This window comes from Tiliqua scincoides, chromosome 1 (assembly GCF_035046505.1).
Source record: "Tiliqua scincoides isolate rTilSci1 chromosome 1, rTilSci1.hap2, whole genome shotgun sequence".
Lineage (NCBI taxonomy): Eukaryota > Metazoa > Chordata > Lepidosauria > Squamata > Scincidae > Tiliqua > Tiliqua scincoides.
In genome coordinates this window covers 100,693,206-101,269,921 of record NC_089821.1, presented here as the reverse complement: position 1 = coordinate 101,269,921, position 576,716 = coordinate 100,693,206, and the positions used below count along the sequence as shown (strand labels likewise).

The following is a 576,716-nucleotide window of genomic DNA, read 5'->3' as shown; positions in this document are numbered from 1 at the left end:
CAAGTGAACTCCACGGCCTTCAGTTCCATTGATTTCCTTTTTAAACTTAACATATGAAAAATACATAGAAGCATTTTTTATTGGGCAGTCAATATGAACTATCACCAAACACCCAATACATCTCCATGATTTAAAAAAAAAAAAAGGATTTAGGAAAATGCATCACGTTTGCTGTATTGTTTCATATGAATATATGCATGTATAGGACTTTATCCAGTAGCGGAGCCAGAGGGGGAGGCAGAGCTGTAAGTGCAGCATGGCCCCAAAACTTGTAAGCTGCCCCTCCACCTCACTCTTAAAGCCTTCCAGGGGCAAAAGCAATGTGGAGGAGAGGCCTCCTCTGAAGGGGAGGGGCAACTTCCTTGCTGAGTTTGGAGCCATATGGCACTTACAGCTCTGCCCCTCCCAGCTCTGCTACTGGATATATCCTAATGCTTCCTTCCTCTAGTCCAGGGGTGACCAAACCCCGGCCCAGGGGCCACTTGCAGCCCTCAGGGGCTCCCAATCTGGCCTGCGAGAAGTCCCCAGTCTCAAATGAGCCCCTGGCACTCCAGAGACTTGTTGGAGTCTTTGCTGGACCGAAGTAACTACTCTCAGTGTGGGGATGGCTGTTTGACCTCTCACCTAAGCTGTGGGATGAGGGCTTCTTCCACTACTTGCTGTTTCACGTCTGTGATGCAGCAGTGGCAATGAAGGAAAGGCTGGCCTTGCTTTGTGCTAGACCTTTTATAGGCCTTGAGCTACCCCAAGACCTTCATTCATTCATGTAAGTTCCATCTCTAATAAATTCATTTATGTAAATTTATTCAAATTTTAAATGCAAATTAATTCTTTTTTTTCTGGCCCTCGACACAGTGTCAGAGACATGATGTGGCCCTCCTGCCAAAATCTTTGGACACCCCTGCTCTAATCTAAGCGAAGACTCCTACCACCAGAAGAAGAAAAACACTGGAATACAACGCATCAGATATACTACATTAATACAGTATATACATGTACCAGCAGTGCTAAAAGCCATTTGGATTTTGTACAATATGTATGGACTCTTTCTGTGTGTGCAAAGATTTGAGTGGTATATTAGTAATTTGTACATTTTCTGCTCACTGCTATGGGCAAAAGTGTGCAAGACAGCACTGCAGCCTTTTATATGTTTAGTCATTATCTTATTATTATCTTATCTTATTGAACATTATCTTATTGTTCAGTTTCTTTTACTATAGATGTATATACAAAGGCTCATGCGTAATCTGAATATTCCATCTCAGATTATGTTAAAGTTTCTTCTGTGTCAATTTCAGTATTTCATATGTAATTTTTTTTTCCACACTCTACACAGAGAGGGTTTTTTGTTGTCATTTGTCCTTCGGATTGTTGTCTATATATCGCAGCTCTTTTTTTTTCCAGCATTGCACTAAACATTCGCGCTTAGACGTCAGCTTGAGTGCAATTTCAATGATCGCTTTTTTCTCTCTTGCCATTTTTTGCGTTCAATTTCCAGTAAGTGCCAATGGGAAATTCCTAGAGGCCAAGCCATTTTCAGTGAATTAGCATCAAGACACTGAGTCTTTGTGTAGCTGTTAGTTGTAACTTGATTCAAAATGCATATTTGGGGATTTCTGACAAGAGTCGCTTTGTTTTTTATGCTAATAGAAAAAAAGTCTTGGAATCTCTTGCATTTTTATGATCAAAGTTGACCACCATGAATGTGTCTGGAAGCATTACTGAGTGACAGACTTTCCAGAGACAATCACGTTACACAGATCAAAACGGGCCTTCAAAAAAATACTCCTTCTAAAATACCGTCTTTTTTGGAAATGTATTAATAATTAAAAAAAAAATCCAAGATCCTCTTCTGGCATAGTGTTTGACATACTACACATCAAAATGCACTGTAGTCTGGAGAATAAGGACATGCAAAAATTAATGTTTTGTCTCCTTTCATAAAGCATGTTGGACAGTGTTCTTATGAAGTTGCTTTATCCTTAAAGTAATGGGTGCTAGCCAATCTGGCTCAGCATTGTTTTTTTCAGATGGACAATAATTCATCAATGTTTTAGCTAGTCATTCTCAGCCCTGCTACCTGAGATCCTTCACCTGGAGATTGAAACTGGTAACCTGTGCATGCAATGCAGCTAATATATTGCAGTTAAAATCCAAGACTGAGCCCAAGATGAAGTGGACCATGATGAGCCAATTCTTAGGAATCAGGAGCACTCCTTCATCTCCTACTAGACCACCATTACGCTCCAAATGCTCAGCATTGCAGCCAGGCCTTTTAAGTCCAGCAGGACTTTCACTCCTCCTGTGAGCACCTACAATCTCATTCAGGGTTGTAGCCAATGAGAGAGAGTTGCAGCGAAAGGCATCATCCAATGAATTAAAAGACAAGGAAGCTGGCAGAGATCCCAAGCAGTTGGCTGTCTCCTGCCCCGGGACAGCAATTCCATTGTGTGTGCAAGAATCAGCTCCTCTTGGTTAATATGAGTGTGTGTGTATGTGTTGGGGGGGGGGGATGACAACAAATGGACAGAAAATGCTTTTTCCAGTTGTTCTCCCAGCATAAGCTGCATGATCATCTCAAGTGTTGCAGTTGTGATTGTCTAGCCAAGATGTACATCCAAGATGAGTGAAGGGATGTGGTGCTAGGGTATGGTTTCATTAAGAGCTTAGCTTGACATTTTCTTTGCTGAGATTTGTATCCAGTAAAGCTTGTTTGCAACTGGGAAATGCCTCCTCAAAAGTGTTTTCCTTTCCGATCAAAATAGCCCACTCTCAAGAGGAAAGTGGGACCCCTGGAGCTTGGACCCTTTTCCCCAGGGGCAAACCTGAATTGGGTCAGAATCTGTTTCCCCTCAAACGTTACGTCCCAGAGAAGCTCAAATATACATGCAGACATTGTACAAAGCAGATGTAAGGATGGTTGTAGAGAAAGCTAAGGCTGGTCTGCCTTGGAATAAATGGCATGGTCTCCATGCTGAATGCCTAACAGCATTGTGGCACAGTGGCCTAGCAGAGGAGTGGGAAGCTCCCACTGACTCCTATGTAACTCCTCCACGTGCTACTCCATGCCTGTGGGCTACCTGCATAACTGGTCCAGTCCTATGAGTCAGTGGTTCATAAGTCTCTTGTAAAAGACCAAACATCTCTGCAGAGTGATGTGTTTCCTCTAGGGCTGGGATCAACTGCAACACAGCCTCTGCCTCTAATCCTTGCATATCATTCTGGTGCCAGTAGCAAGAGGTCAAGTGTTCTCCTGCACCCAGTGTTCAACATCCCATTGCCTTTTTTGCCCACAACTGATGCAAAGCGGGCATCTGATGCAAAGTGGCACAATCTATCACTGAGAAGTAAATGCTGAGATACAGTTTCTTCAGGCAAATGCAGAAGACCCAGCTAGACCTGCCCAGTATCCCATGCCCAGCACCACACTTTGGCCAACCCAGTGAATTCAAGTATCCACAAAACACACTTGAAAATCTCTCTGTAAGTATCAAGACACTGAATTTCATATTTTACTCCAAAGTAAGTGGGCATGGAAAAGGTTAACGAAAGTGAATCTACTCACAAGTATGGCTGGAAACCAAATATCTGTAGGTGACATGATGCTCTCAAATCCTCATCACATTGACTTGGAAGCAAGTCTCACTGATTTCACTAAGACTTATTTCCACGTGATGTGTTGATTAAAAAACGAAGAGTAATTTTGGAGGCTAAATGCTCCACTGAGGGAAAATGCACCAGATTGTCAATCTGTTCTGCCATGGACATTGGTTTTATTGCATATTTTTTGGCCATGTTTTATTATTGTTACATTACTGTCCTGAAATGTGCAATGTTGTTCAGAACCCAGCTCATGTCAAGAACTGCTTACCTTGATTTTTAAGATCAAAGCAAAGGATTGTTAAGACAATTACACCCTGCCTCGTAGATTAAGGGGTAGAACTGTTTGGACTGCCCATCATTCAGGGTTTTATCTGGATAGCTGGTAATTGGAGCCACTATCCCACAGAAGTCTGTAGTCCAGTGATTGCATTAAGATTTCGGTCTAGAAACATCTGGCACATCCATTGCTTCTCACATGCAACTAATTGGTTTCTGATTGGCACATTTCTGTTACAATTATAAGCTTTTCTTAATGGGCATTTGACAAGCCCTTCTCATTTAGGCAGATTGGGGCCAGATTGGAAAATAATATGAACAGCCCATTCTGATCGTGTGGGTAAGGAGCATGGGTGCATGTCCTTCCTCCCAGCATGCTGTTCTACTGCCTAATTGTGCAAGGGGTGGTTCGTCTAACTAGCCCTCAATGTGTGATTAAAATAATAAATGCACATTGAGGGAAGGTTCAGACAAACTGCCAGGGATGGACAAGTCCAGCACAACTTGAGTCGAGTCACAAGTCTCCCCCCCCCGACTCGAAAATGAATCTTAACGGGTAGACTTTCCAAGTCACCTAGAGCAGTGTTTCTCAAACTGTGGGTTGGGACCCACTAGGTGGGTTGAGAGCCTATTTCAGGTGGGTCCCCACTCATTTCAATATTTTATTTTGAATATATTAGACTTGGCATGTGACTCCATTGGGGAAATGTTACACATCTGTGCTTTTAACAGGCTACTGTGTATATGCTTTTAACATTGATAGTAAATGGGAATTACTCTTTGTTAAGTATGGGTAGGGTTGTTAAAACTCTTCCTGCTTGATGACACCACTTCTGGTCATTACACCATTTCCGGTGGGTCCTGACAGATTCTCATTCTAAAAAGTGGGTCCTGGTGCTAAAAGTCTGAGAATAACTGACCTATAGCATTTTGGCAATTTGAAAAGACTCGACTCACATGTCTTACCCTTTAAAAAACCAGCTCTGGCTCCACAGGGGGAAAAAAGCGGACTTGTGCTGGGGTGTGTGTTTGTTTTGGAGTTCTCTTTAATCGCTCCCCTGATGTCCCATCTCATTTGTAAACAGGAGGGGATGGAATGGACTGTGTGAGAGTGGGGACAGAAGCAGCAAGAGGGAGGCTTACCAGTATGACCCAATCCTTTGCAGCTCTATTCAGAAGTAGTCCCTTTTGCACCGGTTTTTCAATGAGGCTTCCTCCTCCCAAGTAACAGTGAGCCCAAAAGAGCCAGCCATGTGGTTGGAAAGCGTGATTGCTACAAACTACCTCCCCCATTACTTGGCTTCCCTGCCTTCTCATCCTTCCTGGGCTTCTCTAGTCAATTGTAATGCAAAAACCCTCTTGGGCTTCTCTTTCTGCCTTACCTCATCCAAAGGAAAAAATCAGTCCACCCATCCTTTGTCCAATGATCATCAGTTCCTTCAGAGATGGAAAAGAGCCCACTCCTGCCTCCCCCCTGCATCTGCTCAATGCAAAACCAAAACATTAACCCTTCCCTGCCTCCTCGCTCGAATTTCCTTGCTGCTCTCCCAGTCTGAATGATGGCCCCACAAGGTCTTTCACACTGTGAGAAAAGTAAGCAAGTGCATCCAGACACAGACAGACTTGAACATAAGAACAGCCCCACTGGATCAGGCCATAGGCCCATCTAGTCCAGCTTCCTGTATCTCACAGCAGCCCACCAAATGCCCCAGGGAGCACACCAGATAACAAGAGACCTCATCCTGGTGCCCTCCCTTGCATCTGGCATTCTGACATAACCCATTCCTAAAATCAGGAGGTTGCGCATACACATCATGGCTTGTACCCCATAATGGATTTTTCCTCCAGAAACTTGTCCAATCCCCTTTTAAAGGCATCTAGGCTAGACGCCATCACCACATCCTGTGGCAAGGAGTTCCACAGACCGACCACACGCTGAGTAAAGAAATATTTTCTTTTGTCTGTCCTAACCCGCCCAACACTCAATTTTAGTGGATGTCCCCTGGTTCTGGTATTATGTGAGAGTGTAAAGAGCATCTCCCTATCCACTCTGTCCATCCCCTGCATAATTTTGTATGTCTCAATCATGTCCCCCCTCAGGCGTCTCTTTTCTAGGCTGAAGAGGTCCAAACGCCGTAACCTTTCCTCATAAGGAAGGTGCCCCAGCCCCGTAATTATCTTAGTCGCTCTCTTTTGCACCTTTTCCATTTCCACTATGTCTTTTTTGAGATGCGGCGATCAGAACTGGACACAATACTCCAAGTGTGGCCTTACCATAGATTTGTACAATGGCATTATAATACTAGCCGTTTTGTTCTCAATACCCTTCCTAATGATCCCAAGCATAGAATTGGCCTTCTTCACTGCTGCCGCACAATGGGTCGATATTTTCATCGACCTGTCCACCACCACCCCAAGATCTCTCTCCTGATCTGTCACAGACAGCTCAGAACCCATCAGCCTATATCTAAAGTTTTGATTTTTTGCCCCAATGTGCATGACTTTACACTTACTGACATTGAAGTGCATCTGCCATTTTGCTGCCCATTCTGCCAGTCTGGAGAGATCCTTCTGGAGCTCCTCACAATCACTTCTGGTCTTCACCACTCGGAAAAGTTTGGTGTCATCTGCAAACTTAGCCACTTCACTGCTCAACCCTGTCTCCAGGTCATTTATGAAGAGGTTGAAAAGCACCGGTCTCAGGACAGATCCTTGGGGCACACCACTTTTCACCTCTCTCCATTGTGAAAATTGCCCATTGACACCCACTCTCTGCTTCCTGGCCTCCAACCAGGTCTCAATCCATGAGAGGACCTGTCCTCTAATTCCCTGACTGTGGAGTTTTTTCAGTAGCCTTTGGTGAGGGGCCATGTCAAACGCCTTCTGAAAGTCCAGATATATAATGTCCACGGGTTCTCCCACATCCACATGCCTGTTGACCTTTTCAAAGAATTCTATAAGGTTCATGAGGCAAGACTTACCCTTACAGACGCCATGCTGACTCTCCCTCAGCAAGGCCTGTTCGTCTATGTGTTTTGAGATCCTATCTTTGATGAGGCATTCCACCATCTTACCCGGTATGGATGTTAGGCTGACCGGCCTATAGTTTCCCGGGTCCCCCCTCTTTCCCTTTTTAAAAATAGGCGTGACATTTGCTATCCTCCAATCTTCTGGCACCGTGGCCGTTTTGAGGGACAAGTTGCATACCTTAGTCAAGAGATCTGCAACTTCATTCTTCAATTCCTTAATAACTCTTGGGTGTATGCCATCAGGGCCCGGTGACTTATTGATCTTTAATTTATCAATGAGGTCTGAAACATCTTCTCTTTTAACCTCTATCTGACTTAACTCCTCGGTCAGGAGGGGCTGTTCGGGCAGCGGTATCTGCCCGAGGTCTTCTGCCATGAAGACAGATGCAAAGAACTCATTTAATTTCTCTGCCATCTCTAAGTCTCCTTTTATCTCCCCTTTCCCTCCCTTACCATCCAGAGGGCCAACCACTTCTCTGGCAGGTTTCCTGCTTCTAACATATTTGAAGAAGCTTTTATTATTCCCCTTAATGTTGCTGGCCATGCGTTCCTCATAGTCTCGCTTGGCCTCCCGTATCACCTTCTTACATTTCTTTTGCCACAGTTTATGTTCCTTTTTACTCTCCTCATTAGGGCAAGACTTCCATTTACAGAAGGAAGCTTCCTTGCCCTTCACAGCCTCTCTAACTTGGCTGGTTAGCCATGCGGGCACCCTCCTGGATTTAGTGGAACCTTTCTTTCTTTGCGGTATACACCTCTGCTGGGCCTCTATTACTATTGTTTTAAGCAGCCTTCATGCACTCTGGAGAGATTGGACTCTTTTTACTCTCCCTTTCAACCTCCTTCTAACCAGTCTCCTCATTTGGGGGAAGACTTGAGTTTCCATGCATGGGACCAAGTGCCGTCAGTGGCCTCAGACGCAAGTCAATGCCTGAGTCATCAACACAGGTGACTCAAGTCTGCACGAGTCAGCAAAAAAATGTGTTTTCACAACTAGAACTCAAGTCACCCAACTCAAATTCCCATCCTTGCAAACTGCCCCCCTGCACAATTAGGTGATGGCAGGATGGGTGAGAGGATATTTCCCCAAACTTGGTCCTCCCCCTTTGAGAGAATTGGCAGATGTATAGTCAGAACCAGTTTGAAGGAAACAGGATTGTGCCTGAGGAAATTCAGTGATTTCCCTATGATTCATTCTTTCTTCAATAGCTGACATGAGTTTTGTGAAAAATCAAGAACCCCTTATAATTGTTTCATTATATAGAAAGCTACCCTGGAATGACTTCCAGTTTCTCTTGGTGAGTTCTGAACTGCAATTTTAAAACATTTATATTCACATTTAAGAGCCCAGTCCCATTGCTGGGTAGCTCCAGTGCTGGGTGTCATAAAAGTGCCATAAAGTGCATTTTACTACATTGCATATGGGCACTACAGAAAAGCTATAAGTTGTGGTTTTTTTTTTGTCGTTTCTGCCCCAGAAGTAGTAGATGAACAACAAATTCTAACCTGCAAGCAAGGTATTAGAAAGTCACAAAAGAGTATCATCCCAGGCATCATTTACTATAAAAATATGAAGTCATTGACTCTTGCAGTCTTTTTATTGACAAAATTTGAGTTTATTTTAGCTCCCATTTTAGGTCACATGATACTGCGAAGGTGTAAATAAAGGTATTCTCAAATATTCTGTTCCCATTAACAAGAAGCTTTTCATTAATTTCACAGGGAGCTTGCAAGCTGTCCTAGCTTTTGAGGAAGAGGGCTACCTTAATTTGCAGAAAGCCGTGTTCTAGTCTCTTCTGCTTAATTTTGTTTTTATAGCATACTATAATTAAGTCTTTATTTGAAATTCATATTTAAACCATTGCCTGGTTGTCATGGAATTCTTGGTAATGTGTGATTACCTGATGTTGTCTTTTTGCCAGGACCCTCCTGTAAATGAGGCATTATCCTCCGAGATTTTCTTGGCGGAAAATGTGAGTAATTAAAAACGTAAACAAATATTATCCATTACATATGCCACAGTAATAAGTACTTCACTATAATACAAGTTAATGGCTCTTTAGGGATCCAGTTTAATCCTGCTATAGCATGTTTCATAGGTGTATAAATAAACTGTTCAGCATGTGCAGTATTAGACATTGTTTAAAAGGATTCATGAGGATTGAAGTCATATTGGCCAACCTGACTGGTAAAAAAGATGCCTGTCAAAAAAGAGTAAGGACAAGCAAAGAGTGAGAGAGAGAGGCCTGGTAGGTCTCTTAGCCATGGACAACTCTTGTTTAGGGCCCGGTAAAGAAAAGAGTCTCAAGTTTTCCTTCAAGGGGTATAACTGGCTTTTGTCTCAGCTGCCCTGCATGTGTGTTGAAACCATCTTATAATTTTCAGATGGTGTTCCAAGTCAGCAAGAATACCCCTCAACTCCATCTTTAGTTTTTACAAACTGCGGAATTCGGGGCTGCTTCCATATATCCTCTTTCCCTCCCTTCTCTCCCTATTATCATCACCCTTTTGAAGAGTGCTGGATATATTAAAGCTCACTCTCTCATACTGTATTACCTGATCCTTTGTAAGAATGATCTGATTTATGGATTGTGAATTTTTCTCCTAATGGACCAGCATGGCCACCCATGATTCTGTGCTCCCCCTTGAGTATCAGATGTCCTCAACTAAAAGCAGTGGTTATCTCAATCATCATTCACATCACCATCAATTAAGTAATTAGTTTAAGCAACTTTCCAGCCATATGGCAGCCCAATCCTATTCTCCACCAGCCTGTATGAAGCAACGCTACCAATGAAGCATGTTCTGCAGGCTGTGGTGGAGGGGAAGGGTGACCAGGCTGCCCAGGAGAGGCAAGTAAAAATCTTTTTACTTACCTCCCCATAAACTGTGTGGCTGCCAATGGGCCTCCTCGGACCTACCCCAGCTGTTTAGCTGGCATTAATCTGAGGCGCCTCAGCAGGCATGTTGGGCCTGAAAAGGGGAGTAGCATCTTGCCGTGCACCGCTGCCACTGAGATTGTCCCTCTTCCATCCCCAATTTGACCTGGTCCCTGCCCTGATCATCCCTCAAACCACCACCTTACCTGCTCCACTGGGGGCTGGGTGAGTTGCTGGTGTGTGTGCAAGGCCTCCAGCCATGGCCATTTGTGCTACTGCAACACACAACTGTAGGTTGGCTTTTGTGGGGCAGACCAAGACTTGCAGTAGTAGATAGCAAGATTTGCTGCCATAGGCCTGGCATGAGATTAGGCCAAAGGTCACATAAGGTCTCCTGAAATATACGTAACGAAACAATACCATAAAGAAAGCAGTCAAACACACTATCCTTTTCAGCAAAATAATTTTTGCAAAAACAGTTGCAAATAAAAATGTTTTGACCATCCTGTGAAAGTGACGAACTGAGAATGCCAAGTCTCCTGTTTGTCCGCAGAATGTGTGGTGCTACTGACATTCTGAAGAAACCCCATAGTTTTCAGGAAACAAGCAATGAAGTCCTAAGCCATTCCCAACAAGGCTTTGGCATGGAGATTGTGGTCCCAAGAACTAAGAGCCTGGGACACCTCTAGGCCAATTTAGAGACTCATTGAATGCAACCAAAAAATCAATTCAGAAACAGTGTGGAGGACAGTAAAGCAGAATCTCCAGTTTTTCATTCATCCCTTTCACCAGGACTGCACATTCACAACCATACTGGTCTACTGGAAGACTTGTACAAATGATGGTATTTTTGCATAAAACAGTGTCCCTGCCACCCCACATCCTTTTCTGACATACTTGGACATCCAGTAGGTGTCGGCTGGGCCAAAAGTTGTCCACCTGCCTCATTTCATCAGTTTTTCTTCATGTGTGTTGGCAACCTTCAGTCTCAAAAGACTATGGTATCGCGCTCTGAATGCTGGCTCTGGAACAGCGTCTAGTGTGGCTGAAATGGCCAATTTGGGAGTGACAATCCCTTCCACACTGGGAGCAAGTGCAGTCTGTCCCTGGTCTTTCTCCCTGGCTATGGGTCTTCCTTCTTTGCCTCTTTGCCTCAGTCTGTTGGCCAAGTGTCTCTTCAAACTGGGAAAGGCCATGCTGCACAGCCTGCCTCCAAGCGGGCAGCTCAGAGGCCAGGGTTTCCCACTTGTTGAGGTCTTCATACAGCCTGGGCAAAGCAGTAACCCCCTCCCCTATTTCTCAGAGCAACTCATTGTCCACTGTTAATAATAAAGTGCTGGTTTGATCCAGTGTAGGTAGTTGTGCTCTTTTTAAATATTTTACTATTATGTTCCATTCCATTTCTATTTAAATCTTTTTTTTTTTTTTACATCTATGGGTACAAAAACACAAAGTCTGTTTTCAATAATATTGTTGCATTCATTTACCAGTAACTCGTGCTTAAAAAAAAAATACAAATCCTAATTCATTTGGCCAAACGCTCTAATATGAAACCAGCTAGGCAAAATCTGAGAAGACATTTAATATCGGTGGCAATTTTGAGCCTGTTAGTGTGTGCCAATTACCAACTCTATTGTCTTGAAGCATTACTTCCAGTAGCAGACATGGCAGCCTGGGAGGGAAATGAATAGCCACGCACTGCAGTAGGATAATCCTTTTCTGCTTTCTATACCTTTAATACTATACATTTCCCTCTCTCATCCTGCCCTAATTCTCCCCTGTGCACTGATTTCTCTGGTTCACTGTGCTCTTACAGTGGCCTCATGGGGGAGCATTTTGCAGACATGGTGGTTGCCTCTGCACTGACTTCACAAGAGCAATGTAACTTGCGAGCCAGCTGTCATCGCTCTCTGCCATGGCCATTTCCATTCCTCTAAGCCTTTTTCAGTTGTGCTTTGCTCTTGCTTGCTGCCATGTCTTAATTGCCCCCTTTCCCTTCTGTTTTGATTTTTCTTCTCTCATCATTTTTGATGTTTTTATTGTGCCTTTAAAATGTGTTGTTAAAAACACAACAGAGACTTTATCTGACCAAAAATGTGGGGTTTAAATGTTTTAAATAAAAAAATAAACCAATATGCTAGAGCACTAATCTGTGCTAGAGCACTAATATGCTGAGCACAGCTCAGTTCTAAACCTGGTGGCAACCAGGGCTCCAGCGGCGCCAAAATGACTACCACTGGATCCTATGGGTGTCGGGCTAGTGTCAGGAGTCTCCTCTGGGTAAGGGAGCGCTTGCATTACCCCAGGTAATGTAGCCACAGCACCAATGGATCTCCTCAAACCTGCACCCGACTTTGAATGGGCACAGACCTGAGGAGGCCCACGTCGGGTTGCCTGGGCCAGGAAGGTTAGGATTCACCATCTCCACCCCCTGCTAGGCTCGATCCTCCCCTTCCTCCGCCCCATTCTGCCCACTCCCCCCTCCCCCCTGCCCTGAGAAGTCTTACCACTGGCCAGTGCTGGAGGAGCACAGGTCAGCCACCCACGTAGTGCTGAGGCCCAGCACTGACTGGCGCTGGCCCAGTACCAGTGGCCCCTCCTTCCAGCGTGCAGCAGACATACCTTACAGCATATTTGTGACACCCAGTACCTGTCCTGGAACTCGGCACCAGCGCTAGAGCTGTTTAGGATTGGTCCCTAAATGTCCTCATGATTTGCAAGGTGACTCTATGCATATACCTTCACATAACATTATGAAGCAACCCTTTTCAAAGTGAAATTATATTGTAAATCAAATATAACTGTATACTCCTGTACACTCCCATTTGGCAATTGCTTCCATGAAGTATTTCTTTACGAAAACATTCACAGCTGTAACCAGTGATAACAAAGAAACCATGTGATACATAGATGATTCCCTAAGACTGCTAGCAAAACTCAGGGTTCTGAAAAAAATATTCAAAGCTTTAGGGAGCTTCTAATAAACATGATCTTCTCCATTGTCTACAGTTGGTGGAAGTCTCCCACATGCTAGAAAGGTACATGCCAATTTTGTGTTGAATGGGGAATAGATCTATGGTTCATGGCAGAAGGTGTGGTCTGGAGGTTTAGCTGCTACCCTGCCTTAAGAAGAAGCTAAGACTACTACTGACAGAGCAGACAAAGTTCCTTGTAAGGAATGTGGAGGAGAGTGGACTGTGGAGGCATCAGCTGGCAGGAGTGGCTAACATCTTGAGAACCAGTCTAAGGCCTGATTTGTGGCTGCCTGTGGAAGTTTGGGGGGCAAGATTTGTGTAGTCAGAATGACAACTGCATTATGAAGGGAAGCATCTGAAGAAATGGAAATTAGTTTCTTTCATAGAGTAACACTTGTAAAAATCCCATTGGGGAAAAATTTATGGTCAGTCTACCTATGTAAACCACCTGGAGTCTATGAGAAAGGCAGTATATATAAATACTGCAATAAATAAACAGTTTGTGCATCCCCCCCCCCCCATGAACATTCAAGACAGGAGAATGGACAACTTTATTAATTAATGGTTACAGATAGGGAGAAGCAGAAATCATGAGCCCTGCAGCTCTTAATGCAGCGAAGCAACTGTAGTGCAGAGGCTAGTTCAGGGGTGCCCAAACCCTGGCCCGGGGGCCACTGGCGGCCCTTGAGGCCTCTCAATGTGGCCCTCAGGAAGCCCCCAGTCTCCAATGAGCCTCTGGCCCTCCTGAGATTTGTTGGAGCCCACACTGGCCCAATGCAACTGCTCTCAGCATGAGGGTGACTGTTCGACCTCTTTCGTGATCTGTGGGATGAGGGCTCCCTCCACTGCTTGTTGTTTCACATGTGTGATGTAGTAGCGGCAGCAAAGGAAAGGCCAGCCTTGCTTTGTGCAAGGCCTTTTATAGGCCTTGAGTTATTGCAAGACCTTCATTCATTCATATAAGTTCATCTTTAATGTATTCATTTATGTAAACTTATGTAAATTTATTCAAATTTTAAATGTAAATTAATTCCTTTTTCCCCTGGCCCCCGACACAGTGTCAGAGAGACAATGTGGCCCTCCTGCCAAAAACTTTGGACACCCCTGGGCTAGATCATTGAGGCACCAGAATACCATCCCCCCCAGGCCGGGTGTTACCACCTGATCCCAAGCTGTGCCCAGACCTCAGTGCTAAATGGATGGAATCCAGCAGTAAACCTCAGAGGCCAGAAGTAGAGGGGGGGGGGGCTCAGCAGGAACCCCCCCCCCAAAAGACTTGCAGTTAACCCTTGCCACTAATCTGCCTGAGAAAACAGCCAGAAGCGTGAGAAATTGGGTCATTTTTGGCACACTTACAACCCTAAACTTAGCAAATGTGTCTGGATGCAAATAAAAGAATTAAACATGATAGATGTCTGAGTTTTGGACAGTGTTCATTCATTCTGTTTCATCACCCAAAGGGAGATTGACTTAAAGGGAGACAGACTTAAAAAGATATTAAAAGTCCTCCAGTTATTAAAAACCACCATCTGCTTTGAACTCTATAATTTTCTTCTGGTTCTTACTTCTTCAATAGGTTTCCTAAGGCCTACAGTCAGAAGGCAAAGTCATGCCTATAATAAACTTCTCTCCTTAGCCATCAATGTCTTCTTTTCCTTTCCCACTGCTACTCTCTTCTGTGGATGGCTTGGCTTTATAGAAGTAACAGCAGTGAGCAGAAGCAGTCTCCGAAATCAGCAGGATGGCTGTGTGCTTCTGTATCTGCCTGTGTATCTAGCACCTGAAAATTAAACAGCTTTCCAATGTAGCTTTGGGTGAATTACGCCACCTGCCAAGCCAGTGGGAATGGACCCCTGAGTGGTGATTTCAGTTATAAACTTCCTTTGGTAAGTCTACATTTCTATTCTTTGTGACAGGTATTTTTTCCCAGAGTAGTCGCCCATGGCAGCTGTTTGGAAAGATGATATTTCCGTGAGATACAGCACACAAAGAGTGACAAATTAAAATGACATGTCTGTCCTGGAAGATGGTGATCTAGTGGAATGAAATACTTCAGATCCTGATAATGTCGAATGTGCTGTGTGGCAATGCACTACAAGACCAGTTCAATTTTCAGGTGTCCTGAACAGAGTGAAATTTGTCACCCTGGCACTGTATCTTTCCGAAGCAAGAGCTATGAATGCCACAAAGGGAACTTCTTTTACACAAATGTATCCAGGTCCTTGAATGCATTGCCCAATGCGAACATCTTCCTATCCTTCATTCTGCTAGTGGCTGGACAGGAATGAAACCGAGCAGTCATGCTGGCGGACACGGAAGACCTGCAAGGGACAATTTGTTAAAAGGCCAGCATGGAACTTGGCATCCTTTTGCCTTTGACTCAATGTCATACATCTTTTTAATTTCACGTTTGTCGCTAGCGATGGTCTGATAATGGCTTCTAATGCTGCCCCTCTGATCATCAGATGTTGCATTTGATCCCTGTGCAACGTCATGACCAAAATGTGAGTTTTATTTCTGACAGTGGATTTTTTTTCTCCTGCTGCTGCAAATATATGGGGTGCTACCTTGTAAAAAGAGTTAGTCCTTTGGTCCATCTAGTCAGGGGTGTTGTTTCATGCAGTGAGCTAAATAGCATTCATGATGCCCACTGAAAGCCGAAAGTGACATCATTAAGCAGGAAGTGATGTAATTAGGCAGATGATGGCCAAAAATAAACACTTTATCCTCATGTAGGAACTCATTAGCTGCAAATGACATAAGAGAAAATGTGAAAATGTTGATCATTTTCAAGGTATGGGATAGCCCAATTGTCATGCTGGGAGAGCCCCTTTATCACATGGGCTGCCCTTTCAGCAGTGCCCCTTCAGCTGCAGCCACGCAGAGGTGCTCTGAGAAGTGGCGCATTTCTGGAAGCGGTGCTGCTGAAAGGGCAGTCAGCATGATAATTGGGCTCTCCCAGTCCTTGGCAACATCTCCCTCTCTCACTTAGTCTGCCCGTTCCCCCATAGTGTTCCTTCTGATGCCTCCTTCTGCACTTCCCTCTCAAGGCCTCGGCAGAAGCAGCACTGCTGAAAAGTTAGCTCTAGGAGAGCCCAAATTTCACACGGGCCAAATAAAAAGATTCTGCAAGTCATACCTGGCCTCCAGGTCTTATGTTTGACACCCTTTGATTAGATCAATACAGTCTACATTACCTGAAGGTGGCTCTTCAGGGATTCAAACAGAGGACAGTATCAGCCTTACCTGGAGATGCTGGGGATTGAACCTGAGAATTTCTGCATGCAAAGAGTGTGCTCTACCACTGAGCAATGACTTCTCGTGAACCTGAGTCACATGTCCCTGAGACTTGTACAGCATAGCACCGCTTCACTGCATCCCGTAAGGGAATTTGGGCTTTTGGGGGTTGATAAGGAACAACTCAGACCTGCACCAGTGATATCACTAGCGCAAGTCCGAGTTGATCCATGTCGGTGGAGCAGGTTCAGGAAGGAGGATAGGATACAGCGTGTGCAGCGCCACTGATCCTCCCTGGGCTCAATCTCCATTACATCCTCTCTCTCCCTTCCTCCCACCCCTGTGCCAGTCTCACCTTCTCCAGCAACATCCTTCCACATGCTAGTACTCATGGGAAAGCACTTGCCTTCCCTCCAGTGCTGCTAAAATGCACACTGTCGCAAAGGCCTTTATGGCACTTTTGTGACAGTGCGCAACAGCGGAGCTGCTCTGCTGGCACTAGTGAGAATTAGGGCTGGGCCACTAGTTTTTTGCCCATTGAGAAGAACCACATTGCTGACTTGTATTCAGTGTCTGAGTAGCAGTAATTCTCTCATCCTTTCCAGTCAAACTACTGCCTACTTTGGAATCCTTCCTTTTGCATTTATATATTGGGTGGCTCATTCGGTCATGAAGTGATGTGCGTCCATCTCGGTTGTGACTCATTTTGACAATTCAGCTGCATGAAGTTGTTTTCTTTACGACACTGTATTTGCTGTGTATTTGCTGGACTAGGACCAAGTGGAAATGATTTGCAACTATTACCATCTGACAGTTGTTTACAAGCTTACATAAAATGAGCTGGCATGATTCCTGCCCCTATGTTGCAAGTCTATTTCAGTACAAAAAAATAAGCACTTTGATTAGTAGTCAGTTGCCTGAGACTACAATGGATATGGAGATTAAACAAACCTCTTGTCAGCAAAGATGGGCCCTTTAGAGCAGGTCTAGAATCAGAACAATGAAGGAAAGGGAATCCTCTGTTCTCAGGGTTGGTGCATTGACAAGACAGATCGGTTCCGGGCACCAAGCAAATTTTTACAAAGTCATCTTGTGTATACAAAAAGTTGTGACAGATGCTGGAACCAAAGCAATGCCCTGTTTCTTTTCCTGTCATTAAAAAGAAAATTCTCACAGCTTTTTCACCCCAATCCGAAACACTGAAAGGATTTTTTGGAATTCTGTGAGAAGAGTTTCAAGAGCATCTTGGTACAAACGTGCAACGTTGTGGTTGGATTTTGCAGCTCATTTGGAAGAAAACAATTTTATTGTTCGCTAATATTATTCTCAACCATTTTTATTCTTAAGGGCCAAATAAATTATTTCTCAGTCAAGTCTTCATAGGTACGTAAAAGGGTACATGGAAGGAGCAGTGGAGTTGCTAGGGAGTGTGGGGGGTGCGGGCCACATCGGTTGACACGCACAGGGTTGGGTGACACCGCTATTAGCCAAACTTTTGTAAATGTTGGTATTTTCAAACAATGCCATCATGTTATATATCATTCAATGCATAATTTCATGCAGACTACAATGAAACAAACCACGCTGAAATATCTCTATTCTATCAAAAGTTATGCCAAAGAACCAGCAGGGGCAGGGAAATGGTGCATCATCACGCCCACTACCCAGGGTTATGCCCTGCCCATTGCATGTGAGGACGTCCATCATGGGGGTAACGTACTGGTCTCCTGCACCAGATGAGGCAAACCCGAGTGATTCCAGTGATAAGGAGTGCTACGACAAAGCTTTTGGAGTTAATGTTCCCATTTCATTCCCAACTGCAGCTGATTCACTATACAGGCACACCCACCCCCAACTTGCCTGGAATTTTGTGAAACTATGGCTTCAATGAGAAAAGAAGTTGTACCACACGCACTGTTGTCTTTTACTACTATTAAGGCTGCAATCCTATCCTCCCTTTCCTGGGAGTAAGCCCCATTGACTATTATGGGACTTACTTCTGAGTAGACATGCATAGGCTTGGGCTCCAATTCTCTCAAGTCAGAAGAAGGGACATATTGTCATCGGTTCTTGCTTCAATTGCCTCAGCAATTTTATCCCTTCTCAGTTCATAGAAAACTTTAGCACTTCCTGCTGTCTCTTGCAAGCTTTAGGGTATGAGGAACTCACTTTTAACCATTTCCTCCAAAGTCCCAGAACCTGCCATAGAAGCTATGCCATGGCAGGCCTGAAAACCAAGGGGATAGGACTATGTGGATTCAAGACTCACCAGTGGGTTGTGATCCAATTTTTTTGTGGTTTGTGAAACTGACAGGGCAGATTAGGCAATGTGCATCAAAGCTGCTACTTGGGAGTCAGACCCCTCCACATTTATAAATCAGGCAGCAAGCTCTAGGGTCTCTAAAAAGTTTGAGAGCCACTGCTATGTGCTCTTACCTGGCAGGAATTCTCACCGAAGTCACTGTGCCTTGCTTCTGAGTAGACATGCCTTGGATTATGCTGCAGGCCAACTGCTTCAAAATTAATGTTTTGTGTTTTTAAATGTATTTGTTTCTTTACAAAAGGGTAAGCTGTCAGTGTAGGATAAAGCTTATAATAGTTGCATTGTAGACTCTTCAGAACAGTGGGGCTCATAACAAAAATCTTGTAATAAGTATGTGATATATGTAAAAAATGCCCCAGTGTTTTATCTACAGCTGCTTGTTCAAATTAAGTGGCTAAATCTCTACTGGGGTTCCACCTGGGCAGGCCAGATGTGGCTGCTGCCAGTTCTGTAAACTGATGATTATTCTTAATGTTCTGTATACAATTGCTTGAGCTCTCCTTGTCTATGTTGATATGATTCGGGGTAATTCGGTGATCCTAGATTAATAGGAACAAAAGACTTTGGGCCTAATCCTATCCAACTTTCCAGCACTGGTGCAGTAGCCCCAAGGTCAGGAAACACATTTTTCCCATACCTTGAGGAGGACTCAGTGACTGCCCCTCCACCACAAGATGCAGCATATATCTCCTTGGCACAGCTGCACCAGCTCTGGAAAATTGGATAGGATTGGGCCCAATATCTTTTCAGTGGTATCAGCGTAACTCTGCCACTCTCTCCGTAGGGACATTCCTCACTCTAGCAACTTCGGGGCATGCTGAACAACCCACCTGGTTCAACAAAGGTGTTTATTATGTTTTAACTGTGGTTTTATTGGTAGCTTTCTATTTTCAATGCTGTTTGGTTATACTTTGTGGTTGTCCGGAATGGTCCTCACCTCTGGCCCCCATCCTATGAAGCTCCTGATGGCTCTTGGTCTTTTCCATAGCTGACCTGTCCCATTGCCAGGTGGCCTGGCCACAGTGTCCCCCCTGAAGCAGCAACATGGGCATTGCTGGTCCTGCTGGAGTGAGCCCAGGCAACTGATGTAGCCTAACCCTAACCCAACCACTCTCAGGTTCACTGCAAGGTGCCTGGGTTGCAGACAGCCACATTACCTCCAGATAACAGGCCAACAGTGCAGCCATGCAGCTGCAGGCTCAGCAACTTGCCAGCAGGACAACAAGGCAGGTAGAGGAGACTCCCTTCAGAATCAGGACCTGTGAAGGGAGCAGCACTTACATGGGGGCAAGGATAGAAAGGGGCCAGGTGCAGAGGTGCCTGTATATAAATATACCCCAGCAGCTCATGCGGAACTCAGTAGAGGGTAGGCATCTGCTTTGTGAGAACCTGTGATCCCTGGAAGAAAGAGGCAGGAGGAGGAGGAATGGGTAGTTTAACCCTCTCTCCTGGCCACATGTGAGGCTACTTGGGTTTCTCTTTTCACTCCTAGAAGTTCCTCAGACTCTATCCTAAATGCCTCTCCCTTGCTGCCAGCGGTGTCCTTGGCCGAGCAACCAGCACTGATGGCCCTGACCTCCCAACTGTATAGTGGTGTTGTTATAATCTTTTGATGTTAACCTGCTTGCAAGAACTCGCAAAGTCTGGAAGAGTGGGATGAATTATTTTTTAAAAAAATCATACTTTAAAATTATCTGAAATGTAGGCCAAAGATAATTTTCACAGGAGGCCCAATGCAGAAGGGTGAATGGAGCAGCAAAATAGAAAAAGGTGGACAATATGCTTGTTTTTACAAAGGTTCGTGGATCCAACACACTATGGCACTTTTGCAACAGTGCAAAGGCCAGGCATGATAAAGGAGCATGTGATTCACCAGCATGCTTCTTGAATATCATTGGGGCCCTAATGACATAATTGGGTGCACAACAGGATCTATTTTCTGAGTTGGGGGAAGGTAGTTTGTTTTTTTAGGGTTCATTTCTGAGCCTGGCTGAGAAGATGTGCCTATCATGACTTGGTAGATCATGTGGCAAAGCCACGTATAATGCACAGAGCAGACACATGAGGTTTCCTTGGCAGTGTAGAGTAGAAAGTTCTAGGCAACTGGCTCTCTTAGGGAGGGGAGGCTGCACAGCGGATTATACCTTGACCTTGGATAGAGTATTATATTTCACTTCCACAAGTGTCTTCGGAGTCAACTGTACAGAGCCTAATTAGTCTAGCTTTGCAATCTCATCCCCCCCCTCCCCAATTATCAGCCCTAAAGGGCAAGGAATGTGTTTTATGTTTGCAAGCTATACATTGTATCTCGGAACACAGACATGTTGAATCATGAAACCGTATATTTCAAAAGCTACAGTGTAAGGAAGCCCCAGCGCTGGTTGAAATATAGCTCAATTGGACTCAACCCGAATAAACAGTTTCAGATAAATTCAGTTAATTGGTGTGGACTTAAGTGTGCAAACAGCCTATCTTGTGAAGCCATGTAACAATAACGGGCTCCAGAACTGCTGTTATATAATTACCTTCAGTCAATGAACAAAGAAGAGAAGAAGCTGAAAATCCATTATGTCTGACTCAGCTAATTAACTGCTATCTAAATTTTCACACCTCTGTTTCATGATCATTCTTGTTTCCACATGGCCGTAACATGGTGAACCAAAAGTGGCACTGTGTGGGGCTCATTTTCAGATTGACTAGGCAGTCACTTTAGTTTTTCAGGGGGGAAAAACATTCACCTCGAGACCAGAATGACGGAGTTTGCACAGGTAGCAGACAGATTGCTGCAAAGGCAAATGCAGAAACGTTTTTGGTTTTGGACATCTGAAGGGGGAGGGAGGGCAGCTTGCACAGTGCCAGAGCTCTCACGGGCTTCCCTCCTGCCACTGCTCTGTGCTTGGAGAACATCAAAGTCCTTTGTGGAGCCCATCTGGCCAGCCCCACCTCAGCCCTCAGCTTCTTGCTCTCTTTTTTCTCTCCCGTCGCAGTTTTTACCACCTCCGCTTGAAGACACCTTGATGCTGTGTGCAGCCAGCCTCCTGGCTCAATAGCAGCAGCAGCAGCAGCAATAGCTCCTGCTGCAGCAGCTGTTGCTAGAGATCAACACGTGCACCAGGTGAGGTGCCCCCTTGGCGCCCCCTTATGGCTGGCAACAGAGTGGACTGCCCCTCCTGCCCCACCCTTGCTATGCCACTGGGGGGAAGTAATACAATCAGGTCATTAAAAAAAAGAAAATTGAGGACAATAATTTTATCTTGAGGAGAGACATGCAGATTCCAAGCAACCCATGAATGCTAACTGAACATTTACTTGACAGGGAGGGAAAAAAAAAAGGTTTGGAAAGGATTGCTACAGCCATCCTGGGCTAAAGCATCAAACTGTGCTCAGAGAGCAGTTTCCCCCTGTCAACGCACACCTGGCTGATGTAGGACTCTGGCACAAAAGCAGAAATGGAACAAAAAAGATTCTTCAGAAGGGGCATCCCAAGTAATCTCAACATTTAGGGGCCTGATTCAGGGCCCAATCCTATCCAACCTTTTTCCAGTGCTGGTGCAGCTGTGCCAATGGGGCGTGCACTGCATCCTGTGGTGGAGGGACAGTCACAGAGGCCTCCTCAAGGTAAGGGAATATTTGTTCCTTTACCTTTGGGCAGCAATATGGCAGCACCGGGGCTGCATGTTGGATAGGATTGAACCATTGGATACTTGCACCCCTCTCTTCCATCATGCACCTAAAGAAACACACGTGGTGGGTCCTCCATTTTGCAGGGGGAAGAAGAGTCAGTGAAGGGAAGGGTGTGCACTCATTTCCACTCTGTCAGTCAGAGTGCCATCTGAGCAGATGTCTGAAGTGGGCCATAATCTTTGGAGCGTACCACACCTGCTAATGCAGTGACTCCTCAGTCTGCTGCTTTTTTGCTGGCAGTCAGCTCAGGGATCAGCTCTGTGGCTTCAGAGTGGCAATTATGCTAGATCAGAGTATTCAACAGTTATGAGCATCCTAGTATCAGTCATGTTGTTTCTTACTTTTTGAGGACTAGAGACTGGTTTTCAGTGCCTTAAGTAAGCTCCCAAGTAGGCTGAGCGCCCCAGCACCTCTCTTCATAAACTTGGGGCGGTAGTAAAATCTGCAGAAAAAAACAACTCTCAAGGTAGGGTGGCCTCTGGCTTATTCGTTACAGCATGCGCTGTACCTATTTTATAATCCACGTAATTAATGTGGAGAAGTCTCATAGACTCTTCAGTGTTACAGAAAGTAACAAAATATTTCGAATGCCTTACAGTGGATACAGCTATCAGTATTTTATTGAGGCTGCAATCCTGTCCGCACTTACCTGAGAGCAAGCTTCACTGACAATAAGGTGACTTACTTCTGAGTAGACATGCCTAGGATTGGGGTCTGAATGTATTAAATGCCATAAATATTAACAATGATAAACTTAAATTATGTTTTTATCAGCCTTTATAGCCCCGTGCAATAAAAGTCCAAATAATAGTAAACCTAAAGATATACATCAGTTGAACAGATGAATGTTGTGATTATCTTTTGTTGTATATTAGTCCTCTTGAGGGATTCATTAAATTTAGTGTGCCTTTCAAAACAGAATCTATGGCTTAATTAAGCTTTGCAAATATAAAATTTGAAGCCGCGGACTCTGTGCAGAAAGGCTATTGTTTCGGTTTTTTTTAAATTTGTCTTTCATAAAAATGCTACTAATGAATGTCTTGCATAGGCCTTCCATGGCAGGCACATCACCTCGAGAATCCCCTTCCCAAAGACACAGTGTCTCTGAATCCTCTCGTAGAGATCAAGAGTCAACTTTTTTTATATACTGTAAGTGTAGCAAGAAGAGAGTAGGAACTCATTGACACAGTCAATTGCATAACTTCTGGAGAAGACACATGTCATTGGAATGTGTGAAATTTTAATCAGAAATGTTGTGAAGGATATAAGCAAATGGACTGGTATAATTAATCTGTACTGCTAGGGGAAGAAAGGAAAAAATTAGAGGGCACATTCAAAGCCTGGAGACCTGTTTTAACTGTCTGACTGCTTAGGCTCCGTTATGTTTAAAGTATGACACTGTGTTGAAGGTTTAAATGTCTGGTTATAGATATTGATATGGTTGTGTGGCTAACTGGACAAAGAGGCACCTTTTAAGTGCAAGCTGTGTTATATTTAGCAGAGGACAGCAACTGCCCCTATTCATCCCAGCGTAGCATCACCCCAAGTGACTGGTGCTGGTGGCTCCCTTGAGTTTCATTCTTGATTGTGAGCTCCATTGGGCCAGAGAAATGTTGCCTAACACATTGGTTTTTATACAAGTGTACATTGTGCTGGGTACATTGCAGATGAGCATGACCCAGGCTAGTCTTGTGGCATTTCCAATTGGGCTGATGGGTGGGATACAAATCCATTAAGAAGGGATGCTGAGTCTCACTCTCACACCCCAGTGTGGAGAAGTATGGAAGGACCAGAGGAGATTCACCCCACTTTTTTCTTGCAGGTACCTCTCCTCTGCCAGAAAATATGAGGTCACCTCAGATCTGCCTGCAATGACACCGAGGTTCTGGAGTGACAAGGGGTTTCTGAAATCACATGGAATTTCTCTTGCACACTCTTTTTATTTTCTTTCTGTTTCTTAACAAGAAAAAATGCCCTACCTTTCTCCAAAGATCCAAGGTCATTCCCCATACAAATAGAAGAAATACATTAAAATGTAAAAGGAGGGATAAAGTGATGTTTCCCCAGCTTGGGAGTGGGAAACAAGTCGTCCATACAGTCAGACCTAACTTACATGTTCCATTTGCACTATGATTTGCAGAGTCCCTCAAATACCGACCAAACAAAATCTTTAAAAGGTAGGGAAAAAAGGTTGAAAAAATCTTGGGGGAAAAAAAAAACCACAACAACAACTGAGCACGCAATGAAAAACTGTGTTTTGGCACTGGATTGGTTCCTTCAAGTCAGCTGGGATGGAGTAAGAGAAATGTTTGCACGACAAGCCTCAACCAACATTTGAATGCTGGGTTGCATCACAGCACGTGTTTGCTACGGGCTAAGAGAAACAGAGTGGGCCTTGGTGATGGGTCTGGGTGTTCCTTGGCAGTGACTGGAGCCTGGCAGAGATGGGCAGCCCAATCCTAAACCCTGGGGCCCTGTGAGGAACACTGGTGCCAAAATGGCTGCTGCTGTATCCAATGGGACCGGGACAGCTGCCACGGTGCAAGGCAGTGATTCCCAACCTGGGGTACATGTACCCCCAGGGGTACTTGCCAGGACCTTTAGGGGTACTTGAAAAAGAATGAATAATGGCGGGAAAAGGCAGGTCTGTATTAGATTGCCTTGCAGGGCTGGCATTAGAATGCCTTGTTGGATTAATAAGAGGGATACAATTTATAGAAATTTGGCTGCCAAGGGGTGCACAAGTGAAAAAATATTGGGAACCACTGGGGTAAGGGAACTGATGTTCCCTTACCCCGTGTTGAGCCCAGGCAGCCCCAATGGGTCTCTTTGGAGCTGCGCCAGCTCTTGAGAGGCCAAGGAGAACCAAGGAGGCCTGTATAGGGCTCAGTGGCTCGGGAGGGGACATAGGATATGGCAGCAGCCTCTGCTGCCATCTCCGCCATCCCTCCTGGGCCAGATCCTCCCTCTGGTCCCCCCATCCTCCCTCTGGCCCCACCCAGTTCTGCCCCCTCCTTACCTTCCCCCACCCAGTTCTGCCCTAAAAAGCCTCACTGCCAGCCGGCAGAGCACTTACCGCTAGCTGCTCCCCACTGTCATCTTTCTGGTGCTGAGGCCCAACACCAACTGGCACTGGCCTCACTGCCAGCATCGCATCCTCTCTGCCGGTACAGGAGTGCCTTATGGCACTTTTGCAACAAGCGTTGCCAGGACAGTGCATACGTTTGGGGCCTTGGATCCTTTAAAGAGAAAAAAGGGGGGAGAAAAAAAAATCAGGAAGAACTTGTGTATCTGGGGATAGTGAAACAGGGCAAGGTGGATAAAGGAGGTTTCCCCAGCCTGGGAGTAGGAAAGGAGTCCTCTGTTCAGACAGACCTAATTTACATGTTTGTTTTGCACTGTGAATTGCAAATAGTCCCTCTAGTACTCATCCAACAAAACCTAAGATATGGTATATTGCTGACAGTATGCAAGGGTGGCAGAATGCCCTGTGGGTTAGCAATCTGCATCATATTCACCCAGTTGGAGAAGGTTGGAAGACTTTTCAGACTTACAGATGTTCAGCTGAGAACACTCTGAAAATATTTTTATAACATATAGCCTCCAAAGGACTTGATTTCAAAGTGATTATTTTTGGTTTTGCCCATATAGTAGAAAAATAACATACATCAAAGCAACATTTTTCTTCTCTTTTCTACAAATCTGATGTATTATTTACTGTAACTAATTGCTTTAATAAAGAAATGACAGGCTTGCAATGGGCTGCGAAAAAGAAGCACAACTTGTAATTTTTATTTGGAAGTAACAAAAGGGTTCTATAGTGTAAATAACATTTGTTCTAACTACTTACAGTCCTGATCTTGCAGCTTTTAGGCAGCTGGAGCCCCTTGGGAGCTTTTCCTGCCTGAGGAAAGCTGGAGAGAGTCCTAAATGGGTATTTTATTTTCTAGCTAAATGATTTTTTTTTTAATAAACTTGCTTTCAAAAACAAAAATAATTATCAGCCTCTCCATGCTTTAAAGAAGTTGTCAACACTCAATGATTCTCAGTACATTTTTACTAACCATAATGCACTATGAATTTGCCAAGCAAATAATTAAGATCTCTTTTAAAACAGTTCTTTAAATTGACCTCATAGATCCTGCATTCTTGGAAATGGCACTATTCATCAATGAGGTACTATTAAAATGTAGACAGGCTTATACTCATATGAGGTAAGGAAACAGGAAGTTTGAGGTTCCAGTATCTATCTATCTATCTATCTATCTATCTATCTATCTATCTATCTATCTATCTATCTATCTATCTATCTATCTATCTATCTATCTATCTATCTATCTATCTATCTATCTATCTAAGCTTCTGAAGTAAGCCTCCCAACAGCTGCACCTGACCCTGCTCCCACTTACTGCTTCTTACACAGTCCATACCATCCCCTCCTGTCTTGCTGAGCCCAGGCACCTCCCAGTGTTGCTCCATGCCCTGGCATGCCTGGAACTCCTTCTGAAGGTGTGATTTGAATGGTGGGGTAGGTGTTTTGTTGCTGGTGTTCATAAGGAACCAACTGGCACTTTCTTCTCTGCTGCCTTTGCTCAAGGAACAGCATAGCTTTTCTTTACCGATGGGGTGGTCAGGAACATGAGGGAAATGTTTAATGAGAATTCCAACACACACACACACACAGCACCACCACCAGCTCTGTTTTTTCCATGGAGTCGCACCTGACTTATTTATGGAAAAGACTCTGACTCAAGTCAAATAGAGTCCTGAAAACACTCTGGACGCATCCCCACAGCCGCTCATTAAGACTCGTGCATGAGTTGGGTCGAAGGTGCGGTGGGGACTTGGAATTCAACTTGAGCCTAGTTGTGGTGGATTTGTGCATCCCTGGCAAAATCTGCTCCCCTTTTGAAGTTGAAATGGATGGTCAGAGGCAAGCTTAATATAAGCTGGGAATTTAGAGATGCCTGACACCAGCAGTTGCGAAGTTACTGCCCTGAGAGCAAAAAGGAGTTATCCTTCAGGGTGGCTGTAATCTGATAAACTGCAAGGACATAGATTGTAAACTGTCATTGGGCTCTTTGCTGGGAGGAACATGCCTTAGCAACAAGAGGGCAGATTCTAACTCAGCAAAAGGTAAGGTCCGTTTGATTGGAGCGGACCAAAGCTGGGACAAGTGATTTCACTGTAGCTTGCACTTGACCATGGGTACAGCAGGATGCTCTCCCCATTGGAACAGTGACAAGCCTGCATGGCAGGACTTTTGAACCAAAGCAATTATAGTAAGTAGTTAGCTAGATCTGGTGTTTCCTGCTGCCTTAAAATCTATGTTTTCTCACATGTGCTTTGGAAACCTCCTTTGATCACCCCATGTTTGGGGTGAAGGGATTTTCCCCTACTTACTAGCCAGAAGCATCTTTAATAATAACTTTAAACGAACTGCTTGTGTGTACTTGTTTGCTGACCAAAGAAACTTGGGTGCCAGAAAATCCACTTGGAAGGTTTGGGTAAATTACCCGGTAACCAGGTGATCAAGGGGAGTTCATTGAACCCCATTCCCTCCTTTCACCTGCCACTGGAGCCTTGTAAGGTGGAGAGGTGCAGGCAGGAAGGAGGGGGAAACACTTTGTGGTGGGTGCTAAAGCAGACCACAGTGGAAGTGGGAGAAGGTTGGGTGTGTGCGTATAGGGCTGGCAGTGACTGCAGCATTCATTGCTCAGAGCCTTTACATAACCCTCATTCCCCCTTGGCATGGAAATGGTTGAATGAATGCACTTATGTGAATTTCTATACCCTGTAAGCAGTACTGTAAGCTAAAGTACTGTACAGTACTGTAAAGTACTGTAAGCTAAAGTACTGTAAACAAACATAATATGTGAAACTGTAGAACTTTAGTAGTACAGTAGTACTGTACAGTACTACTAAAGTTCTACAGTTTCACATATTATGTTTGTTTGCAACATAACCTTCATGCAGCCACGCTGACTTGATCTTTCAGCCCTAACTTTCTTCCACTTCATGTTGGGGACAACACTGAAACTCAGGACATTCTGGGATCAATGACCCCTGTATTCCTTATGTACTTTATTTGGACTGAGAAGCATAGTACCTAAGATTCTTAGATGCATGTTTTTCCAAGGGCGACAAGATTAGGGGTATGCAGGCAGGCATTTGGACAAATGTCTGTATATGTGTCCTTGGATAATTAGCTCTCTCTCTCTCTCTCTCTCTCTCTCTCTCTCTCTCTCTCTCTTTCTGGATAGATATATGATAGTGTCGTTTAATATTTGGGGGACTTAGAAGGATCCTAGAGCCAAATGGCACCCAGTGTCACCCCTGCATCATCATGTGACCCTGCACCTGTACCTAACACCCTCCTTTGCTTCCAGAATGGCTCCATTTCAGACCCAAAGGGAGGCAAGAGAAGGCAGGTGAACCTGCACTCACAACATTAAGGGGTGATCACTCCCCTCCCCCCTCCCCTGCAGAGAACCTGGGAAACACCTGGAGCACTGCTGAGGAAGAGTATGCTGCCCCAGTCCCCCTGCCCACATGCCACTGGCCCCTAGGACATCCCCTGCAGCCTAGTGCCTGCCCTTCTGGTCACCCAGTTCATACACCACTGGGGAGACTTCCATGTATGCTGAAAAAATCATTTAAAAGAAAAGTGAACCAAATAAATGCTCCCAGTGAGGTCTGTGTATGCCATTCCCAATTCATTATCCAGGAGCACCAAGTTTGCTCTAAGGGGGAATGAGATATACCCAGTCTCTTTGTACCAGCAAGCAAGATCTGTTTTAGAAGCAGGCATTGGTGCATTTAACTGATGTGGATGTAGATTCAAATCTAGATGAGCTTTTGCTTCTGTATTGCAGTGTTCATCTGGATCTACCCAATGTTCATCTGGGTAGATGGAAATGTGCATTCCCACCTGAGGCCACTGAATGTGATACCTGACAAAACTGCACATGATCAGAGGTAGATCTGTCTTTCTGCCTATCTGTCTGTCTGTTTCAGTCCTTACTGAAGCCTATTTAAGTCCATGGGGCAGTGTCCATTTATCTGGGGGGGGGCAGCTTTAAATATTAGCCACTTGTTCTGTAAACAGTTCCCACACAGGTGAAGTAATATTTAGATGACCAACCGCATGGGCAGAAGCTATTCATGCATACCTTTCCTTCACTGCCTCCTCTTGGTGGGATGCCATTTCCATGGTTGGGTTCCATGCAACTGCTTCCAGCCACATCTTTGCCCAAAAGATGGTATGGGAGCCACTCAAGGAAAAGCAATTCCCACATGGAAAGGGATATTTGAAAAGAAACCTGAGTGCATGACTATAGCCATGCTTCTTCCAGGTGCAGCTGTGCCACAGTTCAGCCTCTGTATATGCCAACATGACTGGCACAGGAGCCATGCACAAGCGTCAGGGAGATGACTGAGCAGCAGCACTTGGAGGATAGACCCTCACTCATTACCACATCGCTCTACCTGAAGAAATCCATCGAAAGCTCCTTGTGCAGTGCCAGTGCAGGTTTGTGCAGCAGACAAAAGACACACCAGAAAGAGGAAGACAGATATGCCACTTAAATTAAATAGGAAATGAATTGGCCAGCGAGCTGGCTTGTCTGCTGAGACAAATCATAGACAACATGTCTCTCAACAACAGAACTTATTTGTTTTCTCTTGCCAACAAATTCATCACTGCCCAGGCAAAACAGGCAAAATACATTAGTGTCATGGTAAACTGATAAAGAGAAGTGCCTCAATCTAGCATCCTCAATGGCAAAAGTCTTCGGGCTGTATTGATCCATGTTCTATAAATCTTGTTTTCTGTCTGCAGAAGTGAATCAGGAATGACCCTTAAGGTTAACAAACATTGTAATGTCTTTCAGCTGGGGCAGATGTCTATGTGCTCCACACATTGTATTTGGTCAAGTCCCATCTTGTCATTTTCCTGCCAAGGAGCTTAACTAATTGTTGGCTATCATAAGACGGTGTGATGGAAGCAAAGAAATCCCACAATTGTTTTTTTCTCCACCCCCCACCCCCACACACACATCCCTCTTTAGCCTTAACAAGCACTCAAAGCCATATAGCGGAAAACAAGCACTGAATTAGTCAGCAGGAGTCTTCAATTGTGATGGAACTTTACGTAATTGGCATACCATGGTCTTTAGATACCCAGGAGTAGACCTGATTAAGCAGCTGCATTGTGCTTTGGTACATTTTCAAATGGGGACTTGGTCTCTTTTGTCTGAGTTTGCCAACCCATTTTGCAAAACAGGCATCTGTTGCTATATTTTGGTGTGATACTCATTAACTGCACATGGTGTCAGGGTGGTCAGATGCATGATTTAGCACATGGATTAGTCCCACTTCAAAAAAAGGCATGTTTTAAGACCTAGATCCTTGCATGTCATCGGCTTCCTGGTTGTGGTTAGATTTGGCATGCACATTTCCCGTGGAGCATGACTTTTTTGGAATGCTTCTTGTAAAAGCTCATCAGCCCTGCCCATTGAGTGTGATGAAAATATATGATGAGTCTCACTCTGCCCTGCAGAATGTCTCTTGTATGGGTTGCTAACAGAGTTGGCCTTTGCAAAGGAAGAAAGATACTTATCGTTAAAGTTAACGCTATAAAGCTTACAGCAGGGCAGGCATATGCCCCTCTCCTAACACCTTTCTTGGCATAACCTATAGCAAAACTTGGCATAGATTATTAAAGCCAAAAGAGTGCTGCTTTAGAGGGACTACCTTGGGCTCTTCTTCTTACGTCACCATTAACCATATCTACACAAAACTCCAAGTGCTAATGGAGCCAGCCCTCTCTCCCCACCACTGCTTTAGTCATTGAAAGGTCAAGCTAGTTTTTACCACTTTCCGTGCATGTCATTCTCAATAGAACAACAGAGCCCTTCATAGAAAACAATGTAAATAAGTGCCTCTACGCAGTTACCAGTCACCTGATCAAAAGTCAATGTTGAAAAACACTCCTAATGACTGTCTCTTATGCATCAGGGCACCTCCTAATGAGCTGCCAGAAAAGGCTTTGCAAAGCTTTTTGCAGAGATAGAGCGGGAATGTGAGTAGCCTGAGATATAACTTCCCTGCTGTGATCCTGCTTTTTGACTAACAGGGAACCCAGACTCAGAGCTACTAATGAGCATGCTGTAGCGTGTGTCCAAACCAATGCTGGCTGTAGCCATTCCACCTGTCTGCTTTCAGATCCAGAGCACTGTGCCTGACATCGAGGCACCCTGTTGTATTCTGCCTTTAAATAATTTAGGTATTTATTGATTCCCCGCCCCCATTAGGATGTGGGTGTATGAGCAGGCGCATGCATGTGTGTGTGTTGTCTTTAGCTAGCTTCAGTGGCAAACGGCACCCTGTTTTTGGACCAGGGGAGTGCTGCAACAGCTCCTTTCAAACAGTCAAGTTTACACTTCTTGAAACTGTGCCCACAGTGTCATCCCCGGGGCAACACAAAATAGTGCATGGATTGCTCTTACACCTTGTGTGTGTGTGTGTGTGTACATATGTACACATGGCCTCCCCATAGGTATCTGCAAAGCACAAGCCTTGCGAAACAAATCCTTGAAATAAATGCCGGCTCCAAATGTTCTTGATGGAATTCAGAGCATGCCATCTGTTTGCCGCTAGGCAGAAGTGCAAATGCTATGAATAAGGGAGCGCACATTTCAAAGGCGTCTTGCTCAATATCTTCATCCATCATTGAAAGACAGCAGGAGAGCACTACAAAACACTGACTCACCTCCGTTTACAGAAATGTACCCATCTATAAATGGAAGTTACCACTGAATACCTCTCAGCTCCAAGTGCTTTGCATAACTGGTCCTGGTAATTCGATGATCCTCCTGGGTTTCGACAGAGATTATCTTGTCTGTTAATATTTGGTTGTCAGTGATAAACCTGGAAGGACAGAGGTAGGCCTGCTTGCACAATAGCTGAGGTCTGTGCTGCGCTCATCAAGTGAATTGTTCTTGTCATACGTGCCGTCCTCCCCCACACACTCCTGCGCCACTCCAATTTGACAATACACATTCTTGCTTAGCATGACATTGTGATCCACTGATAGAGTTTGATACTGATTCCCTGTATTCTGATGTCAGATGACATGCTGGGAAAGTAAGTGATTGCATCTTGTCATCATATACACACCCATTATTTCTTACCATTAATAGTCTTCATTTAGCAGGAGGAAATTCCTAGGGTTTCCCAAACTTTTTATACCTGGGGCCCAAAAAGTTTTGCCCCTGAGTTACTATAGAAGCACATATCCATTTTCTCAATCAGCAGTAAGAAAAATAGTAAGCCAACATCTTCCCTGAAGCTGCAGGATAACCCAGTTAATCCTACCCAATCCCAGCATCCTACTCAATCATTTGCCTTAGAAACAGTACCATGTTGCTTGTCTTTTGGTTGAAGCACAGGTTCCTTCAGAAATTCTGTTGTCTGTAGTCCCTGTCTTTCGATGTCACAGAAAGAAAAGCAAAGGGGATAACAAGAGTTGTGATCTTTGCAAGGGCTACTTCCAGTGCAGCAGCTCTTGCACAGCCTACAGTCCCACAGACCCTTTAAACTGGTGCTGCCTCTAAAGCAGTGGTTCCCGTCCTTTTGGAGCCTGCGGATCACTGAGGCAAACACTGGAATTGTTGTGGACCAAATGCAACCCCCTCCATCCTTAGCACACACACACACAAAAATTCAATTTGGTAGCCCAGTGGGGAGCGCTCAGCAAGACACCGGAAATAACAGCTGTGGGGGGGGTCCATTTTCTCCCCTCTCTCGTGGTCGATTGGGAAGCATCTCACGGAGTGAGTGCTCCTACACAGAGTACCAGAAAGGATAGAGAATGAACCCTCCTGTAGCTGGCACATTAGTAAGCACTGAACCACCAAAAGGGGAGGAGAATGGACTACTTACAGCCACAGTCAACATTTCAGAGGTCCATCACTGAAAGTGATCAAAGGTTATCAAAGGTTTTTTTTTTCTGAAACCTCGAAGACCACTTCTCAGGGTCTCATGGACCACAGGTTGGGAACCACTGCTTTAAAGTAACAAGAGGCAAAGAAGACCCTCCCTAGTGGTAATGGGTAAGTAGAGGTTTTTGGGAGGAAGCATGGGGCTGGTAGCAAGAGTGTTTGAGGGCAACAAGATGGCAAAAATATTTATAGAGCCTCAAGATGGCTCAGTAAATGATCCTATTTTTCCCTGGTTTTTTTTTTTTGGGGGGGGGGGGGTAGAGAGATATGGGATCATTTTTAAATCATTAGAGGATAACCTCAACCAGTTCACTCATTTCTAATATCTACGGAGAGGTACAGATAAATGCAGACTCATGGAATTGTGCCAAAACATTTCTTGCAACTGGTGGTCTCTGCCTTGTACTACCAGTTGCAGCAGTTTTAGAGATCGCTGTGGATGGGATGGCATTGTTTTCTAGTGCTTGAGGTAATTATGGGATGACAGATCAAAATGAATCAACTTTGGAGATTGGTTGGCAACCTTCAGTCTCGAAAGACTATGGTATCGTGCTCTGAAAGGTGGTTCTGGAACAGCGTCTAGTGTGGCTGAAAAGGCCAATTCGGGAGTGACAATTCCTTCCACACTGGGAGCAGGTGCAGTCTGTCCCTGGCCTGTCTCCCTGGCTATGGGCCTTCCTTCTTTGCCTCTTAGCCTCAGACTGTTGGCCAAGTGTCTCTTCAAACTGGGAAAGGCCATGCTGCACAGCCTGCCTCCAAGTGGGCCGCTCAGAGGCCAGGGTTTCCCACTTGTTGAGGTCCACTCCTAAGGCCTTCAGATCCCTCTTGCAGATGTCCTTGTATCGCTTTGGAGAGAGACACTGCTTAGTTGATCCCAGGGCTTGAGAGAAAAAAGGTGGCATGAGTAATGCTTTGCGGTAATTTCTCTAGTTACCTGTCACCTGTGGTGCATTCTGGGAATTGCAGTTCTCCCTCTCCAGGTCACTTTTGAATCCTGTTGTTCACTATTCTTTAGAAGTTGCTCACATGCAAATGATGCGAAAAAGGCCTTTCTGATGTAAATGACTTTGTTCTTCTGATGGTGGTTCATATATACCATGTCAATGTGTTTCTTTTCACCAGTACTCCTATCATGACAAATTCATGTTTTTGTTTAAGTACTTTCAAAGATTCCAATTACAGTCATGCCAATTTCATCTGAATGTCCTATGGTTTACCAGGCATTACAAAGGCCGTGATAATTTTTGTCACAATGGCTTCAGGACATTTGCAGTCGATGAATGAAATACACCTTAACCCAATACAATCCTAAAAGCTAGTGCCCTTCAACAAGGCCTGGCTGTCATGGCAAATGGAAAGCAGCTGGTTCTGTGCACCTGGGAACTGGGGATGCCCACCAGCGCCACACCAGTAAATTGGCACAGGGGGTTGGAGGGAGGCGGGGAGGGGAGGGGGATGAAAGGGGAGGAGCGGGGAGCGGGGTTGGAAAAGGGGCAGTATCAGCAGCAGTGGCACACATTTTACCCCCTTCCCGGCATTGATTCCCCAACCCAGATCCATGCACTAGCTAAAGAACTGGTGCAGGTTCAAGTAGATCCAGCAGCCTGGCACAGGATTACCCCAGGGCAAGGAAACAGATGCTCCTTTAATCCAAAGAGGACTTCGGAAGTTGAAACTCCCCTACAGGATTCTTTGGGCACTGCATTGGTGCAGCTGCATCACTGCACTGGGAATCAAGTAGGACTGGGCTGTCCGGTTATTTCTGTACAGTTCTGATAGATGACCTGAGTTGCTCATTGCACCTGAGTTCTTTATAAGTCCATATATGGGAAACAACTGTCAATTTAGGCAGTGATTGCCTCAAATATTGATTTCAGCTCTCTTTTCACAGAAGTCACTCACCAGGAAACAAAAATGATGATTAGCAGCTACTGAAAGGATGAGGCGCAGTGCTGGACCATAGTCACAGCTGCCATCTGCAGAGTCACCATCATCGCCACTGTTGTAAGCCTACCCCAACTCTGAACACTGCTCTCACTTTTGTGGAACCCTCATGAAAGTGCACGTTTGGCCTCCCAAAGACCCCTAGTACTGTCAACGTCCGCAAAAATGCAGGGAGCAAAAAATGTCAGCCAGACCCCAATGTGTGCTTCCTCCAACTGCTTCTCAGAGCCAAAAATTACCCAGTAATGGAGGCGCATCGTTGGTGCCTCCATGTTTGCTTTTCTTTACATTAAGGACAGGCAAGCTCCCCTGCAGATTGGAACCATGGTGGAGAGGGAGAAATTTAGCCCTACCTCCCATCTCTGTCTCGGTTTGAATCAATGCATAACCTGTGGCTACGGCGGAAGGGAAAAAGCTTCCATTGGTACTGTTCTGGAAAACGGTATTTAATAACTATATCGTTACAGTTACTATTACAGAAACTGTATTTTTGTATTTAATAGAAAACTATTTACTGTAAATCCAAAAAAAGAGAAAGGTTTGCTGAACATGTACTTTCTGTGTAATTTGGCCGTCCATTTTAGTTTCTCTACCAGCCCTATTTTATGGGCTGGCACCACTGCATGGTACGGCGGTGCCAAAATGGCAGCCATTGATTCCTGCGAGCCAAAGCAGCTGCAAGAGGCCTTTTCAGGGTAAGGGAACATTGGTTCCTTTACCCCATGTAGAACGTGACTGGCCCTGATGGGCCTCCTTGGATCTGCACCAGCTTCTTAGCTGGTGCAGAACCAAAGAGACCCGTGTTGGGTCTGCAGCTCTGGAGGGGGGATAGGATTTGGCAGCATCCTCTGCCTCCATCCTCCCCCCTCCCAAGCCCTGTTTGCCCTCTGGCTCTCCCTCGGCCCAGTTTCACCCCTCTCTGCCTCCCCGCCCTCCCCCACCCCGTAAAGCCTTCCTGACAGTGCAGAGGCCCAGCACCAAGTATTGTGGGTCTCTCCATCAGCCCTATGTGTCTCTTGCCAGCGGCAAAGACTCTTAGTTACTCCACTCTGTCAAGACTTAAAAAAAAAAAAATCATGTCTGCTTTGTCTAGATGATTTCATCTCCATGTAGACTTGTAATATCCTGTCATCATTATCAGAATCTCTTGGCTAGCGCTGGGTGTTATGTCAATTAGGTACCAAGTGGCGTACCTTGGCTGGTAGTAAAATCAATGTGTTATAACAGATTCTATATATGATAATTTATGCACCTGTGAACTTTATGCCAATAATTACTGCATATGTTATATGATTATTTCATAAAATTACATGGCACCATAAAATAACTGCACATGATGTATTTAATTTTCAACTTATACAGACAAAAAAATGGAAGTAGCTACAATAATCATTATTTGCAATTTTATGTAGTTAAGTGGTTTTACAAAAAAAAAAAAAATTACCCTTCCAAATTACATAGTTATAATGTGTTAATGGTAGCATAACATGTCATTACATTATGTAACATAATTTCAGGGATATTATAGATGGCTAGACTTAAAATATTTCTTGTCCTTATTTGAAGGCATTCATATTTCAAGTCATAGTTTGCTTAATGCACCTATTTAACCTTGATTTTTCTACTTACCCTATGTTGCTTCAAGAAGCTCATGTCCAAGCTCAGTATCCATTTACTGGAAGGCTAACTGAGAAATTAACAGGGCTCTATCATCTTAAAGTTTCACCGTTTGGATGCTAAAAGTCTCCCCTGTAGCCCATAGACACTTAGTAAATTCCAAAAATATAATTCAGAAATCTATGAGAGAGTTACAGCCCAATCCTGAGCTGCCCAGGGTGCGGGGCTGTGGTGGCGCCAAAAATGGCTGCTGCTGGTGGCTCCTCAGGAGAAGAGGACTTTCGTACTAGTCCCCCAGGTAAACAGAGTAGCCCCATAATGGGGCTACGTGATTCACTTGGTGGTGAATCAAGTGCCTCCATGTCAGGCGGTGAGCCTGAGGCGGAGACTTTGCTCCACTGGTCCCGCCTCCCTCCTTCCCCACTCTCTCCCCCTGGCACACCTCCTCCCCACCCTCTCCCCATGTCCCACCTCCCTGTAACATCTCCTCCCCACCCTCCGCTCACCTCTCTCTTCCCCAGAACACCTCCCCCCCACCTCCCCCCACGCCTCCTCTTACAGTTCGCGTGACTGCCAAGCTGGCCGGTGCTGGGCTGCCACCAGTGCTTGCCCAGTGCAAGGGCCCGCAAATGTGCCCTACTGCACATTTGTGACAGTGCGAGCCAGTGGTAAGCCAGCACACCGAGCTCAGGATTGAACTCTTAGGCTCCTTGTCACATTGTAGCATGCAGTTGCACCATCAGAGGCTGTGCTGCATGTTATGCTGGAGGGGCAATCAGACAGCCTGGAAAAGGTTCAGTAGTGGTCAAAATTGTGGGAACCTTTGGAAAATTCCATGTTTTGCAACTTTGCAGGATTATAAGAACTGTTACGTTTCACTAAAGGCAAATGTTTATCTATTGAAAGAGAATTTAATGCTGAATTCAACACAAAAACCAGAATTCAAATATCTGCAGTACAAAAAAAGTTGTGCCGTGAATACCACAACCATGACAAATCTACATTACTATCAGCATTTAGTAGGGTAGCCTTTATTGTTTAAAACAGAGGCATAGCGACATCCCATTGACCCAACAAGTATTTGAAGCTCTACCTTCACTATTACATGGTGCCAAGAAGCAATTATGATCTCAGTTAATTACCTTTTATTTGGTGGACACCTCATTTGTACAAGGTTTTTCAAACAGTGCCACAACTTTTCTTTTGGGTCCAGGGCAGGGTTGTTTCCTGGTCAGGTCAACAGTGGAATGTCCTTTACTGTGAACCACTGTTTGCATATAGTGGGTGCCCCTTATCTGTGAATTCAGAACCTACGGATTTGCCCACTGTGGGTTCCATACCCATGGTTGGAAGACCCACAGAGGACCTCTGGACATGACCGGAAGTGCCTTCCAGTTGCTTCCACAGGTGTTCTGAGGTGCAGGGAGACCATGTGCAGTTTCCATGCACCTCAGAAGGCGTCTGAGAGGTACTTCTGGATTCATCCACAGCTTCTTTGCTCCTCGAAAGGCCTCCCAGAGGCCTCTGAGAGCTACGTCTGGTTTGGCGAGAAACTGGAAGAGCCTCTCAGATTCCTTCTGAGGTGCAGGGAGGTTGCAGGCTGCTTCCCCATGTTTTTTGGGGGAGGGGGCTGCACAAGACTCATTTCTTGAAATGACTTGTGACTCAACTTGAAAGACTCTAAATTTCTCACAGGTCAAGTCGCAATGGCCAGATGCTATGATATGCAAATTGAGTTGCCGGGTTGGTAACTCGGGACTCGAATCGCAACTCGGTCACAATGACTCAAGGATATTCCTGATAAAAAATGAGTTTAAAAACTGTTGGATATCAGTCCACCATTTTCTGTGTTTTCTTGGAATAACTCAAGGACAATAGGCCAAAAGAAAGAAATGTTTATGCTTACAATACATCTGAAGGTACAGAACCACTGGAATGCTACAAGCGTCACTTCTCTGATATATTATTTACATTTCTTTATCTAAACAAACATGATTTCTCTTCGATCCATCCCATGCCTTCAACTAGCAGGAGCCTGCTGTATTTCTCATTCACCATCTTCTCTCTTTATCTCTCCTCCTTATCTGATGTCGTCTGCAAATTTTAATCAGCGTTGAATTAATTTTATCCCCAAGGTCAGTAATGAATATGTTGAATAATGCTGATTCTAGTACCGAACCCCACTGACCTCTCTTCCTAGTCAGATGCAGCAATATCCATATTCCCCTGTTGTTTTCTAAATGTTTGCCAGTAGTTTTCAACTTTATTATTGATTATTATCCAGAAAAATATCTTGGATGGCGGACTGAATGTATTTATTTTCCCCCATAGCAGAAACAATGCTGACATTTAGAGAAACTATCATTTGTCGGCCTCCTTTATCTGGATCATCCTGAAAATGCTGACAGATCAAGAAGACAATCCCATTACTATGGACCTGGCAATACTTCATAATACTTTGCAAGGCTGGATACCAAGTAGCATTGGGTACAATCCAGAAACATATTAGCATCTAAGTCCCACTGAAATAAAGCATGGAAGAACTATATCCTCATTCATATCCTCATTAAACCTAATCTAAGTTAGAACTTAACCTAAACAGGTCAGTAAATTGGGACACAGGATCTAGAGAGCAATAAATAATTAAACAAACCCAAATAAAAACTAGCTTGAGGTTACAAAAACAGTCCAGCCTAAGAGAACAGAACTAGGAGGGGAAGGGCCAATTCCCAACCCATTAAGAGCCCCAGTAGGCTAATCCAAGCAGTCCATTCAGGAGCCTGCAGAGTAGGTCACGCCCATCAGCAGCCATTTGCCTTCCTGAGCTTTTGTAAACCCACCTGGGAAGGCCAGCCCCCTTTCAATCAGGAAGGAAGGAGGGAGGAGGAGCCAGCCAGGAGTATAAAGCTAGGCGGGCCATCGCGTGAGGCTCTCTGCAGACGCGTGTGGCCTCTGGGACACCAAGTGCCTCTGGGAACTAAGTGCCAGGTAAGGCACAAGAGTTTAGCATCTGGGCGAGTTCAGCAGCAGGGCGAGGAGGCCAGGGCCCCATACGCTGCCCTTCCTCTTCCCTAGAGAAAAGGGCTGCTATCCAGTGTACGGTTTTTAAAAGGACCCCTAAATAAAACAACAACAACAACAAAAAAGCTATGCAGTCAGACAGCCAGCAGCAGGGTGGGGGCTATCCAGTGTTCTGCATCGAGTGCCACATGTATGATTATATGCCTCTGGGGCATAAGTCATGGGTGTGTCCTCGGTGCAAGGAGCTCCAGGCTCTCAGGGAACGCGTCCGCTCCCTTGAAGCCTTGGTGGCCGACCTGGAGAAGCACAGGCAGCCAGAGGAGGACCGTGGGGAGACTTCTGGGGACGATCAGGCTTCGTCCCAACCTCAGGCGTGCAGCTCCTCAGCTGCCCGGGTGGGAAGTCTCGGGACTGGAGGACGTCATCCTGGAAAGGAGGGAAACAATCCCCTAGGGGGGACCCCTTCTCCAGGGGATGGGCCCGTATCCGAGCGCACTCGGGATACTCCTCGGCGGGAGGGGGGTCGGGGGCTTCTTGTAGTGGGGGATTCGATTATTAGAAACATAGAGAGGGGGGTTTGCGACGGATGTGAGGACCGCATGGTGACTTGCCTGCCTGGTGCGAAGGTTGCGGACATCACTTCTCGTCTAGACAGGCTAGTAGACAGTGCTGGGGGAGAGGTAGCGGCTGTGGTGCATGTCGGCACCAACGACGTGGGCAAGTGTAGCTGGGAGGTCCTGGAGGCCAAATTTAGGCTTTTAGGCAGGAAGCTGAAAGCCAGGACCTCAAAGGTAGCGTTCTCTGAAGTGCTACCTGTTCCACGCGCAGGGCCAGCTAGGCAGGCGGAGATCAGGGGTCTCAATGCGTGGATGAGACGGTGGTGTAGGGAGGAGGGGTTTAGATTCGTTAGGCACTGGGGAACGTTTTGGGACAAGCGGGGCCTGTACAAGAGGGACGGGCTCCATTTGAACCAGAATGGAACCAGACTGCTGGCGCATAACATTAAAAAGGTGGCAGAGCAGCTTTTAAACTGATCCCTGGGGGAAGGCCGACAGGAGCCGAGGGGCATCCGGTTCGGGACTCCTCATCCCTATGGGATGAGGATGGGGAGGTTAGAGAACAACAAGACAAAGGCAGGGTAGGAGAAGAAATTGGGAAAGGTAGGGAGATGGGATGTGATAGACGGTTTGGCACAATGAGAGGATGTGGGGACAAAGGAGCGAATAAGCAGCCCATCCTGGGGCATTCCATGTATAAATGCTTTTATGCGAATGCCCGAAGTCTACGAGCAAAGGTGGGAGAACTGGAATGTCTGGTAACAAGGGAAAACATTGACATAGTGGGCATAACGGAAACCTGGTGGAATGCGGAGAATCAGTGGGATACCGCAATCCCGGGCTATAAACTCTACAGGAGGGACAGGCAGGGGCGTGTTGGAGGTGGGGTGGCCCTTTATGTTAAGGAAGGGATAGAATCCAGCAAAGTAGAGATTGAAGGTGGGTCCGACTCCACCGTAGAATCTCTGTGGGTTAAATTACCAGGCTTGAGCAGCGATGTAATACTGGGGGTGTGCTATCGTCCTCCAGACCAGAAATCTGATGGGGACCTTGAAATGAGGAAACAGATCAGGGAGGTGACAAGGAAGGACAGGGTTGTAATCATGGGGGACTTCAATTATCCTCATATTGACTGGGTCAATTTGTGTTCTGGTCAAGATAAGGAAACCGGATTTCTTGACGTGCTAAATGACTGTGGCTTAGATCAGCTAGTCACGGAGCCCACCAGAGGACAGGTGACTCTGGATTTAATTTTGTGCGGTACGCAGGACCTGGTTAGAGATGTAAACGTTACTGAGCCATTGGGGAACAGTGATCATGCTGCGATCCGTTTTGACGTGCACGTTGGGGGAAGAATACCAGGCAAATCTCTAACAAAAACCCTTGACTTCCGACGGGCGGACTTCCCTCAAATGAGGAGGCTGGTTAGGAGGAGGTTGAAAGGGAGGGTAAAAAGAGTCCAATCTCTCCAAAGTGCATGGAGGCTGCTTAAAACAACAGTAATAGAGGCCCAGCAGAGGTGTATACCGCAAAGAAAGAAGGGTTCCACTAAATCCAGGAGAGTGCCCGCATGGCTAACCAGCCAAGTTAGAGAGGCTGTGAAGGGCAAGGAAGCTTCCTTCCGTAAATGGAAGTCTTGCCCTAATGAAGAGAATAAAAAGGAACATAAACTGTGGCAAAAGAAATGTAAGAAGGTGATAGGGGAGGCCAAGCGAGACTATGAGGAACGCATGGCCAGCAACATTAAGGGGAATAATAAAAGCTTCTTCAAATATGTTAGAAGCAGGAAACCCGCCAGAGAAGCGGTTGGCCCTCTGGATGGTGAGGGAGGGAAAGGGGAGATAAAAGGAGACTTAGAGATGGCAGAGAAATTAAATGAGTTCTTTGCATCTGTCTTCACGACAGAAGACCTCGGGCAGATACCGCTGCCCGAACGGCCCCTCCTAACCGAGGAGTTAAGTCAGATAGAGGTTAAAAGAGAAGATGTTTCAGACCTCATTGATAAATTAAAGATCAATAAGTCACCGGGCCCTGATGGCATACACCCAAGGGTTATTAAGGAATTGAAGAATGAAGTTGCAGATCTCTTGACTAAGGTATGCAACTTGTCCCTCAAAACGGCCACGGTACCAGAAGATTGGAGGATAGCAAATGTCACGCCTATTTTTAAAAAGGGAAAGAGGGGGGACCCGGGAAACTATAGGCCGGTCAGCCTAACATCCATACCGGGTAAGATGGTGGAATGCCTCATCAAAGATAGGATCTCAAAACACATAGACAAACAGGCCTTGCTGAGGGAGAGTCAGCATGGCTTCTGTAAGGGTAAGTCTTGCCTCACGAACCTTATAGAATTCTTTGAAAAGGTCAACAGGCATGTGGATGCGGGAGAACCCGTGGACATTATATATCTGGACTTTCAGAAGGCGTTTGACACGGTCCCTCACCAAAGGCTACTGAAAAAACTCCACAGTCAGGGAATTAGAGGACAGGTCCTCTCGTGGATTGAGAACTGGTTGGAGGCCAGGAAGCAGAGAGTGGGTGTCAATGGGCAATTTTCACAATGGAGAGAGGTGAAAAGCGGTGTGCCCCAAGGATCTGTCCTGGGACCGGTGCTTTTCAACCTCTTCATAAATGACCTGGAGACAGGGTTGAGCAGTGAAGTGGCTAAGTTTGCAGATGACACCAAACTTTTCCGAGTGGTAAAGACCAGAAGTGATTGTGAGGAGTTCCAGAAGGATCTCTCCAGACTGGCAGAATGGGCAGCAAAATGGCAGATGCGCTTCAATGTCGGTAAGTGTAAAGTCATGCACATTGGGGCAAAAAATCAAAACTTTAGATATAGGCTGATGGGTTCTGAGCTGTCTGTGACAGATCAGGAGAGAGATCTTGGGGTGGTGGTGGACAGGTTGATGAAAGTGTCCACCCAATGTGCGGCAGCAGTGAAGAAGGCCAATTCTATGCTTGGGATCATTAGGAAGGGTATTGAGAACAAAACGGTTAGTATTATAATGCCGTTGTACAAATCTATGGTAAGGCCACACCTGGAGTATTGTGTCCAGTTCTGGTCGCCGCATCTCAAAAAAGACATAGTGGAAATGGAAAAGGTGCAAAAGAGAGCGACTAAGATGATTACGGGGCTGGGGCACCTTCCTTATGAGGAAAGGCTACGGCGTTTGGGCCTCTTCAGCCTAGAAAAGAGACGCTTGAGGGGGGACATGATTGAGACATACAAAATTATGCAGGGGATGGACAGCGTGGATAGGGAGATGCTCTTTACACTCTCACATAATACCAGAACCAGGGGACATCCACTAAAATTGAGTGTTGGGCGGGTTAGGACAGACAAAAGGAAATATTTCTTTACTCAGCGCGTGGTCGGTCTGTGGAACTCCTTGCCACAGGATGTGGTGCTGGCGTCTAGCCTAGACACCTTTAAAAGGGGATTGGACGAGTTTCTGGAGGAAAAATCCGTTATGGGGTACAAGCCATGATGAGTATGCGCAACCTCCTGATTTTAGGAATGGGTTAAGTCAGAATGCCAGATGTAGGGGAGAGCACCAGGATGAGGTCTCTTGTTATCTGGTGTGCTCCCTGGGGCATTTGGTGGGCCGCTGTGAGATACAGGAAGCTGGACTAGATGGGCCTATGGCCTGATCCAGTGGGGCTGTTCTTATGTTCTTATGTTCTTATATGCATGTTAAAATGCATATCTTTATGAGCATCTGACTTACACCCACAGTCCCCAATCCATCAAGGTACATGTTCTCAGACACAGGCTTACATGCATCCCTTTGCTTCATTGCAGGGACAATCCTGAAATCTGGAACATACAGAAACCAATGCACCTTGCTTAACTGAAGAGTCCCAGCATGGGACATTATTATTTCCCTTTTGTGAAATGCAGGACCTGAAATCTGACCCATTACAATAGCCAACAAGCACAGAATAAACCAAGGCACCAATAATCTGGGCAATGACATACCCAGGGGCTGTAGGTCCCAGAGCAGCACCATTGTGACATCACATGACATCACACAACGTTGTGACATCATATAATGTCACCTTTGGATTCTCTCAGCTGCTTCCTGAATCACAAAGCAACTGGAGCGCTTGTGCAGTCATAGCAAACTGGCACCCTCTTCAAGTGGTGCCAGGGCATGTGCCCTGGTTTGCCATACCCTAGATACTTCACTGGGCCTGGGTGGCTCCATAAGCATTTATAATTCTCAACTTGGTTGATGTAGACACTTTTTTGTAGCAGCCAGTAACATATATATGCTTGCCAAATGCAAGCCGCATTCACACACACAGATCCCTGCAATTGAGATCAACTTATGTTCTAAAATATTTTTCTAATGTTAAGGTTAGAAAAATTTCTACAGACAGTTTCCAACTAGCCTCATCCATGAGGCAGTAGATCCTGCTGGAAGCAGCTGACTACAACAGTCCTTGAGGTTGGGCACCCTGAACATCTCAAAGGAGACCTACTGGTGGAGGTTACGGGAGATTGAGTTCCCTAAGGGAGCCAGTGCCCAGCTGGTGGGGAGTAGCATCCAGACTAATGTCCTGGTTGAAGCCAACCAAGTGATCATCCCAGGATGTAGCCAAGCTGGTTTTCAAGGAGCATTTCAGCAGTATCCTACCCATGGCTATGTGGAACTGGGTCATGTGCATTACCCCAAAAATTCTGTAGGCCACCATAAAACTAACGGCGACCTATGACACAGCTACCAGTGCATCGTATCAGGGTCAGGGGCAGCAACATAGCCTATGCAGGCTAAGGAAGACCCCAGGAGGAGAAACCAGAATGCTGGCTGTGGGCTCCATTGCCAGATGAAGCAGGATGCACAAAGTCCCTCAGGACAAGGACTGAAAAATTCTTGGATCAGGGGCCCAAAGGCCAATATTGTGACACTTACAGTCAATAAGAACAGATTGACTGCTCTTGGACTTACCCAGTCAGAGTTCAGGATGATGGCCCAGGTAGGTAAGCATACAGGGGAAACTCAACCTGCAGTTCAGACATGGGTGAATGGGTGGCTGGTAGTTGCCCTGTTGGACATTACTCTTTCACTACCATAACATCCATACACTTGAGATGATAAACCCAACAACCCCTTTCCTCCCTCACCTTGTGGTCTCAAATGCACTCCCCCCCCCAACATATACACGTGCAATAGTACAACACAGGAAGGGGACAACACAACAACATGGGGGGAATACAACAAACACAACAAAATGTCCCCTTTGAAGCCCAGGTGCTGGTGCAACATTAACATCAGCCTTTCCTTCAGCTTTGTAAAAGCAACTTGAATGGCTTTTCACTGTTCTTCTCAATCAGGGGTGTCAAACTCGTTTCAGACAGAAGGCCAAAGTTGTCAATCATGATGCCTGCTGAAGGCTGGAATTGACATCATTAAGTAGGAAGTGACATCATTAAGCAGATGATGGCCTGAAATTAGCACTTTGTTCTCTCACAGAAACTCATTAGCTGCAAATGACAGAAGAGAAAATGTGGACATCTTGTCCATAATTTCAAGATATGAGAGAGCCCAATTATCACATTGGGACAGCCCCATTATAACGGGGACTGAATAAATTGCTTCCAGGGGCAGCATCTAGCCAGAGGGCCTTGTGTTTGGCACCCTTGATCTAAATTATAAAGCAAAACACAGCCACTCTAATGATGTGTGATAATCTACACACTGTGATTATTGATATAATCTACAAGATCATAGCAACAGCACTGCCTATTAATTTATCCTCCAAACATTTTGTGTTGTCCAACATCTGAAAATATTTCTTTTTGTGCTCTGCCTCATCAGTCATACTATCCTCTTAGAGATCTGGATTTTCAGAAAAGCTCCGCTCCCTGGAGAAAGGTGAGATGGATTTGCCTGAACTGCCACACATACATATTCAGCCCAGTCATAACCAAATCCCCATGCGCTGATACAGTGGCACCATTGCTGGTGCAGTCTCCACTGCATCCTGCAGGGAAATTTTGGCCACTGGAAGTCTCCTTGGGGTAAGGGGACGTTTCTCCCAGCAGCCGCAGTGGGTCAACTTGGACCCGTGTCATCTATATTGTTGGCACAGGTCCAAGTTGATCCATGCAGGCCGACTGGCTCCAGGAAAGGGAACTAGTGCAGCTGACCCTGCTCAGATCCACTTGTGTCTACCCTCCCCTGCTCCATTCTACCTCCTCCCCACCCACTCTAGATCCGCTTATCCCTGAATGAGGGTAAGGAAAAAATGAGCAGTTTAACTTCTTTGTGTTATACTCCCCTTCAACTTAAAACTTGAAAAAACTGTACTTTGCATGCGCTCCAATGCACTCTTCTCCCATATTTTAACGCCCAGCCCTGATACAGAAAACAGGTTTCATGTTTTATCCCTGTTGAGCCATAACACAAATGAAGACGTCAAGGAACCACTTGTTTGCACTCATCTTACTGAAGTAGTTGACCTTTGAGAACAGAAATAGCTAGCACCCCACCACCTACCATGAGCCCAGGACTCCAGGTAGGTTACCTGCCATTGTGTCCCTGCACATAGCCTAGAGCTAGGTAGAGTTCTGTCCTTTAAAATACGAATGTTCTATATGCCTTGTAAGGTTATTTTTCAAAGTGGTTGTCTCAGCACTTCATGGGACCCACAATTCACTGTGGCATACATCTGGATGGGATCTAACAAGTTATATCATCAGCCTCTCTTACAACAGTCTGTGCCACATGCCAATGACCCTATTTACAGATCCTCATAAAATTCCTGAAGTTCATGTAAATCATGCTGTGCTGTGGCAAAGACCCCAAAATACATTCTTTTACACACTGGGATGAACAGAGATGACTCCAGCAAATAGCTGGAGAGCACCTGAGTACAACAAGCAGATTTCTGCTGAATTTGACCATAAGTTGACCTAGGCCAGTATTGTCTACACTGACTGGAAGTGACTCTCCAGGGATTTAATCAGAGATCCTTTGCTATCTGACCTAGAGATGCCAGGGTTTGGACATGGGACCTTCTCCAGGCAAGGCAGGTATGCTACCACTGAGTTATGCCCATTCCCAACTGAGGAGTTGCTGAATCAAAATTATATGGGTCATAGATCCTTCTTGAGAGATAGCACTCCATCCACTTGAGTATTTTCCCCCATGATTTGAAAAGTACTAGTTGCACATGTTACTACCACCTTCATTGCCTAAAATATTTAGATGATATGTTCGAGTTGGCCCCTCCCACACTTGATCAAACATTTACACACTCACATCCCACTGCCCTTCTGATGTGTCACCCTCCTCCCAACTGCCTGCTGGTAGGGAACTAGTTCATCCAAACCACTGCCTCACAATGGCCCAAATCCTAACCAACTTTCCTGCACTGACATAGCTGTGCCAATGGGACATGTGCTGCATCCTGCAGATGGATGGCAGTCTAGGCCTCATCAAGGCAAGAGAATGTTTGTTCTCTTGCCTTGGAGCTGCATTGCCTTTACCTTGGTGCTGGAAAGTTGGTTAGGATTGTGCCCATATATTGTAACACTATGTTTAGGTAATAAGTGGTTAAGCTATGATGCATGACAGTTTGGGCGAACCATCCACAATTATGAAATGGTGCACCAGGAGGGATAAAGAGAGGTGAATGTGTGCCTCCTTAATTGTATGTGGGCTGGGCCAGCACAGATATACCATCTGAACTAGCTCCACACCAGTTTACTCCTTCTCTTTCTCTGTTGTGCCTCAACATGTAGGCTAGATCTATACATGCAGCACACTGAGGTAGGAATGGAGTGGTCAAATCCTATTGTGCTGTGGAACAGACTGTATTCCTTCAGACTGCAGGGGCAGGATATTATTTTTAAATGTTCCAGAGGAGCAGCTATGTTTAAGCTGTTGCAACAAGAACAGAATAAGAGTCTTGTGGTGCCTTAAAGACTGACATTGAAAACTGGCACATCAGGGGGAAAAAGTCTTCTCTGTCCGCTCTGTGCTAGTTTTTCCTTGCTGAGTGATTTTTCTTCTTCTTTACATTGGTGAGCATTAAAAAGGTGCTTTCCTGCCTATAGTCTCAAGAGGTACAGTTTAGTCAATGATATCAGGATTCTACCACTTCAGTGATAGCTGGATGAGTAAATACAGCCATGCTCTAACATTCATTCTGTTTGGCCTTGAAGATCTTAACACATGTCCACAAATACCATGGGAGAGGTTCAAACGTGTTTAGGCTGCTATTTGACTACAATAAAATTCTAGTGAAATGAAAAGGGGATCCAGGTAGATGATTAGGTTCAGAATTAGGATGTTTGTGTTATGTGTGAAAGGAATCCTTCAACTCTGGCAAAGCAAGAAAAACCTGTGGATTAACAGCCCAATTCTATCCTTCTCAGCTCCCAGAGGGACAGCAGTTCCAAACTGGCGACCATTGTATCCTACAGGCACTGGAAACCCACCAGAGATCTCCTCAGGAGAAGGGGACTTCTCTTCTCTCCCCTTACCCAAGGAAAGCCCTAGGGCCTGCAATGGGGCTTCTCACATGCACTCAGCATTGAGCTCAGCACATGCCTGATCTAGTCTGATCTTGGAAGCTAAGTAGGGTCAGGCCTGGTTAGTACTTGGATGGGAGACCATTTGGGAATACTGGGTGCTGTAGGCTTATACCATAGTCTTTCGAGACTGAAGGTTACCAACCAACCACTGGCTATTTTGCCAGCACAGACTTGAGAACCTCCATATTGGGCTTTTCAGCCAGACACGGAGGGTAGGATCTAGCAGAGGAGGCCTACGCTGTTCCCACCTCCTTCCAGGTTGGTTCCTCCCTCCCACCCTGCTGCCTGGCGATCTTACCTTGCTCCAGGTGGTTGGGTGTTAGCCTCCATCCAACTCTGGGCCCAGTGCAAATTGCCGCTGGCCCAGCACTGGCACTTCCTATTCTGAGGGTGCTGAAAACATGCTTTACTGCACATTTACAATTCCCAGCGCCAGCGCTGGGCCCTATTGGGCCCTAAGCTTCCTTAGATGGCATTTTCATCAGTTTAATTCTTCACCATTTTCTGTTCCTTCACCCCAACGTATCCATCTATGATACATTTGATGCAAAAAAGAAACTCTCCCAAATTAACGCAAGAAGTGGATGTGAAATATTAACTATTTTTTGCAAGATTACAAGAATCACCATTATGCCTTGAAGTGCCTTTATAGTATCTACTAAGATTTTTATTAGGTTATGATAAAGCATTAACAATATTTCAAAAGATAACTTGAAAAAGTTAACTCCTTTTAAGATGGAGTATAAACTTCACATTATCGGATTGCTTTTTCTTAAAGGAGGAAAGTGGAGGTGCTAAAAATCTAGGACAAATGTATCCAAAGTTAAATACTTACTATAGCTTTTAATGTGAGCATTAGGCATGATCTTAAAGCTGCAGTCTCATGCATCATGCAAATGTACTTGGGAGTAAACCCTGCTGAACTTAACGGGACTTACTTCGGAGTCAAAAAATAACTCATAGGATCAGGCTGCTCATCTCAGTGAAATTAGTGGCACTTAAGACTGATTAGCTTTGGATTGGTCATGCCTCCACTATTTGAGTTATATGCTTGAACAATTTTATAACCCAAATCATTGAGGGATGTGGCCACAATTCAACACAGTGGCCCACTTCAGATGAAACAGGAGAGCATGGTTTCATACAGTGGAAATGAGCCTTGGAGATTCACAAGCTCCCATGTGTCTCTCACCTCTTCTCCTACTAGAGGAGAAGGAAACCTTTTGCTTTTGCATTTAACCACTTTTTCATGTTATGCACATCTGAACCAGGAAACTGGGGTTTTAGTTTGCTTCAAACCACCAACTAGTAAACAAACCAAGATCTAAAACTATGGTTAGAGCCTAGCAGGGATGGGCGAGTCAAGCGAGCCTTGACTTGAGTTGAGTCACAAGTCTCCACCACCACCCCCACAACACGAGTTGAAAATAAGTCCTAACGGGGAGACTTTCCGAGTTGCCCAGAGCGTTTTAGTGACTCAAAAAGACTTGAGTCAGGAGTCTTTCCCTTTTAAAAGCCTGCTGTGGCTCCATGGGAAAAACTGGAGCTGCTGCCAGGTTGTGTGTTTCAGAGTTCTCTTTACACGTTCCCCTGATGTCCCCATCCCATCTGTAAACAAGGCAGGTGGGGTGGGATGGACTGTGTGAGAGTGGGGACAGGCGGCAAGAGGGAGGAGGCTCACGTGCAGCAGCTGGGAGCTTACCAGTACAACCCAATCCCTTGCAGCTCTACTGAGAAGTAGTCCCACTGTACCCAGTCATTCAATGAGGCTTCCTCCTCCAAGTAACAATGGAGTCATGAGGTTGGAAAGCGTGATAGCGACAAACCACTTCCCTTCCCTGGGCTTCTCCAGCTTCTAAGACAAGAACCCCCTTAGGCTCCTTCTTCTGCCCTCCCTCATCCAAAGAAACAAATCAAACCACCCATCATTCATCCAATGACCATCGGTTTCTTCAGAAACAGAAAAGAGATCCTGCTGCCACCTCTCCGCTCCTGCTCGATGCAAAAGCAAAACATTAGCCCTTCCCTGCCTCCTGGCTGTAACTTCCCTGCAGCTCACGCAGTCTGAATGATGGCCCCATGAGGTCTTTCACCCCGCAAAAAAAGTAAGTAAGCATACTCAGACACAGTGAGACTCAAATCTGCATGCTTGGGAACCGAGTGCTGAATGGAGTCCGAGTGCTGAGTCTGTGGCCTCAGACTCAAGTCAGTGACTGAGTCATCAACACGGATGACTCAAGTGTACATGAGTCAGCAAAAAACACATGTTTTTGCTACTTGGACTCGAATCACCTGACTCGAGTTCCCGTCCCTGGAGCCTAGTATGTTTTTCCCAAGTTATAGAACAGGGAACAATAATTAACATTACTATGGAAGTAAAAGATTTATCTCCTCTCAAATGCAAAAGGGGAGGTGAAGAGGAGCACAGAAGCCTGCAGGAAAAAGGTCTTGTTCACACAGCATGAAAGCACAGTTTCCTGTTATGTCTGAGGGTTGGGAAAGTTTGAGCCCATTGAAATCAATGGGCTTCAAAGCTGTTGGAACTCTTTATTGGATTGTGGCCTCTGATTTCACTTGCCTGAAAGTCCACTACAAAATTAACTTTCTTGTGAAGTTTATACTTCATTTTTGCAGAACATACTGAGAATTTTGATGACTTAGTACAATGAGCAGAAGGTGAAGACCTTACGAGCTGAGATGGGAAAGGGTGAAAGGAATTGTTCTCACAGGAATTTATTTTTAAAATATTCGCCATTGACTGCAATCTGGTCCACACCAAGTTTTTAGGGAAAAAAAGAAAATGCTCTTCAGAATCCTCCTTGTGTGCTCAAGTCACCTCCAGCAGGAATAATTAGCGGCACCCAGAAAGGCCTGAACAGCAGCGAAGGGAAGGGCAATATTCTGTGATGGGTGGCAGGATTTTAACAAGGGTGTTTGGCAAGGTGTCCCGGAGTATAACATGGCTGTGCTCTCTGAAGAATTCCGTTTTTGTATACTGAATTCCAGACAACTCCTGTAATCTTGCCAAAGAACTGAATAAGGAGTAAAAATAAAAATGTGAACTTGAAATGTGTGAATAATTTTGATTTGCTGATAACACCGTGTGCAGTCAAAGCTGCCTGACTTGTAACACATTTGCTTCTTGAACTTGCCCTGTCTTGAAGTTCTCGTAGAAACTTTTTGGGGGACGGTCTGGTACCACAAACTCCTTTGATATTACTAGCCACACTGAAATCACTGACTGATTGGTGTGACGGAAAAGAAGAAAAGAATGAGGGCTGTCAAACAAATAACTAAAAAACTCACAATTCCCACTGAAACATTTCCTCTGTTTTTATTATCAGTGTCTGTGCTGAGCATATCTGTATAGGTTTGGATTTCATTATTTTGGGTTGTAGCTGAAGGCTACTGCTCCATCTATACAAGAAACGTCTGGTTTCCAACTGATAATTGCATTGGTACCCAAACGTACCGGGGTCACATTGCCCCCACAGCCTCTTCTTCCTGGATAAGCCAGGTGCCACCATCTTGGATCTTATGAAATTGCATGAGATCCAAGATCACCACACCCAATCTCATGAGATTTGGCACTGCTACCTTGGATCTTGCAAGATTTTGTGAGATCCAAGATGGCAGCACCCAGGGGGAACAGGTTGGATGGACATCTGGGGACATCCCACAGCACCTCTGTGAGTGTGCCACAGAGCCCAAAGACTATTGGTTTGTCTTCCTGCTTTTGGCACACCTGCCTCTAAGATACCTGCTGGCTCCCTGCCTGAGAGAAAGATATTAGGGAGCAAAACAAATGTGAAGTATTTTGAGCAGGTTGAATCTCAAGTAGGACCTTCCTTGATTTTTTTCTAGTACCTTCTGCATCATATACACCAGACGAAGAGTGAAGGACCAGCGATGCTCTGTCCTCTGCTCACAACCCTCTCATCACTGCAGCCACCACTACTCTTATCAAGTGTTTGTTTACACTCTTGGGAGACTGAAGTAGGCTCTCTTCTCCCCTCTTTTAATCATGCCGTTGTACCTGTTCCTGAACTCTTGACAATAAAAGCCACTTAATGACAACAGTGCTGCCAGCGGAACAATTGCACATTGCTTTAAATGACCTATAAAACTGTGATCAAACACTGTGGTCAGGAGAAAAAGGGTAAAAGTTGATGGCAGTCGGGCCTTTTAGCAAGAGGAACTCTGGAAAACCTGGTGCCTTTCTCCCTAGTACGAGGCTCATCACCACCCTGTTTTGCATTAGGTAGAGCTGATGAACTTTGACACAGCCACATATAACATCACTGGCTCTAACCACAGGGAGATAGTTAGGTGTCTCTCAGTTTCCTCTATTAATCGTCTTGCTCGGGTTTCTTTACTCATTAGCTGGACGGAGATCAACACATTGATAATTGAAACAAATGAAAGAAAACATACATTGAGCCAGGATCTTTGGACAGACAGCCATCTTTTACAAGGCTGTGTAAAGTGACAAGCATGTTGACCAGACTCCGGAATAGGTGACTAGTAAGTAGTAGTTGTGGTAGTCAGTACAGTGGTGCAGAAACTCTCCTTAATCAGTTAGTTCCATTTTTTTGATTGTTGTTTCTCTTGGAAAAAGAGGCAGCAGACTTCTCAGGGCTTTGAGAAAGCCTCTAGTAGTGCAGAGGCTTTTAGTCACTAGAATCTGTGACTTCTAACACAAGGGAGTGATGGTGTCACTCTCCGGAGCTCACCTGTCAGGGTGAGCTCATCCCTATGGTGATTGTGCCAGTTGGGCCCAACTCGGTCCCATACTATAAGGGGCCCCCATGCTGGAGTGGTGAGCAGATCGCCCACTACCTCAGCCGGCACCTCTCTCATCAGCTGACACTCACAGGGCCATATGTGCCCAGCAGAGTGTATCCACTGGTCAGCTCTTGTATTCTATAACACGTTTCAGTAACTTAGGTACCCACCCCTATTTCTGGAGACTGATGGAATAATATTTTGAGCCTGAAAAGCATGTGTTCTATTTCAGCAGCTGCCCACAGGGTGAGTTCAGCTTGGTAAAGAATATCAAGCCCAAAGAGGCAGGTGATCATTAGCGCACAACCTGAAGTTCCTCCAGCCTCGAGACGTTTGTTTGCTAGACTTTGGAATATGAATGTTGTATTGTTTTTAAAGGAAGCTTAAGGCCAGATGAGTAAAAACATCAGGTAGAAAATGAAATGGCAAATGAGGCACTGCGGGCCCTATTCTGTTAATGCACGAGTCTATTTTCTGTGCAATTTAAATGAGAGAGGTTTAAATTGGCTCCCTAGTTTGTATCACTCCACTCAGGTATTCTCCCTTTTCCCATACATGCTGATTTAAGGTTCATCTAGCTGCAACATGGAGCATAGATCATGCAAAACAGAGGAGGGATAATTCATGGCAGCTTGGGTGAAATGTGTTACAGCTATTCTTTTTTCTCCACATAATACAGTGTTTGCGTTACCTTATAGCCACAAAAGTAGTTTACAGTTTTTAGCAGAGACGTGGATTCCATCCAGTGTGGTCAATTCCGAGTTAAGATTCACTTCCCTGCTTTGACTCTGACCTCCTTTCTGCAGTGGTGCCACTAGGAAAAAAATAATTGGGAGCCGGTGGGATGGGCAAAGTCAATTTGGAGGGGGCAAGCTCTGTTTCACATATTAAATATTCCCAAATAGATACATCTCTATATGTCCTAGGAATATTCTGATCATAAGCATATTTACTTGCCCATTACCCAGATTTCAAAAAGATGCGCGTTTAAAGTAACTCTGCTTAGGGTTGCAACTTTAATTATCAGATTTATTTCAAATTCTATATATTTTGGGGGTTTGATTGTAATCTCTAGAAGTTGATAAAAATGCAAGTTTTTTTTTTTAATAGAACAACAACAACAACAGTATTTATATACCGCTTTTCAACTAAGAGTTCACAAAGCGGTTTACAGAGAAAAATCAAACAACTAATGGCTCCCTGTCCCAAAAGGGCTCACAATCTAAAAAGATGCAAAAAGAACACCAGCAGTCAGCCACTAGAACAGACAGTGCTGGGGTAAGGTGGGCCAGTTACTCTCCCCCTGCTAAAAAGAGGAGCACCCACTTGACCAGCAGGGGTCAGGAATAGAAGGCAGGAATGGGAAGACTTCCTGATGATAGAAGGAGGTCTTACACCAATGGAAAGGTTTGTCTTGAACAGAATGACAGAAATTCAATAGGAGAAGTTTTTCCCAGCACAGAGATAGAGCAGATTGAATTTTTTTCTCTTTTTTTGCTTTTTGAATTCCTACCTGTTATGCAACTGTTAAAGATGCCAGGATTCAGGACAGAACAAAAAGGCGGTAACTATTAACACCAATTTGTATCCGTGATACCTTGAGAAAGTTTCAGCATGCGCTAATGCAAAGTTAAAAACTTACCTTTTGTGCGGCATCAAAATTCACCTGGTTTGATTAGATTGGATGAAAGAATGAATACAGTTAATATAAAATTATCTAAGACCCTTATCCTATCCCCCACCAGTTTACAAAGTGCAGCATTGCCAACAGAGCATGCACTGCATCAGATGGCTGGGGGGTAGTATTTACCTGGCGTGAGTCAGAAAATCCTCTGGGGCAGGTCTGGGCCAGGAAAGCAGGTTAGAATCACCCCCTCTGGCCCCTGAACTACCTCCTGCCCAGCCTGCTCCCTGCCAAATCCTCCCCCAAACCACCCACAACCCACCCATGTCACCACCTTACCTGTTTAGCATGGGCTCTTCTCTTTGCCCAGGCTTTGGGTAAAGGGAGGAGACTCCGTGTGACCCAGAAGAGGCTGCAGGGAGCTCCAAAGACTGTGTGGAGCCTTCAAAATGCAGTGGTTTTAGTGTGCAATGGTAGGGAAGGATATTGGGGGCTTTTTTCTTCACTTTCCACACAAATTTAAAGTGGGTCCCCGGTATCTGTGGGAACCACAGATAACGGAAACTGTAGGTACCAGATCTGTGGATCTCAAGGCCTGTCTCTATTGCCTAATGTTGGGTGCTGCTGCATGTCGGCTGTTGGATACTGTCAAATGTTTTGATGGTTATATGTCAGATTCTGTCAGAAACTAAATGCTGCTGCATGTCAGCTATTAGGTATTGTCAAATGCTACAAAATCTTCATTGGTATAATAGTATTATTATACCAGTAAATACCAGTCTTATTACGGTTGTTGTTCAAATGTGGATACTGTACAGAAGATTTGCCAAATAATTGGGTAATATTTTCTGCAAGTGTCATAGAGACTATATTTTTCTGGAACTACAATTCCCATTAGCAGTGGTGTAGGGGTAAAAGGTGAAGGGCAGCAGGTGTCATGATACCTTTATGTCCTGGTTAGAGTATGCAACCACAACAAAATTAACTTTAAATGTCTCAGTTAGAGTGTTTTCTCATCCAACACTGCAGCCCTATAATTATTTATCTGGGATCAAATCCTTCTGAATGCTGCGGGCATTCATTTTTGCCTGAACCATCTCATCCTCCCTCCACACCAAACAGAGCAGGATTGAGAACCATGTTTGTGTCTTCTGGAGCTCCATATCCAAAGAAATGATGTAGACAAGCCCCCACTCCCCTTGCTAGGGGGAATGATCCAGACTTAACTTCTCTATTTTTTCTATCCATTCCCTATCTATCCATCTTGGGGCAATGCATTGGCATTCGCGCCTCTAGGCAAATGTTGCAGTTTGCCTTCTGCTGAGCCTGATACTTTTTCACAGCTCAGGTCCTTTGAAAAAAGTGTCAAGGACAGCATCTGACCAATAAATAAATAATAATAATAATAATAATAATAATAATAATAATAATAATAATAATAATAATAATAATAATACAGGTATTTATATACCGCCTTTCTTGGTCTTTATTCAAGACTTTATTCAAGGCGGTTTACATAGGCAGGCTAATTTGAATCCCCGGAGGGATTTTTACAATTGAAAGAAGGCTCTATCTTTCAAGAGCCACAACAAATTCAGATGTTTCGTTCTGATCTGGCCTCCATCCTCCCACGCTCAGAGCAGATGGAAATAGCTCAGCTCAGCTTGTCAGCTGCTTCAAGGTCGCACGGTGCCGGTGGCCTCGAACTGGCGACCTTGTGGATGTTATCTTCAGGCAAATGGAGGCTCTACCCTCTAGACCAGACCTCCTGCCCACAGTGATTGCATCTCTGCCCCTGCTGTAGGTGAAATCCTCATGGTCCCCTGCTCACAATCCTTGAAAGATATGACATTTCTGAGTGTGTTCAGAAGCCTCACTTTTTTCTTCAGCAACTGAGCAGACAACCAGGAAGACTTGCCTAGCTAGTCAAACTGGCTCCTTCCAATGGCTAGACCTGTCCCCCTCACAAGCGTGCCGTGAGCAAGAACAATCCGAGCACTTGCGAGCAATCCTTCTGAGTCTCACAAAAGCCCTTGAGCATTTGCAATTACTCAAAGGGAAAAAAAGGGGTCAAGCATTTTCAAGGTGAACACAGAAATATTTGCCCACTTCTCGATATTATTACCTTGAGAGCTGCTGAGACTTTCCCCTCCAGCTCTCTTCCCTGTTGGCTCCAAATCATTAATGCTACTTTTTCTTTCTCAGGCAGAATGTACCACAACATTTATGAGGTGATTCCTTTTTTGATGTACCCTTTAGAACCAGGCTGACAAACATAAGGCCTGCAGGCCAGATGCAGCCCCCAGAAGCTCTTTATTCAGCCCTCTCAGCACCACCATATGTTCTCAACTGCGGAGCTGTGCTGAGGTGTCACTCCTGAAAGGGCTGCCCGTTTGATGCTTGGGCTCTACCATATCTTGAAAATATATGCAGCTAATGAGTTCCTCAGTGAAAAAAAAGTACTTCTTTGCAGTCATGACCTGCTTAATGACATCACTTCCTGTTTTATGACATCACTACCAACCCACAGAAGTCATCATGAATGCTATTTGGCCTGCTGTATGAGTTTGACACACCTGCTTTGGAAGAACATTCTGACTGAGTTCCAATGACACTCAAAGAAGCTATCTGAGCTAGAACTGAATGAGACTTTACTGAGTAGATTATTGAACGGGGGTGGTGAACATTTAGCATGTCCTGAGTTCTGAATTCCAGCCAATAGTGCTGGCAACTAGCATGTTTGTAAACCGTGCTCTGCCATGGTCCTCAGTCAACTGTAATGAGGGATAAAGGGTAGGTAAGCCATGGGAGGGAGCACCTGTCCACTACTGCTCCCCCAGACACCACTCGCATCCATCTCCATTCACATAATTCAGTTACAGCCCAATCCTATCCCCCCTCCCCACTGCTGGAACTAGCATTCTGGCAGTGGGGTACACTTGGCCGTTTGCCCAATTACAAGGGTGACCGGGGTTTGTTTAGCCTGGCTGGGAACACAAGAGTCTCCTCCCCGTGGGGGGAGCGGAAGGGGGCTGGAACTGAGGACCTGAGCCTGCTTTGTGAGCAGTGAGGTGTTGGGGTATTGTGGCGGGGGAGGGGCATTCTCAAGGGGCCTCAGCAACCTCATTCCCCCACTTTTTCTTTTATTCAAAGAGCCAAGGGTTCCTGCTGGCAAAAACCCCCCCTCCCACTGACGCCAACCGGTGCCTTCTGCCCCCCCTCCTGCTCCTGGCGAGCTCCCGGCTTCAGCTATCTCAAAGCAGTCGGCGCTGTCCTGCCCCTTGCTTCGTTGCCTCTGGTGCTGTCCTCCCCCTCGCTTTCTGCGGTGCCCCTAGGTGGCCTGGCAAGGGGGCCCTTGCAGGTCCCTGCTGCCTTACCTGCTGCCTGCGTTGCCCGGCACTGACCCGAAGTGGCCTGCCATGGGGTCCCTGCCGTGTTCATGGTACCTCACCTTTAACGCTGCCCCTGGGTGACTTGGCAAGGGGGCCTTTGCGGGTCCTTGGCGCCTTGCCACCGCCCGTGCTGCCCGGTGGTCTGGCAATGATCTGCCCTTCGGGTGGCCTCCCTGGGCCCGGGCCGGTTGCAGCCACCATTTTTCGCCGGCCCGGGCCCTCTGAGCAAGTGTGGCAGCCGCCATGTTGGGAAGGGCAGCCCCAGCCCATTGCACATGCATGGCGGCTGCAATTTTAGGAAGGTTCGGCCCAGGCCTGCTGCACATGCACAGAGATCGCCATTGTTGGAACCCATTGTTGGAGGGTCCTGAGCAGGGCCCATCTTGGGTGGCTGCCGGCCAGGGTCCTTGGGTGCCCCCTTAGGAGCCCCCCTGGCTCTGGGACCTTGGCTTGCTGACATAAATGAAATCATTTGTGCCTCATTGGTGCCCAGCACGCAGCGGGGCTACTCCCGTAAGGTAACAGAGTTCGGGGAATTTAGGCAGGCGGCCGCCTTGCCCAGCCTCTGGCCAGCGCCGGCTGAACACCTACTGCTTTTCTTGCTCCACTTTCAGCGGTCTGGGAGGGCAGTTAGCTCCTTCCCGGGTTTCATGTCTGCTATCGCATTTGTTTCCAAAGCTGCAGGATACCCTGACTCCACGCAGGATTTCAGGGTGAGGAAGATGTTAGAAGGATTTGCGAGGATGACGCCCCCTGCCCAGGACTGCAGGCGTCCAATTACCCCTGAGTTGCTTAGGGGCATTGTGAGGCCCTTTAGGGCTCTCTGCTCGTCCACGAGAGAGGTTCAGCTTTTTAGGGCAGCCCTGTTTACAGCTTTCTTTGGCACATTTCGCCCCAGTGAGTTTTTGGCAAGAAGCAAGACAGATGGGTCTGCTCGGGCCCTGCAGAGGTCGGACCTAACTTGGGTGTCCGGAGGTGTTACACTTACCCTCAGAAGGTCTAAGATTGACCAAAGGGGCCTGGGCTTGGAGGTTTTTCTTAAAGAGGCGGTGGGGATGCCATTGTGCCCTGTTAAGGCATTGCAGGAATACTTAGTGAACTCCGGGGCACAGAGGGGAGCCCTGTTCCAACATGTGGATGGCTCCCCTCTGACCTTATTCCAGTTTAGGGTGGTTTTTTCACGCGCCCTGCCAGCGTTAGGGTTACAGCCCAAGGAGTTCAGCTTGCACTCCCTCCACATTGGGGCGGCCTCTCCAGCCGCAGCGTTGGGTCTGTCCAGGGAGGACATTCAAAGAATAGGCCATTGGCGCTCATCAGCTTATAAGCGCTACGTGCGTGATTGGTAATGGACTTCCCCAAGGGCATCGCCCAGGGGGGGGAAGCAGCATCAGATGGGTGAGATAACTTCTTTTCAGCATCGGATGGGTGCAATAACTTCTCTTCTTTCACCCTTCAGGATGCTGTGGTGGCCCAGTTCGCATGTTAATCTGTGGCCACTCCATTGTCTTTTGGGCCCACAAGAGGGCGGCCACAAGCTCTCTTGGAATGCACCTTGGCCTCGACCCCGCAGTGCAAATTAGCTGGTTGGCCAGGCGGGGGATGCGGTGGGGCCAGCTTCTGTCCACCATGGTGGAGTTCCTGAGCAAGAACCCCCCGCCCAACGTTACTGTGCTTCACCTGGGTGAAAATGACCTGTGCAGGATGTCTGGTCTGTCTCTGAGAATCAGAGCATGCGACGACCTTGCCGCCCTTCAGGGTTGGCTTCACAGCACCATTTTGGTCTGGTTGGACCTCCTGCAGCGTCAGGTGTGGTGTGGGGCCTGCTGCAGTACTAGGGTGGAAAGGATGCGCAGGAAGGTCACCAAGGAGATTGGCCTGTTTATTTCTCATGCTGGCGGCTGGGTTGTATTGCATCCCGCAATAGTCTTCTCGCTCCCTTACCTTTACAGGGGTGATGGGGTTCACTTGTCAGAGGAAGAAGCAGACATATTTCTGAGAGACCTGCAAGGTGGCCTTAGGGTGCTTCTGCCCCTGGTTGGGAGCGGGGGGCTCAAGCGCTAGGCTGACCCCTCCTGGTGGCAGGTGGTGTGGGTTAGGAGGCGTGAAATGGACCTTGGCATGCACCTTCAGGTGGCATAGGCAGGGGAGAACCCAATTGCAGACCTCAGGGGCCCAGCGGTACGAGGACATTGACAGGGCCCTGACCGGGACCGCAGGGTCTGCCTCAGAAGCTCAGTGGCTCAGGGCTGCACAGCCCGCGGTCCGGCTGCCTTCCCCTTAAGGAACAGACCTGGATGAGCTACGTCACCTGAGAACAAGGCATGGCTCGGAGTCGGGTGCATGCCAGCCTGGGGGCAGATGTGTTCTGGTACCGCCCAGGGGTCCCACCCCCGCACCTCGGGAGGCTTCGCTCCCTCTGCAGCTGCAGGTCTCAGCCTCCCCTTCAGTTGTAAACACTGATAAAGTGACCCTTTCTCCCATATCTGTTGTCTCGAGTGTTCTTTGGACAGTGTGCAAACAATAAGGCACTTGAAAATGGACTTCCAAGAGTGTGGTGAGCCACAGACTTCCAAAACACCAGCAGCTTGGCTGTAGAAGCCCTCTGTGCAATGATGGGACACAGAATGCATGCCAACTCAGGTAGGCTGGTGGGGGAGGCTGAATGGAGCAGGGGAGGTCAGGGGGCATAACACAGATGGGAGAGATGTCACCTGGCAAGGGCAACTTGTGCCAGATGCTATCCCCTCTGGAGCTTGCCCCTTTGTCTCCTCGGACTCGCACCTGCTAAGTTGCAGCTGCTGCAGGTGCAAGGAGACCCATTTCCAGTTGAGGGGCTTACAGGTAGTTAAGGGAAACTATTTTCTCTTACCTCTCCCAGTCTCCCAAACAGCCACACACAAGATGCAGTGCAAGCCTCATTGGTGCAGCTGCAGCAGCGCATGGGGAAAGGGGGTTGAATAGGATTGGACAGTTAGCCTCATACACTAACAATGCCAATTTGAGTCGAGGAGTGAAATTTAGACCTAATGTGAGCTCAAAAGAAAAAAAAAAGCATCGGTAATTTGTAGAGAAAGGGTAAGTCACAGGGGAAGATACTGGCTCATTTGCATGAAAATATTCTCTGCGTACAAAGAATTGCTAGTTTTTAGGATTTGTGATCCTTCTTTGACAGTTTACTGTTGTATTGATTTTAGAAACCAAGCATATGGAGCAATTGTTCTGAGACCATCTATACAGCTGTGCTTGGCTACCCACGGAGCACAAGTAGCTAGAGCAGAGAACAGAGAGATCATATTACAAAAATGACTTTGCATAGACATTAACAGAGCACCTTACTAGCCACGCACAATGAACTGGAGAGCAAAAGAAAACTGCTGTTCTATGAATCCGAAATTCTCTTCTTCCCCTCCCCCACCCAGAGCTGAAATTCAAGGGAACAGAAGACAGAGTTGCATAGAGCCTTCTAATCCCAAATCAATTTGTTGCCCTTCTCCAGGCCTCTTGTATACAAGCGATATCCTTTTGGAAATCCAGGGAACTGAACTGTAAGATGGTATCTGCTGCCTTTTTTGTTAGGATGAGTAGACCATTTTGACAGTGCCACTGCATCAATTGTTCATCAAGACCCTGTAAGAGATTAGAATTCTTGGCTGGAACAGTGACAGAATGGACAGAATCTTGCCAGGGTTATAAACTGCTAGCTTGCCAGGTCCTAGTAAGTGCTTGAGTTGAACTAAACTGCAAGCCTCTGCAGCAGCAACCAAATGGAAGGATTCTGTTGAAGCCCCTGTGGGGCCATTTATATCCTGTGGTCTGACCATGAAGACCAATTGCAAAAAGAGTCACAGCCCACACTTAATCTGCGCTAGCTCAGCTGGGCCAAATGGCCTACGCCATATTCCATGCAGGTTAGGAAAAGGCTGGAAGTCTCTTCAGGGTAAAGAGATATTTTTCCCTTTCCCCCATGTAACCCATCAGCCTGCCCAATGGGGCTACTCAGATCTGTGGCAGCTAAATCACTGGTGCAAATTTGAGCAGCTCTGTGTAATGCTGCCAGGCCCAGGAAGGAGATTGGGATAGGGCAGAGGTCTCCCTCATCAATCCTACCCTCTCCTGGGCCAGTCCCACCCCCTGTCCCACCCACCCACTTCCCACCTCCATTCCACTCTTCTGCCACCCACCCCTGTGCCACTGAACAGTGGCTTTCGGATATAGCACTGGTGGGCCAGCACAGGTATTCATTCCCACCAGAGCTGCTTGCTCCAGAGTAGTCACAACATGCTTCACAGCAGCTTTGCAACACTCTTGGCTGGTGCAATCAGTGGCATAGCTAAAGGATTGCAGGGGCTAGCAATTGCACCGGCCAACAAGCTTTAGGTGGGCAACAAGCTAAGCTTAACATTAGCTGCCAAATTTGTGAAAACCTTGATATGTACAGATAACACCATCATGTTATATATCATTGGAAAGGTAATTTAATGCCGAATGCAAAGAAAGAAGCCACGCTGGAATTCTATCAAAATTTATGGCCAATTAACCAGAAAATTATTTATTTACATAATAAATTAAATTTGATTTCATCATGGGGGGCTACAAAATCTTCTTCGATCCTGGATAGCAGATGCCACTGCCCCATTTTTCATTTTTTTTTAAAGAAGTGATGTCACTTCTGGGGCATTATTTTGCACTCGGCACCAGGTTACACTTTCATTAGCTACCCCAGTGGGTACAACAGCCTCTGCACCGGCTGAGCTAAAGAGTAGGATTGCACTGTCATTCATAGAACCCACCAACCAAATTTGACAGTATACCTGGATACTTCACCTGTTGACTACTACCCAGCTCACGGCAATGTGTTAGGATCACTGCCTTGCCTTTACAGAAATCAGGCTGCTGACAGCGTGATGTAGGTCTTGCAAAGAAAGGTTTGGTTAAGGGCCATCACAATTACTGTAAAATATGATCGGTGATTCAATTTTTCTGGTATTAGCATGAAGAACTGGCCCTGGTGCCATTTTGTGTTGATGTTGTTGCATTCCATCTTCTAGGAAGCCAACAATTATAAGTCTATGAATGCCTCGTGCAACCATATGCCCAAACAGTGCTTGGTGCGGTAGAGGGACTCCCTGGATTTGTATCCCATATAGATTCTTGCCTTGTCAAAGGCTAAAACGAGCCAAGAGTCCTTTATGCCCCAGTCAGCAGAAGTAGATTATACTATGGCTATAGCACATGCTAAATCATTCAGTGTTCATCATGAGATAACCACTACGCAAAGCAGCCATATGCTGGAAGTGCTTTGGCCAAGCCCATTTCTAGGATTATGGACACTCTGGAAGCCACTCTTTGACCCTTTCCCCCTCCCGCCTCTCTGGGCATCTCCCTCTCCTTTTCCCCAAGCTCTCCCTTTCCACTTCCATCTTCATTTTCCCGTTTCCCTTCCTATTTGACTCTTCTGCCTTGCATCCACCAACACAGCCAAGACAATTTCCCCTCTCACAGCCTGGCTGTGCACCCTTCTGCTCTCTGTAGCCCCTACAGTGAGTAGCCTCTCTGTAGCCCCTACAACAACGATCTCACCCCCACCCACCTCCAGAGAATCATGTGGCTCTGCCCTTACTCATTTAATACAATACTGCCTCTCCCTTCCTCCTTTATTTATGACAGACATTGCATGAAGTTGTTGAAAAACCACAAGAAATTTAAGCCACATACAAATGTATACGAGTTTAAAAAACACACTGTAACCCAAGTGGTCATTTCTGTAAGATGTGATGTGGCAGCTGTGGGCTGCCTCTTCGTTGAAAGTGTTTTGTTTTTTTTTTCCCTGATGTAGATCCATGATGGCACCAACCCAGAAACAGGAATGCTTTGCAACATTCTTCAAAGTATCTGTAGTCATGCAAAGTAATGCTTTCTTTAAAAGCCACCTACACTTACAGTAAAGAGTAAAAAAGACCAGTAAAGAGTAAAAAAGACCAGTGAGTTCATTGCCCAACTCTTATCCTTGAGAGTTTTGTCCCCTGGTGCCATCTTGTGTTGAGTCTGAATTCCATCTTCTCTTGTTTGGAAAAGTTGATATTTAACGTACTCTGCTGAGCTGCATCCATGCCCACCTGCTTTCAACAGGGAAAATCAAGCTGATGATCACTCAGCAGTAAAACAAATGACACAAACAAAACCAACACAATAACTGTGCAAAATATACCAGAAAAACAACAGCTCTGATTACTTGGTGCAGCAAAATTTGCCTGCAAAAGGGGAGAGACAGGGGAAGGAAGGAAGGAAGGAAGGAAGGAAGGAAGGAAGGAAGGGATTCAGGCACACACAAGTGCCACCAGGATCCACCCTCTGCCCTCCCTGGACCACCCAAACCATAGGCTGGCACAGCCCAGAGTCCGTAGTGGCAGGGCTTCAGAGCCACAGATGCTTTATGGTGGTGGCTCAGATCGACTCAACAATGGTGTGCTCCATGTGCTGGTGTGCTGGGCATTTTGCATTAGCAGGACATTCCTCCAGCTGTCACAAATGGGGGATAGGATTGGGCCATGGGAGTCTGTTCATTAGTCTGTTGAATGAGTCCTGTGTGGTAATAATAATAATAATAATAATAATAATAATAATAATAATAATAATAATAATAATAACTTTATTTTTACCCCGCCTTTCTCCCCGAAGGGACTCAAGGCGGCTTACAACATATTAAAAACAATTGAAAAACAAATAAAAACATATTAACACATACTAAAAACAGCAGTCAGAGTAAAAAAAAAAATAGGTAAAAAGAGCATAGAGCAGCAGCAAGTCATAAAAGAATCAGGCCTGTAAAAAATATTAAAAGATGTTAAAAAGATGTTAAAAGGCCAAGAACTCAGAAGGCCTGTTTAAACAGAAGGGTCTTCAGGCCTTGCCGAAAGGTCTCAAGAGAGGGAGCCATTCTTAAGTCAAGGGGAAGGGAGTTCCATAGCGTTGGTGCCACTACTGAGAAGGCCCTATTTCTTGCAGCCGCCCCACGTACCTCCCTAGGCGGCGGCACTTGTAAAAAGGCCTTCTCTGATGACCTGAGAGGGCGAGCCGGATTGTACGGGAGCAGGCGATCTCTAAGATACCCTGGTCCAGAGCAGTATAGGGCTTTAAAGGTCCTTGAATTGGGCCCGGAAACGAATGGGCAGCCAGTGCAGCCGCTGGAGAAGTGGACTGACAGAGTCGAACCGCCTACCTCCAGTAACCACACGGGCCGCCGCATTCTGCACTAGTTGCAGTTTCCGAACTGTCTTCAAGGGCAGCCCCACATAGAGCGCGTTACAGTAATCTAATCTCGATGTCACCGAGGCATGGATCACCGTGGCCAGGTCTGCACGATCCAAGTACGGCCGCAGCTGGCGCACCAGCCGAAGCTGAGCGAAGGCCCCCCTTGCCACAGCCGCCACCTGGGAATCCAGGACCAGCTGCGAGTCCAGGTGGACCCCCAAGCTGCGGACCTGCTCCTTCAGAGGGAGTGCAACCCCATTCAGCGCAAGCCGATAGTCCAGCACCTGCATCGAGGATTTCCGAACCAGGAGAGCCTCTGTCTTATCCGGATTTAATTTCAGCTTGTTAGCCCCCATCCAGATCCTCACTGCCTCCAGACAGCGCTCCAGGTCCTCAACCGCCACCCTGGAGTCTGGAGGAAAGGAGAGATAGAGTTGGGTGTCATCAGCATATTGATGGCACCCCACTCCAAACCCCCGGATGACCTCTCCCAGCGGTTTCATGTAGATGTTAAATAGCATGGGGGACAGAATTGAGCCCTGTGGCATCCCGCATCTCAAGGGCCAGGAGCATTCTTTATGCACCCAAGAATAAGTAAACCAAGGGAAAAGAGAATACTGGTTAGGAATGTTTAGTTAAAGTGGTTGTGAATCCAGCCACCAAGTCAGAGATGAAGATGTAGATATTGGAAACCCTGGGTTTTGCCAAACTCCTAAGCTTTGCCTAAAGAACGTATGCCCACTTTAAACTAATTAGTTCCCCCAGCTTAACCACAGCTAGCTCTAGTAATATGCAAAAACAACCACTATACCTCAGCACCAGCAGATAAAGGTAGCTTGCCTATGGGGCTGCAGGGTCCCTCCTACCAATTCCCAAGTCAGCAGTCCTTTCAGGTACAGCAGCACCACCTAAGCTCTCCACCACTCAGCAGTCTGTTTGATTAGTCAGTGTGCCAGTTTGTTGTCCATCCTCCAGTCCGTGTGCCAGTTTGCTGTTTGGCTGCCAGTCCATGCATTAGTGTGTCAGAGAGTCAGTCCAATAAGTCAGCAAGTCTCCTCTCTCTCCACCACTCTCTCTCTCCATCTACAACCCACAAACTCTCCAGGACTGCTGCCTGCTGTCATCCAACATTGCCACACACCAGTGGGGGTGAGGGAGGTGATGTTGGCACTGCCTTAGTACCCCCTTATGGCTGGCACTTGGGTCACTGCCCTCCACCTCCTTACTATGCCTCAGTCTGCAGGTAAGGCTGGGAAAGACCTGTCTGGAACTCTGCTGAGCCACTGCCACTAAGAATAGAAAATACTGAACTACTAAGTGGACAAATAGTCTGATTTAGTATTTGGCAGCTTCAAACATTTGAAGGCAGTAGCACAGTAATGGCAATCATTGTTTCCTTCCGCCCGTTCTGAGAAAGCTGCGAGCAATTGAGATGAAAGGGGGAAGAAGTAGATGTTATCCAAATGATACAGCCAAAGAAGAAAAGTCTTGGAGATAAAGGATGAAACTAAAGAAACAGAGAGACACAAGAATGTAGACGGAGGTTAAAAAGAAAGGCCGAAAAGAAAACTCCCGATTCAAATAGCATGCTGGATAGCTAAACTCTCGCAGACAGACTTTGAAAATCCTACTTTGAATAAAAGGGGAATGAAACAGCACCAAATTAAGTCCTTTGGGACAAGTCAACACTTTTATTTTGAAAGGCAGTAGATTAAGGGCCGTTGAGGAAGATTCCAATCACAGTTTTGCACTTTTATGTCCTGCTGATTCTACTGGAATATGCTTAAATTTCTCCCATTGAAATCAGCGGCAAGAGGTGCTTTTTAGCTGAAATACATACATTAAAAAGACTTTTTAAAAAATTATTTTAAAAATCATTATTATTTTTTTTCTACGCCTTCTGCCTGAGAAACAACTGTACAGGCAGCCTTATTTCTGACCCGGTTGTCATCTCCTTAGGAATCAGGTGTGCAATGTTACCAGACAACAGCATTTTGTTTGGAAGTGTGGAGAAATATTTTTGAACGTTGCCATGTGCATCTGGAGAAGCGATGCATATATGTAAAGCATGCCGTGCTGGGGTGTCAAGCATTGCACAGATTTCCTTATTATCCTGCTGCATCACTTTAGTCTTTATTATAAGCTTCTCAATTTTGCCCATGTAATACCAGGAAGTTAGAAGGGGCAAAAGGACGAGGAACTCTGTCAAATGCAAACCGTGACTCACAAAGCCAGACTTTTAGACTTAATAGTGCCAGACCAAGAACGACTATTCATCAAGAGTGTTAAACACAGACTTGGGGCACTGACTGCGAGTTTTAAAAAGAGAATGGAGGAGAGCTTAGGCTTAACCTATCGGGAGACCTGAGGAATAATGTGATGTAGAGTTCAGTGCGGTGAAATAGGGAGCCAAAGCAAAGAGGCTAAAAGGGATCAGGTCTAATGAGCCTTTCGAGAGAAAGAGAAGACAAAGAGCCCCCAAATGAAAGAGTGGCTGAGCAAGGCAGGGCTAAAGTGGATCAGCCACAATGTCACTAGATTGATCCAGAGTTCACAGACCATCAAATTGCTATATGCAATCGAGAGAAGGAGAAAATGGTCACTGGGTCAGGCTCCTAAAGGTCTCGTGTTGATATTTGCCCTCATAAAAAGAGACAAAGGAAAAATAAATAGCCAATGCATCATCTTTGCAAGTTAATGCCCTATTTTCTTCCCTTAAAAGAAGCACCTGAAGAAACATTGTGCTACACAACTCAAGCATTCCTGAAGTCCAAAAGGGTAGTTGCCGCCAACAGGGCATGGGCAGATGTTTCTGAAGAATGTTTCCAAGGCACTCACTCCATTCCAGCTGTGATCAATTCTAACTGTTCTGCTACAATAGAAGAGGGCACAACCACACAATGGGGGGTGCTATTCCCCACACAGACTACCCGTCATTAGAGTGGAGAAATTGTCTGAGCTAGGTCCAAATAACCATTTGGGTGGTCAATTTCACTCAAGAAGAAAAAGATTATTGAATGGTGGAAAAATTAGTAATTATTGACTTGATGTAATTTGTTCAATTAATTAAGGTTAATTTTTAATCTTAAAAACTAAGATTTCTAAAATTGAGATGACCTACCAGGAATCAGAAATCAAGTGGGCTGCTTGTTATGGACCCTAGCCCATGGGTGTCAAACTTGTTTCATACCAAGGGCCGAACAGCATTCATGGTGGATGCTGAGGGCCAGAAGTGATGTCATTAGGCAAGAAATGATGTCATTAAACAGGTCACAATCAAAAATAAGCACTTTTTCTCACTTAGGAACTCATTAACTGCAAATGACAGAAGAGAAAATACACAGATCTTTATCATATTTCAATATATGGGAGAGCACAATTTTCATGTGGCTGTCCTTATAGCAGTAACACCTCAGCACTGCTCAGCAGCTGAGAGCCTGAGGGCCAGATAAAAAGCTTCCATGGACCGCATCCAGCCCCCGGGCCTTATATTTGACACCCCTGCACTAGCTAATAGGTTCTTCTGGCAATGATACTAAAATGCTAGTTGTGTTGCTAAGAATTAGGTTTGACTTTTCCCAAATACCACTTAGTAAAATGCAAGTTTGCAAAATGGGACAGGCAAGGGCTTATCCATAGTGGATTTTGCTCTCATATTCTTTGCCAAATGAGTCTCATCAGGTCAACATAATTTTGGGAAGCTAGTGATACGTACATAAGCCTTCAGACAGACAGCAAGAAAGCTTTTGGCTGTTGTCTTAGAATGTAATGCTCTGAATGGCTCTTGATGGTTTCACTGTGTTTTGAGACCTGTAACTGGCCTCCAAAGCCTGCAGCTCAGTGGTGGAGCACACACTGCAGGCAGAAAGTCCCAAATTCCATCCCTGGGGTAGAGCTGGGAAAATCTGCCTGAAACCTTGAAGATCTGCTGCCACCCAGTGTCAAGTACACTGAGCTAGATGGGCCAATTGTCTGACTCAATAGAAAACAGCTGCCGCACCATTTCAGATAATCCTCACAGGAATTCTGTTAGACTGAGGAGTTGCTGAAACTCATGGGGTGTCATAGCTGAGTGGGGATTTGTACCTGGCTCTCTCAGCTCTCAATTCAACACACTTTCCACAACACCACACTGGCTCTCAAGCCTTTTGTTCTTGCAGGAAGAGGCAGCTGGCAGCTTCTTTTGGCCTGTACAGTGTTAGGGAAACCCATTTCACTTTCAGTGGGTATAGAACAGGAACTCCGTGGCTGAAAGAGACAGAAGCAAACAGCAGAGACCCCTGGCAGCCTAGCTATGAATGTCAATGAACAAATGCACAACACCAGCATCCCACTGCCACCCAAAACAAATTCATTCTGAAGGCATGCAAGAGCTTTTTTCACCCTCTTCTATGATATTATTAAAGCCCCCTTCACCTCCTGTCTAACTATTAAGCAGAGCGGAGTCCAAGCCTGTATTTTGAAAGCCTCTCTGTCTCTCAACCATGTAAGCAGAAGACATTGTCTGTTTGTGGCAGGTTACAATATTTAGACACCTCGACACCTCTGACTTGGTGTACTTATTTTTTGATAAGTGGCACTTAAAAGTGTTAGTATGAAGCATAAGTAGCTAATGCAAATATGTTACCGACCCCTACCACAGTCAGCAATTATGCAAATATCCCAAGCCTTCATCTTTTATAATTAGATGTAGCTAGCTTATAGAGAACTCTAATTTTCTAGCTCACTCCTTGTCGAAATGTTCCACAAAAAGGGGAGGGGGGAGATATGTTTGAAATCAGATAAATGATGTATTCTCTAAAGGGGCTTAAGGGATGGTTTGTATTTAAAAAGAATAAAGCTAGCAGGCTTTTAGCAATTATTTTCTTGTTTGTCATGCATGAGAGATGTATGAAAAGCACGGAGATGCCAAGAAGAAGATTGTAATCAAGTGTCCTGGCAAATTCATCTTGAGTGTATGAAATGCTAATTAATTTTTTTTCCCCACCAAATCCCAAAGGTATATTTTGTTAGCTTGGCAAAAGAAGGAGAAGGCAAGGGATGGTTATAGAGCACAAGGCAAAAGGGTTATTAGTACAAGTACCCAAAGATTGTCCCTTCTCTCTATACTCTTTATTTCTAACATTTCTAGCCCATACTTTCCCCTCCCAAATGGGAGGCGCTCAAGGTGGGCAAAAAGAAGAATCAAAAAGCAATATTCAAATCTCCTAAAGTACACCAGTGAACAAAATGGTAATATCAGAATCAAATAAGAAGAGCAGCAGACTTAAAAAAAATCAACCTGTAAGAAGAAATGAAGAATAAAAAGGCCAAGTAAAATAAAAAGGGTTTCAGACAGCCTGGAGATGAGATAGAGATGGTGCCATCCTCACTAACTCCCAGGTATTGGCGTAGCTAAGGGGGTGCAGGGGGTAGCAGTTGCACCGGGCAACAAGCTTTAGGGGGACAAGCTGAGCTTGCCACTAGTGGTCAAAATTGCGAAAATATTGGTACATACAGAATCATGTTATATATCATCAGAAAGGTAATTTAATGCGGAATACAGTGAAACAGACCCTATTAGAATATCTGTATTCTATCAAACGTTAGGGTCAATTAACCAGAAAACAAAAACACAACTGTCTTAAGGAACAAAAAGTAGATTTCTTCAAAACTGACCTATGAGACTGATTGTTCTGAGAGCCAATGAGATGTTATTATGATATAGCATGGAACCAATAAGATGTTAATATGAGTCAGCTCTCATTTCCATGTATCATAATGCAGCTACTCCTGCTAACTGGTAAAGAGGCACTTTCTCAAGTTGCGCTTCTCTTTTATTTAGCAGGGAGATACCCCTCTTCACCCCAGCAGTGTCTCTAACCACTAAGAGGCACACTTTTTATTTATTGACTTAATTAAATTTGATTCTGTTGTGGGGGGGGGGGCTACAATATATTCTTTGATCCCAGTTAGCAGATAGATGCCTTAGGTATGCCACTGGCTGGGGGTTGGTGGCAGATCAAGTGGGTGGTGAACTGCTGGGGGAGGAAGCAGGTTTCCTCCCAATTTTCACTTTTTAAAAAGCCCAGGCGTGACGTCACTTCCAGTTGTGACATCACTTCCGGGGCATCATTTTGAGCTCTGCACTGGGCTACACATTCATTAGCTACGCCACTGCTCCCAGAAGGCTACTTCAGGGTATCAGACACTTTGCTGTTTTCCTATCCAGGAGATATATGCACAAGATAAAAGCTACTAGTTGAGGGGTTTGTTTTTAACAAAAAACATCACATTTTGTGTTTAAAATATCCAGACAAAAACAGAAAACACCACATTTTGGTGTATAAGGTATTTCCCAGAAATTAAAATAGATTACTTTTCCAGTTAGAGATAACACTGTGGCTGCATCCGCTGACTCTATATCAGCTATACCATCTAGCTAATACACTTCTAAAGTGTTTAAGTAATAAAAATGAGAACTTGGAAAGAGAATTTGAAATAAATACACATAACACCGCTTTCTGCCTTTTTCATATTTTTTTTCAAATCATGAAGTCTGCCAGAAAATAAAGCCATTTTCAAACATCTCTAGGTACTAGGCACAAGGTCTGCTAGGACCACCACAACAAGTAGAAGACTTATCCAATATTTTCTATAGGAGTGTTATAGTCCAATCCAGAGCTCTGTGCACCAGCTTACCGCCACCATGCACTGTCGCAAACGCGCCATAAGGCTCATTTGTGGGACTTAGTGCTGGTCCAGTACCAAAGCTAGCCTAGCGTGCATTCACACTGGGCTAGCACCAGTGGAAGGTTGGAGCTCCACCGCTCTGCAGTTGCCCAAACTGCTGGGCGGCAGAAGGGTCGGTGGGGGCATGGGCGGAGGGGAGAAGGAGGTATTCCTGAGCTGGGGAGAGGGAAATAGGGTGGGGTGGACGCGTTCCGGGGAAAGGGAAGGGGGCGGTCAAGTAGCAGCTCAGTTGCACCGGATCCTGAGCTCCATGTTGGGCCATGCGACCCAACGCGGAACTCTTTTATTCTGCGGCAGCTCCAGAGCTGCCGCAGAATCTAGGAGCCCCACTGCAGGGCTACTTTCCTTATCCAGGGGAAAGTGCCCCTTCCCACGAGGATTCACTGGTGGCTGACCAGTTGTGCTCGGCCATTTTCAGCACCACAGCAGCCCCGCACTCTGGGCAGTTCAGGCTTGGGCTCAGGATCCATCACCAATCATATCCATCTTATCTATCACTTTGTTTCCTTAAAGGAGTCAATCATTCTCAAATGCATGGGGTACAAATCCATGCAGATTAAAAAAAAAATTAATGCATGCAGACAATAAAATTGCAATGAATTTCATACTGTCTGCACCACATGGAGTTTGTCTCTTTTTTTACGCACCGATTCCTCCACCACCACTACCACTACCCCCGTTGTATCCTTACAGCAACCCTTTGAGGTAGTTTAGCCTGAGCAACAATGACTGAGTGGGGGAATATAGCAGAGTGGGAGATCTCCCTGATCCTAGCCTGACACTCTCTAACCACTGTGGCACACAGTTTCACAATCAGCACAGCATGTAAAATCAGCACATATATTAAAATATGTATATGAGTTGGTCTCCCTGGTTTTCCCCTGGGGGCTGGGGATAAGAATAGGCCCTCTGTTTGGCTGTACTTGTCGTAAGAGGCGACTAAACAGCCACCGGGTAGATGGGACTCGTCAGCCTAGGAAGGCAGCTCATCTAAGAGAAGGAAACTCTGACCTCAAATCCCCTGGGGGCTGGGGATAAGAATAGGCCCTCAGTTTGGCTGTACTTGTCGTAAGAGGCGACTAAACAGCCACCGGGTAGATGGGACTCGTCAGCCTAGGAAGGCAGCTCATCTAAGAGAAGGAAACTCTGACCTCAAACCTCCACTGCCTTGTGGCTACATCCAGTTCTGGAAAAGGCTTCAGGAGTCAACCTCGAGGCAAAATCAGGAGCCGGAGTCCCTTAGGCAGTTCATGGCTGAACACAGTCACGTTCTGGCAACTCCTGCGACGCCGCTGGAACCAACCGTATTGGCTTCTGCCTTTCCATTGGACCATTCCAGCGACGTGGAGAGGGGGGATTTGCTGCATGGGTAACAGCCTATCCTCCATACCTTCTTTACCCAGGCTTCGCGCACTGGAGAGGACACTCCAACTTCGCCATACGGCGTCGGCACAACACGGGAAGCAGCAGTTTACCGGTTATAAATCTTTGCTCGATTGGTGTAGAGCATGACGCCAGGGGCTGCTTCCGACGGTGGGAGAGATCATTGCATCTCATTGGGCAGCTACCGCCCGCCTTAAGCTGGGCAGTCCCCAGCCAGTAAGGTGTTGCCTCGCCACGGTCCGTTAACCTCATGGGGTGCGTGGGGTTTAGGGTGAAAACCGACAAGCGGATCGACAACTCTGCACCATGCAACAGAAAACAGAAAACTACTGCCCTAAAGCTGGGCACCTGGAACGTTAGGACAATGACACCTGGCTTCTCTGATGACCTGCAAGAAATAGACGACGCACGCAAAACAGCTGTCATCGACATGGAGCTGAGCAGACTGCAGATGGACATCGTCGCCCTTCAAGAGACTAGGCTGCCAGATTCCGGATCTGTCAAGGAGAGAAATTTCTCATTTTTCTGGCAGGGAAAACCACCAAACGAAACCAGGGAACATGGCGTTGGCTTTGCGGTCAGAAATACCCTGCTGAAATCCATCATCCCACCTACTGTGGGAAGTGAAAGAATTTTGTCCCTGCAGCTCCAGTCATCAGCAGGACCTATCACTCTCATCAGTGCTTATGCACCGACTCTGTCGTCTCCAGCAGAAGCCAAAGACAAATTCTATGATGACCTGGCCACCACTGTCAAGAAAATCCCTGTAAAAGAGCCATTGTTCATCCTCGGCGATTTCAATGCTAGAGTTGGTGCTGATAACAGTTCATGGCCCACTTGCTTAGGTCAGTTTGGCACTGGGAGGATGAACGAAAATGGCCAACGCCTGCTAGAGTTTTGCTGTCATCACGGTCTCTCTGTCAGCAACACGTTTTTCAACACAAAGCCCCAACATAGAGTCTCTTGGAGACATCCAAGATCAAAGCACTGGCACCAGCTCGACCTGATCCTCACCAGACGCTCCAGCCTTCCCAGCATCAAGATCACACGCAGTTATCATGGTGCTGCCTGCGACACTGACCACTCCCTGGTGTGCAGCAGAGTGAAACTGCAAACAAAGCGACTGTATCACACGAAAAAGGAAGGAAGACCTCGCATTGATACCAGCAAGACCCGGGATCAGAGAAAAGTGGAGGAATTTGCACAAGCGCTTGAGGAATCTCTTCCAGGCCCGGCCGACGCAAATGCATCCAACAGATGGGAACATTTCAAGAATACCGTTTACAACACCGCCTTGTCCATATTCGGCAAAAAGACCAACAAGGCGGCAGACTGGTTTGAAGCCCACTCTGAGGAGTTGACACCAGTCATTGAGGAAAAGAGGAGAGCTCAAGCAGCATACAAGGCCTGTCCCAGTGAGCGCAACCTGCAGGTCCTCCGAATTGCTCGCAGCAAAGTCCAACAGACTGCCAGGAGATGTGCTAACGACTACTGGCTCCAGCTCTGTTCCGAGATACAGATAGCAGCTGACACGGGCAACATCAAGGGGATGTATGATGGTATCAAGCAGGCCCTAGGTCCAACACAGAAGAAAATTGCCCCTCTGAAGTCTGCCACAGGCGAGGTCATCCAGGATCGGGCGCAGCAGATGGAACGCTGGGTGCAGCACTACTCTGAGCTATATTCCAGAGAAAATGTAGTCACCGAAGAAGCACTGAACAACATTGAGTGCCTGCCTGTGCTGGAAGAGCTTGACAGTGAACCAACCCTAGAAGAACTTCACGTGGCCCTGGACTCCCTTGCCTTTGGCAAGGCACCTGGAAAAGACAGCATCCCTGCTGAAGTCCTAAAATGCTGCAAAGAGATCATCGTCACTGAGCTGCATGAAATCCTCTGTCTCTGCTGGAGAGAAGGTGGAGTACCTCAAGACATGAGGGATGCAAACATCATCACGCTGTACAAGAACAAAGGTGACAGGGGTGACTGCAACAACTACCGCGGCATCTCTCTCCTTAGCGTTGTAGGAAAGCTGTTTGCCCGAGTTGTACTAAAGAGGCTCCAGGTACTTGCAGAGAGCGTCTATCCAGAATCGCAGTGTGGATTCCGAGCCAACAGGTCCACCACTGATATGGTATTCTCCCTTAGACAACTGCAGGAGAAATGCAGGGAACAACGACAGCCACTCTTTATAGCCTTCATAGATCTCACAAAGGCTTTCGACCTGGTCAGCAGAGACGGCCTCTTCCAGATTCTCCCCAAGATTGGATGTCCACCCAGGCTCCTCAGCGTCATCAGATCTTTCCACAAGGACATGAAGGGCACTGTTGTCTTCGATGGCTCCACATCAGACCCTTTTGACATCCGAAGCGGAGTGAAGCAGGGCTGTGTTCTTGCACCAACCTTGTTTGGGATTTTCTTCGCTGTCCTGCTGAAGCAGGCCTTTGGAACTGCAACAGAAGGCATCTATCTCCGGACCAGATCAGACGGAAAGCTCTTCAACCTCTCCAGACTGAGAGCAAAATCCAAAGTCCAGCTGAAATGTCTGCGTGACTTCCTCTTTGCCGACGATGCAGCTGTCACTACCCACTCTGCCAAAGATCTCCAGCAGCTCATGGATCGTTTTAGCAAGGCCTGCCAAGATTTTGGACTGACAATCAGCCTGAAGAAAACACAGGTCATGGTTCAGGATGTGGACTCACCTCCCTGCATTACAATCTCTGAGCATGAACTGGAGGTTGTCCATGACTTTGTGTACCTTGGCTCAACGATCTCCGACACTCATTCTCTCGATACCGAGCTAAACAAGCGCATCGGTAAAGCAGCTACCACGTTTTCCAGACTCACAAAGAGAGTCTGGTCCAACAAGAAGCTGACGGAACATACCAAGATCCAGGTCTACAGAGCTTGCGTCCTGAGTACACTTCTGTACTGCAGCGAGTCATGGACTCTTCGCTCACAACAGGAGAGGAAACTGAGCGCTTTCCACATGCGCTGCCTCCGACGCATCCTCGGCATCACCTGGCAGGACAAAGTTCCAAACAACACAGTCCTGGAACGTGCTGGAATCCCTAGCATGTATTCACTGCTGAAACAGAGACGCCTGCGTTGGCTTGGTCATGTCGTGAGAATGGATGATGGCCGGATCCCAAAGGATCTCCTCTATGGAGAACTTGTGCAAGGAAAGCGCCCTACAGGTAGACCACAGCTGCGATACAAGGACATCTGCAAGAGGGATCTGAAGGCCTTAGGGATGGACCTCAACAAGTGGGAAACCCTGGCCTCTGAGCGGCCCGCTTGGAGGCAGGCTGTGCAGCATGGCCTTTCCCAGTTTGAAGAGACACTTTGCCAACAGTCTGAGGCTAAGAGGCAAAGAAGGAAGGCCCATAGCCAGGGAGACACACCAGGGACAGACTGCACTTGCTCCCGGTGTGGAAGGGATTGTCACTCCCGGATTGGCCTTTTCAGCCACACTAGACGCTGTGCCAGAACCACCTTTCAGAGCGCGATACCATAGTCTTTCGAGACTGAAGGTTGCCAATACAATGAGTTGGTCTTGCTGGTTTTGTGTGTGTGTGTGTGTGTTTCATTTTCTTTTGGCCAGGCCCCTATTGATGGAGCAATATGGTCATCCTGCATCTGGCGATCATAGTAATTATCCTTTCCCACCAAACAATGGTTCCCTGTGGTCAATTAATGATATGTTTGTGAAGCTTATTGTGACTCTTGGATGAAAGGAGTTACAGCCTTTAAAGTAATTGTATTACTCTGATACTGACTGATGCTGTGTGATGGTACAAAGCTGCAAACTCACTGTAAGAGCTAAGGAAGGTTAAAGTTCAGGCCTGGTTGATACATCAGATTAATCTGCCATTAAAAAGTTGATTTCAGCTGGGGAATGGGGGTAGTGGTCCCCTTCTAGAAGGAAGGATGAGACTGAGACTCCTTTCCTTTTTTCAGTTTTACCACCATGCAACTCAGTGGTTGCCTTAGATGTAATTTCAGGAGCAACAAAGGTCATGATCCAGACAAAGGTAAGGGTTACAACCCAACACAGTGTAAAGAGCATATGAAGTCACTATTATTCAGTGAGTTCAACCACCCAATTCTATCTGCTGCCATAAGCCCAGTCATGGTGGCACTAAAGACGTACTGCTGTGGGGTGCTCTGCAGCCACTGGTGCAAATGGCTGGAGGCTCTGTTAGTCCACCAACAGCATCACTGGAGCTAGTAATGTGGAGGCTGGGCAGGTCATGAGCTGATCATGGGAGGACCAGGGCAGGTTGGGGGAGGATCTGGGGACAGTTTAGGGGTGAGAATCTTGGCGGTGGCGGCAAGCACCAGGCCTGGACCCAACACTGACTTTCCTCAGACTTAACACCAGTGAAAGAGTTGGCATGGGTCCAAAGAGACCCATTGACATCCAGGCAGCCTACAGAGAAGTAAGTATAAAGTATTTTTACTTACCTCTCCTAGACCGACTGGTCATGTCCCTCCCATCATAGCATAGCATGCAGCTACACACACTGTTGGATGGGACTGTAAGTGACTCTGTCCATCTGCTTCCAGTTCCAGATTTTAGTGGAAGAATTTGTCAGGACATGCTGACTTCTTCCACTGCAGGAGGTCTGGCTCAGTTGGTAGATCTGCCGCCTTGTATGCCTGAAGATCTGAGGCTGCCAGTTCAAAACAACTGGAAGTACCTGAGAACTGACGACACGCTGATATACTGATGAGCTGACCCTCGGTGGCAGAGAGGAGTTGCTGTCAAGTGGAGTGTGGGAGGTGAAGGGCCAGAGAGAGGCCAGACTGGGAAGGAATCCAGCTGGAAAGATGAGTTCTATGAAAGACTATTCAATTGTAAAAATCCCTACGGGGGTTTAGAACAGTCTGCCTATGTAAACCGCCTTGGATTAAAGTCTGAGGAGAAATCTGAGGACCAAAGAAAGGCGGTATATAAATACCTGTAGAAATCAATCAATCAATCAATCAATCAGATTCCAAAGTGCTTTACTTTGGCTGGATATGCCCTAACTTTATATAATAGTAAAGGATGTTCTGTGATCTTTTCTATTCGCCAGAAACAGAAATTGGGATTTGCAATTACTGAGCAGGTACTGCAAATTCTAAAACCCTAATGCTTACAAACACAGCCCAAATCCTTTATCGGTTGTCTGCTGGTAATTTTATACTATAAATGCAAAATTCCTGTCCAGAGTTTATCACAGGCTTATCTCTTCCATGGCAATCAATGGGATTTGGCTGGCTCCTGCTCTAATGTTGTGCAATAGTAAAGCGTTTCACTTTCATACTGTTAGGCAGCAAAATTATCATGGGCAGTAGCTATTATTTTAGCATTGCTAAATATATTGCTCAATTGCTCTTGAACAACTCGTGACATTTGAAAATACTAAGGGTCACAAAAAACCAACAATTGATCCGTTGCCTGTTGTAACTTTATAGTATATATGCCAAGTTCCTGTCCTGTTCATCTCCCCTCCTCACCAAACAAAAGCAAGAAACAGAGTGGTGTTGCTTCTTCTTTCAAACCAATCACCAGTGCTAGTAGACAATGGCTTGTGAGCGATAAGCTATAGTTCATGACCTACATCGAAGGGTGACTTTTGTCATCTGCACTGGACAATTAAGTGACAGAGGAGTGAAACTGACATGGAGGAGCAGATTTTTGCCTCCCAGCAGCTTTCAAGACTTGGATTTCACTGTATCATGTTCAGAGAGGTTAGAGCTCTGGCCAGATGACCAGCATCGAGGTGCAGATGGCACGGCTGGTCACCTGACTGAGCAGGGCCTCTGCAACCTGCTGCAAAGGGCTAGAGTTCATGGAGAGGTTATGGGCATCTATAAATGCCATGCATGACTAGCCCGTAAGCAACACAGCTTCCTCTCATTTGCCAAACACAAAGCAGGCCGGTCCAGCCGTGTAGATGAGAGATCACAGTGAAGGCCAGAGTGGAAATGCTGTGACTCAGATGGAGAAGTTTTGAAACCTACCCAATACATTCCAGCTTTTTTTTTTTAATACTTAATGGAAGACCCCATTGTCTGAGCCTGATAGTCACAGCTCCCTGGTCATCTGGTTTCAGCACAGTTTTCCCAGCAACCATCCTAGACTGCCAGATGTCCTTTATGTTAAAGGAATGTCCCTTCATTTAGATTGCAGCGTGATCCACAGAAAGTCTCTTATTTTAATCCTCAGCTTCTATGGCGTTCAATATGACAGATGCTCCTGGACATCCATTCTTTGGGGGGCAGTGTCTTTAGTTTTATTCTAATGTGGCCCCACTTAAATAAGACCACTTACGAATGCAAGTATCCAGTTTCCAGTATGCAAGTATCAAATGTCATAAACATTTGAGATGAACAGCACTAACAAATGTCATTGTATACTTTCCAATCACTTCTGTCATGTAATTATATAAAAAGTCAGCATGAAAAAATATTCATTATTTACATACCACCATCAGTCACTGATTTAACAACACATACACATTTAACTCTAATGATTGATAGATTTTTAGTGGGTAGAGAAGGTCTAATGTCTACACTGGGCACCTCTGCTCCTATTTACATCCACCATAGTTGTAAGTACAAGTGAATTCACTGTCTATGAAATGCCTAGCTCTGATACTTTGCATGGTAATCTCTTGCACCTTCAGCTGAAAGCTTGACTATGTGATCATCCTCTCAGGACCATGATTCTAAGCCATTACCTGGAAGCAAGTTCTACTCATGCAATAAGATTTATTTCAAGAAATGTCTGCTTAGGATTGAGGTTCCTTTGGTTACATCAGCTGTGATCAAGGTGACCAGATACAATGGAGGGCCTATACCTTTAACTGTTGTAGAGAAGAGGGAATTTGGGCAAGTGCAGCTCAACATGGAAGAGTTTGAATAGCTGCACCTGCCAAATTTCTCTCTTCCCTACAAAAGATAAAGGTCTAAGCATTCGATCCTCCATTGCATCTGGTCACCCTGGCTGTGATCCTACATGCACTTCCTTGAGAATAATTCCCACTAAATTTAATGGGACTTACTTCTGGAGAAACATGCATAGAATTGTGCTGTTATGATCTAATACTGCACTGTCCTGATTGTCTCAGACTGACAGCCACCCTAAGGATCAGAGAAGACCAGTAACATAAACTATCCATCAAAATGAAAAGAATAAAGCAGCCACTGAAATATAACATTTATAATGGTTTCCTCCCCCCCCTTGCAAAAGTCACATGACAATTTCATTGGTCACTGAAAGCTAGTCTGTATGGAAAGATCTTACATACTCCTGGAAGCTATTCAGGCTCAGTTCCTAGCATCCTTCTGGCATTAAGATTATAATCATCACCTTAAATGTCAACTTTTTAAAAAATGTTCAAGAAGTTAGGTGGATAACAAAAAGGACAGCCAACAAGCAAAAATAAACAGGAATAACACAGGAAAAAGGAGTACAACCAACAATCCAAAGAACTCTAAAGCAGTGATGAAACAGAAGCAGCATCAGTAAAAGCAACAATAAAACACACAACTGCATACAACAGAATCATCTCATTAAAATCCTGGGAGCCCAATAATTTTTCAACTGGACACCTAAGCACCAGCCAAGCATCCCCAGGGGATGGGGCTAACCCCCTACCTCATTTTAGAAGGGGGACTCTGAAAAGGACCTCTGGTAAAGATCCTAAGGAATGGGCAAGCTCCCATGGGAGCAAGTCAGAAGTCCACATAAATATCAGTAGATGTAATAGTACATGTAGTAGTGATCTCTAAAAGAGGAAGCCAGGAAAACACAAGATGGAGCAGTCTTGTTGAAGCTAAGCAGTTTTGAGTCTGGTCCATGTCTCAACAGGAGACCAGCTGGGAAACCATTGCAGCCGCATTGGTGTAGCTAAGACATCTGGCATCTGGGAGCACAAAATTTTTAACACCCCCATACCCCATAACACCCCAATATCTTAATACCCCCCATACACTGGCTACCTTGCGGGGGTGTCTTAGGCACGGTGCCTTGGGCAATGTACCCTGCTGACCCCCCTTAGCTATGCCACTGTATAGATGACTTTGACTCCCATGATGGAAAGAATGCATATACCAATGAAATGTTTTTAAAAGGCCCTAACTCAAACCCTGTTTCTGCCTAAGTCAGACGGTTTCATTAACCAAGCTGCTTTTTTTCAGCTTCTGCCCCCTTTATACAACAAGAGAACAACAATGCCAATTTCTTTTACAGGGTTCTTACTAAAGTTACTGAGACCATATATGTAGATCTCTTTCAACACTCTAAAGTGCCATATAAATGACAGGTAATAATCATAGCTATGATCACAAATAGCAGAATCTTGGTGTTTTGGTGAATCTCTAACAATTCACCAAATGTCAAGCAGAATTTTGAGGCTCTCTTTATACAGAACTGACACATGGATGAAGATAAGGGCACACTGAGCTTATATTAGAGAATGGGGAATGCACAGCTGATTTTGTGCAACTCGTTCATCTGGTCAAAGAGGTCCATGCTGCAACATTTCCAGAACAAATGACTTACCAGTTAAGCTACTTACAACTTGACTTTGAAGTTTGGCTATTTTTTCTCTCACTGTCTCTCTCTCAATAATGAATCTAAGCATGCAGACCTGTTGGGAAAAATTGACAACTGCACCTGTCGTTTTACTTGACTTGCAACAACTCATGTTCCTATTTTACCAGGCAGGTCAAGCACATCCACATCACTCCCAAATTGGTGTTGCTTCTTCTCTTCAATCTCTGACATTTGCCATTTTATTCATGGGGAACTAACAACAACTCTTGCCAAGTGTCTTTTATTTCTCAGCACCAACCCTGAAAATGATCCTTTCTGGTTCTTTGGCCCATGTGGCTACTGTCAGGATTGGTTTCAAAGTTCTGCTAGACCTGCAAAAGAAATGTACCCAGCTGAGTGACATGTTTAAAACTGGGCTGCCCATTTCTGCTTGGATAATATTCACATCCAATGTTGGAGATTCTTGTTGTATGAATGCTAATGCAGAACCTACACTTTGCACTGGTTGCATGAAACTCCACATGGACAGATACATTTTTTTCATGACTCCAGCATTACTTTCAAATTGGACGTAGTTATTTATTTATTTAGAAATAAACATACTCATTCACTATGGACTAATTTTGGTATTTCCAATTCTGAGGAGTAATACTTAATTGATTTCAAAGAGGATTACTTTGTGATTTGACTTCTAATAAATGTAGTCTCAGGGTGTTAAGGGGAAAAAGAGAAAGTCTGGCTACAGAAACTTTTGATATGGTTGAAATAAATCCATGGAGTGCAGTGCCATCTAAGGTACAAACGGAGTAACTACACTTAAGTGTTGTTTTTTTTTCTGGAAAGTGTCTCTATACGAAAGAAACTGGTGACATATTATATACCAGGGGTCTCCAAACCTTTTGGCCAGAGGACCACACCAAATACCTAGCATGGTGTTGAGAGCCAGAAAAAAAAATTTAAATATAAAATTTAATAAATAAATTAGAGATGGAACTTAGATGAGTGAATAAATGAATGAATGGGCTCATTCATTCAATCTCTGGCCCTCAGAACACCCTCCAGACACAATCAGAGCACAATTCTGGTCATGTTCAGTTGAGTGGGCTAGAGGCTTTCAGGGGACAAGAGGTTGGCCACGGGCCGGATAGAGGCTTGCCGTGGGCTGCATCTGGCCCCCGGGCTGGGGTTTGGAGACCCCCGTTATGTATATTATAAAAAGGTGAAGGAAACCAAACCTCCTTGATTTAGGCTAGTGTACCCCAGAGAGAACAAAAATAATTGATATTTTTTAAACCCTTTTAAAAGACAAATATAAAGCCAAGAACTTATCAGTAACAGGACAATTGTCATGATAATCACATGATGATTAAAGAAAAAACCAGGGAAACTATATAAGGATGTTAGAATAATAAAGGGATAGTAACCTTGTGATCAGAACTTCTCTTTGATTGAACAAACAAGAAAAGCACTACTTGGAATAAAATCACCACAAATGCTTTTGCTGCTTATATTGCTTAAGAATACAGCCTTCCTCTTCCTCTCTTTGCACTCTACCACAATAGATACTGTTGAAGTATGGCATTGAAGCAAGGACAGTTCATAATTTCTCCCTCATGAGCTTTCAAAAATACTTGAAATTGTTAAGGAAACATATCTAATCATGCCCAAACTCAAGCCCAAAACCAAACCCCCTCCTCCACCAGCATAATTACATTGTGCCCGCAGCCTCCTCCATAAACAAGCACAGTGGGCCCACTGGTAAGAAGACTGCAGCAGCCTCCTGCATGCTGCCAGACCCACAGAGATCCACTAGAGCAGGTAAACCTGTATAGGGGGTTGGAGGGAGGCAGGGAGGGGTTTAACAGTGTGAGGTGGGCAGAACAGATGGGTGGAATGGGACAGTGATGGGGGGAGGAGAACAGATCAGGCCTAGGAGGGGTTGGGATGGGCAGCAGTGCATATGGAATCCCAACCCTCTTCCCAGGCCTGATCCACCTTTCCAGGTCAAAGCAGACTTGCCCCAGTGATTGAACTGGCACAGGTCTGAGTTGGCCCGTAACAGCTGCTGAGGCTTATCCCAAGGAGACCTCCAGCAGCCGGAAATCCCCTGCAGCCAAGAATAGCACTACCCCAGTCTGAAGTGGTATGGTTTCCAAGCCATGGCCTCAGACCTCATTCTTGCAAATGTGCATCTCTCTGTCCTGAGTACACTTCTGTACTGCAGCGAGTCATGGACTCTTCGCTCACAACAGGAGAGGAAACTGAGCGCTTTCCACATGCGCTGCCTCCGACGCATCCTCGGCATTACCTGGCAGGACAAAGTTCCAAACAACACAGTCCTGGAACGTGCTGGAATCCCCAGCATGTATGCACTGCTGAAACAGACGTCTGCGTTGGCTCGGTCATGTCGTGAGAATGGATGATGGCCGGATCCCAAAGGATCCCCTCTATAGAGAACTCGTGCAAGGAAAGTGCCCTACAGGTAGACCACAGCTGCGATACAAGGACATCTGCAAGAGGGATCTGAAGGCCTTAGGAGTGGACCTCAACAGGTGGGAAACCCTGGCCTCTGAGCAGCCCACTTGGAGGCAGGCTGTGCAGCATGGCCTTTCCCAGTTTGAAGAGACACTTGGCCAACAGTCTGAGGCTAAGAGGCAAAGAAGGAAGGCCCATAGCCAGGGAGACAGACCAGGGACAGACTGCACTTGCTCCCGGTGTGGAAGGGATTGTCACTCCTGAATTGGCCTTTTCAGCCACACTAGACGCTGTTCCAGAACCACCATTCAGAGCGCGATACCATAGTCTTTCGAGACTGAAGGTTGCCAATGACATGCATCTCTGCTGCCGGCTTGTCAAGTCACCCTATTCCATGCCTTGTCCAGACATACCAAACAGCATCAGCACTATCCCAATGTCAAGACGTGACCATCATCTTACAAACAAGCTCCATCTGTGTTATATCTGTACCTCTTTAAGGACATTGCTATTAAAAGGAACTCTCACTCCATCCCAGGGTAATTAGCACCACATGGCTGGTGATTGCTATGGTAACAGTGTATTTTTATTCAACCAACTGAAAGACACTTTAAAATGGGATTGTTTGTTGTTATTTAAGGAAAAACTGCCCCCAGGGCCACTAAAACATTAGCTGGAAGAAAATGAACCATTTCCCTGCAAAAGAAATATATAAGATTATTTTCTTAGATCATCCTAAAAAAAGGAGATAGGCTTTAAAAAGTAAGAGCAAGCAAATGTGTGGGGAGTATCACTTAACAGGACAGAAACCTGAGGTCTACTCAAAGAAATTAAAAATGGCCAGTCTAAGGAAACACACCCATAGAAGGTGGTACAGATCATTCTGGACCATACCACCAGACTGCAGGTGGGAGCTTACCTAGCTGAATGAGGGTCCAGTCCTATCCAATTTTCTAGTACCTGTGTAGCTATGCCAATGGGGCATGCAGTGCATCCTGTGGTGGGGAGGCAGTCACAGAGGTCTTCTCAAGATATGGGAACACTTGTTCCCTTACCTCGGAGATGTGTTGCGGTTGCACCAATGCCGCAAATTTGGATAGGATTGGAACCTGAGCCTCCCTAGAATCCTTCACTCTGAGAATCCAGGATTGGGCTGCCAGCCAGAGTACTTTGTGATAGCAGAACAGAAATGTAGGTTGCAAAATGGCCACCTACAGCATGCAGAGCACTCCATCAGTGGCCATTTTGGGAGCAGTGCGGTAAGAGGTGGCAAAACTCCCCATTTGTTGCCGGATCCTGCTGCGGCTGCCAGAGCAGTCAAGGCAGCGGCAGTGATGGAAATTAGGCAGGGAGAGGACGGAACTAGGCAAGGATGAGGGAGGAATAGGGTGGGGAGGCTGGAGGAGGGGGTAGATTCAGTGGCGATGGCATGTGGCGGATCCTATCCCCTCCTCCATCAGCAGCCTCCTCTCCCCATTTCTCTCCTCTGACTTGCACCACCTACAGAGCTGGTGCATGTCCAAGGAGACCCATTGTGGAGCAGGAGGGTTACAGAGGTGTAAGGTGATCTAAATCTTTTTTCCATCCAAAGCCTCCTGATCCACCCTTCCCCCAACTGTATACAGTGCACTCCTTTTTAGCACCAGTGGGGGCAGGGGAGGGATAGGATTAGTCTCTTAGTGCACAATGCTAACCCACTGTCCAGCACTGACATAAGCACAGTGCAACTTATGAGTAAGGGAACAAGCATTGCCATAGCTTGAAGAGGCCTCCGTGACTGCCCCCCAACTGCAGGATGCAGCACATGCCCCACTGGCACAGCTATGCCAGAGCTGGAAAGTTGGTTAGGGTTGTGCCTTTAGTCTTCTTTGCAACTTTTCTATGCACCAGATTTTTTTTTTTTAAGCATAGAGAAGCACTCAGTTCTGTGAACTGTCATCTGCAGTCTGGATGGTACAGTCAAGGAATTGGTTTCACACCCCTTCTGCTATGATATGTCTGCATTACCTTATTAAAACAATGTCAAATGTTTTCATGTGATAGTGCCTGCTGTTCTCTTGCCAAATGTGAAATAATTGAAGGATTGTCCTTGGGTTGCTACAAAAGAGTGGCCAACCACCAAAGTAAGCCACCGAAGAGTGGCCAATATCTATGTGCTTATCTACTATGTGCATCCATGTGCTTCACAGATACAGAACATAGGTAGTGTACAATATGGCAACAGAAAATGGTATGTTATTTATGGATGGAGCCATGGAATCCAATAAGTATTCTGCAGAAATTCTCCAAAGGAAAATGGAAATCTTTCTGCATGAAAAACTCATGTGTGAACTACACAGGATGGCCACACAAGCATTTGTTCAAATCCAAGCCATGTATAAAATGTGTGTGCGGTGAGGGGGAGCAATGTTTCAAACAAGAGGTAGCAGGGAATCCTATTTAATGGTAAGTAGGGCACCTGATCTATTTCCCATACTTCTAGTTTGGAAGCACAGTATGAGAAGACAACATGACCTCACTACCGTGCAAACAGGTTCTTATCTCAAGACTTTATACCCCAGAATTAGACTGGAGCCGGGAAAATGTGTTCCTGCAGATTCATTCATCCCTTTTCATATTGATAAAATTCAACTGCTTAGATAGTGATTTTTTTTTTTTTAAGTGCTTACTGTTACCCACATGTATTGGAACTATAAGGTTATTTGTAGTTTGGGGAAAGATGTCAAAGTATCAACTTCACACTAGCTGGCTCTTGAATTTTCCTCTCTCTGCTTGGAACTTACTAACGTTCCAGTCTATTGGCCTCTAATGAGTGACAGGTAGCTTCAAGTGGCATACAAAGATAGTGGCCAGAGGGGCCCTGGCCCTGGATTCCAGGTTGCAGGGTGGTGTCCAAGAGGCTTAAAAGAAAATGTCCACTATCTGTGCTTCTTCCTACTACTACTACTACTACTACTACTACTACTACTACTACTACTATTATTAATTTCATGTCATGACTATTAGTGAAAATAATTTTGTCATGGGGGTGCAAAAATTGATGCCAAATGACCCTGGTACACCATTGGTAGCCTGGATTTGATTTGCAACCCTGGTTGCCAAGTGAGTGGCTTTATGAACTTGTAAATCTCATTTTCTGGAAGAAGCATATCAAGAGTGAGTGATACCTATACCTTACACAAATTTAATGGAAGATGGGATGCCTGTTTAGAGCACTTTCATTACAATAAGCTTGCTCCAAAATAGTTACTGGTACTCTATCCAACCGCTTGCCCAGCTGACACACCAAGGACCAACTTACACAATCCCATCAAAGCCAGCACCTCCAATGTGGTTAGGAGCTGAATTACTTCTCCTACAAGTGTACGTTCCTCTACTAGGGGGAATAGGTTGGGTTTTCACTGACATCTAAATACTAACAGGGGACAAGTTTGAAGGGAGCTGACCCCATCACTTACTTCCTTGAAGCATCTGGCTACCTCCCTGGACCATCACCATGTGCTTTTGATCTAGCCAGGTTCACCTCTGGAGGAGGCTGAGGAGGAGAAAACTGCTGGGGGCAGAACATGGCAGGGAGGTAGCCACGGGCAGGGGAAGCACCCACCCACCCACCCATCCAGCCACTCACGCGCCCATCCCTTGTGGTGATGAACCTGTGTGCAATGCCTCACTTTCACAGACAAAGAGACATGAACATGCATGTGCAAACTAGCCCTTAGTCAGCACTGTAAAAATTCCAAAGAATGAACTGCCTGCTATTTCTGGCTGTAAAGGAACAGGCTTATTTTCAGAACATCAGATCCTCATAAAGTGATGTCTCTTTAATTCAGATGCTACAACTTAACATTGGCCCTTTTCTTTAGGACATGTGACCAGGTAACGGTGAGGCAGAGAAAGAATCACACTGTGTTCTGGACACCGATTGAAAGACCCACAACTAAAAGCTATTAAAAAGAAATGGCTACCTGAATCTGCTACAAACAGAAAAGTCAGCCACCGTGGCCCTCCTCCAAATTACACAAAGGTTACAATTCATGACCCATTTGCTGCCAAACAGACCCCCCATCAAGACTGCTTGGACTTCCAGGTAAGCGGGCTAGGAACTTCAGCTAAATTACTGTTGGAAGGAAGACTTCTGATAATTATTGAGATGACTAGGAAAAGGCAGGTAGAGTCAAGGGTCGTTATCCTTTGGACTTATGGGCAACAGGAACAATATAAAAGAGCAAAGAAGAGATATGACATCTGGCAATGGGAGGCTGAGGATGTTAAAAGAAGGAACATGAATTAAAAGGAGATTGCTAATGTCAATCTCAACTTCATCTCTACTAGATAGGACATTTCCAATTGCAAAACATGTTTCAAAAACCAAAGACGGAGGCAAAACCATCATTTATTTTTAAATCTCAAAAATTATCCAGCAGTACAAAAGAGTTCTGGAGACTAACTTAGGATGACAATTGTATATTACATAGATATGTAGGCATCAACCCTGCAATAGGAATCTCTTCCTTTAGAAACAACTACCAAAGATGTACTTCAAAGCACTGCAGTACAAAACATGTTGCCCTGCACATTGTGTACCTATGCATGTCACAAAAAGAGTATGCATGTGAAGTTTACAAACCAGGCAACTGATGTCTAGTTTTATATTGGATATCCGGGTTTTTGGGGGTGGGAATGAGACAACATTTCCCACATTGGTTACACACAGCAAGCTAATGGTGGTTGTTCAGTCTCTTTCATTTCCCCCTTGTTCACCCTGCTTTTCAGAAGTGCAAATTAGAAAATACAGATGCAGAATCTGGGATACATTCCAGTTTCCTTTTTTTAGAAATCAAAGCCTTTAACCACTGTGAGGATTCAGACTTCTCCATCTGTCACAAAAACCACCCTCAGTACTAAAGAGAGTTTTGAGAAGCGCTGAGTAGCAAAAATGGACCAAAGTGAGGATATCTAATTAATACAGCCCTCTCTGGCCTTCTTAAAAATAAACCAGGGGTACCAATAAGGAACTAAAAGGAGTACATGTCTATTTTGAGGTAGATAGGAAAAGGCAACATTGTGGTAACTCAGGTGGTGAAGTATCACACCAGAACCTGCAAGGCCCGGGTTCAAAAATCCCCAGTCAGCCTTGAAGGTCACACTTGGACCAGTTACTACTTCCTCAGAGTTACCCCTTCCTCAAGGGGTGTTGTATAATTCCTAAGCATGCTTCGCTAATCTATCTGAATACATAAGTACTTTTGCAGTTGGAGTAAATGATAGCAGAAAGGTGAGGATGACTGCATTTTATGGTATTTGCCTGGTTTTTCCATATCACTATCCCACACTTTATGCAGTGGTTTTACACCATTCAAAAACAAAGGCCTTGTGCTACCCAAATGAGGGCAAAATTAGACAATGTCCCTACTGCATGATTGGGCTCTGTGCTTGCTTTTCAAACGTAATATCAATCGTACTTGACTCAAATCCAGAACAGGATTGTGGCATGGGTAGAGGGAGAACTTGGCCCCTTCCCAGTCGTCATCTGGATCAGGCCAAAAGCCCATCTACTCCAGCTTCCTGTATCTCATAGTGGCCCACCAGATACCTCAGGGAGCACACAAGACAACAAGACACCTGCATCCTGTTTGCCACTCCCTTGCATCTGGCACTCTGAGGCAGCCTACTTCTCAAACCAGGAGCTTGCACATACGCATCATGGCTTGTAACCTGTGGTGGACTTTTTCTCCAGCGATCTGTCCAATTCCCTTCTAAAGGCATCTAGGTCAGATGCCACCACCACATCCTGTCGTAAGGAGTTCCACAGACCAATTACACACTGGATAAAGAAATATATGTATTTAATTTAAAAATTAAACCTGTACATATTAGAAGAAATTCAATTCACATGTTGGGGGGGGGGAGAGAGAGAGAGAGTTGGACTTGCTTATGCCTGATGACTTTGTAATCCCACTACTTCGTCTATATGTGTTCATTGGAACATGTGTGCAGTTCTATGACTGCCATTTCAATTTTTTTTTTTAAAGAACCTTGCTAAGCTGGTTAATGGCAAGCATAAAATTAAACATCCAACCATAAACAGTAACTTCTGACATATTGATACGTAAGGCCATATGTAAAGATAAACCAGAATAGTCAAATACTTAGAATAGCAGGAGTTTTTACTCTACTTTTATGGAGAACCTAGAAAACACAATGTATGCCATTCATTCATGATGGCTGAGCTAACTTGCTGTCTTATCAGTGAGAGAAAGAATGGTCTCCAAAGCAAGCGAGTTATGTTCAAGAATGATGGTTTGGTCTGATCCTCCTTTGTTGAGTGTTTTGGAACTGATTAATGGTGAAATCCTATCTCCTGCCACTATAGCATGCAACTGTGCCAAAACTGGGGCAAATGGAGGCGAACTGGAAGTAGGTAAAAAGCTTTGTTTTTACTCGTGACATTTTATTTTTTACTTACCTCTGCATAAGCTACAGATTATCTTTGGGTCTTCTCGGATCCATGCCAGCCATTTTGCTGGTATAAGTCCAAGGACTTACACCAGGGGGCATTCCAAGGTTCTGGGGCTTGAGGTTTTGGGGCTACAATCTTGCTACCACTAAGATCCACCTTTTTCCTCCCCTGAAACTCCCCCACCCTCCCCCTCTCTGGCCATGACACATCCTGCCGCTGACTTACTGAGGCTGATGCAGCCTAGGGTCTACAGTAGCGGGGCTCTGATGCTGCTGCCACTTTGCGGAAGAGGCTCAAATTGGCCTGGTGGCGGTACACTCCACATGCCATCACTGGGCATTTTGCAATAGCCACTGGCTTTCGGGGGGGGGGGTAAAATGCTAATTTTTTCAGATGCCTGAACAGTTGTGTAAAGCTGGGTCTCCCCCTCTCTGTCAGAACCATTTGGAGGAGGAAGTGCAAAGCGGAGGCAACACACCACTTCACTCTGGCTGCTCTGAATGGATCTGCAGGAGAGGCGAGAGTGCTTTACACTGACATTCAGGTGCCTGAAAAACTTAACATTTTGTCCGTCTGTCTCCCCAGGAATGCTCGTGGTGACAGTAGGACACTCCTCCTGCTATTGCAAACTGTCCATAGGACTGGGCTATAAGACTTGCTGATATGACCTAGCCCCGATAGCCTCAGAGAACTGATTTTCTATCTTCCCTTTTTTTCTTGTAAAAGATTCTTTATTTATGTACCTATTTACATGATGCTTTCCTTTTATCCTCTTCTTTCATTTGGGTTTGATGGATTCATCAATCTTGCACAGTTTTGCTTCCCTAGCAGTAAGGAGAAGAAGGGAAGGAGGTGAGACATGGCAATGGAGAGTATATTTGATTTGCAGACTGTTAGCACCAGGGGTTTATTCAACATTGGCAGAAGATTATTTCACACACTTTACATTTAAATCAATAGCTAGTTAATGACATCAAAAAGGGGGAGGGAGGGGGGTTCAGATGGATCCCCTTGGGGGGGGCAATTCCTACAATGCCACAATAGAGGATGTTTTACTCAAGTCCTCACCTGTCTAACTCATGAACAGTTTCTGCAAATTCATGGGGGATAAGTCCTATAGCCATGATGGCTCTATGAAGTTTAGGATGGACTCCTCTACACTGTGACACAGTAGTCTTTGTTAGATCATGAATGAACGAAAGCACCCTCCTCCCTTTCCTCTTTCCTCTTTCTCTTGTGCACCCAGTGAAACATAAAGCTCCCTGGTTTCTTAAACCATATTCCTCAACATTCAAACCAGGTAATGATAGTTTAAACCAGTGTTCTTCAACCAGTGGGTCATGACCCCAGTGGGGTTGTGAAGCCTCACTGGGAGAGTCACAGGAACCTTTCAAAGCCTGTGCAAGAGAGGGTTTGGATCTAATCCAATAATGGTTGGTTGATTGGCAACCTTCGGTCTCGAAAGACTATGGTATAAGCCTACAGCACCCGGTATTCCCATGCGGTCTCCCATTCAAGTACTAACCAGGCCCGGTCCTGCTTAGCAATAATGGTGCTGCCCTCACAAAACTGAGTTCTTGATACAATCTTGCACAGTGTCTCCTTGCTGTCTTGCCCTGCAGCTCCTAAAGTCAGCTCCCTGCTCAGGCTCACTGGCATAGCTAGAGGGGGGCGGCGCACTAAGTTTTGCAGGGAGCCTCCCTGCAGCATGCAAGCGGCTCCTCCCCTTGGGAGCCATTCACCTCTGTTCCCCCCCATATGGCTCCAAAGGGGAGGGAGAGGAGCCGCTTGCACGCTGCAGGGAGGCTCCCTGCAAAAGTGTGCCGCCCCCAACTTCTAGCTACGCCAGTGCTCAGGCTGCTACCTCACAGGGTTGCTGTGAATACCTAAGAAGTAAGGGGAAATGGGGTGGGTGAGGCAGTGACAGGACAGGGGGTGGGCAGATCAGGTTCCAGGAGTGAGGCAGGTTCAGTAGTGGGTCCTCAGTCTCATACTTTATTCAGGTCGTGGCACAAAAATTGAAGGCCACTGGTTTAAGCCATCACTACAAAACAAGTAAATGCTTGTACTGGTTTGTGGGGATCACTTGAACCACAGTTTCCTGGTTTGGATGTCAAGGAAGGAGTAGTTAAAGGAACCAGGGAGATTTGTGTTGCACCCTGCACATGCCCAATCTCGTCTGATCTTGGAAGCTAAGCAGGGTCAGGCCTGGTTAGTACTTGGATGGGAGACCGCCTGGGAATACTGGGTGCTGTAGGCTTATACCATAGTCTTTCGAGACTGAAGGTTGCCAACCAGCGAGGAAGGGCACGTCTGGGCTTGTTGTCCCATTCACAACACAGCAGACTATGTTGGAAACCACCTCTCTGTGCATGTGGACAAACCTATTTTTAAGTAGGTTTACTATTACGCTTAGCATGACATTTGAACTGCCCTCTCATGCATTAAAGAAAATGCCTGAACTATACCAGAAAAGAAGGGAAAGAACATGTGCATCATGAATGCACACATTCTTTAATGCATGGAGCTGGTCAATTGGAAAGAGTATCCTCTGAACCAACTCCGTGCTTAGCTTCAGTGTGGAGTATTTATTTTTTTACATTTCTATACCGTTCTTCCTCAGGGTGAAGCAGTGCTCAGGGTGGTTTACATAGTTCCTTCCCTCCTTTTGTTCTCACAACAACCCTGTGAGGTAGGTGAGGCTGAGAGATACTGACAGGCCCAAGGTCTTTCAGAAATCTTCAAGGCTGAGCGGGGATTTAAACCTGGATCTCCCAGATCTAAGTCCAACTCCCAATACACTGAATTTGTCTTTCCTTGTCTAAATATATAGATACATGAGAACAACTTTAAACCTAATTGACTATCATTTATTCTATTTTCAAATAATTATTCTAATTGTTTGAACCCAGGCTATGCTATTGTTGGACATTGGAAGGCAACTAGAGTTTACAAAGTCACATAAGCTGAGTGTTGTCCATGCAATTTTTCCCCTTTATTCTAATATGGAATTTCATTTTAACATAAAATAGTAAATCAAAACCAGAAAATATTTGCAACTTAGAGAAAACGGCTGATACAGGATTGTGATTATTCAATCAAGTATATTTGTAATTTTAGATATTGCTCGGACTAGGTGCAGGGATCAAAGGGTGAACTGGGACAGAAAATCTTGTAACACGTGTAGGAAAAATGCAGATCGTGTAACCGCAAGCCATTTCGAAGTGCAACACTAGATGGCGCAAGTGTACTCTCTTCTTCTCATGTAAAATTTCTAGGTTGGTGCTATATAGGAGACAACAGATTGCTCCTTGCCCTCTTTATTCTGTGTACAGTTTAAAGCAGGTTCTCGCTTCTTTTATAATAATTGTCTGCTTAAGCAGTAAATATTACCTTCAAAACTGGTGATAAAAACACCACCCTCCAACTCTGCAATTATTTTGCTGCTTCCAGTTTGATTCCATTTACCTTGCTCAGCACAATGAATCCCCCAATTACTCATTAAACTTTCAAATGTTGAAGGCTTTTTCAGCTAAAGCAGAAACAAATTCATGCTGCTTTACCTAGGAAATTACTTCAGTGCTTTGCAAATTGATTTGCACTTTCTTTGTCACTGCTTAGTACCCGGGCACTCCTCTTCCGGAACAGAAAACCCCAGGGGAATCTCACTGCACAAAGGAGCATATTTAACTATGACAATAAAATCCAATGGCAAACAGCAGCAATGTTTTAAGTTCATATGCAGTAACTGTATTTGCCCACATGCATTCCGTGCTGTCCTACAAAATATCCTCAACAATGATACCAGCTCATCAACTTATCCACTTATCCACCAATTTATCCATCCACATATCCACCAATTTGGTCACTGAATTATTAATTCTTCAAGCCTTATTTGTATTTACCCTTGCTGAATGTTGCGCCATATTAGAAGACTGGATCCTCTGAAGAAACATGGATCCATGTTTGGATTTCTTTGATGTTGTACACCCCTCCCCTTTTCATTTCCTAGAATCCCATAGTGAATAATCGACTAAACCTAATGCATACCATAGCACTTCATTGCTTTCTTATCATATTGGCTAAGTACGCAAAGGCCTGATCCTATCCAAATTTCCAGTGCTGATACTGACACACCAACAGGATGTGCATTCTGCAGAAAGGGGGGGGCAGCCATTGGGGCATTCCCAAGATGAGGGAATATTTGTTCCCTTACCTCGAGCCTGTATTGTACCTGCATCAGTACTGAAAAGTTGTATAGGACTGGACCCCGCGAAATAGCAGCAAGAAGCCTACCTAAACCCTCTCACATTCATCTATCTGTGCACATGTTTATATATTCTTTCTCCTCTTTGATTTTTAGTTTGTCCTGTTATCTGTTTTTGAGCTCAAACACTTCAATACATAAAATGAAAAAGAAAGCAAACACTTGGTCTTGTTCTCGTTAACCGCAATTTAGTCCATGGTAACTGGCTCGTTCTGCAGACAAAACGTTTTGTTTATTTTTCCACATTTTAGACCACCAAAGAGCAATTTTATACCTCCAAGGAGCTCAGAATGGTATACATAGTTCCTCCCCTCCTTTTGTCCTCACAAAAACCATGTGAAGCTGGGACACAGTGACTCAAGGTCACCCCAGGAAGCTTCATGGCTGAGCAGGGATATGAACCTGGATCTTCTAGGTCTAAGTCCAACTCCTGAAGCACTACACCATTCTGGTTTTCCAAAAGTCCAACAGGACCCCAAAAGATGAGACTGTTCCAATTACTCTTCACTTTAAATGAGATGAGGTATTTGGAATGATTGGTTTCAATGGATGGCAGCACTGGGCTGCTACCTAGGAAGCTCCAAAAGGCTCACTGTGATCCTTGAGATGACCTCTGTACCCATGGCCTTCACATGATAGTGGCAGAATGACTTTCTCAGGACCCAGCAAGGTAGGCTAAGGCTCAAGGAGAGCAGTTTGCTGAGGGGGGCCCTGAAACCAGAAGCCTGCTCTGATCTTTGGAATAGCTGTACTCATGCCCACACAAAAAGCATCCAACTTTTAAGGCCTGAGATCATCTGGATCTGGTGTGTTTGCAGAATGCCTTTCCTTTAATTATCTTCCCCCTGCCCGAAGCACTGATCTAATGAGTTCCTACTGAGATTTCCACAGCGGAGAGAGGTTAGAGACTGATGATTCCCAGGAGAAGCCTTCTTGGTGAGATTTCTTTTCGGTGGAACTCCCTTCAAAGGAAACCTAGCCAGTGCTTCTTGTGGGGTGTGATTAGGGGATAGAATGTCTATATTGGAGGGAAAGGCAGAACATAAATCACTTAAATAAGTAAAGAAATACATTTCCAGGAACATGTAAAACTTGTCAATGGACATGATAGAGTTGGGTCTACTCTGAAACAAAACCATCCCACTCACTTTTCTTTTCCAACTTCAAGGACTGAATCCACCAAATCCAAAACCTTGACCCTTTTAGAAGAGCAATAAAAATGTTTAAGATCTTGCCAAGCTCTTTGATTGATCCCTGGTTGTATACGTTTTATGTTTTCTTCTGCTTAGTTTTGATGTGAATGATATTTTTTTCTTGCTGGTATTGTTTTCTTGAATTTATTGTTTTAACCTTGTTGTATGCCACCTTGAACATTTTATGCCACCCTTTCTCCAAGAAGTTCAGAGTGGTTAACTGGTCTGTCCCATTTTTCTCCTCCCAACAATCCTGTATGGCAGTGGTGTCACTAGGAGTGTGTGGACTGCACATGGTGACGCCCCCCGGGGGGGGGGTGTCACCACTGCTAGCCAAAATTGTGAAACCTTGGTAGTTTCAAATAATACCCTCATGTAATATATCATTCTATGTGGAATTCCATGCAGAATGCAATGAAACAAACCACTTTGAAATATCTGTGTTCTCTCAAACATTATGGAAAAATATCTAGAAAAGAAAACACAACAGCCTTATATAACAAAAAGTGGATTTCTTTAACTCAGAACTGAAAAATGAGACTGAATGTTCCCAGAGCCAATGAGATGTTATTATGACACTGCTGGGAACCAATGAGGTGTTAGTATAACTCAGCTCTCATTTCCATGTATCAGAGCTAATACTAGAATTTTTATTAAATTGTTTATAATCAATTAGCCACTGGTTATTGTTGATTAGTGATTTGTTGGGTGACTTGAAATGACATATATTAAAATAAATGGGGCTGACAACAACCCTAGTGATGCCACAGCATTTGCCGTAGATACTCGCCTATAGTACATAAAATTTTTGCCAAGTAATCAAGCTCCAGTTATCACCAGCTTATCTCTGGGTCAATCAGAGGGCAGAGCCTTTCATCTCTGAAAAGTTTTGTTTCTTTCTCAAGCAGCAGGCATGCATTAGATCATTAGAAGCAATTTGTTTCTACAGCAACTTCACTGGGAAATTCTAGCCAAAGTTAACCTTTTATTCTCATTTCATCCTTCCTTTTTGCAAATGCTGCAGCAGCCTGGTCCTGTTTTGAAAATGCTTGCAAAGCAGGTCTGTTTTTTTTCAACACCAGGTTGGGTTCCTCTTTTCCATTTGAAACAAAGTCCCAGGCTACAATTCAGTGCCCCATTATAAGAACATAAGAACATAAGAACAGCCCCACTGGATCAGGCCATAGGCCCATCTAGTCCAGCTTCCTGTATCTCACAGCGGCCCACCAAATGCCCCAGGGAGCACACCAGATATTATTAAGAATAGCACCCAAGGAAAGCTTCTGGCCTACTTCTGAGTAAAAAGGGTTGCAAATATATGCAGCTGCATCTCTCAGCTGTGAATTGAATTGCACACTCCCAGTTATGTGTTATAAGTTGTATGTTATATGCAGAGCTTAACACACCAGACACCTTAAAGGTGGATTTGATTCATGGTTCTCCTGCAGTGGTTCCCAGTCTTTTTCACTTGCATATCCCTTGGCAGCCCATTTCCATAAATTGTACCCTTCATATTAGCAAAATGTTTGTAATTAATTATACAAGCCCTCATCTCTCAGACTTCATGTATTCATCACAGTGTTTTCTCTTTTTATCTGTTTGAAGAACAGAAGACTCTGCCTTTGCACTGTTTTGCACCAGAAGTGTCCTGAGAAATTCTGGGTGATTGATCACTTTCCATATTATGTTTCAGCTTTTTTACTGTACTGGTTTTCAATCACTGGTTCACACATGAATTGATGACCAAAAACTAGCTATTGGTGGGGATTTCACAGCCAACTAGCTACCTCCCTTCCTGCCTTGCTGGTCCTTGCAAGGCATTCTGGAGCAGGACCTGCCTTTTTCTGCCATTATTCCATTCTTTTTCAAGTACCCCTAATGGTCCTGTTGAGTGTCCCTGGGAGTACATGAATAACAGGTTGGGAACTACTGTTTTACTGGTATGTAGTTTACAGTGCACTTACTCTGATAGTGTTTACAAAAAGGTGGTGAAGACCAGAATTTAAAAAGAATAAAAATGTATCTTATGATCTTTTACTATGTTTTTAATAAATTAGAAACTACAGTTCTTAGGTAACAATTAGTGGTTATTTTTCAGGATCTGGCCTTGGGTAAAATCAGACAAAACTATAGTCAGACACCCCCCTAAGTTTAACCCCCGACTTATCCAAGGGTCATAGAAAATTCCATGATTGTTGGCTCAAAACCTGCCCTTGTCTTATCTGTGGTGTCGACTTATAGGCGAGTGTCTGCGGTGGGTTGTACATGTGATGTTGTAATTTCTTCTGTATAGTCTAGCACGCCCCTCTCCGTTCTGCTTCCTGTTACCTTCAATCTACTTTTTCAAGTGTTCAGGCTGGCGCAGCCTGCTTTAACATTGCTACAAGCTTGGATGCTGATAGCGACCTGTATAAGGAAGATCATTTTCACCCCTGTAAGGTTTTAAACTACGTTAATGGGCAGATCCATGGAAAATGGAATTCACTGATTCTGGATCCTTGAATACAGGGGCTTGTCTATAATTTCTCAACAAATAGAAGGCTTTTAACAGACATTCTTAGGCTTTCATTGCCAGCATTGCTATTATTACAATTAAAAATATGTGGAATTAGTGGCCACGGTCTAATAGAAGCTGGAACACCTAACAATTCACCTACATCTTTGGTAGGCATTCTCACAGGTTTTGAGAGCACAAAAAACACACTCAAACTATCCCTCTTAGCCAGGAAAAAACCTGACGTATGTTGGTAACTGGACTGGTTTCTTCAATTAGCACCTGTTTCCACTCACACCTATCAACTTGCTATTTGTCTGTGTCTTCCTAGGGAATTGTACACTTCCCTTGAGTAAGCTCTTTGTGGTTGAAACCCTGAATTCTGGCATTCGAGTGCATTTTTGTGTTCAAGCTTTTATTAGACTGCGGCCACTAATCCTACATAGTTTTAATTTGTGATATTACAGATGGCTGCTCAGCAACTGCCAAGAGCATATCCTTTCCTTTTGTCTGAAGACTGCCCAAACATCATTTCTCAGGCCTGGTACAAACTTGTGACTGAGGGTCCACTATCCTCCTCTCCTCCACAATCTCTTGACTGTTTAGATTGGTGTCTGATTCTGATTCTGTTTGCTCCCTATTTGAAACTTCCCTGTGTTTCCGGCTGCCTCATTAATATTTATAGTCAGACATGGGATGAGAGCATGTATGTGGATTAATTATACATGATGGACAATCGGCCTTTCGGCACGGCTTTATGTCCCTGAGATCTAGTGTCAGTTCTTCAATGCACTGTGAAGACCGGAGGCTGTCTAGCTCTTTGACTCACATATCTTCTAGAGCAGTGTTTCTCAACCAGTAGTACTCATACTACCAGTGGTACTTGAGGTGGTGTCTGATGGTATTCGCAGGACCCCCAGACCCCTGCCACCTAGCAGTGAGACCAGTAATGCAGTGTGACAAGCAGCAGTAGGAAACTCAGCTTGGCAGGCAGAGTTCCAGCATGCACAATCAAGAAAGACTTCCCATCTGCCCTGAGCTTCTTACTGTTGTTTTTCATCTTGCATCTTGCCTTACAGTCTGGAAGTACTGCAACTGGCAATGACATGACCAGTTACTTCTGGTGGTACTTCCAATAGGTGGACCATGCAAAGTGGTAAAGCGGGGGGACAAATGTTGAGAAACAGTATTCTAGAGCAGGGATGTCCCATAGAGTGGCCGAATAACATTCATGATGCCTGCTGAAGGCCAGAAGTGATGTCATTAAGCAGGAAGTCAAATAGGGAGGTGCATATCCCTTCATCCCTCAAACAGCAGAATCTCCACATCTCCTCAAAAGTAAGGTCTATTACAATTACTTTCCTGCTACTCCCCTGGGAGTAGTATTTTAGTAGTAGTGTTTCTAGGATTGTCACCCTAGCCCTGCTATAATTCTGAATGCTTCTTACTGGCGCCAGCAAGTCTTATGATCTTGCAAGATCTGGACATCCCATGGAGACACAGGAAATAAGTCTATATCACTATCTGCCAATGGTAATTGAGGCAATTAACCTTTTTTTCCCCCTCATTGTACTGGGGTTGTGTCCAGCCTTCCATATACCTCTGCGCCTAGGTAAAGTGTCCCACCCCCATGTTCAGGTCCTACTTCTGAATTTTAGAACTGGTTTTGGGGTGGCATGGGAGAAAAGCAGGATAAAATATAGTGAGTAAGGGCCTAACCCTATCCATCTTTCCAGCACTGATAGAGCTGTACCAATCCTGCAGTCGGGAGGCAGTCACAGAGGCCTCCTCAAGGTAAGGGAATATTTGTTCCCTTTCCTGGGAGCTGCATTGCGACAACACCGGCACTTGAAATTTGGATAGGATTGGGCCCTGAGTAAGTAAAAGAAAAGAAAACATGCCCAATAGTGTGACTTCCGCAAATAAATCATAGGAAGCAGGCCCATTTGCCCTGAAATTGCTATGTGCCCCTCTATGCCCCTCTGCTGCCTTTCTGTCCATTCTTGGCCTTGTCCCACATTTGCCCTCTATTTTTGCCGTGTTGCTCTGCTTTGCTATCATCTAATGACATCTCATTTTCCAGAGCCTACTCTCCCAAATTTAAATTGGGACATCAGCAAGTTTGATTTTTTTTTTCATCATGTTTGCTCTTGCTAGACTTGCACAGTAGGAAAAATTGTGCCTGTCTAAAATGGCAAAGAAACAGATGGTTGAAATAAAGAGATTTAATTCCCCAGGACTGCTGCTGGGAGGCAACACTAAAATTAACATTGTCCCCAACTCAACTTTCAGGGGTATCACAACTGAGGGAAGTGCAGTGGGTGTCTATAGGTTTGATCACGGGGAGCCCAATCCTAGCCCAGTCCTACCTTGCACTGACTCTTGGGTGTTGCAAACGTGCCGTAAGGCATGTTTGCACTGACCTGAGAGCTGGCTGCACTGGCACAAGAACGTTCCCCGGCTGGGGCAGATAAGATTTTCCAGGTGGTGCAGGGGGTGGAAGAGGATGATAAGAGGTGGTTCTGGGGTGGGTGCATTTCTGGGTGGGGGAGGGTGGAATGGGGGAGGATCAGGCCCAGGAGCAGGGTAGGATTGCCAGCAGAAGCACATGCTGTAACCTAAGCCCTGCTCCCAGGCCAGGCAGCCTTACATAGGCTGCTTAGATTACTGCCAGCTAAATAGCTCGCACAGATCCAAACAACCCCATAGGGAAGGCTGGGGTGTTACCTGAGGTAAGGGGGAAGATATCCCCTTACCTGGAGGTGACTTCCAGTCTGCTCCTAACCTCATTGGCCATTGCTGCCTGATTAGGATTGTGCTGTCAGAATGCAAGAAAAGTGTAACATCAGAAAGAAGTTAGAAATTAACAGTGTCCCTCTGGACTTAATTGCCTGGTTGCCATTTCCAGGGTGAAAACAAAGTGCTATCTTTCATCTCAGGGTAGATTTTGGAGGTTCTGGGCTCCAACCAAAAATGGATTAAAAATGGAATGGATGCTCAAAATCCAATGTCAGGTTCACCAGCCTCCGATATGTCCCATCCCTAAATGCAAGTCCTCCTTATTTTCTCCATAAGATCATGGTCATTGATACCCAACTGCACGGAGAAAAGTTTGTGCCAACCATGCACTACACAGAGCTATTCCTGTGACAAAAATGCAGCTGCAGTCACCAAAAAGGATAGCTGGCTGTCTTCATGTGCCACCTGGTTTATGTGACTGTTTCTCTACCATGAGTGCAAGGAGAAAAGAGGCAGAGCTTGTACATGTGAAAGGAGCAGGGCATTTGATCTCTCTCTCTAAACCTACCTAAGCTGGGACATACTGAACAGGGGTGGCATGAAAGACAAAGTCCACAGAAATGCCCAAACCAGTAGGGGTACCAAGTACATTGCCTAAGGTTAAATTCTCAGCATATGTAATGGAAATGCGAAAGATCCCTCAAGGAGATAAGGTGTGGTAGCAGTGTCCCCTTGCTCTGGCAGGCAAGCATGGGGTTAACACCAGGGCCCTAGATTGCAGTGAGTGTGCTGCATAGCTGCAGCCACTAGAGGCAACCAGGTCATTAAGGAATAAAAGCAGCAGCTCATGCACAAGTCTTAATGGACGGCTGTGGCGACTCATGCAGAGCCTTTTCAGGACTCTATTTGATTTAACTTAGAGTCTTTTCCATAAACAAGTTGGGCATGAAAAAAATGCAGCTGCTGATGGCAAGAACATAAGAAAAGCCCACCTGGATCAGGCCAAAGGGCCATCTAGCCCAGCTTCCTGTATCTCACAGTGGTCCACCAACTGCTTCAGGGAGAGTGAGAGTGTTCTCATTAAACAGTCCACTCATGTCCCTGCCCATCCCATGGGTAAGCAAAAGCTCTGCTGGTCGTCAAGTGAAGGCAGCAGTGCAGAATGAGCTGATGAACCCCAGTGACAAACACTCCCCCCCCCATTCACATCATGCCTTCAGAAGGAGTGCCAGGCATGCCAGGGCATGGAGCAACAGAGGCTGAGTTCGGCAAGGGGGGAGGGGGTGGGATGGACTATGCGGGAGGGGGGACAGAAGCAGCAAGCAAGAGGAGGGTGGCGTGCAGCAGCTGGGATGCTTACAACCAATCACTTGTAGCTCTACTCAGAAGTAGTCCCATTGGAGCCATTCACTTAATGAGCCTGCCGGAACCATGAGTTTGTCTTCAATCACTAGGAACTTCCTCCCCCCACCCGCTTCCCCACTTCCTCCTTTTTCTCCTGTGTGGGCTTCTTCAGCCATTTCTAAGGGAAGAATTCCACCCCATCCCTTGGGTTCCTCCTTGTCCCCTCACCAGTCCAGGGAAAAAACCTTTGTTCAATGTTCATCGATTCCTTCAGCAATGAACAAGACAGCCTGCTGTTGCCTCCCTCCCCCCATCTCCTACTCGATACAGAACCAAAACATTAACCCTTCCCCTGCCTCTTGGCTAGAACTTCCCCACTACTCACCCGGTCTGAATGATAGCCCCACAAGGTCTTTCACACTGCAGAAAAAGTTAGCGAGCATACGCAAACACAGACAGACTCGAGTCTGCACACATGAGGACTCATTTCTGAGTCAGTTGCCTCAGAATCGAGTTAATGCTGGAGTCATTGACACGTCTGACTTGAGTGTATACGAGTCAGCAAAAACGTGTTTTTGCAACTCTGACTCATGTTCCCATCTCAGAAGATATTGATAAAAACCAAACACAAGAGGCATATATGGAAAAGAATCTGTGTGCAATATCTGTACTTCCTGCAACACTGGAAGCTGGGGAACCGTTCCATTTTTAAAAACCACACAAGGGAACCCAGTTTCATTTCCTCTTTCTTTTTTCCCCAGCAAAAATGTGAACACTTGTCAAAATTAGGATGACACAATATGCTGTTTCATCTTTCAAAGCGAAAAAAGGAAAAACCCTTTATACCCCAGATAGGCCCAGCTTCTGTGGCTCACTTAATAGCTAATTATGTCCACGAGGAGCAGAATATTATGCCTCCATTTGGGTGTCAGATGGGTTTGAATTTTGACTGTGGATTTGAGTTGCTATGACAAAAATTTCTGATTTTCCTGATTTCTGATTTTATGAAATTTCTCATTTTATGAATCCCTTCCATTTTGAGTTATTTCTAGCCTTCCCAGAGGCTTCAGTGATGTCTTAGCATCTAAAAGTGGCAGACAGCTCTATCCTATATGGGTCTTACACTACCGAAACTAGATTTCCAGCGATGTAAGGTGTTTCATGGTCGTTGCTAACATGACCCACCATCGGGAGAAGCCAAGCTGCCACTACAAGTGGCAGCCTGCCAGCAGATAGATCTTATCCACCTGTGCCAGTAAGTCAGCACAGAGGGGGCGAGAGGGAGGCAGGAAGTGGGTGGAATGGAGAATGGAGGGAGAGGAGATGGGTGGAGAGAGGATGGCGCTATTAATATCCTATAGCCCTTCCAGACCTCAATCCACCTTCCCAGTTCCACTTGGACTTGCCCCAGCTAAATCGCTGGTGCAGGTCAGAGTAAACTGGTCCTGGAGGCTTGCACCTGAGTAAGGGAACAAATCCAGAGGAGATTTCTGGGACTGCCCTTCCCACAGGATGCAGCGTATGCTCCAGCAGCATGGCTGCACTGTTGGAGGAGGGAAAGGATTGGATTGGGGCCTGAGATATATTCTAGCAGTAGCCTTGTCCTTTTCTGAATGCAGTCCAATTACTGGCGGTCCACCTGTCAGAATGTGATTTTGTTGTCTTTACGCCTGGAATTCCCCAGAGACAAAGAATTCTGGATAACCCTCTGGCTAAGATTGGCGTATGCTTCCTGATTGAGGAGCCAAGTTCACCTGATTTGGTGAAGGGGTGGGATGGGAAACCCATCAAATCAGATGACCCTGTGAATACACAGGTATTTCGAAAACAAAAAAACACTACAGCTTCCTGGGAGTAAGCCACATGGAGCACAATGGGACATATGTCTGAGTGGACATGCACAGGATTGCACTATAACAGCCCAATCCAATGCTTCCCAGGACCCAGGGATGCAGTGGTGCCAAAATGGCTACCACTGCATCCCATGGGGCTGGGAAACAGCACTATGGCTAAGGGAGCTTATACTCCCTTACGCTATGGAATCCCCAGGTAGCCCCAATGGGTCTCCTTGACTTTGCACCCACTATTGAGCAGGAGCAGATTTGAGGAGGCCCATATTGAGTCTCCTGGGCCAGGAGGGGAATTAGGATATGGCAGCAGGGCCTGGCGCCATCTCCACCCCCTCCTGCCCCACTCCCTCTCCTGCCATACCTTCCCCCTGCCCTGCCCTTCCCCGCCCCGGAACGCCTCCCCCGCCCAGACTTACCTGTCTGCCACCCAGTGCTTGCCCGGAGTGTCATCTGCCTGGCGCTGGCTCAGCATGGGCTTGCGCTGAGCCAGCTTTGACGCCGGACCAGCGCAGACAGTCGCAGGTGTGCATTGCGGCACGTTTGCAACAGTGCATGCTGGCACTAGGCCAGTGCATGCCACATTGGATTGGTCCCTAAGTCTCCAGAGCCCTCTCCTCACAAGCAACCTGACCCTGTGAAATGCTTCCCTTGAAGAAGTGGAGAATGTGGGAAAGGGGAGAATCGGAAAAGAATGTCTATACTTTTGATGTGGGTAACAGCTGTTCACATCGTAAGGGCATTGTCTAATGCAGTGTTTCTCAAACTGTGGGTTGGGACCCACTAGGTGGGTCATGAGCCAATTTCAGGTGGGTCCCCGTTCATTTTATTTTTAATAAGACTTGATGTCGCCATGGTATGCGACTGCATTTGGGGAAATGTTACACATCTCTACTTTTAACCGGCTATTCTGTATATGCTTTTAACAATGATAGTAAATGGGACTATTGATGGCTAAGTGTGGGTAGGATTACAGTCTAGGAGTGCTAATTTTCCTGCTTGATGATGTCACTTCTGGTCATGACATCACTTCTGGTGGGTCCTGACAGATTCTCATTCTAAAAAGTGAGTTCCGGTGCTAAACGTTTGAGAACCACTGGTCTAATGTAAGCACAGGACCCCAAAGGAGACTCCTTCTCTCACCAGTCTTATGATGCAGAAGGGAATAGGCACCAGCTGGGATTATTATGCATGTACAAGCAGCCATACTAGTGGCTCTATCCACAATGGGATCATTTATCTGAAGAGATGTACAAACCATAATACTGTCAGAGATTCTCAAATTTAACCTGCTTTCTACATTTTCTTAGCACTCATTATGCATAAGACCAGGTCAGACTGGGTCAGACCGGTAGAAATAGTCTCAGTTTAAACCACTGGAATCCAGGGAATTTCAGACCAGCATGAGTGACAAAGGGCACAATCCTAACCAGGTCTACTCAGAAATAAGTCCTATTTTGTTCAATGGGGCTGAATCTCAGGAAAGTGTGGTTAGGATTGCAGCCTAAGTGTTATTATTGCTCATATTGGACTTCCTTATCTGAAGCCCTAACCAATGCATTACTGTGCTTATTTATGATTAGGCCATTATGCTGAAAGACAAGTAAGTGAATGATTTCAAATTACTGACTCCTCATTTATAAGCTGTACCCTGTTCAACTGAACAGTTATGCCATTAATTTAATACACACTGCATGATATTCTATTTCCACTCCTATCCCAAAATGACTTTTGAAAGGGATCTGTTTCCCCTCAGTAATTTATAATAATTATCAGTGAATACTGTACATCAGGAAGATGATTTACTTCCTGTCACAATGACTAATTCAAATGCTCCTTTCAAAGGGAATAGTGATTCGCACTGGAGGGCCAACCAAGCAACCTTTCCACCAAGCAGTTGCCATCTTATCGGTGCAATTCCCAAAGGTGGAAAATTGTATAAAACAACTACCAACTTTGTTGGTACAGCAAAGACTTTGTTGCAGACTACAGACTTCGTTGCAGAACCTGATGTGTCTCTGGAGAGCTAAGTCAATGCTAGATTCTAGACTAGTGGTTTCCAAACTGTGAGCCGTGGCTCCCCGAGGAGCTGCGGAAACCAACCAGGGAGCCACAGAATCCTCACAAAGAACCACCACTCTATACAATGTATAGGATTGTAGGCCCAATGGGGAGCGGTGGCCAATGGCTCAGCAGTTCAAGGGAGCCACCAGTCGAAAAATTTGGGAACCACTGCCTAGACTCTAAATTCTTCTGGTGGACATCAGAATGAATTACGATAAACTGCTAGCTATGTGCTGACATGAACTTGCCAGGGACAATGTCAATTTGGCATTCTCTTCTACATGCAAGCAGTCAACAGACAAAGGATACAGCAGGTGATTCAAGTATTGTTACCCATTCACACAGCCTGAGTATATTTGATCCTCAGCTGATGACAGAAAAGGTTAATGCCATATGGGAAAAACTGGTTATCTGAATTCACCCAAAACTTGTTTGACTGAAGAGGCCAAGGGCTCTGATATGCTGACCAAACAAACAGCAGTGCTAGAAGGCCATAGCCCTTTCCTGCTGCTGCCCCCTGGTCTTCAGAGATATTCTTCCTCATGAGGTGCAAGTAAACTCCTGATAAAGTCTGGTTGTCTTTGGCAATGGATACAGATCCCCATCTAACAGTCAAGGAGGCAATGGCATAGCTAAGACATTTGCTACCCGGGGTCAAAGAAGATTTTGTATATTAACATGATGGTATAATTACCAAGGTTTTCACATTTTTTACCACTAGTGGCAAGCTCAGCTTGTTGGTCCCCCCCACCCAGTCTGGCACCCGGGGCAACTGACACCCCCTCCCCCTTAGCTATGCCAATGGACAGAGGATCAAACTGCATGTTACATTAATCTTACCCAATCCTACCAGCAAATCCATTAAGAGCCCAGTCCTACCAGCAAAATCATCCTATTGCAAGGCCTGGAGCTTTCCTCAGAAAAAGAGATTAAAGTTCCCAAGCACTGTGGTTTCAGTCCCAAACAGCTCCTTCTCCTCTTTGTGGTTATTATTTAATAATAAATCTACTTCTACTGCTTTTTTGCCTTCCTGCAAGAAGGCATATATCTTTTAGAGTGGAAATTTGATTTATCTTTTTTTTTTTTCTGGAACTGTGCAATTCATACCGAACAACAGTGCTTATCTCTCTAAATACCCAGCTAACCTCTTATTATTTGCTATTAATGGGAAACAATTCATGACTACAAACCATGATCTCTTTGAATTTCCAAATATTGTGGCTTAATATAGTAACACTTCTCTGACTCCAGCGGCAGCCTGCTCAGGAGACAGCTGAAATGTCAGCTAGTATACAAAGAACGTAACTGACAAAAAATGCACTATAAAGCACAAATAATAAGTTTGATCTTTAATAGAGACCAAGGAGAATTTTAAAAAAGAAAGAAAAATATATTGCTAGCTATAAACACTCCCAAATTAGTTCATTAAGACCTATTTTTGTGCCTAGTTTTCATTTGTATTGCTGCAGCTACTCAGTGCAGTCACTTCTGCCTCTTTTGTTATCAACAGTAAGGGCCCAATCCTTTCCAATTTTCCAGTGCCAGTGTAGCTGTGCCAAAGGGGCATGCACTGCATCCTGTAGTAGGGAGGCAGTCACAGAGGCCTTCTTAAGATATGGGAGCACTTGTTCCTTTACCTTGGGGCTGCAGTGTGGCTGCACCGGTGCTGGAAAATTGGATAGGATTGGGTCCTAAGTCAGCAATCTTCTATTTAGAAAATAAGCAGTAATATGTTAAATAAAAATGCATGCCTTTTCTTCTTAAGGAATAATGAATTATATTTAAAAGTTAAAAAAAAAAACATAAATGTGACTTTCAATATAAAAAGGTTCCCCAACTCTGTCTTAGACATTTCTGTAGCTGAAGGAAAATTTCAAAATGTCATCCCCCTCCCACCCCCACCCCAGTTGTGCAACTGTGCAATCCTAATGTCTACATAAGCTAACGCAGCTGTCCCTGCACCAGCTCTGAGTGTCACAAATGTGCCAGCACAGGTAATGTTGCACCTGACAGTGAAGGGGTTAGGAGGGGGTTGCAGGAAGGTGTTTTGGAGGTGGGAGGGGTCGTTTTAGTAGCCCTAAGAGGGGACCATGGCCAGTGGTCCAGTAGTTCAACAGTTGAAAAAGTTTGGGAACCAAAGGGCTAGCTTGTTGAAAATGTTCCCAAGCCTGTATCTACAAGAGATAGTTCAAAAGAGCTCCAACTGTGCTACAGCCAATTGCAGTCAGGCAGCGGTTTTCAAACTCTCAGGGAGAGTTTGAGCCACTCTAAGTTCTTGCAGGGGGGGAGGCAGCAGGGGCAGGGGGAAGGCAGCGGCATGATCCCCAGGATCACGGCACTCTGGGGGGCTACAGGGGCTTAGGTACACTTACCTGGCGTGCGGGGAGCCCTGCACAACCTTCTGCAGGGCTTCCTGCAGCTTCAGAAGTGAAAGTGGAGTGATTGCCCTCCACTTCCGCTTTAGCAGAGGCGGGGCACGATCTCTCCACTTTTGCTTTCAAAGTGTACCCAAGCCCCTGCAGCCCCTCTGAGCACCATGATCCTGGCGATCACGCCACTGCCTCCTCTCTGCCTCCAGGCTGCCCCCGCCCCTTAAGGTGAAAGTGACCAGGGTCCACAGGCTGGGGCATCACGACGCCCCAGTTTGAAAAGCCCTGCAGTAGGGAAAGGAGAGCAGGCCTAACCATCCTGAAGACTCAGGTGACAATCTCTTCTCTGGGCCCATCTGCATACTCATGAGTTGGACAATCCATTTCTACAATACTATGAGCTTAATTTCCAATCTATGTAGTAGCCCCAAAGCATGTCACATTGACCCACATAGAAACCACAACATGACTTTATGGACTAGGCCTACATGCACTGGATCATATGTATGTCATCCCTATGCAAATGTATCCAAAATGCAGCAGGCAGTGGGCCTGGAGGTAGGACACTTCCCACAGTGCAGTATGAGGGCATGTACCCTGTGCAGGCAACACTGCACATAAAAGTTGTCCACACTAACCTCTTGTGTGGTACATGGAACAAAAAGGCAGCAAGGTGACAAGAAGGTGCATTTTATTTCTTCTGAAGACTGTGGCAAACGTTTGCTGGTTTCCAAGATACTTAGGGCCCAGTCCTATCCAACTTACCAGTGCTGATGTAGCTGTGTCAATAGATGCATGTGCTGCATCCTGTGGTAGGGGGGCAGTCACGGAGGCCTCCTCCAGGTAAGATAATGTTTGTTCCCTTTCCTCGGGGCTGCATTGCGGCTGCACTGGCACTGAAAAGTTGGATAGGAGCAGGCCCTTAGTCCCTTCAAATGCACAGTGACAATGGCACTACCTTTGTTAAACTTGATCCCAGACAGCACACAATTTACGGGTGATTGAAAATACTACTTTGGAAAAGAAAAAGAAAAAAAAAAGCCAAAAAAAAGCACAAGGGACTCATCTGTGGAAATGCGTTTCTCTTCCCCTTGAGGGTTCATACCAGGTGCGACTGTCGACAGCTGGTCAATGAAAGAGCTGCCACTCTCTGGCTGGTCACTGGGGACGATCATGGAGTTTATCACTACAATGCAGAAAACATGAGAAGAGTGACTGTACCTTTCTTCTTGCTCCATCTCTGCAGGGGGAGACAGGCACCCAGCCGTTTGGTACTCTCACCTTGCCGTTGTTTTCTCTGAAGATTCTCATTTACTTTGTCAATCAAACAAAGGCTCTGAAGAAGAACAGTGTTGCTTCTTTGCAGACGTAGCACAACTTGGAGCAATACCAAAAGCGCTCTGGTTTCCTCTTGGAAAGGTGGTTAGCTGAGTTCTGAAAGATGAAGGCTCTGATCTGAAGAGTCTGCACGACTACCAACTGCAAGCTTTTTCAGGACTACCTTGTGTATAGTTATCATGAGGTGCAACCAACGCTCTTAAAATAAACTGCTTTAGTGCTTGCCATGCAATTTCATCTTGCATATATTCCAAGAATGGTACTGTATCTAGTTTCCTTCCACTAAAGTCTCTGCCCCGTTTTCCCCCTCACTCAAATTTGAAATTGAAATGGTGGTCTTGTCTAAAACAACACTTCTCAACGTTGGCCCCCCACTGTACTACTTCGCATGGTCCACCTATTGGAAGTCCACAAGAAGTAACTGGTGATGATGTCATCTCCTCTTAACTTCTAGATTGGGAGACCAGATACAAAGCAACAAACACCAGTAAGAGGCTCAGGGGGGCTTTATTGTGTGTGCAGAAAGTACACGCTGGAGCTCTGCCTGTCAAACTGAGCCACCTACCGCTGCTTGCCATATTGCATTGCTGGTCTCAAGTCCAGGAGGTGGGAGTCTGGGGTATCACCAGACATCACCTCCAGTACCACTGGTGGTACAAGTACCACTGGTTGAGAGACACTGATCTAAAAGGAACAGTTGTTCCAGGCATTTTTCAAGACATAAAGCTATGCTGCATGCTCTCGCTCTCTCTCTCTCTCTCTCTCTCTCTCTCTCTCTCTCTCTCTCTCTCTGTGCCACTCCTTCCAACTTCACCCTGCCAGGAGATACTACTGTTCAGTGTTGACCTTCTCCTGCCTTTTCCTGCTCTGAGGGCTGGCAAACTTCTGCACCTCACCCTGGCTAATGTTTCTGACTTGAGCACTTAACAGGATTCAAAAAGGGGCTGTTACTGAGCCTGAAATGTCTAAAACCACAAAATCCCAAGGAATTAAAAAATGCACAGATGTCTCTAAGTGAAGCCAAAGTTCAAATTCGAGCCCATAAAAAGTGTCCATAAAATATTCATGCGTTAATGTCCCCAAAAGAAAAAAAGATTAATTTGGACTGCACAATCACATTTATTATTTCGTATTACTTCTGCTGAAGTCAGCAGAATATGCCCAGCAACTTTTTGCTGGGACCATTCTGACCCTGTGGCAATGGCACAAAGCACTTATGACACGCCCAGTAGACCTCTTTAACGTGGGTGTCTGCTTCAGATGCTTCCAGGCTTTTTTTCCTTCAGGTTCTTAGGCAGGAGTGGAGTTTCTTTGCTCAGTGACCTTGCAAAGCACTCTCTCAAAAACAAAATGCACTGGCAGCGTCCAGTTCTCTACTGGTTTTCAAGCTTTCATGCAAATGTTAAGTATGAAAGGGGAGAGGATTAAAAGAAAAGAAATGTCATCTGCCACACTTTTGGATACATCCAACATATAGGCTCCTGCTATCACTGTTCCAAAAACAGAGGGTTCACTTTTTTGTTGACTAATTATTTTATCTGTTGCTCTGGATGATACCCTGATAAATAAATTATCACCTGAGCACAACTGATTGCTGCCACTTACTTTTCTAATTGTATTCTATGTCATAAGTCTCTCCCTCCCCCATCACTGTAATCTAATCTAAGGTGTGAAACCTAGACCTATGCCAAGAAACCCCTTAGATCACTCACAGACACACACCCTTCTACCCTGCAACGCTGTAGTCTGTCTGGAGTTACTGTTCTGCTTGATGTCACATAAAAAGGCCCTACCTGTGCAGAAGATGAAAGGACAGACGAGGCCTGCAGTGGGAGATGACAGTTCCCTTTGTGATGAACCAGAGTCACCGCTTGTTAAGTAAGACTGCGACAGTGATAAAGACAAAGCCATCATTTTTTACAGCGGAGTATGGCCTATCAGCGCACGACATGACATACTATCTCTGCTCATACATGCTGACATCTCATCATGTGTTGCCTCTAGTGCTGGACAAAAATAGTCCCCCAAGACGTGATCCAACAGAGAGTGATAGAACACCACTTATCTGTGAACAAATGAATGTGCGGTGGTGGGGCATTCTGAAGTGAATACTTTGCCTCTATTAATATTGCAGATAAAAGAAAGGTAGCCGGGATGGTCCACTTGGAACAAAAGTGCAAACACAGGCAAGGAAAGAATGTCTCTTGTGGGCTTACTTGAGAGTTTCCTGGAAGAAGAGCTTTGTGAAATTCAAAAGCTTGTTCCCTGCTTTGTGATTTGAGAGTGGACTTTCTAAACGTATTGCAGATAAAAGCCACGTTTGTTTTAAAAGATTTCCTGCCTTGTTCCTATTTTATTAGGTTTCCAATACACTGGAAATGAATGACAGCCAAATTTGCTTTTGTTTGATGCATGGCTGATTAAATTCCCATTTGAAGGGGGGGGGGGGGAGAGAAGGTAATTACAGTAAGTTTTTCAAAAACAGTTTAAAGATTTTCAGTGCATTTTCCAATTACAGCAGGTCACCTGAGCAGTGTTGTATAGTATTCATCAGACTTAACCCGGAAGCATTTACACAGTGCCAAGCCAATATTATAAGGACAAATCATATTTTCATCATATGTGAACTGAATGTTTGGAAAGGAGAGCAGGCTTGTACCTGCTGACAGCACCCCTGACCACCATACAGTCATCCAAACCTGTGAATAGGTTCAGGTGACCATGGGAAGGTGGAAGAGTAGAAGCAGTGGTGGAGCCAGTGGGGGGGACAAAGCTGTAAGTGCTGCATGGCTCCAAAACTCACCATAGAAGCTGCCCCTCTCCCTCACTCTTGGAACCTGTCTAGGGATGAAAGCAATGCAGAGGATACGTCTCTGTTGCTTTCACTCCTCAGAACAGACCAGAGAGCGAGGGGCAGGGCAGCTTACACAGTGAGTTTTGGAGCCTTGTGGGACTTACAGCTCTGCCAACCTCTGGCTCCACTACCGAGTAGAAGGTGTGACCCCATTCCACAACCCTCATAAGAACATAAGAACATAAGAACAGCCCCACTGGATCAGGCCATAGGCCCATCTAGTCCAGCTTCCTGTATCTCACAGCGGCCCACCAAATGCCCCAGGGAGCACACCAGATAACAAGAGACCTCATCCTGGTGTCCTCCCCTACATCTGGCATTCTGACTTAACCCATTCCTAAAATCAGGAGGTTGCGCATACACATCATGGCTTGTACCCCATAATGGATTTTTCCTCCAGAAACTCGTCCAATACCCTTTTAAAGGCATCTAGGCTAGACGCCAGCACCACATCCTGTGGCAAGGAGTTCCACAGACCGACCACACGCTGAGTAAAGAAATATTTTCTTTTGTCTGTCCTAACCCGCCCAACACTCAATTTTAGTGGATGTCCCCTGGTTCTGGTATTATGTGAGAGTGTAAAGAGCATCTCCCTATCCACTCTGTCCATCCCCTGCATAATTTTGTATGTCTCCATCATGTCCCCCCTCAAGCGTCTCTTTTCTAGGCTGAAGAGGCCCAAACGCCGTAGCCTTTCCTCATAAGGAAGGTGCCGCAGCCCTGTAATCATCTTAGTCGCTCTCTTTTGCACCTTTTCCATTTCCACTATGTCTTTTTTGAGATGCGGCGACCAGAACTGGACACAATACTCCAGGTGTGGCCTTACCATAGATTTGTACAACGGCATTATAATACTAGCTGTTTTGTTCTCAATACCCTTCCTAATGATCCCAAGCATAGAATTGACCTTCTTCACTGCCGCCGCACATTGGGTCGACACTTTCATCGACCTGTCCACCACCACCCCAAGATCTCTCTCCTGATCTGTCACAGACAGCTCAGAACCCATCAGCCTATATCTAAAGTTTTGATTTTTTGCCCCAATGTGCATGACTTTACACTTACTGACATTGAAGCGCATCTGCCATTTTGCTGCCCATTCTGCCAGTCTGGAGAGATCCTTCTGGAGCTCCTCACAATCACTTCTGGTCTTTACCACACGGAAAAGTTTGGTGTCATCTGCAAACTTTGCCACCTCACTGCTCACCCCTGTCTCCAGGTCATTTATGAAGAGGTTGAAAAGCACCGGTCCCAGGACAGATCCTTGGGGCACACCGCTTTTCACCTCTCTCCATTGTGAAAATTGCCCATTGACACCCACTCTCTGCTTCCTGGCCTCCAACCAGTTCTCAATCCACGAGAGGACCTGTCCTCTAATTCCCTGACTGTGGAGTTTTTTCAGTAGCCTTTGGTGAGTAGCCCTCTCCACAGTTACGTCTATTTGGATGAATGTGTTAACAGTCACATAAGAAAATTCTTCCCTGATCCTAATCACAGATGAAGCTTTACACAGCCTAACACTGCTTATTTGATTTATATTTGTTTATGTATAGTCCACTTATTTATGGGTTTATAGTATTAGCCCAGCAGCTTATAGTATTAAAGCATATATAGCCAAATAACCAATGGAAATAGTCTGTTGGCTATTAAATAAAAAGCCAACAGAAATAGATTATTTCATTAGAAAAAATGAAACAGACTAACTGCAAAACCCACCAGAACAGCAGCCTAAGGCAGCAATACCACAGACCAATACAGACCAGTGTGTAATTAGTCTGTGGAACTCCTTGCCACAGGAAGTAGTGATGGCATCTTGCCTGGATGCCTTTAAGAGGGGATTGGACAAATTTCTGGAGGAAAAGTTCATCACAGTTTACAAGTCATGATAGGTATGTGCAGTGCTTTTTTTGTAAATAAAAAGGTGCAGGAACTCACAACTTGTTAATCTTTTATTTATTTATTTATTTATTTTTAAACCATTTTTTATTGGAGAAATAAAATATTTTTATGTGCTTCACCCCTAAAGATGAACTTATTTCTGAGTAGACATGCATAGGATTGGGCTGTCAATCTCCACATCCCCTTCCCCCAGCTATTTTTTCTACACATGGGAAAAAATACTGTACAGGTGCACTTGTTGCGTGTAGTATGTAGTGTGGCACTACTTCGAGGGGAGGAAGCAGTGAATGGATTCTGAAAAATGGCTTACATGAGTTACATGTAGTAAAATTACTCTAAGCAACTGTGGGAGTAAGAACAAAAAAAGAATTCTTACACAAGAGGGGTCCTTAGGTGCACATAGAAACAGCTAGGTTTGCAAACAAGTGATTAAATATGGTTTAATTTAGGCGGAGGGCATGCTTGTGGGGGAAGGATGAGGAGGATCTCTGGCAAGGTTGGACAGCACATTGTACACACGTAGAATCCTTTTTCACCTGCCCTTAGCATGTGAAAACGGGTGCAGATATAGATCTCTGCCAGGATTAAGAGCCCAATCCTAGGTATGTCTACTCTGAAATAAGTCTTGTTCTAGTCAATGGAGCTTACTCCCAGGAAAGTGCCTACAATTGCAGCCTAAGAGCCCAGTCCTAGGCATGTCTACTCAGAAGTCCACTTTAGTGAATGGGGCTTACTGTGGATAGGATAGCAGCCTCAGGGCCCCTCCTGTGCCTATCTACTCAGAAGTCAGTCCCACTAGAGGCAGTGGGGCTTCCTCCCAGGAAAGTGTGGAGAGGACTGCAGCCTCAGAGCCCCTCCTCTGCCTGTCTACTCAGGCTGCAAGGCTATGACATTTTTCCGGGAGTAAGCCCCATTGAACACAGTGGAACTTACTTCTGAGTAGACATGCTTAGGCTCTCAGGCTGCAAGGCTATGCACCCTTTCCCAGGAGCAAGCCCCATTGAGCACGAGACATACTCTGAGTAGACATGCCTAGGCTCGTGCTGCAGATTGGCACGGGGCTGCACCAGCCAGTTTCCTTCCCCTCCTCCTCCGCCAAGCCAGTACCTAGGCGTTCCGTGGGTGCCGCAGCCCGTCTCCCTGGCTGGCTAGCTGGCTGTCCGTCCTCCTCCTTGGCGTCGGCACGTGTTCCCCACACCCTCCACCGGCTTGGAAGCTGTGCTGGGAAGCAGAGCGCGGGGGGAGGGGAGGCGGGCTGGGCTCAGGCGAGAGCTTGGAGATGGGGGCAGGAGGGGGTTGTTGTGCGGTCAGGCAGGGGCCAGGCGCCCACCCACCCTGCACCCCCCAGCACCCACCCAGCGAATGCCTCTATTTTGCTCCCCCCCCCTCCTGGAATGCCTCCAAAGGGGAGGGGCCCCTGCAAAAAGGTGCCGGAACTCCGTCCCCCCACGTTCCATTAGAAAAAAAGCCCTGGGAATGTGCAAGCTCCTGATTTTAGAGGTAGGCTACCTCAGATTGCCAGATGCAGGGGAGGGCACCAGGATGCAGGTTGTGTCTTGTGTGCTTCCTGAAGCATTTCAGTGGTGGGCCACTGTGAGATACAGAAAGCTGGACTAGATGGGCCTTTGGCCTGATCCAGTGGGGCTGTTCTTATGTTATGTTCAATACGAAATCCTCATACCATCTAATAGCATCCCTATTTACCCCAAATCAAATAACTTGCAGGAAGGCAAGGTCTTTATGAACCACTGGAAAGAGAGAAAAACGATGGCTATGTGGACCTCCAGCAAGTGTTGGGTCGACCACAGCAAAAGCTGGGCCCAGTGGGTCCTATCTTCTCTCCAAGGAAATGGTACCAAGAGCAGAATGCAGAACAAAGTTTTGTGCAAAGAGGCACAAATGGGTACCAAGATGTTTTGGGCCTCAGAGGTGAAAATCCAAGCTGAAACGGCACCACAATGCATAAATTACTTATGGCATTCATATAATGTGGGGGTGATATCAGAGGCATCACTAGGGTTTACATCAACTGGCGTGAGAGCTCATTGCATCGTCCCCATGATGGACTTCGTCCTGGACCAGACGATACAGAATAATCACAATATCATATGACAGTAACCAACAAAACACCTGCGGCCAACCTGATGACACTCACACAACTGAAAAAGAGCTCTAGTATTGGCTCTACATGGAAATGAGAACTGACTCACACTAACACCTTATTGCTTCTCTGCTGTGCCATAATAACAACTTATTGGCTATCAGAACAATCAGCCTCATTGGTCAGTTTTGAGTTCAGAAAATCCACTTTTTGTTACACGAGGCACCTGTGTTTTCCTTTTCATTTGGTCATGAGTTTTAATGGAACTCAAGCATTGCATTTTGCGTTGTTTCAGTGCATTCTGCATTAAATTACACATGGGATGATATATAACATGATGGTATTATTTGAAAATACCAAGATTTTCATAATTTTGGCCTGTAGTGGTGTCACCCCCCCCCCTTAGTACGTCACCTGGTGCGGTCTGCACCCCCTAGTGACGACACCGGATGACATACCCTTAACCAGTAGTTCTGGCTAGGACAAGCCAGTCTGGCCAGTCAGGCTGAGGCATTTTGTAGTGATTGAAATTTCTGAGCACTTTTAGGGAGCAGCGTCATTTCAGTACTGCAGGCAGCCCAGCTAGGATTGAGCTGTGATTTACAAAAAATAGAAGATGAATATTTTGTTTAGACTTACCAAACACCAGGTAAGTCCTTGTCCTTGACTTGCCAGTTCTCAATGCACAAGACATTTTTCAGGGGGGCAGGTTACAGTGGAAATTAAAAAATGCTGACTCCCTGCAGCCTTATACTACCTGTGCTTCCCTCCAGTAGCTCCCATGAGCAATAATCCTGTATCTCTGTCACAGCTGATCACAATGATCTTGATCAAATGAGCAATACTGCAAGTTCTAAGCACGTACATCTCTCCCCCCCCTCCCCATCACACAGTGCAGGATTTCTTAGTATTTCATCTGGAAGCAATTCTAATCATGATCACTTTGGACCATGAATTCTATGTCACATTAAGTGGAGATACTTATATATTTAAGATACTTCCAGCCTAATCCAACTCAAATCCCCTCTGCTGGTGCAAGTGCACCAAGGAGCAGTGCACTCCATCCTATGGTTGGGGGGGGGGGGCATCCTATGGTTGGAGAGGTCTCCTCGGGGTAAGGACATAACCTTTTGTTCACTTGCCCCACGGCAGTGGTTCTCAAACTATTTAGCATCAAGAGCCACATAAAAAAAAGTTTCACTTGGCCAGCTGTTCCAGCCTCTGTGGCTACAATGGTGGCTAGGCAGCAGTGCTCCCCCCCCCCCCAAGTAACAGGTTGATTAATCCTTGATGCACATAGTCTAATTTGCCCTGTCAGTTTCATGACTGACCAAAAATTGGGTTATGTCCTACTGGTGGACCAGTTACCCACTGCCCTCGAGGAAGCTCCCATAGTCCCTCTGAGACTCCTATTTTGCTGGTGCAGGACTGATGCATGTAAAAGTGGTGGAAAAGGAGAGGAAGAGGAATAGGATTTGGTCACACAGTCAGGCTGCAGAACCTGCCCTCTCCTACCTCCCTTCCTACTCATAAACTCCTGCATTCTTCCCCCTTTCCATCCCTTCTGCTCACTGCCCACACACCCTCACACACCTTTTGTTGGCAGATGGTAGTCTGGCTGCTGGCCCATGTGGGCAGCTGTCAGTGACTGCTCAGGTACTTCCTGGATTTTGCCAGCTGTGCTAGCAGAATTCATGTTCCTCCAAGGGAGGATTTAGAGGATTGAGCTGCCCACCTCCAGCTTTTCAGCTATGGTATTTGACCTTTTTATTAATGTTGGAGAGACCCCAACTGCTCTGAAAACATCGCCTGAAACATAAACCTGTGCCCACGGTAGCCAATAGGCATGTGAAAATATACAAGTCCAAAGGCAACAAGATCCAGAGCTCCCAGGAGGCATCACTGCAGTCCCACAGAGAACCTGAAGTGAAAGCCGTTTCAGGAAATACATATGTTAACTTTGTAGGACATTCCCAAATGAAACCCGCAGAATGTATAGATGTTTCAACTTTCCCCCTAGTTTAAAAAAGAAGATAGAAAACTATTTAGCACAAGGAAAGGGCCCAGTCACAGAGTCACTCTCCAGTTAGAGTTCTCATGATTAGTGATGGGAGTGGGAGACGCCCTTTCTCTAGCTCAGGGCTGTCAAACTCATTTCACACAGCTCGTTAAATAGCATTCATGACACCTGCTGAGAGCCGGAAGTGACATCGTTAAGCCAGAAGTGATGTCATGAACCAGTTGATGGGCAGAGATAAGCACTTTGAGCTCACCTAGGAACTCATTAGCTGCAAATGACAGAAGAGAAAATGTACAAATCTTGATCAGATTTTCAAGATATGGGAGAGCCCAATTATCATACAGGCCATCCTTTCAGCAGCGCTTCTTCTGTCAAGGTGTCACTTTGCAGCTCAATAGCTGAGGTGACACTTTGGCAGAAGCAGCGCTGCTGAAAGGGCGGTGCTGGAAGAGCCCAATTATAATAATAAGGGCCCAATTATCACACAAGCTTCTGTGCCTCGTATTCTGCCTGCAAACCTTATGTCTGAGCCCCTTGCTCTCGCCCCTCTTTGATTTTGAGAGCCTGGCCTTTGGCCACCGGTGACTGCAGTGCAGCATGGTCACTGCTACCAGGGTGCATTTAAATTAATTAATTAATTAACAGTATTTATATACCGCTTTTCAACTAAAAGTTCACAAAGCGGTTTACAGAGAAAAATCAAATAACTGAATGGCTCCCTGTCCCAAAAGGGCTCACAATCTAAAAAGAGGCAAATGAATACCAGCAGACAGCCACTAGAACAGACCCTGCTGGGGTGAGATGGGCCAGTTACTCTCCCCCTGCTAAAAAAAAGAGGAGCACCCACTTGAAAAAGTGCCTCTTACCCAATTAGCAGGGGTTACATTTAAACACATGTAACATGCATGCATGGGGGGGAAACTATCTTGTGTGCTGGGATTCTGTATAGTGCCCAGCAGTACAGCTCAATGGTTCAGCAGCTCATTGTTGCTGTTTTCAGCACTGAATGAGGCTTTTGACCTCAAGCAGGAATGGAGCACATGATGATTGGGGAGGGGGGGAGGGACAGGGGGATCAAGGCAATTTTGCAAGGTTGGTTGGCAACCTTCAGTCTCGAAAGACTATGGTATAAGCCTACAGCACCAAAGAGTTAGATCAAAGATTATTCATATTCAGACACTGATGTTCACAGCAGTTTTCCCCGTAAGGCTGCAATCCTAACCAACTTTCCAACACTGACATAAGGGCAATGCAACTCCAAGGTAAAGGAACAAACATTGCCCCACCTTGAGGAGGCCTCCATGACTGCCCCCCAACTGCAGAATGCAGCACATGCCCCACTGGCACAACTATGCCAGTACTGGAAAGTTGGTTAGGATTGCGCCCTAAGAGAAATAGCCACTAAGTGGCCTCCAGTGCAGACTGGGACCACAGAAGGGCAAAGAGTGGATAATTAGTGGCTTCCATAGCTGCTGCTTCCCCCGGAAACCACGATCCCAAACATGTAGGATCAAATAATATCCTTAAGCCATGTCTCTAGTTTGATCTTAAGAATCTTCTTCAGGGATAATGCAAGTTTATTTCTTCCTTCAGTAGCTTACAGCCCAGTTCAATCTAAATCTTCCCCCTCCAGATTGATGCAGGCCCAGCAAGGAGGCACACACTGCATCACATGGTGGTGATGGGGCAGCTGGAGAGGGTAAGTGCTTGGAGAAAGTGCTGCCAAACCTGCCCTCTCCCTCCCTCATTCCACTCCCTCCCCACCCATAAACTCTCCTGTTCCTCCCCCTCCCCACCTCATTCCACATACCAACCATTCCCACTTCCACCTTACCTTTCGCCAGCAGGTGGTGTCCTGACCACCGGCCTGCGTGCACACCTGCGCTGGCTAGTGGCACCAGAGCATGAGACACCATTGTGCGACTTCTGGCAGGATCCAGGCACTTCTACATGGTGGACTGTACATTCTGCATGGGGAGAGAATTTATGTAGGATTGGGCTGCCAATCTAGAACCAGTGATTTAAATTACAGATGCAGTGTCAAAGCAAGAAAGATGATTCTTTGTTTTTTTTTGGCACTTCAGAGCAAGAAGAAAAAGAATCAGTATCATTATTAAAGCATGTAGGGAGGCAGTAAGTTGGGGGATACCAGTTCTGAATCATTCTCAAGGACACAAAAATAATAGTAGTGTTCTCTTGAAATCTTAATAGAAGCAACTGGCTTTCCCTCTGTGATTATGTAAAGGATTTTTTCACTCTGTCATTTATTGCTTGCTACTCAACGTAAACTGTACAGATAAGTTGCAATGGAAGCCAGGAATGACACTTTTCATTGTGATTTGTGACCAACTTCTTTAGAAAGAAAGAAAGAAAGAAAGAAAGAAAGAAAGAAAGAAAGAAAGAAAGAAAGAAAGAAAGAAAGAAAGAAAGAAAGAAAGAAAGAAAGAAAGAAAGAAAGAAAATCTTTAGCAACAAGGTTCTCTGGTTTATTTCAGGGTAGTGTTCTTTTCGACAGTACAGTACATTTGTGAAAAATGTTCATTCTTCATAGAACACCAGAAATGTAGGACTTTTTCTTCCTCATTTTAATCCATGCAGGGACACAATTATGTATGAAGTATGTATGAAGATGTATATACAGGTGGAGCCTGTTTATCCATCGATTTTATATCTGCGAATGCCTCCCTCCACTTTGAAGGCCCTACATGTGTAAAATGTAATGGACCCTAAGCAAGGCTTGTCCTGGAGATGTTACAGGGTGTGAGAGCTTCTAGATCAGAGGCATCCAAAGACCTGGGATTTCAAAGGCAGGGCCCAGTTATGTCACAAGACTGCCAACTTGTGGTCAAATGTGGAGAAATGGGTATCAGAGCAGAGTACAGCAGGAAAGAAACAAAGTGCCCTGGAAAAGAGGAAGAGCCAGGTGAGCCCTGAGATTGATTTTTGTCATCTGTTGCCTGCGAAAAGGGGGGAAAAACAGAGAAAAAGGTCTTATAGGAAGAACCCCTTTTTCAAATATCGGGTCTAGACTGAGTACAGGGTGGCCACACATGTGTAAAATGTAATGTAATGGATGTTACAGATTTAAATGGATGGAATGGATGGAGATGCTGGTTTAAATGAATTAAATCCCAAATCCACATAACCACATGCACAGGGACATTGTGGCCTTCCTGTGTAGAACAATCCAGCCAAGCACCATGTCACTGTTGTGTTTGTAACTGAGCCATTCCTTTGGAGTGCCATTGGTTGGTCACACACCCAAGAATCCATTCCAGGACTTACAATAAGCCAGAGGAGTAGGGAGGATTCAAGAAGGACAGCAGTGTTTTGGGGGCCATCTGCAGAGAAAGCACCCCACAGTGAACTTGGCATGATATTAAAACAATCTTGCTTATCTGGTCTCATTTTCCAGGGTTCCTGACAGTCTATTACATTTGGGTCATGGATCAAAACCAGCACCAGAAACCTGGACTTAAAGCCAGTCAGCCCCACAGAGATCTTGCAACACTGGAGTAATTGAAGGAGTATTTCAAGAACTTCACTGGCATGCTGGCTCAATGAGTGCTGTGGTACAGGTGTGCTTATGCAAGTCAAGGACCCTTTTGCTGACCTGGAAGGGGTGAGACCAGGCTCCCTTCTGGCTGAAAGCAAAGCCAGGAGCAATCCAGTTTCATACTGGTTTATCTCCAGTAGTGTTTACTAAAGGAATCCTGGGCATTGTAGGGATACAGAAGCACAGGAATCCCTTCCAAGTAATTTTCAGCACTCCTACAAAACTGCAGTTCTCGAGTTTACTTGAGGAAAGCCCCAACAATGCAATGAATTTCAAAAATGGCTTAAAACTGGATCCCATGTACAGTTTAGTAAAATGTATCTTTATCCCAGTTGTTAGGTGAAGTTTGAAGACGTCCAAAACTCAGTGCACGCCATTGTTTTCTGCTGCTCTGGCTAGAATGATTGAATAGGATCAGTGCACCGGATATTGTTGCCTTTTTTTAATCATGGAGGAGGTTAGCACACAAGGCAGCTGTTAAGCTTGGCTAATGATTGTGCCATATGTTGACAGATTCCCAGATGGTAGGCACCATAAAAAAAATGTAAAAATAAGCATTTGCAAGGCAGCAAGTGACTTTTCCCGGGTGTGTGGGGTAGGGGTACACATTTGATGAGAAAAGAATCACTTTTCGAAATGAATCATCCTGCTTCAGAACCCCTTCAGAGAGTTTAAATAAAACAATGTCACTTCGTAGCATTCCAAATGGAAGCAAGGCCACCTGAAATTGTTTTGGACTTATGGTCGCTTCACTTGGTTTTTCTCCCCCTTTCTTTCTCTCTCTCTCCCCCCCCCCATCTGACTCTAACTGATTGGAGCCTTTTGTTCTACATATGGAAGGTGGCTTCCAAGCAGTTAGGGGAAGAGGGGGAAGACAGGCATGGTACAGTGTGATGGACAGCTCTGAACTATCAGTGAGCCACGTACGGCTGAATAAAAGCTGCTAATTGGAGCTTCTTTTATTTCCTCTTGTAGTCAGATTCTTGGGTGAGAACTGAGAATGCGGAAGGGTTCAGGGGCAGGACACCTGCTTTGCAAGCAGAAAGTTCTAGTTTCAGTCCCTGGCATCTCCAGGCAGAACTGGGAAAAGGCTCCTGTCTGAACCCTTGGAGAGACTCTAGCATTACCTATGAATACATGCAGTGGGTAAACTGGTCCAATCACGACTACTTTTCCTGGTGCATATGTAGGGACACTTTTCTTTTGTCAGAGTATGCGGGCTTCAAACAAAGCATCTCTTTCTTTCTCACATGGTTAATGGCTATTGACTAAAAACAGCAACTACACCCACATGCTTTGCTGTGGTCATGTAATTAGTGATAGCAACTATCAGCTCTTTGGAGGAAGAGGGGGGATTGAATCTGATCCTTTGCTCATCCTTCTCTACATCCCTTCAGCACAATTGCTGATTTTTTAATGAGGTCTTTACACAGACAGCCCTGGCTATTGAATCCAGCTAGGAACCACACACAGAGAGTATCAGTTTGTATGCACAGTTCCATGTATGTACTTGCTTTTTTGTCTCATTTCCTAGTTGTCCAAAGGTACCTTCCTTCTCTTTTCCCTCTTATATCACCTACCTCCTTCCAGCCTGTTTCCATCCCAGTGTTGCTTTTTTTTTTAAAACGTACTCTCATACAGTGTTCTTTTTCTCCTTCCTCATTCTCATCAGGCATGCATTGTTCATTCGTGAAACTGAGTAGGTTGCACTGAGGCTTTCCTTTCTTTGCTGCTTGGCAGCCATGTTGCTGCTATCTTCCCAGGGTGTATATTATCCAAGTTCCTCTTTGATTGACTTAATTCATACAGGTGGCAGAATCCTCCTCTGCACTGCCAACAAAGAAAGATTGTTAGTTTCCTCAGCCATTAAAATTCTGTAAATATTTGGTCATTATTCAATTCATATTGCTAAGGAACATCTCTCTTTGGCAGAATTTTTTCTGTGGGTTGTCTAAAAATATCACTTTCTATGGTTTGTCATAATGCCACATTCCTAAGATGATAATATTGACTAACCAATACGAGGTTTGTACTGGCATCCAGATGTCTTGACCTACAATTTGATCCCTTAGTTTCTAGCCTGGGAAAAGTTGCCAGCCATAAGTCAACAACCACCTACATGTTTACTAGAGAAGCTGTGAGTTGCCTTACAGCTAAGTTCTTCCCTACTGAGAAATCTTTATTGGAAAACAGAGTTTACAATAATTTTTCTGCAACTTTTCTGATGAGTCATTTATGGTCTCTTGGAAAATTCTTGAACACCACATGCAGTCAGTGCTGTAGCTTCTGCTTTATTTTCTACAGTTCAACCTGACTGGTGGATTAGAATTGTTCCAAAAGTTAATTTACCCCAGAATAATAATGTGATTTTCATTCATCTGTTATCTTAAAATATTGTCACATCCAATAATAGTTGGAGGACCAATCTCGTCTGATCTTGGAAGCTAAGCAGGGTCAGGCCTGGTTAGTACTTGGATGGGAGACCGCCTGGGTATACCGGGTGCTGTAGGCTTATACCATAGTCTTTTGAGACTGAAGGTTGCCAACCAATAGTTGGGTGACTTGTTATATCAATGTTATATCAACTTGTTACATCGATGCAGGGGAGGATCCAGTGTTTGTACTGGGGGGGGGCATGAGCACTTGCTTAACTCCAGAGCCAATGTCAACCAAGCAGGTAGACCTGGGCTCCCGGTTGAACTTGTGGCCTCCATGGCCAAGGTTTGTTGGAAGGAAAGACCTGGGTTCCCATTCCAACCTGGCTCCATCAGCTAAACACAATCTTTCTGCTGATGCCCCCACCCATTGAACATTCCCTTGGCACTCGATTATGCTCCCTATACCGGGTGCCCTTCTCCATTGGCGTGACAGTTTGGGGGGCCATGCACCCATGGTCCCTCCCTTGGGCCCCCTTTGGGGCCCCTGTATCATACAGACAGGCACAAATAGACAATACTTTGGAGCTGTTATTGCTATTCAATAGCTAAAAGACTAGGCAGGCAGTTCTGAATAGTATTTTAAAACCAAAATGGAGCAAACGTACCTCATCACACAGCAACTTGATGCTGACCATATTTAAAATGCTGACACTAAAATTTAAGAGACTGTCACCATCCATTTCTGATTATTCAGTCATCCATCTTAAATTATCAGCACTCAAGGACAAATATGGACTATTATCAAAGCTCCAGTGTGATCCACTGTCACATTTATGGTTCATTATGAATACTGGTTCTCCATCGATAAAGCTATTCAGATATGCGGGTAAGAGCAGTGAGATCTAAGGATGAATGTGTTCTTTTTTCTAGATGTCATAGAGCTTTCCCCTATAATTAGATGATTACCAGTAACTTATGTGACCAAAAATGATCCCTCAGAGTGTAAGCACCTTCAAAGAATCTTATTATGGCAAAAGTATGGCAGGGTGTGCTTTTCAGGACTCTTTCTCAGAACCAGATCACAGTTCAATGCAAGATGGAGCAAAATAGTTTTTAAAAAAACACTATATTTACTATCTCTTGTGCTAAACAAGATGTCTGGTCATAAGAAAGAGCTAGAATGACCATATCCCTTTCAGGCCACTGTTAATGAACACCAAATTCTTACCAGATTGCCATGCAGTAGTGAGTTATGATCTTCAGAATACATGCAGAATGAAGCCAGTTTCTTATCTATTTGAATTATATCAAACCACCATTTAGTAATAAAAGTGCACACATAATCAGCCCCCTATGCTTTCCTACAAAGGGACTGTGAAAACAGTTCATTATTTTCTGTATAAATGCATGGAATTTTCTTTGAAAAACCCAGCACTCTGTTTCCGGTGACCTTGACCCACAGCGATAAATCAGTTAAGCAAATAAATGCTTTCCACTGCAAATGACATAACTTGGCGCATTTTGTAGTGGGCACAGTTAAGCTGTGAGGGCTTGTATTAGCATAACACATGGCTTTCTAAAGTTCAGAGGAAATCACAGTAGTCTACAGATAGATAAGTCTGGTGGAATCTCGTTTGCTCAACCCGCCGAGGAAATGATGGGGCGACTCTTATTCCATAAACGATGGTATAAAATGGATGGGGGGGGAATCATAAGCTAAGTATACTCCGCAAAAATACAGACACCTGCAAACTAGAGGCATCTGTAGTACATAATCCAGCTTGAAGCTGGATTAATTTTTAATTTAATAAAAAGATGTCTGAGGAAGGACATATTTTGACCCCCAGTGTTTGCAGTACAGGGTCAAAGGGGAAGGCAGAAATCCCCGTTGTAACTGCCTGGAGCATGTGGCATGCATTATCACACACAAAAAGAGAAAGCTGGCCAAATTTCAGGCAAATCCTTTGGCCGGTGGCTGAGCCATGACCTTCAGCAGCTGCCGTGGGCTTTTATGGATCATTTGTGATAAACGCACACAGCCTCAGAGTAATTACATCCTCACAGATTACTTGGTCCTGTAATTATATTGGAAGTTACTAAGTAGTTCAAAGATTAATTACTCTGCAAGTTTGCCGTTCCTTGATCTTCTAATGAGGGTAGTTAAGAAAGCAAATGCAATGGCATAATTACGTGGGGATGTTAAGTAATGTTAAGTGTTTACATGGAGTTAGGAATGGCATAGAACATGATGCCCTCTAAATGTAAAATCTGCACCTAATTTTGATATTGGGGGTAAGGCAATGGACAGCTTCCGCTTCTGCCACTGCTGCACTTGTGGAGCAATGGATTTGCCCCGAAGAAGAACAAAAGAACACCTGGTACTATCTATATGCACTATACTGATTTGATTTTATTTCCTTCTTTCTCTTTTGCTCTCTCCCCCTGCCACCTTGATTGTTCTCATCATCTGAGCTACAAAAGTGTCATCCTGCCACTATCGAGAAACCCCTTTCCAATAGAAACAACCCATAGTTAATATCTTTAGGGAAATCCTTGCTGCAGGCCCCATAGCCTTCTTTGAGATTAGGTCTTGCAATGCCCAGAATAGGACTTTGGAAAGTAGTGACTAGTAATGCAGCCCAAACCACCATTAGCTTGTATGGCTTATAATTATCAGATGTATTATCTGCCCAGCTTGTAATTAGCAAATGCATCATAAATGGATTGTCATGCCCTGACAAGATCTTCTCCAGCTCGACATGTAAAATAAGAACCGGCATATGCATGATCGGCATCTAGTCTGGAGTAGAAACACAAGTTTTTCATGGGTTAGTGTGAACCACATGACCACAAGCAGCCTTTTGTGGTTTCTAACGCTGCAATCCTATGCACAGTTGTGTAGGAGCAAGCCCCATTGGACACAGTGGGTCTTATTTCTGATTGACATTGATTTTCCAATGAATTGGATATAGCATCCACGGTGCATGTATTCCATAACTTATATTAAAATTGTAGATATGTAGGTGTTATGTTCCGTTTAATTGTTTTTAAAGGTACCATTCCAAAAAGTTAAGAACAAATGTTAAATTTAAGACATCTTTTACATTTTTTACAGCCAAATCCTAACTAAGGGCCCAATCCCATCATAGCTCAACACTGGCACTGAGCTCCAAGCACCAGCACTAAGTGTCACAAATGTGCCACAAGGGAGTCAGCGTCGGCGCCAGCCCAATGCCAGTCGGTGCTGAGCCCAGCAAGGAATGATCGCTGCCCAGAGCATGATAAGAGCTTCATATGGCGGTGAGGGTCTTGGGGACAGGCTTAGGCATAATGGGGCAGGGGGAGGTATTCCAGGGAGGAGGAGGAGTGGGGCCGGGGGAGGACCTGGCCCGAGAAGGAGTTGGGAGGTGGGGAAAACCCTGCTCCGCTGTATCCTATGGACTGAAAAGCCCAACACGAAGGCTCTCAAGTCTGTGCCGGCGATATAGCTGGCACAGACTTAAGGAGCCCCATTGCAGGGCTTGCTTGGGATGGAAGTCACCCAGCAGGACTACTGGGGATCTGATAGGGCTGCCCATTCCCCATTGATGCAGCCACACCAGTGGAGCACATAGTGCATCCAGTAGCGGAGTGGTAGCCCGGAGGCCTCCTCAAGGTATTTCCTTAACCTTGGGAAGGCCACTGCTTCCCCAATGGGTCTTCTTGGATCTGTGTTTTGTGCTGGCACAAGTCCAAGGAAAGGAGATGAAAGGGAATGGGTAGGGACTGGTGCATGCCAGCGCTGCTGGAATCCACCCCTTCCTCCCCTGTTCCCACCTCTCCCCCTCTCACCACCCAGAAACCTCCCTGTTCCTTGCCTTCCCTGCCCTGTTCTGCCCATCCCGTTCACCCACCCCCAGTACCAGCTTGCTTTCACTGCTAGAATTAACCAACTACAACAGTGAATCTCCAGCAGCAGCACCATTTGTGGCAACGTGCACCACTTCCAACGCATTGCCACTTCCAACAACAGAACTGTGTTCTGCTGTTGTAAAGAGCTGTGTGGCATTTTCGTTAGGATCAGCATTAATCGATACTGCATTAATTACAGTATTAATCTGATGGCCAGAACTTTTCAGATTTGGAAATATTTCCTATAAAGCAACCACCGAATCTGAGGCTATTACAAGGAAAGAAATTTCTGACTCTGTAGACATAATAACACTTTAAAGTCCCATGACCTCAATGTGATAGGTAGCACTTAATTTAAAAAATCTCTTGCATGTGCCTCACTCCTGAGAATCCTACCAAAACTGACACCTTGGCTCCCAGTGTTGATTGAACTCACAGCTGTGTTTCTGAAGAAGGTGGAAATTCAAACATGTAACCACAGCGGGTTAAAGCAATCTTTATTTCCTCATTCACTAAAGCCCCAATCCTATGGTCAGAACCAGAGTCCTGGCAGTGCAAGGTTCTTTATGGTGGTGAGAAAACTGGGCCGTGGTTGCCGGCTGCACAAACGCTGAGAGCTGCAGTGCATGCAGCAACAGCAGCTCCAGAAGGCTCTGCAGCTCCTGTAAGTTGGCAGCAGGGATGGGCCATGGGTGGAAAGGGGGAGTATCAGGACCTGCTGTGGGAGGAACCAGGGTCATGTCTGGAGGGAGGGGTGGATCCAGCAGCAATCATGCACATGGTTCTTATCCTCCATTTTTCTACCCTCCATGTTTTTAATGATCTCCTGCAGGCTTGTCCAATTACTCCACCACCACCACCGCATACAGTCAATGTGCACTGTGTTGGTCAGGCTGCCTGCTATAATGTGATGGGGGATAGGACTGGGCAGCTGCACTCATATGTATGTCACTGTATGAAGAAATCACACTGAACTCAGTGGGGCCTCATTTTGAGTATACATGCATGAGATTTGCGGTGCTATTTCTTTATATTATGGTTTTGTGTTTGACAGTATCATTCTGAAATCCCAAGACTACTTGTCTGCTGCTCTGTTTGATTCCTTTTGAGGTCAGTAGACCAGGGTGAGCCTGCAGCATGCAGTGACATTGATGAAACCAGGGACCAGGCAGCCTGGGAGCAATAAGTAAAGAAAAATTTTCTTTGCCTCTGTGTAGGCTGCCTGGTGTCCTATTGGTGTCCTCAGACCTACCTTTTGCTGGCATAAGTCTGAAGAGTCTCTGGGGAGAGTTTGGGCTGGGAAGGGGAGATAAGATTGGGTGCATGCAACTGCTGTTGAAATCAATCTCAGGCCCGATCCCCACCCCTGATCCGCTCCTGCCACCAACTTACCTGAGATAGTGGAGATTCTGTAGGATGCTGTCGCCTATGTGTGACCTCCTGGCCTTTGTACTGGCAGCAGCTCTGTAGAGCACCTGCATGTCAGTGGCCCAGCACCAGTAGAACTTCCAATCCTTATCTATCTATCTATCTATCTATCTATCTATCTATCTATCTATCTATCTATCTATCTATCTATCTATCTATCTATCGCAACAGCAGCACACCATCAAGGCACACCATTGGTTTTTGACAATTGACAAGGCACACCATGCTGATGGTGGGGGGTGGGTCACATCTCCCAAGGGCCCTCCTAATAAAATGACCCCTCCCCAATAAAATGACCTCTCCCATGGCACCCCTGCAGACCATTCGTGGCACAGCACATGATTGAAAATCATGTGATCAATCAATGATTGAAAATCGCTGATCTAGAGACATGCACAATTTTACTCTTTCTCTTTCAAGAATATATTTTTCTCTCTTTTTCTAAAGATAGTATTAATGTCGTTGCAAACCGGTGATTTTCTTCTCTGACATAATAAGAAATTGTTATTTTTTAGTGTTGTTTTCTGACAATAACGTCTGTAGGAAGTTCAGCAAATGGCAATCTGTTAATTTTTTAGATTTGGATTTTACCCAGTTCTCTTTGAAGCTCAGGTATATTACTGCGGAATTGTAAAAACCCTTATGGGAAAAAAAATTAAGAAAGAATCAGGGAGCGAAATATAATCAACAGAAATGAATGCTTGGTGGCCATAACTTACTTCCTTTCCTCATCACTTTGCCTCATTTGCCATATAATCTGTCTTCCACAAAAATCATTTGAAAAACTGTTATTGATCTTAATGACAGGATTGCTCCTTATGTATAGTTAATCAGAGAAACAAATGTGCATGCAACATACATGAGTATTTGATTCTCTAGTTAAATGCACATATGCTCGACATTGAAGCTAATGCAATATTTTCCAATTGTATTTTATGAACAGATGCTACATCTGTGGGTTAATTAACATTTTAGCGATGGCCAATTTGTTCTGACTTGATCAAAGCTTTGCCATGTTTCCCCAAACACATACGGGGAAACACACAGCTACAAGTAATGTTGGATATTATTTTTGAAAGCAAGATAATTAACACTTTTGCCTAGCAATGTTCTTTTGTAGAATCAGCTCAGTTTTCCTACGGTCCATTGAGACAATATCCTTGACCTTCCTGTGCTGAAAGACATTTCATCGATATTCACCTATATACACAGTTCCAAATTGACAGTGTGCCATTTTCACTTCAGTGGAACTGGCAACTCCAAATTTTCACAGGGACGCATGTACAGATGCATCTACTTTTTCTTTGTCACACCTCCTGTTGGGTACATGGAGATACATGTCTCTTTGCATTCTGGTCTGTCAGTGCTGAAAAACATAATTAACAGCAGGGAAGCCCAATCCTACCTAAATCCCCATGGGGCAATGCAGCGGCACCAGCGCAGCTTCTGCTGCATCCTGTGCAGGATTTTCAGCTGCTGGAGGTCTCCTTGTGGTAAGGGGAGATTTGTCCCCTTGCCCTGGATTAAGCCCCAGCAACCATTATGGGACAACCTGAACCCACGCCAGCTCAGTTCCTGGCACAAGTCCATGTTGTTCCATGAAGGCGAATCAGGTCCAAGAAAGGGCTTGGGATTTGGGGTGTGCCACCACTGCCTATCCTGCATCCTTCCAGGGCCTGATCTGCCCTTCTCCTCACCCTCATCACTGCCCCATTCTGCCCATCCCTCCCCCATTCTACCCTCTCCCCACCCTGCTCAACCCCGTCCCCTCCTCCCTTCCACCTCCGTGCTGACTCTGTGCCCTGTGTGGGTGTCCAGCATCTATCAGTGTGTAGAGCTGGCTAGTCGCTGCTTGCAGTGGGGGTCAGCCTGCATGCACAGGGCCTTGTTGCATTCGTGACAGGAGGCTACCTGGCAAAATGCATGTTCCCCTGGCGTAATCCTTCAATAGGAGTGGCTCGTAATTTGAACTTCCATATTACAGTACTGCAGCAAGGTCATTTTCCATAATATCCCTATCTCTAACAAAAGGGTATAAGCGATCCATGCTATCTGAGTGGCATACTGATTTAAAATACCAAACAAAATGCCAGTTTTATTCAAGCACATTACAGGATAAATGCAGACTCATAAGAAAAGAGTGCCAAAGAAAAGGGAAAAAAAAAAGATTTCATCTGTTCCTTGTGTTGTATCTCCTACAGGGAATTAAACAGAGAAATGGTTTGTTTTCCCTGCCAGACTACCAAAACGTACATGTTGTTACAACACGAGCGGTGATTACGATGTACAGACAGAACTTTTCTATTTCACCTATTTACAGGAATCATCATCTCTGAATGGTGCTTTCCCCTTTTATTCCCTGGGCACCAGCCAAACCAACAGTACAATCTGCATGTGCATGTCTACTCAGAAGTAAGCCCCATTAAGTTCAGTGGGGCCTCCCCCCTGTTAAGTGTGTATAGCAGTGGTTCTCACACATTTAGCACCGCGACCCACTTTTTAGAATGAGAATCTGTCAGGACCCACCAGAAGTGATGTCATGACCAGAAGTGACATCATCAAGCAGGAACATTTTTAACAATCCTAGGCTACAATCCTACCCACACTTGCCCAGGAGTCAGTTCTATTTACTGTCGTTGTTAGAAGAATATACATAGTAGCTTGTTAAAAGTACAGGTCTGTAACATTTATCCAAATGCAGTCACATACCATAGTAGCATCAAGTCTAATATATTAAAAGTAAAATATTGAAATGAATGGGGAACCACCTGAAATTGGCTTGCAGCCCACCTAGTGGGTCCCGAACAACAGTTTGAGAAACACTGGTGTATAGGACTGCAGGCTGAGAAGCTCCTTTTCTGGGAGTCAGCTCCATTGGAATCTACGTACTGTACTTCTGAATACGGTTGGTTCCAGCGGCGTCGCAGGAGTTGCCAGAACGTGACTGTGTTCAACCATGAACTGCCTAAGGGACTCCGGCTCCTGATTTTGCCTCGAGGTTGACTCCTGAAGCCTTTTCCAGAACTGGATGTAGCCACAAGGCAGTGGAGGTTTGAGGTCAGAGTTTCCTTCTCTTAGATGAGCTGCCTTCCTAGGCTGACGAGTCCCATCTACCCATCTACACAGTCACGTTCTGGCAACTCCTGCGACGCCGCTGGAACCAACCATATTGGCTTCTGCCTTTCCATTGGACCATTCCAGCGACGTGGAGAGGGGGGATTTGCTGCATGGGTAACAGCCTATCCTCCATACCTTCTTTACCCAGGCTTCGCGCACTGGAGAGGACACTCCAACTTCGCCATACGGCGTCGGCACAACACGGGAAGCAGCAGTTTACCGGTTATAAGTCTTTGCTCGATTGGCGTAGAGCATGACGCCAGGGGCTGCTTCCGACGGTGGGAGAGATCATTGCATCTCATTGGGCAGCTACCGCCCGCCTTAAGCTGGGCAGTCCCCAGCCAGTAAGGTGTTGCCTCGCCACGGTCCGTTAACCTCATGGGGTGCATGGGGTTTAGGGTGAAAACCGACAAGCGGATCGACAACTCTGCACCATGCAACAGAAAACAGAAAACTACTGCCCTAAAACTGGGCACCTGGAACGTTAGGACAATGACACCTGGCTTCTCTGATGACCTGCAAGAAATAGACGACGCACGCAAAACAGCTGTCATCGACATGGAGCTGAGCAGACTGCAGATGGACATCGTCGCCCTTCAAGAGACTAGGCTGCCAGATTCCGGATCTGTCAAGGAGAGAAATTTCTCATTTTTCTGGCAGGGAAAACCACCAAACGAAACCAGGGAACATGGCGTTGGCTTTGCGGTCAGAAATACCCTGCTGAAATCCATCATCCCACCTACTGTGGGAAGTGAAAGAATTTTGTCCCTGCAGCTCCAGTCATCAGCAGGACCTATCACTCTCATCAGTGCTTATGCACCGACTCTGTCGTCTCCAGCAGAAGCCAAAGACGAATTCTATGATGACCTGGCCACCACTGTCAAGAAAATCCCTGTAAAAGAGCCATTGTTCATCCTGCTAGAGTTGGTGCTGATAACAGTTCATGGCCCACTTGCTTAGGTCAGTTTGGCACTGGGAGGATGAACGAAAATGGCCAACACCTGCTAGAGTTTTGCTGTCATCACGGTCTCTGTGTCAGCAACACGTTCTTCAACACAAAGCCCCAACATAGAGTCTCTTGGAGATATCCAAGATCAAAGCACTGGCACCAGCTCGACCTGATCCTCACCAGACGCTCCAGCCTTCCCAGCATCAAGATCACACGCAGTTATCATGGTGCTGCCTGCGACACTGACCACTCCCTGGTGTGCAGCAGAGTGAAACTGCAAACAAAGCGACTGTATCACACGAAAAAGGAAGGAAGACCTCGCATTGATACCAGCAAGACCCGGGATCAGAGAAAAGTGGAGGAATTTGCACAAGCGCTTGAGGAATCTCTTCCAGGCCCGGCCGACGCAAACGCATCCAACAGATGGGAACATTTCAAGAATACCGTTTACAACACCGCCTTGTCCATATTCGGCAAAAGACCAACAAGGCGGCAGACTGGTTTGAAGCCCACTCTGAGGAGTTGACACCAGTCATTGAGGAAAAGAGGAGAGCTCAAGCAGCATACAAGGCCTGTCCCAGTGAGCGCAACCTGCAGGTCCTCCGAACTGCTCGCAGCAAAGTCCAACAGACTGCCAGGAGATGTGCTAACGACTACTGGCTCCAGCTCTGTTCCGAGATACAGATAGCAGCTGACACTGGCAACATCAAGGGGATGTATGACGGTATCAAGCAGGCCCTAGGTCCAACACAGAAGAAAATTGCCCCTCTGAAGTCTGCCACAGGCGAGGTCATCCAGGATCGGGCACAGCAGATGGAACGCTGGGTGCAGCACTACTCTGAGCTATATTCCAGAGAAAATGTAGTCACCGAAGAAGCACTGAACAACATTGAGTGCCTGCCTGTGCTGGAAGAGCTTGACAGTGAACCAACCCTAGAAGAACTTCACGTGGCCCTGGACTCCCTTGCCTTTGGCAAGGCACCTGGAAAAGACAGCATCCCTGCTGAAGTCCTAAAATGCTGCAAAGAGATCATCGTCACTGAGCTGCATGAAATCCTCTGTCTCTGCTGGAGAGAAGGTGGAGTACCTCAAGACATGAGGGATGCAAACATCATCACGCTGTACAAGAACAAAGGTGACAGGGGTGACTGCAACAACTACCGCGGCATCTCTCTCCTTAGCGTTGTAGGAAAGCTGTTTGCCCGAGTTGTACTAAAGAGGCTCCAGGTACTTGCAGAGAGCGTCTATCCAGAATCGCAGTGTGGATTCCGAGCCAACAGGTCCACCACTGATATGGTATTCTCCCTTAGACAACTGCAGGAGAAATGCAGGGAACAACGACAGCCACTCTTTATAGCCTTCATAGATCTCACAAAGGCTTTCGACCTGGTCAGCAGAGACGGCCTCTTCAAGATTCTCCCCAAGATTGGATGTCCACCCAGGCTCCTCAGCATCATCAGATCTTTCCACAAGGACATGAAGGGCACTGTTGTCTTCGATGGCTCCACATCAGACCCTTTTGACATCCGAAGCGGAGTGAAGCAGGGCTGTGTTCTTGCACCAACCTTGTTTGGGATTTTCTTCGCTGTCCTGCTGAAGCAGGCCTTTGGAACTGCAACAGAAGGCATCTATCTCTGGACCAGATCAGACGGAAAGCTCTTCAACCTCTCCAGACTGAGAGCAAAATCCAAAGTCCAGCTGAAATGTCTGCGTGACTTCCTCTTTGCCGACGATGCAGCTGTCACTACCCACTCTGCCAAAGATCTCCAGCAGCTCATGGATCGTTTTAGCAAGGCCTGCCAAGATTTTGGACTGACAATCAGCCTGAAGAAAACACAGGTCATGGTTCAGGATGTGGACTCACCTCCCTGCATTACAATCTCTGCGCATGAACTGGAGGTTGTCCATGACTTTGTGTACCTTGGCTCAACGATCTCCGACACTCATTCTCTCGATACCGAGCTAAACAAGCGCATCGGTAAAGCAGCTACCACGTTTTCCAGACTCACAAAGAGAGTCTGGTCCAACAAGAAGCTGACGGAACATACCAAGATCCAGGTCTACAGAGCTTGCATCCTGAGTACACTTCTGTACTGCAGCGAGTCATGGACTCTTCGCTCACAACAGGAGAGGAAACTGAGCGCTTTCCACATGCGCTGCCTCCGACGCATCCTCGGCATCACCTGGCAGGACAAAGTTCCAAACAACACAGTCCTGGAACGTGCTGGAATCCCTAGCATGTATTCACTGCTGAAACAGAGACGCCTGCGTTGGCTCGGTCATGTCGTGAGAATGGATGATGGCCGGATCCCAAAGGATCTCCTCTATGGAGAACTCGTGCAAGGAAATCGCCCTACAGGTAGACCACAGCTGCGATACAAGGACATCTGCAAGAGGGATCTGAAGGCCTTAGGGATGGACCTCAACAAGTGGGAAACCCTGGCCTCTGAGCGGCCCGCTTGGAGGCAGGCTGTGCAGCATGGCCTTTCCCAGTTTGAAGAGACACTTTGCCAACAGTCTGAGGCTAAGAGGCAAAGAAGGAAGGCCCATAGCCAGGGAGACAGACCAGGGACAGACTGCACTTGCTCCCAGTGTGGAAGGGATTGTCACTCCCGGATTGGCCTTTTCAGCCACACTAGACGCTGTGCCAGAACCACCTTTCAGAGCGCGATACCATAGTCTTTCGAGACTGAAGGTTGCCAATACACTTCTGAATAGACATGAATAGGATCCTCTAGGTCAGTGCTTTCTAAACTCCTACAAAGTAGTTTGGAGCACTGTAAGTGTCTGCAGGTGAGGAGCTATGGCAGCAATGCAATCACCCAGATTGTTCTGCTGCCAGAGTTGGGAGGTGGGTTTCTACTTACTGGCAGCTAGTGTTGGAGTCCTGGAGGTGGGGGGGGGGTCCGGAGAGCCTCCTCGCACCTCCAAACATGTAAAAAAGAAAAAAAAAGGGCACTTCTGGTTTCATGACAAAAGCCTGAAGTGCCAGTTTTTTTCTTTTTTCTTTTTAGATGACCTGAGGCACAGGGAGCCCTGCAAAGGGCTCTCTGGGCCCCCCCCCCCAGACCTCCCAGGACTCCAGCACTGACTGCCAGTAAATAGAAAACCGCCCTCCCATCCCTAGCAGCAACTCAATCCTTGGGATTGCCTTGCTGCCTTCCCCCTCCCTGCCCCTTTAAGGAGCAGGGACAAGTGCTTCCCTGGCTGGTGAGTTGCAATCAAATTATTATACTATCATAGATAACATCAGACTTATTTACAATCATATAAGAAGACTGTGGGCTCAATCAATTCTATCCTTAAACCCACCCATCTGACAGACACAGTTGCACCAAAAAAAGCACACACTGTATTCAGTGGGGGGAGGTGACCTGAGGACAAAGGTGAGATAAGTGTAACACATTTATACTTACCTCCCTGTAAGCCCTAGGGCTGCCTATGAGTCTCCTCAGACATATGCCCCTTGTTTGACATCATATGTCCAAGGAAAGAAAAGGAAAGAGGGGCTTCAAGAAGGAGGGGACAGGATCCGGCACATGCTGTTGCTGCCAGATCCACCTCCTATCACCACCTCCCTGCCCCCATTTCTCCCCCCTCCCCACCCAGTTTTGCCTCCAGATTTCCCTTCCCCCACCAACTCCTGCCACCACTGCTGCCTTACCTGGTATGACAGGCACAGTGGGGTCTGGCAGTAAGACTGTGGAGTTGCTGCCTCTTGCAGGAGCACTGGCAGAATGCCTGCCAATGAAGTGCTGCCCGCTCCATCAGCAGCCATTTTACAACAGCAGAAGTGGCTTCCTTTTGTAATAGGCTCTACACAGCAGCCCAATCCCGCATGCATGTCTCATATATACAAACTATGCACATATGCATAGCCCAGTGGTTCTCAAACTCTCCCAGAGAGTTTGAGAGTCACTAAGTTCTTGCGAGGGGGGAGGCAGCAGGGGCGGGGGAAGGTGTACATGTACCTAAGCCCCTGCAGCCTCCCGGGGGTGCTGGGAGCCCGGCGCGACCTGCAGCAGGGCTCCCCGCAGCAGAGAAAGTAGATGCGGAGCGATTGTGCCCCACCTCTGCTAAAGCGGCTGCCTCCTCCCTGCCTCCAGGCTGCCCCCACCCCTTAAGGGGGCAGGGGCCAGGGCCCACAGGCTGGAGCGTCACGACACCCCAGTTCAAAAAGCCCTGGCATAGTCAGTTCATACATGCAGACTCTGGCTGTCCTACAGAAAGAAAACAAACCCGTGTAAATGGACTTTCAAGAGTTCCGCATAGGTAGATGAGCTTTAATCATCTACCTATGATTAAATCATCTACCTATGATTTAATCTACCTATTAAATCTACCTATAGGTAGATTAAATCTACCAATTAAATAGGTAGATTAAATTACCTATGATTTAATCATCTACCTATGGCAGGAGGTCTGGTCTAGAGGGTTGAACCTCCATTTACCTGAAGATAACATCCGAAGGTCGCCAGTTCGAGGCCACCGGCACCGTGCGACCTTGAAGCAGCTGACAAGCTGAGCCGAGCTATTCCATCTGCTCTGAGCGTGGGAGGATGGAGGCCAGAATGTGAAACCAGATCAAGAAAGAACCATCTGAATGTTGTGGTTTCTTGAAAGATAGAAACCTTCTTTCAAATTGTAAAAATCCCTACAGGGATTTAAATTGCCTGCCTATGTAAACCGCCTTGAATAAAGTCTAAGGAGAAATCTGAGGACCAAGAAAGGCGGCATAGAAATACCTGTAATAATAATAATAATAATAATAATAATAATAATAATAATAATAATAATAATAATAATAATAATTACATCATCATTCTACAGCACCGACTGAATTGTGTTTATAAACACAACTTTGTACATCACAGTCAAAGGAGACTCAGACCTGTCAGATCCTTAAAATGTACACAAATGCTAACTGCCCTGAGAGGAAGTGAAGGAAATGAAAGAAAGCCATCAAGGGAAAGAACTATCATTGTCACGTCTGCCTCTGGTGCCTCTTTAGGCTTCAGTTATGACCCTTCCCCCTCAGAGTGGTTGGAGAAACACAACTGCCCTTGAGAATTTAGAGAGGGGGAGAAGGGAAACATTTTTCTGAGATGTAGTCATAATACTGTAAGACACTCTGAGCCCATGGGATTGAGTGGGATATAAACTGAGATGATGATGATGATGATGATGATGATGATGATGATGATGATGATCATCATCATCATCATCTTCATCATCATCATCATCATTGTGAGCCACCCTCATAGCCCCTATGGGGACAAAAGAATCGGATAAACAGTTCCTTAAATAAATCACATTGGTCAATTCCAGATCAGGCAAACATGTGGTTCTCTCTACTTAGAAAAGAAACAAAGATATGAATAATAAAAGTAAATGATCCAGTGTATTACTATCTATATACAAAATCAAGAAAAAGCTTTCAAGCACAACTCTAACACAGTTTAGAATTATGGCCTGCATGTATGAGTTGTACTTTAACGTTTAGTTTTAATGGAGTCTGTAATATTTACATTGCATGAGTCATTTAGATGGTTTGTTTGCACAATGTGATAATTCCGTTGTTAATGTATTATGCTATTTTATGTATTCTTCCTCTGAGGAAGAGCACCAGCTGGAAACACATGCAGGGCCTAATTCCCCCTATCAGTATTGGTGACTTTGATTTGTTTTAGTGAAAAACTAAACCAAAAACATGCCAGTCAGCTATTTCCCTATGTCAGTAATCAATATCATCCAGAATGATGCTGTAATGTTTTTCCTCAAAGACAAGGCAGGCCAATTATAACTGTGGAAGACAGATGCGATTCAACTGTTACAGGTAATAAGATCTGCCTAACACTTGCCATCTGCACTATGATTCCATGTCTCACTATCAAATTAAATTTTCACAAAATAAAATTAAAGCCAAATTGGAAAAGTGAGTGTGTGTGTGTGCGTGTGTGTGTGTGTGTGTGAGAGAGAGAGAGAGAGCCAGACAGACAGACAGACAGACAGACAGAGAAGCTCATTGGCACCATTGGTGAAGAATAAGCTTGAGTAAATGTATCCAGTATAGCAGGGTTCCCAACCTGGGGTACGTGTGCCTCCAGGGGTACTTGCCAGGGCCTTTAGGGATACTCGAAAAAGAATTTAATAATGGCGGGAAAAGTCAGGTTTGTATTAGAATGACTTGCAGGGCTGGCAAGGCAGGAAAGCCTGCAGCTCACTGGTTTGCTAAAAACTAACCCCACTGCTAGTTTTTAGTCATCAAATTGTGTATTATCAAATATGAACCAGTAGTTGAAAACATAAATTTGAAATAAGAGCAACTATATTAATTACAAATATCTTGCTAATATGAGGGGTACAATTTATGGAAATGGGCTTCCAAGGGGTACGCAAGTGAAAAACGTTGGGAACCACTGCAGTATAGGATTACATTATAACAACTCAGTCCTATTTACATGATGCGCTATCATGCGCTATCACAGCAGCCTCTCCACTGAGCTGTGGAGTGCTGCCACTGGTGCAAGGCCCAGAAGGCTGTGCGCCACTGACACTGCCTCACAGATCAGCCACCAGTGTGATTTTGTTGGTGGTGGTTATGGATCAGGGCTGGGGTTAGAGTGGGATGGAGTCAGATTGGGAGGCAGGACAGGGTGGAATGGGGCTGGATCTTGGCAGTAGTAGAGCCTGCCATATCCAAAATCCCTGGCATGGTCCAGATACAGCTCTGGCAGTCTCCTCACAGTTACTCTAGCAAAAAAGGTGGTATAGCTTTGAGAAGTTCCACATGGGATAATGGAGCAGCTGAAGAGGAACGTGGGTGCAGAATAGAATTGGGCCGTGTGTTATGCAGGGCCTGACATGATATGCAGTGTGATACTCACTCAGAACATCTGACTCCATACAATGGTACTCAGTACATCTGTTTAGGACTGCAGCTGTGCAGTCTGTTCTACGGATGTTTACTGAAAAGTACCTCCTGGTATGTGGAGGCTGGTTAAGTATGCAGAAGATTGTAGCCTTTGAGCCCTGTGTTTTGGCAAGCAGCCAACTTGGAAATCCTAGCATATGGAATCAGACTTTATGAGAAAACTGTTACCAAAAACAAAGACAAGGGAATTGACCATGTACCACCTTGGAGATGGAAAGTACTGTTTTGAGAATTGCTTTCTGTGGTGGTGGGCACCAGTGTTTGTACTTAGCTGAACATTTCAGAGCATTACGAGAGAAAGGTGTAAAATATTGATAGAGAAGTACCTGACCTAGATTTAGCAAATGATTGTCAACCTCACCATGAGCAATGACAGCAATAAATGCTGAATCAGATAGAACTAGCTGAAGGATTTTGGACAGCACAGAATCATTTTTGAGATCATGACTAGTTCAAGCAGGAATGTCATGCAAAGCGATTGGATTTGCGAACAGAAAATAAATGAACTTGCCGAACTTAACAGCATTAGAAAAAGCTTTTAATAACAGTGTTAATAATATCCAACTGAGTAGAAAGCAGAAATGATGTGTTAGCCTACTTAGGTCAAATGACTGTGTCAAATGTGTTAACAAAATACAAGCATTTGCTCATAGAATCAAGTGTAGGAGTAGCAGTGAAAGAGGTAAAGAACAGTTCCTTTGCATGAATACTGAGCCAGGATCTCAGCCTAACAGCCCAATCCTTCCCCCACCCCCCACACACACACTGATGCATTGGTACCAAGAAGACATGTGCTGCATCTTATAGTGGATGTGGGGGAAGGGAAGGAGGGTCTCCTCAGGGTAAGTGAACGCTTGCAAATGCAGCCACAGTGCAGTCCAAAGGATAAGGGAACAAACATTTCCTCTATATATTAATTCAGAGCAATTCTCTGCATGTTTACTCAAGGAAGTTCTGTTTTGCCCAATTGGGAATGATGGTCCGATCCAAACTAAGAATTCCATCAGCAGAAGTGTCGCTGTGATGGCGCATGTGATGAGGGTCCCAGGCACATGGCTGGTGGCTGTGCATGCATGCCAATGGAACAGCCAGCAACTGCCAGTGGTGGGAGGAAGGGGACAGGGAGGGGGAGGAATGGTGGAAGGGGAGGGGGAGAGCAGTTGGCAGAAAGTGGCACCAGCATGCACTAGGATCAGATCCCCTTCCTTACCCATTTCCTCTCCTTTACTCTCTTCGGTTCTACACCAGCAAACTGGCTGGTGCAGACCTGAACAGACCCACTGGGGGAAAGAATGTTCCCTTTCCTCTAGACGATTTCCATGAATTCCTCCTCACAGAATATAGCATGCACTCTGTTGGTATGACTGCGTTCATACTGTCACTACATTGGGCTGTCACTTTGGCCAACAGACTGAGGCAAAGAGGCAAAGAAGGAAGGCCCATAGCCAGGGAGACAGACCAGGGACAGACTGCACTTGCTCCCAGTGTGGAAGAGATTGTCACTCCCAAATTGGCCTTTTCAGCCACACTAGACGCTGCTCCAGAACCACCTTTCAGAGCGCGATACCATAGTCTTTCGAGACTGAAGGTTGCCAACATACATGTCTATTCAGATGCCCATTGAGTTCAATGAAAGATGCTCCCAAGAAAGTGTGCATAGGATTGCAGCTTCAGTGTTCCCAGGAGCACTTTCCCCTGTTGTGAGGTATTAACTTTCCAGACAACTTATGATCATGCGAATGATGGAACTAGATCACTGGGAGGACCATATGTTGCAATCATACAACATAAAGCTTGGCAATCGTATCTTGGTCTGTGCTTATGGGGCATCTAGGATATTTATTTGTCAAAACATCAATAACAGCTCTTTACACTCTCACATAACACCAGAACCAGGGGACATCCACTAAAATTGAGTGTTGGGGGAGTTAGGACAGACAAAAGAAAATATTTCTTTACTCAGCGTGTGGTCGGTCTGTGGAACTCCTTGCCACAGGATGTGGTGATGGCATCTGGCCTGGACACCTTTAAAAGGGGATTGGACAAGTTTCTGGAGGAAAAATCCATTACGGGTTACAAGCCATGATGTGTATGTGCAACCTCCTGATTTTAGAAATGGGCTATGTCAGAATGCCAGATGCAAGGGAGGGCACCAGGATGAGGTCTCTTGTTATCTGGTGTGCTCCCTGGGGCATTTGGTGGGCCGCTGTGAGATACAGGAAGCTGGACTAAATGGGCCTATGGCCTGATCCAGTGGGGCTGTTCTTATGTTAACAAAGAATAAAAACCATCTCAGAATTCCTTCTTACCATACATAAATGCATACATCATGTCATACAAAAATGCAATTTCAGAGGCATATTTTGATTAGAAGCTCTTTTTAATGCGAATTTTGAAAGCTAAGTTTCAAGATCATGGTTAAATGGTCTCATAGAATACCAAGTGCAGCATCTTCAGAATTGCCAGCAAAGGCAGTTTATGCTGAAGCAGTTGAGCTGGTATAATGCTTTCAATTTATCAAGGTAACTCTAAGTATGAATTCTCTCCTTCGAAGTATCTGCAGCCTTGCCTAGCTTTATATCACCTGGAAATAGGATCAATACTATCAAACTCAAAAGTCATTACATGATACTAGTGAAGAACAATAGAGCCAGGAGAAACCCTTTCATAATCCTGCATGATAGATCTTTATGGGTGTTAGAAACATTACAGAACTGCAGATAAACTAAGAAAGCAGAAGTACTCTTACCTTCAGGCACTGTTGCTTGCAATCTTGCCTTTAATGTATTAAAATGCATTCTGACATTGTCCAGTTATGAAATTCATACAAACACAAAAGAGAACAAGTTCTGAAATGAATGAACAATGGTCTAAAGCAGTGTTCTTCAACTGTTGGGATGCGATTCCAATAGGGTCGCAAAGGCTCATTTGGAGGGTTGCAGAAACCTTTCGAAGCCTGTGCAAGAAAGGGCTTGGATTCAATATTGGTACTGCCTTATCAAATCGAGTTCTTCACAACCTCTTCTTGCTGTCTTGCCCCGCAGCTTTTAAGGCCTGCCCTGCTCAGTCTGCTACCTCAGAAAGTTATTGTGAAGTATATAAATACTGTTGTTATTATTATTATTATTATTATTATTATTATTATTATTATTATTATTATTATTATTATTATTAATAATAATAATAATAATAATAATAATAATAATAATAATAATAATAATAATAATAATACAAAAGAGGTAGGGGGGAAAGGGGAGGGCTGGGGGGTGAACAGAATGCAGCCCAAGAAGAGGCAGGATTAGCAGAGGGCTCCCAGCCTCATACTTTGTTAGTTGGGGCTGTGGCACAAAAAAGATTGATCATCACTAGTCTAAAGAAGTTGACCACAACAATCTCAAATTCAGTAAGAACTTCCAGGCTAGTAATCAGGTGCAAGTTGAGTAACGCCATTGTTTTATAGCAATAACCAACATTTTGAGCTCCCTTTGAAAGTGAGCAGAGAATGATATGTTTATCCCAGGCAAAAGTGGAGCATATCACATTTGATCAGAGCTAATCCATCTTTTATTAGCAGAACCAGATTGAAATTGGAGCTCTCAGTTGTGCTTTATTACTGAACTTCTCTGTTTACAATCTTCATGGCTTCTTCTGCTAATGCATTCATAGATCATACTCGGCCATCAACACATTGGCCAGACAACTAGCAGTCTCCTGAAGTGGACATGAAAACATGATTCTTTTCCCTCTGACTTATGAAAAAAGTGTGTTCTTTACTACATTAACTTTTAAAAGGTCTTAGTGCAAGAAGTTCAGCTTTGGAAACTCTGAGATATGTATGTAGCTGCTGATCTATCCTAGCCCTGCTCCATCAGGCAGTTTCTGTTCTACCCAAAATTATTGTTCCATTTTATCGGTTTATTTGATATGCCTATCTCAACGAATGGAAGAATGTCCATCCTGTGTTTAGTTGCACAGGAAGTTAGCATCCAAATGAAAGTTTAGCATTCCATTGGCTGGAAATACCTTGAAAAGTAAAAACAGTGTTGTGTCGTTTTATATGTGCTGTGGACTGGAGTGGATCAATAAGGGAAAAATCAGGAACACAGGAAAAAATTAAGCACAGGAAGGAAATAATCAGGACAGAGACATTAAATGAACAAGTGAAATAAAGATCAAGTCAAGTGGGAGGTCATATGAAAAAATTGGATGAACCTATTGACAGCTAGTGTTAATTTTTCATGCAATACATGCTTCCTCATAGGAGAGCATATATGACATCTGTGTTTATTGATCACAATCTTATATTTATTGATCCTGTCTTCTTATGTTTATTGACCACAATCTTGTGCAGCAATTTTAATTTTCAAAAAAGGCTTGTTTTGATGTGGAGAAAATGGAAAAAAGGTGCCCTTTCTGCTAAAAACTTCAGGAGACCAGGAAAAGAAATGTGATTTTTAGAGCTCCTCTAGACCTACCCACAGCAACTGTCCCTCACGTTTAAACTGGCTTACATTTCTCCCCACAAAGCTCCCTTCCAGCATTGCAGTCCCTGCCTAAATGTAGATTAAGCAGTGCACTGAGATAATGTGGAAGTTACTCCAGATTTATTCCAAGCAGAACGCAGTCCTTGGCTGCTCCATCTGCAAAATAAGACTGAATAACAAGTCACAAAAGCAACCTCTTGAGAGAGGCCTTGGGGAGTTAGGAAACACCTGCGGTTATAGCCTAAGGAATGGTGAACAGCGGAGGCGGCTGGTTCAATAGCACTGTACTGAGTATTTTTTGCCCTTGGTGAGTGACTTTCTCATCCTGCGAGAGTGTAACTGGACAAGGTGCACTGCTTCGTGAGAGTCTGAAGATGCTCAGCGCAGTGACGGGTGTCTGATTCTTCCCAGCACTTCAGTGTTAGATCACATGCGAGAGGTCATGCTGTGACTGCTGACCCAGCCTCTTTCCCCTTGGTTCAGGGAACCTTAATGATAGCCCGCGAATAATAGCCAGCTCCCTTGGGATATCTCTCCTGAGTTATTACTGCGGGCTGGGGGAAAGCTGTGATGGGGCAGAAGCGAGAAGGCAGGAGGAAAAGAAGACGATCGGCCTTTAGCGAGTCAGTTCAGCTGGGTGATGAGGAACAGAGGCTGCTTTGAGCACCAAGGACAGCTCCAAGCGCCTTCTGGTCTTGGCGCTTTGCAAACAGACTTCAGAAGGGAGAATGTTGTGTGGTTTTCTCTTCAAACATTCTCTCACTACATGTCACATTCCTACAACCAGGGAGGAAGGCAGGAGTTTTTTCTCTACTCTTCCAATGAACTCCATATGGATGGGTGCTCCAATCCGGATTAGTGAGTGTGAATCCAGAACAAGGGGAGTGAGAATTAGGGCCAGATTACATGGGGGAGGGGTGTCATCGCGTGTGTGTGCTTGTGATCTCAGCAAAATGAACCAGGGCTCTTGCATCGCCTGTCCTGAGTCTGAGTTGACAGCACCATATGGGATTCTCCAAGCTGTAGTCAGGTGTGACCAGAACTCACTAAGCGCATTTGTTTGCTACATTAACAAGCGGTACCTCCTTCCCCCAGGCTTTGGATAGCCATTGGCTTGGGTTACTTTGTGAAGAGATAGTCTCTTAAAAGAGATAGCCAAAGTCCTGTTGGATTATTAGAGACAATTATTAGAGACTTCAGTAAGCAATGGAGCTGGAAGGGGGTCTTCAGAAGAGTATACAGTTACCAACACGGTCATACTGAGGCAACTCCCTCTCATCGGAGGAAAGTACCATTCCACTGTTTCCTCTGTCTTCTACACCAGTGGTTCCCAACATTTTTTCACTTGCGTACCCCTTGGCACCCCATTTCCATAAATTGTACCCCTCATACTAGCCCTGCAAGGCAAGGCTTTCTAATGCCACCCCGCAAGGCATTCAAATATAGACCTGCCTTTTCCGCCATTATTCAAGTCTTTTTCAAGTACCCCAAAGGATCCTGGCAAGTACCCCTAGGGGTACATGTACCCAGGTTGGGAACCACTGTTCTACACTCTGCTCTTTCCTCCCTCCCTCAATGTTTCCACATCACTACTTCTGCAATGAATGGATCACCCTGCAGTGTCCTCAAGCTCTCTGTTTATTCACTTGCTCAGCTACCCTGTCTATGCACATGAGGGCCCTGGTCAGAGAGATATTGTGGGAATGAATAATCTGATATAGGCTTACTTGTTTTTGTTTTGTCTGGGTCTCATTGTTGAGCCACTGGAAAGACTATCTACTAGTTCTTCATCATTCATTTTTAGCTTAGCAGTATCCTCTCACACTTCCCTCATTGTTCTGCACTTGGCACAGACCTTCTCCAACCCCTACTCCTCCCTAGTGGCCTGGCAGGCTCCTTGCTCAACAACCAGCAAATGGACTTAGCAAGCTGCCCGAAACGGCCATTTCCTGCTTGAAAAAGAATGATTCAGCTGAGATCTTTGCTCACAATACATCAGGAAAACAAAACACTGCAAGGGATAAAAAGTGATACATCTCAAGCCCATGAATGGAAAGGCAGAATTGCCCAGGGTGGAGGGTCTTGGGTCTTGATTTGTTCCACTGAACTTAATGAATGAATAAACATGCTTAAGATCCTGTGACACAGCTATATGTAGTTCACTTGGGAGTAAGCCCCTGAAGACAGTCAGACTTGTTGCTGACTAAACATGTATTGTATAGGGTAAGGCTCCTCAGATATAATCACTCCATTAGTAGCACCATTAAATCATATGAAAATTCTAAAACACCCTTTCAGGCTCTCATTATTAATGAGTTCTATAATATCCTTTGGTTCCACCACTTCATAATAAAGTCAATTCTCTTTATATGTGAATTTGCTTTCTGTGAATGCACTTATCCGCAAGGGGTAGAATTACTACCTTATCTTGTTATCCACACCTCTATTCCTGTTATCTGCTATGCCAATAGCCTCTGCTATCCAGAGGCCGCAGGGATCTTCAGAATGTTGCCTGTGAACAGTGCAGCCCCCTTTAAAATGGCTGGTGGAAGCTTCCATCTGCCATATTAAAGAGGTCTGTGCTGTTTGCAGGCATCATTCTGAAAGACCCTACAGTCTCTGGAAGGTCTCTGCAGCATTCAGAGATATTTTGGCACTTCCTGCTGCATTCTGCTGGCTTCCTGAGGTTCTCTGCTGAATTCTTCTGATAGTACCCCTTCCCCACCATGTTACCCCTTGTATCTAGCACCACTGATCCCATAGGGTCAATGGTTCATTATCTGTGAATATGCATCCACTAGGGTTTCCATGAACATAACCATAGCCCAGTGGTTCCCAAACTGGTGGGTCATGACCCACCAGCCTGGGAAGCACTGGCCCATGCCCGTTTAAGAGGAGGAGTGGGAAGGTAGCAATGTGAGGGGATGGAAGGAGTTGTTTTTTACTTACCTGCAGCCAGCACTGCAGTCCTGGGGGTGTGGAGAGCCCTCTGCAGGGTTCCCCATACCTGCTAAAAAGAAAAAAAAAAAGAAAAAAAAAGGGCACTTCTGGTTTCTTCATGAAAACCGGAAGTGTCTTTTTGTCCTTTATTTTACACTAACACCATGCTAACATGCCTATGACTTGGGTGCAACCACCTCTTGTCAAATTAGGATTTCTATTAAACCATTCTTATAAATAATAAACATCTGCTTAGGTAGTATTCTAGAGGTCTTAAAATGGAAGCCTTTCTTCACCAATTTAGCCCTTACACCTCAAATTCCTGGGTTAGATTCTCAGAGAAGCTTCTTTAACCCATTTTTGTCCACAGGTGTACACATTTGGTCCTGTTTTGTATATGCAACATTGGACAGAAATGGCTTAACTTGAAATTTCTGCTAAATCAACTATACAGCATACTCCTCTAATCCATCTTCATATTACAAACCCTGTATATTTTAGACCAGACTTTATAGTCTTAACTCTGCTCACTGACACCATGCACATCATCAGTATTTGCAGTCCTCCCTACTTCAGCATTTACTCAAACAAACTGCAAACTATTAATTGCATAAAGCCACTGGTTAGATGTTAGCTGAATAGGTTGCTGAGATTTGATAAAACAAGATTTGTGGAACCGTTTTAACCTGGGAATTGCAGTGTGCTGTGCAGAAGATACAAAAGTGTGAGTTCATTTGATATACAGTGTGTTGTGCCTCTTTAAGCAGCAGTCTATGGATTGAGTGCGCATTACTGTTCCCTCTTGGTTTTCTCAAGAATCGTGGGTTTCATTTGTAGGTAGCTGAAGATAGTAAAGCGCTCCATTTGGGGCTGCCCATGAAAAGGATTCAGAAATTTCCACTGATGCAAAAATGGTTTGTTAGGGTGCAATCCTAACCCCTTATGTCAGTGCTTTCCAGCACTGACATAAGGGCAATGCAGCTCTGAGGTAAGGAAACAAACATTCCCTGACTTTGAGGAGGCCTCTGTGAGTTACACCCAACTGCAGGATGCAGCACAGGTCCCATTGGCACCTCTATGCCAGTGCTGGAAAGCACTGACATAAGGGGTTAGGATTGCGCCCTGCTCAGTTGAATCACAACATCCTGATTCTTCATGAATTTCATAGGCTACCTGTTTGTTTCTGGATTTAGTGCAAGATACCAGCCATAACTTTTAAAGCCTGAAACACTTTGGGACTTTGATAAGGACCGCCTCCTCATCTCAGGCCTTCCTCTGAGTGCCCTTGCCTTAAGAAACATGGACAGCATCCATTAGGAGCAGGGCCCTCTCAGTGGAGACACCAACTCTGTGAAATGCCCTGTCCTTAGAGGCCTAGTTGGCCTCCTTGACTCTTCTTCAGAGATATGTTAAAGCCTGACATTTCCATTCAGGTTTTGGAGGGATGCTTGGTATTTGGTGGAAGAGTTATGTTGCTGTGGCTTTTCAATTGCAGTGTTTTGTTTTATGTGGTCTTTTGAACGTGGTTGTTTTGACTGTTTTATTTTTCTTTATCTTAGCTACTTTGGGTTGCCTTGGTAGGTGAAAAAAGTGGGATAGAAAGTTTTTAAAAAATAAAATAAAAATAAGCTATCCTTAGGTACAGAATTAGAGGCAATTCGGTGGAAATAAGGAGGAATCTTAACAACCAACACTAACTGTAATACAAAGAGAAAAGTGAAGTTATAACCCAGAGCATACTTATTTGACAGTGGGACAGACTTTTGAGTAAACATAGCTAGCATCAAGCTGCCTAAACAACTTTCCATGGATAAATGCACAAATCAATAAGATATACTATTTTTTGGCACATGCCTATCTTTTGTTGTGAGGGCTGTACATGAGAAAATCTGCATAATGCTTAAGTAGAAAGAATAGGCTATTAATAGCTATTAATTAGCAGGGAATACACTGGTTTCAAGGGCTAAATTCAACTTTAAGGCCTACATCGGCCCTAGCCATTTTTTGTAACTACTCTAGTTTTTGTAACTAGAGGGCCAAAAGACACTCTAGTGGATCAGAGCCATGCTGGATCAGAACCAAGGGCCCGTCTAATGCAGCATTCATGGTAAATGCTTCCAGGAATCCACAAGCAGGACAGGGCAACAGCTTTCCTCCACACCAGGGGTGCCCAAACCTCGGCCCTGGGGCCACTTGCCACCCTCGAGGACTCTCAATGCGGCCCTCAGGGAGCCCCCAATCTCCAATGAGCCTCTGGCCCTCCGGAGATTTGTTGGAGCCCCCACTGGCCCGATGCAGCTGCTCTTAGTGTGAGGGCAACTGTTTGACCTCTTGCGTGAGCTGTGGGATGAGGGCTCCTGCCACTGCTTGCAGTTTCACATCTGTGATGCAGCAGAGGCAGCAAAGGCCAGCCTTGCTTTGTGCAAGGCCTTTTATAGGCCCTGAGCTATTGCAAGAACTTCATTCATTCATATAAGTTCATCTTTAATAAATTCATTTATGTAAACTTATGTAAATTTTTTCAAATTTTAATTGTAAATTAATTCTTTTTCCCACGGCCCCTGACACAGTGTCAGAGAGATGATGTGGCCCTCCTGCCCAAAACTTTGGACACCCCTGCTCCACACCACTGGTTCCCAATCCATGGTACGTGGACCATAGCTGGTTCATGGAACCCTGAGAAGTGGTCAGTGAAGTCTCAGAAGAAAAGATTTCCTTCTATCACTTCCAGCATCTTGCCAAGCAAGTGCTTCCCCATGGGCCAACAGAGAGGGAAAAGATTGGAAAGCCTGCAGCCACACCATTCTCAGCGGTAGCTCCACACAGTCTGTTTTTGTCCTCTCTGGCAGTTTGTGGGGGAGCGCTTGCTCAGGGCATGGTTGCCCACAGACCACTAGAGAGGGTGGAGAATGGACTTCCTGCAGCCGCAGCTAGCAACAAAAGCAGCAATCCACACATCTCCTCTATTAATAATAAATCTTGAAAAAATCACTAATTTCAAATGTAATTGCTTTTTTGTATGCTGGGGCGGGTGGGGGGGGCTGTATGTGGTCCATGATTATTCCGATTCTTGCCTCAGTGTCCCTGGACTTCTAAAGATTGGGAACCACTGCTCCACACTCACACTCACACCCCCCCCCCCCAACAAGGGCATGAATAGCCCCTCTCCCCATTTCCCCCAGCATATTGTTCAGAGGTATGCTACTACTGGACAGGGAGGTTCTCTTAATGACATCTGGCTCATAGCCTTCCTAGTCGACTCCTCTTTCAAGAATTTGTCCGACTCCCCTTCCAAAGCCCTCAAAGCGGTGGTGGCCGCGAGTTCCGCAGGCGAATGCTTGGTTATGTCGACCGGGATCTCAGATATTGAGCAGGATGCCAGAGGGAGGTTTTTCTGTCCATGGTTGGAGGAACCCTCCTGGAGGTGAGCCTTGGCTCAGCTGAAGCTCTGGGGAAATCCTGGGGTCCTCCCCCCCCCCGCTTTGCTTTAAGCGTGGCCAAGCCTTGCCTCCTCCCTCCCTCCCTCGCCGGTCGGTCCCTGCGTTGGCCGTCGAGGCCGCCTCTGGAGGGGGCCGTGGCTGCGCGTGGCGGGCTGTAGCAGCCCCTGCTGGAGCTGCTCGTCGCCGGCTTCGGGAGAGATTTATTGGCTGGCTCCGGCTCCAGCACGCTTGAGTAATCCGAGCTGCTGCTGCTGCGAGAGGCGCGCTGGAGCCCGCAGGCGGCCGGGGCGGGCCGGGGCGGGGAGGGGGACGTCACTCCTTCTCGCCACAAGAGCCCGAGCCGGAGCCTGCCAGCCCCGCACAGCCGCCGATGCTCTGAGCCAGCGTGCGCAGGGGCGGCATGGGCGAGGTTTAGGGGACGCGCCAGCCCGCTTCGGACAGCCTCCGCCCGGCGAAGAGGGCGCCAGGCTCGCCCTGGGCATGGAGCGGACTCCGCGGAGGCGAGCGGCCGCCTGGCAGCGGTGCTGAGAGCGGGCGGAGGATGGTCGCTCGCCGAGGGTAGCCGAGATCGCCCCAGCCAGCCGAGGCAGAGCCGTGGAGGAGTCAGCGCGCCCGGGGAGCTGCCCAGCCCGCCTGCGAGCAACATGCCTGTGCGCAGAGGTCATGTGGCGCCGCAGAACACCTTCTTGGGGACCATCATCCGGAAATTCGAAGGGCAGAGTGAGTCCTCCTCCCCCCCCCCCGTGCCTGGGCTTGCTTGGGAGGCGGGGGTGCCTGCGCAGCAGCCGGAGCAAGTTCAGCAAGGGGCTGGCGGAGCTGCACAGGACCGCTCGCCCGGCGGGGATGCCTCTCCTCTCCATCCCAGGAGCAGTGCCCCAACTCTGCTGGGCTTCGCGCTGCAACTCCGCTCTCTTGACTGCCTGGGATGGCTCCAGGGAGGCGGAACACACACACATACACACCAGTAAGGTGGAACACACACACACACACACACACAAGTGGGGCGGAACACACACACACACAGACCAGTGAGAACACATGCACACACAAGGTGCGCTGCTTATGCAATCTCTCCTCCTGCCAGGCAGCATTGCCTCCAGTAGGGGTTTGAAAATGAATGCGGCTGTCCCAGGGAAGGCAAAGAAAGAGAGGAAGGTGCCTATTCCTTTCTCACCTTGGCCTTAAATAGGGTGACCAGGTACAAAGTGGGGGGGGGGGCAGAGTGCTTTAGCCATGGTATAGAGGAGGGAACTTGAGCAGGTGCAGCTCAACATGGAAGAGAAGCTCAAAGATGCACATGCCAAAATTCCTTCCTCATACATTGGTTAAAGTCTGTCTCCCTTTGTCTCTGGTAGCCGTAAACCTTATTTTCAGAGCTGCCTTCTAGGACATTAATTTACAGGAAGTTCCCGCAAGCTAAATTCCAAATGCATTTCTAGAGCGGATGTTCTTGCCTGTCATTTGGCTTTCTAGCTGATGATCTAGATTGGTTGTCGAACCAAGAACATAAAGTTCTCCGAGTCAGTGTGTTGCCTTGCTTGACCTCCTGATGGTTACAGGTAAAGATTCTTCAGATAACACCTGACTTGGCCTGGTCTTAATATTGTGGAAATTGTATATTGAAACACTGTGCTGGGCGTGCGCACATTTCCGACTTGGGTTCCCTTTGGGGAGAAAGGCAGAATATAAATCCAATAAATAAATAAATAAATAAATAAATAAATAAATAAATAAATAAATTTCCTTAAATATCTAGTTGATTCCAAACATGTCAAGAAATTAAAAGTGCTTCAGATTAGCAAGTGTTTTTCACACATTTTCCAAAGTCTGGAGCTGACATGCATTTATTGCAATCGGTCTCCAAGGATCGATGCTATTTCTAGCAATGTAATAGACTCCAAACTCACAAAAGAAATATGAAGGTCAGATCCTACAGCTCTTTGGGATGTAAGTAGCCCATTAAAGTCAGCAGACTTATTTATCTCTGTAAGGCTGTGCGTAATGAGGGCACTGAGTGACACAAGCTATGGTTGCAGCAACGAGAGCTTGTAAATAATCAGGCACTCTCTCCGGGAGTAGCTGTAAATTATGGTCAACTGACATAGCATAGAGAAGAGTGAAGGAAAACCTGGATAAATTATATAGGATATCTATAACCTTACGGATTTCTCATGTCTTTCAAATAAAAAAAAAATGAGTATTGTGCACCATTCACAGATTAAAAATCATGCACACATCTCTGATATGATAGCTGTGATGAAATCAGAGAGGGAAGTCAGGTGAGTAACTGAATCCCATCTTGGTATTGAAAAGACAGACATGGTTTCAATACTGCATCTCTCATTTAAAACAATAGTGGTCTGCAAAAATGAACAGGCAACACAACTTCTCTAGGTAGGGAGATTGCTCCAATGGGCATTTCAAGAGGAATTGCTTGCTCAGTGTTACATGTGGTTTGTACAATAATAATGGAGCCTACAGTTCAGTGGATTGCCCCCAACGGTCTAGAATGATATGGTTTTTGCACCTGTGTGCTTAAGAGCCACCCATGTGCGTGTTTACTGCGTGTTTACTGGGAGAAAAAATGAGTTCAATTGAAGGAACTTGCTTCATGGCCGTACTTGTGGTGTCTTCACGATGTTGTCAAATGAAATCCAGTAATTTGCTTTCTGCAAAACAAAAATCCTGCAGTTATCATTGTGGCAATCAAAGTGTTTCAGGAGTCTTCAAATCATGATACTATTCTTGTGTTGGAGATAACTGGGGTGCTAATGGCCCAGGAACAAAAGCGGTCTCCATTCTTACTTTACCTTAGCGCACGTTCCTCTCCCTCAGATAAAAGCCCCATGGTTAGGCTGCAGCCCTACAAACACTTGCCTGGCGGTAAGGCACATTGAACATAGTGGGACTTACAGCACAATCGTATGCATGTCAGCTCAGAAGTAAGCCTCACTTTGTTTACTCCCAGGAAAGTTGCCTAGGATTGCAGCCTTTCTTCTGAGTCAACATGCATAGGATTGTGTTATTAATTTAGTAAAAATCAGACTGGTAGAATTGGGCACTTACCAATACTGTAAGTATTTCTCATTCTGTAAGTGAGAATTGTTGGAAATTGTCTCAAGGTGATTTCAGAAGGAAAGCTTTTGTTAGCTGGACAAATGATAACTCTTCCATTTTTTTTTTCCATTTCAGACTGTCTTTGCACCACAAACAATATGGGAAATAACTAACTTGCTGATAAGTGAACTAGTAAATTGTTTGGGTGAGCCACTAACTTTTGTGGAATCATTTGTAAGGCTTACATCCCAGTCCTAACCAAGTTTCCAGCACCAATACAGTCATGCCAACAGGGCACACACTGTATTCTGTGGTGGGACAGCAGTCATGGAGGCCTCCTCAAGGTAATGGAACACTTGTTCCCTTAACTTGGAGTTCCAATGCAGCTGCAGCAACACTAGAAAGTTGGTTAGGATTTGGTTGTTAGTTGAATTACAGCACAAGTCTATGCACAGAAGTAAGACGTACTTCTCAGACATAAGTCCTATTTGATGGGGCTTGCTCCCAGTTGCATTACAGCCAACTATAAGGTTTGCAGTAGAATGTCCTGGCTCTGACTTAATTTGATTTTTTGCTACATGCCTGTTGACTTTGAGTTGAGTTCACCTACTTTTTACTGAACTTTTAAAGAGTGCTGGTACACCTGCATAATGTGCAGCTCACTACACTGGAGACATCAGATGCAAAAATAACCGCTGTTCAGGCAGCTGAGATTTTATGAAATGTGAGATTACTGAAAAATGCATTACTTTTTTTTTTATGGCAGATAAAAAATTTATCATTGCTAATGCTCGAGTACAGAACTGTGCTATCATCTACTGCAATGATGGGTTCTGTGAGATGACTGGATTCTCCAGGCCAGATGTCATGCAAAAACCATGCACCTGTGACTTTCTCCATGGACCAGAGACCAAAAGGCATCACATCGCCCAAATTGCCCAGGCGTTGCTGGGATCGGAGGAAAGGAAAGTGGAAGTCACTTATTATCATAAAGATGGTAAAGTAGTTTTGATATATATATATATTTTTTCTTTTAAGTGCGTTGAAATAATGTGTTCATTTTGGAAGATATTTTGAAAATTAGTTTCTTTGTTACTGTGAGTCAGACGCTCAATGGATGTTATTTGATGTGGCATGATGGAATGGTACTTCTTTCTTGAATTGTGGAATTTGAACTTTAGGATGCCATCCTAAACACATTTTGGGTTTTGTCTTGTTTTAAATCTACCTGCTTAAAACACATGACAATTTGGTCATTAAAAAAAAAAAAATAGTGACTAGAGGCTGACAAAAATAATGTGCATGATTAGTCATAGAAGGTACTAAGAATAGTGCAGCGCTATGCGTTTGGTGTTGAAATCTGAAGGAAATTAAAGATGAATGTTCATTTGTCATGATCCATCTTGATAAGGGAATGACAATGCTAATTATTTCTGAATGCTGAAATTAGTTTTCTTTTCTGATTATTCAGCATTATAAGTCAGACACTAAACAAGTCAGAATAATACATAAGCATGTTTTGTTTGCACAGTGTGCGTGTGTTCAAAGGAGAAATGCAAAGCAATCTCATATATTCAGATCTGCAGCTTTAATTAGCTTTGGAGTTGTGCCAGGTTGCTGTTTACATTCATGTGAGCATTGAGACAATGGAGGGGAAATCATGCTTTAAAGCAGCAATGACACATTTTCTGATGGAGTTGCAAAGCTGGCATTTGTGGAGTTGGATGCCAGGGTGATTCTTGCATCTAGTAAGATCAGAATGTAGTTTGGGGGGTGGGGAGATGCTCTGGATGAGATTTCCTTTCTTGGTCATTCAAGAGAAAATACGGCTCTTCACATATTAAATTGTACCCACAAACATGTGAAATGTCTACCCAGGGTTGCCCATAACTAGCTTTTCACACGTGCCTTTCAGTGTAGATGTGTGTGCCTTATACATACCTCTTCAGATATTCACTCTTTGCAGAGGGTGAACAGGCAAAGGTCCTCTGGGATTGCACCACTTTGCCCCACCCCACCATTGTTGTGCATGGGTCGGCTCCACTCTCACCTTTCACGCATTCAGCATTTGTCTACAACGGGTTTCTCCCTATAATTGGAGCCTTGGAGTGTTCCAGGCGGGCAATCGTGGGAAGACTATTTGTTTCTGCAGATAAACTCTAGATGTATTGCGCGCAAGGGGTGGGACTAGTTCACACACATCATTGGCCAGAGATGGAGCTAAGTGTTGTGATTGTAGGGGCTCCTCATGTGTTCACTCTCCAAAGAAAGTAAATGTCTGAAGAGAGCTTGCAGAAGTTGTTGATCTGTAAAATGGAGCTCAGGTACCACCACTGAGACAGCAGCTGTGCTGGATGCGAACATTCTGTGTAGGAACAGCACCAGTTTGTGTTGATTCCAAAATGATTGTAATTTTTTCCGTGGCTGCGAATGAATATACTTGCTAACTAGGAAAAGAGGCACCTTTTAAAATGGTGTCCTGTTATATTTAGCAGGAGGAGAGCGACTGTCCCTCTTCATCCCAGCATGGCATGTTTTGCAGCGGCTGCTGCTGGTGTCTCTTCTGCTTCTCTTTTTAGACTGTGAGCCTTTTGGGGGCAGGGAACCATGTATTGATTTACTTTGCTATGTAAACTGCTTTGTGAACTACTTTTTTTTGTTGAAAAAATATTCTTAATGATGATGTAGTTATTTCACCCCACTTGTATTTTGCCTTAATTCTGGGAAGCTCAGGGTACCATCCATGGGGGCTGCCCACTTTTTTTTCACAATAGCCCTGCAGGGCAGGTTAGGCTAAGGAGGCATTCTCCACACAGCAGACTTCAGGTAGTTCAACAGTAGTTCCCTCTGTCCTTCTTTGAGAAGGCCTGGAGAGCATTCTCAGGATCATCACTATTCTGCAGTTCCTACAATTCCTTTGGCAGAGCTGTGATTGTTGAACTGATATTAACTTACAATAAGTTTGTAGTGCCAATATAGCCATAGTGATGGGCACGAGGTCACAAGTGATGGGCACAAGTGAACTTTATGGCTGAGTGCGGATTTCAACCCAGGTTCAGCTTCAACGCTTTGTTCATATCTCTGATTCTCCTCGTGGTACTAGCTCAGGGGTGCCCAAACCCCAGCCCAGGGGCCATTTGCGGCCCTCGGGGACCCCCAGTCTGGTCCGCGGGGAGCCCTCAGTCTCCAATAAGCCTCTGGCCCTCCAGAGGCTTGCTATAGCCTACGCTGGCCCGATGCAACTTCTCTCAGCGCGAGTGCTGACTGTGTGACCTCTCGCGCAAGGTGCGGGACGAGGGCTCCCTCTGCTGCTTGCTGTTTCATGTCTGTGAAGCAGCAGTGGCAGCAAAGGAAAGGCCAGCCTTGCTTTGCACAAGGTCTTTTATAGACCTTGAGCTATCACAGGAGCTTCATTCATTCATATAACTTCCATCTCTAATATATTCATTTATGTAAATTTATTCAAATTTGAAATTTAAATTAATTATTTTTCCCCAGCCTCCTACACAGTGTCAGAGAGATGAAGTGGCCCTCTTGCCAAAAAGTTTGGACACCCCTGTACTAGCTTGTTGCTTTAAAGTACCTGCAAGATTCTTTTTCTACAGTATATTAAACATGCCATGAGAATACCAAAGCAAACACCAATTTGGGTGTATTTTGGTATATACTTAGGATACATCAACCTCGGTGCTTTCAGCCTTGGGCCTAGTTACACCTATATACATCTTATCGGTTTCAGTGGATCATGCATAGAGATAGCTGGTTATGGACGTGCAACAGATGTATTTTATCCTGTGAGCCCTTTAGGCTGAATGATGTTTTCTTTCTCTGGATGCCTGGGTGTCATGTTCATGCATCGGCTTTGGTGAGGTTAGGACAGTGATAGTCAGGTGTGTTTTGTACCAACTGTGCTGACATTGAGGGACTAATATTCAAACTAGCCATTGGTCCTACTTTCTGTTTTTAAACCTGAATTGGAATCAACACTTTCCTCTAACCCAGGGGTGCCCAAACCCCGGCCCGGGGGCCACTTGCGGCCCTCGGGGACTCACAATCTGGCCCGCGGAGAGCCCCCAGTCTCCAATGAGCATCTGGCCCTCCGGAGACTTGCTGGAGCCCATGCTGGCCTGACACAACCGCTCTCAGTGTAAAGATGACTGTTTGACCTCTCGAATGAGCTGTGGGACAAGGGTTCCCTCCACTGCTTGCTGTTTCACATCTGTGATGTAGCAGTGGCAGTGAAGGAAAGGCTAGCCTTGCTTTGTGCAAGGATTTTTATAGGCCTTGAGCTATTGCAAGACCTTCATTCATTCATACAAATTCCATCTCTAATATATTCATTTACGTAAATTTATTCAAATTGGAAATGTAAATTAATTCGGCCCCCCACAAAGTGTCAGAGAGATGATGTGGCCCTCCTGCCAAAAACTTTGGACACCCCTGCTCTAACCTGTCAATAAATGACTCCCAGATTCTTGGGATTCTTCAACTCTGTAAAAGCAATTTACACAAGATGAAACAAAAAGGAAAAAAACCCACACAATTTTAATGAGAGACTACAGACCAAACCAAAACCAATTGATCCAATTAAATTGAAGCACAGTAGTTCTTCCAGAATCCTTGAAAAATTATTGCTGAGAGTAATCTACGTACTCTTCCAAAACCTGTTACTCCCATTACAGAATCCTGTTCAAACTGCATCTATATTGTCTTGCAATTACCTTCCCGTGCCTTCTCCTAATAGAGCCATTTGTTTAAGGTTCAAATCCCGTGTCTTCTGTGAGCTGTTTCCCAATTGGCAATTGCAAAATAACTAAGAATCCAAAGGAATGGAGAATTCCTGAAGAATAGATCCAACCTGATTTATACCTTTTGAGTGATTATATACAGATCAGAGAGTATTGCTAGAAGCAACACAATTGCCTTCATTCCTTTGAGCGCAGGAATCCTTTTCAAGCTAGGCAGGTCAAATTAAAAGAGTTACAATTACAGAAATACATCAACGGCTTAGGACTAGGCTACCTGAATAACGATCTTCTCCCATATAGTCTGGCCCATCACCTGAGAACCTCTGAGGGGCCCTTTTGAGTGTGTTGTTCCTGGTGGAGGTTGCAGGGGCGGCAGCAGCAGCACAGAGACTGTGGCACCTGGGACGATGACGTCATCAACATGCAATGTGATGACATCATTTCTGGGTTCTCCTCTCCTGAGGAGGTACTGGTGGCAGTGGCCTTGCAATCTGACTGCCCTTTTCTGGATGGCATCCTTGTGTTTTGATGGCCTTGTGGTCTGGCTGCCACAGCCTTCCTCCTTTTGAGGCTCAACGAGAGCCTCCACTTGCTCAGCTTTGATAGAGTTGCCTAGTGGCGCCCCCTTCAAGTGGCACCCAGGGCACGTGTCCTACCTGCCATACCTTAGATACTTGCCACTAGGAAGCGGTGAGAGGTGGGGCCTTCTCTGTGGCTCTACCACAGTTCTGGAACTCCCTCCCATCTGATCTAAGAATGGCTCCCTGTCTTGAAGTATTCCAGTGGGACTGAAAACTTTTGTTTGTTTCTTTTAGAATGTTCATCATGATTAGTGTGGAGTCTGGGACCCTGGCCTTACTGCTGCTTATTGTCTGAATGTTTTACTGTTTATTGTCCTTACCGCTGCCTTTAGTGTCATCTTATTACCATTGTTTGGTTGGTTTTATTGTGCATCTCTGCTCTTCACTTCTGTGTCACTTCTGCTTTGATTATTTCTATTGCTGCTCTTAATGGACTGCTTTTTATTGCTCTCCCATTATGATTTGTATGTGCGCTGATGACTTTGTTTTGGTGGATGAAGTTTTAAAAATTGTTTTAATAAAATGCTAGAATTCTTTTTGTCTGCTGCCTTGGGCACCCAGATACGTTGGAGAAAGGCAGGATAAAAATGTATTAAATAAATACACATATAAATTGCCCCATGATGCCTAAAGAGGATATTTTCCAGAGTTGCCCAGTAGGCATTAGCAGCTGTTCAAAGGCATTGTAACAGGGTCCAGAATTGCTCCTCATCTGCTTATAACATCATTTCTACAATCGATTTATCTTTCAGACCTGATCTGATTTGGTATCTATGGAGGTAAGATCCTGTTTACATGCATATCAATATTTTTGTTTTAATAAAGTTATTTGCCATGGAAATGTGTGACAGCTCTTCCTCCAAGGACTCTATTTTGCCATTTAAATCATTATTGCATAAATCATTCTTGACAGCTGTAAAATATTGCTTGAGGTGATAAAGCTGTAAAGCTTTGACATAAAAACTATAATTACACAGGCATTGGGGATGAGTTTGTGTGTTCACTTGAGGAGTGTTGTACGCTGTCAGTCCTCCTTGTGTGATCGGTGTGCTGTAGGTTGATCAGAGTAGGATGATGTGTTTAAGAGTAAATGTTCTATGAAGTCTGATTACTGAAGGTGAGTGAAACCGTTTCATGGCTGCGGTATAATCAGAGAGAGAAGGAATACAAGGGTAGTGGTGATGGATACAATGACAGCAGGGGAGAATTGCTTCTGATTGTCCTTTTGATGTTCCAAAGAGTGTAATAGTTTTGACACCTACTCACATTGAGTTGTGAGCAACATGCAAGAGAGGAACCAATTAAACAAGCAGATGTGTGCATCTCAGAATCAATGAAGTTCCAAAATGATGGCTCTAAAGCAGGGTCTCCAAACCCCGGCCCAGGGGCCAGATGCGGCCCACAGAGTGTCTCTATCCGGCCCGCAGCCAGCCTCTGATCCCCTGAGAGCCTCTGGCCCATTTGACCAAACACAATCAGAGTTGTGCTTGTGGAGTGGCGAATGGGGGTCCATTTAAGTGTGTGTGCTTTATTTCTTGGGCTGTGTTGGTGCTTGGAGAAATCCTGGACATTTGAGCCCATTCATTCATTCATTCAGTCATTCATCTAAGTTCCATCTCTAATGTATTTATTTAAATTATATATTTAATTTTTTTTCCCTGGCCCTCTATACCAGGGGTGTCCAAAGTTTTTGGCAGGAGGGCCACACTGTCTCTCTGACACTGTGTCAGGGGCTGAGGAAGAATTAATTTACATTTAAAATTTGAATAAATTTACATAAGTTCGCATAAATGAATATATTAAAGATGAACTTATATGAATGAATGAAGGTCTTGCAATAGCTCAAGGCCTATAAAAGGCCTTGCACAAAGCAAGGCTGGCCTTTCCTTTGCTGCCACTACTGCATCACAGACGTGAAGCAGCAAGCAGTGGAGGGAGCCCTCATCCCACAGCTAATGCAAGAGGTCAACAGTCATCCTCATGCTGAGAGCAGTCAGGCCAGCGTGGGCTCCAACAAATCTCCAGAAGGCCAGAGGCTCATTGGAGACTGGGGGCTCCCTGAGGGCTGCAATGAGAGGCCTCGAGGGCCGCAAGGGGCCCTAGGGCCGGGGTTTGGGCACCCCTGCTCTATACCAGATATTTGATGCGGCCCTTCAGCCAAGAAGTTTAGAGACCCCTGTTCTAAAGGGTAGGGACAAAACTAGATGCATATATTCTTTTAAACTTAACTCGCAGCCCAATCCTATCCCCTGCCAACCCAGATCATTCAGCACTTCTGACAGTTCATGTGTTACAAGCTATGGGGAGGGGGGAGGTGACCAAACAGCCTGGGAATGAAATAATGGGGGGGGGGGGAGAGAGAGAGAGAGAGAGAGAGAGAGAGACCCGAATAAGCACAGATCACCTTCCACCTGTCTGTGAGGATTTTGAATTTCCTCCTGCTTTACCAATCCTTCACTGGTAGTCAGGAAAAACGATCTCAGGGATGGGGGCATGTGGCTTCACCTGCGCTACTGAACTTGCAGCACAGCCTGTAGGATCGTAACTATAGCTTGCTATAGTTTACCCTGCTGGTTTCCCTAAAGTGAACCTGACACTCAGTCAGTTGACTACTGAGCTACACTGTCCTTGAAACTGACTGTTGAATTAGATTGGGGTCTAAGAGCCAAGGTCTCTAATATCCAGGATTAGGAACAATTCCCATCACTTCTGTCCACACCTATGTGACAGTCTCAGCCAGTCTCCTGCTGATTCATGTGGCTGAAAGAGTTCCATGCAGGAAGTACATTCCATATTAGGGGTGTGTGAGACGAAAAAGACATCTCCCTTGTTAAAAAGCTCATTGCCATCAGTATTCATTTATTCAAATCATACCTGTATCATTGCAGAATTCATCCATTGGGGATCCGCTCATCTCCATTGAGGAGACCTCAAACGAACTTCAGGGAAAACCAAAGCAAGCTTCCCTAAACAGCAGCTGGCTTCCAACATAAGACAACAATAGGTGCCATAAAATAAAACGTATTTCCCATTTGTATAGCACTTTTTGAATTTTTGAAGTATAATCTTCTTGCACGCCTCACAACAACCCTGCAAGGAAATATTGTCTCCATATTGCAGCTGGTACTGAAAGGCCTTGCCTAAGACCTCTAGCAGCCCAATCTTATTAGGCTTGTCCACTCCTGGAACTCTAGAGATTCCTTTTGACAGTTGTAAATGCTGCTCCAGTAGGTGCAGGAAGCAGTCTACTGTTTGCCATTGACGATGAGTTGGTGGCAGGGGTGGAACGGGACAGATGGAGAAGCTGAATGGGGTGGAACAGGGGAGGGTAGGAAGCATGTCCAGAGGCAGGAGGGGGTGACACCTGGCACTAGCACCAGATGCTACCCCCTTTTTCGTCTCCTGACACACCCCTTTCTCTCCTCAGACATGCGCCAGCTAAAGCTCTGGTGCAGGTCTGAGGAGAACCATTGGTGAGCAGGAAGCTTGTGGAGAGGTGAAGGAAAATCACATGTCCTTTTCCATATATCTCCCAGACCTCCTGAACTGTTTACACCCTGCACATGGAGTGCAAGCCTTTTTGGCACAGTTGCGATCAGTGGGGGGAGAGGTATGTTTGGGAAGTGAGTTCATGATAGACGGAAGCTCTAAACTAGGGAACTCCTGATGCACAGCTTACTCTCTTAGCTGCTACACAGCAGCAACTGCTAGACGTGTACTTGGAAAAGACTACCTGTCCTTCTCTGGGGCACTTCGGCACTTCCACATCCAACACTTTTAAATGAAAAGCTGCCCTGTTCTGCCTTTTTGTGGGAAATATCTTCTAGAGATGCTTCCTTTTTATATTCTACAGCCTGAAAAATTGCCAACCCCCAGTGTACTTTTAGAACAGTCACACGTTTTTTCAAATGTTCTTAAGGCGTGAACTGCAAACCTGCTGAAACCAGAATTCTACCGAAATTCCCAGAACGGTGTTCAAACTGCTGGATTGATCCAAGTTCCTCCCCCACATTAAAAGTGGCAGTGTAAATGATAAGCACAACATGGGGTTTTGTGTTTTGCTTTTCATTTCGGGCTGCCTCACCTTCGGGCTGCTTTTCACCTTCGGGCTGCCTTTGGTGTTCTGAGTGACGTTTTATCAGTCAAGCTCACTGCTCAGGTTAATAGCTATAACAAAGCCCCATCTCAGAACTGTGAAAGTCATGACAGAGCACAAGTTGCAGAGGTGAATGTTGGAAATGGGCGTTGTACACCCTCCCATCTCATTAGTCACGCCTTTTGTTTGAAGATCAGGTTAATATTGTACCGCTGACTTTCTGCACGATGGAGCTGAAGTGTTGTCCCAAAATCCAGGCTTGATCCAAAGAGCAGTGGAGTCTGTTGTTAACTTCCAGTCAGTCGTACCCTGACACCTGAAAAATGACTCTCATTGTCAATATGTGACACTGGTCACTGGAGGTTTCTACTTTAGTGCAACACTGTCATTGTATATGGTAGCTGTGCGAGAGCATTGGCCGTGGCCTTGTTCAGTTGCCATATAGTTTGAGTGGGCAGGAAAAATTGCTGGCAAGTGCTGCCTGTTGCCAGTATTCACACTGCTGTGCAGGGAAACCCAACTACTGTTTCTTTTGGATGACTCCCAACTATTCTTTACTCTGCGTGTTCTGGTTTCTTGTCTCCTGGAACATGGCCAGAGTATCCCCCATAAGGATATAAGAAGAGCCCTACTAGATTAGGCCCAGGGCCTATCTTGTCCAACTTTCTGTAACTCACACCCCCTTCAGGATGCAAATCACATAGCCTGCTTCTCCAAGTACACCAGGCATCTAGCTGGAAGAGGTGGAAGCAGTTGTCTCAAAGCAAGGTTCCATGGTGGGGAGAAGGTAACAAGTGCTCCACTCAAACCTGATAGGTTTCTTTTAATTTTGTTTATATCAGTGGTTCTCAAACTTTTTAGCCCAGGTTCCACTTTTTAGAATGATAATCTGTTGGAACCCACCAGAAATGATGCCTTGGCCAGAAGCGCCTTGGCCTTATGTCAGAAATGACATAAGCAAGCAGGAAAAATGTCCTTAACAATCCTAGGCTGCAATCCTAACCACACTTACCCAGGAATAAGCCCCATTGACTTTTGTTGTTAAAAGAATATACATTGTAGCCCGTTAAAAGTACAGATCTCCCCAAATGCAGCCACATACCATGTTGGCATCAAGTCTAATATACTAAAAATAAAATATTGAAATGAATGGGAACCCACCTGAAAGTGGCTCATGATGGCTTATGGGACGTAGTGGGACCCAACCCACAGTTTGAGAAACAGTGGTGTCAGAGTCCCCCTGACTTACCTGGGGGAAACTTGGAGGGAACAGGCTTGCAGGGTGAGAGGGTAGCTCAAGGCAAGGAGGAGACAGGCTCCAAGACCAGCAACAGGTGGAGTACTGGACTGGAGAGCCAAGAGAGGGGAGGACCACCAGACTCCAGCCTTTTGGCTATTACAAGCAGTGAGGGGAGGGGCTAGGAGAGGCCAGTCAGTCTTTTAACCCTCCCATGGAGGAAGGGGCGGGGCCTGGTGGGGCTGGTCATGAGCATAAAGCCCAGCTGGGCCAAGGATGAAGGCAGTCTGGGGAAGGCATCTGGAGGGAGCCAGAAGACTGGCTAGGAGCCAAAAAACCCTAGCAGCTGGAGGAGAAGGGCCCTGGTGATGCAACCCCCTTCCCCCCACACTCTCTGCTGAGGTGGCTGGGCTGTTGCTCTGGGAGACAGAACCACCAGTGCCCCACTGCTGCCTCTTGCAAATATGAGGGTCCCCCTCAATCCAGGACCCCACAAGTGGTTTATATTATATGAGAACAAGCGGTGTGAAACTGGCTGTTATGTAACTTTTCTGGAAGCAGAGGAATAGCTTTGTCATATGGCCTGTGCATTTTCAAGTTGGAGATACCATAATATAATCCAAGCGGATTTAACCAAACTTCAGCATTGATCCTGGGCAGTTATTAGATGCTTAGCAATTGGATATCTGTGTGTAGTTACAGGAAAGTGTCCCATAATTGACTGTTTCTATAGTTACTGGTGTAAAAACAGTATTTCATATATGAAATCCACCATCACGGAGCATTTGGCAAGAGCCAAACACTTTCATTTTTGTCAGTAGATATTTTTAAAGACCAGGAATAGATCTGTTTGTTTCTCTTTTCTTCTGTTTTCAGGTTTTTTAAAAATCCGTTTGCCTGAAAAGCTTTTAAATGCCACGAAAGTAGGTCTTCTCTGCCCTTGTAAATGCTTGCTTTGTTTTTCAACAGTGATTACTAATAGCTGTGCAAACTCTTACACATATGAGACACCAGCAATTTTCGCACAGAGAAAATGCAAATTCTCTTCTATGTGCTAAAAAGAATTCTGGGTAGGCCCTACTTTGCCAGCACCCTGAATCTGTTTGCCACACTGTCGTCTGATTTTGAACTGCAAAACAAGTATAGCTAATAAGAGTTTAATTAAACTCAGAGCCTTTTATTATAAGTGCATCATACTTGCACTGAAGCCGTCTTGCTTCAGAGGCTCATTATCAACAGAGCGATTTGATTTCCAATATTTTAATCAGATAATGGAAGAAGGTCTCCTACCTCATTGTGGGAGATCAGCTGCTCGAATCTTTCCACCTTGCTCAGTCTTGCTGTGTGACCTGACAGACTTTGCACTTTCTTTTTTACCTCTGTAACCAATGCGCAGATTTGAAGCTAAGGATTCTGACACCCTTTATTTATGGCTAAGTGTATCTGTGAGTGTTAACTTGCCTACAGCAGTATCCTATACTTTGGAGGTGGAGAAAATCCTTACTGCTGTGTTATCTGCCAATTCAGAACCTGATTATTTATGATTTCCTTGCTAGGGTGGCCAAAATGACTTCACTGATGATAGTCTTTCACTGGGCAGCATGCTGTTTTAGTGTTGTTGCAGCGCAGGCACCAGTCTGACTTCAAGTGGCCCTCTGTTGTGCTGCTGCAATGTCCTGGTGTGGATCACAATGCAATCAAGGATGGATTTTGCTCTGCCTTTTACCACTCAAACTGAGTCAGTCTGGGGAAATCGAAAGGCTCTGACACCTATTCCAGGTCGAGATATAGGTTAGAGCAGTGCCACACGTTTACCATAGTGCATTGGTGTGCCACCAGTGGTCTGCAGGTGTGCCACAGGAATTTGGGGGAGGTTAATTTATTAGTAAGGTTATTAGGGATGTGAGCCCTGCCTCCCCACTAGCAGAGCAGTGTGCATTGTCAATTGTCAAAAAACTGATGGTGTGCCCTGAAAATTTTAGTGCTGTGTAAGTATGGTCAGGAGATAAAAAAGATTGAAAATCACTGGGTTAGAGACAAATCATATATGTTGAAATGTACTTTTCATAAAAGCAGCTTTTCACCATCAGTCCTTCATGAGGAGATTGTATATTTATTTCCATCAAACAGTGTTCGAAATTGTTCATCAAATTTTCTCTCTTTCAAGATCCACTTGTGGATACGTATCATGCTCAGGGTTTTGTTTAGTTTTTCTAAGAAATGCAAAATGCAGCACAGTTTAGTTGGTATCATGTAGGTTATATAGCTGCTACTGTATAAAAATTGTTATTTTCTTTTAAGAAATGTTACTTTTTAAGCATTTGAAAGTACAGCAGTGCAAAAAAGGAAAGTTCTCTTCCCCTTGCCTTTCTTCCCTGGGTAGTGCAGACTTCCAGGTTGTGTGACCCACACAGGGTAAAAAGGGTAGACCCTAGCAATACTAAGGGTATTGCTTAGAAGCTTCTTCTCTCTGCCACCTTGTTTTCACATCCCTGAAAAACAGACCTGAAATACAGAAACTTTGGACAGACATTAGGAAAAAAAAATAACTCCAGGAAAATCTGGGAGCAACACAAAATGCCTGAGTATGACATTGACTTATTACTAAGAACCTGCTCTAATTTTTTCCCCCTTTGATAATATCTACTTATGAGAAGAAGAAAAGAAGTCCTCAGAAAATACCAAGGAATTGTTGATGATAGGCAACTGGTAACTCTGACTGAAGCTATTCCTGGAGATTTTCTTTCCAACATGATGTCATGTTGGAAATGCCTAGTTGCCCTGTTAAAATCTCCAGGATTCCTTTCAGAAATCATCTGAAGATTGATGGCTGATTCCTGGAGACTCCTGGTTCCTGGAGGGCCAATTCTGGGGGGTTGGCAACCTTAGCTGATGAGGGAACAAGCCCCAAGAAAGATTTTGTAGGCTTACTTCTGAGGATTTCAAGACAATGACACCCACACAATTGTATCCAGTAGAGAACATATTCTTTCTGCTTTGTATAGGAACATTTCCCTAGTCACTAGTAGGTATAGTTTTTGGGCTGGGTTTAGATGTAATGCTTAGATGTAATGCTATTATTAGGCCATGATTGAGGCCTAGTAGCGCAAACCTTCATGTATGAAGGGAGGAAATTTGCCACTTCTCTTTGTGGTTTAAAACTAACCAGGATCTGGCATTGCATCCAGACCTGGAAATCCCAGATTGTTCTAGCCACAGTTTGTGAACAAACCAGGACATCAGCTAATTCTTGCTTCACATTTCTACTTAGGTATCAGCTGTCAAGGACAAACTACTACATTAAGGGCATAATCCTAACTCACTTTCCAGCACTGACATAAGGGCAATTCAGCTCCGAGGTAAGGGGACAAACATCCCCTTACTTTGAGGAGGTCTCTGAGAATGCCACCCAACTGCAGGATGCAGCGCACGTCCCATTGGCACAGCTATGCCAGTGCTGAAAAGTTGGTTAGGATTTGGGCCTAAGTCTAAAGCACAAATAAATGCATGTCATATTTGCAGAATGCTTCTTGACCATACTTGAAACATCGACATTTTCAGGTTGCCAATGTCGAGTATTATGAATATTCAATCCTAGTTTCACATCCTGGCTTGTTTGCAGACACTGGTTGGAACAAGACAGGATTTCCTGGGGTTTAGAAAGCATGGCAAAACCTGGGTTCTAAATGGGGAAGCTTAGAATTATCTCTCCTACAGGGGAGGGAGGAGCGCACGACCTGAGGTTCATGAACTACACATGGAACCTTAATTAAACCATGGACACAGGAAGAACCTTGTTGGATCAGGCCAAAGGCTCATCCAATCCTGCATTCCATTTCTAACAGATGCCAGCCAGATGCCACTGGAAAGCCCGCAAGCAGGAGAGAAAGGCATACCCCTCACTGCCATTCCTCCTCTGAAACTGGTATTCATTTCACAGGCATACTGCTGTTCAGTGTGATGGTAGTGTTCAGCAAAAATCAAGGATGTATCAGAATCACTGTGTGGAGTTGCGAGCCTCCAACTTCCTGACTTGAGTCGACTTGTGAGTAATAACAGGCAGCTGTCAAAACTCGTCCTGAGCCGCCGTAGTCATTTTTGACTCGAGTCAGAGTCATTACGAGGAACGAGTTGCAGCGCAAAACAGGCACAACAACAACAAAAAAGTAAGCAAGCACACACAAAAGCGAGTCGGAACTTGAGTCTATTTGAGTCATGACTCTTTTTCAAGTCAAGTCAAAATCCATGAGTTTGTCTAATCCCCTTTTCAAAGTAATCTACGCGCTGATCATCTTGTGGCAGCAGATTTCATAGAAGTTTTATGCACCGTGCAAAGAAGTACTGTGTGATAGCAATGCTCCGGCTATGTGTCTGTGGGTGAGGATTCCTAGCACATATCAGTCAGACTGCAATTTTCCTGTCTCTCCCCCTCTCCCTCCATCCTTGCCATCCCTCCCATTTATTTCACATGAGGCATTTTATTCAGGATGATTTTCAAGTTTCTCCCTGATAAGATGTCACCTCTCTGTCAATTTAGCTCAATCACAAGATGTCAGGAGTTAAACTGTGCTTGAAAATGACATTGGCAGCCCTAATTAGTAAATGTCATGAGCATCTTATGGTGCAATATATAAGCAACTGCTATTTCCTGCTTAGCATACTCCCTGTGTGTTCTTGAACCGAAAGCTTTGTAGCTGAAGAGCGGCAAAACCTCTGCGTGGCCATTTCATCTTATGAGAGTATGGGATTGGGTTTTCTTTCCCCATACTGTGTGACCTGGCTCACTTGCTTACTTCTTAGAGAGGAACCTACTCAAAGTTCCTCTTTTTCCAGTGCACCTGCTCTCTGTTGGTGGCATATTGTGCTACAGCCTGGGACCTGTGGGGGCTCATGGAAGGTGGTCCTGTCTTTAAACGGGAATTTGGGCTAGTTGACATTTTGGTCTGCCTTCCATGCCTACAGTTACTGCTTTGCTTGCAAGAATTTCTAATTACCATTTTTACAGTCTTGGGTCATATGAATTGCAACACAGTGGTCTTTCACTTCTTTTCCTGTTCTTGTTCTTTATTCTTCCATTTTACTCTGTGCAGGGAATCTTCAAATGCTACACAACAACAACAACAACAACAACAGTATTTATATACCGCTTTTCAACAAAAAGTTCACAAAGTGGTTTACAGAGAAAATCAAATATCTAATGGCTCCCTGTCCCAAAAGGGCTCACAATCTGAAAAGATGCAAAGGAATACCAGCCGACAGCCACTAGAACAGACAGTGCTGGTGTGAGGTGGGCCAGTTACTCCCCCCTGCTAAATAAAAGAGGACCACCCACTTGAAAAAGTGCCTCTTACCCAGTTAGCAGGGGTTACATTTAAACACATGTAACATGCATGCATGGGGGGAAACTATCTTGTGTGCTGGGATTCTGTATAGTGCCCAGCAGTACAGCTCAATGGTTCAATGCAAGCGGTGGGGGAAGGGGATTGTTCCTGCTCATCCCACCTACAGCATGAATTTGGCATAATCAATAATACGTCATTTTACAGAATATGACTATTGAACCCATGAGCTGGTGAATTTATGTGATGAACAATGTTTGCATTTATGTTATTTTATTTTATTGTTGTTATTTAGTAATTCTGTAATATGATCCATGTACATACGTATAGTGTAGCTTGTGTTCTGGCTTTTTGGCTCCTACAAAACTGTGCATTTCGTAACAGATGTGAATCATTTTGCTAAAAATGTGAACACGCTGGGTCAGGCTGCACAATTCTTTACAAGATTTGCTCCACTAGCACTCATGTCCCTGGTGCAGTATTGGTGTGTTTTAATTGCTGAGGTTTTTTGCCTACTCCCCCTGCCCCTCCCCCCCCAAATGACACAAGACAAAGTTTGAAATGAAACTGGTTCACATTGATTAAACCAAAGTCAATCAGTGCTATGTACATAATAGCCTGCAGTGGATCCTATCTTCTCAACACTCTTCCTCACTTTAGTATGACTACCTTGGAGGACACAGCATGCAGTGTGACCAGATACAATGGAGGACGGTGTGCCTATACCTTTAACCATTGTATAGAAGGGGGAATTTTGGCAGATGCAGCTTTTAAACCCTTCTATGCTGGGCGGCACCAGCAAAAATGCCCTTTTCTATACAGTGGTTAAAGGTATAGGCACTCTGTCTTCCATTGTATCTGGTCACCGATGGCATGCAACTGTTTATTTCAGCATCGCTCCCATGAATTCAACATGGGATCATCAGCTGATGTCAATTTTAGGACATTTATTTATTGCATTTAGAACCCTACTTTCTCTCCAAAGGGACCCAAAGCAGAAGAAACTGAATTGTATCATCTTCCCCAGCTTTGAGATAGACTTTGCAATCCAAGCCCAAGGGTTCAGGAGTCCACATCCCTGAGCGAGACAACCTTTTGAGATCATTTCTGGTCCCCCCAATGATTCTTGCTTACCTCTGGGTGCACAGCACTCTCTATTCTGACTCCCTGTCCTGCAGGATACCTGCCAGCCCCCAGTTAACAGCACCACATCCTGGGGTAAGTGAATTTTTTGGCAATGGCCAACCAGGGGAAGAATACAAAATCCTTACCCATCAAGGCAACCAGTAGCCTCAGACTATCCTAACAGGTGGGTGGGAGAGGATCACAAGCACTCCCTGATGCACAATGCCAGAGTGGAGCTTCCAGCCTCAACAGCTAGGCAAGGCACCTATCATGGTGTTGACCCAGGCTCCTGCCATGGTGTTATAAATCATCTGCCTTGCATCCTGTAGGTTGAGACAGAGCAAAGGACACCCTCGTCTCTTTTTCCATTGGTGGATGGGTGGCATCGCCCATGTATCGGCCATAAACTACACTTAACATAGACCATGTGTGGAATGAAACTGGGCCATATTTATTAAATCACTTCTAGTGACCTTTCTCCAAGGGGTTCAGGTAGGGCTGACAACAGTGACTGAAGCTATTCCTGGATTTTTTTTTCCTAACATGATATAATGTCAGTAAGGAAAAAGAAGCCCTGATTAACATCTCCAGCATTCTTTCACTATCTTCTGGAAATTGGTAGTGATTCCTAGAGATTCCAGTGAAACCTTGGAATGTTGGCAATTCTAAGGGCGCAATCCTAACCGACACCTATAAGTGCCAGTTAGGATTGCGCCCTTAGAATTGCCAACATTCCAAGGTTTCACTGGAATCTCTGGGAATCAGTACCAATTTCCAGAAGATAGTGAAAGAGAGCGTCGCAAACGTGCCGTAAAGCACATTTGTGCATTCGTGGGAAGTTTTGTGGGGATTTAAATTCAGGTTTTACTAGTTCTAGTCCAGCACTCTAATCACTACACTACACTACACTACTCTAATCAGTGTCTCATATACAGTCTGGGAACCTAATCACAGATCTCTTGCATTGGTTCTGTTTTAAATTTCTGCAACTGCCTAATGCAGAGATTTCTGACTGGCACTGACTCTCTAGAAGACAGGGATCTGTTAACTGTAGAGGGATTGAACCTGAAATCATCAACATGCAGACCATGTTCTTGATTATTGGCATGTTCACTGAGACTGATATGGCCTAACATTGATCATGGTCATCTAGACAAATTATCAGAATCTACATGCAGCAAAATAATCACTGATTTCATATTGCAGTGCTGGGGGAGTGATTTTTGGTTTGATTTCTTTTTTTTTTTTTTTAGCCTATGTTCAGAAGCATTATATTCTCTGAGAGATGATTCAGAATTATTATTCCACAAACACACATAACACAATACTCCCTCATTGGTGCATGTTTCACTGAGGTTCTGCATATTAATGAGATTTGAGCGCACTCTTTTGAAACAGGCAGTACTTCTCTGTCTCTGGTGACAGATATTGCTTTGGCTGAGCTGGCATGCCTCTCGGTTTGATATACTGGAGAGGAAAAAAATCTTGACACCCTGCTGCAAAAGTCATACGGATAACTCCTTAACCATCTCAGCATCCATCGTCTCCTTACACCCAGCTTTATATGGAGTCAGAAATCTTAGCTCTGAGTCACCCAGGAGCCTGTGAACAAGACCCAGTGTGATGAGAAGCCTCTAAGTGACTGTAAGGAGTCTCTCACTGCCACCACTGCCCTTTTACTTCTTCATCCTTAACCCCAGCAGTGCATGGCTTTTTCTTGCATTTAGAGCAGCAAAGAAGAACACAAAGTAACTGCTTGTCATTGATTGCTTGTCTGTGCATTTCTGTTTTGTCTGCATGATGGTTATACATGCAGGTCAGTTGCTTCTGTGACATATTCTCTAACTTAAACCTTGTGCACAAGACAAATCTAGATAGAATTGGGTTCCAATTGCATCTTACTTTCCAGTGTTGATGCAGCTGCAATGCAGCCCTGAGGTAAAGGAACGAACATTCCCTTACCTTGAGGAGGCTCTGTAACTGCCACTCAATTACAGCATGTTGCATGCTCTCCGTTGGCGTGGCTGCACCAGCATTGGAACATTGGATAGGATTGGGCCTTTACTCTGCTCAGCAGTGGTGTGTGTACATGGTAGTGAGATCCACTCCAGCCCTGCACATGGTCAATTGGTCACATAAAAAGATCCTACATGTGTATAAACTGTGTGCATGTTGGCTCTGTAGTTTCAGTCAGGGACCCTGGAAAAATCAGGGTCTCTGTTTGCATAGAGAAGCTTACCTGCATACATGTTCATGACATGTACATATGACTAATTAAATGCATGGAGGCCAAGGGTGGGATTGCTATCACAATGCCACTTCTCTTCTCCTACCCCTACACATGTTCAGTGTACCAGATTGGTCACATGCACATTGACTTAGGCTTCAATTGTATACTCCTGGACTAGGGAGTACAGCTCACTGAACTCAGTGATACTTCTGAGTAAACACATTTAGGATTGCACTGCATGTCACTTGGCTAAGGATTTCCTCTGTGTTACTTATAGGCACTGATTTAGGCTCATGCGTTTATTTCCCTTCATACCTTACATTCCCTAAAAAGCAGTGTACATGTTATATTAGTACACAGGCTATGAAATATGAACTTGTCTACATTAGGTTACATCTGGAGGCACCTCTTTCTTCATTAAACTCCAGTTATGGAGAATTCTGTGATCGTATAAAAATGAAAATTGACATGGTCATTGTGTAGACCAGGGGTGCTCAATAGGTGGATCACGATCTACTGGTAGATCGCGAGGCAAAATTAGTAGATCGCGGAGTGCCGACCCCCCCCCCTTTCAGGTGCCTCTGGGAGGAAACGCCGGGAGTAAGGCCCATTGTACTCAATGGGGCTTACTCCCAGGTAAGTGTGGCTAGGATTGCAGCCTCACAGCCTAATCCTAGGCATGTCTACTCAGGAGTAAGTCCTGTTGTGTTCAGTGGGGCTCAAGGTACACCAACATACATTGTACACATAAATGTTATATGTTATGATGGCGCGAACATTGTAAAAAAAACTCTGGTAGATCTCCGGGCCTTGCTGGGTTTCAAAGTAGCTCTCGAGCCAAAAAAGTGTGAGCACCCCTGGTGTAGACAGTAAAAGATAGAGGTGAATGGACAACCTAAAGGAAGTGGACGTGTGATCCACGCTTTCCTTCGACTCTCAGAGGGACTTGCCGAACAACCTCCCCAGTGTGAGAGATAATGAGCCCCACTGTGGCTGTCATGTGTTCACAAGACGCCTGGCATCCATTACTCAGCACTCCATCTGCATTGCTGAAGATGTACAGAAAGCAGATCTTCAAAGGGTGGGAATCCTCTTCACAGTGCATGGAATTCTTTGCAGAGTGTCAGAGAGTCTGAAGCCAGATAAACCCACTGCAACATATTTCTTTGTATCAGAAGAAAACGTTCATTGCCTAGGTTTCCTTATCTGGGTCAAATAAAGAAGGGAGAACCTTTGTCCTCCCTGTCGCATCTGCTGTCATGACTTTCATCTTGCAGCAAATGATGCTGAATGATGTCTGCACTCCACTTGTCCCCATGCTTGCGGACCACCCAGTCTCTCACTGGAGCAATCACTTTTCCCCAGCTTCTTCCCACAGTCTACAGAGTCTGCAGAGCTGGAGCACTTTTCTTTATCTTTTGCCTTCCTCTTTGAATTTTTCTATAGTCAGGGTGTGATTAACCTTTATGTGCCATCTGGTTTTTCTTTCAAAAAGTCATTCAGTAGTCCCTGCCCTTCCCACACCTCTCAAGCCCTTTTCAGCACTGGTCTGCCTCACTAGATCCCAGGAATATACTATTAATGAATGGAAATGGTTATACATGATTGGAAATGTGCAACTATAAAAGGTGTGTGGTTTTTTAAATCACACATGTGGTTGTAATGGCAGCACCAGAAAAAAAAAAAAGCATGCATTGAGAAGGCACAGAAGGGAAAAAGTGCATTTTGGATTGGTTAAACTTTGTCCTACATGTTAGATTTCTAAAAGAAAGACAGTGGGTGGAAGCATATTTATAGAAATTTATGCACACTTTAAAACAGGTTGCTGGCCATGGCAACTCACTAATCCAGAAAGTGCCACCAGTCAGCTGGGTTGCAGAGCAACAGCTGATGACATTATTGGTCATCACCTGTCCTCAACTGAAGGCAGCAGGGGGAAGGAGAGAGAAAAGGAGTTGAGGAACGAAGAGGAAAAAGAAGAGGGAGAGATCAACAGGAAGGACGCTGAAGAGACCAAGACCAGGAAGGAGGCTGGAAGTGAGCAGAGTGGAAGGGACACAGTAGAAGGTCTGGCCAATCTTGGAGAGAGAAGAATTGGAGAGAGTCAAGAGGAAAAGAGAGAAGACAGGGGGCACCAGAGAGCTCATTGATGCTTGTGCTGAGCATTGCCAGAGGGGTGGGGGTAGTTGCCAACTGAGAGATGTGGGGCAACGGGGGCAACCCAGCCTAAACAGCGGTCTGGAGGAAGCAGTGGAGTACCTTAGATTGAACCTTAGGAAGAGGGCCTCCACAGAATTCTAGGAAGTAGGAGGACTCTACCACATTATGCAAAGGTGCTGTCGAGAAGTGGAAAGTCCTGTCCCGATTGTTCTTTCTGCTGACTTTTGTGAGTACAAAATACCTGAGACATCAGATGAATGCTTCATTTGTTCTGTCCGTGGCCTTTCAAAAGTCTGTGGACAGAGAGCCACATAGATAGGAGGAGTCACAGATAGGAGGAGGGGGAATAGAACAAGATGAGGGGCTTATTTTGTACTCGTATTCAACTACGTAACAATATTGTATTCTTCCTTATTCATTATTGCCAGTGGTATTATTTCAACAGTGGCTGTTTTGATAAATATTACAACGAATGGATTGAAAATGAGGGAAAATGTGCCAGCTGAAGATAAGAGCATTGTCCCAGTGACATTTTCAAATTGCAACTCTAGAGCTTTGATAGGCCTTTTAATTATATAATTAGCAGAAAGGGGGGGGGATAAAAAGATCCAGACAGCCTTGAGTTGGGAATGTTTTGTTAGTGTAGTATTTAATTTAAGTACACTCATTTCTGATGGCAAATGAGGCCGAAAGAAATTCAGGCAGATGAGATAATAGGGTCGCTTTGCTACCGCGTTGAGTCATTTGTGTGATGCACCGAGAGCCCGCATTCACATGAACGCATGGCAAACTTCATTAGGTTACTCGAACTGCCTTATTTGAGGATCATATTTAGCGTGTATAAAATGCATCTCGTGATTCATAGCCATTTATATAATCAGCAGAATCAAATAATAAAGCTTTACCGGAAACATACCACGTTAGCCTGTAGATAAAAACCCTTCTCCCCACCCCCCACCCCCAGCATGGGGTTTTTAGTTCTTTTAATAACCAAACATAGCATTTGGATTGTGCTTTTGGAATTTGCAAAGTGCTGCCCAACAGTTGTGCACATCAGTGTGACTGTGAATGTCCCACACTCCTTTTTCACCCACCATCTCTGCTGTGCCCGAGCAGGAAAAAGTCCCTGTTCACTGACAGCTGGGTGATCGAGTGCCCACTGGGAGTTTCCGCTTTGTCTTCAGTGACAGCCACTTCACAAGGATTTGCTTGCAGGTGCTCTGGTGCTACACATTTATTTGCTGCAGTAAACAGGTGAAGAGTGAATTTTTCCTGCACTTCTCTTGACTCATCATATAAACAGATGCCACCAGGGACTGGCAGCCAGTCGAGGTTCCCTTTTCACACTTCATGGGCTCATGATTCAACACCAGGGTAGCCTCCAGGGTGATTGCAGTTGCCGCATAACAGAGGCATTAAGGAAATATTTCTGTTTAAAAATGCCAGTTTAGACAAACTTGAGGTTGGTAACCATTTCCTAACACTCTTCTGCTTGGAGGAAGAAGAAGCTTAACAATGTTCCCTTAGCAGAAGACACCTGCCCTCCTTTCTATCCATTGCTCCTGATGATTCCGGCTACCTGGTATGTGAGACCCGAGAACTTATAAAGCAGTAATCATGGAAAGTAACTCTTCTTAAAACTGCACCAGGAAATCTTTTTACTTCTCACCTGTTCATTTAGGAGTCTTAAGTCCAGGTTTGGTACAATGGAGAGTAGCCCTGGATTTTGACGCTCCCTTTCTACCCATTAAAACAATTCTAAGATGCCCTTCCATAGCGTTGCTGAAATGTCAAACTAATGATTACTACATAGTGCCATTCAAGTCCAACCTTTTGAGTGGCTGGAATGAGATGATGCCACATATAGCTTATATGAATAAGCTTATATACTTTTGTGGCATTTCTTCCTTTATTGGATTCAGATTTGCTGCATCACTTTTCTCTCTCTCTCTTGAAACCATCTTACTGAGTCACTAAGAAGGAAGGTGGCAATACAGTCTTTCAGCACTAGCACAACAGAATATTGACGCTGATTTGCTACAAGCAAAGAGACACAGGTGTACTCATTAGAATGATTTGCTGTACTGAGTGGCCAGTGCTATAGATCTGTCATAGTGATGCCCAGTGTTTGGTTACCATCAATGTTCACAGTCCCAGAGTGACAGCCCTAGTTAGGGCTGGGCTGGTGCATGGAGAGTTTTATGACAGCACAGAATAGCATTCCGCTGTTGAAAAATGGTGGCATGTGCAGTGTGGCATCAACAACCATTTAGCAAACAGCACCTCAAAAGGTAGCAGTGCCACAGCCTTGCCACAAAAGCCCACTGCCCCCTCTGGAGCCAATAGGCCAGCACTGGGTTTGGGAGGGAGTGTCCAAGAGGAGAGTGGGTGGAACAGGGTGAATAGCAGCAGCAGTGACTTGCGTCAATATCCCTATCTCATTTCCTGCGCCCCCCATTACTTCTCTCTTACTTCAGACTCATGCCAGCAAAGTGACCTATTGGGGTAGTAGAGGCTTAGCCTGGGTAAGGAAACAAATGACTCCCCCCCCCCCCGTTTGCAGGATGCAGCATGCGCATTATGATTACTGGTGGAATGCAAAAATTTTAATAGTAATAATAATAACAACAGTAACAATGTAAATAATACAGAGCAATCAACATATGTGGGATTGCACATAGTTTAAGAAACAAAAAACCCTGTCATCAAGAAGTTGGAATTGACATGTTGACAGTAAAGAGGAACCACAGAGCAAGAGAGGGAGAGTCGGTGAGAGCAAAGGATGAATGTGAGCCAATTGTTGTTTTGGCTTGGTTACCTTTGTAGTTTAAGTCAGGCTTGAGGATTCAGTTGAAGGATCCATGGATAAGGTGAGCTGTGAGGAAGGAACTGGAGCAGGAAATGGGGCTCAATGTACTGGTTGGAATTATGCTGGGAAAAGTGTTTGGAAAAAGTGGTCAGGCAGGCTCTGGAGAAGGCAGTAGCAGTGGAGGTAGTAATCATTGGGGAAGGCAGGGAGTTTGGGAGCTGGATTGGCTTAGGCTGGGTCTGCTAGCACACTTTGGGCAGCATGATATCATTTCCTCATTTCTACAGTGAAAACTGTCTTCACCTTGTCTCCATCTGCTATGACTGTAAAACTTTATTCTACATCAAGAGCATCTCCACTTCTTCATTGTTCCCAGATGCTGCATAAATGATCTTGATGTTGAAGAAGAACAAGGCATTAACCTAGCCCTTTCAATCAGTGTTTAAATGACATGCTTGCTATTGGTGACTTGGGAATTCTCGCTCTGGAATATCTGTTGGAAAGGCGAATTCTTTGATTTTATTCATTTCATATATTTTCTCCAGGGATCAATGTCAAAAGAAAACCAGGTGCACATATAACTTTAACTAGTGTATGTTTTGCACACCATACAATTCTTACATCTGAATATCAAACCTTCATAGGCTGACATGCACATTTGATTTTAAAATGGCTTTCTTCCATTTCCTAGTCTATATCAACAATATTTGTGCAAACACAGCTGGGGATACTGCCTGAATTAATCAGATTCTTATGGCTGATTGAGGAGTCTAGGTCTAGGACCATTGCAATTATTCTAATGGATGATCCTTATGGGATAACCCTGTTCAGGTCTGAACGCCTGACTGTGCACACAACTCGGATGTGTACAGTGTACCTACTGATTGGCAAAATGCAATGAAGTGTGGAACAGATCCTTCTGCGTGTCAATATTTAGTATGTTCAAGAGCTTCTGTAGTCTGAAGTTCCCAATAGCCCTTCCATATGTGCTCCACTCAAATCCGTGTGAGAAAGAGAGGCAGAGACTGGATTAAAGAAGGCTAATGAGGTACGGGCTGCACTCAGCGTCTTGAGATAACTCCTCGGCCCCACCACAGGGGCATGTGGGCATCTCTAACCTGCTTATCCTCATGCTACTTTAAATTCATGCTGCTTTAAATTCTCCCATTGATGCCAGTGGCTTCTTGGGTCTTGCTGGGAAGATAATGAATTGAACATAAGTGAAAATGCCTGGTTGGCAATCCTTGATATTAGAGCAACCTTTTCTGGGAAGGAGGATTGGCAGGGGATGGGGGTTGGTTGAATGGGAATAAGAGAGGGGCTTGCAAAGCACAGAGATGTTTCTGTTCCCTTGGTCATGCTGGGCTTCAGGTGTGGGTACACCATGCTGAAAGTTTAGTGTGACCAAGGGTGCAATCCTAACCCCTTATGTCAGTGCTTTCCAGCACTGGCATAGTGGTGCCAGTAGGACGTGTGCTGCATCCTGCAGTTGGGTGTCACTCACGGAGGCCTCCTCAAAGTAAGGAAACGTTTGTCTCCCTTACCTCAGAGCCACATCGCCCTTATGTCAGTGCTGGAAAGCACTGACATAAAGGGTGAGGATTGCGTCCCTAGAGTCAGAAATTGCATACTGGTGATGTCAACGATATCCTAGCTCACAACTTAGACTGACTTTTTCTAGTGATGACTCATGATACTAAAAGTCCCTTAAATGGCAGCCATTTTTTTTTAAAGTAATATGAAATGAACACCAGTTTGGTGAATGCATGATGGATAGGTAGATTACCACTATTGAAGTAAGGGTAATGTTTAGTCCTTGAAGCAAATGACTGCAAATTTCTTCTACTCTCTGCCTTAAGTGCACACCTTTAGGCACAATGTGAATTGCTCTGTTTGGTAGCTGAAAACCAGGACCTGAAAGGACAAATCACCAGCTTTTTCATGAATATTAAATCCAGCAGTAGGTAATTGCTCTATTTTTACGTGCAAATGAATAGAGAGAGAAAATCTCAAGGTTAGCAGGGAAGTCATGCTCATGAGAGCAAGACATTTTAAGGATATGGATGGGGTAGCCCATGTGAAACAAGCTCTGCTATCACTTGTGATTTCTGTTGAAAGCATTCCATTGCCACCTAAAGGAAAGGTTTGCACTTTGAAAGCAGGATCCTGACCTGATAAAATCACACTGTACTTATTTTGCTGTTAGATGAGAACTTTTGACATTTCCTCTGAAGTAATCCCACTGGGTTTATTAAAAAAAAATAAAAAAACCATCCTGTAGGGAAAGGCACAGACAAGCAGCCATTTGTGCTCACTCACAGCTCATAGGTAGAGTTGAATCTGAGCCCCATTTGGGAAGGTCAGAGAAAAAATAACAACACTGACCAAGGGGCTTATCACATCCTTTACACTGGAAGTGCCGTTTGGGAGTGCATCATCAAACTGCCCTTAAAGTCGAATGCTGCATTTCTCAGTGTTTTAAGGCTTTGTTTTGATTGAGAAGACACCGAAGCAGGCTATACAAGTTGTGTTGCAGCTTCAGGTTCAGGTTTGATTTCAAGCCCCCCGCCAGTATCATCACAAATACTTTGATCAAGCAGTAAAAATATGTGGTATCCCCCCCTTACTGCCTATGCAAAGCATCTCAAACATTTCAAACTGAGCAAAACATTGAAAATAGGTGCTTACATTTACCTCCTTGGCCCTGTTCCTGTGAAGTGGGCATCAATTCTCCTCCACAATTTTAGTTGCCACGTGGCACAGACATGGGTCCCAGTAATGGGTCATACAGCCCTAACTCCTTCAGCCCCAGTTGCTACTATTAACTCTTTTCCTTCCCATATTCCTTCCCATTCCTTATCCATTCAGTGTGGATAGAGGATGAGTTAAGAACATAAGAATCAAGAGTCCATTTAGTCCTGTTTCCTACAGTAGCCAACCAGAAACCTCTGACAATCCCACAAGCAGGTCATGAAGGTTAACAGACATTCTGTGCTGTTACCTCCTGGCACTTCTCCTTCTTTGAGAAGTGGCTGGCCCTCACCTACCCATCCTAGACCTTTGTGGTTACTTGAAGGAAGGGCACTTAAAAAAAATTATCATAAGAACATAAGAACAGCCCCACTGGATCAGGCCATAGGCCCATCTAGTCCAGCTTCCTGTATCTCACAGTGGCCCACCAAATGCCCCAGGGAGAACACCAGATAACAAGAGACCTCATCCTGGTGCCCTCCCTTGCATCTGGCATAGCCCATTTCTAAAATCAGGAGGTTGCACGTACACATCATGGCTTGTACCCCGTAATGGATTTTTCCTCCAGAAACTTGTCCAATGCCCTTTTAAAGGCGTCCAGGCCAGTCACCATCACCACATCCTGTGGGAAGGAGTTCCACAGACCAACCACATGCTGAGTAAAGAAATATTTTCTATTTATAATCTATCTATCTATCTGCTGCTATTCTATCTATCATATATCTATTTATAAAAAGAGCAAGTCTTTGTTGGCTTAGATCTGTCTGTAAGTGACGGATCATATGATGTCTTTGTTACATGGCGGTAACTCCCTCAGGAACGAACTTTTTACATTCTTAAAAGCACTTAGATGTGATAAATCATTGCCCTGTTGATTGGGTGTTAATAAGTTGATTGGGGGTTAGTAATACTGGTCTTTGGCAAGCTGCTGAACTCATTCATCACCAACAAATTGTTTGTACACAATGAATATTTAAATATGCTCTATTCAGTTAAAGCCAGACAAATGTGACTGTGACCAGGCCCATCCCAAAGGAAAGTGATGCCTGGATTGCTGCAGAAAATCACTGTTGCTGTCCCTATGTAGGATGCCCATATCACATATCTGCTTTGGGTCGGAAGCAGAGGAGATGGCAAGAGTGGGAACAGGAAGCGCACCAGCACTTCTACATCCCCTCTTCACCAAGCAGCGCGAGAGGTGGGCCCCAGCTTACCTGCTTTCTCTTCCTCGTTCTTCCGTTTCTATGTTTTGAATAGAGTGTCAAAGCTGGGCTGAAACAAGAAAGCTGGGGGAAGTAGCAGTGCCTCTTCCAGCTTCCTTGTTGCTCCCCAACCTGTGTTTCAAAACACAGAGCAGTAGAACAAGGAGGAGGAATAAGGGGTCAAAAGGGATCTAGGGGAGGTGGGTGTGCTGGTAGCTGAGGGGTGCAAGGTGCTGCCTGCACCCATCTGCCACTTGAGACAGCCCACCTCACCTTGCCACATGTCTGACTATGGCATTGCCCAGCAATATTATGGACACAGAATAGGGACCTTAGTCTAGGCTCACTGCAGCCTTAAGTTGTTCAGACAATGGTGAGAACCTACATCCTTTATCCACAGAGGATGAACCGTACTACTTTAATATCCTTACTGAATTTTTTTTTTAGAGGTTCTTGCAAAACCACATAGTTTAAGGACTAAATAAAGTATTTTGCAAGTCTGGGGCTTTTTCTCCCCCCAAAATGGTACCAGAGAACTTGCTTTGTTTGTGGAAAAGGATAATTATTTTAAATTTTTACAGTGTTTGTTATGACAGCTATCACTGCTTTAAGCATAAAGCTATAATTAGGCTCTACATCCCTTAAAAATAACAGAGGAGTTTGAAGAACATGTTTTCTTCTTACAGGACATGCAGATGAAACATGCTGATCTTAAAACATTGAGAAATATTGCTTCCCAATGAACTGGAATTTCTTTTCTATAAAAAAGAATATTACGAGCTTTACACCCCAGGAGCAGCAGCACACTCACCCACTCCGGCCAGTGGTGTAGCTATGGGGAGGGTGGGGGGGTGTCAATTGCCCTGTGTGCAACACTTGAGGGATGTTAAGATGTGCCTTTCAGGGTCCTTCTGAAGCCCAGGAAGGCCGTGTGCGGCCTCCTTGAGCCTCAAAAGGCCTCAGGAGGCCTGCTAGAGGCCTTAGAAGAGGACTTGCCAGATCAGTAAATAATAAAACCTGTCTCATCCAAGATTTAATCCTGGGTGAGGATGCTGATCTGGCATGTATCACGGAGACCTGGTTGGATGAAGTGGGAGGAGTGAATCTTTCCCAGCTTTGTCCACTGGGTTTCCAGGTAGTGCAGCAGCCATGACTGCAGGGATGGGGGGGGGGGGCTTGCGATAGTCTATCGGGATTCCATCTCCCTTGCCAGGAGCCCTGTCCAGCAATTCATTGGGTTTGAGTGTCTGTATGTCACATTGGAAGGGCGGGACAGGATTGGGATTCTGTTGGTGTACCATCCACCTTGCTGCCCAGCAATCTCCCTACCTGAGCTGACTGGGTTGATCTCAGACATTGCATCGAAGGCCCCCTGCCTATTGGTGTTGGGGGAAGGCCCCCTGCCTATTGGTGTTCAATGTGCACGCCAAAGCCCCAGAGGTAGGCACAGCTCAGGATTTCAGGGCCACCATGGCAACCATGGGCCTGTCACAAAAGATCTCTACCCCAACCCATGAGGCTGGACACATGTTAGACCTGGTGTTTGTGTCTGGGCAAAGGAATGGTGATTTGGATGTGGAGGAGATTAAGACCACTCTGTTGCCATGGCCAGATCACTTCCTGGTAAGGTTTAGACTTATTGTGGCCTCCTATCTCTGCAGAGACGGAAGACCTTATTGTATGGTCCGTCCCGGAGACTGATGGATCCGAATGGTTTCCTGAGGGCTCTGGGGGATTTTCCTGCTGCTAAGGCCACTGTCTCATCTAAGGTTGATCTCTGAAACATGGAGATTGCCAGGGCTGTGGATGAGATTGCTCTTGAGCGGCAACTCCCAGATGCAGAATCAGAGTGGCTCCTTGGTTTACTGAGGAACTACGAATGATGAAGCAGCAGGGCAGGCATCTTGAGCCATGGTGGAGGAAGACTCATGACAAATCTGACTAGACACAGGCTAGGACCCATTGCAGGGCCTATTCTGTGGCGATAGTGGCAGTGAAAGATTCCTTCTTCTTTGCCACGATCGCATCTGCATAAAGCCAGCCAGTGGAACTGTTCTGTGTGGTGCGGGGTCTTCTCCATCAGACCCCACCAGTGGATCAGGAGGAGCACACGGAGGTCTGCTGTAACACCTTTGCTAGGCACTTTGCAGATAAAATTGCTCGGATTCGCCATGACTTGGACTCCACATTGGCAATGACTGGTAATGTCCCCATGGCATCTGTTGGTCCTGGTTTGTGGGATTCTTTTCAGCTTGTGGAACCTGAGGATATGGACAGGATCCTTTAGAGTATGAGGCCATCTGCCTGCCTGCTGGACCCCTGCCCAGAATGGCTGTTTAGATCTGCCCAGAAGGGACTGGCCGAGTGGACAGAGAGGGTAGCAAATTCATGTTTGAGTGAGGGGGTGCTGCCACCAGCTCTAAAGCAAGCAGTGGTTCGCCCCCTTTTGAAAAAGCCTTCTCTAGACCGCTCTGTATTAGACAATTACACAGGCCTACAAAATTGAGGGTCAGAAAAGTTTTTTCCAAACTTTATTGTGGTTTGATATGAATTTGGGGTGCTGATTCCAAAAATGGCATCCGTTTTGCCCTATCACGTCTAGTTTTGGACATATAGCCTCATTAGTGAATGGTTCAAGCAGCCTCCTCATGAGGAAGCCATGGTGTAGGCTTCCTCATGAGGAAGCTGCTTGAACCATTCACTAAAGAGGCTGTGCCATGTCTCCAAAGCTAGACATGATAGGGCAAAACGGATGCCATTTTTGGAATTGGCACCCCAAATATACCCAGGAATTGGTGTAATGTTTAAGGAAGCAAAATGTGTGTTGGCCTGTGTTGTCGGCCAGTATCTAACCTCCCATTTCTGGGCAAAGTGGTTGAGTGGGTGGTGGCGTCTCAGCACCAGGGGGCCTTGGATGAAGCGGATTATCTGGATCCCTTTCAAGTCTGACTTCAGGTCGGGCTTTGGGACAGAGACGGCCTTGGTCACCTTGGTGGATGACCTACACCGAGGGCTGGATGGTGGGAGTGGATCCATGCTGGTTCTTCTGGACCTCTCAGCAGCTTTTGACACCATTGACCTTCTGGGACAGTTGGCTGAGTTGGGGATTTGAGACACTGTTTTGCGGTGGTTTCTCTCCTTCTTGGTCAACAGGTCCCAGATGGTGGTCCTGGGGAACTCCTGTTTGGCACTTTGGCCTTTAGAGTGTGGGGTGCCGCAGGGTTCTAAACTGCCCCCCCCCATATTATTTAACATCTATATGAAACTGCTGGGAGAGGTCATCCAGGGTTTTGGAGTTGGGTGCCATCAGTATGCTGATGACGACCAGCTCTATCTCTCCAGGGTGGCCTGGAGCGCTGCCTGGAGACAGTTGGGATCTGGATGAGGGTGAACAAGTTGAGATTAAATCTGGACAAGACAGAGGTCCTCCTGGTGCAGAAATCCATGATGCGGGTGCTGGACGATCACCTTGCTCTGAATGGGGTTGCATTCCCCCTGACAGAGCAGGCTCGCAGCTTGTGGGTTATCCTGGACTCACAGCTGCTCCTGGATGCCCAGGTGTCAGCTGTGGCCAGGAGCGCCTTTGCCCAGCTTCGGTTGGTGCGCCAGCTGTGGCCATACCTGCTTCAGTTGGAACTGGTGACATCAAGATTAGACTATTGTAATGCGCTTTATGTGGGGCTGCCCTTGAAGACGGTCTGGAAGTTGCAGCTAGTGCAGAATGCGGCAGTTCGTGTAGTTGCTGGAGGTCAGCGGTTTGACTCTGTCATGCCGCTGCTCCGGCGGCTGCACTGGCTGCCGGTTCATTTCTGGGCCCAATTCAAGGTGCTGGTTTTGACCTTTGAAGCCCTAAATGGTTTGGGACCAGCTTATTTGAGAGATTGCCTTCTTCCATATAGTTTGCCCCGTCCTCTCCAATCATCAGGAGAGACCCTTTTGAAAGAGGTGAGGGGGATGGCGGCCAGAAACAGGGCCTTCTCGGTGATGGCTCCTGCACTGTGGAATTCCCTCCCCTTTGAAGTTCGAACAGCTCCTTCTCTGTAAACCTTCCAGCGAGGCCTGAAGACTTTCTTATTTCAGAAAGCATTGGATGCCTGATAGAGGGCATGCTGACTGCTTTTCAAATAACTGCTTTTATAATGCTCATTTTAACACTGCTGGTCTTGCTGTTTTACTATTTATTTTATTATTGTATTTTATAATTTTGTATTTTTATGTATTTTATGGTTTTTAAGTGCTGTTAGCCGCCTTGGGTGCCCTTCAGGAAGAAAGGCGGATTACAAGTCCAATAAATAATATTAATAATAATAGAAAGGCACTTCCTGTTTTCACTAAAACTGGGAAGTGCCTTTCTAAGGCCTCTCAGACAAACTCCTGGGCGCCCCGGCCATGTTCTCGGCATCTGGCTCTCAGGGGGTGTTAACACCCAGGGGTGTTAAAAAGTTTATTACCCCCAGGTGCCAGCTTCCATGGCTGCGGCCCATCATTTTTGAGACTCTTGTTGGGAAATGAGCAAGCAACAACTGGTGGAAGAACCTTCTGTTCCTGTCGCTCAGATCATACCAGTTATGCCAGATCACAGCCCCCTTTCCCGAGGAGGTGACGCAGGTCCGATAGGATTGTGCCTTATGTGTATTACTGTAGAGCAGGGGTTTCCAAACCCCGACCCAGGGGCCAGATGTGACCCGTGACAAGCTTCTGGTTCCTTGCAAGCCACTGGCCCATTTGACCAAATGCGACCAGAGCTGTGCTCCAGTCGCATCTAGAGGATGTTTGGAGGGCCAGAGAGGCCATGCCTTGGAATGCCTTTTAAAGGTCTAAAAGCACCCTGGTGTTCTTGAAAAACTGGAAGTGATGTTTTTGGGCCCTCTGAAGGTCTTAGGCTCCACAGCGCTCAGAACATGCTCTGGGTGTTTCCTGTAATGTGCTAGTTCTGAGTTATTTATTCCTGTACATGTAAGAAAGCTGTTTGTGGGGTGGGGGAATGGGAGTCCATTTGAGCATGGTGTGCGTTGGTGCTTGAAGACATCCTGGAACTCAGAGCCCATTCATTCATTGATTCATTCATCTAAGTTCTGTCTCTAATGTGTTTATTTAAATTTTATATTTAAAATTTAATTCTTTTTCTGGCTCTTGATGCTGTGCCAGATATTTGATGTAACCCTCTGGCCAAAAAGTCTAGAAACCCCTGATGTAGAGTGCAGGTGCAAGATCAAATTTCTGAATGCTCTCTTACATTTAAGAAACAAATACCTCCATGCAAGTAGAATAGCAGGGAGTGGGATGGAGCAGAACCTTCGTCCTTGATGTGCTAGATGTCTTTTAAAAAATTGCAGAGTCTTTATACGGAGGAGCATTAAGGTGTGACAGCACCCTGCCTCCCACCCAGTGCAGTCTGGTACAGTCTGTTTCCTCAGCATTCACCACCTTATTCATTATGCTTGTGACCCGCTAAAGTTTGCTTCTGAGAACCTGAGAAAGGTTTGCTTCTGAGGAGATAAGAATCTAATTTAGGAGAGGAAAAAATCCCAGCATGAACAAGAAGATTCTTGCTGCTGAGGCCTGAAAAGATTAGTCTCAGTGAGGCCAAGGAAAGGTTTTAGGTTACATCTGCTGGCAAAACCCCCTTAAACTGCAATTCTATGCACTCTTACTTAGGAGGAAGATTTGTTTAGCTCAGTGAATATTACTTTGAACAAACATGCCTAGGACTGCACTGTAGAACATCTTAATAGCTCTGAAGAAATGAAATCTATTTTTCTAAAGCATTAATATATAGATAATATTCAAAAATATTGAATATTTATGAGAAATAGTCTAACTTTACATAAGAACATAAGAAGAGCCCCGCTGGATCAGGCCAAAGGCCCATCTAGTCCAGCTTCCTGTATTTCACAGTGGCCCACCAAATGCCCCAGGGAGCACGCAAGACAACAGACACAACCTGTGTCCTGGTGCCCTCCCCACATCTAGCAATCAGAGGCAGCCTGCCTCTAAAACCAAGAGCTTGCACATACCTACTATGACTTGTAACCCACAATGAACTTTGTCTTAAACTACAGTGACACTGGCACACAATGCCTTGGACAAGGTGTGAGAGGGTTTCATTCAGGCTCTTCACAGGCACATTTGTGACCACAATTCTCAGGTGTACCATTCAAAGCGATACCTTGCTTTGAACACACGTGTCTCTGTTGATAAATGGAATAAGCAGCATTGCACTCGCATTTTAGTAGCCAATGTGAAGACAGCCTGGGGTTGAAGAGGCCAGGTTTGCAACTTAAGGGAGAGACAGAAATGCTCTTTTGCAACTGACAATACAGTAGATAATGGACTTCTATTTTGGCATAAATTCACCTCTGGGATTAGAGGGGCTTGTAGGCATGAGTGCTTTAGGCCTTGGAATCACTATTGTTTTGCAGGATAGAGTAGCAGGCTGAAATTTCACCGATCTAAAATGTCACAGAAAACCTGCATTATCTAATCGTCTTTCCTTCACTGATATCGGCAGTTAATCTCAAACATGTTTAATCACAATCTGGATCTGCACGCTTGTTTATTGCAACTGCAAGAATGATATCCTAAATATCTGAATTTGCTAACAGCATGTTTATGGAGCTGGGGAGGAGGTTTAAATTAAATATCTAAGCTTCTTAGGAGAGTAGAAGGAAAAAGTCCAATTGTTGGAAGAGGTAGCTAAAACTGTATCATTTTTAAGTTAAGCAAATAATACTGGGGACTTCAGTTTCTAGGGGGAAAATCCTGTTTCTCAAATTGTATTAAAACTGTATCTCTCTCTTCCTGTCTGCAGTAAGCACAGGCATATATTTGATGTAGAAAAAATTACTTCCTAATTGCAACATAATTGCATTGCGTAGTGATTCAATCATATAACATTTAATCTTGAGTGATATTGCAATGAAGCACAACTAATCCTCTGCCCAATTAATGAAGCCACCCAAATAATATAGCTCAGTTCAATGTATAGATTTTTTGAACACCAATTGTTCTTTTTAATGAGTAAGGAAGCAAAGGCTGTGAAATCTTGGTGCCAGTGTGTGAAGTTGTATTACAGTCAACAGAAAATGCTGGATTAAATTCCGTTTCATTCACTGGTGTCTATCATAGTGGCTTTAAAGGGATTATATTTCTATAATTTAAGGACACCTTCAGCACAATCTTATGCAAATCTACTTAGAAGTAACCCTCTCTGAATTCAGTGGGACTTAATGCCAATTAATATGTAAGGGATTGCAGCCATAGTGTATTTATTGTATTCACAGCACTTAATTGCATCACAACCTGCTGTGCTTAAGAACATAAGAACCCTGTTGGATCAGGCCAAGGGCCCATCTAGTCCAGCTTCCAGTATCTCACAGTGACCCACCAGACATATCTGGGAGCACTCAAAACAATACGATAGCTGTATCCTGTTGCAACTCCCTTGCATCTGACATTAAGATGCAGGCTACCTTTAAAATCCAAAGGTTGCATAGATCAACTTTTTTGAACCTTTTTCATTTCACGATCCACTGAGGGCACTAAAATTTTCAGAGCATACCATCAGTTTTTTGACAATTGACAAAGTACACTGCAATGGCCCTACTGATATATAGTCCTCTTCCAAACTTCTGTGGTACACCTGCAGACCATTTGTGGCACACCAGTGTGCCACAGCACAGTGGTTGAATATCACTGGCATAGATTTCTTAGCATTAAAGGGTTAAGGAAGCAAAGGCTATGAAACATTGGTGTAATGTGTTACAGTGACATTGATCAATATTTGTTTAAAAAACATGACAAGTAGATGGAGGAGAAGCCTTATGTATGTAAGGCCAGTATGATCCAAGTACATGACATTTCATCTTAATTTGTGCCATAGTCAGGGTGCACCCCAGAGTTGGGGGCATTTCTTCCAGTCAGCAATCCATTGACTGGCAGGGAGAAGGGGAAGGAAAAAGCACAATCACTTCCTCATATCTCTCACCCCTGTTGGCCAGTGAGGTGGAACTGACTAGGGACAGAACTCTAGCACATATCCTGTTAGATCTGACTGCTGCCACTAGCCTTGAGATAGGATATTTGACTCACATGTAAAGTGATGCATGTAAACAATCAAAACACAACTCTAGACTAAAGGGACTTTATAACCTTAAGGTTCCGAGCCCCCTGCTGAATAAAATGGTGTGTAGACAGGCAGGATATGTTGCTGCTACACATCATATTTGCAACCCATTCTTCTCTTAAGGGTAGCACCCGTGATCTTTTCATTTTATCCTCGCATCAACCCTGTAAGGTAGGGCAGGCTGCTAGAGAGTGGTTTGCCCCAAGATTTAAATTTCATACCTGATCTGGGATATGAACATGGATTTTACATATCCCAAAGACAACCCTCTTGTAGCTGCAACAGTTGCTCCCTTTGTTCTTTTGCTCACCCCAGTCCTGTGCCTTTAATGGCAACTTGACATAGATAAATTTAGCAGTGGAAGTTTTTCCTGGCATGAGAACAAGAGACAGAGTTTAGCCAACCTGAAATAAGAACTTCGCAATCGTGCTAAATTTCTTTTGGGGCAGCACTGGGGAGCATTGAAAATCCACATATTTGAAATTTGTGTTTCAAATACAATTTAAATTGTCCTTATTTGAAATATGTAGAAAAAAATGTATTGGTATTTGAACTGTTGGAAGAGAGGAAGGATCTGAATCCTATGACTTTGAGGTATAAGTCTTTAAGGGATATCCAATCCAAATCTGCACTTTGGCTGGGAGTGTCACAAAAGTGCCATAAAGCACTTTTGTGCCTCTCCAAGGGGAGCTAGGCTGGCACATGGATGTGTGCCGGCCTCCCAGTGCTGCCTCTGGTGCCAGGTAGAAGGTAAGTTGCATTGGTTGAGCTTGGCTGACTCAGGGATGGGGGGGCATGGGGAGAGGGCAGGAAGCTAGAGGAAGGCTTTTTTGGGCTGGGGGGAGGGCAGGCTGTGGGCATTCCTGAAGGCAGATGGGGAATGGGAGGGGAGGGACTAGGACCTGGCAGTTTTCCCTGTGCATGGGCGGCTCAGGGCAGTCCTGGGTTGCTCAGATTTGTGCCACCTCATCAGGCGCAGATCCGAGTAGACCTATTGGGGCTGCTGCAGTGCGAAACAGGGTAAGGGGAAACATTTCCCCTTGCCCCGGGCTGGTCTGCAGTCAACCCCAAACTTGTACTGGATACAGTGTAGGCCCACTGGCTTGCCTATTTCTAGCACAAGTTAGGATTGCGTTCTAACTCACAAAATGTTACTTCTTGATCACTGGAGTAGCTAGAGGTGGGGTGGGACACTAAGTTTTGCAGGGAGCCTCCCCGTAGTGTGCAAGCAGCTCCTCCCCTCCTCTTGGGAGCTATTGGGGGGGGCAGGTGAATGGCTCCCAAGGAGAGGGGGAGGGGCCGCTTGCACACTGTGAGGAGGCTCCCTGCAAAACTTAGTGTCCCACTCCACCTCTAGCTATGCCAGTGCTCCTGATAAGCCTCTCCCCAAGCTCAGATGTCTGCATATGAGACATTAGGAAGAGATCAGTCTATGCTGAAATAGAGGACTCTCCATCTAGTGGCCTCTGAGTCTGTAACTGTGTATACCCCTCCTGGATTTGGTCATCTGTACTTCCAGCATCACCCAGGGATGTGTGAGAGTGAGAGGTGCTTTACTCAGTTCAGGAGCTCTGTGTCATGATCTGAGACCAAAAGCTGATGTCACTGGGTGCATGCTGGGATCTAGAACCCTTTGTAATCATTTGTTTTAGTTTGCTTTTCTTTTTTAATCTTTCACTGTAAGCCACCTTGTGTGCCTTCCTGAGTGGAGTGGTAAGTATGGGGTATAAATCTTTTAATAAATAATTTTTATTGATCACAGCACAATTCTATACATGTATGCTCAGAAATATGTCCCACTGAGTTCAATGGGACTTGCTCTCAAATACTTTTATATAGGATTGCAGCCTAATTATAGACTCTCTGTCTACAGGAGTTAATTGTAAAGTTGACAATTTCATGGTAAAATATTCTTCCATCAACTCTCCAGTTGCTTTTTGAATACTGTAAAGCAGAGGTTCTCAGATGTTTAACACTGGGACCCACTTTTTTAGAATGAGAATCTGTCAGGACCCACCAGAAATGTTGTCATGATCAGAAGTGAAATCATCAAGCAGGAAAATTTTTTAACAATCCTAGGCTGCAATCCTACCCACACTTACCTAGGAGTAAGTCCCATTGACTATCATTGTTAAAAGAATATACATAGTAGCCTGTTAAAAGTACAGATCTGTAACATTTTCCCAGATGTAGTCACATACATAGTAGCACTAAGTCTAATATATTAAAAATAAAATATTGAAATGAATGGGCACCCACCTGAAATTGGCTCATGATCCACTTAGTGGGTCCCAACCCACAGTTTGAGAAACACTGCTGTAGAGTTTAAGACAGAAGGTTGGAGATTCTGCTACGGCATCTTTTGAAAATGGGAAAGTAACAGATACAGAGGGAAAGTAATAGATTCAGAGCCCTTTTCTTAGGAGAAAGCAATAGATACAGACCCTCTGCATACTGGCCCAGATCTAGCAGCCCTTTTGTACTATGATAATGATGATGAAATGTACTAGGGAAAGGTCTGTAAGGTTCCACATGGGCTACTACCCTGTGGCAGAACCTTTTTCTGAAGAAAATTACATTTTGCATCTTTGACCTCACAATGGCTGGAACCTATCAAAATAACATTTGAACTTAAGCAGCAAATCAGTTTTTGGAAAATCCCCAAATGTCTTCATGCAGAGGACTGATTTTAACCTTACAGCCCCCGTGTGGAGACTGACAAGAATGCTTTCCCATGGCAGTACTTGAATTCTGAGCTTGCCCCATGGGCCTCCCTTCCTTGTAGCTGAACTCTCAAAGCAATCCAGCTCTCCTGTTACCTTGACAACATACTTTGGAGTCTCGCATGCTGGGCTCTCACTGTCGAGATTTTGGGGACCTCTTCTGCTCAAAGAGCAGCTTTCATAGGGAACTTCTAAATTTATAGCTGAAGTAGCTTACACACTCTCTAGCTTGTCTTCTGCAGTAGGAAATTAGGTTGATAAGAGGTAGCTGAAGAAGGTAGCATCTGAGCCAGATTGCTGGGGAGCAAAACCTGGCACTGCCCCCCCCCCATTTCACCCCGCACACCTTAATGGTGCATTGGTGCTGAGGGGTCAAGGTTCAGCCCAGTGATGACTGAGGTCTTAAGCCAGGGCCCCATCTTGCCCCCCTGAAACCAACCATGAAAGAAGGCATGTGTAATCTTAATATGAGAGCTATTTAGACAAGCCTCAGTGTCAGTTTATTTATTGGCAAGGTCAATTCCCTCAACATTTCTTCATGCGTGTGTGAAAAACTATGTGACTGGGACTGCTGATCCTGTTTCTTCCCACGTGAACATGGTCGACATTGCTCACATAGTTCCTTCTCCCACACATCCCCACACATCTTCTGCAGGGTCACAAAATAGGGTACAGCAGAATCAGCTCAAGAGTTGAAGCAGACACATGCTAAACAACGTAGCGCGTACTATGTTCCAACTTCTACCCAGTAACATGTGAGGTAGTCGCATATCTGTTTTTCCCAGGATGAGAGTCAAAGACAACCAGTGGTGTAGTGGTTAGAATGGGGAGACCTAATTTCAAGTCCTCACTGAGCCATGAAGCCTTTGCTGGGTCACCTTGGGCAGCTGTCCTTTTTCAGACTCACAGAATTATTGCAATGGTAAAATGCAAAGGAAAACGTTTTGCGCCACCCAGAATCACCTTTTATTGTTGGCGCATAAGTCTAGTATTTGAGTATCACAGCCATCAAGTATGACTGCTGAACTCAGGGCATCTTGTTCCATAATTGTCTTTTCGGTGAAGGAGAAACTTCTTTAGTTGCTGCTGCCTCCTGCTCTCTTCTCCGCTCTGCCACCTCCTTGACCCAATCTTCACTTCTTTTGAATGATCAGGTTGCCAAACTTTGTGACCTTGTCACTGATGTGCTACTGCACCAGCCATCACCACACCCAATGGTGACAAGCCAGGAAGAGCAGTGTCATGCAGTTGCCATGGCAGCAGGGCCCAGTATCACTTGGCCATACCGTCAAGTGCCACCAGTAGTACATGTAGCACTGGCTGAAAAGGTTCTAGATTGAATATTTGAATGACAATTGGTGCACAGGACAAAGAAAAGCCAATTTAAGCACCACTTTTAAAAACAACCACACTTAGCACATTAATTAAAGGGCACCTCTAGTTTTTTACAACCAAGAAGCTGATGCTTTGCTTATCCTGATATTTGACTTTTTGTTTTAGATAATTTCCTTCTATATACAGGACTGCTTTGACTCACAGGAACACTCTTCTGTCACCACCAAACAACCATATTGCAGTGGGTGAAATGCTTGCAAATAGCATGTTAGGGTAGGCGTGATAAGGCTGGATCCAGGCTGTCACAGCATACTGTTTTCTTGCAAAGTCATGCAAATTTTGGTAGTCATGCAAAGAAAGCTTTGCATGTCAGTTCTTGATAGTTTTCAGCTGTGTTCAAGCAATTCCAGAAGGAGGAAGGGAGTAGAAAGAAACACACTGTTCTCAAGGTTCACTGTCTTATTTAGGTTACGGTTCAGAAAAATGTTGGTGGTTAGCAGAGTGATTTTATTCCACTTCCACTAAACTTTGGATTGGTTTGGTTGTGGAATCGGGAGAGGATTCACAGGTGGGGTCTAGTGAACCATCAGTTCCAGTTATTATCAAAACCTACTGTGATCAAGTTTGTTATGCTTGTCCCAGTCTTCCTCCAAATACAACATATAAGGTTCCCACCAACCTTAGTTCGCACAATCCTATGGGGTTCTTAAGCTGAATGACAAGAACTGGACTTTCCAGTGTACAAGCAGAACTGTATGATACAAGTTGTGTGTTCTGGCTTTCGTTTTGGAACCAGACATGATGATATAGATGCGATTGCCATCAGAAATGATTGCCACATGTCTAGGTCCACACTCCTCCTCCTCCATACTGTCTAGTACAACTTGCTGACATACTGGTATCACAGTGAGTGTTCCCATGACTCCTGCTACTGTAAACATTCGAGACAATTCTAGAATTTGGGTGAATAGTTGATAACTATTTCAACTCAGCGCAACAGGAAATGAAATTACTACCATGACACATGCAAAACAAACAACAACAGTGTGCAAGCAAGCAGTGACAGGTCATTTACTTTTATGGCTTCTGAAAATTGCTTCTTGCTTCATTTTGTGGCACAGAAATGTCTTTGATGGTACAGTCAGTTAAAAAAAAAAACTGGCTATGACAGATTACTACAAGGCATGACATTCGTTTGGCATTCCAGGTGAAGCTTTAGCTGTGCTGAATGGCAGCGTGAGCAGGTGGCTTTCCTCGCTATGCTACAAACACCTGTCATCTGATATCATCTTATGTCAAAACTTCCCTCCTACTTGGAGTGAGTGTGCAGCAGGGACCTAAATGGAAACTCTTCGGAATCCAGGCTCCGATACCATTCTGAACGCCACAAACACCCTAGGATTCAACATCAGCTTTGGAAATATTATACCTACTCCTCTCCACATCTTACTGCTGTGTCTCTGCCTCCATCACTTATAAGGCAAAATGACATGTTGCACAGGTGATCCATGATTGGTGTTTTTATTTCACTTTTTAAAGCACCTCTGATTTTGACCAGGTACAGGTGCCTGTATTCCCCCTCATGCACACTTGCAGAACACTTGCATGGGAGAAAGTGTTAAGAGTCCCTCCCTCGGCAACGCTGTTTCCTGTCAGTGTTGGAGCTCCCCACAGCTGCTTTAAACTGAAAGCAAAACATCATGGCGTCCCATTCCATCATGTATCAGCATGACGCTTGATGTGATCCATTGCATCAACATGTGGTTTGGCCCATAGGTTACTTGGAAAATTTCCAGCTGTGATAAGAAGCTCCACGTTTGTAGAATTGTTTCTTTAATTGAGGCAATTTTGGATGCCACAACATCTTGGAAAATGTGGAGTTTCCAGTGTGGTGGCCATTTTCAGAAAGCTACCTTTTGGATGTTTTCCACCTTTAGACTTTTCCATTTCAGATTTGAACATTTCTGAGGTTTCTGTGTTATTGGAGGTTGAGGACTTCATTCGGAAACATTACAATATAGTCTGCATAAAATACTTTATTCTTATTTATATCTGAAGTTATATCATTGGTTCCCAAACTTGTTACAATCGGGACCCGCCTTAAAAAAAGTTTCACATTACCAGCTGCTCAAGCCGCTGTGGCTATAATGGTAATTGGACAGCAGTGCTCCCCCCAGGTAGGAGGTTGTTTCACCCTTGATGCACATCATCTAATCTGCCTTGTCAGTTTCATGACCCATCAAAAATTGGATTGTGACCCTCTGGTGGGCCACAGAACCGCTGCACTATATTATTATAAGGCCGTAGTAAATGAAATAATCACTATAATGGTCAGCACTCTGTGGTTTCACTCTGTAAAAAGAAAAAAAAAACACCATTTGTTTTAATTACCACTTACTCATGTATCAGATGATTGATATGCCACCTTTCTACCCCTTTAAGGCAGTTTACACCATATGAAAAATATAAAATAATTCAATACATTCACATCATGCAACTATAACCAAAAAAAGAAAAGAAACAGACAACAAAAACAGCTGAAGAAACTGATAACCAAACTATCCTGTATCTCAGTTCAATGCCTCTGTGTAAACAAAAGCATTTTAGCCAGGTGATGAAAAAGCAACAGTAAGGGGAACTCAAGAGGAGGGGAAACTTTCATAGCTGAAGGGCTATGATTGACAAATGTTGAATTTATTCCAACATATCATTTCTGGTGACTGTCTGTTGATGCCTCCCTTGCATCTGTGTGTGTGTGTGTGTGTGTGTGTGTGTGTGTGTGTGTGTGTGTGTGTATTTTACATTAGGAGTGTCTTTGAACAGGGAAACATCTTCTCATTCCTTGTGCTATGGAAACTGCCTGAGAGCTTTCTTTTTTGAGAAGTGGTATATAGATATTTTTCATAATAAAAATAATCTTTTCCAGTCTTTCTTTGCATCCAGTTCCTTTCACTGCCTCTGTTGTCTCCTTTGTGTCTCTTTTAGATTGTGAACCTTCAGGATGGACACCTGTCTTTTCACTCTCTGACAAGTGTCATGTACATGGTGTATTATTAATATTATCTCCACTTTGGAGTCTTGTCTGAGTCTTGCCTTCCTTCTTCTTCCCCCTTTTCACCTGCCTGACTTCCCCTTTTCTTCAGTCTCTTCACATTCCTCCATCTTTCCTTTTGTCTCCCAACTTCCCATTGTTCCAACTGGATCAGCTCCTTTTACAGGCCTTGGATCTCTCCACAGCTTATCTCCATAAGCGGCAGGGCTATCTGCCTCTGGCAAGCAAGCTGCCCATTTGGAGCCTGTGGCAACCAGTGGTGACATCATCGCTAATTACCACAGAGTTCTGCAGGTTCCCCAAAGCTTCGCTCTTGCCACTGCATGGGGAATCAGGCGAGAAAGGGTCAAAATGGAGAAAACAAATTTATGAACAGCCTGTGTAGTCATGCAGCAATTCACCTGTAACTGAATGTACATCATGTCAGAAAGGACAGGAAAGAAAGGCAGTAAAAGAACTTGTTATTTTAACCCATTTCTGCCCAGACCACAGGTGTACACATTTGATCTCTGTTGCGTATATGCAACATTGGGCAAAAATCGTTTTTAAAACTTATCCAAAGGTTTAGGACTGGCTAATACACTGAGGCCTCCAAGTAGAGGTTGCTTTAAATTACAGAACTGAGTAAAGCAAGTTCTCATTTGCAGCTCAGTCTCGGCCACATTGCTAGACCAGACGTAGAAGTGTCCAATTCACCTAAACAGAAATTATCACAATTTTTTCAAGGCACAGCAAAGTTATCTATAAAAAGGTCATGCCATAATTGGAGGCAGGTGAGGTAGAGCCTCACCTGACCCTTGCACTGCAGGAAAACAAAAGTGACAGGGAAAAAAAAGACGATGCCCCCCCACCCTGAAATCAAGACACTTACAGCCTTCCAGCTTGGTTGGCAATGTGGAGGCTGCAACCCAGTTCCAATCACTGCACAGAATTCAGCATGATGAAGGGGAGACTGATGCAAGGTATACGCACTGGGTTGTTTGCACTGCAGCAACCTCTCTTCGCATCAAATTCTGTGCAATGATTGGCGCTGGGCAGCGGCCTCCGCATCACCCACATCAGATTGAAGGCTCTGTGCCTGCACCACCAAGTTTGGGGAGCAGCTGCCCAGCTCCACTCAGTTAGTGCATGGCACTCTCATTGCAGTTTGGGCATGAAGCAGAAGCTGCAGGACAGGTGAGGCATGCCAGGTTGTTTTTGCATTGCAAAATTCACAAGGCAAGTGGCAAGTCCACCTGCCTACTGAGTATCTGGTCTTCTCTTCTTTAGAGTAGAACTTCAGAGCAGAGAAGTAGAGTTATCTGGCACAGAATGCAAGTCAGAAGCTGTCCTACTAGACAGCAAAATCTCACAGACAAGATCTGGGGGGGGCTGGGGTCTCTCTCATTGATCACGTGTGTGCAGAGTTCCAGAGATGGCTTCTGCAGTTGTTCAGGGGAGGGAGCGCGCATGGCTCTGTGGTGCATTGGTTCAGGGTAGCTTGCTAGGCTTGAATGCGCTGTATCAGGACATCAGGATCCCCCTCCCCTAATGTAGATGGGCCTCTTCTGAGGAGCTAGAGCAGGAGCCTCCAGACGTTTTGGCACAAGGGCTTGCATCATATATCTGACACAGTTGTCAAGAATAAAAATAAATAAATAATACATGCATGGAGAACCAATGTACTGAGAGTTTGATTGAATACAGTAAGTGGGTGGGGGTGGAAGGAGGAGGGGAGCTTGCACAGAAAGAGGGGGAAAAGATTTTGGAAAAGTATCAAGCAGCTAGGACGAAAATCACAAATGTTTTTTGGTTCCCTTTCTGCTTCGTAGAAGTTTAACACAGACATAACTTTATATTAATATTCCAGGTCTCCCCACATCAGTATATATCTCATTCAGCCAGTAGTGGTGCCAAATGTAATGCAATGGAATAGAATTAATTTCATTCCATTCCATTGCATTACATTTAGAACCTCTGGTGGCTGAATGCAGTATATAGCCACGCTGGGAAATTCAGAAGTGCATCCTTTTTGCTATTTTTAGCCCCGAGAGGCTGGGGAACTGGAGGGGCAGATTTGTCCTGCGGGCCAGGGTTTAGAGACCCCTGGGCTAGTGAATTATAATGCCCTGATGACTGACTACATTTGTATCATTCATAATTTCCCAATCAGTCAGCTCCAGCCACTTATTCTTTAAGCCACACTTGCTGAGCGTTTCTGTTTGGTGTTAAAGGTGTTTTGTTGCTGCTCTTTGGGCTTTTCTGATCTGATGGTCCGGCTAATGAATCCAACCATCAGATCATAAAAGGTGATAAGGCTGATCAGCTGCTGTTCAGGCTGTGTACCCCGTGGTTTAAAGCCCCATATAAAGGTCTGACCATCAGCTGAGAATGGCCCACAGAAGCCTCCGGACGTTATTTCTGGTTTTCGAAGGCAACTTCTGGTCTGACAGGTTGTAGCTTCTGGAGGCTTCTGCAGGCCATTTGGAGGCCCATGGAGGCCAGTAGAGGGTCGCAGCCTGGCATGACCCAGGAAAGGTCTCCGAAGGCTCCAGGTGAGTAATTGTGCAAGCTTCAAGAGTGGACCCCAGCTTTGGATGCTGGACCTCCAACCTCCACGGAATTCCTTATCTTCCTGTGTGTGTGTGAACCAAACCCCCATGGTTAAAGAGGGCCAACTGTATATTCCTTCTTTTGCAGGCATCTGTATATACGTACATACCACTAAATGCATATAAATAATTTATTTCATAAATAAATTCTAAATGCCTTTAGACTAGTTTGACAAGCCTGCTGCTCTGAGAATTCTTTTCTACCTGCCCTATGTTTTTCCTATTCACGCTTTAAATGAACAGGACAACTAAACCATGATGGGAGGGGATCCATAAACTCTGGTATCAAATTGCTGGAAGCTGGGGTTGATCTCATTTCTCAGCAAATATCAAATGGTGGAAAACATGTCAGATCACATTGTATTAACAGATGCATCCCTACAAGACCATCTGATGCTCCCGAGAGTGTGACTTTACTACATGGTGTAAGGGATGGAGGTTATGCCTGATGTACAGAGTTGCTTTGATGTAATTAGTGCAAACCTTTCCAGATTAATTATGGCAGGGTGGATAAAATGCAGTGTGGGGATTTCTCCAACCGTCTGTCTTCTCCCAATAATTATAAGGGATTCCCCTTTCCCTTCTGTCAACTTTTACTCTGCCCCTGGGATCTCAGGGCATTCCTAGCTTTTGTGTGGAAGAGATCCCCTTTCTTCCTCCCCAGTGAATCCTGAGGAATTCCCTTCCCTGCTGTTCTCTTGTTTCCCCTATGGGAGGCAGGGGATTCCCTTGCCTTCTGTTCTGTTCATTAATTTATTTTACTGGCATCTCTGTTTCAAATGCTTCACACTGGTCTTGGTTTTCTATCTCATTTTGCTGCAGTTCAACAACAATACTGAAACCAAAACAACAAATTTAGATTTGGTTACCAGCAGTTGTGATCTAAATAAAGTACAGGACATTTAGTTCCCCCTTCTCCCTCTTTCTCCCTCTCCACATTTCAGTACTAATTAATTAAGAACGGGCAAAAAAATGGACTTAAAACAAATAGCACCTCATAAATCTTCATGTTCCTCAGAGATGTGCTGGTGAAGGTACTTCACTCCAATATAGGTCATATCCTCTGACAGTTCTTGTAATGCACAGCAGCTCTTTTGCCTTAATGATGGTGAAGCCCCTGCAGCTTGCAGAATGTCATACATCAGCAGATGTGGGCAAAATGAATCCCTCTCCGAAGCCTCCACGGCATCTCAGCATTTGTTATAGATCATCTTTGCTTCCAATTCAAAAGAGTATTGCAGAACATTCAGCACCATGTAAGGAGGAGGGCTGCTTGTGCTTCAGGGGTGGCTCCCTCTTTGAAACATCCCACCCTAGTCTTTCACATAAGCCATGCAGTCCCAGGGAAATTATAGGCATGGCCTATTAAGCTTCCCATACATTTTTCAAACAGGGTTGCCAGCTTGCTACCCAAATGTTCATGTTGTGACTTGAAGCTGCAAGATGAATCTTCAAGTAGCTCCACTACCCAGAGCTATGCTTACCAAAGTTAGGGGTATGAGTTTAGGTTCCCTTCCCCTTAACTTAGCCCTCCCCCTTTTTATAAACTCCCTAACCTTTACATGTGTGAAGGGAAAATGCCTAAGGCTATAGCTCTCAAACTGTGACCAGCCAGGGGAGTCACAGAAGCCTTGTGAAAAACCCATTGCCCTATCCAATGTATAAGATTGTAGCCCTAACGGGGAGCTGTGACCAATGGTCCAGTAGGTCAAGGGAGCCACCAGTTGAAAAGCTTTGGGAATCACTGCCCTAAAGAGTTCCATGTGGAGGGGAGGGGACATGACTCCTGTGCTTTTAGAAGCTGTGACTTTTCTCAGCCTTGCACCTCCATGCTGGAAGAACACCTCCTGTTGAATTTGTGCCTTAGTGAGAACATATGTAAAGTTGGCAGCCAAGAATGCTGCAGCCAAATAGCAGCCAAGATGCTTTCATTTGTTTGCAAAGGAAGGGTACCTTTTGTGTGCTTTTCTCAGTCACCTGCTGTTCTCCTGCAGCTGGGCTTCTCTGTTATGCACAGAACCCCTCCATGTCATTCTTTCTAGACCTGTGAATTTCTGCTAAGTTGCACCAGGCAAAATACTGGAGCTTGATATGTCGCATCCCTCCTGCCATCTTTTAAAAGGTAACAGAATTGCACATTCAGTGCACAGGCAGGATGGCTCGTTACTCCAGCTGCTCCTTTCAAATGCGCAGCCTCCCTGTGGCACAGGGGCATTGAACAGGAGGCATGAGAGAGATTGGAAAGGTTTGTGCCACCATGGGTACCTGACTGAGTTGAGATGCTCCTGCTAAGCCAATGAGGCAGCCCGAACAGTGTGAGCAGAGCACACTCCCTAGCAGCACACCTGCTGCCGGTTTCGGTCTCATGCCTTGCAGTCAGACCTACCACTGGTTCAAGTATTGTACAAACACCCCAGGCTCCTAAACCTCTTCTGTTTCACACTATGCTCCACTTCTTCTAAGGCTCTGATATCTGGAAAATACAACAAGCTATCTCATAGCCTAGTTTGTTTGTTTTTTGAAACTCAGACCCACCAGGAGTGAGAAAGGTGGCCACCAAGAGTCACTTTATACACACGCCCCACACCAGCAGCCCAATCTTTTCCCCTGCCTGTACTGCATAGTATGGAGGGGATTGGATAGCCAGCAGGAGATAAGTACAACTATTTTTTACCTCTCAGTAGGCTGCCTGATCACCTATGGGTCTTCTTCACACCTATGCCAGCCATTTTGCTGGTGTAAGTCCAAGGAGGAATTTGGGGGATAGAATTCTGGTGCAGGTTGCTGCTGTCAGATCTCTCCCTCTCCCAACATGCCTTATTACTCCTCCTCCCCTTCCACGGCCCACCCCCACTGAAATTTCAGCAGTGCCAGCAAAGCCTCTTGCGGCAGCAGCCCAGCAACACCCGACAGCGGCCTGGTGTCCACGCCACCCAAAGGTGCTCTGCGATGCCGGAAACCCGTTCTGCATAGAGCCCATAGGATTGGGCTGTAAGTGTATCAGAAGGGTTGGGTCAGGACAGCCTTCCTTTCTCTTTAACAAACTCCATTATATTTGCACTGGCGAAACGACAGGCTGCTTTGAATATGTACAAACAAAAGAAGCAGTTTCTATAGCAACCGTGGAACCATATGAAAGCTCTCTCTGATTCACAGCTATCCTCTCGTTCTTGCTCTCTCTCTTTCTCTTACACACACACACACACACACACACACACACACACACACACACACAGACAGGCAGAAAGAGTGCATCATTTTTTGTTGCAGTTTATCTCCTATCCTGTTCAATAAACTTACTGTTTTTGATTCAGCTGGGAAGAATCAAATTATGCCTGAGATGAAAAAGATTATGAATTGTTTGCTCAGGGTCTCTGACCCAAGTTTGGCTCCTGTACACACAGTACAAAGAGTCACACTGAAGACACAGAGCCAGGGTGGTGTAGTGGTTTGAGAGGTGGACTTAGACCTGGATGATCCAGGTTCAAGTCCTCCCTCAGCCACGAAGCTTCCTGGGTGACCTTGGGCCAGTCACTTTCTCTCAGCCTGACCTATCTCACAGGGTTGTTGTGAGGACAAGAAGGAGGGGAGGAGCAGCTGTGTAAAACGCCCTGAGCCCTTTGGAGGAAGGGCGGTATAAAAATGTGAAGAAAAAAAATAAAAGCCATATGGAATGCTTCAAAGGATGTCCACAAACACTACCTTGCTGAATTAGGATTTACCACGACATGCTTTTGAGTAATGGTTGACCAAGTGTGTCTTAGGGAATTCTGGCATTCTTTGGAAGTTTATCAAGGGTAGTTTACTGATCACATATCCTGGTGTAGATATATACATATGTGGAGATCAGTAAAATGGTAGACAAGCTTCCCTGAAAGACAGCCTGCTATTCGCCATTTTCCCTGCAATGTGCAGACACTGTGAATGTGTTCCAGGATGCATGGACAGTTCACATGACATAACAATGAGGCCTGACAGGCCTGGTCAGTGCTCAGGGCTGCCTCCAGATTTGTTGGTATCCTCAACATGATGTCTTCCAAGGGACCCCTCTACCCTTCTGGTGGCCTCCTTTCTCAAACATTGGCTGGTGACACTGTCAATTGCTGGTTAGTAGCTTAGACAAGTGTCCCGGACAATCACACCTGCCATTTCCCCCCCCCCCTCCAGTGTCTTGTGTTGTGTCTCATGCAGCACTGCACTGGAAATTGTGATAAGATAAAGTTGGTGGGCTACAATAGGCTCAAATTTATTTTCACTTTATATATATTAGAAATAGTAATATTGTTATTGCTATTGGACTGCTGCTGCCACAGGCAGTGGCAAGTAGATAAAAATGAAAAGGTCCACTGTTGTATGGGGATGGGGCCCATCCAGCTTGTGGCCACTGATTTTGGATTGGGGTCAGTCCTCCCTAGGAAGCCGGAGCAGGCATTCGTTGTGGACCCATCCACTGGGCTGAGAAGCCGTGTGCTGACGTTTTTTAAACTTAAGCCATTTCTGCCCAGAATTGCATATATGCAACAAGGATCAAATGTGTACACTTGTGAGCTGGGCAGAAATGGGTTCAACCGGGTACTGCTAGGCAAACTACTGTTAGCAGGGTCCCAGAACAGATGTGCAAGGCTTCCTTAGCAGAAAATCAGATGCAGAAATGTTTCCTGATGTTAGAAAGTTTGAAAATTTCTGCCTTTTAAATGTATGCAGTGGAGAAGAATAGCTCAGAGAGCCAAAGCCAGATCGTGGGCAGAAAGCTGAACACGGTGCTGGAGGACTTGGGATCTGATTCTGCAAAATATCTCCATATGGGATTATTGAAGAAATCATGATCCAATAGGGTACAAAAAGTGGGTTGTCTGAATCCTTTCTTCTTTCCCAGTGAGTTCTGCCCTTTTATTTTAAAGCCAGACTACAAAATTCAAGCGTGTGTGGCCTCATGTACATGTGTGCATTTCACAAAGCTTTCTTCCAAAGCACCTGTGAACATTGATCAGGAAAAGATCAAGAAAAGGCCCCAGTTGGTGTCCCCTTTATACCCAGTGCAACGTGTGTACATTTGGCAGCCTGAAATGTGAGTGCAAGATATTGTATGAGAACCTAACCATATAATTCACATGCAATCACTTTTGTTATGAATGATTGGCCATGTGCTACTTTGGCAGAAGACAAGGCTGTTGTGCATTTAATTTCAGTCAGGTGTTGCACTTCTCATTCCAGCAGCACAATGACATAACAAGCTCCATCTGCTGAAAGGGCCCAATCTCCTCAGCTACTAAAGGGACAGAAATCCTGTCTGCTGTTATACATCTGGCTGTCTTAAATTGACTGGTGCTTGGAAGTGAATAAGATGGGATTCGCCCTTTCTGTTCAGTGATTTGCAATTTATTTCTCACCTGAACAATTCATCTTTCAGATTCGAGGAGGTGAGCTAAGCTCCCCTTCCTTTCAGAATCCATTTCCAATCATGGCTCTTACAGGATGTTCTCCGTTGCAGACTTAACCACAGTACTGCAACCTATGTACTGTGCCTTTAGCTCCGTTAATGGATTGTACTAGAAGTTGACAGAGCATGTTTTGGCAATTAAGAGGGATAATAACACAGGCTGATCTGATGCAAGGTGTCATGAGCACACCCTTCCAGTAAGCTTTGGTACATTTCCTCTAATGGGAAATTTCTAACTTGACCTAAAATCAGTAGTCATGCTTTTACAAAATGACAATTGTTTTGAATAATGGTAGTCCTTTTAGGGGTGAAGAAATGTGTGCAGTGGCAAATCGGGGGTTGCAAATGTATCCTGCCTGTGATTTCTTTTATTTTTTTTTCCCTTCAAGAAAATAAATTATCATAACAAGCACCAAAAATCATGAAATATATTTTGATTACTGAAAGACAAACCTGAGGATCCTGAAGTTGGGTAGCGAGGCTGGCTTTCTTCTGGCTTCACAACATGCGCACCAGTGAATCAAACACTAGTCAACCTTGTCCCCTCCCTTGAGGGGAGGCTGTCCAGTACTTGAGGCAGACTGTTCACGTTTAGCTTCCTTATTTTTAAAATTGCTATGTGTTTTGTTCAGGAACTTATCCACTCACTGATCATCCCGTTAGTCAAAAAAGAAAACTTTAAGAGCGCCATCCTAAACCCTTATGTCAGTGCTTTCCAGCGCTGACATAAGGGCAATGAAGCTCTGAGGTAAGGGAACAAACATTTCCTTCCTTTGAGGAGGCCTCCATGAGTGCCACCCATCTGCAGGATGCAGCACACGTCCCATTGGCACCTCTATGCCAGTGCTGGAAAGTACTGACATAAGGGGTTAGGATTGCGCCCTTTGTAACTTAAAAAGTGCTAACATGTACTGGAAATTGGTGATGCACCTCTTGATAGTATCACAAGGTCCAGCAATACCATAATGAAAGTAATTTCTGCTTGAAATTTGCAGAACTAGGTTCCCCTCCCCAGAGGAGGAATGGATCCATTTGAATGGAATGTAGTGAGGGCACTTTCTGAATAGCCTCCAAAATGTTGTGCATGTCTTTGCCATTTCTCAAATAAGAGGAAATTGGGGAAGGGGTTATAGCTCAGTGGAAGTGCACATTCTTTGCATGCATAAGTTCCCAAGTTCAGTCCCTCACTCCTCCAGAACAGGAGTGGGAAAACCCTTCTCTGTCCAAAAAACCTGGAGAACCACTGCCAGACAGTGTAGCTTGGTGGTTTGATGCTGTAGAACAGGGGTGCCCAAACCCTGGCCCTTGGGCCACTTGCAGCCCTCGAGGCCTCTCAATGTGGCCCTCAGGGAGCCCCCAGTCTCCAATGAGTCTCTGGCCCTCCAGAGATTTGTTTGAGCCCACACTGGCCCGACGCAACTGCTTTCAGCGTGAGGGTGACTGTTTGACCTCTTGCATGAGCTGTGGGATGAGGGCTCTTTCCACTGCTTGCTTTTTCACATCTGTGATGTAGTAGCAGCAGCAAAGGAAAGGCCAGCCTTGCTTTGTGCAAGGCCTTTTATAGGCCTTGAGCTATTGCAAGACCTTCATTCATTCATATAAGTTCATTTCTATTATATTCATTTATGTAAACTTAAGCAAATTTATTCAAATTTTAAATGTAAATTTATTCTTTTTTCCCTGGCCCCGACACAGTGTCAGAGAGAAGATGTGGCCCTCCTGCCAAAAACTTTAGACACCCCTGCTGTAGAAGTTAACCACTTGTATTCAGTACAGTATTACTGTATGTCATCAGGATGCTGTTATAATGATATCATATAATTTGAATTTCAATTGTTTCACTTACACATAATTTCTGGTCCTTGTAGGTCAACATTCCTAAGAAGGGTGATCAGGCTGAACTCAACCAATAAATGATAAGGAGTCTGTGGACATAACAGTCCATCTGACAAGTAGACACAAGATGGGCAGCAGAGATTAAAAAAAATAATAATAATAAGGTTCTGCAGCACCCAGGGCAGTTCCTAGGGAGCAGACAACTTGCTCTGAAAAGTTTCAGAAGTCAGAGACAAACCACATGTAATATTAAACATGCCATCTTTTCCATAAAAATTAGTTGGGGGTATCCTAGGTGGGTACCACAGTGTCGGTGGTGATTAACCCATTCTCCTTTTTGCTGCAATCTGATGCAAATACTTATACCTGGGCTGCTGATGGTGCCTATGGCAACTTCCTTCCCGTTGTAGTTGGACCTCACCGAGGTCCCTGGCAGAGGCTTTCTCAATCACCTTCTGCTTAATCCTTTTAGTTAGCAACGCCAGAGGCTGAACCTGGGATCAAAGAGCTCATGCATGCAAGGTGTGATTTGCTTTACTCCAAGCTATACCCCCTTCTGTGTTGCCTTGAAAATGTGTTCCCTCATCATTCCCGTGTGTGCGCATTGGCTTGGTTGTAACTGCCCATACTTGTAACCATGAAACTGGCAACATTCGCATTTAGACACTTCACCATTTTAACTGCACAGAAAGCATCATATGCCTTGGAAGGAAACTTCTTCAGAAGGTATCAATGGATCGTAGCTCTTCAAGTGTTCATTCTTCCATCAGGAGTAAAAAAGTCTGTGGGAGCAGTGCAGTGCAGAAGGGATCTAGGCTGATTTGCATACACTGACCTTTCTAGATCAATAGACCATCACTGCTGCTGTATTGAAAGGCTGGTTAACTCCTCTAGCCCACTGCATTAGAATAACACAGATGGGTCTCTTCAAGGGACTCTTGAAGATCCTTTTACTTTCAGTAATTGTATTCATCCCTCTTGATCTACTGGATGGACAAGCCTAACATTCTTACTTATCATACTGCCACTTAAACCATGGTTACTTCATGATCAGCAGCAGCCCAACACTGCCCTATCAAAGGAAATGAGATATATATGGAAGGAATTGTATTCTACTTTAAAAGAAAGGACGGTTTTCCTTTTCACTATCATAGCTCATTTGGATTTTACTGCAAAGGGACTCAAAGCACATTATTTTTGCTGACATGTGGGGAATCCTTTCACATCAAAGAGTAGATACAACCATTTACCAAAATGGTTACTTTCCACATGTTACCAGTTTGTAAGCCAGTCATCTCAATCCATTGGCCTATTGGTGAGGAAAATGTTAATCATGTTTTGGAGTGGTAATATTTCCCTCACCTTCTGGTAGGATGGTATAGATGACAAAGAAGTCTCACCAAGTAACAAAAAACAACAACACCCCTTCCTTAAATATAAAATCTCTCTTCTGGCATCTTATGTTGAATTCATTGACTGGCTTGAAATTAATGGTTATCTCTGAATCGACGAGGCCTAATCACCTCACTCATCCATAGTGCACATATTAAGGAGTAAATTATACATGGAACAGGGCAGCGAACACAAGAGATGTCATTTCTGTCTTATGGGCTGCTGCCGAAACTAGCATGCCAGCAGAAGCTGTTGGAGCTTATTTCCTGAACAGCAGGCAAATCTTATTGATACTTTTCCCTTTTTTCAATTTTTTAAAAAAGTATTTTACATTTTTGTTTTGTGTAGCCCTGATCATGATTATGTGTTCCAGCCCTCCTTTTCCTAACCACAAACATGCAAGTTGTAGGTGCATAGGATCGCTCCATAAGATTGCATGAACAGATCCTATGTGCATACCACCTGTTCATATGGAGTCTGTGTGCATCCAAGCAGTCAGTGCATGGCAGTCAGGAAGAGAGAGACAGTAGGCAGGATCATGCTCCCCATTCATGTGCCCATCACACACAGTTGGAAGACCATGTTATTTCAACTGAATTCACCCAAAAAGTGATTTGTTTGCCACCCATTCGCTCTTTTCTCACCCTGTGCACATGTGGCTCAGAAGACACAACCTGATTTAATTAGAGCAGGGTTCTCCAAACTTTTCAGTACGAGGGCTACCTCATATATTTTACACATTTTTGCAGCCCTCCCCCCAAATGAGTTTTATAAATAAATGAATGAATTTTACTTGGATCTTTTTTGTAATCAGCATGATATGATTCAGAACAAAAGAGAAATGTGACAATTACAGAGAAAAAAATGCTGTGCTTAAATTGAGAAATATAATGAGTAAAAATGACAAATGTTAGCAAAAAAAATTAGCAATAATATTTTAAGTTGCTGAGGGCCAACTAAAATCTTTGGGGGGGCCAAATATGTCCCCTGGGCCATAGTTTAGAGACTCCTGAATTAGAGTGACTTGAGGGGCACTTTTGGATTCAGAAGCCATGAAGATCAAAAGCACTGGGAGGCAAATTCTGCTCTCACAAGTGTGAGGCTTAGCACTAGAGTGTTATCAAAGACATGTATTTCTTTTGGGTAAATTGGCCTTTTCTGTTGAGTTTTTATGTGCTGTTTGCTAATCTGCTTTCATGGGCATTGAACTAATGTTTCTGTTTGGGGATAATTTAAATGTGCTGATTAGGAAGACCATATTTATATCTTGAGGGAAGCCTATATTTAAAAAAGGAAAACCTCACAGACAAATGTTGAAATTGGCTAGAAGACAAAAGTCAAGCTTTGTATTATGCAAAGTGGAGCGTGAGCATTAACCATATCACAGAGAATTGGAGGAACAAGAGCCAGTAACAAAAGCATAAAAATCCAGCATGTGCTTCAGAAAAGCACAGTCAAGCTAAAGATTTTGCAGACAAAGATATTTCAGATATTTGTGTTATCTGGTTTACCTTTTGCATCAATGGTTGTCTGGCTTTGCTCAATCTCTGTTCAACAGGATTTGTTTGGTTATGTATCAGTTCACAACACCATGTCACCAACATTAAAGGTCATGAAACTATATTTTCCCAGTGAAATTAAAATAATCGATCATATTCAGGCTGTAGTAAAACAAAATTTCCACTGAAAGAGCTCATGGGGATGAAAGCTGAAACACATAAACTTAGGGCCCAATCCTATGGTCTGTTGCACCGGTAGTGTGCGTGTACCGCCGACTCTGGGTGTTGCAAATGTGCCATAAAGGATGTTTGCAGCACCAGGCATGGAGGGAGCACTGGTGCTGGGTCTCACTGCCGGGAGGATGCCAGTGAAAAGCCACCGACAGTAAGTAGCACCTCCGGGTGGTGGTGAAGCTTTTTGGGATGGGGAGAGGCATTCTGGGGTGGGGGGATTGACTGGTCCGGGAAGGGGGAGGGACCAACGGAGGCCACATGTGCCAGATCCAATGCTCCGTGTTGGGCTTGGAAGCCCAACGTGGAGCTTCTCAAGTCTGCACCAGCAAATAGTTGGCACAGACTCAAGTCGCCCCATTGCGGGGGCTGGGTCTTTACTTGGGGTAAAGAGATGAAAGTCACCTTCCTCCAAGGAGACCTCTGGCAGCCTCCCTGGCCCTGCTGGATACAACAGTAGTCATTTTGGCACCGTTGTACCCAGTGCTGCTGGGAGGATAGAGCTGGGCTCCCCGGCTCCCCTATGATTTCTGAATTTTGACACTTACAGGAACATAAGAATGACTCCCTGAATCAAACCAAAGCTCCAAACTTAGCACTAGTCTGCCTAGCTAGGTACTGTGGGAGAATCCACACAAGCAGAACTGTGTGGAAATAGGCATTTCCTATTGCATTTCCCCAGCAAGTAGTACGTAATCAGAGGTTTTACATCTAGCTGTCATGACTAATAGAGGCACTGCAGAAAGATCTTGTACTATTGTGGATTTCAGTGCAGCCTTCAGAGCTGGTGATGTAATCTGTTTGTGTGAGGTGTGTGTCTTTTATATCTCTTCTCCAAAATATGAGGTACTTCCAGGCTACAGAGAAATGTTGAGGAAAGATTCCCTAAGGAGGAGGGGGCTGTCATGGCATTGCAGTTTGTTAAGGACATATATGTTAGACGTCGCATCAAAGTCATCATGGTCTAACATCTATTTTTATTTAGAGACTAAATAACAAAAATATAAAATGAACATGAGAAACAACGAACATTTGTAACTGGTTTACCAGTCTCTGCTAGCCGCACACACACTGCTCACATACTCCCGGCCCTGTGATTATTCGTCCCAGTCAATTGGACAAGGTTTGCTTCCTTCACCAAATCCTGAGGACAACTATTTTGACAGCTTTTGTCCCCACATAGTTGGAATGTTTATGGGATGGGCAAAGGTCTAAGAAGACTAAATGTAAAAATTTTTATGTTAAAAAAAAAGTGTTTAACATAGAATCAGGTTAGTGCCTTGCTTTCCCAGTTACAAGAGGAAAGTGGTAGAACACAATATCATTTTTATTTGGGCATCTTACTTTTTGTCGCAGTTTGCATTTAAGGAATTTGAACAAACTACCATTGAAAATGCAGCTGAAATGGTTAACTTTTCTCCCATTAAACAATCTAGATAGGTCAGGTCAATATCTTGTTGGCATTTTATGTCATTTTATGGATATTTAGATAGGCAAACTAGAGGAGAGCAAACATACTTTGAAAGTCTTCCTATTGATTTGTTCACATCAGAACCATAAAAAAAGGCAAATTCTTTGTTGACATTTTAGATCAAGCTTTTGTTAAATCAATCCTTTAATCCTTAATATCTTAGCCAATGTTCTGTGAATTAAATGCTGAAATGTACGAGAGAAATATTACCACATTATTGTGATGCTCTGCTACTTGGCATCACAGTGTAATCAGTTCCACTGAGATTAGGTTTTTTGTTTTAGGGAGCCTTTGGATCTTATCCTTCTAGAGTAGACCTGGTGCTATATCAGCTAAGTACCAGGCGAGAAGAGCAATCCCATGGTTCATCCTCTTCTCTCCTGGTAATGTGAAATTATGCGATCTTCTTTCACCATGAGTTTTCCTGCGCTTGCAAGTGGAAGGGAATGTAATGAAAAATTATTGTAACAAGCAAACAAGCTCTTAAGGAGTGGTGACAGCTTGTGCCAGGCCCTGGGGCATGCCATGGGGAAGGCTTCTTTTGTGTGCACTTTGCATATACACCTTGAATTTCAGGACTTTCCCCTACACACCATACTCCTGTCTCTTGCCCCCACTTTACCTGACTGATTGACTGCCAACCACCCAAGTGGACAGGCAGATGGGTGGGGTCTTGTTCCCAGTGACCCTCTGCTGAGCGAGAGAGCACCCAAGTCCAGCAGCAACAATTGTTGAAACCACTTCTTTGTCTTTTTTTTCTCGTGGAAGTGTATGGAGGGGAGACCTGTACTGTTACGTATTAAAATAAAAAAGAATATGAATATAGTTAATGGGGGTTACACCAACCCTCGTGATGCCTCTGCATTTAGGTTATGTGTATGATATTGTAACTTGTTCTGTATGGTCTGGTACGGGAGAGAAGGTTCATCATGAAGGTAACACAGTGAGCTCACACCAGTTGTTGCAAATCCTAGTGATGCCTCTGTTTCCATGCACTTTCCTTTCAGCCTGTTTCTCAGGCTTTTGGAAAGCAGAGCAGGGAGGAGGAGGAGGAAGAAGAAAGAAGTATGTGGTACCTAAGGGATGGGAGAGGAGGAAGGACTGAGGGGTGCAATGGCAGCAGTTGGGTGTGTGATGGCACACAGTGGTGGGAGATGGGAGAAGTTGGTGCTGCCTCGACCACTTGCTTGACTTAGGCTAGGCCTGATCAGAAGGACTAGGAACAGTCCTCAAATCAGTTGTGCTTGTTGTCTCTCTCTCTCTCTCTCTCTCTCTCTCTCTCTCAGACACAGACACACACTACTCTGTGTTGTATGCACTGGCTTTCCCAGTGAGCAATAAATAGTGAAGTTGTTGGGTAAGGTCTGGTATGCATTCTCGAACATCCACTGTTCCTTATCTTAAACTTCTGGATTACTGTATTTAAACGGGCGATGCTTCTGAAACATGAGCATTTTTCTTCTTTCAAAGTGGTCATGAGGTAGAAGCTGATTATTTAATTACTTACTTACTAGACCTTTATTGGCATAGAATAAATACATACATATGAAAAAAAACTGATTATATTAGCTAGGGCTTTGAACTTGAGTGTTGAGTGTACTTTTAACAAGCTACTATGTATATTCTTTTAACAATGATAGTAAATGGGACTTACTGCTGGTTAAGTGTGGGTAGGATTGCAGCCTAGGATTGTAAAAAATGTTCCTGCTTAATGATGTCACTTCTGGTCATGACATCACTTCCAATGGGTCCTGACAGATTCTCATTCTAAAAAGTGGGTTCCGGTGCTAAACATGTGAGAACCACTGCAATAGAGAAACGGAGGCTGGAAAACTGGTCTCTTCTTTCTTATGCAGCAACTCAGACTTCCCCAGATCAACTACACCAGGCAGAAACTGGCTGGCAAAGCCAAGATGGAAATTCTTCTAGTTATGGCTTCTATGATGACCGTAGCATTGTGATCTGACAACCCATGGAGCAAATAAGAACCAAGTAGGAGTGATTGGAATGAAATGCGCCCTGCTGATTTGAGTTAGCCAGCCAGCACTTGGGATGCAGTCCTATTGCCATTAACACCTATGGATGCACTCCTATTTACTCAAATTTAAGTCCCATTGTGCTCATTAGCTCTTACTCCCAGGTAAGTATGCATAGGATTGCAGCCTTAAGCTCAAGGTTTTAAGTCTTGGGGAGAATTCTACTGTTTTGCATGGGTCCTGCTCCAAAGTTCCTTCCTCCTTCAAAGGAGAAGCACCCTCTGGTATACTTCTACACCATTTTTTTTCCTATTCTGGATCATAAATGAAAAATGTGAAAGTGAGAACAGTAGGAGGAAATGCCATAGTTTGTGCAACCAAAAGTAAAGGAGAGGTGAGGTAGTGGTGGATGTCTGGAAGACTCTTTCTGCTTACATTCAGCTCTGTGTGGGAGTGACTAGAGATTGCAATAGTTCAGTTCAGTTCAGTAAGATCTTTATTGGCATAAAATACAGAGAAAGAACAAAACAAAACAGAAATATACAAAGACAACACAACATAAGCATAAACATCAGTCACTGCCCAGAGTCCCAGGGCTCTGCCTGACTATTACCCCAGATAAAAAGGAAGCGACATTATCCAGAGTCTCAGAATCAGGTGTGGAAAGGAGAGACTGAAGCATGATTGAATCCTCCCAGCCCTGCATCCTAGCTAACAATGGGCCTAGATATTTCTTGCGTGACGCATCATGTAGCGGGCAGTAAAAAAAGGTATGCATTAAAGTCTCAATGCAATCCCTACCACACTTGCATTTCCTCTCTGAGTAGGGGATACCGCTGAACCTGCCCATTAACAAGGCAGATGGAAGAGAGATTGCAATAGAAGCAGGCTGAAATTTTCCTAGTCCCCTGCAGCAGTATACCACACAGTGAACAATATGCGGCTCTCCTCTTTCTTGGTGTGCTGACTTTTTCCATGCTGTCTAAATCTTTGTTATTACAAAGGATTTTAGTTTTATTAAAACATAAAGCTATATTGAAGAAAAAACTGAAAACATCTGCTTCCTTTTTTTCATCCAGGACTGATTATGATAGAAAGAAGAGCTTAAAATATGACAGTAATATCTTCTAAGTCAGGAGTGTTGTTTCATACAGAGGATCAAATAGCATTCATCATGCCTGCTGAGGATTGGAAGTGATGTCATTAGGCCAGAAGTGATGTCATTAAACAGGTCATAACCAAAATTATGCAAAATTATCATTAGCTGCAAATGAGAGAAGAGAAAATACTCAAATCTTGATGGGACAGCCGAATTTTCATGTGAGCTGTGCTTTTAGTAGTTACAGCTCAGGGGTGCTCCATAACTGAGAGCCTGATGGCCAGAGAAAAAGCTTTGAAGGGTGGAGAGAGAGGGGGGGCATCACTGGAAACATTGTACAGAAGCAGATAGCAGTTGAGAGCATGGTGTTTGGGAATGCCCACCGTGGCTGGAGGGCGTGCAATAAAATTATCAGGGCATAAGATAGGGAGGGGCTCAGGAGGTCCCATTCCATGAATGGTGCTCTGTTTCTTATTCTTAGGATGCAAACCCTTACGGCAGTATTTTTTCCCCCTTAAATTCCCTTGTGCAGTAGACTAGCCCAGTTGTCCCGCTCCCTCAGGCCAGCCAGCCAATCAGCTGGCAGCAAAGCCCTGCTGCTGGCTGATAGGGGTTCTGGCATGGCAGTCATTGCTAGCGCGCCATACAGGCGCGCTAGCAGCCCTACCACAAGATGCTACTAGTTTGGATGTCTTTAAAAGAGTATTGGATAAATGCGTGAAGGATAGATCTATCCAAGGCTACTAGTCGTGATGGTTGTGTTCCTCCTCTGGCCTCAGATACAGCAGGGCATTTCTTGTGTTCTTATGTACCGTCAATTAACAATTTTTCATCTCTAAAATGAGAGTCATCATATGATGTTCACTTCTTTAAAGAAGTGATTTAAGTCATGCACTTGCCATAAAATCTCCTACTTATTCTGCACATGCTTCTATTTTACTTCCTCTGTAATCTCTTTCCAATAGCCCTGTTTCTTCTCGTCCACAAATAATTCATTTTCTGAATAACTGTTAATTAGGGTTGTCTCATTGTTACAGTAATTATTATTTTACTCTTTACTAAATTTTGCTTTATTGTTCTTAAAGTTCATTATGAAAGCATCGGTTGAACTGCCACATGAGCGTTGCTTAAACAAGTGCATTTCAAGCATCTCTTGGTTCCATTGGCTCAGCTGTAAACCCCTCTAATATTAATGAGTTGTAATCTGAAAACTTTTGTGTCCTCTTTCCAGTTTATGATCTCCTGCAGGGCCAGCTCTACCATGAAGCAAGATGAGATGGACTTGCTTCAGACTGCAGGTTGAGGACTAGTCAGTGGAGTCGCTGGGGGGTGGGGTGCAGGCCACACCGGGTGACATGCACTGGGCAGGTGATATCCCAACTGGCCAAATTTTTTAAAATCTTGGAAGTTTCAAATAATACCATAATATATCATTCAATGTGTAATTCCATGCGGAATGCAATGAAACAAACTGTGTTGAAAAAACTAGTGGGGGCAGGGCAATGGTACATAAGCACACCCACTGCCTGGGGCGTTGCCACACCCACATCATAGGAGGAGGTTCATAGGGGTGATGAGCCTCCTTTGATGAGCCATAGGCACTGGCCTCCTGCACCAGCTGACACAAAGCCTAGTGACTGGGACCAGTTATCAAGGGGAGCACAATAGCGCGCACAGCACATCCCCCAGGGATGACCTTCAGAGGAAGGAAACCTTCAGAGGAAGCAGACCCTCACTTCTTTTCCTCTTCGGAATGGAAGAGGAAGGAAGAGGAAGGGACTTGATGGTTGGCTGGCAACCTTCAGTCTCGAAAGACTATGGTAGAAGCCTGCAGCACCCGGTATTCCCAGGCGGTCTCCCATCCAAGTACTAACCAGGCCTGACCCTGCTTAGCTTCCGAGATCAGACGAGATCGGGCGTGTGCAAGGTAACAGTTGCTGAACATGCTCAGGATTTGGGGTTATGATTCTTACAGGAATCAAGAGGAAGATGAGGAACATTTGAGGTGCCATTTGGTGCTCTGCTCTCAGAAGAAAGCTGTAATTGGTTGGTACTGATCACTGAACAGGGCCTTGGGAAACACTGTTTATGCACAAAGGATTTGGGTTTTATTTTTCCACTTTTATCCCATCCTTCTTTAGTACTTGCCAGGGAATGTTTGCCACGGGAAGGTATTTTTCACCATTTCTAACATTCTGTTCCTAAGCAGTTTCTCTGAAGCAGGTGAACAACCCAGACGTTTTGTTTGGAAATACAATTTGTTGGGGATTATACAAGAACCATATATATATATATATATATATATATATATATATATATAGGTACATTAGAGCCTGATAAAAACATTACAGTTTAGAGGACCTCAGAGATCCTTTCCCAGATTTCAGTAAAGGCATAACGAAAATCATTAAAACTTAATACCTTAATGCATTTCTAATTTTTGTGGTTTAAAACAATGGTGAGACTCAATATAAGTTTTATTGCTGTGAAATAATTCAGTGTAACAATTTATGAGGCACAGATTAAGTCTCACTAAGGATGATACTCTGGATGTTCAGGTGTTTCCCAAGAGACCACCTTGGAACATGAAGTGCTAACAGCCCCATTACTTTGGTGTTGGGTAATGAATCTGAAAATCCAGGTGTTTTTTTTTTTAATTGAGTTGCAGGTAATAATCAATTGGGAAAATGACTAAAGTGACAATGGAGTAAAAAAATCAAGCCAAGTCTAACCAAAAAAATGGATAAAAGTCTGCCTTTAGGACTGCCCTGTGGCGATGAAGGCAGCAAAGAAGGCTTAATTCTCTGCCTACAAAGAGCCAATGGGATCTTACATTTTCCTATCTCACCTGGACTCACTGCCCATGCAGGATGTTAGGGGCACTACCTTGGGTGCACAACAGTGGCTGATGCCGCAAGCCGTATGCGCCGGGCTGAGGAATTCATACATGACATTCCTCAACACAGTTTCAAATCTTGGAGGAAACTGGCCTGCTACGGTAGCTCTTTAGCTTGTGGATCCGTTTACCATGAAGAAGTTTCTAGGAGCTCAGGGACACAGCTGCAGGACTACAGCTGCTGCAGAAGTACATTTTGGTACGCACAGGAGACTTTCCATTTTAGCCTAAGTATGAGCCTAAGTATGATGATGCTAATTTTCTGTAATGATTTTCTATATTTAAAAAAATTTCAGAGAGACTTATGAGTGTGGTTTGGTTTTCTGTATTAATATATCTGTCTTCTAACACCTTTCAGTCAGGTAGACCTGGGCTTCACTTTAGAAGCCCAGTAGACTTGGGCTCCAAAAACTGTTCAGGCTATTACCACCCTCCCCCTGCCCTGTTTCACTCCCTTCCCCACCCCTGTTCTGTCTGCCCTGTCACCATCTGCCCCGCTCTGTTTTGCCCCTGCCTTCCACCGTTGGGAATGAACCCAAAAGAAACTGCACCTTCTGATAAAATTCCTTTTGGAGACCCTGGTGCCAAGGAGACTCTTACTTGACCTCATGGCCTCTAACTTATGGCCTGCCTCAGGGTTTGAGCTTGCCCCCCATGCTCTCAGGAACTGTACAAAAATGCTGGGGTAGCACTGCCTGACTTTGGGTGTCACCATATGCTAATGACACCGACAGACTTTCCAAGCTGGAGGAGCTGTAAATGTTCTGAATCAATGTTTTGAGGTGGTGAAGGGCTGGGTGAGGGCAAGCAAAAGGAAATTAAATGTGGACAAGATGGAGCTTCAGGGCAAGAAGCCTCCTGATTGGGGGGGGGGGTTGGTGGATTTTCCTGTCCTCAGTGGGGTTGCACTTCCCTTGAAGGATCAGGTCAACAGTTTGGGAGTACAGCTGATCCAGCTTGGTCCCTGGATGTCCAGGTGACTACAGTGGCCTGCAGTGCATTTCCCCAGCTTTGCCTGTTATGGCAGCTGTGACTGTTCCTGTCTCAAACAGCCCTAGCCATAGTTATGCATGTAATAGTAACTAACCTTAGGGCGCAATCCAAACCTGCGCTGGAGCAGGCAAGCCAGGATTCTTGTGCTGCATCCAACGCAGGTTCGTTGGGTGCAGCGGCTCAGCCACGGGCAAGGGGAAGCTCTTCCCCTTACACCTGGGTAAGGGCTGCGCGCCCCTATGGGTCTTCTCGGGCCTGTGCCACCTCTGGAGGTGGCGCAAGTTTGAGGAGAGTGGAGCGGCTGGAAGCCGCTCCATTCTCTCCAGGGACGGGGGTTGGAATCCGGCATAACCACCAGGTCCCAGCCCTGCCCCCGGCTCCTGACACGCCTGCCCCGGGGCCGCCCTTCACCCGCCCTCCCCCTGCTCAGAAATGCCCCCTCCTGCCCCCTCCCCATGGTCCCCACACCTACCTTTGTCACTTGCGTTGGCGTGAGTGCGCCGACACAAGTGGCAGTGCGGGAGCCGCCGTGGAGGCTTCTGCCTGCCTCCGCGTGTTGGTGCATCTAAATGCACATTTGCAACCCTCCTATGCCGGCCCAAGGGACTTGGGCCGGCATAAGGCGCCTTTAGGATTGCGCCCTTAGTAACTCAGTTAGGCCTTTTGTAACATGCTCTGTCTGGGGCTACTTCTGAAAAACAGTCCAGAAACTTCCAATTGCAAGAGTTTTAACAGGGATGATGTTTTATGATCATGCTATGCTTGTTACTCCAGCTGTGTTGACTATCAGTTTGTTTCTGGGCATAAGTCAAAGTGCTGATGGTTACCCTGCACATGCCAGATCTTGTCTCATCTTGGAAGCTAAGCAGGGTCAGGCCTGGTTAGTACTTGGATGGGAGACCACCTGGGAATATCAGGTGCTGTAGGCTTATACCATAGTCTTTTGAGACTGAAGGTTGCCAACCATTTTTTTGCCTTTAATAAATTGCTTATCGAAAGGGTGTCTGAAAGCCTGCTTTCTCCCACGTTAATCTGCCCATCCTGTAAGATATTTTAGGAAGGCTCTCTGGCATGTTTCACTGCCATCAGAAGTTCAACTGGTGTTATCTCATGAGAGGGGTCTTTTCAATGTGATCCCCATGCTGTGGAACCTATGACATTCCAGGGGGTCTACCGCTGGAGTTCCATTCCCAGAGATGCAGCTGTTCTCCTCTGAGTTTGTTTTTAAGTGCAAGTTGAGTGCTAGATTTTTTGCCAGGCCTTCATAGAATTCTTATAATTTTGCTCCCTTGTAAAATTCTCTCCCGGCTGAACTACTTTTGTATTGCTGTTATCTTTGCTCATTTTAAGCCATTTCTGCCCAACATTGCATATATGCAACAGGGACCAAATGTGTACACCTGTGGGCTGGGCAAATTGGTTAACTGAATTTTTTAAAACAATTTTTTCCAAACCTCCCTGAATCCTTGTTGAGAAAGGCAGGATATAATTTTTTTTAAAAAATAAATCATTTAAAATTTCATCTTCGATCATAAAAAAGTAAATTCCTGAATCCCACAGGCATAACATTAGGGAATTCCTGTCCAGCAGCAGTGTCTATTGTAAGGGTAAAAATGGACTATAAAAGTGAGTGCCTGAAATAATAGCTCTCATCTTTATAGGAAAAAGTTAGCTACTGTAGTTTTGTAGCTGACATAAGATCATTTTGATTTTATTCCCCCTCTTGCTGTATTAAAAAGGATGGAACAATAATAATTCAACATAGGATAAATATGTCCCTTATCCCAATGCATTCCTCACCCCTTTCAAACAGTTGAGCATCTTTCTGTGTAGCTGCACAAGTTCATTATAATTTTCAGGAGAAAAGTGCTTACAGTAAAAATAAATCAGAGACTGCAATGTGAGGTTTTCACTATAGGTGGCCTGTTAAGACCTTACTGTGCAGTCCTTTTTGGAAGCAAGTAACCCATCTAAACCCAACTCTTTCATATGCTACCCAACCTCTTTGACTACTCTAAAAAACAACAACAAAAAACCAAGGGGACAAACCTTATGAGACAATATCTCGTCTCTCATTTTAGCATCTCTTGAAAATGCTCACTCTATCATTAGAGACTTTTTCAAGATACAATCCTTTCTGATACTTTGTTTATGATCCTGCACATCAGAGTGAGTGGATAAGAATGATCCCTCTTTCACAGCTAGAGATAATAGGAAGTATGTAAAGACAGGTCTGTGTCTGTAGCAAATTAGAACTGGTAAATAAGTGTTAAGTCAACGTCAAGGGAGAAATTAGGTTCGGTATATCTTGGGAGAGCTGCAGGTGGAGAGGAGTTGACAGACACTGTGGTCACCTCCTTCCCCGTTATGTGAGCAGAACTGCCTTCTGCTCAGGCTAGGGTCCCCCTTGGATCCAGCCTATCATTTGAAAACGTGAATATAGTCAGACATAAATTTCAAACTTTCTCAACAGAATCCATCGGGGGGAAAAAAAAAATCCATTCTGATACTGTATGAATGAAAACCATTACTTTCCCTATTTTAGTGATGACCCATATTTATTTTGTAGCTGTTCTACAATAGTTGACGTTCGATGACAACCTCATTTCATACAGTGAACTGAATAGTATTCAGGCTGGATAAAGAGCTTCTAGGGGCCACATCCGGCCCACAGGCTTTATGTTTGACACCCTGTTCTGTGCCATTTCCAGTATTTTGAGGTGTTTTTTTTTTCAGTAATCAATTTAATTTTTAATTTGCCATTTTATATGAATGTGGGTTATTTCGATTTTTTAAAATGTATGAAACATCTTTTAAAAAAATGTATACAGTATATGTAGTGTGTACATGTGTCCCCCACCCCCCATTACAGTTTATATGAGTGCAGCTTCTGAAGTTACAGATACTAGGTGCTTTGCCTGGGGCTACTGGTCCGGGGCTAGTGATTCTTTTGGATCTGAGGAAGAAGCCCAGTCCAAGGTTGTCATAAAAGAGCTTTATTTTTCTAAAATCTAACAGCATCAACTTATGAGAACACCTCCAGGCATCCAGATGTCTGTAGCATTTCAGGATGACATAGCCTGCCAGTGTCCAGTGAGCTCCAAGAGCAAAGCAATGGCCGAATACAGGGCCTTATATAAGCTACCTGTTTACTTTGGCTTACTTATTGGGAAATCAGTGCTAATTGACTAGAAATAGACTGATTGACAACAAAGTAATTTATATCACTGTGAATGTTGCTACTGCCAGAGTTCTCATCATTAGCAGACATCTTATCAAGACGTGTAGCAGATAAGGGCCAGGCTGATGCCAGCGAGAGATGTTCTCATTATTAGAGAGAGGGGCTATCTAGCAGGTTCATCGAGATTAATACACACAAAAAGTCACCGTAGTCTGGGGCTTTGAAGTAGACACGCATCTTATCGCCCTGTTCTCATAACGTCAAGCAGGTGCAGCTGTTGTGGTCCTTGTTTTGTGACCATCTTTTTCAAGCTTCTCATAGAAATAGTTTAGACAGCTCCCAGGGACTGGGAGACACACAGAAGATAGTTGGCAGGCACACAAGATGGAACATGGTTGATGGGTCTTGCGCCAGCCATTGGATCTTTCCACTTTCCAAGGCAGAAGTGCTGCTGTTCGTATTTGTCATTTCACTGCACCAGCCACGGTACACTGAAATCAGTGTTGTCTGTAGTTTGATTTTGTAGTCATTTCTTATTCCCTTTCAAGAGCGTGTACTAGGCATATATCTGGAAGAATACAAGGAATTAGTGAAGAAAAAATACTCTGTCTCAAAGAGTCCTAGGTAATTATCCTTAGGCAATATGCATAATATATTTGCATAATATAATTTAACACTGTGTCTGGCCTTTGATTACCATAGCAATGAGCCCTAATTACCTTGTCAAGAAGCTTAATATTTAGAATGTCTTTGTTTCTTGGCTGTAGCTTTCCTTTGTTTACAACCAGCGTTCAAATACACTAGCATGATATAAACTTGCCATAACCCCAATTTTATAGTCATTCTCATGATCCCATTCAGAACAAAGGAAAAACACCCTGCTTACAATTTCTGCCTTCTCCAGATGCTTTAAAAACAATGAATCAAACATTCAAGTGCTGTGCCTTTTTTTTTTTTTTTAAGTCATTTTCAGATTTATACCCCTCCTCGTGGCCCAATCGGGATCTCCCATGGTGGTCCTTTTATACAATAAACGTATAAAAGCACAAAAACATTGAAAACTAAATTTTTAAACAAAACAACTTAAAAATAAAATCGCAAATACCTGTCCTATGAAACAGCAGCAAAAAAATGAATGCAGAGGAAAATAACAGGCAGGCAGACCAATTTGCCACTCGAAAAACCTTCCAGAATAAAAACACATGTTCCCTTACAAGGAAATGTCACTGATCCTTTGTTGAATAGCATCCATTCCTAGCAGCAAAGTAGGAGACAGAGAATACTAAATGTGTTCTTGTGTTTTGCTTCTGCAAAGTCCTTCTGGGAGAACACTGATTTTTATATGAACAGCAAAACTCTCAGTTTACATTACACACACACACACACACACACACAAAGAAGCCACACCCTAGTATCCTATCCTGGTGGCCTAGTGTCACTATCCCGTCATAGTGGAGGGAAATAGTTCGTGGTTGTGTAGATACTTTCAGTAATGGACCTGGACCAGGTCTGCATCGTGCCGCTCCCTCCCCCTCATCGTGCCGCCCTCCCATGGGATACTCACCAAACCACATGGAACCTTGCACGGTTCTTCGATGAACTCGAGAAGTCTTCTGAGGCTTTTCACTTGCTCTTTAGCAAGTTCTTCCTGTTTCCCAACCAAACCTGAAGTACTCTTTAGGAGCGTGCAAGAAGCCTCAGAAGACATTTTGCACGCTTTGGAGCGTCGCATAGGGCTTCGCCTACTTGCGGAATGGCTCTGATGGGCAGGTGGAGGAGGTGGCAAGGCGGCAGCAGCGGGGGTGGGATGGACATGCAACAGGGCAGCACCTGGAGCTTTTGCCCCTCCTGCCCCCCTCCAGGCCCACCACTCGAGACTTTGGATTCAGGTGGTCCCAAGTTCAAAACCTAGTGTGTCCAAGTAGGTCTGGGAAAGACCTCTGTCTGAAACCTTGGAGAGCTTCAGTCAGTGAAGACAATACAGGGGGGCCATACCCACAGATTCACTTATCCACCGGAGTGGGAGGGAGGGCCAATACCCACCCTCCAGAGGCAAGGGGAACTGTGTGCCTGTACTGAACTAGCAGGGCTGGATTAAGCCATGCTAGGGCCCTAAATTATGACATGCTTAAGAGAGTCCATACCAGAAAATTACTAATAAGGTTTGTTATTTTACAAGAAATAACATTAAAAAGTTAAAAACTTAATACGTCTATATATTCATAGGGAAAGTGCAATGGAAAATGTATTAAAATAAATATCTTGCACTATAAAATAAATTTCTTGCGCCAAGCCAGTGGTTCCCAAAGTCCTCCTTAGGAAGAGGGAATCACCTAAGTGCTTGTGGAGGCTGGGGGATTGCAGCAACGTGATCCCCAGGATTGCACTGCAGCTGGGGAAAGAGGGGGGTTCCTGGCTTCGGAGGCGAACAGAGTAGATCTTAGGTGCTCTCTGGAGCTCAGGTGGCTTTCATTATCTGCAGTTTTTGGTATCCGTGGGGGTGTCTGGGATCAGAACCTCTGCGGATAAGGAGGCACCACCTGTCACTTTTAAACTACATCAGAGGCCCCTTATTATATGAAGCCCTAAATTGTCTCTTACGTAGCTTGTGCATAAATCCAGCCCTGTGAGCTAGATGGACCAAGATTCTGACTACAAGGCAGTTTCTTATGATTGCCTGCTTTAAACAAGGCTTACTATTAGGGAACAGCAGTGTAAGTTTGCTTTTCCAGGCACCAGTCCAAACTCATTATTATTTTTTTTTTGACTGTGAGCTCCTTGGGGACATGAATATTAACGTGTAGAGGTGAAAAAGTGCTGTAAGTAGATCTGAGCCAATGGAATAGAGTGGAATATAAATTGGATAGGTAGGTAGGTAGCTAGGTAGAGCCTCAAGTTTTAACACTGAAACACTATAAAAAAATAGCAGAAGGTTGACATTCCAGTAATAGGCAACCTTGGTCTCAATATGTCTGTCCTTCCCTGTCTTATCCTCAAAAGGACCCATGGCACAAGTGGATGCTGTGACATACCAGCGAAAGAAAATACCATTGGTGGAGGTGTATTGGACTCTATGGAAATGTGGTTAAAAAAACAAAACAAAAACAAAAACCAGTGTTTCAGAGCAGCTCTTTGTGTTCTGAGAAAGCATGTGGTACAGCCCTGCTGAGCCAATGGTACTTCAGAATACAGGAAGGGGGAGACTGTATGATTGAATGTGCCCCAACAACAAAAAGCTGACCCACAGAAAGGAGTAGAGCGCTAGCTGACTCGGGGCCCAATCCTATCCAACTTTCCAGTGCTGATTCAGCTGTGCCAATGGAGCATGTGCTGTATCCTGTGGGGGCAGGCTGGGGGAGGACTCACAGAAGCCTCCTCATGGTAAGGGAATGTTTGTTCCCTGACCTCAGGGCTGCATAGGTGCTGGGAAATTGAATAGGGTTGGGCCTTCAGTCTCCTGGCCTGCATTTTTTTCTGTGTGTACAGGAGTTTTTGATGTGGCTGAGGATTCAAGCATGCAGTATCCCACTTGAATTCTGCAATGCGTCTCCCCTCCCTTTTCCCACACCAAGGTGTACCATGGCTTTTATAATTTTTGTTAGGTTTTGGTTCTGTTGCACAAACACATCTGGTTTCTTCTTTCTATTATGGGGATGGATCATTGAAGACAGGCCTGCCACTGAACCTACTTGCACATTTCCATTTCAAATCCCACAGGCGCTTTCAACAGCTATCAGTTTGACTGATAGTTGTGTTTGGGTTTTTTTCTGGTTTGGTTAAAAATGGCTTTAGGTGTGACATCACAATGATTCAGAACAAATTGTTTACTGTGGCTGAAGATTAAAGTGTACTTTTTGTCCCACTGTAAGCTCCTTTACTGTCTGTACAATATGAGGCAATGTTTCCCTGAGAGTTGAACCAAACTAGGGTGTGTATTTCTGCAAACAGGTCGAAAACAAGTGACACAGAGAGAGAGAGAGAGAGAGAGAGAGAGAGAGAGAGAGAGAATAAGATCTGCAGACTCCGTTAAGGTTTCCAAATATCCATTCACGCTTGACTTTCTTCTACACAGATAAATGTACATGGGCTTTTGGCAGCACTGTTGAGAATGTCATCTGCTGTAACCCCTGTCTGCTTGTTAGTGGTGTTAGAACATGGCTTGTTGTGTATGTTCATAGTGGTGTAGAAGAAAGTCAGGATGGTGTTGCAGTCATGGTATGGAACTAGGGAGACCTGGGTTCAAAATTCTGCCACAAACTTACTGTGTTGTTCTTGGGTCACTCTTTCCTCCTTGAGCCTCGCTCATATGTTGTGAAGGTAAAAAGGAGGGGAAGAGCTGCGTATGTGGCCTGAGCAACTTGTAGGAAGGGTTTGGATAATTTAAAAAAAAATTAATATGGTACATCCAGACGTGACCCATCTCAGCTTGAGCTCCTTGCTTCAGGTGATGGTCTGGGGGAGATGACAAGCTGGTGGCCATGCCCTGTGCCCCTGGCCTGTCTGCCTGCTGCACATGGCTGCTCTTCTTGCCTGCTGCCTTGGGATTGTGTGAGAGAAGGGCAGATGGGGTTTATTTGCCAGCTCCACTACCCCCAGAATCTTTTCCTGAATGCTTCCTGAAGAGTCTCCATAAAAGAACCAGAGCTGCCACGTACATTCCTCACCAGCCACTTCTTGTAATGTAAGCAAGGGAAGGGGATACTGGGAGCTGGTGGATTCTACTCCTTGGATCCTTTCCATGTGCTACCTCACAGAAAGTAGTGCCTGAGGATGGTGAGGTGTGCATTCAGGGGAAGGGGTAAGATGCGCACTGGGGGCATCAGATTGGCACTGAGCTGCACTCTGGTGAGGGCAGTGGATCAGCACTTCTTGAGACAGCTGTTTGGCAAGCTACCTTTGGGTGTGCAAAGTTTGTCGTGTAGAGTGGTATAGTGGCTAAGAGACTGAGGGCCAAATCCTATCCAATTTTCCAGCACCAGTTCAGCCATGCCAATGGGCATGCGTTGCATCTTGTGATGGGGGGGAGAACATTAGTTCCCTTTCCTTAAGTCTGCATTGTGGCTGCAGTGGCACTGGAAAGTTGGATAGGATTGGGCCCAAATCCTATCCAACTTTCCAGCACTGGCATAGTCATGCCAATGGGGCATGTGCTGCATCCTGCAGTTGGGTGGCACTCATGGAGGGTTCCTCAAAGTAAAGGAATGTTTATTCCCTTCCCTTGGAGCTGCATTGCTCTTATGTCGGTGCTGGGAAGTGGGTTAGGATTGCGCCCTGAGTTACAAATCGGATCTCATCTTTGCCATAAATTCTCCTCTACGTGGCCTTAGGCAAGCTTCAGTTGCAATATGGGGCAGTGATACTTACAGCCCAATCCTACCTAATCCCCCATGCGGTGGTGCAACAATGCCAACCTATGGGGGAATTTTGGCCTCTAGAAGCCACCTCAGGAGAAGGGAACATTTGTTCCTTTCCCCCAGGATAAGCCCCTGCTGCCCCAATGGGTCAACTCGGATCTGCACCAGTGATATCACAGATGCAAGTCCATGAATGTGGATCAGATCCAGGAAGGGGTTTAGAATTTGGCAGATGATCCTGCTGCTGAACCTCCTCCCTTCCTGGGTCGGATCCGCCATCCTCCCTGTCCACTTCACCTCCATGTTCTTCTCACTTGTCACTACTCTTTTGCCCCCTTCACAGTCTTACCTGCAGCAGCAGGCATCTTTAGTCCATCGCTGCACGGACCTGGCCGCTCACCACTTCTGGCAGTGACCAGGCCATGCACTCTGCCTGTTATATAAAGTTTGTTATGGTGCTGGAACATGCATTCCAGCGACATAACTGAGGAATAAGATTGGGCGGTTACTCACCTTCACAAGACAACATAAGGGCAACATCAAGAATAATACACATAAAGTGCTTTGTTCACTCACAAAGTGCTGGGGTTAAGAAATTGACAGCTGATAATTCAATTGAATTATCTGGTCAATTCCAAGTTGCTGTAACATGGTGGGAGTTAGCTGCCTAAAACAAAACCAAGTGTTAAGTTACTCTTCTCAACAAATCCCAGTTGAGATAATGCAGCACGTTGGCCTGTGGATTTGCTGGGTAATCCCAGCTATTGAGCTTGCAGCAACTGTTACCCTGCACATGCCCAATCTCGTCTGATCTTGGAAGCTAAGCAGGGTCAGGCCTGGTTAGTACTTGGATGGGAGACCGCCTGGGAATACTGGGTGCTGTAGGCTTATATCATAGTCTTTCGAGACTGAAGGTTGCCAACCAACCAACTGCGCATCAGAAATATCCCCCCCCCCGGTTCTGCAGTGACAAGCCGGCCATGGGTGTTCTACAATACTGGATCGGTTTCCTATGTGAGAGTCATTCTATGTCGGTATATATATCACCTTAGCCGAATCATTTGCCAGCATTTCAGTATTTTGTTACACTCTCTGTCTTATCTGAGTAAGATATAATTTGGTTTTCTTCCCAAGCAAAGGGGTGTTGCCTGGTGTGTGTGTGTCTGTCAGATAAGATCATTTATCGATTCTTTGGATCTACAACTTTGGGAATTTCAGTTGCCAGAGGCAATTAAGAGCCCAATCCTATGCATGTGTACTCAGAAGTAAGTTCCATTGCAGTCAATGGGGCTTACTCCCAGGAAACTGTGGATAGGATTGGGCTGTAATATAGCTAAGAAATCACACATATTTGTTATGTGTAACTCTGGAAAGCATAATAGTTCTGAAAGATGGGAAGACACACTTGCTATGATAAATTTCAATTTTAAAACATTCATTCTAACAAGGGCATTCTATTTTTGAATGAAAATATTTATCTTAGCATTTATGACACTTGTAAATACATAGAAGAACCATGCATGGAAGGTTCCCAAACCTAACCCTTCAACAGTTCTTCCCAAAAATCTGCTTTGAGCCATTTCAAACATCTACAAAGAGCATATGGTACAGCCCTCCTGGTACTGTGCCGTCTCAGAAATTTTAAAGACTCTCTGAACATTTCAGACTATCACATCAGAGAGAAGACATCTAGCCCCAAATCTTCCCTCATGCACTAGCTTTCTGTGTGAGAGGTTTTTGTTTTTTTTTAAACATGATAGTGCATTTTAACCTAAGAAGTGCCGCATGCACTTCTGAATCAGTACAGTCTTTTGTGGGCAGTGCCACTTTGAACATCTGAATCAGTGGTGAGTTGTATCAGTCCCCACAATTCTTCTGATGTGAAACAGTGACCCTTGCAGATAAAGTGAATCAAATGATGAAGAAAGGAGAAAGAACTGTCCAAACCCATAGCTTTCTGAGTGATGTCAATGGAGTGGGAAACAAGGGCTGCAACTTTTAGTTGATTAATCAGAGGTATCAATTAAAACATTGTGTTTGATTAAAAAGGGACCCTGATTAAACCCGTCAGCAGATTTTTTTTCTTTTTAATTATTTTCTATACAATGATTCTAATTAATACAGGGTGCAATCCTAACCAGCTTCCCAGCACTGGCATAGCTGTGCCAATGGGGAATGTGCTGCATCCTGCAGTTGGGGGCAGTAGTCACAGATGCCTCCTCAAGGTAAGGCAATATTTGTTCCCTTATCTCAGAGTTGCATTTCCCTTACCTCGGTGCTGGAAAGTTGGTTAGGATTGCGCCCACAGTGAGATATACTGCAGTGATAATATGTGATTATCTGGTTTGCTTTTAAATAAAATGTCAGATTCTGAAAATTTTGTTGGATGCTATGGTAAAAGCCCACACCGTATGTGATTCACAGTGTGATCTTGGACCTGCAGCAAAAGTCTGTTGTTCCAAGTACACTCAGACAAAAGTTAATTCATGCCATTAAATGAAAGCTGAAAGAAATACTCAGAAGATTTGCCAGTTGCCATGTTTACACTCAGAGTTCTTCTGTGGAGTTCCAAATTGGATTTTGAATATGTGATTTTATCCCAGATTTGAATAGACGTTTCAGACATGTCAGTTATCAACAGGAACCCATTGCTAAATTGCATGTAGCTGCAAAATATCTAACGCCAAACTAAAACACCAGCATCAGATTTGAGAGAGATTGAAATCAAATTCAGTAGGGTGTCTAATGCAGATATTCAAATATTCAAGAGATCGTTCACTATTTGGAGTGAATGCTACTGCAGCATGAAGCTGTCTTGCATAGTTTTTAATCTGGAAAAGCAGGTATTTTTATTTAAATAAATATTGAGAAGGAATTTGAGGAGAATTCTGGGAAATCATTTCATTTCAGCGGTAATTAAAACCCCCTCATCTCATTGAACACAGACTTCCCATATTAGTGTATTTCATTTCTTACCAGAGACTTTCTCAATACATGCCATTGCTACTAGCCAATTATCTGTGGTGCCAGAGAATAGAACACAGCCTCAAAGGCCAGCAGAGGTTGCAGTAATTTCCATCAACTGCAATCTCCATTTCACTGGGCCATAAATTATGTCTGACTCATGGAAATATTAACTGCACTGTCAGTACGGATTCAAACCCGGTAGGTTCCATTGTGTTTTGTGGTATTTGTGGAAAATACCCACAGTCTCTCCATCTCCACTTTCCATTTTTAAATTATGACCCTAAGTGCTTGCTCACGCTCCCTTTTATGATCAGAGCCAAACTCATTAAAATTCTAAAACCAGAAACAAAGCTCTGCACATGATCATGTTCCTTTTTGCTATGAAAATAGTTGTGTTGGATCCACCAAGATATTGCTAAATGTTTCCTAGATTAACACTACCTAAATATACAAAATTGTGTATCGTATTCTGTCAGTGTTGTCCCAGGGTGCTCGTTGTGAAGCTGATGCTCTCTTGTCTCAATATGATATGGATGTGCCACCTGACTGGTTATTTCTGATGTGCTGCATTTAGATTCAGAGTTTCACATTTTCTGTCTTTACTACTTCAGCTTAAAGAAGGGCCATGTCACATGTGGTGCATAGCAAAGCATGTGTTTGATGTAAGTATGTGCAGACTAGGGATCTATCAACAATTATGGCGTCTTGGCACATCTTTCTTTCTTTCTTTCTTTCTTTCTTTCTTTCTTTCTTTCTTTCTTTCTTTCTTTCTTTTAAAAACTGTGTTAGGAGCATAAAGTTCTTGAGATTCCCTTGTGTAGTGGACAAAAGGATCAGCTGCCCTGTTTCAACCTGGCAGTTCCTGGTTGAAATCTCACCCCAGCCACAAATGCACTAGGTCAGTGTTTCTCACCAGTGGTACGGATACCACCAGTGGTATTTGACGTGGTTTCTGGTAGTAGTTGTGGGATACCTGAACATCTGCTGCCCAGCAGCAAGACCAGTGACCTGACACGACAAACATCAGTTGGAAGCTTGGCTCAGTGGACAGAGCTCCAAAGCATGCTTTTCATGTGCTCTAAAAAGTCCTCCTGTCCACCTTTAGCCTCTTACTGGTGTTTGTCACATTGCATCTGACCTCTCAGCCCAGAAGTATCTGATGATGATCTCATCACCAGTTACTTCCGGTGGTACTTCCAATAGGTGGATCATGCAAAGTGATACAGGAGGGGATAAACTTTGAGAACCACTGCACTAGATAAATCACTTTCCTCTTAGCCTGATCTCAGGGTTTATAATGCTGACCTAACCTTCTTTATGCAAATTTTGAGAACAGGAGGACAGAATATGGTTAGTTTTGCAGTCCATGGCCTGAACTCATCTACTGTGCTGTATGAAGTAGTAAAAATTAGATTTTTGTTTGCATACTTTTAAAAAGTAGATTAAAGATAAATTATATTTGAATATTAGGACCCATATAAAGTGCCATATCTAGAGTGTATTATCTCAGACACTGTGCCACACATGCCAAAAAGGGTTTAGTGCTCCCTGGAGGTGCTGTGTGTATGTGGGTATTGGAATCATGGAAGATTTTGCAAGGAGATAGGACATGCAGTGGCCTTTTGCTCTAGTGAATCTGGAAAATATGGGGTTAAAGCCTGGGCTTTCAGCAGTGGATGTGCTGCACAACTGCAATCACTAGAGACAACAAGGTCTTTAGGGATAAAAGTAGCACCTGGAGGTTGGAAAGACTGTGGGTTGTAGTTGGAGAGAAGAAGAGACTTGGTAGCTTATTGACTGACCTTCTGGCTTGCTGACTCACAGACTGGCTAATGGGTTAGCAAACTGGGACACTAGCAGATGCTGTGAATTGGCACATTGATTGACAGACTAGCTAATGAACTAACCAAACAGAGACTGCTGAGTGGCAGAGAGCTGAGGTGGTGCTGCTGGACCTAGAAAAACTGCTGCTTGGAGAACTGGGAGGAGGGACCTTGCAGCCCTATCGGCAAGCCACTTACTAGTTACCTTCCTGCTAGTGCTCAGCAGTTATATGCTGATAGAGTTAGCTGTGCTTTGGGGGGGGGGGGGCTAATTAGCTTGAAGTGGGCATAAGTTCTCTCAGCCAAGTTTAGAACAGGAATTTGGCAAATCTGTGTGAGTGTGCGCACACAGAGCCGAGAGAGAGAGAGAGAGAGTGCACATTAAATGGCAGTACACACAAAACCTCAACTCAGCTTTCTGGAAGTTGAGTTTTTGGAGCCAGGGTGGTCCAAAGACTGGGAAAGAACAAAGAGAAGCTCGCTTTGTTATTTGTGCAAACATACAGTTTGGATACTGGAGGAATATGTAAGTTGGAGTGGCTCCATCTAGCTCGGGGATGGTTGTATAACAGTCCACTAAAAGGCTGCAAGCATAAAAGGAACATTACCTGTGGAAGCCACTGCTTGTAGTGAGGTGATATTTCAGGAGTCCAAAATGAATGCATATCATATCTGCTATGATATGCCAACAGCCATAACAACCTCTCTCATTCCTGCTACCTAGCCCAGCCACCAGCTCCTTGGGGTGTTCGAATGGGCTGAAGCACACAATCCGTTTGCCTTCTAAGCATCCAGGAGACACTTGGGCATTTCAGCACTAGGGGTCAAAGTGATACCGAATTGGGGTCAAAGTGATACTTTAATTGGGGTCAAAGAGATACCCAATTAAAGAGTCATGCCGTGTACTCTACACACACCCAGAGGCAACTCCATTTTATTATTGCTTCACACATGCCTGCCATCCAAAACATGTCCCTAAGAAGCCCTGGTTTAAATCGTATGCTAAAACAGAACCCAGCTATTTGACGAAGTTGCCTACAAAGCAGTGGGAAAAGCAAAACATTTTTCTCTTATTCACGCCAGGATCTTCGCAGAAAAAAAACAATCAGCCAAGAAACAACACAAAACAACTCATCCCCATTCCTGGATTGTAGTATCCATGGGCACATATGCACTCTCTCACCTCAAAGCAGCAGAAGTAAATTAACACAGAATAGGGATCTCACAGCCAGCTAGGGGGAGGAAACATGTCGGGGTTGCAGCTGCAAGCCTGCCACAATCAGGCGTGCCATGCGGAGAGGGAAAAGCAAGCACAAGTTCCTCCTCCCCTCCCAAGTGACCAGCTTCTCGCCAGTCAGCTGCAGAGGCTCCGGTTGCGGCCCTTTGTCTGCTGCAAGCTACCCTAAACAGGAATGTGAGCTACTGGTTGCAGAGGCGGGCCTGGAGGGAGGTAGAGGGGCAAATGCCCTGGGTGCTGCGTCCGTATAGTATTCCAGACTGCGTGGGAAGCCTTGTGAGGTTCCCAGTGTAATCTTAAGCAGTACTTCCAGTTTCCCAGCCTCTGAATGCTTACCCAGTCGGTCCTAATGTTGCGCAAGGCTCAGTGGTGATGGGTAAGCGGGGGGAGGAGTGGCATGGTGCAGGGGGAGGCATCACAGACCATTGCCCCTAGGTACATAGCAGGGCAGGTCAGTTACTGACTGGTCACCTACCTATGCTTAAGGGCGTTTGATATTTTTGTTGCAGTTTTGTTTGCTCGATATTCAGAACGATTGTACATGTCAGCATCATTATAGTAAAGGATACCTTAACTCCTTGTTGCTTTAATAAACCCTGGTGAGATATAATTAGTTTTGATCACAAATGCACTCTAGAAAGCTTTCTTTTCACTGTGCCGAAAGGTCATCCATTGTTTCCTTTCATCACTTTATCTTTCAATGAAAGGAGAAGCAAGAAAAGCACATCAGTGTACGGCATGAAAAACAGAGTTACTGAGTAATAGCTTTTGTTGACTCCAAGTAGTGCTTATAATGCGTGACCCAAGTTTGCAAGTTGAACTCTTCTTCAATTCTTCTTGAACTGTTCTTCATTCTGAATATTCAAGAAGAGAAAAAAAGGGTATGATCCGGCTGCATTCAACAGCATGCCATTGCAAATGAATCCACCCCTCCCCGCTATCTGTCATGCCCCCTCCCTGCTTAGTTTTTCACCCCCTTTGCCTCCTGCAATGGATTACCTGCTCCTGGGGTTGGCTGGAGTTCCAGAGACGTGGACTGGAGATGTGGGCTGGCATCTGGGCAGCGTGCCACTGAGCACGTTGCTGGAAAGTGCTTTCTGTCACTTTTTCAGCAGTGGCCGACAGCAGAATGTGCATTCTGTGGCTGGCCAGAACCCATAGGATTGCGCTGTTAGTTTCACCACAAGCCATTTCAGGCAAGGTTGCAAATGATACACAGGAATTTAAGAAATCAGATTCACAGTGCAGTCAATGCAGCATTGTGTGTTCAACAGCAACCAGCAGATGCCTCTGAAGCTCACGAGTAGGGCCTAATAGTGATCCCCTGATGCTTTTCGATAGCACCAGAGATCTACTGCCACAAGGATGCCCTTGGGACAAAGTCGTCAATGGAAATAAATAAATAAATCCTGATGGAAACTGGGCATGTTCCTGACAAGTCATGGAAGAACACAAGGGGAAAGAAACCAAATGAGTAGTAAATACTTTAGAAATAATGGAATTATGTTTTAAATCAACCTAAATAATGAGGGACTCAGTCTAATAGGACAGTGGTTCTCACACATTTAGCCCAGGACCCACTTTTTAGAATGAGAATCGGTCAGGACCCCCCAGAAGTGATGTCATGACCGGAAGTGACATCATCAAGCAGGAAAATTTTTAACAATCCTACCCACACTTACCCAGGAGTAAGGCCCATTTACTATTATAGTTAAAAGAATATACTTAGTAGCTTGTTAAAAGTACAGGTCTGTGACATTTCCCCCAAGTGCAGACACATACCATGGTAGCATCAAGTCTAATATATTAAAAAATAACATATTGAAATGAATGGGGACCCACCTGAAATTGGCTTGCAACCCTCCTAGTGGGTCCTGACCCACAGTTTGAGAAACAATGCAATAGGATATTACCTTATATCCCACTTTTCTTTCATTATCAAGACCAGGGGTGTCAAACTCGCTTCATACAGAAGGCCGAAGTTAGCATTCAGGGCTCCAGCTGAGGGCCGGAAGTGATGTCATTAAGCAGAAAGTGACATCATTAAGCAGCTAATGGCCAGAAATTAGACCCTGTTCTCATATAGAAACTCATTAACTGAAAATGACAGAAGAGAAATCACGCAAATCTTGATCATATTTCAAGATTTGGGAAAGCCCAATTTTCATGTGGGCTGCCATTTCAGCTGTAACACCTCAGCAGCTGAGAGCCTGAGGGCCGGATAAAAAGCTTCTGGGGGCCGCATCCAGCCCCCGGCCCTTATGTTTGACACCCCTGATCAAGACCAGGTTTCTTACTCCCATCTATGGACTTGACTATGCAGCTTTTTCAGCAAAGTCCCTGAATCATGCGCTTTTAGACTACAATCTGGGGCTTTCTGAAGAGTATTTGAAGAAATCCTCATCTCTCAGAGTTGTGGCGAGGGTTTCCACACTGCTGTCGTACCAGTGTTTTCCCTTTTTCTTTCTTTGCCACTCTATAATGATGTCCAGTAAATTTCACATGGAAAGTTTTTGCTTGAGGGCAGCATCCAAAATAATCTTTTTGTCCTGCTACTTACAGAAAGGGTAAAGCATTTTTTCTTTTCACATGGATCATGGCCTGGGTCAACTTATTAACAATCAAACTGAGTCAGCAACTCTGGCATTTTCTTCCCTGCAGGTTCTCTTTGAGCAACCAGTCAGGCTACTATTTAATTCTGGCTCTGCATTAACTAGACTTGCTACATAAATTAGGGGGGGGGGAATCCAGTCATTTTAGAATTCTGATTCAAACATTTTGCTGGTGATTTTGAAATTTACCATGCTTTTGGCCTGATTCAGATGCTTTCCTGGGCTAAATATATTGTTTCCATAGTGGAGAAGCAGACATGTTTCCCATCTCCATTCCCTCATGCTCCTAACAAAACATTTTACTATTTGAGGCAGATGCCCATGTGCAGAGGGCCAAATTCTGGGGTTACTCTGCTTGCCTGTCCGGGGGTGGGGGGGGGGAATATCATATTGTTCAGACCTCTGTGCACAAGGGCTATAGCAACATTTTATTGCCAACAACTCCCAGGAAAAGCTCAGTGCATAAAACTTAGATTGATGAGTTTACTTACTCACACAGGCTTCTGCACTTGCCTAATTTTATAATGTAGCTTAAAATATTGCTACTATGGAGGTCAAAGATAGTCTAATCTATTCATCTGTCAACAGCCAACTCCTATGCATATCTACTCAGAAGTAAGTTCTGTTATGTTCAATGTGGCTTACTCCCAAGAAGAAGAGCATAGAATTGCAACTTTCGATAGAAGTATACACAGATTTATTTTCGAAGTTGCTTCATCCTTTGATTTCTGAATACTACAACTGCTGCATCTCCTGAACTAGACATTATCTTGGAATATCATTTTCAACATCTTTACTTATTACACTAAGAACCCAATCCTATACTCACCAGCCTCCTCCTCTGATACTGACTGCTGTAAAGTAGTCAAAGCCATGTGCTCCGGCAGCATACTACGCAGCACACTGCTGGGAGCACCAGTCAGAAAGCAGGCTCCTTCCTGCCACATCCTCATGTTTCCCTTCATTTGCTGGAGCAAGTAAGTCAGTGGGAGAGGCTGGGGAGGGTGGGGAGGATGGAACAGGGGCGGGGAGGGGGCAAAATAGGGTGAAGAGGGGGATGGAAGATAGTCAGATTGGGTAAATGTAGACCTGCACTAGCTATCTGGTGAGTGCAGGATCAAGTGGACACCCCCACTATGCTACACAGGGAATGATTGGTCCCTTACCCAGAGGAGACATCAGCAACTACCCCCCCTCCCCCCACTGTAGCAGTGGTCTCTAGTTTGGAGATTGGAGACTGCTTCATCTCGTAAAAGTTCCCCAGCGTGAACAGAATGCTCCGTTCTGCCAGGGAGCTTCCTTACCGTGTCACTGATCTCCCCCAAACTGCATGTGGGCCAGCCACTTCTGCTCTGAAATCCAGGCACAAAGTCTGCTGGGGCAACTGACCCCAGAAGCAGCTGGCCAGCATGCGGTTTGGGGGAGATTGGCAACCCGGTAAGGAGGCTCCCCACCAGGATGGAGCCTTCCGCTCACTCGGGGGACAGTTTCGGCTATGTGCCAGATCCAGCCAGCAGAACAGGGTGTGGGGCACCCTGCACTATAGGATGCAATGGTAGGCACTCCTAAATCTAGTATGGTATGCTCAGATGTAGAAATTATATTTGAAAACTATCTTGCTCTGGTATCACAAGGTCTGTTTTCCACCTGTATCATATCAAAAATACTGAAAAGGTTCTTGTGAATGTAAATGCAACAAGGTATGTAAAAGTATTTTGCAGAATAAACATGATGCATAAGTATCAGTAATTGGGTGCATGCCAGGGAAGAAGAAGGGTGAACTATAATACGCTTTGATTTCCTTAAGAACCAAGTGACTGTTAAGGAACTTACTGCCCAATGTTATCCTGGGTTGGCACTCAGGATGCAGGGCCACTAGCATAGCGTCCACTGTATCCTGCATGCCAATTGGGAAGAAGGCAGGTCAAGAGAGATAAGAGAGAATGTTGGCTTCAGAAGAGCTCCCAGTGGGACTCCTCAGAACTAGGCCAGCTCTTTTTCTGGCTTAGATCTAAAGATCCTGCTGGGGACAGGTTGGGGCCAAAGGCAGGTTTGGGATATAGCTGCTGCTGCAGTCAGCCCCTGTCCTGCCCCAGCTCTGCCCCCTCTACTGGCAGAACCCTGCCATGACCACTCTGGCAGCAATTCTCTACAGACCAATGGAGTGGCTGGCACAATGGTGGACCTTGTGGTACACCGGCATACCACAAGTATGTGATTGGGCAGCAATTGCATAGACACTTATCTGAGAGTAAGCATCACTGAACACAGTGGAACTGACTTCTTAGTAAACATGTTTAGGATTGCGCTGTGAAAGATACAGGCAGTCCGCGTTACCCGAGGATTTGGAACCTGCGGATTTGATCATCTGCGGGTTCTGAACCTGTCAGTGGGTCCAACCTGTACCCTCTGGAGGCACAGAGCTCCTGTCGCCCCTTGGAAGACCTTCTGAGAGCCGGGGATGCCACCCTGGCCCTTAAAAGGCCTTCTGAGGCCTCTGGAAGACTGAAAATTGTGACTTGTGGTCACAGTGGGACTTACTTCTGAGTAAACATGTTTAGGATGGTGCAGTTAGGGACAGTTGCGCAGTTGTTAGGGACAGTTGTGCAGTTGCGCAGGCAGCCCACGTTACCCAAGGATTTGGAACCTGTTGATTTGATCATCTGCAGGTTTTGAACCTGTGAGTGGGTCCAACCTGTATCCTCTGGAGGTACAGTGCTCCCATCGCCTCCAGAAGACCTTCTGAGAGCCAGGGATGCCTCCCTGGCCCTTAAAAGGCCTTCTGAGGCCTCTGGAAGGCTGAAAATTGTGACTTCTGGAACTCAGAAGGTCTTCCAGATGTGAATGGAACATAGCTGTAGTCGGATTTGGAAGGTTTTGGGCTCTGAAATCCGTAGATTCAATCATCTTCCCTCAAATGAGGGACTTCCCTCAAATGAGGAGGCTGGTTAGAAGGAGGTTGAAAGGGAGGGTAAAAAGAGTCCAGTCTCTCCAGAGTGCATGGAGGCTGCTTAAAACAACAGTAATAGAGGCCCAGCAGAGGTGTATACCGCAAAGAAAGAAGGGTTCCACTAAATCCAGGAGAGTGCCCGCATGGCTAACCAGCCAAGTTAGAGAGGCTGTGAAGGGCAAGGAAGCTTCCTTCCGTAAATGGAAGTCTTGCCCTAATGAAGAGAATAAAAAGGAACATAAACTGTGGCAAAAGAAATGTAAGAAGGTGATAGGGGAGGCCAAGCGAGACTATGAGGAACGCATGGCCAGCAACATTAAGGGGAATAATAAAAAGCTTCTTCAAATATGTTAGAAGCAGGAAACCCGCCAGAGAAGCGGTTGGCCCTCTGGATGGTGAGGGAGGGAAAGGGGAGATAAAAGGAGACTTAGAGATGGCAGAGAAATTAAATGAGTTCTTTGCATCTGTCTTCACGGCAGAAGACCTCGGGCAGATACCGCTGCCCGAACGGCCCCTCCTAACCGAGGAGTTAAGTCAGATAGAGGTTAAAAGAGAAGATGTTTCAGACCTCATTGATAAATTAAAGATCAATAAGTCACCGGGCCCTGATGGCATACACCCAAGGGTTATTAAGGAATTGAAGAATGAAGTTGCAGATCTCTTGACTAAGGTATGCAACTTGTCCCTCAAAATGGCCACGGTGCCAGAAGATTGGAGGATAGCAAATGTCACGCCTATTTTTAAAAAGGGAAAGAGGGGGGACCCGGGAAACTATAGGCCGGTCAGCCTAACATCCATACCGGGTAAGATGGTGGAATGCCTCATCAAAGATAGGATCTCAAAACACATAGACGAACAGGCCTTGCTGAGGGAGAGTCAGCATGGCTTCTGTAAGGGTAAGTCTTGCCTCACAAACCTTATAGAATTCTTTGAAAAGGTCAACAGGCATGTGGATGCGGGAGAACCCGTGGACATTATATATCTGGACTTTCAGAAGGCGTTTGACACGGTCCCTCACCAAAGGCTACTGAAAAAACTCCACAGTCAGGGAATTAGAGGACAGGTCCTCTCGTGGATTGAGAACTGGTTGGAGGCCAGGAAGCAGAGAGTGGGTGTCAATGGGCAATTTTCACAGTGGAGAGAGGTGAAAAGCGGTGTGCCCCAAGGATCTGTCCTGGGACCGGTGCTTTTCAACCTCTTCATAAATGACCTGGAGACAGGGTTGAGCAGTGAAGTGGCTAAGTTTGCAGATGACACCAAACTTTTCCGAGTGGTAAAGATCAGAAGTGATTGTGAGGAGCTCCAGAAGGATCTCTCCAGACTGGCAGAATGGGCAGCAAAATGGCAGATGCGCTTCAATGTCAGTAAGTGTAAAGTCATGCACATTGGGGCAAAAAATCAAAACTTTAGATATAGGCTGATGGGTTCTGAGCTGTCTGTGACAGATCAGGAGAGAGATCTTGGGGTGGTGGTGGACAGGTCGATGAAAGTGTCGACCCAATGTGCGGCAGCAGTGAAGAAGGCCAATTCTATGCTTGGGATCATTAGGAAGGGTATTGAGAACAAAACAGTTAGTATTATAATGCCGTTGTACAAATCTATGGTAAGGCCACACCTGGAGTATTGTGTCCAGTTCTGGTCGCCGCATCTCAAAAAAGACATAGTGGAAATGGAAAAGGTGCAAAAGAGAGCGACTAAGATGATTACGGGGCTGGGGCACCTTCCTTATGAGGAAAGGCTACGGCGTTTGGGCCTCTTCAGCCTAGAAAAGAGACGCTTGAGGGGGGACATGATTGAGACATACAAAATTATGCAGGGGATGGACAGAGTGGATAGGGAGATGCTCTTTACACTCTCACATAATACCAGAACCAGGGGACATCCACTAAAATTGAGTGTTGGGCGGGTTAGGACAGACAAAAGAAAATATTTCTTTACTCAGCGCGTGGTCGGTCTGTGGAACTCCTTGCCACAGGATGTGGTGCTGGCGTCTAGCCTAGACGCCTTTAAAAGGGGATTGGACGAGTTTCTGGAGGAAAAATCCATTATGGGGTACAAGCCATGATGTGTATGCGCAACCTCCTGATTTTAGGAATGGGTTAAGTCAGAATGCCAGATGTAGGGGAGAGCACCAGGATGAGGTCTCTTGTTATCTGGTGTGCTCCCTGGGGCATTTGGTGGGCCGCTGTGAGATACAGGAAGCTGGACTAGATGGGCCTATGGCCTGATCCAGTGGGGCTGTTCTTATGTTCTTATGTTCTTATCTGTGGATTTTGGTATCCGTAGAGGTTCTGAGCTCCCACAGTTACCAAGGGCTGCCCTGTATGTTCTGTGTGGTGTGCATTCTATAATAGCTATTAGTTTTATTTATAGATCAATCTTATGCTTGTTTGCTCAGAAGTAAGTTCCACTGAGTTTAATGGGACTTATTGTCACGTAAGTGTGTATAGGATTGAAAGCCTTAGCTGTGCTAGATAATAGAAGTGTTCAATTATGAACCTGCTCAACATTTACTTGTTTGTGTGTGTATGTGCCTATCTGCACAATCCTATGAATATCTGCTCAGAAGTAAGTTCTATTGTATTCAATGGGGTTTACTTCCAGGAATGTATGTACAGGATTGTAGTCTGTGCCTATATCAAGATTTTTAAAAAAATAATCTCTGTGATTGCTAGCAAATACATGACAACAACTGGTATTTTAGGCACTTAGAGCATGTCATAAAATAACACTTATGTGGATCAAATACACAGCTTTGTGCAGAATGCTGCACTCCAGAGCCGGAAGTTTGCTAGGTTTGACTGGAGGCGAGAGGGGAGCATTTCCTAAGGTCAATTTCATCTTTTGTTTATGACTTAAATATGTGTTGCTTAGCTTTGCATGCCAGCTTATGAAGGTCATTATGATGAGGGATGAAATTCTGGCTTGAAGATTAGCTCATAAGTGCTTTAGGTGTTTTTGTTTTCAGGATATCTCAAGCAGATTTGAGGAGGATTATTTACAGAAAAAAATCCCAGAGCTCATAAAAAAAATCATTTTGTGATGTAACACATGTTTGCATGAATTCAAAAGCAAAGCATTAACTGTGGGCGGTATGCGACACAAACGGCGTCCAAGTTTCATGCATTCGTTGCACTGAATCAAGACAAAACGACATATCTAAATCATATCCAAAGGCAGTTTGGACATAATAAATGTCATTTATGTTGGATACAGATTGGGAGTAGAGAACAGGATTGTCAACAAAGGAATAATGTGCCAAAGTGAATTAAATGCATTGAGGAACTGGGAAAACATGTCTGATGAGGGAAATATGTGCCTGCTTACAGATTGCATCTTCTAAAATAAAGACTAGCAGAAAGGAAGGAAAGTCAACAGTTGAAGTGACTGCTTCTGAGTTATGTTGTTACTCTTTTCTTCTAACCAACCCTACATATGTCTTGACAACAGGGAGCCCAATCCTAAACTGTGCTGGCAAAGCCAGGCCACATGGCCTGCACTGCATGCAGAACAGCTTAGGAGAAAGCTGGAGGTCTCCTTGGGGTAGAGCAGGGGTGTCCAAACTTTTTGGCAGGAGGGCCACATCATCTCTCTGACACTGTGTCAGGGGCCAGGGAAAAAAGAATAAATTTACATTTAAAATTTGGATAAATTTACATAAGTTTACATAAATGAATATATGAAAGATGAACTTATATGAATGAATGAAGGTCTTGCAATAGCTCAAGGCCTATAAAGGCCTTGCACAAAGCAAGGCTGGCCTTTCCTTTGCTGCCTCTGCTGCATCACAGACATGAAACAGCAAGCGGTGGAGGGAGCCCTCATCCCACAGCTCATGCGAGAAGTCAAACAGTCGCCCTCACGCGGAGAGCAGTTGCGTCGGGCCAGTGCGGGCTCCAGCAAGTCTCCAGAGGGCCAGAGGCTCATTGGAGACCGGGGTCTCCCTGAGGACCGTACTGGGAGCCCTCGAGGGCCGCAAGTGGCCTCAGGGCCGGGGTTTGGGCACCCCTGGGGTAGAGGAATATATTTCCCCTTACCCTGAATAAAGCCCCAGCCATCCCTCGAGGACTTCTAGGATCCATGCCAGCTATATTGCTGGTACAAATCCAGGAAGCCCCGTGTAGGACTGCCCAGCCTGAGACAGGGGTTTGGATATGGCATTATATCACCCCCGAACTTCTGGAAAGCCATCAAAGGTAAGTGTTGTTGCCTCCCTAGGTGCACTCTGAGGCAGGAGCACCTCTGTTGCCTTCTGATTTGCTTAGCAAACAGGAAGTGGAGCAGAGAAGCTCCACCTGTGACTAGTTCCAGGGAGGTGGTAGAAAAGTAGCCCATGTCTTTTTGTCACTCCCCATAACTCTCCACTTAGCATGTGCCACAACAGTTGCCTCAGCCTGGGGTCATTCTTGGACAATGCCTTCTTTCCACTCTGTAGGCGAGAGCCACACACCTGGGCCTTCAGCTGCCCCACCTGGCCTCCAGTTGTTCCTCTGGCTGTCGGTTTGCCATGCAAGGCTTCCTGTGAGCTTTTCATTGGGAAATCCAGCTTGCTGAGTACAGTGAATCAGAAATGTGCTGCTCCGAGCATGTCATTCACTCCTTCTTTCCCTTCTTGTCACATCTGCCCACGCACATGAAATGTTTTAAAGCCTGTGTATGCACGAAGAGACAAAGCAACTGACTTTTGCGGGAGTTTGCTCAGTCTTGTTTGCAAGCGCATTCTATTTATAGCACAGACATCTCTGCACCCTCCCTTGCTTTCCCCCAACCCTCCCCAACCATTCCCCTGTTAGACATCCAGCCTGTTTAAAAAAAGATACTCTGATGTAGCAATCTTGACTAAAAGGTTACCTTACGTTGGAGTTAGTGAGCCCGGAGAACTGCCTTTGCTTGCATCTGTTGGTGAGCCAGGTTTTAACTCTGCAGCTTAAAATATGGCATTGATGAACTGTGTTATTAGCCTGAAATCTTTCAGGGCTCAGTGAAAATCAGAGAGACAATGCCTAAGGGAGGAAAAGCGTTCTTAATTGTCGGCCCACATCCCTCCACCAGCCCTTGCTGTGAGGAAATGAAGGGCCTGGGTCTTTTTATGAGATGCAGTGGGTGAGAAGCAGAGGCGTACCTTCCCTGTGGCGAAACAGGGTGCATGCCCTGTTGGAAAGCAGTTGGAGCGCATGTACCCTGTTGAGGAAGCATGCATCGGGAAGCAGTTGGAGTGTGAGCGCGCTGATGACATCATGATGCTGTGTGGCATCATGACGTCTGGTACTGCCCTGGACCTGGGTATGCCACTGGTGATAAGGGCAATGCCAAAGGAGTTAGGGTTAGCATGCTGTACTAGTGCCCACTATCGCCCCCTTCCCCTAATCAGTGCAATGTTATTTCCAGTAGGCAAAGTATTTTTTTTAAGCAGACAATTTCAGAATCTTCCTATCCCATTTTACCTCTTCAGTACAGGTCTAAATCATACTGAGATGATAAATCTGTTTGGAGTGTATCACTTCAGACTGCAAGGGATGGGACTCCCTTGTTGTGTGAAAAAATCTCCAATGGATGGAAATCACGTCAGGGTAAAACTCATATGGCTTTTAGCCTTGCTTTTCTCTTCATACACTTGCTTTCTGTGCAGATGCTTTATGTGTACAAATGTAGGTGGAGGAACATTCAATCGTATGAACCCCTACCTCCAGTCCAAATGGTACAGTGGAAGCCTTGTGTATCTTCTCAGTGAAAACAAGGCTCAGAATCACCATAGTAGTGTCATGTCCTGTTAGGGCCCAGTTACACATTATGACAAATGCATAATGTGGTCCAGATTTTCTTTTGGGGCTGATGGTGGTGGTGGTGGTGAATAGCAATTGGGGCCACAAAATGGGATGAACTGGAGTGGGGATAAGGGGAATTTAGCAATTTCCTCCACCATGGTTCAGATTCTTCCCTTCTTCCCTGCATATACTATTTTTATTGGGGGGAAGAAGACGACACATTCATTGGCTTCCAGTGGAAATTGTGTGCAATGAAAATAGCGTGTTGTGGTGGGGAAAGCAATCAGTATGGGAACCGCGGTGGGGGCAAAGTGCAAACACTTCTACCCTATACTGTGATTTGGTCTGTTTCAGAAGAATACTCAGGGCCACATTATGCATTCTAGCAAAATACCTAGTTTGGCCCTTAGTCTCTCCTAACTCCTATGATGCCTTCTTAGGAACAAACAGCATTCCCCCATAGATGTCTATGAGGGTAGTCCACACAGAGTGACATAATTCATAGCAAAAAAAAAATTGCAACGTTGTTGGAAATGAAATAATGTTTTGCAAAATGCATCACCATGCTAATTTCATGAGGACAGCATGCAGAGGAGGAAGGCCTTGTTCGGAGAAGAAACTACCCCCCCCCACCCGATCAAGGTCTGCTTTCCACCCTGAGTGGGTGCTTGGGTTGGGTTGGGTGGCGGTGGTAGCAGCAAAGAAATCATTCTTCTCTGCTACCATTGTGTCTGCTGATAGCCGTCAGGCAGAGCTGTTCCGTGTGGTGCGGGGCCTCCTCCATCAGGCCCCGCCAGTGGACCAGGAGGAATACACGGTCAGCCGCTGTGACGTGTTTGCGCAACATTTTGCAGATAAAATCGATCGCATTCGTTACGACTTGGATGCCACATTGTCAATGTCTGATGATGTCCCCCTGGCAACTGCTTGTCCAGTGCTGTGGGATTCTTTTCAGCTTGTGCAGCCTGAGGATGTGGACAGACTCCTTTGGTGCTGGTTTTGACCTTTAAAGCCCTATACTGCTCTGGGCCAGGTTATCTTAGAGATCGCCTACTCCCATACAATCCGGCTCGTCCTCTCAGGTCATCAGAGAAGGCCTTTTTACAAGTGCCGCCGCCTAAGGAGGTACGTGGGGCGGCTGCAAGAAATAGGGCCTTCTCAGTAGTGGCACCAACGTTGTGGAACTCCCTTCCCCTTGACTTGAGAATGGCTCCCTCTCTTGAGACCTTTCGGCGAGGCCTGAAGACCTTGTTGTTTAACCAAGCCTTCTGACGTTATGGCCTTTTTAACATTTTTTATATATCTTTTAGTTGCCTTTTTACAGGCGCGATTCCTCTAAGAACTGCTGTTTTATGCTCTTTTATTCTGACTCTTCTGACTACTGTTTTTATGGGTTCTACTAATGTGTTTTTTAATATGTTTTTATCTGTTTGTGAAATTATGTTTTAATCTGTTTTATATGTTGTTAGCCGCCCTGGGTCCCTCTGGGGAGAAGGGTGGGATAAAAATAAAGTTTTTATTATTATTATTATTATTAGCTAGCTAGCTAGCTAGCTAGTTGGCAACCTTCAGTCTCGAAAGACTATGGTATCACGCTCTGAAAGGTGGTTCTGGAACAGCGTCTAGTGTGGCTGAAAAGGCCGATTCGGGAGTGACAATCCCTTCCACACTGGGAGCAAGTGCAGTCTGTCCCTGGCCTGTCTCCCTGGCTATGGGCCTTCCTTCTTTGCCTCTTAGCCTCAGACTGTTGGCCAAGTGTCTCTTCAAACTGGGAAAGGCCATGTTGCACAGCCTGCCTCCAAGTGGACCGCTCAGAGGCCAGGGTTTCCCACTTGTTGAGGTCCACTCCTAAGGCCTTCAGATCCCTCTTGCAGATGTCCTTGTATCGCAGCTGTGGTCTACCTGTAGGGCGCTTTCCTTGCACGAGTTCTCCATAGAGGAGATCCTTTGGGATCCGGCCATCATCCATTCTCACGACATGACCGAGCCAACGCAGGCGTCTCTGTTTCAGTAGTGCATACATGCTAGGGATTCCAGCACGTTCCAGGACTGTGTTGTTTGAAACTTTGTCCTGCCAGGTGATGCTGAGAATACGTCGGAGGCAGCGCATGTGGAAAGCATTCAGTTTCCTCTCCTGTTGTGAGTGAAGAGTCCATGACTCGCTGCAGTACAGAAGTGTACTCAGGACGCAAGCCCTGTAGACCTGGATCTTGGTATGTTCCGTCAGCTTCTTGTTGGACCAGACTCTCTTTGTGAGTCTGGAAAACGTGGTAGCTGCTTTACCGATGCGTCTGTTTAGCTCGGTATCGAGAGAAAGAGTGTCGGAGATCGTTGAGCCAAGGTACACAAAGTCATGGACAACCTCCAGTTCATGCTCAGAGATTGTAATGCAGGGAGGTAAGTCCACATCCTGAACCATGACCTGTGTTTTCTTCAGGCTGATTGTCAGTCCAAAATCTTGGCAGGCCTTGCTAAAACGATCCATGAGCTGCTGGAGATCTTTGGCAGAGTGGGTAGTGATAGCTGCATCGTCGGCAAAGAGGAAGTCACGCAGACATTTCAGCTGGACTTTGGACTTTGCTCTCGGTCTGGAGAGGTTGAAGAGCTTTCCATCTGATCTGGTCCGGAGATAGATGCCTTCTGTTGTAGTTCCAAAGGCCTGCTTCAGCAGGACAGTGAAGAAGATCCCAAACAAGGTTAGTGCAAGAACACAGCCCTGCTTCACGCTGCTTCGGATGTCAAAGGGGTGTGATGTGGAGCCATCAAAGACAACAGTGCCCTTCATGTCCTTGTGGAAGGATCTGATGATGCTGAGGAGCCTGGGTGGACATCCAATCTTGGGGAGAATCTTGAAGAGGCCATCCCTGCTGACCAGGTCGAAAGCCTTCGTGAGATCTATGAAGGCTATAAAGAGTGGCTGTCGTTGTTTCCTGCATTTCTCCTGCAGTTGTCTAAGGGAGAATACCATATCAGTGGTGGACCTGTTGGCTCGGAATCCACACTGTGATTCTGGATAAACGCTCTCTGCAAGTACCTGGAGCCTCTTTAGTGCAACTTGGGCAAACAACTTTCCTACAACGCTAAGGAGAGAGATGCCACGGTAGTTGTTGCAGTCACCCCTGTCGCCTTTGTTCTTGTACAGTGTGATGATGTTTGCATCCCTCATGTCTTGAGGTACTCCACCTTCTCTCCAGCAGAGACAAAGGATTTCATGCAGTTCAGTGATGATGATCTCTTTGCAGCACTTTAGGACTTCAGCAGGGATGCTGTCTTTTCCAGGTGCCTTGCCAAAGGCAAGGGAGTCCAGGGCCACGTGAAGTTCTTCTAGGGTTGGTTCACTGTCAAGCTCCTCCAGCACAGGCAGGCACTCAATGTTGTTCAGCGCTTCTTCGGTGACTACATTTTCTCTGGAATATAGCTCAGAGTAGTGCTCTGAGGAAGTTGAACAGGGAGCAGTGGTGAGGCAAATGGGATGCAGGGGGGAGGGGCACGAGAGGTGTTTGTGTGTATCAGGAAGTTGAACAGGGAGCAGTGGTGAGGCAGACAGGATACAGGGGGAGGGGCAGGAGAGGGGTTTGTGGCTATCAGGAAGTTGAACAGGGAGCAGTGGTGAGGCAAACGGGATGCAGGGGGGAGGAGCACGAGAGGGGTTTGTGTGTATTATTATTATTATTATTATTATTGGGTTGCACATGCTGCAGTGAGGGCATCGTAGTATCCGTTTCAATGTAGCAGGAATGTGGCTTCTGCATCCCTGAAATGCACATGTCTGCCATGATCTCCCTCTGGCACCTTGTCCCATCTGATATTTCAGTAGCATTTGGTGAATGAACTCCAGAGGAAGAGGACGGAGAGGCTTGGAAGAGGCAGATATAGTAGAGGGGCACACATACAGTACAGACACAGGCATGCTCCAAGTAACCATGTTTCTCTTTAATCAATTTACTGCCTGGTTCTTGCTGACTGTATATGCCTACTTGGAACTTATCAGGTCTGTCAAAGCCTGTAGGCTTCACAAAATGAGGCTGGCACTAGTCAGACAGCAGGCTTCCTAGAGAAAAGCTGCTACTTCTGGTTGCAGAGCGACATCACTTTGCACAGCTGGGAACATGGGCTAATGGTGTTATTTTCAGGCAGACCAGAACTGGAAGGGAGCAATCAGGTTTGTGTTCTCCAAAAACACAGGCTCTGCAAGTCCACTGCTGAGAACTGGTAAGGATATTTTATTGTCCACAGGCAGCAATTACAGGGAATGTGTAAGTGACTGCCCTTTGTGAGCAAGTTATCTTACCATTGCTATCTCTTGTCCTTGAGACAGCATCCCTGTTGCTCAGGGAGCAGATTGGCAGGAAGCATCTGCCCCCCCCCCCATTGGATTGGAAAAGGAAGAGGGGGACAGAGTAAAAGAGGACAGGGAGAAGTGGTGGCTGTCCCACTGGTAAAGTCATGGGAAGTCCTGCTATTTCCTGTTTGATTTTTGTACTATATGATGGGAATGAGAGGCATCACTCTTTACAGTTCAGCCTTTCTCCTGGATACTCTCTCTTGAACTGACCAAGTGTTATATCATTGTTTCAACAAACCCCTCATGCCCAAACGGAAAGCATTTGTTATAGTTTCCCTTTAAATCTTTGCTTGCTCATAGAGCTTGAAAAACAGCTTACTCCACTCCATTATGTGCTGTTTCAGTGATGCACATCTCTTCATACAGTAAATCATCCAGAACTCTTAAAGGCTGTGAAATATTACCTTCAACAACAGTAGTCAGAGCCCCATCCTGATCCATATAGTACTGAAAAACAGAGCTCCTGATACGCAAACCCTATCAACCTATTGGGATTCTGCAGAGAAATATGGTAAAGTCCATGCAGACTCAAAATGATCTGTTTTGTTCTTCCTCTAAAGAGAAGGAGAGCTTTGCTGATTATTAGCTAAGGAAGGAAGAAATTCTGCTGTTTATTCAGATCATAATCAAGCTATTTCAAAGCACATATCCAGAATTGTCTCACTAAAGTCCACCAAAATTAATTCTGAAAGTCTTATTATCCTCTTTTTCAAATACATGCTTGCATGTTTGAAGGTACTCAGAAACATGGCAAAATCTGACCAGATCATCTACAATTACACTGAGCCATTGTCAAATCTGGTAGTGGCTGATGGGATTGTTTATCTGATCAGCAATATAGAATCCTAGGGCTTAAAGACACTAGAAAGTTATCACATTCAACCTAGCTGCCAGAAGGGAAGATTCTCCTTTATTTATTGGAATCATATGTAGCCCACTCTTCAGTCTGAGGAACTGCAGAGCATCTCACAATAACAACATCTTCCTCTGCTTAAGGGCCCAATCCTTTCTGGGCACTGTCCCTGCTTCCTGTGTTGGGATGATGAGGTAGAGGTTCTAGTTTGGTGTCCATCTGTGGAGTCCTGGGGCACATTACCTGCCATCAGAATTCTGAGAAGACAAGTGTTAACAAACAACCTTGTCATACATGCTTTGAGGGACAAGAGGTGGTTTGTGCAAAGTGCTCTCTTTGTGCACCAAGTGCCTTTTCACCATGATTCCCACCACCAAAGTTCCGCTTTGAGAGACCAGAGAGACATAGCTCCATGCTGTGCATTTTCTCATCTGAGCTGCAGTCTTTGTGAGCTGTGACTACAGTCTCACCCAGCTGTAGTACTGGGTCATGAGTGGTGTGATTGGCTGTCAAATGGAGTCTGTATCTTATGTTCTGTTATAGGAAAGTGGAAGGGGGGGGGCAGGACTTGCAGCTTTTTCATGTGTTTTCCCATCCCCATTTTCCCCTTTCCTAATTGTTCTTTATTTGTTCCTATGGCAGCTCTGTTGTTGGCACAGCATTTTTCTGGAATTGGGGACATGTCAGTTTTCTGAAAGGGGATTAGGATACGTTATACATCAACTCCCCCTCATGCCCCCATCTCCTCCCTGTTTTGGTCTCTGTGCCAGTGGAGTTGGGCTGGTGTGTGAGTGACGTTCATGCAATATCGACACCATGTTTTTCTGATGTTGTGCCCAAGTCCCTCAGAAAGGCAGGCTTCAGCATTGGCGGGGCTGTTCTTGTGCTGGTGTATGTGCAGATATACTAACATATCCTGAAGGTGGGACTAAGCCTTAAATGATCACTGCAAATATTTCAGGGGGAAAAGAAGTCATACTGAATAAGATTTTTGATATTAAACAAGACATCATACTTTCATACTGTCATACATCATAATAAAACTGTCCTCAATTTTCTGTCAATCCTTTTATTGCTAGTTGCATGTGTCCCTTCTGAGTGAGGAAAGCAATCATTAATGCTTTATTTCAGAAAGCCTTCCAACGTTCTTTGTGTAGCTGGAAAACCAAAGGTGCTTTTTCAGTTTCATATAAATCAGTACACACATAAATACAGTCCTTGCCTTTGAAGTTCTGAAAACAGAGATGGTTGATCTCTAGTTACTATAGAGAGTTGCACGACTGGGTTAACATTTTGCTTTTTGAATTCAGCTCTTCATTCTAATGTTTAATTCACAATTAAAAAAAATCCCAGAGTCTCGCAATTACCGCAGAGAGATGCTATCTAATCTTTTGTCCTTAATATGCCATGACCTAGAAAGGCTAGGAGGGGAGTTACAGAAAAGTACAGGCGTGAAATCTGTGGGGTTTCTGTTCCAGAACCCCCTGCGGTTAAGCGAAACTGCAGATACCAGGGAACATGCCCCCCACCCTCCGGAGGCGAGGGGAGCTCCATTTCCCTCACCTCCGGTGGGTCTTCTGAGCCCAGCAGAGTCCGCACACATCTGCCTGCCATCTCTACTGAGCTTAGTCTGAGCCTTACAGCAAAAAAACCTGTAAGTGACATTTTTAATGCCTTATGCAGCATTAGGAAGCCCAAGTGCAGAAGTGCCACTCCAAAGGCTATTGCTGGTATTGCCCTGAGTCACCGTCTTCTGTAAGAAGATAGCCAAAACATTCCATAATAAGAAAGATTTGAATTTATATTACTACTCCATTACTATTATACAAACTGAGACCCGTTTTAAAAGAATGTCTGGATTCATTCACTGTGGGCAGTGATTGTGGTCCCACCAGTAGCTCTGACATCACTGAGGGAGTGTGTAGGGGTGGCAGGAGCTGCCACGGAAATCAAGCCAGAAGGGGAGGAAATGTCAGCAGCAGACACACACTGGGACCACTGGGCACAGGTGTGGGTGTCAAGGTCTTGCAAGACTTCCCACACCACAAATATACATATGTGGGGTGTCAAGTCATATATGGCTGAAAGAGAAAAAACACTGGCAATGTCCAGGCTGAAGTGAGCCATAGAGAAGGACCTAGGTGACTTGAATTCCCTTCTTCTTCCAGAGACAACTGGGAGGCACATGGTGGACCCAAGTGTGACATAGGGATACCATTTCTCTCTGTTAGTAACTACAGAGGCTAATTATCCCCAATTATTTATTTGTGTACTTGCTTAGAAGTTCTACAAGCTGCTTTTTAACAAAATACTCAAAGCAGTGTAGAGATTGAAGCACACTAGCAGAACTCAGTTAATGAAATTGGTAGTTACTCTAAAAGGATGTAGGTAGGTTTTTCTTTTTAATGTGACATATCTTTGGGCACTGTGTCTGAAGTATATAAAAGGATATTATCTCCTTTACATTGTTACTGGGTTGGGCTGGACTGTGTGTGTAATATATGCTGGGTACCTCTGTGAAAGAAAGTTCACATCTTTCACAGTAGAAATACTGGAGCTGCTGTTTTAGTCACATATTGGGACACAACAGGGTTTGAAAGGGGGAAAACAGCATTAGAAGGGAACATACAGATCTAGTTCCTTCTTATGTTTTCCTTTCTCTGTTCTTTTTTTATCTTGTGTCTCTGCCTCTCTGACAACTTCTTAACTTCGTGCTGATTTGTCCAGAGTTACTGATGGTGCTTGCCTTACAACACCTGCCCTGCCTAGGGATGCTATGCCCACTTTAATGCTGATTACATAGTTCCCCCAGCTAGATCTGCCTGTATCAGCAGGAAGGAGACCAGGAGGTGGCTTGCCTGTAAGTCTGCAAGGCCCCAGCTCTCCAAGCAGCAGTCCTTTTGGGATACAGCTGCAGCACCACCTCAGTTCTCCAGCACTTAGCAGTCTCTGTTAGATTAGTCCATAGGTCAGTGCACCAGTTCACAGTTCATCCTCCAGTCCATCCATCAGAGTGCCAGTTCATTGTTCACTTGCCAGTCCATGGATCAGTGTGCCAGAAAGTCAATCCAATAGGTAGAGCCATGAGTCAATCCATAAGTTCACAAGCCAGTAGGTCAGTTTAGCCAAAAAGTCAGTCTGTTTTGCCAGTACCTCCACTCTCACTAGAACCCACAAACACTCTCTGCAGCATTATATCCTGTAATGGCCTGACTGCCTCTAGTGGCTGCAGCTGTGCAGCACACCCTCTGCTCAAACCCAGGCCTTAACCCTTAAAGGGGCCACTGCTGACACCACATGCTATCTCCTCAACTGATCTTCCGCGATTCCAATACAACACCCAGGTTGCTGTAGTATAACTGTCTCATTGCAGGGGGACTCTGAATAAGCTCAGGGCCCAATCAGATTCAGATTCAGACACCTTCATTAGGCATTATTAAGCATGCAAAAAAAAAACAACATACAGAAGTGCACAAACATAAGATAACAAACTACAAATAACACCTATAACCAAACACTTCAGAGAGTAGAGGCATGCTTCAGATTAGTCGCCACGATTTGTGAGATAAATTTAGCTATCTGAGAGACAATGTCAAAATCAGTGGAGGTTAATAAAAATTGCAATCTAGCAAAATCCTCAGCAAGGGTGTTAAGGTGAAATTGAAGGGCCAGATATTTCCTTCTGGCCTCATTGTGAAGCGGACAATGAAGAAGAAGGTGGTCTAACGTTTCTACAGCCCGCTGAGGACAGGGACAAATTCTTTCCTGGAAAGGAATGCCATTAAATCTACCCCAAAGAACAGAAGATGGAATAGAATTACAACGGGCCATAGAAAAGGCCCTTCTAATCTTTGGGCATTCCAAAATATAGAGATAATTGGGAATTTCGCCTACTTTAACTGGTAAGTGATAAAATAAAGGTGAACAAGTTTTATTAGCTGCAGATAAAATATTGGAAGAGTGAATATCCAGGAGTCTCCCTTTAATGAGCCTGAAAGCTTCGGCTTGGGACACTCAGGGCCCAATCCTATACAACTTACCAGTGCTGATGCAACTGTGCCAATGGGGTGCATGCAGCATTCTGCAGTGGGAGGACAGTCATGGAGGCCTCCTCAAGGTAACATTTGTTCCTTTTCCTTGGGGCTGCATTAGCACTGCATTTGTGATGGAAAGTCAGATAGGACTGGGCCCACAGTTGCAGATGGGATGGGTTGAACGTGGTGGTATTGGATCTCGTGCTTTTGCTGCCTTCACTGGGGAGCTCTAGGGGTTGAGTACTTGGTTGGGCTCCTTGGACCACTGAGGAATCCGTGGATCCTTACCCAGTGCCCAATGTGGCTGGCCTCTGTTATCAGCTCTGCAGACAGGAGGTCTTTTCCAACCCTACCTTGAGATGCCAGGGATTGAACCTGCTTTCATAGCATATGCTGTACCACTGAGCTAAGCCCCTCCTTCTAAGGCAGTGTTATCAAACTGTGGAACCCAATTTCAGGTGGGTCCCCGTCATTCCAATATTTTATTTTTAATTCATTAGACTTGATTCTACCATGGTATGTGACTGTATTTGGGGAAATGTTACAGACCTATACAGAAACATACAGACCTGTACAAGTTGCTATGTGTATTCTTTTAACAATGATAGTAAATGGGCCTTACTCCTGGGTAAGTGTGGGTAGGATTGCAGCCTAGGATTTTTAAAAATTTTTCCTGCTTGATGATGTCACTTCTGGTCATGACATCACTTCTGGTGGGCTCTGACAGATTCTCATTCTAAAAAGAGTGTCCTAGTGCTAAATGTGTGAGAGCCACTGTTCTAAGGAATACCACAGAGGCGTGGATTGCATTGTCATCTTTCTTTGTAGCTGACTTTATTTCTGTAACACACAGCCATTGGTATAGTTCCCTTGAAAATGTCCCTGAGTTGAACCAGTTGTGTAAATCTTGGCTGTTTCTGATAAGAGAGATGGTTGGAGGCAGGCAAGTATGTTGTTATGGTATGTTGGTTTTTGGTATGTGGTTTTGAGGGCTTGTCTCCTAACTGGTGGCTGTTGACTTGAGTATTAGCACTTCTCTGAGTACTGTTTCCTATAGTGGTTCTTTTTAGAAGTGTAGGAAAGGTCCCAGCATGCGGAAAAGACTACTCACAAGGAGACTTCCAACTCCGAACTTGCTAGTAAAGGGGAAATGCATTCTTTCCCATTGGCAGTGAGCACACATAGGTTGTATCTTGGCATTTCCTTCCTCCAGAAGTACAGCCCAGGGGGTTCACCCCTAAAGGCCTATGACAGGCCTGCACAACTTGTGAGCAAGAAGGCTGAAGGTGGCTCACCAACCTCATCTTGTTACCTGCTTAAAGCCATTTCTGCCCAATGTTGCATATATGCAACAGGGATCAAATGTGTACACCTGTGGGCTGGGCAGAAATGGGTTAATAATGGAACACTCTTACTTTGTAGGTGGTGAAAGCAGGAAATTTATCAAACCCTGAGTAGGCCACTATGCATCAGAAATCTGGTTAGACCAGTAAAATACTGACTGATCTGTAATGCGAGAGGGCAACTATAGTTCTCCCTGACACTGCTTTTGTGGGGGCCACTACTGGCTACTGTTACATCTTCCTGGTGTTGCCATGAAGGGCTCCAGTATATTTTTTGCCTTTGTGTCATGGCCAAAGACCAGCCAAGGGTGCTCTAACCTCAGCAGCGACTGACAGAATCCAGTAGCCTCTGTAGGTCTTGCTTCTGCCCTATGAGATGACTTGCATAGTGCCAGGTTTTCTTAGCTTGTGCAAGCTCTTCTGTCTCTCAGCAAAAAGGCTTTTAGTAAAGACATACATATCAAGGCTGGGGGGGGTGCGGGGGTTCTGACTGTTCTTAGAGACTGATAAAATACACAGCAGGTACAGAGATGAGATCTTTCAAGTGAAGTTTGCAAAAGAAAATGGTAGGAGTTTCAGACCTTTTCAAGTAATGGCAAAAGTTGAACCACTTGTGAACAAAGCCTGCTGTACTGTAACTGCCTGTCCTTTTCAGAGGGGCCTCTGGCTTAGTCCACGGTTGGAAATATGGCAAAGAGCCTTGTGGCACAGGCACCTGCAGGTGGGCTCCAGCCCACAGAAACGTATGCCACGATGGATCTGTTACTCTTTTAGGAGCCACTAGGCTCTTGGATGTTCTTGTCCTCTAGCTCTCTGCGAGCGGGTGTGAAATGAGTGCCCTCTTTTGAACCTGCTTGTGATACCAGCCCACGTGGGAGGCAACAAATTCCTCAGAGCCTGTGGAATGGTATTCTTTCTGCACTGAGATGGAGACAAGTCAAATGCATGCATAAATAGAAGTGATGTTTATTCACTTTATTCTTATTTATTCATTTATATGTATTTTTTTTTTTAAATAGAGACCCCCCATTTCAGGTTTGACAGCACAAAGTATTCCACAGGGAGAAGACAACAGAGGAATAGGGAGGGAATTGGAGGAAGGAGAGGGAAGTGGAAGCAGGTATAAGCAGCAGAAGAATATGCAGTTGTGTTAAGTTGCACCTTAACCTTAGTTATAGTTGGAAAAGAAGACTCAGGCATTGTGCTGCTGGCTTTACAGAAGGGTGGAGTTCAAGAAGAGACTGGAAGGAATAGGGCAAAGAAGTGCAGAAGGACACCCAGCTGTTCCAGGATGCAGTTCCCGTTATTGGGGCAGGAAGTGAGAAAGGGTAGAGTAGTTTGAGGGAGCAGCAAACTTTCAGGCCTTAGCAGATGCAGCTGAGGTGTAATTGATGCAGCTGATTGCATGTGATCTGAAATATAAAGGAGGAAGCAATTCCTCTCCTCCCCAACGTAGTTCCTAAATGGCTCCCCTGTGCATAGGGCACAGCATAAAATCGATGCATTCACATTAGAAAGGTATTATGATGTGATGCATAGGAAACTGGTTTTTCACAGATAGCTGCCCTGTTCCTAGATCTCTTCCTTTGGCTTTAAATTCCAGGGGTTTTTTTTAATCCTATCATGTCCCTTAGCATGCTAGTTAAAAGTGAAATAAGGCTTAAATGACTGATAGCAAACATAGTTCATTATGAGAAGAGACGATGGGTTAAAGACAACACCCTCACCTTGTCAGCCACACTAGACGCTGTGCCAGAACCACCTTTCAGAGCGCGATACCATAGTCTTTCGAGACTGAAGGTTGCCAATACAATACACCTTGTCATTTGGCAGAATGAGAGGTTACAGCATGACTTGGGGAGAGCTCAACCAATGGGTAGAACAATTCATCATAAGTACTGTAGGGAGTGAGACAGAAGAGAATGAATGACAAGATGGGGTTAGGCCTTGGCTCAGTGGTAGTGCACCTCTTTTGCATGCAGAAGGTTTCAGGTTCAGCCTGTGGCATCTTTGGGTCAGACTGGGAAAGAACTCTGTCTGACACTGTGGAGAGCCCCTGCCAGTCAGGGCAGTGCAGGCTGTCCTGAGCTAGATAAATCAGGCATCTGACTCAGCAGAGAGCAACTCGGTCTGTTCAGAAGAGTGAGCAATAGCAGGGATGCAGAAGGTTCATATATGGTCAATGAGGAGTTTTCCAGTGGCAGAAATATTCTGGGAAGAGAAGGTGTAATCAGAGAAAATGAAGCGTTTCTAAGTCCTATAGATTTCAGTGGCAGAGATCTAAGCACAGGCTTCTAACACTTCCAGGAAAACAAATGATTTATAAGTGCTCAATTTAAATTTGTTTCAGTGCTGGATTTTGTCTAGAATACATACATGTATATAAGTATTTGAACATGCTATATTTGGTGACTGTGATGACCATTTTGGATAAACCTGGGGTGGAGTGAGGAGGAACTGAATCTTCCAATTGAGGCAAAATGTTTTCCTAAAACCCCATCATAAAATTGTTAATTGTTAGTTGTTTAATGGTGAGAGGAGGAGGAGCCAACAGTTGATGAACAGACATGTCCCCAGGAGCTCCTGGGAGACGGTTTGTTTTTCCCCCAAATACTGTAGGTCTGAAGAGGACCTGAAGATCTTTGTTGGGAGAGACAAGATCTTCATCAGTGCAGGTATCTGGGAAACTGAAAGCCTGACCAGGGGGGGGGGGTGCTTTCTTCTCAGAGTAACCATTTGTGACAGTATTGGGGGAGGTGCAGTGATCTGCAGTCAAGCTGCTGGCTCCGTGCTGAGATGCCATATGGAAAAAAAGCGTGAAGTGTAAAGTTTAAGCTGGAAATTTAAGATAAGCAAGTGTTAATATTGTCCCGGCTCTGATTGACTGATTTGGCTAAAAACCTTGGATATATTGGAGGCGTTAACGAGAGACTTTTTAAGGAGGTTGAAAGTGCTCTTTTGCTCTGTCGTGGAATAAATTGGTGGAGGATTATAATTACAACTATAACTTGGGTGTGAACTAAAATCCAGAATTATTCTTGGACATAATTGGATATAAATATAATTCTCATTAGATTTGAAAGAGCTTTGTTTTCTCTGCAGCAGAGACAGTGTGACTGTTTTCTTTCGTCTTGTTTTTCTCTCCATTAACCACACTGGACTGTTATCTGCAAGAGGTATGTAAGGAATGCAGATGGCAGAGTAGTAATGACGTGGTGGAAGTGAGGAGAATAGTATGTTGTGGACATCTAGTGGACTAGAGAGAAATTGCAAAATGGACTCTGTTTCAGAAATTTGGATACAGAAAATCTTGATTAATATGGAGAGATGGCTTGCTATGGAGCGACAACAGCTGAATTGGTCCTCGCAGATTCAAGCCAGTCTGGAGACTCTTTCCCAACAGGTAAGGAACAATTGGAAGATGTGAAGAAACAAGCAGAAGAAAACAAGGGAGTGAAAAAGCGGGCAAGGAGGAAAATCAACAGGATGATCAACAGGACGAAGAAGAGGTGCTGATGGAGATCAAGAAAGATAAGATGGACAGACTAACAGGAGTGCACAAATCACAAAATTTGTTGGAACAAGAAGGAGAAAATATATCCCAGTTAACTGGAAGAATGAACACACCCTATATAAGAAAGTGTGGATTTATCAGATTCTGTTATAGAGATAAATTATTAAAGATATTACAGGAGAAAAAATGGAAAGTAAGAAAGAAAAATAACCCTGAGGGGGTAATCTGAGGGTTAAAGAAAATTGGAGGATTTATTCAGCTAATAACAATGGCCCAAATTTATTTGAAGGAGAAAAAAAAAGAATACTATGAAATTGATAAATATGAGTTAGAATGTATTTAAAAAAATATAGCCGGAAATGTAAACATGTGGAAGAATTGTTTTATATGTGGTTATTATGTCAAAGAAAAAAAAAGTGTAATTAGATTGGAGTTGAAATAGTTGAGGTGATAATTTTGGTAGATTATTTTGTTTTAATATTAATGAGTAATTGAAGTTAATGTTTGGTAGAAAGTGAATATTTAGAAAATATAGTATAGGGTATTAGGGAAAATTTATTGTATATTATATATATAAATGGATAAATTAGTAAGAGGTAGAAATAGATGAGTAAGTAGATTAGGAGATATAGTATGATTAATTAGTAATGGTATATGGTATTTAGCACTCCTAAATGTATGTTATATGTTTGTATGTCTGTGTGTGTTAATAAATAAATAAATAATTGTTAATGGTGCCATGAAGACATTTTATGAACTTCAGGCACCGTGAGTGTGGAAAGCCCAGAAAACCCATGGCATTTCGGAAGCTGTGCAGCAAAATTGCACGTTTCAGTAAAGGAACAGCACAAACAATTTAGCTGGTGATAAAAATCTTTTCCTTCAGCTTTCACTGGGGAGCTCTAACATTTTTTCTGGTATGGGTTTAAATTTTTTTTTAAAAAAGATAATGTTTTCCTTAAATCAGCTGTCAGACATAGCTTCCAGCTGGAGTGTTCATGATGTGATAAAATTAGAATGATGAAAACATACTCCACACAAATTGTTCTGATTTAAAAAGTCACCCTTCTCTTTTCTCCAGCTAGGGTGTGATTGTCACATTCTCTCTTGTTGCAACATAATTCTTTGGTCAATGTGGCTCTTGGGTGGGTCCGTGTCTAATGGGAGAGAACAGAGCTAAAGGCACATACCTAATGGAGAGCATGCTTGAGGCTTTCAGGGAAGGTTTGTAAAGTTCACCAGGCCGTCAGAGGCCTACAGGGAATGACATAAACTTTCATGGAGAATTGTAACTGGAGGAAAAAATGTAGGGCAACAAGAAACGCAAACACTCAAAGGAGAGAAATGATTGAATCCATGCCAACCTGCAAAAAAACACATTACCTATATAACATAGCAGCCTATATTTAGGTAGAGCCCTGGCTTTGCATGCTTGAGGACCCAGATTCAGCCAATGGCATCTCCAGGTAGGGCTGGGGCAGATCTCTGTCTGAAACTCCGGGTACACTGACAGTACCGAGCTAGAGGGAATGTAGTGATACCCCAATCCTCTCCCCTATATTTGTTGCCTTTTTCACCAATTTTTGGACCTTTCTAGCACCCCTGAGGCTTTTATGATACCTCAGCATCCTGGGGAGGTGGCTGAGTCATTCACGTGCTGTAGCCATTGGTCCTTTGTCATTATTTATTGTTGGAGCATCTTTTTCCCCAGTTGACCAGTGAACAAAGGACCTGACTTGGAGCCAGCTCTTTGCACTGTGAAACCCATGTGATTTTGAACAGTACGAAATTCAGGGACCCAGATAAAGCTTCCCCCCCCCCCCATATACAATCTCACAAGTAAAACCTGGTTAATGCCACTGGTTATTTAAAAGGGGGGGCACACACACACCACTGCCTATTTGCCCAGGTCCGAAGCTGGATGTTTCAGAGGGGGTTCACCTTGCTGCAAATATGGGTGCTAGGACCAGAATCCTGGAATAAACTAAGTCGGGTAGGAATTGTACCCAGCATCAGGGTTTTGGTTTACTTTCCATTAGCCTTTTATCATCCTTACCAACATGTGGTGTCTCTCCTCCCCCCCCCCCGCTTTTGACTAATTGACCAGCGCCTTGTTTTTATCCTTTGCATTTTTCTCTTCTTTTGATTTTTCAACCTCTTAATAAACTTATATATTTCTGGTTTACAGACCAGAGAGGAAGTTGGTTGCCACATCTACCAGGCCACTCATATTCCACTATTGGCTGGTTTTAGTGGGGAGATTCCCTCCCTGGATTTTGGGGCTCTGTTCACCATGGATGGAAATCTTCCTAAGGTTTCTGTCTGGCTCTCTAGCTTTGAGTGGTGGTAGTGCAGACTATCTCTCTCCAGTTCAATTCCAGTTTACCAAGTACAAACAGATAAAGTACAGAGCAGGGAGGTGGTTGCCATCACTTACAGTGCCTATTAGTTTCCATTTTGCCCTCCATCCTCCCTTATGGTCTGACCATGGAAGGCAGTTTCATATCTTCATCCTGACCTGTGCCCCCAGTGAATAGATAGATATGTCTTCAGGGTTTCAGATGAGTTTTTTCCCAGGCCTGCCTGAGAATGCCAAGATAGATTGAATTCTGCGTGCTAGTAACGTGTGTTTTGCCACTGAGTTATGGCCTGATCCCTGCTGGAGTAAGTTGCAGACTGGATAAGTGAAAGCTCCATCTTTGAAACAGGCATGCAGTGGTGTACTGCCCCTGGGGCAAAACAGGGTATGTGCCCTGTGAGCCAGCTGGAGGGGAGTGTCAGAGCACGTGCTCTAATTGCTTCCCCACTTGGGAAGCAATTGTAGCGCATGCACCCTCTCAGCAGTTGCTTAGGCAAAATTGCTCAGCCGTCTGCCAAGCACACGTGCGCTTCAACTGTTTCCTGCGTGGGGAAGCAAGTGGAATGTATGCGCCCTAATGATATCACAATGCTGCGTGGCGTCATGATGTCATGGCGTTGCCCAGGGTGCCAGAAGCCCTGGGTACCCGTCTGCAGGCATGCAAAGAGTAGAAGCCCCAAATCTAAAAACTGCGTTTTCTCTCTCCCCCCCCCCTTTCAGAGGTTCAGGGAGAAAGAATGAGACTTTTGCTCATGCCATCCCGAAGAAATAAATAGCTCTGGACTTAAAATCCCTCTGACACAATATCACCCCAAACCGTCTGCTAATGTAACAGTCAAGTCAGAAAATAATCTCTATATTCTGAGAGTCAAAGCAGTCAGAAGGCTTTGTGCAAACCCCAAGAACAAATATATATTTTCTAATTTTAGCTGAGTGGGTTTTTTTTAACAACAACCTGTCTGCAACTTAACAAAATTCTCTCTGAACAACAGAGACAGAGTTATAGCCAGAAAGTGGGCTAGCCTATTTGGAAGGTCTGTCTGGGTGTATTCAGGATTTCAAGGTTGAAACAAGACTTCCCACTTATTTTTCAGCTCCTGGGTCGGTCAGTCGGTCGGTCGGTCACTCACTCACTCACTCACTCACTCACTCACTCACTCACTCACTCACTCACTCACTCACTCACACTGTCTGTAAAAGTGGGAGTTATTGGAAACTGAGTGAGAAAAGTAGGGATGTGCTTGCGCATTGAGGGGACGTATTCTTCAGTAGGCATTTTTTTCCCCTTTGGACGCAATTGTCACTTTTTGAGGGGAATTTAGAGCACAGCCAAGGGTACCAGAAGACTTCTGAAAATAACTTTTCACTCTTACCTGAGTGAAAAGTGCATCTTTGTACTTTGAAATGAGTGCATCTTTGTCTCTTGTGATCATCTGGTATTGTGTACAATGGAACACACCACTGCCTGTGTTATATTGTGGTTCAATACAGGCACATTCATCATTCAGTAGAAAGTGGTGATCTGCATGTGCCAATTACCTAATCACTGCAGTTAGACTTTCATCTCACTCAGTGTCAGTTCAAACAGAGTGTAGACAGTTTGCTGACTGATTAAGTAATGAAGATGTATGTGGGAATTGACCCTTGTGTCTTGGAGGGCACTGTCTTTAGCACAGAGGAAGAGCATGAGCATAGCATGCCAAAGGCCCTCAGTTAAGAACGGAGAAGCTCTTGCATGCTAATCCAATAAAAAGCATCATCTTGCTTGCTTTACATTTCTCGTACTTGAGTGCTATAATATAACTGAAGAGCTCTATTAGGTGAGAACAAAGACCACCGAGTCCAGTACCCTGCCTCCCACAGTGACACAGCCAGATATTGCCAGGAATCCCCAAAGAAGGACTGAACCAATGTTGACTGAATGAAGTCAATCCCTGACACTTGCATCATATGTTTTTAAGACTGGAAAGGTTCTGAAGGTTCTCCAAGTCCCCTCATATAAAGTCCCTCCACTACATTCACACTGCTTCATTACATTGCCTGAGGGCTACACTCAGAGGGATATAGGCATGTTATCTACAGGATCTATTTACACTACAACTAGTGCTTGCTTGAAGATCTTATCTTGGCACACCCCCCCCCCCCGTATGTGCAGGGGATGCAATCTTGCCCCGAATACAGGAAACCGTGGCTATGGGGAACCCTATCTCTGTGCCCCTCTACGGCTCCCCCGGTGCCCATTACTTCTGTTTATGTTGTTACAGTCACATGAAGGATTGGGTATTTTGCTTTACCCAGACGCTATATGCAGAAAGCTTATAACAAGGACAAGCAGGCAGGAAGCCTCCACTCTAAAGAGGATTATTCAGTAAGTGTTAACAGGAAGGAGGAAGAGGGAGTAACTTGTACCAAATCCTATCCCCTCTGGCAGCAGCCTCCCTACCCCCTTTTCTCCTTGAAACTGTGCTAGCAATTTTGAGGAGTTCCATTGTGGAGCAGGAGGTTTTTGCAGGGGTAAGGGTATTTAAATCCCCTTTCCCTGCTGAAGCCTCCTAATCTCCCACCCCACCCCACCCCACTGGATACAGTGCATGCTAGCAAGGCAAGAAAGGGCATACAGGCATTTGTCACTTAATGACGGACCACATATACAACAGTGGTCAAAGCACAACAAAGAGGCTCTTAATGAGGCAATCAGGACTCCTGTAACCTGCAGCAGAGTGTCTGTTTACACAGCGAAGAGGCTCTTAATGCAAAGAAGAGGGAATCAGTCGCCAGTAACCTGCTCCTCAGAGTGTCTGGCAGATAATGTCTGCTTACACAACAAAGGCACTAGATTGGACTGAATGTTCACTTAACGACCTAATTGCATCATAACAGGGATCTGAGAATGTATCCCCGTCATTAAGTGGCACACACCTGTCTTAGGATTGGACTGTTAATGATTCAATTTCAATTAAAATTTCTACCCAAAACTGAATGGATTCTTTTTAAGCTGGAAGGGGTATGTTACTAGTTGGGGAACCTGGAGACAAAAAGAGAGAGAGAAAGAGATTCCCTATCACTTGTTACCAGTGTTGGGAACTCGAGTGCGGTGACTCGAACTCGAGTCGCAAAAATGTATGATTTTGGGTGACTCGTGAGTCGTGCGCTTGGAAGACTCTGAAAAAGAATCGAGTCAGGGCTCCCTGACTTGGCATTCATCCGCACGTGTGCTGACTCAAGTCTGCCTATGTCTGGGGGTGCCTGCTTACTGTGGAAAACCTTGTGGGTTTCTGACTGGCGAGCAGTAGGGAGTTCCAACCGGGAGGCAGGAAAGGGTTAATGAATCAGTCAGGAGGTGGGAATGAGCTCTTTTTTTCCCATCTCTGATAGGAAGGAAGGAACTAATGATCATTGGACAAACTATGGGCATTCCAATATTTTTATTGGCTGAGGGAGAGCAGGAGGAGGAGCCCAACGAGTTTCTTTCCTTACGATTGGCTGCGAAAGCCCATGGAGGTGGGAGAAAACTCTTTTGCCCGGTGCTGCTTTCCAACCTTACAGTGTCTCTTGGCTCTGTTGTTACTTGGTGGAGAAAGCCTCACTGAATGACCGGCTGTAGTGGGACTACTTCTGAGTAGAGCTGCAAGGATCGGGTCGTCCTGGTAAACCTCTCAGCTGCTGTTTGTGACCCTCCTCCCTCTTGCCACTTCTGTCCCGGCTTTCACTCAGTCCCTCCCACCCCTTCTGCTCTGATGGGCAGGGACAGCAGAGGAGTGTTCAAAGAGAACTCTGACATACACAGAGCCCAGCAGCAGCCCCATTTTCCCCATGATGGGCTTTTTAAAGGGGGGCAACTCAACTTGAGTCTTTTAGAGTCACTAAAGAGTGAATCGGCAACTCAGACAGTGCCCCTGTTATGACACTTTTTCAAGTCGAGTCGCAGGGGGCGATGACTTGGTGACTCAACCAAGGTCAAGCCCCTCTGGGTTTTCCCTACATTGCCTGTTACAGTTTTAGGTGTACACCTAAGGATGCAACTGCACATTGTATTAAATGTGTGTTTCAAAATCCCCATTTGTAGCACAAACAGGCAGAGGGGGCATTTGTTGGGCAGAATATAGCACAAATGGGCAGAAGGGTGCCTAACCTCCTGCACCTGCTCACTCTATCTCTCTTGCAAGCCACACAGTTGTTAATTGTGAGGAAAGGTAATGTGAAGTTTTTTTTTTCTTTTGCTCATATTTTTAAGGGGCGAAGAGAGTGTTTTGGTGGAATCAGAATGCTCATAATTTCAGGAAAGGAGGACAGGTGCAGGCATATTGCTAAAGGGTAGCTGGTTCAATAAACTAGCATAATCTTACTTGTTGATGTTTCTCACGTCCCCCACGTAAAGAGGGATAGCATTGGGCATGCCATCTCAAGTGTAAGATGGTCTTGGGCCAGCCTCACATGCCCTTGTGTTGTGACGTCACAGAAGCTATGCAGGTTTGCATTGGAGCACTGCCTATATGGGAACCCACTAAAAGCACAATATAAGGTGGTCTGAACCTTCTAAATGAAGGGCAGGCCTGTAAACGTTCTGTAGTGAATTATAGACAACCCCCCTCCCCCAAAAAACTGCTCCCGTTGCTTTATTGAAGACCCATCACTTTAGGTAACCTATGTGGCACCTGAAAGAATGTCACCATAGAACAGTTCATTCACAATGGTTCATGCTGCATATAACCTCATTTTGCCCTTCGCGCAGTCTTAGCAGCCCGTTTAAATGAACCACTGGCAAAGCAATTGTACAATGAGGGCAGGGTGGCTTTTATATAACTGGTACTTCTCTGCAAGCAGACAGAAAAGATATCTTTCTCATTTCCTTTGTTCTTCCCTCTTTTCATGTCCCCTCCAGTGCAATGAACCTAGGTTTGCTTCTTTGTGAATCTCATGCTGACCGTAGTGGAAAAGAGCAAGCAGGAGGTGAACATCTGCAGTGCTTCTGAGAATCATTCTTACATGCTGTGTGTGTGCGTGCGTGTGGAGATAATTAAACATTTAGTCAAGTGTATGAAAATCCCTTTGTCAAACATATGCAAACTGTTTTGCCATCTCTTTTCTGTTCTCTGCAGCTTTTAGTCATGACAGCAGTGGAAGTCTAATTTAGGGCCAGGGCTAGTGTAGCTCTGAGTACCAGTTCCTTGGGAGCAACAGTGGAAAAGGGCAGTTAGCTTCATATCCTGCCCATGCTGAAATACCGCAAGTGTCTGCTGTTCTAACAGAAGTAACATGTTACCAGGTGCTCTATACTTGCCAGTATACATGCAGCTCACTAGTTAGGCATTGCAGCAATACAGTCAGCTATTCCTACAGCCATGCCATCCAAGTACCTTTCATAGTGTGAAGTATCCCAGGAGTTATCAAATGCTGAAAATATAGGGACTGAGATAGATGAGCCTGACTCTGCTGGATCCTGCTGTCTGAAATGCCAGAAGATGCTACAGAACATGACTAGTTTCTTTTACATAATCCCTGCTGTAAGCAATGGAGTGTCGAGTATAAGGCCACAATTTTGTGGGCCCTCAAAGCAAAAAGACACTCCTAACTGTCTTGACAGCTCCTAACTGTCTTGTCTTGAATGATGGAGGAGTGGGCACACAAACTGGGAAAGTGCTTCAGAGTCCCCAGAGGCGTGTTAGGACTTTGTGGAGGGCATGGCCACATTAATTCAGATGGCCTGTCTAGTTCCTGTGCAAATGGAGTTCCCTCTGACATTAGTATGATGGCAGTTAAAGGGGACCCTACATCCAGTATTATCAGCTTTGCAGTAAATTCTTCCAGACACCACTAAATTGGATGGGCCTCTGACAGTTAACCCTTTGTGCCTATTACCAGGGCCAATCAGAGGTTAGACCTGAAGGGCCATTTGGCCCGGACCTCATGTTCAAAGGGGACCTTGCATTGAAATACTTGCTCGTTGGTTTTCCATTTGATAAGTTTAATTTTGTTTTCATGTGTTCTCATTTTGTACGTTCCTTAAGGATTTCAAAAGCTGGAAATGACCCAGGCCTCACTGCCTACTACAGCTGTTCTGCTGTGCTGTACTTTTTACATACATAGCCAAGTACTCAAAATGTTGTGTTGGAATAGAAGAAATTATGTCAGCACATGCAGCTGTAGATTTGTTTTTTTTTTTTGCTGTGCACTTTAAACAAAATAGGAGCAATTTGCAAAACAGTGTGAGTAACATGTAATGTAGCCTTGGAATGACATGCCACTTGGAAGGGCCACAAACAAAATAACAGAAGAACATGCCTTCAACCTGAAGGCCCTTGGTTGATCTCAATCGCTGCCTAGCACACATCTCTCCAGATTTCAGGCAGAATTCTTCTCTGCCCTGTGCAGGCAATACGTCAGTTGAACCAGGGACTGTCCATACGCACAGCCTGTTCTCTGCCACAGAACTACAGCCTGTCCTGTAGATTCTAGACCCATTTTCTAAACACATCAAGATTACTGCTCTGCAAAATGTCTCTTTAAAAAGTCAAAATCTACACTGATTTTCTCCATCATAAAGATGTGTAAAATTAAAGGTGTAAATATAACTCTAGTGGAGGATGGAATCTGTTATATCATAAATATGTCGCTAATGATTCACCTACATCTTAAAATATCGCGTGCTTAGCATAGCAGGTGCTATTAATATACACATTGATGGCACTGCCTTACATAACAAAGAGAACATAATTAACAGGAGCTCCTAATTCTACAACTCTAGTGTGTTTCACTCGATTCCTTTCAAACACTCTCATTTTTACTCCCTGCAATAATCAATCTTGCTCTGAGCTAGGTAGAAATGTGCTATTTCTACTGTTTTATTTTTAACAGCATGTTTCATAATAGATTACATTCAATTCCATTTGTGAGCTCCCAAGAGACCAGAATAACTGGTAGAGATGGACAGTTTCTGGGTAGAGGGGAAAAAAAGCCTTTTTACAACCAAGACTGGGATGAACTCCTCTAGCCAACAAAAGGAGATGGACTGGGAAGCAGCAGAAATAACCCAGAGAACCCACAAGATACTGAGCGATACAGATGTATTCATTAATGTGTGACTTTTAGATTCGATGCATCTTCACATGGAAGTCATGAGGAAGACAGAGAGAGGTATGATAGCAAGCCGGTGTAGGGCTGAGCAACAGATAAAAATTCAAGAACTGTAAAGAGGAAAATGGAAGAAGGGTCTGCAGCCTTCCTCTATAGCAGCAAGGAAATGAAAGAGAACTGGAAGGGAGGAGGATGGCTGTAGGGAGAGAGAAGAACATATCAGAGGTACTGGTGCACGAAAGGAGGATAGTATCAGTTCAGTTTAATGAGGGAGGCACATTGCTGTATTTCTGCAGATATTACTGTATCCAAGTGGATCCAAACCAAATGGACTGGAATCAAAAAGTTCATCCAAGTAGAGCTGGATCCAGATGCAATTACCTGACAACCAAGAAACTCTTTTCAAGATTCTGACAATGTCAATTGCTGACTGTGTTGAGGCAAGCGTATTTGTACATGCGCTGCTGTTACTACTAGGTCTGCTAGCCTGTTCGGTCTTCAGCGTGGTAGGAAGGTTTTGATTTTTCTGCTCATCCTGGGCTCTAACTTTTGCAGCTTAGGAAGGCTTTTGTAATGTATTGGCCTAAATCAGAAGATGCCTGAAAAAGAAGAGTGAGTTCTCACAGGGTGCTAGGGACTGATTTCCGGTTGAACCCTGGCCTCCCGACCCAATGAAACAATTATGGCTGCTTCCTCATTTTGAGAAAATGTCACATCTAGCAGGTACTCAGTGATGCTCTCTTCTGTGCAGCTAAATGTGGCATTTTCCAGTGCACTCAAAATGTATAGGTACCTGTGTGATCCCTTAGGAAAAAAAATCCCAAAAGCTGTTTTCATAATACCTTTATTAGGATCAGCCAAAATGACACAAAACCTTGAGCAGCAAGCCTTCAAGCTCTTCAGAATATTTCATCAGGCTGGATGTTAGGCAAAGCAAAAGGGGGGGAAAAGTGGGGAAGTTGGATCTGAAAGCCTGCTGTTGTGCTGGAGAGAAAGAACTGAATAAAAGCCAATGCACGTAGACCAAAACTGCACATCTTTTACAATTGCCTTGATAAAATCCATTAATTGGTCACATGATTTTGGCCTATATATATTCAGTTTTGCATAAGAACATAAGAACATAAGAACAGCCCCACTGGATCAGGCCATAGGCCCATCTAGTCCAGCTTCTTGTATCTCACAGCGGCCCACCAAATGCCCCAGGGAGCACACCAGATAACAAGAGACCTCATCCTGGTGCTCTCCCCTACATCTGGCATTCTGACTTAACCCATTCCTAAAATCAGGAGGTTGCGCATACACATCATGGCTTGTACCCCATAATGGATTTTTCCTCCAGAAACTCGTCCAATCCCCTTTTAAAGGCATCTAGGCTAGACGCCAGCACCACATCCTGTGGCAAGGAGTTCCACAGACCGACCGCGCGCTGAGTAAAGAAATATTTTCTTTTGTCTGTCCTAACCCGCCCAACACTCAATTTGAGTGGATGTCCCCTGGTTCTGGTATTATGTGAGAGTGTAAAGAGCATCTCCCTATCCACTCTGTCCATCCCCTGCATAATTTTGTATGTCTCAATCATGTCCCCCCTCAAGCGTCTCTTTTCTAGGCTGAAGAGGCCCAAACGCCGTAGCCTTTCCTCATAAGGAAGGTGCCCCAGCCCCGTAATCATCTTAGTCGCTCTCTTTTGCACCTTTTCCATTTCCACTATGTCTTTTTTGAGATGCGGCGACCAGAACTGGACACAATACTCCAGGTGTGGCCTTACCATCGATTTGTACAACGGCATTATAATACTAACCGTTTTGTTCTCAATACCCTTCCTAATGATCCCAAGCATAGAATTGGCCTTCTTCACTGCCGCCGCACATTGGGTCGACACTTTCATCGACCTGTCCACCACCACCCCAAGATCTCTCTCCTGATCTGTCACAGACAGCTCAGAACCCATCAGCCTATATCTAAAGTTTTGATTTTTTGCCCCAATGTGCATGACTTTACACTTACTGACATTGAAGCGCATCTGCCATTTTGCTGCCCATTCTGCCAGTCTGGAGAGATCCTTCTGGAGCTCCTCACAATCACTTCTGGTCTTTACCACTCGGAAAAGTTTGGTGTCGTCTGCAAACTTAGCCACTTCACTGCTCAACCCTGTCTCCAGGTCATTTATGAAGAGGTTGAAAAGCACCGGTCCCAGGACAGATCCTTGGGGCACACCGCTTTTCACCTCTCTCCATTGTGAAAATTGCCCATTGACACCCACTCTCTGCTTCCTGGCCTCCAACCAGTTCTCAATCCAGGAGAGGACCTGTCCTCTAATTCCCTGACTGTGGAGTTTTTTCAGTAGCCTTTGGTGAGGGACCGTGTCAAACGCCTTCTGAAAGTCCAGATATATAATGTCCACGGGTTCTCCCGCATCCACATGCCTGTTGACCTTTTCAAAGAATTCTATAAGGTTTGTGAGGCAAGACTTACCCTTACAGAAGCCATGCTGACTCTCCCTCAGCAAGGCCTGTTCGTCTATGTGTTTTGAGATCCTATCTTTGATGAGGCATTCCACCATCTTACCCGGTATAGATGTTAGGCTGACCGGCCTATAGTTTCCCGGGTCCCCCCTCTTTCCCTTTTTAAAAATAGGCGTGACATTTGCTATCCTCCAATCTTCTGGCACCGTGGCCGTTTTGAGGGACAAGTTGCATACCTTAGTCAAGAGATCAGCAACTTCATTCTTCAATTCCTTAATAACCCTTGGGTGGATGCCATCAGGGCCCGGTGACTTATTGATCTTTAAATTATCAATGAGGTCTGAAACATCTTCTCTTTTAACCTCTATCTGACTTAACTCCTCGGTTAGGAGGGGCCGTTCGGGCAGCGGTATCTGCCCAAGGTCTTCTGCCGTGAAGACAGATGCAAAGAACTCATTTAATTTCTCTGCCATCTCTAAGTCTCCTTTTATCTCCCCTTTCCCTCCCTCACCATCCAGAGGGCCAACCGCTTCTCTGGCGGGTTTCCTGCTTCTAACATATTTGAAGAAGCTTTTATTATTCCCCTTAATGTTGCTGGCCATGCGTTCCTCATAGTCTCTCTTGGCCTCCCCTATCACCTTCTTACATTTCTTTTGCCACAGTTTATGTTCCTTTTTATTCTCTTCATTAGGGCAAGACTTCCATTTACGGAAGGAAGCTTCCTTGCCCTTCACAGCCTCTCTAACTTGGCTGGTTAGCCATGCGGGCACTCTCCTGGATTTAGTGGAACCCTTCTTTCTTTGCGGTATACACCTCTGCTGGGCCTCTATTACTGTTGTTTTAAGCAGCCTCCATGCACTCTGGAGAGACTGGACTCTTTTTACCCTCCCTTTCAACCTCCTTCTAACCAGCCTCCTCATTTGAGGGAAGTCCGCCCGTCGGAAGTCAAGGGTTTTTGTTAGAGATTTGCCTGGTATTCTTCCCCCAACGTGCACGTCAAAATGGATCGCAGCATGATCACTGTTCCCCAATGGCTCAGTAACGTTTACATCTCTAACCAGGTCCTGCGTACCGCACAAAATTAAATCCAGAGTCACCTGTCCTCTGGTGGGCTCCGTGACTAGCTGATCTAAGCCACAGTCATTTAGCACGTCAAGAAATCCGGTTTCCTTATCGTGACCAGAACACAAATTGACCCAGTCAATATGAGGATAATTGAAGTCCCCCATGATTACAACCCTGTCCTTCCTTGTCACCTCCCTGATCTGTTTCCTCATTTCAAGGTCCCCATCAGATTTCTGGTCTGGAGGACGATAGCACACCCCCAGTATTACATCGCTGCTCAAGCCTGGTAATTTAACCCACAGAGATTCTACGGTGGAGTCGGACCCACCTTCAATCTCTACTTTGCTGGATTCTATCCCTTCCTTAACATAAAGGGCCACCCCACCTCCAACACGCCCCTGCCTGTCCCTCCTGTAGAGTTTATAGCCCGGGATTGCGGTATCCCACTGATTCTCCGCATTCCACCAGGTTTCCGTTATGCCCACTATGTCAATATTTTCCCTTGTCACCAGACATTCCAGTTCTCCCACCTTTGCTCGTAGACTTCGGGCATTCGCATAAAAGCATTTATACACGGAATGCCCCAGGATGGGCTGCTTATTCGCTCCTTTGTCCCCGCATCCTCTCATTGTGCCAAACTGTCTATCACATCCCATCTCCCTACCTTTCCCAATTTCTTCTCCTACCCTGCCTTTGTCTTGTTGTTCTCTAACCTCCCCATCCTCATCCCATAGGGATGAGGAGTCCCGAACCGGATGCCCCTCGGCTCCTGTCGGCCTTCCCCCAGGGATCAGTTTAAAAGCTGCTCTGCCACCTTTTTAATGTTATGCGCCAGCAGTCTGGTTCCATTCTGGTTCAAATGGAGCCCGTCCCTCTTGTACAGGCCCCGCTTGTCCCAAAACATTCCCCAGTGCCTAACGAATCTAAACCCCTCCTCCCTACACCACCGTCTCATCCACGCATTGAGACCCCTGATCTCCGCCTGCCTAGCTGGCCCTGCGCGTGGAACAGGTAGCACTTCAGAGAACGCTACCTTTGAGGTCCTGGCTTTCAGCTTCCTGCCTAAAAGCCTAAATTTGGCCTCCAGGACCTCCCAGCTACACTTGCCCACGTCGTTGGTGCCGACATGCACCACAGCCGCTACCTCTCCCCCAGCACTGTCTACCAGCCTGTCTAGACGAGAAGTGATGTCCGCAACCTTCGCACCAGGCAGGCAAGTCACCATGCGGTCCTCACATCCGTCGCAAACCCCCCTCTCTATGTTTCTAATAATCGAATCCCCCACTACAAGAAGCCCCCGACCCCCCTCCCGCCGAGGAGTATCCTGAGTGCGTTCGGATACGGGCCCATCCCCTGGAGAAGGGATCCCCCCTAGGGGATTGTTTCCCTCCTCTCCAGGATGACGTCCTCCAGTCCCGAGACTCCCCACCCGGGCAGCCGAGGAGCTGCACGCCTGAGGTTGGGACGAAGCCTGATCGTCCCCAGAAGTCTCCCCACGGTCCTCCTCTGGCTGCCTGCGCTTCTCCAGGTCGGCCACCAAGGCTTCAAGGGAGCGGACGCGTTCCCTGAGAGCCTGGAGCTCCTTGCACCGAGGACACACCCATGACTTATGCCCCAGAGGCATATAATCATACATGTGGCACTCGATGCAGAACACTGGATAGCCCCCACTCTGCTGCTGGCTGTCTGACTGCATAGCTTTTTTGTTGTTGTTGTTGTTGTTTTATTTAGGGGTCCTTTTAAAAACCGTACACTGGATAGCAGCCCTTTTCTCTAGGGAAGAGGAAGGGCAGTGTATGAGGCCCTGGCCTCCTCGCCCTGCTGCTGAACTCACCCAGATGCTAAACTCTTCTGCCTTACCTGGCACTTAGTTCCCAGAGGCACTGGGTTCCCAGAGGCCACACGCGTCTGCAGAGAGCCTCACGCGATGGCCCGCCTAGCTTTATACTCCTGGCTGGCTCCTCCCCCCTCCTTCCTTCCTGATTGAAAGGGGGCTGGCCTTCCCAGGTGAGTTTACAAAAGCTCAGGAAGGCAAATGGCTGCTGATGGGCGTGACCTACTCTGCAGGCTCCTGAATGGACTGCTTGGATTAGCCTACTGGGGCTCTTAATGGGTTGGGAATTGGCCCTTCCTAGGTCCTTTCCCTCCTAGTTCTGTTCTCTTAGGCTGGACTGTTTTTGTAACCTCAAGCTAGTTTTTATTTGGGTTTGTTTAATTATTTATTGCTCTCTAGATCCTGTGTCCCAATTTACTGACCTGTTTGGGTTATGTTCTAACTTAGATTAGGTTTAACCTGGGTTAAGTATAGGTTTAATTTAAACAAGTAGAAAACCTGCTTTTCACTTTATCCTCCTCCCTTCCTTCGATTAAGTGCTACCTTAGGTGCAGCTAACTTTCAATTTTGATTTAAATGCCTGACCCTTGGGCACTTACTCACGAGTAGGACGCTGCTCTTACTTACGAGTAGGACTCTGCTCCTGCTCAGAGTAGCCCTATGTACCTCCCTTAGGTGCTAACTTTCAATTTTGATTTAAGGTTGCTTTAAAGGTAAGGTTAAGGTTAGAAGACAGGGAGTTAGAAAGACAAAGTGTTAGAATGAGTACACTTACCTCCTCCTCCTGCTCCTCCTCCTCCTCCTCTCCTTCTCCAAAACTCAGAGGTCTCCTTGCCTTCTCCTCGCCCAGATGCTAAACTCTTGTGCCTTACCTGGCACTTAGTTCCCAGAGGCACTTGGTTCCCAGAGGCCACACGCGTCTGCATGCTTGGGCTGTGTCCAAAGTAACAACTTCACAAGGAAATCTGAGGATATGCAGGAGACACTGGCATCTTTAGTGGGTGGGGAGTGCAGGTGTGCTTTCCACTTAGTGCAGGATCCTTTCCACTTAGTGGACTAGACAATGTTGGGTGGGGGGGGGGTATTATCTGATTTAGCCCAGTATGTTTTTTTCTCAGTATTACTATGTTTTAGAAATTATAGATCAGTCTCGGTATCTGCATGGGGTCTGCTTCCAGAAACCCATCTCCCCTGTGGATACCGAAACCCACAGATAATCAAATCTATGGGTTGGCCCTCCCTGTACCTCTTGGACGCAACCAGAAGTCATGTCTGGGAAGTATAGGGAGGCCCTCCTGACCTGTGTTGGGTCAGATCCATGGGTTTGAACCTGTGGATAAGGAAGGCCTTCATGTTGATCAACCATAGAACAGGGGTTTTGCCGAAGTATATTGGGAACCCTGTAAATACAGCAGTATCACTAGGTACTTGTGTCTCGGGCAGTGGTCTCCAAGGCAGAGATAGCCATGGTCCAGAAATACCTTCTTCTGCGCAATTAGCACTTACCATTCCAGCACTCCACGGGACTTCATGTCCCCTGATTAGGATGATGTGACACTCTGGTGAGTCACATCTATAGTGTTTTTTTCTCCTGCTGGGGCATTGCACTCGGATTTGCAGGCATACGTGACTGCCTGGTCATGTCATCCTGTTCAGGGGATAGGAAGTCCTGCGGGACGCCGGAACAGTAAGCATCAATCACAGATTGGGGGGGGGGGAGAAACCGAAACCCTGAATCCGGCCTGTAGGCTTGGGTTTGGTGGGGGCTGATCTAGGGCAGTGGCATGGCATCTTTTTTTTTTCCTTATACATAATGTATATAGAATGGGAGGGACTCTGCAGGTTAGTGGTAGATTAAATGATTTATGGGATCTCAGGTATATGGTCAAAAATATGAACTAGTACTGGATAGAAATATCAGTTAGTATAGGGCAGTGGCATACCTGGGGGATCAGGGGTGCCCCAGGGCGCCACCTAGTGATGGGCATCGCCATCACTCCCTCTTCCCGCCAAATGGGCCTCTTCCCATGTGCTGCCTCTCTGGCCCTCAGAAGTTCTAAAAATGTCACTTCCGGTTTGTGGAGAAAACCAGAAGTGATATTTTTAGACCTGGAAGTGTTTTGTTTTCCAGTCCTGGCCCCTGGTGGTACAGGGACCAGGGTTGCAATTTGTATTGGGAGAGGAGTTATCAACCTTCTCTTCCAGAGGAGTCTGGGAACAAATAACACAGCCCAACACACATTTTGCTTCCTTAAACGTTACACCAATTCCTGGGCATATTTGGGGTGCTGATTCCAAAAATGGCATCCGTTTTGCCCTATCACGTCTAGTTTTGGAGACACGGCACAGCCTCTTTAGCGAATGAGCTTCACCATGGCTTCATCATGAGGAAGCTGCTTGAACCATTCCCTAATGAGGCTATACTATATCTCCAAAACTAGATGTGATAGGGCAAAACGGATGCCATTTTTGGAATTAGGACCCCAAATTCATATCAAACCACCTGTGGGGCCTCCCTGTGGGGGAGGGGAGGTCCCGTCCGGCCTCTCCGAGGGGGACCCCTTGTGGAGGCCTCAGACTCGTTCCCCACAAGAAGGGGGGGTTGTGTCACCCAGTTCCCCTTCTTTGGGTTGGCGGCATTCATTAGTCAGGAGCAGGGGCTGCTAGCAGCAGATCCTCCTGCCTGCTCTTCCAACTTCCAACTGCCTTGTCATCCCTGGCCTCCAGGTTTATGTAGGGCAGACCCCTCCCCTTTGGCCTCTCCCCTTCCCTCACAGGGATGGTATAAAAAGGTGTCTCTGGGCCTGCCCTTCCCTGGGCTTACCACAACTCCTCCCCTTCCTCTCTCTGTTTCCCTCCCACTTCCTCTCACCTGGAGCTGCCAGGGTTGTTCCTGAGAGGGCTGGGAAGGCTGCTGCCTCTGCTCTGGTCCAGAAGCCTCCTCCCTGGGTAAGCTGGGGAGGAGGGGAACCCCGACACCACCATAAAGTTTGGGAAAAACTTTTCTGACCCTCAGTTTTGTAGGCCTGTGTAATCTGCTCAGGTAGAAATGGTAAGAAGGCTATAGTTGCTGTCAGAATTTATGATTGTGAAGAAGCAATGGTTGTGTTTAAAGATTGTGGAAGTCTGAGGCATCGCCACTGAATTATAACAAGATATTGGGGCTGTGAAAGAAGGTCTCTGCCTGCCCAAGATGTTGGAGAACTGATGTCAGTCAGAGTAGAAGTTCTGGTGTAGATGGACCAGTGATCTGACTTAATCTGGGACATCTTGTTATGCCTGGACCACCTTCTCACTTGTTTTCGTTAGTTACATCAGAAATATGCAATCAAATAAGTCTGGAAAAGAAATTGTTCTTCAGCACATTTAGCAGGAACACATGCAGTAAACATCTTGGGGCAGTTAGGAAATTGCTTCCAGGTTTGACGAAAAAAAGATACAGTGAGGAATCGTAACTTAGTATTCCACTGAAATTCAAAACCTTGTTGTTGTACTTCTCTGCAGCAGACCTCATTTCCTTGCTTGCTGTTTTTATACTCTGAAAATAAGCCTCCAACCTCCACAATCTGTTGTGTTGGAGAAAACAACTAATGGATACCTAAACCCCATGAGAAAACTCAGCCTTCCTTCTTCCTTCAGCATGGCATCTGAGATTGTTTCAAAACAACAGACTGATGTGTATACACTGAAGTTTCAGATGTACAGAATATTTTTGAGCTCTCAGTAACTGATGTTGGGTGGGTTGCTACTTACAGGGAAATGAGGGGGGAAGATTCTTGAGATGAATATTCTAGCCTGAGTGGCCCGTTGTGCTTCAGACTAGAACAGGGGTGCCCAAACCCCGGCCCTGGGGCCACTTCTGGCGCTCGAGGTCTCTCAATGCGGCCTTCAGGGAGCCCCCAGTCTCCAATGAGCCTCTGGCCCTCCAGAGTTTTGTTGGAGCCCGCACTGGCCTGACACAACTGCTTTCAGTGTGAGGGCGACTGTTTGACCTCTCGCATGAGCTGTGGGATGAGGGCTTCCTCCACAGCTTGCTGTTTCACATCTGTGATACAGTAGCAGCAGCAAAGGAAAGGCCAGCCTTGCTTTGTGCAAGGCCTTTTATAGGCCTTGAGCTATTGCAAGACCTTCATTCATTCATATAAGTTCATCTTTAATATATTCATTTATGTAAACTTATGTAAATGTATTCAAATTTTAAATGTAAATTAATTCTTTTTCCCCCCGGCCCCCAACACAGTGTCAGAGATGATGTGGCCCTCCTGCCAAAAACTTTGGACACCCCTGGACTAGAAGATGGCAGGAAAGAATTACACAGATAGCCCGCTGTGCCTTAAGAATGTGTTTGTTTTTACATACCCTGCCTTTTCTCCCTCCCAAGTATTAAAATACAATAAATATAAACATTATAAATTTTTTTAAAATATAAATATTAAAAAAACTCCTAAAATCCAGTGAGCAAACAAAAAATCCCATTAAGAGCCAAGAGTGATAAAAAACAGTACAGTATATGGAATTCGTCACAGGTATATATAGATTCATGAGATCTTGGGAGAGATAGGCCGGCACACGGACGTAGGCCCTGGGGCAGGGTGAGTTCATCTGGCACGGGGCGCCTAGAGGGTGTGTGGAGGATGGAGAGGACATGGAAGGGAGGCATTTAGGGGCGGGGGGAGGACAGGCGGTGGGCACTTCCATGGGTGGGCGGGTGGGAAGCCAGAGGTGGGGCCAGGATCCGACCCTTATGCTGGATCCTAGCCCTGTTGCCGGGCATCCTGAGCCAGCTCCAGGCTGCTCAGATTTGCACCACTGATTTAGGAGGCGCGAATCTGAGTAGCCCCATTGGGGCTGCTGCAGTGTTACTTGGGGTAAGGATCAAGTCAGTCCCAAACTTGTGCTGAATACAGCACAGGTCCGCTGTCCTGCCTGTTCTAGTGCAAGTTAGGGTTGCACTGGTAATTGGTTAATTTATTGAAATCATTTTTAAAAAAACAAATAGCATATCAGTGCAATTTGTTATGCCAATTTAATGAAACATAATGAGCAGCCCACTTGGAGGCAGGCTGTGCAGCATGGTCTTTCCCATTTTGAAGGGACACTTGGCAAACAGACTGAGGCAAAGAAGGAAGGCCCATAGCCAGGGAGACAGACCAGGGACAGACTGCACTTACTCCCAATGTGGAAGGGATTGTCACTCCCAAATTGGCCTTTTCAGCCACACTAGACGCTGTTCCAGAACCACCATTCAGAGCGCGATACCATAGTCTTTCAAGACTGAAGGCTGCCAACTAATAATGAACAATGGCCAGCTTAGTCAACCATAACAACTATTAATTGTTTAGAAGTTAACTTTAATTTTTTTTAAATTTGCTATTAGAGCAAAACACCAGAACCAAGTAACCTCAGAAAGTAAACATGCATGTTTTAATGTACACATCCACCTGTTGAAATTTGCCATGACTAATGGAGCCAGCCAAGGCTGCAGTCTTGTGCACGCTTACAATGTAATCTGTCCTATTGAAATCAGAGGTTCCTACTTCTAAGAAAATTTGCTAAGGGATTGCACTGCACATCTTTAATTGATTGCTGTTCCAACAGATTAGTGCTTGCAGCTATAGGGATCTGGCTATGGTCATTCGTTTAAATGGATATGGATTTCCCAATATCCTCCCAGCTCTGTACAGTTGAACCACATGAAGGGTATGTTGGAGGAATTAAGCTAGGCCTTTTATTCAATTTCTTTCTAACCTGTGATATTACTCCTATTATGCAGAAAAGAATTCTTTCAGGATGCATTGGTAAACTGGCAAAAATCCACCTTTCATCTCATTACCCTGTCTCTAGGAATAAAAGGTAATTAACTGGTTTGTAGGCTTCTTTAGGACTGTTTCCATTGTCATAGTAAGCCCTCTCATTAGTACTTAATTAGTGAGATTATTGGTACTGTCCATTCCATAGCTTCTGGTGCCACCTTCCAGTTCTCCTAGCAGTTCACCATCCAGCTGTTTCTCCCTATGGATACAGGCAGGCACATGAGCACCCATCTTGCTGCTGAAGTGAACTACCTTCCCATTCCTCCTTCTCCATGCTTTAGATACTTGTCATTTCCACCAAGCCTCCTTCATTTCTTACTCCCATTTTAACACCTGTCAGCTCCCTTTCCTTTTTCTACATCTTCCCTTGCTTTTCCTACTATTGCCATGCCAAAAAGTAGAGGATGCTGTTGAAAAGGAAAAAGCAAACAAACTTCAAGCTGCCACCTTTTCATTATACCAACAATAAAGGGTGGGACTTTCATCAGTATAACTTGGGGACCATCACCTGCCCTTGGAGACCTTGTCTGCATTTTGTTCCAACGTAACATTGCCTCAGAGTGGGGATGTTCCAGAGCCACAGCACCAAGTCATGAGTCAAGTCACGAGTCTCCGCCCCCTTGATTCAAGTTGCAAATGAGTCATAATGGATGGCCATTGTGACTTGCCGAGAGCCATTTTTAGAGTCATTTTGACTTGACTCCAAGTCTTTTTGGAAATTGAGTCAAGCCACAAGTCAGGCATGGTTCTGCAGAAAAAAAAACAGAGGTACTGGTGTGTGTGTTGGAGTTCTCATTTACTATGCCTGGATGTTCCCATCCCATTTGCCTTCAGTGATGTGTCCTCCACTTCATTTGAAGTCCTCCACTTCAAATGAGCCACAAACTTGGAAGGCATTCTTCTTTTATCGCAAGGAAGCACCTGCTCCTGCTTTGCCTGCCTTCTTAGCCCCCTCCCTGGAATATCCAGGCATTTTCCTATCTCAGGAACCCCCTCCCGCATCCATTGGGCTCATTCTTCTCTCCTCCCTCATCCAAACAAAAAAATCAGGCCATCCATTTGAACAATCAATTGTCTGTTCCATCTGAAATGGACAAGAGAGCCCTCCCCATGTCCTCCCCATGTCCTGGCTGCCCCTGTCTTCTTCTGGTTCCTCCTCCCAGTGTCATGCAGCCTCCCCCCCAGCTCCCATTCTGAAACCAACCTACACTCCTCCCACAAACTCTGCTGCTTGTGCTGGTTTGGATGCTGGTTTCTGGATCACCCATGAGGTCTTTCAGGGTGATGCAGTGGCAAAAAAATAGTAAGCACACATTCCCAAAACGGAGTCGCCAAGTCTTTAGCCCAGAATGACGAGTCTTCATGACTCGAGTCCATATGAGTTAGGACTCTTTTTGGGTAAAACCCTCAGGTTGTGACTCAGTGCCTGAGTCAGTGGGCACATGACTCGAGTTCCCATGAGTCGTGAAAAGTGTGTGTTTTCATGACTCAAGTTGAGACAGCGAGTCACAAGTCCCCATCCCTGTCTCAGAGATACATATACCAGCTAGATCTGTGTTGCCCTTTGCACCTATGGTGTACCTCCAGAGGTGAGTCACTTGGCAAAGTGAAGCCAAGATGTCATGGCAGGTACGAGGATGCCCTCCCTCTCCAGTGTAGCTTAGTTCTCATCTCCTTTCTTACCTCCCTAGAGGAGAGCCATCTACAAATGGGATCTTTACTAAAAGACTGTACTGAAGTACTGTGCTAAACAGTACTGAAAGAAGGAGGCAACATGTGGGCTTCCTGATGTGGGATGGACCTTGCACTATTACCCTTCTGGGCAGTCCCAAGAAGGCAGGCGTGGCCTGTCATAATCCAATGGAACAAACCGTAGAACCAGTGAAAATGTTCATACATCCTCAGAATATGGGGTTGAAACCTTTTTTTGCATGTGTGCACCAGCATACTTTTGGCGCTTTAAACAAACTTTCTAAAATTCTATCTACAGAGACCATCTGTTGCCCTCCGTTTGACATCCATGTGGCAAATTTGCATTTTGCATATTTCTTTTCCAGACTGACCTCTAATTTTACAACCGCACGGATTGCTAGTCCAAATGATTGAATGAAGCTGGCAAACAACCCTGGTCTATGTCTTTGTATTTACTGAGTTAAAGCATACTGCTTTTGCTTCTTTCATTTGCTTCCTCCATTATAAAACCAATATTTTGAATTTTTCTGTATAAATGCGTAGACTATCACTATTTTGCAACTTACTTTCACTTTGTATTACCTGGGAAAGAAAAGCAGTGGGAAGGGGACGGGGAGAGACTTGGGGCCAAAAAACTGCCAGGAGTGAAAGGGTTAACGAAAGGGCCTTTTCCACAGACCCCCTTTTTGCTTCCTGCCCTTACCCTGCCTAATCCTATTTGGATGCCATGCTAACAGCTCATGGATGCAGACTGGTGTCCATCAAATCATACACTGTCCTGGCAACACCAGGTCAATTGTGCACCGAAGCAGGTACAGCAAGGGCCATATGTCAGTACTGGCAAAGTAATACTGGCACAGCCCTTCCCAGTAACACCCCAGCATCCATGAAAACACTGGCATAGCCTGTATTCCACAGTGGGAGGTATTTTCTCCAGTTGTGGGAAATGAGTCATGGGAAGTCTTTTCAAAGAAAATTCCATGATCTCCCTGCCTGCTTCTCAGGATGCCCATCTGCAGATCAGATCCATTCCTGCCCTCAGCCTCTGCCCATTTTAGCACCCAGTGCGTTGTGCCCATTTGACTGATGGGGAGAGTGACTGTTGCAGGATGGATCATTTTGCCAGGTTTTACCTTTCCTTGTATTTAAGCCAAGAAAAACAAATGTCTAATTAAAGGGCTGCTATAGGGGTTAACTATGTAAACAATGGATTCGGAACTGTCCAACTGTCTCCTTTTCCAAATGAGCACAGCACGGGGTTTATCATTTCGGGCACGTCCATGAGCGTGCAAAATGTAATAAATGTGCTCTTAAGTTTACCTAAGTGCTTAAAAAGGAGCCTGCTTTTATTTTCTCTGAGGTAGATACTGATGATGAATTAATTTATTGCTGCAAAAGTGCTTTGACATTTTCCACTAAAACGGACAGTGAAAAAGGCTTCAGCGGGAGTGGCAATTAAGGTCAGAGAGTTTCTCGTGCCTTCCAGTTTTGCAGGCTTTACAGTTTCAGACTCCTTGTGCGATCAAGGTGGGCAAAGCATTGCAGCTAGGAAGGGAGATCAGTGTCTCCCCTGAGCAGGTGCAGTAGTGCCTCAATGCCAAGGGCACTTTGATCCCCGTCAGTGTTGTTTTTAACTGAACATCTTGGATTTCCCCTTTGCTATTTCTGTTCCACATCAAAGCCACTACCGTGGGCCCTTTGCATCTGCGGTCTTGGCATCCTTGAATTGAATCAACTGCAGATTGGACCACTGGCCCACCTGCTTCCGCCCCTGCAGCTACTCACCAGCTATTTTTAAATAGATTGGAGTGAGACTCACCGGCTATTTTAAATGGGTTGGAGCAGCTGCTGTCATCCTGATGAGAAGGGAAAGGCCCATTAGGCAGGCAGGCAGGAAAATGGAGGGCACGGAGCTGCAACCACTGCTCTCCACTGCACGAGTGATTTGCTTTCCTGCAGCATTTCCACCTCCATCCCTGAAGCTGCTGAAAAGAGCAGCCCAGCTGAGTGCTCTTTGCTTTCTCTTTATGGAGGGCAGCAGCTATAGGAGTGGAAGTGAGAAAACAATGGGAAAGCAGAGTGTAGCTGGTTGGGCTGCTCTTTGCAATGGCTCCACTCTTGCAGGAGTGGAGGTGGCACTGCCACCCCTTGCCCTCTGTCTTCCTGCCTGCTGCCTGACAGGCCTTCTCCTCCTCAGGATGGCTACAGCCGCTCCGATCCATTAAAAATTAGCTGGTGAGTTTCACTCCATGCTATCCTGCCTCATCTCTTCCATTCCAGTCAGCCCTCCACACTAGAACTTGAGCAGCCACAGAATTTCTCATCCTCAGGGGTTTTCAGAACCAAACCCCTACAGATAAAGGGGGTTCTCTTGACATCGGTTTCCAAGTTTGGCTTCCTCTACAGATGCTGCCTGGACGCAAACCTGGTTAGTCTCAGGAAGGCTGCCCTTCTTTTCTTTTTGGACACTTCAGTAGACCTTATAACCATGCCTAGCCTTGATTCACTCCTGTGCACTGCCTTTCACCTGAAACCATAGCAAATCCCAAGTATACTTAAGATCATTTGCACAATTGAGCAGCCAGTGTGAGAATCATCATCCAGACAGAAGGCTGTAACACCCTGTTCCCTGCTTGGAAACCACTGAGAATCCGCTAAGGCACTACCAGCAGCACCAGGAGTCATGCAAAGGTCATGTGATCTTTCAATCCCATATACTCCTGGGATTTGCAAGAGCTTAATTGACTACCCTGCTGCTTCTAAGGGGAAGTGCCAGAACAGCTCCTCCAACTGATAACATGTCATGTTGTGTACAGACTCTTGAAGAACCAGGCCAGGATGACATGGATCATGAGTGAAATGGAGGATAGTAGAGGTCTATGCAAGTGCAGTAGAGGTCTGTGTGAGTCATGGAGCCTCTATAAACCTTAGGAAACCATAGTCCCAAATGGGTCAATAACCAGAAACAGTTCTCAGTTAAGTTGTACTAGTTAATTCCCTGATCTAAGTTTTTCTACCTTTAATTTTCCTAGTGAGTAGTAATAAATACTTAGGTTAATAGGGCATAATCCTAACCAGGTCTACTTAGAAGTAAGTCCTATTGTGTTCAATGGGACTTACTTCCAGGGACGTGAGATTAGGCTTGCAGCCGAAGCCTGGTTGTGCTCAGTTGTTCAATAGATCATGTTGTAACACTGGGCACAGAATGGAAACTGTAGCGCTCTTGTTGCTCTATATCAGATGATTAATCCATTCCCAGGTCCTTGTTTGCACTGTCTTCTCCCCCCTTATGTCTATGACTATGTTGTGATTCAGCATGAGCTATCTTTTTCCTTGCTTAAATCCTCCCCCTGTTGCTTTCAGCTGTTCTTCTAGCTGAGACCTAATCAATAATCTAACATTTCTTCTCCTTCATGAAGGAAGGGATAAAAGCAAAGTAATGCTGCTTGTTGAAAACTTTTTTGCTCTGTTGGGGTTTTTTCCCCCCATCATTTCACCGTGGTTTAAAAATAACTTAATATACACAATAAATAATTGATGGCATCAGACTGTAAAGAAAGCATTTCCTTGGCCTTTTAAAAAAGACAGTTTGAAGAAGTATTATGACAAAACTATTTTCTCGTGTCAGCAGTAACATGATACATTTTTTGACATGATGCATCCAAGGACTTCAGAGACTTTACTGATATTGTCCTGTTTATAAAGACATGTTTGTACTAACTAATCCGAGTTAAGCAAGTTCATGGCAGAGGCAAGGGTTGACCTGGGAAATCCAGATTCATAGCTCAGAGCACAATCCAAACTGGAAGCTTTGCTGGCACCGTAAAGCATATTCACAACACTGTGAGTAAGCAACGTTGGCGAAGCAACCTGCGTTGCCCTGCCAGCACTGCATTCAAAGTCCCCGGCTGCCGGTGTAGGCTGGTAAGGTGTCAAGAGGCACAGGGGCATGGGGAGAGTGACAGGGAGGTGGGAAGGGGCTGTTTCTGGGCAGGGGGTGGTGGAACAGGGCAGATAAGGCGGGGCAGGATTGGTGTAGCCCCCCATTCCATATCCTAATCCCCTTCCCAGGCCAAGCAGCTTTACACCAGGCTGCTCTCAGACACCTACCAGGTAAATAGCTGGTGGAGATCCGAATAACCCCATGGGGCAGGCTGGGGCATTACTCAGGAAAAACATCACCCCAAGGAAACCTCCAGCCAGTTCCCAACAGTGCACGCCATGTGGCCTTGCTGTGCCACTGCTTCTTTGGATTGGGCTGTCAGTCTCTTAACCACTACACCCATAGTCCATCACCTGACATGAGGAGGTGGTGGGGCTGGGAATAACCCAGAGCAGACCTCTGGTGAAGATCCTAATAACAGGGCAGGTTCATGTGGTGGTGTGTCTGGCTGAAGACAGGAAGAACTTTAGGTATCAAAATCAGCCCTTTGCATTTGACAGGAATGCTCTTGAGTAGCTACCACAAATGTAGGAGCCTACTCCCACAAAGTTCTACACTAATTGAAGTCTGTAAATATTTTAAGAATGTTCACTAAACTCAATAATGGTGGGTATCCATATCAACTTCTCACTCTCATTATTGCAGTGATTTCCATCCAGATCTTTACAGTTCAATCTTATGGGCTATGATCAGCAATGGGACACATGTTCCACTGCTGGCCACTGCTGAAAAAAAGTGGCCTTTATGGAAAGGCCATAAAGCACCTTCCAGCAGTGCACTCTGTAGTGTGCTGTCTGGACACTAGCAGGAAGGCCAGAGCCTTTCCACCTGCATTTCTGGATCTCCAGTCACCCACAGGAGCAGGAAGTCATTGCAGGAGGTGGGAAGGGCAGGGGGAGGGGCAAAACTGGGTAGAACAGGGACAGGGCGTGAAACTGGGGGGAAGGGTGAGGAGGTGGCAGGAGAGAGTTGATCTGGTAACATTGGTGCACACTGGATCCATTTTCATTGCCTCCCTGCTCCTTTTCTCTCGTTGGACATGCCCTAGTGAAATTGCTTGTGCAGGCCCGAAGAGACCCATTACGGGCTGAGAGGCTTATGTGGGTGTAAGGGGATTTAAATCCCCTTTCCCTGCTGAAGCTCCCCGATTAGCCACTCTGTATACGGCATGCCTGTTCTTGATACAACTTTACCAGCAGGGGAGAAGGATAGGACTGGGGTCTTACAGCCCAATCCTATGCATGTCTACTCAGAAATAAGTCCCATTAATGTCAATGGGGCTTACTCCCAGGAAAGTGTGGATAGGATTGGGCTGTTAGACTCCTATTGAGAACAGCCATTATCAAGACTGCACCTCTTGGATCTGCTGTGCAGTATCCCTCTCAATGATCGCATGCAGGCATGTGATGGAGATGAGATAAAAACCTTGCATTGCTCTGGTGGGTCATCTCAAGGGAAGATATGCAATCAGTCCTCATCGCATTGCGGCTCGCACACACACCACAAGCACAGCACTTCTGGCTAGTGTCTGCTATCACAGTATCAACACCTCATAATCCATGGTATCAAAGGCAGCTGAGAGATTGAATTAAATCAGTTGGTTACAATTCCTTCTGTCGGTTCTCAAGTGAAGATAAGCCACCAAGGCGGTGAGCACAGTTTCAGTGCTGTATCCAGAATGAAAGCTGGTCTGGCAAGAGTTCAGGAAACAAATCGCTTCCAGGTGGATGTGTAGCAGTGGCTCAACACCTGTTTGCCAGCCTACTCCCCAAAGGGGTGGTTGGAAATGAGGCAGGTGCAAGCCGAAGTATCGGCACTGCCATTTTGCGTTTTGTACATGTTCTCAAAAACTTAGCAGTATTTGCTTTCTCATCCACCTGAGAGTGACTTCCCAAAGCAAATGTAATTCGATAGCTATGAGGGTTCTGCCTGCAGATGGGGTACATTTCACTAGGCACAATTTAAAAAAAAAACATTTATTTTTACGAAAGCTGCTCTGTGCCTTCTTGCTTTGGCGGAAATGTATGTGTGTGTTTATGACTCACAAGCTTCTCACAGGGGGCAACATGGGAGCAACTCCGTATACTGAAGATCTTTATGAAATCATAATTCAAACAAAATGAGTTTATTTTAATAACCTCGGGTTTCAGTTGGGATGGTTATAAGACAGGCTTTGAAATGCACACAGCAGCTAATTCCAGGCTTATTGAAAAGTAAATACTATGCAAGTGGGTTGTGTGTTGATCAACACTAAGATTAGCACTTGAGATCTGAACATCCTCATGCAGAAAGATTCAGCAAAATGTTGCACCGCTACTATGTATTGCTCATCATGGACAGATTCATTACATTTTATGCTTCCAGAACTGCCAAGGAGCTAGCCTGGTTTAAAGCATCTGCGCATAAAGCCTAAAAGCATGTTGTACTATTGTTTAATACAAGTCTGGCTTTGTAATCAAAAATGGATCACCAGTGTTTCTATAACTAGGATTTTGGCTTAATATAAATTGCTTGAAGCATGGTTTCCTAGAAAAGCAGCACAACACTTTCTAAATAAAAAGTTGTGAATGGCAAAGTCACAAAATATAAACCTACATATTAGCACCTGTGCAAATCCATGAAGGAAAGGGTTAGGAAGTACCACCCACCCACATGCACTGAACAGAATTTTCTCCTAGTCTCAGCTGGCTAAGGGGCCAGTACCCGCACACAAACATTCCACTTTAACAATGTAGAAGGGAAGTGATGACAGTTACATTTAAGCAAGTTATAGTGAGAAATATGATGACATATATTCTCATGGGGAAACATTACTGGGAATGCATGCGTTTTGTCATGCATTAAGTCTTATTCATTTACCTTGAGAATGCAGTATGTTCAGTCACCTTTATACCCCGTTGACTATTCCCTACAAGAAGTCAAGGACAAGATCCTTCCCTTATTACTGTATTCAGAGGAATTGTTCTACCGTAAGACTTGAGGCCCTGCTGTGCTATGACACTAAGGTCATTTCTGTATGTGAAGTCTGTGTATCCTGAAGGACTAGGCAGACAGGCTTTCTACTTCATCTTTGTAGCTAAATGCTGGACAAAAACCATCTTATTTCCCATTATGCAGTAATAGAGAAGAAGCGTTGCTGTTCTTGGTGCTGAAAGACAGCCAGGTTAGGGCCCAATCCCGTTGACTTTACCAGTGCTGATGTAGCTGTATTGCAACCCCAAGGTAAGGGAAGAAATGTTCTTTGTTGGCACGGCTGCATCAGCATTGGAAAGTTGGATAGGATTGGGCCCCTCGTTGGCTAATTAAAATAACAACAGCAGCAGCGAAATAAGCTCAAGTGCACAGAAAAACATTTGTGGAAAATAGCCTGTGTGTCTGTGGGAATAATAAGCATTTAACTGTCCCCATTGTTTTAAAAAAGCCATATCATGTCCTTGAACCATATGGGCAGCCCCTTTGATTACCAGCCATGTTGATATGGCTTCTGGTGATGACAAAATGATGATGATTGTGTTTGACTTCTAAATACATTTTCAAAAACAAAAACATAAAAAGAAGCAATGCCTTTACAAAACAGTACTTACAAAATGGTTTCACTTCACCCCAGGCAGAAAATGACATGCCAGTCTGAAAGCCATATTTTTTCCCCCAAATAAAATAGCTCAAATTTGATTTCTAATTTCTCAGAGAATAAATATGAAAATAGATCTGTCTCTGCTCAAAGTTCACCCTCTGCTCATGCAGAAATGACCTGCAGCCTAAATCCGTGTGGTTGTGCTGGTCAGGCAGTGACATTCCCCAGCTGGTGGCACCTGTTGTGCAGGTTTCTTCTTATATCAAATTGCTGTGGCTGTGATGCTTTTGTGATTTGGGCTATAACGTTAAGGCACATTTGAAAAGGCCTACTGAAACAGTCCTGTGAAGAGCCTGAAGACCAGTATGGCATGTTCCTGATGGCTACTAGGAATAAACTAGAAACTCACTGTGTGGTTAGGTTAGTACTAATGACAGAATCTTATACTTACCTTACACCGGCGGAGCAACTTCTCTGCCTGTGCATACTGTCACAAATATGTCATTAAGCACACTGCAACAGCACAGTTCCAGGTTCCAGGTTCCTGCAGGTGCAGTTTCCACCTACCTGCTGGTTGAACAAGGGTTGGGATTAAAGAGATGTTTGCTAAAGTATTAATTTGTGTGTGCCCAAGCCTTAACAAACCCAGACAAACTATCTCTAATCAGACTTAAAAAACTGCAATCCACAGTGCATTTAACTTGAAATCAATAGACTCTTTTCCATGTAAATGTGTTTAGGACACCCTATTGACCTTCTAGACCTCTTTCAACCTCTCTGTGACAGCAGAGAATAGTCTCTCTCTCTCTCTCTCTCTCTCTCTCTCTCTCTCTCTCTCTCTCTCTCTCTCTCTCTCATTTTTAAGCAGCCTGTTATTAAATCTCCCCCAGACTTCTTTCCTGTAGACTAAATATATCTAAGTCCTTCCCTGTCATTTGTCTTGAATTCTAATTGTACTTTATCCTTCCTGTTCTGTGGAGAACACAAAGTGCCACTCCTTGAGAAACTTGGGGAAATCCTTTATTGCATTTTGAATTTTACATGTGTTCCTATACAAAAAAAATACATTAATTACACAGGCCAAAACACATTTTGCTTCCTTAAACATTACACCAATTCCTGGGTATATTTGGGGTGCTGATTCCAAAAATGGCATCTGTTTTGCCCTGTCACGTCTAGTTTTGGAGATATAGCATAGCCTCATTAGTGAATGGTTCCAGCAGCTTCCTCATAAGGAAGCCTACACCATGGCTTCCTCATGAGGAAGTATAGGCAGTGCAACACTTTCCTCCGCTTGGGAAGGAAGGAGCCCAGCTGGCTCTTAGTGGGGGGGGGGTGTCCAAATGCCACAGCCTGCATTCCTCCATCTTGCTTGGTGGCATAAGGGTGGCATCTGCATATTGGGGTGTATGTGGGTGAGCATGCCCCCATCTACTTTGAGGCTGAGTTGTAATCTTGCTCTGTGTGGCTGCCATCCTATCCACACTTTCTTGGGAGTAAGCCCCATTGACTCAAATGGGACTTACTGCTGAATAGACCTGCATAGGCTTGGGGTCTGTGTCAGCTTAACCAAGGATTCTCACCTTTCTCTTTTTCCTCCCCCTTCAAAAAAGAAAAAAAGCCACTCTTGAGTGATCAAGTTTTGTCTCCAAAAATTGATTAAAAAATACAAATACCCGTTCCTTTTCAGCCATTCCCCTTTTACCACCTTTCTTGGTCCTCAGATTTCTCCTTAGACTTTATTCAAGGTGGTTTACATAGGCAGGCAAATTTAAATCCCTGTAGGGATTTTTACAATTTTGAAAGAAGGTTTCTATCTTTCAAGAAACCACAACATTCAGATGTTTCTTTCTTGATCTGGTCACACATTCTGGCCTCCATCCTCCCACGCTCAGAGCAGATGGAATAGCTCAGCTCAACTTGTCAGCTGCTTCAAGGTTGCACAGTGCCGGTGGCCTCGAACTGGCGACCTTCGGATGTTATCTTCAGGCAAATGGAGGCTCAACCCTCTAGACCAGACCTCCTGCCTTCACATGTTGATCTTCACATGTTGGCTGCTATTATAAGACAAGAGGCACAATCCTAGCTAGGTCTACTCAGAAATAAGTCCTATTGAGTTCAATGGGACTTACTCCCAGGAAAATGAGGTTAGGATTGCAGCTGAACAGTCTCTGGGTCTCAGTTTCACATCTGTTTGCAATTAGCAGATACACACAAAACAGTCTTCCCCTCCCCCAGCAAATTCATCACTTCTCCTCCCCCCTTTCCAAAACCCTCCAGGTGTGCTGCTAACAAACTCAGGGCACAATCCTAACCAGGTCTACTCAGAAGTAACTTGTATTTTTTACAATGGGACTTACTCTTAGGTAAGTGTGGTTAGGATTGCAACGTCACAGCCCAATCCTATCCAATTTTCCAGCACTGGTGCAGCTGCAATGCAGCCCAAAGGTTAGGGAACAAGTGTTCCCATACCTTAAGATGGCCTCTGGGACTGCTGCCCCACCAGAAGATGCAGTGCATACCCCATTGGTACAGCTGCACTGGCACTGGAAAATTAGATAGGATTGGGCTCTCAGTGTGCTGGCAGCTCTGCTGAAGATTTGACTTCTCTTGTTTTTTTGTTTCTAGTGTATAATTATAACACCTTCATCCCCGTTTTGGCAGGAGGTCTGGTCTAGAGGGTAGAGCCTCCATTTGCCTGAAGATTAACATCCACAAGGTCGCCAGTTCGAGGCCACTGGCACCCGTGCAACCTTGAAGCAGCTGGCAAGCTGCAGCTGAGCTGTTCCATCTGCTCGGAGCGTGGGAGGATGGAGGCCAGAATGTTAAACCAGATCGGAGTGTAACACCTTGAATGTAGTGGTTCTTGAAAGAAAGAACCTTCTTTCAATTTGTAAAAATCCCTGCGTGGATTTAATAAGCCTGCCTATGTAAACCGCCTTGAATAAAGTCTTGAATAAAGACCAAGAAAGGCGGTATATAAATACTGTATATTATTATTATTATTATATTATTTTGGGGGTAACTGAGGTGAGGTGATGTAATGGGGAGCCCTGGCCAATGGCCGCAAGGATCAGGGGAGCTGCAAGCTGGAAAAGTTGGAGAACCACTGCCCCAGGCTAAGCCTTCTGGCCTGCCAACACAGGTTAGAATTGGGCTATAATTCAAATTTTTCTCCTTAAACTTCCTTGCTGGTCCAGTTGGGCAAGAAGTCTGCATATGAGGGGCAAGAATGATAAGCATTAATTAAACTCCGGAATGAAAACAGTGAGTTTTTATTGCTGTTTTATTTAACCTTGCAGCAAAATCATGGGCTGAACTAGTTTTGAAGGAAGCCTGTCAATGGAGTCTTGCAAGATGAGTGAATAAAAGGCAACCACAGAGACCACCCCACTGAGATTATTAATTTTAGTAAAAAGAAGCAAAGGCTATAGTTTAGCCTGTGATCTCTTATGTTAGATTTAAAAAAAAAATCATTGATACCTTTTTTGTTAATTTTTGTTAAGCCTCAGTCTTAGTCTGTCAAATCTCTGCCAGCAAATTAGCCAGTGCAGACATGAGAAGCCCCATTGCAGGGCTTGGGGCTTTCCCCAAGGAGATTCCCAGCTGGATACAGCTGTCGCTGTCTTGGTGCCGCTGCTCCAGCTGTCGTTGGGAAGCTTAGGATTGGGCTGCCTAATAGTTCGTATAGCTATATCAAAGAGAACTAGCAGTGAGTTAGCAGTGGTAAAGACTAATTAGATGACCTTAAGCAAATGTCTCTTAGCCTCCATTGCCAGTTCCCTTGCTGTATGTGAATGTAGTGTGCTGACCTATCCGATTGGGAAGTTTACAAGAATTGCTAAGATAATGCATGAGACCATTAAAAAAGTTTTGTTTACTCTGGTTGTTCAACATTGCTCAGTATTTTCCCCGTTCCCTCCTTTCTAGAACTTAAGATTTTAAATTAAGCAACATGCAGGTATTGGGTGGTAATAGGCAAAACCATCTCTTGTAGGTGACCATCACTTGATTTTATGTAGGCAGCAATGTTTTTCCTACTTCTTCTGAATGTTTCAGCCAAGCAGTGCTACTGTTCCTCTCGGGGCAGAAGTATGGCTGGTATCATAAGAACATAAGAACAGCCCCACTGAATCAGGCCATAGGCCCATCTAGTCCAGCTTCCTGTATCTCACAGCGGCCCACCAAATGCCCCAGGGAGCACACCTGATAACAAGAGACCTGCATCCTGGTGCCCTCCCTTGCATCTGGCATTCTGACATAGCCCATTTCTAAAATTAGGAGGCTGCACATACGCATCATGGCTTGTAACCTGTAATGGATTTTTCCTCCAAAAACTTGTCCAATCCCCTTTTAAAGGCATCCAGGCCAGATGCCGTCACCACATCCTGTGGCAAGGAGTTCCACAGACCAACCACACGCTGAGTAAAGAAATATTTTCTTTTGTCTGTTCTAACTCTCGGTCTAGGAAGAGCTTTCTTGATACTCAGAGTAGCTGTTTCAGCACCTAGGCATGAGCAAGGAGGAGCCACTTCTACTGATTTGGAACAGCGGGAGGACTTCACAACAAACTGAGCTAAACAAAACCCAGTGGCAGACCTGGGGCGGGGGGCAAAAGCCCTGAGCACCATGCTCGCTGTGCGCCCGCTGCTGCCATCTCTGCCTGCTGCTCTGCCCTGCCTGCCTGAGTCGTTCCACGGGCAGGCGAAGCTCTGTGTAGCACTCAGCAGTGCACAAAAAACCTTCTAAGGCTTCATGGGCAATCTCAAGCAATGCTTCGGTTTTGTCGAGAAACTGGAAGTATTGTTGAAAACCTTGCAAGAACCCTCAGAAGGCTTTTTGAGCTGTGCTGGGAGTCGTGCAAGGATCCGTGAGCCTCAGTGAGTATCCCAGGGAGGGCAGGAACTCATGTTGCAGTCAGTAGCATGTCGCAGACCTGCCTGGGGCACAAGAGGGGCAGGACTGTTACTGACAAAACCCATAATGTAAGAGAAACAAAAGTTTCCCTTGACCTCTGTGTATTATTCACATGGCCTAGAATGATGTCACATTTGATGATGATCATATTTTAGGAGCAAACTGTCTATAATGCGAGTTCCTTTGTACAGCGAAGCTATTGTTCATTCACATTCATGTCCTTTGCTTGCAAGGACTGTATTGTCCTCCTCTGGCTTCAGTGGAGGATCTCATTTACCAAACATTATGTCTGATCAATATAACAAGTGAGCTGAGGTTTATGAGGAGTACATAATGGACGTATCCTGTTTTTGAGCCTGTAGGTTCTTTTTGACTGTGTTAGCAGTTTAGGGCTGAGGGTAGAGAAAGCAACAAGCCTTTCAAAGGCACAAAGTCAGTCAAAACACCTCTAAGTTTTCATTTACCTCCTTGTCAGCCAGGCTGTCACATGGAAAATAAATCAAAATCAGCTCAACACTGACATTTGTGAATAATGTTTCCATCCTAATCCTGCCTGGGTGAAGTGATATCACATTTTATCAGCACTTAGGGAAGCATGAGTTGTGTGCATTTATTATGAACACAATCCAAACCAACTAACCAGGTGTCTAATTCACAACAGATGCAAGCAGTTTTATCCACTAAGGATCTTGCACATTGGTCCCAACAGGCTACTGGCACGCCTGCTGAGGCATCCACCTCATCCTTCTGGGGTCCATATATAATAAGCCGTAACCCATTTGAGAAAGTGCCATGGGCTGTGACAGCATAACAGGCCTAATGACAAAGTAATACTCATCTCATCCCCCAATAGATTGCTAGTCACCAACCCAGATTTCCACAATGTGCCCATCCTGATGTGAGGGAGCAGATATAACCTGAAACAGGTTCATGTTTGTTATGGTGGCCATGAAATCCTCAACCACACCATTACCAGGGGTCACAGTATGCAGATTGAAGTGTAGGATAAAGGTCCAGAGGAATTCCAGTACCACCTTCAAGTGACCCCAACCATCATCTTGCACCAGCATTGGTGCAAGGGAGACCATTGGGCAGCTGGTTGAGTGGTACATCAACAGTATCCCTAGTCTCTCTCACATCCCAGTCCTGAGCTGCCCAGTGCCCAGGGCTGCAGTGGTGCCAAAGTGACTGCCGCTGCATCCTCAGCAAGCTGGGCAGCCACTGGTGGCTTCCAACATCTCTTCAGGGGAAGGGGACCCTGCAATGTTTATCCGGTGCAGAGTGAAGCAGCCCCATGTCAGGCTGGGAGGACTGAAGCAGGGCTGTGGATCCAGTGGAACCCACAATGACCCAAACTTTTCCTGCAGTTTCTTTTTTCAAACAGTTTCTTCTCCCTCCTCCTCCCTCCCCCTACCCTGCCTTCTCCCCGCCCTCCCCCTGCCTCAGAATGCCTCCCCACATGCCCCCACTCACCTTTCCAACAGCCAGCACTCTTGTGGCGCTCTGGGTGGCAGTCCTTTGTCAGCAGAGAACTGGCAGACGAGGGTGGGCTTGCGCTGAGCTTGTTCCAGTGCTGGACCAGCAGAAATTGTTGCAGGCATGCCTTATGGCATGTTTCCAACAGTGTGTACCTGCACCGAGCTGATGCACATCACACAGGATAGGACCTTTGGCTCCCTAGCTTCAGATATAGGCTTGTAATACACAGTGACCACTTGACAGAACACCCAGATGAAGCATAAAATATGAGAGATCACCCCAAATCCTTCCCTGTCCCTGAAGCTTTGGCTGCTGCAAATTTAAAACATGGAGGACAGAGTTAGGAGAAAATCACTCTACTCAACTCATCCAACCAGGCTTCTGTTAATTATGCAAGCATTCTTTGCTAATCAAAATACATTTGTAAGTGTGAGGCAGCCCAAACCTCTCATTTTGACTCCAAGTTGTATTACTTTGAGGTTTGTGCTGTCATCTCTTTACTTGTCACAGGCTGCAATCCTGTACACTCTTTCCTAGAAGTAAGCCACACTGAACACAGTGGGGCTTACTTCTGAGCAGACATGAATAGGCTTGTGCTGACAGTTTCTTTTCCCTGCCATCCATTTCCAATGTTGGTTCACACAGTTCACTGCACTGATGGTGATCTCTGATGCATTGTTTTGTTTGTTGGTTTGCTTGTCAGGCATGTGTGAAGGGAATGCTTTGATTGGTTGCTTCAAGTTGCCTCTTCGCTCTGTCAGTTGGTCACTTGACTTGTCCTTGAGAGATATATTTCTTGATGCTGTGTAAATAAATGTAGGACACCACATGGAACAGTTGAAATGCAATCTTGTTTTGTTTTCCCTTGAGGAAAACAAAAGGGATGATTTGCCACCAGACGGAAGAGTTTTAAAATGGAATTCAAGCTGTGACTTAAACTAGGATGAGGAAGGAAAAAAAATAAGATTCATATCATGAAATAATGACAACAACAAAACTTGTCCAGTTCATCAACAACCTTCACAGTCAACCACATGATCACTTAGAGCCTAGAGTGTAAAATGTAGCAAACGCAGTGAAGTTAAATGCATGTACAAAAACACAGACTGTATTTTATTTGTCTTTTAATTCTTCAGGGCGTAATTAACAAATGAATCCTTTAGCAGTAATTTCACAGAAACAGCACAAAATAAGGAGGATTGATGAATTGGTGTTTTTGAAGCCTTGGTACCCATGTCTATGCAGCAGATGAATTAGCCCACAAAACATGACCACTTTTATAGAGGGTGATGTCTCCCCATGCCAGCACCAAGTTGCCTGGGAACCTGGGACAAAGCCTTCCCTTGGCCCCCCATGGCACTCTCACCCACCCATCTGTCTAACTGTAGCACATAGTTCTGTAGCACATAAACTGTGGAATTCATTGTCAAAAGATGTGGTAGTGGTCTGGATAACTAAAAGGGAATTGGACACATTTGTGGAAGAAAGCTCTATCAATGGCTATTAATGCTGATAGCTTTCAAATATCAGTTGCAGGGTAGCAATGGCAGGACAGAAGGGTGCCTTTCTGTACTGCTTGTGGACTCCTAGAGGTAGCTGGTGGGTCACCGTGGGAAATGGAATGCTGGCCTGAGAAAGCAGGGTTTTTCTTATGTTCTGACACATTGGGTGCTACCACTACCACTGATATGGAGAACCAGCAATAAGGCAGGGGATTACAGTCCCCTGCCTGTAAGAAGTGCAACAAAGTTTGATAATACATCACTTTTGAAATGGCTTGTGTACAAAAATTGCTTTAGATCATTAACAGAAAGCAAAAGTACATAGCCACAAATGGCTTGGCTTGTACAAACCATTACATAGGATGAAACGCATTTTGTTGTCATAAAAGTTAGATTTATCCTTGGGTATACTTAGGGTGCCATAAACCACTTTAAGCCATTGAGCCATTAACTTCCTCATAAAGAAGCTGCTTGAATCAGCAGGTAAGGTGGTTATGCAGTATCCCCAGAACTAGAGCCAATCAGGCACAATTGATGCCATTTTTGGATTCATCACCCCCTCCCCCCAAATATCCTAAATTCATTCAAACTTCCTTAGCAACTTAAAAAGGGGGGTTTTATTTGTAGGCCTGTGTTATTTTCTGAGATAATATTCCAGCAAAATTCTGCTCCAATAATTCATCCTTGTCAGAACTTCTTAACATTCTATTTGATAAACCATAGAACACAGTTTCAGCATCATCCAAAGAGTTCATGAAAACAAAATGCCTTCTTGTTTTCCAAAAAGGCTCAAAATGCTCAGAAACTCTTCAGAGCAGCTCCACATCCCCTGAAGTGATTATTCAACTAGTGCAAACCACATACCATATCTCCAGCAAACTTTTATTCCCTTCCAGCTGATAACATTGCCTGACTCCCTCTACTTATTCCTGGATAGTAATTTCTTGAGCAAATTGGTCTTTCTAAAGAGGCTGCCTTGCCTTACATCAATTTCTACTTACGAGGATATGCATACAATTTCACTTTAGTGGTATTACATGAAATTTTCAATTAACAGCACAATCCTAATTTTCCATGTGGTGATGCAGCAGTGCCGGCTGTTCGCTGCATCTCATGGGTGATTTTTGGCCAGTGGAGGCCTCCTTGTGGTTGAAAACATTTGCCCTGTGGCCCCAGGGTAACCCCCAACAGCTGCTGTGGTCTACTCAGACCTATGCCAGCTCAATTGCTGGTACAAGTTAAAGTTGTTTCATAAAGACAGATCAGGCCTCGGAAGGGGGTCAGGATACAACATGCACCTCCACTAGACTTACCCCTCTCCCAGGCCCAATCCACCCTTCCTGCCCCTCCACCACCCCATTCCACCCACCCCCTGTCTCATCATCACCCTGTTCCGCCCACTCCTGCCTGTTACTGTCTACCCACCCTGCCCCATTCAACCCCCCTCCCTGCTTCCCTCTAACCCCTTGCACTGGCTTGCTTAACACCAGCATCTGTCTTTGTGCAAACCCGGCTGCTTGCTGCTTGTGCACTGGCCTAGTCATATTTGTGACAGCCATAAAGCAGTTTTCACTGGCGGAATGTGTGTTCTGAACAACGTAAAGGCCCTTTCGGACTGGGCTGCAACTAACTGAACGTCTGTACAATTTACCCGTAGCATAAAACTACTCCTAGATACTGTCCTGGATGAACTAAACTATTGTCACAAATATTTACTTCCCCTTCTTTCCATCCTTATGCCCAACAACTTAAAGCCAGATTCAGATTAAGTCAATGGCTGGGCCATCCTAGCCAGATGAGTCCTGTAATAGATATCGATCATTGGCCACTGCCTGATCTCACCATGACGTGGCTCCATTCCTTGGTGGATCCTCTACTGTAGCTGCGATAGGACAGAATATTGCAATGTGCTGCTAATTTGTCTACAATACACATTGAAGTTCTTCAGAGATGCAAAATTATGCTAATCAGTCTGACAAAGCAAACATGAACATTGATTGCCTGCAAGTGGATTGAGAGGATTATTTCACTGCAGGCTGATTTCTGTTCCACTGCAGAACACTGCATGCATGGGCTGTAAATAAGTTGTAATCATTAGGCTGCTATCACATTGCAGTCCCTCTGCTAAAACTATGTTCATGTGAATCCACAGATTGTCATGCTCGCTTATGACCTGCAACAGACATAAAATAACAGACATTATTGAGATGGGTAGGTAAGTCAAATATATGCCCACCCTTTGCGAGATGTAACAGACTGCTCTATCAGTGCAAACTGTAAGGGAAGGTAGAAAGAAAACTAAAAGTTTTCTTAATCAGCTAGGTCTATCTAGATCAATGATTCCCCCACCCCCATACATCCTTCAAGGTTTTGTTGCTGTGGTGACATGGTGACCTTCTGCAACAGTGTTTTTCTCTTCTGGGAATGAATTGATTTTTTCCCTGGCTGCTGCGTAGCAATGGAAGCTGACCCGGGGCTTCAAAGAGTAATGTGCCACCAATAGCAAGCGAACAGAAAGGAGTCCATCAGCTTTTAAAGAATCAAGCTGGATTGTTAGCTGTTGAAGATTTTCATGATACTTTCTGAAAATAGCCAGTTCTGGTTCCTGTGGCCTTGGGCTACTGAATTCATGTTCCACGTATAATTGTGTGCTGTTCCTGAGTTCGAGAATTTGATAGGAATTGACAAGATAGCCTGATGGGCTTAGTGATTCTATCAGCAATGAAGGGTATGGACAACAACAAAAATTATGAATTTAGGAGCACAATCTATTTTCACTTCCTAGGTGAAAGATATATTTGAGGAAAATGCAAAGCATAAGAAGAAAATGTCACAGATCAGGTCAGGATTCCATCGGGTTCAGCATCCTGTTTCCAACAGTGACCTGTCATAGGTCTCCAGAAAAGTCACAAGCAGGACATGAAGACAATAGTCATCCCTTGTTTTGTGCCTCCAGGATCTGGTATGCAGAGGTGTACTGCATCAGAACATAAAAGCTTTCATGGCTATGAATTTGACTCATCCTTTTAAGAAGCTAACGAGCAGCCCAATCCAATGCTAACTAAATGGTGCCAATGCAGCCATTCCAGAAGGGTGCATGCTGCATCCCATGAGGCAGTTTTCAAGTCCTGGAGGCCTCCTCAAGGTAAGGGAGCATTTAGTCCCAAGCTTCTGCTGCCCTGATGGGTATACTCAGTCCTGTGCCAGCAGTTTTGCTGGTGCAAGTCTGGGACCCAGGTAGGTGGATCAAGACCAGGAAGGGGAATCGCATATCAGTGGAGCTACTGCCACTGATCTCCTCCCCCAACACACTTCCCTCTCTGTCCTGGGTCCTGCCCTATTTCTCCCACCCCATGCCAACTTACTGGTGCCAGGACTCCAGTAGGGGCTGCTGCAGACCGACCGCCATAGCTCACCATTTGCAGCGACAGCCACACTGTGCTATATGGCATGTCACATTTTACAACAGCCGTACAGCATGCTGCGTCACCAGATTTCATGTTCCAGCAACACGGTGGCAGGTTAGGATTGGGGCCTACATGTTAGAATGAACATGGACTATGTATGTTCTGTATGAAACTGACATCTATTGTTCTGTCTTTGGGAGGGCCTTGTTTTGTATTCTGCATCATGAATGAAAGATCATTCAGAAGAATGTGGAAGCAGATGTTAGCATGTGAAGTCACTTCTTACTGATTATGAAAGCTATAAGAGTTTATGTTATGAACACTCCAAAACTGAGTACGATTTCCTGTCTAAATTTAGAATGACTCTAATTGACTGAATTCATTGGTCAGTACAGTAGCAACCAATTGACCTGAGTTCAAGTCACACCAGAGGTGTTCTAATGGAGCCTGCTAGCTGGTACAGACTGAAGGGAGGGTATTTGATTAGACTTCAGATAGTAGATGAGCCATCACTTAAAGTTTTTGAAAGATGGAGAATTCTCATTCTCAATCGTTTACTGTGGCTCAGCCAAAAGATTCCCTCATTGTCTTTGTGCTGACTAAAGATCAGCGTATGCCTCAAAAGCACAAACAAGGATCTGACATACAATATTTTAGCGCAGCAGTCCAGGAAACCCTCAAAGCATGAAGGGAATAGAATGCCTCTTCGGTTCACAATCTGCTCATGCATTTAAGGAGATTAGTGTAAACGCTCCTTGAATAGAGCAGGAGGGGAAAGACTCAGGTGAATTTATTTAATAATTGATAGTGGAAATAGACTCAAGTGAAATTTCCATTATCCAGAAACATGAACTCTGCTTTATATTTATCACTCTTTATTTATCTACTAAGTTCATGACTTGGCAGCTTTGCCAAATTCCCTGCTTTTGAGGACGGGATGGTGGGTGGCGGGTGTTCCTTGGGGCGGGCAGGGAGTGGGAGGTGGCACCAGGCCAGGCAGTCGTAGGCTGCTTGGATTTGTGCCATCTCGTCAGGTGGTACAGATGTGAGTAGACCCATTGGGGCTGCTGCAGCTCTCACCAGGGAGAAAAGTTTCCCCTTGCCTTAGGCCAAGCCTCAGACAGCCCCAAACTTGTGCCGGATACAGCGCAATCCCGCTGGCCTGCCTGTTTCCAGTGCAAGTTAGGATTGTACCCACAGATAATTAAATAAGGGAAGATGAGATGGGGAAGCCTGTTCTGGTCCACCAAGTGAATTATCTCTGTAGCCTGCCTGCAATAACCTCAAACCACCACCACCCCCAAAAAATAAGTAAGATTTTTAGTCCTACCCAATGCCCAGTTCAATTGAAGTTCTTATATTTAAACCAGTTCGGTGTGATTTGGGGTGAAATCAGTTTTAAATCCAGCATGTTTTTATTTGGGCTAGATTGATATTCAAAGTTACCTTCTAAACAGCATTAAAAAAATGAGGAGAGGAAATTAGGCTCCACAGAGGTGGGGGGTGGGGAGAGGAGTTTGGACTATCAGGATCCACCTGACTTTACAAGTCTAAAAAAGAAAAGAAAAATTACTTTACTAGCTGAATCCTCTGTTTTTATCCTTTTTAGCAGAGGGGGCTGACTATGAATGAATGAATACATTCATTGGAGGGAGGAACTTGGGTGTTTTGGGGAGGCTATGTTCATCAGATTGGGACCATTCTGTGGTGTTGGATTCCTCTTGGCCTGCCCTTTGCAGTGAACCAAGGCACAGTCATCTACTCATGAGTAAATGACTCAGTTTCACTTTTCATAGGGTTCCGTGCATTTGCCTTCTCAGCTATCAGCTTATCAGCTAAAGGTTTGTGACCCACCAACAATCAGGTTGTCGTCCACTAAGTGGGTCATGACCCACAGTTTGAGAAACACTCATCCAGTGGAAAGAGTCTAGTGGAAAGATAGTGAAAGAAGAGAAATAAGTGGTGAGGGAACGGGAAAGCCATGCATGATCAAAAGCATTTTTCAGTGGTGACAGCTCACCTCAGACAAAGGGGTGCTTCGGCTGTCCCTAGGAGTGCATAAAAACTAGCTCAGGAACAGAGGAGAGCAAATGTATTGACGGAGGAGAAGCTATAAAAGAATTCACATGAATCTCCAGCATACAGACAGGCAAAAAATATCTAAAACAAGGTATTGGGAAAGAAAAGGGAAGGGATGCAAAGTGTGTTACTTGAAAGAACAGCAGGAGCAAGCAAGGAGCAATTCACACTGGTAGGCACAAGAAGTAGCAAAAAGGCCTAAGGTCACCAGTGGTTCGCCTGAAGATGACACCACCACAAAGACAACCGCTGAGCAGGGTGACTGTAGTAGCAGCAGGCTGGCAAAGGTGATGCTGCGGTGAAAGCAGATCGACAGAGACTTGTCTTGCAGTGAACAGGGACAAATTACAAACCAAAACAGTGGCTTTTCACATGGAAAGCAAAAACACCTCCTGCTGTCCTCTTGCTACTGAATCAGAAAAAAAAGTACATTCAGGTGTATTTAATGAGGGAAAAAGTAGAAAAGATTTTTCCGTACCTCTCTGCCTCTCCCTGATCTCCAGCTGACTGTGTCGGTGCTGCTGCATACTCTGAGCCAGTCCTGGATAGGATTGTACCATGAAACGTGCTTAATATTTGCTGGATCATGCCCTCAAGCATTTTTCTTTTTTTTACATAGAAATCCAAAACTATTTTAAAGTTAAAATTAAAGTGCTTGGTATTTCAGAGGTTAAATATTTAAGAGGTTGATCTTTAAGAGGCTTGAGGGTTACTCTTGGCTGGGAGTGGCATCCCTTGCCTTTTTAAAACTGGATGTGTGGTGGTTGACGCAGTTAGTGATGGAAGGGCACCCTGATGGTGTACTCTCAAGTCAGTCCTCCTGTGTGTAAAAAAAATAGTCCCAGTTCAGGCATGATTCAGCTTCTGATGAGCAATGCTGGCCACTGAAACAGATTCCTGAAACTAACCTGACAAAGCATGGGAGGACTAAAAGAAGACTTGGAATCGGCTTCTTTTATTGTTCTTGCAGAGAATGCAATCTTGTTCCATAAACCATCTAAGGCAGTGTTTCTCAACAAGTGGTACTCATACCAACGATGGTAACTGAGGTGGTGTCCGGTGGCATTTGTGGAACCCTAGGTCCCTACTGCCTGGCAACGAGACCAGCAATACAAAGCAACAAGCAGCAGTAGGAGGCTCAGTTCGGCAGGCGCAGCTCCAGCATGCACCTTTCACGTGCTTGAAAAAGTCTTCCTATCTGCCCTGAGCCTCTTACCTGTGTTTGTCACCTTGAGTCTGGCCTCCCAGTCCAAACTAACTGGCAGTGACATCATCACCCGTTACTTCTGATGGTACTTCCAGTAGGTGGACTATGCGAAGAGGTACAGTAGAGGACAAATATTGAGAAACTCTCATCTAAGGCAGTAATTGTCAAACTTTTCAGCTCACTGCACAGTGACAAGGTAATAAAATTGTCAAGGCACACCATCAGTTTTTTGACAACTGGCAAGGCACACCACGCTGCTGTTAGGGGGCTCACATCCCCCAACAGCCTACTAATAAATGATCCCCAAATTTCCACTACATACCTGTGGACCATTCATGGCACACCAATGTACTGTGGCACACTGGTTGAAAATTGCTGATCTAATGTATGGTGTGTTTCCCTGGAGGGGATCAACCTGTAGGGTAAGTACATAGACCCTGTGCAGGGATGTCCAAGAGTCTGTGCCAGCTGGGTGGGGCTATGTGCATTTGCTTTCTTCTATGCAGTGGGCTGGCATCTGGCCCAGCGTCTCTTCTCTATCTTTGTGTATCTCTGGTTCGTACATGCGTGGCATACAACACTTGATTCCTCAGTGTATACTTGAGTGTTGTATATTTGATGACTGGCAGCTGAACTTCTCAGTGTTCTCACCAAGTGATGACTATGGCCGCAATCCTAACCAACTTTCCAGCACTGGCATAGCTGTGCCAGTGGGGCATGTGCTGCATGCTGCAGTTGAGGGGCAGTCACGAGTCATCCTCAAGGTATGGCAATGTTTGTTCCCTTACCCATAAGTTGCATTGCCCTTATGTCGGTGCTGGAAAGTGGGTTAGGGTTGCGCCCTATGCGAAACAACTCCAGTTGTTCTTTAAATCAAGTGCTGAGAAGATGCATGTGTGAACCAGCCCTTCATGTTTCTTTTCTTGTGCCATTTCAAAGAATGTCTCTTTTACTGCTGTTACCTGTTCAAAATTGCCATTCATGAGTCATCAGATTTTTCAAACTGATCACGTCAGAATTCCTTTAAAAGCCAAACCACATTTTTATTAAGCTACAGGAATGATTAACCAACCACTAAGTGCATTTTAATTCTAAGCAGCCATGGAACTCAGACAAAGCTGTTATATGATTCTTCTTAAGAGTCGATTGCAACTTTGTATTGAACTTGTCTGGACCATTTGAGAACCTTTGTAAATTATTCACCAAAAGAAGGAACTGCCAAAGAACACTGATGCCAGCTTGGCCATTAAGGCAAATCCCAGCAGCCACCCACTCATCAACTGAATCCCTGGAGTTATATATTTTTAATGGCCATGTAACATTCCTTTATCTAAAGGGTCAGGGCAGCAAAGGACAGGACCAGCCGTCTTATTTACAACTAACATGTTTTGTGTAATGAAAGATGTTGCCCTCATTGCACAAAACAAAGGAGCCCTTCATCTGGTGGAGTTTATTTCATCGATTGATGTCTTCCCCAAATAGGAAGTTGGCTTACCAGCCTAAGCTGGGCAAACACTGACCCCGGCTACCCTCGTTACCTGGTCATCCAGGAATAAAGTACACCCACATTGTAAACTTGCTCCTTGTAAAGCTCCATGCACACTGATGACACTGTGGAAATAAATGATCATGATGCAAAAACAGCAGATAAGAGCGAGCCATCAAGAGCCAGGATGATGTAGTGTTTTAGGAGTTGAACTTAAACCTGGACGATCCAGATTCAAATCCCCATTCAGCCATGAAGCTTCCTGGGTGATCCTGGGCTAGTCACTGCTTCTCAGACTTGCCTACCTCACATGGTTGTTGTAAGGACAAAAGGAGGAAAAGAGCCATTTGCAACACCCTGAGCTCCTTGGAGTAAGGGTATTATGAAAATGTGAATAATGTTGATGATGAATTGAACTGTGGCACTTCAGACTGTGAGTGGTAGTGGTAGGTGTTGTATATTTGAACCCTCCCTCTTGAAAACAACCACTGCTATTAGAAATCTAGTGTGTCAGGAGAACACTGGAGGCCTTCTCCTTGACCTCTAGTGTTTCACTAGAAGGGAGTTTTTTTTTAATAGGTGGATCAAACAGTCATGTAGTTCCATACCTGCCATTTGAAGTGGTAGAATCCAGAAATCCAGGAATTGTTTTAGCATCAAATCTGCTATGTGTGCAGACAAGCCTAATTTTTTCCCCTGTGAAAGAGCCTCCAACATAGCTGGTGCTCTGTACCCACAAAAAAGGATGCACATTGTATCTTGCAGCGGTTAGGAAAAGGAATGCTTCTATTACAGTATTAACAGTAGGCCGACCTGAGCAGTGGTTGTGTTGCGTAATGTGGTTAGATGTGTTTAATCAGCATTGACACTTTGATGGAGAGGCAGATGGAAATAGCCATTGACCTGCTATTAATACTGGAGCTAGAGATAAAAATAATCTTTGAGTTTAATAATAATAATAATAATAATAATAATAATAATAATAATAATAATAATAATAATAATAATAATAATAATAATAACTAGGTATTTTTATTCCATCTTTCTGGTCATTGGATTACTCCTCTGACTTTATTCAAGGCGGTTTACATAGGCAGGCGTTTCTAAATTCCTCAAGGGGATTTTTACAGTCATAGAGGGTCTTTCTTTCAAGAACCTGCAACATTTCAGAATGGATCTTCCTGGTTTGGTCTCACTTCTAGCCTCCAGTTCTCCCACGCAGGCTGACAAGCAGCTCCATCTCTCACGTGGAGGGCAGCCAAGACGCTTCTTGCTCACACCAAGAGCAGGTGGAATCACTCAGCTTGGCCTGTCAGCTGCTTCAAGTTCTCGCCATTCTCAGCCGTTCAGGGAGCTGCCTCAAACTGTCCTCAAACTGGCGACCTTCTGATGTTATCTTCGGGCTAACCGAGGTTCTACCCTCTAGACCAGACCTCCTGCCTTATACAAGACGAACATGACATATTGAGAGAGGGAGACATTAACTACACTCAGAAGGTTTTCATTCACTTGCAGTGGGGTCTAAAATCCTAGTGATTCTAGTTGCTGAGTATAACAGCCCAATCCTAACTAATGGCCCAATCCTATAAAAGGCCTGTACCGGAAGAACGCGCATTCTGTGGTCACTGCCTGCCACAAAAGCACTGTAAAGCATTTTGCGGCAGTGCAGGGAGCCAGTTCACTGGTAGGAAGTCTGGAGGCTTCCTGCATGTGCTGGCGGACTAATGGAGGCCTGCTGGAGAAAGTAAATCTGGCACAGGGGGCAGAACAGGGAGGAGATAGGTGGGCTGGTTCAGGCAGATTCGGCAGTGGCAGCACAAGCCAAATTCCAAATCCCTTGCAGGGCCCAATCCACCTGCATGGATCAATGCAGACATAGCATCAGTGATATTGCTGGCACAGGTCTGTGTTGATCCACTGCAGCTGCTGGGGCTTATCCTTTACAAATGTCCCTTTACCCTAAAGCAGGGGTGCTCAAACTTTCAACTTTAGGGATGCTGGACCTTTAACAAGTGTATAGAAGAGAGAATTTCAGCAGGTGCAACTTGTCATCTGTGGGACAACCTGCTGCAATTCTCTCTTCTATACACTTGTTAAAGGTCCAGCATCCCTAAAGTTGAAAGTTTGAGCACCCCTACCCTAAAGAGACAGAAAATCCCCCACAGGATGCAGTGAAACCTGTCCCAGCACTGTGTGGGGATTTCTTTAGAAATGGGCACTTCTGTGGCAGCCTGAGCTAGCAGAATGTGTGTTCTGCCAGCACAGGCCTTGACTAGGGTTGGGCCATATAAAACTATTATCAGTCCCTGGGATCAGCTCACAATCCAGTCCTATCCTTCTCCCCCTCATGGTGCAACTGTGCCAAAAACTAGCACGCTATATCCAGTATCCAGCAGCAGATCTGGAGGTTCAGAGAGGAAATGGAATTTAAATCCCTTTACCCCTGCATAAACCTCCCTCTTTGCAATGGGTATCCTCAGACCTGCACTAGTGATTTCAATAGCACAAGACTGAGGAGAGAAGTGGGCAGGGAGGCTGCTGCTGGAGGGGATAGGATCTCATCCCTCTTGTAACCTCTCCACCCTGGTTTGTTTTCCTCCTTACACAGTATTGCCCATTTTCAGATCCAAAGAGTATGGTTTGGTTCACACTGAGTTGGCGCCAAATTCAGACCAAAGTGGTTCAAAGGACCATCTTGGCCAAGCTGCCCCCCTCAATATAAGTGATAGTGGTAGCACCCAATCACATACCCAATGCACCATCAGGGTGGGAGGGGCATCGTGCAGCGCTTTGTCCCAGGGCCCCACAGCACTTGGTTCACATGTGAATGTACATCACTTTAAGAATGCATCCTCAAGTAGTGACTTATGAACAAGCCACCACAGCTCAGACTCCACATCAGAACTTTGGGCAGGAGGTCTGGTCTAGAGGGTAGAGCCTCCGTCTGCCTGAAGATGACATCCACAAGGTCGCCAGTTCGAGGCCACCGGCACCGTGCGACCTTGGAGCAGCTGACAAGCTGAAGTCGAGCAATTCCATCTGCTCTGAGCGTGGGAGGACGGAGGCCAGAATGTGAAGCCAGATCAGAATGAAACACCTTGAATGTAGTGGTTCTTGAAAGAAAGAACCTTTTTTCAAAATTGTAAAAATCCCTATTTAATAAGGGATTTAAATAAAAGCCTACCTATGTAAACCGCCTTGAATAAAGTCTTAAATAAAGACCAAGAAAGGCGGTATATAAATACCTGTTGTTGTTGTTGTTATTATTATTTACTCCAACTTCAGCTAAACACAAGGCTTGTCTGTGGAGCTAGTTCACACATTCAGCTATGGGCCCTTATTCCTTCAGTGATCCCTCGTTGAGAAATGTAGTGATGGATAAACATGTGTGAACCGATGAACTGCAGATGAAAGGGAAACACTAGACCTTGTATACGGTACCTCTGAACCTGGGATAAATCACACATTTTGTCATTAAGACATGGAACGTGGAAGAGATTCATTTCCCTCCTCTTTGCAAATCAGATGGGGATACATTAAATCCGCATAATGTTGTAGTGTGAATGGAATCACAGATAGAATGACTCCCCGCCAGGAGTGTTTCCAGTCTGGCACAGGCATCCATCCAAAGAAACCTGATCTCTCTGGTTGGATTGGGGTTGTGGTGGGTAGGGAGTAGCAATCATACCATCCTCCATGGCTCATCCCCAATATCAGCCTCAATCATTAGAGGGGAGATGCTTATAGGAACCTGAATCTTCCTCCCCTCTCCCCAGGCTAGACTGGAGAGTTCTTGGGCTGATCCTTCCCAGCTGGTTATGAACAGCCAGCTACGGCCATCTTGCCCCTTGACCATACCCCTTGAAGCATTAAGGCCTCCTGGGAGGAGACGAAGTGGTTCAGTCACCCTGCCACTGCTCTCATGCCTCCTTGTCATCTTGCTCTCCCTCCTCAGCTTTGACTCCAGCGATTCGGACATTGCTTACCCAGAGTCCTTTCCTAGTCAGCATGTTGCGGTCCTTGTCAGAGGGGTCCCTGGCAGAGGAATTTGTGGTTTTCAGGTTGCAGAAACTCTGGAGTTAATGCAAAAGAGACTCAAGACTTCTGTGTGTCTGCCAGACAATTTGTGCTTCTTTTAATCAAAGTTGTCCACCTCACTAGGACCTTCCATCTATGTCTTGTCTATTAAATTCTCAAATAGAACTAGTTCTATGAATATATTGTTCAGCTGATATTATGTGACTTCCTCTTCAAGATGTCATATCATAATTGATAGCTTGGCAGCAGATTCCCATCATTTTCAGTGTCTTGATATATAATGTACATACTGTAATGTGTACATCATCATAGTCAATCATCTTGAAGCAGCATTTTGGCATGATCTCCTTTTAAGAATCCTCTAAGTGAGTTAACTTGACTTTGGTATAGAAAATCTGGTCAGACATGGTAGGGTGCCTACCGCAAGCTGCAAGACTGCAGAAATCCTGCAGCACTGTAAACATGCCCTCTCTTGTAGAGCTTTCTACAGAGCAAAATGTAAGGTAAGAAGCCTTAGGGCAGAATTCATATATGCCCAGAGAGGTTCTAATCCAGCTAGATGTATTTATGAGGAGGGTAGTGAAGAACAAGAGGCAGTATTTCTAACCCACAGTTGAGCTAATCTCTAGTAGTCCATCACTGATTTCCTAAGCTTTGTGGCCTTCAGCCTAGTCCACTCTATTTGTAACAGTTGGATTTAGGAAAAAATAGAGGCTGCACTCCACCAGAATGGAGAGGACATGGACATCCCTTCCATGCTTCCAGGCTTCAGAAACCAAAAACAGTCTGAGTTAAAGTGAAGAAGCCTTTTGGGGAACACTTCCATGTCCAGAACTCTCCTACCAGAAGTCACATTCTCTTGGAGCCCTATCAAGTGCTTGAACTCTTAGCACATCTGACTTCAGGGCTGAGTCACTTTTACAGTGAAGTGTACAGGCTTCCTTTTGACGTCCTACTTTTTGGAGCGATGCGACGAAGTGTCTTCTTTCCAGCCACATTCTTACCAAACCTATTCTTATTTTCAGGAGGCTGACCCTTCTATTTCCCCTGCTACCTCCTCTTGAACATGTTTTTGCGTGTCTTTCCAGATCTGGATGAGGGAGGGCAGGAGGAGGAGCCCAGGGGCGTTCTTGCCTTGGAATTGGCTGGAGAAGCCCAGGAGGAGACAGGGAAGCAGGGGAGAGATCATGCTTTCCAATCGCATGGCTCCTCATGGCTCTATTGTTACTTGGGGGGAGGAAGCCCCATTGAATGACTGGCTGCAGTGGGACTACTTCTGAGCACAGCTGCAAAGGATTGGATTATCCTGGTCAACGCTACAGCTGCTGCGTTTGACCCTCCTCCCTCTTGCAACTTCTGTCCCTGCTGTCACACAGTCCGTCTCACCCCCTCCCGCCTTTTTTTACGAATGGGCAGGGACATCAGGGGAGTGTTTGAAGAGAACTCTGAAACACACACACACCCCGGCAGCAGGCCCGGTTTGTTTTTCCATGCCTGTTGCAGATATCAAAAAACCCATGATTCGTCTTTATGAGTCGCAAAAACACTCCAGGTGACTCAAAAAGTGCCCGTTAGGACTCAAGAGAAAGACGAGTCCTAACGGGCACTTTTTGAGTCACCTGGAGTGTTTTTGCGACTCATAAAGACGCAAAAAAAAAGTCTTTCTCTTGAGTTGTGGGGGTGGAGACTTGTGACTTGAATTGAATCAAGCTGCACTGGATTTGCCCATCTCTGCTAAAACCCCTTTGGGTTCAATCCAGTTGAATAGCCTTAATTCTGCCGATTCATGATCTACCCTTTCATTGCTATGGCAGGTAGCTTATAATTCACAGGTGTCTGGCATGACTCCAAGGTTGCAGCATTTGGTCTCTGTCCTTGCAGCCCATGCTCATCTGATGGCCAGCAGATTATTTACTCCCTTTTGGTTCCCAAGCAGTAACTCTCCCCATTGGTGTGTCTAAATTGTCAGTTTTATTCCTCTGGCTGGGCAGACATCTGACTTCTCTATCCCCTTCGAACAGTTTCATACCTCCCTCCAAACTGGAACATACAAGGAAGTGTGCTGGTGTGCTATCTGGTGTATCTATCTGGTGTGCTCCCTGGGGCATTTGGTGGGCCGCTGTGAGATACAGGAAGCTGGATTAGATGGACCTATGGCCTGATCCAGTGGGGCTGTTCTTATGTTCTTAAGCATTTCCATTTCCAATACAACCTGGATTTTACAAAAGAGCATCTCTCTTCAAAGTACAGCATCCCCAGTATTCTTCATCCCACATTTCCTGGCTCAGTCCTGTAAGAGGATATAATGGGGCGGGAAGGAATCCCACCTCCATGACAGACAGACAGACAGACAGACAGACAGACAGACAGACAGACAGAAAGAAAGAAAGAAAGAAAGAAAGAAAGAAAGAAAGAAAGAAAGAAAGAAAGAAAGAAAGAAAGAAAATTGAGTGTGGTCAAAATTAGCTCTTTCATTGCATATACACTGAAATTCTGCTACTTCACCTGTATAACAAATGCTGCACTTTCTCAGAAGTTTGTGTGAAGGAAATGGCTCCTGAGAAGAGATCTGACTAATGAGGATGTATACTTCAACCTCATTCAAGATTGCTATGAAGGTTCGCCTTAAGCAAACCTCTCTGAAACTGTAACCTTTGTGTGCACTCATTAGCGAATGTTGACCCCACGACTGCACCTCCTCTGTCTCTGTCAGTGCACATGACTGACAGACAGAGAAGACAATCTAAAGAGAAAAGATCTCATAGGAGGGGAGGGGAGCCACTCAGGTCTGCACTGGAAAAGGTGTGGCAGTCTTGGGTCTACTTTCCAGATGCTGCCTCCAGCCACAATCTGCTCTAATGCCAGATGTTCCACTGGGAGAATCAATGAAAGGAAAACCAGTAAGTTTTGGGGCACTTCCAGAGGATTATAGATAGTACTGGACATGTGCAGAATCTTTCTGGGACTGTACCAATTCACAGTGCGTGTGGGAGTCACATGTTCGAACATCCCTTTATGTAAAAATACAAAAACAAAGCCACATCTGTGGAAGCCTAGCATATTGGATAGAATGCAGGACTCAAACACACATCCCTGACTTGCTAGCTTTCAACATGCAGGGTGCCTTTGATGCATGGGAGCATTCAAATGTGTAACCTTCCACATCCCTATCCCAGCTTTCTGAACTGCTACGGATTTAGAGGTTGGTGCTTTGTGCATTTTCTGAACATTTGAAGTGGTTATGGGATGTTAAGATGAGGCAGGGTCTGTAATATGTCTGGCACTAGCCTTTACAGAAATAAAACTGTAGAAGCACTTTCATTTGCTATGAGCTTGATTAAAAAATGGCTAGATAAAGCTTTGCATCTTTTATTATTATTATTATTATTATTATTATTATTATTATTATTATTATTATTATTATGCATGTTTATATCCTGCTTTTCAGCAAATATTCCCAAGGTGGTTGACATGCAGAATAAAAGGGAACAAAATAGGTTCTGTGTCCCAAAGGAACTCCCAATAAAAAAAAAAAAATATTGTATTATACAGAAATCATATCATTATTGCTGCAAACAGAAGAGGATCAGTGAGAGGATCTTAAAATATCCTCTCACTCTGCATAACTTTTTATTTTCCATAGACGGTACATCCCAAGAAAATCAATAATGTATCCTTTCATCCCAGGCAGGGAACAAACTCATACATTCTGACAGGGTATTTTCTTTTAAGCAACCGCCTTTTGTTACACCAGTTGAGATATCTTTTTTTTTTTTTTTGCCTTTTTGTAAAAGCACATACCCAACTTACATTCTATAGTGCAGCCCTGAGGCTGTGCATCTTTCCATGGGAATACTTCTGCATCATAGGGGTGCAGAATGGATATGCTCATTCTGGTGCTAGGAGCCTAGGACCTATATGGACACATTTGCTGCAGCCAGACATCAGTCACTCTACAGCCTTATATGGTCTTGCGCCTCACACCACCAGGTGCAACGGGACTGTGGGGCTTGCACTTGCAGGGTGGCCAACTTATGTGGGCTCAGGGGTCCTCCTACTGGTTAGGGGTGCACCACCACTTGGTATCCCTGCCCCAGAGTCCATCCCTTGCCTGGGAGAAGGGGCTCCCCATTGCTCTTCCTAATTTCCATTGTCTCCTCCTGGGTTCCTCTCCTCTCCTTTTCTTATCCTTCTTAGTCCTCCTCCATCTGCCCTCCTTTCCAGCATCCTTTGCCTTCTTCTCTCCCCAATCACTCTTGCCTGTCTCCCCATGTCCTGGTCTCCCTTTCCTCTTCTCCACCTGGCCCATCCTTTCCCTTGTACCACTCCATGACTGCTGATTCCTCTCTCTGCCTCTCTTTCTCCTTTTCACTCTGCCGTCTCCCCCCCCCCCCCGGATCTTCCTGCCCCATTGTTAGGTCCTCTCAAACCCACTCCTGGGGCCATTGGCCCTTTCTTTGTCCTGGTAAAGGGGTCATTGCAAGAAATTAGATCAGGGCAGTGCACTGTTTCCCTGTGAGGCAGGCCACAAGGAATCATCCTGGCCGGTTGGGACTTCACACTCCTACAGATTTCACCCAAGGCATTTTTGTTGCTTCCCACACGGTCTTCCGATTTTTCTCACATGCTACAAAAGACTAGGTGCCTGGATGGAATAAATCATCCTCCTCCAAAGACAGGAGTCTATCCCTATTACTCATGCCAAGCAGGAACTTTTTTGCATAACCACAATGATAAGAAATGACACTGCTTGGGGAGCAGAGTAGCACGCAGAATAGTAGGAGGTATCATTTATCTTCTCTTTAAAGTATTCATTAAAAAAAAATTACCGTAGATACTCATGTATAGTGAAATTTTTGTGAAGTAATCAAGCTGCAATTATCACTTTGCCTGAACTCCGGGTCAATCAGAGGGCAGAGCCTTTCAACTCTGAACAGTTTCCTTTCTCAAGGGGCAGACAGGCAGGTGCCAAGTTTCTCAAGCAGGAGGCAGGCACCAGGCAGGCAGGGCAGAGATCATTTCTATGTCAACTGGGACATTCCAGCCAAAGTTCACCTTTTAATCTCCTTCCTTCTGCTGCTGCCTGGTTCTGGTTCTGCTTGGCAAATGCTTGCAAAGCAGGTCTTTTTTTTTTTTTTTTTTGAAACACCAGGATGGGCCCCTCCTTCCCAGCCTACAATTCAGTGCACCATTACTTAAGAATAACACCCATGGAAAGCAGTGGGTCTACTTCTGAGTAAAAAGGGCTGCAAATATATGCAGCTGCATCTCTCAGCTGTGAATTGAATTGCACACTCCCAGTTATGTGTTATGGGTTGTATGTTGTATGTAGAGCTTCTGGCTTAACACACCAGACACCTTAAAGGTGGGTTTGATTCATGGTTCAACCTTTTTCACTTGCATATCCCTTGGCAGCCCTTTTCCATAAACTGTACCCTTCCTATTAGCAAAATGTTTGTAATTAATAATACAAGCCCTCATCTCCTCCCAGACTTCATGTATTCATCACAGTGTTTTCTCTTTTCATCTGTTTGAAGAACAGAAGACTCTGCCTTTGCACTGTTTTGTACACAGCACACAGAAGTGTGCTGAGAAATTCTGGGTGATTGATCACTTTCCATATTATGTTTCAGCTTTTTTTACCGTGCTGGTTTTCAATCACTGGTTCATACATGAATTGATGACCCAAAACTAGCTATTGGTGGGGCTTTCACAGCCAACGAGCTACCTCCCTTCCTTCCTGCCTTGCTGGCCCTGCAAAGCATTCTGGAGCATGACCTGCCTTTTTCTGCCATTATTCCATTCTTTTTCAAGTACCCCTACAGGTCCTGTTGAGTGTCCCTGGGAGTACGTGAATACCAGGTTGGGAACCAGTGTTTTACTGGTATGTTGTTTACAGTGCACTTAGTCTGATAGTGTTTACAAAAAGGTGGTGAAGACTAGAATTTAAAAAAGAATAAAAATGTATCTTATGATCATTTATTATGTTTCTAATAAATTAGAGACTACAGTTCTTAGGTAACAATTAGTGGTAGGTTATTTTTCAGGATCTGGCCTCAGGTAAAATCTATAGTCAGACACCCCCCTAAGTTTAACCCCCGACTTATCCAAGGGTCATCGAAAATTCCATGATTGTTGGCTCAAAACCTGCCCTCAACTTATCTGTGGTGTTGACTTATAGGCAGGTATCTGCGGTAGATTGCTATGACAAATTAACATCTCTGTTCTTTACCTTCAGAGCTTTGGAAGGCAGCTATGCAGTTTATTTATTTAGGTTTTGAGGTGTCATTCAGACTTTACACTCACTTAACATTTGTGAAATATGTTCAGGTTGGCCAGGGATGCAAAGAGCAACAAAAAGATTTTTTTTTAAAGTGTGTTCAAAGGAAGAGAAATAGAAATGAAATGGTGGTGTTGCTGCTTAAAAAGGATGGCAAATTGTTGTCTTGTGTCAACGAGAAGGAGGAACTGCTCGACTCCTACTTTGCATCCGTCTTCTCTCAAAAGGGGAATTCTGGAAATGTGTACCCTGGCTCAGTGACTGAGGGGGGAAATGTGTGCAGCCCCACACAAGTAGGGTAAATGGGAACAGGACAGGTATGCAGATTAGGATTGACAGAGAATTGGTTAAAAACGACCTAAAGGGATGGGCAGTCCAGTCCAAACAGTGGTGGCGGCACCACATGGTGGTGACTGCTGTATCCAGTGGCCCTGCTGAGGCTGCTTTTGTCCCCTTCGCCCAAGTAAAGGCACATGGCATGCAATGGGTCTCCTCCAGTCTGCACTAGCTATTTTACTGGCACAAATTGGAGGAGCTTAGTGGCAGGCTTTTTCAGCCCAACACAGAGGGTAGGATCTGGCAGAGCAGGGCTCCACAGGTCCCTCCCCACTCCTGCTTCAGTTCATCCCCCAGCCTCATCCTTCCCCCACCCTGGGATGCCCAGAAACCCTTCACCTCTGCCCAATGGTGCGCCTTACTACTGGTGCCCCCCAGCATCAGCCTCCCAGTGCTGGGCCCAGTACCGGCACTCCTTGTTCTCCTGCTGCCATAAACATGCTTTTCAGCACATTTACAGCACCCAGTGCCAGTGCTGGTGCTCATCGCCAGTGCTGGGACAGGATAGGATTAGGCCCTAAATTAATTCAAGTCATTTGAGCAAGATGAGCTGCATCCTAGAGCAGCAGTTCTCACACCTTTAGCACCCAGACCCACTTTTTAGAATTAAAATATGTCAGGACCCCCTGGAAGTGATGTCGTGAACGGAAGTGACATCATCAAGCAGGAAAATTTTTCATAATCCTAGGCAGTAATCCTACCCACACTTACCCAGGAGTAAGTTCCATTTACTATAATTGTTAAAAGCGTATATATAGTAGCCTGTTAAAAGTACAGATCTGTAACATATCCCCAAATGCAGTCACATACCATGGCAGCATCTAATATATTAAAAATAATTGAAATGAATAGGACCCACCTAAAATTGGCTCATGACCCACTTACTGGGTCCCGACCCACAGTTTGAGAAACACTGTCCTAGAGTTCTGAAAGCACTTGCTGATATGTTCTCAGAAACTCTGTCAATTATCTTTGTGAAATCCTGGGAGACAGGACTGGTTCCTGGTTCCACAGGACTGGAGCTAAACTAATGTCCCCATCTTCAAAAAGGGGGAAAACAAGGACCTAGGAAATTACTAACCTGTCAGTCTGATTTCAATACCAGGAAGGATACTAGAACAAATTAGAAAACAGTCAGTCTGCACACATCTGGACATCAGTGCAGAGCCAAAATGGATTTGTCAAAAATAAATCTTGCCCAGACAGATCTCATCTCCTTTTTTTGATTGGGTTACTAGCTTAGTGGATGGTGGAAATGATGTGGATGTAACTTATCTTGATTTCAGTAAAGCATTTGACAAGGTTCCCCATGACACCTCAATTAGCAAGTTAGTAAAGTATGGCCTAGAATGATGATAAAATCGATGATACAATTGGTTGAACAACCATATACAAGGAGTGCTCATCAATGGCACCTCATCAACCTGGATGGCAGTCTGAGTGGAGTATTCCAGGATACTATGTTGAGCCCAGTTCTCTTCAACATCTTCTTCAATGGTTAGAATGAAGCAATAAAAGGAAGCCTTATCAAATGCATGGATGACACTGAGATGAGAGGAAAAGCTAGCACACAACAGATAGTGGTAGCATTCAGGAGGACCTTGATAGAATGTAATACTGGGCAGAAACTAACAAAATGAGGCTCAACCGGGACAAATGCAAGGTCCTGTGCTTAGACAAAAAAAATCAAAGGAATAGGTATAGAATTGATTATACCTAGCTTGGCAATACAACCTGTGAAGAGGTATTACAGTAGACCACAAGCTGATCATGAGTCAGCCTTGTGGTATAGCTGCGAAGGAGGCTAATGTGATTTTTGGCTGCACTAGTAGAACTTTAACTTCCAGGTTGCAAGAAGTAGTGGTTCCACTTTCCTCCATGCTAGTCAGATCTCACCCAGAGTACTGTGTCCAGTTCTGGGCACCACACTTTAAGAAGGTTTCAGTCAAACTGGAGCAGTTTCAAAGAAGGGCAACAAGGATGATCTGGGGTCTGAAAAACCTATCCTATGATGAAAGGTTGAGGGAACTTGGTATGTTTAGTCTGGAGAAGAGGAAGCTGGGGGGGGGGGCGTGATAATGTTCTTCAAATCCCTAAAGGGCTGTCACATGGAAGAGGGCAAAATTTTGTTTTCTGCTGAAACGGAATTTTGTTTTCTGCTTTGGGACGGAAACCGCCTTGGTCGCCTTGGTGGATGACCTACGCCGGGGACTGGACAGGGGGAGTGCGTCCCTGTTGGTCCTGCTGGACCTCAGCGGCTTTCGATACCATCGACCATGGTATCCTTCTGGGCCGATTGGCCGAGTTGGGAGCTGGAGGCACTGTTTTGCGGTGGTTCCGCTCCTACTTGGAGGGTTGGTCCCAGATGGTGGTGCTGGGGGATGCCTGTTCGACACCCTGGCCCTTGAGATGTGGCGTGCCACAGGGCTCAATTCTGTCCCCCATGCTATTTAACATCTACACGAAACCGCTGGGAGAGGTCATCCGGGGCTTTGGAGTGGGGTGCCATCAATATGCCGATGACACCCAGCTCTATCTCTCCTTTTCTCCAGACTCCAGGGTGGCGGTTGAGGGCCTGGAGTGCTGTCTGGAGGCAGTGAGGATCTGGATGGGGGCTAACAAGCTGAAATTAAATCCGGATAAGACAGAGGCTCTCCTGGTTCGGAAATCCTCGATGCAGGTGCTGGACTATCGGCTTGCGCTGAATGGGGTTGCACTCCCTCTGAAGGAGCAGGTCTGCAGCTTGGGGGTCCACCTGGACTCGCAGCTGCTCCTGGATTCCCAGGTGGCAGCTGTGGCTAGGGGGGCCTTCACTCAGCTTCGGCTAGTGCGCCAGCTGCGGCCGTACTTGGATCGTGCAGACCTGGCCATGGTGATCCATGCCTCGGTGACATCGAGATTAGATTACTGTAACGCGCTCTATGTGGGGCTGCCCTTGAAGATGGTTCGGAAACTGCAACTAGTGCAGAATGCGGCGGCCCGTGTGGTTACTGGAGGTAGGCGGTTCGACTCTGTCAGTCCGCTTCTCCAGCGGCTGCATTGGCTGCCCATTCGTTTCCAGGCCCAATTCAAGGTGCTGGTTTGGACCTTTAAAGCCCTATACTGCTCTGGACCAGGGTATCTTAGAGATCGCCTACTCCCGTACAATCCGGCTCGTCCTCTTAGGTCATCAGAGAAGGCCTTTTTACAAGTGCCGCCGCCTAGGGAGGTACGTGGGGCGGCTGCAAGAAATAGGGCCTTCTCAGTAGTGGCACCAACGCTATGGAACTCCCTTCCCCTTGACTTAAGAATGGCTCCCTCTCTTGAGACCTTTCGGTGAGGCCTGAAGTCCCTTCTGTTTAAACAAGCCTTCTGAGTTCTCAGCCTTTTAACATCTTTTAACATCTTTTAATATATTTTAACAGGCCTGATTCTTTTATGACTTGCTGCTGCTCTATGCTCTTTTTACCTATTTTTTACTCTGACTGCTGTTTTTTATGATGTGTTAATATGTTTTTTATTTGTTTTTTAAATTATGTTTTTAATATGTTGTAAGCCGCCTTGAGTCCCTTCGGGGAGAAAGGCGGGGTAAAAATAAAGTTGTTGTTGTTGTTGTTGTTGTTATTATTATTAACTAAGTCTAATGCGCTTAAGCTGCAAGAGATGAGGTTCCAACTGGATATTGGGTTGAAATTCTTAACAGTAAGAGCAGTTCTGCAGTGGAACCAATTACCAAGGGCTTTCCTTCTCTGGAAATCTTCAAACAAGGTTTGATGGGCACTTTTGGAGATGCTCTGGAGAGGATTTTCCTGCATGAAAAGTGTTCTTGAAGATTCTTTCCAATTCCATGATTCTATGACTTTCTGGATCCTGAGAAAACAGGAGGCTTTATACTTATTGCCTTCATGCCATGCAAGATAATTTATTCAGGTATCAGAACTTTTGTGGCCCAGTTGTCTTGCATTTGCTATTGCATCAGGCCCCTCTTTTCTGGACAGTGTGCTCGACCTGGGGAGGGAGAGGCAAGTGATGTTCTCTAACCCTGAAGAGATCTCTGCCTGCCTCTGTGGCCCTGCAGGATACAGCAGTGGCCGTTTTGGCACTGCCACACTGCAGGATAGGCAGCCCAGTTAGGATTGGATCGCTCATGTCCATGAATGGTGCTCATGCCTGTAAATGATGATAACAGGGCCCAGTCCTATCCAATATTCCAGTCCCGGTGCAGCCATGCCAATGGGGCATGTGCTACATTTTGTGGTGGGGAGGCAGTCACAGAGGCCCCCTCAAGGTATGAGGACATGTGTCTGCTTCCCTCAGGGCTCCTTTGCAGCTCCATCAGTGCTGGAAAATTGGATAGGATTGGACCCTTAATCTGGATTATTGTGTAGCATGAACATGTAGCATCTGGAAAACCTCACATTTATTTGTTAATAAAAGAAAACCTTTTAGAGTGACCAAGTACAGTGGTGGGCAGGCCCCCAGATTTTTTTTTGTGGAAAAGTAAACTTGTGCTGATGTGGTGAAAAAGGTTATATCTCTTAAAATTCCTTTTTCTTCCCAGCTATGGAAGGTACAGGACCCCTGTGATTTGCCTCTGACTGCTCTACTTTTTCACAAGCGTCTCAGCAGGTGAACTCTGCTCCCTTTCCCTTCCAAACCTAAAACTTGAAGAATGGTGGGGAAATGCCAAATATAAGGTCTCTCAGTGCTGTACACTATGAGAAGAAGGGGTATCTCAATAAAATAAATAGTTTAAGGTTAAGAAGAATCATTCTTGCCTTGATCAAGGCATCATTGGGAGAATAACTGGGGCATGTCAGCCCTGTTAGGCTCACCCCAGAAATTAATTTGAGGTCAAATGTTCAACAAACTTGAAGGGCTTGTTTTCTTTTTAGTACAGGTGTCCTCCCAGATCCACAGATCCAGTAAGCACAGTTTCGCTTATCTGTGGTCTCTGTAGGGGCCCCACGCCTTCCACACTCATTACCTTTGTTTTTCTGTATTTTATTTTATTTTCTTGTTTAACACAGGAACTGGACATGCAGACAGGCAGCCTGCATGCTAGAGGAACACAGCCATATTGTTATCAGGATGCAGAAAGTGTCCTGCTTCCCGTTAATATTCTGTCAGTCTCCTCCCTCCAGCATGCAGGCTCCTTGCCTGCGTGTTGCATTCCTGTGTTAAGTGAGAAACACTTCCTGTGTTAAGCAAGAAAATAAAAGAAAGTCAAGTACAGAAAAACAAAGGTAATGGGCTTGGGGGAGGTCACATTGTACACTGCTTTTTAGAGGGTTTCCCCATATCTGTGGTTTCCCTATCCACCTGGAACAGAGCCCCCCGTGAATACAGGAGTACACTGTACTCAAGAATACTCAGATTTCTTGGTGCGTCCCCTTCCCTGTCAGGTGCCACGCTTCCTCAGAAAAATAAACCTTACCTTGGGAAAGAGGGAGAAGGTAACTGATGGAACAGGAAACATCTTTCAAGGCCCCTCTTTGACTGCAAATGGTGCCTGAAGCAGCCACAATGCCTGATAGGAAATGATGCCTGGTGCATCATTTGCAGGCTAGGAAACATCCTGTGGGACTTTCCTATCTGGAAGGAAACTCTCAGTTATCTCCTTTCCTTTCCTCAGGAAAAGCTTTCTTTTGTGGCAAGGGTTGGAGACTGACAGGGAGGGTGAGGGAGCAGCACTTCACATCAGGCTTAACCCCAAAGAAGTCAGATCAGAAGACAGAGGGTAAATTCATGCCAGCCAAGCTTGGCTGGTGCTGGGGTCGGGGGGGCATAGAGAGGGTAGGGAGGAGGCATTCCAGTGTGGGGGAGGGCGGGCAGTGAGCAGGCCCATCTGCAGGTGGTGGAAGAGCAGGAGGTGGGGCCAGACCCGGCACGTGTGCCTGATTCTGACCCCTTTCCTAGGCAGCGGCGCAGCACAGCTCCAGGCTGCTCTGATCTGCACCACCTCTCTTTTTTTAAAATTTTTTTATTATTTTCCAAAATAAAAACACATAACAAACACAAACTCAGTGCACAACACACATACACACACACACACACACACACACACACACACACACAAAACACAGAAACATGCCTTTGGAGGGTGCAAGCAATCATATATCAATATATCTAATCAATACATATCTTCTAATCTTGTTCCTCTTCTAGTTTAGCCTCTTAATATCATTTATCTGTCATATCATATCCTGTATAATATATCTTGTATACAATATATTCATCTAAATGCCCTGACTTATACATCTACAACCTCATTTTCAACCAAGCATAAAATGATCTCCATTGCTCTATCCGTGTCGGTTTGCACCATTGATCCAAAATCTCTGTAAGCCTATCAATTTCCGCCACATTCATTATTTTCTCTATTAATTCATCTTTCATTGGAATTTTAATATCTTTCCCGTATCTAACATATAAAATCCTTGCAGCAGTTAATATCATAATAACTAAATACACATCATTTTCTTTATCTATAATATCTAAGGCAATATTGAGCAAAAATAACTCTGGTTTCAGAGATATCGTAAATCGAATGATCTCTTGTATCGGATTCCTTACCATTTTCCAATATACTTGCATTTTTTTACATGTCCACCACATATGATAAAACGTCCCTTCTACACATTTACACTTCCAACAATTTTTTGATATGTTCTGATTCATTTTTACCAGTTTTACTGGTGTCATGTACCATCTATAAAACATTTTATATACATTTTCTTTAAAATTTGTTGCTCTAGTAAATTTTATATTATATTTCCAAATCTATTCTCATTGTTCTAATGTAATATTATGACCTATCCATATTTCACTTTTACAATTGAAGGAAGACTTTCTTTCATTTTTGAGGTGAATTTAAGCCATTTCTGTTGACAGAGTAAATACTCCATCCTCCCTTAACCATCATGTTTCTTTTTACTATTCACCTTCTCTTTTTGTCTTCTTCTTGTTAGTGAATGCCTCCTTGCCCCTCTAGTTTCTTCCTTTTCTGATTCCTCAGTTATCTCTGAATCATCTGGTTTCTTTTCTTCCAGCTTCATTTCTACAATTTCTAGTTCTTTTCTTCTCAGTTCCTCTTCCTCAGTTTCTTCATTTCTAATCTCATCTTTCATCACTGTACTAAAAAAATTTTCTGCTTTCATTGTTGAATTTATATTATATCTCTGTGAATGGAATTGAAAACATACCTTCCATCTATATGGTATTTGCTTTCCTCTTAAGAATTTTGCTAGCTCTTCATATTCTTTTCTCTTCTTTCTCACTCTCCATGGAACATGTCTCAGAATTTTCACTTTGCTACCCTCCACCATCCATTCCTTTTCCTATGAGATCTTCAATATTTTATCTCTGTAAAAAGTTCTGATGAATTTCACATGGATGTCTCTTGGTAGTTCTTGTTTTCTTAGAAAAAAGTGCTTACTCTTCTCGCTGATTCCAGATCCATGAGTATCTCCTCTGTTGGCGTATCGATCCACTCTGATATTAAATCACCAATCAGACGTCGTGTATCTTCCCCTCTCTGTTCTGGTACATTTTGTACATTTTGTATTCTCACCACTCGAGCTGCACTCTCCATCTGAATTTCCATTAAAGTTGCCTCTCCATGATATTGGTTCTATCTCCAGTATTCTAGATTGTTCTTTTGTTGTCTTCTAATTTTCTAATCTTTTGTGTAGTCTCATCTGCTTGGCCTTTAACAGCTTTCAGTTGCACACTGAGTTCATTTTGTTGTGTAGTTAAAACATCCAGACTAGCTTGAACCTGCAGAAATTGATTTGTGTGCTGCTGTCCCATCGCCACTAATTTTTCTATATTGTCTTGTATTGTCTGCTTCCAATCTTTCCCTTTCGGTTCCTCTTGTGTTAGTTTTCCCAAGCTTGACTCCAGGGCGGGAGAGCCCCTAACTTTCGCTCCTTTTCCTGTCATCCTTTTTCTTCCTTCTTATGTCTTCTTTCCTGTAAAACTCAAATATCACATATATCACTATCAGTTACCCTTATATCACATCACATCATCAAGAAATCAACTGTTCACCCATAAAAACCAACACAAGAAAATTTTAAGTCAGATAAACCTTTGCCTTGCAATATTTTTAATGCCACTAGATGTCCTCAGCGTATCATCCTCCTTCACTTGTCAAGTTCTGTTCTTGTCCTTGCAATGTCTTTTTAACTCCACTAGATGTCCCCAATGTTCTATTCTTCTTATTCTGTTGTTTTGATTCTATTGCTTACGTTTGTTGCCATATCAACCACATTCCGTTCCAGGAGATAGTGAGAGGAATTCAAAACAATAAACCACTTTTGCAAAACAAAGAAATGCAGATCTCCAGCCCTCTCCACAGGCACTCCAAGATCTCCACAGGAAAATGAAACTGAGCCTTCCAAAGCAGAGTTTATATTCCAAAACGATTAATTTGTAATCCAACGAGTTTTAGATTTGTAAAGTTAGACTTATGCTCTCATATTTCCATAACAAGCTCGGCAGGTCTCCTCCAAAGCTGCTTCTCACAAAGCAAAGGGGGAAAATCTGCCCCTCCTTCTCCCCCCCCCCCCGGCAAAAATTACTTAGTCACTTAGTTCTTGCAACTGTCTTTCCCTGCCTGGGGCCTTCAGCTTAGTTTCAAGATGAATCCTCACCAACATTGGTGGCTGGGTTCCCTTGGAGAAAAACAGCCCCTGGCTGGACCCTTCTTCTCCGAAACCGTACACCTTCTGTAGGATCGAACCTCTCCTAATCACAGATTCTCGGATCTCTGGTTTTTTGGGAGGAAATATCATGCTTTCCCAAGAACTTTCAAGAACTCAGAAAAACACAACCATTCAGTTGCCTCTGGCCCCGCCCCCCCTGATCTGCGCCACCTTTTGAGGTGGCACAGATCCAAGTAGATCCATTGGGGATGTGGCAGCTCTCCCCAGGGTAAGAGGAAGCATATCCCCATGGCCTGGCCGAGCCACTTTCAGCCCGAAACTCACACTGGATATGGCCTGCGACCTTCCTGTTCCAGCGCAAGTTAGGATTGTGTGGTGAAGCCATAAGTCCCACTTCATGTCACATCTGCAGCATGGGATCTACTGCAGCAGGGCTTCTTCTTCCCACACTCTCCCACGCTGAAGAGAGAGGCCTCAAGACCCATGAGAGGAGCCCAAGAACCTCCACTGCAGTAGCTCTCTTGTGAACACCATTCATTATATGCTTCGCTATGAAGAAAAAAAGTCAAAGCCCTAACTTCCACAACAACAGAACAAAACAAAAAAATCTCAGTTCAATGTGCATAGGAATTCACACCAGTTCTCTTATTTCTTGCTGGGAGAAGAAAATAAGACTGGAAGGAAGGGAAAGGTATTTCATCCATGTGGCAGAAGTTGTTCTTTTACCATAGAGCTGGCTTGCCTCTCACATCTTTGGCAGTGAACATCTATGCTATGAAATTTCCCAGCAAGTGTACTTTTTTATTCTCTGTGTAAATTTAGTGATGCTTCCTCACATCTTTGATGTGAACACATATTTCTGTATATATCTTGAGAGGGTAAAGTCGCAGAAGCAAAGCTGAGAGCCCAATCCTATGCCTCTGTACTCAGAAGTAAGTCCCATTATAGTCAATGGAGCTTACTCCCAGAAATGTATATAGGATTGCAGCCTGACAGCCCAATCCTGCAGTTTTCAAACTTGCAGGGAGTTTGAATCCTGCAGTAAGTCTTTGCGGGGGCAGGGGGAGGCAGTGGCGCGATCCCCAGGATCGTTCCACTCAGGGAGGCTGCAGGGGCTTGGTCTGCAGCCCAGTCAAAAGGGGAAGTGGGGCGATCACACACCACTTCCGGTTTAGCGGAGCGGGGCGTGATTGCTCCACTGTCACCTTCCCTGACCCGGGGAGCCCTGCCGAAGGTTGCGCAGGGCTCCCTGCACCCCCAGGGGTCTGCAGGGGACTTGGGCATGTGCACCAAGCCCCTGCAGCCCCCCTGAGCGGTGCGATCCTGGGGATCGCGCCGCTACCTCCTCCCTGCCTCCTGGCTGCCCCTACCCCTTAAGGGGAAAGGGACCAGGACCCTCAGGCTGGGGCATCACAATAATGGCGTGTTGGATTGCAGCCTAAGAGAGACCCAGGTAGAATAATGATGAAAGAGAATACTAAAGGAGATGGAAAACCTTTGCCCTGTTTTATTAGGAACTTGGTCAGCACTGATGAATGAGATAGTCTCTCTCTTTCTGTGCAAATTGTTGTGAGCCATAAGCTCTTAGGATGTGTGATTCCCAGACTACAAAAGTACATATTTCATGGCCCACTGCAATGATTTTAGTTTGACAAATTACACCTTAGTCATCATGCTGATTCCCGTTGCAATATAACACAAATAATTAGTTTTAATCGACATGCCTCCTCTGTGCCTTTTATAGGCTATTTTTATGCAAACCTTTTATATGGAGGCAATTGCCTACAGAGTTTTGTATATTCTGCAGATCCACACAGGGGAAGAAAAAGTATAGCATTTAGTATTTGTTGTTGTTTTATTTTAATGATGCAGCCAAAGGTGAGCCCTTTAAAGTGCTATAGTTTTCAGTCAGGAATATTTAAACATTGAAATCAATAGGAGTCAAGGTGCTGAACTTGGACTGAATTTTGCCCCACATTTCTCACTGACAGAGCTGCAAATTTAGATTTTAGTGTGAAGACAAGGTGTAAGGACCCAGCAAAAGGCAGAAAGAGGTCTAGTAGAGCTTCTACTACAGTGGCCTTCATGCAGAGCTCCTTGCCCTTTAACATAATTAGCCAAGCATGTGAAGAGGACCTCTGTAGGACTGCCTATCCAATAGGAACCTATCCTTAACATCTGTTTCTGCTCCAGGTGTTGCCACCTGTAGAACAATGGCAACTGGAAACAGACCATGATTAGTCCCTTCAGTTAGTTGCATCTGTTTGTATGAAAATCCATTGACTAATTCTGTGTCTTGGATGTCTCAACTGAATCAGGACAATCTGGCACTGAAGATGGGATGGTAAAGTTTCTCACTCCAGTTGCTAACATTATCAAGAGGACATGCTGCTGACAGGTTAAAGGATGCAAGTTAAATACTTGTTAATATTGAGTTGAGACTATTATGAGACTTCCTTTGCAAATATCATTTTATGCATACACCCTCTTGCATGCACCAAATTGAGATTGATAGAGGCTCCAGGGCGGTAATACTTTCTGGATCTTTCTAGGATGAACCCTAGATCAAAAGAGTTACCATTTGCTGTCTAGTACCTAGTAGAATGCATACAGTAGTTAAAGGAATTGCATTTTGACTATTTCTAACTTAAAATAGGCATGTTCATTCTAGTACACTATTAACCATAGGAGTAATATGCCAGTGTAATCCCTGTGTAATAGAAGCCATGCTTTCTCACCTACTAAAATATTCATTGCTTTCTGGACAAATTATGGTTATAGGTGTGGCAACATGTTGTAGACACAAGACATCTATTAATAATTTTGTGTGCCCATTTAGAAATGCTTGACTTGCATTTAAAAGGTTTAGCAGATTTAAAGGTACCTTTCAATAATTTACACAAATCTTTGAAACAGGCTATGATGTTTAATAGTTTGTTGTGAATAGCAATTTCTGGTCATCATTAATAGATTCACTTTAAAATATTTATCTGTGCTTCTTTCATTTTAAGTAGTGCCTGGGTTGCAAACCTTGTTCATGCATCACCTGAGAAGAAGTTTATGAATTCTTTTCTTAAACCATAATTCAATAACGTGTAGCATTTGTATAGCACTTTTGAGTGCTCAAGATGTAGTACCTTGCTGTTGCCCCAACAACATTCATTTATTGTAAGATATTAACCCCATATTGCACTGGAGGTGTGATGGAATAACTTGCTAAGACCAGCTAGTGAATTCATGGTAGACTCAAGATATTCATGGTAGACTCAAAATTTGAACTAGATAAGTTCTGGTTTGCAGCTCAAAGCCCAAGCTTCTACTCAGGATAAATACTATTATAACCAATGAGTTATAACCATTATAACTCCCATGTAAGCATAGATAGTAATTTCAGCCTTATAGTCCAATTAACCTGGCTGCCCATCTTCAGCAGGCTGCCCATCCCATGGGACAGCAGTGCCAAAATGGGGCAGGGAGGCAGCCAGAGATCTCCTTGAGATAGGGGAACATTAGTTCCCCTTACATTGTGTGGAGGCCCAGCCTGCCCAGTGGGGTTATTCGGATCTAGACTGAGTTGAGTCAGATGCTGGTGCAGAAAGGAGTAGCCTCACGTAGGCCATTCAGGCTTGGGACAAGAGTTAGAATGTGGAGCATGGCCAGCAAGAAATTTGAAAAGGTGCTGTGGGGAGTAAGAAGCAGTTGGAGTCTTCTGTGATTTCACATGCTTCTAGAACAGGGCTGCCCAAACCCCGGCCCTGGGGCCACTTGCAGCCCTCGAGGCCTCTTAATGTGGCCCTCAGGGAGCCCCCAGTCTCCAATGAGTCTCTGGCCCTCCTGAGATTTGTTGAGCCCACTCTGGCCTGACGCAACTGCTCTCAGCATGACAGCCAACTGTTCGACCTTTTGCATGAGCTGTTTAAGGAGGGTTCCCTCCACTGCTTGTTGTTTCATGTGTGTGATGCAGCAGCGGCAGCAAAGGAAAGGCCAGCCTTGCTTTGAACAAGGACTTTTATAGGCCTTGAGCTATTGCAAGACCTGCATTCATTCATATAAGTTCATCTTTAATTTATTCATTTATGTAAACTTATGTAAATTTATTCAAATTTTAAATGTAAATTAATTCTTTTTCCCCCCTGGCCCCAAACACAGTGTCAGAGAGACGATGTGACCCTCCTGCCAAAAACTTTGGACACCCCTGTTCTAGAAGTTAAGACAAACACATGTTGGGTACAACAAAACAGCTGGAGAGATTTATCCATCTCAGGCTTTTCATGTTTGCCTGTGTTAATGGTTGGCATAAGTTAGGAAGTGCCAACCAAGTTGTTGTGAAAAGTAGTAAGATGAACTGTAAGCTGGATTTATCAATAAATACTGAAGCTTGCTTTCTAACACCAAGTTTCTTGGCTATAATCTATCAGTCATATAAACCTTTGAAACTTTAGATTCAATTTTGCCATGAGGGAAATAAGAACCGTGAAATTCTGGGAGTCGGTTCCGTTGATTTCAGCTGAACTTATATCTCAATGAGCATGGTTTGGATCACTGTCCAGTATTCCATTTCTGAGCATTTGTGTCCATATAACATACCAGCATAACATTGCTGCAGTGCCAGAATAATGCCTTTTTTTGAGACATTGCATTGACAAGATGAGTAGATTCTTTCCTTCATTGAGATTGTCATTCATAGCTGTGACCTACTGTATTTTTCGCTCCATAAGACGCACTTTTTCCCCCCCAAAAAGTGGGGGGGGGGAAGTGTGTGCGTCTTAAGGAGCGAATACTGCAAAAAAGAGTGCACGTTGGGGACCTTAATGATGCCATGGGGAAGCCTGCATCCAGATCAGAAAGGGAAGCCGGGGCTGGGCTGGGCTGGCTGCTGCCCTCGCGCCGGCGAGAGCTCGCCTCCCGCCCGCCTCTCGCTCCGTCCGCTGCCGGGCTCAGCCGGGAGCCGCCGCCGCCAGGAGATGCGCTGCCGCCGAGGGCGGAGCGCCCACCCACCCGCCCCTCGCCCCGCAGCCCTCACCCAGGTAAGACCAGCGGCGCCCGGCTGGGAGTGCCCGTCGGGCAGCACGCCGAGCCGTGGAACTTCCCCGCTGCTTGGCAAACTTCGCGGCCGCTGCGCTCTCGGGCTTCGCCGCGGAGAGGCTGCCGCCGCGGAGCCACTGCTGGTGCTGTCGCCCGGGGCGCCAGCGGGGCGAGCAGCGGCGCACGTGCCCGGCCCGGCCCGGCCCGGCCTGGCCCGCTCTCCACTCGCTTACGCACCTCCTGCCGCGGGCGTGCCCGGTCCCTGCACCAGGCGGGCTTTCTCAGAGCCGGCCAGGCATCCAGGGGAGGGACATTGCCTGTCCGCCAGAAGAAGGGGGCTGGGGCGCTGCCGCTCCGCCGTCCCACCTCGCAGGGCTGTTGGGAGGAGGCAGCGCTTCTCCCACGCAGGGTGAGGATCCCTCCCTCCGCAGCAGCTCTGCGCACGAGTCGCCCTTCACCTGCTGCTGCCCGGCTCCGCAGCTGCTGGGACTGCACGAGGCTTCACCCACTGTTTTCCTCCTCTAAAAACTAGGTGCGTCTTATGGTCAGGTGCATCTTATGGAGCGAAAAATACGGTATGTGGTGCTGTTCTCCATAATCCGCTGTGCTTGCCTCACCATTTCCCAGTAATTTCCTCCCCCCATCTTTTCCCTTCTAGTTCCCACCATATAATTCTCCTTTGTGGCTCATCCAGTTGCTATGGGGCCCAATTCTATCCCATTTTCCAGTGTTGATGCAACTATGCCAATAGTGTGTGCACTCCATCCTGCAGTGGTGGGGGCAGTCATGAAGGCCTTGTCAAGGTAGGGAAACATATGCTGCCTTACCTCAGGGCTGTGTTTCAGTTGCATCAGCCCTGGAAAGTTGGATGGGATTGGGTTCTAGGTCAGCTAAACTGTAGGTGGTCATGTTGGACCACACACACACACACACACACACACACACACACACAGAGTCCGAAGTAGGGAAAGGCCTTTCTCAAAACCAACTAAAATGTAACAAAGTGTAAAACATTATGATAAGAAAGAGATAACAAGAGTACACTTCTGTGAAATAAAAGTCTCTGAAAACACATATAAAACCTAGAAAAATGTGTACTGAAAAATGGGGTATAAATCTATTGGGGGGAAAAATAACCAAGACCGCAGTGCTCATAAAAGCTATATTTAGCATGAAACTGGGAAAAACAGTATATGTAAATACGTATGTAAATAAAGAAATTGCCCATTTGAAGGAAACCATTCTCAGCCATTAGGTAAGTAATATTTATTGCAAACACATGTATATGGTGGCACTAAGAGATCCTAATGAAAGTGCTGTCATGGGCTATTGTGTTACACTTCCCTGATTTGAGTTTGTTTTTAAACTATGCTGAACTGGAAAGTAAGCCACAAAGTGCTTTCATTAAAGTCACATTATCTTGCCACAATAAATCCAACAAAGCAAAGGAATTAAAGAGTTCTGACATGCTGCTGTGCTAGAGTGTGTTAAGGCTCAGTCAAGCTAACATTAGAACAGAAGTGGCTTTCTGTATTAAGGTTTGGCAATTATCTTTAATGTACTCTAATGCCTACCTTGCTTCCCCGGAGAAGGGATCTGGTGTAGGAGTTAATGAACCCAGTTGTGTCTTCCTTTCCAGTTAGAACCAAGGTCTTATGGGCAAATTGTGTGGACTTGGTGCTAATGAGTCCCAGGATCCTATGCACTAGATCTGTACTCACACCTCTTTTTCCTTCTTTGATGACAAACCAGCTGGACCAATTCATGGATAGATGGTCTCTCTTTATTACAGTGATTTTCAGCCTTTGTGTCACGGCACACTAACAAAGTACTAAAATTGTCAAGGCACACCATCACTTTTTTGACAACTGACAAGGCACTTCATGCTGTTGCTGGGGGGGGGATCACATCCGCCAATGACCTTAATAATAAATGACCCTCCCCCAAACTCCCGTGGCACATCAGCAGACCATTTGCAGCACGTCAGTGTGCCACAGCACAGTGGATGAAAATGGCTTCTTTATTGCTATTATTGCAAACAATAATTTGTCACTACAGCATTTCTCGCATCAGCGGAGATCTTTTGAGAAGGACCTGATTTCTTTCCAATGTTTTGTATGACTGTTAATTCCATGAAGTTCTTTCTTAACTGATTAGTATGCTCAGTCTGGGCTTTCATCTATGCATTGTCCTTCCTCATCTTCTTTGGATTTATGTTTTGACTTTGTTTGGTGTTATTATTCCTTAAGAAAAAAAATTACAGTCATTTTTTTAAAATTATCATTTTTATAAAAATACGACTTGGTGCACCCAGCATAGTGTACCCAGCTATGCTTATAAAAAGAAAGGCACCATATTAACTAGAGATGTCCGGGTTTTTGGAAAATCATGGCATATGAAAGCAAGCATCTCTGGGGTGTACCCCTCATAAGTGACTGGCAGTGAGCAAGGAAGGGCACCAAGCCTACCTAACAGATGGATATGCCTGGGGGAAGCTAGGATACCATCCCCGGCATAAATTTCAACTTCAGGATCTTTCTGTGAAGGTTAGGGAGACGTGACACTCATAATCCCTCCCAGAGATAGATTAACTTTCAAAAATAACTGATTCAGTTCCATGCCAAGTGATATTATTCAGCCTTGTCAATTCAGGTGATGTTCTTACGAGCAACGGCTGGGCAGTTGTTTTGATGACCGGGGAGGGAAAAAAAGTCTTCAATTAAAATATGGATTTTCCAGGATTTAATTAATGTTAAAATGAGTTTCCAGTAATAAAGCAATTCATCATGCAGACATTCAAAGAAGCTTTTCACATTTTACAAGCTGAGCAGATGCACTGATGCAGCCAAAACACAGCCGTACATGGAAAGAAGCCGCAGTTGGGGAAAAGGAAAGCTTGTTATTAACCATGAAAACAGAATCAGACTCACAGTGCACGTTTATGTGTGCTCACTCAGAAGTAAGACCCATCGATTTTAATGGGACTTACTCCCAGGTAATTGTGTTTAGGATTGCAGCTTAGAACGCTGAGACTACAATCCTTTACACACTGGCCCTGGAGTACACCCCATTGAACACCATGGGATATAATTAGTAGGAAATCAGCTTAGGGTTGTGCAGTGAATATGGCATGAAAAATCAAGCTGACTTAGATTTTCTTGGGTGTTCCTCATCAAAGACTCTGGAGTAAACTCAGCAATCATGTTATATAAGACATATTGCCCTTTTATGGATTGGTAACTGACTAAAGAGCAGGAAGCAGAGACTTGGAATAAATGGGCAGTTTTTACAGTGGAGAGAAATAAAAAGTGGGGTCCCTCAAAGATCTGCCATGGGGCCAGTGATTTTAAATTGTTCATAAATCATCTGGAATTAGGAATCAAGCTGCAGAACCTTCCTTACATAGAAAGGCTAAGATGTCTGGGGGCTTATTAGCTACAGTTTCCATAAGACTTAAACTGATTAACAACCCAATCATATCCCCCACCAGCCCAGACCACCAGTGCTGCTGATGGAATGCACGCTGCATGCTATGGTGGGGGTGGGGGGGTGACCAGATGGCCCAGTACAGATAAAAATCTTTTTTTTTACTTACCTCCCCATAGGCTGCCTGACCTCCAAAGGGTTTCCTTGGACCTATACCCGTTCTATTGCTGGTGTAAGTCTGAGGTAGGTCTGGGCGTGGAAGGGGGAGATGTGCAAAACTTGGTGTGCAAAACTGTCATCAGTATCCTCCCCCTTTCATCCCCAAACCTCTCCCTGCCTGGCCCACTCCCTGGCCAAAAACATCCCTGAACTTTTCCTGCCAGCAACCTACCTGCTGAGGGCCCAGTCCTATCCAACTTTCTACTACTGGTGCAGCTGCAATACAGCCTGGAGGTAACGGATTCCTCAAATATTCCCTTACCTTGAGGAGGCCTCTGTGACTGCCACCCCACTAAAGGATGCAGTGCACACACCATTGGCACCATTGCACTGGCCCTGAAAAATGGGATAGGATTGGGCCCTGAGGCAGGGCATCTGGGAACCACAGTCACAAGAGCAGGGCCTCTGGCTATTTGCACCGATGGCCCTGAAGCACACAACAGTTGTGCAGCTTTCGCCCCAGCATTCTGAGCTTTACAGTGGATCACAAGAACTGCCACTTTAAGGCTCCCATAGGATTGGGCATTAACACTTATAAAACTTTGAAGGATGTATTGAGAGAAGTTTTTCTCCCCCTCTCATGTTAGTAGAACCAGGAGTCATCCAATGAAACTGACCAATGGGCAACTTAAAGGAGGCATTTCTTTGCATAATTCATCCTTGGAATTCATTGCCACAAGATGTGGTGGTGGCTACTAGCTTGGATGGCCTTAAAAGGGATTAGAAAAGTTTGTGGAAGACAGGTCTATCACTGGCTGTTAGTCATGGCACTCCTTCAGAGCATTATGCCTCTGAATACCTGTTGTAACGGAACAATAGTAGGAGAGACTTGTGCCTTTCTTCCCTGCTTGTGGGCTTCAAAGAGGCAGCTGGTGGGCTATTGTGGGAACACAGTGCTGGACTAGATGGACTTTTGGTCTGATCCAGCAGGACTTCTCCTATGTTCTAAAGTTATTAAGAATGATTTTAAAGCATTGCAGTTCCTCAGGGAGCCAAACCAGAGAGGAAGGAGAATGGGGATGTAACACCTCTAGCCTCTTGCTGCGCTTTCTGCTAGCATTCAACACCAGAAACTGAAGGTTTATATTGCTGTGATAGCCCTATTACTAAGGGCAGAATCCTATACAACTTTCTAGCCCTGATGCAGCTGCAATGAAGCCCCTAGGTAAGGAAACAAAACCTTACCTTTTCTTACCTTGAGAAGGCCTTCATGACTACCTCTCCACCACAGGATATAGCACACACCCCATTGGCATGGCTACACCAGCACCGGAAAGTTGGATAGGATTGGGCCCTGAGCTAAACTGTAAAGTGCCTCCTTTCTCTCTCCTGCCTAGGGCAGGGGTGCCCAAACCCTGGCCCTGGGGCCACTTGCAGCCCTCGAGGCCTCTTAATGTGGCCCTCGGGGAGCCCCCAGTCTCCAATGAACCTCTGGCCCTCCTGAGATTTGTTGGAGCCCACACTGGCCCAACGCAACTGGTCTCAGCGTGAGGGTGACTGTTTGACCTCTCGCGTGAGCTGTGGGATGAGGGCTCCCTCCACTGCTTGTTGTTTCACGTCTGTGATGCAGTAGTGGCAGCAAAGGAAAGGCCAGCCTTGCTTTGTGCAAGGCCTTTTATAGGCCTTGAGCTATTGCAAGACCTTCATTCATTCATATACGTTCATCTTTAATATATTCATTTATGTAAACTTATGTAAATTTATTCAAATTTTAAATATAAATTAATTCTTTTTTTCCCCTGGCCCCCCGACACAGTGTCAGAGAGACGATGTGGCCCACCTGCCTAAAACTTTGGACACCCCTGGCCTAGGGCATTAGTGTAGTGAAAGATGCACAGACTCTGTTTATAGTTGCTATTCCGAATGAAGGTGATGAGAGGCAAAGATATATAGGGAATTAGTACCTTTAATAGTTGTGGAAAGGCCGGAATTTCTACTTCCGCTGCTTTTCTCAGTCCTGCTTAACAGACTATTGAAATTCCCTCTTCTGTAGGAATATTCTCTACTCTATAGCACATGCGCTTTTGAAGGGAAAGCTATGCCTGAAGATGTACTGTTCAAACATTTTACAGAAATAAAATAGCTTAAAGTATCTCATTGGACAAATAATTAAGACATGGATATGTTCTCCCCAGTAATCAGTGTATCAGTGGGTGGAAAATTACTACTACTGCCTAGCTTGAGTTTGGCAAAATCTGTTTAATAGAAATGCCAACCACAGGCACAGTCCATGATTCGCTGGACTAACTTTAATAGGGATATGATTTTCCCGTTCTGTGTTATCTGACCAACTAGTCAAGGATGTTGACGAAGGTCATGCTTGTCCTGGAGCACCCAGAATGGCTATTGCCCTCCTTCAGCAGTTTGAAGCTCCCCCAAAGTTCCTTGGCTTTACTCCTGCATTCCTCAGGGTCCCTGCTGTAGCCCATGTCTTTGGGCTTCTCTGAACTGTAGCAGGTCTGCCCCACGTTTCAGTAACTTCTGGCAAGAGCTGGCTCTTCCTGCCAAATATCTGTGAAAGGGAAGAGATGCCTGATCTTTAAAGCCAGAAACAAGGACACGCTGTGGCAAAGAAGAGCTTCACCTGGAAACAGTCTAGGACAGTGGTTTTCAAACTCTCCAGGAGAGCTTGAGCCACTGTAAGTTCTTGCGGGAGCAAGGGGGAGGCAGAAAGGGTGGATGGAAGGCAGCGGCGCGATCCCCAGGATCGCGCCGCTCAGGGGGCTGGAGGGGCTTGGGAGCACTTACCCAAGCCTCCTGCAGCCTCCCCAGGGTACAGGGAGCCTGGTGCGAACCTTTGTTGGAGCTCCCTGCAGCAGTGAATGTAAAAGCAGAGCAATTGCACCCCGGCTCCGCTAAAGCAGAAGTGGAGCGCAATCGCTCCACTTTCACTTTCACTGCTGCAGGGAGTCCTAACAAAGGTTCACACCGGGCACCCCGCATCCTGGGGAGGCTGCAGGAGGCTTGGGTAAGTTGTCCCAAGCCCCTGCAGCCCCCTGAGTGGCGCAATCCTGGGGATCGCACCGCTGCCTCCTCCCTGCCTCCAGGTTGCCCCGCCCCTTAAGGGGTCAGAGGCCAGGGCCCACAGGCTGGGGCGTCGCAGTGCCCCAGTTTGAAAAACCCTGGTCTAGGAGGATACCACCTCACCTCCTGTGGAGACTCCACACTCATGGATATTGACAACCATGTCGGTTTTGCAAATGTACGTTCCAAATCCACATGGAAGGCTCAGTACTCATTGAATAAAAGGTGAAAAAGGTACTTGGTTTATTCAGTGGGGAAACAATCATGGATTAGGAAACCGACATGGGTTTGGCATTCAAACACACAGTTATTGCATGGGCAATGCTTGTTTCCATGTGGGTTTCTGCCCATTTGGTCTGGATCAAATCAATGGTAAATTTTGTCCAGTGTCTTAACTCTGTCAGTGTTTGGCTTCAGATGCTGCAGTAAACATGTACAGCTTTTCAACAGAGATGTACCCTAAGCTTGCTGTGGCTGTTTCATAAATCAGCACCTTATCCTATTTCATGAAAATCCATTGCATTGATTTTCATGCAAATCTGACCTCTGACTCCTAATCAGTTCAGTGGTAGTTGTAGGATAGAAAGACAGCAGGGCTTTCCATTTCTAGGTGGTCATGTTGCTAGGTTGCAACCTAGAAAATACATATATGCATTTAAATTCCCCAGTGCAGTAGGAGATGAATCAGCTATTCATCCTGCTATTTCTTTCTCAGTCTTGAGGTGGGGAGGGTGTGGCTTGCTCTCCTGCCTGCTCAGGAGAGAGATTTTGGGGAGGGGGGGGGTGGACAAGTCAAAGAAAGTGTCGACCCAATGTGCGGTGATAGTAAAGAAGGCCAATTCTATACTTGGGATCATTAGAAAACCGCTAATATTATAATGTCGTTGTACAAATCTATGGTAAGTCCTGCTCTTTTGCTCTTTTACCTGGTTATTTTTAATCTGACTACTGTTTTTATGATGTGTTATGCTTTTATCTGTTTTTAAATTATGTTTTTTAATTTGTTTTAACCTTGTTTGTAAGCCGCCTTGAGTCCCTTCAGGGAGGAAGGTGGGGTAAAAATAAAGTTAATAATAATAATTAATAATAAGGCCACACCTTGAGTATTGTGTCCAGTTCTGGTCGCCGCATCTCAAAAAGGACATAGTGGAAATGGAAAAGGTGCAAAAGAGAGTGACTAAGATGATTACTGGGCTGGGGCACCTTCCTTATGAGGAAGGCTACGGCGTTTGGGCTTCTTCAGCCTAGAAAAGAGGCTCCTGAGGGGGGACATGATTGAGACATACAAAATCATGCAGGGGAAGGATAAAGTGGATAGAGAGATGCTCTTTACACTCTCACATAACACCAGAACCAGTGGACATCCACTAAAATTGAGTGTTGGGAGGGTTAGGACAGACAAAAGAAAATATTTCTTTATTCAGCGTGTGGTTGGTCTGTGGAACTCCTTGCCGCGGGATGTGGTGATGGCATCTGGCCTGGATGCCTTTAAAAGGGGATTGGACAAGTTTCTGGAGGAAAAATCCATTACAGGTTACAAGCCATGACGTGTATGTGCCACCTCCTAATTTTAGAAATGGGCCATGTCAAATGCAAGGGAAGGCACCAGGATGCAGGTCTCTTGTTATCAGGTGTGCTCCCTGGGGCATTTGGTGGGGCCGCTGTGAGATACAGGAAGCTGAACTAGATGGGCCTATGGCCTGATCCAGTTGGGTTGTTCTTATGTTCTCATATTCTTATGACAGAAGCACTTCATCTGTGATGTTTTTCCTGTGCACATATTCTCTCTTTGTGGGGGAAAGACTTGTCTATGCCATCCAAAATGAAAGGTAGCACCAAAGTTTATTTTGTGATTACACAGATCAGGAATCAAACTGAGGGCATCGGCTGTCTTATCTGTGTACTGACTGTGGAATAAGCTTTTGGGCTACACTTCCTATGTGCTCATATTTAAACTTTTCCTGCACAAACATAACCTCTGATAGGAGCCCCTTATATAAATCTGATCAACCTCTCAATGAAGTCAAGAGTATTTTTTAGAATCCCTGATATTAGATAGATGTTTGACTTGAAAACAATCATGCTGGAGTTTGAAATAGGTACTAAATCTTAAGCTTTCACCATGTTTCTTTTATTAAATTGGGTGGAAAGATGGATTATTCTATCATTTTTTAGTAATAAAGGCTGGCTTCTCACTCTGCAGTTTTTGTGTTTGGTTTTAAATGGACTGAACTATTGCTTTTAATTAGCCGATGATTTTTTTTTTCTTTTTGCTATTTATAAAAGAGACCCTGATATAATCTCAGAGAAATGATTCCATTTTTGAAAACTATTTTTAATTATATGTAATTACAATGAGATTAATTCCCAGTACCGGGACCTTTCCTAATTAGCAAGTCTCTCCTCCTCTCTCTCCCAAAGTCATTATCGAACAGTGAATAGGAGGGAAAGTGTGATGGAGGAGAGCAAGCTGTGAGAGGCTGCTAACAAAGATCAGAACACACTTGCAAACAACTTCCATATATTCATTTAAAAAGACATCCAGCCCTTCATTTGCCTGTTCTGTTTCCCACTGGGTATTCCCTGCTCTCTTAATGAATGGCTGAGGTAGAATGTTCCTCCTTAACAGCTGATTCATGGAGGTCAGGTTAATTTACAGTAACCCCATTTCCATCATCATTAGGTTGATTGGGCTGTAGTGATCCTAGTGGAATGGAATTCCCAGCCATCAGAAACTGTTGGGAGGTGGTGATGGACGGGGGCGGGGAGAGGGGAGACTCAGCTTGGTACCAAGCATGGTTGCTGATTGGTGGATTGCTATTCATGGCATGAGAGCATATCAATGGCACCAATTAGTCGGTTAGTGACCCCATGCTTGCAGACTGCTATCCTCTGTCTCCACGATCACATTCCAGTGATGATGACTAATAAAGAAGGACATTCATCTTCCCTCCTCTAGTTCCTCATGGCAAACCACTATTCCTTTTGACCACTGTGGCAGGCAGGATGTGTGTGAAGGGAGAACTTGTGTACTGTACCCCAAGAGTATTTTTGCTGAAGGCTGTCATCGACTGTAAGGTGGGCAGGTCTTTCTTCCCTCAGAACTATTGTCTTCAAATGCAGTGCTTTACTTTTCCATATAGGAATGAATGATAGCCTGGCATTTAGAATGCAGTGGTGTACTCAGGGACACAGCTAGGGTGGGAGTGGAGCCGTCGAAGGTTCTAGGTTCAACCTCTAGCATCTTCAGGCAGGGCTAGGCAAGACCGTTGTCTGAAACCCTGGAGAATTGCTGTCAACTAGTGATCTGAGCTTAAATAGACCAATAGAGCTTAAATAGACCAGTAGACTGCTTTGAGAAAGGCAGTTTCTCAAGTTAATACAGGTCAGACCTCAGTATCTGTGGCGGATCCATTTTTGGACCTCCCCCTGGGAATTCCAAAATCTATGGATAATTAAATCCACTGATTTGTCCTAATAGGACCTCTGGATCTGACCGGAAGTGCCCTCCAGTTGCCTTCCGGAGGTGTTCTGAGACTTGATGAGGCTGCACGTGACCTCCTCGTGTTTCAGAAGGCCTGCTGCAGACCTCAGAGATGCACTTCTGGTTTTTTTGAAAACCTGAGGTGCACCTCCAGCGCCTCCAGAACCTGCTTCTGAAATGCAAGGAGGTCATGTGTAGCTTTCCTGAGCCTCAGAAAACCTCCTGGGCATGACTGGAAGGTATTTCCAGTCACATCCAGAAGGTCAGGTGAGGCCCTCCACCACCGGTTCAGAACCCGCAGTCAGTCAAATCCACAGGTTCCAAATTTGTGGATATGGAGCACCCACCTTTATATGAGACCTCCTGCCTCTGGTGGCCACTTACATTAAAAATCAATACTATGCAATCAATGTAGTGGACCAACTAAAATATAAATGTTATAATGTTCAGCATTAGCCTTTTCTCCCCCCCCCCCCACCTTTCAATTAATATAAAACCAGGGCATCTACTTGTCTCTATCAAATGTTGGTTAGGATGTATTCACCCTTATAAAGAGCTGCCTTCTATCAAGTCAAGCCAATTTTTTGTTTTTTGGCCAACAGTTAAATTCATTTATTTCTAACTAGAAGGAGCTGTCCAGGTTCTGAAGAAACTCTCTTTCCAAGCAAGCTTACCTGAGATTCTATAATTAAAACTGTGTTGAGAACAGAATCTGGGGTCTTAAATATGAAAAACCATATCCTCCACCACTGAGTCAAAGCATTCAACAGTAGCTCCCCATCCGTATTTCAACCATGTGATACATCCAGTTGAATTTCTGCTTCTCATACAGATCCTCTGTCAGCAAAATGGATCAACTATAATATAAAGATTCTGAAAAAAAAAACCTTGTACAGTCTTGAAGAGTGAATAGATTTTATGAGCCAAATAGATGTAGCCTTTTGTTCATTTAGCTGGGGTGCTGATTAGCTGCTCCACATCTGGTAAAACCCTCCAAGCAGACAATATTTTTTTCATTCACTTCATATGCCATAGAGCAGAACGTGCATGTTAAGGACTAGGAAACTTTGCTAATGAGAAGTGGGTCATCTCTTCTTTTTATTTTCACTTGAAAGCTTTGATACTTAAATGAAGTATTTTATTACACATGTAAACTGTGACTGTGCCCACACTCGATGTGATCCTCACCAAACAACCTATTACTCACCTCCACCCAAAACAGAAATGTGGCTTTGGAACAGCAGCAATCTCATGAATTTGCCTCCAGTATGTACTCCTGACAGCATCAGACATAATCTGTATGAATGACCAGATCAGAAGTCATCCATCTTTAGCTGAACTCTGATTTCTTTGATTTCAGCCTTTGATGTCTCCCAAACAAGACATCTTCGGTTCTGGCAGAGTTTGAATGATAGGTTTAGGGCAACTGAAAGGAACTCTTTTGCTCAATTCCTTTGACTTGAAACTGGAACTGACTGTTCTTTTCCTAGGTTCACCATGGAGTCAGTTTAAATCAACCTGATCGCAGCTTGGATGCTGGGGTGTCAAAGTGCTATGCTGGGAGTTTGTCTTACCACTCTGCTCCTTTTGTTTGGTGCTAAGTACTGAACATTTTGACAGATGCCTATTATATTGGCCTGCAAAATTCCAAATGTTGTCTTCTGAGAAAAGAAGCAGTTCTACCTGTTCTATCTTCATACATTTCTTCTCAATATTCTGACAAAATTATCACACAGTTTCTCACGGTCCACGTTAAGATAGGCATCCATTCATCCTTTTTCTTGATCTTCTTTTCCCCATTTTCTAAGCGACTTGACACTTCTTTGACTGTATAAAGCATGTCTCCATTCATTCAAGCAAAAGCAGCTACTGCATGTCATGAAATGGCAGAGACTTGCTAAGCAGTCCTTTAGCTTTGGGGCCACGATTAGCCATGTCTCCCCTCCTTCCTCCTTGCCCCTCACTTTGCTGCCTCCCCCCTCCACTGTTGAAATTTAGTTTGCAAGTTCCTTGGGACAAAGACCTATCTTCTTTGTTTATATTACTCTGTGCACCAAACACAATGATATCACTGTGTATTGCAACAGGCTTGCAGTCTCATTATTGTGAAGAGAGCTGTCAAATGGGCCAACCTTTATATTATACCTGATCAAATGCAGGTGTGTCAAACATAAGGCCTGAGGGCCGAATGAGGCTCCCGGAAGCAATTTATCCAGCCCCTGTGATAATTGGGCTCTCCCAGCTTGATAACTGTTCTCTCTCCTATCTTGAAAATATGAACAAGATTTGCACATTTTCTCTTTGGTTATTTGCAGCTAATTTTGTGAGAACAAAGTGCTTATTTTTGGCCATCATCTGCTTAATGATGTCACTTTCAGCTTAATGATGTCACTTCCAGCCCTCAGCAGGCACTATGAATGCTCACTTTGGTCTTCTATGTGAAAGGGGTTTGACATGCCTGGTTTTTAAAGTTTCTAAAGTTTGACAAAATATCCATTAAGGGTAAGGAGTGGTTTCTTTGAAAGAGTCTCAGGATCCCAGTGGTCTCTTTAGAATGTCTGGAATAGGGAAACTATGAGAGCTTGGAGAAGGTGATTTCCCTGCTATCCTCCCAATCTAAGAGAAAGGCTGACATGAGTATATATATAAGCAGTAGTTTGGCAGTTTTTGGATCAGAGGAATGGAGTCAGAGTTGGTTGAAGGCAGATTGAGGTGCAAGAATATCTTTCTCTCCAGAATTTGTCAGGTGGTGGATCTGTCGCCTTCCAAGAGAGCATATGTTATGGGATGGGTGGAATGGGGCAGTGGTGGGAGTCGGAAGGAAGGTGTATTGGGACTGGGAAGTGGGTGAGTTCAACATCTACTGAATCCTAACCTCCTTCCCAACCTCGATTCCCTGACCCAGGTTCATGCTGGCAAAGGTCTGAGTAGACCCATTAACCTGGCATTTGCTTATCCTGGGGCAAGGGAACAAATGTTCCCTTACCCTGAGGATGCCTCTGGAACCCAAAACTCTCCCCACAGGATACAAGGGATGCCACATTGGCATTGCTGCATACAGAGTTAGTAAGGTTTGGACTGTGTTAGTAAGCTGTGTTAGTAAGCTGTGTTTAGCCTTTCTAGGAATCTCCTATCTTAACCCATACATTTTCCAGGCAGAATGGGTTATTTTCCTCCCCTTTGAGGTGCTTTGGAACTTGGCATAGTGCTAAGAAATTGTTTACATTTAGGTATCTGTTTTGTGTGAATGGTCCTGCTTTGCCCACAGACCTATTGGTCACCCACACTCACCAAATCGGTGAGTAGATGCTGCTATAGGGGTGTTTGGTATCACTCATAGCCAGTGACCAAATTATGGACAGCAAACCGAACAGAAGTCTTCAGATGGTTTCAAGACTAAATGGATACTTAGGCCGTCTATGTTCACAGCCTCCTAGAAGATGGTTAGACTTTGCGGTTGGTTTTTTCCTCTCCTTCTCAATGCGCAAGAGAAATACCCTGGAAGCCCTACAGCAGTCCAGTAAATCAAGCAGATGAGCATCAGCAGCAGCTCTAGTGACAGGCTGAATGTCTATTTGATGTGGGAAAGGGATGTCAAGGGTAAGAGGTCCCCTTTAATTATTGTAAGCTAAACTTTTGAATACATACTCTGCCAAATCTCTCTCCCTGTTCTTTCTCTGCAGACCCAACTCTCCTCCCTGCCCTCCTTCAGTGTTGCACAAAGATATAGGGATGAATATAATACATTTCATCCAGCAAGCTATTTTTAGTTGTTCCTCTGCAATGAATCTTTAAAAAAAAAAGGAGATGGTCATAGAGATCCATCTGCAGTCAGTTCAATAGGGAAGTTTGTGATGTTCACCTTGACACCCTGCTAGGTAAAGCACTGGGATTGGGTAACAGTTACAGCCAAACTTTTCCCCTGTGGTATGCTGTGATTAAGCAGTTCAGTCCCAGGAGCTCTGTGTTGAATCAAAGCTATGTACCCATTTGGATACAGCAGGGGAATGATTGGGTAGGTGAGGGTAGGTGAGGGCATAGCTGCTTTCAAAGAATTCATTGCTCTTGACCAGGGGTGCCCAAACCCTGGCCCTGGGGCCAGTTGCGGCCCTCGAGGCCTCTCAATGAGGCCCTCAGGGAGCCCCCAGTCTCCAGTGAACCTCTGGCCCTCCTGAGATTTGTTGGAGCCTGCACTGGCCTGATGCAACTGCTCTCAGCATGAGGGCGACTGTTTGACCTCTTGCGTGAGCTGTGGGATGAGGGCTTCCTCCACTGCTTGCTGTTTCAAGTCTGTGATGCAGTAGCAGCAGCAAAGGAAAGGCCAGCCTTGCTTTGTGCAAGGCCTTTTATAGGCCTTGAGCTATTGCAAGACCTTCATTCAGTCATATATGTTCATCTTTAATATATTCATTCATGTAAATTTATTCAAATTTTAAATGTAAATGAATTCTTTTTTCTCCCCGGCCCCCGACACAGTGTCAGAGAGCTGATGTGGCTCTCCTGCCAAAAACTTTGGACACCCCTGCTCTTGACTCTTCATCTGTGTATTTGCTTGCAATGCAATATGGATCAATGCACAGTACTAATCTTGTTTACAGCAGGGTTCTATAGTCTAATCCAGACCTGTTGATGTGCCATAAAGCACATTTACCCCGACTCACGAATCAGCTGCGCCAACTTGGATTCCCACGCCGGGTCCCAGAGGCCAAATCCGGCCCCGGATAGGGTTAGTGTGTGCCAACTGAGGCAGGCAGTGCTGGGGGTGGGAGAAGGTAGTAGGAGGGCTTCCAGGCGTGGGGAGGGGTGTTTTAGGGCAGGAGGAGGGGAAAATGGGAAGCAGATTGGGCCTGGGAAGGGGGGGAATTGGCCACAGCTGTGGGAATCCATGGCCTGAGCATCCATGCTGTTCAGATTTGCACCAGTGAAATTGCAGGTGCAGATCCAAGTACCCCCATCGGAGTGGCTATTTCCCTTTACTCCTAGTTGGCCTCCGTCTGGCACCTAACTTGTGCTGGATACAGTGCAAACCACTTGGTCTGGTTGTTCCAGCACAATTTCTGATGCGCTCTAAAATATGTAAGATGCTTTGAGATTCTTAGAAGAGATTAACCTGCCTATTCCAGTATAACAGATCTGTTGTGAACATGCATTTGTTTATGGCTGACCTAGGAGGCAAACTCTGGATATGTGTTTCACACATTAAGCTGAAAAGGTCAGCTATTTTAGAAGACAACCAAACTGATCCACAGATTTGTTAAGGTGCTATATTTGCATCCAACTATTTTCATCTCAATGCTTAATACCAGGTATTCTGGCTTAAGAGTTGTGTGGATCATTGCCCTAGAGGGCGAAACTGTGTATTGAAATCGGAAAGGGCTACAGAGAGACCTAATCAATCTTTCTGCTAATTACTTTCTTTCATGTTGGCGTTCCTGAATGAAGGTGATTGCACACTGGTGTCCAAAATCCTACTCATTCATTTTAATGTTGAAATCACTGAGGAATGCTAGGATTTGCCTTTTGAATGTTTTTTTTTTTTTTTAATAAATGTAACACCAAGTTTTGTTTCACAAATGCACATGTATGTAGAATTTCATGCAGAATTCTGCTGAAATGTTGGTGCATTAGGTTTTGGAAAGTTTATCCGTGGGTGTTGCTATGGCTCGATTCACATTAGCATTTTTTTTTTTTTTGCTAGTTCCATTTCCCAATGGATTTGCATATACACTGTATTTAAATTGTCATATAAATAGTTTAATAAACCCTGGATTATGACCTAACGTATCTCAGTTTAGCCTACACTGAATGACTTTTCAAGATGTGTTGCAATATCCACATCTGTTCAGGGCTCTTACCTTTGGTGACTGGATGCATTAGCATACCTGGGGAGGGATCAAGGGGGGGAAAATAACCTAGGGTGCCATGCCTGCAAGTGTGGCTGTGCTGTCCGTTAGCCCTGGACAGAAAAGGCCTCTGGATGCAACTGGGGCAGTGTGTGGTGGGGGGGGGGTTGTCCAGTTTTTCCAGGAGGAAGGTTTTTGCAATCCTGGTCCTGGGCCACCGTCTGGATGACAGAGGTAGCAAAGCTGATCTTGGCAGATACATTGCAGTCATCGTCTTTTTTCCCCCACACTGTCACTGTTCCAATGCAGTATCCCAATCACACAGTTTAATGAGCCCATCAGTAGAAACTAAGAGGGCCACCAGAGTAGTCACCAAGAAGAGCTCTAGGCCACAGCCCAGTCCTCCCCAGCTGGGGTGAGACCCTTTGTCAGTGATGAGCCCTTTTAGAGTTCTGGGACCCCAGCAACTACCCATGAATTCCATGTGTTTTGAGGGCTGATCTGTAAAGACTATTACATAATTCACTCACACATATCATTGCCTGATGTCTTAATGTTCTGAACAGGCATGTGTGAACCAGTTCTTAGCTTACAGCCCAATCCCATGCATGTTTACTCAGAAGTAAGTTCCTTTGCGTTCAATGGGATCTTCTGCCAGGCAAGTGCGTAGGATTGCAGCCTGACAGCCCAATTCAGCGCAGCTCCCCACACGGTGATGCAGCAGTGCCACTCATGGCACCCACTGCATCCCATGGGAGAATTTCAGTCTCTGAAGGCCTCCTCAGGGTAAACTCATGCTGGCCTGCTGGGTCTACTGAGGCCTGCACCAGCTCTATGAAGAAAGTCCACATTGACCTTGGTTGAGGGATCAAGGCTGGGTAGGGAGTTCGGTTTTGGCATGTGCCACTGCTGCTGAGACTGCCACCTTCCTGGTTCCCATCCACGCTCCTCCCTGATGCCATCACTGCCCCCATTCTACCCATTCCCTCCTCCCTCCCACCTCTTGAGCAAACTTATCTGTGCTGTCGGGTGTCCGTTGTCCACTAGCATTTGGAGTAAGCTGCTCTCCACTTGCATTGGTGGCATTGACATGCACCTTTTTGTCGCATTTTGCGACAGCCTGAAAGCACATTATGCTACCAGACCACTTGTTTCTGTGGGGTAAGGCCAAGCTAGAATTGGGCCATTAGATACAAAATGTCCATTTTGTCTTAACGATCCTGCAAACCTTCATGTTTTCAACTTGTTCTACAAATTGTAGAACTTGGTCTGGACTCATGTCACCTCAAGCTATGAGAGTTTGGAGATATCAGACTTCAGAGGTAAGAACTTGACAGAACAATCTGATAATGATGCTTTTCTGAGAAGATTAGCAAGATAACTTGGTATTTCAATAATGCATTTGATATCGCGCCCCCCTGGGAAATTACAGAGTTGGAGAAGAAGGGCATATTAATGCAGAACGTTTAATAGGTAAGGTGGGAGCTCTTCAAGAAAGAAAACAAAGTAATGACCCGAAAGGCAGAGAAATCTGCTAGGGAGAATTGTCAATGAGGATTTGGCCAGGCTTGATCTGTGCAGCCATTTCAATCAATATCAATCCAGAACCTTGCTAATAAAAAATGGAAGTCCTTATGAAATCTACTGATTATATCAGGTTGTCTGCATTTCTGTTTGGGGTGACTGGAACACTAGACCAGATGATCTGAATATTTTCAAAGACTGGGTAGCAGAAAAGTGTTGGAAATATGTATGGATATTATATATATGGATATATATGATGAACTGTTACTCTCCATATTCAGTTGCTGTAGCCTTTTCAAAAACAGAGCAGCAGAGATGCTTCAGCTTAACAGAAAAAATTTATGGGTTTTGCAGCTCCTCTCTAGGAACTAGAAACATCCCATGTTAACTCTAGCTTCTAAGGATGCTTTCTCACTTACGATCTGCAGAATCAGTTCCGCTACTGCAGCATTGCAGAGCAGGAAATGAGGATCCTGTTTGCACTACATTCTCTAGGGAAGCGGCTAACGTGGGCAGCTCCCCTTTTCCGTTGCTGGAAGAATAAAATCCCCTGAAAATATTGCTAAGTCGCATTCTTCAAAGATTTGACACATTTGCTAACTTGTGTGCACGCATTACATTTAAAGAGTATCAGGCCCAGTTGTGTGTCAGTGCCAATTCCACTTAGCATGTTTCTGTGGTGTTAAATTGGCACCCTGCCTTCTAGGAATAATGAACCAAACAATTAGGAAATGTTGTAAGCCCATTCGGCAGGGGCAGGGATGGTGTCCCCTCTTTGTTCCTAAGGCAGCGCTTGAAACACTATACGGTTTGTTCCTGATTATGTTTCGTAATAAATATGTGTTACCGATTATGAATAATAGAGAGTTCATGGTGTCTTTTAGCTCAGACTAAGTGAAAATTAACACCCTCAGACTTTTAAAAAGGTTTGTTTTTTCATTTTTTTTTAAATTTTAAAATTGCAGTGATAAAAATAGATAAACTATGTAATTGAGAATTGTCACCACAAAATATTAGATATAACAGAACTGGTTTTTTAAAAAGAAATTTAGCTTTTCTTTTTTTATTTTTACAATTACAACATTTTGCCATCACAATTATTATACAATTACAGTAATAAAGCAAAATAGATGCAGTTGAGAGTAGATGCAATAATATGAGATACTTTTGCATTATAAATAATGACAAAGAGAACATTGCAAGATATATATTGCAAGATATATATAGCTCAATCTGTATGTCAGTATGCAGAAGCTCAATAAATAAATATGGAGCAGAACTTCAGTGGATATTTACAGAGGGGTTTTTTTTTTTTTTGCTAAAATCTGTTCAGTTAAAAACTGGAACAATTTTTCTAGAAAATTGTCACACAGCTGGGGTTTTACATCATTTTCAGTTGTGGTGTTATTGCTATCAGTTGTCGAGATATCACATACATTTATCTATCAACCATCCTGGTTGAAGAAATATAACTTAGTTAGGCTATATGCTTTGATCTGATAGTGTTGGTGGAAACATATGCTCAGTACAGGTTGGTAGTCACAACCTGTGTGGAGCTAGCTCCCTCAGGTCTTCTCCCTGAAGGTTCAGCTTTCAAAGTGAGCTGTTTTAGCTTTTGTGGATGAGTAAACAAATGAATCATATTGTACTCAATAGCTCACTAGGAAGAAATGCAATTTTATGAAATTGTAAACTAATTAGACTACCTGTCTTTGTTGGCAGTCTTTGGGTGGTTGAGCAAAGATTCCTTACCCCAGCGGTTTCTAGACTGTGGCTCCTGACCCAATTGTTGGTGGGTCGCGAAACTGACAAGCTGACAGATGACATGGAAAATGTATTGAGCCTTTCGGCAACCAAAATGGAGCAGCATGTGTGTGTTTATTCATGAATAGGCAACTGTGCCACAGTCCACTTCAAAAGGCAGGTCGATGGGGAACCGCTGTAAGATACAGGAAGCTTTTGGTGGGGCCGCTGTGAGATACAGGAAGCTGGACTAGATGGGCCTATGGCCTGATCCAGTGGGGCTGTTCTTATGTTCTTATGAACACAACACCACCAGAGTTGTCCCAGTCTGATGAACACAGGCCCCAACAAACTCACGATAAGCAGATTTTCCTCCTCTCCAAGCTGACAAGGAAAATTTATTGAGCCCTATGGAAAGTGAAACTGAGCCACATGTGTGTGTTTACTTGCGAGTAGGTGAACATGCCTCAGCTCTTATCAAAGGCCAGGCAAACACAAGGCCACCAGAATGGTCCTGATCCAATGAACATGGAGCTCAACAAACGCTCCAGGTCCCCATCACTACAGTAAAAAAGATAAAAACAAAGACTTGGGCAGTAAAGTGAAACTTTTCTTTAAAGGTCTCATAAAGCTAGGTGGGTCCAGAAAGAATGTCATTTTGAAAGTGAATCCCAGTTCTAAAATGTTTGGGAACCTCCACCTTACCCCCTTAGACCTCCCCCCCCCCCAAGTTCCTGCAACAAGCCTATCTGTGGATATCAGTGGGCTTATGGTGATTTTCAACAGTTTGAGGCTATGACCTGCTCTGTGTGTCCAAATTCACCTTGCAGGTTTGATGGGCTGCAGGAGCCCTCAGTGTCTCCACTTTTACTTGTGCTGCAAAAACCTGTTTTGTTGGTTCTTAGGTTGGTTGGTTCTTAGGTTGGTTCAGTGCCTGTTAGACTACACAAAATGAACTGTGCCAGAAGATTTACGTGTGGGAAATCTGAAGCAGTGAATATGGATTTCTTTCATCTCTGGCAGAATTGGAATTGGCTCACGAGATTTCTGGAAGGAAATATTGAACACTGTATATCAGATTACAGGTGCTGGATGAAATTACGTACCACTAACTGTGCCAATCATGTCTGTGCAATTTGAGAACAGCTGAACATTTTGATACACTTGAAATGTCAGAAATTTCTCCCTCTCTCCCCTGCCTACTATATCAAGCAAGCTTTCAGGTGTGTCGTAGAGCATAGTGGGTGAACAAGTAGACCTGGATGGGAAATTTATGGGATATGCTATAATTGCCTTACCTTCAGATTCAGCCACAAAGGTAAAGATACAGAGGAAAGCCCTATTCACACCTTCAGGATATGGAGAGACAGCCTAAGGGAGAAAGGAGCACACCTCCTAGCCTCACCTTGGACTTCTGCACATGACCCACTGTTCTACCCGACTTCACAACGACAAGTGAGAACAAGGCTGAAGTTTCCAAGTTCCATATTTGCAGGCCAAAGCAGTGTCAAGTTTAGAAAGAGCAAGTTGAGACCCTTGTTTCCAGAGGCTGTAACCATTATCTGCTAAAGTTCAGTACGGTGCTGAAATGTAGGCATCTCCTCCACAGTTTGTAAACGTGATAATTTTATTGTTAATTTAGATTTATAACAAACTTTGTTAGCCACTTTGAGCTTTTATGGAAAAGCAGGGAATGAATGAATGAGGTGAGTGGCTGGCTTCATCCAATCAGCATGTTATAATAGAAGGCAATAGCCATGCTGTCAAGTACATGCCAAAGGATTCTTCCCACATGGTAAAAATGCCTTTTCCAATGAATTGGGTAATGCCAATTCATTGAAGCTTTTGAAGTAAATATGGTTGGCAACCTTCAGTCTCGAAAGACTATGGTATAAGCCTACAGCACCCGGTATTCCCAGGCGGTCTCCCATCCAAGTACTAACCAGGCCTGATCCTGCTTAGCTTCCGAGATCAGACAAGTTCAGGTATCTGCAGGGTAACAGATGTATTTTGATTAATTAACTGAAAACATAACAGTTCTGTCTAGTCTCCCCTTCAACTCTGTTTAACCAGTCTATGTTTCTATCTAGGTTTCTGGGTGGCCTGTAGCATTTCTATAGCCTGTAGAACAAGTGGAACAGTCTCAAATTGCTTATTTTCTGTTTTCGAAAGTCATCCTGTTTGTTCCCATGGAAACAATGGCGAGTGTCACCGCTTAACTGTTTTATTAAATGGATTGAAGCTGCAACGACAACATTTGCGAGGCAGGGCTTGTCAGGTTTTATGCACAACTCATGCAATCGTAAATTCCGCAGGCTGGGAAAGCCTCAGTTAACTTGTAAAGGGTTAGATTCTGATCCTGTGGCAGAGCAGTGTGTGTCTGGAATATATCTCCTGTGGACAGATGTTCCAATTTCATTACACTCGCATCAAGGTGAAAGCCAGTCCTATGGAACTCCACTAATAACTCTATAGTTCAGTGGATACATTACAGAGCATCTGCATTATGATCAGCCTCTAGGGAATCTGATCAGACAATTAAATTGCTGATGGATCTGGGTGAAAGTCATAGCCCAACCATCTCTTGGTGGTTATTGCAATAGCAAGTTAAACAGGAGCTAGATATGAAGGGTATTAGGAACATAGGAAGCTGTCTTACACCAAATCGGATCACTGGTCCATCTGGCTCAGAACTGTTGATGCTGGTTGCTAGTGTCTCTCTAGGTTGCTTGTGTCTCTGCTGGTTACTAGTGTCTCTTTCAGAGAAGAGTTTTTCTCTGTCCTCTCTGAAGGTCCTGGGGATTGAACCTTGAATCTTCTGCATGAAAGCCATGTACTCTGCCACTGACTAATGGCTTCATTTCAGCAGTTTTTCATGCGATATGACATTGATTGAAATGTCCCACTGGAGAACCATAACAGGGTGGTGGAACACCACACCAATCACAAGATATTTCCATGAGCATATCTCCACATATGGACGGGCTCTCCATCTGATTTTTTTCTAGAATGTTTTTTTACCCTTTTAGCACCCCATACCTGACCCAGAGGGTCCTCTACCCTCATAAGAAGCTCTTCTTCTGGAATGGAGATGGAAAAGTTGTCTTGCATGTACTTCCTTGGTACAAGCCTGGGATTGCAAGCTAGTGATATCCATGGGATTATTGTTGTTTTGGAAGCCCTTTTGGTTCCCTTCTGGTATGATAATATATATGAAATATTAAAGATGGTCATTTTTTTTTCCTTCTAACAGTATGGGGTAGCTTTGTATTTAATTCATGGTTTACACAACCTTAAAAATCTCTAAAAAGCATCTACCTTGATTCTGGTGATATGCAGAAGTATTGAATTGTATTTACTTAAGGTGTGTGCTAAAAGGCTTCTAATTAATCAACTAAAAAAAATGTGAATCTGGTGACAACCGTAATAAATTGTGTGTTGGAAAAGATGCAGGGGTGCAGTTCACATGCCACTGAAATCAATAAGAGAGCTCCTATTGATTTTTAATAAGGCTGCATTGCACCAGCCATCTATAGTAAGATAACGTAAAAGTATATCCTTCTATTCCACATACATTCAAGTTTCATTTTTACCAAGATCTATTTGTGGCTCTATAACCCTTCTGTTCCGAATCAGAAAGCTCCTGCATTCCTTCCAGTGACAGGTGTTTCCATTCTGACAAATTCAATAAGGTTTTCAATGACCAGAGGTGTCTTTGAAAGGTGGTGTTGAAAATATCAAACTGTGAACTGCTGCAGCTACCCTTGGGCTGTTTCTCACACTACAGCTTCATGCGTTGCTTCAGGGGTCTAAAGACACCCATCTCTCTTTTGCTTACCAGTGCGCGCATTTAGTCGCTAATCCTTGCTTGTTCTGTATATGGATCTTTCTGTTATTTCATGCATCTTCATACATGAGTGTGGATCTGCATGTGTGAATGTGTAACTGTAAAGGTATAAAAATAAAATTAAAATTGTAGCTCAAGAAGCATCCCTAATTTGAAATGTCAACCAACTGAGGAATACTTCTCTCCCTTTAATTTCTAGCAGATAATCCTGTTAGTCTACTGCATAAAAAAGTAAACAAACTCAAAAAGACTTATGACACCATAAAAACAAACACATTTATTTTAGCATAAGCGGGCCTGAACTAGAGCTCACATCATCAGATCAAACTTCATTGAACCTAGGAAGACTGTGCTATCACCAATTAAAGGTGTTGTGAGTTGTCACTGTGCATATCTTACACACATTTATGAAATGCTTAAATGTTTTTGTTTATTTTAAACAGTTTAGGATTGTAAACAACATATTGAGGAAAATATGAAATACCAACCCTGTGTGATTAGCTAGCAGTGAGATGACATACCATGTGCACCTATGCTCCTATCGCATGCGTTTAAAAGGGCATGTTCAGAGTATCATTTCAACTGGCCCCTAGGATCTTGTTTCACACAATATCAAATTCCACCAGAGCAATCTCATTCTCTTTGTACCTGGACCTGTCTCAAAGGAGATGCTACCATTCCCATTCTTAAGAAAGTGAATACCTTGAGATATAGCAACTCTTAACCCATATACTTGCACATGAATACATTCCTCCACACAGAGCAACCCAGTCAATTCCAGATATTCAGAGTAACATGTGGAGGAAGTAATACCTGCCTGGTGCATAGTAGCCACAGCTTCCTGTTGGCAGTTCATCAGAGCATGGCAGCACATATTTCCAATTCTGCTCATACGTAGACTTTCCTAGGCATGTGACAGAAGTCAATATCTGAGAAGTCCCCACTCATGCCCGGCCCGAGACTCCCTGTACCCGAGACTTAGGTCAGATTCTCTCTAGTGCAAAAAGTGCACTGCAAAAATGTAAACTCCCCCCCCCCCAACTGCTTACCTCCACCTTTGTCTTCCTCCACCTCTTCCTTCCAGTGACATTCTCACCCTTCTGCCAGTTCCCTTCCTGGCACTGTTACAAAAGGCAGAAAGGGCCGAGGAAGGAGAGAGGAAGTGAGGAGAGGAGCCCAGACTAGTTGTTAGAGCAGTTTCTCCCTTTCTTTAGAAAAAGTTTAGAAAAAGAAGTTAACAGTGAGCTGGGAGGAGGAGGGCAGCTCTAGGGAGGGCCACAGGTCCACAGCAGACCATCATTTAATTTTTTTTAATATTATTTTGTACCCCGCCTTTTTGCCCAATGGGCACACAAGGCGGCTAACAAACAATTTAAAAATACAACATGAAAAACAGTTAAAAACAATTTACAATGATTAAAAAGCTAAAAACAAAACAAACCCCGTGGATTTTCATTTAAAAAGCAAGAACGCCAGCCAGCCTGTCAACAATTAAAAGCTTTTTGAAATAAAAAGGTCTTCAGTCCACGCCGAAACGTTAGCAACGAGGTAGCAGTTCTCAGTTCTAAGGGGAGGGTATTCCACAGTTCGGGGGCCACCACCGAGAAGACCCTCTTCCTGGCCGCCACCCCTCTCACATCTCTTAGTGGCGGCACAGTCAAAAGGGCCCCCCCAGATGATCTAAGAGCACGGGCCGGATTGTAGGCACACCATCATGTGACACCCTGGACTCCTGATCCCAATGGGGTTCATTATAGGACTGTCCCTGGCAACTCCTACTCCTTAGAGATGACATACTAAGTGGCAGGAAAGTAGAGCCTCTGCCACTGATCATATGGGGGCTCGCAAAAGCAGTAGTATTACTAGAGGGTGTTTGGGATGCAGACTGCACCAAGTGACACCTTCAGGAGGGATTATACCACTAGCAGCCAAAATTTTGGACACCTTTTGGAAAATTTGTATTTATGAATCATGTTAAATCATTGGGAAGGAAATTTCATGCACAATGTAATGGAACAAACTAGGTTAAAGTATCTGTATTCTATCAAACATTATGGTCAAATAACCAGAAAAAACACAGCTGCCTTATTTAACAAAAAGTAGATTTTCTTAACTCAAAACTGACCAATGAGACCGATTGTTCTGAGAGCCAATAAGTGTTGTTATGACATAGCAGGGAGCCAATAAGGTGTTAGTATGAGTTGGTTCTGATTTCCATGTATCAGAGCCAATATTAGAACTTCTATTTAGTTGTGTGAGTGTCATCAAGTAGGCCACATTTTTTCGTTGGTTACTGATTTGTTGGGTGACATGTACTGTTACATATTAAAATAAATGAAGTTAATGTGGGTGACACCAACCCTAGTGATGCCACAGCATTTAGGGTGTGCATATGATTTTGTAATTTATTCTGCAAGGTTTTATATGGAGGAAGTCCACCTGTATTATTATTATTATTATTATTATTATTATTATTATTATTATTATTATTATCTTGGGGGTGACGCAATGAGCTGTCTCACTGAGTGGTGCAAACCCTAGTGACTCTTCTGCATAGAGGAAACCAGTATGCCGTAGAAGTCAGCTTTTAAAAGTTTTCTTCAGAACCAAACTTTCTGATTCAGAGTTGAGAAAAAGTGGAAGAACGCATAGATGCCATGACACTAGAAGAATGCACAGAGATAGTGAAAATACAGATAGTTGTATATTTTAAGAAAGTTTCCTCCCTGTAGCCCAGACAAAGTTTTTACTTTCAAACTGCTGACATTTGAGAGAATAATGGGGCTTTTTATCAGGCTAAGCATCACTGATGATAGGCTAAATTGCAGGTGGTAGTTGATGCTGAATACTTTCCCAATAAGATGCTCCACATGTGTTCAAAGCTAGTGAATAAAACTGTAGCCAAGAAAAGCAGTGACATAAATGGCTGAGCTTCTTGAATTAGAACACATTTGATGAGCTGTCAGGAGGCCATTCCTGCATTTCATTTGCTGCTTGAACAGATACCATCTCCAAAGAATGCCTGATAAAGAGATCAATTTTTTAAAAATGAAAAGATTTCACTTACAAATCATCATTTTTCCTTTTTTTCTCCCTCTTTTCTAGGGTCCACCTTCATTAGCAACACCCACATCATCCCAGTGAAAAATCAAGAGGGAGTGGCCATGATGTTTATTATTAACTTTGAAAATGTAGCAGATGAAGAGAATGTCAGATCTCCAGAGAAATTCAACCAGATTGTATCAGCCAAAGTTGCAAACCGTAAGTGATGTGTTTATTGTGGGAGATTGGAAGGGGTTGGGGGGATGGACACGCAATACGGAAGATAGAATGTAATGATATTTTGCGGTTTGAAACATTGTGGCCTAAGCATGTTACCTATAAGTTGATATTGAACTCATGTCCACATTAAATGTCACCTGGGTCATTGAAGTATTTTCCCAGTCACCAAGGTGCCACTTTCATAGAATCAGCTCCCACATCACTAGAGTCAAGTGGAAAAGGCCCCCAATATTCTTGGAACTGGTTGCTAGAATGCCAGACACAGCAAAACTCCAATAGACCAGCATCCAATTCTTCTGCACTTTCAATAGTCTCAATAGTTTGTTGTGATACATGCTGCTGGTCTATGGCTGTATTGATAATAAACTAAACTTATTATTATTATTATTATTATTATTATTATTATTATTATTATTATTATTATTATTATTATTATTATTATTAATAATAATAATAATAATAATAATAATAATAATAATATATTTATATACCGCTTTTCAACAAAAAAGTTCACAAAGCGGTTTACAGAGAAATTAGTCTGGCATCATAGTGGCAAGAGCTCAGGTCCCCTTTCCCTTCCCCAGCTTACAGGACATCCTTTTAGCTGGCTCCTTGGCAGAAGGTGTGCAGGACTCTATCCATGCTACATTCCTGCTATTCCCTTCCTGCAGCCCTGAGTTAAATGATAGCTCTTTGGATCAGCAGACACCTCCTGGTCCTCACTCTTGTCTTTGGTGTCTCTTTGGTCTTGATAAAAGACATCTGCTTTCAGAGGCCTCACTCTCATTGATAAGGAACTGTTCCTCTGGCTTCTTCAGAGACCCCCTTTGTTCTGACAGTCTATTCAAGTTTATCACTCCAGCAGGCCTTTGTCAGCATTTGATACTTTGTCTGTCTGTCCACCCAACAAGCTTCCACACACCTTCTGCTTCCCTTGTTTTATCTAAGTCATATGTTGCAGGGATTCTGAGCGAATAGGGGGAAAAGTAGGGAGAGGAGTAAAGAAAGTACAGTCCACTTACGAACAGCACAGTCCTAGCCATGTCATCTCAGTAATAAGTCCCATTGTTTTCAATGGGGCTTACTCGCAAGAAAATGCATATAGGATCACAGTCTGACAGCCCAGTCCTATCCAGGGCTTGTAGTGGTGGATCTCACAATCAGCCACTATTAACCCCAGACTGGCAGTGTGAAAGCCATGCCACTGTGGTGTACTTCGGAGCTGTCAGCACAAATGACTGGAAGTTCTGTGAATGCAACAGCAGCTTCCAGGTGCCCCACCGGAGCAGGTAGTTTGTCAGAAGGGCAGTTGTGTTTAGTTATGTTCACTATCATGGGCAGTTTGGTGCAGAGAGCAGGCCAGGCAGGGGTCAGTTCCAGGGCAAAGGAGGAGGATCTTGGCAGCTACAGTACACCAAATATCTCATCTCCCTTTCCTCATTCCAAACTGCTGCCTGAGGGCCCAATCCTATCCAATTTTCCAGCACTCGTGCAGCCACTATGCAGCCCTGAGGTAAGGGAACAAATGTCCCCATACCTTGAAGAGGCCTCTGTGACTGCCTTCCCACCACAGGATGCAGTGCATGCCCCATTAGCAGGGCTGCATCAGCACTGGAAAATTGGATAGGATTGGGCCCTGAGTCTCCTCAGACTTATGCTAAAAAAATAACAGGTATAGATCTGAGGAGACCTGTTGGAAGCCAGATGGCCTACAGGAGCATAAGGAAGAAGTTTTACTTATCTCTCCTGGGTTGTCTGGTCACATTCCCCCCCCCCACCACCACCACATAGAAAGTGTATGCTCTGTCTGTGGTAGTGCATTGCTATGGGCTGGCGGGAGATAGGATTGGGCCCTCAATTTAGCCATTAATAGCCAATATGCATTGTATTGTATTGGCAACCTTCAGTCTCGAAAGACTATGGTATCGCGCTCTGAAAGGTGGTTCTGGCACAGCGTCTAGTGTGGCTGAAAAGGCCAATCCGGGAGTGACAATCCCTTCCACACCGGGAGCAAGTGCAGTCTGTCCCTGGTCTGTCTCCCTGGCTATGGGCCTTCCTTCTTTGCCTCTTAGCCTCAGACTGTTGGCAAAGTGTCTCTTCAAACTGGGAAAGGCCATGCTGCACAGCCTGCCTCCAAGCGGGCCGCTCAGAGGCCAGGGTTTCCCACTTGTTGAGGTCCATCCCTAAGGCCTTCAGATCCCTCTTGCAGATGTCCTTGTATCGCAGCTGTGGTCTGCCTGTAGGGCGCTTTCCTTGCACGAGTTCTCCATAGAGGAGATCCTTTGGGATCCGGCCATCATCCATTCTCACGACATGACCAAGCCAACGCAGGCGTCTCTGTTTCAGCAGTGAATACATGCTAGGGATTCCAGCACGTTCCAGGACTGTGTTGTTTGGAACTTTGTCCTGCCAGGTGATGCCGAGGATGCGTCGGAGGCAGCGCATGTGGAAAGCGCTCAGTTTCCTCTCCTGTTGTGAGCGAAGAGTCCATGACTCGCTGCAGTACAGAAGTGTACTCAGGACGCAAGCTCTGTAGACCTGGATCTTGGTATGTTCCGTCAGCTTCTTGTTGGACCAGACTCTCTTTGTGAGTCTGGAAAACGTGGTAGCTGCTTTACCGATGCGCTTGTTTAGCTCGGTATCGAGAGAATGAGTGTCGGAGATCGTTGAGCCAAGGTACACAAAGTCATGGACAACCTCCAGTTCATGCTCAGAGATTGTAATGCAGGGAGGTGAGTCCACATCCTGAACCATGACCTGTGTTTTCTTCAGGCTGATTGTCAGTCCAAAATCTTGGCAGGCCTTGCTAAAACGATCCATGAGCTGCTGGAGATCTTTGGCAGAGTGGGTAGTGACAGCTGCATCGTCGGCAAAGAGGAAGTCACGCAGACATTTCAGCTGGACTTTGGATTTTGCTCTCAGTCTGGAGAGGTTGAAGAGCTTTCCGTCTGATCTGGTCCGGAGATAGATGCCTTCTGTTGCAGTTCCAAAGGCCTGCTTCAGCAGGACAGCGAAGAAAATCCCAAACAAGGTTGGTGCAAGAACACAGCCCTGCTTCACTCCGCTTCGGATGTCAAAAGGGTCTGATGTGGAGCCATCGAAGACAACAGTACCCTTCATGTCCTTGTGGAAAGATCTGATGATGCTGAGGAGCCTGGGTGGACATCCAATCTTGGGGAGAATCTTGAAGAGGCCGTCTCTGCTGACCAGGTCGAAAGCCTTTGTGAGATCTATGAAGGCTATAAAGAGTGGCTGTCGTTGTTCTCTGCATTTCTCCTGCAGTTGTCTAAGGGAGAATACCATATCAGTGGTGGACCTGTTGGCTCGGAATCCACACTGCGATTCTGGATAGACGCTCTCTGCAAGTACCTGGAGCCTCTTTAGTACAACTCGGGCAAACAGCTTTCCTACAACGCTAAGGAGAGAGATGCCGCGGTAGTTGTTGCAGTCACCCCTGTCACCTTTGTTCTTGTACAGCGTGATGATGTTTGCATCCCTCATGTCTTGAGGTACTCCACCTTCTCTCCAGCAGAGACAGAGGATTTCATGCAGCTCAGTGACGATGATCTCTTTGCAGCATTTTAGGACTTCAGCAGGGATGCTGTCTTTTCCAGGTGCCTTGCCAAAGGCAAGGGAGTCCAGAGCCACGTGAAGTTCTTCTAGGGTTGGTTCACTGTCAAGCTCTTCCAGCACAGGCAGGCACTCAATGTTGTTCAGTGCTTCTTCGGTGACTACATTTTCTCTGGAATATAGCTCAGAGTAGTGCTGCACCCAGCGTTCCATCTGCTGCACCCGATCCTGGATGACCTCGCCTGTGGCAGACTTCAGAGGGGCAATTTTCTTCTGTGTTGGACCTAGGGCCTGCTTGATACCATCATACATCCCCTTGATGTTGCCCGTGTCCCAATATGCCCAATATGCATTAATTACAGCATAATAAAAATACATGCATCGTCACAAAGCATGATAAGTTGTTAGGCATTGAACAGCATAGTAAAATTGAGTCTGCCTGTGTCATAAAAAATGGCAGCATTTTAACACACGAAAGGAAGTGGTTGCATGAAACGGAGCAGCCAGAGCTAAGCTGCGTCCAGGAGCACTCTCCAACTGTGAACCTGCTCTGTCAAGGGGAGCGCAACCACTTCCAGAACAAGCTGGCTGTCCGTAAACCAGGACTGCAGGCTTCCTGACTAATAGCATCTCTGTCTAGTCCAGAATTTCATTTCACCCTGTTCGCAGCATAGTGGCTCTTATGTCTGTCATTGCTGAAAATACCTTGAGGCATAGTTTAAATGAGTTTGAGGTGCTCAGTATCCCACATACAGTAACCCAGTATGAAATGAGATATATACTTACACTTAACACGCACACCACGTGTGAGCAGAGAATGTGTCTGCGTGGATGTGAATAATGGAAACTGGGCTTAGTTTAAATGTGTGATACAGGATATGAATGAAGCACAACTTTCTAGCTTGTAGCAGGGACCGACCCCAACAATTTGCAGTCAGGAGACCTGTCCTTAAGTGACACTGGTGGGGGAAAGGGCAAAGAATTCTTCTGAAGGCAGCCTCATATTTTATGGGGTCCTATCAGTCATGATCCTGGCCCAAACGCCACCTAGGGCTAGAACCACAGAACACCACCACCACCCCCTGAGGAGACAGGCCCCCCCCCCCACTTACCAGAGCCTCTGGAGCAATGCACAACATCCCCTGACCCTCTGAAAGCGTTCTAAGGCTTCCGGAGAGCCTTTGGACACTATTTCCGGTTTCCATCAGAAAACCGAAGTAACGTTTAATTGCCCTTGGGAGGCTTCAGAAGGATTTTCAAAGGCCAAAGGCTACATGAAGCCGCCCCGGCCCTCAGAAGGGATCCAGAGGGCGAGCAGTGGTGGTGGCAGGGCCACCCCCATGGGCATTGAAAAAATAGCACCTTATGACACTTACCTCCCTACTGTCCCCCTCCAGAAATTCCACTGGATCCTGTTCCAAAGGGCCCTTCAGCTCGAAAGGAAGCTTCTGGAGGGTACAAGGTGTTGGAGTGGTTGGTAAGCAGAGTACAGTGATAGAGAGTGAAGAAAGCTCAATATGAAATACTATCACCAGGCTGCTTGCTATTAAGACTAAATAATGCACATAAGGAATAAACACTGAGGCCAAGGTAAAACATCGAACAAGTACTTTACTTTCAGTTCTCAAATACTTGTTTGTATAGCATCTGGTTTAGGACCGGAGATTCTGACAGATTTTGAACACGTAAACATAAACTAGTGTGTTTGTCTCTCTTGGTTTGAGAGTATTAACTGCTGAAAGAGCTCAAGAAAGCACTTCCATCTCTAGAAGTTCAGGTAAAGACAGTGAATCTGTCACAAATGATTGACAGGTTGGCAACTGCTGCATCATGGAACACTCCTGTCCATGGAATGTTGCGTCACTCCCTTCAGCTCCTGCAGCCAATGTTGTCCTTATTTCTAACACAGGTCAAAAGAAGAGGGGAACTTAAAAGCCCCTATCTGGAGTGGTGCTCACTTCTGGCCTTCGCAGGCCATCTGGCGGAGCCTTTGCCACCGCCTCACTGGGCCTGTTGCCCAGTGGTCTGGGCACAGCATCCCCCTGGAACAGCAACACAGTCACTGCTGGACCTGCTGAGGTCAGCCCCGCTGGCTAACATGATTGGTGTCCAATGCAGCAACCGCGCTCAGGCTCTCTGTGAGGCACCTGGGTCACAGACAGCCCACTCCCGCCAGATAATGGGCGGATGATGTAGCTGCAGCCTCTGCCTTAGCGATCTGTGAGCCAAGCTGGCAGGACAACCAGACAGGGAGAAGAGGCTTCCTTCAGGATCAGGTCTGTGAAGGGAGAAACACTTACACCAGGGCAAGGGCAGGAAGACACAGGGTGGAGACTAGAGGTGCTAGTGTATAAAGGTTTCCCAGCAGCCAATGAGGAGCTCAGTAAAGGTTAGGCATCTGGCCTGTGATCCCTGGGAGAAGGCAGGAGGAGGAAGCCTGGTGGTTTAACCCCCTCCCCCTGGCCCCATCTGGCCACATCTGAGGCTGCTTAGGCTGCTCTTTCCATTCCTGAGTACGGCCCTCGGTTTCCATCTTGGATGCCTCTCCCTTGCTGTTGGTGCACCCTAGACCGAGTGGCCAGCACCAATGGCCCTGGCTGCCCAGACCATATAGTCCCAATTCATTAATTGAACAGCTGCTCACGCCAATCTGGATCCTCACCCTGATCTATTAAATAACAATGCAATATGGCCCTGGCATCAGTGGATCCTGCATCTGTGGGTTTGACTCACTGCGGATGCTGGGTTCCTATCTTGTGGATGCTGGGGTCCGGGTTTAAATGTCTTAGGGTGCAACCCTGACCCATTTCCAGCACTGGCATAGCGCTGCCAGTGGGACATGTGCTGCATCCTGCAGTTGGGTGTCACTCACAATGTCTCCTCAAAGTAAGGGAAGTGTTTGTTCCCTTAGCTCAGGGCTGTAAAGCACTGACATAAGGGGTTAAGATTGCGCCCTTAATTGTTTCAAAAAAACTCAAAAATCAGGTGTTCCTGCCTTTGCATGGGAAAACCGCACCGTTTTCAAGCCTCTCAGGGCTAAAAATAGATCTTAAGACCCACTCCTGGGTCTTGCAGTGTCACCCCAGAATGTATCAGTAAAGGGCTATATCTCATTCAGCCACTAGATTGGGGCTAGTGAAATGGAATGCAATCGAATAATTTCATTCCATTAGATTCCATTACAGTAGCCTCATCTAGTGGCCGAATATGGTATAGCTCTGTACCTGGAGAGAATGCCAGAAGATTTTGGTTTTGCTGCACAAAGGTAGGAAATCCATTTTTCATACTTTTTTTGTATTTAAAAGACCTTTAAACAGGAACTCCCAGTATTTGCAGATTTCAGTATCCACAAGGGGTTCCAGAATGTGGATACCAAGATCGGATACCAAGATCGGTACAGATACCAAATACCATGGATACCAAGATCAGAAAGATCCCATCTTTCACATGGGGTTTCTGCTTAAATCTAAAACAAAAAACCCTGCAAGCTATCTTCACTGCATCAGAAAGATAGTTTAGAATCATCCAGACCAACCTAGAAATGAGGTTAACTAAAAGCCTTGTTTCAAGCAGTGTCTTGGGGGAGAGCAGAAAACTGGAGTGGCGGAAAAGGGGAGAACTTGCACACTGCTTCAGGCAGTACTTTGGTTCAGATCAGGCCTGGATAAGGTAACAGAGGAACAATACAGAGACTTTTCTTGTTCTGCATGTGAAACACTCTTTTGTGTGTGTGTGTGTGTGTGTGTGTGTGTGTGTGTGTGTGAGAGAGAGAGAGAGAGAGAGAGAGAGAGAGAGAGAGAGAGAGAGAGAGTTGTGTTGCCAGATTGATGAGTGTTTCATAGCCATAGGGTTCCCTCTGGGCACAGATTTTATCTCTGAAGTAGGCCATTGAGACTTCATTAATTTGTGCTGGTCATTTTTGGCACCATTTTTTGCTTTCACTTCATGTTGATATATGAAAAAGTGCTTTTTAATGGATATATCTACAAAATGCAGCTCATAGCCGGAGGCAAAGAGCTCCCAGAAATCCAATTTTAAACTTGCACATGCAAATATTAATCTCAAGTTCCTGATTGCGCATCCAATTAGGAGGCAAAACCCATATGAACAGATAGTAGTTCTCTGTGTGTGCGTGTGTTTCTTTAAATGGGAACTATAATCAGCTTGCATATATTCTAGTGGCACAATAAGAAGCTAGATTTGTCAAAGAAATGACTCATAAATTATCTGCTTAGTCTTGCTCCTAAGGGTAAGCTGAGGCTGTTAGGCCATGAAGAAGTTGTGTCAAAGAAGGAGTGAAAGCTTCATTTAGCAGTACATTTTCAAATTAACTGTGCCATAACATAAAGAGCAGCCTTATCCTGGCAGAATCCTGACATAAGCATGCACACATGTTTCTGTGCAACCCTGAAACTCTCAGCACAGCCTTAGACCTGCACAGCCTCCTAGACCTGCCCCCGTCGCCTCCTCTGCCCCCGTCTTCTTCTCTGAACTAGAGCCAGGTTGCTGGAAGCCCTAGAGCAAGCTCTGCAGCAGGTCCTCTATGGCCTCTCCAGTTCTTCAGTTCCTGCAGATAGTGGCAGGAAGTGACAGATAATGTCGCCCCCTGCCCTCCCCATTGTGAGCATCCCCTCAAGAGTCCATGATGATGATGATACAGCATTTGGAGGACTCTCAATTGTAGGTGGCTTGCAGTTACAGCAGTGACACAAGTCTGGCTCATGCCAGTGTGGCCACCAGAACCGGGTGGTTCAGGGAGCACCTTAGACAACTGAGCCCTCTGTGGAATGTTGACCCTTGGCGAGGGGCCAACTCAGTCAACTTCTGACACCCATGAAAACTATGGACAATCCTCCATTGGTGGTCCATGCCCATGCACACCTCCCCACACACACAAAATGCCATGTTTGTGTGTGCTCACGTGTGCACCCCCATGGATGAGAGGGGCTGGCAGGTGAGCAAATGAGGTGGGCGAGCAGACAGGCAAGTAAGCCTCCATCCTCCACACTGTTTCTGTTTCAAATGAACAGAAATGGTGCACCCTGGGAACCTACTGGTGCACACTCCAGTTAATTGGGAACAGTTGTAGTGCAGAGCTAGGAGGTCGTAAACTGTACTCCTGTAAGTGAAGGGAAGGAGCATGTGCTCCAAATTGCCTGGTGGCTAGAGACGTGGGCGGTGGGAGCCTGACCACCACCTGGCATGGGTGATTAGTGCCAGATGTTACCCTGTCTGGAGTGAGCCAACATACCGCCTTTGTCTCCTTAGATTTGCAGCAACTAAGGAGCTGGCACAGGTCCAAGGAGACCCACTGGCAGACAAGGGGCTTAGGAAGGAGTAAGGGATATTATAATATTTTCCTTTTCCCCTTCTAAGCCTCCCTTCCATAACATGTAGCGCAGCCTGTTTTGGTGTGGCTGCATTTTGTGTCAGGGAAAACAAAGGATCGGGCTATTAGAGTGGCAAGCTGCAAGGGAAAAGAAGCTGCCACTGCTACCCCCACCTCCTCACTCTCCTCACACACCTCGCTGCTTGGGAAAGCAGCTGGTGGGCAAGGAGAGGCGAAGCATGGAGATCTGAGGCCCAGCCCCTCTGCTCCAATACTTCTCCTTGCTGCTACTCTGCACAGTCCTGTTTAAAATGTGAGGAGGTGGAGGTGGAGCAGAAGGGAAGAGGGCTGGCTCTGTCTTGCTCCCCTCCCCTCTCCTTACACTCCCAACTGCTTTTCTCAGAAACTGGTAGAGTGAAGAGGAGGCAATGTTGATGGCAGTACCATGAACATAGCGGTTTAATCATTTTTTAATTGTTGGGGGCAGGCTCCCGGGCAGCATCTCCCTGCCCAAATCGGGCAGCATCTTGGCTTCAGCCTGTCATGGCTTTGTGATCTCTTTTCACTTGGAGGATGTACTCTCATTTCCTGGCACAGGACAATAGTTGGCACCTGACTGTCATGGGTACTGAGAGTTCAAGGCTTACTCCAGACTAGTGGGCATTAGATGAGTGCTGGCCCACTCTGGCTGACCTGTAACTCCATCCCTGCCCTATATATAATTAAATTGAAAACTGCTGGATCATTTCTTGTTTAAATTTCAGTCAGGCTCCTAATTTAACGAAAAAAAAAAAAATGAACAGCAAATTATGTGAGAGTCACCTAATATGTCACCAATGTCCCCTTCCGAGACAGTATAATACCACCTTCATGGTGATTTATTTCCACAGGAAAAATTATCCCCGTACAGGAATAGGAAATTGGAATGGAGACAGCATAAGGAGTGGTGGGGAGAACAGAAATAAGATCGATCACCAAATGACACAAAATTAAAGATGAGCCACAATGATGGTTGTAAAATTGATAGAGGAAGTTGAAGCCTACTACCAAGGACTGTGGGGAAAAGTCAGACACTTCTTCTTTGTAAAACAAAGTTTAGAGGAAAAGGTGACCTACTATGGGATCAGGCAGATGGTAGGTTGGGATCTACTAGTAGATCTCTGGGTGATTTACAGTAGACCACAATGGTTTCTAACTCTCAGTTGTTTAGCACTAGCAAGTAAAATTGCAAGTTTAAAACTTGCCATAACCCTGCCTGTGCTCATTGCTTACCTCTCAGACTCTGTGTTCTTCACACACAAAAGCTGTGTATTAATTGTTTGCTTTTGATTAGGACGTAGTGCAACTCTCCTGGCCAATTGTGGAGTTCTGTATTAGAATCCTTCATCTGTAAAACTCAGTGCACGTTGTACTTTGCTGTACAGTGTACTTGTTACCCCAGTGGCCTGCAGTAAATAATTGGCTTCACCCACTGAATGACCATTTTGTACCTGGCTCTAGCTGGTGGGCCTTGCCATTCTAGGAACAACTAGATCCTGTGGCCTGGAAACGTTAAGCTATTTGTAGTTTATTTTAAGTTTATTATGATCTTTCGTCTTACTTGCTCTGCCTCCCTTCCCATGTGTACTTAAACTAAAACATTTGCAAGGCTCCTTTCCAAAATATTCCACCCATACTGTGTGGGGTGCAACCCATCTCTTGCCAGAAGTGCTTCATGTTGGTAGTGTAGACCCTGATTCAAGAAACCCAACCGACCCTCCCCCAAAGACAACATCTTTGTAGCCAACTGTTACTAACAGAAAACCTTTCAGCCGCAGTACATTATTTAAAAGAGAAAACCCACATGCAATCCATTATTCAGGTGCTTTTAATGACATTTCGTATGGTGTTACACAACATACTTTTTCTAGTATATCTAATGTGTTTTCAACTCAACACAAATTAACAGCCCAATCCTAACAAAAGTCCTGCACTGTGATGCAACACCCCCCCCCCCCCGGCTTCATCAAGCATGGGAATGGTGGCTACTCTAGGTTTCCTTGGGGTAAGGTTGGCAGTTGTCCCCTTACCAAAAGTAAAGCCCCAGCAGCTGCAGTGGGGCTACTCAGATGTGTGCCTGTGATATAACACACAAATGTGAGTCACCCTCTGTTAGGCTTCCAAAACCAGGAAGGAGGATAGGATATAGTGTTAGACATGGCTGTCCCTGCCCCCCTCCCAGGACTGATTACTCCCTCTTCACCCTCTCCCATCCTGCAGTGTCTGCCCCTGCCTCCAACTAGCAGCTTGCCCACCTTTTCTAACGGGTGCAGCAGGCCTCCAGTTGGTGGTGGCAGGCCAGCGCTGGCTTTAGTGCTTGCACAATGATTCTTCACATTGCTACAACATGCCTTACACACATTTACGGCAATGCGCCCGTCCCACTTCCATGCCCATCCCGCTGATTGTCACCAGATTAGGATTGGGCCATTAGTCAATCAGCACAATTCTGGACAATGTTTTGTTACATAGGGAGCCCAATTACACTTTTAAACTTCGTATTAGTTAATGCTATGCAGCCTGCATTTCATGTGCAATCATATATAGCTATCATACCTCATATTGTAGAAACCTTTTGGAATGATGTTAGTTTTAATGCAAGGAAACAGTCAGCCAGAATCCAAACATCTGCCTTTGGCCCACACCAGCAGCTTATGCTAGCCCAGTGGAATTTTGCACTCTTCACATTTGAACAGCTGAGCCCCCCATGCTGTATCTTCTCCATTTCAAAAGCGCTTTGTTCTGTAGCATGGCAGGTAGCTGTCAAAGGCAAACAAGTTTAAAGACCCTTTCAAGATATGGAATTGGTTTCATCTTTGGCTCCTAGTACTAATACACTCTTGGGCACGTCCACGTTTGCTCATTTGTTCGTTAAAACATTGAACATTTCGATCCTGCCTTTTCAATTAGATATGGGATTCAAACTAATAAAATAACAAGTAAAATAAAACAAGTCAGTTCTAAAAGCAAAAACGATGAAATTGCAGAAGAGCCGCAGTAATGCAGAGATTAATGCAGAGTAACTAGCAGAGATTAAATCGCTCAAGTTACATTAACCCATTTCTGCCCAGTCCACAGGTGTACACATTTGATCCCTGTTGTGTATATGCAGCGTTGTGCAGAAATGACTTAAAAAGACATAAGCAATTAAGATTTACAGGAGGAAGCTGTAGCTCAGGGATGGAGCACAGATATTAGAGGCAGGACGTCCTGGAGGTGTTCAAGTCCTGGCAACCCCAAACAGGGCTGAGATGCACAGGGTCTCTGCAGGTGTCAGAAAGTCCTCCGGAAGTGACCATGGTGCAGTTCCGGTCACCTTCGGAGGATTCAGGTTGTGCCAAGTCTGGCTCGACGTGGGTCCAGAGAACCCATGTTGAGCCAGATCCGTAGATAGATAATCAGCAGATAAGTAGACTCAGCCTGTTATGAGAAATTTATCCCCAGTCTTACAATGCAATCCTAAACCAACTCCCATCAGAATTAAAAGTAATGCTTTATTCAATGGGGCTTACTTGCCGGTACGTTTGGTTAGGATTGCAGCTTTATTCTTCCACATAGAAGTGGGAACAGGTTTATTACAAGGGAGGATCAGTTAAAAAAACAACAACACAGAACCAACCAAAAAAAAAGGAAGAGGAGAAGCTTTTCTAGCAAGTAAGCCAATATCATAATTACAGCAAGCCCAATGTCAATACGTGGACCTGCTTCAAAAAGCAATTAATGTGCAAAACCTATGTGTTGAAAAATTTACACAGAACCAAAAAGTTATTGAGAGGAAATGCATAGTCAGCACTTGACAAAGTGCTTCAGAAATATTGCTGTATTGATTGGTGACTCCACCTATCTCAGTAGAAACAACTTAATCATTCCAGAGAATAAAGACAGAAAATATGATTTATTTTTGTTCTAGAATAAATCAAGATCTAGTAGCTTGTTTTATTTAATTGTATTCTCTTCCTTTGTGCAATGTTCCCAAATGGCCCAAGAACACCCAGCGTGGTTCTATCAATCCGTCTCTTTCTAGTTGTCTGACCACCTGTTCCGAAAATATTCCAATCCGAGTAGGAAAAAAGATATTTCAGAGATAAGGGGGACAGGGAGAGGAAAGTTATAACTGCTTTATGTAATTCTCTCTGAGAGCTTTGCTAACTGAAAAGCAGGATGTTTAGCTTCTTAAACAGATAAATAAACTGATAAGCCAGCTTGTACAGTTGTTTTGAAGGAACATAGCTGCTGAAGATAAACTGAGTTGAGGACTGTGAGTCAAAGCCTCATACCGTTCCTCACCCACGCTAGGCAACTTAGCAATGCCCTGAAACATCATTGAGATAACCGGAGGTTGGAGCGTCACAGGTAGGAGTAGCATCTGAGGTTGTCCAGCTCACTGGCCAAGGGCCCACACTCATCAGAGGACACATATGGCCAAGCCGACCTGTGAACCCTTAGTACTGGGGTAGCCCCTGGTATGCCATCAGGGAATGGGTATGGTATACCCAGCAACCTGGAGTGTGTTGGTAATGCTTCCACCCATAACTAGAATGGCCGCTGTCATCAGCAGTATGTTGTTGTTGGCATCCTTCAGTCTCGGAAGACTATGGTGTCACGCTCTGAATGGTGGTTCTGGAACAGAGTGTCCTCTCCAGTGCGCGAAGCCTGGGTAAAGTAGGTATGGAGGATAGGCTGTTACCCATGCAGCAAATCCCCCCTCTCCACATCGCTGGAATGGTCCAATGGAAAGGCAGAAGCCAGTACGGTTGGTTCCAGCGGCATCACAGGAGTTGCCAGAACGTGACTGTGTTCAGCCACGAACTGCCTCAGGGACTCCGGCTCCGGATTTTGCCTCGAGGTTGACTCCTGAAGCCTTTTCCATAACTGGATGTAGCCACAAGGCAGTGGAGGTTTGGGGTCAGAGTTTTCCTTCTCTCAGATGAGCTGCCTTCCCAGGCTGACGAGTCCCATCGACCCGGTGGCTGTTTAGTCGCCTCTTACGACAAGTACAGCCAAACTGAGGGCCTATTCTTATCCCCAGCCCCCAGGGGAAGTCAGCAGTCAGCAGTATGACTGTCACAGTAATGCAATAAATAAAATGCTATCAGTGTGAATCTGTAAGTTAAGGGTAGTTGAAGGGAAATTCTTGTGCCAAATTTTGGAGAGAGAGGCCTTCGTCAATGTGTTCAGGTTGTTTCACCTATTGCAGGCTAGCTAGATATATATTTTTAAACTTGTTTTTAAACACTGAATGCTATCTGTAAATCCAGTTTACTTGTATTTTCAGATGCTAACAACCTTTCAAGAGGCTCTTCGTCAGGTAATTCCGTCCATTGAAATCCTACTTGCACCATTTCTGTTCCTTTTATTCCCATGTCGAGTCCATCATTCTGAAGATAGTTTCAGAGCTGCTTCCTACTTATTGTATCTGAACTTATGATCTAAAACTCTTAAATGACAACTTCCAGGTGATCCAGGAAGCCAAATATATGGGCTGTGACCAGCCCATGAGATCATCCCCAGAAATGTTATTTGGACATTTGGTTTCAATTTAACTTTTCTGCAGTGTGTGTGTGTGTGTGTGTGTGTGTGTGTGTGTGTGTGTGTGTGTGTGATTACAACAAGTTACCCTGGGATATATTTGAGTTACCTCAAATATTCCATTGCATTGGAAGAGATATGACATTCAACTTGACACAGATCTTATTTCTCATGTCAGGAAGGAAGGTGCCGAGACTGTGGTAGATTTAAAAACTTCAGATTACTTTTACCTGAATAACCAAATAAAGATCTTGTGTTAAATCCAGTGCACTTTCCTATTCACATCATCTGCCTAAACCCCAGTTGCATGCCTGCCATAGACTTTCCTGGGGCAAATGCCCCATGCGCCAGCTGCTAGGACTAGCCTCCCAACGGGGGCGGAAACTATGCCTCCGGTTCACCGAAAGCACAGTTTATAGCGCTGGGGAACCTCAGAGGTTTCCCCAACGTGGGAGGAGGTCGCATGAAGTTCCATGAGCCTCTAGTGAGTGGGGGGGGGATTTCTGCGCGAGGGGTGGGTGGCGATAGCCCATGGGGGCGCCTTCGTGGAGCTTGCCCTGGGCACGGGGCTGTGGAGGTCTGCGGCTGCTAAACCCTGCTACTGGATGGCTTCCTCCAGCCTTTCAAAAGTGCTGCTTCCTGCTTTTGTTCTTTCAGCCCTAATCCTCCTTCCCTCAATTCAGTCTTTCACCTCCCCCCTTTATAGGTGAATGATAAAACAATGATACAGTAACAGTGCAAACGTAACAAAAGTAAAAGGAATAAAGGGGGGAGGAAAAGGGATAAAATAGAAATGTATATATAAAACATACAAATTAAATTACCATCCATACAACAGGTGTTAGGAAGATAGGAACATAGAAAGACCCCTGCTGGATCAGGCCAAAGGCCCATCTAGTCCACCTTCCTGTATCTCACAGTGGTCCACCAAATGCCAGAGGAAGCACACAAGACAACAGTTACAACCTGCGTCCTGGTGCCTTCTCCTGCATCTTGCCTCTAAAACCAAGAGCTTACACATACCTACTATGACTTGTAACCCGTAATTAACTTCTCCTCCTGAATTTTGTCCAATCCCCTCTTGAAGGCATCCAGGCAAGATGCCATCACTACATCCAGGCAAAACTAACTACATGCTGGGTAAAGAAACATTTTCTTCTGTCTGTCCTAACTCTCCCAACTCTCAACTTTTGTGGATATCCCCTGTTTCTGGTGTTATGTGAGAGGGAAAAGAGTGTCTTTCTATCCACTCTGTCCATCCCCTGCATGATTTTGTATGTCTCAATCATGTCCCCCCTCAGGCTCCTCTTTTCTAGACTGAACAGGCCCAAACACTGTAGCCTTTCCTCATAGGGAAGGTGCCCCAGCCCAGTAATCAGATGTGAGGATTATTAAAGTCCCCCATGATTACAACCTTTCCCTCCTCAACACCTCCCTGATCTGTTTCCTCATTTCAAGGTCCCCTTCTGGTTTCTGGTTCGGAGGACCATAGCATGCCCCCAGTATTATATCGCTCCTTGAACCTGGTAATTTAATCCAAAGTGATTCTATGGTCGAATCGAACCCGCCTTCAATCTCTACTTTGCTGGATTCCACCCCTTCTTTAACATAAATGGCTACGCCATCACCAACACACCCCTCTTTGTCCCTCCTATAGAGTTTATAGCTGTATCCCACTGGTTCTCAGCATTCCACCAGGTTTCTGTTATGCCCACTATGTCAATGTTTTCCCTAGTCACCAAACATTCCAGTTCTCCCATCTTTGCTCGGAGACTTTATACATTCGCATAAAAGCACTTGTATACGAAGTCCCCCAAGATGGGCTGCTTATTTTCTCCTTTATCCTTGCAGTCTCTCATTTCACTAGATGGGCTATCACATCCCATCATGTTTCCGTTCCCAGTTCCTACTCCTACTCTGTCCCTGCCTTGTTGCTCTCTAACCTCCCCATCCTCATTCCATAAGAATGAGAAGTCTAGAATAGGATGCCCCTCGCCTCCTGTTGGCTTTCCCCCAGGGATCAGTTTAAAAGCTGCTCTGTCACCTTTTTAATATTGTGTGCCAGCAGTCTGGTTCCATTCTGGTTCAAGTGGAGCCCATCCCTCTTTTTCAGACCCCGCTTGTCCCAAAACATTCCCCAGTGCCTAACAAATCTAAACGCCTGCTCCCTACACCACTGTCTCATCCACGCATTGAGACCCCTGATCTCTGCCTGCCTAGCTGGTCCTGCGCGTGGAGCAAACAATAATAAAGAGTCTATACATAAACTTCTAAAAAGGGCTACCAAATATCCAAAAACATGTCCCTAAGCAGTTCTCTTCCATAAGTCATAGATTAAATATTGATGGAGTTAAAAGGTCCTCAGTCCATTTAAGAATAGTAGGAGGGCACTTGTCTTTCCAACATTTCAATGAGTCTTTTATCTACAGTAAGGGCACGGCCTCTCACCTCTTAAAGGGGACAATAGGAGAAGGTGGACTTCTTTCCCCACTGCACACATATAGAATGTTAAGGGGAAGGCATGATTTCCTAAAGACTCAGTATCAGTTTTCCAGGATGCCATATATAACATGCAATACCATCAAGCTCCCTTGTCTAGGTTAGGGAGCTAAATACTAAGCTCCCTAATAATCATTTGTTGGCTGTTGAACCTCCTGCTCACTTAAAGACTCATGCAATAACTGGCCTCCAGTGCTGTTTTTAAAGGTTGTCGGTGCGGGTTCACCTTTGCCAGACATTCATTCAGCCATGACTTTTGCCTTCTCTGCACACAGAAAGGCAGCCATGTGAAAGCTGCTCCTCAATGCACCTTAGGAATATGTGCAAATTCTGCACCTGCATGGGTGAAGCTGAACTGTCCCACCTGCCTACCATTCTTGGTACAGTACTAATCAGGTGGGAAAGACCCAAGCAATTGGCCTCATCAATTTAATTGTATTTTCCTTGCTTCCTGTTCAAGATTGCCCCATTCTGAAAGAGGCTCCCAGGGCAGAGGATGGTAATGAATAAGAACTAGCCATGCCTCTGATTTACCCTGTCAGGGATGCTGCAGACATATGACAATTTTCTGCACAGAGATAATGCTGGTGTAATCAGGGAGCCGATGTAATTCTGTGACAAATTTGATTATCTGGATGAGTGGAATTATCGTTGAATGTATGACATTAGGTTGAATCATAATTTCAACAGGGCCAGTTCCAAGGGCTGGGAAACTGAATGTACCACACAGGATATGATTGGTTTGGGGTCAGTCTGTTCAATCAGCCTGGATTGTGCCAAGGTCCAAATGCTAAAGAACAGGCTCAATGTTTTCTCCCCTGGATTCCCATGTGTACCTCCGTGTAGCTATAATTAAATGGGTCATTTCTGGAATCCAACCAAAGCTCTTGGAGCCAAAAATGCCATGCCACAATAATGTCTATTGATCTTATGCACATTGATACTTAGTGAGTATGGGCGCAATCCAAAGTGCGCCTTACGCCAGCCCAAGTCCCTTGGGCCGGCATAGGAGGGTCGCAAACATGCCATAAAGCACGTTTGCGCCTCTGTGGCTGGGAGCCACGATGGCGCATTTGCAAGCGCTGACGCACGGAGGCAGGCAGATGCCTCCGCAGTGGTTCCTGTGCCGCTGCTTGTGTCAGTGCTCTCGCGCCAACACAAGCAGCAAAGGTAGGCGTGGGGGGCGTGAGGAGGGGAGGGGGCGTTTCTGGGCGGGGGAGGGCGGGGCGAATGCTTGGGGAGCTGGCTTGGGATCACGCCTTATGGCACGTTTGTGACCCTCGTGGGCCCAAGGGCACCTCAGGACTGAACCCAAACTTTTTTAACATAAGGACTGGGTTGGAGACACCATTGCTGTGGTAACTATCTCAGTTTCCCACTGTCCCTTTTGCCCTTGTGCTTGAGAAAGAAAAGAACTTGGAAAGGAAATACAGCATTCCATTGTCTGGTGGTCCACTTTTGGCCCAATCCTCTCCTCCCCCTGCCCTGCTGGTGCAGCCGCCCCAAAAAGGTGCACATTGTATCTGGGGAAGGGGAAGGGGAAAGCATTCATTATGAAGAATTCTAAAACCTGGAAGGACCAGCCTGGTGCGATCCTGACCCCTTATGTCAGTGCTTTCCAGCACTGACATAAGGGCAACGCAGCTCTGAGGGAAGGGAACAAACATTCCCTGGCTTTGAGGAGGCCTCTGTGAGTGACACCCAACTGCAGGATGCAGCACTTGTCCCATTGGCACCACTATGCCAGTGCTGGAAAGAAGTGGCATAAGGGGTTAGGATTGCGCCCTTATTGCTATACATAAACATAGAGTTATGTTCCTACAGCACATATCTGTTCACAAAAGCATCACCAAACTTCTAAATAAAGAGCCAAAACACTTCCAATATTAAATGTTGAAAAAGGGAGCTTTCAGGGCTGGAGAAAACCCACACAGACATGGGGAGAACATGGAAATTCCACGTAAACAGTGGCCCCAGCCAGGAATCAATTTTTTTTTCCTTGTCAGGTTTATAATGAAACAACTTAAAATGAAATGACTTTAAGTGAGACTTGCTTAAAGGGGAGGGAGGGAGGAATGGGAGTCACCTTGTCACGTTGGCATGGGCAAGGCCTGTTTGGAAAAAGTCAAAATAACCCCAAAAAGTATGGCCAACATTGCATAGGCTTGGAGGTGATTGTCATTAATGCTGAGGAAGCTGCCTTACAGTACAATCCTATGTCTGTCTACTCAGAAGTAAGTGCCAATATTTCAGTGGAACTTACTACCAGCTAAGAGTGCATAGGATTGCTTCCTTATACTGAGCCAGACCACTCTGATCCATCTAGCTCAGTGTGTGTGTTTCCTCCCAGCCCTATCTGAAAATGCAAGGACTAGAAGCTGGGTCCTTTTGCATGCAAAGCTGTTATCCTCCTACTGACCTAGAGCTCCTCCCCTATTTACTAGGCAGTGGCAATCAAGAGTAACTCACTTCTTCCCATCCTCACCTCCAAACATGTGGAACTTGGATTTTATAAGAACATTAAGAACAGCCCCACTGGATCAGGCCATAGGCCCATCTAGTCCAGCTTCCTGTATCTCACAGCAGCCCCACCAAATGCCCCAGGTTGCACACCTGATAACAAGCGACCTGCATCCTGGTGCCCTCCCTTGCATCTGACATGGCCCATTTCTAAAATCAGGAGGTGACACATACACATCATGGCTTGTAACCCGTAATGGATTTTTCCTCCAGAAACTTGTCCAATCCCCTTTTAAAGGCATCCAGGCCAGATGCTGTCACCACATCCTGTGGCAAGGAGTTCCACAGACCAACCACATGCTGAGTAAGGAAATATTTTCTTTTGTCTGTTCTAAGTCTCCCAACACTCAATTTTAGTGGATGCCCCCTGGTTCTGGTGTTAGGTGAGAGTGTAAAGAGCATCTCTCTATCCACTTTATCCTTCCCATGCATAATTTTGTATGTCTCAATCATGTCCCCCCTCAGGCGTCCCTTTTCTAGGCTGAAGAGACCCAAACGCCATAGCCTTTCCTCATAAGGAAGGTGCCCCAGCCCAGCAATCATCTTAGTTGCCCTCTTTTGCACCTTTTCTGCTTCCACTATATCCTTTTTGAGATGCGGCAACCAGAACTGGACACAATACTCCAGGTGTGGCCTTACCATCAATTTGTACAACGGCATTATAATATTAGCTGTTTTGTTCTCAATACCTTTTCTAATTATCCCAAGCATAGAATTTGCCTTCTTCACTGCCACTGCACATTGGGTCGACACTTGCATTGACTTGTCCACCACCACCCCAAGATCTCTCTCCTGATCTGTCAGAGACAGCTCAGAACTCATTAGCCTATATGTGGTTTTGATTTTTTGCCCCAATGTGCATGACTTTACACTTACTTATATTGAAATGCATCTGCCATTTTGCTGCCCATTCTGCCAGTCTGGAGAGATCCTTCTGGAGCTCCTCACAATCACTTCTGGTCTTCACCACTCGGAAAAGTTTGGTGTTGTCTGCAAACTTAGCCACTTTACTGCTCAACCCTGTCTCCAGGTCATTTATGAAGAGGTTGAAGAGCACCGGTCCCAGGACAGATCCTTGGGGCACACCGCTTTTCACCTCTCTCCATTGTGAAAATTGCCCATTGACACCCACTCTCTGTTTCCTGGTCTTCAACCAGGTCTCAATCCAGGAGAGGACCTGTCCTCTAATTCCCTGACTGTGGAGCTTTTTCAGTAGCCTTTGGTGAGGGACTGTGTCGAACGCCTTCTGGAAGTCCAGATATATAATGTCCATGGGTTCTCCCTCATCCACATGCCTGTTGAACTTTTCAAAGAATTCTATAAGGTTCATGAGGCATGACTTACCCTTAAAGAAGCCATGCTGATTCTCCCTCAGCAAGGCTTGTTTATCCGTGTGTTTTGAGATTCTATCTTTGATGAGGCATTCCACCATCTTACCCGGTATAGATGTTAGGCTGACTGGCCTATAGTTTCCCGGGTCCCCCCTCTTTCCCTTTTTAAAGATTGGCATGACATGTGCTATCCTCAAATTCTCTGGCACTGTGGCCGTTTTGAGGGGCAAGTTGCATATTTTAGTCACGAGATCAGCAACTTCATTCTTCAATTCCTTAATAACTCTAGGGTGGATGCCATCAGGGCCCGGTGACTTATTGATCTTTAATTTATCAATGAGGTCTGAAACATATTCTCTTTTAACCTCTGACTTAATTTTGGTCAGGAGGGGTCTTTCGGGCAGTGGTATCTGCTCGAGGTCTTCTGCCGTGAAGAGAGATGCAAATAACTCATTTAATTTCTCTGCCATCTCTAAGTCTCCTTTTATTTCCCCTTTCCCTCCCTCACCATCCAGAGGGCCAACCGATTCTCTGGCGGGTTTCCTGCTTCTAACATATTTGAAGAAGCTTTTATTATTCCCCTTAATGCTGCTGGCCATGTGTTCCTCATAGTCTCTCTTGGCCTCCCATATCACCTTTTTACATTTCTTTTGCCACAGTTTATGTTCCTTTTTATTCTCCTCATTAGGGCAAGACTTCCATTTATGGAAGGAAGCTTCCTTGCCCTTTACAGCCTCTCTAACTTGGCTGGTTAGCCATGCGGGCACCCTCCTGGACTTAGTCGAGCCCTTCTTCCTTAGTGGTATACACTTCCGCTGGGCCTCTATTACTGTTGATTTGAGCAACCTCCATGCTCTCTGTAGAGACTGGACTCTTTTTACCTTCCCTTTCAACCTCCTTCTAACCAGCCTCTTCATTTATCTTATTTTTTAAAGAAAAGGGTGGACTCACTTAGGGTATTATGTGAGGAGGAAAAAGAAAAGTTTCCATATGTCAAAAGCTGCTGGAGACTTGTTCTTATCAACTTCATCATTCCACTAACAAGGACATTCCACTGAGGAGGACAAGGTGCCATAGCTCAGTGATAGGCCACATGTGCTATATGCGGAAGATCCTGCACTTGAGATGTTTCCAGGTGGGACTGGGGAAGACTTCTGCCTGAGGATCCAAGAGAGTGACTGCCAGTCAGTGTTGGCCACACTGAGCTGGATGGAGGGATGATCAAGATAAGGCAGTTATCTGTGTTTCACGTCAGTGCTGCTGACTGGGAAAACTGAGTAAGCAGGCTTTATCACAAACCAGTAGGCTTCTTCCTACCTCCTCCTTGCATGCTTTTAATATGTCAATCCTGGATCAGGGCTCATGCCATGGCAAAGATAAGGAGAAGTTGCCTTTGGAAAAATAATCCTTTGTGTACTGCTTTTGGTAAATTGAGTAGATAAAGAAGTGGATCTGCATACACATGAGACTTCACATCTATATAGGAAGGGAGATATGCATTTTGTTTGCAGAGTTTATTCTACCCGGTACCTGCATTAGTTATCAGGCTAACATAGTTGCCTGCAGTGCATTTTAAATATGAGTGCTATTTTTGCCTCATTTTAAGACTGAGGAGGATTGCTTTTCTGCCTTGGTTCTGTTTGCATTCAGGAAAACAAAGCCTGCCTGTTCCCCTTTCTTCCTCCACAAGTGATTAGCAGCTTCAGGCTCAAGGACAGGAGTTCAGCATTGTTGCATTTCTGATTACCTGAATTGGTGAAGGAGTCTGTTGAACAAAATGTGTACTTGTTAGGAACTCTTGCACAAAGGGACTGTCCCTGGTTACTCCTGCAAATCAGGTCATTGTATTCAGATTTATAGGATGCCTGAGAGCAACTGTATCATTGACTCTATCCGTACTTCAGACAGACTATTAGGGCAATTTGTCAGACAACTATCTAACCTGCTCATTAGCTTCACGGTCACTTCTGCAGTCTCTTGTATGTGAGGGAAAACTAGTACAGAATTTGTTTGAAGAATGCTCACTCCCTTTTGTTCTCTGCATTTGTAAAAAGATTGAGAACATTTCTGTAGGTTTGGCTGTTACAATTGCAGAATATTTCCGGCTTGGAACCAGCTATTCATGACTAAATACATTCTTTAGAAATATTATAAGTTGCCATTTGGATGGTTTGGAGGAACACTGATTTTTACTACAGGTTTAGCCTGTTCTTCCATGTAGATATTTTCAGGGTCAATAATGTGGAGCCTAAAAGTCAACTTCACACACCCAGGGTGACCAGATACAATGGAGGACAAAGTGCCTGTACCTTTAACCATTGTATAGAAGAAGGAATTTTGGCAGGTATAGCTTGTTAAACCCTTCCAAGTTGAGCTGCACCTGCCAAAAATTCCCTCTTCCATACAATGGTTAAAGGCATCGGAATTGTGTTCTCCATTGTCTCTGGTCACCCTACACCCAGGGTTAGATTATGGTTGTCATGCTTCATATTAGCAGACTATCTGGAGCACTGACAGCTGGAAAGATGGTAAAATTGGTAGTGGTTGGGGAAAAGATGACTCCCTGCCCTTGAGGTATCAAATGGTGGCAGCAAGACTGGTGGTGCATGGCCCGGCAGTTCCATGCTGGTATTTATTTTTCACATTTCTATGCCACCCTTCCTCCAAGGGAACTGAGTGCTGTGTACATGACTCCTCTCATCCTTTTGTCTTCACAGTAACACTGTGAGGTCAGTGAGACTGAGAGAGAGTGACTGGCCCAAGGTCACCCAGGAAGCTTCATGGCTGACCAGGGACTTGAACCTGAATCTTCCAGGTCTAAGTTCAACTCTTGAACTACTGTACGATCCTGGCTCTCCTGGTATCAGCTGCCAGAACTAGAGCAACTGTCCAATAATTGAGTGTGCTCTTCTACGAGATGGGAATTCTCTACCCACCTCAGTTCCCATGCTGCAGTCAATGGTGGTTTAATCTAGTAAACTACCTAACCAGCTACTGCTGACCTAGATAAAGCATGAGGTGCTCCAGAACTTAGGTGGAAAAGTAATAGAAGGAAAGCTGAAATACTCTGATAAAAAGAGTCTACAAAAAAAAACACACACACACACACACAACAGAAAATTTAAGAACCCTTCTGGTTCAGGCCAAAGGTCCATCAATCTAGTGTCATGCCTTCTACAGCCAGATGTTTCCAGGAAGCCCACTGGCAAAGCATGAAAGCAATGCCCTCCAGTAGAGTTGCCCATCCCACCCAAAAACTAATATTCAGTATCAGAGAGCTCCCAAACATTGCACTTTCATTTAACTGTCTCATTTCCATTTAACACCATAGCTACCAGTGAGAAAATGTTTAAAAAATTAAATAAAAATTGAAATCCAAAAATAAAGGCTACATAAAAATTCAAAGTAGACAGAAATACCTAAATGCATAGGCTGTTCCATGATAAAGAAAATGCTTAATTCGGCTATTAAAATATTCAAAATAAGCACCACTATAATTAAACTAGGGCTTCAGTCCTATGCCTACATTCTTAGGAGTCATTCCTAAGATACTAAGATAACAGATATAAATACTGTTAATAATAATAATAATAATAATAATAATAATAATAATAATTCCCATGAAAATAAGCAGGATTTATTTCCAAGTAAAAATGCCAACGTGATGTATTTAATATTCATCCGTACATCAAATGGGTAGAACCAGGCTGTATATGAGAGTTACATCTCTCATATGAACTAGGAAGAAACCTGTTTGCCTCACTTACAGTAAGAGAATTTTTTTTTTACAAGAAAGATGGATAAGAAAAATCATGAAATGACTACATTTTCATACACTAAAAATGAACATCTTCAAAGAAAAGTATTTAAAAAACTGGTGTTTTGTGTGGCTTTTTCTCCCTTGATAAAATGAATGGTAAAAGGATATTTGTCTGGGTTTCCCATTTCATGCCTGAACATATTAGCAATGGTCCATATTCTCACTGTATATGCTTTCCAGCTGAACTGCCGTTAGACGGCTAAATCAGCAAAGCAGCCTAACATGGTCGTTTTAATCTAGTGAAGCAGAAAAGACCATCTGCACCACCATGAATATTACTAAAATAGAACAGCGGAAGGGAAGAAAAGAAGCGGAAACCTATCTGCATTGTTTAGGAGAGGAATGCAAGGACACCTTATTGATGATCCTACTCTATGGGCATGCAATGCAGCTGATGAACTGTAGTCACTCTTGCAGCTTTGATGTCATTTGCTTGCACAATTGATGTATAAACTCCTTGTAATGCGCATGAAATTGAATTATAAAAGCTACAAAATTATGTAATGTACTTTGCACATTTTTGGCAGATGCTAGTTTTGCCCAGCATGCATTAGCTGTGAAGCAAAAGCTTTCTAAGCAGCTCCCAAGTTGTATGTCATTGGATCTGTTGGTGCAGATTGAAAGTTAACACCTCCCAAAGTTGCAGACTTCGACATGTTTGTCTCTTGTTCAGTTTTACAGAGAGGGGTTTGTGTGTGTGAGGGAGAGAGAGAAAATACACCATCACCCTAAATTCTGCCAGTATGTCCACAGTGACAGTGCACTCCTCCTATAAAAGGCAAACTGGAGGTAAATACAAAACTGTTTTACTTACCCCTGTGTAGGCCTTCTGGCTGCTGATGGAACTGGTGTAAGTCCAAAGTGAGCCAGGGGGCATTTCAGGGCAGAGTTATAGGAATAGGATCTAGTGTGTGCGACTGCCACTGGATCCACACCCTCCACTGACATGCCCATGGTTCATTCCCCAAAATGCCCTGATCCTCCTCCTCGCCCATTGCCAACTTACTGGCATTAGAAGAGCATCTAGATGAGTCTGGCACATGCACGGAGCCACTGGCTATTTCCACCAGCGTCTCTGTCTGGTGCAATGGTGGTATGACGTTTCGGCTGACGCAAAAGGCCCATAGGATTGAGCTGAGAGTGGTTATTGTTTTAAACAACAGTGTAGATGCATGATTGCATGTTGATTTTGATGTCATGGTTTCCATATTGAACGGCCCAATCCTTTTGAGGGTTGGACTAGCACTCTGAGCCCTTTGTGACACCAGAAGGAAGTTGCATTGTTATAAAATGGCTGTTGATGGCACATGAACTATTTCGCTGGTGCAGGTCCAAGAAGACCCATTCCAGGTTAGGAAGTATAAGAAATGTAAGGGGTTTAAATCCCCTTTTACCTATGAAGACTTCCAATCCCCCCCCCCCCGGTTCCACTGAATACAGCACACCTGTTTTTGGCACAGCTGCATCAGTGGGGACAGGGGAAAAGATAGAATTGGGCTCCAAATATGCATCAGTGCAAGTTGTTTATCTCACTACATTGCTTTTAAGAGAATGTACACTTGTAATATAATGCATATTTGGATGTGCACCCAAATATGCATTTCCTTAACGGTGGTTCTCAAACTTCCTGGGAGTTTTACTCCTGAGGTAAGTCTTTGCGGGGGAAGGGGTGAGGGCAGTGAAGTGATCCACAGGATCGCTCACTAACAGGGTTGTAAGGGTGGTGCTTCTAGTCAGGGAGGGCTGCTGCAAGTTGCAGGAGGTGCAAGGAGTCCCACGCAGCCCTCCACAGGGCTCCCTGAGGCTTAGAAGGTTCAAACGGAGCAATTGCAAAGCACTTCCTAGCTGCATTCACAAACAGGATGTACTTCTTCCCAAGAGCTCATAGTGTTGTGCATAATTTCCCCCCCCCCCCATGTTTTATCCTCACAACACTTTATTTAAATTTAGGAGTCATACAGGTGCTGTAAAGCTTTAGATTTTGCAATTAAACAGCAGTCTTCTTTCTCTAAATAAACTGTTGTAATGTGTTTTGACAGAAGATGTAATATTTCAAAATAACTCCATGTGCCCTTTCTTGATTAATCAAGACAAATAAAGCTCTGTGTTAAAGATAAATTAAAATTAAAAGAGTTTGCAGTAAGTCCACATAAAGCAATACATTTTCCTCTGATTAAATTTGACCTATTCTCTGTCTAGGCTACTTTCTTCCACGTAAAAACCTTTCAGTGTTCTATATAAGCAGCAAGAGTAATGGCTTCCATGGCAAACAGGATTGCTGTGTCTGTCCTGGTTCAAGAGTCCTGTCCTGTCCTGTCCTGGTTCAAGAGTGCTTCTTTCAGCATCTCTTTGAACACATGTGTCTGGGAACTCTGACCAACATAGCAATCATGTGCCTCATAAATGTAAGAACAGCCCCACTGGATCAGGCCATAGGCCCATCTAGTCCAGCTTCCGCCTTTAAATATAGATACCCTTTAAAGATACCCTTTAAAAGGGGATTGGACAAGTTTCTGGAGGAAAAAGTTGTGTATGCGCAACCTCCTGATTTTAGAAATGGGTTATGTCAGAATGCCAGATGCAAGGGAGGGCACCAGGATGAGGTCTCTTGTTATCTGGTGTGCTCCCTGGGGCATTTGGTGGGCCGCTGTGAGATACAGGAAGCTGGACTAGATGGGCCTATGGCCTGATCCAGTGGGGCTGTTCTTATGTTCTTATGTTCTTATGTTCCTGCATCTCACAGCAGCCCACCAAATGCCCCAGGGAGCACACCAGATAAAGTGCAAAGCTGAACTACTTGATCCCGAACTCTGTTTCTGCCCAGGTGCTGGGGGTGACTGCAAAGGTTTTCTTCATCCCAAATTTGAATGGAGATCTGTTTACTCCTTAAATTCTCCTGTAAATAGGCTGCTTTTAGGAATCTAATGTTTTCTACCGATGTCTTTTACTGCTGTCTGCTTGCTTTTAATATTCTCTGTTTTTATTGCTTGTTATATATTTTTTGTTTTTTCTGTTTAATATATTGTTTTAACTGGATTTTACCCTTTTTGTATACTATAAACCAGTGCATGTGGTGACTTGGTATTCGCAGGGGATCTGTTCTCGGACCCTCCCCCCACAGATATTAAAATCCATGGATTTGGCACCTTTAATCCTCTGAACACGACTGGAGCTTAGCTCCAGTCGTGTCCAACGAGCATTCTGAAGGCCAGGGAGGCCCGTGCCTTGAGAAGGCCTTAGAACGTCACTTCCAGTTTTTGATGAAAACCAGAAGTGTTCTTTTAAGACCTTCAGAGGATTTGGGAAGCCCTCTCTAGCCCCCCGAGGCCTCATATTTAAACATCAATTCCAGTTTTCAAAGAAAACATTCTAAGGCCTCCCTGAGGCCATAGAAGTGATTCTGAGGGCCATGAAGTCTGAGGGCCATGGGTCCTCAGAATACCCTCCAGATGCAACTGGACCTCTGCTCTGGCTGTGTTTGGAGGGCTACAAGTCACCCTTGATCAACAAGTTGGGGGACCTGCAATGAGTCAAAACTGTGGATGAAAAATCTGCAGATGATCAGGTGCAAGCTGTGGATGAAGCCAGGGCAGTGCAACCTGTAATTCTGCCCCACACTGATGGCATGGCTGCTGCTTCTGCTGCAGTGCCGTACAGTGGCATTGCTAGTGGGGTACGGGAGGTGCAGACCACATCAGGTGATGCACTCGTGGAGGGGGTGACACCACTACAGGCCAAATTGTGATAATCTTGGTATTTCCAAATAATGCATTCATGTTATATATCATTCAATGTGTAATTTAATGCAGAATACAGTGAAACACACCACATTGAAATATCTATATTCTCCCAAAAGCTATAGCCAGATAACTAGAAACGGAAATCACAACTGCCTTTTGTAACAAAAAGTGGATTTTCTTAACTTAAAACTGACCAATGTTTCAAGAGCCAGTGAAGTGTTAGTATGACATAGCAGGGAACCAATAAGGTATGAGTATGAGTCAGATCTCATTTCCATATTTCAGAGCTAGCCTCCCTGCACCTACACGGGCCCTGGAGGAAGAGCTTGGCCGATGCAGGGGTATGGGGAGGGCAGGGAGGAGGCAGCAGGGAGGCATTTCAGGGTGGGGGGAGGGTGTTCCCAGAGGTAGCCGGGCAGGGAGTGAGAGGCGGGGCCAAGGATTTGACAGTTATGCCGGATCCTGACCCCATTCCCAGGCAACATAGTGCGGCCCTGGGCTGCTCGGATTTGTTCCACCTCATCAGGTGGTGCAGATCCAAGTAGACCCATTGGGGCCACTGCAGCACAATACAGGATAAGGGGAAAGGCTTCCTTTGCCTCGGGCTGTGCTGCTTTTGGCCCCAAACCTTTGATCTGCAGGCCTGCCTGCTTCCAGAGCAAGTTAGGATTTCGTCCTGAGAAAGTTAACTGCACTGTAATCACAGCAAGATCAGTGGAATAGAAGCCCAACCTTATGTGTTTATCATCCTCCTCCTAAACCCATTTATCTTTGAAGTAAGTCCCATTGCAATTGGTGAGCAGGGTTGACCAACCCTCTTGTATTTCATGGAATGTTCTGTAAATTCATCCTCATTGTCCATTTCAGGCCCTGGATCCGCTTCTGCCTGTGACAGGCATGCTTTATGTACATCACAAAGTCTCCATGTGTAGAACTTCTGGGTCATTTTGTAAATGTGGAAACATTTTGGTGGGTTAGAGAATGAGTTAGGATTAATTTATTATAGGTCTCAAAATTCAGAAGGTTCCACATTTGTTTCCAACTGAAGTTATAGAGTTCAGGGCAAAATCCTAACCCCTTATTGTCGTAAACTTGGGTCTCACTCCCAGGGTTTTGGGTGCTCAGAGTTGTTGGTTCTGAACCCTAGAGCTCTCAAAGATCCCTGGTCGGTAGTACTGCCACCACCCTGTAAGAGCCAGTGCCTCAGTCCAGGAAAACCAAGACCCTTTAGGCTTAACTATATCCCTTGTAGGCACTGAGCACTTTCTTTACTTAAAGTCTCAGTCCTCAAGTTTCTAGTCCACAATGAGGATTTTTGGTAGCTTGCTGAACGGCTAGGCAGGATTCTGAACCTTTGTCCCCAACAGACAATGAACCAACATGGTAAAAAGATTTTCTACTTTATTAAATACATAAGGTTACAAAAAGGTTACAAAAGGCAGCAAATGCTAGAGGCATAAAAACTTCTAGGAAATATCAGCATAAAACAACAAAGCTAACTTGCTAACTCTATTATTCTCTAACCCTCACCTGGGTCAGCTTCTTTTGTAGATCCTCAGGCCAGTTACCTATGGCCACATGGTCCTGGTGGGGGAGGATGTGCACCCACCACCTCTCTCACCCAGAGACAAGGAACAAAAGACCCTTCCCTCTGGAAGTGGGGCTGGAAGCTCCCCCTCTCAGCTCTTCCCTCCCCCTTGGAGATCTCCAGCTGCATTCCATCCTTGATGGGCTCCTAGGTGCTACATAATCACCTTCCATTGAATTGTAAATCCTGGCAGCTAGGACTGCAAGCCCCTTGCAAGCCTCTTCTGGGTTACTGGGTTACTGTGGTTCAGGCCTTGCAATGTTACTAGGCCTAAACTGTACATATTCATGACACTTATGTCAGTGCTTTTCAGCACTGACATAAGGGCAGTGCAGCTCTGAGGTAAGGGAACAAACATTTGAAGAGGCCTTCGTGAGTGACACCCAACTGCAGGATGCAACACATGTCCCATTGGCGCCGCTATACCAGTGCTGGAAAGCACTGACATAAGGGGTTAGGATTGCGCTCTCAGTTAATAACTAGGGCTACAATCCTATCCTTACTTCCCTGGAGGTAAGTCCCATTGAACACAGTAGGACTTACTTCTGAGTAGACCTGATTAGGATTGTGCCCTAGGGAGTTAACAGGAAAACACACCCACCACACATTGTCTTTTTAAGATGGTGTCCAGCAATGTAATAAAAGCAATTTTACATTTTCTTTTTTTCGGGAATGCATTGCTCTACAGAACTGTGCATCCCATGAGTCATGTACTAAAACAAATATTTATGGCTGATGTTCTTCTGTTGATATACAAAGTGACAAACTGTGAATGAATAATATATCCCTTTTTCTCCCAACCCCATTTTCTCAGAAAATATGTGAATGAGTTTCTGCATTTTGTTTTTTAAATCTGGATTTTTTTCTACTTAGGCAAACTTTTTGGGTTCAAGCTACCTGGACTGAGTCTTTTATCATACCGAAAGCAGTCCTTGCCCCAAGAAGATCCTGATGCGGTGATTGTGGATTCATCAAAACGCAGTGACGACTCCATGGCCATGAAGCACTTTAAGTCTCCGACGAAAGAAAGCTGCAGCCCCTCCGAAGCGGATGACACCAAGGCACTGATCCAGCCAAGCACATGTTCGCCTGTGGTGAATATATCAGGACCCCTTGACCATTCGTCACCGAAACGGCAATGGGACCGACTGTACCCAGACATGCTGCATTCCAGTAGTGCACTAACTCACGCTCAGTCCAAGGAGAGTGTTTGCAGTATCAGGAGAGCATCTTCTGTACACAACATTGAAGGATTTGCCATTCATCCCAAGAATGTGTTTAGGGACCGACATGCTAGTGAAGGTATGGTTGCAAAGATCGATACCTATGCATTTTGATACACTGCTAAACAAATGACAGCAAACTAGTTTACATTGTTACTCAGCTCAGTCCACAAGCACACTGGAGTCAGAGTAGTCAGCTCTTTCACCTACTTGAGTTGTAATGTTTCCTGAAATTAGAACCTTATGTAAACCATGTCCAAGGAAATGGGAAGGGCCTTTTCTACAACATGGGATACATCCAGCAGCTCCACTGTGGTTTAATGGGGTTACTTCCAAAATGAGACAAAGAAAATCCGATCTAGAGTGGGAGGGATCAGGGTAGGCCTGCGACAACCTACAGACAGGAAGATTGTCCTGTTTATGCGATGATGTCAGCTTGGTTGGGGTTGGGAGAAAAAGAACAAATCCATGAAAGAGCAACTGGTTTTAAATTGAATACATAGGATCATCCTCCCCTCCAACCCTCTCCCCTACCCTGCAATACAGTTTAAACTGAGAGCTAGATGTAAGTCTGGATGTTTCAGCAATCACTTGCAGGTTTACTGTCCGAAAGCAGTATGATAAATTTGGACAGGGTGGCAGCGATCCTAAGGAACATATTATACATTGCATCCAAAAGGTCCTGATGTTTCTCTGCAAAGTGTCTTTAAAAAAAAAAACTGCTTTCATGGACCCCTCCCCCCCCAAAAAAACCTGCACATTAAAGTCCCCTATGTAAAAACGTATTTTGGGATGAGAGATTGAACCAAAAGCAGCATAGAGGAAAATCATTGCAGGTATAGGCATGGGATGTTCCTCAAGTCATCCCTTCAGACTTCTCTAAACTTGCAACCAATCCTCAAATTGCTTTTTGAACTAAGATAAGAATAGTGTTAGGGGACATATTAAGACATATAGGGCATGGTCCTGCCAGCTAAGCCCTTATTACTCCTGTTACTTCTAATGCCAATTCAACATATGAAAGAAATATGCTCCAAAAATAGGATAGAAATATGTTTTATCCTAAGCATTTTTACTTGGACATAGATCCCATTATATTGTTGTATATGTGCTTAGGAAGAAAAGTGGTTAGGATTGGGCTCTTATTTGTGCTTAACTGAAGCTGAATCATTCATGGCCAGAGTCAAAGGGCACAATCCTAACCAGGTCTACCCAGAAGTAAGTCCTATTTTGTTCAGTGGGGCTTACTCTCAGGAAAGTGTGGTTAGGATTGCAGCCATAGTACTACAAAGATAGGCCAGGATTCAGATCAGCACTAGCAAGCCTATGCATGTCTGCTCAGAAGTAAGTCCCAATATAGTCCATGGGGCTTACTCCCAGGTAAGTGGGGATAGGATTGCGGCCCTAGTTGCATATAGGAGATTTTATGCTTCCCCCTATGAGTGACAGCCTCCAGTGCCTCCAAAACAAGATTCCCAAGTTCAGGATACCTTATGGGGTTGCACCTTATATGAGGCTTCACAATCTGGAGGAATGTTTGGCTTCTTCCACATATGAAAGCAGAAATGCTCTCTGCCCTTGCACAAGGGAGTGTGGATCTTGCCCATTAGCTGGCTGAACAAAATAAAAATGGAGGCCTTCAACTTATGGCATGGTGACAATTTAAATAAATATATATACATTTTCAAATAATATATTTTGATTCTTTGGATATAGAGTTTCTATTTTTTTTATTTTATTTTCCTCTGCTTTTCTTTATTCTGCTGAATATCAGACAATGGTCGCAATGTCAAAGGTAATGTAAACACATATGATATATTGTCCTGTGCTTCTACAGCCACACTCTTTGGCATGTTAACTTGCCTGCTGTATGAAATGTTCAAATGCAACATTCTCATGCTAATCTTTATTGGGCTGGGCACCTTACTGAGACTGTATTTATTTTGCTTGTTGGAGACACCATAACTCTCTTTGGTCTTGCCTCAAAATAGTTCTGAGCTGCCCGTCAAAGGAAGCTGTGAAGGAATGTATGAACCATGAGTATGTTCTTTATTTTAAGGGTGACAGTCATGATCCAATCAATCACTTTTAAGTCCCATTGATTCCAGGAGGGTTGATTAAGTATTTGCTTAACCTTTAATTTTGAGAAGTGACCATGTGCTCTCCCTTTGAATCCAATGGGACTTTAAAGCGCTTCGCTTTGGCTGGACTGAGCCTATATGCATTAGATAAAGGTAGACTGGATGTAGGCAAAATATTCACTGAAGCTTCCAAGAGATGAACTTGCAAAAATTGGGCTCTGAAAGAACAATAATAGCAATGCGACATTTTACATTGATTTCAGTTTGATATGTCACACGTCAAGAAAAATTAACTAATAATCTGGACCCTCGTGGCACTCTTCACTTATTCCTCTTTTGTCTCCTTAAAACTAGTTTCACGCTCCTGGATGGCAGGGGGTATGGTTTAAGCTTACTGTAGTATTCAGATATGCATGCATGAATTTCATTTGCAATTTCACACTTAAAGAGTCCTTAATCACATAAGGCTACGTTATAAAATGAATCCTTTTCACTGGGACAATCAACCTAAAAGACAGCTAAATGGAGCCTTTTATAAAAAATATATGCAATTCGGATCCAATTAATTATCTTTCTTTGACATGTCTCAAAAAGTCCATCTGGCACAGAGACGTAACTAAACAGAATCCAACAATAATATTTATAGCTCAATTTTGGGAGGGAGGAAGGGGAAGGTTTGGTCCTCCTCATGATTTCATGCATGTTGCAAAATGTTTGTGTACTTGGTAACATGTCTTCTATCTAAACTGCATGGAATGCATGAGCAACAGTCTGTTAAGTGATACATTGCAGCAGATCTATGAAAACACATTTGCTTCTCATGTACGTCAGCGGTGTTTTTTTACCTATAATATGGTGCATTTTCTGTCAGTGAAATAATAATTGTAAGTGTTGGTTTAAGGTGTGCAACATTGTCCACTTGTTTTATTTTGTCACTATTGTGATCTGCTGGGAGAAGACAAATTTTAGAATGTGTAAATAAAAAGAGACAACAGTCTGGAAGCAGTAGGAAGTGCTGCCCTGTTGATTCTTAGCATAGTATTTGCAGCAAGAGGAGAAGTGGCGCAAAAATTGTCTTAGGGCCCAATCCTATCCTCCACCAGTCTGTAGCCTGTAGCACTGCTGCCAAAGCTTGCGCTGTATGCTGGGGGGCGGACGGGACCAGATAGCCAGGAGAAAAAAGTAAAGATTTTTCTTTCCTCCTTGTAGGCTGCTTGGCTGCCAGTGGGTCTCCTCTGATCTACGCCAGCTATTTAGCTGGAATAGATTTGAAAAAGGGACAGGGGGACAGTCAAAGAAACCAGATGAGCCATATTCCTTGAAATTAATGCACTAGTGCAAATTCTATGCATAATTATAGCCAGCAACGCATCAGTTTCCATTATGATCAGCATGGGCCAGTTTCACCTGGATGACAGCATTAGTTCTAAGAAGAGATCTGGTGGATCAGAGTGAAGGGCTACCTGGTCTAGTATCTTGCTTCAAACAGGGGCTGAGCATGTGAATCCAGGAAGCACACAAGCCAGGTGTGAAGGCCACAGTTCTCCCTCACTGTTGCACTCCAACAACTGACGCCATACTAGCTCTGAAGACAGAGCTTCCATATAGCTGTCATGACCAATAGTCATTGATAGGCGTCCTCCATGAGTTTGCCTAACCCCCATGTGAGAGGAACCTAACATGCTTCTAAGCTGATCATCTAAAAAGATGCCTGTCTTCCTTGCTGTAGAATGCCATAATTCTGACTATAGCCTGGACTATAAGGGAAGTACTTTAAAATAAGTTTATCTGTAGTAGTTCACAGTTTCATGTGGCAACGATATGATAAGCTTAAGAACAACGTATATGCTTGATATGAATCAAGTGTGTAAGTGTCAGCCCATTCCACACTGGGCAGATAGCGGCTTCAGTCAAGAAGAACTGTAAAATTTACAGATATTGAATTAACTGTTTTAGGTGCTGCTTTCTGTGGTTCATGGACACCTTCATATCTCATCATGAACAAGAAGCTGAGAGCCTGTTTTTCCTGTCTTTTTTAGGTCCTTTCAACCATATCAAGTCAAGTCTCTTAGGATCCACATCAGATTCAAACCTCAACAAATACAGCACAATCAATAAGATTCCCCAGCTCACCTTGAACTTTTCTGATATCAAAAATGAAAAAAAAAGCTCATCACCACCATCTTCAGAGAAAACTATTATTGCTCCCAAAGTGAAAGACAGAACACACAATGTAACTGAGAAGGTCACCCAGGTAGGAAGTGCCTTTCTTACTGGTATCATGCTGAATGGCTCAATGAAATTTACATTGTTTGGTCTTCTCAGTATGAACTGAGTGTGTGTGATAATAGCTCTATTTATGCCTTTATCTCCAGTTCTATTATGGATTCTTAATAAGGCCAGGGAGGGTCGCAAACGTGCCATAAAGTATGTTTGCGGCTCCATGAGGGGAAGCCAGTCCGGCAAGCGCAGGCCTGCAGAGGCAGACAGACGCCTCTGTGCCAGCTTGCCCTCCGCCGCTTATGTCGGCCCACCTGCGCCGACACAAGCAGAAAAGGTAGGCGTGGGGAGAAGGAGGGAGAGAGGCATTCATGGGCGGGGGAGGGCGATGGGTGGCCCCGGGGGTGGGTGGGCAGGGAGCAGGAGTCAGGGCTGGGATCCGGCAGTTATGCCAATGCCAACCCCTGTCCCTGGGGAGAACGGAGTGGCTTCAAGTCGCTCCGCTCTCGTCAGACTTGTGCCACTTCAGGAGGTGGCACAAGTCCAAGGAGACCCATTGTGGCCAGCAGCCCTTACCCAGGGGTAAGGGGAAAAGTTTTCCCTTGCCACTGGCTAAGCCGCTGCTGGCCACAATCCTGCGCTGGATACAGCACAAGCCTCCTGGCTTGCCTGTTCCAGCGCAGGTTAGGATTGCGCCCTAAGTTTTTTAAAAACTGAAATAATTTCACTATATATAAAACTATTCAAAACCTATACAACCTGCCCCCCCTGCCAATTCATCTCTGCTGAAATGGATGCCGCTGCATCCTGTAGAGGAAGCAGTTGAAGAGGTTACGACTGCCATCAGGCAGTCAATGCTGGCAGAACACTTGTTCCACCAGTGAGGCAGCCCAGTAGAATTGGGCGGTTATTTTTATAAGTTATGATAGCATGTCCAACTTTTTTCCTTTTAAATGCTAGTGGAATAATTTAATGCCAAAATCAATTAATTTAATGCCAACATACGTCATTCAGATTTACTCATTATCCCATATTAGAGTGGGATTGTTTAAAAAAAAATTGCTTTACTTTTAAATTAATACTCAATCATTTACACATTTATACAAGTGTTGGCAGAATCAATTTAGGTCAGTCTGACTTGCCAGGAACTTTACAGCTCTCTACATTTAGAATTGAATTTGAAGCACTGTATAAGGTTCCAAGAGTTTTTCTTCAAATGCGTCCAATATAATTCACTTGTGACATCCCCTTATGTTTCTTTTATCTTTATAGTTGTTTAAAATCCCATTCCTGGCAAAATTCGTAGAGTTCACATTACAAGAGCACCACTTACAATGGGAAAGAAATGAACAAAGCATCTATGTACAGTTCCTGTTCCTGATATTAACTTTTCTTACTTATCTGTCCCCTTATTTCACCTGTGTTGGACCAGAAGGATTCATACAACTAACAGGCCTGTGCTTATTCTGACCAAACAGAAGTATAAAGTTTTGAACTTCTCACCTAGGCATAGGTCCTATGCCAGTGGTTCTCAAACTGTGTGCCATGGCAAATGCACAGCGGTGCCATGGGATGTCCCTGGCTGCCTCTTCTTCCCAGCTTTCCTGGGTGCTGCCATCTTGGATTGCGTGAGATATTGCGTGATCCAAGATGGTGGCACCCAGGAGAGCCAGGAAGAGGCCACCACAACAGAAGGACATAATGACAACAGTAAGTTTGGAAACCGTCTCCCTATGCCCTTATATTGCAGCAGTGGAGGGGCTTGTTTGATGTTGAAAGTTCCAGGTTCAGTCTGCAGCATTTCCATGTATGGCAGAGAAAAACTACTGCCTGGAACCTTTGAGAGCCACTGTCACCCTGTATTGAGAATATTGAGCTGGATGATCTTCCTCAGTATAAGACAGCTTTCAATGTTCCTATGCCTATTTGCACTGACGGTGCCAACAGCCATCATTGCTGCCTCCCCACCCTTCCATTTGTTCCATTTTTGCATTCTTTATTTATCCATCAATGAAGAAGTTGTGTAATATGCGGTAAACTGAAAATCTTGTCGTCTTTAATCACGCAGTAGCGGGAAAGGCATAACGCTCTGTCCTTTTGTTCGGGTATAATGTTTGCTTTTGTTTAACCCTGAATAAAGATATTGTTTTCGTTGGATGTAATATAGTGCTAAGAGATTGCCAAAAGACACTTCTCACCTTTGATGTCTGTGCTTTTAAAAGATGCTTGCCTTTATTAAAAGAGTTTAAAAAATGAGCCATACAGGGTGGAAAACGCAAGTGCCAATGTTTTGAAATGATATCTTCATTTTTTGGTGAGGCCAATGTGGGTATTCTCAAGTGTCGTCTATAATGGTTTTAGAGATTTCCAGATATCCAACAGAAGAAAATATTGTGGTAGACACTGGCAGTAAAGAATCTGATGACGGAACAGCATAAGCATCTGTCGAGAGGATGAATGAATGCAGTGTTGGACTGCAAAAGGAGAAATGATTTACAGGCCAATTCTATTCCCTCACCAGTCCATAGCATGCAGCACTGTCTATGGAGCACACATCACCTGCTGTGGTGGGGGAGGGCAACCGGATGGCTGCCTGGCCATCTATAGATATCCTATTTAGCTTGCACAAGTCCAAGGAGCTTCAGGGGGTGGGTCTGGAACTGGAAAAGGGAATAGGATCCAACATGCATGGCTACCACTGTGATCCACTCACCACCCATCTCCAAACCACCCCCTTCCTGTTGTAATCATCCCCCAAACCACCCACCAGCCACCTTACCTGTTGCAGCGTGGCATCCAGCAGCAGCTGTCATGCGTGAAAGGCCTCCGGGCATCTGTGCTGATGGTCCCAAAGTGCACAACACCAGTGCATCTTTTACAATATCGCAGAGGCATTTACTACAGTGGGGTGGAAGTTCCACTGCCATATAGGATTGGGCATAACTCTATTTTGCTCCTACAGAAATAATCAGATCTGAATGGTTTTTCACATAGATGTTTTAATTATATGCTAATTATATGCTTAACAACTTGCTTGGGCAACAAAACCTACAACTGACTGATAGGTGGTGCTTCCACCACGAGTCATTTCCCTGAAACTCAATGAAAGCTTCCTGGAACGTAATCTCTCTTTCCTTTATTCCACTGGCTCCCACAGTGTGCACTGCAGTACCTGAGGCCACCTTGGTGAACTCACAGGGGTCTGTGGAATGGCCCAGGTGGCCTCTTTGATCTGGCTCTCCCAAGTGATGCAATCTTGGATTGTGCAAGATGTCACACAATCCAAGATAGAGATGCCCAGGAGAGCTGGGAAGGCCACCATGAAAGAAGGGTGCTGTGACCAGGGTAAGTTTAGGAACCGCTGATTGATTCTGTAAAGAAAAAGTGATGTCATTTCCTTTTCTTGAAGGTGTGTTTCTTTGACTTTCTTGGGAAGAGAAAGGTTAAGAACAGGCAGTAGTACTTTCAAGGAACAAGCATGGCATGGTGCCTGACCAATTCATGGTACAGGATAGAGTTACTGTCCTTAAGTCCGTTAGTAAATCTCATGTTTGCTCAGTAGTCTGTGGATCTTCTTTACCACACATTTTGACTTTATCATAGGCGGTCTTATTGATAGTAAACTGTAGATCTGTAAACTTTTATCCCCATTTGGTTATGGCATACGGCCAGGCAAATAAATCATCTACTGAATATACTAATAGGACACTAATAGGTAGTAGAGTGCTGGTCAGTACGTACCAGAAATGGAGCCACTCATGGGCAAAGGAGTGCTTTCCACATACTTAGGGAGTGTCTATAAGTAAATAAGTTTGTAAAATAAAGGACAGGAAAAGGGGAAACAGTATAATGTGGGGTGGGGAAAAGGAGAGGGATATGGCTTGCTTGGTTCCATTGGACATTAGAGTTGGGGAGATGCAACATTTTGTTGCAGAGCTCACTAGTTTTTTCCTAGTAGCCATTCATATCACCTGTGCTCTGGGCAGGGTTGGCCTTGCCATGCACAACGTGAGATTGTTGCATGGAGTGGCACCCTTGGAGGGGAGGTGAACAGATGAGTCCCTAGTCCATCTTTCTGCCGCCGCCTTCAGCCTCTGCTCCACTGGGAGTTTTGGTCCTCTTTCAACTTTCTGGGAGCAAGGTGAAAGAGGATTGCAGTCGTGGCAGCCTCAGAAGGCTCTCCAGTGCTGCTGCAGGAAGAGGTTGAAAACAAAAAGCTGTCACAGTTCTACATTGCTCCCCCCCCCACTTAGTGCTTACAAAGCACCAAGGAGGCAGAGATAGGCCACTTGGAGTCGACCCCCTTTCCCCTTCTCCCCTGCCTGTACTTACAAGCCTGATGTGCAGTCTTCCTGTTCCATGATGTGTCTCTTTGCAGCAAACAGGAACTGGGGTGCTGGGTTCATTTCAAAGAGAAGCAGCATGTTGCTGGAAGGCTTCCTGATGCACTTATATTAAGCATTTGGAAGGGGGCAGGGATGCACCCAATTGTTTACCTGCCTGCTTCCCCTCTCACCCATGGTGTCTCATGTGCATGCACAGAGGCAGCATTCAGAATGGGATTCAGGCATATTCAGGCTACCCATGGGTCTGGGGTCTGGATTTGAAGCAATTAAGGCCCAGATTTTTGTGGATATTTAACTCGTGAATTTCTGTCCAACTCCTTCAGGTGTTTTTTGTTTGTTTTGTTTTTAATGCCTGCATGTAAAATGATTCCTAGCAACTGGCATCCACGAAAATAGGATAGAATAGACATTTAAATAAATGGTGATTCATTCACACTAAACATGTAACTATGTCTCTCCGAAGGCAATGTTAATGCCATACTCTGTAGCTAAAAGCAGTGGGAAAGGCCCTTAGTGGTGAAGCCTGTACACTCCCTCATCTATTTACATTTTATTTCCCAGATGTCCTGAGTTGAGCTGTCATCCTTAGAAAAAACTTAACTTGTTCGTTGTATCCTTCTATATGGCTTAACTTTCCTAACAACCAGCTCAGAAGAACAGTCCAATTGCTACATATTTCAAAGTGACAGATTCAGATGGGGTCTTGACCCTGATTGTCAAAAGGAGACACATGGGCTTCCCATGGGCACAAAAGGTAGATTTTATTAAAGGAAGTTTAAATGCAAAACTTTGACATCCCTCCCTTAACATTTTTAATGAATTCCAAAAAAGATTACTCTGGCACTCAAACTATAGTTTAAAGAACGAGCCATAACAAAAGGCAACGTCCTGCCCAATCCTATTCCCCACCACACTAATGCATGTAGCCTCGCCATGGAAGTGCATACTGCATGCTGTGGTGGTTGGGGAATCCGGAGGCCTGCAAGAAGTAAGGGAAAATGTTTTTTTTTCTTTACCTCTGCCTAGGTCTCTTGATGGCCTATGGGAGATAAAGAAAATTTATTTTCCCTTACTTCTTGCCAGCTATATAGCCAGGGCTATCTGCAAACAAGGGAATGAATTCTACATACAGGTTGAGCCTCATTATTTGTGTGGGTTCCATTCCAAGAACTCACATGGATGACAAAAAACGCACTATAGCAAATCAATTTAAAAAACAAAGTTTCTTTGCTTTGCAAAGTTGCTTTGCTCTTTGCTTTGTGATTTAAAAACAGCCTTGCTGGCCTTTGTGATGTAAAATAAGAGTCATTAAGAAGACAATCCATCAATCAGTCCTCCGCCAAGCGCTTACAAAGGAGCTTCACTCAGTTCCTCCCTTCACCAATGCAAAGTGATCACCTTTCTTTCGTGTGCTCAGGGGGAAGGGAGGAGTCGCCTGGAGAGAGAAGGATTGATGGATTGTCAGCCAGCTGCCCCCCCCCCTCTTTCATTAATGAGGCTATAAAGGACTGTCCAGTTTTTTAAACTGATTTTAGAGGGATGCATTTTTCCCCTTCTCCAGGGATCAGCACATTCGTTCTCATTTGCAGGGGCCATTCGTGTTGAGTCAAAACTGTGTATAAAAAATCTGTGTATAACAAGGCTGGACCTGTACTTGAGGTGCTCCTGGGGTTGACATAAGTAGATGCATTTGTACATTTTTAGGAAAGGAGCCTTTCTCCCCTCTGACACAGGTGGATCCGGGGGGGGGGGTTATGGGTGTGTGCCCCACAACTGTCTGTCAGCAGGCAAGGGCACCTGCCGGGCTGGGGAGCAAAATCAGGCGCAAGGGGAATACCCACTGGGCGGGCGCCGGCAAGATTGGCTGGAATGGAGCCTACCCAGCTGGTATATCTGGGCTCCAAGTCCAGGCAGGAGCCCGGGTCTACCCACTTAGCAAACCTTGGCCACAGAGGCCATCAAGTTCAGGTCTATCCGCCCAGTTGAACTGCGCTCTGGAGTTGGTAGTGTTCATGCCCCCCCCCAAACACTGGATCTGCCCTGCCCTCTGAGGAATAAGTCAGCTATAGACAGAGCATGATCAGCAGCCTCCAAGAGCTATGGAATTTTGAGATGTCAGTTGGGAAAAGAAAACATGCAGAATGGTGGGAAGGAAAGGGAACTAAAATTAAGGACACATTGTTTTGTTGTAGGTTCCTCTTGCTCACAGGAGTTGGGTTGGAACCATGTCTTTTCCTATGTTGTATCTACGCTGGGTGGGATGTGAGAGCATATCCTGTGCATACACACTTGCATACATATGCATTCTATGTATAGAATGTGCTTTGGGGTCTAGTTAAAACCCCTGACTGGCTCACACTGGCTTACTTTGTTAGCAGATATGGATCCTTTCTTGCCACCCTCTTTGCTTCTTATGTCAGCTGGCTTCAGGGTGGGACTCTGCAGAGTGGAAGGGCCTCTCTGCTGCCATAGCTTGCAGTGGCTTACAACAAATAAAATTCAACATAAAGAGGTAATGCAAGATTTAAGGGTACATGTAGGAAGGGAAGCAGAAAGGGGGGGCAGCAAATGATTTCAGCTCCTATATCTAACTTCTGTTGCAGTTGTTTTATCCTGTTGCATTTGTGTTTTTCTTGCCATAGTCTGTTTTAGGGTATGCCATAGGCTTGTTTTATTCCTTCTGCTTACTTTTAATTAAAACCAATTTCTGAACCTTCATAAAATAAATAGTTAGTATTCTGATGACTGCAGTGAGATGTGTAGTGCATTTTTTTTTCCCTATGCAGTGAAACACATTTCACCAAATACTGGAGCATCTGTTCAAGCCTGGCAGAATGCGCAAAAGCTGGTGCTGTCAGATGCTGAAAATGATGGGGAGGCATCTTTGATGTTTGTCAGAGAGAGAGAGAGAGAGAGAGAGAGAGAGAGAGAGAGAGAGAGAAACCACACACACACAAAGAGAGAGAGGCATAAACAACCCCCCTGATTGCTGGAAGCTGCTAGCTGCTGAATTTGATGTCATTCCTGGACATGCATTCCAGCATAAACAAACTGGGAAACATAGATAACCTTCTTAGGAAACAAAATACAATCCATACAGAATCACAATGAAAGTAAAATCAATCAGATTTCAAAGCTTGTAACCATAACCTCTAGCAATGTTTATTTTGCCAGGGCACTTCTGTGGCTATTCTTTTCACATTCTCTTTTTCACTGCATAAAGGGATTGTTTTCAGCAATGGCTTAGTGAGGTTGAGCCCCAGAATGCATTTCAGAAAATGGAGACCGGTAGATAGAGGCCCTAAATATCATGTGTCTGTTGAGGCTGTTTTCATTTGTACCTGCACGGTGACTGAAAAAGATGTGTCTGAACATGAGCAGAAATGGTCAACAGAGCATCATATATTACACATCCCTTATGAATTAAGGAGCATTGAGATCTTTATCAACTTTAGCCACCTTGGGCATCTGCTCCGGCAGAGAAAAGACGGGGTAAAACTCTTTTCAACACAGAAACAAACAAACCTTACATCATGTTCGAAAAACATCTCCAGGAATAGCTTCTGTCGGAGTTGGCAACCTTAATTCCCATGGTTACATAGGTATACTAAGCGTGTCTGGATGGATGGCTCTTGTATGTTTATCTTTTCCAAGTAATTTTATGTGTATCTTTTCCAAGTGCTTCCACATAACTGTGTGTGTGTGTGTGTGTGTGTGTGTGTGTGTGTGTATGTAAGAGAGAGGGGTGAGATTGGGCCTGTGGAACAAGGGAAGGAAGGTTAACTCTTCTTGAGATGTTTTCTCAAGGAAAATCCTCCCAAGCTACTGTTTGCCCTGTTATCCTGCACTTTGTATCCCACCTCCATGCCCACGAAGAGCTCAAAAATGATAAAAAATACCACAGTATATTATCACTAAGGTTGCCAGCTCTGAGGCTATTCCTGAAGATTCCCCCCCCCCCCAACACTATGTAATTTGAACATTTCTGGAAACCCTGTTAAAACCTTGAGGGTTGCTTTCAGTAGTCACTTGACACCTGGTTCCTGAAGACTGCAGGCCAATCCTGGAGGGTTGTTAACCCTTTACTTCACAAATATTGCAGTATGTCACAAAAATACCAGGCATATAGGTTCTTAGGAGCCACTCCTGAGAAATTCAGGGAGCATTTATTTTGCCTAAACCATTCACACAACTCGTGTGTGTGTGTGTGTGTGTGTGTGTGTGTGTGTGTAAAACTGTGTGTCTGAATTGTCCTTAAGAAAGAAGTGCTTTTTAATGACTAGGAAGTCTAAAGTATAATTGATATCTTCCAGTTGTACATGCAACTATGTGAGCTGGGAATATAAGCTTGATGCTCTTCCATTACTCTGTCCCTGTGATGTATTCAGTGCTCTTCTTTTGTGACTTTCCTTTTCAACAACCTCTCTTTTTCTGCCTGATATGAAATTAATGTCCCCCACACAGAAGCTGTTCTGCTATGTTCATATTTGATACCGCTATCTGATACAATTTCAGCCTTTTTTTTTTTTTTTGCTATATAGTTACAAAACTTATTTTTATAATTGCAACACAAGTCCCAATTATGGTAATGATATAAGTGTCCTTAATTACACCATCATTTTCCAAAACGTAATTATATAATGAAGATGCGGAAAAACAGCTGTGGGGGGGGGAGGAAGCTGGATGAGGGAGGGTGAGTATATTTTACTGAGATGGGCCTCAGCAGGCTGATTCTGACACACCTTGCACCTGTGCAATCATTACATAGGTACTGGATCACAATAGTAGACAGCTGTATTGAGAAAAGAAACCTAAACTAGAGGTATGAGAACAGAGAATTGAGATTTGGGATGACCTTTGAAAAATTACAAATATGGTGTTTTTATCAGTGAATGGGACTTAGCTTTTAAAGCCTTTTTGTTCCTCTTGGGAAACATTGTTGGACAAAAGGCATAGCCCTACAAAGCCACTTTGTTTATGCAGCTGTTGTCGAAGCAACAGCTTCCCTTTTAGGGTTAGCCACTTCTTGTAGAGTGAAATACATGGCTGCATTTTTTGCATCTCCCCCCACCAACATTTCCCAGGTGCAGATAGGAGCATTGTGTTCTCACTGCTGAGGTTTCTTCCACTCCACCCAATGGAAGACTCTTGTGCACAGCTGCATTCTGGGTTTGTAGCACAGGGACAGCTCCCTGTTATGCTCACTGTTATATAAGAGACCTCCAATAGGTCAATGCAAGGGAGGGCACCAGGATGAGGTCTCTTGTTATCTGGTGTGCTCCCTGGCTTAGCAAACTGCCTCCCCCTTCAGTGCAGCAGGCGCAGCACCTCTTCTTATCCTTTTCATAGCAAAACTGGAGAGGCTGGCCTGGTGCTCACTCTTCTTCCCTCATGGGACAGCATCATTGCCACCAAGGAGGGGTGAGGCAGAGAGACATGCACACTCAGCCAGCCATCCCTGCACTGAGCACATTGCCTTTTGCTGCCCATCATGGGTGGTAAGCCCAGTTGGGAGAGGGTGCATAGGTAGTGAAAAGAGCAGGGCAGAGGAGGAAGACTTAATTCCACTGCCACCTGTCCTTCTCCTCCAGGCCCAGTGCCCACCATGGGATGGTAATGGCTATGGATGTGATTCTTCTTCCTTGCTGATACTCAAGGCCATTGTCAGTAGCCCTCAGTTTCATGGGTTCTGGGTTGGCAGTGGGCCCTTCACAAAGCATGTCCAGTTATGACAACTGCCGATGTAGTTGTGGACCTAAAAGAAACCAGCTGTGAGAATTTCCTTTGAAAAACTGAAAAGTGTAAGGATGTTTATAGAATGTCATTTCACAGTAGAGTTGGTTGCACTTACAGAACAGCTGCTACTGAGACACATTCAGTAACATTTACTATATCAGGTAAGATGGATATGGGTTGGGGGTGGAGGGGGAATGGTGTGCTGCAAGCCTTATTGAAATCAGTGGGACTTCCTTCTGAATAAACACTGACAGGGCTGTTAGCCATAGCCTTGGTCTGAGGATCTTAAAGCAAAGAGGGCGTTTGTTCTGTTGATTAATGTTATACTAGAACAAAACAAATCAATAGTCATTGTTCTGCAATAGGCTGACATGCTTGATTATTGAAAATGGATCTCACCAGCTATAGTGTTTTGATGTGGCACATTGTGCATGACACAGGACTTTAGGGAGCAGAGAAAACAAGATGGCAGAGCCCTTGATCTGGAGGATTCCTCATAAAGCAGGGAGTATGAGGGAGGGATGAACCCTCCCTCAGCATAGGGACTTGGGAGAAGAGAAATAAACTTTTTCCCACCCACCCTTCCACTTCAGTTTGCTTTATTTAGGGCATAATCCCAGTCTTGGGTTGGGCTAGCGCAAGTCCGTTGCACCAGCCCAACAGTGTCGCAAAAGTGCTGTAAAGCACTTACACACCACCGCTCAAGGAGAGAGACCTGCCCAAGTCCTGTTGAACCAGAGGACTGGTAAGTCTGCGCCAGCGAAGTTAGGCTGGCGCAGGTCTTGGGGGGGGTGGTGGCAGAGGGCAAGATGGAGGCATTTTGGGGCAGGGGGAGGGTAGGTGGTGGGTGGACCAGTGGCGGGAAGTAACTGAGTGGGGGGAGCAGAATCTGGCACTTGTGCCGGATCCTAACCCCAGTCCCTGGTGACCCGTAGCAGCTCCGAGCTGCTCAGATTTGTGCCATCTCTGGAGGTGGCAGATCTACTAGCTCCATTTCCTTTATCCTTAACAAGAAGGGGAGCCTTCTATTCATTTTCAGGTACATTTCAGTTTTCAGTGTCAATAGGTCCAAATCCAAGAGAAGAATTATTTTAAGCAACCAACCAATTTCTTTAACAAAATGGCATTTTAATAAAAGGAAGAAATGAACTAAGGATGAAATGTGTGTGTTAATTAAAAACCAACCAGTAGATATCTACTGAGTTTTCTGGACAACAGAGATTATGACAGATAAGAACAGGAAGCAAAAACTGATTTGCACAAGGATAAATCAAAGCGCTTGGTGTGCCTGCAATATTATGTTCAAAAGAAAACAACTTTAAGAAGGAAAGACAGTTCCCTTTTGCTCATGCTATGTGCTATAGTTCTTGTGCTATAGTGCGAGAGGCAGATGAGCATGAATTTGGCCAGTTTGCCTTTGCTGCTCCACCCCTTCGCTTTCCCTGAAAATTTGCTTTGGAAGATCTCCCAGCCCTAAGCACCTATTCCCCTCTTGCGCAAGTGCTAGATTGTGCATGTGGAAAGTATGGTTTGGATACAACCTGAGAACATATGAAGAGGTCCGCTGAATCAGGCCAAAAGCTCATCTAGTCCAGCTTCCTGTATCCTGCAGTGGTCCACCAAATGCCGCAGGGAGCACACAAGACAACAAGAGACCTGCATCCTGGTGCCCTCCCTTGCATCTGGCAATCTAAGGTAGCCCATTTCTAAAATCAGGAGGTTGGACATACCCATCATGGTTTGTAACCTCCAGAAATTTGTCCAATCCCCTTTTAAAGTGATCCAGGCCAGATGCCATCCTGTGGCAAGGAGTTCCTCAGACTACTTACATACTAACTCTTCAAACACTCAATGTTAGTGGATGTCCCCTGGTTCTGGTGTTGTGTGAGAGGGAAATGAACATCCCCCTATCCATTTTATCCATCCCTGCATAATTTTGTATGTCTCAATCATGTCCCCCCTCAGGCACCTTTTTTCTAGACGGAAGAGTCCCAAACGCTGTTGCCTTTCCTCATAAGGGCGGTACCCCAGACCACTCATCATTTTGGTTGCTCTCTTCTGTATCTTTTCCATTTTCACTATATCCTTTTTGAGGTGTGGCGACCAGAACTGGACACAATACTCCACGTGTGGCCTTACCATTGATTTGTACAATAGCATTATAATATTAGCCGTTTTATTCTCAATACCTTTTCTAATGATCCCAAGCATGGAATTAGCCCGCTTCACTGCTGCCGCATGTTGGGTCGACACTTTCATTGTGCTGTCCACCAGCAGCCCAAGATCTCTATCCTGATCTGTCACATACAGCACAGAATCTATTAGCCTATATGTGAAGTTTTAGTTTTTTGCCCTAATGTGCATTACTTTGCACTCACTTACATTGAAACGCATTTGCCATTTTGCTCCCTATTCTCCCAGTTTGGAGAGATCCTTCTGGAACTCTTCACACTCTCTTCTGGTCTTAGTGTCAACCTCACACTTGACCAAACAAGTTTAGTGTCAACCTCAAACTTGGCCACCTTGCTGCTTAACCCTGTCTCCAGGTCATTTATGGTTTGAAAAGTACCGGTCCTAGAACAGATCCTTGAGGCACACCACTTTTCACCTTTCTCCACTGTGAAAATTGCCCATTGACACCCACTCTCTGTTTCCTGGTCCTCAACCAGTTCCTAATCCATGAGAGGATCTCCCTCTTATTCCCTGACTGTGGAGTTTTCTCAACAGCCTTTGGTGAGGGACCATGTCAAATGCCTTCTGAAAATCCAGATATATAATATCCACAGGTTCTCCTGCATCTGATCTACTGATTTACTTGATGAAAATTCAGCAACAGGAATAGTTGTGAGAAGTGTGCATGTGCCACAATACATAGAGAACAGTGAAACTCTTGTAGGGCTCTACAGAATTTTGTTCCTGTTTGGGTTCCTCCTGGCCCTGATGTTCTCTTTATGATCAAATGTGGAGTTCGGGAATAAAGACCCCAGTGTACACCTGGTTCGCTCAGGCCTGTTGATACTTGATGTCTCATCACTTAATGACCTGCAGCCTAATGAGTACATAGTTCCAGTTGCAAAGTATTATATTGCTGGTGGAGCATATGAAATTACTGTCATATAATTTTGAGAACTAATTCACTGAGTCACATGGCATCCTATGATTCTTCTTCAAGCATACAATCTTGCTCCTCCATAGTGTGAAAGGAATTTGTCTGCCCCAGGCTGCATATCAGAGAATTTAAGCAATGTTATGGCATGACTTGCACCAATCTGAACTCACCATGTAGACTCTGATGACAGAGAATTTGGACTTTGGTAGGGGATGGGGAAACCATAGCTTTTAATGTCAACTTTAAATGACAATTTGTCATGTACAGGAAATTCTCTTTTCAGTAGTGTAACTACTGAGTGTGTAATTACTAGGCTGTAACTACTGAGCATTTCAAGCACAGGAATGTTCTGAAGGAGTTCCAAGAATGTCCCTCTTGCTTACTCTGTTATTAATATCTTTTATAAAACAAGGCATCCCTTGACTCTATGTTTTTTTTCCCCCCATATATAGTATTTTCTTTCTTTTCCACCTATAAGGACAACATTATGGTACTCTTAAATGTTTGGGAATAGGTCATTAATCATCCTAACTTCCTTGGATGATTTGAGCTATTGAAAGTGAAACACTCATAAGAGGCTGTTGGACATCATGTGCTATGATTGTAGTGTGGGGAAAATCCAAAGAGAAAATCCATCCATTCAATTCTCATAATATCAAGAACCAGATGGGTTGGGTGGATGGCATAGCTAACATTTATCTTAACATCACCATGAATGGTGTGGTTGGTCTTGAGTTGGGAACAGGTAAGAACATAAGAACAGCCCCACTGGATCAGGCCATAGGCCCATCTAGTCCAGCTTCCTGTATCTCACAGCAGCCCACCAAATGCCCCAGGGAGCACACCAGATAACAGGAGACCTGCATCCTGGTGCCCTCCCTTGCACTCCAGGTCTTGAACTCCGTTTTTCATGGTCTTAGCTTAAACCAATATTTTAATGACCATGCCACCCTTAAATGGAGTTGCTGTAGCTGAAAAGATCATGTGATTGTCATGGAGTTATGACCCTGGTTCAGAGACAAGTGGAAAAAATATATATGATTGATCTTATGTATTTTAGGGTCTTTTATTATGACAATAAGGTTCGAGTTGCTTACACTTGGAAAGCTCTGTGTACGTGTGCATGCATGTGTGCATGTGGGTGGGTGACAGAGGCATACCGAGGGCTTTTGGTGCTCAGGGCAACACCATGACGCCGCACAGCATCATGACATCACTATAGCTCATGCGCTCCAATGCACTCAGTCGAGAAGTCGCTGGAGCTCTCACGCTCGCTCTGCAGCTGACCGGGCGATTTCACCTGACTGGCTGCTGAAAGGGCACATGCACTTCAACGGCTTTCCCGGAAACAATTGGGGAAGCAATTGGAGTGCGTCCTCTTGCGACCACCATCCTGTTTATGCCCATGGTATGAGCCATTTTGTGCCGCAGGGGCAGAACATCTCTGGTGGGTGGTTATTCACCATAGCATCTGTCATGCAACATGGCAGTTTCCATTCATGGAATGAGGGTAGGAATTTGTGCTTTTGATGCTGACTCGCCACTAGGCCACACAAATGCCCTTTTCCTAGTCTTTCTAGGAAAGTTTTTCTGGTCTCTGGAAAGGCCTGGATTTTAACAGAGTTTTGTAAGTGGGTTGCATCTTTAGACAACCTTTTGTGTGGGATTTACGATGTTAAATGGGTTCATGAAGATTTTAATGATGTTATATCCCTCTTGCCATTCTGTGGGAGACTTTAGCTACAGTGGTGCAGGTCTCTATGCTACTTGTTTAGTTTGTTTAGCTTTGGTAAATTTGCAGTTTAAAGAAGACTATTTAAATGAATGTGGTTGTTCAAATATTATTTTAAAATCAATAACCAAGAGCAAACAAGATCAGCGATCAGATGAAATTACATTTCAATTGATCATTGTTAGCAATAATTTCAATCCTTTTTACTTAATCGCTTGCTGGATAAATCATACATGCTTATTAAGGACTTATAGGCTGTGGAACCAATCAATGAGGGCATATTCTTTTTCCAGGTCATAGCTGAGAGTATTAAAACACATGCTGAAAAGACTCCATTTGATTAATTCATTAAGGATCCTTTCAGGAAAGTGCAGATGGTGGGTTGATGGGAGTGGCAGGAAGCAGGAGGGAGGGACACATTTCTTGAATGGTTGGATGCTTCTAACAGCAGCGTCTCTGCAAGATGCAAATAAATACAGATAAGTACATCTAAGAAAAATCTAAGAAAAATGAGACAGACTTTCTACCATTCGCACTCACTGAAAAAAGCATTAGTTAACATATGATCTATTGATAACCTGCAATTTAGTAAAGTAAGATTTATAACCCATTAAAGTACATGGACAAATTTATCTGCTTACAGCCATTACTTAAATGAAAGTAACTTCACATCAGTCAAAGTTAAGCTCCAAAGGCTTAGATCTATACTTTTCTCTCTAAAAAATAAAGTGGAATAATTGAAACGCATAAAACACAGCAATTGTAAATGTTGTTACACAATAATTTTCCTATAAAAATACAATTTCTCTTCATTAGCAAAAACAAGATAAGGCAAAGATAATGAAGTGTTAAGATATATAATACATTTAGAGCCCAATCCTATTCTTCTCTACTCCCCCCCCCCCCACTGGTGCAGCTGGTCCAGCGGGGGGACGACAGATTAGAAGCCTTCATTGGGGGAAAGAGATTTAAATCCCCTTACTCCTCTGTAAGCATCCTGCTCTACAGTGGGTCTCCTAGGACCTACACCAGCTCTTTAGAAAGGAGACAGGGAGGCTGCTGATGGAAGGGATAGGATCCAGCATGCACTGTCACTCCCAGATGCACCCCTCCCATAGCCTCCCCACCCAGTTCCTCCTCCCTCCTCACCTCTGCTACTGCCTTACCTGCGCTGCAGCTGCAATGGGGTCTAGCAACAGACAGGGAGCATAACTCCCTCTTGTGGCAGTGTTTCAAAATGGCTTCTAACAGAGTGCTGCATGCCTTCCACAGTTGCAAAGTGCTCTGTTAGGATGCAACAAGTTAGGATGCAAACTTACACAGGAGTAACTGTTCAATCCTAATAGCCCCACTTTCCAATATGCGCACAATCTCCATTTTGGTTCCTTAGTTGACATTCCTGAGAGTCAGCTGCATACACTGGAGATGGGGAGATGAAGCTTTCTCTAATCAAGATCATGCTAGTAAAGGGTTATTGATTTATTGGAACAGAAAACTATAGCATCACAGGGCATCTGTGTGTCATCCTCCTCTAAATTCTAGCAAAATCAGGCTCCCATTTTGGCCTAATTCTACTTGCAAGCACACATCCTCTTGCGTAATAAATAAAACTTAACTGCCCAGTGGCCAGAGCACCTGAACTGTCTTTTCCAAATAGTTCTCCAGGAAGCCTCTCCACCAATGATCCAAGCATTAGTACAACCCACACCATGCCATACATTTTGTTCATTTAAGAACCTCTTCAATTGGGGTTTTCCCAGTTACCCCAAGTAATGCCCCACTAGGGGGCTACTTGGATCTGCGCCAGCGATTTCATTAGCACAAATCCAAGCAGCCTGTGTAAAGCTGATGGGAGCCGGGGACTGGGGTTTAGATTCACCCTACACTGCCGCAGCCAGTCCCACCCTCCTTCTAGGCCTGATCTCAGGCCTTCCAGGGCCGCTCTCCTCCTGCCCCCAAATGCCCCTCCCATCTCCATTCCACCCTCCTGCCACCCTCCACAATGGCCTGCTTTGGGCGGTGCAAATTTACCAGTGCTGGCTCTGGATCCAGCATCTAATTGCTGGCACAGGCCTCTGAACTGGCCTCCCAGACTCCCAAGTCACCATGAGTGTGCTTTATGACCCATTTCTGACACTCAGAGGCTGGTGCAGGGGGCTTGCACTGGCTTAGGTCAGCATCTGGATTGCTTTACTCACTTCCTTAGGAGAGGTTCCTCTTCAAACGGAGAGGCCTAACTAATGGCCCATTTTGCAATCAATATTTGATAGGATTTTTTTCTGCTCTAGTGATTGCATTCCAAAACATTTTATAATTCATAGACATTAGCATCTCCCTGGCCTTTTTCAATAAACTTTGTGTTGTTAGCTAACTGTGTTCCTCAGCCAACTGCTTAAAGACCTGAAAAACAGCTTGAGACCTACATTTTGGATGAGTTGGATAGCATTGGCAATTAACTTCGATAACTTCTATGATTGTGTACAAGTGATAGACATAAATGGAAAACTTTGTACCTGTTGTGTCATTTTTGACATTTTAAAAAGCTGCATCTGTTGTGTATGTAATACCCTATGTCAGTGTTTCTCAAACTGTGGGTTGGGACCCTCTAGGTGGGTCGCGAGCCAATTCCAGGTGGGTTCCCATTCATTTCAATATTTTATTTTTAATGTGTTAGACTTGATGCTACCATAGAATGTGACTGCATTTGAGGAAATGTTACAGACCTGTAGTTTTAACAAGGTACTATGTATATTCTTTTAACAATGATAGTAAATGGGACTTACTCCTGGGTAAGTGTGGGTAGGATTGCAGCCTAGGATTGTTAAGAATTGTTAAGAATTTTCCTGCTTAATGATGTCACTTCTGGTCATGACATCATTTCCAGTGGGCCTTGACAGATTCTCATTCTAAAAAGTGGGTCCTGGTGCGAAATGTGTGAGAACCACTGCCCTATGTATTTTAAGAAACAAATACATTGGATAGCTGTTTGCAGCACCAAGCTTTTTCTTGATCAGCAACAGCTAAGCAGTGAGTTTGTTTTTGAAATTTTAAGATATTAATTTCTCTTGTGTGTTCACCTCTGTTAGAGCCCAATCCTATCCAATTTTCCAGGGCCGGTGCAGCTATATCAGTGGGGCGTGTGCTGCATCCTGGTGGTGGAGGGACAATCACATAGGCCTCCTCAAGGTATGGGAACATTTGTTCCCTTACCTCGGGGTTTCATTACGGCTGCACTGGAGCTGGAAAGTAGGATAGGATTGGGCCTATCTTTGTTGCTTCCCTGGTGGATGAGACATGAAGGAGAGGTAGTATTACTCTGGTACTGTGAATAACTGAGAGAAGTTAAATTAGTTCTGGCTAGTCAGTAAAACAGTTAGATTGTGTTAGGGTTTTATTTTTTCTTTGTAGTTGTTTACAGCAAGTTCACAAAAGGGTTCTGCCTTGGGGTGGAGTCCTGCAGATTTGGGAGCCTCTGCTTATTGTAGTGCTTTAACCAACTGCATATTTGGATTGTATTAAAGCCTCTTTTTTGGGGTTAATGGATCTTAATAAACTCTGTGTTCCTTATTCCTTTTAGTTTGGGTCTTATTGAGATATCTGGGAACCATTACTCTCTTCCTTTACAGAGCGTAAGAGAGAGGAATTAAAGAGAACCTGTTAAATAGTTTGTCAGTGGTTATGAAATTTCCTGGGAGATTTAGTCTTGGTGGGGGCAGGGGCGGTGAAGTGATCCCGGGGTTGTTCCCCTGTGGGAAAAGGGGGGCTATTTTTAAATTAAGTATACATGTTCTCAGGGTCCAGGAGACTTGCAGGTCACCCCATGGCTTCTAAATATTGAAGGTTGCAAGCAGGATGAAACTGGAATTTCTATTTCTGGTTTCATCATGCTTGCAACTTTCACTATTAAGAAGCTGTGGGGAAACCTGCAAGCACTCCATTGGGCTCCCCACACCCCCTGGACCCTGAGAGCACATATGTTTAGTTTAAAAATAGCCTCGTTCCCCTGCAGTGTTGCAATCCTGGGGATTGCTTCACTGCTTTCCCCTGCCCCTTAAAGGGAACAGGCATCGTTACACGAGTCGGTGGGTCATGACCCACCAGTTTGAGTATCACTGGTTTACGTCATAAGGAATGGGGGTTTAGCCCAGGGAATCTCTCTGGTGATCCTGGTTCTTGGGCTGGTGGCAGTGAGGTAGCTATCTAGGGGATATTTTTCCTCGCAGGACCTTGACAGCTTTAACCCTAAGCCGTGATCTGCCAAAGGTCCCATTACACCACACTTCAGGCTCATGGTGTTATTTTGTATAGCTTGGAATGCGAACATTCCAGCTTGGAAGCGAAAGCAAGGCACAGACTTGGATTCTTCTTTAACCACACAGCCCTCTGCCCTTTCCAGCCCTCCCCCCCTTTCCAGCACCCCATCTTTCCACCTATTGAGGGCAAAGCACCATGCCTGTCTCCCACAGGGAGCCCCCCAACCCACCCAGAGCTCTGTACCCTGAATTATCAGTTCTGCGTTTTCAGTGGTGGCTGAGCTGGGTGTTACGTGACCCACCTGAATTTGGCTTGTATCCTGATCCACAGTTTGAGAAACACTGGTGTAGTTACTAGGTCCTTCTTTTTTTTAACAAATCCAGGAATACAAATGCTGGGAAATAGAACTGAGCGAAACGTTCTATAGGTGTTTGATTGTTCCGTGCTCCAGATTCCTCCCACTTGACCTGCAAAGCTCTGTGCACTTAAGATTTTCCCTAGCTTAGGGTGAATTTTTTTCATTATCAGAGTCACCCTTATCCATAAACATCCTGAAAAAAGGATCTCAAGGGATGCTGTAGCCCACCACCTTCATCTGCTTATTTCTTCACATCTCCTTTTGCTCCCCTCTACCTTTTTAAAGTCATGGGAGAAGAAAATAGGAGGGACAACTGCAACAAGGCTGGCTTTGGTATGGCAGTGGTCAGCAGTGGTGGGGCGCAGCCAGTTTGCCTCTTCCATCAATCTGCCCCTTGGCCATCCATTGCCTGAAGTGGTTGCCTCACAATACCTCATTAGCAGGCTGGCTGGGGCCCCACCTCAAAATGTAGCTGCCCCATCTAACAAGGAGTGGTGACTGTGGCCTTACCTGAGAAGCTGCTCGCCCTGAAACGGCCTCAGCAACAATCATCTCCATTGACAAAAAGGAAACTCTTGACGGAAAGATCAAGATGGATGTTCAGCTCCGTCCTAAACATGATTTAATCAGACCGAAGGTGATGATACTCTGTCATCATGGACTCACGAAATTACCTCTCTAATAATAGGTATAGTCTCTCATTAAATTATAGCATTTTGCAACCAGGCAGGCTACACAGTGCACCAAACAATGGCAATGTGCATTATTTTGTCTGGGCTATGCAATGTTTTGCCATTGCTCAGTGCTCTAATTTGAAACCATTGCCCTGTCCAATTATATTAAACTTTACATGCATTATCTTTACAAATGTTTTTTTTTAACTCTAATTGGGGGTTTGAGAACATAAGATGGTCAATAATCACTGTCTTTTCTTCTGCAGCTTTTTTTTCCTTGTGGGTTGTACTAGCTAATTAAGTCCACAATTGAGATTGTAATAAATTGTGTGGGCATTAATGCATGTTCTGTACCTTCTGAGCCCAAAAGAATCAATGTAAGAAGTCTGATAATATTGATTTACTATTTAGTGGCACCAAAAGTACTAATGTGAGACTAAGAAAGAAACATTCAAAATATGTTTAGATAACAAGGTCCAAATTAAAGGTAACTAAAATCCCCATCATTAGCACAGTGAGTTTGTGGGTGGGCCGAGCCCACTCTGTATTAAACTGGAATTCAGCACTAAACTTTTTTCAATGGTATCTGCCATCTTTAGGCAGAGATTTGAGGAAAATGAACATTTTCTGCTGGCAAACTAGGCCAGTAGACATGTGTCACAAAAGTGACTGGTTTGCATGTGTGACACGAACTAGCCTTCACCACTGCTGAGATGTTAGCAGCCCAAAAGAAGCTGGTAGGCTAACATCTCTTCTCTGCAGTTGCTAAGGCCAATTCACTTCACACATGCAAAGAGTCACTGTCTCTGTCTGAAGCCTCATAGCTATCCCTGAGACTGGAAGCCAGAAGTATAACTCCTCAATCCAGTGCCCGGGGCAGTGATGTTGCGACGTCATGCAACATCACTGCCCCATCACTACGTTGGTTCTCTATGGGTGAGAGCCCTTGGCTGGCTTTGCCGCGGCCCATCCTGACTCCTGTGAAGGCTCCCATCCTTCACAGAAGTCGGGTTAGGGAGCCCCACTCTCGGGAAGAACATGAATTGCCATTCTTAACGAGGCTGGGGCTTCGAGTGCCTCCTTCTGGCTCCTGTGAAGACTGGGAGTCTTCACATAAGCCAGGACTTATGTGGAAAACACTCCTTGGGTTTTTTAAAGCAATCCCCTCTGTTGCTACTGCCCCTGCCCCTGTGTGTGGTGGCGGAGCCACCAAGCCCCCTGAAACCCAGAGGTGACTGGGCAGAGCCCGGGAGAGTCATGCGCCCTCCTTGGTGTGGTGCCTACAACCCGTGTCCCTCAGGCTCCTCCCAAGATACACCTCTGCTGGAGAAATGTAATGTGTTAATCTACTGTTGGGCAACATGGATGTATCCACCTGTGCTTTATGCAATCAAAGTGATGCTTTTAGAGGGGATGGCGACTTCAGCCCATCCTCCCATTCCCTTGTAACTCTAGAGGCCCTGTGTCTGATGCCACTCTCTTCCTGGGGTCCCAGCCCTGTCTGGGAGCCTGCCAAGTCACCCCTTGGGCCATTTGGCTGCACCCCCTCCCCCCTTGGGCCCATCTGGAGCAGTAAGTGGGGGGTTGGGGGCAGGTAGCTGGGCCCAACCTCGACAGAGGAGAACCCAATGAAGAAGGCATTGCTAAAACACTATTAGCCTCGAACTACAATGAACTGCCTTTACCTGCACATTCAAATGTGTTGTGTGCTGGAAGAAAGATGTTCCAGTAGTGCAAAGTGAAGATTAAAATGATTTTTGCTTCTTTTCTCCAAAAATTAATGCAGTCTTGTTAGTACCCCATATAATCAAAAATGAAATTGTGATTGCCATCAGGGGGTAAGCATTGGCTTAATTTTCACTTGTGCAATTGCACTCATTACAACTTTAGGAACTACCTTCCGGTTTGAGGTTTTGCTTTTAGAAATGGGCCAAGTGCCTTTTTCAGTTCTGGGGTTTTTTTTCTGACAAGGAAACTGAAGAAATTGGCCTGGCTGGATACTGTCTGATGCCTTCAGTAGAGACAATGCCTTCAATTCAGGAGAGTTATGAATCTAAAGAGGTTAGTTGATTTTCATGGGAGGAAAACCCCATGGTGGAAGGAAATCAGACAACTAATGAAAATGGCTGCGTCAAAATCAATCCCCCTTTTCAATCACAAAAAACACTTTTATCTTTCAGAAGTGACAACGGCATTTAGATTTTGATTTGAAACCCAGTATTATTGATAAAGAGGATTAAAAACAGTACCATTTTAAAAATATATTCGTTTCATCTGTGTAACACTAGTATTTATACCATTGGTGTTACAAGATGCATTTGTTACCATATACAGTCATTGCTTTTTTGACTTTATATTTAGAGAAACACCTTATATTAGTTATAGCTCAGAAAAAGATTCTTAGACCATCCTAGGCTTAAGGACTGTGGACACCAGGCTTTAGACTAGAAGAAAAACATCAGATGTACCTTCACAAGTTATTAAGTTTTTATATGCAGGGCTGGTCCAAGCCAAACTCCTGCTCAAACCCCCACTTCCATCACCCTACACACACATTAACACCCTCAGGCACCAGCACCACATTACCATTTTTGTTTGTCCCTCTGCGGCCACTTCTTGTAAAGTGATGGGCAGCCCAGTCCTGAGCATTCTGGTGCCCACTGGAATAATGCTGAACACTCAGCAGTGGCCTTCCTGGAGCCCTGCCTGGAGCCACACCAGAAAGTGCAGGAAAGCAGCCAAAGGTGGAGCAGCCCTTAGGAGGTGGCTGTTATCACAAGGCACAACTTTGCTGTTCCAGCAGAACATCTTAAGTTTGGAGCAGACTGGGCTCCATTAGCATTTTGGAGCAAGTAAGCTCCACTAGATTCAACCTGACCAAAAAGGTGGGCAGATGATTACTTAGCTAATCACCAAGGTGGCCTTATTGGTCTGTGGATCTGAGGCCTCTCACCATTTCCAGAATAGAGTAACGTTACTGGTCCCGTCCTTGCTCGCCTGGCCAGCACCCAGCACCAAGTACATGTGTATATACAGTGGGTCCTCAGTATCTGCGGGAGATCCATTCCAGGACCACCACCCCCCATGGATACTGAATACCGGTGCCTCAGGACACCTGCTGTCGCAACTGGAAGGCATTTCTGGTTTTTTGAGCAAACCAGAAGTGCCTTTCCGTCATATCCAGGAAGCCTTCTGAGGCTCAGGGAGGCCACACACAACCTCCTGCATATCAGAACCCCTACCAGACGCAACCAGAAGCCATGTATGATTGCAGACTGCTGAATGCAATGCTGTCGAGCATACTCAAGCAAGTCAGGGAGTTCCTTGGAGGCCCTTCAGTCACGGGCTTGGCATTTGCAGATGTTCAAATCTGCAGGTACCAAGTCTGTGGATAAGGAGTGTCCACTGTATGTGTGTCAGGAAACAAAAGATTGACCAGGTAACATGCTCTACAAATGGACTTTCTGTATTCCCCTGTCAAGGTTCAAGTCCTCATTTGCAGTGGCATGTAGAAAGCTGATGCCCCCATTGGCAGCCACACAATTGCATCTGCTCATAGTACTGGCAAGTGCATGCAACAGTTACCGCAGCAGTGCTGGTTGTAATCTCCGCTCTTTTCTTAATTCTTCTTCATGTTATGCTACAGGATGTGATTCCGTTGTTGCCTGCAACGTCAGAAATGTCCTGTGCAGTTTTATGAAATGTGAGCAACGAATAAAGCTTCAGAAATTTGGTCCACCAAAGTTGGTCACACACTCCATCCTTACATGATGTGCGTCATTCTCCTAAATAGCTGAGTCGCACTTTTGAAAGTTATCACTGTTCTGCACCTGCCTCTTTGAATAGCCAGGCCGCCGCTGATAATTTTGCAGCGCCAGCCTTCTAACACACTGACATAATTCACAAAATGCTTCCTGTCCTGTAGGAGCTGCACATTGTTACTGGCAGTGTGTTTTAAAATACCTATAACATGCACAAGGGGGCAGGGGAGAACAATCATGAGCAGGGACCCAGTGTGATGGCTGATGGCGGGATTATATACTGTAATTTGGCAGTGACAGGAAAAAGGAAACCAAGGTGTAGGTGCTCAGAATTTAGTGAAAGAACTCAAAAGGCAGAAAAAGAGGGTTCAAGTTGGGTCTAACTGAATTAGCTCACTACCACTGAATCCAGGCATTGGGGCTCTACAGCTAACATCCATACAGTGATGGAACCCTGAAAAAAGAGGTTAGAAGGAGGAGAATGAAGGTGAAAAAGAAAAGGAGAGGAGAGAGGGTAGAGTAAAGAGAAGGAAAATGTGAGGGGAGGAGAGACATGGGCTTCCCAAAAGAAGAATGGGAGAAGAATGGAAAGATTTTGGTTTCAGAAAGAGAATGAGAGGGGAAATAGTGAGGATAAAGAAACAAGGGTTTAGGCTATTCAGACCATGGCAAAAGGCTGTGACTAGAGGCATCTGTCTGTAGCCTGAACCAAGAGCTACAGGCAAGGTGTGAGCCTAGGAACAGGCTATGAAAACAACTTGCAGTGGGGGAGCTACTGTCCAATTCTGTCCCCCCAAATTGGTGGAAGTGCAATTGTGCTGGTGGAGTGCACGCTGCAGCCAATGGTGGGAGGGGATCAGGAGGCCTGCCAAATATTTTTTACTTACCTCTGTGTTGGCCCTCTTATGGCCTAAGGGTCTAGTAGTCAGACCCATGCCAGCTATATATCCAAGGAAAGAGAGTGGGGCGGGCCAACAAATGAGGGATAAGATCCAGTGTGTGCATTTGCCACCAAGATCCTCCTCCTCTGGCCTGCTCCACTACCCCTGCTCTTCCCCCTCTCTTCCTAAGAACACCCCCAAACCTTCCCCTCCCCACTGCTGCCACCAACACCCCAGCGCCTGCAGAGCCTCTGAGAGCCACTGCCATGTGCACCACCTCTCTTGCCATTTGCAGCAGTGGCAACTGTTACCCTGCACATGCCCAATCTCATCTGATCTTGGAAGCTAAGCAGGGTCAGGCCTGGTTAGTACTTGGATGGGAGACCGCCTGGGAATACTGGGTGCTGTAGGCTTATACCACAGTCTTTCGAGACTGAAGGTTGCCAACCAACCATGGCAGCATCCAACTGTGGTCCAGCTTTCACACCACCATAAACTTGTGTTGCCACAAAACTAGTAGGATTGGGCCCTTAGTATCTCCCCTAACAAACTTTCTTGTCTAAGGTTCTAAGCCTCCTAAGAAAGATACAGCTAGAATCTTGAACAGAAAATCCCTAATTTGGAGGCCTTGATGGATCAGTCAAGGGAATGAGAAAGGAGGCCTGAGGCTGATGTGGTACTGTTCAAATCTTGTGCTGCTTTCATTGATTTCTATGTTGAAACTGTTACTATGATTGTTGGAATGATAACTAATTTTGATTGCTGTCTCCCTTGGCCATTGTGTTAGTTCCTAAATCATGCATTCTGATAATAATCATTTTATGCATATTTTTTGAATTCCCAGCATGAACTATAGCCAATATAGAACTAAAACTAAACTGGAACTGCTAATGCATAAATATACAATCACCCTTCATTTGTTAAGTGAAAAGGAATAAATAATAGATTGACATACCCCTGCATACTTGCCCATGTTGTTTAATGGCTGCTTGGAAGCAACCTATAATTTGTGCAGAGCTTAATCTGTCCCCACTTCACTTTTAAAAATAAATGAAGAAACATTAACCCATGTTACACAACCATTTCATACTAAGCATTTTTATTTAACACATTTTGGCCCAAATCCTAACCCACTTTCCAGCACTGGCATAGCTGTGCCAATGGGACATGTGCTGCATCCTGCAGTTGGGGGGCACTCATGGAGGCCTCCTCAAAGTGAGGGAATGTTTGTCTCCCTTACCTCAGAGCTGTATTGCCCTTATGTCAGTGCTGGAAAGTGGGTTAGGATTGCGCCCTTTATTTAACAACTTGTCCTGTTCAGATAACTAACTGCAATCCTATGCATGTTTACTCAGAAATAAGTCTCACTGTGTTCAATTGGGCTCACTTGTAAGTGGGTATAAAATTGCAACCTAACCTTCTCTACACAGCCAGAAGCCCCAATGAGTTTAATTGGACTTACTCCCAGGTAAGTGTGAATAGGATTGCAGTCTTAGGCCAAATCCTATCCAATTTTCCAGTCCTGATGCTGCAATGCCAATGGGGCAGGCACTGCTTCCTGTGTTGGGGAGGCAGTCACAGAGAGCTCCTCAAGGTATGGCAACATTTGTTCCCTTACCTCGGGGCCGCATTGCGGCTACACAGGTGCTGGAAAATTGGATAGGATTGGGCTCTTAGTTATTATAGCATGAATCTTTGCACCAGATCTGTTGGGAATTCAATGAAGATGCCAAGAAATCTAAATTTCCCACAGGAAAGAGATTTGAATCCAAGTTGGCTTCTTTCTAGGCACCTGTCTGAGAATAGCTGAAATGTATTTATAGCATTTCAGAATTCATAAAAAAGATTATGTTTTTGTTATTTTTTTTTAAATATTGCATAGGGATTTGGTCCCTAAATTCTTGTGCAGGAAAAATATTCAGTGAAACACTCTCTGGAATGAAATATCCATGTTCATGAGATATTAGCTGCATAGCCAGTGCTCACATAGCTGGCTCTAAACAGAGTATTTCACTCTGTGTGTGTGTGTGGTGTGTGTGTGTGTGTGTGTGTGTGTGTGTGTGTGAGAGAGAGAGAGAGAGAGAGAGAGAGAGAGAATGCTATTTAGATCTCCATTTATGTTCTAAGCTGTGTATCCATTAATAGGGTGCATTTTCTGTCCTTTGTTTTCCTAGGTCCTCTCCTTAGGAGCAGATGTTCTGCCGGAATATAAACTCCAAACACCTCGCCTCAACAAGTTTACTATATTGCACTACAGTCCATTCAAAGCCGTCTGGGACTGGCTTATCTTACTGCTCGTAATCTACACTGCCATCTTCACCCCGTACTCTGCAGCCTTCCTTCTCAATGACAGTGAAGAGCAAAAGAGGTGGGAGTGTGGCTATTCATGCAACCCACTGGACATGGTAGACTTAATTGTGGATATTATGTTTATCATTGACATTCTAATAAACTTCCGAACGACATATGTAAACAAGAACGAAGAAGTGGTAAGTGACCCGGCAAAAATAGCCATTCACTACTTCAAAGGATGGTTCCTTATTGACATGGTTGCTGCAATCCCTTTTGACCTGCTGATCTTTGGATCTGGCTCTGATGAGGTAAGCTACAGATAACAAGCCTCTTTCTTGCTTTCTGTTGACACTGATGAGATCACTTGATACGACTGTACTCTATTATATACTCACTACTCTCTGTAGGAAATTGGAAGCAGCCATTATCACTTGGGACTTACAAAACTCAACTGTACAAAAAGGATGTACTGTGAGTTGAAGGAATGATCCTTTGCTACTAGGAAAATTAATCATATTGTCCAGCAGGTCATTCTGTGCATCATCCCAGACTCTGTGGAAATAACTTCAGCCCCTAATGGAGAGTTCCAGAATAAATTCTAAAAATGTCTTGGGCTGTTACTGCCAGAGTCGTGAACGCAACTCGGATGACTCAGACTTAAGTCACAAAAATGCATGTTTTTCACTGACTTGTGAACTCGTGAGTCGCGTGTGTGGAAGAATCAGAAAGACACTTGAGTTGGGGTCCCATGACTCAGCTCTCCATGCATACAAACTCGAGTCTGCCTGTGTCTGGGTATGCTTGCTCACTGTTTTTGCAGCATGAAAACCTTGTGGGCCATCATTCAGACTAGGCAAGCAGCAGGGAAGTTCCAGCTGGGAGGCAGGGAAGGGTTAATGCATCCAAGCAGGAGGGGGGAGGTGGGAGTGATTTGTTTTGCCCATCTCTGATAAGAAGGAAGGAACCCATGATCAGACAGGCATCTGCCAGGCATTGATATTTTCCTTGGCTGAGAGAGGGCAGGAAGATGAGCCCAAGGGGTTTCTTGCCTTACGATTACCCAGGAAGGGGGAGGGGGAGGGAGGCAGGAGAAAGTTCTTTTCCCCATCTCTGATAGAAAGGCATGAACCCATGATAATTGGACACAGGATGGAAGGTTTGATATTTTCTTTGACTGAGGGAGGGAGGGCAGGGGGAGGAGCCCAAAGGGGTTCTTGCCTTAGAATTGGCTAGAGGGAAGAAAAGGAGGTGGGGAAGCAAGGGGGAAGCAGTTTCTAGCAATCACGCTTTCCAACCTCGTGGCTTCTAGTTGTTACTTGGGAGGGGGAACCCTCATTGAATGACAGGCTGTGGTGGGACTACTTCTGAGTAGAGCTGCAGTGGACTGGGTCGTCCTGGTAAACCTCACAGCTGCTGCGCATGTCCCTCCTTCCTCTTGCTGCTTTTGTCCCCACTCTCTTGCAGTTCCTTCCATCCCTCCCTTACAGATGGGCAGGGACAGCAGGGGAGTATTAAAGGAGAACTCCAACACACACACACACACACACAGACACACACACACCCTGGCAGCAGCCCTGTTTTTTTCCATGGCAGGCTTTTTAAAGGGAGTGGGAAAACTCTAGTCCTATCGAGTCATGAAAGGACAACTCAGAAAGTTCCCCTGTTATGTGCCCCCGTTATGACTCGTTACAAACTCTAGAGTCACGGGGGGTGACTCTAGACTCGACTCGAGTCAAGCCATGCTGAATCTTCCCATTCCTGGTTACTGTCAATCTTTCTTTTAGGAAGGCCTGGAACCCCAAACATAAACAGGTATCTGAAAGTAATGATAATGTGTACATTCTCTGTGAACAGTCATTTGTAACTCATTTAAAGAGGGAAGGTCTAGATTGGTATTTGTTAAGGGAGGATTTCTTCTCTTGGATTTTAATCTGAACGGGAAAAATATTAATAGGCCTCAAGATGTTCACCTTTTCCAGGTCTGAATCTGGTTACCTTTATTAATACCTCTACAGATCAGTTCCTTTAAAGACTGCACAGACTTTTCCATGTGGCAAGCTATTCATGTAGATCCACTAGAATACAGATATATTAGACCCCACCCACTTTTTGGACACAGCAGTTTCCATGTTGTTACTTTAAAAGGCCTAAATTTGAGGAGAAAAAGTGAGAAAAAGAAATGTTTGCTAAACAATGTTCTTGTCTTTCTACTTCTGTTTTCGCCATCCATTTACACCTTAACATTACAGAGAAATTGGGTCATGTCTTTGGGGGGGAAAAACCAAAACAAAATAGAGCCACCATAAATAGCCTACAAGTTGTCAGGCTTGTGGCAATGCTTGTTCTACATATCTGAGAAATTATTACCTCTTAGGCCTGATTCTCACATTCATTTCTGAAGTGGGAAGGACAACACATCCTGCAGAAGTTTAGATTCCAGTTATTCTTGTATTTGTAAAAGTCTCTGCTCTCAGCCCATGAAGTGGATTCAGAAGCCCTTTCAGAGACGCCCTCCAGCCCAATGTAAGAAGCTGTTGAACTGCTATTGTGGGGACAAAATGAGAAATTCCAATACCCAGCTCCTGAATCGCAGCGAAGGGAGAAAAGCAGTTGTGATGTAATGCCAAACCATAGCTTAGCACTACCACAATTACAGCACAATCCTATCTTGCACTGGAGTAGGCAGGCCAGGAAGCCTGCACTGTATCCAGTGCAAGATAGGGGCCCGAAGTGGCTCAGCAGGAGGCAAGGAGAAACTCTTCCCCTTACCCCCAGGTAAGCCACTGCAACCCCAATGGGTCTCCTCGGACTTGCGCCACTTCTGGAGGTGGAATAATTTGGAGGAGAGCGGAGCGGATTACAGCCGTTCCACACTGCCCACGAACGGGGGGCTAGGATCCAGCATTTCTGCCAGGTCCCAGCCCCACTTCCTGCTCTGTGCCTGCTCCTGGGACCACCCTCCCCCCGCCCTCCCCCCACCCCAGAACATCTCCCTCCTGCCTCTTCCTGCCGCCTCCCCACCCTCCAAAGACCCTTGCATCAGCCAGCATAAGCCTCCCCTTCGAGGTTGGCGTGAAGGCTGGCCCAGCCAACTCTCAAGGACATCAGCACGTTTGCGACCCTCTTGGGCCGGTGCAAGGGACTTACACTGGCCCAAGGACTCCTTAGGATTGTGCCCTTATTTGCACCAAGTCTTGGGCTGTTGTTCTTCTCCTCCTTTTTCATGCATAAAGAACAAGACTTTTGATTTTTGAATAAACTGCATTTTCCCATTAACATGGCATATTCTTTTTGTTGTGAGGAATCAGTCTTTTACGCAACCAAATCTAAATTTTTTTCCTAATGTAAGATTATTTTTTTAAAGTCACCACAGGGCAGATACCACAAGCAGTGTAGTAGTGGTACACCTTGAAGTGGAGGAGCTTGTCATGACACCCTCCATAGCCAAACCCCCATAGCCATACTTCATTAATACAACCACAAAATCAACGCTAGCAGCCTGATCCTATTCCCCCACCATGTTCTACCATGCTACCATTCTTTATGGCCAGTGCAAGTTATCAGTTTGGGAAACTTCCATCCTTCATTGTGGATGTGGATGTCAATTTTTTATTTTTTTTACTCACTCTGTAAGAGACATATTTAGTGACAGCAGGATTTCATCTTTTTTCTGCTCTTTTTACTTTTGGTGCTCTTGCCCTTAATATTTATGTGATGATCGCTTTACAGCAAGAAGGATAGTGAATATAAAATTTCCACAGTGCGATATCTTCCACTAATGATCATTTTCAGCCACGGTGTGCCTTTGAGAGGAAAGAGATTTTCCTATTATCTCAAGGTCCATCCAATAATAAGACTCCTGCTATCAACTGTGTCAAGCATCCTTTTTATTAAATGGCATCATTTTCAAAGGCATCACCAGACCTGTTCTCCAAGGCTTAGAAATTCCTGACTTCCAGCTGTTTTTGGAAAGGCCAGGAGATGACAATCAAAATACTGTGTGCCATAGTACAGGTACACTTCTATTGGTCTGCTGAGCTTGGAATCAGGCACCCAGATCCTAACAGCATGTGATATTGTAACTACCTAACAGTATGTGTTACTGTAACTGCTTTAAATTAGGCTTACTTAGAATCACAGTTTGCATAGCGCTATGCTGGAACAATAGCCTGAAAACAATAACCTGAAAACCGCATTAAAATATTAGACTGGTAGTAAACATTAATGACTTTTTACTAGCAATCCTGGATTTTTCTGCTTGCGTGAAATACCTCTCATGGACAAGGACCCCAGCACAAGGCTTATACTGTTGTGAGGAGCGATCCCCCCTTCTCTTTCTCGAATACTTTAGAGCCCAATCTTATCCAAATTTCTGTGCTGATGCAGCTATGCCAACTGGGTATCCTGTGTTGGGGGGGGGGCAGTCAGGGAATCCTCAGGATAAGGGAAAGTTTGTTCCCTTATCTTGGGGTTGCATTCCAGCTATATCAGTGCTGGACAGTTGGGTAGGATTGGGGCCTTATTTATTTTTAATTTTCAAGTACGTGTTTAGTGGTACTAGGCTGGTTTCAACAGATAATAATAATATTATAATAATAATACAGGTATTTATATACCGCCTTTCTAGGTCCTCAGATTTCTTCTCAGACTTTATTGAAGGCAGTTTACATAGGCAGGCTAATTTAAATCCCCGTAGGGATTTTTACAATTGAACTTGTCACTCTGAGGTTTTAGTAAATGTTCTCCAACCTCAAAGTTGCAATCAGTTCATAGACAAGCATATCCCTTTCCTTCAGGTGCTGTTGATAGGGGTTCTGAGCAATCATCTTTTCCTTGCCCACTTTCATGTACCTTTGGATCCAGTTAAGATGTCAGGGATCATCAAGCATACTTGGTCAGCCATGGTCAAACCAGGTAGGATGTTGTATGACATCCCAATGGTGGTATTTTTCTTCTGCAGCAACCAGTGACTTTGAACCCATTTTCTACCATTGCTACTTAAAAGCCTCTTTTGTGCTCCCATACCAAGAACTTCTCTGCTGGACATGAATTACCATGCGGTAAATGCAGTCTTTCCAAAAGTAACCCACCACAGACTCTTATGCAGATTTTTGTTTCAGATAGATTGCAATATTGAGATGCATGAATGTGCTCAACAAAGATAGATAGCACTAAGGAATCCGCAGTACATGTGTGGTGGATGGTGTAAGCCAGGTGTGCGTGTGTTGGAAATATACCTTTCAAGGAGTACTTTCCACATTGGCTTATGTGCCACAAAACCCCTGCCTATTGCAAGGTATTCTGGTGCTCGTTGTAGAACACATATTCAATTCATGTGTGTCACTGCCCACACCTGCTGGGGCTCACTTTTTAAGGCTCATTCTTAAATATACTTAACCTTAGAGCATGCTCAGCTCTTCCTTGGGGATGGCACATTAGAGAAGTGTTGTTGGCAGCCTTCAATCTCAGAAGACTATGGTATTGCACTCTGAACTGTGGTTCTAGAACAGCGTCTAGTGTGACCGAAAAGGCCGGTTTGGGAGTGACAATCCCTTCCACACTAGGAGCAAGTGCAGTCTGTCCCTGGTCTGTCTCCCTGGCTATGGGCCTTCCTTCTTTGCCTCCTTGCCTCGGTCTGTTGGCCAAGTGTCTCAAACTGAGAGAGGCCATGCTGCACAGCCTGCCTCCAAGCAGGATGCTCAGAAACCAAGGTTTCCCATCTGTTGAGGTCCAATCCTAAGGCCTTCAGATGCTTCTTGCAGATATCCTTGTATCGCAGCTGTGGTCCACCTGTAGAGTGCTTTCCCTGCACGAGTTCTCCATAGAGGAGATCCTTTGGGATCTGGCCATCGTCCATTCTCATGACATGGCCAAGGCAACACAGATGTAATTAGAGAAGTAGATCTATACTAATGGGGAAGCTGTAAAGCTGTAACGCCCATGTTGTTACTGGAGGTAGGCAGTTTGACTCTGTCAGTCCGCTTCTCCAGTGGCTGCACTGGCTGCCCATTCGTTTCCGGGCCCAATTCAAGGTGCTGGTTTTGACCTTTAAAGCCCTATACTGCTCTGGACCAGGGTATCTTAGAGATCGCCTACTCCCGTACAATCCGGCTCGTCCTCTTAGGTAATCAGAGAAGGCCTTTTTACAAGTGCCGCCGCCTAGGGAGGTATGTGGGGCAGCGGCAAGTAATAGGGCCTTCTCAGTAGTGGCACCAACACTATGGAATTCCCTTCCCCTTGACTTAAGAACTGCTCCCTCTCTTGAAACTTTTCAGCAAGGCCTGAAGACCCTTCTGTTTAGACAAGCCTTCTGAGTTCCTGGCCTTTTTAACATCTTCTTAACATCTTTTATATCTTTCTTAACATCTGGTTACAGGCCTGATCCTTTTCTAATTTGCTGCGCTATGCTCTTTTACCTGACTACTTTTTTATCTGACTACTGTTTTTATGATATGTTATGTTTTTATCTGTTTTTAAATTATGTTTTTTAATTTGTTTTAACCTTGTTTGTAAGCCGCCTTGAGTCCCTTCGGGGAGAAAGGTGGGGTAAAAATAAAGTTAATAATAATAATAAAGCAGTAAACACAGACTATTAACAAAAATGAGTAATGTGGAGAGAGCAAAACTGCCTGAGTGGAAGCAAAGTACCTGCCTAAGTACAAAACTGCCTAAGTACCTCAAAAAGAAAACAATTTGCTTTCACGTTTGCTTTGTTAATTAGAATGCATTCTTCCACACAGCAGAATACCTATGTTATTCCTCTCTAAATATGGCTCTGCAGTCAGCAGACTAATGCATCTTAATACAGTCAGTAGCCTGCTTCATCAGATTCTTGTATGTGCTTCCCTTCAACCAAACAGCCACTAATCATAAATCAATGTAGCATCAGGACTTTGGAAATTGAAGGTTGAACTAGTATTAGCATTATTAAGGGATTCAGTAATCAGAAGTGAGAAATGGCCATTCTTACATAGAATTAGTATGGTTTTCAGAAAATATACGTGGTCTCATATGAGTTGGTGAAATTACCCTGAACTGAAGTGACCAGAATGACTTTTTCATATTCTTATTACACAAGCATAATATGATCTAGGTTGAAAGGAAAGGAAGTGTGAAAAGTTGATACAGATTGATTGGGGAAGGAAAGCAAGTGACAAAAGTGCCCTGTGTTGGTAGAGCCTTGCCAGGAAGTGGTATAAAAGCTTCTCAATAAAGCTGGTTGAAATGATGCCAACCCCTTTTCATGCATCTGGCACCACATACATGCCACCCACTTCCCCACACACAGGACGTTTTAGCTCAATATTATTTTTAGCTAAATAAGGTATTTAGCTTAATAATTTATTCTTCATCAATACTTTAATTTTTAACTTACTACTTAATGAATAATACTTTTATTATTCATTATAATAATATACATTATCAGTAATGAATACTGATTCAGTGTATGTAAAGCAGAGCTTTTTAACGAGCAGTATTTCTCAGCATGGTGAGGGTTCCTGGGTCCTGCTGCCATGGTGACCACATAACTCTGCCTCACCTGGCTCCTCCTTCCTGGAAATGGCAGTGGGGTACCAGTGGGCAAGATGTGACGTGCAGCTGCCTGGGCCTTCAAAAAAGGCATGATTTGAGGCAGGAAGATGCAGAGCAGAGTCCCAACTATGAGACAAGCCACTCATCCTCTGCACAGCTGCCATACTGGAAAAGTGGTAGTTTCAAAAAAAAAAAAAAATGTTGAAAAGCTCTATTGTAGTGAGGCACTTGGGATAGCTCCTTTCCTCATGTGAGCAAGCTAAAAAGCCCCTGTGTGTCAGGAAGTGAGTATGCATTTTCATAGTGTGCTCACAATACAACATGCAAAGAGGGACCAGAGGACCAAATATGATCTGCACCAACCCTATTTTTTCCTATATTGTTGATGTTGGTGCAGAGACTGAAAGTGGTTTGCGGTTTGCCAAAAAGACACATAAAGTTTGTGTGTGAGATAAGATTTGACCGAGGGATTCCTGGTTCACAGCTCTCACATTCTTCTCTATCAAGTTGCCACAGCCTCCTTCAGAGCAAACACATGGCCATGCCTGTGAGGAATGGCAGCACCATTACCCAGAGCTATTTGTTCACAGCTTTCATTCCTTCTTGTCAACATTATCTTGGAGCTTCACTCTCTGAATGGCAGCCTCTTCCGTATTCAGGCATGGCGTTTTGTTTTGGGAAAAAACCCAGCAGAAATATGGCAATGTTCATAGTTAGACCACACTTTTCAAATACACCCACAGTGCATGTCAGGTCCACTGCCAGTTTCTTAATTTGTTGGCACCACCATTATTTAGCAATAGCACAGTTAGCTGCTATTGCAGAGTTCTCACATTGTGTTTCTGCAGGAAGAAAGTTACAAATTTGGTATAAATAGAAGATGTTGTTTTCATCCAACATGGCCCATGGAGCACTTTTTCCTTTCTAATTTCAGGGCTACTGTTACTGAGATCTAAACTTGGCAACACGTAATAAATACAAAAGGTTAATAAAACATTAAGAATGTCCCCTAGAGAAGAAAAAAGAAAAGAACCTCCATCAGACTGGCTACTCCCACCACAATGTTAAATGTTTTCAAGTGTTAAACATCATGTATTATACATTCCTGCTTAAAAAAACCAAAAAAAGGAGGGAAAAATATATGTAAACTTTGTGTTGCTCTTTACTCGGCTTTAATATTGCACATTTGGTCTTAACCCATTTCTGCCTCCCTGTTTTGTATATGCAATGTTGGGTAGAAATGGCTTAATAGATTTGAGGGGCAAAGGTGTGGTTACTGTTTATAATGCTCTGTTTTATGCAGTAATTGCCAACGTTAGAAGATTTTTAGAGCAAAGTGAGAATGCATCACAGTATCCTGGTCTATAGTTTGAATTACACGTGTCTGGCTAACATGTACTCTGTTACAGAGTACAGACGCAGAGCCCAGTCCTGAGAGCAGAGCCCAAGCCAATGACGCAGAGCCCAATCCTGAGCTCAGCATGCTGGCTCACCACCGGCGCGCACTCTCAAATGTGCCATAAGGCACATAGGCAGGCCCAGCACTGACCTGCACTGGGTTAGCGCCAGGCGAGGGCTGGAGCTCCACCGCTCGGCGGTCATGTGGACTGCCGAGCAGCGGAGAGGTAGGTGGAGGCATGAGGGGAGGCAGGGAGGCAGGTGTTCTGGGAAGGGGAAAGGCGGAGGCAGGGCGGGGAGAGGGCAGGGAGGAGGCTTTCCAGGGGGAGGGATGCGGAACCAGTGGAGCTTTTCCCACTGCCCAACTAGGAGGCTCTTGATTCTACGCTGACCTCTGGGTCAACATAGAATCGAGTAGCCCCATTACGGGCTACTCTTTACCTGAGGGAAGGGGAAAAAAGTTCCCTTCTCCTGAGGGGCCAGCGGTGGCTACCTGGAGTGCGTAGGATGCGTCAGCGGCCATTTTCGGCACCACTGCAAACCCACGTGCCAGGCAGCTCAGGATTGGGCTGCCCGTCAGCTTGAGAGCATAACCCTATGTTTGGCTACTCAGAAGTAAGTCCCATTGTATTCAGCGGGACTTACTTTCAGGAAAGTGTGCATTGGATTGCAGCCTGAATCATCACCTAAGTGCTGCTAGCTGGATCACCACAAAAGTCTGTCTTATCCAGCACTGGGTTGCCAACACACACACACACACACACACACACACACACACAGAGGCTTGCAGCTATGCAAGCTATATGCTCAAAAGTTCTTCCACTAGAACAGGGGTGCCCAAACCCTGGCCTGGGGGGCACTTGTGACCTTCAGGGACTCCCAGTCTGGCCCTCAGGGAGCCCCCAGTTTCCAATGAGCCTCTGGCCCTCCAGAGACTTGCTGGAGCGCACGCTGGCCTGACACAACTGCTCTCAGTGTGAGGGCAACTGTTCAATCTCTCATGTGGGCTGTGGGATGAGGGCTCCCTCCACCGCTTGCTGTTTCATGTCTGTGATGCAGAAACGGCAGTGAAGGAAAGGCCGGCCTTGCTTTGTACAAGGCCTTTTTTAGACCTTGTGCTATTGCAAGACCTTCTTCTGCCAAAAGGTTTGGACCCCTGCACTAGAATAAAAGGGACTAACTTGATGTAGCAGGGATGTCCAAACGTTTTGGCAGGAGGGCCACATCATTTCTTTGACACTGTGTTGGGGGCCGAGGAAAAAGAGAATTAATTTACATTTAAAATTTGAATAAATTTACATAAATGAACATATTAGAGATGGAACTTATATGAATGAATGAAGGTCTTACCAAAGCTCAAGGCTTATAAAAGGCCTTGCACAAAGCAAAGCCGGCCTTTCCTTCACTGCTGCTGCTGCCTCACAGATGTGAAACAGCAAGCAGTGGAGGAAGCCCTCGGCCTGCAGCTCACATAAGAGATTGAATAGTTGCCCTCACGCTGTTGTGTGGGGCCAGCATGGGCTCCAGCAAGTCTCCAGAGGGCCAGAGGCTCATTGGAGACTGGGGGCTCCTCACAGACCTGATTGGGAGTCCCCAAAGGCTACAAGTGGCCCCCAGGCCAGGGTTTAGGCACCCCTAGACTAGAGGCTAATGGCCAGGATCCAAGAAAGCAGGCCACTGTGTTCCTGAGGCAGCATTTGACTTGTGCTCCTTGAACAGCAGCATCAGCCTGCCCTTCCCCCTCCTTTCTCTGTGGAAACTGAAGAGAGATTCAGAAGCAGATTGCAATATGGCAAGGCATGTGTCCGCTCTTTAAAAGGGGGGGGGTAGATTGGAAAGCTGGTATTGGTTTAGGGCTCTGTAGCCAAGACACATTATGCAGCGCCCGCTATCTGGTCATTGATGAAGAAAAGCAATAGAGGCCAGTGGGCAGAGAGCAGTGTGTGCCACCTACCAATGCAGTATCAGAGGCAACTGAATCAGCCTCTTGGATGGGCTGGCCTTGATTGGATTTAGGAATATGTACTTGGTGTTCACAGTGTAAATCTACTCTTAACTCTGTCATTTGTGTTTGTGTTTTCCCAGACAACAACACTGATTGGCCTTCTTAAGACTGCTCGGTTGCTGCGTTTGGTGAGGGTGGCCCGGAAACTGGACAGATATTCTGAATATGGTGCAGCTGTTCTAATGCTACTGATGTGCATATTTGCACTCATTGCTCACTGGCTCGCTTGCATTTGGTATGCTATTGGGAACGTTGAAAGGGATTACCTGGCTCATAAAATTGGCTGGTTGGATTCTCTTGGAGAGCAATTGGGAAAACATTATAATCGAAGTGATGTCAGCTCTGGACCATCCATCAAGGACAAATACGTCACTGCGCTTTATTTCACCTTCAGCAGCCTCACCAGCGTAGGATTTGGAAATGTATCTCCAAACACCAACTCAGAGAAAATCTTTTCCATTTGTGTCATGTTAATTGGCTGTAAGTAGGATTCTTTTGGCATTTTCATTCCCACACCCCCATCATAATGAATATTACAACCGTTTCATGTGCTGAATAATAAGTAAGTATTTGGTTAAAGGAGTGGAGGAAAGCTCGTTGAATACAATGTGGAACTTAGAACCACATATGAATCAAATATGGCAACATTCCTCTAGGAAAGGCATTTTTTCAGTGTTGCTTTCCATGTCAGAATTTTGCCAAGACCCCTCTGTGCTTAACTCTGCAACCTGTTTTCAGTGCCAGGGTTAAGCACTCAAATGCCTGAATTTATAACCAATTAGTTCCTCTGAGGATTTGCAGAGTACCATCCATAACCACTATGAAATGACTCACAATAACCACTATGAAATGACTCACAATAACCACCACACATCTTGAAAAAGGGGCAGGGACATGAGTGCAAAGAATATGAATTCTAGGAAGGATTCAGTAATGATATTTCATCTTTTAGAAATTAAACTCTGGCTAAGGCTATTTATATTACCTGCAAGGGCCACTTCACATTTAGAATCTATAGTAAGGGAAAAGGTCTATTAGCAGGTTAAGGCTGCAATCCTGTATGCCTTTACCTGGAAGTAAGCCCCATTGAACTCAAATGGGACTTACCTCCAAAGAAACATGCATAAGAGTGCACTGTTAACTACCTAACTCCTCCTGTTGGACCTTCTCTCCCTAGAGTAGCCTGTGTCTCTTTTTCCATCCCCTTCAGCAACCTGGCATAATAGTAACATTAAAAAAAATTACTCCAATGAATTCCAATCATTCAACATTGTTTATGTGTAGATTCTTATTGAAAGGACCCACCAGAAAGAACACTTTCTTCCTTAAGGCCAGCATCCTGCCCCCTGCATAGGCTTCCCTGCTCATTAGATCCTAGTAGTTTGCAGGACAGTTTTTACAAGACTGAGTTCAATTCTGCCCAATAGCTTACACAAACCAGTTCTGTAGTAGCACCACTTTTAAGCAGTCATTCATGTAGAATGCGTATGTGGGTGGGAAGATGTGGCATCATGGCGGCAGCCAGGCCCCCAATATAAGTTCATCCATGAGAACATTTATAGGGAGGTCCATACCATACAGCTTTTGTAATGAAGAGCTACAGGCTTTGTAATGAATGTCTATCAGACTTCAGGCCAACAAGTGAATGCCTAAAAAGAGCTTGGATCTTCTTAAAAGTTATGTCCATTCATCACCAGTGAAGACTTGGGAAGACAAGTCTTTGAGTGCCCTTTGGGGAAATAAAGCAAGGTATAAATACAATAAATCAATAAATAAAAAGAATGTGACGAAGTCTTTTGAATGTAGCTATCTCTGAAGGACAACAGCCAGTTCAAACATTATTTCATTAGTAGTATACCCTGGGGGCTGGGGGCTAAGAATAGGCCCTCAGTTTGGCTGTACTTGTCGTAAGAGGCGACTAAACAGCCACCGGGTAGATGGGACTCGTCAGCCTAGGAAGGCAGCTCATCTAAGAGAAGGAAACTCTGACCTCAAACCTCCACTGCCTTGTGGCTACATCCAGTTCTGGAAAAGGCTTCAGGAGTCAACCTCGAGGCAAAATCAGGAGCCGGAGTCCCTTAGGCAGTTCATGGCTGAACACAGTCACGTTCTGGCAACTCCTGCGACGCCGCTGGAACCAACCATATTGGCTTCTGCCTTTCCATTGGACCATTCCAGCGACGTGGAGAGGGGGGATTTGCTGCATGGGTAACAGCCTATCCTCCATACCTTCTTTACCCAGGCTTCGCGCACTGGAGAGGACACTCCAACTTCGCCATACGGCATCGGCACAACACGGGAAGCAGCAGTTTACCGGTTAGACCAGGGACAGACTGCACTTGCTCCCGGTGTGGAAGGGATTGTCACTCCCGGATTGGCCTTTTCAGCCACACTAGACGCTGTGCCAGAACCACCTTTCAGAGCGCGATACCATAGTCTTTCGAGACTGAAGGTTGCCAATACAAAGTAGTAGTAGTAGTTGGCAACCTTCAGTCTCGAAAGACTATGGTATCGCGCTCTGAAAGGTGGTTCTGGAACAGCGTCTAGTGTGGCTGAAAAGGCCGATTCGGGAGTGACAATCCCTTCCACACTGGGAGCAAGTGCAGTCTGTCCCTGGCCTGTCTCCCTGGCTATGGGCCTTCCTTCTTTGCCTCTTAGCCTCAGACCGTTGGCCAAGTGTCTCTTCAAACTGGGAAAGGCCATGTTGCACAGCCTGCCTCCAAGCGGGCCGCTCAGAGGCCAGGGTTTCCCACTTGTTGAGGTCCACTCCTAAGGCCTTCAGATCCCTCTTGCAGATGTCCTTGTATCGCAGCTGTGGTCTACCTGTAGGGCGCTTTCCTTGCACGAGTTCTCCATAGAGGAGATCCTTTGGGATCCGGCCATCATCCATTCTCACGGCATGACCGAGCCAACGCAGGCGTCTCTGTTTCAGTAGTGCATACATGCTAGGGATTCCAGCACGTTCCAGGACTGTGTTGTTTGGAACTTTGTCTTGCCAGGTGATGCCGAGAATACGTCGGAGGCAGCGCATGTGGAAAGCATTCAGTTTCCTCTCCTGTTGTGAGTGAAGAGTCCATGACTCGCTGCAGTACAGAAGTGTACTCAGGACGCAAGCTCTGTAGACCTGGATCTTGGTATGTTCCGTCAGCTTCTTGTTGGACCAGACTCTCTTTGTGAGTCTGGAAAACGTGGTAGCTGCTTTACCGATGCGTTTGTTTAGCTCGGTATCGAGAGAAAGAGTGTCGGAGATCGTTGAGCCAAGGTACAAAAAGTCATGGACAACCTCCCTCTTTGCCAACGATGCAGCTATCACTACCCACTCTGGCAAAGATCTCCAGCAGCTCATGGATCGTTTTAGCAAGGCCTGCCAAGATTTTGGACTGACAATCAGCCTTAAGAAAACACAGGTCATGGTTCAGGATGTGGACTCACCTCCCTGCATTATTTCATTATGTTTCAGTATTACAACTTTTGTTCTATATGTTACATATAGGAGATGTGAGTCACAGAAGCATATCTGCCCTGTTCATTTATTTAATTTTGAAAAAACCTAGATCCTATTTTATGGCTCTGAGTATCTCAGGATGACTTATAAAAATCATGTGCTCTGCTGGCACAGCAGCTGCTCTGCTGGCTAAGGGTGTCACGAACGTACCATAAATCACGTTCGCACTACCTTGGGAATAAACGGCACCAGTGAGGAGGGCTGCGCCACCCTGCTGATGCTACACCACAACGGCCACCTGCAGAGGTAAGGAATGTGCTGGGAGGGCATTTGTGAGTAGGGGAGGATGAGTAGGGAGGATGGATGGATCGGGCCCAGTAGGGGGCAGGATCACTTGAACAGGTCTCCACTGTATCCTAACCCCCTCCCTGGTCAGCCAGCATTACAACAGGCTGCTCGGACCTCTGCCAGCTAAATAGCTGTTGGAGGTCCAAGTAGCTCCGTAGAGCACGTTGGGGTATTAGGTTAAGGGAAAAAATATTCCCTTGCACCAAAAATACCTCAGCCTGCTCCAAAGCTGCATTGGATGCAGCGGAGGTTACATGGGCCTTCTGCACCACTGCTGCTTAGGATTGGACTGTCAGTCAGAAAACACTCCCAAAAAGCCGTGTCTTGGTCATTCTATGGATGCTCATTCAGCAGACGACCTGGAGGGCCTTTCTTGGGAGCATGTTCCATCCATTACACAGGGGCAACCACACCAACACATACTTCTAAAAGAGGGTGGAGCCCCACATATTATCTTAAAGCATGTGGCCTGGCAGCATTCATACTCCACAATGTCATTTTTCCTTTGAAAAGCACTGGCAGGATCTCAGTGCTGCAGAACAATTAACAGCCCAAACCTATCCAACTTTCCAGTACGGATGCAGCTGCAATGCAGCCCCAAAGGAAGGGAATAAACATTCCCTTACCTTGAGGAGACCTCCATGACTGCCCCCCCCCAAACACAGGATGCAGCACACGCCCCATTGGCACCTGTGCATTGGGGTTGGAAATATGGTTAGGATTGGGCTGTAAGACTGGGCTCAAAGCTTAACATACTCATAAGGATGACCTCGTGCCAGGAGGGTGTGGGACCACTTGATCAGGTCTTCCAAAATACAGTACAGGGCCCACCATATCCGCGAATCCCATATCTACAGATTCACTTATCTGTGGAACAGGTCTGGTCCCACAGCGCAGCCCACCTCCACATGCACTACATCCAGAGGTGTGGGGGTGGAGGGGGGCAGCCCCGGGACCTCAGGGATGGGCATTCGCCCTTATCTGTTGTTTCAGCCATCCTCGGGGGGGTATGGAACGGAACCCCCCACAGATAAGGGGGCATGCCTGTACCTTCAAGTATACATTCCTATATTGTTTTGGAAGCCACAAAGAAAGTGTTATTTTTGGCAGGTCAGAGTTTTCATTCATTTCCAGATACTTGAAGGATGTGTTGCCAGATTGGAAGCCTGCAGACCAAGTTTTAAAGAGCTTTAAAGAGAGCATACCGACACAGTGCTACGAACTCTATTTCTTCTCCGTATTCCCTTTGCTCTAGTCAGCATAATGTGGTACAGGGAATATGGTAGAAAGATGCAAAGAAAAAAGTAGGTCAGACTCCGGGCCCAATCCTATCCAATTTTCCAGCACCAGCAGCCACAATGCAGCCCCGAGGTAAGGGAACAAATGTTCCCACACCTTAAGGAGGCCTCTGTGACTTCTGCCCCACCACAAGATGCAGTGCATATCCCATTGGCACAACTGCACTGGCACTGGAAAATTGGATAGGATTGGGCCCTCCGTTCTTCTGGCACTGCAGAGGGCATGCTGCAGAGGGCACTGCAGCATGTGGCATACATCACTTTACTTCTCAGATTTTTAACCATTCCAGATATGGGGTGGGGGTGGGGGTTTGCCTATACCCTGTGTGTGTGTCTGTATTATGTATGGGGGGGGCGGGCAAATTGCAGATTAAGAGAGAACCTTCTCCTGCTGTTTACATATGGTTTTGATTTTAAGCAGCTTGTGTTGTTTGAATCTTTGCAAAATAACTTTAGTAATTTTGTAACTGAAAATAGTGTAAGTATAAAATAGTATAGATAAACTACAATCAGTCTAAGAGTGCAATCCAAAACTGGCCCTCTGCTGCCGCAAGATTTGTGTCAGCCTGGAAGTGTCGCAAACATGTCGTAAGGCATGTTTACGCCTCTTCAGGAGTCAGCTGGGCCAGTGCAAGATGCGTGCCAACTCATGGAGGCTGCATCCAGCCTGTGAGCCACCTGCAGAAGGCAAGTTTGCACTGGCTGAAGGTGGCTGATGTGGGAGGTTTGGGAGGGCAGATAGAGGGCAGAATGGGGTGCTTTGGAGCAGGGGGACTGACTAGTGGGTGGAGTGGGACCGGGAGTGGGGTGGGACCAGCCTACAGCAATTAGGCCAGATCCTACCCTCCCCCCAGCAGCCCAGCATTACACCAGGCTGCTCGTAACTGCACCAGCGTTTTCACTGGCGCAGATCCAGGTAGCCCCATTGGGTAGCTGGGGCATTACTCAGGGTAAGGGGATACAAGTCCCTTTACTCCAAGTTGCAGTCCTTCTGCCTTCAAACCTGCTCTGGATATGACACAGGCCTGTTGGCCTGCCTATTCCAACACAGGTTAGGATTAGGATGTATAAAGATGGGTCAATCGTTGTTTCTTATAATAAATAGGAACTTGGACATATAGGAGTATCAATAAGGTTTGCCTTCTGCATATTTCTGTGCACTTTTGGGCACAGCTTATTCTTTTGCTAAATTGGTGCTGCCTTCTTCAGTGTTAAGAAATTATAAGAACCATTATAGTATGGCTTCCATCTGTAAATACATTTATATAAATAAATTATATGCCATGTGGGTGTATATTTTTGTGGAAGGAAGGTATCTCTGTGTAAGGAAGAAGGGAGAAAATATTTTTAAAACAGGTATTTATTGAAGGGGGGATGGAGAAAATTTCTAGTGACTTTCCCGGCTATAGAGATTATACTAGGCCTGTCAAATCTGTGGTAGAAATAAATGACAGATTTGATACTTTAAACAAATGTCCTTCAAAAACGGATGTGGATAAATGAAAACAACTAGAAGCATGAATTGACAGGGGTGAAATCATACTTTGTAAATGTCTAATTATTAAATGTCTGTCACTGAGAAATGACTGCTGGCACAGCAGAAAGATACATAAGGCAACCTAACCTAGAAGGAGATCTACACAAAGCACAATGTCTTGGCAGATCTGTGGCAGCCCTGTTTCACCGTTGACAACCTTCTACTCATCATCAGTCAACTGGGTTAACTGAGGATATTTTGTGCCTCAGCAGCACTTCTGTTTTCACCTCCTTTCTCCAAGCGTGTGGAAGAAGAAGCCACTTCCTGAAGACAAGGTGAAACAGAAGCTTAGGCCTCCCTCACGTACTATCTTGGTGGCATCACAAAGGCAACATCAGGAGCCCTGAGCAGTGTGAGAAGAGCTCCAACATTGTGCCCCCCCCCCATGGCAGTGTTACTTCAAGTTTCCAGAGAGGCAACAGTGGTGTGGGAGAAAGACTCAGCATGGAGCTCTCTCACAGTATCTGCGTTTCTGAAATTTACAACAAGGGGAAATTTACAACAAGTGGTTCTGCAGCAGCTTCCAAGTTCCTAAATGAATGCAAATAAGGGCCTTAGAGCAGCCAGGCATGCTTTTTCACAGCTACATAGGAAGTCACCAAGGCCCGGTCTCACCCTCAGGTGAACAGATTCAGGGCTTTTAATCACTGGGTGGAAGTCATGCATAAAATAAGCTGCACCTGTTAAAATTCCTTCTTTTATATAGTTGTGACAACTATTCAAGGTATTGCTCCTTTGCATCTGCTTACCTTGTGTTCTCCAGGGATTTTTAGAAACCTCACTCTGGCAACACTCCCTTACTTCACCCGAAAGCCAATTTTTGCACTGCTTGCACCTGCCAAGCAATGAATATACCAAACTCTCCTTTTGTTATATTAGCTACCATGAGTATATGAACAATATTGTGTGGTTTTCCACTGAGAATTCTGAAGCAATTTCCTCAGTGGTTAATGTTCTTTAAAGAGAGCATTGTCATTTTTGGAACCATGTAGTCTTTGTGAGAGCTTATTTGAAAAATCACATAGGATTCATTTTAGGAGTTGGCAATCAAGGCAAAACATTAAAATTCTCACTGAGGTTCTGTGGCATCTGTAGAACATCAAAGGATCCTTCATCAGAGCTGCTTCTACCACCATCCCCTTGAAATTAAAAGGCCTCTGTGTGTGTAAAAAGGAGGGAATGCATCAAAATCACAATTATAAAATACTGACACAGTGTCTGCTTCTCATTTGGGTAGTTTTAATGTTTTAAAGGGGCATTGAATTAGCATAAACAATTTTAAACAGAGGAAATTCAATCTGCTAACTTGTAGTCATGTTTGATGTTGTAAAGGGCATTGCATTATGCCAGTTAAGCCTAAATCTGCCTGATCTAAGAACCAATTAATCTGGAATGCTTGGACAGCAGGGGAGTTTCTGGGTGGGGAGAGATGAGGGCCAGAGGTGGAATGGATGGTGGAGGGTGTGATTTTCAGTGGCAGTGACTTGCACCAAATTCTAACTCTGTCTCCTCTCCCTTTCCCTTACTCTCCTCGTACCTGTACCAGAAAAAATAGCAGGTGCAAATCCAAGGAGACCCATTCAGACAGTGGAAGCTTGCCCCAGGATTAGGGAATGAAAGTGTTCTTTCAGGAAACCTCTATGAATGCCCCCCTATGGGATGCATCAGCGAGGGGAGGTGGTTAGGACTGGGCTGTAGGTTGGCATGCATGTAGGATGGGGCTTTCTCTGCAGTGGCCTCCCAGATGTGGAACTCCCTGCCACATATTGTATTGTGGCCTTTAAGAGGAGATTGAAACCCATCTATTCTGCCAGGCATTTCTGCTCCAGGAGAAAAATGTATGCTGTTTTCTGCAACCATATTGTGATCATCTCTCAATCTCTGTTGTAGTTTTTGAATTTGTGTTTGATTTTATTGAATTGTTTTAAGTATATTTTGTTAACTATCTTGAGATTTATTTGGTAGTTGATAAAGCTTTTCAAGGCTTGGAGATAATTGATGAGAGGTGGGTGGGAGAAACCTCTGACCTGCTTAACTTGTGCTAGTTCAAGCTGATGTTAAAGACATAGGATCACAGCTAGTTAAAAAAGAAAAAAAAAGATTGCAGCTTTAATATAAGCTGTATAAATTCTGTGACATTATGCCAACTCTCTGAAGGGGAACTCATCTCACCAGTACAATACTGTATTCAGATTACCAAGAGCCCCCTCCACATGTTCTTGTTTTAAATTAGAATCAGAAACAATAAATGATAAAATATTCTGAACAACAAAGGCTGCAATTGTAACCACACTTTTCTGAGAGTAAGCCCCATTGAACAAAATAGGACTTACTTCTGAGTAGACCTGGCTAAGATTGTGTCCAAAATCTTTTATACACTGAGGAAATTTAGTTTCGCTATTTAGTTTCGCTATTATTTTTCCACTTTACTGCACAGAAGACCAAGATGTTATAAAATCGAATTAGGTCTGTATTCTTAAGGCCCAATCCTATCCAACTTTCCAGCACTGATGCAGCCATGCCAGTGGAGTGTGTGCTGCATCCTGTGGTGGTGATGCAGTCACATAGGCCTCTTCAAGATAAGGGTATGTTTGTTACCTTATCACAGGGCGGCATTGGTGCTGGATGCTAGATAGCACTGGACCCACCTAAGCTACTTTGCGTAGGAGCCAATAGTACTGATGCTATCTCACCATTTTTTTCCCCATCTTCTTCAGCATTAATGTATGCAAGCATTTTTGGAAATGTCTCCGCAATAATCCAAAGACTGTATTCAGGGACCGCACGGTATCACATGCAGATGCTGCGTGTAAAAGAGTTTATCCGCTTTCATCAAATTCCCAACCCTTTGAGGCAACGGCTTGAAGAGTATTTCCAGCATGCATGGACGTATACAAATGGCATTGACATGAACATGGTACGTAAATCTGCTTTTGGCAACTAGCAATATAGATTCATAGTGGTACAGAAAGAAGAATAAGTCTTGTGACTTTGGATGGCCTTAGTTATTTATCTTTAGTGTGTTTTTTTTTTGTGTGTGTGTGTGTTTTTTTTGCCCTGGAGGTAGCTTCTCATTCACATTCATGCCATTATACATTTTCGGTATATTGGTGTATCGTGTAACAGCCATTAATTAATCAATGCCACAGAGTATAGATTCATAAAGCAACCATTTTTACCCTTTGGGGGCCCATGAAATGGTTCATCAGAATCTGTAACCATTTGCCTGTATAATTTATAATGTCGTTTAATCCAAAGTTTGCTTTCAAACCTCTCTTAGCACAGACCACATGAGTAATTATATTGCAGCTTCCTGTGAAATTAAACAGTTCTGCACAAACATTAACTGCAGCTTAATTGTTGGAAGGACAATACATGCCATAGAGTTGCAATCATTTGCAGCTCAATGTGTTTTATGTGGATGGTGGAGAAGACCATTTCCATTTTTGTTTGTACAGAGTGAGATCCTTAAGGGTCAAAATATGCTTTACATATAATAATAAATAATAATAATAATACAGGTATTTCTAAACCGCCTTTCTTGGTCCTCAGATTTCTCCTTAGACTTTATTCAAGGCGGTTTATATAGGCAGGCAAATTAAATCCCCGTAGGAATTTTTACAATTTGAAAGAAGGTTTCTATCTTTCAAGAAACCACAACATTCAGATGTTTCTTTCTTGATCTGGTTGCACATTCTGGCCTCCATCCTCCCACAATCAGAGCAGATGGAATAGCTCAGCTCAGCTTGTCATATATATATATGTATAAACATATGTACATATATATGTGTATAAACATACATATAGCGGTATATTTCTGAATTACAATATGGGCTTTGTTTTTAACTAAAAAGCAACCTTGGTTATTGCAATCAGAAGAACAATGGGAGGAAGGTCTGCATAAACATTTCCCTTCCTGCCTTTTGCCCACTCAAAATTACACACACCCAACCAAACAGCTTTCCCACCTGCCAGGGCAAAGATACTATATTTTCCCCTGCAGAAAGAAAAGCAACTAAAAAGATGAAATTTTGAAAAGACAACTGCTGTAAAGACTTGCAGACTTGTGGTCTTGTGTTGCCTTTCTAGCATTCTTCCACTCTAGATTGCAGCTTTTGCAATCGCTTTTTTAGTAAAACAATAGCAAACCATTGGGGGCAAAGAAACATGCAGTTGTGTAGCATATCATTTGACCCTAAATTACCCAAGTTGGTTTTCAAACTTTTTCTGAAAATAGCCTCCTCAGTGTTCCACCATTGCAAGAATGCTTGAATTTAAGTCAGTGGGTGCCAAACTCTGGCCTGCGGGCTGGATCTGGTGCCTGAGCACAGCCTTCCCCCGTATGAACAGAGCTTACTGTTCTGTGGGACAACCTGGTATCTTTGTTGCTGATCTCCCAAGAACTTCATACTGGGCAGCTGCTTTCACTGCCCTTCACCCCAGCAGGATCTGCACCCGGATTTCTGGGCAGACGCGACCGCCCAGCATGAAGTTCTGGGGAGATTGGTGATGAAGCTGTCAGGCTGCCCTGCAGAAGAATAAGCTCAGTTCACTTTGGGGACAGGTTTTTCAGTGTGCAGTGATCCCAAGTTTGGAGATCTCTGCTTTAAGTTGATTTGATTGAACACTGAAATCAGTAGGATTTAACAAGCTTTTATCCTAATACTTTGTTCAGTAGGATTGTGGATCCACAAAATTGATATGCAGCTTTTCCCTAAAACTCAGAACATTAACATTCTGACTGAACCAGTGAAGAAGATTGTGCCCCACTGCAATATGCTATAATTACAACTAAAAAAAAATCTTAAAGTTATTGTTCCAATACAGTTATTTAAATTCTATCCTTGTTCCCACCCCGATTTTTCATTGTGTATAAATTTGAAACAAATGTTTGGGATCTAAAGAATGATGACACTAGTTTCACATATCCCCAAGGGACTGTTGGTCTTGTGCTTCTCAAGTAAGGGCCCAATCCTATCTGATTTTCCTGTGCTGGTGCAGCCGTGCCAATGGGGCATACACTGCATCCTGTGGTTGGGAAGCAGTCACAGAGGCTCCCTCAAGATATGGGAACACTTGTTCCCTTATCTTGGGGCTGCATTGTGGTTACACCTGTGCTGGAAAGTTGGATAGGATTGGGCCCTAAGGCTGCAATCCTATCCACATTTACCTGGGAGTAAGTCCCATTGACTATAATGGGACTTACTTCTGAATAAATATGCATAGGATTGGGCTTTTGAAACTGCTACAAGTTTAAGCAGCTGTTTGTGGTATGGCACAGGGTGGGGAAACCATCTACTTTGCAAATAAATAAAAGTGAATCTACAAGTAGCTGTTTGGATCCCATCCAATATGTTTGTGCTGGTATAAAGCCAAAATTTGGAAGCATTCTAGTATTTCATTGTATAGGACTGAAGCATCATAGGGTAGAGTTTGGGTTGGAAAATTGAAAGTGGTTCTCAGAAGAAAAGAAACAGTAGTTTGAAAGGCAATGTGTTTTCCCTTGTTATCACATCTCTTTGCCAAAAGCCACTCAAACACAGAAACCTTACACCTAGTTTTTCTGACTTGAGAGTCTCATCAAAAAAAACCAGTAGGTTCGCACATAAAAGATCACTGTCAATCTACAGCAGTCCATGTGAGGGTAATATCATTAACAGAAACAAGTATGCCATAATTTCTTCTCTTTGGCAGAGAGAGAAGGAAAATTCTTTGCCATTCTTTGAAGGAAAATGTTGTCAATGGCAGATAATTGGCATCAACACATCTGAGTGGGTTTTTTTTTTTTCTTTTAAAGAATAATTGTCTGGCAAAAACCTGGCAATTCAACAAGCTGCAGGATTTTCTGAATATTTGTTAGAAGGCAGCAAATCTCCACATTGTAGTTTAAGGAAGGAAAAAAACAAATGTTAGCTGTTATATATTCATAAGCTGTTGCAAAAAGAATGTATACATTTTGGTGAGGCATATGGGTGTGATTGAGAGTACTGCTCTTGCATAGCCTGCATTAGTGCAAGCCACCTCCTCCAACGCCTTCTCTCTTTCAAAGCTACTAAGAGCCCAAACCTGAGCTTTGCGCACTGGCTTACTTCTGCGCTCACTATTGCAAGCATGCCATAGGGCACGTTAGCTAGGTTTAGCGCCAGCCCAGTGCCAGAGCTAGCCCAGTGCCAGTCGGCTAGCGCCGATTGAAAGCCAGTGCTCTGCCACTCCGTGGTTGCCCAAACCGCCAGGTGGCGGAGAGGTGGGTGGGGGCGTGGGGGGAGTTTGGGAGGAGGCAAGGGCAAGGGGAGGTGAGGGGAGGGCGGGGAGAGGGCAGGAAGGGGGCGTTCTGGGGGGAGGTCATGGGGTGGGTGGAGGGATTGGGGTGGGCAGAAGGTGGGACCAGTAGAGCTCAGCTCCACTGGATCCTGAGTTCCGTATTGGATCGTGCGACCCAACATGGAACTCTTTGATACTGCAGCAGCTCCAGAGCTGCCACAGAATTGAGTAGCCCCATTGTGGGGCTACCTTCCTTACCCAAGGGAAGGGGACGAATGTCCCGAGGAGGCAGCTGCCTGGGGCATGGTGGATACTGCGGTAGCCGTTTTTGGCACTGTGGCAACCCCATTCTCTGGGCAGCTCAGGATTGGGCTATAAGCCCCTTGAAAAGCTGCTGCTGAGGGTCAACTTCTGCTTATTCCCCTCATCTCTCTGCAGCTATCACCTACCCCATGCTGCACCCCATTCCCCTACTGAGGGTCCTACAGCCCTCAGCCTGCAGCACTTGTTGGTCCTCTCCCAGCTTCTGCTTATTCCCCCTCTCTCTGCAAGCTCCCCCACGCACTCCATCCCATGCATGTTGAACCCAAGAGTAGTTCCCTTACTCTCCACAGTGGATTTTAAGGGGGGTAGGGGCCTTCAATAGGGAGGAGAGGTTGCAGAAGGTGGCTTATGCTCACATGACACTCCGGAAGCTCCCCAATGAGAAACTGATATAAAAGCTGAAGCATTGAGGCTGTGTACAGATTATTGTTTCCCAGAAGCAATTGAAACTACACTCATCACATGGGTATGGTGCCCTGGCCTTGATCCATCAACAGTAGCTTGATTAGTATAGAAGTCCAGTGAAAGGGGAGGGAGATGTCTATCATCCAGCTGCACAAAATCCTTACAGTGATCACAAACAGTAACACATTTTGCTCAGCTGGACTCCCACCAAAGGTGGCAAACGAGTAAGTAGCTGCTCACTTGCTGCCTTGCAACAACCCCAGTCTAGTATGTCAGCTTGAGGGACAGGCAGAAGGCAGAGGCTGGGTGGAACAGAGAGGGGGAAGAACAGGATGGAGAACAGGGCAGGAAGGGGGTGGATCAAGGCCAGAAAGGGGGCAGTATTGATACCGCCCCCTAGCCCCCTTCTTGGCCTTGATTCACTTTCCTGAGTCCACCCAGAGTTGTAGCAGCAGAATCACTGGTGCAGGTTCAAGAAGACCCATTTAGGCAGCCAAAAAATTTCCCCCTATCCAGAGGAGACTTCTGGGACTGCCTTCCCCACAGGATGCAGCACTTACTCCGATGGTGTGGCTGCTGACTGCATCAGTGGGGAGGAGGTTTTGATGGGATTTGACTGCCCATGCCAGAGAAATGCTTGTTTGCCCAGAACTATGTGCCTATGGGATGGACACGCATGTGCTTTGAACTGCTTGACTTTGCATGACTGTTAATTTGAAGACTCCTGTTCTCCATGGGACCTGCATGCAGAACTCATCCTGACCCAAAGGTAGACCGCTTATGGGACGGCAGGCAGTTGCCTGACAGATCAGGGGTGCTTCTGCTCCTTGGGCTTGCCTGCCCTGTTGGAGAGGATGCCCATCCTGCTGTCATGGCACATGGTGGCCTCGCCCAGAGGGCAGGGCCCACCACGGGCATCTTCAGCTGGCAAGGTCATTGCTACAGGCCATCTTGGGAAGCCGCAGAGTTTCCTGGCATCCTGGCAACAGGCAGGGAGCATGAGCGGTGGCTGCTTTTCCTGCCCTGGTTGAAGGGGGGCCTTGGTTGGCTGCGGGAGGCGGTTGGGGAGCTTGCGCCTTGCCCAACCTCCCTGTTGGGACTGCGATTGGAGACATTGCCTCGGCGAGTGCCCACCGCCTCCCAGTGTCCCTCCAGGGGTGGCAGAAGTAGCACGGGTCTGTCCATGCTTTTGGATGACAGCTCGGGGTTGAGCGCTGCCCCCCCATCCCCTGCAGGTAAGTCAGGGGCTCTCAGGTGGGCTGGCCCCGACATACACCTAAGAGAATGTTGCAGTTTATATGTGCATAGGCATACAGAAGAGGAAAGAAGCATGTTACTGGTCATGGACACTAACAGATACTTGTGGCAGTGACATCAAAATAAGCATGTGTTTATAAGCATGTGCAGCAGTGTTGGATATGTTTAAAAGGTTATGAAAATCTGACAAAAGTAGTTTGAAAAGAGACTATGGTAGAACACAGAAAAAAGAACATGTAATGTACCGGGGCAATTGGAGCTTTACCGTACTGTCTTTGAGTCTCTGAAAAGCAATTCTCTGTACACAGCCTGCATGTCTGGTCACAGTTATCACCCATGGAAATACAATATCTTTGAAGTTCAAAGCCTAACCCAACAAAAGGCAACAAGAGATACTCTGTTGACTTTCAGAAGAAGCTAGACTTCATTAAATGTAAGGCTGAGTGCAAATGGCAGCTTCCCCAGTGGCTGAATTAGTACTATCACATTAAAAGAGAAATAGGGAAAAAGTAGGAAAAGGTACAGACTAGCACAGGGATTTCACCTTATAGTTTCTCTTTTGGACTGTGCCACCAGCACTGATTCTGCTCACCCAGTCTGTTGGGACTGGCCTCAATAAGCACAGAATTTCTGTTTGGCTTGTAGGTGTCTGGCAGCTGAATTAGCAAGTTTGAGCCTCAAAAACCCTTTCCCTGAAAATGATCTAATCCAGTATAATTTCTATGGGCACCAGTACAGTTTGAGCAGAATTTACACTACATATATTGTTAAAAGAATTTAGATACCAATCCTCTAGAAGCTGTACCATCTCTCCTGCATGATCCCCATTGAAGCAGCTCAATTTGAGCGGATGTCAGAATACTCACACTTTTGCTGGATAAGCAATTTGAAGAAGTAGTTCCCATTCAGAACACAATTTGAGTTGCTGTAACACCATCCAATTAGTTCTGAAGATATTAAACAACAGAAATGCCCCCAATAAAGGGCACAGTCATCTTTCATTAATAGATGTGACATCTTGTGGAAGATATGCAGAACTCTCTAAATAGTCTCTCCAAAATGAATGTTGTTCAGCTTAAGCATTGCATGATATACGATTTGATGTGTTGGAAAGCAGTCTTGAATTTGTTGTTCATTATCTCATATATATTTTAGAGTTGCATGCTGAGAGGTCGGTCAGACATCCCGACATGCAATTCCATGAATATGAGTTAACATGAAGTATTCATTTTAAATCCAGTAAGCAAACAGTAATAACACAGCCTCAATGGCTTATTGTGTAATATTTGACTTCTTATGCTTTCATGAAAATCAATCCCCCTAGTTTTATGATAATAGTTGAATGAATTACTTCAATATTTATAAACATATATTTATATACACACCTTACTGCAAGGTTGATATGCCAACTGTCTTTTGTATTTTGTACTTATGAAAGATTTATCTCTTTCTTGTCTGCTTCATATCTTAATACATGGAATAACACCACGCACTGGTAAGAGCAGGAGGTATTTATATCCACTTTAATTCCAGTGTAAAAAAGAATATCCATGTTAACTGTTGAGTTTAACACTTGCTTTCAGTGCTTTCTGTTTTAAGTTGTAACTTTTTCTGCATGACAATGTGATAAACAACCAAGGAAATAAATATTAGCAAAATCAGATGTGGGGCAATATAAGAGAGCAGAACTGAAACTATCTAAAATGAAAGCATCTTTTAAGTAAGTTGCCACTTTTATTAACCATGGTTTTACCCCACAATTCTGATCATTCTTCTCTGCCCAAAAAAGGTCATGTGCATATGGTTAGCTATTCTGTAGAAACGTCACATTTTGAGGAAGCTGTAATGCCTATTGCTCAGTGCTTTCTTTTGTGTTGGTGCTTTTTTGTTCACACCACATGCATGCTAGCATCAAGGACCAATGGGGTTTTCCTAGAGGCCCAGAACTATGTGCCTATGGGATGGACATGCATGTGCTTTGAATTGCTTGACTTTGCATGACTGTTAGCTTGAAGACTCCTGTTCTCCATGGGACCTGCATGCAGAACTCATCCTGACCCAAAGGTAGACCGCTTGAATATTGCCAGGTGTCTTTGGCAGTTTCAATTCTGCAGATTATATAGTGTAAAGTCCAAGGTAATAACTATTCCTGCTAATATAAAGTTAATTGTGAAAAGCTAATATATGCATTAGTTCATTATATTCATCCTTAATATTATGCATACTTTAAAAGCCAATGTTTCTTCCCAATGTTGCATTTACGCAAGAGGAATCAAATGTGTACACCTATGGGCTGGGCAGAAATGGACCAAAAACTTAAGTGTGACTATTCATATACAGTAAAGGAAACAAGTAAGAGCCCAATCCTGGGCTCGGCGCCGTGGCTTCAGGCCACCACGCATTGTCGCAAACCTGCCATAAGGCATGTTTGCAAGCCTCACTGCCAGGCTACCGGCCATGCTAGCACCAGACTAGTGTGGGGCGGGCACCCAGCCTCCACCGCTCGGTGGTCTCATGGACCACTAAACCACGGCACGGTAAGCGGGGACGGGGAGGGGGGGTGGGGAGGAGGCATTCTGGGGAGGGGGGAGGCTGGTGGAAGCGTGACGGGGAGGCAGGGGGCCGGGAGAGGGCAGGCAGGAGGCGTGCTGGGGGGAGGGAGTGGGGAGGGAGGTGGGTCCGTGGAGCTCCACTCCCAAGGATCCAAGGCGTTTGTGCAGGGCTCGGCGCCCTACACAAATGCCTTTACTGCCGACCTTTTGGTCAGCAGTAAAGTGAGTAGCCCCATTGCAGGGCTGCTTCCCTTACCCAGGGGAAGGGGATGAAAGTCCCCTTCTCCTGAGGTGCCGTCTGCGGTAGCCCGAGGCGCGCAGGATCCAGCAGCAGCTGTTTTCGGTGCCACTGAGGCTGGGCGCCCCAGGCAGTTCAGGATTGGGCTGTAATCTTTACCATAGTGCTTAGGTACATTTCACTGCTTTCCTTAAAACAAAGCTTTAAAACACCTTTAGTGAAAGGGGTGAGGAGATCTTTCTACATGTCTCTTTTCAAAACACTGAAAACGATTAAAGAAATCTTGTCATATTTATAATGAGATATGCTCAGACCCTAATTAATTTGTTTAGGTCTTCCACTCCACTTCTCCATTTCTTGTGTTGTACATCTCATTGTGTAATATATTTTGGGGGGCAAACTGTGCTATCGGCCACATCATTATGCACAAAGACTGGATAAACAGGATTTGGGATTTACTCTATTCTGAATCAAAATCCTATCATAGAATGGGTGTAATTTAATTACCCATTTTTATTAAACATTACCCAAACTGAATGCAGCGGCAAAGATGAAGTTATGGATATGCAGTATTCACTACCTATAGGCAGGGGTGCGTCTATGAAGACTCTCAGAACTTGGGTTGTTGAAGGGGGCTGGGAGCAGTTTGGGCACCTGAAACTTGTACTGAGTCAGGGCACTGATCCATCTATGTCAGTACAGTGCTGTCTATACTGACTGGTAACAGCTCTCCAGGGTTTCAGACAGAGGTGTGTCCTAGGCTTACCTGGAGATGCCAAGTATTACACCTGGGACCTTCTGCATGCAGAACCTCTGCTGCTGAACTAGGGCCTCACCTCTACAGCTTTCCCTTTTCCCATGCGTACTTGTTTGTAGTACCAGGAAGCCACCTATTCCCTTGGTCTCTGCTATACTTCATTCCTTTCCCAGCTCAGTTAACTCACACAATTCCACCACATTTTCAGTGAAGCTTGACTTACAGCACTCTTAACCTGAGGTGGAGATAGACTAAAAGCAGAAGCAAAAAGCCTGATCACCACCTCCTGCACAGGGGGCTAGAGGCAAATTGTCAGGGACAGATCAGAGATGGGAACAGGATTCCTTCTTTTGCTGGTGTACTCTGGCAATTATCTCTTCCTTCAATCTGGATCTTCTAAAAACTTGCTAATGTTTTATAAAAATATTTGCATTCCTCCCTCTGACATCCTACCAAACCCTCTGATTTGAATGGATTATGAGTTCTTCAGATTCTATTTGATGAGTGCGCTCTCTCTCTCTCTCTCTCTCTCTCTCTCTCTCTGTGTGTGTGTGTGTGTGTGTGTGTGTGTGTGTGTGTGTGTGTGTGTGTGTGCTATCAGTATTGAACTACAACTGCATGTATTGAATTACAACATGAGAACTTGCTCTTGGAATAATGCATGTGTTTTCTTCTTCCCCCATGGCCATGTTCCCATGCATCAAGCTGATTCATTTTATGTACTAAAAAAAAAGTTAAAAATAAGTGAAGCATATCCCGGAAGGATTTGAGAAAATCTTACATTTAACTTACATTTTTTTAATGCAGCCTGGATTCCATTTTCATGTTCGTTTGTGACATTTTTAGTGCTATGTAGTGAGGTCATCCCTCCCCACAGGAGACAGTACACATAACACTCATAAATTGCAATGCACATGGTTAGCTTAACAGAGGTCACAGTTTATACAACCCACTGTGAAGCAGCCTCTTTTACTGTGATGGGCTTTCTCTGGAATAAATGGTTTATCAATAGCAGCTATTGTTGCAATAAGTAGCTAATAAACTCCATCTTGCTTGATTTGTTCCCATAATTAGAAGATATAAAACAACGATATGTTGTAAAATACAATAGAAGATAATGTAACACAAAGCTGAATAGGTATTTAAGAATAGAGTCATAATGCTTACATTAACTAGATTTACTCTTTAGGCTATATAACAAAACCCACAGAGAAATCTCATAAGCCCTGGGATTTGCATATTTCAGTATTCCGCCACAATAAGAAATTAATTCTAGATGACATCTCTTTATAATGAGAAAAAGGTAACTTGTTTAAAAAGGTTCAAATTACTGTGTCTAGTTAACAAGAGGCTTTCAAAAATGATACTTTACAAAACTTCTAATGAAGCGCAAAAAGAAAAGAAATGGGAAGGTGCTAGGGTTGAGAGATGATTGCCCAGCCATTGAGGCCTCACAGATATTGAATGGACAAAACATGCTGAGGGGATGGGATAAAACTCAAACCTTATGACGATAGAAGTACAGGTGCAACCTATTTATCTATGGATTTTTTATCTTCTGATTTGTCTCAACTCGAGTGGGGTGGGGGGAACTGAAAATCTAACACACCTTTGTCTCCTTTGCCCTTGCTCTCAATCTGTTTCAAGGCAGCCCAAAACACTGCAAAAAGGCTCCACCTCACACAGGCAGGGAAATAGCCCTAGAGCCATGGAAGAGGTTCCCCTTGCGAAGGAACAGTAAGACTCCTGGAGCCCCTGAGCCAGCCAAGGCTGAAGAGGGGAAGGGGGGGGCAGAAAACCTCTGTAGCCAGAGCACAAGCAGCAAGGTGGAGTGCGCTCTCTCTCACTCACACACACACACACACACACACACACACACACACACACACAGGGGCAGGTGCAGTAGCAACAGGGGATTGCTTTAAAAAACCCAAGGAGTGTTTCCCAATCCCCCCCTCAGACTGAGATGGTGTAGGCTCTCCATGCTCCAGCCTGCACAAACAAAACAGCCCAGCAAGCAAGGCTTCCCAGCAAGCCAAAGCATGAGATTTAGGCTACAATTTGATCCACACTTTCCTGGGAGTAAGCCCCATTGACTAGAATAGGACTTACTTCTGAGTAGGCAAGCATAGGACTGGGCTCTTGAAAGCTCAGCATCCCACCTGTGAAAGAAGCGGGACATTTGGCAACTCAGAGGGAGGGGAGGTGAAGGAGCAGAGGGGAGGGAATTGATAACAGCTGCCTTAGTTTTCTTCCAGCCCCAAGTGTCAGGCTGCAGCATATTTGCGTAACTCTATGGAATTTATCACAATGAGTTTCGCGACGGGTCACGGAATGGAACTCACACGAATAAATAGGCTCCACCTGTAATCAAATACAAGAGCATAAGAAGATTCTACTTATTTTCCTATCAACTTGGTTATACTTTCTCCTGCCAAACGTTGTGGATATCATAGCACTTGTTTTGTTGACTGCTTATCAGAAACAGAAACAGCCCAATCCTATCCCCCACCACCTTCTGCCATGCAAGCTCACATGTGCACACTGCACACAAGGGTGGGGATGACGATGATTGGACTACCAGTGAGAGGTACTTTTTTACTTACCTCCTGTAAGCCACATATTTTCCTGTGGATCTCCTTGGACCCACAGCAGCTATTTTGCTGGTGTTTCCAAGGAGAAGAAGAGACCAGGGCAAGATAAAAAGTTGGGGATAGGATTTGGCGTGCGCCTTTGCCACCAAGATCCACCCCTTACAGCCTGCTCCTTACCTCCTGACCCTCGCCTAAACTACCCCGAAACTACTCCCTCCACCACCTTATCTGGGCTGGCAGAACATCTGGGCAGTTCTGGTCATTTCCACCATCAGCTTCTTTACGCATAACATTGATATGGCTTTTGTGCTGCCGCAACTGGGTATAGGAGAGCTGTTTAGGACTGAGCCATTAGGGAGGTATCGACCTATTTTTCTGTTAAAGAGAAGAACTATGCTGAATTTTACAGGAAAACAGATACAGAATTCTCAATTGTATTAAATGTGTTTCTAACGTCCTGATCCAAACTAGTACAGCATACTTCCAGGTAAATAGACTTAGGACCAGAGGATAAGCACCTCATAACCATTCTGGTGGACAATCAAATATTTAATGTTCAAGCACTGCCTTTGCCCCTTTATTTTCTCATGGGAACGTTCTTATTCACCAATCCTGAGCATTGCTGCTCCTTCTGAGAGGAACGTTCCTGTTTAGACGTTCTTCCTTCAGCTTCAAATACCCTGTAATATTGTTGTTGGCAACCTTCAGTCTTGAAAGACTATGGTATCGTGCTCTGAATGGTGGTTCTGGAACAGCATCTAGTGTGACAATCCCTTCCACACTGGGAGCAAATGCAGTCGGTCCCTGGTCTGCTCCCTGGCTATGGGCCTTCCTTCTTTGCCTCTTTGCCTCAGTCTGTTGGCTTTACAACCGTTTACAAACTGTTTACCATTTACATACCGTTTACAACACCGCCTTGTCCATATTCGGCAAGAAGTCCAACAAGATGGCAGACTGGTTTGAAGCCCACTCTGAAGAGTTACAACCAGTCATTGAGGAAAAGAGGACAGCTCAAGCAGCATACAAGGCCTGTCCCAGTGAGCGCAACCTGCAGGTCCTCCGAGCTGCTCGCAGCAAAGTCCAGCAGACTGCCTGGAGATGTGCTAACGACTACTGGCTCCAGCTCTGTTCCCAGATACAGATAGCAGCTGACATAGGCAACATCAAGGGGATGTATGATGGTATCAAGCAGGCCCTAAGTCCAACACAGAAGAAAATTGCCCCTCTGAAGTCTGCCGCAGGTGAGGTCATCCAGGATCAGGCGCAGCAGATGGAACGCTGGGTGCAGCACTACTCTGAGCTATATTCCAGAGAAAATGTAGTCACCAAAGAAGCACTGAACAACATTGAGTGCCTGCCTGTGCTGGAGGAGCTTGACAGTGAACCAACCCTAGAAGAACTTCACGTGGCCCTGGACTCCCTTGCCTTTGGCAAGACACCTGGAAAAGATAGCATCCCTGCTGAAGTCCTAAAGTGCTGCAAAGAGATCATCGTCACTGAGCTGCATGAAATCCTGTCTCTGCTGGAGAGAAGGTGGAGTACCTCAAGTTATGAGGGATACAAACATCATCACGCTGTACAAGAACAAAGGCGACAGGGGTGACTGCAACAACTAAGCAGCATATCTCTCTTTAGGAAAGCTGTTTGCCTGAGTTGCACTAAAGAGGCTCCAGGTACTTGCAGAGAGCATCTATCCAGAATCGCAGTGTGGATTCCGAGCCAACAGGTCCACCACTGATATGGTATTCTCCCTTAGACAACTGCAGGAGAAATGCAGGGAACAACAACAGTCGCTCTTTATAGCCTTCATAGATCTCACGCAGGCTTTTGACCTGGTAGGCAGGGACGGCCTCTTCAAGATTCTCCCCAAGATCCACCCAGGCTCCACCCAGGCTCCTCCCCAAGATCTACCCTGTCCACCCAGGCTCCTCAGCATCATCAGATCTTTCCACAAGGACATGAAGGGCACTGTTGTCTTCGATGGCTCCACATCTGACATCTGAAGCGGAGTGAAGCAGGGCTGTGTTCTTGCGCCAACCTTGTTCAGGATTTTCTTCCTGCAGTGGTCCTGCTGAAGCATGCCTTTGGAACTGCAACAGAAGGCATCCATCTCCAGACCAGATCAGACGGAAAACTCTTCAACCTCTCCAGACTGAGAGCAAAGTCCAAAGTCCAGCTGAAATGTCTGTGTGCCCTCCTCCTTGCCAACGATGCAGCTGTCACTACCCACTCTGCCAAAGATCTCCAGCAGCTCATGGATCGTTTTAGCAAGGCCTGCCAAGATTTTGGACTGACAATCAGCCTTAAGAAAACACAGGTCATGGTTCAGGATGTGGACTCACCTCCCTGCATTACAATCTCTGCACATGGACTGGAGGTTGTCCATGACTTTGTGTACCTTGGCTCAAGGATCTCCAACACTCTTGCTCTCGATGCTGAGCTAAACAAATGTATCGGTAAAGCAGCTACCACGTTTTCCAGACTCACAAAGAGAGTCTGGTCCAACAAGAAGCTGACGGAACATACCAAGATCCAGGTCTACAGAGCTTGCATCCTGAGTACAGTACACTTTTGTACTGCAGCGAGTCATGGACTCTTCGCTCACAACAGGAGAGGAAACTGAATGCTTTCCACATGCGCTGCCTCTGACACATCCTCGGCATCACCTGGCAGGACAAAGTTCCAAACAACACAGTCCTGGAATGAGCTGGAATCCCTAGCATGTATGCACTGCTGAAACAGAGATGCCTGTGTTGGCTCGGTCATGTTGTGAGAATGGATGATGGCTGGATCCCAAAGGATCTCCTCTATGGAGAACTTGTGCAAGGAAAGCACCCTACAGGTAGACCACAGCTGCGATACAAGGACATCTGCAAGAGGGATCTGAAGGCCTTAGGAGTGGACCTCAACAGGTGGGAAACCCTGGCCTCTGAGCAGCCCGTTTGGAGGCAGGCTGTGCAGCATGGCCTTTCCCAGTTTGAAGAGACACTTGTCCAACCCTGTAATATGTCCTTCCTCATTTGTTCAATCTCCACGTGTTCTAGTTTTTCACCTGTGTGGCAATAGAGTTACCCTTCCTGTTATCTCTTTTTATTACCAACTTCCATCCTACATAGAACCAGGTGCAGATGGAATGAAATGCCAGTCACTGTGAACAATTTCTTCCATCTGATGTTTCAAATTTTGTCACTAGCTTTTCTACTCTTGCTAAGAGACATATTTTCAATAAAGAGATTGCTTGGGAAAAACATGAAGAAACAAATTGTCCTGTCAGCTTTCACCTGCATAAGAAATTAAATGTTAGCTTATGGAATGAAATTTCATTACATTGCATTACATTCAGCTCCTCTAGTGGCTAAATGTGGTATATACCAATTCTAGGAGACCCAGAAGTGAGTCTTTAGGGCTATTTTTAGCCCTGAGAGACTTGGAAACAAGGCAGTTTTGCTGCGAGATGGTAGAAAACCTGATTTTCACATGCTTTCTTTCTATTTAAATACATTTTAACTGGGTCCCAGCTGTCCACAGATTTCAGTATCCGCAGGGGTTTCCAGGACAGAACTCCCAAGGATACCAAAGTCCAACCTGTAATGACAAAGTGCAATGTAAAATAGAATGTAAAGTTTACAACCCCTCACCCCCCGCTGATAAAGTGAATTGATCCTTGCAGTCGGACCTGTATTACAGATACATGTGCTGGAATTTTGTTGCTAGCTGTAGTCAAGTTTCAACTCTATACAGCCTTAGAGCCCAATCCTATGCATGTCTACTCAAAAGCAAGTCCCATTATAGTTAATGGGGCTTACTCCCAGGAAAGTGTGGATAGGATTGAAGCCTTAGAGATATGAAATTGTTTTCATGTACAGCCATGATAGCCATTATAACCAGAAATACGATGTCAACAGCATGACATTTTAGGTTGTAATTTTTGGGCTCCTTTCTCTTCCTGTCCCAGTACAGAATACTGTTTTAAGCAACTGCCTTCAGTGGACTTCAGTGGCCACTATTGTTTTAAAATTGCTTACATAAGAAAGAAATACATTACTGAAGCAAGGAGGGAGATGGTTGTATAAATGCAGTTTTGCTACAGGCCAATGAAGACTGCCAATTTGGTGTTTTGTCAAGAATATCATTTACTGGATTCTCATTGAGGACTTCATGTATTAGTATTGGCAACCTTCAGTCTCGAAAGACTATGGTATCGCGCTCTGAAAGGTGGTTCTGGCACAGCGTCTAGTGTGGCTGAAAAGGCCAATCCGGGAGTGACAATCCCTTCCACACCGGGAGCAAGTGCAGTCTGTCCCTGGTCTGTCTCCCTGGCTATGGGCCTTCCTTCTTTGCCTCTTAGCCTCAGACTGTTGGCAAAGTGTCTCTTCAAACTGGGAAAGGCCATGCTGCACAGCCTGCCTCCAAGCGGGCCGCTCAGAGGCCAGGGTTTCCCACTTGTTGAGGTCCATCCCTAAGGCCTTCAGATCCCTCTTGCAGATGTCCTTGTATCGCAGCTGTGGTCTACCTGTAGGGCGCTTTCCTTGCACGAGTTCTCCATAGAGGAGATCCTTTGGGATCCGGCCATCATCCATTCTCACGACATGACCAAGCCAACGCAGGCGTCTCTGTTTCAGCAGTGAATACATGCTAGGGATTCCAGCACGTTCCAGGACTGTGTTGTTTGGAACTTTGTCCTGCCAGGTGATGCCGAGGATGCGTCGGAGGCAGCGCATGTGGAAAGCGCTCAGTTTCCTCTCCTGTTGTGGGCGAAGAGTCCATGACTCGCTGCAGTACAGAAGTGTACTCAGGACGCAAGCTCTGTAGACCTGGATCTTGGTATGTTCCGTCAGCTTCTTGTTGGACCAGACTCTCTTTGTGAGTCTGGAAAATGTGGTAGCTGCTTTACCGATGCGCCTGTTTAGCTCGGCATCGAGAGAATGAGTGTCGGAGATCGTTGAGCCAAGGTACACAAAGTCATGGACAACCTCCAGTTCATGCTCAGAGATTGTAATGCAGGGAGGTGAGTCCACATCCTGAACCATGACCTGTGTTTTCTTCAGGCTGATTGTCAGTCCAAAATCTTGGCAGGCCTTGCTAAAACGATCCATGAGCTGCTGGAGATCTTTGGCAGAGTGGGTAGTGACAGCTGCATCGTCAGCAAAGAGGAAGTCACGCAGACATTTCAGCTGGACTTTGGATTTTGCTCTCAGTCTGGAGAGGTTGAAGAGCTTTCCGTCTGATCTGGTCCGGAGATAGATGCCTTCTGTTGCAGTTCCAAAGGCCTGCTTCAGCAGGACAGCGAAGATCTTCATGGACTTCATGTAACTTTTATTTTATTACTTATGTATTCAATTTTTTACCCTGCCTTTCCCCCCAGGGTGGCTAACAACCAATTAAAATACATAGTTTCCCAATATATGTTGTTATGACATGGGTTGAGATGCATCAGAAAGGTTTTTATAAGATGTATTCACCTATTACACCAAGTATTCTTCAGTTAAACACACGCAGAGGCAAGCTGTTCTCTGAATATCTGAGACATCTGACACTTCTCAGTTTACAGAAGCATCTTCCATCTGCTTCCCTTGATGCTACTTAAGAGTGCTTTAGAAAAAGTCATGACCCTTAATAAAATAAGGAAGAAAGACTTAAAAACGCCAACCAACAAGATTCAGAAGCTTCTTTTGAAGAGTTTTCCTAGAAGAGTAACCTTTGACTACAGGAAATACATTGACAGTAATTCCTTGCTAAAGATACCAGCTGATTCTTGATCTAACCAATTCTTTTGACTGATGTCAAAGGCTTATGCTCTGGCTTTTACATACCAGATAAGAAATATGTCAGATCTCAAGTACCAAAGAAGAAATGAAGGTCAAAAATGGTTGTACTTCCTACCCTGGGACTTTGAACCAATATATTAAAACATTCTCTTATAGGGAAACATATTACGTGGCACATTCTCTTACAGGACAATTAAAATGACAGAACCAAATTCAGCCTAATTAAATGTTGTGCAAGTTCATTCAGGATTACATGTGAAATATGTTTGCATGGACTGATTAATTCTTCAGATCCTATAATCAGCCAAGATCACTAATAGTTTTTCCCATTATAGAAGAAAAATAATATTGTGAAATATACAGTATATGCAGAACAGAATTCTATTTGTGAATTCTGAAAGTTCAGCTGATGAGTGGTGTGATTCCCTAAGCAGCAGACAAACATATAACTGTTTCTATGTTTGTGTAGCAAATTCCTGAAGAAATATGTTCTGTCTTGGTCTTAGGTCCAAAACCTCTGTCTAGCTCCATGCTGTGGATTTATACCATATGTGAACCTATATATGCTTGTCTGCAGAATGTCACAGATGTTATGAATTAGAACAGCCATTTTCAACTTGTGTACCATGAATGGTCTGCAGGTGTGCCTTGGGAGTTTGGGGGAGGGTCATTTATTAGTAGGGCCATTGGGGATGTGAGTCCCCCACCACCAGCATGGTGTTCCTTGTCAACTATCAATAAACTGATGGTGTGCCTTGACAATTTTAGTACCTTGTCAGTGTGCCATGCGACGAAAAAGGTTGAAAATCACTGGATTAGAATGACATAGCAACATTATTGTCACATTAGTGTCACATTAGCAACACTAAAGGACTATAATGAACACATACTGACAAGTGATTAGCAGTTGTCTTTCTTTAAGTTTGACTCATCATTACAGAGATCATGGAAGGTAAAAAGAGATGAAATTAATTGATCTGTTCTGGAAGCCAGCCAGATCAGTTGTAATGTAACAGGTAGTTACATTACAGGAGATATAGCAAAATCAACACTTTCAATCATAGGGATTCAGTGCAGATGCTGGAATTGTAGTGTAATGTGCAGTCTACATCCACTTCTGTGAGGAGGCAGATCTCCAACTCCTATAGCAACTGTGGATTCTGGACATTCAGTAAGGGCAGCCTGGCATGGAGTGGGCTACGTTATCAAGCTTCAAGATTATGAAGATTATGAAGATGTGAGTGACAGTCACCAGGTTCTGACTGGCATGGAGTGGGCTACGTTATCAAGCTTCAAGATTATGAAGATTATGAAGATGTGAGTGACAGTCACCAGGTTCTGACTAGAATTCAGCCATTTTCAACGACTGTGCTATGGCATGTTGGTGTGCCGCAAATGGCCCCCAGGTGTGCTGCAAGAATTTGGGAGAGGGTCATTTATTAGTAGGCTCCAAGGGGGAGGAGCAACTTACAGGGAGGGTTGAGGTGCACTGCAAAGCTTAGCGCTGCCACCCCCCCTATAATACTACTGCCTCAGTCTAGGCCTTCTGATGGTGATGGTAGTAGTGGTGACATAGGCTTGGCAGTTCATTTGGAGGGATGTGAGGGCTCAATCAAGTCTTAATGGAATTTTATGTTTTAATTTGTTATCCACAATGATCCTTCAGGAGGCAAGGAAAGTTCATTGTTCTGTCCCCATTGTGGACATACATAGTAAAATTTATAATGCCTAAATTTTGCATAAAAATCAAAAATATGTTATAATGGATCTGAAAACCTGTATTCTTGAAGATATTTCTTGGAAAGAATCCAAGTGATGCCTGAGGCACTTTAAAAATATTTACCCACAGGCAATATAAATTTGTCAGCCATTCCTAATGATTAAAATTGTCAACTATTCTTGATGACTAAGGATATCTAACATTAGCCAATTTAGGGAGCAGGGAAACCACTATTGACCTAGATAAAATAAGCTCATGTTTGGTTTCACAACCTGAAAACTTTGTCAAGTTATTCAGTTCAATACCGTACAGCACTTCCGATCTGTGAGCACGTCCCCAACAATTGTGCAGACTGGTTTCCTTTAGTATGTGTTTTAACCAACTTTTTGCAGACATAACCAATGTGCCTTTTTGCAGACTTTTTGCAGACATAACCAATTTACAAAATCATGCAGGGGATGGACAGAGTGGATAGAGAAATGCTCTTTTCCCTCTCACATAACACCAGAACCAGGGGCCATCCATGAAAGTTGAATGTTGGGAGAGTTAGGACAGACAGAAGAAAATATTTCTTTACTCAGCTTGAGGTTGGTCTGTGGAACTCCTTGCCACAGGAAGTAGTGATGGCATCTTGCCTGGATGCCTTTAAGAGGACATTGGACAAATTTCTGGAGGAAAAGTTCATTATGGGTTACAAGTCGTAGGTATGTACAAGCTCTTGGTTTTAGAGGCAGGCTGCCTCTGATTGCCAGATGCAGGGGAGGGTACTGGGACGCAGGTTGTGTCTGTTGTCTTGTGTGCTCCCTGGAACATTTTGTGGGCCACTGTGAGATACAGGAAGCTGGACTAGATGGGCCTTTGGCCTGATCCATCAGGGCTCTTCTTAAGTTCTTATGCCTAGTCAAGAGAAAAAAGAACTGGGTTGAACAAAAAGAATTATGAATAGAAAGGAGACAGCTGATAGTGCTGTTTCACCAATGCTTGCACAAGAGTTCATGCAGTGCTATAATAGGTTGGAGGTTTTATCACAGTTTTCTACTTTCTCAAAATCATGGCAGGCTGGGTAGGGAACTTTACTGCTTTACCCCTGCTGCAGTTCTAATCTCAAATGAAGACCTTCTCCCTACACACTATTTTAATAGCCAAAAAAAAAGTTTACTTTCATTTAAGGTTTTTCCCCATTAGAAATCATTCACCAAGACCAGAACTGTGAAAGGGTAAAAGTATTAAAGCCCTCTCCCACCCTTTGTCACAGGTCTGGGTGATTTTGCTGTGTCCCCCCCTGCATGCCACTACCTTAAAAAAAATCAACACAGAAATAATGTTTTACCATTTGGCACTGTTTGACAGTAAGGCCCCTTTAAACCAAGCGTTATAATATTCTGTGTATCAGGTAATCACCTGAGGCTTGAAGAAAAAGATCAATGAAAACAGCTGATGCATGTGTCCACTTCTGGGCCACAGCCCCTGTATGCTCAGAAACACAAAAGGAGGTAGTGCTAAAGCTTCCCTGTTCACATCAATGGGAACGCCACTCCATACATAGCAGATGTATGTGCACCATAGTTTCTGAGTTTGCAAGGAATGGTTGAAGACGTTGATGATTAAATGCTTAAATTCTTTTGTTAAACATCTTCTGGTAAAAAAGGACATTTCAGTGAGATATTAGGTCTTTCTTTGGAACAGGAGGTCATCTACAATATTTCAGCTTTTCATCCATTTGGCTACATGATCCTGTATATTGTGATTATGTCCTCTTTGGGGATTCAGCCCTAAGCACACTTACTAGAAAGTCAGTTCCATTGAACTCTGTGGGACTATAAGACCTGTAAGACTGTAAGAACTCTGTAAGTGGCTAATCCTAAATATGTTTAGTCAGATGTAAGTGTGCGATTATTCTTTAGGTAATCTGCCTTTTGAGCCATCTCACAGAGTGTGTACCCCAAGTGGCTACTATTTTAAACAATGGCCTGTGTCCTAAGGTTTTGTGGAGCAATGTTCCATTGTCAGATATTTCTTCCAACAATGGAACATCACTCCATGAAACTGTAAGATACCAGTGTTGTTTAAAACAGTGGTTTTCAATCTTAATTCCTTAAGATAAAGCCCCATAGGTGGGAAGGGTAGACCACATGCTTCACATGCAGAAGGTTCTAGGTTCAAACTCTGGTATCTCCAGGTAGTGCTGAGCAAGAGAAAATTCCCTGCCTGAAACCCTAGAAATCTGTTGCTTGTCAGTGTAAACAATACTGAGCTAGATGGAGAACTGGTCTAACACAGTAGAGGACAGTTTCATATGTAACATCAAATGGATCTACGCAGTAGGCATGCATGCTAAAGGTACAAGTCTTGCTTTAGAAGATAAGCTTCCTATAGTTATGAGTTACCAGAACAGCCCAATTCCATTGAGGGCCAGCAAAGCGTTTTGTGACAGTGGAATGTGCATAAAGTGCTTTGCAAAAGCGCAAAGTCCAGGTGCACTGGCAGGAAGGCCAGAGTCCTCCAGCTGGTGCCGTTAGTTGTCCGGAGGCCCACCAGAGCAGGTAAGTCCTGTGCACAGGCAAGGGAGGGGTGGAATAGAATTGGGAGAGGGTGGAAAAGGATGGCATTAGGGTGGGTTGGTGGAGGCAAGGTCAGCTGCAGCTATGCAGGCTGCCTTCAAACCACTTTCCAGGGCCTGATCCACCTGCATGCATCAACGTGGATTTGCACCAGCTATAGTACTAGGTGAAAATCTTGTTCCTCCCTCATTCAATCTGAAATGGCAACCCTTGGTCCTGTACCCAAGAAGCAATCAACTTTTTGTCTGAACATGTGTTACAATAATGCTCTCTGTTCTTTCACAGTGCTAGTTATATTGCTTACTTCCAATCATAGCAACATATCAATACTTGTTTAAAGTTATGATGCTTCATTTCTTGAATCATAGCTTGGCTTTGGTGAAGTGATACTCTTTATGTCAAATCCATTTTGTTTGTTGCTCTTATGTTATGATTGGTGGGATGGGGTTAATATTTTCATGACAAAACTTAAATGGCTGCACAGACCTTTATTGTGCTGAAATAAAACAAAAATCCACTGAAAGAATAAAGCATTTAAGATGTACTATAATCGAAATGTTTTTGCACTATATAGTTAACATTGATTTGATTAGCATAGTATGTGTGAATGTAACATTTATTTTTAAAGTAATGGATCTGTAGACTGAGCTGATTGCCCATAAAATGCTGTTTTATCTAGTATAGCCCTATAAAACTAATGTCTTTCTTCAGATATTCTGTGCTTAAATATCTGTGTTCAACTACCTTATTTCATTCATCACTATATACAAATGAGGGAGGCTGTCAGGTATGTGTGGGAGACATACACTCAAAGTTCAGAGCCATTAGTCAGTGGCGGAGATGAAATTAGAATCTGAATCTCTCAGTCCCACTCAGGTTTACAGTTCTGCCCACTGGACCATATTGGCTTATTGCCCATACTGATGAGACAATAACCAAGCCCAAAAGAAGTAATCTAATAGCTGAATTTTTTTAGCAACTGCTTAATAAAATTAGTGAAACCCTTTGCAAAATTAAAAGACAAGGCAGGTAGGGATTATAATATCTGCACATTAGTTCACATTCAGCACCAATTTATCACAATACATAGTATTACTCTGCAACCATTTCCTGTTATACATATATAATGTACATCTTTTTAAATAAAATGGGCCATGGATCTCTTGGTCACGCTCTAACATTATCCAAAGACAAGTGTAACAAGGCAAATGGAGAAATGAGACAGTGTAAATGGTTCTCCAGACTTTTTATAATCATTCCAAATACTGCTGCCACTGTCAGAGAAAATGGGAAGAAAACCATTGAGGGCCCCACAAATGTGCTCAAGCATATAATTTAATCTTGCAAAGATATAGGTGGTGAGTTTCAAGTGAGAGACTGGCAGGAGCTTCTTTCAAACCTTATGAAGGGCTTCTGAGATAGTCTTCTTGCAGCTGTAAACACAGAGCAACTGAAGGCACAAACACTTACCCTTGACTGAAGAAGGATCAGTGGTGACCCTTAAGGCAGTGGTTTCCAAAGTCTGTGTTGCAACACCCTGGGGCATAGCAAGGCACTGCAGACCGCCTACTGCCAGGCAGGAAGACAGCAGTACAAGCCTCTAAACAGAGGCATGAGGTTCAGTTTAGCAGATGGAGCTGCAGTACGTTAAAACCACGCACTGGGAAAAGCCCTTGTGCCCACTCTGACCCTTCTACTACTCTTTTGAGGCATTTCACATAACACTGTGCTTCCAGGTTTCGAGGGTGTCACAAGCTGGGTGGGTTTGGGAAGCACTGCCTTAAGGCTATTCCTTTCCTGACTCTTCCTAGGACAGTGTGGGCACTCAGAAAAGGAGGCACTCTTTTCCTCAGCAGACTTGATGCTTCAGATATTTCTCTTTCCTTGCCCAAGGAAAGTCAGTCAAAGCTACCTCCTCTACAGCCTGTGAAGAGCAGCAAGCTGCATCAAAGGCAGTTTAGTCCATTCACCCAGGACGGTCCAGAAGATTCTGCTCAAACTAAGTCAGAGCCATTGGCCTGATGGAAAATTGACCCTTTTCATCCAATTTCCCAAACATGGGTTGTAACAAAGGCTCTGGAGGACTCCCTCCAATCCTCCCAAGGTCTCTACAATCCAGACCTTCCCTCCTCTTATCTCCTGCCCATCAAAATGATGGCCATAGGTTGTGTCCTAAGGAGCAAATGCAGAATTAAGGTGGCACTTTGCACTGTTCCATGTGTGGTTGTGCAACCACATGCAGAAAAAATTGCACAACTTTATGCATGACATCTAGTAGTACATGTATTCTGCAACATGTCATGCAAGCACAGGGCCAAGTCAGAATTCCATTTGAACTTCTCTGTGCAAAAACCATGCCCTATCACTTGCACAAGCCTTCTTCTGCATTGGTGTTGGGGGGGGGGAACAGGAACACTAAATTTCTTCAGGCCCCTGGCCACTAGTGTAAGGCAGCCCTTCCTCCTCACCTTCAGAGCCAGACACAGCTGCAAAAGCTTTTTGCAAAGGAGCAGGCCACTTTACACCAGTGGCCAGGTGCCTGAAGAAACTTAGGGCACAATCCTAACCCACTTTCCAGCACCAACATAAGGGCAATGCAGCTCTGAGGTGAGGAAGCAAATATTTCTTTACTTTGAGGAGGCCTCCATGAGTGCCATCCAACTACAGGATGCAGCACATGTCCTATTGGCACAGCTTTGCCAGTTCTGGAAAGGTGTTTAGGATTTGGGCCTTAGTGTTTTACCCTCTCCCCCTCTCCAGGAAAGCTAGTGCTCTCCTGTGGCATAGCATACAACTTCATTTCTTCTAGCTGTAGATCAGATGTTGCAATCTAAGCTGAAAGCATTAGTGTAGTGAAGCCCCATTCACTTTCTAGTTGCAAATTCATATGTAGATATATGGGTTCCATTACCCTAATGAAAAATGATTACCGTTTACAGCTGCCTCAAAGCAGAGTATATTAGGCTTAAAATCTACTTACCCATGCCAATTTACAGATGACATTTTTACTCCATTCTGTTGCATATTATGTGGATATCAGAGTGCTTTTCTGCTGGGCAAAGAGAACATATCCAAAACTGTAGGCCAAATTGCACTATAGTTTACTAAACTCTCACCTTGTTTTCATCAGGTCTTAAAGGGATTTCCCGAATGTTTACAAGCTGATATCTGTCTCCACCTCAACCAAAGTTTACTTCAAAACTGCAAAGCTTTCCAGGGGGCCAGTAAAGGTTGTCTCCGGGCTTTAGCCATGAAGTTTAAGACCACACATGCGCCTCCTGGGGACACCCTAGTCCATTGTGGTGATGTTCTGACTGCGCTTTACTTCCTGTCACGAGGTTCCATTGAAATTCTCAAGAGTGACATGGTTGTTGCAATTCTTGGTAAGCATTCTCAATTGTCACATATCTGGAAGAAGAAAAATGTTCTCATTACCCTTTGAGATGTTCATTACCCTTACCCATTACCGTTTTACTAATCATAAAAATATATCACTACTAAAAAACAGAAAAACTGAACTGATATCTTACCCGAGTTTAAATTTAAGATCTGTTTTTGTTGAAATGTCAACATAGATTGTGATAATTTTGTAACCGTAAGATAAGCCACCATTCAGCGGAACTGAGCACTATTAAACCCCATTGGTATCAGTTGAAGTATTATAATTGCTTCCGTCTCTCTCACTGAAATTAACAGTGACATATTTTTATAGGTCCAGATGCTTTGACCAGTGTAAGGAGGAGCTAGTAAAGCTAGTATGACAAATAAGGGATGAAGGATATTTATTAGGTAAGGCACAGGAGGCCTGTGAATGATGTGACTGCAGCAGTTCATGTTCATGGGCAGGGAGCAGCAAACAGGGCCCAATTCTAGTCAACTTTCCAGTGCCAATGCAGCAATGCCAACAGGACATGTGATGCATCCTGTGGTTGTGGGAGCAGTCACAGAGACCCTGTTTGTTCCTTTACCTTGGGGCTGCATCAGCACTAGAAAGCAGGATATGATTGGACCCTCAGAATGCCTCTTAAGCTCTGTTGCTGGCTCCCTCGCTCCACCATTGTCAGAGTCAGCCAGATCCACCTTCCACTTCCTAAAAGCAAGCGGGAAGCAAATCATTAGGCAGCAATCCAGCTCCCTACCATCTCACACTGCTACTTCCTCATGCAATCCCTTTAAACCAGTAAGTACAGAACGCATGCCCAGTTTAATGTGAGAAGGTAGGGCACTGGTATGATATCTTCAATGCATTTTGGGGGCACATGGCAGCAAGTGAGGAGCGGCATCAGAAAGGGCTTCAAACTAAGGGGCAAATCACTTTGGGCCACCCCTGAGTTGGGGGATACATGGGGTGGGGAAATTGTGTCCCATCATTTCTCCAAGGAGCTCAGAGTGGGGTACATGTCTACCATTTTACTGTCCCAACAACCCTGTGAGGTAGGATAGACTGAGACTGACACAGAGTCACCCATTCCATGAGTGGGAATTTAACCCAAAATCTCCTCATTCCTAGTCTATCATAACCACTGTACCACACACACAGAGGAGTAGCCAGGGGCAGCAGAATTGTATTGATTATATCACACTGGCTCTTATGATGTAATTATATCCAGATTTAAGAAGATAAGAACTCAAGAAGAGCACAAGAAGAGCCCTGCTGGATTAGGCCAAGGGTCCATCCAGTTCAGCTTCCTGTACCCCACAGTGGCCCTCTAGATGACACTGGGAGTACATAGGACAACAAGATACCTGTATCCTGTTGCCTTTTTCTTGCATCTGGCATTCAAAGATAGGCTACCTCTAAAACCTGGAGGTTGCATACTGTCATGACGACTATATGCAATCACATCATTTCTCTCAACCCCTGTAAAATATTTAAGCTATGCACATTTTTCGTGAGTAGATCTTTTGAAGTCAGTGAAACTTTCTTCTGAGTAAAATGCTTAGAACCATTGTGGTCAAATGAATTATTTGTACCATTCATTTTGTCAGAAAATGTTTAAGAGCTCTCACTTCAGTGGTATGAAAAGAGCTAAAATCTGAGCCACCGGGCATAACCCAAAACACAGGAAAGTGTCTCTGAGGTAAATGCAGGCTCTTTTTTACCACTGTATATCTACAGCCCATCACCCAGGGTGCAGAACTTCCAAAGCCAATCTAATAATGGAGCAGAATCGCACTCTACAGTTTTGCCTGGCTGTACCATATCAGACTGCATGGGAAGGGGATGCATATAAGTCATCCACACAGGAAAAACCATATCTCTCTGTGCATGGAAAATATCATAAGGCTAGCAGCCCAATCCTAACCCACGCTGACATGGAGAAGCCGGCTGACCTGCCCCAAATCTAATATGGGGTTGGGGCCAAAAGCTGTTCAGCCCAGGGCAAGGGGAATCACTTCCCCTTACCTTAGGTAAAGCCACAGCAGCTCCAATAAGGCTATTGCACCTCCTCAAGAGGTGGCACAGATTCAAGCAACCTGGAACTGCCCCAGGCTGCCCAGGACTGAGGATAGGATCTGGCATAAGTGCTGGATCCTGGCCCCGCCCGCCTCACCTGCCACCCGCTCACAGGCGGCTCACAGGCCACCCGCTCACAGGCCTCCTCCCCATGACACCCCCCCCCCCCGATCCCTGTGTTGGCCTGACTCAGTCTGCACGGGCTTACCTCCACCACCAGCCCAGTGGGGCTTGGGTCAGCCACACGTCCGTGCCCCAGCCTCCCTCCTCTGTAGGTGGCACAAAAGTGCTTTACAGTACTTTTGTGACACTCTTCAGCCAGCGCAAGGGACTTGTGCCTGGCTGAGGGCACTCTCAGGATTGTGCTCTAAATCTCAACTTCCAGACGTACTGGTTTTTTTTCTTTTTATGGGAAAGGATGCAAACATGTGACAGTCTTCCTCCTCACTTCCCACTTCCATTGTATTCTGAGCAGTACAGTCTAGGTCAAACTGCATGTCTGGATTTATTAGAGTGTGCAGCTTCTGGAATGCTTGAGTAAAATTTCTGTTTAGATGTTAGCCACTAATTCTAACTACATGTGGTGTTTTTGTTGGGCAAGGAATGGTACATGTAGATTTCTTGTAATTTTTTCTGTGTTTTTTTATGGTTGATACAGGCAAAAATGATATTTTTGGCGAGATGGTTCATCTTTATGCAAAACCAGGGAAGTCTAATGCAGATGTGAGAGCTTTAACCTATTGTGACCTGCATAAAATCCAGCGAGAAGACCTGTTAGAAGTTTTGGATATGTATCCTGAATTTTCTGATCTGTTTCTCACTAATCTAGAACTCACTTTCAATCTGAGACATGAAAACCCCAAAGTACGTAATAGTTATTTTTTCCAGTTGAATCTATGGTCTGTTGGGCTACAGTCACAGAAAAGTGACTCAGGGCCTAATCAGATCCTGGTATTATGCTGGTGGATCTCACAATCTGCCACCCTAAGGCCCAGGCTGCTAGTATGGCAAGGACTCCCCTGATCTACAGGCTGTGGCTGCCTGGGCAAATCTGTGGAGGCTGCACGTGGTTGACACCAGCTGGCAGAACCTCTCTCGTTGCCAGTAAGCCAGAAGCGTGGGAGGGTTGGAGCAAGGAGTCAACCAGTTTGGGGTCAGGAGGGAAAAGATCTTAGTGACACTGCACACCTGAGACACTCTTTTCCCTTCCTGGCACAAACTTGCCCCTTGATACTCCTCAGACCTCCACCAGCCTAAGAGCTGGTGTAGGTCTGAGGAAACTCAATGGGAACAAGGTGGCTTATGGGGAGCTAAGTGAACATGTTTATGTACCTCTCGTGGGCTGTCTGGTCTCATGCCGGCCCAAAGCATGCTGCACACTATGTTGGCCGCACTGCACACCCTGAGCCTGCAGGGGATAGGATTGGGCTGAGAATCCTTAAAGTATAATGTCTGAATGTAAGCATGTATGTACACGCACCGTCCTTCTGTTATTAAAACCATGTTCAAGGAATCTTAAACCAAATACAATAACATGTAATTAATTTCCTCTTACTTATGAATAATAATAATAATAATATTCTTGAGGTTAATAGATTTAAGACAGCTTAAGAATTAAATCAGGCTGACAGACAAAACCATCAAACACCTGAGAATGACAAATATTAGCAGAAAAATGGATTTGGACCATCTTTTGTGATTAGGTGTATTCATCTTAGCAGTGAGCAAATGGAGTGTGAAAAAGTGGGTGCAATGTAGTGGTGCTGTTTTTAAAAAAATGACGACAATTCTCTTTGAAACAAATAGGAATAGAATAGAAAGATCATGTTCCACAAGAAAAACTATAGCAATTATAGTAAAAAATATATTTTAAAAATAATCCTTATTTCTGCATGTTGACATATTGCATTACCCTCTAGGTTCTACAAAAACAATGGCAAAACATTTGATTTTAATAGCTCTGAACTACCACATCTTAGTTCTCTAGGTATCTATAGGTCCCTCATCAGAAGAATATTGCTTCTATTCTTCCCTATCCATTTCTAGTTCCAAACTCCTACTGCAGTCAGAGTCTAGGGTCAGTCCTAGCCCTACTGGATCAGAGTGAGGCAGCCACCTCAGGGTCCAATCCTATCCAACTTTCCAGTGCCAGTGCAGCTGCAATGCAGCCTTGAGGAAAGGGAACAAATGCTCCCTAACCTGGAGAAGGCTTCCATGATTGCACCCTCACTGCAGGATGAGCACATGCTCCATTGGCATGGCTGCACTGGTGCTGGAAAATTGGATAGGATTTGGCTCTCAGATGGCAAACCAAATGTCCAGCTATCATGCCAAAGATCCATTTAGCAGTGATACCTGAGAGGACCTTCTCTGCAGTGGTGCCCAGTTTATGGAACTCCCTTCCCTTGGCCATAAGACTAGCTCCATCCTAGTCAGTGTTATCACAGGTTAAAAATGATGATTTTCAGTTCAGCTTGGGACAAAATTGCTTTTGTGGTTATTCTGGCTGGTGCTAGCTATTGTTTCTGCTGTTTTTGTTGTATTGCATGTATTTTTATTGCATTTTATTTTATTGTGTTGTTTGCCACATTGAGCACCTCCCTAGCAGGAGCAGTATAAATAACAGGATATAAATATTTGAAATAAAGAAATTGTGGATGTTTTTAAAAGGCAGTAATTTATCTGTTCCCTATTATTATTAGCATCGTTAGTAATTTTACCATGATGGTGCACTATTTGGATATGTGGTGCCTCAGGCACCAAAATGCCTTAGGCTGGCCTTATTCCAGTTCAGTTCTCTCCTGTCATTGAGTTCTCCTGAATTTTTCTTCTGCCTGTTAGCAAAGGACAGGAAGGGGATAACTGGTGGCATCAGCAATAACAGCAGAGCTCAATCAAATGAAATAAACCAAAGTGAGGAACAGGGACATGATAGATAGTGGATGTCAACTATTATCTCCTTGGTTTGGTCATATCCTTCAAGCTGGCTGCCAAATCTCTCTCAGTAGCGTGAAGTAACATTTTGCTGCTTTGGCATTTTAGAGCCATAAGTGTTGCATCTGGGTCAGAGGTTGGCAACTAAAAAGAAGGAGGTTTGGCAGTTGGCAGAGGTTATGATACAGAATATCAGCAAAATGGAGACAGTGTTTTGTATTGTCTGTCTCTGAGGTGCAAAAAAAGATCTAGAAACTATATAAATATTTAATCTGAAGTATGATCCCTTCTCTCTTCCTTCCTCCACTCTCCAGGCTGACCCTCAAATGTGCATGAATTGCAGCATGCTGCTTATTTTATTTTTACAATGGGGAACCAACGTATGCCTCCCATATACAGAACAGATTCACCCATCCTTCTCTTAACCCATTTTTGCTCACTCCACAGGTGTACACATTCCATCCCTGTTGCATATATGCAGTGTTGGGCAGAAATGGCTTAACAGCACCACTCCATAAATTATTCCTGGCTAGAACCATTTTCCGAGTGAAAAATGTGCCACAGTCACTCTTGTCAAATGAAGTTCTTCATGTGATCAGTAAATGGAATGAGACCACACTCCTTGACATCGGTACACCCACACCTCATGTCACCCCATTACATGCACATTTGACTTCCATGAGTTTGGGGTGCTATCCACATACACCAAAGGAGCAGGAATTCTGGTTATCCAGGATTCTTGTACCTTTTCCATGAAAGCCAACTGCATGGCCACTGAGAAGCAAGATCAATGAGAATGTTGAAATCTGGGGAGTTGCCAGTGGGCAGAACCACACTCCCCATGTTTTCTCAATATGTGGAGTTTTCACATGAAAGAGGGCTATAGAACACACAGCCTCTCTATATAATCCTGTGATTGATGAAAAGAATCTTACCAGAATTCTACACCTGGGTAGTTATTTGAGAAGAGAGGAGACTTCCCTACCATATTTTACGTGGAGGAGCAGTCAGACATTTGATGCCCCATCTGCAGTTTAAAATGCTACAGTTTCACATCACATATCGCATGGGGTTTCTACTTTCCTGTTTTTGCAAAAGAGTTACAACTATAGTATGTTGAATGGAAATTGGTGTTTTGCTGCCTAATTTCTTGATCCTCATTATGAAACAATTTAACGAAACAATAAAATATGGATGGTTCTAAAAATTTTCACAAGAAGAATTAAACATTCAACTAAAGAGGCAGCATAAAAGGAGCCAGGTTCTAGCCCTGAAAATATCTCAGTTCAGCCTAAATCAAAAAAAGGAAGAGCTAGAGGGATAAAAGTGCAGGAGTATATAATTTTCCAGCCTTATTGTTACGCAATGCAACTTTTATACCCATTACTGTGTAATTAAATATCATAGCTAATTATAATCACCTACTACATTACTGCTTTCAACAATACATGTCCCATAAGGGGTTGTTTTCAAATTTTGCTTCCCTGAACTTGTTTCTTATAACACATTGCTCAAAAAAAATGATCAGTACATAAACAATCAGACATTATTATTCTGAGTACAAGATGAAAAGGCACTTATATTAACATTAGCATACAGATTAACTTTCTCTTTTTAAAGTCTCACTTCAATACTAGCTATATGCATCATTGAAACTATGAGCCCTGCCTGGACAAGAGTTTATTTTCTGTCCTCCCACCTTTTTTTTTTTAATCAATGTCAGAGTGAGCATAATTAGGTAAAATAGTACATCAATTGAATCTAATGGATATCTCATTTATCAAGGCTGATCTTGCAATAAAGCCACAAACCACGAATGATTCACATGGTGACAGCAACAAACTTCGGAGAAGGAAATTGTCTTTTGAAAGCGAAATTGATAAAGGTAATCAAGTCTTTATATATAATATATATACTGTATTGAATAATGTTCTGCAGTGATATTTGTGCACATATGCTCTAAGTGCCATCTGTTCATCTCAGGCCAACTAGACCAGGGGTCGGCAACCCGCGGCTCTGGAGCCGCATGCGGCTCTTTCAGCTGTCTGCTGCAGCTCCTCTGGGTGAAAGTGGCAAAGTGGGTGACAGGAGGCACCTGTGTTGGGAGGGCAGGCTGCTTCCCTCCACCCCCTGAGCTCACTACCCTCCTCTCCCTTCACCCCCACCTGCCCCGCATTGGTTTCCTTTGTCAATTTTGCCTGCTCTGCAGGCTTAAGCTCCCTGTTTTTCCCTTCCCCAACTCTCTAGCAGGATGCTGCCGCTGCCGCTGCCCTCCTCCTCAGCCATTGCAAGCCCTTGCAGCCCGCCTTTCCCTGAGCAGGTCCCCACTCAGTGCAAGGAGAGGCTTTTCCTCCACAGCAGAGGAGACATCCTGTGTGTCTACTCAGTAGTAAGCCCCATTAGAGTGGATGAAGCTTACTCCCAGGAAAGGGTGCCTGGGATGGCAGCCTTGGAGCCTGCTCAAGACCAAGCACAAGGACGGGTGAGTGGGAGCCCGAGCCCAGCAGGTCTGTTCTAGATCAAGCACCGCTGTAGTCCCTGGGCTACTCCCAGGAAGGTGTGGAGGGCTGTAGCCTCAGCCCCCTCCTGTGCAGGTCTACTCACAAGTAAGCCCCGCTGTAGTCAGTGGGGCTTCCTCCCAGGAAGGTATGGAGGGCTGCAGCCTCAGCCCCCTCCTATGCAGGTCTACTCACAAGTGGTCAGTGAGGCTTCCTTCCAGGAAAGTGTGGAGAGGACTGCAGCCTGAGAACTCCAACCAACTTGTCTGCTCAGAAGTCCCATTGTAGTCAATGGGGCTTACTCCCAGGATAGTGTGGAGAAGGTTGCAGCCTGAGTGAGAGCAGGCAGGCAGTCAGGGCAGAAGCTGGTCTGTGGCTGCCCCCCACCTTTCCCCCCCCCAGCTCTGGCTTCTTCTCTTCCCCACCTCTAGAGTCTGTGTCCTTTTTTCCTTCCATCAGGGTGCCTCTGGAAGGTGGGGGGAGTTCTTTAGTATCCATTTAAGATAAGCTGATGTCATAACCGCCATATGTATTGGAATCCTGGAAGATCTGGTGAGGAGGTAGATGTGGTGTCAGCAGTGGCCCCTTTAAGGGTAAGGCCTGGGCATCCATCAGAGTGTGCTGCACAGCTGCAGCCACTTGAAGGCAATAGGGCCCTCAGGGATATAACCAGCACCTGAGGCAGGAAGGGGGATGTGGGTTGGAGAAGGAGTGCAGGTTGGAGAGGAGACTGACTTGGCTTATTGACTTTGACTTGGATACTCTGATTTACTTTGGAATCTGACCTTGGACTGTGACTTGGCTTATTGACTTTGGACTCTGCCCTGGATACTCTGACTGACTTTGTGACTAAGGGACTGCTGGAGACACTGGAGTTTGAAGTGTGGCTGCTGTGCCCAAGACCTGCTGAGGACCCAGGGTCTGCTATAGTGATGGGAGGCTGCTGGCAGGAGAGAGGACCTCTGGAGGTGGGGTCCAGCAGGACTGCAGGGCAGAACCAGGGTCATTTGTTGGGGGAAAGAAGGGGAGCTAATTTGCTTAAAGTGGGCATAATTCTCCAGGCAGAGAATGGCCTTGGAATCAGGCAAAACACCATAGAGGACCAGGCATCTGAAAACACAGGACAAAAATGTATAACAAAACTAACTAAAAGCTACAAGAGGGGGCTACATTATAAAAGTGGGACCTATAAGAGCATAAAGGTAAAAAAAAAAAGAACTATATATGCAGTGTTATCTTCATTTTAGATGTCAAAAGGGTTTTGTGGCTCCCAAGGGTTTTTTCCCTCCGGAAAACAGGTCCAAATGGTTCTTTGAGTGTTTAAGGCTGCCGACCCCTGAACTAGACTATTCACTGAAAGGCTGGAAAACACTCAACCGGTTTCGATCATCAAGATGTGATTCAAAAATCCATCTTGAGTGGGTGATCTTATCATCTTTAAGATAACAGAATGTATTCATTGAATTCAAATGATAGGATTGTGTCAGTCACTCTTAACATTCTTTGGATAAACCCTAAATTATCCAACATCATAATCCAACCAGGTTGTGACCCAGATCCCTGGGGAAATGACCATAAGAAATAGAATGGAGCAGCTAACAAGTAACTGCAAGTCAGAGTAAGATGCTGCAGGCTCTGCAATAATGTGTGTCAGAGACAGCAAGAATTGGATGCAACAAGGTCCAAAGCCCAGCTGATGCTCTTCACCCCCAAGTGAAGCTGCAAGGGATTTAAAAGAGCAGTTCTCTGACTTGGAGTTGTGTGCTATAGTTCTGTTGAATGACAGAACTCAAATTGCACTTTTTGCTTCTCCACTGTGTAAGTTTAGAAGACTACGGAGACTTAAGATGAGTTGGGGACTTGATTCAGACTTCACCTCTGTAACTATGCACTGCCACTTCCAGGATCAGATTATAACTCATCTGGGTGACACACTGTATTCTCCACAGGAACGCTTCTCTGGTACATCAGTTGAAGAAGAGTTTTGAAGGTCATTGATTGACAGTGAGAAGTTGCAAAGGCATTAAGACATTTGGATTCTGACATATTTCCAAATGTTTCAGAGCTCCACAACAGCATTTAAATACCTGTTTTAGTTGTTATTCTAACAAAAGTCTTCAAGCAGCATGAGGGGGGTTCTGAATGAAGCCATTGCCCATTTACAGTGGCACAGTGCTGATTCTGAATTTGGATGATGAAAAGAGTGTGTTTTCAAGGATCTATAGCAGCTTTGTTTCCTAGGTGAGGAAGCTAAACTCAGTATCTTATTGTTTAATAGAATGATATTACCTTTCCATCCAAGGAGCATCTTTGAAGCACAAAGCCAAGAATGACAACAAATGTGTCAGGAAAATGCCCCCATAAAATATTTAAGCTGCCCTTCATGAAAGGAAAAAAAAATCCTTTGACAGAGTTGACTTGCCTGAATGACCCTCACATTTCATCTGAGAAAACATATTTTGCCACCTGAAGTAAAAATAAAATAACCTTCTAGCCCAAGTCTGCCATGGAATTTTTAGGAACTGCTTCAGGAGAAAATGAATTTCACCCATTCAAACCCAAAGTACAAAACAGGGTTGAACTAGAGTCTAGAAATTGAAGACCATTAGTTTTACCGCTATATCATGAGTGTTGTGAGGTGCTATGAAAGTTCTACCTATAGTGTTTTATTCATTCCAGTGGTGCCAAAGGGCGATCCTATGAGGACAAATACTGGGGACCTATGGCCCCTGAGGGACCTCCCCCCCCAAAAAAAATGGCTGCCATAGGATTGCATGGCATAAAAATTTACAGCAGATACTTGCCCATAAGTTGACCCCACAGATAAGTCGAGGGCAGGTTTTGAGCCAACAATCATGGAATTTTCTATGACCCTTGGATAAGTCAGGGGTTAAACTTAGGGGAGTGTCTCACTATAGTTTTGTCTGACTTTACCCAAGGCCAGAGCCTGAAAAATAGCCTATCACTAATTGTTACCTAAGAACTGTAGTCTCTAATTTATTAAAAACATAGTAAAAGATCATAAGATACATTTTTATTCTTTTTTAAATTCTGGTCTTCACCACCTTTTTGTAAACACTATCAGAGTAAGTGCACTATAAACTACATACCAGTAAAACAGTGGTTCCCAACCTGTTATTCATGTACTCCCAGGGACACTCAACAGGACCTTTAGGGGTACTTGAAAAAGAATGGAATAATGGCAGAAAAAGGCAGGTCATGCTCCAGAATGCCTTGCAAGGCAGGAATGCCTTGCAGGGACCAGCAAGGCAGGAAGGGAGGTAGCTAGTTGGCTGTGAAAGCGCCACCAATAGCTAGTTTTTGGTCATCAATTCATCTATGAACCAGTGATTGAAAACCAACACAGTAAAAAAGCTGAAACATAATATGAAAAATGATCAATCACCCAGAATTTCTCAGCACACTTCTGGTGCAAAACAGTGCAAAGGCAGAGTCTTCTGTTCTTCAAACAGATTAAAAGAGAAAATATACAATGAATACATGAAGTCTGAGAGGAGATGAGGGCTTGTATTATTAATTACAAACATTTTGCTAATATGAAGGTTACAATTTATGGAAATAGGCTGCCAAGGGATATGCAAGTGAAAAAGGTTGAACCATGAATCAAATTCACCTTTAAGGTGGACATGAGAAGAACCATGAATCAAAGACACCTTTAAGGTGTCTGGTGTGTTAAGCCAGAAGCTCTACATACAACCCATAACGCATAACCTAGAGTGTGCAATTCAATTCACAGCAGAGAGATGAGATATTTGCAGTCTTTTTACTCAGAAGTAGACCCACTGCTTTCCATGGGTGTTATTCTTAAGTAATGGTGCACTGAATTGTAGCCTGGGAAGCAGGGTCCCATCTTGGTGTTTCAAAAAACAAACCTGCTTTGCAAAGCATTTGCAAGGCAGAACCAGGCTGCAGCAGAAGGAAGGAAGAAAAAAAGGTTAACTTTGCCTGGAATGTCCCTGGAAAGTAACTATAGCAGCTAAGGAGGTGCCTGCCTGAGCTGAACAACAGCTGAGCTGAGAAAAGAAACTGTTCGTACTTGAAAGGTTCTGCCTTCTGATTGACCCGGAGATCAGGTGAAGTGAGAATTGGAGCTTGATTACTTGGCAAAAATTTCAGGTACTATATAAGTGTCATGGGTTACTCTAGGTCAGTAATTGTCAACTTTTTTGTTTCAGGATAGACTGAAAAGATACTAAAATTGTCGAGGCACATCATCAGTTTTTTTGACAACTGACAAAGCACACCATGTGGGGGGCTCATATACTCCAATGGCCCTACTAATAACTAATACTTACTAATAACTTCATCCCTTTCCTCCCCAGAAGCCAATGTGGTGCCATGCTAGGGCAGGGTGAGGCAGGAACTGCCATCACTGCCAAGCCATAACACCTGGTAAGCTGAGGGAGGAGAAAGACCAAGGCGAGTCATGTTGGTTGTGGGCAAGAGCCAGCTGGAGAAACTAGCCAGAGGGGCAGCCCAGGGAATGGTGCATCCAAAGGGATCTAGTAATGGACCTTGCTCCTGAACCTGGAGCATTCTGGCATTAGCCCTGGTTCATTCATACATTTAAGTCCACAACTTCATACTGAAGTCATCAAGTGATGAACACATACGTCACTCATTCCTCAAAGGAGGTAGCATTTTGCTTTGCAGTAACACTGGCTTCCTTAGGAAGTCTTCTGTCACTTTGAGCTCCATGATTCCTTTTTTGCTAGTTCTTCTCTCCAGCTACTGATGAGCTGTACCTAACACACTATGGGCACAATCCAGAGGCGCCCTTGGGCCAACGCAAGCCTCCTCAAGAGGAAGTTGGGCCTGCGCTCCAAAAAGCACTGGCCTGCAGAGGCTGATGCAAGCCTCCATGCCAGCTTCCTCTTCAACTCTTTCATTGGCCCAGCCAGGACCAAAAGTAGGCAGGGGGGGAGGTAGGGAGGAAGGTGTTCCTGTGCAAAGGGAGGGTGGGCAGCCCAGGGGGTGGGGGTGGGCAGGGGGCAGGGCAGTTATGCCAGATCCCAACCCCCATTCCTGGGGAGAACAGAGCAGCTCCAAGCTGCTCTGCTCTCCTCGGACTTGCGCCGCCACAAGAGGTGGCACAAATCCAAGGAGACCAATAGGGGCCTGCGGCCCTTACCTAGGGGTAAGGGAAAAAGTTTCCCCTTGCTTCCGGCTGAGCTGTTTATGGCCACAAGCCTGTGCTGGATACAGCACAAACCTCTTGGCTTGCCTGTTCCAGTGCAGGATTGGATTGTGCCCTTTGAAATTTTATTTTCTGTCTCAATGGTATAAGGACACTTCCATTAGTATTAGTTTTTTTTTCTGTTGAAGTACTAAACATGGGATGCTACTTATCTCATCCATCTTAGCCTGATCTGGTCGTTGCTATAGCAACTATTTCTGCAGTAGCTTCATACAGAATTTAGACAATATCTGCACAGTTCTTTTTTCCGGGTATCTCTAGTACCTTTACCACTTAATTAGCCAAGAGTAGAGCAATTAATTCAACAAGGCAATTTTGCTTCATGAGAAATCTTTGCTTGGTATTAAAGCAACAGTGTAAGAAGTCTCAATCAAATATCAGATTTCTTGGCAGCCAATTCAGAAAACATAGCTGATTTCAGATTCTATTATTAATATTGCAGCCTTGCATCCCCACGTTGTGCTTAGTGCAGTGGTTAATGAACTTTTTACTGAAGGGATTCTCAGGCATCACTTGATCTTTTTTGGGATCTGTTTGGAAATTAACTCCTGATCTAGATGATACCAGCTGCCTTTACAGCCCAATCCTATGGGCTGCAGTACCAGCACTCCGCAAGCACTGCTGACCCAGGCTGTTGCAAAAGTGCCATAATACACTTTTGTGCTAGTGCTAGTAACACACCATTGGAACTGAACCTGGGCTCTGCTGCCATATCCTAACCCCCCTCCCAGGCTGGGAAACCCTCAATAGTGGGCACAGATCTGAGGAGGCCCATTGGGACCACCTGGGTGTTACAGACCTGAGGACACCTGGCACTGCTTCCCTGGTCCTGGATAGTATTCCCTGGATACAACAGTCTATTTTGGAGCTGCTGTAACCCTGGGCACTAGAGAAGCATCCCATTGTGCTGCCTCCATTTCTATAAAATTATATTCATTAACATCTATTCCTAGGAAAATATTTGAGAACTGGAAAACAGTGTTCTGCCAGATTCCCAATCCAAGCCTCACTTAGGGAACTTATGCCCACTCCGAGCTAATTAGCTCCCCTTTCATTCCCCAACAATGGCCCCAGTTCTCTATGGCAGTACTGCTAGCCTCCACCACCATGGCAGCTTGCCCAGTTCCTAAGGCAGCAGTCCTTCCAGGTATAGCAGCACACCTCAGCTCCCCAGCTCTCCACAGCCTGTTTGAGTAATCTGTTAGTTAGTGAGCCAGATAATCAATCAGCCAGAAGGTCAATCCACAAGGCAGAGCCATAAGTCAACAGTCCAGTAGGTCCTTTAGCCACAAAGTCAGTCAGAGTATCCAGGCCAAAGTATAGAGTCAACAAGCAGAGTCACAGTCAAGGTCAGATTCTAGGTAAGTCAGTCAAATCAGTCAGAGTACCCAGTCCAGAGTCAACAAGCCGAGTCACAGTCCGAGGTCAGATTCCAGATAAGTGAGTCAAAGTTGCCAAGCCAAAGTCCATCCTCACCTCCAACCTGCACTCCTTCTACAACCCACAAACCCTTCCTGCCTCAGGTGCTCCTTATATCCCTAAGGACCCTATTGCCTCTAGTGGCTGCAGCTGGGCAGCACACCCTTTGCTGAGAGCCCAGGCCTTAACTCTTAAAGGGACCACTGCTGACACCATATCTACCTCCTCGCCAGATCTTCCGTGATTCCAATACAAACAGCAAATGCTATACCTGTGTTGTAGGTTTCCAGAAATTTGGTCTTAGGACCAGGGCTTAGGAGAGGGGGGTAAAGGGGGTAATTTGTACCTGGGCTCAGGGTCAAAAGGGGGGGGGACCAGGAGCCAAAGAAATTTCCTAGGATCTTACATTTTTCTATCTACTCGGACTTGCTACCCACACAGGATGCTGGGGACACTTCCATGAGCATGCTGCAGCTACTGGCAAACCATATATGCTGGGTTGAGAAATGCATACATGACACTTAACACAGTGTCAAATCTGGGAGGAAACTGACCTGCAACAGTAGCTCTTTGGCTTGTGGATCTCCTTGCCATGAAGGAGTGTATAGGAGCTCAGGGACACAGCTGTGGGGCTACAGTTGCTGCAGAAACAAGTGTTAGTATGCACAGGACACTTTGAATTCTAGTGTGAGCCTAAATATGATGCCAATTTTCTGCATGATTTTCTATATTTAAAAGATTTTAGAGAGAGGAGTGTGTTTAGTTTTCTATATTTGTGTATCTAGCTGCCAGTGTCACATGGGTGGGTAGACCAGGGCTCCAAAGACTTTTCCAGCTGTCCTTCCCCTCCCCTGCACCCTGTTTTGCCCCTCCCTGCCCCATTCTGCTCACCAGTCACCACCCTCCCCTGCTGTTTCACCACTCCCCCTTTGCAAAGGGGCCCAAAAGAAATGTACCCCCTGATAAAATTCCTCTCAGGGGCCCTGCTTCGGACAATCTATCCAGGGTACCTTGACTGGAAAAATTTAGGGATTTCATAGCCACCAGAAGATGATGTAATACACTTGAGTGAGTCTGGGCCAAGCAGATGAATATGATCTTGGAATGGGGAAGTTTTCAACGATGTGCTTGTTTTGATCAGAGCATCACCTGGGGAGTTTTCCCCGCAGTCAGTGACTCTTAACATTCATAGGAACGGTGGACCATTTGGCCCACCCCAAAGACTGAGGGATCTATATATTTTTCTGATGCCTCTGAGGGAACTTGGCTGACAGTTCCGTTGTTGTTTATTCTGCATGCCACTATCTGTATACATGGCACTTTACAACAGATGAGAGGACAGGTCATCACCCCAAGGTGCACATCATCTAGAAATAAACCAGGAAGATAGCAGAGGACATGAAGTGAAATGGGAGAAGAATGTCATGGGTAAAAAGGGGAAGAATTTCATGTCTCTTTTGGTTACCCTGATTTATCACTTTGGATGGGGGATAGATGAGGAGTGCAACCCTATTGATTCTCCTGGAACCCGACAGCTTTTAATACCACTCACCATGTTATCCTTCTGGGTCATCTATTACGGTTAGGAATGGAAAGCATTGCATGCCTGTGTTTCTGGTTTTAATGTACAGATCAGTTTCAGAAGTTGTGGCTTGGAGGACTTTTGCTCATGTGCTACTCAGAGTTCTGTGGAGCTCTGTTTGGTCCTCCATGTTTTTTGGCAACTACACGAATCCACTGAGAGAGGTTGTATAGAGGTTTACAGCGAGATGTAATCTATGCTGATCATATTGAACTGTGCTTCTCTTTTTCATTGAATCCACATAATACAATGCATGCACTGAAGACTAATAAACTGGAATTGAATCCTGCAACAGAGAGGTACTATTAGTGGGTAGAACTAACTCTGAAAATGGTACTCAGGTCTGTAAGGGATAGAGTTGCAATCTCGCTTCAAGAGCAAGTTGGGAACAGCTTGGGATGTTCCGAGATCAGGCATTGCTTCTGAATGCCCAAGTGGCATCCATAACTCAAAGCACCTTTTTCCAACTTTGGTTAGTATGCTGGGTATGCCATCTCCTGGAAAAGAATGGCATTGCTAGTTATCTGTGTCTTCATAACATCCTTTCCTGATTATTGGAATTTGTTAAATACATAGTATAGTCCTTTGTGAAGTCTCTGGAAATATCAGCTGGTTCAGGAGACGACAGCCAGGCCCTGGCATTGGATAAGTTGAACTGCCTGGATTCTGTTGTTCACTGGAGCAATTGGTTGGCTTGGTATCTTGGCTGCTAGAATTAGCTAACTGCTGCATCTTGTTTCAATCTGCTATGCAATGATGTGTTTTGATATATCATCATTTGTGCTGATGATGTTTTAATCAATTATTGATCAAAAAGAAGGATAAAAAAATGACCCAGGAGTCTAGAACAGGGGTGACCTAACCATAGCTCAGGAACCACATGAGGTTCTTTGATATATGGCTCATGGAAGTATGTTGGCTGAGCTCTTTTTTTGTATCATTTTGTATCTTTTTTGTATTATCTTTTTAATATAAGAGATAAATTAAAAAAAAAAATTCAAGCATTATAATTATTTATCAGGGATAAACTCAAAGTGGATTAAAATGTAAGTTTAATGTTCATGGTGAGTAAATATAGTTAAGAATTTAAATGCTCCTTAAATATTGTGGCTCTGAAACATCTCTTTTGCAGATCTCAAACATCTGAAGTTTATCATATGTGGCTCTTATGTTAAGCAAGTTTGGCCACCCCTGATCTGGAAAGTTGTTTGCTATAGTGGCCAAGAGGCTGATCTGTAAACTAGGAAGCAAGTACCTGATTCAAATGTCCCTTCATCCATAAGCTGAATGTATTGATTTATTTTGTTTTGTAAACTGTTTTGTGAGCTGCTTTTTGCTGAAAAATGGCATCTAAATATTCTTTAAAAAAAATAACTCACTAGTTGACCTTGGGTAGGCCACATCTGCAACATTGGGACTATAATACTGACCCACTTGACAGGATGTATGGCAGCATGTGTGCTCTAAAGGTAAATAAAGTCAGACTAATCAGATATCATTTTGGAGGGATTATTACTAGTTTCCTGGATAAAGGAAATGCAGATGATATATTTGAATTTTAATTCAGTACTCATTGCAGCACCACATAAATTAGGGAGGACATTGCTTAAAGAGAAGAGAAAGTGCTTTGCTGGAAGTCAATCATTTCATCATATCCTAAGAACTACCTCTGCAAATGGAAGATGTTTCCTTTATGCAGGCGAAGGATTATTTTGGCCGCTTCCAGTTCTGTTTCAGGGCTTGCCAATCCTTCCCAGCTAGCGAAGGCCACAGAATGGTTATTCCAGTAAAAACATATTGCTTTATTCAGTCACACAAAGAGGTTGAGTAATTATTATACTAAGAAGACTTAGGGTGCAATCCTAACTTGCTCTGGAAACAGGCAGGCCAGAGGGCTTGCGCGGCATCCAGAGCAAGTTTGGGGTTATCTGAGGCTCTGCCTGAGGCAAGGGGAAACTTTTCCCCTTATCGCATGTCATGCTGCAGCAGCCCCAATGGGTCTATTCGGGTCTGCGCCACCTGACAAGATGGCACAAATCTGAGCAGCCCAGGCTGCCCTGGGCTACCTGGGAACAGGGTCATAAATGCCGGATCCTGGCCCTGCCTCCCACCCTCCACCTGCCCCCAAATGCCTCCCTCCCGCCTCCTCCCCACCCTCTCCACACACCCACACAGACCTCCACACTGGCCAAGCTTGGCCGACGCAATTCACCTTTTTCCCTAGGCCTGTGTCAGCACTATCTCCCCTCAGAGTGGTGCAAGAGTGCTTTATGGCACTTTTGCAACACTCCTGGGCCGGCACAAGGGAATTACATTGGCCCAAGGGCTGGTTAGGATTGAGCCCTTAATATTTATACAGAACATTTAGAACACTTCAGATACATTTCCACTGTAATGATTATAAGGTCCCTGTAAAAGATATGCTAGTACAGTACTATTCACTTGATACTGCGCAATTTTTAACTGCAAAGGCAGTGTATAAATTTTTTCAGTTGTGTGGACAGAGGACCTGTGTTAGACTCTCTGTCACCATAGAGTCCCAGGGCAGCTGCGTGGGCCAATTGGATGCTACCCACAGTGAAACTCTATTCACAGACAAAGATAGCAATCCTATGCACATTTGCTTGGGAGTAAGTTCAGCTGGAAGGTCGGCAGCCCAGGAGTTTTATACCCTGGTGCTGTGGAACAGGATGAGCTCCTGTTACTTGCCTCAGCTGCTGCCAACCTAGCAATTCAAAAGCATGTAAGTTCAAGTAGATAAATAGGTACCACTTTGGTGGGAAGGTAACAGCGTTCCGTGTGCTTTGGCATTTAGTCATGCTGGGGCCACGTAGTAGTAGTAGTAGTAGTAGTAGTAGTAGTAGTAGTAGTAGTAATACAGGTATTTCTATACCGCCTTTCTTGGTCCTCAGATTTCTCCTTAGACTTTATTCAAGGCGGTTTACATAGGCAGGCAATTTAAATCCCTGTAGGGATTTTTACAATTTGAAAGAAGGTTTCTATCTTTCAAGAAACCACAACATTCAGATGTTTCTTTCTTGATCTGGTCACACATTCTGGCCTCCATCCTCCCACGCTCAGAGCAGATGGAATAGCTCGGCTCAGCTTGTCAGCTGCTTCAAGGTCGCACGGTGCCGGTGGCCTCGAACTGGCGACCTTCAGATGTTATCTTCAGGCAAATGGAGGCTCAACCCTCTAGACCAGACCTCCTGCCCATGACCACAGAATATGTCTTTGGACAACACTGGCTCCTTCAACTTGGAAACAGAGATGACCACTGCCCCCTAGAGTCAGATACAACTGTGCAGGGGAAACCTTAACCCCCCCCCCCTTTTACCTTTTACCCAAGTTCAACTGAACTAAGCAGAAATTACTTCCAAGTAAATAGATATAGAACCAAGATGAAGGATGAACAACTAGCATCAGATTCTAAAATCAATATTGGGGCTGCCCTGATTCCTTTGTAAATATTACACATGGCAGAATTAAGTTGACTAATAATGAATGGAAAGCAGATGGAGAATTCCCTCCAGGGTATTACTATAAACTATTGAGACTCCCAGAGTAAAATATTCTCGAAATAAATCTTGTGTACTAGAAATATCTTGACATTTCAGTGCAAAATATGCAAAATACAGTTTTAAAGGAAGAAAAAGAGACAGATTCCATTTGCAAACACAGCTTCTTGTCTCCCTTTGATATATTTATTTGTACATACTGTTTTAGGACATTTTTTTGTAAGCCAAGGGATGCCACTTGAGACCAATGAATCACAGGATCTACTTGAGGAAATAAGTACATATTCTTCAGCTTCTCGCTATAACAAGACATTAAAGTTGCATTATCCCTAGCAGAGAATAAACTTGCTAAATGGTATAACTTCTTCCCTGCTTCCCCAAGGACTAGAAGAAATTGCATAGCACTGACTGTAATGATTTCTTTTTAGCAGACTATGACAAATTGGATGAGGATTCTGTGAATAACACCAGACATTATCAGGACACCAAGAAACATTTTGAGGAGAAGAGAAGCAGGTCATCATCTTTTGTGTCCTCCATTGATGATGAACAGAAGCCCTTGTTCTCCGGGATAATAGGCTACCCATCTGTACTAGGGAAGGCAGCAGTACTGAATTTTGAAGATATGGTGCATGCAACAGAACAAATCCACATTGATAAAAGAAGTCATTCTTGCAAAGGTAATCCATATAAGGAGTTTTGCAAAACACATTCGGAATTACGAATCTATGGAAAAATAATACAGGAACATAATTTACTACTTTGCAGTGAACCATTTATTTTAGAATCTTCCTTCTGGCCAAATGCAGAGCATGCTTGTATATTCCTGGTTCTCAGACTCTCCAGGAGTTCGAGAACCACAGTAAGTCTTTGTGGGGGTGGGATGAAAAGCATCAACATGATCCCCAGGATGGTGCCACTGCGGGGGAAGGGAGGCTGCTTTTTACCTTGACTTACGCGTTTGTAGAATGTTAGAAAAAGGATCACAACCCACTTTCCGGTTGCAATCAGTTTTTTTTTAACCTTCTACAAGTCATGGGGAGCCCTACAGAGCACTCTGCAGTGCTCCCCCTTCTGCACAGCAGCACGATCCTGGGGATTGCATCGCTGCTTTCCACTATCCTCGCCCTTTAAAGGGAAAAGTGCAGGGGTTCTCTGGCTGGTGGGTCGCAACCTACGTTCCTACAAGCATGGGATATTCAAGCAATTCTTTCCTTCAAAGGGCAAATTGATTTCCAGTGCCTATATATCTAAAGCGGTTGAACAGTATTTGTCAGTTTTAGTTTTCTTGTGTTGTCTATGTTTATATATATACCGGAGCCACCACAGTGGCTCACAACAATAACAATGGTTATTCTATTTTTATTTGTCTCTGACCCATGCAATGAGAGCAGGTCATAATATTTTTCAACATGTTTTTCTTCTCCTCCTCTTTCTCTTCAAAGGCATTTGGTGTTTCTTGGAGGAGAGGGGCCACAGTCTAGCTTTAAAACGAGAAGGTGATGGTTGGTTCTGCCTCTCCATCTCCTTCTGGTTCTCCATCTTTTCCTCTACTTCCTCCCCAAAGGCGGGTGTGGTGTTCTTTCTAAAACAGGAGAAATAACTTACTGAAAACTGCATAAAATGAATGATTGGAAATATCATACAGGCAGAAAGGAACCTCAATACTTGCAAATCTACCGTATTTTTCGCTCCATAAGACGCACTTTTCCCCCCCAAAAAGTGGGGGAGAAAGTGTGTGCGTCTTATGGAGCGAATACTGAGGGCAAGGTCCGCACCGGGGGCAAGGTCTTCATTTGCACAGGCGCCACAGGGGGAGGGCAGGCGGAGAACAAAGGGGGCAAGGTTCGCACCGGGGGCAAGGTCCTCATTTGAGCAGGTGCCACAGGGGGAGGGCAGGCTTACTTTAAAAGTAAGTTTTCCTCCTCTAAAAACTAGGTGCGTCTTATGGTCAGGTGCATCTTATGGAGCGAAAAATATGGTACTTCCTTGTCCTAAACCAGGAGCTTCCACTCATTAACCTTCAATTGGTAACTAAGAGTCCATTCCTGAGCTGCCCGGTGCACAGGGCTGCTGTGGTGGCAAAAAAGCTGCCATGGCATCTTGACCACACCAAGCAGCTGCCAGCATCTCCTTAGGGGAAGGGGATATTTGTCCCCTTTCCCCCAGGTAAGGAAAGTAGCCCTGCTACTGTTGAGGTGGTAGCAGCAGACTTCCTACCAAGTGATATGCCTGCTTGGCCCCAAATGATGCCCTGTTGAAGCAGCCATTGTACTTCCAAACATGGTCCATGAAGTGAATGTGCTCGGGGTGGCTGCCCATTGCCAGGCTGTAGAGAGGCTCGGGTAAAGGTTTGAAGGGCAGGAGCTGCACCTTGCCAGTGCTGCAGCACATGCTGGGGGCCTCCTTCTTCCACTTGAGGGCATTTCAGTACTGGTACTTGTGGCTCATGGTACCCAGAGCTACCATGCTGTCTACCTCATAAACCACGTCAGGATCATGTGCCATGCCTGAGTGAGCCTTGACCTTACATGGACGTGCTTTCCTTTGTACTCAACTTCTAGAATCTTCATATCAAGACTCTGCCACTCTGTGGACCTTGAGGTTAGTTTGCTCACTGGCCACTGCAGCGTGGTGTACCACAGGATTACTCAAGAGCGTAATCCGTGAAAACACATTTTACCCCTTTTCACCCCCTGGAGCTTGATTGAAAGGGGGGAAAGAATCTGAGCCATACCACCGTTTTTGAAGACATAAACAAGGTGCTTATGCAGTACTTTGTGCCATTCTCCCTTTCTGTGTAATGGAACAGCCTGGAGGGAGGGAGGGAGTGAGGATAGAGGAAGAGAGGGGAATTTTCTGTAGTTGTACCAAGTTTGTAGATGACAGACTTTCAGGCCTAGCGGTCTCCCTGCAGGAGGGAGCTGTTGGAAGAGGTAAAGCATGACTAGCCAGAGTGTGATATTGCACTGGGTGAGTTCATTCTTGTCGCTCTTCTGGGCTTCTCCTGGGCTTGTTCTGGCTGCCACAACACCCCTGAACTGAGCTGCTCTTACCCCCGGTAGGACAAGGAGATGGTTTATGCTGGGTTTTTTGGTAAATATTTCTTACCTTACAGGTGAGTATCTACAGTACCTCTGGGCAGACCTATGGATCTCCTCAGACCCATGCCAGCTGTGTAGCTGATGTAAGTCTAAGGAAGGTTGGCAGGGTGGTCTGAAAATTGGGGGGATAAGATCTGGTGTACACATTTGCCACCAAGAACCACCCCCTGTAGTTTGCTCTCTGCCCAAATGCCCTCTACACCCCCACCCACCAACCTAACAATACTGGCAGAGCCTCCCAGAGCCACTGGTGTGCACCACACCTCTGGCCACTTGTAGCAGTCATTGGCCATGCAGTGACAGCCAGAAGCATGCAACAATCTCCCAGCTTGCGTGCCACTACAAAGGGCCTTGTGCTGCCAGAGCAAGAGTTCCAGCAGTGCAAGGGCCAGGCAGGATTGGGGCATTGGGCTCCCTTTTTCAGATGTAAATAAAAAACATAAAGGACTAATGCAGATTCAGTTTGGTTCAGGTTCTCCTGCGCTGCCTCGGCTGCACCATTCATTCATCTTTCAAAACGGTTTGCTTGTTTTGCTTGCTTTAGCTTTCAGCATCTGAAAGGAGCAGGCACCTTTGAACGTTTTTGCTCAATTTTTATCTGAATCAAATTAAAGATAGCTTTGTTGCTCCATCTGTTGGAAAATCTCATACTGTGCTCTTGTGTCGCTGCACAAAACAATGGATGTGATGGATAGTTAGATGTCTTTGATGTCACACATCAAATGTGGTTCATAAAAACCACTGAAAGTGGGTTAAAGAGCTTGATTTATGACCAGCCATTATTTTTCACTATGGCTTATCTGTAATATGCAGCCATTATATACCATAGATTTAAGGCATAATTCCTCAAGCACTGCTCATATGCAAGACCAACGAGAGCCATATTGACAGCACTGTTTAATGGGTTCTGCTTTTCAAGAATTACTATCCAAATGTATAATGTCCCCTTAATTTAGTATAACATGCAACCATGGCATCTTTCCTGACAGTTCTTCATGAGCAAGGGGAAGAAGATTTGATTGTTAATACACAAGTGAGTGGTTGATGGTAGGTAAACAACTGAAATGCCTAAGAGATATATGACATCTAGACTTTTCTTGCTGAAGTATCATTTAGTATCCCTACACATGCCGTGTGTGTGTGTGTGTGTGTGTGTGTGTGTGTGTGTGTGTGTGTTCTCTCTTGTGTAAATTTACCAGTAAAATGAACTTTAGTTTCAAGAAAATGGGACCTGCAACAAAATGTTGCATCTCCCCACCCAGTGCTGAAGGTGTTAAAAGGTCAAGCTGGCTAACCCCTGAAACCCCCTGTTCTGATTGTTTTCTTGCCCTCCAGCTCTTCCATCAACATTCTAACTCCTAGAGACACTGAGCACAGTCAGATTGCATCAGGCTGCTGGGGGAGGGGGAGAGAAATTGCATTTTCTTTTGCTTTCTAGATTAATGTATTTCCTCATACCTAACAAATTCCCCTCACCACCACCAGGAATGTAGAATCCACTCCCTTATTTTGAGATGGTCCTGTTTTGCAGCAACCTGAACATAAGAACAGCCCCGCTAGACCCATCTAGTCCAACTTCCTGTATCTCACAGTGGCCCACCAAATGCCCCAGGGAACACACAAGACAACAAGAGACCTGCATCCTGGTGCTCTCCCTTGTGTCTGGCATCTGGCATGACCTGATAGCAAATGCAAATGGTCTGGTGCCTATTAGTGTATGAAGATCCCAGTATACTGCACCAAACAGTTCCAAAGAACATGAAATTTTTTTGATCTACCAACTATAAGTAGTTTTCGGATTTCGTGGGAGTTTACATATTGAGACTCATAAACTTGCTGTGTACATTTTGCAGTTTGAAAACTCACCTTTTTCCTCCTGGCAACCTGAAAATGTTTTCTTGCAGTCATAGCAACGTTTTCCAAGGCAACCTAGTGCAAACTGTACTCTGGGCTAAATTTAGCAAGTTTAAAAGGTGTACATTTTCGTCATGACCAAACACAAACCAAAACAGTTTTCCTTTACAGTGATGTTGAGAACAAATAATCTTTGATAAGACATTTGCAGGAAGACGTTTGAGGTGGCCTGTTGTTTTCATTGAGACTGTGCAATTTTTTTCAGTGAATTAACTAGAAATGCTGTTTTCTACAACACCTCAAAAATAAGGGTATGGATATTATTATTATGCCTGTACATAGAATACATATAGATGAATATTAATACCATGATTGAGATGTATTATTAGAACATGCGTGTATTTAAAAATGATCATGCTTGCAGAACCCCATTAATCCTTGCCTTTGGACCAAAAGCATAAAATTAATCTCTAGGGCTAGCCCAATAACCTATAAGCCGAATCCTATAAATGTTCATTTGGAAGTAATTTCAATAGATTTAAATGCAGCTTAGGCTGAAAATACACATGGGTTTTTCTCCCACTAAGGAAGTCACAGGAGACTTCAGTCTTGAGCAGAGGATTAGTGGTTGGGAAGGATGGAGAGAAAAGCCGCTTGACCTATTTTCTTCTGCTCTTCTTTTTACACTCATAATTTTTATTTATTTTATTTATTTACTTCATTTGTACCCTGCCTTTCTCCCTGAAGGGACGCAAGGAGGCTTACAATAATCATTAAAAACACTGTTAAAAACATGAATTAAAACACGATAAAAACATTAATAACAAGAACATTCTTAAAAACAGCAATCAGATAAAAAGATGTAGGAGCAGACAGCAGCAGTTTGTAAAAAAGCCCCAAGCTTGTAAAGGTTAAAAGATGTTAAAAAATGTTTAAAAAAATGCCAGGAGCTCAGAAGGCTTGTCTGAACAGAAATGCCTTTAGGCCTTGCCAGAAAGTTTCAAGAGGGAGCAGTTCGTAAATCAAGGGGGACGAAGTTCCATAGTGTTGGTGCCACTACTGAGAAGGCCCTATTTCTTGCTGCCACCCCATGTACCTCCTTGGGCAGTGGCACTCGTAAAAAGGCCTTCTCCAATTACATCAGGGAACAGGCCGGATTGCATGGGAGTAGGCAATCTCTAAGATACCCTGGCTTAGAGCAGTATAGGGCTTTAAAGATCAAAACCAGCACCTTGAATTGGGCCCTGAATTGAATGGGCAGCCAGTGCAGCCACTGGAGAAGCAGCCCAACAGAGTCAAACCTCCTACCGCCAGTAACCACATGGGCCGCTGCATTCTGCACTAGTTGCAGTTTCTGAACCATCTTCAAGGGCAGCCCCACATAAAGCGTGTTACAATAATCTAACCTTGATGTCCCTATGGCATGGATCACCATGGCAGGTCTGCACAATGCAAGTACGGCTTGCGCAACAACTGAAGCTGAACAAAGGCCCCCCTGGCCACAGCTGCCACCTGAGAATCCAGGAGCAGCTGTGAGTCCAGGCGGACCCCCAAGCTGCAAACCTGCTCTTTCAGGGGAAGTGCAACCCCATTCAGTGCAGGCCGATACTCCAGCACCTGCATCGAGGATTTCGGAACCAGGAGAACCTCTGTCTTAACTGGACTTAATTTCAGCTTGTTAGCTCTCATCCAGATCCCCACTGCCTCAGGAGAGTGCTCCAGGACCCCAACTGCCACCCTGGAATCTGGGGGAAAGGGGAGAAAGAGCTGGATGTCATCAGCATATTGATGGCACCTGACTCCAAATCCCCAGATGACCCCTCCCAGTGGTTTCATGTAGATGTTAAACAGCATGGAGGACAGAATTGAACCCTGTGGCACCCAGCACCTCAAGGGCTAGGGTGTCGAACAGGCATCCCCCAGCACCACCATCTGGGACCGATCCTCCAAGTAGGAGCGGAGCCACCGCAAAACAGTGCCTCCAACTCCCAACTCGGCCAATTGGCCCAGAAGGATACCATGGTCAATGGTATCGAAAGCCGCTGAGAGGTCCAGCAGGACCAACAGGGATGTACTCCCCCTGTTCAGTCCCCGGCATAGGTCATCCACCAAGGTGACCAAGGCAGTTTCCATCCCAAAGCCCAACCTGAAACCAGATTGAAAAGGATCAAGATAATCCGCTTCATCCCGGACCCTCTGGAGTTGAGACGCCACCACCCACTCAATCACCTTGCCCAGAAACAGGAAGTTAGAGACTGGTCAGTAATTGTCTAGTACAGTGGAGTCCAGGGAGGGCTTCTTCAGGAAGGGCCGAACCATCACCCACTTCAAAGCAAGCAGTAGCATCCCCTCCATCAAAGAAGAGTTGACCACCCTCCCTGTCCACTTGAGAAGCCCCCCGCCCCCCGTGCAGCTCTTATTAGCCAAGCTGGGCAAGGGTCAAGCAGGCAGGCAGATGGCCTCACACTCCAAAGGAGTCTGTCCACATAACACCCGCTTTTTACCCCTCAGGGGAAAATATACAAGTCTCCTTTCCCTTTAAATCTTTGGGGGAAGCAATTTTGAGGAGAAAAGAGGCAAACGGCCTTGTAAGCAGTTCTTCTACCTCAACAAGTCCTCCACTCAGGATTGTAGCCTTCATGAGAAAGTTAGGCATTACTGTGAGCATAAAACAAACAAACCTATGTGGATATTACCTACCTTAGTACTTAGTACAATATAATAATACTATATAATATAATATATAATAGTACTATCTAATATTTTGTACTTCTGTATTTGACTGATCCTTACTCTTTTTGATCTTGCATTTTAACAGACATCGCTGACAGAAGAATCTGGGAGGAAGATCCCAGTGGTGATCACCATGAGTCATCCAGACAGTCAGCATTACCTCATGTCACATGGGGCATCTCCGAAACAGAAAGTGAGCTAAACTATGGAGAAGTGGAACAAAGATTAAATTTACTTCAAGACCAACTCAACAGGTAAAAAAAAAGTACATGAGGGAAAGAGTGGACCATTTAAAAATGACTAATGGCCTTATTTTAATTGGGCCTCACGCCTCTGGAATGCTCAATTCGGCAGCATAAGGCCCACAGCAGTTGCAAAAGGCAATAAACCATTCACTGCAGTCTGGCTGCCACCACAAGCAGTGACCAGCCATGTCCATACACCTGTGGACTAGGGAAGACTGCTGGGACCAGTAAGTTGGCGCAAGGGGTTGGAGGAAAGCAGAGAGGGGGAAGAATGGGACAGCGATAAGGGCAGAGAGAAAAGTGAATTGGTGTCGGGTATTAGCGGCAGCAGCACGCACCGGCATCCTAACCCCCATCCTGGCCTGAGTCCATGAAGACCTGCACCAGCTATAGAGCTGGGTTAGGTCCAGGTAGACCCAGCAGGCCATCACTGGCTTACCTGGGACTAAGGAACAAATGTTCCTTTACTCAAGGAGCTTTCTAGATGCCAGAACTTCGCATTGGCATCGCTGCATCACAGTGCCAGGATGGTGTAGTGGTTTGGAGGGTGGACTTAGACCTGGATGATCCAGGTTCAAATCTCCCCTCAGCCACAAAGCTTCCTGGGTGACCTTGGGCCAGTCACTTTCTCTCAGCCTCACCTATCTCACAGGGTTGTTGTGAGGACAAGAAGGAGGGGAGGAGCAGCTGTGTAAACCGCTCTGAGCTCTTTGGAGGAAGGTCGGTATAAAAATGTGAATGAATGAATGAGTGAATGCAGAGAGTTAAGTTGAATTGGACTGTAACAATGATAATACTTTGCCTTTATATGCCTCTTTCAAGTGTTCAAAGTGTTTCTCATACCAAACAGGTTATATTGTATATTGCAGACAGAAGGCGGGTTGTACTTTCCTGTGACCCTCAGATCTGTTTATGGTAGAGCAGGGGTGCCCAAACCCCAGCCCTGGGGCCACATGCGGCCCTCGAGGCCTCTCAATGCAGCCCTCAGGAAACCCCCAGTCTCCAATGAGCCTCTGGCCCTCTGGAGATTTGTTGGAGCCTGCACTGGCCTGACGCAACCGCTCTCAGCGTGAGGGCGACTGTTTGACCTATCGCATGAGCTGTGGGATAAGGGCTTTCTCCACTGCTTGGTGTTTCACATCTGTGATGCAGTAGCGGCAGCAAAGGAAAGGCCAGCCTTGCTTTGTGCAAGGTCTTTTGTAGGCTTTGACCTATTGCAAGGCCTTCATTCATTCATATAATATATTCATCTTTAATATATTCACTTATTTATACTTATGTAAATGTATTTAAATTTTATATTTAAATTAATTCTTTTTTCCCCCGGCCCCCAACACAGTGTCAGAGAGATGATGTGGCCCTCCTGCCAAAAACTTTGGACACCCCTGTGGTAGAGGATGCATTTGTGCAAGGACTTTATGGTTGACAGTTACCTATCTTAGCTACTACACTGCACTACATTAGATCTTAACTGTCTTGGACATTCAAAGAGCTAAAGGACATTGGGTCTATCATATTGGGAAAGAGGTGGGGTGCTCTGATCAATCAGTTGTCTATTCCCTGAAGTATTTCCTCTAACCCCATTTTTTCCCCCTGGTAAAAGGAAAGCACTAAAACTGCAAGGACAATTATTCTTACCATGTCAGAAAAGCAGTAATTTCCTTGGTCAAAACACCATATGGGTAAGCTTCATTTTCCTAATGCACTCATACAGTTTTACCCCCTGAGCTCATCTCAGTGCCTAACAACATATCAGCTGTGGTTGCTGGTTAAGGGACATGACTCTCAGCATAATTAGGAGAGATATTGTCATGCCTCTACATCTAATTCAGAGTATTAAGAAAACAAAATCTACACATGTTAATAAGAATTAACATCTATTTTACAGCAGGCCCATGAGAGGGAGTGCAGGGGATAATTTTTATCCAGACTCAGGGTAAAAAAGGGAGCCCAGGACCAAAGGAAGGTACCAGCGGGGAGAACTGCGTTGCCTTGTCAGTGCTGCAGAGGGAGGCCTGGTCACTACTGGTGATAAGGAAATCTCCAGGCAGTGTGGGGAGGCATTCTGGGGCAGGGGGAGTGTAGAATTGGGGAGGGATCAGCCCCGGAGGGGGGTGGGACCAATGGAGGTCTCTTCCACCAGATCCTATGCCCCATCTCAGGCCAGCAATTTAGCTGGTGCAAACTCAGGTAGCTCCATTGCAGGGGCTGGGGCTTTACTCAGGATAAGGGGATGGATGTACCCTTCCTCTGAAGAGACCTCCAATGGCTTCCTTGGCCTCGCAGGATACAGCGGCAGCCATTTCAGTGCTGTTGTAGCCTGCAGCACCAGGAAGAATTGGGCTGTTAGTCAAATTTAGTCTGTAGTTAGATGGTAGATTCTTGTATCATTTCTTTTTTGTAGGTATCATTGCATTCAGATTTCAGTTCAGAGGAGTGTCAGACGCAGAACTGATAAAGTCAAAAAGTGCAGGGATTCGCCATCCAAATTGGTAATAAATACTTGGCCAAGGATATTGTCATTAAGTTGTTCCTTAATGCATTCCATCACAATACCATCCCATTTGTGATGCCCTGTGAGTACAACTTAGTGATCAATTACAAGTGACGTATTCATAGTCAGTTTTTTTTTCTGTTGGAATGATGAACCTGGTCCTAATCAGTTGGTAACTGCCAAAGCCAAAATGAAGCACTTTGAAATCAATAAAACTATCTGCAAAATTTGATAGAACACACAAAATATATCACTCTTGCCCCGAAGGTAGAAATGAAATGAAAAGTAAAATAGCCATATCTTCAATTTAAGTACTGAAGATTAAATCTGAAGAGGGCCCTTATCAACTCAGCCAACAGGATTGATTTTATCATCTCTCAGATTTGGGGGGGGGGAGAGGGGGAACACATAATCTTCCTCAAGATTCAATGTAACCATTACTGCTTTATTGTCTTTGCCCATTTCTGTTAAAATCACCTGCCAGGACAAAAAGAACGATATATACGCTCCAGAAACTCAGTTGTAGAACCCAATTCATTTTGGCTAATTCTATATAAAATTTTGAGTTCCTTAGGGAATATAGATAACTATAAAAATACAGAAGCATTTTTCAAAACCCACCCTAATTACCAATAAAGAACATATTTGTTTGTTCACACTTCAATTTTAGAACCAGATTAGTGAAAACGGTAAGGCCACTAGCAGGTCTCCGGTTTTCTGCAAACTTGTTGACTTTAAAACTAGATTAAGTAATTTCATTTGTAACAATTCCAGTTTCCTGTAAACAAATAATGTCATGTCTCCAAAGTTATTTTTAAAAATCATCCCTAGGGCAGCAAATGTTCCAGCCAGCAATATTTCAAAAAGACTAGAGAGGCAGCTCTTATTCTCCATCCTCTGGAGAAGAGTCATTTGTTAGGGAGAAAAAGCACTTACTCAAAATGTAAAGGAAATCACTCAACATCTTTAACCCATTTCTGCCCAGCCCACAAGTGTACTCATTTGAACCCTATTGCATATATGCAGCGTTGGGCAGAAATGACTTAATGGAGGGTCTTTCACTGCAAACTTTCACTAGTGCCTACCATAGTTCTTCGATTTAGACAGCCTAGGATTGACAATCAAATCATAATTTGTTGTCAGCCTGCTTGGTTGTGTTTGGGCTTCAGCCAAGGTTTGGCACTGAGTGACTCACTCTGGAGTCATATCAAGATGTGATTAATTTTTATCTGCATATACAAATTTATGTGTTGGACCTTATGATTGACTAAAGAGTCTGCTGTATCTGTATTTTCTGAATACAGAAAACCCTTCTTATCAAGTGAGACTTTTTTTTCTCTATAAAAAGGCAGTTTTTACTTCTTAGATGTAATGTTTACTTCCCATTAAGATATTTAGGATTTCTCTTTTGTGAGATTAGTAAGTCTCTTTTGTAAGTTTTGTGAGATTTAGACCTGTATAAAGAACATTGCACTTCAAACAAAAAATTGCGGTTCTGGGATGGACTAGATTTATAGATAAAGAAACACAGACTTTGAAGACCCGGTCCTATCCAACTCCCTATTGAATGCTCCCTGAGATATTTGGTGGGCCATTGTGAGATATAGGAAGCTGGACTAGATGGGCCTATGGCCTGATCCAGCGGGGCTTTTCTCATGTTCTAACTTTCCAGCACTGATGCAGCCCCAAGGTTGAGAACAAGCATTCTCCTACCTTGAGGGGGGGTCCGTGACTGCCTCCTCGCTGCAGAATGCAGCACACATCCCACTGGCAGAGCTGCATCAGTATCGGGTTGTTGGGTAGGATTAGGCCCCAAATCTCATCATATTACTACTTGATAATTTGTTAGATTCCCATCTAAGAAGCCATCTGCCTCACAACCAAGAAAGGATTTTTTAAGGGGGAAAAACGCCTGGTTTGAGTTTCCTTGTCATCTTTGAATCACCTTAGTGAAAGTTTTTGTCTTTCTCCAGATTCATCGAAACAGGTTTCTTCTACGCAGTATAGAAAAATCAATTGGTAAATTCAACTCCAGTTTTTAATCACATTAGAAAATCTTTTCTGCTTCTAATTTCATAAATTTTTTTAAATCAACTTGCTGGTCAAAATGCATTGAGTTCCTAGAGTCTTTTAAAGGAAAACTACCCTCATTTATGGAAGTTTGCAAGATATATGATAGATTTTATATTAAGTAGTGATTTGCTCAGCCACTGGCAAAAAGCCATCTGTGTAAAACCATTTGCCCTCTTATAAACCATTATATTGAGACTCACACTGTCAGAACCAATAAGTAGGAAAATTATTGAGTCTATAGACCATTTGCCTATTAATTTATTATTATTAAGAACAAATTTATGTTCCCCTTTCCAACAAAAAAAAGGTCACAGAGCATACAGAGAAAATCAATGGCTCCTAGTTCCAAAACTTGTCCTTCTTACATAGAAGCCTATAGATAATTGCTTCCCAAACACCCACAAAAAAGTTGGGAGCACCGTTAAGTATGTGCATAGGAGGGGCTATGGCAGCAGCGCAGTCCCCAGGATTGTGCTGCTACTGGATGGGATGAGGGGTTTTCAACTTACCTGAGGGAGTGCCAGCCTCCAGGGATGTGGGGAGCCCTGTAGATGCAAGCCTGCCAAACAGTTAAAAAAAAAAAAAGACATAGAAAGCCACTTCCTGTTTTTGATTGAAAGGAGCAGGACAGGTGTTTCTCTGGCTGGTGGGTCGTGTCCCACCAGTTTGGGAACCACTGCCATAAATAGTATTACCCCTGCTAATTGGGCAAGAGGCACTTTTTCAAGTGGGTGCTCCTCTTTTTAGCAGGGGGAGAGTAACTGGCCCACCTCACCCGAGCAGTGTCTTTTCTAGTGGCTGTCTGCTGGTGTTCTTTTTGCATCGTTTTAGATTGTGAGCCCTTTTGGGACAGGGAGCCATTAGTTGTTTGATTTTTCTCTGTAAACCGCTTTGTGAACTTTTAGTTGAAAAGCGATATATAAATAATAATAATATTATTTATTATTTAACAAAGTTTCCTATACAGATGAATGATAATTGATGACGATTTTACTGATTATCTTGCTGATACCTTAGCACAGTGGTTCTCGCACATTTAGTAGCACCAGAACCCACTTTTTAGAATGAGAATCTGTCAAGACCCACCAGAAGTGATATCATAACTGGAAGTGACATTATCAAGCAGGAATGTTTTTATTTTTATTTTTTGCACTCCTAGGCTGCAATCCTATCCACACTTACCCAGGAGTAAGTTCCATCTACTATCATTGTTAAAAGAATATACATAGTAGCTTGTCAAAAGTACAGGTCTGTAACATTTCCCCAAACGCAGTCACATACCATGGTAGCATCAAGTCTGATATACTAAAAATAAAATATTGAAATGAATGGGGTCCCACCTGAAATTGGCTCGTGACCCACAGTTTGAGAAATGCTGCCTCCACATGTTACAACTTAGCTTTTTCATTTTAGAAATTTCAGCAGAATGTTGCTTGCTGCAGACAAAATACAGATTCTGCAACCTGTGACTGGAAAGTCGCCAATGTAGTCAGAAGACTTACAGTCTAATCCTATTTGGATGCCATGCAGGTGCAATATCTGTCAAGTCCTAAGCCCAGCCAATACCACACCAGCACAGCCCTTCCGGTAACGCTGGCATTGTCTATGGAAACCCCAACACAGCTAATTACCCACAATGCAGCTTTTTGGTATAAGCAAGGAGAAACACTGAGAGGCTAACAGGAACTTGAGAACAGCATCAGTGATATCTGTTGTCTGGGCTGAGATGCATACTCTGTGTTTGTGAGGGAAAGCTGTGCTGTGTGTGTACATGCAGTGGTCCCCTGTTGGGGGCGAGAAGATGGTGGCTTGGAACATTACCTTTCCCTCTCCTGGGGGGGGCTAAGGTGGAACTCAGTGGAGGACTACTATTCATCCCCCTGTGGCAAAAATTGCAAAAGAAAGGGATAAATAGGCAACACAGTTGATAAAAGAGACACTTGTGATAATCCTTGAGGGTTGGGAGGACACAGACATGGGAAGATGCACCATCAATATATTGTGGCCTGGAATCCCCTCCTCTCTTTGCTTACCTATGTGATGTGAATTGTCCTTCCTCTATTGGAGAGGTTTTAGATGAGTATTTGTGTATGGAGTCCTCCTGGGGCAGAATACTTGCAATTCACAGAAGACAATAATTAATAAAATTTATTGCCATATATATTGTGTCAAGTGATTGTACAAAGTGCTTCCTCTGTGCACCTCTGTGCCCTTTCAATATAATCACCAAGTTCCCCTTAGAGAGACCACAGGGATATAACCCCATGCCACTTATCTTCTTATTTGAGATGTTGTTTCCCTGTCAAAGCATTTAATTTTGGGTTTGGTGTGCTGTGATTGACTGCCAAAGATAGTCTATGCTCTGTCATAAGAAAGTGGCAGGAGGTGCAATTTTCTGCGGTTCCTCTTCGCTTACCTGCACCAGCTCAGTCATTGATGTACCTTTTATTCTGGCACTGCCTGCTGCCTGAAGGGTTGTTAGGAAATGGTATACATTGACTCTGCATTTCACTGTGTATGTGGAGAAACACTGGCGTATTTCAAGGATAGGATTGGGCCTTCCTGAAATAAAAAGAGCATCCCTCATTAGCCTCTGCCTTTGAGTGATAACCATCTTAAAAGTTAAAAATGCAAATAAAAATGCAATTAAAATCAAAGCACTCCCATGCGAAAATACACTCACAAATACTGATGGAGCTCAGAGCAAATGCCCCTCCCCCCTTTGCTTATGTCTAGATGCTTTAGAAGTGGCTTGGATGTGATTGGAGGACCTGGTGCAATTAAGAACAAACTGAAAATGACTTATGAGACAACTCCCAGTGGAAATCAACTTCCAAACAATATCCCACAAAATCTATGTAGCCTGAAATAATTGGCTCAGCATAAATAGACAAGCAGTAAATAATTCAGTCACTAAAATGCTGATCCTACCCCCTTACAAAGAAAGACCATGGTTGCCCCCAAATTCCCAGCAAGCACTAAACAAGAGATGCTGTTGAGTAGGCATCCAAGGCAGCTACTTTTGAAGTAGTTTGCTGGTCACACCCTTGTCCATATGCAAGTCGCATAGATCTTGCAAGCAGGTACAGAAGAGACTTGCAAGGAGGCAGAGACACATCTAATTGGAAATTGGCCTTTGTTCAGGCATGTAACCTTTTTTTTAATCTATCATTTTCCCAGAATCCATTACTATCATCACTTTTGTCATGTCAAATGGGTAATTTCATCCTGAATTGACAAATTCAGTCTGTATGAGTAAGTGAGTGCTTCTGTGCCCTGTGCATTTTAACAAGCAATTTAAAGTCAATATAAGGGCAAGCCACTTCCGTCACATTCTAGGAGCTAATAAAACTTGAATCGCCGTGGCCTAATTTCCAGTGCGAAAGAAGAACGCAGCATGATGACATATGTTACAAGACAGCAGGTAATCTGAAGCATGCAGCAAAATCTGTCTGCTGCCAGTTGGCTGATAACCCTGTGGTGGATTTTGATGATCATTTGCAATGTAGCAACCACTCCCCATTATTGTGGCTCTGATCTAAGAGAAATCTGGGCAACTGTCATTTTGCCATCTGGTCTGACAAGCATGCTCACTTCCCTCGATTTCTGAGCAACTGATGATGGTTGCATTAATGAAATGCATTGGGAAGAATGGTTCCCCATGCATTGAATTCTGAAGTGATCACAATACAGCAGGTGATCATTTGAAACCATTCCTGGATGGTCTATGTTGACCCACCACACACATGGCTTTGAGGACCTGGTTTGTTGTGATTTCTTTAGCTTGATTTTAAAGCAATACCTGATGCTTCAGAATGACCTCATTCAGAATGACCTCAGAATGAGGGTAGGAGGTCTGGTCTAGAGGGTAGAGCCTCTGTTTGCCTGAACATCCGAAGGTCGCCAGTTTGAGGCCACCGGCACCGTGAATGGTGAGACCTTGAAGCAGCTGACAAGCCGTGCCAAATTATTCCACCTGCTCTTTGGTGTGAGCGAAGAAGCGCCTTGGCTGCCCTCCATGTGAGAGACAAGGAGCTGCTTGTCAGCTTGTGTGGGAGGAAACTGGAGGCCAGAATGTGATACCAGATCAGAAAGATCCATCTGAAATGTTGTGGTTCTTGAAAGATAGAACCTTTCTTCAATTGTAAAAATTCCTACGGGGATTTAGAACAGCCTGCCTATGTAAACCGCCTTGAATTAAAGTCTGAGGAGAAATCTGACGACCAAGAAAGGCGGTATATAAATACCTGTATTATTATTATTATTATTATTTATTAATATAGATAGCCTGTCATACAAACAGTTCTACATTGATCCTGTCTGATCTATATCATAATGGCTAAGAACTGTGGACAAGGAAATCTGTATCTCAAACCTTGTTTCTACCAATGGTCTACTAGGTGTCTAAGCAAACCACCCTGTCTCAGCCCAGGACCCACTGTCTGTCCTACAAGACGAATAATAATAAACCACATAAGAAATATTATGCGGACTCCAGCATGTGAAGTGCTCTGAACACTACCAAAGTACCCCAAATTGTTGCAGTGAGTGTGACTGTCCAATCCAGCCCCTGTACTCACATTCATAATACCATAGAATTATAGAGTCCTTTTTGAGTACTGCCTCAAAGAAAGCTAAGTTAGCACGATATTCAGCTGTATTGCTATTCAAATCCTTCAAATGTTAACTAGAATTTGAGAATATTGGAGTGGTTCATGCCACAGGCAAAGTTTGTTTCTTAGGGGCATGCTGTTATTCCAAATTTGAGTCTCCCACATTACCTTTTCTGCTCCCCCCCCCCCCCCGTTTCCAAACTAGGGAGTCAGTTTTTACCTTCAGAGATGGGGTGGCAGAATCACTTAGGAGCTTACAAGTGCAATCTTGAGATTGCTCTGTGCTGGTGTAAGTCCTTTACGCCAACCTGGGAGTGTCACAAACATGTCATAAAGCATGTTTGCGCCTCCTTTGGAGTCAGCCAGTTCGGCGCATGAAGGTGTGCCAGCCCACAGAGGCCCAATCCAGCCTCTGCACCAACCGGAAGGGGTAAGTTCGCACCAGCCAAGTCAGACTGGGGGAGATCTGGGAGCGCATGGGGAGGGCGAGGAGGAAGTGTTTCGGGGTAGGGGTGGGAGGGCAGGCCATGGGCAGGCAGGGACTGAGTGGAGGGCAGGGCCAGGATCTGGCACTTATCCTGGCTCCTGTCCCTGTTCCTAGGCAGCCTGGAGCAGAGATGGCACAGATCCAGCTAGTCCCATTGGGGCTGCTGTGGTGTTACCCAGGCAAAGGAAAGCAATTCTCCTTGCCCCGGGCTGAGTTGCTTTTGGCTCCAACCCTGCTCTAGATGCAGGACAGGCCTGTCAGCTTGCCTGCTCCAGGACAGGTTAGGCTTGAGTTATAATACTCATACTGTGTTGTTGCTATCAACAGCTGGGACTAGCTAGCATCAGCTAAGAGCTGCTTTTGCCACACATCACAATGTAATTCTGCATAAGGACCAAAGTCACCTTTTCCTTTTCGGATGTTAATGTCATCCGAGCCCTAGCGTTTTGATCACTTGCAGCCATATGTAAGAATGTGTCCAGCAGCAGCAGTCCTTTTTTTTCTGGAGCAAGACTAACAATAGAAAGCTTAGGAAACAGATTAGAAAGCATCAACATCAGCTGGGAAAAGATTTGGCTGTAGTAAAAATGGCTTTGGGAGCAGACAGGAGTTCTTATACCCAAACTGCTGCCCATTGTACCATGTTCTTGGGACCTCCTGGCAAGTTTAGCAAGTCAGTATCCATTTCTGAGTGTATTAATTATATTGGCAAGATCCTTGGGATAAGATATTAATATAACAGCCAGAAAACTCTGTATGTGCTGCCTGGACTTGAATAACAGCCCAATCCTATTTAATCTTCCCCCCAGTCAGTGCAACCATGCCACCAGAGTATACATTACATCACAAAGGAGAGGACAGTCCCAAAGGTCTTCTCCAGGTAAGAGAACATTTGTTCCCTTGCCTAGAGGTAAGCTTCCACTGATGTAATGGATCTACACAGACCTGCACCAGTGGTTTTGCTGATGCAAGTCTGCGTGGACCCACGAAGGTGGATCGAGGGCAGGAAGGGAGAGAGGCTGTCTGCAGTGCTGCTTTTGCTGATACTGTCCCCTTCTTGGCCTTGACACTGGAATGCAAATCTTGATTTTCTCACATTCTTTGCAAATTTGGAGAATTTGATCATGTGTAGTTGGAGCAGGACAGAGGAGTTTCCTGTCCATTCTGCTCAGATTTCATATTTGGTACAGTATATCCAGTGAGTATGTACATTGGGCTGTATTCTAAAGAGTATGTACTGGAGCTCTTCTTGTATGTACCATGGGCTACTAGATTCTGATACAGGCACATGAGAAAGAAAAAAAGACTACAGGAGATTATCCGTACTTGGCTATAAAAAGTCATACACCATCTCTGGGAAAAAGACATTATTTTGGTTTAATCTTTAGTAGAATCTGCAGGATGAAGTTTCCACAAGAAGAGTGGCTCGACTTCCCCCTGCGCGCGCGCGCGCACACACACACGCACAGTCTCTCCTGAAAGTCAGGGAACCATCAAGAAGAGAGCCCTGTTCATATAAGGATTCTCATCTTGGTTTGGGATTATTTCCATTCCCCCAGCAGCCTTCCCCAAATATACCTGATCCTCAGGACTTTCAGGGGGCTGTTGTGAATAGGAGGGGATGGGAACTTCCTTCCACAGGTACCACGTAGGACACAACAAGTGGCGTCACTAGGATTTGCGTCACCCAGTGCGGGAGGCCTGCGCATCACCCCATGCAGTGGGTGGGGCAACACCCCAGGCGGTGGGCATGGTGATGTGCCATTGCCCCGCCCCCACTGGTTTTTTGGCTGTACCTTTTGTTAGAACACAGATATTTCAATGTGGTTTGTCTCATTGCATTCTGCATGAAAGTACGCATTGATTGATATATAACATGATGGTATTGTTCCTCCAAATTCTGATTTTAGTGATTTTGAAAACTTGTAGAGTCACACACGCACGCACACACACCCCTCTCTGTCAACTTACTAGCACCTTATTGCAGCAGTTCTCAAACTGGGACCCACTTTTTAGAATGGCAATCTGTCCAGGACCCATTGAAAGTGATGTCATGGCCAGAAGTGACATCATCAAGCAAACTAAAATAAATAATTATAAATGATTAAATTAAAATAAAAGAAGTGATTAAATAAAGGGGAGCCAGTCCTGTTCCACCAAGTGAATTTTCTCTGTAGTCTGCCTGCAATAACATTCCCCCCCCCCCCCCCCAAAAAAAAAAGAATCAGTGAGATTTTCAGCCCTCATGCAACTTCCTCCCATGCCGGGGAAACCTCTGTGAGGTTCCCCAGCACTATAAACCGTGCTTCCGGCAAACTGGAAGCACAGTTTCTGTCCCCGTCAGGAACCTCAGAGAGGCTTCCGCGGGGCCCTAAAGGCTGGTGCTCAGGGTATTTGCCCCAGGTCAGCCTATGGGAGGCACGCAACTGAAGAACAGGCATTCTAAGAACATACATTACGACTTCAAGTTCTTTGGAGCACTTGCATTCCTGGAGGGGGGTCAGAACACTAAAAGCTTTTGCAGCCGCGACTGGCTCTGAAGGTGAGGATGAGGGGTTGCTTTACGCCAGTGGCCAGGTACCTGAAGAAACTTAGTGTTTTGCTCCCCCACCCCATCCAGGAATACCAGTGCTTTGGAGACAGGGTAACATTCACACTAGAAAACAATCTATTTTTAAAATGAGAATCTCTAATCATGACTTTGTTCCTGGATGCAATGCTGTAGCTTAGGTCAGCTATTCCAAAAGTGTGTGTTAAAAATACCCAGAGACTTCACAAGGCACTTGGTGAGGCATTGCAGGACCTGCACTGCCCGGTGGTGAAACCGTAGCTTGAGCATCCAAACAGGAGCAGGTGGTTCAGCGCAGCAGGTAGAGCTGCAGCACATGAAACCCTGTGCTGAGGAAAGCCCACCAGCCCTCCCTGACACCACTATTGTGAGGCTCACATTTGGCCTCTGAACCCAGAAATGAGTGCTGGTGATGTCATTGTATGATGCGTTTCGCATCATTGCCACTCACTTCTGGGTTCCAAGAGCATTGCTGCAGCAGTTAAGTTTGGGAACCAGTTGCATAGATATATGGCTGAAATAGATTCTGTACCATATCACAAAGCATCCTCTTCTGTGTATTCCTGTTCACAACGTCATCAAGTAACTGTACTTTAGGACTGATTCTGTCTTGTCAAGCTCTGTCATTCATGCCAGTGTTTTTTTCCCTGTCACTTTTCCAGGCTTGAATCCCAAATGACTGCTGATGTTCAGACCATCCTGCAGCTGCTACAGAGACAATCCACGCTTATCCCACCTGCCTATAGCATGGTGACTGCAAGTGCCGATTACCAGAGGCCAGCTGTTCGAATAGTGCAAAGTCTTCAACCTGTAGCATCTGTTAAAACAGACAGAAGCTTCAGTCCTTCCCAGGTATGCATCCCTGCACAAGGATAACGTTTCCACAGGTATAAAAAAATGTCTTCTTGTGCCTCTGTTAACGATGACCTTTTGTGGGCAGTTCGCTTCAGATGCATCTGAGCATGCAGACTCTTCTCTAAGGTTTATATCACAGCACCCACGGGAGAACTTTTCAGTTTCTTTGTCTTTCCTGTCATAGAATTGTAGCCCAGCCCCAGCCCCTACCTGCCCAAAACATGCATCCCCACCAACAGAACATGTGCTGTATGCTATGGTGGGGGTGGCAACCATGTGACCTGAGAGAGGTAAGTAAAAATCTTATTTAACCATCCCCTGCCCAGCCTGATCCCTAGTCCTATCCTCCCCTGAGCTGTCCACCCCCACACCCACCTTACCTGCTCCACTGGGGTGTCCGGGAGTCACTGTGGCATCCATGGGGCCTCCAGACATTTGTGCTGACCACCCCAGCACACACAACAATGGTGCAACTTTCACCCCACCAGACCACAAGATCCAGCATCTTAATCTCCAGATAGGTTTGGGACCTTACAGCCCAATCCTGTGCAGCTTTACTCAGAAATAAGTCTCATTGTTGTTGCGGGGGAAGGGGAAGGCAGCAACGTGATCCCCAGGGACCGGAGGTGGGTTTTCTACTTACCTGAAGATACAGGTGCAGGTGCAGCTTGTTATCTCACAGATGATGTGCTGCACCTGCTGAAATTCTCTCTCCTACACAGTTGTTAAAGGTTCAGGATCCCTAAAGTTGAAAGTTTGCCTACCTCTGGCCTATGCAAGTGGTTTGCTTTGCTTGACACTATTTGTGAAGCCTATGTGCTTCTGTTTTTGTTTTCCACTCATTCATTTACACAGGTATATGAATTTACTCATTCCAATAAGGAAATCCAGTCATGAGGAACCAGCTCTAGGTTATCGCCTTCCTTAGTAGATTTGTGATGCGTTTTGGGAGTTGTGGACTCTTCTGACTCCCCCTTCTGAGGTTTCAATGATGTTTAGCAATATTTAGCACTGCCAAGACATCCTCCTGCGGCAGGCTTTGTGCTTTTGGAATTCAGCACTATTACAAAAGGATGATTTGGCATGCTAGGCAAGGTCACCTGTGTCCCTTGTAGATTGTGTATCATCTTGGCTATATATCTCTTAAACAAAGAATCTCCTTGCTGAGATTGGCATTGGCCAGCTGGTTGGTTATCCAGTCCGGGGGGGGGGGCAGGTAAAGGGACTCAGGGAACCAGAAACCATTTTGGTAAGCCATCAAGGTTCACCAAAACCAAAATTATGCATTTTTCAGCAGACCCAGATTTGGGAACTCTAGACTCCAATCAGATCACTGTATATACAGTGTTTTTCAAACTGTGGGTCAGGACGTTGTAATGTCCATGGCGGGCAGAGACCCCGCCCCTTGGTGTGCGATTGAGCGCGGGGAGCTTACCCGGTCGAGGCAAGTCAGTCGTCGGCGGAAAGAAGGACGGGAGGCAGACACAGCTGTTTTGCACAGACGGTTTACTCGCATCAAACTCTTGACATTCATGGGGCCTGTTATGTCACAGGCCCCGTTGACTTACACAGACTCCTGGCGTCGGTGCACGATAGGCTCATTCCCCACTCCTTCCCGACCCCTTGAGGTTTGAGGCAGAGCTTTCTGGCTGGTGCCTGTCAGCCAGGGGTATGGGTTCCCGAGGGCTGCAGTGCTGTTGTCTGGGGTCAGCTTAGCTGTCCTCAGGATGGCCCCCAGTACCTCCAGGCTTGCACCTCGATCAGCTGGCCTACAATGGAGGTAGTTGGTACTGGGTCCTTGGTTCTGCAACCTCGCCTCTCCTGCTGTCACCCCCCCAGTGCCCGGGCGGGCCTAGGATTGGGGAGTTCCCAGCCCCTGGTCCCTCTCTCCATGGCCAAGGTAAGCAAAGTTCCCTTCAGGGCCTGGATCATCTGCATAAGGCCAGGGTGGCTGCCCCCTCTGGCCTTCCCTTCAACCCTGCTCCCAACTGGAGAAGAGTGACCTCTCTCTAGGCTGCCCAGCCTCCTTATGAAGCCAGCCTTGGGCTGGACCAGCCCCACCCTTTCAGCCCACGGCTGCTGGCTGCTCCCAGGAGGCAGTAGGTCCTACTCCCAGGGAGGTGTCTTGCCTGGGACCCCAGTCCTGACAGTGCTTAGGTCTTACTCCCGAGGAGGCCCCTACCCCTGAGGAGACCCCTGTTCCTGAGGAATTCCAGGCCACCTGGGCTGGGCCTAGGTGACAGACGTACTAGGTGGGTCATGGACCAACTTCAGGTGGGACCCCATTCATTTCAATATTTTAAATATATTAGACTCAATGTTACCAGAGTATGTGACTGCATTTGGGGAAATGTGATACATCTGTACTTTTAACAGGCTACTCTGTATATGCTTTTAACAATGCTGGTCAATGGGGCTTACTCCTAGGTATGTGTGGATAGGATTGCAGTCTAGGATCGTTATAAAGTTTCCTGCTTGATTATGTCACAGTCATGACATCACTTCCAGTGGGTCCTGACAGATTCTCATTCTAAAAATTGGGTCCCAGTGCTAAAGTTTGAGAACCACTGTTTATAACATTATCAAACTTGGCACTTTTTTTTCAAACTTCAGGCACAGACGGTGTTGCCTGTGGGTTGCAACACAGCCATCCATTAACAAAGGGCTCACCCACACCTCATAGGACTGCAGGAGCCAGACACACCCCTTTCTTGGAACAGCACAATTAATTAAGGAGAGGGGAAAGTATCACTTTCAGGAACTTTATTTTCGGTTGGGGGGAGCACAGCCCTGGCCCAGGTTGGTAGAGTGGCTTTTCCCCCATTGTACTCACAAAACCATCTTTCAAGGTCACTCTTCTCATTCCCTTACCTGGAGGGGGCCTCTGTGACTACCCTCCCACCACAGGATGCAGGGTACACCTTGTTGGCACAGCTGCATTTGTGCTAGAAAGTTGGATAGGATTTGGACCCATGAAACGCAATCCTGAGCTGCACATGGGCCTGTGGAGGCTGGCAGAATGCTCCATGCTGACAGAGGGAGAGAGCCTTGCGTCAGCCCAGCTTGGCTGCTGTAAGGCTCTGGGGAGGGTGGAAGGGAGGCGTTCCTGGGCAGGGGACGGTGGGCGGGCAGGTGGCCCCAGGGATGGGCAGGCAGGAAGTGGGGCTGGGATCTGGCTGTTATGCTTGAAGCTGCTCTGCTCTCCTTGGACTTGCGCCACCTCAGGAGGTGGCACAAGTTCAAGGAGACCAGTTGGGGCCAGGGCGCCTTACCCAGGGATAAGGAGAAGAGTTTCCCCTTGCCTCTGGCTGAGCTGATTCTGGCCCCTATCCGGCACTGGATACAGCACAAGCCTCTTGGCTTGCCTGTTCCAGTGCAGGATAGGATTGCACCCTAAGTCTCCTACACAAGTACAGGGTATGTTCCAGTGGCCTGTGCTTAAGTCAAAACAACTGGCTCTTGCCAGCCTGGTATAGCACGTATTGCACCTGTGCAAAAGCACCAATGCAGATGTCCATAAGTCAGATGTTCATAAGTCAAGGAGCCAGTCCAAAGACTTCTCTGTGGATAAAAGTAAAATTCTCGGGCCGCAGTCTTAGCCACGCTTAACCTGGGAGTGAACCCCACTGACTATAATTGGACTTGCTTGTCAGTAGATTTGGCTTTTGGGTGTCCCCTGGGTCAAAACAATTAATAACACAGATGGCTGCTATCATAATAATGTTCCTCTAGTCTTTAGTTGCATTAATCCTAATTAAATTATACAATTTGAATTGTAAGATTCTCTGTTTTCATTTTAAAGAGAGTAGATGGCAATTGCAGGGTCCAGCTTTAACCCTCCGCTCCTTCCTTGGTAGTGGTAGATGGTGGGTGTTGTATTATTCTGGTGTTGGGGTTGCCTCCATTCAGGGCCTACTTTTTTCCTACGGTATTAATTCTGCCTGCACTTCACAGCATCTCAGCTCTGATGGATGTTCTCCCAGATGCCCTCTCTTATTATGTGCCCTAGATCTCCCACTCACTGTATCTTATATGCTGTGGCAGCCCAGGCACACAGAAGGCAGTGGGTCTGCCTGCCCTCCCTCCCCCAACCCACCTGAAGGCTCTGAGGAACAGTCAGGAAGAGGATGTGTCAGCGGCTGGTTGCTCTAGCTCCTGCTGACCCAAAAGATGGCCCACTCTCAACCAGCAGCAGCCATTGCTGCTGCCATTTCCTTTTTTTCTATTGACAATGGCAGCTAAAGCTCCTACTGCCCCAGGAGTCATACAGCTTTTGAATGGCAGGAGGAACAGCTGCTGTCTCCATCTCCCCAGAGTTTGGGAAATAAATGGGGAAGGGAGCAGCAGGGCCAATCGAGGCTACGTGAGTGGATGGGGGAGGTGGCAGGCAGGCATGGGATGTGAGCAGGGCAGCCCCACCCTACCAACTTGCAATCTTCCTCCATCATCTACCTGAAGCAGCTGCCTCACTACCCTACCCCATTGGTGAGCCAGCCCTGCTACTTTGGAACAGATATACCACTTACCTCCGTATGATGACTTTCCATTAGAAGTCAATTCAAAGAGTACAGTGACTTTGTTTTTTGTCTTCCCAGTGTCCTGAATTCCTAGACCTTGAAAAGTCAAAACTGAAATCCAAAGAATCTCTCTCAAGTGGAGTGCATCTGAATACCGCCTCAGAAGACAACCTGGCATCATTTTTGGATCAAGAGCATGACCAGTCTTTAGACCTACCCCCACAACATTGTAAGACTTACCTCCAGCCTATTAGACACCCATCCTTGCCCGATTCCTCTCCAAGCACTATAGGAATCTTGGGTCTTCATAGGCATGTTTCTGATCCTGGTCTTCCTGGGAAATAACCCTTATACTCTTACATCACCTAAAATGTAAGTGCTTTAATGGCTGGATCTTCTGTTTTTCCTTCTATTTTTTTTTAAATTAAAATCCTCTATACTTGACTCAGGGGCTACAAGGATATACTATTATATGCAAAAGTACTGTATATTTTCCTAACTTTGTAGCTTGTAAGGTAAAGTTAACCAGTAAAAATGTAAATATATAAATATACATAAATTATAAATATATATAAATATAAATTACATATACACACAAAAGAAAAAAGAAATCATATGTTCCAAAATATAAAACTGCCAGCATTCTCAAGGCACCTTATATTTTTTAATTTTTTTAAAGCACCTGCATGTTTGGAAAAGATTACAGTTCTATTGCATGGAGATTACCATATACTGTTTTTGATGAAATCCTATTTTATTGCTCATATGCCTTCAAAAATTAAGATGATGATCCACACAAAAATGGCTTGCTTTCTTTGAGCAGTCTTCAGTTCAAGTGAAACTTTCCACTTTATCTTTCAGATGATAGTAACCCTTCTGGCACTGAGCTTTTTACACTGAATACAACCATTCCATTCCATTTTCGTAAAGACTACAGTTGCTTAAGTCTTCTTGGTTTGGAAGTTATTCATGTAAAACACTACAGTATTAGCGAATAAGTTACATTAATAAACAATGATAGTTTAAAAATAAAAAGCCAACCTGATAAATTAAGCTGCACAATAGAAACTTATTTTTCTTTACAAAAACTTCATCATAGCTAATGGCTGCCACCCACAAAAAGGCAGTGACCTATCAAGACCCTTGAACATAATCAAATGCAATAAATATGATTTCTATACAATACGGAAGACTTTGTTCCTTTTGTTCAGTGCAAACTGTGACAAGCTGTGCAATGAAAGTATTTTATTTTAGTCACAGTTATGGTTTGAGATCTCACTTCTTACCTACTAGCCACCCGTTCTGTCCGTGTCCCATCCTGTGTTCCCCCCGTCCCCCCATCCCCCAGTCAGCTGGTTTTAAAAGGGTTTCAGTACTGATATTTAAAACCTTAGTGAACTACGAGCACAAAACTACGAACTACGAGTCCATCTGTATCCAACTTCTGCATGTTAGCTGAATTCCTTCAGTGGGTGATACAGACACAGGCAATGATATCCTGGCATGGGTGCAGTGCCTGCACAGATTACTGTAGAGCTTAGAAAAAGTCCTATTTCACCTCCCCTTTACTGTGTGCTCACAGGTGAGCTCAGGCACACGCTGGGCTGAATCCATTACAGGGATCAGGAGGTTTACTGGTGCGGTCTTATCCCACCATCCCTTTTAGCCCATTTCAATATTACTTGAGCTCAGAACCCTATAACGGGCCAGTGTGTTCTATGCACCAGTGTCAAGGTAAAGGTTCTCTTGGGGTCTCTGTCCATAGCAGCCATGGTATGGGACATACACTTATTTTAAACAGATGTTGTCCACTCACACACGAAAGCAGCACCATCATTAGTTATATTCCTATCCCATCCTTCATTTAAGGACCTCAGGGAGGCATGCAGTTCCCCCCCCAACCAATCCATACAACCCTGAGAGATAGGTTAGGCCAGAGGTTCTCAAACTGGGGGCACTGCAACGCCCCAGCCTGTATTTACCCCTTTAAGGGTGGGGAGGAGGGAATGCAGTGACGCAATCTCCACCATCATGCCACTGCCAGGGGTGCCGGGCTTCATTTTACTCATTGGTATCAGCATCAGCCTTCCAGCGGCTCCCAAACTCCTGGAGACTTTGGGAACGGATGGGTTAGGCTGAGAGATAAAATGACTTCAGCTTACTCAGGGAGATATTTGCCTGTGGGAGGATTTTAACCTGAGTCTCCCCCACTCTTCTAACCACTTATACTACCATGGCCATCCGTTAAATTCAATACTCTCCCCCCCCCCCCCAAAAAAAAAAACTTGAATGGAACAGGTGTTCAGTTTTCATTTAGTACTCAATTCTGGTTAAAGGAATCCTCAGAGAGCTAAAGGAGTATGAAAGCAGCACTCTTTAAAAATATATTTGATTATATATGAGTATGTATATATATGTTCCTATATGCATATATGCACAGGTGGTCTTTTTATCTGTAATATATATGTATATATCTACACATATATGTATCTGTGTGCATATGTATATATGTAAATCCACTTTCAAGTACAATTGTAAACTTTATTACAAATCAAGTATGCTTAACTTGTGTCCAAATCTGACTCTACTAGAATAATTGATCAAAGTTCTGTAGATTTTAAATACAGTACATGCTGTATATGCATAATGCTTTGTGAATACCTAGATTTAATTTTATTAAAATATTATACTGCTTCACATGTTGTGTTTGTTTGAGAAGTGACCTTTTTCACTATGGTCTTTGGGCTTAATTAAACATGGTCTCATTGTTTTCTAAATTTAAGCAAAGCTTTACAGTTCAAGCAAGCAAATCAAGCAAGTTCATTTTACTAGTTCAGTTAAGCTTGGAGGAATTTTCAACCAGTGGGTTGACATGCACTGGTCATGACCTAACCTCAGCTAGGTTGTGTCAGGTAGGTTGTGTCAGTGCTGCTGCTGCCATTTTACCTTAGGATTAAGGGCCCAATCCTATCCAACTTTCTGAAGCCAACGCAACTGCAGTGCAACCCAAGGTAAGGGAACAAATTATCACAGGATGCAGTACACGCCCCATTGACATGGCTGCATCAGCACTGGAAAGTTAGATAGGATTGGGCCCTAAAGCATTCACAATTGACGGTAACCACCATTTGGTGCCTAGGTGAGGTAAGTACCTAGGTGAGGTACTGTCAAGAACTTCTCAGGCTTACTCCAGGATACATACTGAGTAAGTGAAACAGCAGACAGAACAGCCTACACTATTTAAACTTTTTTTTTTTTGCTCCAAGTACATGTAGTTCAATTCGCACAAATGCACAAAGGTGCAGGTTGACTGTATTGACACAGCTAACATCAGTAGAAAACAGAAAAAGCATATCAGGAATTACCCGTTAAGCGACCATTGTACTTTGACTTTGCCTTATCTGTCTTTCAATTTTGTAAAACATACAATGATGAGTGTACAATTTTTAAAAAACTATGGTTTATTGAAAATTTCATTCCATTTTTATTTTATAAATGAAAATTCAAAAAAGTCCACTATGAGCAACAAAAGATAGACTAGCTAAAGACAACACTTTAACATTGCTGTGGAGGAGCATCAGGTGTCATTTTCCTACCATTTTTTAACAGTACTTATTCCTATAAGTGTACTTCAGCATGTGAAAACAAGTTCAGGATGTATGAACTGCAACAATAGAAAACCAACCCTTGTATCTCACAACATTCATCTCAATTTTACATATACAGGGTGCACTTTTACCACAAAAGGCTGACCTATGAAAACTGACAGTGTGAACACAACCTGGGATTAAAAAGGCAAATCACTCTAGATATCTCTTATGTTCTTATCTCAAAGAGCTTGGAAAAAGGACATTGTTTACATCCATTAAACTGAGTTTGATCTGAAAGCTATGTTAACTTTTAAATGGATACAAAGATGTTTGATTTTTCAGATGTATTAATACACTAGTCTGTAAAAGTAAAATGAGGACAGAAGACTACATCAAGTCCTTCCTCTGTGCTCATCAGAATGCTCAACTATTATGGCTTATGGAAAAACACTAGTCTTTCCCACAAGGGATTATGAATTTTAGGGTGGCAGTTTTCCACCTCAGCTTCTGCAAAATACTCACTAGAAGGGGCATGCACACACATAAATAACTAACCTTTGCCCCTGTTCATTGGAGGGGGGGGGGCTTCCACTGTGTGAGAAGTCACCAGCTCACCAATCCCAACCTACCACTTTTATCTCCCTCTCTGCTTTTTTAATTTCACCACTCTCACACACAGGCTGGTAAGGCCATTCAGAAGGGGATAGCAGCCACATAAATATGGAACACCATGCAGAAAGATGCCGATTATATTTATGCAGCCCAATTGTACATAGTTGAACTGATAAGGAAGGCCCAGTATGTTTGATATAGATGTCTGCATAAAATTGTAGTCTTAGACCATTCTTTGTTCATATTGATTTACTCTTACCCCAATCCCTAATGCCTGGCAAGGATAACAATTTAAAAAAATTATACATCACTTCTTCCTTCATCTCCAACTAAGTGTTTAAGATGTGTGTGTGTGTGTGTGTGTGTGTGTGTGTGTGTGTGTGTGTCCCACACACAAAATACAGCAAGCAAGCAGTTAAGGTTGGATAGCAGAATAACCTTTTTTAGTTCTTAAAGCTTGAGCAGTTTCTCAATAAAGAAAGCAGAAACTCCTTTCCTCGGCCTGTTTTTTCCCCCAAAGTAAAAAACCTCAGGCTTTCAGTCATCCATAAACAGTCATAGGTTGAAGTAGATATTAGTCTACATAAAATCATGCTGTAATAAATCTGTCATGCGAAGATTCATGTGCATAGTATTTTTACATTACACACATAGCAGGTTCTTCATGATCCTGAACAGCTGTCAAGTGACTTTTCCCAAAAGTTTAGATACTGAATGTTCAGCTGTATAGCCTTGATTAATAGCCATTTTCATTTAAAGAGATGGCATAGCATGGTAGCTAAGGCTGCAAGCTTATACAATACATACTTATTTGTGAGAAAGCTCTGTTGAACTCAGTAGTTCTCTGAATATGATTGGGCTGAAAGATTGAACTGCAAATCTGCACTCCCCCCCCCATCTCAAATCTCACCTCTGCCATCAACTCACTTGAGGGTGTAATAGGCAACTCTAAGCTCTCCACCTGCAATATGGGAATTCTACCGCTTACTTTACAGAGGGCGCAGTCCAAACGTGCCCTTGGGCCGATGCAAGTCGCTTGCGCCAGCCCAGGAGGGTCAAGAGGAAGACGGGCAGGCGCTCTGAGAAGTGCCAGCCTGCGGAGGCTTACATAAGCCTCTGCACCAGCTTCCTCCTTGACACTTGTGTCGGCCCACCTGGGGCAGCACAAGGACAAAAGGTAGGCGGAGGCAGGAGTGAGTTGTTTGAGCGGGGGGGGGGAGAGCAGGCAGTGGGCAGAGGGGGGGTAGGCAGGTGGGCCAGCTGTGGGAGGCGGGAGCCGGCAGTTATGCCTGATCCCAACCCCCATTCCCAGGGAGAACAGAGCAGCTTCAAGCTGCTCCGCTCTACTTGGACTTGTGCCACTTCAGGAGGTGGCGCAAGTCCAAGGAGACCCATAGGGGCCAATGGCCCTTATCCAGGGGTAAGAGGAAAACTATCCCCTTGCCTCTGGCTGCGCTGCTTCTGGCACCTATCCTGTGCTGGATACAGTGCAGGATAGGATTGTGCCCAGAATCACTGAAAGGATAAACAAGGTAACACATTTTAAATGCTTTGAACATTCAGAAGGCACAACATACAGGTTGAGTCTCAGCATCCATAGGACTTCTGTTCCCAGAACCCACACAGGTGCCCAAAGTCACATTATATGAAATCTATTTATCAAGAAGGACCCTTTCAATTAAAGGGAAAATGTCCCTTTTAAAAAACAGCCTCACTTACCATTGTAATGCAGGAGAGCGGGAAGCAGGCAACCAATCAAAGAGGAGGTGACCACCACCTCTTTGCATTGTCATATGCTCCAGGGAGAAGGGAGGGGTTGCTTGCCTTGGAGTGAACTTAAGCCCGTGGAGGGAGAGAAATTGATTGTCTGCCTGCCTGCCACCTGCTCTCCTGCATTACTATGGTAAGTGAGGCTGTTTTAAAAATGGGACGTTTTTCCTTGAATTGAAAGGGCCTTTCTCATCACACAGAGATAAAACCATCGGTGAAAAATCAACAGATAATTAGGCTGTACCTGTATGCAAATGCTATTTAAGACTACTTTGTGACCTACCTCATGCACTAGCCCAGCACATCCCAATCCTTCAAGAGCAGAGAACCACCTCATCCTTTGTGGTGGGTCATGATGCTGCTGGCCAGAATGATTTACTGGGCACCTCTGGAGGCCTCATCTGGGTCATTCTGGGCTGGTGAACCCCTCTATGGGCCTCCTTGGGCCTCAGAATGGCTCACATAAGTGTTTGAAGCTACTTCTGGTCAAACAGGAAGTAGCTTTTGGATGCTTCTGAGGGCCATTCTGAGACCTAAAGAGGCCAATAGAGTAGGTTGCTGGCATGGCACAACCTCCGCAGGGCTCCCCAAGCCTCTGCAAGTCTAACAAAAGGGCACTTTCGGCTTTTGCAACAAAATCAGAAGTGCCCTTTGTTAGACTTATAGAGCCTGGGGAGCCCTGCAGCACTGGCTGCAGCAGCACGAACCTAGGGGTCTCATTGATGCCTTCCCCCCTCCCTGCCCCTCAAAGGGTCAGAGCAAAGTGCTTCCCTGGCTGTTGGGTCATGACCCACCAGTTTTGGAACCACTGCCCTAAAGGAACAACAAGAGATACAACATCCTATGGCTCACTAAGCTAACACAGGGCACAATCCTAACCCCTTATGTCAGTGCTTTCCAGCACTGACATAACAGTGCCAATGGGACATATGCTGCATCCTGCAGTTGGGTGTCACTCACGGAGTCCTCCTCAAAGTAAGGGAATGTTTGTTCCCTTCCCTCAGAGCTGCATTGCCCTTATGTCAGTGCTGGAAAGCAGTAACATAAGGGGTTAGGATTGCGCCCATAGTCACTTTATTAGAGCACCTGCCAGGCTTCCGCCAGGCTTTGCATTCTGATGTTTCTATATGTACGTACTGCAGCTACTCTCTTTGGAACAAAAGTTAACCTACAGCTACCATTCTCCCCCCCCCCCCCCAAAAAAAAAAATATGTTTAGAAAGCAAGTGGAAAGTCTCGATTTTAGATTAAGGGAAAATAGAGTTCTACATACACAGAACACCAACCAGCTCTGTGAGATGGCTATAAAGCTAGCCTTCTCCAATAGGCCTGCATTTCAAAACATTGAATGACATATAATCCTACATCTCTGGTATGAAGTGGCACAATCTCAGGAGGCATGTATGATAACTTTGCTCAAAATTGTAGATTTAAACTTGGGGTGCCTAAGAACTAGTTTACTTGTCCCTGTCGTCCAGTGTCACTTAGGTGGTGTGCTGCTACTTTATACAGAATTCAAGATTTAAAATAAAATCTTATAGACTTGGCAATATCTCCTAATTGTTCAAGAACTATATTGTCTCAGATTTACACAGTCGTATGAAAGATATAAAGCCAGCTCCAAGTTTATTTCCAAACAGTTGCCTAGGACAGCACTGAAAGTAGTTACAAGAGCATTTGTACAGTCAGAACAATATCCAGTTATTTCCTAAGGTAAGAAAGTTTTTACATAGACTGCAAATCTTCAACTATTTGACAATTGTGAACAGCAAAATATGCATACAAGGATTATTGGTTATTTCAGGACTGTGATCTGTAACGGCTACTACATGTTAAGGAACTGAAAGAATGCAAGAAACTCTTGGTGAGGAGTGAAAACTAGTTTTTTTGGCAGATGCAGAAAAAGCACAGAATTAAGACACAAATGACTGAAGTGTTATATGCTCACATTTCAGACTAAAAAACATCTTCATTGGTAAATTATGACCACAACAGTCAGGCAAATTGTTTTAAGTTTCAGAACTACATATCCTTTACTTAGTAAATGGGTTAGAGCTGCATGTTCTAACCACTGGTCATTATGAAATATGTCAAGAAAGGTCAAAAAGTATAAGACTGTACCAACAAACGAAGACAATGGCCATTTCAATGCTGTTAGGCTACAACAAAGAGGGCTACCCAGGTCTGTCCACATTTTCACAATAGCATGCCAAGAGCCTCGTGCCCCTTAAACCTACAGAGCAGACGCCAGTCAGGATACTTATACCTCTTTCTAGAGAGAAGCAGAATGCTGTAAACGCATCTCAATATATCTTGTGAGTAAAGCAAAAAGCAGCAAACACATTGATAAGTTCACTGACAGCATCTGCAAAGCATGGTGTAAGCAAGTAGTGGTAGGACTGTACATTCTTGACCTATTATCTACAGACTGCTATCTTAACTTGAAGTTCCATAGAAATCCACAAAATCATAAGCAGATATGCGATGAGGGCTGAACAGCAAGAGCTACTGCTGCAAACCCAACGTATACATTATTTTGGCAGAATGGTAGTCAACTCAGAAAACCCAACTTTGTATGCGCTGTTAAACTAGACTGACTGAAATTGTTGCAACTATACGAGGAGCTACTTCACACCAATGCTTCCCTGGTAGTTTATATGGCTGTGATCGAAAAGCAAACCCAAGGCATGTTTAATATAGAGATTCGGCCTTGGTTAAAAAAATAAGTCAAGTAAAGATATTTCTTTACAGAGCTGTAAAAGCAAAGAAAAGTTGAAAATTTAGGTTAGAACAATAACCTCCCCCCCCCAAAGTGTCAATAGGAGTTTTTCCATTTATACTTCTAGAAGACAAGTCTCAAGCATGTAAGTTTAAAGAGCAAACAAACTGATGCTCGACAGAAGCACATGAATTCCTCCATGGATTATGTCTTAAAGGGGATAGAAGCAGTTATAGGAAAACGTGTTCACCTACCATTAAATGAGCTTCTCTATGAACACTGGGCCTGTGCTCAAATAAACCTACTGAACATCTAGAAGAAATATAGAAATGCTAGTTTGAATTTGCAGCATCTAGTGAATTTCTTTTCTATGGGCATTTAGAGATTTACAGGCATGCAATATGTGAAGTTGCTGATTTTCAGCACGTTCACTGCCAATCTTTATTGCAATTTATGCTGACAGGTACTGGGTCAGAGCACTTCAAGGAGAAACTGAACCCTGCTTATAACGATTACATAAAATATGATTGTTTCCTCCTATCAGACCTGAGAGCAGAATTCCAAAATATCCCTATGCATAAAGAATGACACATTTCTAACAATTACTGGAAAATTTGAACCCTTGTTTATTGTCCAACTACATACTAAAAAGTCAAAGATTTATACAGAAATTATGCATTAACAGGCAGAAATGTGGGGGGAGGGGCACAATGGCAGCCTTGTTTTCAAAGCATGTTTTCTCAAAATAGTTGAAAGCACACATGGAACCTTTCTTCCAAAGTCGTCATTCAGATCGCCATGGTGCACTGCAAGAACTGAAAAGAAAAAGCAAGTTTAGTACAAATGTCAGAAATGGTCATTAACAGGATAGAGCAGGGGTGTCCAAAGTTTTTGGCAGGAGGGCAACATCATCTCTCTGACACTGTGTCAGGGGCCAGGGGGGATCAATTTACATTTGAAATTTGAATAAATTTACATAAGTTTACATAAATGAATATATTAAAGATGAACTTATACGAATGAAAGTCTTGCAATAGCTCAAGGCCTATAAAAGGCCTTGCACAAAGCAAGGCTGGCCTTTCCTTTGCTGCCACTACTGCATCACAGATGTGAAACTGCAAGCAGTGGAGGAAGCCCTCATCCCACAGCTCATGCGAGAGGTCAAACAGTCGACCTCACGTGGAGAGCAGTTGCGTCGGGCCAGTGCGGGCTCCAACAAATCTCCGGAGGGCCAGAGGCTCATTGGAGACTGGGGCCTCCCTGGGGGTCACATTGAGAGGCCTCAAGGGCTGCGTGTGGCCCCAGGGCCGGGATTTGGGCACCCCTGGGATAGAGTATGGGCATAGTGCTATTTGAGATCTATTCACTCTCTGAATATGTACCTTTTGTAAAGGAAAGACATTATAAAAATGCCAAAATATGCATCACAATTCATCGCAGTTCACCCTAAATTTGATTCTATGAACATGCAAAGTAAAAGCAACCATGTAAAACAGGCACAGTAATGCAAAACAGCTTGCCAACAAACACCACAACTACTCACTGGTTGAGCACACAGCAGTAAAGTGGCAAGACATACTGAGTGTACTAATGAAAGTAATGTGGTGCTAAGAATGTCCAAGCAAGCATAGACTTCTGCATGTACTTAGGCCTCTTGATATGTCCAAAAGTATGCTTATCTTTGCAGGCTGAAAGCTACACATAGTGGTGGGATATGGTAATTACACCTTGGATGGTCTACTTAAATTCAGATGATGGAATTTAAAATGCACTCGTGGAAACCAATTACACTTGACCAATTCTCCCATGAAAATTGTTCAGAAGTAGTAGTGTGGTTCAGAAACTTTGAGTTAATTGCTCCAAACACTTATGTCTTTCTAATTCAGACACAACTTACACATATCCCAAATCTGAGAAGCATACTACACAAACCCCTCACATAATGTTCTAAAGGCCGGTGTCTGTATAGCTACAATTACAATAAGACAAACTACACACCTCTCTTTAGGTTCTGAATAAGGATTTGGGATTATGCAAAGTCAAACTTCCTTCAGAGTCAGCAGGCAAGACACCGATTTTGGACATTACTATACAAAAACTTAAGTCACAATATTTTTGACTAATGTAAAATTAAGGAATTGTGTTCTATATTATAACATATATTATAACTCTTCTCAGATTTGTTAAGTGTGTTATCCTCTGGACAGGCCTACAGAGCCATGAAACAAAGGCTCCTTGACATCGAGCAACAGGATCTCTATAGTAATGCTTACAAAATCTGCTCTACAGTACATCTCCATCTTTCCATCTTACCTCTAAGGAGGCCTAAGTATTTTTACTTTCTGGAATGCCCCCAAGAACGAAGTGCATTTACCCTTGCAAGATGTAATGTCATTCTGTCTGAGCAGTTATTTGGTAGATATAGGGGCATCCCAGTTGCAAATAGAGTTTGTCCTTGCAGGCAGGGGAATATAGAAATACTCCCCCACATGTTATTACACTGTCCAATATACCAGGATATTCGCTTAAGTTACTTATCGCCAATCTTGGCCTCTCTCTTGGGTTGGAGTGACCAGAATAAAATTGCCTACATACTCAGTGGGGCAAATTAAGAGCTTGCTGGGGTGGTAGCTAAATATATAAATATAATAATCAAGAGACGTGTCTCTATGATGGTCACAAATGGTTGAGACTATGTAGTAAGATCTGGTTGGTTAAGGCTGGAGGTGAACTGTCTGATTCATGCATCCCTACATCCTATCTTTTGTTTTACATTGTTTGTATTTTAAATATGCCAATAAAAGTTTCTTGTAGTTGTACTTGAGGAGCCCAAGAGAGAACAGTAGTCAGAAAAACGAGTGTCACCTAAGTTTAAAGCACCAGAATCTATGCTTGACACTTTGAAAAAAGTTGAAATATTCTGACCCAAGAAACCTTCTTGAAAATAATTAAGCATAAATGAAAGACAGAGTAGCCAAAGACGTTTAAGGCCCAAATCCTAACCAACTTTCCAGCACTCGCAAAGCTGTGCCAATGGGATATGTGCCGCATCCTGTGGTTGCGTGGCACTCAGAGGCCTCCTGAAAGAGAATGTTTGTTCCCTTACTTCAGAGCTGCATTGCCCTTATGTTGGTACTGGAAAGTGGGTTATAATTGCGCCCTAAATTATGTATCTCTAGTTTAAGTCGTTTCTATAGAGCTTGAATAACCATTTAGCAGGTAAGGTACTTACATCATCATATACAAGATTCACAACACCCTGTTGCATGCTGTCTCGTCTCCTGAAGAAGTCTTAAAAAATAATACATTTAAATGGTAAAAATGCTGAGTTACAATCTTCTTGTTTACATACGATTAAATCTCGCCAATTGCAACTCTACTTTCTTATAAAGAACATTTGCCATTTGATTTACCAACAAATTCCTCTGTTGTCACAGAAGCTGAACAATATTCACTGTAGTACACTCTCTTCATGTTAATAGAATTATATCCAACATTGCGGATCACTAAGTTTTCCATATATCTGATCACATTTTAAAATTTGGAAATCAAGCCTTGAGCAATTTCATCTATTTTATAAACATAATGATATTTCATACTGAACTAAATTTAAGAGAAAACATTTCAAATAATTCTATGCAAAGTTCTTAAATTTAATCACACTCTATTGACAATTTTAGTTGTACATATATCAAAATGTACTACTGGCATCAAATTCTGAGTTTATGAAAAACTATAAGAGAGATACCTTACCTGTCAAAGCTCGAAGCTTCACACAGCAAGCCACATAATCATCAAAAAAAATTCTGCCATTCTTACTGTAACGTTTTACAATTGCGATTAGTGTCTGTGGGCTTAATCTGTAACCTAGACAAGGCAAGGGGAAAATTGACACCTGTTTTAATTGCATATACATAATGAGAGATCTTGGGCATGGGGCCCAAGTCTAAACACAAAATTCATTTATGTTTCATATACCCCTTATACACATAGACTGAAGGTAATTCTATACAATATTTTTAATAATTTTGTGCATGAAACAAGGCTTGTGCATGAAGCAGTTTGTGAATTTATTTTTTTAGGAAAAAAAAAATTTTTTTAAACAGTCATGTTGGCACTCAAAAAAGTTCCATATTTTGGAATACTCCATATTTTGGAATTCTGGATAAGGGATACCCAACCTGTACTAGAAACTGATGACATCCTCCTTTCCCCGTAAAAAGAAAGGCCACCTGACTTTTCTATTTTGCCTGCCACTGGATCTGCTTCTGACATCCACACTCCTGACCAGCTTGACCTTGCATTCTTTGTTACATAGCTAGTTAATGAACAAAGACTTTCAACAATTCTGACAGTTTTGACCAATTACTTTAAATGAAATGTTTTGAGTAAAGATCACCATCACCACATCACTTTGCATGACAGCACGGTACAGACTGTACAATACTGCTTTCACATGTCAGAGGCTCTTTAATGCCTGTCCACAGGAATATTTAGCTTTATTAGTACAGTATATAGCATCATGTTTGTCAGCAATGTTTTTCTAGCCATGACCTGAACATGTTACATTCAAGATTTATCTGGACCCCATCAACTCCAACTTACACCTCTGTTCTTAATATATCATTTTAAGTACCCTTCCCAGTAACCTTCCTTTTCCAAGAAAAATTTATAGGGAACAAAATGGTTCTCTCACAAGATTTATTTTCAGGTTTAAACATGAAACCTACTGCATCAACCAAATGCTTGTCTTATAAAGATCGAAGTAACATCTTACCCATAGCTACAATGACTTGTGTCAATTCGTGAAGTTCCACAGTTCCACTTCGGTCTTGATCAATCAACATGAAATTTTGCTTCCAAGCATTGAGAGCTGCCCAGAGTTCCTTAAATTCATTGTATCCCATTTTTCCAGTATTATCTCTCTAATATCATTTGGTTAACGAAAACATCATTCTGCAGTAAATTAGCCAACAACTAAGTATGCATTTACTGATCATCTATTTTTATTCTGAACATTTATACTTCAACTTCTATTTCTAATAGACTATATAGGAAGCTAGAAGAGAATGAGAAGCTTTAAGAGTTTATAGTCAGTCCGAAGGTTGGCAGCGTACCCATCAGCCAGTACAGGCAATATCAAACGGACTTTTTGATCTCTAATTTTGTTAGAATAATGTCTTTGATATGTGTACATTTCAAGAGCCCTGAAGGCTCTTCTTTACAGACAATTAGCTATTTTCAGTGACTTAGTACACAGATTTTGTTGAGTTGGTATAATCCAAAACTATCAGGAGAGCATGTGCTATACATAAGATCCCAAGGCTCATTCCCTGGTCACCTCTTATATTCAAACAGCTTGGGCATCAATTAGGAAAGGCCATTTCCTGAAACCCTGGCAGAGCCCTGAATAGCAATATCAGAAGAGATGGACCTGACAATGCATTCACATATTCAGCTATATGGAAAAAACAAGGTCATAAAAAGATCATGAACTAGGCCTTATAATCTAATTTGCCAGAGCACATGAAATGTCATCTTGCACTGGCCCATTAGCCACATAAAAATGTACATGTCTGAAGAACCTGGTATTCAACAGCATAACATAGCTGTCAGTCACTAATGTAACAAAACATCCCCATGTTCTAAGGCTTGCATTCTGTGGAACAAACAGAATGTTGACTTAACAGTTCCCTCAAGCCACCCATTTATTCTACAAAACAGTAACCTCACCCAAGTTATCATCAACTTGGGAATCAATGTTTTTTTAAATCTAAATTCTTTGCCTCAAGATAATATGTTGTTGAAAGTAAACAAGTACTGAAATAGCTAGTTGGGATGAACACATTCTCACTATTCTTCAGTTCTAACCTCTTTATAACTCCATTCCGCAGCTTACGATAAAAGGCAGAGGTTCCATAATAATAATAATAATAATAATAATAATAATAATAATAATAATAACAACAACAACAACAGGTATTTATATACCGCCTTTCTTGGTCTTTATTCAAGGCGGTTTACATAGGCAGGCTTTATTAAAACCCTTATTAAATAGGGATTTTTACAATTTCAAAGCAGGTTCTTTCTTTCAAGAACGACTACATTCAAGGTGTTTCATTCTGATCTGGCTTCACATTCTGGCCTCCATCCTCCCACGCTCAGAGCAGATGGAATTGCTCGGCTTCAGCTTGTCAGCTGCTCCAAGGTCGCACGGTGCCGGTGGCCTCGAACTGGCGACCTTGTGGATGTTATCTTCAGGCAGATGGAGGCTCTACCCTCTAGACCAGACCTCCTGCCCATACTAACGTGTCTTGTTTCTATAGACACCAAGCATGCAATGAAGCTTCTATGGCATCTCTGGTGTTTCACTGTTCTACAGCCCAATGCTACATAGGTATACCTAGAAGGAAACCCCACCAATTTCAATGGAACTAACTTAACATGTATAGGATTACAACCCTAGTTTCTTATTTAGGTCTGTACCAGTTCTGCTGCTTTACCTTTCTCCACCACCGTCTGTGGCCTTTTCCCTAGCCTAGCCAGACAGCAGAATAGAGCCAAGCATATTTCTATACTCACTCCAAGAACCTGTTCCCACCCCCAAACTAGTTTCTGTCACACCGCCTATTTCAGTTTCTACATAGTATCTGCTGTTTGTTTCTACATAGTTTTTTCTCCTCCAAAAAAGGTCTAATTGGTTTCATGTGAAATTATGTTCCATCTAGATTGTTTTTCCAAGGATACATCCAACATTGATATCATAATTCTGCAGGTCTCCAAGCTGAAGGCTGAAATCACAAGCAAAGGATATATTAATTCCAGGTCAACTATACTGCTTGCAGCTCTAAACACAATTGCTGAAGTTATCATTAATTTTTATAACTTCATGAAGCTGCTAACAATACAATGAACAAGTAATGACTAATTTGTTAATAGAGAACCATTTTGAAAATGCAAACTGAATAGTTCCCCTATTTCACCCATCTATACAACCTATTCCCCTATCAACTTTACACTTAATTCGTAAACGAATGGAAAGAGCTAGGAGATTGTAATTACATATTTGAAAACAAAGTTATATTGGGATATTATGCACTAAATTTCACAATTATTACTTAATTATTGCTGGAGCTATCCAATATTAAACTTTGGATTTTTTGGGAGTACTGATTTTTTTCATACAACTTTGCTGCAATTTAAACACTTTGGACTCGCTCAACAAATATTGTTATTGGCTTCATTAAGTGAGAGCAAAAAGTTGTATAAGGTAGCTAAGTTTCATTTGTTTTGAAAAAATAGCAAGGGACATATTATGTCTCAAAGTTGTCAAAATCTCACAATCGTACAGAACATGGTCGCAGTATGGGATCTAACAAATGGCTATATCTCCACAAGTATTCCACCGGCAAACCTAAAACTTTACCGAAGTTTGTTTGAGACATGTGGGACTCTGCACACAAAATTTCATTAAAATCCGTGATGGTCACACAGGGAGCCCTAGAACACTTGACATGGAATGATCCTTATCAGGAATTTGAACAAGCAGAAATAAATGCTGGTTCTACTCCTCCATGGAAGAATGGGGGAGTGGGATATGCAGAGATTGAAAAAGAGGTCTGTCACAAGATGTTAGCCACACTGTCATGTTTTCATGCATACATATGGATACAAAGGTTGCCAACTTATGTGCAGGGTGAAAGTATAACATTTCCTTTTTGATGCCTGAGAGCTTTACCACAGGAGGCATAGTTGCCCCAAACCCCAGACCATGCAACTACAGCTACTGAAAAAGTGGGTCTTAAGCTAAGCCAGGATGTGGACTCAGAATCTACAGCAAAAGCCATGTTCCCAGCAGTCTTGAGGAATGGGGGTTGCCAGAGAAATCAAACATGCTGGTTAAATGAGCAAACATTTCAAAAAAGAATGAAAATTATAAATAAGCATGCCATGAACCACCAACTTCTAAAAGCAGTGGAGCCAGGTGGCTACTGGAAATTTTCTACTTAGACAAAAGAATTGTATGACCATCCCAAACATCTGCCAATTTACTGAGTTCTCCAGTTTTTCAAGTACTAGATAATGCAGCTTTTACAGTATACTGTATTTTGAATACCATGGTTTATTGCTGGGAACATTAATCAATCAAGTTTGGTATCAAGAAGCATGTGGCCATTACCCTAACCCCTTTCCCCATGTGGGGAGAGGGGGACAGAACTTTCAGCTCAGATGGACTGAATATGGAAGGTTTGAACTTCAGCATGTCTCATTCTATAAATTAAGCTTTGTGAAGTAAAAAACCTAGAAGAATGGGCTATCACACATTTGCACTGTATAGTCATCATTATTCAGAGGAATTGAATCATTCTAAGATAGGCCCTAGTCACAAAGAAATTGAATGAAATTATGCTCCTGAAGCCTTCAGGCAGAGCATGAATTCTAAGCACTATAAAGTAATCTCATTTGCTTCAACCATGCCTGTTGGAAAACCATCTCTGGTTAGACTATATTTTCCATGCCAAAATTGGATAAATAGCTATGGAGCTATGTTGTAGCTATGGCACCTGATCACTGGCTGGTATGAATGCTATACTTCTAGCCAAAATAGTACTTGCAAAATTGACTAGCATCTATGATCCTTATTAACCATAAGAACTTTGGTAGATGGCTCTAACCTAAAGTTAGATCTAGATGATCCAGAAATTATTTTAGCAACAGAATCTGATTTATAGGCATTAACTGCACTTTACTACTGCAACTGTCCTATTTTAGCAGGGATTCAGGTTTTGGCGCATCAACATCTGAATCACTCCCAACAGGATGCAGCTCTGCATGTTCATTTTGGTGTTTCTTTTGGGTGGTTGCTTTTGAGTCAAAGGACAAGCATATAAAAGTGCAATGTCTCATCTATTTTTACCAACATGTTCTGTCACAAGACGTTAATAGATTCACACCCATGCCAGAAAGCAACAAGCAGGAACAAAAGAAGCCGAAACATGGGACTGCAAACCCAATCCAGGGGAAGTATTTAGCACATTGGTTCTCAAACTTTTTAGCATCGGGACCCACTTTTTAAAGCGACACTCTATCACAGGAGTGCCCAAACCCCAGCCCTGGGGACACATGTGGCCCTCGAGGTCTCTCAATGCGGCCCTCAGGGAGCCCCCAGTCTCCAAAGAGCCTCTGGCCCTCCAGAGATTTGCTGGAGCCCGCAATGGCCCGACGCAACTGCTGTTTGACCTCTCGCTTGAGCTGTGGGATGAGAGCTTCCTCCACTGCTTGCTATTTCATGTCTGTGATGCAGCAGAGGCAGCAACGGAAAGGCCAGCCTTGCTTTGTGCAAGGCCTTTTACAGGCCTTGAGCTATTGCAAGACCTTCATTCATTCGTTCATATAAGTTCATCTTTAATATATTCATTTATGCAAACTTATGCAAATTTATTCAAATTTTAAATGTAGATTAATTCTTTTTTTCCCCTGGCCCCTGACACAGTGTCAGAGAGATGATGTGGCCCTCCTGCCAAAAACTTTGGACACTCCTGCTCTATCAGGATCCACCTAGGTTTACCAGACTTTTAAAAAAGGAGATCTAGAAAGTAATAATAACCAGTAATAAGTAATAATAACCAGAAAAAGACAAACATTTATCTCCCTATATTTACACATGCTTGCAAACTGCAGGAGCTGAGCTCTTTGCAGGATAAGTAGCAGCAACAGTATCTGATTTTTTTTTTTGCAGCCTCAGGGCTTGAGGCAGTTATCTGATCTTTCTATTACCCTTTGGTGACCCACCAAAAATCATGATGCAACCCACCAGTGGATCCCAAACCACAGTTTGGGAACCACTAACTTAGCAGACTACAATAGTCCCTTGGAGATAATGCAGGCTAAAAGAAATTTCATCTTGGGTACATGAGTGCACTACTGCCATGCCGAATTACACTGGAAATTGAGGCAACAGTTTGTTGAAAGACATGATGATTTGCTATTCAAAGAAAAGAGTCCAAAAAATCCCACTTGATGCCCTTAAGTAGCTATTTAGATCAAACCATTACAGCTAAGTGACAGTGGCCAATGACTCTAAATAATGCACGCACGGATTTTGAAATAATCAGAAGTACTTTTACTGTTGCTTTGCTGCTATTGTGCTACCCATCAAGGAGACTAGAAGAATAAGATCATTAAGTAATGAGAGAAGAGACCATTTTTTAAAGAACAAATACACTGCTAGAAGTTTAAACATAATGTGTTCAATAGCAACAAAGTCTTACGAGCATAAGTTCCACTGATTCCAGACTGTGTTAGACATCTCTGTAGCTCTTCTGCATCCACTTCACCATCCTATAAAAATGAACGCATATATATTTGAAGTTCAAGGACATTGGCTAGTCTGGTGATACAAAGTCAATGTATAAATACAATCACTAAGTGGTCTATCTGAATTTAGGGATCTATAATAACATTTCAGAAAAAACTGCCTCATCAGAAATTCTGTCACCCAGTAATTAAGTTCTATTACATAAAACTGTATCTAACAAATCCCTGCAAAATTTTAAAATGAAGTTTATCTTCTTCATTTATGAGATTGCAGCAACAACTTGCAATAGTACAGATTTTTCATTTGAAGTTGGTTGATGTTTTCTCCAGAGATGCTGATTTGTTTTGTTACTAAAACATTTCATGTGCAGCTTTGTAAATTATGAGAGACAGACTTAAAATGGCTTTTTCACTTTTCATCTACCTTACAAGCACACAGTATAGGTTCATTGTAGTTTCTTACATTAGCTCAAATCCAGCTGCATGCAGTGATCCAAGAACAAAAATAATCATTCAAGTTCAATCAATATCCACATAACTGTGGAACATTATATACATTTTAAAAAATCCAACCTCAAATGTTCTACATAGCAGAAAGACTATAAAGGTGGCTCTCTAAGTAGACATAAAGTAGATACGAATGATAGCTATCTGTTTGATCAACCTAAACTTCATGTCACATGGAGGATTTGCTCCTAATGACATGAAGTAGAGCATTTTGAACTGCCACTGCCAGGTGCCACTGATACCCTACCAGGATTATGCATTGATTTGCTGAGAATCTTATCTCCCAATACGGAAAGACCCACATGCAAGCAACTTAGAGATTACTCTACATAATTCTTACCCGATCCCCCCGGTTGGTTTTACAGTAAGACAAGTTTGTTTGTTTTTTAAAAAGCTTTATTTGAGAGCTTCTCCAATGAAAGTGTTAATAGGGAGGTATAAAATTCAAAATCCAACTTTTCTTGATTTGCACCCCATGCAAATCCTATTATTCAAAAGTTGCAAATGGAAAGCTGGGCTTCTTAAAAATTCTCCCAGATACAGATGCAAAACTTGCTCTTCCACTATGCATGGGTTCATCTTCCTCCAGGCTAGATCAAATAAATTAGTATCCTGCAGATCACTATTTGCAGGAGAAAGAATATGAATTTGAGAATTACTTGGCCACATTTCAACATTGGAAAGAGGTACGATAAGTTCAGTTCTATCAGATCTCTTGTAAACGGTGGATCAATTTGGCCATGTAAGAAAGGTGACCAAGATGACTATCTTGTGAAAGTACTTCTGGCATTCACCCACACAGAAAAATACATTTTCATTGGGTAAGCTCATATGAAACAAGAAAAAGGATAACTTAAATTTTTTATGAGGAAAACATTTCTGAGTGTCTGTGACTTGATTATAAGGCAACAACACTCAAAAATGACTGTTTTTACCCTCCCCTCCCAAAGCAATACCCATGTTTCTGTGAGTGTCTACCTGATCAGTTCTTTTGAGTGTCAAGGCCCACGCTTCCATCACCCCACTGGTCTTGCTACATTGCAGTTGACAGATTGTGCTTATTTGACTGGTACATCAGGAGAGAATGTTTATTCCTCCTATAAAAAACTAAATTTACTAAAATATTAAACTTGAGAATTAAGAAAAAATATGGAAGTCAGCAAATGTTCAATTAAGCTCCGACCTGAACAAATTCAAAGCAAGTAAAAAAATCCTTTTCCCCATGTATTTTATTTCTTATACATAATCACTATAAAACAGTGGTTTTCAAACTGTGTTCTCAGGAGTTCAATAGAGGTTTTTCAGTAAGATCAGCAATGGAGAACAATACACCCAAGACACCTTACCCACCATTCTATTTCTTCCTTTACAACATGCAGCTGTAGGGTTGTGATGAAAGTATTCTAGAGCAGTGCTCTCAATGTGTGGTCTGAAAGCCATAGACTGCCTGTTCACAGCATGTCTTCTGGGGATCCCATCTTCTAGTGTCTTAGAGTCTCCCGAAGCTTACCACAGGACTTGGATGCACGCCAAGCCACATGAGAGACTCTGAGAAGCAGAAAACCAAGCAGGAAAGGCCAGGTACACCAATGTTGTGTGCTTGCCTATCTATTTATAGTGGTAGTCCATGGCATAGCAGAAAAAAATTGCTGGTCCACAAGAGCACTTTGAGAAAAAGTGCTATTCTAGAGCACACTCCAGTTATGCAAAGCCAAAGAGACTAGAATAGCATCTTAATCAAAACAAATGTGTGCTCAGGAACATTCCCCAGAATCCTTTGTTACACACAGTACTTCCAGGGCAGGCTCAGAGTTTTTCAGCAGATGTCAAATATAGAAAGAGTTCCCCTGAAGGAACAAAGTTTGAAAATCACTGATATAAAGTTTTGAGTAAATGCAAATAGTAGCAGTCCTTTAGAGTCTCCTTGTCTGTAAAGGAGAAACCTCAAGTAAAACTTAAAGGCAAAATGCAGGAGAACACCAAGCCATTTTAGCTGCACTATACATTCACTTATAGACAGGTAGCCCAATTCAGAAAGTCTGTGAGTCTGTGAAACTCCAATACTTACACCAGACTCCTACAAGGGCTTCTCACTTTTCTCAATGGAGATGGGAATTCCACGCATGCATCCATTTGCATTCTTATACACTGGCTCAGATGTGCTCAAACCCCGGCCCTGGGGCCACGTGGCCCTTGAGGACTCCCAATCCAGCCCTTAGGGAGCCCCCAGTCTCCAATGAGCCTCTGGTCTCCTCCGGAGACTTGCTGGAGCCTGCGCTGGTCTGATGTAACTGCTCTCAGTATGAGGGCGACTGTTTGACCTCTCGCATGAGCTGCAGGTCGAGGGCTCCCTCCACTGCTTGCTGTTTCACATCTGTGATGCAGTAGCAGCAGCAAAGGAAAGGCCAGCCTTGCTTTGTGCAAGGCTTTTTATAGGCCTTGAGCTATTGCAAAACCTTCATTCATTCATATAAGTTCCATCTCCAATATATTCATTTATGTAAATTTATTCAAATTTGTAAAGTAAATTAATTCTTTTTTTCCTGGTCCCTGACAGTGACAGAGAGATGATGTGGCCCTCCTGCCAAAAAGTTTGGATACCCCTGCACTGGCTTAACACCTACTCACTTTTGAAAAGTTGTTTCTCTTTTCAAAACTCATTTTTTCCAACAGACTTTCCCAGATTCACCAATTTCTCAGTATCCGATGAGACCAACTCACACCACTACCAATTCTGGCTCTTTACCAAATCCTGTCTTAACTTTATGCAAGTACAAGCTAGAGATCTAAATGCAGGAAAGCACACACTATAGCGGTATTTAGGAAACTTCCTAAAATCAAAACCTCTTATTGTTACCCACAGTTTTTTGTTGTTGTTTTTTATTTTTGGGTCTTCAAATGTATGGCTTAACCTAGGCCATTTCTCACACAGAAAAGTCATACAATGAGTCACCCTTGGAGCTCCTAGCTATTTCAAACAAGCTGTTGTCCAAACAGAGCAGAGCACTACTACCTTGAAACAACTCTGGTGTTCTCCATTTCAGTCAGAAGAGTGTATGCAAAAAGGTAAAGAACAATGGCATTTTCCCCCTACCCTTCCTCTACTCTTGTCAATACTGTTACAGTTTCCTGGTGCAGAAGCAGCTGCACCCTTCGCCACACACAACAGGCCACACTTCCATAACACCTATCTGCTAGTGCCTTCCACAGCAATCACCAAAACATTGTGCTATGTTTCCCCACGCTAAGAGCTGCTTCAGCAGCTGCTAGTTTCCTCATTTGTCACCAGGAAAAGTGGAAGGAAAGAGTGCATCAGCACCCTAGCTCCTCCTCATGCTCTCTCCCCCATCCTTCCACTGTTAAATTATAGCCACCTCCCAATTTTACTTCAACTGGGCATAGGTAGAGGTCACCCAAACTCATTTTGTTTGTTATATTCCTTAAGAATATGAACACAAGAAGGAATTTAACATATAGTTTGAATTGCAGGAATAAGTCTGGACGCAAGTCTGCTATGTGTAGTGTTATTTAAACACTTAACCAGCTATGTGCAACTTATTTCAGGGCATTCACACACAACCTGGCAAGTTCAGAAGTAGGATATAGCTTCTATAGTCTGAATGCTAAGACGTGAATGAGAATGTTCACTGCAGGCGAACATGTTCTTGTCAATCTGCTGACCAACAATCAGAAAGAAACAAGAGAACAAAGAAGGCACTGTAGATGTGAATCCATCTTGTACCCCTCCCCCCATACACACACTTCCATCCCCTTCAGACCACACGCAATTATTCCTCAGGAGTACCTGTATTTCAATTTACTGTCTACATATGGGGTGCAGTAAACAATCAAATGAGCCTATGTAGTAAGCATGTTTTGGAACACTCTTGTTCCATAATGAAAAAAATATACCCTATGTGGTTAAGGGTGCAATCCTAACCCACTTTCCAGCACCGACATAAGGACAACGCAGCTCCTAGGTATGGAAACAAACATTCCCTTACTTTGAGGAGGCCTCCGTGAGTGCCCCCAACTGCAGGATACAGCACACGTCCCACTGGCACAGCTATGCCACTGCTGGAAAGTGGGTTAGAATTTGGGCCTAATACTGCTGCAGGATATAGGCAGCCCACATTACCCAAGGAAGCATCTCCAGCCCCCAGAAGGTCCTCTGGACACAACCGTAGCAAAGCTCCCGTCGGGTTCAGAGACGGTCCTGAAATCTGATGAGTCAATCATCCACGGATTTTGGAATCTGCAGGAGTTCATGGAATGGAACCCTGCAGATAACGAGGGCTGCCCTGTACTACAAGATATTTTTCTTAACACACGTTGCTTTTTTGTAATTTAACCTTAAATATATCTAAGCACTGTTGCTGAACCCCGCTACCAAAAATTGAAAAGGCACCCCTTTTGGATGTGTTGGAGTGGTGGAGAAGACATTTGATTAAAAATAAGAGTTGTACCTTGCATAAGACATTCTTACAGAAATACTAACAGGTATTATCAGATATTCAGATTTCTTTGAAAACATTGTGGTTCATCACCTCAGTATGTAAAGACTTCAGAAATTAGAGCTAATGAGGGTAAAAATCTAAAGGAAAGTTACTCACCTGAAACTGCAGTTCTTCATGAGTATTGCCTTTGCAGATCCAAACTCTTGGGAGATTACATATTGGCATCACAAGTCCAAAAACGCTCTAGAGACCAATGACCTGTGGGGCCATGCATATGCCCTTTGGTGAATCTGTACTATAACCTTTGAACCAGTTCTTTCGCCCAGACCACACAGAAATTTTCGGTGCTACTCTATAAAATACCTAGCCATGTGCAATACAGCTATGTTTCTTCTAACCCCGAAGTCTGATGCAGATGCAAAATGAGCATAAAAGTCATTTTACATGTCCCTCACTGAAACATTAATTTGCTAACCATGGTTATTCTATATAATCCTTTCAGCCTTGACAGGAGTATACTAATCCAATTCAAACATCTTGATAGGACTTATAATTCCCCCAAATAAGACCATATGGACAGCTATGCAACCATGGGCCTAAATTATCAAATTTAAGTGCACCCTCATAACTGTAAAACTCTACAGTGACAGTCTTAATACTTATTTTATGTCATTATGTCATTTTAAAGAGTATTCTCCAAAGACTGTGTTTCCACTACATGCCATAACCCCTGCTAATTGGGTAAGAGGCACTTTTTCAAGTGGGTGTCCTCTTTTAAGCAGGGGGAGAGTAACTGGCCCTCCTCACCCCAGCAGTGTCTGTTCTGGTGGCTGTCTGCTGGTATTCTTTTGCATCTTTTTAGATTGTGAGCCCTTTTGGGACAGGGAGCCATTTAGTTATTTGATTTTTCTCTGTAAACCGCTTTGTAAACTTTTAGTTGAAAAGCGGTATATAAATACTGTTAATAATAATTAATAATAATTATCTTAACCCTTCATTTACACAGCCAAACTAGTGACATTTCCAAATTTCCAAAACAATTCTATCCAAGAACAAGAGCCAACTGGTTCAATTTAATCTCTGCTTGCAGATAAAAATAAAAGTAACAGAAACAAAACCATTGGTTCAAGAAGCAGCAAGTATATAGGTCTAATTCATACTTGTAGTAATCTACCATGCGTGAAGCTATTTGCTTCAAAGCTACAGGCATGCCCCCTTATCTGCAGGGGTTCCATTCAGAACCCCCCACAGATAGCTGAAATACGGATACAGGCAAACACCCATTCCCGCAGCCTGGACCCTTCAGAAGTAAGGGGAGCTGTGCTCTCCTTGCCTTCGGAGGGGCTTTTAAGCCCTGCAGAGGCCACAGATGTCTGCCTCAGTGGGGTTCAGTATGGCTGTTTTCAGCTGAAAAATGTCACTTCCGGCCATATCCACAGCTACAGGGACCCCTCTGTAATTACAATGCAGTTTGGTCAGTTTCACCCATGTTATCAAAACCCCATCTTCTCTCTAGACCCCAGAGGATAAGCTGAATTTAAATTTTTTAGAAATAAATTGATAGAACTATACAGATACTACTGTACTTGGTGTTTAAATTTCCATTATTTCAACATGTCACATATTAAATTTAACCAACAAGTCTGAGACTATCCTATTCCCAACACTATACTCAGCAAAACAACTATTTCTCTACCAAAACGTTAAGGCAGTTTTAAATTACTAACGTACCTGTCCAGCAATAGCATTGAAGAATGTCCACAAGGGATCGGCGGCGGCAGCAGCAGCATAGGCCCCAGAATAAACAGAATATCCAGGAGATCCACCATGGGCCACAGTTGGCACTCCTCCAGGAACTGGCTGGCCCATTGCCATTTGCATTGGCACCTGACCACGGTAAGCACCATACTTTTGTGAAGAGAATAAGCATACAGTATTTCACTATATTTACCAGCAATTTTTTTAAAAACTTTTTTTTAACATTTCCAGTTCTAACAAATGATTTCTGAAACCAGCTGGGAAGTTACAGAACTGCAAATAGTCCAATGAGGAGGAAAAGAAAAGCCAACAAGGTGAAGTCATGCTTGCCACTGCCACCTACTGATGCCTTTCAAGATGCCTGGGCCTCTGCTGCCTCACAACAGCCATAGATCCACCAACTGCTCCACAAGGAAGAACCAGTGAAGCATATTCCCCCCCCCCCCATTATCATTTTCTATTCCAATGATTTCCCACTATTTGATTTTATATAAGCTGTTCTTGGAGACTTGACAGCCCAGTCCTAACCAACTTTCCAGTGGCAATGCAGCCATGTCAAGAGGGTACACACTGTAATCTGGGGGGGAGGGGCACAAAGACCTCTTCAAAGTAAGGGAATTTTTTACCCTAACCTCAGGGCTGCATTGCAGCTACATCAGAGCTGGAATATTGTTTAGGACTGGGCTGCCAGATAAATCTTTTGGCTTACTCAGCACTAAGTCCCCCTGTACTCACTAGGAAAGTGTGCACAGGACTGCAGGTTACTGGCTGAAGGGTAAGATCCATTTACTAAATACATTGTATTTAAATAAAGTCTGTCAGTGGACACGGGAGGCAACTGTTGCCCGAAGTGTTACCAGATTGTGAAAGATCCATCAGGACTGCTTTTTGTTCTTGAAAGACAGAGAACTTCTTTGTTACTGCAAATACTCGCTCAGGGGTTTAGAAAAACCTGCCTATGAGTATTAAAGTCATAGGAGTAATCCAATAACCAAGAAAAGTGATGTAAAAACACTGGTTATTATTCTTAGGGCACAATCCTAACCAGATCTACTCAGAAGTCCTATTTTGTTCAGTGGGGCTGACTCTCAGGAAAGCGTGGTTAGAATTGCAGCCTTAATCTTAAGTGTTCTTCCTTTGTGGTGGTGGGGTCAATAATATTCTTATTTGATTTTTTTATAATTATATATATAAGTTGTTGTGTTTTTTTGGCTCCTGCTCCTGTGGAACTTCGAATCCTTTAAAAAAACAAAACACATGCACGCACTCAGAAATAATGACTTTTAAAAAAAGCCTGAAGTGATGATTTAAAAAAACACATATGTCACATCAAGTGATTTAAAAAATAAGAAATAAAAAAACCCCATTTTGTCCCACATCTTTTCATTATCAAACCAGGAACGTTTTCACCTACTTTAAACCATTATTTAAGTAAATAAAAACAAATAAATAACCGAAGAGGCCGCCACCTTACTGGGAAAATGTGAAAGTGGTAAGTGTACATGTGCACATGCACACGCGTGCATGTGTAGGCACTCCTTCAGGTGTGACAGGCATGGAAACAATCAAAAATAAGCAGAAATTAAATGTTTTAAAGCAACTGAAGTAAAAATAATAATAATATTTGCAAGGGGAGAAGGTGGGCCTGCATTTTTCTATGCAGAACAGGAAAGTCACCAGAGGTGCTTCTTAGGACTTAATAGAAAGGCCCCACATGGGGGGTGGCCCCACAGCACCCACCCAGGCTCCTGCTTCCGGCCAGCTGCAGAGGCACTGCACAGGAAGCGGGGGGAGGGGAAGGAGCGGCACTGAGGCTGCCCTGCAGGAGACAAAGGGAAGCTGGCAGCAGAGGGAGGGGGCCTCTGGGGCCCCTTCCGCTCACCTCACCTTGAAGGGGCTTGGGAGAGACAGACAAGCAAGGCCATGAAGGTGGTGGGGGGGGAGGGAGAGAGACGGGCGGGCAGGCCTTCCAATCACAGAGCTCCGTTCTACTCACCGCGCCGTACCCGGGGTACGTCATATCGCCCGTCGGGCGCGAGAGCTGGGAGGGGGGAGCAGCCGCTCAACTGAATTCGGCGTCCCGCGGGGGTCGCTCGTGGCCACAGGCGCTGGGCTGGGAGTCAACGACCGGCCTTCTCCTTCTGTTTCTGCTCCTGCTCCCGCCTCCTCTTCCTGGCTGTCTGTGGGCGAGGCGGAAGCTCCTGCGCTGCCGCCTCCCTTCCCGCCGCCTGCGATTGGTGGTGGCCCCTCGCCCCCTCCCAAGATGGAGGCGCGAAAGAGGGGCTGGCCGTCCACGGGCGGAAGTGACGGAGCGGAGGGAGGAGAGGCCGGCTGGGGGTGCAGCAGCCATTTCGCTGCCGGGAGGAGGCGCGCGGCGCTCTGGCTGGAGCCGTCTTGGGTGTGCTCCCCCTACGGGCTGAGAGCCCTGCAGTGCAGGCGCGAATGTCCCCCTGCTCTGTCTACACGGGCATCATTTCTAGTGGGAATACACACACACACACACACGTGTATCATTCGTGGCGCACCAGCGGGCAGCAGCACAGTGGTGGAAAATGGTGACACGGTCCCTCAACAAAGGCTACTGAAAAAACTCCACAGTCAGAGAATTAGAGGACAGGTCCTCTCGTAGATTGAGAACTGGTTGGAGGCCAGGAAGCAGAGAGTGGGTGTCAATGGGCAATTTTCACAATGGAGAGAGGTGAAAAGCGGTGTGCCCCAAGGATCTGTCCTGGGACCGGTGCTTTTCAACCTCTTCATAAATGACCTGGAGACAGGGTTGAGCAGTGAGGTGGCTTAGTTTGCAGACGACACCAAACTTTTCCGAGTGGTGAAGACCAGAAGTGATTGTGAGGAGCTCCAGAAGGATCTCTCCAGGCTGGCAGAATGGGCAGCAAAATGGCAGATGCGCTTCAATGTCAGTAAGTGTAAAGTCATGCACATTGGGGCAAAAAATCAAAACTTTAGATATAGGCTGATGGGTTCTGAGCTGTCTGTGACAGATCAGGAGAGAGATCTTGGGGTGGTGGTGGACAGGTCGATGAAAGTGTCGACCCAATGTGCGGCGGCAGTGAAGGCCAATTCTATGCTTGGGATCATTAGGAAGGGTATTGAGAATAAAACGGCTAGTATTATAATGCCGTTGTACAAATCTATGGTAAGGCCACACCTGGAGTATTGTGTCCAGTTCTGGTCGCCGCATCTCAAAAAAGACATAGTGGAAATGGAAAAGGTGCAAAAGAGAGCGACTAAGATGATTACGGGGCTGGGGCACCTTCCTTATGAGGAAAGGCTACGGCGTTTGGGCCTCTTCAGCCTAGAAAAGAGACGCCTGAGGGGGGACATGATTGAGACATACAAAATTATGCAGGGGATGGACAGAGTGGATAGGGAGATGCTCTTTACACTCTCACATAATACCAGAACCAGGGGACATCCACTAAAATTGAGTGTTGGGCGGGTTAGGACAGACAAAAGAAAATATTTCTTTACTCAGCGTATGGTTGGTCTGTGGAACTCCTTGCCACAGGATGTGGTGATGGCGTCTAGCCTAGATGCCTTTAAAAGGGGATTGGACAAGTTTCTGGAGGAAAAATCCATTATGGGGTACAAGCCATGATGTGTATGCGCAACCTCCTGATTTTAGAAATGGGTTATGTCAGAATGCCAGATGCAAGGGAGGGCACCAGGATGAGGTCTCTTGTTATCTGGTGTGCTCCCTGGGGCATTTGGTGGGCCGCTGTGAGATACAGGAAGCTGGACTAGATGGGCCTATGGCCTGATCCAGTGGGGCTGTTCTTATGTTCTTATGTGAAAATGACACCAGTGGGCAGCAGCACAGTGGTAAAAACGGCACCAATGGGCTGCAGCATAGTGGTTGAAAATCCTTAATATAAATATCAATTAAAAGGCTTTCAACCATTGTGCTTGCTTCAGTCCACTGCTGTGCCCTGGACACTCCACAGGTGTGCTGTGGGAATTTGGGGAAAGGTCACTGATTAATAGGGCCATTGGGAGATGTGAGCCCTCCACCGGCAGCATGGTATGCCTTGTCCATTGTCCAAAAACTGTGCAGGGTGACCTGATGTCATAACCGCAGAAGAGGACAAGGCCCCCCAAATGTAGGACATCCAAGATAAAATGTAGGACATGACAAAAATAAAAGCTAAAAACACTCGTAGATTGATTTCATGTGGTTAATTTAAGCACTATTACTTATTAAATTTAAAACTATATTACATATAATTTATTAATTATAAGAAAGCTATGCACTGCCTGCAGGGACCCACTCATAGGGATAAGGAGGACATTTCAGTTCTTTTCCAGGACACGAGGCTAAAAAAGAGGACATGTCCTGGAAAAAGTGGATGTCTGGTCACTGATGGTGTGACTTGACAATTTTAGTGCCTTATCCATGTGCCATGAGTTGAAAGATTTTGCTGGTTGACATTTTTAAAAACAGCTGCTCCCAGTTGGCGCCTTGTCTCCAAATTGCAGGCTCAAGGAGTTGAGGCTGAGAGAGTGCAAGTGGCTTACTATAGCTCTGTAATTTAGAACCCAATCCTGGGCTCGACAAGCCAGCTTACCACTGGTGCACACTGTCACAAACGTGCCATAACGCATGCTTGCAAGCTCTAACACTGGGCAAGCACGTGTGCTGGCCGGGGCTGGGATAGCGCACCCAGCCTCCACTGCTCGGCAGTCACACGGACCGCCGAGCCAGGGAAGGAGGCGGGACCTGTGGAGCAACACTCCACTGGATCCTGAGCCTTCTCGTCAGGCTCAGCACCTGACAGGAAGGCTCTTACTTCACCAACTCCCTTTACCCAGGGGAAGGGGATGAAAGTCCCCTTCTCCTGAGGTGCCACCCATAGCTGCCATGGGAGTGGAGGATGCGGTAGCAGCTGTTTTCACCGCCACCCTAGCTGCGCAGCACAGGAGCTCTGAATTGGGCTCTTGGGGTCTAAATCCTATCCAACTTTGCAGCACCAGCAAAATACAACTACAGCAACAAAGTTGCTGTATTGTAGCCCCAAGGTAAGGGAATAAATGTTGGCCTTGAGGAGGCCTCTGTGACTGTCCCTCGACCACAGGATGCAGTGCATGCCCCATTGGCATGGCTGCACCAGCACTGGAAAATTGGATAGGATTGGGCCCTTAGTCCACTGTCAGTTGACCCTAGGAGTAACATTGGGATTGTCCAGGTTGGACACCTGCAGTGTCCTGGTGAACCGTAGAATCATCAATATTGGCAGCAGTGGTAGTGCCCAGGATACCATCAGGGAACAAGAAGAGGGTGCCACGAGTGGTTCAATGCAGAGCTTTGCTGTACAGCACCCAGCAACCTGCCCCCCTAGCACAAACAGGTTGAGGCAATCCTTGCAATAGCCCTGCTGTATGAACCAGTTTATCATGAACCACATGATAAAACCGAACATAGAGGATCAGACTGAAATAGTGACTTGTGACAGCCTTTCAAGGAAATCCTGTTAATATTACATTTTAGAGTTGGGGGTGAGACTAGTTCGGATTCTCAGCCTCAAATTCCCCATGAAAAAAACACCACTCATAGTGTAGAAAGGTTAATTGATTGGAAATCTGTATTAATTATTGTTAGATTAGTGTAGAAAGCATGTGACAGTAGCAGCAGTTCCCAGGCAACCCACAATGGCAACAGAAATCCACAGCCCCAATCCATGGGCAGAATTACCACAGCCCAGCCCCATAATACCCATGCTCCACCCAGAAACACCACTCAATCATTTATGTACAGACACTGAAATCAATCCTACCCTGAAGTCCTACCCTGGATGGGGAATCTTTTAATAAAGTGCCAACTCAGGTCATGTTTTTGCAAATGTAATGTGATGGCTCAAAATTTTCCCTTGGAAATTCCCTGGGACAATATAAAACATACCAAAGTTACCAACATTTGTGCTAGCCTTGAAACAAACCTTTGCACATAAGGAAGAAACCAAGTGTTTAAGCACCATGAAATGAAACCAAACTGCAACAAGGAAAAATGAAACTGATAATGAGGATGCCTTAAGACAGGAATGCGGTCCCTGGAAGGGGGGATTTCAAACTCATTTCATACAGAGGACTGAAGTTAGCATTCATGGTGTCTGCTGAGGTTGGAAAGTGATGTCATTAAACAGGAAGTGATGTCATTAAGCAGATTATGGCCAGACATAAGTACTTTGTTCTCACATAGAAACTCCTTAGCTGCAAATGATAGAAGAGAAAATGTGCAAATCTTGTTCATATTTTCAAGCTATGGGAGAGCCCTATTATCAAACTGGGAAAGCTCAATTATAATGAGGCAGCTAAATTACTTCCAGGGGCTGCATTTGGCCCATAGGCCTTATGTCTGACATCCCTGCCTTAAGGTCTGATCATAATAAAGACTTTGTATTGTAGTTTTTTTAAGTATGTGAAAGCTACTGGCCTTCACTTTAAGCCAGAGGTTCTCACACAATCAGCACCGGGACCCAATCAACAGGATTGACTTGCGTTCCATATGTGTATGGGAAACATCAGCAGGGGAAACCCATGTACTGCAAAAAGTGAAATAAACTATAATGTTCACAGAATGTTAATTGAGGTAAGACTAAACCCTATTTACACCAACAGTGTCTGACAAAACCTGGGCCCAGGGAGCCTCCTCTTCTCCCCCCAATGGTGTACATGTGAGGAGGGGCTTAGCACAAAATATTTTTATTCCCCATCGTTGTATCAACAGTGCCCATTTGATGTTTGTGTGACCAGAACTCAGAGCACACATCAAATAAAATGCAATTTTTTTTTGCTGAAATCTTGATTTTTAAAAATTGAAATATTTTATTGTTATTTTATAAAATTCAATATGTAAAATGTATTCAGGCAGTTCTATAGCATCTATTTTAAGGTTGAAATCCTATGCACACTTACTCCAGAGTAAACCCCACTGGACTCTGTGGAACCTGATTTGCATTCAATAGAAACAGAATGAGCCTGCAACATATATCCCTGCCTCCTGAACATCAGAGAACTGTTCCACTTGACTGTAGAGACTACTGTATACTACTTTAAAATAATACCTGAATAACTCAATTACAAGCCCAATCCTATCTCCTGCTAGCCAAAAGCATGCAGCACTGCTGATGGAACTCACACTGCATGCTGGGGGGCGGGGAAGGGCAGACAGCCCAGGACAGGTAAATAAAAGACTTACTTACTTCTCTGTAGGCTGCCTGGCCTCCAATGGGTCTCTTTGGACATATGCCAGTTCTTTTGTTGGGCAAAGTCTGGGATGAGAAGGGGGGATAGGATCTCAGCATGCATGGCTGCTGCCAAGATCAATCCCTTCCACCCTGGCCTGATCTGAACACAGTTCTCAAAATTCCCAACTCAGTGCCTGATGAGAGAATATATAAAAAAATATTTCTGGTTGACTGAGCAGTAGAACACTTTGGCAGGTTCATAATTTGGGTTGCTGACTTCTCTTTATCTCCTCAGTATGGCTAGAAATCTGTTGTCATTGCAGAAGACAATTCTGGAAGGGAAGCAGTAAGGGACTTTCAAATAAGCATACGCAAGATGAATGTCATAGGGCACAATCCTAACCAGGTCTACGCAGAAGTAAGTCCTATTTAGTTCAATGAGGCTTACTCTCAGGAAAGCGTGGTTAGGATTGCAGCCATAGTGTGTGAAAACAGCACATTTGAAGGCTAATGTGGTGAGGGTTAGAGCCCTAAACAAGGGCTGGGAGGACCTGAGTGCAAATCCCTTTACAGCCTGCTGGGTGACATTACGTTGAACCTCTCATAATTCTAGCCTACCTGTGTGTCCAATCCAATTTTTCAGTGCTGGCGCAGTTGTGCCAGAAGGGCGTGCGCCGCAGCTGCATCCTGTGGTGGAGGGGCAGTCACTGGGGTCTTCTCAAGGTATGGGAACATGGGCTGCATTGTGGTGACACTGGAGCTGGAAAGTTGGCTTGGGTGAGGCCCTGTGTCGGTTTATACAAGGGGTGTGTGTGTGTGAAGTCAACAGAAAGCCTCGCCTCTGATGCAACACTGTTGCGATGAAGGGAAACCTGCCCGTCGGGGTACTGACTCAGCAGACGCTGCGTTTGGAAACGGAACGCTGGCAGCAGCAGGAATGGAAAGCGAAAGTGTCCTCTTATAAAAGACGCCTGCGCGGTGTCCAAAGAGGAGTCCCAGGCGCCGGCTGCACAGACCTGCGAATAGGAATTCCTCTGGAGAGCAAAGTGCGAGGAGGTAGGGATCGCGTGCGCCCGCAGCCTTCGCCTTCCCGACGTGCAGGCGCAGACCTTGCCCTGCAGTGCTAGCAGCAGCGGGCAGAAGCCATGGAAGCGGCCGCGCCTGCCTGCTCCCGCGACGAGAGCATCCTGTACCTGATCGGCTGCTTCCGAGAGCGGATCAAGAGGAACCTGGTGGTGACCCGCGTGCTGGACCTGATGCCTTCGCTGAGCTACGACGTGCGGGACCGCCTGCGAGCGGCGGAGCGGGAGAAGGGCGGCGTGGCGGCGGCCGAGCTGCTGCTGCGCGCCCTGGAGGACCCCCTGCGGCGCCCGCCGGGCTTGTGCCAGGAATTCCAGCAGGCGCTGGCGCAGGGGGGCTTCGCGGCCGCCGGCTACGTGGACCCCAGCCTGAGCGAGCTGCCCTCGCCCTCTCTGGAGGCGGCCAACGACGGGGGCGCCTGCCTGGTGCAGCTCTTCTTCCCGCAGCTCCTGGAGCTGCTGGCTGCCGTCCAGGTCGCGGACGCGTGTCTGCGAAGGGGGCTTCTCGACGAGGAGGACGTGGAGCGGGTAGGTGTCGCCCTCCGTCCCCAAACCGCGTTCCTCCCCTGCTGAGAAGGGGGAGTGGGGCAAAAACGCCCCCAGGCTGAGTCCTTGGGGCTCGCTCAGCTCACACCCCTTTCAGTTAAAACAAAACATAAAAGTAACGTGGGAACCTGGCAGGTGCTCACATTGGGTGGCCAACCTTGAAAGTTACAACTTGGGGGGATCGTGGCCCCAGCACAGCTTGGGGCAGAGCCCAGATGGGGATGGAGAGTCTGACTGAGTCAGGAGTGGGGAACAAGGCTGCCTACTGCAGTGGTTCCCAAACTCCTAGAGGGCAGTTGGGAACCAGGTATTTGCCTGGGTGGGGATGAAGGTGGAGAGGGGGGCGGCAGCAGTGTCACAGTGATTGCAGCACTGCTGCCGCCAAAGGGCTTCTTCTTACCTTGAGGTCAGAGCTGGTCTCCTGCAGGGTCCTGGAGACTTGCAGCCCCCTCTGATGTCCTTAGAGCAGTGGTTCTCACACATTTAGCGCTAGGGCCCACTTTTTAGATTGAGAATCTGTCGGGACCCACCAGAAGTGACATCATCAAGCAGGAACATTTTTAACACTCCTAGGCTGCAATCCTACCCACACTTACCCAGGAGTAAGTCCCATTGACTATCATTGTTAAAAGAATGTACATAGTAGCTTGTTAAAAGTACAGGTCTGTAACATTTCCCCAAATGCAGTCACATACTACAGTAGCATCAAGTCTAATATATTAAAAATAAAATATTGAAATGAATGGGGTACCACCTGAAATTGGCTCGCGAACCACCTAGTAGGGTCCCGACCCACAGTTTGAGAAACACTGCCTTAGAGGCTTCTGTAAATAGCCCTTCTCTCCTAATAGCAGCTATTTCCAGTTTTCACAGGAAAATCTGCCCCCAAGGTGCAGATAAGTCACCTGGCAGCAGCAGTACTACAATCACTGCAGCACTGTAGCTGCCACTGGAACAGGGCCACTCCCCTTAAGGGGAAATGTCCCACCAGGGGAACCGGAAGTTTTGTGATGGCACAAAGCTTTTCCAGATGTTGGCGTCCACAGGTAATTGTGAAGAGCTCCAGAAGGATCTCTCCAAACTAGGGGAATGGGCAGCAAAATGGCAGATGTACTTCAGTGTAAGTAAGTGTAAAGTGATGCACATGGGGGCAAGTCATCGAAATTTCATATATACAGGTGAGCGTTGCTTAGCAACGGCCTGCATATACAACAACCACTGCTGGTCCCTGTTCACACATCCTCAGCCTCCAAAGCTGAGGGGAGCCATGTGCCCTTCACCTCTGGAAGCTTTTCTGAACCTTGGAGAGGCAGTGCGCATTTGAACACTACCTCTCTGAGGCTCAGACTGGCTGTTTTGGCCAAAAACACATGACTTCCGGCCTGAAACTGGCATTCTGAGCCTCAGAGAGGCAGTGTACGGATGTGCAGTGCCTCTCCAAGGCTCAGAACAACCTGGATGAAAGGGGAGCATGGTTCCCCTCGTCTTTCGGAAGCTTCGCATAGCATCAAGCCCTGTTGCTAAGCGATGCATGACTGTATAGGCTAATGGGTTCTGAGATGTCTGTGACAAATCAGGAAAGACATCTTGGGGTGCTGGTGGCCAGCTCAGTGAAAGATTTGACCCAGTGTGTGTGCTGGCTGTAAAGGCCGATTTCATGCCTGAGATCATTAAAAAAAGGGGTTGAAACTAAAACGACCAATGTTATTAGGCTGTTGGTATAAATGGATGGTAAAGCTATCTAGAGTATTGTGCCTAGTTCTGGCCACCACATCTCAAAAAGAATACGTTGGAACTGGAAAAGGTGCAGAAGAAAGCAACCAAAATGATTGCTGGGCTGGGGGTCTTCCCTTATGAGGAAAGGCTCCACCATTTGGGGCTCTTCAGTCTAAAAAAAGGTGCCTGAGACATATAATATTCTGCATGGGATGTATAGAGGGATGCTCTTTTATCTCTCACCCCACATCAGAACCAATGGGCATCTACTAAAACTGAGTGTTGGGAGAGTTAGAATGGACAATGCATCCAGATACAAAAATAAAATAATTTTTTTAAAAAGCACCCGTGTATATAGAACAGCAATTTTCAACCTTTTTCATTTCATGGCACACTAACAAGGCACTAAAGTTGTCAAAGCACACCATCAGGTTTTTGACAATTGACAAGGCACAGCATGCTGCTAATGAGGGGCTCACATTCTCCATTGGCCCTACTAATAAATGACCTTTACCCAAATTGCAGTGGCACACCTGTGGACCACTCATGGCACACCAGTGTGCCATGGCACAGTGGTTGAAAATGGCTGGTGTAGAATATTAGTCTGCCGCAAATCAGGTTTTTAAGTACTGTAGATATTCAACTATAGTATGGAAAATTTTTGCCAAGTAATCAAGCTTAAATTATCACCTTGCCATATCTTTGAGGTCAATCAGAGCGCAGAGCTTTTCAACTCTGAAAAGTTTCATTTCTTGCTATAGTGGCAGGCACCACTTGCTTATTAGAGTAATGCAGAGATCATTAGAGGGCTGTTAGTTTCTATGGTAACCTCTCTGGGAAATTCCAGCCAAAGTTAACCTTTTATTCTCCTCCAGAGGAAATGCTCAAGGCTTCAATTGAAGTCAACCTCTTTCCCTTTTGCAAATGCTTGCATTTGGCAGAGGTCTGTTTTTTTTCAACACCAGGATGTCATTCTCCTTTCCATTTGAAACAAAGTCCCAGGCTACAACTCAGAGCACCATTACTTAAGAATAACATCCATGGAAAGCAGTGGGTCTACTTCTGATTAAAAAGGGTTATGCAACTGCACTTGCAGGTATATGCAGCTACACTTGCTCATCTCTCTGCTGTGAATTGAATTGCACACTCCCAGTTATGTGCTATAAGTTGTATGTTATATGTCGAGCTTCTGGCTTAACACACCAGGCACCTTAAAGGTAGATTTGATTCATGGTTCTCCTGCAGTGGTTCCCAGTCTTTTTCACTTGCATATCCCTTGGCAGCCCATTTCCATAAATTGTGTCCTTCATATTAGCAAAATGTTTGTAATTAATTATACAAGCCCTCATCTATATGAAAACCCAGACTTCATGTATTCAGCACAGTGTTTTCTCTTTTAATCTGTTTGAAGAACAGAAGACTCTGCCTTTGCACTGTTTTGTACACAGCACACAGAAGTGTGCTGAGAAATTCTGGGTGATTGATCACTTTCCATATTATGTTTCAGTTTTTTTTACTGTGCTGGTTTTCAATCACTGGTTCATAGATGAATTAATGACCAAAAACTAGCTATTGATGGGGCTTTCACAGTCAACTAGCTACCTCCCTTCCTGCCTTGCTGGGCCTTGCAAGGCATTCTGGAGCAGGACCTGCCTTTTTCTGCCATTATTCCATTCTTTTTCAAGTACCCCTAAAGGTCCTGTTGAATGACCCTGGGGGTACATGAACCCCAGGTTGGGAACTACTGTTTTACTGGTATGTTGCTTACAGTGCACTTACTCTGATAGTGTTTACAAAAAGGTGGTAAAGACCAGAATTTAAAAAGAATAAAAATGCATCATGATTAACAGTATTTAACATTTTCATGATCTTTTACTATGTTTTTAATAAATTAGAGACTGTACAGTTCTTAGGTAACAATTAGTGGTAGGTTATTTTTCAGGATCTGGCCTCGGGCAAAATCAGACAAAACTATAGTCAGACACCCCCTTAAGCTTAACTGCCGACTTATCCAAGGGACGTAGAAAATTCCATAATTTTTGGCTCAAAACCTGCCCTCAACTTACCTGTGAGATAGACTTATAGGTGAGACTAGCTGACAATCTCAGCATCATCAGCTTGCCTGTCCTTAGAATTCTGTGTCACAGACACCTTCAACAATAGGCATGTCAAAAAGTTACTTTTAAAGCAGAAATGGGTTAGCTTCAAGGATGAAATCATTTCTTACCTACTCTCACCCACCCTGTTTCCCTTACCTGTGTCTTCACAACCACCCTATAATGTGGCAGCCGGAGCAGGGCCGGCCTTAGGACCTGCAGGGCAAAACAGACAGAAGAGGCTGTCACAACTCCCCAAATAAGGCTTTGCAACCCCACTGGGGTCGCAATCCACAGAGTGAAGAACGCTGCTCTAAGAAAATATTGTTATTTCTACTTCACTGTAAAGCAGAAAAAGAAGAAATATATTCTTATTCTCCTTGTCTTATGCAAATATGTTACACAAATTTTATTTTAAAACATCCCCGCTCTTTCCTTTCTTTTCAACCAGGTTAGAGTTGAGCATGACAATAATGGGAATAGACAAGCAGTGAGAGAATTGCTGTGCAGAGTAGTACAGAAGAAACGGTGGTTCTCTGACTTTCTAGAAGCTCTCCGCCAGTCTGAGCATGAAAATGCTGCAGATGTCTTAAGTGGACAGAAAAATGGTAATGGTGTGATTTAATTATTTTCAGATCTAGTTATTCTCTAGTATGTGTTTGAACATATGGAGTTTGCTTCTGTACGCAGTTTACAGTGGTACTGGGAAAGCAGAACTGCAGCAGGGATTGTATGCGTTTCAGTTCGGAAGAGCAAGAACATTACAATAAGTGGGGGACTGTTGCTGTAAGGTGCAGAAGATTACAGCACCTGAAATGCTAATTACAGCACCTGTAATGCTAATTACAGCATTAGCAGAAGATTTGGGCTATAAGCAGACTACTCTGGGCTCTATCTCATTCACTTTACTCCTTTTCAGTTATCCAGACTTAACCTGGATAGCGAGATAAGGGATGCCTAGCTGCACACTCCACACTGATACATTCTGTGGTTACACACCCTGCTTTCCAGAGTTCAGTGCTTGTCTGTGGAGACTTGTCTGTGAGTGTGTCTGTTTGTGTTCTAGAACCCAGCTGGGCCAGAATTCTGGAACACAGGAGAACCTTTCCCCAGAAGTAGTGCATTACTCTGCATAGACAAACACCAAATACTTCAAGAGCAGCGGTATGGCACATTGACATGGGGGGGAGCATGACTAGCAGGTGGATTCCCATTCCTCCTTTACCCAGTTTCAGGCTGAATGTGTGAAAAGAACATTTGTTGTTCCCAAAAATATATAATATACCTCTTCCTATGTTTTCCTTTGTATTATGACCTCCTGCCCCCAGTTGTGTCCTGGCCACTAGGTATCATGTGACTGCCCATTGTCACTAGTTGGCCATCAGAGACAACACAACTAGGTGTGCCATCCTTGCCACAGTATACTAAAACACACACAAACACACACACACACACACACAAACACACACACATTCTATCTTGCTCCATCATGTGTAGGGCTTCCTATTTTATTCAAAGGGACCACACAATGAAAGAGCACAAAATCTTGTTAAAGAAAACTCAGGGTGAAGCTTATCCTAAATTTACTATATCCACCATTGTATACAACCTTTGAAATTCAATTTTTTGAACTCAGAGAATCTCACATGCACAAGTTTTCCCTCATGGGCACATAGCAGCTTCAAGGATTTTCACAGGGAAATGGCACAGAAGATGGCATGACCCCTTCGCTGCCCCCACCAATGTCATTGTCCCAATTTGAATTAGGGCCCTCACAGCTCCTCTTTTGTTTCTGTTTTATTCTCTTTTAAATGAATGGTGGTTCAAATTGCAGGTTTTCAACATCTTGTCTACTTTGCCCTTAAAGAGTATCTACGTACTTCCCAAATGTGGTCTCTTACTGATGTTCTTCTGCCCTGTGGCTGTTTTAAGCTCCCTGCTGCTTTTTCTGTTTTCTATTCTTCCAGATGCTGACCTTTGATTTAGAAGAAAAAAACATCTACTGTGCATTGTAACTTTTTTGAAATTTTATATAAATAGGATGTTGTGAAAATGGGATCTATGAAGAAGAGATTATGGAAACTGACAGATCACTTGCTTCTAAAGCTGTGGACGATTTGAAACAGGGAGCTGAGTTCAAGTGCATTGTGCCCAGTGAGATGAATGCCTCAGAAGAATCATTTGGAGATAATGTTTCAGGTGATATGTTAGTTGGTACCTTTCTCAAAACCTTTCATTTCATTAAATCCAACTATCAAACAGCACAATCCTATCTAACTACCCGTCCGTTTGATGCAGGTGCTCCACCAGAGCGCATGCTGCATCCTGTGCGGAGGTGGGCAGTCCCGGAGGTCTCCTTCAGGTAAGGGAACATTTATTCCCTTGCCCAGGAGTAAGCCTCCTGTGCTGTGGTGGGTCTATCCAGACCTGCACTAGCAGTTTTGCTGGTGTGAGTCCAAGTGGACCTGGGAAGGCAGATCAAGACCGGGAAGGAGGACACTGGCAACGCTGCTACTTCTGATACCTGCCCCTTGCCAGCGACAACACACCCCTCTCCCCATCCTGATTTCTGCCCCAATTCCTGTTGGGGCCCACCCTGTTTCTGCGCACCCACCCCCTCATGCCATCTTAGCAGTATCGAGGTTCCTTTGCAGGCGCCTGACATGTATCCACTTGCCACTTGCAGTAGCAGCCCAGCTATACAGAATGGCGGATCATCCTTTGTGACTGCTGTAAAGCATGCTGCACTGCCAGGATGTGAGTTCTGGTGGCACAGGAGGCCCAAAGGATTGGACCCTAAAGTACAAATGATGAGTTGCTTACTTCTTTCTAGAGTACATCACTTCTGGTGGGTCCTGACAGATTCTCATTCTTAAAAAGTGGGTCTTAGTGCTAAAGGAGTGAGAACCACTGTTCTAGAGGATTTCCAAGATGTTAGAAAATTCAAGTCCTGTCTTCTTATCCTATTATTAATGTTAAGGGGAAAAAAAGAGAGCATGTTCTCACACATTCTTGGCCTCATTTCTACCTCACAGTCAGCAGCAATCTTCTCTGCTAGCTATGTCATGATATGAAGTTTCCTGGTACTGTCAGATCAAATTCTTCACTTAGCCCAGTTCTTGTTGACTTGGAAAGCCTGAAGCACTACCTATCAAACCACCACCTGGTCCTTTTAACAGGACGTTCAAAGAATGTGCTCTTTGCCTGAACTGTGGCCCCTCAACATGGGTCATGTTGCATTCTCACTGTACACAGCTACACAGCTCAACAATCATGTGTATAGTGCATATAGTGCATACATGGGTCAGTATGGTGAATGAAGCTTCTATGAGCAGTGGGGTGGGGTGAAGTGAGGTGGGACTGGGCTGAGAAGCAGGATGAAGAGGGGTGGTAGAAAAAGGAGCAATTTCACTTAATAGTTATAGTCATAGAAAATTCCATGATTTTTGGCTTAAAGCCTGCCCTCTACTTGTTTGTGAGATGGACATACTTGAGTGTCTACAGCAGTGGTTCTCATACACTTAGCACCAGGACCCACTTTTTAGAATGATAATTTGTCAGGACCCACTGGAAGTGATGTCATGACTGGAAGTGACGTCATCAAGCAGGAAAAATTTTAACGCTCCTAGGCTGCAATCCTACCCACACTTACCTAGGTAAGTCCCATTTACTATCATTGTTAAAAGAATGTACATAGTAGCTTGTTAAAAGTACAGGTCTGTAATATTTCCCCAAATGCAGTCACGTACCATGGTAGCATCAAGTCTTATATATTAAAAATAAAATATTGAAATGAATAGGAACCCACCTAAAATTGGCTCATGGCCCACCTCATGGTCCACCCAGTGTTTGAGAAACACTGGACAGTAAATGTAATGTGAATATGAGTTGTACAGTAATTCAAAGTGAAAGACAGGAAGTTGGTAGCTACCCTGTGTTCATTTGTCACATCCAAATTAGTTTGTTTATATAACTTCCTTTTTTACCTGAATCAGATCCTCAGAGCAGCTGTGACCTGATGATATAAAAGCAGTAAATCGGCAACTAAAACATAATAGAAACACAGCAGTTTTCAAAAAACCAGAAGTGACTTTTTAATGCCTTATAAGGCATTTTGAAAAAACTGGGCAAATGCACATGGTCTCTGCTGGACTCAGAAGACCTTCACCTCTAGATGGTGGGGGGCGTTCTCTTTTATTCATGGTCTCCCTTAACCCGGGGGGGGGGGCGGTTCTTTAATGGAACCCCCACAGATACTGGGGCATGTCTGTATTGTTGTATATGATCTTGGCAAAAAAAAAATACAGTACTCACTTTTTGCCAGCAGAGGGTGTACTTAGCTGTGAAATACAAGACATGCAATCCTGTAAATAAGTGAATGCATTTTGTTTTGCATTCTGTACTTTCAAAGTGCTAGGAAGTTCAAAAAGTGTCTGTCCACTGCAGTACCTTTAATAATAAGTTCCTAATTTCCAAAGGACAGGTTGAATCAATGGGGAACAAGCAGCCATGCAGAAAGCAGTAGTCCCTCAATAATCAGTCCAGCTTCCCAGTCTCAGAAGCACTTCTGCCTACTGAAAAACATCTTTGTTAATTTCCTCTTCTCTAAATTCAAACTGCGACAACTTTCTTTCAGCCCCCCATCCAGACAGGTGAGACTGTGACAGATTCTAGTATCTTGGAATCCTTTGTGAGAGTCATAGGCCACTAATCAAAGTGTTTTTTTACCTCCTATCAAATGACAGGCTGTACAGTAACCTGGAGAGGGAGGCTTTGCATAATGAAGGGGCATGGTTAAAACGGATATATAGTCAGGATAGGCAGCTAGAGGCTCAGACTCTCTCAAAGTCTCTCTCAGCATAGACCCCAGTTCTAAGACTCCTGTATGCACAGTTCTGTCCATTATAACCTCTCAAACCTGCCCCTCCCCAGAAATGGGGATTTCAAATTGTGTTTCCTTAGTCCCATCTAATATTGTAACCACCTCACTGCATTGATTCTTAGCCATGGTGCTCTACTGCACATACGTGGTTGTTTTAAGGACAAACCACTCACTCTCAGTTGTAATATGGAGATAATAATATGTTACATGGTTGCTGTAAGATTACATCAACCCTTGACACTCTTTGCATGCTCAAACAGTACTATATAATAGTGGTTCCCAAACTTTTTAGCACTGGGAACCACTTTTTAAAATGACAGTATATCAGAACCCACCTTGGTTACCGGACTTTTAAAAAAGGAAATCTAAAAAGAAATATTTTTTTTATTTATTTATAAATAATAATAACCAGTTAAAAGACAAACATTTTTCTCCCTATAATACTGGTATTTATATACCACCTTTCTGGTCATCGGATTACTCCTCTGACTTTATTCAAGGAGGTTCACATAGGCAGGCTATCTCTAAACCCCCAAGGGGAATTTTACAGTAACAGAAAGGTTCTGTCTTTCAAGACAGATGGATCTTTCAGATGGATCTTTCACGGTCTGGTGAAAGACATGCTTTCTTTACACATGCTTGCAAACTGCTGGGGCTGAGCTCTTTGCAGAATAATTAGCAGCTACAGTATCTGATTTTTTTAATAGTCTTAGGGCTTGAAGCAGTTGTCTGATCTTTCCATCATCCTTTGGTGACCCACCAAAAATCAGGTGATGACCCACCAGTGGGTCCCGACCCACAGTTTGGGAACCATTGCTGTATAAGTGCTAAGTATTTTGAGCACTGTAGCGTGTAAAATGTTAATATGCTCTTGATTGAAACTGGCAAGTTTGAATTCCCTATAGCAGTGGTTCTCACGCATTTAGCACCAGGACCCACTTTTTCGAATGAGAATCTGTCAGGACCCACCAGGAGTTTTGTCATGACGAGAAGTGACATCATCAAGGAGGAAAACTTTTAGCAATCCTAGGCTGTAATCCTACTACACTTACCCAGGAGTTAGTCCCATTGACTATCATTGTTAAAAGCATCTTCATACTAGCCTGTAAAACGTACAGATCTGTGACATTTCCCCAAATGCAGTAACATACCATGGTAGTATCAAGTCTAATGTATTAAAAATAGTATACTGAAATGAATGGGGACCCAATGAAATTGGCTCATAACCCACCTAGTGGGTTCTGACCCACAGTTTGAGAAACACTGCTCTATAGGCCAGTAGGTGGCACTCTTCATATTTCTTGTAAGGCGAATAGCTTGGTCAATGAATGAATTTTCCTTAACTACTGGCTAATAGGATCCAGTCAGTAACAATGCCTCGTGCAGGCTCTGACCCTGCATTGTGTATTAGTAGCATTTGTTCATGAGAGGAGATCCCTATGTTTCTGCAAATGATGGTTTTCAAGGGTGTGTCCTAAGTATCAAGCAAGAATTTCAGATTCGCTAAAGCAGTGAATTGTACATTTTGTACAACTGTACAAAGAATTGTACATTTTGAGCATTTGGAGGTACCTTAGATTTGCTTTGGTGCTTATCTAGGAGGTGGTTTCTAGATCAGTGCAATTCATAGGTATTTCCTCTTGGTTTGATTTGCTAAAAAGGACATTATAGAGCAAGTGGGTCTGTTTTGATGTGTCAGATTATGGGGTGCCCATCCAAGGCCAAAACAACAGTGAGTCATGAAATATTTAGACGTGTGTTTGTGTGTTTTCTCTGGCAGAAGCTGATGTCAGTTTGCTAGATGCAAATATCAGCGATGCAAGTGAAAGCTTTGGACAGGTTGGAGGTGATTCAGGTATGACTTCTTCTTTGTACTCCAGCAAGCATGAAATAAGATCCAGAAGCAACTGATTACTGCTGCTGAAGCTGAGATTCCATGTGCCCAACTGAAGAACCCCAGTGTGGGAAAATGAATGCTGGTGCACTGTTTTTGTTGTTGTTGGTTGTACTATCAGCAGCCATAATTAAGGGCGCAATCCTGAGTCACACGTAGGCCCAGGAGGGTCACCAGGTTTGCGTCTCCTCAAGAGTCGGCTGGGCTGGTACCTGGAGGCGTGCCAGCCCACGGAGGCTGAATTCAGCCTCCGCTCCAACAGAGGGAGTGAGCCTTGCATCAGCCGAGATCGACTGACACAAGGCTCTGTGGAGGGTGGGGAGGAGACGGGAGGGAGCCGTTTCAGGGCGGATCATGGGCGGCCATGGGCCAGGAGGTAGGGAGTGGGAGGTGGGGCTGGAATCCAGCTGTTATGCCGGATCCTAGCCCCCATACCCAAGCAGCGCGAAGTGACTTGAAACCATTCTACTCTCCTTGGATTTGTGCCACCTCAGGAGGTGGGACCCATTGGGGTTGCAGTGGCTTAACCTGGGATAAGGGGAAGAGTTTCCCCTTATCTTCAACTGAGCTACTTTGCAGCCCTATCCTGCGCTGGATACAGCGCAAGCCTCTTGGCTTGCCTGTTCCAGCGCAAGATAGGATTGTGCTTTAAGACACCTAAAAGGCTATTATTAATCTGCTTCAAATTCCACCTCTCTCCAGCCTCTATACTAAATGTTCGATGAGTTACTTCTCTTCTGTTGTTACTTTTTAAAATTTGTTGTGTCATTTTTGTCTGTGCTTCCTACAAGAAGTTCAAGGTGACACACATAATTTCCCACATCTATTTAATCCTCACCACATTCCTGTGATGTTGGTTAGACCGAAAGAGAATGAGTAAGGTCACTCAGTGAGTTTCAGGGTGAATCTGATCCTGGTCACCATGATCTTAGTCTAACAAGGTAACTGCTATGTCACACCAGCACACAGGCTCTTCCTTCACCCTGCCCTGTTTAGATGGAGCTGTTCCAGATAATTGTGTCCCCTGGTATTCATGGGGGATATGTTCCTGCCTCCCTGTGGATACCAGAAACCACAGATAGGGGAACCCTATCTCTGCAGTTCCCCACATCTCTCATGCATCCACCACACTTTTGTTTAGCTTTCCCTCAAAGCGATAACATGTCTTGCTTGAATAAACACTATGCAGCCAGTGAGTCTCAAAGACAGATGACCTGCACACAGATGCCTGCACACATCCGCAATCTTTGCAGTCCTGGCAGGCATAGAAGATGGTGTTTTATGGTCACAAGTTGTGCAGCTTCGGTCTACAGCTAAATCTGCCTGTTGGAAAAATGTGACGATGTTGAGGGAAATGGTACTACTCGTGTTTTTTCATCTCATGTTGTATCCTTTTGTTTCTCACATCTGCAGATGATGCTGACGATGTGGAGAAAAGAGCGTCACCTGAACCAGCACTGAAACTCAGAGACTACCAAATGGAAGTGGCAAAACCAGCTCTGGAAGGGAAGAATATTATCCTGTGCCTCCCGACAGGCAGCGGCAAGACTCGAGTGGCAGTTTACATTGCCAAAAACCATTTGGATAGGAAGAATGAAGCAAAGGAGCATGGGAAAGTTATAGTGCTTGTCAACAAGGTGTGCTATTAGGTGGATTGCTGAAGGTGGGAGGGAAAGGCCAAAATAAGTCAAATAGAAAAAAATGATATCAAGAATAAAGTATCCAATAAGTTAAAATGCAGCAACACATTAAGGGCCCAATCCTATCCCCTCCCAGTGCCAGCACTGAGCTCCAGCACTTGCACAACATGCCATAAAGCATGTTTATGGCACCAGGAGAGCAAGGAGCACTGGCACTGGGTCCAGCACTGGGAAGGCAAAGCTGGCAGAGCACCACTGGTAAGGCTTACCGCCAGGCAGTGGTGTGGGGTTTCTGGGCAGATGTTCCAGGGTGTGGGGAGGGCGGGGCAGGAACTGGAGAGGAAGGGGGTAGGACTGGTGGAGTGCCAGAAGGCTGAAAAGCCCAACACAGAGCTCCCCCAGTCTGCGCCAGCAATATCGTTGGCACAAACTGGAGGGGACCCATTGCAGCCCCTGTGCCCTTGCGTGGGGGAAGAGGACAAGTCCCCTTCCCTCAAGGAGACCTCTGGCAGCCCCAGTTGTGTCACTGGATGCTGTACCTGTTGCAACCGCCAGGGATAGGATTGGGCTGTAAACGTAGATGCAGTCAGATCAACATGCTGATAAAAAAAGATTGTAAAAAAGCCAAAATGTAGCAAAGAGGCCTTTAAGCTCCAATATAAAATAGTCAAAGAGGGACCCAAGTTGAACCTTTCTGGAGGGAAAGCTCTGCAACTGAGGCACTACCACTGAAAAAAAAAACCCAATGCCTGGTACCTGCCAGCCAGATTATGCCCCAGACACAGGATCTCAGTTGGCTGGCTTTATATGGGAGGCATCCATGCTTAACCCTCCATGGTGCATTGGGATTTTTTGTGTGTACTTGGAGTGTATCAAAGCAAATTATTATGGCATATTTTTAATTGTCTCCTGTTTTTTTAGGTGCCTTTGGTGGAACAGCATTTCCGAAAAGAACTGCAGCCCTTCCTGAAGCATTGTTATCAAGTGATTGGGCTTAGTGGTTCATCTCAACTAAAAATTTCATTCACTGAAGTTGTCAAGAAGCATGATGTCATCGTCTGCACTGCTCAGATCCTTGAGAATGCCTTGCTGAATGCAGACACAGACGAAGAAGAAGGAGTCCAGTTGTCAGGCATGAATTTTGCTCTGAATTTGTTGCTTTATGGCTCTCAGAGGTTGAAGTGTAGCTTCGTTCTGAAGAATGGCAACATGCGATTAGCATTGTGGGGGGTGCTCAGAGTGTTTTCAAAGAAACAACTTCCTTGTTAGGCATGTAAATATAGCAAATGGACATCTTCCATATCCTGACTTCAGGCTATGGAAATAAAGACACTCCCATATCTGACACCATGACATGGATCATGATATTAAGAAACGTTGGACTGTTGAAAATTAAGGACAGGCATGACATATTTTCTCATGAGTGGTCACATAGATAAGTCCTTCCTGCCTTATGATCTCATGTAAACACAAGAGTGCAGAAGTAATGCTTTGGGAACTACATTTGGTTCTAGTTTTTTTTTCCACTCTCACATATCCATGGCTGACCAGAAAGCAAAGTAGGGTTGAATCTTTTTCTAGCTTCCTTCATACAAGAGGAGAGAATTGCCAGTCAGACAAAGAAAATGCTAAGGCTGGATATGTGGAGGGGGGGAGGCAGCCCAATCCAAATAGTGACTTGTTGTTGGCGCAGATCCCCTTGCCACCAGCAGCCTCCCAACCTATGTAGGATACGGTGCAGGCCACTGCAACCTGGTTGTTCTGGCGCAGGTTAGGATTGCTTCCTAAGTGTCACAGTTTGGCCCAAGATGTGGTGAGGGCTGTTAAATAGAACAAAATAATTATCCTGAGGGTACCTATCAGTGTCTTTCTTTACTCATATGTTTTTGAATTTTTAATATGAAATTAATGTACAGTCGTGCACCACTTAACGACGGGGATGTGGACTGGCATCCCCATCGTCAAGTGGGGCTTGATGTGATGTTAAACCTCCGAGGGGGAGCTGTGCTTCCCTCTCCGCCAGAAGCTCAGAATGCCTGTTTTAGCAAAAAGACACGACTACTGGTTTCCCGGGAAACCAGGTCACTTGTATTCAGCCAATCTGAACCTCGGAGAGGCAGCGCTTTGTTGCTCACTACCTCTCCAAGGCTTAGAAAAACCTCCAGAGGGGAGGGGAGCATGGCTCCCCTTGGTTTTGGAGGCTATGTGGGGGTCGACAGGGGTCAGCGGCAGCCGTTGGATATGCAGGCAGTCGCTGGCCAGAGCATTGCTAAATGACGCTTACCTGTATTTATGTGTATGTGTGTCTATATTTATGTTCTGTCCTAGGATAACAGGTACTCAAAGTAGCTGACAATCAATGGAATAAAATATAATATGTCGTATATTAAAAAATATATATCACATTAAGTTTAATTTTAAAAAATCAATTTTTTTGGATAATGTTCCTAGGTGGACTAGTGGAGTGGATCTGACATATCTCTTTTAAGGTAGAATTCCACAGATATAGGTCCACCACTGAGATAAATCTCTGGTCCTAGCAGAGGCTGTTCTGGATCAGCTGATGCTTCTGAACTATCTTCAAGGGCAACCCCACATGAAACACAAGGCAGAGGTCTAATTGTGAAGTTATATAGTTAAAGTGCAAACATCTGGAAATTATATTAATGGAACACTAGGTTCGTCCTTAACTATACCAATTTCAAAGTTATTTCCAGGGATGGCTATTCAGAGACACCTGTATTTAGGATTATCAACCAGCCAATTGTACTTCTGTCCACTAAGCAGATTGTTGTATTCCAGTAATGTGCACATAGGAGAACTGACTAATTTATATTGCTGTCTTCTAGAGTTCTCCCTGATAGTTATTGATGAATGCCATCACACTCAGAAAGAAGCGGTCTATAACAATATCATGCGCCGTTATTTAAAGATCAAGAGGGAAAATGAGAAAAGAAGAAAAGATAACAAGCCACAAATTCCTCAGCCTCAGATCCTGGGACTGACAGCTTCACCTGGTGTAGGAGGTGCAAAAAACCATTCAAAAGCTGAGGAACATATTCTGAAAGTAGGTCACCCTTAAACTCTGAATGATGTGGAGGATATTGTATGGGAAGCCACTGTTGTTGAAAAGAAAAGAGGGTGACCAGGAATAAAGAAAAAAGCACAAGCTACTGATTCCTCAACCTTAACTTCTGAGGGTCCTCAACCCAGAAAACACCTTGGGATTGGGGAAATCGTACAGTATCTGTACTGTTGTTTCCCCCCCCCAAAGTGCATTGTGACAAAAGTATGAATCTTTTATGATAAAAAATATGAAACGCTATAACAAGGATATGGTTGCAAAGCTCAGATTAAGATAGGAAAAGATCCCTAAAGTAAATCAATCTCAGTTAAGTGAGATGTAAACCGAATTGAACTAAAAATAAGGAACCCTTTCCTGCCTTAGTGTGAGCTTCATAGAGGAACCTTTGTAAATGCCAGGTTTTGTGGTTTTACCACAGGGTGCATGGTTTTAACAAGAGTTAATAACTTGTCCTGCAGAAGAAAAGAAATTGCAGGAGTGTGTTGGGATTTGGTGAGCAGCTTGAGAACTTTTTGCCAAGGCCACTACACACTTTTTGGTCCAGTCACAAGCATAATAAATTAAGGAATCATTAGACCAAGCCCAGATCTTTCTGTAAGAGCAGCATATCAGGGGAAGAATACACACTCTAAAACAATGGTATCCATTTAAGTTTTCCACTCTCCCATGAGGCCTGGGGCCACAATCTGAAGGCACATGATAAAGTCACCTTGCTGAAGCTAAGCTGGTCTAGACCAGCTCAAGGCCTGAATAGGAGATTACCTAGGTATTCCATTTATGTCACCTTGCATTTCCATGAAAGAAAGGAAGGCTATGAATGAATGTGTCAAACCACTTTTTAATTAATGTTCTTGTTTGCAAAGGAAGAGATGCAGGAATTTAAACATGGCCAGCTGATGATGAGAAAGTCAGAGAAAGGGGAAAGTAGGGATCTTTCAAAGCAGCCAAGCACTAGATAGCTATAAATCTATATTGTGGATTAGCCAAAATTTAGTGTTCCTCAAGCCAAGAACCCCAGGCATATAGTTCTTCATGGCTAAACATTCTTATTCATCATCTAGGGCTATGAAAGCTTAATAAGGGAAACTGTGTTAAGATTAATTCCCTGGGGGAAATATAACAATTTTAGGCAGCAGTACTCACAAAAATAAGTGCATTATTTCTGTAATGATCTTCCTTCTCCAGATATGTGCCAATCTTGATGCAGATGGAATTATGACAGTTAGAGAATATGCCTCCCAATTGTCCAATCAAGTGAAAGAACCCTACAAGAAGTTTGAGATTGCAGATAACAAAAAAAAGGTATGGATTCGGGGGGGGGGGGTTTATTACAATTGTTACCCCCCCCCCCACGTGCCAGTTTGTTTCATTTTAGCAGAATAAATGTGTGGGTGGTTAAATCTGTAAATGCATGTACACATACTGAGTTGCTAGCATTAGAAGTAAAAGGATTTGAGAAGTAAGAAGAATTGGGGGTATTGTCTTGTTTGCTCATTGATTTGTCAGCCTTTCTGGGACATACCCTGCACATGCCTGATCTTTTCTGATCTCGGAAGCTAAGCAAGGTCAGGCCTGGTTAGTACTTGGATGGGAGACCGCTTGGGAATACCTGGTGCTGTAGGCTTATACCATAGTCTTTCGAGACTGAAGGTTGCCAACCAACCATATTCATGTTTGATTACTCATCAACGACAACTGAAAAATAAGGGTATAATTCTCTCTTTTCCATATATAGAGGAATGCATGGAGAGACCCATACAAATATACTAAAACCCACCAGACCATCCTTCAGTGTACACACTGATGCTGTGCAGGCTGAGTAGCAGGATGTCTGGTCACTCACAAGGAATGAAAAACTTCCTGCATTTCACTGAGCTGTATCTAGAAGGCTATTCCTCTCTAGGCCCTTGCAGTGCACAGTAGTGTTCCCATAATAGCAGCCATTCTGGGATGCCTCTGCTTTGCTCTCACCACCTGGAATGGCTTTGAGGGCAAGGGGAAGGGGCTGTTTCCTTGGCACCAGGGGAGTATTATACATTAGGCTGAAGCCTAGGGGCCCCACAGGGACAAGGGGCCCATCAATTTACCTGCCCAGTGTTGGGGCACAAAGCCTGAGTCAAGTCTTGTTGCTTGCAGCAGATGGCCATGAACAGCCCTCCCCAGCTGCAGGGAGGGGCCAAGCAGTTGGCAAGCCATGCTTGCCGGAGCAGACAGAGTGGACGTCACAGGGCTGAGCGCATTCAGTGCACTGGGGTAAAGTGGTGTCTATGCACTTGGCTATCCGCCAGCTCAGCTCTCAGAGGCTGGCAGTGCAACCTCTCCGGTTGACCAGGGCTTCCTGCAGCACCAGCTGGACCCATGGTACATGCTGCCTGCCAGCACACTCCTTCCTCCCTGGCCAACCAGGACTCACCGCAACGCCAGCCGACAGGCCTAGGCTGGCCCTAGGAGCCCAAAAGCCTAGGAATCCAGCCATGGTTAATATGGCCCTGCATGGCACATTCAGGTGCCTGCAAAATTTAGTGCTTAGCCTCTCTGGGAACTCTACTGGTGTCCCATACAGCCTGCACAGCAAGGTCCTGGAGGGAAGTGAGGTACAGGGTATGGTAAGTTGAGGCCACCATTCCCCATGGAGGACAAGATGTTTGCATGCACTCACAAGGATGGCCTCAGAAGGAATATTCTAATGATCTTCTGTGAGATGTCTTGCACTTGGGAGGGGGGCTAGATGACAGACTGGTCCTTTCGTATTGAAAAAGCTGATGAAAGACAGAATAAATCTGTGGTTTGCCTAAGTTTGTCTGAGTGATCTCCTGTGACCTGTAGCTGGTGTTCTTGCTCATCATGGAAGTACAACTTCATTGTAGTTGGAGGTTTCTGTCTGTTTGAAACATTTGTCAGTCATCATTTAGAATTTTTTTTTAAAAAGCACCATAATGAGACTGTTTCAAAAACCACCTAATTTTAAACTTGTGAAAAGTTTCCTAACATGGCAGTCTGCTTTCCACTCCTTCCATGTTTTTCCAGCAAATGCATACAGCCCATTGCAAATTCCATGCATGTATTGGGGAGAGTGACTCTAGCATGGGGTTCTGACCTCTTTTGTGGGAAGGAAATGGAGTCCTGGAAGATAGGCTGTAACCTACTCCCTCCTCTCTCCCTTTGATTGCCACCCACGCTACCTAGAAGTCTGAGTTTCCAGCTTCCATTTTTTGCTCTCTGATCAATGTGGGCAAGATTGTGGTCATGTGAACAGCTGAAAAGATCCTTGGCTCCTAAATGGGAAAGGAGGCTTTCTTCAGTCAGAGAATGACTGTCTGTTCTTTTTATTTGCTAATGAAACCAGTGAACCCTGGTTTTAAAGTTTTCTTGGAGCAGGTGAGAGATGGTGGACCAGTACCTCATTGCCACACAACCATGTGTGATGTGTTGGTAAGTTAAATTGTCAGAGATGCCACTTTCTCTGCGCCTTGTTTGCAGCTTGCCTCATAACTTGGTGCCTGCCTACAACCCTCAGGGCTGCCAGATTTGGCCCTAAGGTCTCAAGGTGCTGACCTTAATTAGCTGTGGTTCACAGTACAGTAATATTGATTAAGCTGAAGTATGAGATTTCTAACTGTTGCTCCCCCAATTCCCACTGTCTTCAGGTGCCGTTCATTGCTACTAATTGGCTTGTTGTAAAGCGACAGCCATTTGTTTTGAGGGGAGCATGTCCTTGTTTTTAACACATTCCTCTAGATCAGTGGTTCTCAAACTGGTAGGTCGCAACCCACCAGTTTTTGCAAAGGTTCCCCCATCCCTTTAAGGAACGGGGGAAGGGGAGAGGCAGGGAAGCGATCCCCAGGATCGTGTCCGTTTGGGGGGGGCGAGAGGAGGTGCTTGTGACTTACTTTCAGAAGGCAGGGCTGCAGCAGGCTACAGGAGGTGCACGGAGCACAGTGCTACACAGTGCTCCCTGAGGCTTGAAACTTTCACTGAAAGCGGGCGCAAAGCACCTCCTGCAAATGGTAGTGCTTTGCACCCACTTTTAGCAAATGTTCCAAGCCTCGGGGAGCTCTGCACAGGGCTCCCCGCACCTCCTGCAGCCTGCTGCAGCCCTGCCTTCTGAAAGTAAGTCACAAGCACCCCCCTTGCCCCCCCAGCAATGTGATCCTGGGGATTGCGTCGCTGCCCTAGCCCCTCCCCACGAAGGCTTACTGAGGGAGTAAAGCTCCCTCAAAGTTTGAGAACCGCTGTTCTAGATAATATGAGACCAAAGGAGTGCTCTCCCTTGTTGATGTTGGCAAAATGTCCAGCACCAATTTAATAAATGCTCATGTGTTTCATTTTTAGGATCCATTTAAAGAGAAACTCATAAACATAATGACAGAGATCCAGGCTTATTGCCAATTCAACCCAAATGCTGAGTTTGGATCTCAAACCTACGAACAGTGGGTAGTTCAAGAGGAGAAGAAAGGTAACTTTTATGTTTAAGTATTTTTAATATATTGCCACTTCAGCTGTCCAAGACGTTTTCAGACATCTGTCTATTAGTTTTATAAGTGAATATATATATTTTTTCTTTTTAGCTGCCAAAGAAGAGAATCGCAAAGAGCGTGTCTGTGCAGAGCATTTGAAGAAATACAACGATGCGCTGCAGATTAATGACACCACACGAATGATTGATGCATATAACGTACTCAAAAGCTTCTATACAGAAGAAAGGAATAAGAAGATGGTAGTGCAGGAAGATGAGGACGAATCAGGAGCAGCAAAACAAGATGAAACAGATACATTTCTGATGGATTTGTTTTATGGTAAGTATGAGCATTTCACATAGCTATAGAAACGTGAAGAACCGGAATCCGGTCAGTCCTTACAATTAGGTCATGCCATAAAAGTCAGTGGAAGTACTTTGAAATAAGGTATTCGAAGGGTACAGCTAATGATATACTGTGATAATATCAAAAGTCTGTGACTGAAATGCTGGAACTTATTTCCGTAGAATTGTTGGTCCTTGTGCCTTGCCCCTCACATATACAGTAGGGAAAATCTATTCGAAGCTTGATTAATGAGAAACCCTCCATCTTTTCACTCAAAGCATAAACCTTAATTCAAAGCATATACATGCGTAAAGCAGTCTGTAGTTTTCTGTTGCCACAAATGAGGAAATGAGGTTTCTCTAACAATCTTTTTGAAAAAGGTAATCCTTCATTTGCAAGTGAACTTCTGACCAGGACAGACTGACCAATCTCTCCACTGTCTGTTCTTTTTATTTGCTAATGAAAACTTCTGAACTTAAAAAAAATCTACTTACTCACATTGACAGTTTTGAAAGAAAGCCATTTTCATGGCTTTTGTAGTATGCCATGAATTTCCATTCCCAATACAGGCATGGGCTTGTCTAGTTTATCCCCCAATGCTAAAACACACTTTTGTCGTATGCCATAAATTTCTGTGGAATTTGCTTCCCAAAATTTATGCTATGACCACTGAAAGTACAGTGGGCCCTCACTTTAAGATGGTAATCCATTCCAGTAATTTTTTCCATTGTATTGTGAAAATATTGTAATGTTAACACAATAACTCATTGCTTTTTGGTAATTTGTTCCTTCCTCTTGCCCTGCTGACCTACTTGGTTCAGTGGGTGCTCTGGTCTCTGCCACTGTGGTGAGACTGCTACAGCCTCACCACTGGTGGGCAGGCTGTTTGCAACCACCTTAAAGTGCATTCCGTTTTGGATCACTAGTTCCACCAGCATCCTGCTCTATTAGGATTTGGCGATAAGAGCTACTGCACTTCAAAGCCTTTCATATGCATTGTCGTGCCTTCCCTGAAACACACACAGCCACAATGTTAAACACGCTGCGCTTGGCAGAAATACTACCAAAAAGATTTGCATCACTGATCAGCCTGTCGATTACCCATGAGATTCTGTTGGGAGCAATCATAAGCCCACCGTACAGTGGACAACCTACAGAGTAGGAACAGCCCAATCCTACCCTAAATTCCTGTGCGGCAATGCAGCAAAACCTGCGTGGGCTATCCTGCATCCCTCCGGATTTTTGGCTACTGAAAATCTCCTCAGAGTAAGGTGACATTTTTCCCCTTGCCTGGCGGTAAAACGTAGCAACCACAATGGGTAAACTTGGGCGTGTGCCAGCTGGTGCAAGTCTGAGTTGATCCATGCAGGTGGACTGGGCCCAGAAAGGGGTTAGGATTCAGCATGTGCCAAAACTGTCCCCTACCAGGCCTGATTCGCCTATGCCCCACCTCATCTCCTCCCTGTTTAGTGTCTGCCCAGTTCTGCTCCCTGCACTGGACCTACCTGCTCTAGTGGGCCTCTGTGGCTTTGCCAGTGCCCATGGGAAGGTTCTGGCCTCCCCGCTGGTGCACTGGCTCCATGCACTCCTTCAAAGCACTTTATGGTGTTTTTGTGTCAGCCTACACCTGTGAAACCCTCATTCTGCCAACTCTGGCATTAGATAGGGTTGGACCAAGAGCCTTGTTTTGCCATGTAGAGTCCTATCATGTGAGCCTATCATGAAGCAGGCACCTACTGCATTACTCTTTCCTGAGAACCTGGGGAATGTTGTTGTATGCCTGTTGTGTGTGGGAGGGTGTTGTGGTAGCCCAATCCTACACCCTGTCAGCCCATAACATGCAGCACTACTGACATGCTATGGGCCAGCTGGAGACCAGGCACTCCAGGAGACGTAAGTAAAGACATTTTTTACTTACCTCCCTGTAGGCCACCTGGTCCCCAATGGGTCTCTCAGATGTACACCAGTTCTTTGGCAGGTGTAAGTCTGAAGAGCCCCTGGGGGCAGGATTAGGAAAGGTTATTTTTTCTAACCATCATCACTAAATTTCTATGACAGCATTTCTTCATGCTATGCTGTGAACTCACCCCTGTGTGCATGTACGTGTCTATCTAATTCTTCAATGGTTACATCTGTTGTTTTTAAAGCCAGAGAAAAGCAGCTGCGACAGATAGCTACAGAGGTGCAATATGAAAATGAGAAATTGACAAAGTTGCGTGCAACTCTGATGCAAGAGTTTACCAAGGCAGATGCTGCAAGGGGCATCATTTTCACAAAGACTCGGCAGAGTGCAGTTGCCCTTTCTCAGTGGATTAGGGACAATCCAAAATTTGAAGAAATTGGTGTGAAAGCTCACTACCTCATTGGAGCTGGAAATAATAGTGAATTTAAGCCCATGACTCAGGTAAAGAACAAAAATAAAATGTAATGCTAGATTGTCTTTACTATTGAATTGCAAGGAGCAGATTTTCATGTTAACATGGAGTATGATTCCTTAACCTTTTCTCTTCTTAACCTGTTCTTATCTCTACCATCGAATTGGTGAGTAGTTGAAAAATTCTAGAACAAAGGCATGCAAGATTAAAAAATGAGTACAGGTGGGACCTCAGTATCCACTGATTTGGTATCCACCAATTTGACTCACCACTGATATTGAGGTCCATCTTTAAATGCCTTGTAACAAGGGGAAAAAGCACCAAAATCCCATTTCCTATCTTTTCACTGTTAAATATAATTTCATTCCATTATTCAGCCAATCTAGTGGCTGAATATGGTATGGTTAGTTGGTTGGTAACCTTCAGTCTCGAAAGTCTATGGTATAAGCCTACAGCATCCAGTATTCCCAGGCGGTCTCCCATCCAAGTACTAACCAGACCTGACCCTGCTTAGCTTCCAAGATTAGATGAGACTGGGCATCTGCAGGGTAACAGTTGTGGTATAGTGTCTACGCTAATGTATTCTGGGGTGACAATGGAGGAGCAAGAAACCTGGAGGTGGATCTTTAAAGCTATTTTTCCACTGATTTGGTATCCACTGGTTTTTTTTATCCACTGAGGGTTCCGGAACGAAACCCCGGTGGATAACGAGGCACGACCTGTATTCTCCAGCAGTGGTGAAGAATATCCTTGCACCGATTGCCTCTATTTATTCCTTTAGAGACAGGACCATGTGATCATCAATATTCTCCCTGCATCCTCAAGTTGCCACTCCCATTTCTGGTCCTGTTTTGCTCTAGCAAGCAGAGTCATGAAGGTCCTCTGTTCTTACATACTTCTCACTTCCTTCACTTCTCTCTCTGCACATCTTTTTCTGGATAAAGTGAAGAAATAGAATTAAGTGTGCCTAGAGATAACCCCTCTCCCAGTGTTCCCGCTGCAGATGCAGCCTCCTCATTTGGCAGGACTACTCCATCTAAAGAAGCACTTGAAACACTAAAAGGCCAAATCAGTTCAGGAATGGAAAGAAGAGTGCCAAAAGAGGGCAAGCAAAGGACATTGAAAACTCCCAAAATGCAGCAAGAACCCTTCCACAGCTTATAAAGTATAGGGGGCTAGTAAGACTGCAGAAGGTGGCAAGGGAGGCACCGAAGCGACAAAGGACCCCATAAGGAAAGGCTTTAATCACTCTCCTAAGACACCAGAAGACAAACAGGTTATTCCCATCTGCAGCACTGTCACTGCAGCCACAGCACTGCAACAAAAGCCCCCTAGTACTGGCTACTATCAGTGGAGCTCCTTCTTCTAATGATGTAATGCTGGAAAATGATACAGTTTGTCATAAGCTGGCATTCGTGGAGATGCGCGACATATCTAGAGCATAGGATTGGACAATTAGACCTACTTGGATTGGATGTTTCTGCTCTAAGAGGGGAAACCTTTTCCATTTCAGGCTTTCTAGAACATTTGTGCACAAATGGCACCTTTTAAGGTCAGCTGTGATTTCTTAGTTAAATATTGGGTTCCGCTGTATGTTTGTTCAGGTCAAGTATGAAAGTGTTATGCAAAACTTGCTAAACTCAAAGCAGTTGCTCCGTTCGTGTATGAATGGTGAAAGCAGTTTCATGCCCTTTGATTATTATATGTCAATAATATATTCACACAGAATGAACAACATGAAATTATTGAGAAGTTCCGCACTGGAAAAGTAAACTTACTCATTGCTACTACAGTGGCAGAAGAAGGCCTGGACATCCCAGAATGTAACATTGTTATACGCTACGGCCATGTTACCAATGAAATAGCTATGATGCAGGTATGTCCATTTTGAATCTTTAGGTTCCCACCCACCAATATTATATTTTGTGATTGCAAAGGCCATAGGCTTGTGGAAGAATCAGTTAGATTTTCAAAGAATTTGTTATTATGTTATGTTTAGTTGTGGGGACATACCAGATGGCAGATTCCCATTTTACCCCAGCGGCATTCTGTGCAAGGCAGATGAGTTTAGTCCATCTGCTGTGCTGTACATCATCAGTTTCTGTATCCTTGTAACAGCTTACAACTGCTGGTGTGCAGCTTAATACTGTTGTAGGCGGTTGTATATTAGCTGAATGCCTTTCAAATGTCCAAAGGAATCTTGCTCCATTTCAACCTTGCCATGAATCATTTCTTCACCAGATGACTTTTGTATTGATGTAGTTGTGTTATTGTTTTAGCAGAAGACCATGAAAAGTTGATCTAATAGCAGGTTTATACAAATGCTAATGACACAACATGCACTGTTAAAACTATTAATTTATCACCAAAACAGTATGGTTCTTCTCAAACATACCAGCATCATCTACCTTAAAGCTGATTTATGCCCTTTACTTCATAAAGATATGGCAATACCAGGCCCCCAAAGTAATATACCACTGGGCCAATCAAATTCTGAGGATGATCTTCAATTGCAGAGAGTGTGTGTGTAAAAGGAGAGAGCTTTTTAATAAATGAGTCAATAATGAATCAATCAGGTCAATGTATGTTCAAGTTGCAACAAAGGGACAGAGAGCCCAATCCTATGCATGTCTACTCAGAAATAAGTTCCGTTATCAGCAATGGGGTTTGTCCCACATAAGTGTGGATAGGATTGCAGTCCTAATTTATCAATACAATAAAGGACTATGCCCTGGAATAGTTAGCCAGGGAATATTCTAGAGGAGGCAGCAAACCTGGACTTAATCCTGCCTAGTGACCAAGATCTGGTGCAAAATGTTAGTGTGGTTGAGCCAATTAGATACAATGACTTCAGTTCTATAAAATTCAACTCACATTTAAGTGGAAAGTCAGTGCACATGCTGTGTATGTGCACGTATTTATTCCTTGCCTCTTGTGTATTTCAGTCTCGTGGGCGAGCTCGAGCTGATGAAAGTACCTATGTACTTGTGGCATCAGAGGGATCTGGAGCTGTCGAACGTGAACACGTCAATATGTTCCGTGAAAAAATGATGCATAAAGCAATTCGACGTGTCCAAGAGATGCCCAGAGAGGATTATTTAGTTAAGGTATTGTCTATAACATAGTCAGGATCACATAGTCTGTGACAGGTTTACTCACTGACAATTAGATTTTTGAACAGAAATGGACTTTAATGTACTGCTTCACAGGACAGCCAACAGATCCTTCCTGTCAAGCAAAGGCGAGCTGCAGCCTGCTGCGTAAAGCAGCAGGTTGCAGTTCTTTCCTCCCCCAGAACAATTTTCTGTAGCTAGTGAAAGTACCTATGTACTTGTGGCATCAGGTGGATCCAAAGCTACAGAACTGGAAGTGTCAATATTTTCCATGAGAATTTAGAATATGTCTGAGACATGCCGCAAGAAGACTATTTATGGAAGGAAACAAAAAGAAAGAGTGGTGTTTGTTGTGAAGCATACCACTGGATTTGAGGGGCCAGCCAGTGCCTGGAGCGGGGTGATGCTGTCATTTCACTCCCTCCCTGCATCATCATGTGCCCCCCATTCCTGAAATGGTTCTGATTTGGGTTCAGGGGTGGGCAGGAGGGCCACTCAGCACTCTTCTTGCCGCTCTGAGCACTCAGGCAGTGAGCACTGTGCATATCCCCTCCACAGAGAGCCTGGAAAAGTTCCCGAGCGCTGTGGGGGTGGCCCGTCCAGCCCCTGCCCACACTATGCTACTGAAGCCTGTGGTTCTACTTGTGAGGAGAAGGGCTCATATCCAGTGGCATGTCACTTGATATGGCAAGCTACAGCCCTCCTACTTGCAAGTACATCAGTAAAGTAGTACTCACTATCATAAGAGTAGCCACCCAATTAGAGACTACAAAAATGAAGTGGAGGTTGTACTAGCTTTCATGGGGCATATCTTGAGATCCAAACTGCTTTCTCAAGACCAACCTGGATAAGTTGTCTTATCTGTGTGTTTGTCCTTTTCACATATAAAGCAAGCTGTTTGTACATTTTTTGTATCAAAAGGGACACATGGACAAGTTGAACTGGACCCTTTCTCATCTTATTTCCCAATGGCCAGATGTTTCAGATACTTTTCTCTCATCCCAGCTCTGATACTGGAATTGATTAAGGCAGAGAGAAGATTGCTGGGGTGATGGTCTACGCAGGATGCTAACTTGAGAAAAGGTTCACTCAAAATTTGATCTTCACCCCGATTGTATACGTCAATGGGGCAGACACGTGGACAACAAACACTCAGTCATGACTAGTTTGACCCTGAGAAAAACAGGTGGAGCAAAGTTGCCCTGATTTAAAAAAAAACAAAACACCAGTTCAAAATAATGGTAAAGTACTGACCCCTTGTGTGTATATGGAAATAGTTCTGTCCCTTCAAAGCCACAGAAGCCTACACACATCTAGGAGTACAGGGAGAGAGTCACTGCTTATGGCATGGGTGTCAAACATAAGGCCCGCAGGCCAGATCTGGCCTGCGGAAGCTCTTAATCTGGCCGAAGACGTTCTTCATGACGTAGTGGCAGGGCTCTGCGTGGCCGAAGTTTGGAGCTTTCCAATGCTGTTTCAGTGTCTCATGAGACTTTGAAACCCAAGAGCTGAAGAACTCTTGTGGGAACAATTTGGACGACGCATCTGAACTGCCCCAACCCTGCTAGACGCACGATTGAAGACATGCCTTTTTCTGTACACCATTCTTATTTTCATAACTGAAGAGAGAATCTCGTCCAGAGTGCTCTTTCACATTAAATGTACATATTAGTATTTAAATTGTGTGTGATGGGTGATTTGGATAGCTCCCCCATGCAGTTATGAGAACTGGAACAGTGCACAGGGAGGGGAAGTGGAATGTGTCGTCCACATCCGCAATTGTGTGGGTGAAGCTGTCTCCGACGTATCATCCAAACCGATGCATAGATTTTCTGAAACCTGGTTAATAATTAGTCAATAGGCAGAAACACAGAAGTGTGATTTTTTTTAATGACTCTTGTTAGCAGTTTCCAAATATGAAGTGTTTGAAATTTGGCTTGGGATAGCCTCTTTCCTGGCATTGGCAGATGATGGTTTTGTATGTGTTTGTTCCACTGTTAGATCCGAGGCTTTCAGTTGCAAAGTATAATGGAGGCAAAAATGAAAGCAAAGAGGGAGGCAACTAAAACATACAAGAAAAAGCCTGATTTGATAACATTCCTTTGCAAAAAATGTACTCTGTACAAGTGTTCTGGAGAAGACATACAAGTTATTGAAGACATGCATCATGTCAATGTCAAAAAGGAATTCCAGTAAGTGTTACCATGGCATCTACAGGTTCCATTCCAAGCACCCAAACTGGCAAAAAAACTGCACTATAGCAAATCAATTTAAAAAACAAAGTCTCTTTGTTCTGGTGATTTAAAAACAGCCTTGCTGACCTTTGTAATGCACACAGAGGCAATCAGTGTCTCTCCAGGCACTTAGGCTTCACTAGGAGGCAGCAATACCTCCCTTCACCAGGAGCCCCAGCAAGGGGGAAAGAATGGAGAAGCTGATAATTGCTGCCATTTAGTCTTAGTTCACATGTTCAGGGGGAAGGGAGGAGTGAAACCTGCAGCGAGAATGACTGATGGTCAGCCAGCTGCCCTCTCTGGCATTATTAAAGGACTGTTTTCCTCTAATTTCAAGGGCCCTTCTCATCAGCTTTGAGATAGAAAAATATGTGGAAACTTAGGTTATACCTGTAATCACTTGCATGACTGTCTCTGCAACAATAAAAAGCAGTTTTTTAAACTGTGATTTTGAAGGGGTGCATTTTTCCCTCCTCCAGGGATCAGCACATTCCTTCTCATTTGCAGGGGCCATTTGTGTTGAGTCAAATCTGTGTATAACAAGGCTGGACCTGTATTTTCTTGGGGCTCGTGCTACTTACCAATATGTTGGCTGAGCTCTGTAGCTCACCTTCCACTTCAGTATGCATTCATTTTCATGGGAGGTGTTTGAATATTTACATGAAGCTGTCTTATACTAGACCTGATAGATCCATCTGAGCAGCGCTATCTACTCTGATTGGTAGCAGTTTTCAGTGGTCTCTGGTAGAGGTCTTCTTAGTCTGAGATCTTTTTTGGTGGACTTGCTAGGGATTGCACTTGGATTCCTGATGTAAAGCATTTGTTCTGACATTCAGCTGCAGTCCCTCCCCTCTGTCCTCTTCCCAGTTTTTTTTTTTGGGGGGGGGGGGGATTTTGCGCAAGAGAATTTCTTGTTGGTCTGTACCCTGTGTGATTAGGCAGATGGAAACTTCTTGGTATATAACTTTTGGTGTCCCTAAACAAACACATCTTGGTCTTAAGACTTTCAGTTCTGCCTGGTTTTTCACACTCAACTTATGTACACATGCTTTTAAATCTATAAATAAAATACCCACGTATGTGGGTCTGAGAACCCTGCTCCTTCACATTTATCAAAGATATGTGCAAGTGTGTGACATCCACCCTTAGATGAAAGCACCGTATAACACAAAAGCACTTGTGTCGGCTATGTAAAGTAGGCAACAGCTATCAGTGAGCATTCTGATGGCAGAGAACACCTACACTATTGGGCAGCATATTCTCTTGTTATATCCAGTGCAGCAGAAAGCAACCTATCCAACATGTGCTCAGTGCTCCTCAAAAGAGTTGAGAACTGCATTCTTACAAGGTTGAAATAAAGAAGAAAAACAGTAATGAAAGATCAATGAGAAAACAGAAGGTCTTGTCTCAGAGGCTAGAGGTATTCCTCTTCCTCTCTGGTCTAGTAAGTAAAGGAAGGATTGGGGAGATAGCAAATAGGGAGGACACCAGTCTTCCCCCATGTTGTGCAGCACAGTAGGCTGAGATCTCTCCTTTTGAACAACCAGGGGGAGTGTGGGACTACAATAGTTATAGACTGTACTCCGGGAGTCAGAAGCCATGAAGGGATGGTGAGAGTCACTAAGTCTTGTTCCCTGCCCTCTTAGCTAGAAAGAGTCAGTTTGCTCTCACCTGATAGGAAGGTGAGATGATTCCTAGGACTTGTGTCCTGTTAGTTTCTTCCTTTCCCTCCTGCTTTGATCTAGAGATGGGTCCTGCATCCTCGGAAATGCTTAGTTCTGGTGGAAGGACTTGCCCTGCGATGAGTGTCCTCCTGCCGAGGAGAAAAGCAAAAATTCACCCGAGTCTGAATTTCCTTTTCACTTATAAATAGCTAATTCTTATTTTCTCACACACTTGTAGGGATCTTTATATTGTAAGAGAAAACAAAACACTGCAAGCAAAGGAAGCAGATTATAACACAAATGGAGAAATTATCTGTAAAGATTGTGGACAGGTAAGTTCCTTTTATTATTGATTTGAGTATCTTTCATGCCAGTTTACACTTAAATAATAGTGCATAATTTTATTGAAATGTCACTTCTTTTTTTCCAGACTTGGGGAACTATGATGGTGCACCGAGGTCTAGACCTGCCTTGCTTGAAAATAAACAATTTTGTGGTTGTATTCAAAGACAAGAAAATGACCGAAAACAAAATCTACAAAAGATGGGGAGAACTGCCCATTAGATTTCCAGCTTTCAATTATGCAGATCATTGTGAATTCAGTGATGAAGATTAAGAAAGTTCACTAAAGTTCTTACTATAGGTTCTAAGGGCCAGCTTGCACAGTAACTGCTGCATCAACTGATTACTTGTAAACCTGACAAGAGCATTCCTGTTCTTTCCAAAACAGTACTTTTGACTGAAGGTAGTTCATGTATTCAGCTTCAGTGCACTGAGTGAGAAGTCTTCAGTGGAAAAAGTGCCTTGCATTGTACACACAAGTGCAAATTAGCACTATCAGTCAAAAGGGCTGGGTGGGGCTGTTCAGCTTGGGAAGTGGCATTCTACCCCTCAGGGGTGGTCATCTGGTAGTCTGGAGGGGGGGGGGGGAGAGGTGAATTCTCAAGTTTTTGTGAGTCATTTTCTAAACTCAGTCTTGCTAAGCGACAGAAAGCAGTGAAACAAAACTATTTTTAAATTTTTATTTTGTTACTCAGTGTGTAACTTGTGACCTCTGATACTATTTTCAAATAGTTTATTCATCAAAAATTGCTGTGGTCGAAACTTTACGTGGCATGTTTCATGAAATACAGATAACTCTTTCTCTCATGGAATATCACTTGTAAAGACCCATTTGAAAAAAGGGGGTTATGGTCAGATTGCGTGTGAATCACCTTGAGTCTATGAGAAAGTTGGTATTATAAGTACTGTAATAAATATTATAACAATATGTATGTTTGATACTGAATAGTTTGTCATTCGTGTTCTACACATATTAAATTTTTTTCTCAAGCTCCTTGCATATTTTTCAGTTCAGTGTATTTTCCAAGTGGAGGGGAAGGAATGCTTACAGTGCCCCCATTCCCTGATATTATATTGAAGATCACCTTGGAGAAAATCTCTTGCTTAACTGTTAAATGATTGACTAGCTCTCTTCTCATGAATCTTCCCCATAGTCAGTAAACACGGGATGGTTGAAGTGGAGAGAAGTAGGACAATGCTCACTGGCCCGGCCTCTGGTGCATGCTGCCCATACCCTCCCCGGCGGGTGGCTTTTAAAAGCATTTGGCTTTTATACCCAGCAGCCAACCCCAGATACCCCATAATGGCGACAACCCTGAACATCCAGGGTTCTATCTATGTATATGGTGTGTGTGGGCATGGTTCCCTTCTGAAGCACACCACATTTGTAGCTGTTGAGGATGGAGCGAATGGGTACACTGGTATCCAGGAGGCATGGGTCTCCACCCTGCATTTCTTGCATATGTGAAGGGCTCCTGGAACTGGAAAAAGTGCAGACAAGGACAACCACTGGAAAAAGGAAAGGCTACAACATTTAGGGCTTTTTAGCTTAAAAAAAGGCAACTAAAGGACACACAATTGAGGTTTATAAAATTATGCATGGTATGGATCAGGGGTGCCCAAACCCCAGCCCTGGGGCCACTTGCGGCCCTCAAGGCCTCTCAATGCGGCCTGCAGGGAGCCCCCAGTCTCCAATGAGCCTCTGGCCCTCCGGAGATTTGTTGGAACCTGCACTGGCCCGGCACAACTGCTCTCAGCATAAGGGCAACTGTTTGACCTCTCGCGTGAGCTGTGTGATGAGGGCTTCCTCCACTGCTTGCTGTTTCACGTCTGTGATGCAGCAGTAGCAGCAAAGGAAAGGCCAACCTTGCTTTGTGCAAGGCCTTTTATAGGCCTTGAGCTGTTGCAAGATCTTCATTCATTCATATAAGTTCATC

The 576,716-nt window shown here is 44.7% G+C and overlaps 3 protein-coding genes, 2 long non-coding RNA genes and 3 pseudogenes across 7 annotated transcripts; 4 read left to right on the top strand and 4 right to left on the bottom strand.

Annotated features, from left to right (window-relative positions):
* Window positions 1-92,095: 92,095 nt before the first annotated feature.
* Window positions 92,096-112,868, bottom strand: LOC136634219 (uncharacterized). Of its 2 annotated transcripts, none has more exons than XR_010793287.1 (4): window positions 112,795-112,868; window positions 110,945-111,097; window positions 110,769-110,849; window positions 92,096-92,170 (listed from the first exon to the last, which is right to left on the bottom strand). It is a non-coding gene; the product is annotated as an uncharacterized lncRNA (long non-coding RNA). The 2 variants fall into 2 exon arrangements; XR_010793286.1 differs by lacking the exon at window positions 92,096-92,170 and adding an exon at window positions 96,206-96,631.
* Window positions 112,869-153,444: 40,576 nt separating this feature from the next.
* Window positions 153,445-510,866, top strand: KCNH7 (potassium voltage-gated channel subfamily H member 7). The gene is made up of 16 exons (XM_066612100.1): window positions 153,445-153,712; window positions 156,816-157,046; window positions 357,403-357,558; window positions 388,418-388,846; window positions 390,542-390,562; window positions 392,888-393,102; window positions 420,094-420,519; window positions 431,228-431,627; window positions 440,493-440,692; window positions 465,343-465,595; window positions 468,329-468,534; window positions 472,390-472,489; window positions 485,268-485,519; window positions 492,616-492,784; window positions 505,674-505,863; window positions 510,462-510,866. Exons 1-16 carry the CDS (start codon window positions 153,637-153,639, stop codon window positions 510,726-510,728), a joined length of 3,591 nt encoding a protein of 1,196 aa, XP_066468197.1. The 5' UTR covers window positions 153,445-153,636; the 3' UTR covers window positions 510,729-510,866.
* On the bottom strand, window positions 218,923-219,039 carry LOC136638029 (5S ribosomal RNA; annotated as a pseudogene).
* On the top strand, window positions 230,290-230,409 carry LOC136638201 (5S ribosomal RNA; annotated as a pseudogene).
* On the bottom strand, window positions 407,850-447,017 carry LOC136636811 (uncharacterized). Of its 2 annotated transcripts, XR_010793550.1 has the most exons (4): window positions 446,889-447,017; window positions 413,114-413,214; window positions 409,158-409,275; window positions 407,850-408,447 (listed from the first exon to the last, which is right to left on the bottom strand). It is a non-coding gene; the product is annotated as an uncharacterized lncRNA (long non-coding RNA). The 2 variants fall into 2 exon arrangements; XR_010793549.1 differs by lacking the exon at window positions 409,158-409,275.
* Window positions 418,213-418,332, top strand: LOC136638444 (5S ribosomal RNA; annotated as a pseudogene).
* A 7,097-nt stretch (window positions 510,867-517,963) lies between the features above and the next one.
* GCA (grancalcin) lies at window positions 517,964-538,364 on the bottom strand. The gene is made up of 8 exons (XM_066612099.1): window positions 538,109-538,364; window positions 536,086-536,262; window positions 529,345-529,414; window positions 525,821-525,864; window positions 523,851-523,998; window positions 522,827-522,940; window positions 522,306-522,364; window positions 517,964-519,888 (listed from the first exon to the last, which is right to left on the bottom strand). Exons 1-8 carry the CDS (start codon window positions 538,130-538,132, stop codon window positions 519,862-519,864), a joined length of 663 nt encoding a protein of 220 aa, XP_066468196.1. The 5' UTR covers window positions 538,133-538,364; the 3' UTR covers window positions 517,964-519,861.
* Window positions 538,365-544,293: 5,929 nt separating this feature from the next.
* IFIH1 (interferon induced with helicase C domain 1) lies at window positions 544,294-575,769 on the top strand. Its single transcript, XM_066612095.1, has 16 exons — window positions 544,294-544,918; window positions 549,200-549,356; window positions 550,789-550,947; window positions 555,411-555,485; window positions 556,938-557,161; window positions 558,086-558,296; window positions 560,014-560,231; window positions 561,435-561,551; window positions 564,582-564,705; window positions 564,818-565,045; window positions 567,199-567,455; window positions 569,153-569,302; window positions 570,372-570,533; window positions 572,541-572,731; window positions 574,676-574,769; window positions 574,868-575,769. The coding sequence occupies exons 1-16, from the start codon at window positions 544,457-544,459 to the stop codon at window positions 575,051-575,053; spliced, it is 3,015 nt and encodes a 1,004-aa protein (XP_066468192.1). The 5' UTR covers window positions 544,294-544,456; the 3' UTR covers window positions 575,054-575,769.
* Window positions 575,770-576,716: the final 947 nt, after the last annotated feature.

Bases quoted from the DNA above. Each gene is read 5' to 3' on its own strand.
- KCNH7 (XM_066612100.1), top strand. From the start codon at position 153,637: ATGCCTGTGCGCAGAGGTCATGTGGCGCCGCAGAACACCTTCTTGGGG. The intron at 390,563-392,887 runs GTAATGTAAACA...TGTCTTTTTTAG, and splicing joins CAATGGTCGCAATGTCAAAG to GTCCTTTCAACCATATCAAG. The intron at 468,535-472,389 runs GTACGTAATAGT...TCATTTATCAAG, and splicing joins TGAGACATGAAAACCCCAAA to GCTGATCTTGCAATAAAGCC.
- GCA (XM_066612099.1), bottom strand. From the start codon at position 538,132: ATGACGTACCCCGGGTACGGCGCG. The intron at 522,941-523,850 runs GTAAGATGTTAC...TGCCTTGTCTAG, and splicing joins ACAAGTCATTGTAGCTATGG to GTTACAGATTAAGCCCACAG. The intron at 519,889-522,305 runs GTAAGTACCTTA...TTTTCTTTTCAG, and splicing joins TGAATCTTGTATATGATGAT to TTCTTGCAGTGCACCATGGC.
- IFIH1 (XM_066612095.1), top strand. From the start codon at position 544,457: ATGGAAGCGGCCGCGCCTGCCTGCTCCCGCGACGAGAGCATCCTGTAC. The intron at 565,046-567,198 runs GTAAGTATGAGC...TTGTTTTTAAAG, and splicing joins TCTGATGGATTTGTTTTATG to CCAGAGAAAAGCAGCTGCGA. The intron at 574,770-574,867 runs GTAAGTTCCTTT...CTTTTTTTCCAG, and splicing joins TCTGTAAAGATTGTGGACAG to ACTTGGGGAACTATGATGGT.